This window comes from Vidua macroura, chromosome 2, assembly GCF_024509145.1.
Source record: "Vidua macroura isolate BioBank_ID:100142 chromosome 2, ASM2450914v1, whole genome shotgun sequence".
Taxonomy (NCBI): domain Eukaryota; kingdom Metazoa; phylum Chordata; class Aves; order Passeriformes; family Viduidae; genus Vidua; species Vidua macroura.
The window spans coordinates 83,741,523-84,318,238 of record NC_071572.1 but is presented as its reverse complement, the minus strand read 5'-3'; the positions used below and the strand labels follow the sequence as shown (position 1 = coordinate 84,318,238).

General features: G+C 41.3%; 5 protein-coding genes and 1 long non-coding RNA gene across 14 annotated transcripts; 4 read left to right on the top strand and 2 right to left on the bottom strand.

Moving 5' to 3' along the window:
* Positions 1–97,986: 97,986 nt before the first annotated feature.
* LOC128803969 (uncharacterized) lies at positions 97,987–98,454 on the bottom strand. Its single transcript, XR_008435886.1, has 2 exons — positions 98,313–98,454; positions 97,987–98,179 (listed from the first exon to the last, which is right to left on the bottom strand). It is a non-coding gene; the product is annotated as an uncharacterized LOC128803969 (long non-coding RNA).
* A 98,819-nt stretch (positions 98,455–197,273) lies between these two features.
* CCDC82 (coiled-coil domain containing 82) lies at positions 197,274–211,532 on the top strand. 3 transcript variants are annotated; one of them, XM_053971394.1, is made up of 8 exons: positions 197,274–197,393; positions 197,576–198,151; positions 198,603–198,837; positions 199,945–200,037; positions 201,990–202,114; positions 202,640–202,810; positions 208,086–208,271; positions 208,830–211,532. In XM_053971394.1, the coding sequence occupies exons 2-8, from the start codon at positions 197,597–197,599 to the stop codon at positions 208,893–208,895; spliced, it is 1,431 nt and encodes a 476-aa protein (XP_053827369.1). In that variant the 5' UTR covers positions 197,274–197,393; positions 197,576–197,596; the 3' UTR covers positions 208,896–211,532. The 3 variants fall into 3 exon arrangements, with proteins under 3 accessions (XP_053827369.1, XP_053827368.1, XP_053827367.1); XM_053971393.1 differs by having other exon boundaries at positions 197,274–197,416; XM_053971392.1 differs by having other exon boundaries at positions 197,274–197,451.
* Positions 211,533–217,403: 5,871 nt separating this feature from the next.
* Positions 217,404–427,927, top strand: MAML2 (mastermind like transcriptional coactivator 2). Its single transcript, XM_053971227.1, has 5 exons — positions 217,404–217,841; positions 362,444–363,892; positions 414,620–414,823; positions 417,265–417,376; positions 423,167–427,927. Exons 1-5 carry the CDS (start codon positions 217,446–217,448, stop codon positions 424,147–424,149), a joined length of 3,144 nt encoding a protein of 1,047 aa, XP_053827202.1. The 5' UTR covers positions 217,404–217,445; the 3' UTR covers positions 424,150–427,927.
* A 15,276-nt stretch (positions 427,928–443,203) lies between these two features.
* MTMR2 (myotubularin related protein 2) lies at positions 443,204–506,077 on the top strand. Of its 4 annotated transcripts, none has more exons than XM_053970362.1 (15): positions 443,204–443,324; positions 464,845–464,950; positions 480,531–480,606; positions 483,861–483,955; positions 484,133–484,243; positions 486,241–486,342; positions 487,031–487,114; positions 493,918–494,067; positions 494,851–495,039; positions 497,088–497,273; positions 498,118–498,324; positions 499,908–500,000; positions 501,357–501,470; positions 502,920–503,096; positions 504,077–506,077. In XM_053970362.1, exons 1-15 carry the CDS (start codon positions 443,242–443,244, stop codon positions 504,236–504,238), a joined length of 1,935 nt encoding a protein of 644 aa, XP_053826337.1. In that variant the 5' UTR covers positions 443,204–443,241; the 3' UTR covers positions 504,239–506,077. The 4 variants fall into 4 exon arrangements, with proteins under 4 accessions (XP_053826337.1, XP_053826340.1, XP_053826339.1 ...); XM_053970364.1 differs by lacking the exon at positions 443,204–443,324 and adding an exon at positions 451,843–451,876; XM_053970363.1 differs by lacking the exon at positions 443,204–443,324 and adding an exon at positions 461,088–461,185.
* A 1,534-nt stretch (positions 506,078–507,611) lies between these two features.
* CEP57 (centrosomal protein 57) lies at positions 507,612–529,628 on the bottom strand. Its single transcript, XM_053971199.1, has 11 exons — positions 529,309–529,628; positions 524,327–524,483; positions 521,142–521,321; positions 520,698–520,819; positions 519,674–519,790; positions 515,044–515,121; positions 513,805–513,909; positions 513,569–513,646; positions 512,980–513,221; positions 509,414–509,558; positions 507,612–507,998 (listed from the first exon to the last, which is right to left on the bottom strand). Exons 1-11 carry the CDS (start codon positions 529,348–529,350, stop codon positions 507,762–507,764), a joined length of 1,503 nt encoding a protein of 500 aa, XP_053827174.1. The 5' UTR covers positions 529,351–529,628; the 3' UTR covers positions 507,612–507,761.
* A 399-nt stretch (positions 529,629–530,027) lies between these two features.
* FAM76B (family with sequence similarity 76 member B) lies at positions 530,028–542,736 on the top strand. 4 transcript variants are annotated; one of them, XM_054003265.1, is made up of 10 exons: positions 530,028–530,204; positions 530,316–530,380; positions 530,867–530,921; positions 532,444–532,599; positions 533,447–533,643; positions 535,584–535,631; positions 535,831–535,911; positions 536,585–536,717; positions 539,401–539,502; positions 540,166–542,736. In XM_054003265.1, exons 1-10 carry the CDS (start codon positions 530,100–530,102, stop codon positions 540,253–540,255), a joined length of 1,032 nt encoding a protein of 343 aa, XP_053859240.1. In that variant the 5' UTR covers positions 530,028–530,099; the 3' UTR covers positions 540,256–542,736. The 4 variants fall into 4 exon arrangements, with proteins under 4 accessions (XP_053859240.1, XP_053859230.1, XP_053859246.1 ...); XM_054003255.1 differs by having other exon boundaries at positions 536,582–536,717; XM_054003271.1 differs by lacking the exon at positions 535,584–535,631 and having other exon boundaries at positions 536,582–536,717.
* The last annotated feature ends 33,980 nt before the right edge of the window (positions 542,737–576,716 follow it).

The following is a 576,716-nucleotide window of genomic DNA, read 5'->3' as shown; positions in this document are numbered from 1 at the left end:
CTGACTGGCCGGATCATCCCAGCAGGCAAAGCTCAGCAGCATTTACTGTGCTGAGGAAGTGTCTGCAGGTTCAGTGCTTCAATGAAGAGGCATGGTGGCTGCCACCCAGACAGAGAAGTTCTCAGGAAGGCAGGAGCTGCCCAGTTTTCTCCAACAGTGGGTCAGAAAAAAAAGACAGGGCAGAGTTTGGATAGGGAACAGGTAGAGCACAGATTTTCTTTTCAGTGCCCTGTAAAGTCGCTGAGAGCAGCAAAGCCGTGAAAAAGACTTTCTGGGCATGAACTTTTCTATCATACCTGTGCAAAGCCACTCCATTCCCTGGAGAGCCCTCTAACATAAGTGCTTTGGCTGACACTCTGCAAGAATTCGTCCTCCTTTTTCATCAGTATTTCCTTTAATAAAGTTTCAGTTACCGGTGTATAAATCAAACACATGGGGAATATTAGTCCTATCCTTATAAAGAACAATTTACTGTAATCTGTTTTTCCAAAAGTTTGGTTCATGATGGTTTGTTGCCTGTTCCTGTGCAAATAATACAGTAAATCACCCAACTGAGCAGCAATTTCTCAGCACTGTCTTTATATTTTACCTGTGCTGGAGCCTTTTTACTCACAATATTGTTTTCATCCCTGAGAAGTGAGTCTGCAGAATGAATACTTGAGCCTGTATCCACAGTGAGTTCATCTAGACCCCTCTCTGCACTTCTTCTTCCTTCTGGAAAAGACAAGTGACTCTCCTTTGTGAGGACACAAGCACCCTCCACGTGGACAGAGACTTTGTAAACACTTATCAATTGTGGTATGAAATTCTTCACAGGCTTATCCAGTGGCCATCTGCCTCTCCCTTTGCAACACAAAGCCATGGCTCTTTTCACTCACATTGCCAGGATTCTGCTGCATGCAACTCTGGCAACCTTTGAAAGTAAGAAAAACAGGACCCCTGCAGGACCCCTGAAGGACCCCTGCAACATGCTTAGTGCCCTCAACTCGGTGTTCCTCCAGGGGCTTCCCAAAATAAATGAGATCTATGGGGTCCTGAGTCCAGGAGACATTTGTTTGCTTTAGGCTTGTACAGCTAATGCAGCGATGAGGATGAAGGACTACAGAGGAATAATTTGGTTTTGATGAGAAAGAGGGAGATCCATTACTCTTTTATTCATTAATAAACAGGTAAATAACTTTCAAATATAGCTTACCAATATTTTAGGTCTTTAGCAAGGGTGGTTGCCTTTTTTTCCTGTAACACTGGTAACATAAACAGCGCTATGAGAAAGATATCCTTCTAGTAATATATATTTGACTAATCTATTGGCTTAAAACAACACATAATTTACAGTTTACCAAATTACCCAGAATCCTCAAACAAAACTATACTACTGCGGAGGAAAACATAATGTTTCCATCCTTTCTTTTTATTTTAAAACTCTGTTCCTTCTGGAAAGTGCATACTGTATTTCACTGTAACCTCCACTCTATTCACCCCTACACCAAATGCTTGTTTTCCATTTTATCATATAACTCACTCCATAGTGTGTTTTAGCTTTCTTGTATAAAGTTATTTCAAGGCCCTATGAAAGGCCTATGCATGCAAAAATTACATGATTGTGGTTTTGCATTGTGGATGTTATAAACTTTTTAAGTGCCTTCTCAAGTCTAATGACAAAAAATAATGGTAGAGGGAAGATAAAATATGTTATCTGGAATTATACTATGTGTCCATCTCACAGTTTCTGTTTGATTCATAACACACCACCCCACTAAAAATCACTGGGAAAAATCTTTTCAATATAGTTACTTCCTAGATACCAACCTTTGGTTTAAACTACACTAACAAATACCTTCATATCTACATCCTCCCTCTCCCTTATTTCTAGTACTATACCACATTGATCAGTGTGAATGAGAAAAATAGCAGGAGAAAAATAGCAGAAGAAAAATATTTGGAAGAATAAATAAGGACAAGACACCCAGATAAAGAAGCAGGTGAGTTCACTTGGCTTGTTTAGCCAGTAAAAGAGAAGACTACAACCACAGTCTACAGCTTCCTCATGAGGGGAAGAGGAGGGACAGACACTGACCTTTTCTCTGTGGTGACCTGTGGCAGGATCCAAGGAAATGGCCTGAAGTTTTGTCAAGGGAGGTTTAAGCTGGATCTTAGAAAAAGGTTCTTCACCCAGAGGGTGTTTGGGCATTGAATATGCTCCCCAGGGAAGTGGTCACAGCACCAGTCTGACAGAGTTCAGGAAGCATTTAGACAACGCTCTCAGGCACAGGTCTGATTTTTGGGGTGTCCTGGGAAAAGTCAGGAGTTGGATTCAATGATCCTTGTGTGACCATTCCAACTCAGTATATCCTCTGATTCAGGGATTCTATGGCTCTAAAAGAGCAAACTCCATTCTGAATGTGTCACTTAAATGCAAAATTCAACACTGGCTTATTTTCAGGAAACCTTAATCAAACTAGGTGTAGATGTTAAATTAACTACTTTCCACTGAGTCTTCAACACTGAGCCCCTTCTGAGCATATGTGCAATTTTTCTTGATAACCACAGATCCAGGGTTGTTTGCTGTGCACTGGGCTTAATTTGCAATTATTTTTTGTCACAAAATCCTTTTCAGGATCACTGGATCCAGATTCATTCACAGAGAGACATATCAAGTTGCAATTGAGAAAAAGACTGCCTTTCGTCATACTGAACTAGGAACACAACACCTTGCCAGAAGAAGGCAATGCCATCAGTGACAAGAAACAAGCTGCTGATCACCAATCCTACCACCTGCCCTGCTGGTTTTGACTTTTTACACTGCCACAAACTGCTCCTGGATTGATCCATGACAGCATGCTGTCAACCTTCAAGGCTGTAGCATGTTAACCCATGCTACAGCTCTGATGCACAAATGCATCAACTGTTGGTTGGCAAGTCTTGCTGAGAAACCATCAAGGTTTTTAGATAACAAACATCAAATTGAATCCAGTGAGACTTGGAGGCCTGAATAATTGCATGGAATTAGACTTCAGTGCTTTGTCTTGTTTATGTGTCTTATTAGGCATTCTTTCTGCTCTTGACCTGCCCATCTACTCTTCATTTTAGCTCCCTCTTAACACTATTTGCTTTCAGTCCTTCGGATTTATACCTGTCCAACTTGAGCCTGGCAAAATTTCCCCTTGCTAGATGATACATCTGGCAAACAACGTGTTAGAAATGTCTTCAGTTCTCTAATAATTTTTGGTTTTCATTTGAAAACAAGCCCAAATTCATCAGGATCTATCTGGCAGTTATGTGTTCCAGACTGAACACAATGTGCTGGCTGAGGTTATGCTACAGTGATAGAAAGAAGAAATATAACTACACTGCTCTGAAACATGCCACCTCTGAACATGAAACTCAGAATAGCTCTGGCCTTTTTTTCCTGGCTTATTATATTGTGAAATTACCTGCAAACACCTTCCAGCATGATAATTCTCTTCTGCTTCATCTTGCCAGTGAGCCAAGCAGTTTCAAACTATTCTTCCTGCAGTATAGTCTTGCAAGTTTTCAAATTGTGATTAATAATCTGACTTTTTGATCCTGCAGATGTGTAAAGACTCTCAGTATAGATATACTCTCATAAACCTATTGGCTTAAGTGGTACTATGACAGTTCAAGTTGGCTGAGAATTCTATTCTAAAATATAGCAGTGCGTGCTCCTGATGTCAATCAAGATAAAGATTTCCATGGGGATAAATAATTTTTCATGTGCTTTTCTGAAAAGAAAACTTTATTCCAGCAGCAGAAGTTCCAAGAAACAAAGAATTTGTAGTGAGATTTCTCCTTAGTCATCATTTCTTTCTCTGAGATAAAAAGGAAGTGCATCTGTTTACATATTTATGTATATGTTTCTGTTTATATATATTTTATAATAGTCATGCCATTCTGCAAAAAAATTAATTCCACAGATCTGGAAGTCATGTCTGAATTCCACCCTGTACTTTACAAGCACACATTGCTTATCAGTACGTGTCCATAAAGAAGCCATATGTGTGAGTGATTATGTCTAATCTTTGATATTAATATAATCATATTCCCAGAAAAACAAAAAGCATAGAACTAATTGTGTTACACTTTAACATATACCCAGCTTATGTGCTCTCCCATGTGCCTTCATTTCTCCTACTGTGTACTATTTTTATAAGCTGGCTTTCCTGGATATAAGAACAACTATTCCACAAATCTGGAACCACAGAGACCTCTTCTATTTTTCCTGTTGAGAACAGGGTTTATGAAACAGACTCAGATGTGATTGCATTTATCTTTCCTACATTCAGCCTTGGGCAGCTCCAGTTTTTCCCGTTCCTGAGGCTTTGCCAATGAATAAGGCATCCCTTCTTTCAAGGCACTTGCAAAAAAAATGCATGTAATCAGAACAACACGTGCATTTGGGGAAACTGAAAGAAAGACATGCTCAAGATGATAAAAACTACTACTAGAACAGTAGCAAAAAAATTCCCTTTTTCTTGAAAGATGCTTGGTTTCTCAAGTACTCCATACTGGTAGGAAAACATCCTTAAGTTCTTAGATCTAGGTGTGATTACACTACAACAGAGAGAGCTCAACTTTTGCTGAAAAACCAGTATGACTTATGAAACACCACCCTAGACTCCTTTGTAGCCATTTGGCATTTTCTTCAGCATCTGCCTGGAGCTATAGTAAAAAATCACTTTTCTGCATCCCAGTCTTCCTTCTATATAAACTAGGGCAATGGTCCACAAACTATCCACAAGAAGCCCAGTTTTGGCACTGTAGTTCCCAATGCCTGCTTCACATTCTACTGTGGGATTCTAAGATACTGCAAATATAGACTTAAAGCCCTGTCAAACTACCTTAATGAGTAACAGACCAACTGAGAGTCTTTTCCTACAGGGCATTAACTGTTCCCAGGGGTAGGGCAGGAAAGAAGAGGAGTTGGATAGTCATTGAAGTCTAATTGCTATAAAAGTACTCTTTCTTTAAAGTTGTCGTGTTAAAACCAGCCCTCTTCTTCCTTTCGTTATTTAATATCAGTAGTAAGACTGCATACTTTCACCCTAATGTATTTATGTATACGTATATGTTTCAGCCCAAGCAAAAGTAAAAATCAATTAATGACAACTAATTAGCATTCTGTACAGTCCATAGCACAGAACCCATGCCTCTTGCAATATATTTTACAGCAGCTTAAGAAGAAATATAGGACATAAGATCAGCATCTGGGAAATGTCAGTTAATAATTTTAAGAAACTCTGAAATTTATTCAGTGATAACTCATGTAAGGACATATCTAGCTATCTTTTATTGTTATGATTCACTTTACTGACTATTAGAAGTACCTTAATCCTGTAGACAGATCAGCTGAGTTTGATGCTACACTCTCATGTCACTGGGGTACAATTTAGTGTATATTATTTTGTTTTTTTCAGAAGCCTTATCCATTATGAAATCAATTCCATTTACACAGTGTCTGGCACATTGCATTTGGAAAAAAATAATATATAAATACTGTTTAAAGAATCTCAGTTCAAGAAGCTAAATTCTGAACAATTTTTAACTTAAAAGAACAATCCATAATCTCAAATTTCCAAAGCAGTCAGAGTAAAGATAAATGAAACATTAAAAATACTCAAAGCATCTTGCATTTTGAAGCTATGACCATTTGATTCTAAGACCCTGACAATCAATACAACCTTCTTGAATATATTAAACAACTATTCCAGTCCAATTTAATAAGCTCCCAAAACATTTTATTCCATAAATTGAAGTCATTTCACCAATAACGTCACAAGTATTAATCATATTTATTAGATATTAATTCAAAGTTTAGAGAGTATGTTTTAAATATGTGGACAATTCATGCTTTAAAAGCACAAACTACTGGAAATATAGCATAACTTTCATTCCTCATTGCTCAGTGGCTGAATAGGGCTCTAAGCAAGCTGATCTAATTGTAGGTGAACCCACTCATGACAGAGGGGTTGGACTAGATGATCTAAAGACCTTAAAAGGTCCCTTCCAACCCAAAATTTTCTATGATTCTATGACTTTAAAGCCAGTTTATATGCCATGCTGCATACAGCCTCTACTTATTAAGAGTATCTTACCTTTCTTCTGCAACATGAGGCTGTTGCAGAAGATCCCTGCAGGACTGTCCCACACCCTGGACTGCAGGAAGGAGGTAGTTGCTGAAATCAACCTGACCATACTTCTCTACCACAGAGCTACATTTATCCTTCAAGGCAGAGGCAGAAGGTTATCATCATCATTGTCATTGTCATCATCATCATCATCTCCCCACTCTGCTCTGCTCCTCACAGTCATCTCCCTTTGGTTCTGTCATGTGGTTGTGACCTTTTAGCTTTCACACCTGGCAACTTGTCTGTCTCATGGCCCAAGAAAGTCCTATTTTCTCTTCTAGGTGAATGAATGAGATGGCATATTGCAGTTCATACAGATGCATTTCTGGATTTGTCTGTAAATTGTCTCAGAGCATATAAGCAAAATTTGAAACTATTGGGGCAGGGAGAACTGACCTCTCCCATAGTCATGCTGACTGATATTGGCCGCTGTCTGTCATGTCCTGCAGTTGATTTCTGCCCTAAAACCTAATTTAACATAATCAATAAGAATTCTCTATTATTCCATTTCCTGCAGAGACTCTATGTTCCATCTACCCTCAGTCTGGCACTGCATCCCAGTAAGATTAAGAATCTGGAAAAGCTCGCAGATATCTGTGGATCTTTATAAACTTGAGAGAAAAGTTGACACAGGCAAGACATTTTGTCTCTGAGATCTTGCCATGCTCACTGCTATCATAAACTGTTCAATGTATCCTGACAATCAACTTAATATACTTAATATGGTTTATCTGATGCTTCTTCCATGTTTAGTAATAATATAAAGAATGTGACTGCTGTAGCAGAAAGTTAATGCTATAGCTCTCTACCTATTTTTCTTCCTGTATCTTATTTGGCTTTAAGGGTGAGAATATCACAGTGAACTAATGATAGATCTGTTTATCCCATAAGAGATTCACATCTGATTGCAGTCCAAAGTATCAGACCATTCCAGACCAAATTTTCTGACCTCAAAATATCAAATAAAAACTCTAATTTTAGATGAAAATGTAGTTCTAATAAACCTGAAAACTTCTGTCACTGCACAGATCAGTGATGGCACTTCGTTTAAAGCATGGTAATATTTTTTAGAAGAAATAATTGTTTAGCAGTCTTTAACAGAACACAAACACTAATTACCTTAGAATTTTTTTTTAATCTTAGCCTGATGCTTTTAAAATAAATGTATCTTTTATAGATTATATGACTTTTATATATAGGGTTGCAAATTGCCTGTCAAGCAATTCTATTGTGTACAGATTTATGTAACTCATTTTTATGATATATATATTAAACATTTGCTTGACTTTTGTATGGTGTTATTTTGCTTTATAGTAAGAAAACCACAGATCTTGAATTACTTTTACTGAATTTCTGTCATAAAGAAATATAGGAGCTCAAGGTTTGTGTTGATCAAGCTCTTCCTTCTACATGTATTTCTCTGCTGGATTTTTAAAATATTATTTTCAGGGCCAGACTTTTTTACTAAAATCGGGTGCTACTCCAGTCATTTAGCCACAGAGCTAAAGCTTTCCTTCCTTTGTGAAAACAAACTTGGGGACATGTGTCCAGATGATCTGACCTTTTAACTTTGGTAACAGTATTTTTTCTGACGTCACTCACATTTGGCATGCTATAGAGATACATGATGAAAGTACCAAATGTTCCTGGCAGTGAGATTCCTAATAAGGAGAGCAGAGACATTTGTGACCCTACAGTGGAGGGGCATGACATGTTATCTGTACCACCAAACCAATCCACCAGCAAGGGAAGGACTGAGAGCCACAGATCCAGTTCTCATGTTTCCTGTCCCATTTTATTTTCCTTTGACTTGGAGATTCTGTGATTCTGCTGAGGAACCACCTCAGAATGCAAGTTTTTAATCCAGGTTTGTGCTTACCCAAGAGCTGAGAAGGAACTCCAGACTTTTTCTCTTTCCCACAGTGCAAGTCATTGAGAGGTTAACCCTAAAGGGATGTCTTCTCCAGCAGAGCACTGCAGAACTAACACAGAACAGCTTTAAATAAGCTATTTTAGTTACCTGCAGCAGACTATTTTTACACAAAGTGGAAATCATTCCCAATGTGAATTAACCTATGCTTTTGACTGCTGTCAGCCCCAAAATCTCTAATTTAAAGAAAATCTGAATGTTTTTCTACTTCACAGTAATTTCTTTTATAGCTGTGAGATGAAAATCCTTTAAGCAAGAGGTATATCAAGGATCAAAAACTTTCACACCTTAAGTGACATTGGACACACTAAGTTATCTCTCACTGAAGAGAATTTATATGTCTGTACAACAGAGGCCATCATTCTTATCCATGTCAGTGTGCAGATAAAAACTAGCAAAGATTCAGAAAACAATATTTTTACTGTCTTATTTTGATACATTCAAAACCCAATGTTTTAAATTGCTGTTGGATAGCAAAAGCTTCATATACATATCCATCATTATCACCAACTTATTGAGAACCACGACTGCAACCTCCACTTCACATAGTGAAAACAACTCTTATCAGTACTGAAGTTTCCTTTTTCTCACACTCCTATTCTGAATAGGAGCTCTCTGCACCATCATTTTGCAGAGATGTACAGTTGTACAGAAGTTCTTCAGGCAGTAATTCTGGAGGGAGGTGGGGGAGCAAGGGGATGAAAATGTGGCACACAGAATGAAATAGACAGTCAGATTCATTTTTTGCACTCACAGGCAGCCATGGTGTGCAAATGCCTCACATGACAGCATTCTACAGCAATGTTCAGCCAATGTATCTTGGTAAGGGGAAGGCCAAAGTCTTTAGATGACCTTTGACAGTCAAGGTGCAGCACCCTGTGTTTTTTACATATACAGGGTGAGTACAGAGAATGAAGAAGTGTGTAGAAAAAAAATTCTTTTGCTTGCTTGAATTAGACACAACTGATGACAATGTTTGACACAAAGCCACAAACATGAATTTGAATCAAAGAAAGTCAGACCATTTCGACAAAAAACTGTAAATAATTTTCAGAAGATAATTATGTACCCTATGGTGACACTATGTATTCTGGGAGTGGTGCTGGTCCAAAAGGTCTCATACGTCAGGTTCGGAACCGGGTTTGGGACATTAAGTGCCTCTTCAAAGTTTATGTGCGGATCATGGCAAGGTTCCTCAGCATCACTGCTGTCCTTCCAGCTCCATATATTTCTGTCACACAGCTGGAACACTAAGAGTTTAATACCAAGAAGTCTAGGATTAACTCTGCTATTTACATTTCAGTTTTATTATTCTTACCTAGAATAACTCCTGATGAGCTGCAATTCCTCCTGGCACAATTCTGCAAAAATAAGTAGGTGTAAATTCCAGTTTTTGGTCTTGCATGATCCTGAGAGCACTCTGATTCCTCCAAGCTTGACATCATTTATGCTTCTCTCATCCAGAGTCCTGGATGAACTTCATGGTGTTTATGCACCTTATTTGCTCATGTGACAGATGAGTAATCTCTCCAGCTCCAGGAAAGATCTTGGGCCATCCTTTCTGCCTGATGTCAGAGTTATATCATGGAGTAGGTGAAAAACTAAGTGAAAACAACCACTGACCATCTCCATGACACCTATAGCCTTCCACTTTTTTCCCAGAAGAACAGATTACAGACTTGTCCTTGATCAGCTTCAAAGGCTGTCTGGTAGACAGCCTGCATTAAAATGGCCAGTCTGGATGCTGTTCCTATCCAACAGACCAGATGTCACTGAGAACATTCTTGCTCAGGAGAGGTTGGTGAATTATCATAAGCTCAGGGAACCACACAATGCACTTCACTCTACCTCCAGCAAGCTCCTCCAACAAACACTGACCAGTGGAGTGAATTCCCTAACTATTTCACAGTTCAATGACTGGGAGCAGCCATCTGCTGCAGGGAGTTCCTGAAGTGGCTAGGAGTTCTAAGAATGGGCAACAGTAAAACATTGGATGCTTGCCCAAACCCTCATAATGCTTTGGGCAATCCCTGCTTAGTTGATAAATGCTCAGCTTACTTGCCTGAGCCTTTTCCATTAATTGCTTTCACAGTTTGGAGAATCTCTGCTATATCAGCACAAAAATTTCTCAGTCACTAAAAACATGCCAGTTCCTCAGGCAAATGCCTTTGAGACCAAATCTGTCTGCTCCCTATTGCACCCCCATGGGCACTTAGGTCTTTTCTTAGGTGTGATGTTCAGTGTTGTTTATAGTGCTCTAGCGTAGTCAAACTACTTTATCTACAATAATCCTATCTTTTCTGATTTATATTGTACTCCTGGCAATTCTGGTTGCCTTCTCCAATACGCAAGCACAGTGGGTTGAAGGCCATGGGGAGTTTCTCCATAATAACTCCCCAGATTTATTACAAACTCCTAGTAACATGCTGCAGCGACATTCTGTTTGTTACCTCATTGGATTCTTTGCTATTTTACATCGTCTCTTAGAAAAAGGCATTTAAATGATTTAAGTCCTCTGTGCTGAGCTTCATTGTTCTTCGTTATTTGCTGTATTTCCTGCATTAGTATCATATCCACACCTGAAAATTCAATTCTCAATAGTATTAGGTAAACCATTAAAAATAACAGAAAGCTGAGGAGGATACATTGATTCTAGTGATCCTTTATGCTTTCCATTTGCAGTAAATCTGTCCCATACTTTCCTACCGAGGACTTTTATTTTGTTGAGCAAATATTCTTTCTTCTTCCAAGGCTTAGGCATTACAAGAATTTCTTCTGTTCTTGCCTGTAGCAATATTTTTTTCTCCATGGCAGAAATTTTTATTCTACAGCAACACAGAGGCAGTGTTTAAAGCAGTGTTCATCAAAATATGTATTTGGAACATGCAATAGCCACTCAGTGATACTGGAACAGTGGGGTTTTTAATCTATCTATTTTAAAAAAATATTTAAGAGACTTGCTATAGTGGCAGAATATTTTGCATAACACTATGATTTATTTTAAATAATATATCCCCATAAGTTGCTTCAGAATATTAGACAGAGCTACAAAAGATTTCAAAAATTAAACCTCAAACTTAAAAGCAAAATGTAATAAAAATTTTGCAAGCAACTTAGTGAATCAGGGGTGTGTTTGGAGACAGAGTGATTCTCATGCAGCATGGTTTTCTCAACTAATGCCACTACTTGCCATGACCAATACACTAGAAAACTTAGGAGAGCTAAGCTGAAAGGAAGATACAAGATGTCACAATGAAAGACCAAATTTTTGAAAACTGTAATACTTTTTAAATGTGTCTTAACAGAAATATGAGCCAATAAACTGTCCATCAAGATATTAACTTATTTAAATGTTACTGAAACTCTGAATCTGATCTCCCCTAGTACAACAGCAAAAAATACAGGTGTTAACATATACTTTGCTGTAGTCTGTTCCTTCCTGCCTTTGTGTATTTGTGGGAGTCAGACTGTAATTCAGTATATTAGGGACCAAATGAACAGGATTCCATTTGTGGATGTGGCTGTCCACCCTCCCTATGTGCAGTACGCCAGTAACAAGCCAGGTTCCTCTCCAGGACATGCTACCAGTGTCAAAGACATTTGCCTTGATGTTCAAAACAACTGAAAATCAAGCTGAGTTACATTAAAGATGAAATTATTATCTTAGAATCACTACAATATTTGCACTGTGCAGGAAATTATTCAGATCTGTGTACCCAACATGAATTATGCAAGTGCTAGCCAGATCAGACTCATGATAAGCTTTCAGGGAGAAAGAAATAAACCTGGTGTACCTTGCTTTAGTCATGGTCACAGAGCATGAACCTTCAGGAGAGCTGTTTTCACAAACATATCTTCTAGTGGAAAAAGGCCAATGCTCTCTTCCCATTCCACAATCAAAAGGAAATTGATTAAATCTAAACCAAAATTTTATTCCAAGTAGTTTTTTTTAATTGAGAAAATAGGTAATAGGCTTTCACACAATATTAATGCTGCACTATCCTTTAAAATATCTGAGACAAGTAGAGACTGAATTACCAGACCACATGTTCAGCTTGGCAGGGATTGAATCTTGACTTCTTGAGGACAATACCAAAACCCTAACCACAAGCCAAATTTTCTTCTGTACTTCAAGTTATTTCAATTTATTCCCTCTAAATATGTAACTGGATCATACTTTTGCTCAAGTAAACACATAAAACTGTTACTTTGCCCAAGACCCTTCTATTACAATGTCATTCCCATGAATGCAACATAGAATGAACAGAAAGATTTGCCACTTTATCTTCAAATTTCACAAAAAAACCATATTCCTGTTTCATACATTAAATATTCACAACTGCACACAAAAATGCTCTTAATCCTGAATCAAATTCTATTGACACTCATGTAATTAAATACTTCACAATTTATTATTTAGGTACAAAGTATTTTATTTGAATGTGCAACAAAGCCTCGATTCTGAGTCAGGTTCAAACAGTAGCATTTTAATTTCTATCGGAGCATGGAAAAAATTAAACAAAATTTTAAGTGTAAGTCAAACACTGAGAAAAATGAGAGATTGAAAATGATAAGCCATGGCATATCAGCCCAAAACAAGCAGCATGTAATTGGCTTGGAAAATGTACAACTGTATTTCTTCTCAAAAAAAAAAAAAAAAAAAAAAAAAAAAAATACCCTACACCTAAACAGGAGTCTGAAGTTTTATTATCTAGTGTATTCAAAGACAAAAAGTGAAAAATTTATCAAAAGATAGCACCTATCTTTTATTTTAAGGGTTGCCACATTCAATTAACCTCAATGTGTCTAACACAGACTCCCCCCCACTGTGAGAGCAGCTGTTTTGGAGTGGTCACCTTGGACATTGCTAGATCTCTGCAAGTGTCTTTAGAAGCAGAGGTCCCTGTGACTTTGAACAAAGGCATGAACTGACTTTTGTGTATTTCTCCTACAAACCTGTAGGATTGCAAAATATTATGGGGAAAATATCTGGGACTTTTCCTTTCCTTGCTTTTAAACAGTCAGTCTTTACAGACAGTTGCGTTCTTTGCTCAGAATTCACTTCTGAACAGAGATCAAGTCTGAGACCAAGCTTTCAATTTCAATAGTTAAAGATTCAAAATTAATCAGGAATCTAAGTCAGGATTTTCTCTAAGAAGGTCAAGGTACTGTTCTCTGTTTTGTTTTAAATGTTGCAATGTACCACTGTGATATCCAGGGCTCGGTTTTATTCAGTATCAGCTCTATAGCCTCCCATCTGTCTCCAGATCTGCTCAACAACCACAACAGTAAGGAAATACAGAGTAAAGCCTCTCAGATGATGTTTAAGCTTAGTAAACCAGGATCAGTTTATTCTGGGGGCCATGATAGAATGATCACCCTACTCTCACTGCTATTATAGTCTTTGCTGGTTGGGAAATGATCCTGGAAAAAAGACTAACCTGCTGTTTCATGTCTGTTATTCCTTTTTCCCTTTTGTGGAACTTGCTCATTCAGTCTATTCTGGAAAATGTATGCTATTAAGAATGAAAGGGAGACAGGTAGTACTATTAATGACCAGGCAAATACTATGTACAATGTCTGGAGAAAAACCAACACAGAGAGTTGTGATTTATAAACACTAGGGAAATGATTCAGCAGAGGAATACAATTGGTGAAAAAGTACATCCTGCCAAACTGACGGGAAAGGTAAGTTACAGCATGATATTAATTTGCAGAAGTGCAGAATTGAAAATGCTGTTTTGTTTCTTTTAAAATCATTTTTCTTTTCACATTTATTCACACTCCTGCAGAGATGCCTATGTTCTTTGGGTCTGATTTTGAAAGATTTTGATAACACCTATTTAGCCCACAAGAGTTTTCCTTCTCAGTACCGATTTGACCCAGAGTCAAGATTTTAAGCCAAAAGTGATAGAATTTGCTAGGAGGTCACTGTTAGGATTAATACAAAACTGCATCTCACAACCTGACTGGAGCATGGAAAGCAGCCAGCAAACTGCCTTCACTTTCCTGAGGGATAGGTCTGCCACCTCTGATGACCAACACACATAGAAAACGAGAGACTCTAAGGCAGCAGAGGACAAGGGAGGCTGAGAAATCACATCCTGCATCTCTGAGGAGAGCTGGACAGATAGCTCAATTTCAGTTTTACAATAACAAATCAAAACAAAATTGATTGGCTTTTTTTCTTTCTTTTCCTTGTCCAATCTTTTCAGAAGATAGGAACACCAATATTTCCTTTCAGTTTCACTATTTCTAACCATTGATTCTGCTTGCGGGGCCCAATGTGAACAGACTCACTCAACAGACACTGACAACTCAGAAGCCTTGGCCAAAGCTGCCATCTAAGTAATAAATGGCCTGTCCATGCTTGGAACTAGCTGCTGCAACTTTTCAGGGCACCTTGAAATCTAAATTTGGCTTTGCCACCATTTCAAACACTTCAGCCTGTATGATGCACATATGGACATCCTAAGTGACACATAGAGACAATGAGAGGAAGTCAGTACTCATGAAGATCTGCAGAAGAAAATCCAATCCATCCAAGTATCTAACTCCCTTCACTGACTTTGAGGCAAAAAGAGTTTTCAAGGTGGCAAACGTCTTTTCAGTATTCAGGTGTTTCACCCTTTTTAAAAATTAACTATTAGCAGTACAGGACCACCTATTTGTAAATAGGATGGTAGCCTAAACTCTTTGGCTTTGCCAAATAAAAAAGCAACCTAATAATCAGAGTACATAAAAAGAAAACAATCAGGGTCTAGTGTAGGAGATTCTGAACACCTCTCTTCAGTAAGTGCTTCAAAGCATGTGCAGTGAGGAACTCCTGCCTCAATTGATGAACTAAACTATCATGTAGCCAAGATAGGTGTTGGTATCAGGAAAAAAAAAAAACACCAAAAAAAAAACCAAACAAGAAGATAAATAAATATGATAAACTTCTCACATGACAGCTGGGAGAAAGGAATAAAACTGGGCTCTTGGCCCTGAGATGCAGCTGCAGTTCACATGAGAACTGGATTTCGTTGTCTGTTAGCAGCATCCTGGGCTGCATTAGACAAAGCATCTCAAACAGGTTGAGGCAGGTGATCCTTTGCATCTGTTTAATCATGGGGAGACATTTCTGGAGTGTTGTGTTTATGCTGGGCTACCCCCAACATGAAAGACATGAACATACTGGAGTGAGTCCAGCAAAGGGCCCCAAAGGTAATTAGGGGCTGGAACATCCATCATACAAGGAGAGGCTGAGAGAACTAGGACTGCTCAGCCTGGAGAAGAGAAGGTCTATGGGGATTTAACCAATGTGTATAAATACCTGATCAGGTGAGCAAAGAGGACAGGGCAGATCCACAAGTGATGATTATTTCCTCCTGTTTGAGCTCTCTCTTTCTCTCTTTTCCACCCCTTTTCTTTCACCTCTTGCTAAATAGATTGTAACAACATCCCTGAAGGTATTTAAAAGACATTTAGATGTGGTGCTTAAGGTCTGGTTCAGTGGCAAACTTGGTAGACTAGATCAACAGTTGGACTCAATGCTCATAAAGGTCCTTTTCAGCTTGAACAATTTTATGTTTCTTCTCACTCACACCCAGTGACAAGAATAACAAATGTGCATAAAATGCAATACAATAAATTTCCATTTAAATATACGAAAAAACATTCTCATGGTGAGGGTGGTGAGCCACTGAAATAAATTCTCCAGGGGCTGGACTGTCTCCATTCTTGGAGATATTCAAAACCTGACTCGATAGGGCCGTGAGCAACATGCTTTAGGTGACCCTGCTTTGAGCACTTCCTAGATGATTCCAGGAAGTGCCTTTCCAACACACTCTGTGATTCTGTGAAAATTAAAAGCAGCTATGGAATCAGGAACCATAACCTGGTCTTTGGTGGGGGATCATTAGACAACTTCCAATGCAAGGAATTCAGCAGCTTGATGGTTAGGCAGTTCTGGGAACTAAGTGAGTTGGATCCCTGTACAAGAATAAAGTTAGATTCTACCATGATGTGCTGAGTAGTAGTTGTAGAGCTGAGAAAATGCTTCAGAAACATTTCCCCACTGACTGTATAAGCAGCCACAGCCCCACAATGCTCCTGAAACCTTCAGCAGGCTGTGAGCACCCCTCCACACACCCTGCATAAGATCCAGACAAAATATGGCTTTGATATGTTTCCATAACACATACTTAACACCTGCCACTGTTATTTTGCCTAAATTATGTGAAGATTTCAGCCCCAGATTTTATGCTGCAGGGCAAGAATAGCCATCCATGTCTTTCTGACTGATACAGCAGCTATGATAGCAGGTGCAATCTTTGGCACAAAAGCAGCAGGGGTAGAATGAAGAGAGATTATCATTATTATTATGACACATAGAATTAATGAGACCTTTTCTGGAAACCTTTGCTAAGCCTTATACTTTGTAAAGAGAGGCAGAAAAATTTGAAAGATTAAGAAAAAAAAAGATGGAAGATGGAACTGAGCTACACAAAATTTTAAAAAGCCACATTAAACTATAAAAAAGTAAAAGTACTTAATTTTTTTAATTTCTCAAAATACAGACTACACCATCACTTGATCACAGTCTTCACATAATACACAGGCAAATACTTCAAAGAGTAGATTATTATATACCTTTATCTTCTGTTAGTAGATAAAGGTATGTAATAATCTATTTTCTGAAATTTTAAACAAGACAAATTGGGGGTAAGAAATAAAGTGTCAATCTTCAAATGACAGTAGTACCCAGTGAAACAATTTAATGACTGAAACAATGGATTTTCCATCACCTGAATTTAGCACATCAGCATTTGATGACAATATCATTACCAAATATATCCAACAAAGGGGATTGCTGAAAGAAGGATGTGAGTTGGCAGACCTCATAGTTACCTGTTTTAGCACCTGATTGATATATCTGATTCTGAATCAGAGAAGCTGATTTTTTGAGTGGTGGTAATTACCAATTAATGGGCTATTAGAATGACTCCAATGATTGGTTTATACACAAGATGTTTCACGAAAGCAGTAGTTGTTCTGCAAACAATAAATCTCTTTCTATGTTAATGTGCATAACAATGAAGATTCTTTTATTTTCCCAATCAATTTTTGTTGGTTTCCCCCCTTCTCTTGATATCATACTGTGACTAAGGAAAAGAGACAAAGTTAACACTTAAGTCTAAAATGTCCCAAAATGCCAATCATTAAGCCTGAATACTAAGACAAACACTAGATGACCTTGTACCCTATAAATAATACATTCAAGCTAATAAAGAGTGAGAGAGTAATTCATGGGTGCCAGCTGGTTGTGAGCTGTCCAATACAGTTGGAATATGTGGGATGAAGGCTACGCAAAGAGCAAGGCGTAAGTGTTCTGTACTTCTGGTATACTGTTCAAGACACTATAACAAATTATGACAAATCTTGTTTCTGTCCCTGCTTCCAGAAGACAATACCTGCTTGGTAATCTACCATCTTTGAAAGATTAGGGAGGTGAGGGGCTGTGCCTGAAAATTGAGTAAAGGAAAATATTGCATCCACTTTCAATAAAAGGCCAAGATAGATACCTAGGGAATTAAGTATTAGACAGTGTCACTTCAGTCCCTGGGAAAATCATGGAGTAAGAACTCTTGGAGAATGTTTCTGCACACATGAAGTAGAATCATATGTTTGGGAATACTCAGCATGTGTTTACAAAGGCTAAATCAATGCTAACCAATTTATCTGCTTTCTAAAATCAAATGACTAGATTTCTAAATGGATTAATTACCATTAATCTCATTTTCAGAAAGATTTTCAATGTGTTTCCTGAAATATCGAGGTTCTTGTATCTTGCTTCCAGGTTGAGATGTCATGGTTTGGATGGGTGGATCAGAGGTATAACACTGCAGTTACATGATCAAGCACACGGGTCAGTCCTGCAACATGATTAGCCATCTCCATCAATGACCCAAAGCAGGTGACAAAGTGTACTCTTGTCAAATTTGAAGATGACGTTCAACTGGGTGACAGCAGACTTAAGTAGGAACAGAAGAATTTGAGGGTGGACATAAGGAGAAACATTTTCATCATGGGAACAGTCAGGTGGTGTCATGGATTATCCAGAGGGGATGTGCAGCCTTCATTCTTGGAGATTTTCAAAACTTAGCTATAAAAACACTGCAGAAAGCTAGTCAAAACCTCCTGGTTCTAAGGGTAAGTTCACATGTGATAGCTTAGAAATACAGTTCATTTCCCACAGAATCACAGAGGAAGTTTACAGCAGAAGATCATGAAAGGTGAGCTTAGGCAGTTGGGGAATAAAATTATATTGGGAATAATGTAGACATATTAGAAGGTATTGCTCATGATCAATCAGATAGAAGTTGCTTATAACAAACATCAGGGAATTAAAGAGAGTTGTGGTATGAGCAAAGCCTTGGGAAATTAAGCATCCTTTATGGTTGGCATGGTTAAAAAGTTAATTTTAGTCTAAATCAGAGGAAATTAATAAAGCCGTGTAAGATGTGCTCACACACATATAAAACATATAAAATGTGTATATTAAACACGTTTGGCAGCTGATCCTTTGTGAGTAAACAGAATCGCTGCAAAAGCACCAAGATATCTATAAACATTTCCATTCCCTCTCTCCAACAACACCATTTCTACAGTGCCACCATTCCTTCATGTCGAGTTTTCAAGCTCAGCAAGAAATAGGTTCCGAGCATTTCTACACAGGTACTGTCAAGTGGAATTAACTTTATTAAATGCTAGATGCCTGTAAAGGTAATGCCTGCCTTTGAACTGCTCCTACCAGCCACTTTCAGGTCTGATTTTCAACATCTCACTTGTGATAAGTTTAACTGCACCCTAAATGTGCCTGCATCACTCCAGGTGAATTGCTCAGCAGTTAATCCCTGCCTTGTACATGATTTCATACATGCACATGAGTCTTGTTTTAGGTGGTTTTCCTACCAGCTGGAAAGTTTTTTGAAGGTTGTATGGTCAGATGGAGGTGGGAGAAGGTGAAATAGTATGACCATACCAAACACAGGTGGGGTTATATGCAGCCAAAGGAAAGACCACTGAGTCTTGACAGTGGGGTGCAGATACCCACACACATGCAAGCACTAAGTGATAGAGCTTATGTTGGAAGGCTGAGTACTCCAGCTTGGCTCAGCACCAATCAAATGCATTCACACAGCTTCTTGATCCAAATGGGTATCTCCAGATACCACAGAGCTGTGCTGTGATAACTCAGGGTTTTGGGCAATACTGCATTACACAGCAGAAGATTTCTGTTTCCACCCTCTACTCTCTGCTAAAACAAATGTCTATGAGGAGGGTCTGCCCCAACACCTTGTGTGAAAGCATTTACCAGAAAACAGTGGATTTTCAGAGTTACAGCATATTTTTCAAGTTTAGTCACCTCTACACCAAAAGCACAACTGATTGCTTGCCAGAGAATAATTTCAACAAAAGTAGATGTGTCATCATGACCCCCTGAACCCGGCCGTGGCAGTGAGATGCAAATTCCCAATTCACACTAAACTATAGATACTTCCTACTCTACTTGCATGCTGGTCAGCCCCCAGAGTCCAGACCATATGCAGACCTCTGGAATTAGCACAACCAAGCTCTTCCCTATCCAGATTGGGATATGGCAGAAATATGTTCCAACTCCTTTCTCCCACAGACCCTATTTTCCTTCTCAATGAAAAAAGCACTGCAAGGAGCTGTGACTTTTGCTCAAGTCCAATCTTGGCACAGGGACTGAATATGGTGAATGGGGAATATGTGATTCTGTAGCTGCACCTGGGAGCTGGAGAGTCTCCCAGTGTCTCGTAGTGCAGCACATGCAGGGCAGCTTCATACAGGCAGCTTGGCATAGAGCTCACATGTAATTAAAAGGTAAATGCCAATTTTTGCTTGTTCTAGCAAGGAAAAAGACAAATACAGAACTGTGATATTTTTGAAGCAAGAATATAAAAAAAAAATATTAAGTGCATTAACACACTACTGGAAATCCTTGACTTGCTGGTTCTTGGAGTTTCTTTTCAAGTTCTCTGTCATACAAATGCAGAAATAACTCCCACATGGAAGTAGATACAAAGTCACCGACAGGGTTACCTGGCTTGGCTCCAATGTTTATTGGTTCTGCTGCTAAATCAAAATCTTATATTTTTTCAAACATGAAAGTATTTAAATAATTCACAGGTTCAGCCTTTACCATAGAACACAAAATTGAGGAAGTATGTATTTTAAAATATACCTCGCATCCATATATTTTTATGTTCTTGATGTACGACAAAGTGCAACCGTGCTACCCAACAAACAGAAAACAGATTATCTACTCCCATGGTTCATTCCTTTCTGTCATTTGCCATACCATGGTTTTACAGGGAAAATATTTATCAGATTTTAGCAGAAAATCAGAACTTAAGAATCAAGATAGATTATTACCGAGAAGGTTCTATTTTTACAATATTTTGTACAACAAAACCAACGTCTTTTATGGAACCATGAGATGTATCACATTAGCATGATTTCTATAGTCATTTCTTACACTTTCCTACAATATAGATACAATCTGAGAATTTATTAATACATTGAAATCAAACAAGAAAATAAACAGAAATGGTAGAAGTAATTGCTACTTTGAGGTTTTATAAAAGATGGTTTAGAAAATATTTAGAAACCACAGAAAATCCTATAATTAAGGAACAAACTGAGTGTCACTGAATTCAATCTTGCTCACATCAAAACAGATAAAAGGGCATAATGCATTTCTGTGTTTAGAGGTGTAAAATGTGGCTTTTTATAAAGTAAAAAGAAGGTTGTTTTAAAAAAATCATATGTTGATGTTGGAAAAAAAAGAAGTGTGAAATAACAAGCAGAATCCAGTTAAATGAATAATTAAGAAAGCAAATAGACATAGTGAAGTATGAATTTCCAAATATTCTTTGACCTATAATAAAGGTTGTTCTAAAAGATGTTTTCTAGAGTTACTCACAGCAAATAGTGGGGGCCAATTAAGGAAATTACACACTTGTCATAAAGAGCTGCCCGAGTTTTGCACTATGCTTTTAAGAGTGGGAGAGGCAATACCAAAATCATGGGCAGTGAAAGCAGTAAAAGGAGATCAGGAGTAGAGATGGCAGGCCCGTTTCTGTGGATGATGCCGCAAAAACTGGATGCTGAATGCTGTTCTCATGCAAAGTCCTGAAGCACTTTCGTTGGAGAGTTTATTGACCTTTCACTAATCCCACAGGCAAGGTAAAATATTGGCCAGCTCTGTCTCTGCTGAAATGAAACAAACACATTTCAGGTGTGGACTATTTATGGTCTTTCATCATCAGTTGACAGCAAAAAGAGACTTTATAATCACACAGCTAAATTAAATAAGAACAGAACAACAATTTATGGCCAACAATTTTTCTGTTTGCACTGGGGTGGCAATCATATTTTGCTTCTCTCAGTTCACTCCCATAACACTTCAGCTTGACAACTCCCGCAGCTCCCAGAGAGTCGATGGAGTTACACCACAGTAAAACTGGAGAGGCTCAAAGAAGACTCCAGTCCACTGAGTGCTGTAGAAACTTAAAATAACTATTATCAAAAAATCCTTCTCTCCCTGTTGCAAGTATGAACTGCTGTCAGGATGAAAGCATAAGAGAATCTGGTTTTAAATTGAGATTTTTTTTTTTCTGTGAAGCCTGCAAGTGATTCAACAAGTCAGACATTCAAATTACACTAGTCATGTTCCTACCCAAATCCCCATCCTGTGCACTTCACATCTCTATGCTAAAATCTTCACTATCCCCAGTAAAATTAATGTCAAAGTTTCCATTCATGGAGAAGACCTAAGCCACTTGTCAAAGAAGTCCTTCTCTTTCTCTATCCTAATTTCTATATCATTTTTCTGACAAAATTCTGGGTTTTTGAGAACTGTTATAAGCCCTGTAGTGCCTGTTACAAAAAGACCTTCATGAAATAAAACCATCCAGTTTATCAGGTTCCTTCTGCCATCCCAAAACGTACCTCTTGCCTCCTTCCCTGGGTGTGCTTATGGCAGAAATATAATGCTCGAACACTGCCCAAAAGTGAGCACCTATGGGCATAAATAATTCCAAAGTTCTGTGGCCTTGAGCCACTGTAATGGAGCAGTCTGAGATATCTTCAGAGAGTGTTTGAAAGGTTTGTTGGGGTTTCTGGCTTCATCAACTGTCTGGCAAGAGAGTAATTTATTTACCTAAGAACTGATCAGCAAACAGCATGAGAAATCCAGTCAAATCAAAACTCTAGGTTGATCCAAAAACTGGATACGAAATTATCAACTCAGTAAAATAATTGTACCATATATCCAAACACAGATGGTGAGGATTTCTATAGATAAGCCACAGTTTGTCACATTCAGGATGCTAATTTAGTCCCAATCCTGCTATTCTTAGCTGTTTAAGGAAGCTAATAATCTGAGAAAGAAATGTTTACACTGCTACCAGATTCCTCCTGTGTATTAGGGTAGAAGGATGTAAGTCTGTACTGTCTGATGCTGGAGTCATTGTGCATTAAATAAGACATGTGAAATTTTTAATCAACAAAGCAGAAATTACTTGTTGCAAAAAAAAAATCTATTTTTGCTAATAATAGGATTAGTGACTAGGATCTGAAAGATCATGGAATGGTTTAGGTTGGAAGGGATCTTCAAGATCCTCTGCTTTCAATCTCTCTATTCTTGGCAGGGATACCTTCCGCTAGACAAGGTTACTCAAAGCCCTATGCAGCCAGGTCTTGAACGCTTCCAGGGATGGGGAAAAGATGCATTTATCATCTGCAGGGGACCTGCAGGATATAGACCTTGGCCTCACATTAGCTCTATAAAGCTTTACAGCTGATTTTCATACAGAGGTGTGTATGTCACATGCTGTTCTGGGGCTCATAAATGAGTGGCTCTATTATCTGTGTGTGCACATTAATTTGTGTTTACCCTTTTAGACCAAATACAAAACTTCAGACATTTTGTCATATTTATTGGTTTATTTTGATAATATTTTTTCTCTGTAATAAAGATTTCAGAATTATTTTTTTTTAATAAAGAAGCAAGTGCTCACTGTATATAAGAAAGACATATGCTCTGTAATGCTATATGTTGTTCTCAATTTTTATTAGTACAGAGAAATATTATAACTTGCTGGCAATTCTGTAAGTTTGAATTACCTGTCAGTGTTAGTTCCACCAGCTGTAGAAAATATTTGCCTTAGCTGAGCTCAGTGAAGGTTTGGGACTAGATTTTATCTCTGATACAGAAGGAAGAACAGGCTTTGGGGTTGGGATTTTTTGGGCAATTTTTTGTTCATTTTTTGGTAGAAAGGGGCACGTGGGGTCTTTCTGTGTTGGTACTAAACAGGTTCTTGCAATATTTGATCTTTCAACTAAAAAAATACATCTATAAGCCAGTTTACAGTGTTCCTGTAAATAAGCAGCAGTCTTCTCAAATGACCAACTCTCTATTATTTATTGTGTCTCTGAAAAATTAACCTACAGTGCTGCTTTTGATGCATGGTATAAATTCAAGTGCAAAAGATAGTGATTAATAGAGTAAGAATGGAGTTTGTTTTATCCCATTTCAGTGATCTCAAAGTGCAAAGTCATTAGCTAGAGCCATCCTAGGAGTCTCCATGGTCACTATAATCAAAAGCAAAATATACCTGAAGGGCAAATCTCACCATCTTCAAGAGCTGCCTTATGAAAGGCCACATCACCCTGCAGAGCTGCAACCCCTCTGTAACACTCAAAGCAAGGAATGGGTTCAGCCATGTCAAAATGACTCTTATAATTAATGAATGGACCATTTAATGTCTCTGATGCAGAAAACTATTGAAAACTACATAGTTTTCAAAGACAGATGTTTTTATTGATATTTTTGCTTTTCAGTCCAATATACTCTTTTTCTTCCCTTTTGGAAAACCAATAGGAACTAAAAGGCAGAAAAAAATTGAAGAAAAAAATAGCAAAATGTGAGATGCCTTCTGGTGGCTGTACTGCCTGCGCCAGAACTACCTGGGCCACTGGAAAGTCCTCCAATGCTGCTAAGATCTCCATTGCGTATATATCTGTGAAATAAACTAGTAGATATGAAAAACAGCAATAGTAAAAGCAGAGTGAAATTCATCAGATATGCCCAGGTTCTCCTGCAGATCCGAATATCTTGCCTGTCAGCCCAGAACTGGAGGCAGTCCTATGGCAGGACTCTGAACAAAGTGACAAACAGAAGCCCTGCCAAACCCATGCTGCCATTCCAAGGCTGTTCACTGAGCCTTTTGTATCCATTGTTTCCTCCTGGGTCAGTGAATGTCACGCTCCCTGAGAGGAGCTGGGATAAGACCCTGTCATTCTTTTGCCTTGTCCTCTTCCTAAGAATCTCATTATGAACCTGAAGAGCTTGGCTAATGGAGTTTACAGTGACAGAGTCTTTTATAGTGCTATAAAGGCTTTTAAGATGCACTTCAGGGGCTTCTAATTCTCTCAGCAACACAGTAAATATAATGAACGTAAAAATTATCCTTGCAGATGTTGTGGTGCCAGTAACAATAACAAAATCTCAGCACGGCACAGGACCAAAATAGCATCTGGGATTTTGATTCACTCAATTTAATCACTCAGTGTTTGAGCATTTATGGTTTTACAGTTTTTGTTTATTGATTTACAGTATTTTAATGAGATTACTGTGAAAACATATATGCTGAACTGCTGCTTATATGGGACATGTACCAATGCCCATCACTTCCCTTATTGCTTTCTACAGAGTGCTAATTTGCAGCCCTCTGGAGCTCACAGGAGGATTTAACATTAAGCAGTCTGCTGCCTAGTATGAGAGGAAGGAGACAACTAATAACTGTTTCCTAAGCCCATCAAAAGACCATGAAACCTTCTAAGACATTAAAATAAAGGAAAATTAAAAATACAGAATGAAGCCATTTATATTTCTCCTGATTTAAAACCGAGCAGGGAAGTAGTAGCAAATCAACACATTGATCTATCGGTCACTGCTCAGGTGACTTCCAAAGGATTCTGTGTATAAAAGTAATTTGTTGCATTGTGGCCTACACAAAAGTGCCAATAATTTCAAATTTGTGAGCAAGATGCCACAGAGAAGCAAACCTACCCATATCCATGCACTGGAGCACAGACACATATGCAGTGAGGGATTTGCCTTGTGAAAATTTTTCCATCTAAAAAGTGAGGTATCTCAGCTTGGGAGCTGGACAGTTACGCATCAATGATTTCCACATCAGGTGATGATTCACAAGACCTACCAAAATGCCATCCAAACCTCACACCAAGATACTCTTGTCTCCCTCTTGTTCTCTCCCTCCCCTTTTAGCATCTCCATGGGCTCTAGCAGGGGCTCAGCCATTGCCTGAGGCTATTCTTCACTTTTGGATAGCTAAAGTTAGGGGAAATTAATCTCTGCTTTAGGCAGTAAAGAGGCAACAAAATGAGCCAATATGAAGGATAAAATACTCTATAGACTTTCCCCAAAATGTACACCCTTCACTCAGTGACCACGTACCTGGGCTAAGCAACACAGGTACCTATTTTACCCAAGTGAACAGATCTGGCCTTAGGAGATGTTATGCGACACGTCTCCTGAAAGCCACCTTTAGCAACCCAGGATTTCCCCCAAGATTCTATGAAATAAGTTCTCAGGTGGCCTGTGGCCCTGCCTAGTGCAGGGCACCACTTCCAGGACTGTGGTCACCACCAGCACCACTGCTGTTCCTAATGCCTGTCAAAAAACTCTTGTGAATGATTGCATCAAAGACAGGAAGAAAAAAGGCTGCTGGGATGATTATTTAATTTGTGAGTTCATCAATTTCACCCTAGTGAATATTTTTTTGCCTGAAGTCTCAGACACCTCTCATTGCAGAAAGGACACTGTGAAAGCCAAAGTTTTGCAGAAGACTTGACATTCTTTGCCCCACAGTACTCTAGAGCACAGCAAACCCTGTCCTCTCAGCAGTTCCCATCACACAAGTCATGAATCCCTCCTCACACCACGGGCAAGGCTGACCCCCAGGCGCTGTCAGTCAGTGCAACCCCCTGGCAGAGGGGGGTTCTACAGAGATTGCTGCCAGCTGGACAAGTGGTCAGACCCACACTGTGCTTGGGAAAGGCAGGGAGCACACAGGAGCAAAGACTTGGGCATTAGTTTTTGAGCAATTTTTGTTCCTTACATTGCACATTTTGAGCAATTTTTGTTCCTTTGCTGGAAATATTTGCTTTCTCTCTTCCAGTATGCTTGGCCCAGACAGCAGCTCTGAGTCAGACTTTTCCTTATACACCATTGTCCTTTACATCTTTCAGGTGACCCAGCATGTATTACCATGGCAGGCTGAAATTTCCATGCCACTGCTTGATCTGGCACTCCTTCAGCTGTTCAGGGGCTCGAGGCATAACCTCTCTCCCTCTTTTCATGTTAACGCACACTTTGTGCTCTGGCCTCTGAGTTTGCTCTGTGTAGCTGGCGATACTAGACTAAATCAAGCTTCCTCCCTCTTCATTGAATATGTATTTGGAGCAGTATTTTTTTTTTCTTGTGCTGGTTCAGAATAGTCAACAGCAGAGCAAAGCACTTTTTATTCCTTCCCAGATTAAATCTATAGGCTTTCTTTAGTTCCACTTTCTAAGGGAGGTTTGCTAGCACTATCAGCTGGTCCAGTTTGGCATGGCTTGATGATTCAAGAACATCACTATTAATATCCCAGCTGCCAGAGAAGCAGAATATAATTTTGTATGCACTCCTCTGGGGTTTTAATCCATTCAGAAAGCAACTCTTTAGCTGATAATTCAGTAGTGTCAGACTTTTCACTTTAAAGGCAATGATTCAGTCTAACATTTTATTTTTTTCTGTCATATAACAACACTTCATTTGTATGCTGCTCTGTGTAGATAACATAACTAAACAACCACTTTGGTGAGAAGAGAAAGCAGGCATGTCAAGGAATACAAGGAATTTGTGATTACTTAGATTTTTCATCATTCATTTTCTTTTATGTTTAAGAATGTCGATTCCTTTACTGTAAAAGGGAAACAAAAGGAAATGTCAGCTATTACTATGAACAAAGGATAATTTACTTCAACCACGAGTTTCAGTATTATTTTTTTAGTCAGAACATCTCATGAACAACAAATTTCAGTATCTACTGACATTAGCAATAAAGGCCACCCCAGGAGGAGCATTTATTTCAGTCAAGTATTATGTATTCTTAAGCTGCCAAAGTGTTAGAAATCTGTTAGAAAAAGAAGCTGGGACATTAATGACAGCTACATATTGATATACCACAATAAGCATCTCAAGAAAAAGTTACATGTATTTCAAAATAATTGAAACTGTTATTATGCTGAGTGGGCCTTGCATTTTCTGAGAATATTTCTTATGTTGAAAGTTCTTACAGTTCAGCAAAGGAAATGGGTTAGTGGATGCAAACAGCTGGATTCTTTTTATTAAAATACTCCTGAGGAGTTTAATTTTTGAAAGAAAATAGTAAGAAAACACTATTTTTTTTCCTTTTTTCCCCCTTTTTTAGCTTTACATATACAAATATTTAGCATCTGATATACCATTTCTAAATACATACTTGCTTTGATGTCTCAGTGCTGGGACCTAAATTCTTTGTTGATTCATAGCCTGTCAAATCAATGCAGCAATTGCATGTAAACTATTACATTTCAAAGGCTTGTCTATCCCAGTCTTTCAAGCTCAGCTCTATGTTAATGTAAGAAAATGTTATTGTACCCTGGTTAGTCTCTTACATATTCTAAACTATCTCACCCATGCTCCCCAGGACTGGGGGACATATTCCCAGTTCACCACTGTGCTCTTGGGGGCAGAGAAAGTACTAGATAGGACTCTTTAAACCGTCTTGGTGAAATTTCGCAATTGTTACTCACAGATTGATATGGTGGGAGAATCCCTCCATATTTTGTTTTCATTGGGCCAAAATTGTCATCACTTTTTGATATTTCCTTGAAAATTCATTGTCAACTCTCAGGACAGAAGGAAGAGGTTTTATACAATATCTATAGTTCATCAAATCACATCAGAAGATGCAAAGACAGTTCTGATCCTTCAAAAGTAGCATTTCACTCAGTAATACCTGAAGCTTTGCTTAAATTTCACTGGGAGAGGTTTCTTAGCTCTGGGAGAATATTCTTTCCCTGTGTTAGAGCTGTTCCAGACTCTATATATAATTAAATATTCATTCTCTGAGAGAGTCAGAAATACAGTGACTCATGGATAGGGAAAGAGGCTGCCCTCAAAGCCCAATGGCTAAAGCAGTCATCTCAGATGATGAAAAACTTAATTCCACAGGCCAGCTCCAGTTCTGTCAAAGACAGCTTGCTGCAGACATCCCATGTAAGGGAAAATTGTGTATTGTACACAGTAAAGTGCACTTTAGAAGATTTTATTTCTTCCTTTAACATGTCACTCAAACCTTCTACTTTGACCGAAATCCAGCACTAAGTTACCCATCTCTCTTAATGGTGTGTGGTATTCTGGGAGCAGTTAGCTTAAAAATCAATAATTTTTTTTTTTAGGAGTTCTGTAGAGAAAATATAGCATCTACAGATATTTTTAGCCAAATGTTGGTAATTGGTTCACCTATTTAATCATGATGGATGGATGAATTTCACAATCTTAAAAATATTTATGTAGAAAACAGAGGTGGCCACTGTGAAATATATTTCATTTACTGTCTGAAAACCACTCACATGTTCCTAGGTACACCATGTTACTGACAAATTTATAGATAGCTGTCATTTTAACATGCCAGGTTAAAGAAATGCTAAAGCTATTTGACACACATTTATAATGTTTCTAGGGAGCATAATTGATCCATCAGGATAATTACGGACCTCGTTTTCCCTTCTCCCTAGCTGCCTGCAATATCTGGTGGGTTGGTTTGATGTCTTCTTGGTTTATTGCAGAAAACAATAAAACAGTTAAATACCATTGCTGGACTCCAGTGTGAAGCAGCCATCAGTGGCCAAAGGCTGAGGTCAGGGGGAAGAACCGGCCTCCTTCCAGCAGCACAAGAAAAGGCATCAGTCATTCTGCTCCTCATGAAAATTCAGGTCTATCCAGTAATATTCCGGTGCACACATGATGGAAGGAAAGTGGGCAGAAGTTGTGAAAGCAGCTGAAGAAGCCACCACTGAGTCTAATAAAGTCTCTGGGCTGAGCCCAGGTCACTGGTACCCATGTCCAGCTCTGTCAGTGGTCAGAGAGATATTAAACTCCTTTCTCCTTGTTATCCAAGCATCATCTCAAATGTGTCGCTTAAATGGTTACTATTCCTTAGACTTTGCTTAAAAAATTGTTTCTCTCTAATTAGCTGCATTTTTTGTTAACATGAAAGATGATTTCTCATACATATACACCCATCCCCACTGATATATGTGTATATACAAAAGTATATATAAGCATATATATATATATATATATATATCTGCAATTAAAACAAATTCACATATATATCTAGCCTTTTGCTATCAGCTGAAAGAGGGAAGAACATGAAAACCAAAACCCACTGGCCCTGTATTTTCTCTCTGGATTGTCTGGCAGCAAGTCTTTCCACAGAAAGACATGTGCCCTCTGAAGTACCAGACCATGAGAAAATACAAGCCCTCTACGAAGTATATAACAATCTAACAATCAATAACAATAACAATCTAATTTCTAAATGTGTGATTAAATTTCCACACTTGGTAAAACAGTCTTTAACTTTTGCTATCCTTAGTAGTTCCCAATATGATTATAAATGGAAAATCCTTTTTTTTAAATGAAAAACATGAAACCAGAAAAATATTTACATATGCAATACCATGATTTATTGTGCTTCACTATCTTGAAAAAAAAAAAAAAAAAAAAAAAAAAAGGAAAGACTGAAGCAGGAGAATAATAGCACTGTATATAGACTCATTATAAAAGTATAAGTTGGGTCTTTGAATCTCTCCATATAGTTTACACAAAACATCCTGTAAACTGTGTATCTTAGAGGAATTTGATTGTATTCCATTTCCATGCAACAAAATAGGGAGTTGCAGACAAGATCATTATTCAATAAAATAGAGACATTTTCTTTGTTGTAGTTAAATGACCCAGTGACAAGCAATATGATTTCACTCTTCTGAACATGGTATTAAACAGACCAAAATACATGATGTGATAGACAAAAAAAAAAAAATTAAAATCCAACAACAACATTGTTCTGGAGTACATAGAGTTCATATAAATGTGGCCAACATGAGCAATGAAGCAGAAAGTTAAATCACTTAACAATACCTTATTTATGCTCTTTCACCCACAGGTCGTCACCTAACCATGACTACAAGTATTTCTTTCAACAGACCACAAACTACTCCACATAAATCTATGCACAATTCTGGGCTGTCTGCAGCCAAGGAAAGGTGCAAACGGTACAATTTTAGGAGAACCTAAATTAATTAACAGAAAGAGCCTCCTTTGTCATGTGCATTTATGTATACCATTCATATATTTGCAAAACGATAAATGGACTTACAAAAAGAAAATCCAAGTCACCTTTTCTATACTCTTTTGCTTATTAATGTCTTTGAAAAAGCACCTGATATCCATTAAAAATAATTTAAATGCATATTGCAGATTATTGCATCCTGAGTATACTCGGGATATCCCAGTCTGTCAATTTTTGTGTAATGGCTACACATTTTTAAGAGAAATTAATCACTAAAGAAAGGTGAACAGATAAAATAGTATTAGGGGGAGATCCAAATTTCAAACCACTTTCCTAGTAGAAAATCATAAATAGAAATGAAAATTGCATGAAAAATTCAAAGGCCCTGGAAGCTAGACCTATCTGGAATTTCATACAGTCAAGCTAAAAAGAATCAGAAATCCTGTTCTATTTTAAATACTTTTTCACTCTCCAGTAGGAAGAGATTATCTGCACATGATGATAAAAAATGTATCCTTTTCCAAATGAGAAGCAAACCTTTATCTAGTATCTGTTATCTATGATCGACTGTCTATTCTCCATGATCTATTACCTTTTTCCGTTATGATGTACTTACAACTGTGTTGTGGAGGATACTAAAAATGCTGCATATATTATTACATATTAGTACAGGAGAGGAAGTAAGGAAGAACCCTTTGTGAGTTGCTTAAGAATTTTGTTTTCTTTTATCTCCCAGTCTAAGTTCTTTGGATTTATTCTGGACTAAAATACTTCCAGCTTGTTTGCTCCAATAAAACCAGCTCAGGTCTTGGTAGTACTGGAGAGCAGTGGGAGATTTTAGGTTAAGAGACTAGCAGATAACATAGAGGGACTAGAAATTCTACTGAGATTTGTGGAATTGCATTTAAAAAAGAGAGGGTTTTATTTTTCCTCTAGACAGACTTTAATAGATTTGGTATCAGTGGGAAGCATGTGCTATCTCTCTAACTGTGTAAGTCATTATACAGAGCTATTAAGATGCTAAATATTTCAGCATTTGGAGAAAAGAAGTTGAGCTGTTTATTTTCATTGTAAAAAGTCATTGGAACAAAAGGGACATGAGGTATCACTTACCATCTTGGCTGAGATGGCTAACAGATGGCCCAGTATAGGAGATGTGAAAAACACACTGAATTACTTGCTCAAACTGAAGAAGGAAGCTTTCATAAAAGCAAGACACTGATCCTGGACTTTGCTTTGTGATGACCTTATCCTCCATCCTCACTCCTTCATAAAATCTTTGCAACTCCTGTGGTGATCAAAATCAATGTGTTTGCTCCTAAAATTTTGTATTTCTTATATAGCTTTCTTACTGCACCAGAGATCCAGGTATGATGGTTTAACCTTGAGGGAAATGTTGAGTGTTCTATTACTGCATAACGAATTGCCACAAAATAATCTCCATGCTGGATCTCACCTTGTTGCCTCAATGAAGGCACAGAAAAGAAAACAAATGTTGGGACTCTGGTGCTGGACTACTGTCCAAAAGATACATATTGAAATGCCAGATATTTCTGGCATTTTGGTTCTGGCAAGCCAGATAATTCCTCTGTATCTTAGTCATTCATGTACAAGGTAGAAATCTGTTTAAGTGTGCTTCTATGAGGATGGAAACCATCTCTTTTCCACATTCAGATGCCCTAAATTTCATCCACATCCATTCACCCATCTGTTCTGTGTTCCCTGTTGGCAAGTGGTGCCAAGCCCATGGGATTCAGCAGACTCGGGTGGAGGTAAGGCTGCCTGTAGCAAGCAGAATGCCTCACACAGTGGATTTGTAAGTACATCTTGAGCTGCTACTCATCTACTTCACTACAAGCACGACATAGAATTCCAGTTTTACACAGCTGTGTTGCGCGTATATATATATATATATATATATATATATAAAAATATATATATAAATATATATATATATATATATTTGGGCACAGATGAAATGTGAAATCTGCTCAGAAAGAAGTAATTTTCTCCTCACAGAAATGCTCTATGCAGAAAAAAAAAAAAAAAAATATATTTATTTGCATCAAACATGGTTCTTTCCCAAAAACTTAAGATCCCAGTTGTGTTTTCTTGAGTTGCCCTCTGTTTCCTCAGTTTCCTTTCTGTAACAGTGATTCAAGTTTTTCTGTCAGGGTGATTAAACTTACCTAGTTAGTGGTCAGCATTTTCTTTTCAGTCCTTCTGCAAGCTTCAAATGAGCAGTTTGTCAAAATTAGGAGAATTTCATATTCAGGCGGCAGAGAAAGCCAAGTCCTAACTTTTCATGTGCGTTTAAATGGGTAGTCAAGCAGTGACATGGAAATCAGTAAAGCAGCTATTAATGATCTGGTTCCATTAACAAATGTTCATTTGGATGGTAAGTGACCTGGGACAAAGAGGAAATGCAATTTTGGCTGCCAATACAATAAAAAATAACTGCTATTAGTGCTATATAGGAGTCATGATCAATTATACCTTTTATTCAGCTACACTGTAACCAATTAAATCTTTGTTTTGAATAAATAAAGGAGTGTTGTGGGTTTTACAAAACTGCCTTATGTACACTTCCTTTAACTTATGCTATTAACATCACCTTGGTTACTGGAGTAATGGAGCTTATTCCTGATATGTTTTTAGCTTTTGCCTTATTAGTCTAGTTTTCCAAAAGACCTTTACCAGGAGAGGAAGTATCTATTTTCTGGACATTAAATTAAACTCAGTTCACATCACACAACACAATCACTTTAGCCAGTGACTAGAACATAACCTGATTCTGCTATCTTACTTTATGTTGAGTAGTAGCTTATTCCATAAATAGTAATCTACCACCATATATATATGGTTACAATTATCTTTTATGACATTAGTTATGATTTTTTTTTTAGTAAGAGCTATTAACCAAAATGTTTAAGCCCATTATTCCATACAGTACAGAAATTTGTAGAAAATTATCCATTTCCTCAAATGGAAATGACCACAGAGAAGGTTTTTATCTCTATCACAACATTACCATTTCATCCTTTTTTGGACACCAGTGTTAGAGCAGACAGATCTTGCCCACTGGACAAACCCCTTGATATCAGCTGAAAAGAGTGTAAAGAAGACAAAGTATATTTGGTTCCAAGTTTAAACAAGAAAAAGGTTAAAAATAACATTTAATTCACAGCCCAAATCTGTTCTTCAGAGCTCACTGACAGAACTAAAAGCAGAGTCTGATTTTAAGCAAAAACTGAATTCTTTATTTCTAGATGGTTTTGGAATTGTGCAAGTCCGGATCCCTGCGCTTTTCAATCACATACAAAGAGATGGATATTTTACTGTGTCTTTCAGTAGCAAATCCTTTTATACCTACAGCCCAAAGGGATAAAGAGAGATGTTGACTGTAGTTAGAAAATAATTCATAAAGACTAAAGGATGGGCAGCTGAGGAGCAGGTAGTGGAGTGGAGTGTGTTGAGGGAATTGAGAAGGATGGCTGAAAATAGAGGGATTCAGAAGCAGGAAAGTGGGACTGGAGATAGGAGGACAATAAGCATGGGAAAACCAGTAAAGAGGTTTAATCACAGGCTTTGAAGCAAGATATAGAGTTGAGGCTGAGTGGATCTGCAAGCAAATCAGAGAACCCTTCCCTCCCGTGGTCTTCTCTACTTGGACTTTTGAAGGAATGAGCAGTTTGAAGCATGGGTGAGTATAGAGAAAGCATGAAAAGGCCACAAGACTAAGACCAGGTCCCCTTGAAGGCCTGTCCTTGTAGGTCCATCCACCTTGATGAGAGTGCTAAAGCTGATGCAGCTCTCTGCTTTTCCCTGACAGGAAGTCATGACATGATCTACCACCTGACATTGAATGCACAAAGGCTTCAAATAGTAACACTTTTAATTACTGCCCCAACACAGGATGAGGAGCACCAATAAATAACAGTTCTGTGCCACTTACCTACCCAGCAGGCTCAGCAGGCTTTGGACCAAAACTTTGAGAAGAGCCACTCTTTACCCTTACTTTTTTGTCACCAACTAGCCAAGAGTCAGTGTCTTTTCACCTCTCCTTTTTTTACCAGTAAAGGCACTTCCTTTTGAATATTTTATTCAAGACCTATTCCTGGAAGTACCCCAGACTCCAGCACTTGAGGAGATTGACAGCTGAATGTCCCACTAGAGTCCCAGTTTGAAGAATGCTTAGCCATAGCCGAAAGTCTGTACATTCATAGGTACTCTCACTGGAATATATTTCCCTCTACAGTAATATCCCCACACATTTTTGTCATGGTTTCTATGGATTTGGATTCAGCAACTCAAAAATAAAATTATCTATTAAAAATATTTTCATACCCTGTAACTCCTTCTGGCTAAGTAAGCACAAGCTAAAAGAATCAAAGCTACATTTTCTTCCTGAGCTCAATTTGGTTTTCAGTACTCACCACTAATGAAATATCTAGAAGTGATTTATTTGAACATATCAGCTATATTTAAGCAGCAGCCAAAACAATTACATTTAATTAAAATTAAGGTCAGGGAAACACAACAAACTAATGTGACACTTTAGACATCAGCAGGGAATAGGTGCTTTGTTGGTTAGTTATCAATTAGGTACAGTAAACACAGTAAACATGTTCAGCAGGAAATTCTCAGTGAAATAATTTCAAGCAAGCAAATAAATGCTGTGGAAGATTTTTTTTTTCATTTTCTCTGGATTTAAAACCATCCTGCACACTGAGCTCTTCTTTCTATCCTTAATCTACTTCAGTGATTTATTCTTTTTCCTTGAGGAAAAAGTATTCTGCCAGAAGCTCTCACTGGAGAGATAGCGAAATGTGAAATTGTGGGGGAAGGGTTTTGTTTTTATTGTGTTGTTTCATCTCTTCACCTTGAAATCACAAAAAGTCTTCTCATCACAAGCCTTAGGCTAATTGGACTGTGATGGGTATTTGAGAATCTTCTACATGGCTGCACACCAGCAAGCTTGAGAAAAGGTTTTACTATGAAAGGTTTAGTTGTTTAGTCCTTTGAGTAGCAAAGATTGCACAACTGTGATTTTCTTTGCGTTTGTTCTCAGCATAAGCCATTGCTTACAAAGGTATCTTTAGAACTGGGCACATTCACTCTGTATATTTATTTAACTAGACAAATACCTTAAGGCTTGATGTCAGTTTTCTCCTAAACTCCTTGATGATCAGAAGGAAAGGGTACTGTATGAATAAATACTGCTCTGAGTGTCCCCTGACAATGGGGATTCAGTCATGTCCAAAATTTCTTCAAGTTCCTCACATCTGAAGCCAAGACGGTGATCTGGCAGTGCTGCAAATGGCTGAGGGATCTGACCTTCAATCTTCCTGGATGCTTTGTTTCTCATGACTCAAAACAAAGCGACAAACAGAAGCCCTGCCAAATATGTCTTTTATTTTTCTTTTTTTTTTTTTTTCTCCACTTGTAAAAAATTGTGTGGAAATAATACAGAAATAGGTTCCCCTGCAGCCTCTGCCTATCAGGCAGGGCCAGCAAGCACGTCCACGTCACCCAGCAGAGCACAGTGCAGAGAGCCTCAAGCTCACAGTGCGTGGTCTGGGTGCACCCACACGGAACAGCACACACGCTGCGTAGGAATAGTAGCTGATATGACAAGACCATTGCTTCTACTGGGTTAAAACCTGCCCCCCAGCTCACCAATTTCCACTGCAACTTCCAGTGCAGATATAAGAGTGCTCATCCAGAACACATGAGAGTGATGCTGTTCTGGGGAGCTCCATGCAGCCATCAGTCACATACACAGCCCCAGCATAGTGCTGGGGCCTCCTGGTGATGCCACAGTCTAAACAGCAATGCAGAAATTTCTCTCTGAAGCCTTAGGCTTTTAGGAGCTCTGCATGAGGTTGTAAAGACAAACACAAATAGAAAACCAAAGTTTAGTGGAAGAGGAGAGGGAAAAGGATGACTTAGCCATTTAGTACATTCACAGGGAAAACACATTCTTTGGAGCCATGCCAGATCCGATCTGAATACAAATCAGAAAGCATTAGCATAGAAGCTGGGGCTACAGAAAGCCTAGCTAAAGTGCAACAGGGTCATTGCTAAGTATGTAGAGACTGTGGGGAGGGAAGACACCAGTAAAGCAGGGAAAGGACAGAGAGAAATTCATCCTAATTGGGCAGTTTCTGTATTGGTGACTTTTTAGCTCTTCCTGTAAAAGAAAATATACTGAAGACCTAAACAGGCTTCAGAAAAACTGCAGCCCTTACTTACCAGTGGTAAAATGATCAGAACTTGAACACCCTCCTGATACAGTCCTTGCTTATCCTGATCAAGGAAAAATATCATGATGAAATAAATCCCAACCCAATGATAAAATTACTCCAAGCTTCAACTAGGACAGGCTCATGATCTTCTGCTTTCTTCTGAAGATGGAAACAAGACGATCATATCTGCAGGCAGATCCAGACTGGACTTTAGTCCTTCAGACTACTTTGGGTACTTCCATGTAGATATCAAAATGTCGAAAGAAGGCAATGACTAAGAGATTCAAGTGCACCTTATGCTGAACCTGGTGGTGTTTAGATTAGGTATCTGTCTTTTCAGCAGACCCACTTTATTCACTCCTCCAAGCCATCATTCACAATGTTTCAGAAACTCTTTGTAATTCTCAAACATCTAAGAAAAAAAGAAGACAGATCAGAGAGCCTGGAAGGGATCTCTAGGGACCATTTGAGCCACCCCTTCTCAAAACACATCCCATTTCAGTGTTACTCTGGGTTTTTCAGGCATGTGACCACCTGGTCTTAACCACCTCTGAGGATGGAGGCTTCGCAGCCTTTTTGGGCACCATCCAATTTCCTGACTTCCCTCACTATTAAATGCTTCCCTGCTGTATATTCATGTTTCCTGTGTTGTAGTTGTATTTGTTTCCTCTCATCATCCAACACCTCTAAATAAACATTTGCTGAAAGTTATTAGGTTCCCCCAAAGCCAACCCTGCTCCAGGCTGACCAAACTCAGATCCCCCAGATTCTCCTTACAGGGCAAGCACTTCAGTCCCACAATCTTGGGGACTTCCCCTGAACTCTCTCCAGCTTATCAATATCTTTCCTTCATTAGAGACCAAAACTGGGCACAGCTGTGATCTCAGAAGTTCCAAAAAGAGGGGAGGAATCATGTGCCTCAACTTGCTTATGGCTAGGGCTTGTCAGCTTGAGTAGGAGGACCGTGGCTGAATTTTACAAACTCTCTAAGACTGTGGGTAAGCTGAATGATGAACAGCTGTTTATTAAATCCTGAAATGCAAAAAGTATTTGCTGAAACTAGTTTCAAAAAAAAATCAGTGTAAAACAGTCAAAGGAAAGTACTTCTACACACAGCAGGTAGTGAATTTGTAAACTTTGCTGCCACAGGAATCTGAGGAGACAGCATCAGCAGGATCGCAAAGTGATCAGATAAATTCATGAACAGAAGATGCTGAAAGTGCTGGGCAGGGATGTACACACTGCTGCTATTCCAGCTGCAATACTTGTAGCTGCTGGGAAAGACAAAGAGACATGGGAAAGCAGTGGGGCTTTCATTCTGTCCCTGAATGGCCTCTCCTCTGGTCACCATCGGAGGCAGATGGACCTCTGGCCACTTCTTGTTCTCTTGCTCATCTGAGCCCTGTGGGAGGTTACTGAGTTGACACTAATTAAATAAGAGACACGGGGACAGTAACTGATGTTCTCTTACATGAGAGATCAATCTTGCCATGCTGAGAATCATCAGAAGTTACAAAAAACCGTATCCAAAATTGATCACCCATAGAAGTTAGACCAGAAAACCATAAGGTCCAGCTCAGGAGAGGATTTACTGCGGGTGATTTCCATGGGCTGCAGGAGGCTGACAGCCCTGCAGGATGTGGGCCTAGAGGTAGGGATGGTAAATCAAGCATAAACAATTGTCCATCATCTCCAAAAAACAAATAGAAATCAGTAGCACAAGAACTGAAAACTAACTGAAACAAATCAGAATATTAAGCCATTTAAGCACATTCAAATGTGCAGACGTGAAGGGGTTTAACATAGAAAGTTTCGAAACATATGTGATAACATATCTTACTTAGGTATACTTTCATTTTCTGTTGTCAAACAGTTCAAAACTCTTTTTTATAAAATCAATTTTTTTAAACATTATAATATGGGGCATGGTATTTACAAATTGCAATCCTCTGTGGGTTTAAAAAAGTAAAATTAAAATTCCCCATTAAAAAAAACTCAACAAATTTGTTAACTGTAAAACAAAAAAAAAAAAATATAATTTATTTTCTGCTGTTGAAGTAATTACTTATTCTTTGAATAGGTAGTCATGGGTGTTTAACATTCATTTGCAAACTTCAGACACTTTACGATGTAGGCTGTATATATATAAATGCAGAGAGAATTGAAATAGTAAAATGTCCATGCAGGATACTATGCACTAGCTATTCCTACAAAAATAAACACAAAGGATTTCTTTCTTAAGCAGGTCTAAACAAATGTGTTCAGTAAGTAAAATCTAAGAATGCTCTAGAAGAGCAAATAATTTTCTAATAGCAATACACAGCTCCAATTCCAGGATGTATAGCTCAGCTGAGGAGCTTTTTATAAGGGATAATGTCAAAATATGCAAAGAACACAGCAGGAAGGTGAAAGAAAATAAGTTGGAGTTTCCCTCTGAGAAAGACACTGGATAAGGAATTATAAAAATATAATTTTTCTGAGTGTACTTTGGCATTAAGATAATGAATACAATTCAGTGGGATGATAAAATGACTTAATGGAAGCAAAACTAGGTCTGGTGTAGCTAGAAATTTGCCAGCCATAAAACTGAAGAATTTCCTGGTCTAGGAACTACTAGTGAAATTGTGCTTTCTGGTATAGTTTAAATCACTTCCTAAACATGAAGACCATGCTTTTTTACTAGTTCAAATATACTTCAGAAAATTAAAAAAGAAGTAAGCTCAAAAATCATAGGCAAATAAAAAATACCTTTCCTTCTCAAAAAAAAAAAAAAAAAAAAAAAAAAAAAAAAAAAAAAAAGGCAACAACTCAAAAATTCCAGATACTAAACAAGGTTGCTATGCTTAGAAGAATAGTAAATACAACTGTATTTAGATTTCATTTATCTCTTTGCAGGTACTACCATGAAAGAAAAGTAAACCACAGCAATTATGCTAAAAAGTACTAAGAAATTACTGATTTATGCTGTAGGAAGTGGACACTGTTTGGCATTTCTGCTCACCCTGAAAGCAAAAATGTTCACCTACACTGCCTATTTAGATTCTAATTTCTGCTGATCACTGCAGAAGTGGTTTAAAGTCCCTCACTCAGCCAAAGCCAGCTGAGTTACCATGAATCAGCCTTGGAAATACTAAATGAGTAGCTTGCAATAACATAAACATAAATAAAGAATTAGAATTAAAAAGAAGCTGGAATTACAACCTATAAGAAAAAAATAAGAAAGCACCATAAAGTCACAGTTCTCCAGGGAAGATGGGGCAGCCTGTCAAAGCTTCAATTCTGACCATGCTTTGCAACCATCAATTACATGCTGCTGTGCCAAGCTTTTAGTACTGTCTTATCTGTTGACTAAACACCCTTCTTAAAATAAAATGAGCCATCAGTTTGAGAAATTTCCCTAGTTATAGCTGTGTCAGCCTGCTTAAGTTGACCTTTAGGGAATTCTCATGAGAATAAAGGACATCTTATTATTCAAAGAGCATTGTGAACCAGGAGCTGCCGGTCTTAGACAAAAGCACAAGATTTTCTCCTAAGAGAACCTCTGAGGATCTGCTATGAATCATTCTCTTGACTAGTTTATAATCTGACATGTGAAAATAGCTGGGGGAAAATTAATCCCTGGCATAATTTCATCTTTGTATAATCCAGCAAAATTTGGCCCATTTGAATGTTTCTACTGGACAGTTCAGGGCAGAAATGCAGGGTTGAGGGGAATGCATGCAGTGGTGGAGAAACTAATCTGGCAAAAGGAAGTGGGTTTTGAGGCGGGTGAATCTGTTATGTATACATAGGCCAAATAGTCTTAAAATATGGGGGTTAATGGCAATGTTTGTAATATCAAAACGACATTATTACTCCTTTTATTTTGTAATTTCAAATTAGTTTTCCAAGTTTAATATTCTGAGTCATGATAATTGGTTGCGTGGGTAAAATTAACACCATCTATTCCCACTTCGCACAAAGCTCATGAACATGCTCTGGGTTTCGGGAGGAGAATTTGGGGTTCCAGGTTTCCACTACAGCACTTGACTACAACATGGTAGGAGGTAAATGGTAAAAAAATTGTGATCACATTGAGTAAGGATTTTTGCACACCTTGTCTGTCACCAGAAAACTTATAAAAAAATTATATTTTTATGCAAAGTGCCCTTCTGAAAAAATAGCTGTCTCACTGAAAGTAGAAGGACATGTGATTTTCTTCCTCTAGCTGAAAAAAAAATCTCGTTGGACTGATTATGACTAATGCAAGTGAACCACATGAACCCTGGAATGATGACAAGGGTGTAATGGGAAGTGATTGAAGAACATTCAACCATTGCATCTTGAATAAGCACCAACTTGGTTTAGAGAGCATAGTAAAGGGAAGGCAAATGAGAAGGAGGAGAAGGAATTTGGGAAGATAAACTTTCTTGTGGACAATGCTTCCAACCCAAATTTTCTCTGACATTTGTTAAACTAAAATAAGCAAATTTTTAAAGTTACTTGTTATTTTTGGACCGTTAGTATGAAAAGGGGTTAACTGACACTTGACACTGTTAATTTTCTAATTTTCTCTAAACTAGGCAAGAAGAAAAAAAAAAAAAAAAGAAAAAGGAATGGGGAAGGGGGAGGAGGGAATTCTGTAGAACAGGAAGAGCAAAACAAGGTAATTATATCATGATTCCATTATTTCAGTATCTATACTGAAGCATGTACAGTACAACAGCATTCTTTTAATGGGCAGAGAAATTCCCTGTACGTTGTTATTATAATGAGTACTAATGGAGAGTGATAAGACTACGGGAGTCTTCTCTCTGCACAGTGCCATTACAGGCATGAGTGCATAAATAGATTTTGATTGAGATAGTCGCTAGTAAAACATGACTTAATCTTTTTGTATGCCATTTGAAATAGCTTCAGAGTCTGTTTTTATCTCCAACCTATTATTTTGCTGTTTCTTATCTTTCATACTTCCACAGGGTCACTGCCTTCTTTGAGCATCCCTGCTCTGGTATTGGATCCTCCAGAGGCTGCAGGTGGATCTCTGCTGCACCTTGGGGTGCAGGGGCACAGCTGCCTCACCATGGTCTGCCCAGGGGCTGCAGGGGAATCTCAGCTCTGTTGGCCGGGGCAGTTCCACTCTGTCCTTCTTCACTGACCTTGGGGTCAGCAGGGCTGTTCCTCTTACATATTCTCACTCCTCTCTTTGACTGCATTTTCACTGGTGTTTTTGCTTTTCTCATTTTAAATCTGTTATCCCTGAGGCACTACCACTGCTGCTGATGGGCTCAGCCTGAGCCAGCAGCGGATCCATCTCCCAGAGCATTGGCTCTACTGGACACGGTAGAAATTTCTGGCAGCTTCTCACAAAAGTCACCCCTGTAGTTCTGTTGCCACCACAATATTGCCACTCAAACCTAATACAGTGTCAGAAACTGTTTCAAGGACTGTCAAATGTACCAGTACAAGATAGAAAGGAATGAGCAGAATTTGGTCTGCCTTCACATTTCAGTCTCACCAGTGACCTATTTACTAACAGGAAAATATATGCCATTACTAAAGAAGACAATCTTCTGGAAAACTTTATGTCATTAAAAACCCAGCACAGAAAAATAGTTTGTTCTCAGTTGCAGGTTTGAGGTGATTTACGTTTCCTGAAATCAGTGCTTTGGGAAGAGGTATATCTGGATAGGTACTAAGTCACAGGACAAAAGTCAAGGTGAACAGGAGAGGCTGGCTGCAGACCCAGGGTGATAGATGCAGAGAAAAGAAGAAAACCCCATTTGCTTCCTGGATGTGTAATTTTCAAGATAGATGCTTTGTCACATGGTATGTTGTCCACCTTGTCCAGAGGTATGCTTGTGTGTAGGCATCCATGAAGCATAGAAAGCAGATCCATACTTTCCAGATAGTGGGAGGTTCCTTCTTCACTAATGTCTGCTATCCTAAAGAAGCACATAAAGGTTCCTCAGCAGAGAAAAAAGTGGGATAAACTGGGCCCCACAAAGCACAAGTCCTGAGGTGAAACTGACTCCTGTGCCTGAATCAAAGGTGTCCATACATGCTGCATACAGCACAGATGCTCTTCAGTGACAGTTCTTGACCTCCTTGCTACTAGAGTAAGGCAGTGATGGTCTCTTCACATGAATCAGGAATAACACAAGCACAGCCCAGAAAACCAGAGATCCTCTAGGCTTGGCAGACCTTCAGTAAAGTCAACTTAGGAAAAATCGAATGAGGATTTGAGAGCAAGGAAAAGTGCAAAAAAACCTCAAAGCTCAGAAAATCTGCCAGTGCAGCGATGCTGTTCAAGCACAGTTCAGCCCGTCTTCCAGCTTTAGGTCTGCTTTGAATGAGGAAGTTTGAGGCTGTGGTAGTTTCTACTTCTAATGATACATTCACTTAAATACAAAGGTTTCATCAGCAGAATCACATCTCTGAATGTCATGAGTCAGCTGAAAATTGCAATCCAACCTCTTCTGCTATTTCAGATGTAATTCAAACACAGTCTGATGATTCTAAAAAGAAGAAAGAGACATTGATGAGCTGATTAATAGATTTTGTGAGATATCTGTGCACTCAAAAGTAGACTTTCTGAAAAATTTAGGGCACAATCCATCTAACCAAATGTACAAGTCAGTAATGCATTTAGATCTAGCCCAGTTATTTAGATTTCCTTTATAGTCAGAAAAGAGAAATAAGCTCCTTTAAGTCACTATCACCTCACTGAAACAGATATTAAAAGCAGGTGGCCAAAAAACAGCAATTTCTTCTGGAATGACTCCATCATTAGTGACTAAAATTAATCAGCATCAATCTTGCTCTTTCTCATCAAATACCTAAAACACATGAATAGCAATTGATCTTCTGAGGTTTTCTGGTCACCGAGCTGGGGATCACCAGGTGCCGTGCTCTGAAACACTGCTCCTTACCTAAAATGTGCCTGTCCACAGCGGGTCTCCCATGGACAGCCCCCAGGTTCAGAGGGACCATTTCTGTGTCAGGACAGCAAAGTTTTTGTCGCACAAAATGCAGCATCTTGAGTACCACCTATGGGTACACTATTTACTGGTTAAATTAATTAATTGTTTGAACCCCATCCCAGATAACCAACCTAATGATGTACTGGGCACTGTGTTTTTGTGCCAAGAGGGATCTAGTTTCCCTAGAAAGCTTTTCTGAAAACCCATCATAATGTCTTGCTTCCTGGGGCAACCCTGAGATGAAAGTGAGAGAAAGGTTGCAGTTTTCATGTATGAAGAGAAACATAGAAGTATTAAAACAAGTCAAGAGTTTGTCCAATTCCATCCCAAGTTAACAAAAAATAGTAATGTTAGTGAGGATTGTAATACCATATACAAACACTGTTGTTACTCATTATACAAACATAGTTGTTACTCATTCAGATCAGACCTGGCAAACCTTGCTTGCCAGGCATAGAATAGTCTGACAAGCACAAATAGGACTTATTCTTTGATCTACCTTTATCAAAATGTAAGAAAGCCTCTCCTTTTTTCTTCTCATTTTCCTATCCTCTCTTGAACTTCCTATCACCTTAAGCACATCACCCTAAAGCTATTAAGTTTTATCTAAGCCAGCATAGTATCTAGATGGAATTAGGGTCACTGAATGCATGGAACTGACCTGGTAAGCAATATATTTTTCAAAATGTCATTTCCTTTTTTGTTTTCCAGGGGTGAGGAGAAGGGAAGCTGTCTTTCTTATGTCTTTTCTTGTACTCTCTAGATAAGCTTATCTATTCTTTTTATAACATCTGCTTACATGATTTCTACATGTTTTTCGCATATAATTAAATAATTCTAATAGAGGTCCTTCACTTACTTTATTAAAATGAATGAGGATGGGCATGTTCCTTGAAAATTTGTGGAATAATTGAGAAAGGGTTGTTTGGAATAGTGCTTAACATCTGAAATTCCCTCGTATTGCCATGCAAAAGTCGACTGATTATTTCTGAGTGATGTATGCTATGCTGTTAGTCTAATTGCCAGCAGTGGCACTGCTCAGCCATAAAGAAGTTCACTGCATCAACAAAATTTAATTGGGGCACCTCAATATACTGGCATTTTCTTGCAGAGCTAGTTAAAATGAATACAGAAACTGCTCTGCACAAGGATTGAAACGCATATTCTTCACTTGAACCTGGGAAATTCACAGAAAAACTAATTTTGCAACAGCATGCTGTGATTCTGCTTCTTGTTCTTCACTCCAGCAATCATCAGCTGAATGCACACACACAATAAAAAGTCTCATTTATTCTATCACATGACACTTTGGGATTACTTAAGTGACCAGGCTTTACTCTCATGCAAAAATTTTAGATAAGAAAAGTAAAAGTAACAAAAAATAAAAGGGGTGGGGGGGATTGTATAGTCATTTTATCCAAATTTTGTTTCATTTTGTACCAAAATTAGTCAGTCTAGTACTGATAATGACATCTGTATTAACATACTGTTGTTTCCTCATGTGCAGAAATGCTTGTAACAAAAAAACAAAACCAAAAAAACAATTTTATAGTAAATCTTAAAACCCCAGCCATAGCAGGAGCTAAACTTGTTATATTTTTATTACTCACATCCTCCTTGGTTGGCAGATTCATTAAGGTCAGGAAGAAGTCTAAAATATCCACTGACATTAAAGTTACCTATAGGCTTAAAAGTAAAGAGGAACATTGAAGAAGGAGAAAATTTAATTCTTTCTCTGTGAGTCTTTGGGAGAAAACGAGTTTGCCACCTTAAATGAGTAATAGGGCAGGTTTCAGAAGTGGCATATGAAAGCATTTGTTGTAACGCTGAACTTTACTTTCTCTCATTAAGTTGATTCATTGTGTAGGTAACAAGGCAAAAGCTGGCAAGTGCTGACTGCTGTGCAAGCCTCCATGCTGAACACATCCATCATTCAAAACTTTGAATTCCAAACCTGGTGGCCATGCTTCTTTTAATGCAGCACAGGTTGGTTTTCTCGATCTCTAAGTGCACATTGCTGGCTCATGTCCAGTTTGTCATCCATCAATAACCCCAAACCGTTCTTCCCAGAGATGTTCTCAGGGTGTTCATCACCCAGGCTTACTGGTACCGATGAGTGCACCAGATGCAACATCTCATGTCTGGGTCAACATAATCACTCCTATCAGTGCTGACTGAGTGACAAATGGGTTGAGAGAAGATCCTTGAAGGGACAGCCCCAGACATCTCACTGTATACAATGAAAATATTATCTTGGGCTTCAAGACTCTCAAGTACTTAAAAAGAGCATCCTCATCTAAAAACTGTCCCAAACAGAGTGCAAATCAGGCCCCAAATCTGCTTGGTATAACTATTTCTCAGAGGCATTTGTTTCAGAAATGGATCCTTGACACTGATTAATCAAAAGTAGAGGTGACGTCTTTTGTTGAGTGGGATGCATTGAGGGTCGGGGACTATTGATTGTTCTGATTAATACACTGCACTCCCACGTCTGGGAAATGGCAACTCAAATTGGAAGGCCCCTTTTCTGCCCTGCTTTCATGGGTACAATTCCCCTCTGAAATCAGTGTCTCAGAGAAAAAAGAGAATCAATGGTTCCAGGCATTAGTGAAGGTCAGAGTGCAAGGCATAGAGGGCAAGTCATTGGCCGTTGTAAATCATGGTCTCTCTCTTAACTCACTGGATCTATTGCATTTTAGTCAGGGATTTGACCCTGAGAGCAATCTGTATTTTTCCCTCATATCTATTGTTTCCTTATATGATTTCAATGGCTATTTGGTTTTATAATCTGAGCTATTCAAAATAGATTACAGTCAGTGTTCTATTAATTTCTAAGATTCACAAATATTTTGAGAAAAAAAGGTTGATAATTTCTATGCCTTTAATCTTTTTATAGTTTATTGGTATGTATTCCCTACCTTTCACTGCTCAAAGAATACCTCTGGTCTAGAAAGATGCTGGGAACTCAAAGGAAGGTGTGAGCATATAAATCTGACTATATATATAATGTTATATTGGAGTGTGGAGGATACTCAGTATCCTGAAGATATGCACTTCTTTTGTTAATTCCTATTGGGTATTTATTTTACTTTTTTCTGCCTTTACTTCCCTTTCTCAAAAAAACCAAAACAAAAAGAGCATACAGTATATGTCCTGAGAAATTTAATATTCACCTGAATTTTACTATTACAAAATTCTGCAATTTCTTACAAAAAAAAAATCCTACTTTTTTCTCTTAGTGTCATGGTTTAACCCCAGACAGCAACTAAGCACCACAGCTGCTTTCTCACTTCACTGCCACAGTGGGATGAGGGAAAGAACCAGAGAAAGGTAAAGCCCATGTCCTTGAGATAAGAACAGTTTAATAATTTAATAATAGGACTAATAATAACAACTACAGGAAAAAGAGAAGGAGGAATAAAACCCAAAAAACACAAAGAAAGTACAATGCAATTATTCACCATTCTCTGACCTATGCCCAGCCCATCCCCTAAGCAGTGCTCAGCTCTGCCCAGGCAACTCCCCCCAGTTTATAGATGGAACGTGATGCTGTGTGATATGGAATATCCCTCTGACCAGTTCAAGTCAGCTGTCCCAACCATTCTCCCTCTCTCCACTTCTTGTGCACCTGCTCAGTGGTACTGAAAAGTTCTTGACTTAGGGTAAGCACTGCTCAGCAACAACTAGCACATCAGTTTGTTGCCAACCTTATTCTCATACCAAGCCCAAAATACAGTGCTGTGCCTGCCACTAGGGAAGAAAATTAACTCTATTCTGGCCAAAACCAGGACACTTCTACATCTCAGATGAAAAGCAATCTTTAATATTTCTCCAAGGAAAAAAACTCTCCAAGGAACAAAATATCACTTCTAAAGAAATATACCTAAGTAAGATGGAGGGTTTGGGTTTTGGGGTTTTTTTTTGTTTTTTATCTCTTGTTTCTTTGATTATTTGTGGATTTCATAAGCATGATCTTATATATCCTAAGCCTGAACTTACAGTGTAAGCATAAAGACAAAAAAAAAAAAAAAAAAAATTATATGTTCATCCCAAATTTGCAGCATCAGAAAAATGAGATTGTTCAGAAAAAAATTAATCACCAATTGAGCTGACTTTTGATAATTAGAGATTGGCTTCTGGAGTATGACAACTTTTAAATAAATGCCAGTGCTATCCTTTAACATGAATATTAGAGGAAGCTTCTAGTAGATACTTCTCAGAAACAAATAAAAACTCTGCCATGCAATTTTCAAAGGGTTCTGAAAACCCAGTTACTCATCTCCCAGAAAAAGTCACAAGCAATGCTTTCAGCTGCCTCTGGAAATCCCAACAAAAACTCCCTTATCTTCATTATCCATTACCCCTGTATAAGGAATAGGATAGAGAATAAAATACAAATAGATGTGGATGGATGAGAGTCTAATTTAATAACTACTCAATATAACTGCCCACTGTCTGATGCATTGCTGCATAAGGTGCTATTGATTCAAGGAAAAAGATTATATGAGAGCTGGGAGAAAATGTCTGGCGCTGTTCTCCCAAGATTTATTGTTTCTGATAATGAGTAAATAGATTTTATGCAAGAAAATCTAGCAAGGCTTTTTCCAACTGTTTTAATATTGTCAGCTTCATGGACAAAATCCCTTATAACTTCAGGAATACTGCACATGCAGATAAAATATCTGTGTGTACTCAGTCACCTAGTGAAGGCTCCCATGAAGTGCAAGTAATAGCAGATAGGAGAGGCTGCCAAGGATCCCTTCATGTATTAATTTTCTCATGGTACATATTGTCTTAGTTTCTATAAGTAGCATAGAGGTTTTTGATATTTTCTTTGTGTCAGGATTAAATCTCACGCTAAACAAGGCATTAATTATCTGGTATGACCAGGTAGCAGTAACTTCTGGGGTAGGTGTCCCTCAGAAAAAATGGTGCTCTGTTTCAGGACTTGTTCTGCCTTCTACAGCTTGTTCGGATCAAAAATTTCACCTATGGCAGTGAGAGGTAGCTCACATGTAGAGAGATATTAGGTCTGCCAAAACCCTTCATATACATCTTCATTGATTTGAGGTTCTTCTGTATCTACTCTTCCTCTCAATCTTTTATTTTGAGGTAATATCTTTATCTGAAAATCATCCTGGGTAACTTCCTGACTCATAACATAGCCAAATATTACGTCCAGCATTTTGAGCAATTCTGCAATAAGCTGGCTTGCAAAAGTGCTTCTAATTTAACTATTTTCCCTAAGAAAAATTCCTTTTTTCATCTGAAAGAGGACTACCACTCTTCATTAGTTTACCCTTAAATCACTGCCACCTCTTAGCTGAGCTTCTTTTTATCTGAGTAATACAGTTTTAGCATCTTGGATTTAAAATTTACTGAGCTAATGATTTTTCCTGCCACAGCATTAGAACTGAAACATTTAGAAGCATATGTCACGGAATTAGCAGATTTCTTTTACTGATTCCTACATGCATTAAATGGATTAGAATACGTGGGAAGTAGAAAAAGAGCTGAGATTTAACCTCCATCCCCACAACATTCCAGGCACCCATCTGGAGCAATACCTCTGTATACTGAAAGGTACAACTCTTAGCAGTTGTGTTAAAATTACACCTACAATAATTAGGGAAGTGTGCCCACTGCTGGGAAAATACAGATGCCTCAACTCTTGTGCAATGCTCTTCTTTGGAACATATCTTCATCTTTTATATACTTATATATCTATGTAAACAGAGCTCTAACTATAGATATATATATATAGACATAGACGTATATGATGATAGATCTATCTATGTGCATATTTAAGAATGAGAACAGGCTGAGCCCTAAACTTTATAAAGCTCAATATCTTTATAAAATATTTTCACTTGTAACTCAGTGAAACTGGAAAGCCTATTGAAATTAATAAGAAAGTACTTGAACACTGAGTAAAGTAACATGAGAGCCAAAACCAATTATTACGAAAAGCTAATGGAGAACAAATGAAATGCTAAAGTAAACAAAAAGGGGGGGAAATGGCTCTTTAAAAATGGAGAGGAGAGGAAAGAGGAGAGGGAGAGAGGGAGAGGAAAGAGGAGAGGGAGAGGGAGAGGGAGAGGGAGAGGGAGAGGGAGAGGGAGAGGGAGAGGGAGAGGGAGAGAGGGAGAGAGGGAGAGGGGGAGAGGGAGAGAGGGGGGGAGGGAGGGGGAAAGGGAGGGGGAGGGGAAGGGGGAGGGGAAGGGGGAAGGGAAGGGAAGGGAAGGGAAGGGAAGGGAAGGGAAGGGAAGGGAAGGGAAGGGAAGGGAAGGGAAGGGAAGGGAAGGGAAGGGAAGGGAAGGGAAGGGAAGGGAAGGGAAGGGAAGGGAAGGGAAGGGAAGGGAAGGGAAGGGAAGGGAAGGGAAGGGAAGGGAAGGGAAGGGAAGGGAAGGGAATTATTCAATTTTTTTTATTGTTTAACATCCCATCATTTTAGATCTTTCCTCAAGTCAATAGCATCTTCATTAAACTCTCCAGGAATTATTCAAAGTAATTTCCACTAGGCACAAAGTTAAGGGGTTTAAGAATCATTATTAACCTGTGTGTAGCAATCATTTCATAAGTAGGATGTTTTCCAGATGATGCATGCTTTGACAGTTCTAACAGGATAATAGTTTTAGCAAACTGAGGGAGATTTCTAATTTTGTATGAATGAAAATCAATATATATTTCTTTGGATTTACTATATATAACTGTTATAATTCTCCCAGCATTTCATCAGCTATGCTCTGGGTCAATCTGTACAAATTCCTAATATAAGACAAGCACTGTACTACTCCCTGGGGAAATTGAGGTAGAATTTTCCTTATCAGCATGATTAGGCCAGTGAAAGTTGTGTTTGCTTATTTTCTTTGTGTATGACATGTATGACAGTCCAGAATCATCAGCAGCAGCAATTAAGATCAGGCCAGTGATATCCTTCTATCCTGCACTGCGTCAAGAGGCTCTGATGCTGAAAGAGTGGCAGTTTTGGGAGATGGGGATGGATGTGGTTCTCAGCAGCATCAGACCTGTTGAGCCCAGTTGCCAGTGGTTCTGTAGTCCAAGTGTACATGTGCAGGCACATTGTCCACACCTCCATCTCTGGACCATAGTGAAGATGTTCATATGATAACAACAGCAGACCTAGGTAGTCTTTTACTGTCAGTTTAGATGGCAGCAACATCTGTGACTAAATCATCTCAGTGACTCATTTAATCATTCCTTTTATAAAACCTGAGGTGTTATGCTACAGTGTACCTGCTGCTGCTCCAGACACAATTACTAGTCAATCATTATAATCAGACCTGCCATATAGTTTTAAGTGATTTACTACTGAAAACAGGATCAGCCCAAAATGCTGTGGGACTCTTCTCATTTGCTGAATGTCTTCCACAAGGAAATGCAGCAAAACTGAGCTTCAAGAGATTTTAATTTCTTGATATTTCATTTGCATCTTTGTGTGGCCTCTGTCTTCACTGGTTTGAACCCCTCTGGAGTTGTCTCACATTTTCCATAATGCTTCTGCTTGCCTCCATCTTACTGAAGCTATGGCTTTGGTGCAGAAGAGTTTTAATAGACTAGATTGCAGGGACACCTTAAATAGTCAAAAAAAAAAAAAAAAAAAAAAAAAAAAAAAAAAAAAGACTAGACGAGCTCTGAGTCTCAGAATCCCATTATCATCTTGAAGCTATTGCCTACATTTCTTTGTATCTGATACAAAGTTATCTTAAGTATTCTGCCTCACCTAAGTGCAGTCTGGGTTGCTGGCACAAGACTTCTTTTTCATCAGCCATGTACCTCATTTAAAACACATCATTTTCCTTCCTGGTTCAGCTCAGTACTCAAGATATTTTATACTTCCATTTTATCACCTCTTGGGGTTTTTCACTCCAACTGCTCTGAGACTGATAGAGACGTGCTAGGCACATTTACAAAGGTGCAGAATTACAGACAAACAACTACCTATGCATGCATCCCCAAAAATTTTAGCTATTTTACTACATCCTTTTTTGGGGATTTTTTTTAAGAAAAATATCTGCATTTGCTTGTTTACATAGCAGAGAAGTGGTTATCATTCTCATGTGATAAAAAAAAGCACTGCATTATGCCAAACCACTTGAAATAACAAACGAAACACTGATGATAAAGCCTCACTCCTTGAAATCACCTTTCTGTGATTGTTTTGCAAATAACTTACCAAATCTGATGATGGAGCTGTAAAGACTAGATCAGGTTAACTGCTCCACTGTCCTCATTGTCCAAAGATTAATTCTTTAGTTCCCTGTATTGGGAAATAGATTTCAAAAGCCCTGGAGACAGACCTAGAATGATTTTCCTGATATATCTTTCACCTTAGTGTAGAAAGGAAGGAGAAACTGAAGAAGAGTAGATTCACTATTTCCTTAATAGAAGAGAGCATATTGGAGTGTGGTTATTTTTCAGAGGGGAAACCTTATGAGAATTATTTCAGGGTCATACTATTTTATGGACCTAGAGGGAATGCTGAGAAGTGAAATCCTTGTCATTCTTAACAGATAACAGACTATGAAAATCACATTATATACCCAGTTGTTATCTTTAATTGAGAATCTGTTTTACCAAAAGTAGAGAAAAGCAGGAGCAAAACTCAACAATATAACAACAAGCTAATCCCTCAGGTGATACAATTAAATGTTTTGGAAAACAAAAATGCCATCAGTAAACAGGAAACTCAATGATATTAAAGAATGATTTGTGTTGTATGTTGAGTTTTGATAACTTTGTCTGCAAAATGTTTTCCTCCTGACCCAGAATGCCTTGACTATTGGAATATTCTTCTTTCTGCTAATTTGGACATGAGCTAAGAAGTGTAGCCATGCCTATTCTGGTTCTTTGTTCTGTGAGAAGTCTTCCCTTGCTTACTTGCATTTTTCATTTTTTATGCATGAGGAAAAAACAGAACATAAACATTGCACTGACAGTTGTACATTATGTCAAATTTTTTATAAATTTTTCTATGATACCATGCATATGCATTTGTTTATGTAAATGCACATAGTATCTCTCAAAAGCTTTAGGAGATATACAACAACTACAAGTCAGAATATAAATACATATGAAAAAGAACCCTAGAAAATAACTACTCTTGTAGGTCATACATTCATAGTAATCACTCTGGGAAAATCATAAAAATAACTCTTTTCAATACTTTCAGGCTAAAAGCAACCTCCTACATTCAAATTGGAAACAAGACACTTTGAGTATTTCCTCCAGAGTATGTCTTATAAGTACCAATGTCATCAAATGCCACAGTTTTGACCTGAGCAATCTTCTGGAAGTGCTCAGAGGATTTTCAGGGTCATACCAGACTCACACAGATTTTTTTGATCTCTCAGCAGTGGATCCCTAGTAAGGAATGATGCCAGCAGGTTAGGATTTCCACAGCTTTAAAAAGAGCAAGAAACAACCCAGGAGAAGACACTGAAGAGCAACTGCATATGGGTACATTTCTTCTCTCCACATCATTGCCCAAGTAGATGTCTCGTTTTTTTCTTCTTCTTGGCTTCTCTCCATAGAATTACAAAATTGCCCTTTGGCATGTGATCAGACACGCCAGAGTGATCTCATTTTCGTGTTCTGACACAGCCACAGTTTTTAGAAATTTGTTCAGTGGTTGTGTCATCAATGGAAACTGTTTTTTGTACCAAGGTTGCAACACACTCTGCAGGTAAGACAATAAAATTATCTTCAGTTGCTAAAATATCCGCTCTTTTAAAAAATGAAAATCTTAGTGTTCCCTATATTCTAATCCATGACAATTAACCTATACACAGGGTGTATTTCCAGTTGTAAGGTAATGTAGCATTCCTTCAAAGAGGTGTCAAAAACAATCATAGGCTAATGAGATTTTACAAGAACCACCTGCTGGTTGCTTTCAATTAGATAAAATGCCCTGGTTGGAAGTGAGGAAACACATTTTCATTACTTTCAAAAGGGTTGCACAACAGAAAGTAATAAGAGTAAAATAAATGAGGGACTAATAGAATAGTCTGAACTTTCCAGCTCCACTTCCCTCCTCCTCATTTCTATTTGGGGGAAAAAAAAATAAACAAATCCAACAAACAAATAAAAACAATGGCAATACTGAGTGTCCAAAGACATGAGGAAAAACACAGAGAAAGCTTCATGAATACCTGATATTGTCAGTTCACTGACTCCCCAAGACAAATCCTAAAACCAATTTCTTTGAGTCAGATGAAGCATTTTGTTCAATTCGAGATGAAATGTTTTCCTTTGCATTTATGTTGTCCTTTTTAAGATGAAAAATAAAAATATATTTTTAAAAGCAAAAGGCTATTTTAAATAATGTAGTTATTGCATTTCAAATTTTTTACTGAATTCAGATTTCAGAATATCTCTTGGGAAGAAGGATGTGATCAGAAAGAACAGTTTGACAAAACCTGACATGATAGTCAGATATACTTTTTAAACATTTGTTTACTCAAGAAACCATGGGCCAAAATTTACTCTGCCATGCTTTTGACACCTGGGCTTTCTATTATAACATCAGAAATTACCTTGGACACTTGTTAGAAAATAACCTTGGACACTGTTTAGAAAACTGATATAAACCAGAAGGCAAAGCACCCAATACAGCCCCCTATGAATGGAGGAAGAGCATGGGGCAGAACATGACGGATTTTTTCTCTTTTATGTTTATTTTATAGGACTTTCATACTTGCAAGTTCCAGAGAAAAAATTGAAAGAGCAGAGAACTGAAGAGCTGACACTCTTTACATTTCCTCCCGCCTCATATCAGGCTGTAAAGGACATTGAATCTGTGAGACAGAGAGGTTATTTCTAGGGATGTAAGGCCTGCAGATTGGTAAAACCCCTTCAAGTTAGAGTCTCTCTTCTCATGTAATGTTTCATTTGCAGTTTTACACCACTGAATTTTTGAAGTATTGTAGAGGATTTAAAGACTAGTGACTAGCATCATGGAAGATGCCTCCTGAAAACTACTGTGGAATCCTTTACTGTGGAGGTGGTTTTCCATGGAGTCTAAGTATTTATATAGTTCTATTACCTCTGTTAGCAACAGCATTTTTAGGTAATGTGTCTCTTAAAAAGGCTTTCTACACATTCCACCTGACATCTAAATGCTGATTTTATTTTGTTCACCATTTTGCACAGCTGAAAAAATATATAAAATATTTCCCATGATTCTTATTCTACATGACAAGTTATCTTTTAATAAATTAAAAAGATAGTCAGTGGATGCTACTCAGTTCTACAGAAGAGGAAGATTCCTTTCAGAAAAAGACAGAAAACACTAATTAAACAACTTCTCCACTGACTTGCATTTGGGATGGGGAAAAAGAAAAAAAAGGTATAAGGAAAAGAGCAAATCCCTTAACAATGAGAGACCTGACTTTCAATAAATAAATAACTAAATAATTTAAAGTGGTTTTTTTTTTTTTTTTAAGACACGAAAAACAAATTTTGCCTCCACAGGTGTTTGTGGTGAATTACCTTAGCTGAAGGAAGGTTTTTAAGGGCCTCTGGTTTCAGCCAAAAGCCAAAGAACCTTGCAGAAGGAAGAAGTCTTATCCCTGTGAGAAGTGCAAAAGTGCTATAAAAGGATTCTTCCTTCAGTCAACTGAAAAAAGGTCAGATCCATTGATGATTGATAGAAGCTGAATGCACTGTCACACTTCTTGAAGTCTCAACAACTGTATACCCTGAAGATATTGTTCAAAAAGATGCCTTTCAAACTGAGTCACAGGCAGAGTACAATTTAAAAATCTTCTGTGGCACTAAAAAATAAAAACTCATGCTTTAGAGGCTACATTGTACAGAACCATGGCTTCAATACAGACAGCTGGGGCAACCAGTCCTTGCCTGCTGAGGAGAGAGAGAGAGAGAGAATGTGTCATCTAGAGGCTGACACAATGCATGGATTTCCAAGTTAATTCAAATTAGCCAAGCAGATCACCAAAACAAAAAGTGTTTATGCAAAAGCAGGCTGAAAACCAAAAGGTGAATAATCTTGATTTTTCATAAAGTGTAATGTAGAAATTAATTTTAAAATTAGGGAAATGAAGTGTGGGTGAGCTTTGGTTTTCAAAATTTAAAGCAAAAAGGGATTAGTTTTAAATATAAGACAGTAAGAAGTCTTATTTATCATCATTTGTGGTTCATCAGTCAGAAAAGGTCAGATGATATTCCACAGGGACAAAGTTACTCGTAGTCACACTAGTCTCAGATCAATCCATGGAGAGGACTGGGTGCATTAAAACTCACTTCCCCCTGCTTTGTAGGATCATCATTTTCTTCTGACTCAGTTCAGCCACACATAATTCATCTTTCACTCCATCGCCCTTAGCTTCCCAGCCAGGCAAGAGGGATTGGTCAGCAGTGCTCTTTGGGCTATGTTTCCCCTTATTGGTGAGTCTCCCCCACAGCGGCAACTTTTGAAATATATTATATATATTGGAATAAATAAATAAATAAATAAATAAATAAATATATATATATATATATAAGATGCCTCCATCTGTTCAAGTGTTTGCTTCAGGCACAGATAGTTCTTGCAAAACAACCTGTATGTTCACATTAAGCATTGGTTATTTTTGAAACAGAGTTCTTTCTGGGGAGGGAGAAAACTGCAATTTCTCCCCCTTGCTCATTCTGCCTCTTCATGCCCACAATATTTAGAAAGTAAAATCAAATTTTATTTCCATTTACACTATTGCAGAATGCCTAATCCAAGCTGCAATCTAGCTAGCCCTAAAGAAATAAGAACAGTATTTTATTTGTGACAAGGCTGGCCAATGTGTCTAGCTTTTAAATATCATATTTAAGCTATTCCTACATGAAGTTTTCCTAATGAGTGTTATTATTGTTGTGTTACCTTCCAGCACTGCCTATCAAGACAGGAGTAGGTAGCGTATCCAGATCTGCTACACAGACTGATTGAGAATCACTAGCGAGACAAAAGGGCAGATGAGAGGCATTAATATGAGGGAAGGAAAAATTACCTCATGCCATGCCCAGGAAGAGTATAATTGAGTTGTTTCTAAATGGGAAAGGAAACCACTTGCAGAAGGGAAGCCTGCTGATACCATTCATTTACTGCCAAGAGAACTGGAACATCATCGTGCATCGCAGCTCCAACCGCCAAGGCAGCCTTGTTACTTTGCCTGTGGAAGACCATGACTTGGTCATGACTGATCCCCAGGGCCACAATACCTGCAGAAAGTCAGTCCTTGCCCTCTAATGTTCATTCTTGGCTACATGGATTATCAGTGGACAGAGAACAGCTTGGTGGGGGTCACCTTGCTGCACAGGCTCTTAGCAGATCTGTGCCCTCTACGACTTTCAAAACGCTTGTAAAGTTGTCTTTCAAGAACCTTGTAAACTTACTTTCATACCTGTGTATAAACTTACAGCGCCCCTGGGATGTGAATGGAGGTCCTCGCAACTCTCTTGGGTCACCCTATGAGAGGGGCAACAGCTACCACAAGGAGAAACAGCTTTGGAGAGTGAGTGTGAGAGAAGAGGTTCCTCTGTCCTATCAAAGTTGCAAATAGCTTGGAAAATAGTCCCAGTCTACTGACATCCCTGAGGTCTTTTCAAAACTGTTTTGTTCATCTACGAACACATCTGAAAAAGAAAGGGGCAACATTTTGTTACAACTCTATGCAGCGACCTCATCCCAAAAATGCTGTGTGGTCCTCACAGCTGCAAAAATGCTATGATAGAGCACATCCATAGCGCAGTCTCTGCTCCCAGATGTTCCCAGACGAGGAGACACCAGGACTGTGAGACATGTTCTTGCTTTGCAGCCATGGCAGGGCGAGCAACCTCACTGCTGTCATGAAAAGATGGGGAGAAAGGAAATTCTTTCATCCTGCCAGCAACAGCACCTACAACCCTGTGCTACCTTATTGAGGATAAGCCTATTTTTTATTCTATTGATTGAAGAAGAATTTAGCCTACTACTCTTCAAAACTTATTCTTTGTAAGATATGGTGCTTGGCCTTTTTCATTACTGCTGTTGATCAGGATTCACATGGCTTTTTATTTCTTTGAATGAGAGCTTATGAAAAGGTGTGTGTCACTAGGTACAGTCTTGGTATATTTTTTCCTACATATTTCTAATACATCAGCTATTTATTTCACCCTGGTAGATCTTGATTCTTTCATTCCTTGTATCATCTTTGTTTTGCTTTCTTCTGTTGTATTGTATACTCAGAGTTGTCAGAAGATGCATGTCAATCCTCAAATATGCCAAATATGCCAAACATACATACTCAAATTAATTTTCTTCTTCTTCTTTTTCTTTTTCTTTTTTTTTTTCTTTTTTTTTTTTTTTCCTGGACAGAATCATTCATATAAAAAGGTTGCAAAAATGTTGTCCTTGGGTCTCCTTCCTGTTTTATACTACAGACAACTTATGTGTTATGTTACAATTAGTGTTATATAAACAATGTTATCTAAAGTACATATGTAATGTTACCATTATTTAATCTGAAAATATATTGTACTACATAATACAGACAGTGTAAAGTAGAAAACGTGGTCTTCTCTATTCAAACAGAAGGCTACCATAGTTGCCAAGCAAGGGTCTCTCATTCATCTTGAAAACATTTTCTGAGCAGTCAATTAAGAAAAGTGGCAAAAGGTTCAGTGGTAAGTGAAGGAGTGAGCAAGCTCACAATGTTGGTTCAGAGAATATAAACTATTTGTCTTTCAGCTGCAGCGATGAGAAGCAGTTATCCTGAAATATAATTTTCCACTTAGGTCCAAGGATGTCAACTGTTTTACACAAGCTACATAACAGTATTAGTTCATAATATAAACTAACTCTGCATACTCAAATCAAATACCTGAATGGGCAAAAGCTAGGAAAAAATATCCCTCTTCTACACGTTAATGGAGACCATTTAATCTGTATTCGGCACAGTATAACTTGGAGCAAACTCACCAAACTCTTACACTCCTGCTCTTATTACAAGAGTGTGCATATCAGACCTGTATTGTCAGGATTATTTCACGTGTCACTGAAATGCAGGCACTGCTGAAGAAAAGCAAACCCTTAACAAAGCAATATATTAGTTGTAAGCAGACAAGTATGAGACTCCAGGGAGAAAAAAGCAAAAGGGGTGACCATGACCCTGAAACTCTGCTTAAATGAATTCACACTAAATTGCCTCATTTCTCCTTTTTCCATAGCCTGGATGCAGCAAGTTACAATGTTTTCCACATTTCAGTTCCCCCATTTGAATATACAGAGAGACAGCACACACACAGAGGCCAGAGTCAGCACACACACCCAGATCAATCTGATCTGTCCATGCTACAGGGAAAAACACATGGATTGAATGCTTGGGCAGAAATTTGGCATAAGAAGACACTCAGTGCAAGCCAGATAATGCTCTAAAAAAGGACCCTCCCTGTAGTTTCCTGTAAGATTGCACCTCAGCTGAACCTTTTGTGAATACTGAATGCTCTAGAAGCAAGAAGCCACCATTTGCCCCACAGGTGCTGAATGGTGGTTCGGAGTTATCAACCAAATGGATCCCATTATGTCAGAGGATGGTTGTCCCATTGTCCTCTCCACTAAGGCTACAAATAACACTGATCCATAGTGCCATCCCGTGACCATGCAGAAGTACTGGTGTTATTTGCAGTACACCTAAATTAGGATTCTTTTTCTTAATGCAGTGTCTCTCTCCTAACCTCTTTTATACCTGTGGTAGATGAGAATTCAGAAACTTGTATATGTGACAACACACCAGGGAAAAGACAACTAACATGAAAAGCCATGTTTAGATTTATTTTTTCAAAAACTTTCTGAAGTCTGCAATTTCAGCAACAAGGAGAGAATCTGACAGTCAAAGATAATCACTTCTCCAATCAGCTGTCTTATTTACCAGGCTACTAGATGTGCAATAATTACATCTGCTCAAAGATTTCTTTAACTTTTAATTTATATATAAGACCATAAAAAATGCAAGATGACAGCACTGGAAATGGAAAGCCTCTATCCACAAAAAAGCCTTTATCCACAAAAAAGACAAACTGCTTTTACTGGAGGCAAGAGTGATGGAACACCCCTGCTTCACACTTCTGATGTGCCTCAGCTTGAGAAACAGGTGCCACTGATAAGTGGAATAAAATACAAAATACTAAAAATTAAATACAAGAGGACATGAAAATTTAAGTTTTACAGGTGCCTTTGTGTATTTTTAATTAGATCACTTTCGAAGCCAACTGTTACTAAGATAGCCAAATTACTCTGAGAAAGCCTGGTTAATTTACCAGTAAAATAGGGCAGGAGCAGGAAAAAATAGGACTACTTTTGTCAAGAGTTTTTTGACTGAAAAGGATTTGGAGTCCTAATCTTTACCTATGTCTGAACAGAATAATATTCTGTGAACAAACAGCTCACATGAACAGTGTGAACATAGATGGACAAAATGGAGCAGACATTGGAAGCAAGGCAGACCAACTTTGCACGTCAGATGTGAGAATGGACCTGATGGGAATTTCCACTTTAAACAAGCAAATTTTTAAGAAATAGAAAAGCCAAAATAACTGGACTCTGAACTTCTTAGTGCAGCTTTCAAATCCCACCACAATTCACTGAGTGTTTTCCTTCTGACTGGACAGACCAAGTAAAGTCACCTGTCTGCCATGAGAAATGCCTGATCCAATGTAGCAGTCAGTGACATATGTAACCTGTCTGTCTCAATTCCCTGTAGCATCTCCTGAAGCTCCTATTCTTTGGCATAGAGAAGGAAATAAATATGACTTGCTTCTAAGTCATATTAATGTCTTTTCAGACTAGAGAGTATTCTATTCCTGTATTCATTCTTTCCCCAACTCCTTAATCTTTCCTGCATATTGTTAATTGATTTAGGGTAACACTTCTGATTTAAAACAGGACTAGAGAAATATTTTTTACTGAACCTTGACCTTTTCCAACATACAAAATTCTCCAGCAGAATGGTAGAAAGGACTTCAATGAGCACCAAAAATATCTTTTCTGTGCAGCACGGCAAATAGTAACAATAAATGTATCTTTGGGAAGTCACATAATTTATTTATTTTATTTATTAATTGCAATTTCAAAGCAAAAGAAGAAAGAAAATAAACAAAAGTCTCATAACAAAAAAACACCAGGTACTAACTGTGAGAGATGATGGCAAATAGATAAAAACTAATAGTGAGCAGTATGTGGAGGAAAGCAAACACAGTTTACACCTGCCATCTCAAATTTATCTCCAAAGGCTTTTTTAAACAGAAACTGCAGAGACATAACTGCTTTCTCCTTCCTTTCCTCTATAAGGCAAAGGTGAACTTAATGTCTTGGTAAATTTGTGATATTAAGACAATTCCTTAGACCCTCAGCTGAGTGGGTAGGGGACAGAGTGTATAGCAATCCAGCATCTTTAGAAAGCTTTAGACAAAAATAGTGGGTGCAAATTTTGACAGACACAATGAACACAGCAGTTCACTTGCACAGTAATGTTGATTTGTTGCCAAGAAGGAGAGGTCTATGCTGTTATTTGCTGCTATCATCCAATAAGATATTGTAATGCAGGTTGATGATTCTTCTAAATGCTACTGACCAAGCTCCGTGCTAGTGTGCTAGCTCCATATCAAAGCCTCACCAGAGACTTTCACAGACAGAATCAGGAAAACAGATTCTGAACTTTGCAGTTAGGAAAGGTGTGCAAAAACTTGATTTCCAAAATGCTGAGAACACAATCGACTCCAGAAATGTTTGCAAACATAAAGTTAGCAGAGTCATTCTTTCCTATCAGGTGTTAAGGACCTTTTGATTTATTTATGTTTTTCCCCATCATGTCGCCATCTGTTCCTTTTGTTGCCTCTAACCTATAGTGATCCTGACAAAGCTGCATTTGACCATAAGATGTTCTAAGACCCCTCATGCACTTAGCACAGCAGTTATGAGGCCAGACCAAAAATCCACCAGTATAACCCATGAACTCTTAAAACTATTAATATAATTCACTGTCCAATGAGAATCAGATAAAAATCATTTAAAAGACAAGACACAAAGGATTTCTGTAATCTTAGATTGTGTAAGGTCTGGGAGGAAGTCAGTGTCAATGGCAGAATGAAAATCTCTTTCCAGGCAATGAAGAACGGAATCCTCTTGGATTCCTCATACACCTCCCATTCCTAACATGAGATGACATAATAAATCCTACCCAAGCAAACAGAAAAACAAAAAAACAAAAAAACCAGGGAGCTTCTTTCTTTATAGTGGGATAAATCAGTATGAGGAGGCGCTACCCAGGTTTGTGTCCAGAAGGCAAACACAGTTTTTGTAGTTGGATCCTTTTTCTTGGGGCAATGTCTCATCCAGCTGGACTCGCCATTCTGCAGCAATCACAGAGGAATACTCTGCTTTCATTCAGTATAACATTTCCTCTATGTATGACTTATTAGCATGAAGTGTCAGCCTAAAGCTAAAAATAGAAGCTTAGCCTCTACTATACACACCATCTTCCAGCTAAGCAGGAGTATTTTAGAGCCTTTTAGCTATAAGTAGATCTGATTTTTACTAAAGAACGAGAGTACAAGAGCATCAAATCTAATTGCAGTAGTCTGGGTGACATTACTTGAATCCTTTTCTCCTAGTACATATCAGTAATGTACTAAGCATTTGCAGAATCCTATCAAAATTAAAACAAATCAGCAGCGGAAGGATAGTTGGCTTCTAGAAAAAAATTTAGTCTGATTTTTAAACTGAGATTTCAATTCAGTCCAAAGCTTCTTTCTAGATGTTTCACAGACATTGGTATGGCTAAAATAAATGTCATAAAAAATAATCAAGTAACTTCAGAAAAAAAAACCCACCAAATTGTTCATCTTTCAGAATGTAAAGGACAAAATAATGAATTCAAAAATATTAGTTCCTGGAAACTGTAAAATCAACCACATGAAAAGAAATCAATCAAAAAAACAGCTAATAAAATTGCTGTGATATATTAACTTATAAGGAAGGACATTTCTTTAACGTTTTCTGAGAGGCTATTAATAAATTGCACAGAAATACAGTGGAAGAACTGTTGTGATTGCAAAAGCTGCAGTAAAAAGGAATAGAGTGTCAGAGACACCAACATTTTACTTACTTGTAAATGTTAAAAAATTAGAACTAGCTTCATTGCTGCTTGTGCCCTCCGAATGAGTTAAATGAGGTGGAGATGTGAAGGGAGCTGATCTCTCAGGGCTGGCCATTCCAGGGGCCACGTGCTATAACCAGATGGTGTTTCTCGCCGTATAAAATAAAAACCCATGGACCTGCTGGGTACAGGTGCCGTGCTGCCAGGATGTAGTAGTGTCATCCCAGGACACATGGGATTCATTGCCCAGACACAGAACTTCTCTGCCAAGACAGGATGGCAAAGGCGGCTGTCAGCTTCAGCCAACTCCATCAGATCCCGCCAGTTTCTTACTGAAAGCTGCTCATATTATTCCATGCTATTTTTCTATCAGTTCACCAAGTCACCAATTTCAAACAGATCTTTGCTGTGCCTTTCCATGCCACATCTTGACAAGAGGGATTCCAGCATGTGGGTGACTCTTGCTTGGCCTGCAGTGATCCCTTATGTAAAAATGCAACCCTGCCACACTCCTTCAGACAGTTTGAAGGATGCTCTCATCCTAAACAGAGTCTACATATTCTTTTGGGTCTCTATATGAGATCTTCTGAAATCTTTATATCCAGGTACTTCCCACATGACTTTCCCTTTTGTTCATAATATCATTCCGTGGGAAGTAATTCCAGCTCTTTTTGTTTATTTTCAGATTTGCAAAAGGTTCTTTCTAAAACCACTTTTGTGATCTTTCAATCAATGGTGAAGTTTTTCAACTCACAATGTATTTCCTCAGAACAGGGTACAGTTCAAATTTCACCATGTTACATATTGCCATCTGTATTTTTACGTTGATGTTGCCAAATACCCAGATTTTACTGAACCTGATAAATATTGCTCTGCTCTTGACTCTTTGAGTTGTTAATCCTCACAAGAGCTTCTCATCTCTATCACAGAAATTATGGCTTCTAAATTGTAATTTTTTCACTTCTTTCAAGTCCATATTTGCATTTTCTCATTTGCCTTCAATAAATATTAGGAGAGATATAACCCCCCAGCCTTCTCTAACTTCTTCTTTAGGTACCTCTCTTTTCAGCATACACAAACCTAACCAGCAAAATCTGAGTGATGAAGCCTATGTCATATATCCTCCCTTTTTTTCTTATTTCCATTTCACTATGTGTAAACAGGTAATGCAGTATCCAGTTTCATGTCTAATTGGAAAAACAAAAATGAGAGGATAATTTCCTCTTTTTGCCTTCCTCTAGTAATCAAGCCAGAGTATTTGTTGCTGATGTAAATATGATACCCTAGCTATTAATTTACATTTTAGCAAACACATAACTTCATTGTAAATTCTCAGACACAGGCTCCTTGCCCTTCAAAATCAATACTTCACAGTACTGATGAAATAGGCTTCTATTTGCCTTTGATATTCCAAACATTTTGCTGTAATTTCCTTTAGGATGAATTAAATGAAAACACACCCATCCACATGACCTATCTCCCCTGCTTCTTTGATCCCTATTGATATTGCTATTGAAACTGCCTCATCTGATATTCAAAAGAAAGGAATAGCCCTAAAGTCTTCACTTTCTCTAGTATCACTATTCAGTGGAAATGATTCATCTACCATTGAAGGTTTTGAGGCAGAATTTTCCGAAGAATAATACAAGGAGGTCGAACATTGCAGTGTGCGCTTTCCACTTCAGCACTTCTGGAGGACATGATGAAATCTGGGGGAGATGTCAGTCCTTATTTTCACTATGACACTCTCTTTATTTTCAGTTACATGAAATTATGTTAAGAACCTAAGGTTACATTCCTAGGAATTTTATTATTATCATCAGTTTTGGTGCAGCTACCAGAAGTGGATATTGCAGTGATTCACCTTTTTCGCTAAGATGTTTTAACTTTAATTTCAGTGCAATTTTCCACAAAACATATTTCCTCTAGAACTTCATGCACTTTATATGCAGCTATTTCTTCTATTGAATTCCTTAAATTCTGAGAGAAGAGCTCCCTTCCCTTGTAGCAGTACACAACCGAGACAAAAGACATTGCAGATAAGTAGAATGGCTGAAGAGAAAGAGTACAAAGTTTTTTGTTTTGTTTTGTTTTGTTTTGTTTTTTTTAAGAATGGTTTGTCTTCAATAGTTTTCCTTAAGCCCAGAATGGCTCTTTCTTCAATTTTAGTGGCACCACAGCATTCATCTTTTTGAACTTAAGCTTGTAGTTTCCAGAAGCTTGGACAATCACATGAAGTTTGACAGGTTTTAGGACATTCTAGTTACAGTAGACAGGAGAATTGAAACAGTTTCATCTCAGGTGAAAAATGAGGAAGTTTAAATCATAGGCTTTGAAAGTACCACATGGGGAAATCCCCAGATATACTTGATTTGACATCTCAATAAGAGAGAACAAGGCACTGCAATGTAAAATGAAGCCCATGAAAGAAGGTCAGCACTTCTACCTTTCAATTAAACTTGTGCTTCTGAAAGGTTGAGGTGAAGGACCTCAAGGCCACTCATATCAACTTTTGATGCTGAACTGAGTGTCCATATTGAAGTTTGATCTTAGAAAAGAAATAACTGGACATTGTCTTGTAACACATGACTGATACCACAGATTAAAAAATAATAAAGGGTCTGATTCACTATTGATTTTTCGCCTTTTTGGCTATATTCTGAGCTGGTGCAAATCAGCTTAACCTTTTGATGTCAGTGAAGTTACGCCTTCTTTGACCTCGTGCAAGGTCCGCACTGATCAAAGGCTTACATTTATGAAAAAGAAAAATTAATAGGACTTAAACCAAATGAAAGTGAAGGACCTCTTATTCCACCAAAACCAGAAGCAAACATTCCTTTGTCTAGCGAGAGAAAAGGCTCCCTGCCTTCACTGATGTGTGGAGCAAGGATTGCCATTTATGCCACAGACTAAATTAGCAATGAATCATTTAAAGAGATTTTCCACAGCTATTTTGATTTGTAAGATTTGCCATGGGAGGATATAAGAGCTGTAATAGCCTTTTTTAGCAGTGCTCAGTGCAGCAAATACCCTGTAGCAGAAGGTGCTGAACCTCAAGTGGTTCCCCTCGTTTTCCATTAATATCCCTGACTACAGCACAAGCCAATGGGCTCAAAACTTGACTTCCTGTTTCATCACACACCAGAAATCAGTGCATAAAATTCAAGTTTTTAATGAATTGCTCGGAAAAATAAAGAGGAGGAAATGCATTTATAAATATTACATATTGATACAAATGTATATTTTCAAAATTCGCTTACACTTACTTGATATCTGACTTTCAGAGTATGTCAATTGGCTTTTCATTCACACGTGAACACATGTTCATGCACACATGCACACCCCATGTGCACAAACACAAATCCCTCAGACTCATTTAAGGTGATTTATAAATACTTCACTGTAATTACTTCAGCTAACAGACTTAAAATTGGAAGAGGAAATGTCTGCTATGTGAGAACTAACTAAAAAAATTGGTGAACTGTAGGTAAGAAGTAAAAACTCTTTTTTACATCTTATGAGAATATGTAAGACAAATAGTAAATTTCAGATGAATGGTATGCCTCTGCTTGAGGGGAACACTTGACTACAGAAAGTAAAATTATGGAGTCCTATTAAAATGAAATCACATTTTTAGTAAAAGGAGATTATTTTATGTATAGGTGCTGTTGATTATATTTTTTCTAAGGAAGAATATTATAATGAAAAATAGTGTATTCAAAAACTTGTTTTGTATAATATTGCATAATATTATGAATTTATATAATATATAAGGTCTTGATACACAATAATATAATTAAGTGTTTCTTCAGATAATATTGCTTCTTTTATTGGAGATTGAAAACACCAGTTTAAGAATTCAATTTCAGACAAAAACATAGAGTATTTTTGAGTTATAGCAGTTTTAAAAGCAAAAAGTTGGTTCTGACATTTCAACAACAAAGGTCTTCCTTTTCTGCTGACAAGTAGTCCCTCTTTTCAGCACAGTTTTCCTTGGGGAAAGTCAGATCTAGGAAAAGATATATCTGAGACTGGCATTTCATGTCCTAGTTCACCACAGGTAATCATGAGTATTTGTTGCAATCAGAGGTATCACCATCATGACATGACACATCACGACCTACAACGCAATACCTTATAACAGATTGTAGAGGAAGCTTGATTTGATAGACATTTTTCATCTGCTAATGACAAATTAAGGACCCTTCTGAATTATTCATCTACAATTCCTGCATATGCTTAACTCAAATCGACTTTGATGCCATGGAAGTTTCAAACTTACTATAAGTGAGCTTTTTGCTTTTATATGTAACCAACATGAGAAAAAATAAGTAGTAAAAATCTACTGAAATCAAGAAAAGTTTGAATTTCATGACTGTTTGCAATGTTTTCTAAGCACACCAGATTCAGGACAGACAATGACTTACCAGATTTCCTTAAAGAAAGTTTAAAAAAATTGCAAAATCAGAACAGCATTTCACAGTTGTTTGTTTACTCTGCTAACTTGCACGTAATTAAATTATGTATAGATACTCCAATGAAAATATATTACTTCCAATGAAATTGTACAGGTTGCTATTTACTGTATTCATTCAACCTGATAGATGCAGAAAATATAATGGATTTAAGGGAAGACAAATGCCTGTTTAATAAAACAAACTGATTACCACAGGAGTCAATATATTTTTATATTGATGTGTTCATTAGCACGGGAACATTCTATTTAAAAACCAATCAACGTACCTTCATACAGGATTAAAAATCAGCATTGTTAGAGCAGCTCAGTGATAGCAATCAATATAGCCTCTGGTTCTGTAAATCTTCAACGACAGAGAAACCTTCCCTCCTCTCAAGATTGCCTGAATGGGGCAGTCATCCGCATCAGTTCAGCTAAAGGGGTTTCTGAGTGCTCTGAGCCATTACCTTCTGTAAGGGTGGGATTCATCACCACCTAGCCAAAAAAATCATCTATATCCAAGTTAATGAAACCTTGGCTCTGTTAACAATGGAGAATGACAGAACTCTCCAGAGAGTGCCTTGTTCCTGCTACAGTTGACACAGCTTAGAAGAATCTAAACTGCCATCTTAGAGCTTCCACCTTTCTCCTATGTTATGGACCTTTCCTAACTGTCCAGTGTGGGCTTTTTGGGGGGCACTGGGCACAGTCTTTCCTTTTTGATGTGCTGGTTACAGTTCTGTGGAGATGAGTTTTGGGAACATAAGTTGAAAAGAATTCAGAAGGAAGGACTTTTTGCCTACATGTATAGTGAAAAAGTGGAAGAGGCTGACAAAAGCTTTTACGTAGTCTCCAGTCCTAGGTGTTTTCAAGGCCTGACTCTATAATTCCCAGAGTAACCTAACCTGACCTAATAGCTGACCCTGCTGTGGAAGGCGGTCGATCTAGGGGCTCCCTGAGGCCCCTTCCAACAGGAATTATCCCTTGGTTCTATAGTATTAATCCATTGTTGTCTTTGTACTGAGCTGACTCCCCTAATGGCACTTGTGGGACTTCAGAGTGAACATGAAGTTCAGTCAACTCAGTTGGAGTTTCGCCTTTAATTGCAGTTCAGAAGTCTCAAAAAATTTCATACCAGTGCCTGCTGAGCACCTGCTGAGATCTACAATCTGTTATAACGTATTGCGTTGTAGGTCATGATGTGTCATGTCATGATGGTGATACCTCTGATTGCAACAAATACTCATGCTGAGGAGGGTGTGGTGACCTTTGGGGGACTTCAGGCTTGTTAACAAAACAGAGGTAAACCACAGCAACTGTATTTAACTCACTTTCTTGCTCAGTCCATCTTTAAGAAGTATCCTCAACATCGGAAGCTTATAGATGTTCCGTGATGAGCCCAGCACTGGAAAATACAGAACTGTGAAATCAAATTACATTTTCCACTTGTCAATTTTTAAGAATTCTTTACTTTGGTTATTTTATCCTAAATTCCAGGTTCTGTTTGACTGCCAGGAGAGTGGAGAAAACCCGTTAATTACCTCTTCTCTTTCACTCCAGTGGTCAGAAGTAACAGCAGTTTCTATGTTGCCTTAATGCCTGTTAGGTCTTGGACACCTGGAAGGGAGAGGGCAGAATGTGGATCAAGGATGCACTGAAATGGTAACGCAGTAGGTGTCTAGGTATGGGATAATGCTCTCTAGGAGTTTCAGTGTCAGCACCGGTAGCAGATATGGCTCTGGGGAGAGTGACAGCTCGTGATGTAGCACAGCAGCTCTCTGGGAAGTGAGCTGCCCAAGGCAGTGGCTGCTGCAGGCCCTGGGAGCACAACAGCAAATCTGCATGCTTGAAAAGGCAGAACAGCTTAAAAGAAGGCATAAGGATCTAAGAGGCAAAATCAGTTTAGCAAGATTAAAAAACTATAAGGCATTTATATTAATAAGAACACGCCTTATAATTATTCTAACTAGGCTAAAAATTATAGGGCCAACAGTCTTTATTTCAAACATGAGATGATCACCAGCTGGGGACAGACAGAAATTGCATCTCATGGTAAAATATTGCACAATCAGGTGCATTGTGTGGGTATTTTACTTTCCTGTGAAACATCTGGCGTGAGCCACTGTGAGAGACAGGATGTCAGACTAGCTGGACCATTTATCTGTTCTGGTGCATAATTCTTATGCTTCTTTAGCTTACAGGCTTTTCTGACTGCTTGAGAACATTTATGAAATTGTAGGGCAGGAAAGAGAGATGTTATTTCTAATTGAAGAACTTGCTATGTCTCACCACCTGTTGTTTGTACATAAGATGATAGGGTTCCAATCACAAGATTAATGCACAATTTAGACTGGAAAAATATCAGCAAATCTGTCTGATTCTCCTATTTTAAACCCTTTCATGATCTTCAGAAATATTTCACAGTGCCAAGAACAATTTCAAAAATAAACCATAGGACTTTATAAAAAGCCTTCCAAAAAGCTGCATCTGTCATTTGCATATGCAAAACTTTTGCTGCAGATTCATGAATAAGATTGGTTATGTACTTCCTGTAAAATTTATGGGGGTTACGATTAAATGGATTTTTTATTTTTACTTTTAATGATAGAATTAGTCAACACTGAGGTGCTGAACAAAATATAGAGGTTAAAATCTGATTCCCACAAAAACTTTCTCTAACATAATTTTTGCTACATGTTAATTGCTTCAAACCTTTTTTTTTTCTTTGATGATTTCCACTCAGAAATTTTTTACTTTCTTTTTGAAAACAAAAACCTAAACATTTACTAAAGTTGAAGAAATTCCACAGCTATTACCTTCATATTAAAATTCATTAGCTGCCAGGATTTTTTGCAGTAGCCATGACTGATTAGTCCTGCTAGGATATCCCTTTGTGTGCCTGAAACTTTCTTCCCAAGACTTTGCAACAGCGCCAAAAGCTGAAGATGTGTTTTTTTCCCTGTCTCTTTCATAAATGCAATACTGCAATTGTAAGTTATTTTAATATTTTTATTGGCATATAACAGTATGTTGAATACTTAATGGCCATCCTGTTGTAGGAAAATGACAGCAGAATATTTTATTAGACTTTATATTTTGTATAAATTTTGACAAGGTACCAATTTTCCAGGTATAAATGATTCCATTTTTGCTAAGATTTTATATAATTGATTAAAAATTATGTCTTACCACTACTTTTTCTACTTTAAGGATGGTTTCAGCCTTAGGAAAGCATTTCTTGTTCTCCAAATCAAATAAATAAAATGGAGAGAAGTTCATCACAAGCTTACTATTTTCTATAACCATCACATAACCAAAATACAACTTGAGAAAAAAGGAATTTTGATCTTTGACTCTGAAGATGAATACAGACTCATCTTTACAAATATTTACTAGTTTAACAGACAATTCTTGAGGGACAACCAAAAATATTTTGAAGACTGAACCAAGAAAATGGCGAGACACAGGTAGGTTTCTAAGTTTCTTTCAAAAATAATTCATACAATATAGTTTAAGTAAATAAAGAAGTAACTGTGTAATGTCTTGTTGCCATGTTAGTAACACTTTCAGGCAGACACTTTTGGGAAGAAAGTACTCTTTTCCTAGTTTACAAACACCCAAATGTTGTTTCTTTGAAGTTAAATGAAAATCTGCTTCTAGTTCATCAAATAATAATTCAAAATATATTTTCTACGTTTAGGGCATGAATTCTTTCATTACTATATTTTCCTTTCTTCAGTCAGTTTTCTGAGCAGATCAAAAGCTCTACTAGTGGATTCTTCAAAAAGAGGTCTCTAAATCAACCTTTGAGGGCACATGAATAAAACACTGATTAGAAGATCCACCATTTTGGAGAAGGATAAGAAATACTTTATATCTCATAGCTGAAAAATAATTTTTGGTTGTGCTTGATAAAGAATTAAATAACGCAATTTTTTTTCATTAAAAATAATCTTCTTTCATTTGCTTTTTCAGCTAGTCAAAGAAAGGCTCTTGGCTTTTGTCTACTGTTGGAAGAATGCATAGCATAACAGTAAAAACCTCGTGTTTAACATTCAGAAGAAGGTAAAAATCTATTACCAACCTGTTAAAGTTTGTAAAAATGCTTAAAGAAACATACCCTGAAGCTGCATAAAATATTGAAGCCAGCAGGATGGCTGATTTCACACAATTGAGCTCATAAACTAAGAAAAATGTCTTACCCCAAAGCCAGCAAAATCCTGCTAAATAGTTACTGTTTGGAGTCTTAGCAATCCAAAAGCTCCCTCTATACAATCAGGCATACTTCCTTTAACAGACCTATGAAAATGCACAGATTCAGATATATTCAAAATGTTACCTTTATTCATGTCCATTTATGTATAAATGTAAGCATTCAAAAATTAAAAAAATAGGAATTTTGCATACATCCCTGCATTATTTATATGTTGGAAACATTTTTCCTAGAATTTGTCTCCTGACTTTTATTTATGATGTTTGTAGAGATTACTCTTCACCACAAGTCAGTTGTAATACTGTTGAAGACCATTGATAATGTAAAAAAAAAAAAAATACAATGTTTTTTAAAAACATATGTATTCAAATTCCTGTTTACCATTTAGCCAGAGTCCATCAAAAAAACATTTATAACCCTTGCTATGAGAAAGATGACTATCTTCTGATTCCTGCAAGTGCATTATACATTATAGAGTTGAAAGTTCTGTACATTTAGCATCAGCACATTTATCCAAGTGCTTAAGTGAGGATTTCAGATTTTGCCTGTTACATAATGAATAGAAGGTGCCCAGCTTTCTGCAAGATCCTGGAACTGCAGTCCGTGTAAATGAGGCAGCCCTGATTGTTGTTGCATTTGGGGCATTGGAATATAGCCTGAACATTTTATTTGTTATCCTTTTCATTCACAGAATAGTTGAGGTTGGATGAGACCTCTGGAAGTCATCTGGTCCATGCTGCTTCCCTGTCCTGCTGGCAGCCCAACACCTGCCTACACCAAAGTCCAGCTACTCTCGGCTTGGAGCAAAAGTTCATGAGTCAAGAGTCACAGTAAAACTACCATACCACCCCCACAGACTGCTGGATGGCCTGGGGTTGTTTTCTGTCTGATGGCATGCCAGACTACGAGGTTTAGCACCCAGGGATTGCCACACCTGATGCTGCAGAACTAATTAGGTCAAGTTGACCTCAGTATTGCTCCAATAACTTTGCTGCCTTCACAACACACAACTCCCAACACACTTCCATTCCCCAAGGAGGCTCTTCTATTTGGGGCTCTTCTGCCCCAAATAGGGCAGAAAACAGCTGAAACTGTCATCTCATTTAAAAGCAAATTATGAAGATCCATCAAAGAGCAGTGATTTTCTGACATTGCCAACTTTGATTTGAGCAAAGGAGCTAATGTTGGGAGGGTCTAGTTCTCATTGACAGACCTTTAAGCTTAAGCCATCTCTCTTTTAAGGTTCTTTGGAATAACTGGGATCTCCAGCTGAGCAGCAACTCTGCTGAAGGCCCCAGACATTCTGGTGCAGAATCAGGGTGGGAATGAGAGCAAGCAGGCACACACTTTCACCATTTGCCAGTCTGAACAGCCATCAACCAGACAACACGAATACATAGATAACTGGGAGCTTGTAGAGCTTGTATTCTTCTCATTATTTATCTTGCAGTTAAACAACCCTTGCAATGCTGTGTGCCTTTAGAGACAGCTGATGTGCCAGGAGATTTCATGTCAGCTCAGGCAATAGCATAATCATAGGGGCAAAAGAGTTCACTGCCAGGGGTAGCTGCTCAAACATATGTGTTCTGTGCTGTGTTTGACTTACAGGAATATTGACTAATAAATGTGCTTCATTTTCATCCCTGGAAAGCCAAAGATTAGCTGCAGCATAGGTGAGTGTTATCTGCATTAAAAAAAGCTTCCCAATCTTTCAGTCTTCTGAAGAAGCAATTTGATGCTTTCATTGCTTTTCCCATCAGGGACTGCTGATAGCAAACACCGTGCTCTCTTTTGCAACACAACAATGTGGAACCTGTCACACAGTTTAAACAATATTGAAAAACTCAAAGAGGAAAAAAAATTAGGTGTTTCTGCCTCAAAAAGCAGGCAGGCAAATATGGCAATTTCTTACTGAACAATTCTACTTACTGAGTGTAGTTGGCATGATCTGCTTATTACAGTAAGTAAAATTTTTTATTGTTTTTTTTCCTGTTATCCTGCTGCTCCAATGCAGTTAAGAGAAATTACTCTGAATCCTGCTCCATTTTGTGCAACATAAACAGAATTTATGCTGCAATTATAAAGTCAGATTCTGCCTCCAGTTATTCCTTGCAACTCCCATGAAGGAAGAAAGTTGAGTACAGCTGAACCCAGAGTGTGGCCTCTGGAATCTTTACTGACAACTGCAAAACAAGACCCAAGGAGAATCCAGCTTGACTTCCAGGCACAGGGTTGAGTTTATCTTGGTAGCACTGCCAGAGCTTAGTGGTGAATGCTTTATTATAAAGAGCAAGGGCAGGTGTATCAGTGGGGATGGCATTGCACACAGCTTTGTAGGGTAGAACTGCAGCAGAGTTCAAACTCTCTAAAGAGAGTTTTCCAAGAAGCATACACATGTTTTCCCACTGATAAATGGGAGTTTACAGATACTTATATTCTTCATTTTGAAAATAGAATGTATATTTCCAACTACTTTCTTTTACCTCTGTCAAAAAGGTATAACATAAGGCTTCTCAACACAAGGAAGTAGTCCAGAATGTCTACTGCAGAAGAAACTATCCTACAACATCTTTGTGAACCTAAAGAAGTTATTTGTTCTCCAACCACCTCTGGATCAAGGCCCAGTTTATTTTCCTCTCCAGTAAGTCACTTTCAAAATGTTCACAACAGTCCTAAAGGAGAGGAAACTTTCATTTATACCTTATATCTGGTATCTGAGACTTAGTAATGGTTAGCTTCTCAGACACTTAATATGGAGAGAGAGAAAGCATAAACCCAATACAAAACTCTCTGGAGACGACTATTTTTCTATTATTTGTACTTCTAGCTTAAGTGCTTCAGTAAGGCCTTAAGATAGATGTGATGAAAATCAATTAGAGCATTCCTGTGAGCAACTGTCCTGGAAGAGTTTGCTCCAAAACATCTGGCATCCCTCAGAGAAAAAGCCATTGTCCACAGGTGTGGGTCAAACTTGACCATACTTTCATGCTTCTCAAAGGACACACCATGCTCCCTCTTATTCTTGAGATTCAATATTGGTGACCATGAGATCTTTCAACTGATGGCTCAGGAACTGATAGTCTGTGTGAAGAGTAACCCACAGAGAGGAAAAATAATAGAAAAGAAAAAAAAAGAAGAAGATAAAAAACCCAGCTAATTTTCTTTTGGGTCAGATACCTATACAGAGTAAACCTGTCAAATGAGAGCTAGGGCTGGCACAAAGAAGTAGGTAGGGAGGATCACACTGTCATATCTGGAGGACAAGACTGTCTTCTGGGTTGGGTGCCAGACAGACTTGGATCTTCTTAAGGCAATAGTGAAACTGCCTTCAGAAACTCTGGAAGAGAGCCAGGCCAAAAAGCCCAGCTTTTGAGAATGGTCAATGTGTCATTTTAAATTCTTCCTAGCTCCTTCTTTACATATAGACTCTTTCACTCCAATAAGCTTTTTCTTTCCTTCTAATGAAAAAAACTGTGGAACAAGGCATTAGGAAGAGAGGAGGACAAGAATTTTAAAATCCTGAGATGACTTCTACCCAGAAAACTCCTGCCTGGTGGACCATCCAAGGAGTAAAAAGCAACAGATGAAAGAAGTTCAAAAATATAAGAACTCATGGGCAAACTGCTTTGTGTCTCCAATACGTGTGGGTTTTTTACTGCCGTGGCTCCAGCACTGCAGGGCTGTGCAACCCACACTGCTACCTCCTCCCACTGTGCTAACACTGCATTGCAGGGATTCAGAAAACAACTCAATGAAAAATAAAAGTATTAACAGTCTGAACTTTCTCATCAAAGTCTACAGCTCCAAAAGAGCCACCATGTGCAACAATGTGCTGTTTGGGCAGTCATGTGTATGTGCAAATCACTGTGGAAGACAAAAGAGGAATGGGATCAAAATTCCTGCTATTGGGGTCCATGCACATCCAACAAAATTAGCTGATTTAGGAGCAAGCACTGCTATGAATCACCAGAAGTGTGAATGAGCCCACAGTTCATCCCAGTCTGCATCAGTGACACAAGCTGACACTGAAAAAGTCAGAGTTCCTCCACGTGGCTCTTTCAAGGACAACTCTTGGGCTGGATCCATGGGGGAGGTTTGTCCATCTTTCTGAAGCATTTCTAGAACTTTTTAAATCATAATGAAAAATAAACCAATAAGTAAATGCATACTTGCATTTATTTACTATTATTAGAGGGCTTTAAACGAATTAGGCAGAGAAAAACATTTCATGACTGATATGGTGATGCCTTGATATTTCACAGCACAGGGTGATGGTTTACAGAGGCTCTCCTAACTTGGAAAGTATCAGGTGGTTTTTTTTCAGAAACCTAGAAATCTTTATGAAAGAGTTTTTCATAATGGATCTGTCTGTGATACCTCCCAGAACCTAACAGTTTGGATCATTATAGCCTCTCTCCAATGGAACTTCAGAAAAGTCCTAGATTTCAGTCTTCTGTTGCAGTCAACTTTCAAAATGCTCTATCACTTCTAGAACTAACTTCTTCTCTTGCTCTCTTTCCTCCCATTTTTCACCTACATCTTTAATTTTCTTTTTTTTTTCCCTAGTCTTTCTCAGTTTTCCAGTTTCAATGACATTTTTTTTTTTTATTTAGACTGCTGGCACGTTCCCATTTCCCCTTGATTCCACTTCACAAACTGAGGATCTGTTTATCAATAAAGCGCACAACATAAATTGCCCCCAATCCTTTCTTCTCAACACTTTCCAGCCTAAACATCCTCTAGCCAAGGCATTTGGCTCATTCCCCTCTGTCTTCCACTTTCCTAAAGCTCCTCCAATTTTCTCCTTTCCTCTATTTCTCACTTGTTTCTACAGCATTACAATTGCTATGGAATTTGTGCTGCTGCCAAGGTCCATCACAAAAGCAAGAGATACCTCGAGGAGCTCAGACATCCAAAGAGGTCAAACATCCACAGTTCAACATTATTCTTCATTTCCTGACTCCCTCCACGATGGCATCTGTTAGTCCTCTGCGTTTTCAATATCTCTGTCCCATCCTCTGGTTTTATCCCATGAGCTCACTGGACATGTCATGAGGTGCCACTCAGAAAAACCTACAAGTGTGATGTTTGCTCTTTGGGGGAAGCTCTCTCTCTGAGTAGCAGACCTGGTGTCAGTGCTGCAGGCCAAGCTGTGCTGACAGTTTTCCTACCTGTGAATTAACACACAGGTCTGCCATGGAAAAGCAGCCGTGTAATTGGTGAGGTCCTGCAGTTTGGCCGTTCAGCAGTGTCAAGGCACTTGGGGCACATCTTGTATTTATCACTGCTCCCCGCAGGTAGCACAGAAACATCACTTTAAATTGATAGAACATGACAGTGAACACAAAATCAATGCCAGAAATGCCCAGACATTAGTGCATTCCTTATGGTACTTTATAAGAGTGGGGAATAAAATATATTCTTTTTCTTTTCCTGTAGTTTTGTCCTTTTAAAATGACATACCCTCATCAGTAACTCAAGGTGAAGTGATTAGGTTAGTTTCTGTTCACGAAAAAGAAGGACACTTCAATTTTCACAGATCCCAATCTGAGATCAATTGTATGACCTTTCCACTTCTGGATTACATGTATGGACTCATTGTCATTGTGTTAAAATAATCAACATAAAACCCTGACAATATTCTTAAGGTGGCAAGAAATAGCTATTTTCTCTGTCTAGAAACAAAACATGGAAGTTATCTACAATGACAAAAGAGATCCAGTAGCAAAAGCTAATTTTTAGGTGCCAAACTGGATATTCCCTCAAGGGGGTCTGCTTTTCAGAAAAGTTCTCAGTCTGTAGAGAAACTGATTCTGTAAGGAGTCGTCACCTAGTCAACAAGTGAGACAACTAAGAATCTCCAGGGTCTAGTGAAAATCACTGTAGTGTTCCTATATTCCTCTAAATAAAACAGAGATGTTTTTCCAGGAAATAACATTCATATCCATTATTATTTTTCTGGAGGGCAAGCAATTTGGCCTTGAATTTCTAAATACATTTTACACTGCCTTCCAAACACTTTGTATCATACTGAACACAGGAAAATTATTTTTGAAATAGCTTTTTTGCACAGGTACTCTGATTATATTTTGCTTTCTTTGATTGTTTTGTTGCTATGCTATTGATTTTTTCATTAAAACAGAGACAGTTCCCAACATACATGTTTAAAAGTATAGAAATCTTTCCCCTTCTTAATTAGTTCTACCTTTGCTGGCTCCATTTAATGAAATCTCAAGGGCCAATTGCTACACTTCATATTCAGCCAAAAACTCCCATTAATCCATATATGTTACCATAATAACTTGTTATGAAAATAGCAGTGATATCACATTATAATTTTCTAACATTATTACATGGAAGAGGAAAGAGAAGGAAATAGGTTGTACAGAAAATAAGCTTTTATCATAAACCAAAATCATCCATAATAATTAGTGATATCTAGGAAACTTCCATGATTACCAAAAGTGAATTGGTTAATTTTAATTAATATCTCTGCTTTACAGTGGCATCATTCAGACTGCAGAATGGATTTTTTTTCCCTACTGATTTTCTTCCAGGGGACTCCCTCTGTGTCCCTCACTCCCATCCCAAAAAATTCCAATTTTTATTTGTAAGCTTGCCCAAGGTATGGCCTTCGGTGATTTCACATCCTAAGCTCATTCATCAGAGCATCTAATAAAAGTGTTGAACTCTTTTATTGATAGGCAGTGGCACAAAATATGGGGCTGGGGAAAGATCAGCACCTCTGACTTTCCTTCCTCAGCTGTCTTAAGAAGTAACAGAGTACTGTTACCCAGTGACAGAGAGGCCTTGGTTTGTGCCCTCAATAAAATGAATCCTGCTGGCAAATAAACCCAAAGATGGCTATTCTTCTTCTGAAAAGTATTGTCCATCACAGTCTTCCAGAAATCCTCAGTGGCTAGTTCAGCTTTCAGCCACGGTTTGCTGATTGTTTTATATGTCAGAATGAAAACTATCAAATACACAATCTGTGGGATGTCACTGGCTATGACAATTTATAGCACTGCAAATACAACTCAGGCTGGGTCTACATCTTCTACTTCAGAAAGAAGAGCTGTCTTGATTCTGGGGAAGAAAAGGCAGCCTCAGCAAATCCAGCAGCACAGATATATAGCTTAGCAGGGAGAGGGATAGCAAGTGCCTGGGTTAGAAGTGGCCAACAGATTGCAGATAACCCTATTATTGATCAGAAAATTCTGGTTTTGATTTAAAAAATGTAGGGTGGTTTTTTGTTTGTTTTGTTTTTGTTTTTGTTTTTGTTTTTTTTCCCAAGAGTAAACTTTCTGTGGCACATAATATACTCATTTATTCTTTTCTTTTTTTTTTTTTTTTTTTTTTTTTTTTTAATCATGGCAAGCATGTTCTATTACTCATATGATAGTGAACTGGAACTTGAATAGTGAGACTATGGTACATGACAAAAGATGAAGTCAATGACTTAAACTTACCACAGAGACTGGGAGCACAAGGTCACACAGGAGTATTTTATCTAAAAAAACATTTTGGTAGAATTTTTTTTTTTTTTTCAGTTTTCAGGTATTTACCAAGGAAATGAGCCTTTGCATAAGAAAACAAAAATCTCCAAACCTCAAATTCCTGTTAAATTGCAAGTGAGGTGTATTCTTTCCACAGACTGGACTGCTGAGCATCAGCTCTTCATGTGGGTGTCTCATACAATATTAACACTCACAAGTTCAGTAACAACATTTCAGCCTATTTAGTGCTGCAACTGTATTACTTAAAAATCCCTTAAAAACACCTGTGAATGTTGGTCAAGTTGCACAACTGGAACACTGCAAGCACTGAATCACACCATTGGGGGCTGCAAGCTTTTCAGAAGGGATAGGCTGGAAAGGAGGGGTGGGGTTTTGTGCTCTGTGTTAAGGAATGGAGACTGTGAAAATCTGCCTCTGAAAAACAGACACGATATCAAAGCCTGTGGGTAAAAAGGAAGGACAAGACCAACAAAGGACACCTGTAGTGTGGTTCTACTACAGTATGACTGACCAGGGAGGCTTTCTGATGAGGCTTTCTTGCTTCAGCTGCAGGCAGCATCACACACATAAGCTCTCACCCTGTTAGGAGATTCCAACCACCCAGACATCTGTTGGGAAAGTAGCAGAGCTGGCTGTAAGGAATCCAGAAGACTCCCAAAGTGTATAGAGGATTCATCCTTAACAGGAGGGCCAAAAAGACAATCAGAGGGCTGGAGGCTTTCTCAGACAGTCCAAGAGAGGTGAGACTGCTCAGCTTGAAGAAGAGATGGCACCAAGGAGACCTCATGGTGGGCTTCCTTCCAGTATTTAAAGGAGACTTAGAAAAATGAGGGAAATCAGCATTTACATGGACAGATAACTGGACAAGGAGGAATGGTTTTAAACAAAAAAAAAGAGAGATTTAGAGTTGATTTTAGAGAGAAATTCTTTACAGTGAGGATGCTGAGACACTGGAACAAGTTGCCCTGAGAAGTTGTGGGTGCCCCATCCCCAGAAGCTTTCAAGGCCAGGTTGGATGGGGCTCTGAGCAACCTGGTCTAGTGGAAGGTGTCCCTGCCCACAGCAGTGGTTTGGAACTGGATCATCTTTAAGGTCCCTTCCAACCCAAACCATCCTATGATTCTATGACTCTGTGATCCAATTAAGAAGCAAATTGTAGCTGAAGTACTGCTTTCTAGCCAGGAAATGGTTCTAAAGCTTGGATGGGTTTTAAAGTGGAATCATTTTCATTTGTCTGTAAAGGACAGTGAAAAGGCAGAATCATTATACTAAAGGGATGAGAGAAATACAGGAAAAAAAGTGTTACAGCTGCATAAGCCATATCAGGGGATTTCTAATGACTTGGAATTCTAACACAAATCACAACACTAATAGAGACAAGGACATCACAAGCAGTAGTATACAACCTCTTGTCTTCAGTCTACACCAAAAATGATTAAGCATGAGCAGACATTTAGCTAAACTGATTTAAATAAGGTGACAATAGTACAAGCCAGTGCAAGAACAGGTTAATGAACACTAATATAAATTAGGTGTATCTGAGTCATCAGGAATTTATGAAATTCACAGTAGACTATTTAAGAATATAGCCAGGGTATTCTCTTTGCCATTAATAATTATATCTGAAAATGAATGAAAAGTGAAGGTAGTCCCAGAGGACTGTAAATTAGCTATCAGTATAAACAAGAAAGGAGGGAAAAGATCTAGGGAATTATGAACAAGTTAACCTAACAAAGATTCTCAGAAAAATATTGCATTAACATTATTAGGATTAACTATCAATTTATAAACACTTAGCACATACAAGCAGATAACGTGTGCTGTGAAGAAAAAATCAGGAACAAACAAGTTAAGTTCATTTGGTGGACCAGAGGAAGGGGGGGAATAGGAGCTGTGAAAAATCTGGAATTAAGTAAACTTTGAACATTGTATAATAAAATAATCTTAAGAGCAAATTAAAGAAACAAGCTCTGAGTAAGATAGGTACACATGCAATGGAAAAATATTCATTGAGACACTAGTTCTCAACTCAGTTGGAGAGCGAGGACTCTTGGTGAGTCCTCAGGCAAACAGGTCCGGATATATTAGTATTGGTGCTTTTGGTATGTTCACTGGCAACCTGGATGAATCTGTTTGCTAGTCCTGTAGAGCTATAGAGAGCTGGGACCTGTTGGAAATAATAGTCCTGAAAAGTATCTTTTCAAATAAAAGCTGCCCAGAAAACATCAAGACTGAAATACATAAACACAAATGCAAAATCATTCAAAGAGAAATATGAAAATGCAAAAATTAATAAGAGAATATATATGTCTATCCAGGAGAACCTGCAGAAAATTATCAACATAGTGGATTCAAATCAAATGAGACAATACAAGGCTTCTGAAAAAGAGGATAAACTTAATTCTCAGCTTTACTAGCAAGAATTTCCAAAGTAAAAAGATAGGAGACAATTACTGGTTGTGAGTGAAGCACAAGATAAAACTGCTCTATTCAGTTGGGGACTTACTCTCAAAGAAATGAAAGAAAAAAAATGAAAAGAATGAAAAGAGATCAGCAAGAATGAAGTGGGTTAAAAACCAATATCAGTGATGAAAGGTTGAAGGACCTGAGTTGCAACACATAAGTAAGAAAATTGACATCAGCTTTCAAAGACATAAGAGCCCATTACAAGGATAATCACAGTCAATAATCAAACCTACTGTAGGACTAGGCATAATCAGATTCGTTTCTAGGCAGTAGATTGAGGTTACATTTGAGGAGACAGCTAACTAGATATGTAGGAAAATAAACAGAATTAAGACATTGGAAAGACTTGGAAAAAAAGGAAGATAGATCATGTCCTAAAGAGGATGCTTTTTCTGGCTCCATTGTGAAGAGGGGAAATTCAAGCAAACCACTTTAAACCTTGTCTAACAAGGTTTTCAAACATTTTCTATTCTTTCACAGGTCTACTATTTAAATACTGAAGTAGCAGGTAAGGCACTCATCCTCATACTCTTCTTCCCCTTCCACAGTGCTGTACAGAGAGCACTCCTGGAAAATGCTTTGCTGTAGAGTGTTTTACGTGTGGCAAAGCAAAGGGTAGCAATTGCAATTCTGCCTCCTGCCATTCCCTCACAGCTCTGAGCCTTTCACCCAAACTGCTGTGTCACAGTTTTTCCCAGGGCACAGGTTTTGCCTTGCTCTTATGCTGTTGCTCTCAGGTTACTATTTTCACAGTCTTGCATCTGCTAAACCAAATATTCTTGTTGCATCAGGTTTCCCAGGGAGGCAATGCATGAAACTCACATCTTTCTCTCCCTTTCCTTCCTCTCTTCCTTTGTAGGTTTTAGTTTATATTACAGGACTAGTCCAAAAGCAAGTGTGAGTCAAAGTGCTAGGGAGAAAGTACAGGGAAAATTCACCATGTCATCTTTATCATCATCGCCTGCTGCCCTGTAACTTTCACTGTTGTAATTGATGTCTGCCATCAGCCATGGACACCCTAGAAAAGTTTTGTGCATGTAAGCTTGTCTCAGCATCCTTTGTCCAAAATTTTAGATTACAGAAAAAAAGAAATTGCTTAGTGTAAGCAGAAAGTGACACCTGAGATGCTGAAAGTGTTATTAGTAGAACCCAGGCTTTTTTTCCATTAGACAAAACAAGAAAAAAAAACTATAATAACAAATGGATAATGAAAAAGCCAAATTTTCTCTTAGTAATGATCATTACCCATAACTGCTAGAGAAAAAAACAGCTACAGCAAAATTTTTGTCAGTCCTACCAAAAACCAGCAAAATGTGTGAGCTTTGGCCATTTCAGACAACACTTGCAGCTCCTTCTCATTTTATAGCAGTACTACAGAACCTGCCACATTCATGGCTGGGCCAAATCCTGTTTTAAAATAGATAAAGAGATAAAGAGTAAGACAGAGAAAAGCTGTTTTGAGAAGACTCAGCCAAAGGAACCAGTGCTCTCAATTCCATTGTGGTGGAGGAGATTGTGATGGGTGCTCTTCCTCTCCTTCACTGTGATCAGGATGGTGAACATTTGGTACGAGCATTGTGGCCCGATGTCTCTGAAGACAAGTAGATTACCAGTCACAAAGGTAAATATTGCTTCCTCCAGCCCAGATCTCATGATATTAGTGTTTTACCAGAATCCCCACAAGGGCTTGGTAGGGAAAATGGCCCCATTCTTTCACTGGATTTGTTAAAGACTTAGATCTGATTTCTGGCGCAACTATATTCAATCATGATCTTCAATCCTATCCTCCTATTGTGCAGACATGAATTATACATAGTCTTTTCATCAAAGAAATAGATCTTTATGTCTTGACTAATTCAACATTCAGGAGATTTGGCAAACGTACCTACTGGGAGAGAAATAATGTCAAAAACTTAGGAAGTTTATAAGGAGAAGATGAAGAAATCAGCCTTAGTTTTGCCAGCAAGCCAAAGGTGCAGCAGAAGCAATGTAACAGACATCTTGCTGTGTGTAAAAAGCTGTGATGAAGAAGGCAGTGAAGATTTGTTCTCTATGTTTATTGTAGATTTGACAGAGAAATAAACCTCTGAATTTCCACATGGTGTTTCAGTTTAGATAATAAACAAGGCTTTCTGTACACTCCACATTGACCCAAACTTTAAGGAACACACTTCAGAGTCACTTATCAGGCTTGGGGAAGAGGTACTGAGTTCTGTCTGAACAGGGATGAATTAGGAAACCTCTTGAGATCTCCTCCTACACCTATAAAACTGCCATGATGTGAGTTGGAGTAGTACCATAGACTAATAAAGAGACTCTTTCCCTTTCACTTCTGCTCTCAGTCTTGTTCTCCTTCTTGATCTAGCTCTATGCCTTTCTCCTGTATAGCATTTTAAATTAAAAAAAAAAAATTATAAATTTATAACAAAACGTTAAAACCATTCAGCAAAGCCATGGGGAGACTTAATAGCCTCTTTCATATCTCCAGTTTAAGTGCATAATGTACAGTCTTAAAAGGATGATTGATAGTCTGAAGTTTAACACATTCAGGAAATATCTGTGATTTACAAAAAAAATAATAACTACATTCTTCTTTTATATTAAAGAAGTCTGCATATGCTGTGAGCTGCTCAGATGTTGAAGCAGGGTGACCAGCTTGCAGCTAAAGGGAATCCAAATCTTCTGTGAAGCCAACAGCAAGGTTTTTGACAGTAATATGACAAGTTGCTTCATTTAATGTTATTTTTGTGTTCTGCTAAAAGATTTGGACATGTACTGGTAGGATTTTTTAGCTATTAGGTCAGGAAGTGATGCAGCTTTATGTCTTTGGCAAAGGCTTATTGCCAGAGATTTTCAAGTATTTCTGTACTACAACTACTTCATACCTTGTAGTTGCTTCTAGAGTATGCAAAAGTACTTTAAGTCGGGAACTAAAGAAGAATTTAGTGCCCTATTTATCTCCTTCAAAGTACTATTAGCTTTGTATTAGGGCTCTTACAGCAGACAAGCAATACTCTGCTGTCAGGGAATCAATGCTTGTGTTGACAGCCTGAGGGCATGCTCACCACTCTCCTTGGTAATGCTGGCTCATTCCCAAATTATATTTATATAGACTCCTGTCACTTGCATGGTGTTTTCCAGATGCCATTTATAGCTAACAGTACTTCATGTGGCACCTGAGGTAATTGTTACTCACTAACCTAATCAGAAAGACACTCACTGTGTACAGTTTCACTGTCACATCAATTCTTTATTACAAAAGTGAAATACATCCATGGCAGCTCCAATCTACTTGTTTCAATCCCCTGTCTTTTGCCTGGATTTTTCAGAGGACTATTTGAACTGCACATTTAAGGTCATTCACTTAAATTAATTTATGAGTGGTAGAGCATAGAATAGACCAAGGAAAAAAGACTAAAATGTATTTGTAAGAGGAACTCCATGTTTGAATATTTCTGTAAGGCTGAACTGGTAGTATACACACAGAGCTGGACATACTGATCAGTAATTGCAATGGATAGGGTTACAGTTTACAATGTCTGACGGCTTTTTGGCAAGCAGCAATATGTGGAAAGAAGTTAAAGAACTTCTGTCTCTAATTTCCTTAGGTAGCCAGCTTTTGTAGATGTGGTCAGTGCAACGCTTTGAAGCTAAATTCTACTCTATACAAATAGGTCACTGAAATCTGAATTAAGTGACTGAAAGGAAGAGTCGTGCCAATGACTTCTGCTGGGCACCAAGTGGGGATATATTGCTTAGAGGTTGAATAAAAGAGGAACTCTTTGATTGGTTTTATTCCAAAATAAAGAACATCTTAGCATTCATCGTCTTCTCAAGACTTTTTACCTGTGGGGGAAATAGTTACAAAACTGTAATTCATAGATTTTCTTTTAATACTGAATTCTTTAGAAGCTCTGAAAAAATGTCATCAAGTACAGCAGCCTTTCATTGATTCAGTTCTTTGCTCATCTTTTATATTAGAAGAGTCCTGAAAATAAGGAAGACATCTGACAGCCTGGCTTGTTTTGATGAGCAATTTGTAGACTCTTCTTCAACAGGATCTATTTACCAGCATGTTTGTGTTCTTGGCAGGCTGTATGGCTATCACATTTTCATCTACTTGCACCACACTGCTGGCATCTTGGTTCACAGAACCCCCAAGCAAACAAGCAATACAAGCTTGATTTTTTTTAAAGTTAACATTTTCCATGATGTATTGCTGTTTTTTCCTGGCCATGCTTGCAGATTTTAGGAATAATATTTCTGGGTACTGGTTCCACCTCTATTCTAGTGTCTTTAGAATGCTTCAGTTTTGGTTATCCAGGAGGAAGTCCTGTACTTTTTTTAAACAATATTTTAAAGCCCTAAGAATTATCAGTTACTGCTGATGTCTTGAAAACCTTGAAAAGCCCACTTCAGTTAATCAGATCCTAAGAAATTTTGTGATGTTATCATAAGTGTCACACTCTACTAAATACAGATTCTAGCAAGGCTTAAGCACCGATTGCTTATCTTGATATTATGTGTAAGGATATATTGATATGACTTCCTGGTGTGTGTGTTTGTTCAGCTGTTTTATCATGCAATATGAAGACCAGACATTCAGCACACTCATTAGAAATTTCTTTCTCTTTATTTTGTTCTTGTATTATAGATTAGTCATTGGTTATCCAAAGTTATGTTTAAGAACAGTTTCCTCATGTTGCTAATATCAGCCTCATAAATGCTGTGACCACATTTGAGGTAGCAGTGGAGGAGGGGAATGAGTGGAAGAGATACCCAGAAATCTGTTAGTAAGGTTCAATTAAAAGTAAGGCTTTCAGATAGTTTTCTAAGGCAAAATAACTAAAAACACAGTAGTAGAAGGAGAATAGGACACAAAAAAAACAGAGTTTTATCAAAGTTACACTCTCCTGTTCTCTTACATTTGATAAAACAACTACCAAGACAAAGAAGCTATCTAAATCCCATCTAACTGAAGCTGAGTAAAGCGATTCCTCTGATGATGCACAGAAATTGAACTAGGAGTTAGCACAAAACCCTGCAAATAACATTAGAGAAAAAACAGAAAAAGAAATAATCACTTGTTGGGTTGAAGTGAGTCACTAGTACAGTTCCTAGAGGATAAGTCTTGGAAAATTATTATTGAATTACTTTACTTATTTATAACAAAGAACAGTCACGAAAATCCACTTATATAAAGAATTAAATAAAGTTTTCAATAATGAATTTTATAGAGATGTGCTCATGAAACTTGATGATAGAAAAGTTGGGAGGCACTGCCAATATAGAATTATGCTACCCATGAAGTAGTACTCTGTGACCTTTCAAACTGGAATAATAGTAATAATAAAAAATCTAATAAGACCAATAGCAAGGTCATTCCTGTATGGACTATTATCTTGAACTTTAGCTTTATAATGAGTTCTTATCAGCTGTAAATGGCACAGCAAGACTTTAGTATATCTGTTCATCACAAGATGTCCACATACCAAGGATGTGGTGATCCTGGAAAATACAAATGTGTTAGCTGCATAAGTCAGGTGAAGCATTTCTTACAGGCAGTAGTGTTTTGTGCAGCTTCTTAGAGTACTATAAGGATAGAATTTCCTCTCTATAGCAGTGATATATCCCTGGAGTAGGTTAGTGATGAGTTAATGAGGAAGTCTCATCTGGAAGAGTACGCAAAATGTTCAGTAAAGATAAATTCAAATAGGGCCAGGCTAAGGCAGGACTCACCAGTGGGCAGAGAGACCATCTCTTTAGTGAATAATTGACATGCTTGACATGTTTAGGCTAATGGGACAAGGCCTGAACAAGAAAATGAGAACTCTTCATAAATATATCAGGGACATAAATACTAGAAAAGAGTTATGTAAGTGAAGGCATAATGTTAGCATCAAAAAGAGGTATTAATGGGCTCTGGAAGACTCAAACCAGGGAAAAAAATGACACTCTAGAACATCCCTCAAGGAGGAATAGTGGGTGGAAACAGCCTACCTCAATCAGTTTATAAAAGACTGATAAAATGTTTATTTGAAATAGCAGGGGACTGTGCCTAGCTGGTCCTTTTCCATTCTCTGCTGTGATGTAGTCCACTTTTGTAGTGAAAGAGAATAAATCATTCCTTAATAAATAAGGATCAAAAAACCTAATACAGAGATCAAGCTTTCTTTTCAGAACTGAAAGATAAAACTGTGCTATTACCCAGCAACAGTACATTTTCTCTAATAGAATTAATTATTCCATTATCATTGGTTATCATTAACATTAATTATTGATACCAAAGTATCTTCAAGACATCCCAGCCAAAATCAAGGCTCCACTATTCTCAGAGACTGAGAGAATAAAAATAGCAGAAGACAGTCTGGGTTTGTCAGGGTTTTTTTTTAAGAAGAACTGCATCCTAACTTCCTGGCTATTTCCTCAGGCTGACCATGGCATGTGTGTGTGATATCCACCCCAGTAAGGAGCACATTAATTTAATAGTGTTGCTCTCATTATACCAAGTCAAGTGAGGATTAAGCTCCAGCAGTCAGAAAGGATAGGAAAAACTGGGAGGGAAAAAACTGTTTCAGGATTCCTGTCTCTGAAATTTTATTCCTAAAAAATAATATAGAGACACAAGGACAGGCACAGTAAAACAGACCAGAGTGAATTTGACTGCAGTTAGAAGAAACAAAAGAAATTAAGGAGGAATGAAACATGAGTTGCTTTCCTGCTCTTGTTTCCCAGGTTCTATTAATCTGTAGTGAGAGAATATATTAAGTCTTAAGACAACCAGCAAATCTGAGCCTAATAGGCTTTATTGAACCATAGATTTGTCCAGTCGCTTATGGAACTCCTGTGAGGTTTGGCCTTAATAATATTTTGTGGCAATTGTTTCTGTAGCTTAACTACATTTTTCCCTTTCCTTATTTTCAAATCTCCTGCCTTTTATTTTAATTTGTGATTTTCATATTACAAGAAACCCTCAATGGCCATTGCATCTTCATTATCTTCACATGCCTGAGGTTTTACAGATAAAATGAGGTACAGGGAGGCAATTGCCTAAAGTCACCAAAAAAGTCTTGAGCAAAGTGAAGAACAGGACACGGATATGTTGGGCTCCCAAAGAAAACATCACTGCCATTAAAGTCTCCTTCCACACATTACATCCAGATGGCCACAGACATTGTCCAGAGCCAATCACACTTCCTCAAGGATACTGTTAACTGACAACCTGAAATGGGCAATCTCATAGTTCTATTAGATCAAGTATTTAATAATGTTCCTTTTTAGAAATATCAGTCCAGCTAAAAATCCAAGTCATATCTTGTAAGTTACTTACAACAGCACAAAAATGATGCATGAAATTCATGGTCTGAAGTGGAGAGAACCAAATGTGTTCAAAGGCAATAGGTAAAGCCACCTTGTTAGGTTATACACCACACTAATTTACATCCACATTCAGTTAGACCTGGGTCCAACCCCTCTTTGAATTACACCTACCAGCTCATTTTGCTGCAACCCATGCTTAAATGCATATGAAGTTGTAAGAATGTCCTTAATGTGCTGTGCTGAATAGGGACCAATATTGAAATCAAAGCCAAAAGTAGCACATCTTGGAGGTGACCAAAAGCTGAGCTTTTTTATCTGCAGGCTTATCAAACAGATTTGCTTTTTAAGCTTTTTTGCCACGTAGGGATATTGAACCTAGTGAAACTTTAGTACTGATACAGATACATGGGACTACCTTCCTGTGTTGATAGGATGTGGAATTTGAAAGGAAATAAAGCTTAATGAATGTCTACAAAAGGTCTCAAATAAGTACTGCTGCACTGTCAAATCAGTGTTGTTCCCTTTGGACTGCAGCTGGGAATTTCAGCTTTGTTTGCTCTACAACAAAGGGTGTCACTGTCAGCCTTTCACACCCAGATACACACACATACCTGGGCTCACATATACTGCGCATTCCATCTTCAGGAGAACTAAAAAATGTCTCTGACTGCCTGACAGTTGTACTCATGTGTTATGGGGAGTAGATATCACTCTCTCAAGTTCATTAAAATGATGAGATGGTTCACTAGGAGAGAGGAAAAACTGGGCAAAATAAATGGGAAATAGCCAAGAAGCAGCACAGAACACTGAAAAAACACCTTTTCTACTGACAACTTCCCAGTAAGCATTTTTCCAGCAGTTTTAGATTTGGTTTGCCACATCTGATCAAAACAGTAGCTATTTTTTCTTGCAATGTGGTTTCCTTTTTTTATACTTGGTGAACATTAGTGTCCAGAAAGATAGAAAGAACAGCCATGGCACACTTCAAATATTTTACAGGAATGTCTGACAACAGGTTTCTCCTAGCCTGAATAAATTTCAGATGTGCATGCCTTGCAGAAACAAGGAGACAATCATGCAGAAATTGTTCTCTCTGCTTTTATTGCTTTAACAAACACAATAATGTAGAAGCAGCACTCGGAAGACTTATACAAATCAGGCTGTCTGCAAATGTTGATTAATGTCCTTCTATAAAAATAAAACCCCAACACTGATTAGCTACATTGCAGTGTGTTTCACACATGTATTAAGACAAGGTCAGGAGACCCTGTTATGGATGGGATAAACTTTTCGCAGTTGCTGCTGATTGCAGTCACATTCAGTTTAACAATGCTGCTCCTCATAAATATCTTAATGAGTCTCAGGATAGGCTTCTTGCCCTGTGAGATTAGTAATATCCAGAAGGAACAAGTTCCATGCTCAGCAGGGAAATAGGTTCAAGCCTCCATCCAGTTTAATGGGCTGCTTAAAAAGCAGCTCCTAGGATGCTCCCTTGCTCCTGTTGCCACCCCAAAACTGAGTTGGCTCATGAGATAAATAGGAGATTGTAGGGAAGGACGCTGTGTGTGGCAGAGAAGACTGGATTTTGTTAAAAATTAATGCTGAAAATAAAATTGCATTTTAGACTTGCTATACTGTTCCATAAAGATAGCACAAGCAAATATGCTTTATAAAAACAAAGCCACAGAAGTTTAAGAAAACGTCATATTTGGTAGAAGGAAATTCACATTAAGACCTTGCTGCATCTGTTAATTTTGTGTCAAGAGATCCAACATATTCAGGGGCAGATAATTTTGAACACTAGTGGAATACTCTATCTCTGCCCTGAAAGTCTGGACAGTACAGAAACACAAGCACTCTGAGAAACCTCTCCATCTTCCTCACTCCATTTTATAGATAAGCTAAAATAACTTCTCAGAAATCAGAAAAAGCCCAAGAGACAAGATTTTACCCACATTTTCTTAACCCTACTCCTCACCTCAACAATACCAATCTTTCTCACAGGATTTTCTGGTGTTTTCTTATAACATATTTTTAAATACAAACAGAACAGTTGGGGTTGGCAGGGACCTCTGGAGCTCATCTAGTCCACTTCTAAAGCCGGTTCACCTACAGCAGGCTGCACAGGATTCTGTTCAGAAAGTTTGGAACATCTCCAGAGGAAAAAACTTCACAACCACTCTGAACAGCCTGTTCCAGTGGTCTGTCATCATCACAGTGAAGCTGTTTTTTCCTCATATCCAGATGGAACTTCATGTGTTTCAGTTTCTATCTATTGCCCCTTGTTCTGTGGCTGGATACCACTGAAAAGAGTCTTGTCAGTTAATTTAATGCCAGCATCATGAACAGTGCTCCATGTTTTTGAAACTCCTGACCGTAAATCTGGGATAACTTTAACACTATGAACCATTCAAAAACAAAGAGAACACATTGTTGACTATGGCTGCAAGAAGACTGCTGCAACTAAAGATTATGCCTTTTAAAAAGCAGACTGCTGCTAGAATCATATGTTATAAAAGGAGAGCAGAATAACTTCACGGACTGCTCTATTTGACCAACCAAAGTATGGGAAGTGGAAAATTACTTTCTCAACTGAGAAAAATAAACAGAGGTCTCCTTAGACAAGAGCTTCTGCTGGGCAGCATGGGAATCTTATTAGCAGGCAGATAGGTTTATTTAATCACAGTTAATAAATTAGCAGTAGGTATCAGATACAATGATAAAATTATGATCTTAAAATATATCCAGATTTGTAATGCCTACAAAGTGAAGTAGCAAATAGCATTTTAAAGTTTAAATATCATTGTTAATCCTCAATAGATGGTGCTATTATCTAAGTTAATATCTCATCTGATTATGCAAATGAGCACAAGGCAAGTGTCTTCAGCTGTGAGGAGTGTCTTTGTGTTGTCCTTGTTTATGGTACATGCTTGCAAGAGGACTTCCATTTGCTTTCCATTCCAGGGTAATCACCATAAACATAAGCAGGTATTCCAGTTACCCAACTCCCCCTAACAACTGACAGATTTCAGATATTTTTGTTGAAAGTTGAGCTATTTGAAACGGAATTGCTGTCTGCTAACAATGGCATACCTCTCATCTTTTCTTCTCCATAATGGTTGATATCTGGAGCTCATTATGAGCATAAAATTCCTTTTCCCATCATAGCAGAACATTGCAGGCTGCTCCTACATGGCTCATTGCCATGGAGGCAGGACGTAGCAGCCTTCTCAATGAACTTGATGTAGTAGAAAGCAGCTGTGTGTTTCCTCTATCCACAGACTGGACACAGCAACCATCCCTCCCAAGGCAAATTTTCTAGTATTTCCATGAGTGCTGCTTTTGGTTACAGCGTCCCATCATTTCAGTAATGCTCTTCCAAACACTTCCAGGAAAATCATCTAGTTCTACCATCTAGGTTGCAGGACTTGGAAAACTTAAAAAAGATAAAGAAGTAACAGGATCATTCAGGAAGTAAAGCATCAATGAGTAAGCCACCATCAATTTCCCCACTAAAACAGAGTAAATATTTGCTCATTCACTAATGGTTGAAATGTTCTTTCCTTTAATGACAACTCTGGAGTATAAATTAAATTAAACCACTAGCTAATTCCCCATTTTATATCCTATTTCCATCACATTTACTACTATTTGATTGCCTACTCTATGTTATCTGAAATGCTATATACATATTGATTTGTGAACTTTAATATAAGATGAAGGGCACATTGAAAATCTAGCTAAATTAAACCACAAAGGAATAATTAGACTATTAGGATTTCCCAATTGTCCTTCAGCTCCTTTGAGTATTTAAGGGAAAACAAATTTTAAATATATTATCACTAAGTCCCTGAATTTTAGGAAATAGTTGCAAGCAAGGGACTGTAATTGCTAATCAATACAATAAAAAATTGCAAACATGGCAACAATTGCTGGTAACAATAACAAGGTAAGGTCTGTTCTTACATGAGGTTTGGACTCTGGTCTCCTGGCTCACCCTGAAGGACCCATTCTGGGAACAACCCCACAGCATCCTGTGCTGAGCCTGAACCAGGCTGGAACAGCGATGCTGAGCATGACGGAGCCCGTGTCCTGCCCATGACTCCTCACAGAATGTCTGCCTGAGAACATCTGAGCCCTCCAGGCCAGTGAGGCTCTTTGAGTCGGGCCCCTCACACAGGCTGGGCTTGGACTCATAAAGTCCTCTTACATTTCAGACAGAATGATGGCTCAGGTATAATTCAGAAAAATGACTGGACAGGCCCTGGTCAGAAGAAGTTGTTTTATTTTTTGAAGAGGTGCTTGGTACTAAGACACTTCCAGCTGTTCCTCACACAACTTGGCAAGGTGCTGTGGGCTTGAATCCACAACACCAAAGGGAATTCAGCTGGAGTACTCCAAATGATTTCCAGCATCCAGCCCACCATAATTTGCATTTTCCAGGGATAACAGCCAACATTATTGAATTTTCTGCTGAAGTTACTTCTGTTTGGGCTGCTCAGAGTTTCTCTCTTGGAATTGACCCTTTTAGATTATTTTGCCAACATTATGAGTAGCTTGCAGGTCTTGAATGAACTAAGATGAAAGACAGGCACTGACAGTGGGAATTCTGTTCTGTTTGATGAGTTTAGCTCATAAAAATGAACTTAATGAATTTAAAATGAATTTAAATAATTTTAAAATTTCCACATATCTCCCTAGAGAGTTAAATCAAAGTTTTGCAGACGATTTTTCATACCAAAGCCATGACTTCTGTCTGGCTTAAAGCATGTTAGGCAAGCAGCAAGAAAATTAAAGCCTGGATAAAACCCTGGCAGGTGTATTTTACTGAAAGATTTGGAGTCATCTGCAGCAATCCCATTATGACTGAGCATCCATTATAACAAATACTCACTTAAAGAAGTTATGTGCCCATTTGTATTATCAATTACAAACATTTTAAAGTATTGTTTCTGTTAGACTCCATGTGTAAAAGTCCTGTGCAATCAAGAATTTTCTAAAAATAATCTACTTCCAAAGGACAAAAAATCAACAGAAGAACTCCTTAGACAATTAATTTGACACTGTTTAGCACTGGAAATATTTTTTTTTTCCCAAAGACTAAGAAAACATGAATGAAGCTCTAAAAAATTGAAACCAATGGAACAAATATCAACTACTTTGAATGTTCTACTAACTGACAAATAGCTAAAGTAATGGAGAGATATGAGCAGTTTGTGAAAATTTCTGCTGTGATAAAAGAGCTATAAACTATATGGACAATGGCTGTCAGGGTTTTGGATTTGGAAATTAAGCACTTTTCTGAACCCCTAGACATTCCTTTTTTTAACAATCTGAACTGCATTCAAGAAGTAAGCAAATGTATTATTCTTGAGCAATATGAGATGATTTTATGAAGCCAAATGTAAGCAATAGATTAAGAAGCATGAAATTTTCTGCTGTTGTGGTGGGTTCTGTTGTTCTGCTGCTGGGCTGAGGTGCTTCATAAGAAGTGAAAGAAGGTGAGGCAACAGGAAGACTTCTCATGCAGCCTGCAGAAATTTAAATTACTGCATCATGGGTACAAGTAGTAAATTAGAAATAAACATTCTTAATAGAAGGGGAGTTGGGTTCTCCCTTTTTTTTTTAAGATATTGTTCTTTCCCAATCAGCTCAGGGAAAAAAAAAAAAAAACAGCTCAAGAGGAGCGAAACTGCAATAAAAGTCTGAATGCCTGACTCCCATCTCCTCCCTCGCCCAGTTATCTTCTCTTTAGTACTGATACTAAACTAAAGTTTTATGGAAGTTAAATTGATTTTTTAATATTTTATGAAATATCCTTTCCATAGGACTTTAAAATGTTATTAGGTTGAACTCTCTTTCGCTTCTGACCTTTCACAGACATTGCGCCTTGCATTGATTTTTCAGCTCTTTGATACTGGCTGAGCTACAATAGCTCCAGCAAATAGGGGAAGAGGGGGAATCAAATGCCATTGCATTAAAGAACTTAAAAAAAAAAATCTAAGTTAGATTACCAACAATTCAACTTTCCTATCTTCTCCCCTCAGCACTCAAGACCTCCAGAGATAAGTCACCAAGTAAATGCTTTCTCTTATTCTCACCCCAGATTCAGCAGCTTTAACATGCTTCCAGCCCCCTTTATCAGCCACTCTTGGCATTAAAAACATGTATTAAAATACATATCTGAGCTGAGCCATTAGGCAATACTAACCACTCTCTTTCTCAACTAAATGATTTTCTGTCAGCTGGCTTGTCAGGCTCCTGAGAGAGCAGCAGGGGATCATTTGTAAATAATTATGTTGCACTAGTGATAAATTAAATCCACTTGAATCAATAGCATTTAGATTTTTAAAAGGATGTAGCCAAGACACTATCAATTAGAACAAACCCTGAATCAGTAGGCTTAGTTTTCACATCAGGTTCTTATTTAAGCCAGTCTCTTCTAGAAGATGGTGTGGGATATTTTTATCTCCAACTATGACAGCTGATTGACAGATACAAATACTTGACATATTAATTCCTTGCTCTTTTTATGATAGACATGGGGTACAGCATTTGTTTTCACTTTCCACAAATAAGATGTCAGTGCCACCTGAGATTTCAAAAAATACCTGGGACACACGCAAAGCGATGGGAATCTCCCAAATGACTGCTAGATTGGTGCCCTGGCAGAAGACCCTTGCACATCTCAAGGGGCACTAAGTGTTCCTATGCTGGCCACTGATTCAAGCTGTTCATGCAGTCCTAAAATTAAATCTCAAATAGATCTAATGAAAGGAGCTTACGGTGAGTTACTTAGACTCCATCATCTAAATATTTTGTACCTAAAATCAGCAGTCTTTGTGGTACTTGGATTACAGAATTTACAGAAGTTACTCAGAAAACTTCTAGTATTATCTATGTGACATGATGTAGAACGCTACCCAAGAGGATTTACAGCTCTGCATCTGGTGATCCAAGCTGGTATTCAGGGTTTTTTTCCCATGTCTCAGGAGACAAATATTAATTATGTTAATTAAGGCACCAAGGGAGAATTTGCAGATATTGCAATTTGTTTCTTGGTTAATATTCAGGGACTGGGTTTATTTATGTTTGGGGAGACACATTTTAATACAGACTCTCAATTCCAGCATCCATGTCTTAGAAACAGCTTCCAATCATAAGCTCAGGCAGAAGTGGTGTCCTGCTGCTTTTATTATCTGATTTCAACTGTTGCCTTATGACTAAGAATTCTGAAAGGGTGAGAAGGTAGATTAGAGCTGCACTACCTTCAGTTTAGCCTCCAGAAGACCTGAAGGGTGACCAAGTCACAAGTCACTTAATCTTCCACCAGTATATTTTGGGAACCCAGGCGGTTGCACACCAGCAGGATTGCCATAAACTGCACGCTGTGTTAGCAGTAATCCTTTTATTTATGTTTCCCATTCTACCCAGTCATGTTAACAGAGGTGAAGAACACAGTTTTTAATCTCCTAGCTTGTGTGCCATTCTAGTATGAGTAAGCAAGCAGCAAAAACCTTCAAGGTTGAATTAATCATATATTTTGAAACCCTTCACAGACTCAGTTCAGGCTGTGTCCAGAAGCATGAGATTATTTTGACAATATAATCTCTTAAGGGATAAAGGTCAGCAGCACTTGCTTCTTTCAAGAGGAATTTTGCCCTAGGGAGACGTTCAGGCTCAGGTCCATTATAATTGCCATGAATACAGAACTTGAATAACATGGTGTCAACAGGATTTTCCTTGTAACGCTATTCACCATCCCCAACCTGGGAAATACTTTGCAGAACAAACCTGATCCGTCAAGCTTACCAGCTGCTCATAGCTTCTTAGCTTACAAACTTTAAAAATGCTTCCATTTGAGACACGACATTGTAAAGACATCAGCTGAGAGGAACAGTTCAAACTGTGTTTTAAAACTTCATTTTGAATTTCTTGATTCTTATAAATCTTATTATAACCATTGAAAAATTTAGCTTGGAAGGGACCTTGCAAGGTAATTTGGTCCTATCCCCTGCTCAGAGCTGAAACAGCATCAAAAAATAGATTTGACTTATCAAGGTAAATCCTCCAGAATATCTGGGTTCAGTTTTTCAGACAGAACATGTACTTTGGTATATATCAAGAACAGACCAGAAATTAATTCATGTCTACACCAGGTCACTTGTGAAATATCTTTGTCCTGTTTCAGTTTGTATATTTGACCAATACATTTAAACATAAATTGGTCTGTGCTCACAAGTGTCTCTTCTTTGGGAAGGGAGCCTAGCCTAGGTGTAGCCATCTCCACCTACTCAGATGGATACAACCCCAAGAATCAATGGCAATCATTTGGTTATAACAGCAGCAGTTACATCACCTGTGTACAAAGGGGAAATCTAGATGGCAAAATGACACCATCAGCATTTTTTCTACAGCAAATTCCCAGCAACAGTTTACCCAAGGAATTGTTTAAACTTGCCAAGTAGCTGCTAATCCTTTAAAATTCAGCTTTGACTATGTATTTCTTACACTCCTAAATACACTATTGCTCTCTTAAGTACAATGGCCTGAACAATTTGTGGTTTATTTCACATTTATTAAAAAGTAGAAGGGCAATAACATACTCCTGAAGCTTCTTATATTTCTCATTGAGACCTGAGGTGGATTCAAGGTAGCCAACCATTTATTTAATAAAAAACAAAACCAAAACCAGACAAATAAACTCAAAACACAAAACCAACCAAACAAAAAAATCCCAGCAAACCATGCAGAATGTCCATATGTATGGTTTGTTTCTCAGAGTAAATATCACTTCCAGAACATCCACTAGCATTACACACTGCGATGGCATTAATCTAAAATCTAGTGTGCTGAATTCACTGAGCATCATAGAGGACCAGACTATTTGTAAATTATTTTGCCAAACAGACTACAATTAAATCACAGGCATGTTACTCCAGCCCTCAGGATGAAGGAGTCATTAAATGAACTGTGGTTTTTAAATTTATTTTATTAAATAAATGTTTTTTGCATTTCATGTCACATGCTGCTGAAAAGAAGAATCCAGATTCCCCTCAAGAAATGTGTTCTGGTTTGAAAGCAAAACCAGTGAGAGACTCTAAGTCAGAAATACAATTTATTGGGAAAAGGGAAAACAAAAGACAAAAATACACACAATGATACAAAAGGAAGACCACTGGCAAAGTCAGAATACAACCTGACACCCGCTTTGGCCAGTGTGCTGGTAGCAGTCCAAATTGGAGTGGCTGCAGTCCTCTTGGAGTGGCAGATGTGGTTGCTGTGTCTTCTTGGAAACCTGTGGAAAGGCTGCCTTTCTGTCTAGAAATTCCTGGATTTATCCAGGTGGGAATGCCTAGCTTCTCCCCCTGGGCGGAGCATCTCACAATGGGCTGATGTTATTTTGAGTCACAAGGTGTGTTCTTAATTACCTGTTAAACAGAACTGGCTCTTGGAGAGTGTTATCTCTGAGTCATGAGGCGAGACATTGATGGGCCTATTAACAGGAGATAAGGAAAACTGTCCAGATGCAACTGCTACTGGGATGGTAATAGGAAACATCTTGGTGCTCAGTCTTGGACATGTGGTTTGATGTGTTTAGGGAAATGTTGCATCCCGGGTTGCGTTCAGATTAGGGGCTTTATAATATTAGTTAGCCGGTTCTGTGCACACCCCTGTTCCCCTTGCAATGGTTCGCTCCAGGCTGCCTGCCATTGGAGTTTCTCCACGTTAGTCCTGTAACCACCCCCTGTTCATTCCTGAAACTTCTGTGCCAGTCACCCCATCCCCGCAATCCTGTTCGTCCCGGAACCCTGTACACACCCCTGTCGTGTTCCCATTGGCTGCCATAGTCCACGTCACTCGCGCGTTGCCTGTCCCCATTGGGCAGGAGGGCTTCTGCCCGTGTTTGCCCACCCCCTATAAAATCCCACACGCCCTCGGTCCCGTCGCCATCTTGTCCATGCAGCGCTAGGGAGCGGTCGCTGCTCTCCATCACAGTACCACGTGACAATAAACCCTCTCCAGCCAACCGCGAGGACAAGGTGTGCCTCCTTCGCCTCTTTGCCTCATCCCAGCACCAGTTACAGAGCGTGGCCAGCCCATGCCGGTGCGCTGAACAGCAGAGCGCCCGGACCATGCGGCACCCCGGTCCAGCCGAGAAGCAGCGCCTTTAGCCGGGCTCTCCAGAGCTGCCCAGGCCGGGAAAAAGGAACGCAATGCCACAGGAAAAGACAAAGGCACTTCAGAAAAGCTGGTACAATGAAGTCCATGAGGCACACTGGTATAAAACACACCCACTCGGCAAAGAGGCACCAAGAAAATTGCAGTCCCGCTGAATCTCTTTGTATTTCTCAGTCTGGAAAGTCTCTAAGAACTGCAATTCTGATCAAATTCAGTGCAGAGCAGAACTGATTTGCAATCAAGCAGACCTACCATCCATATGCTTAAGCTCCGATTGCCTGAAAGAGAAAGGTGAAAGGATGCCTGTTGCCAGCTGGCGTTAAACCACGACAGTGCTTCATTCTCATGCTATCAGAACAGAGTGAAACCAGTTGGGCATATTGCCTTTACTTCCATATAAAACCCCTCACACAATCAGCAAAATCCCTTACAGGTCTGAATCTCTACACAAATACCATTCAAAATGAGCAATTGTAACACATTACAAGCCAGCAAAATGGAAAGATGACCTTGACTCATGACTCTTTAATTCTTAAAAGTTTTCCAAGGCAATTATAACATGCATTATGACAAATTACAAAGTCCTGAGAGCAGATGTGAAAAGTAAACCTTCCCTGCTTTCATGTGTTTGTTTCAGATTTTTACAGTGAAAGATATCAAAATGCAATCAACTTCCTCTAGTGTCACTATGATTTAAACATTGAGCACACTTGTCTGAATAGAACAATTGGCAGTGACTTCAAGCAATCTGATTCATTGGATTATATAATCAGGACTTCTTAAATAGCTTTGAATTTAAAGCTAGAAGATATGTTTTCTTATGCAGAATTTTGGTTCTTCGTTAATCAGTAATATTATATTTTTATGCTACTATTATTAATTATAAAAGAAAAAAAAAAAAAAAAGAACCTGCAATCCACAGTCATCAGTACCACAATATTTCATTGTGGGTTATGCTGTATTAGGAGTTCTGCATATGGCCCCACAGGACTTGGAACCCCCTGTCCTTGTACTTCCCTATGATACAGTGGAAAGCATTATATGCTTACATGTTCTTATCACTGATTTGAAGAAGAGATAGAGACCTGAAGAAAAAGCTATTAGGCACAGGCAGACATGGAGAGTTACACAGCACATAAACCTTACAAAGCCCTCTTTTCTAGGGCCTGTAAGAGGGGCAGTATTCCTGCTCCCTTATTCTTGTGCAGCCAGAATTGCCCCAGGGCTGCATGTTCCCTGCACTGGCACAGGATATAAATCTTATCCGTGCAAGACCTGGGATGCTTCTGTGAGATGATCAGGGTGTTCAGTGTCCAGCCAAAGTCCTATATCTGCAAGACTGACTATTTCCTAATCCTTGCTGAGTTAAAAAACATAATTGCTGGAAAGTACTTGGCCTAGGAGGTTTTTCAATAGGTGCTGGCACCCCTTAAGCTAGGGTTTGGTAACATGTTTTGCACACTATCATTTTACCCACTCCTCCTAGGATATTTCACAAAAAAAAAAAAATCTGATCTTTTTTATATCATAGAAATAACCAATCTTTGAGCTTTTTGTTTGAGTAGAAGCAAAGAACATCAAGGGAAAAGGTAGAAGTGAGTGCTCTTTTCCTTTTTTTTTTTTTTTTTGTAAAATATGGAGGCAGTTGCTTTCCTCAGTTCCCACCGAATTAATTCCATTACTATCTCAAACTGAAGTCTTCTAGTATTTAAACTTATATCAGTTGAAGCTGCCAATATGTGGCATCATTGAGAAAAGACTCCTGAGGGTACTGTTGAATAACTGAGCTTCATGCCATAAAAACCATTTCATTTAGTGAGTACCTGTATCTCCTATAAACTACTGGAACTATCATTGGCTTTACAAGTACCAATTATGGAAATTACTGTAATCAGGAACCATTAACACAAAATCACTAAATGAATGAATGCAAACATGCTTAGTTGGTGTCACTCAGGACAATTTGTTTGATTAGTCCCAAGTATTTAACAAAAATAATTTGTTTCTGTCCACATATTGCAGTATGTCCATACCAATTGCAGGCTCTGTCATAGACTGGTGAACAAAATCAAATCTAATGATGAAGGACAGGGTATTCTTTATTCTTCAAAATAGCTAATCCTCTACAGTGCTAGATTGCACTCACAGCTCATCTTCAAGGACCTTTTGAATGAAAGTTGATGCAATATAATTTCCAAAACATCTGAGTTCCATGAGCTGCAAGTAGTATGAATATAAAATATTCATTTCCCTGCAATATGTTTAGAAAAAATTCAAAGAATACTTCTTTTGCCACAGAAAATAAAGCACTAGGTCATTTTTATTGTTTCCTGCTTCAAAAATAGCAGGTGACTGATAGAAAGCTAGACTGAGCCCCATTTCTGCTCATCCATCTACAGCTCACAATCCATTGTATGGCTTTTATTTATTGGCATTGTATGTCAATGTCAAATATGTTTGGAGGCTATTTAAGTTTTTATTATGCTATGCTTCTATAGGATTAAAAAACAATCTTTGTTTTAACAATGTCTGTATGATTAGTAGATGTGCCAACGGTAACACTGAGCAGCACCAATGTATGTCCCCAGGCTGAAACAGATGTTTCTGTCGTCTGCTTTCCTTCAGTTTATCTAGAAAAAAATGAATATTACAAACATTGAAATGTCACTGTTCATATCTGCATTGTAACAATAAGGGTCTCTCAGTATTTCAACTTCAGGCCTTCACTTGGTCTTAAAAAGACATGGTAAATTTAACTTGGTTTTGTTTAGTCTTTCACTTAGGTACTTAAAAAGCAAAGTTAGATTGCAAGGATTGAAATATTAATTTCATTTACTGTTAAACTAGGATAGAGCAACAAAGTCAGAAGGAATCCACAATTATCCAGTCCCACTACCTGACCAATTAAATTAGAGTCATGTTGTTAAGGGCTTTGTTCAAATGCCTCTTAAACACTGGCATGTTTGAGGCATCAACCACCTCTCAGGGAAGCCTGTTCAAGTCTGTGTCCACCCTCTTAGTAAATGAATGTTTCCTGATGCCCACATCTATACTGTTTCCATTGTATACAAACACAATTAGTACTGTAAGGACTTGTAACTCTATGCAGTATATAGTCAGAGGTAAAAGCTTTTTGAGAGAGAAAGGTTCAACTTTGCCTCTCCATTTCATTTTTAAAAGAAAGTCAGGGAAGATCCTGTTTCCATCCAAATCAATAAAAAAAAGAAAGTTCTTAATGAATATGAAAACTTTGTTTAGTATTTTTGGGGGTACACAAGAAAAAAAGGCTAAAGATCCATCCCACATAGATTCTTTCCCTTGTGTCTCTCTGATTAGATTCATTTCATTTTGTCTGGGTCAGTTGTATTTAATAATTAACAGCCTAAGTCCTTCAAGTCAAATGCCCAGACGCCAACACGCCTGTGAATAAATGGCACACATAAGGGCATGATTATCTGCCTGAGGTTTAAAGACACAAATACGTATTTCAGCATCCAAAATAATTCTGCAAAACAGCAGCAGTTATTATTCAAGGTATTGATTTTAATGAGATACGAAAGTCTTAAAGTCTCTGAAAATCAAGACACTTATTCAGGTGTTATGGTTATTAGACAACATCTTCAAAATTGGCTGCCTAAATTTAGGAACAGGAATCAATATTTAAGCATTGGCTTCAGCAGTTCATTTTTTTTCAGAGGTATTAACCACCTCCAATTGCTAGCAATTTTATTTCTCTGCATCTATAGGCCACTGTGGTTCTTTTGTTTTGGCTTTTTTTTTTTTTCAGAAATTACTGAAGTCTTACTGTGATTTGATTTTTGGATGTCCAGCTTCTGTGATATCAGATTTCCCAAGAACCATCATTTCTACTCAGGCATGTCTAAATTGTACTGGACTGGTTATCTAAAATCTGTAATCTTTCCTTAAAATCTTGGGCTTTTGAAGTAAAAGTTAGGGTTTTTTAAATTCTTTGGCATTACAATTGTAGTGTTTTTCTGAGCTCTACATGAATGGTGATTTTGCCAGTGTGGGAGGGACAGCTACCTGACCCCAGGATTTGCTGCACTGGCCAGGGCTTCCCTTAAGCACAGCCACCAAACCCTGGGTATGGAGGGGAACTTGTAGGACCTGTCAATGCCCTCCAGAGTCTGTGAGTAGCTTCATTTCCCTCCAGATATTGTATAGTCATCAGATGGAAAAAAAAAAAAAAACTTTCATGGGGCCATAGTGCTGTATTTTAGATGGCTATCTTCCAACCAGACAAGTCTACCCAGATAAATGAGGAATCCTGTGTAAATCTAACTTTTAGGTAGATGCCTAAATAATGAGGCATTAATCTCTTCTCCTATTTAGTTTTACTGGAAGCAGGGATTTATCAGACCCATAATATTTTGTCTTCAAATTTTCTTACTGTCACCCTTATATGTCAGCAGCTACACCTTCTCTTAAATATTAAAAATAAAAAAGCTATTTCTACATCAAAACTGACTTAAATTATCCTATAAACCATTAGAATGGGGTGTGCCTAGCCTTCAAATTTGGGTTATTAATCCATGAGGTTTTTCTTTTAGCAAATCCTATGAAAATACAGTAAAAATTTGGTGATACGTAGGCAGCAATGACAGGCTATAATTCAGATCAAATATAGTTACATAAACCAGCATGAGGGGGGAAAAGGTTATAATTCCACATATGCTTTTAACTCAACTGGTTTTCAAAATGTCAGAATTTGAAAAGAGAAGGAAATAAATGCCTATTTCATTTTGGTTGTGTAAAATTTCTCAGATACAAACTTGAGATATGCATGCTTACTATCTCAGCACCAGAGAGAGACCAAGCAAATAAATGAAATGTCTAAAATAATAGGATACCTGGTAAAAAAGCTACCTGTTTCAGCTGCTTTTATTATGTCAGAACAGCTGTAGTGTTGGGAGAAAGTGAACACATACCTCAAGAAAGAAGAGGCAACTTACTGTAACACTTGTCTAAACCATGATCTAAACAATCAGATTTCCCTTTGAGTAGCAATGTGCAGGGCTGATTAACTGCTATGCAAGGTGTTAAACTTGTCCCTGGGAAACTTTAGGGTTACACTAAAGGTCAATTTGACCTATGGGACTTTTCCTGCAGCTGAGATTACAGTGATCAGCATTTCTATTATTAGTTGATTGTGTCAGCACTGGAAGCACTATGGGTACAGTAGCCACAAGGCTGAAACAGACAATAAGGAAAGAAACTTCACAATTAATGAAGAACTAATTTAATGAAGGTGCTCAAAAATAAAAGTGTTGCATGTGTAAAGGGCAGGGAGAAGAAGAGACTGCAATGGGTCATTGCAGACCTCTGCTTTTCATTTATCTCTCTGATGACTTATTTAATATATTAATTAATACAGATTATCTACTGAACTGCCTAGATTCACATTTAATACTAAAATTTAATGTAAACTTATTCTACATTTCTTGTCTTGTATCATTACACTAAATCTACCTATACATATGAAATGCAGCTGGTATTTGGAGCCCTACACAGGCCTGGTAGTCCAGCAGAGCAGCACTATCAGGAGATCACAGAATACCCCGAGTCGGAAGGGACCCACAAGGATAATCGAGTCCATCTCCTGGCCTTGCACAGGACATCCCAAAGAATCACACCATGTGCATCAGAGTATTGCCCAAACACTTCTTGAACTCTGTCAGGATTGCTGCTGTGACCACTGCTCTGGGAAGCCTGTTCCACCATGACTGGAAGAAAAAAATCTTTCTGACAAGATCTTAGCAATAATTCTGAATTAAAGATGTTCACAACAGCCTGATTTTAAAGATGTTGAGCATCCATGAACATAAGGTAAATACAAGAAGGCTTAATACTGCTGGAGACCAGAGAGCTTTTGTTTTCTAGAATATATGAGAGATTCGAATGTAAGTGATGAGTTCTGTTTGAGTACCCCTTAGCAAGTGTCACTCTTATAGCAGCAGAACAGATGAGTAAGCACAGAAAACAGTGAGCAGGAAGCTCTAGAGAGCACTTTTTCTTGGGAGAGTTACAAAGAGAAAGAGCAGTTGGGGACTAGAGATCAGGGAGCAAAAAGACCTGAGGGAGCTTTGGGTTGTATGATTAGGGGATGCTCTTTATGCTGCTCCAGGATTTTGGACATGTTTGACCCCTGTCTGGCCAAGATGAGGCTGCTTTAATGATTTGCTGTGTGTCTGCTATCCAAAGGCAGAGTGCAAGTGGAACTGGAGTGGCACATTTTTTATCCTGATGAGGAGGCAACCCTTGCCCAGACCCAGGCGAGGTTTACAGGTAGTGGCTGAGTAACCAAGGGAATGCTGTGTACAGCTGGCTTTGCTCTTAGGACCTGTGCTGCAGTGAACACAAGGTGCAGCATATCACCTTGCTGCTTGTTTGGTGGGGCTTTAGTTGCTTTCTTTCATATTCTCAAGTATTTCTAACAAACTGCTAACTACCTTTACTAAAATGAAAGGAAACATAATATTAATTACTTCTTCAAAGGAGAAGGTAAACTTCTACAAGCTTCCAAAAAAAAAAAACCCTGTTTGCTCTTCCTAGCACAGGTGAACATGGATTACCTGCCCAAGTGGCAAGTCTGTTCTCTTGAGGTGAGTAGAGTTGAAGTAGAGCAACAAACAGAACAAAGGGTCCTGTTTGAAGCCTGTGGAGCTGTCAGATCCCACCTCAGCAGTGTCACTCTTTGTGCTGAGTGTCTGCAGGAGGGCAACTTTAGCAGATCCCATGAGATTCCCATCCTTACTTGGGGTGCACAAAATGAAATGCCATTGTCATTATCCATGTTGTTCAGATTAATGTAAGAAGGGGCAAGGGAGGTGCCCCTTCATCTGGGGTGACAGGACTTCACTGAAAGCATTCTCTAAAATACTGCCAGCTTCAGGCATGAAACCAAAGGCACAGGCAAAAATCCACCATCTCTGTGAGTGAAAGAGATGATAGGCATTTAGGAACCGGGAAAACTTGAAGAAGAAGTATTTTAATCATAATACAGCCAGGCTGCTGGCACTAAAACTCACTACATCAGGAAGGAGTGCTTACAGTAGGAGCAGAAGAAAAGCTGACAGCATAAGAGCTCTTCTTTCAGACTTATGTGACCTTTGAGCTGGTTGTGGCTAATGCTCAGTGCACCTCTGAGGAACATGGTAGAATAATTTCAGTATAAGCACAGTAAATAAAGTGAATTAGGTCACTTTCAGTGCCATTCCACTTGTTCATGCCAATTCCAGGTGACAGGGTGAGGGCAGAACTTGCAAATGTTTCTACAGCAGTACTAAAAGCCTAAACCCAAAAAGATAGAAAAACTAAAATGCTCAGACCAAATGAAAATTTAGTGAGTGCTATGGAGCAGAGGGGCTGGAATTAAATGATCTTTAGGGTCAATTCAAATCCTAATCATTCTATGATTCCATAACAGGCATCTCTGACACATGATGGAGAAGAAAAACCAGACAAATACCATGTTATCAAGTAACCAAACTTACAGGAAAAAATATAGTAGCAGGTAAAGGCAGAGGAGCTGCTTGTGTGGGATGAGTAATATTAAACAAAAAAGCATAAAAATACTATGACAAAATTGTCAGGGTACCTAAGATAAGTCCACAGGACATTTTTTTTTCATAATATCCTCCAGCACATAGATATTCAGCTTGAATAGACAGAGTTCTATAAAAATGATTTAAGCCAGAAAAGGGATGGAGGGCATGAGAGGGTCAGAGAACAGTCAAAAAAAAAAAAAAAAAAAAAGCAGAAAGACCATGAGAAGCCTGAATATCAAAAATAGTGCATCAGAAATAAAGATAAAATGTATCATGATTGAAAAACAAACAGAAATTCAAGAAAACAACTTGCATAGCTCAACAGGAAAGACACTAACAAATTGGTTGGTGTTTAAGAAATAGGACATTGGTTCAAATAAGGAGAACAGAAAAGCCATAAAATAGGGTTGGCCAAATGTAAAGCAGAAATACTGATAATTTAAAAATAACCTGGAAAATGCTTTGCTCTCCTTACTGTCCTCTTTCAGATACATTAAAATTCTGGATCAGACCAGTTACAGCAGAATGATGGTAAAGGTGTAAAGGGAGCACCTTTTGTGGGGAAAATAAGAGGAAGCTTATTTAATTTCCTTGCAGTGTTGAAGACAATGGGGAGCTTTTGAGACCGGACACCTTTGCAGCAGACTGGTCAGAAGAGTGAGAGGAATTTCGAAGTAAACACACAGCAGTCTCAGACCAAGCAGACAGATTCGGTTTCCACAAGTCGTTGGGACCAGATGGCGTTAACCCACAAGTCTTGGCGGAGCGGAAACGCGAAATTACAGAAGTGTGGGCAGAAGCGAGCCGTGTGCCCTTGCCAGCAGCCCCGCGCCGCAGCTGCCGCTGCGCCTGCCGGCTCGGAGCGGCTCCGCAGGGGCCGGGACACCGGGCACGGGCTCCTCGCCCCAGCGGGACAGAGCCTGCAATGAGGAAAACCATCACTGACCACCTGAACGAACGGGAGCTACTGTGGGGGAAGGAGTATGGGCTTTGCATAAGGAAAGCCCGGGGCAGAAATCGCTAGTCAAGATAGCATCTCCTAACATTACTGCTGGAGACAGAGCACAAGGGCACTTTCTAGTCCCGCTTTGGCAGCGCCTGAAGAATTCACAGCTCCAGCTGCTCTGTCTGCAGTGTCCTATATTTTACATGCTTCTCATTCCATGATAACCCTGCTTTGCCTTTGCTTTTACATCGCAATCCATTGTGAGGCTTATCCATACAAAGCATCTCTCATAAGGCTTATCCCCGGCTCAGACAAAACTTTAGTTCTGACTGCATTTGCATTAATACGTCCTCTCTAGATGTGTCCTTTAATTTGCTTTGGCTTATAAATGGCTTCTGCAGAGTATCCACAGTGATAATTCAGAGTTATGTGGCCTATAGCTGTATATAGCCATACAGGTTGTCACTCGTCCCCGTGTCAGACTCAACCTAGTTCTGTGCAAGGTCCTTCGAGACCTCATCCCCTCCATAGGAGTTTGAAGGAATTAGGAGAAAATCTGCCTCTGAAGGTATACAGTAAATTCTCCCTTGCCCAAGTCACTTACATGCAAGATGCAACTTCCTGAGTGCCAGTCCTTCTGTGTTTTACCTTGAACTTCGCAGGAACTCATTAAACTCTGAAAAAATCCATTATACTTTCTTGTCTCTTGGCTCCAAATGGGAAATGTACATTGACAGGCAATGTCCTATCACATCATTTCTTAGTAGTTGTTATGATTGTTATGCACAGCTATGAATGTGCAAAAATACACTTAATATCACTATATTAAGGAAGTAGTAATAATATATTATATAAAGTAATTGCATAACTCATATATAATGCTGACAAATTTATTTAAGTAAATTAAGAATACTGCAGAGGAGCCATTTTCCAGCTAACTTGGATTAAAATGCTCACTGTTGGAAGCCTAATTTAAATTTTTATGATTAGATTATGATAACCATTGCAAACTCAGTACTAAAAGTATATAACCCTAAAAGTCCATACAAGCACCAATTAATCTACCCTGAAATTCTCTGAGCAAGAAAATGTGTTTACCATGGAATATTTTATTAACTCTTCATTTAAAAAAGGTACTTCCCCATGGGGGAGAGGTTTCTCCAACTGGACACTGAAGTATGCTGATGATGCCACAGACTCCTCACTAATTGGACTCACAAGCTAGAAAATCTTGGTTATTGTCTGTCACTTGGCTATGGAGACCCACAAGCCTCAGCCTGAAAAAGCTGTGGTCGTGGATTTCCCACACCTGATTCCATCTCAATGACTAATTACCAGTCACTTCCCATTCAGAAGGAAAAAAAAAACACTGTTCTACTTTTATTTGCTAGCAATGCACCATATATTTAAGTAAATATTGATTTTCTAATCTCTAAGATAAAGTACCACAGAATGGCAATTTTGAAATGGTGGTAGTGCACACAGTGACACATGCTCCATTAACCTGTCCCTCCTCCCTGTGCCAAGGCTTGTTGTCAGTTTGGGTAGACTAGTTCCCAAATACCTGACTTTATCTGATTGCACTCCAAACCCCACATAATTCTTCACATCATGTCTACCTTCCTTTTGCCATTCTCTGACATTGAGACAGACCTTCCCCCCTCTTCATATCACCTTTTATGAAATTAAGTAGTAAATTTGTTGTGAAGGAGCAACATCTTGTTCTCCTTCATGTCCTGCCTGTGGTCAGTGCAAACACATCCATGGGCTTTATTATGTGGCTCACTTTATTTACAGATAGATGTAGAACCTATCGGGCAAGTTGTGCTGACAGCAAATAAAACCTGTTTCAAATATTGATAAATTCCTTCAAAGGGTAGCAAAAATATTATAGCTTCAATATTAACACAGAAACAGAATGTCAAACATTTCCCCAAACAGAGATTTTGCAGCAATAACTTCCTATGTCTGGGTATAAATATGAAATAAAAATGCTTTCATGAAGAGGAAATGGAACACAAAATTAAATTTGAAGTCAATAATTAAACAAGAGAAACTCCCTTTAATCCAGTCACCTCCCCTCTCTCTGGCCCTATAAAGTACTTTCTAAGTGTATTTTCTCATCCTATTTAATAGGTTAAATTTCACAGCTCCATTCCTCACAACTGAATGAATTCTTCCCAGAGCAAGTAAAACATTTTCAGTGCATGGTCAACACCTAAATGAAAGAGGGTTGTAGATTTGGCCTCAGCTGTCTGTTTCTCTACAGATAATGTAAAGAAGACCTATCCACCAAAGTCTTCAGACCACAGGGCTGAAGACACCTGACTATATTTGTAAAATCACACACACATTTTTTTAATCACAGTTGTAGATGGAACACATTTCATTGTTCTCCACTGTAGCAACATTTTCTTCTATCTTTCACTAACAAATCATTTCACATTTTACCAGCAGCACCATTGAGATGCTCCCCTGAGCAGTTTGAAGTGGGTTGGTCACTGAATAGGCTCATAATAATCCAAGTTCCTGCCAAAGCCAAAAAGGGCCTACACTGTGACCATGGCAGGTTTATTTAGTGGGTAAATGTGCACACGTCTCTGTGCTCAGCTATGAAAAAGTTGTTTGAGCCAGGATTCTATTCAGGAGCTATGGGCTAAGATTCTATCTCTGCTTTTCTGCAGGGAGGCAGAAGGGGAAACATCTGAACCTGCACTTGTAGAGCTGATTTTTAACAACTCCTAGCCCAGACACAGGTCTTGCTGGAAGTAGAAAGACAAAAGTAAAGTCAACATTGGCAGATCAAAACCTGTTCTGTTTTATGAACAAACACAAGTAAGGCATTAGCAGAAAGAAATTAGAACATAAGAATAACATTAGCCATTGAAAAAAAAAAATCCTTTTTCTATCTTGATAGATAGGGATTCTAACTAAGCACTGACAGTACTGGTACTACATGTTGGCAAAGTCTTTACAGTTGTTTAATTCTCTCAGAGCTTAAGGGCCCCAGATTTTAGGGAAGCCTGAACTCACACACCATTTGAAATTCACCCTATTTGCTTTCAGCTGACCCAACTTCCTAAAAACACCATAACTTTAAAAATACTAAGACTAAGCAATGAGCTAAAACTTGTTTGTGACATGTCCTTCCCTTCCAGAACTTTTTATCATTTTCTTTTTTTTTTTTTTTGTCCATTTTAGAACTTGTAAATCAATAGGATAGAAAACATCTGTGACTGGATAACATGGAAAGGCAGATACATGAGATTACTATTACCTCCTTTGTGACAGAACAAGCAATGAGGCTATCATGAGATGCAATTCCATCCACTAGGTAAATGACAAAAAATGGGCATCCAAAACCTGAAGTCAATCTGAAAAAGTATGCAATTTCTACTTTCTAAAATCTCTAGTCATAATGCAATAAAAAGGCCAATTGAATAAGCACATTCACTAAATCCTTCTGCTCTGATGATGAGCTGCTTGCTGTGTACAAAGGCTATTTAGACAACAGTGCTGTTACTTGATGTAGCTGTTACACTGCAGAATTTCAAATCCAGTAAGGCAGAGGAGGTAGTTCAAGTTCATATATTCACAGGTTCACAGATAATGCTGACAACCCATTCTGATTTCTGTGCGAGAGCAACTCACTTCACTAGAGAAATTAAAAAGAACTGTTGAGAATCACATTATCATTCTACGAGCACTAACAAGGACATGTAAGTATGATATCACTATGTCTTAATGTAGCTATGTATCAGCTGGGTGTCAGCTGCACTAAAGCACACAGGAGTTTTATTTTTTAATGATGCCATTGATTTTTTGTAGTAATATCAGTAGCAGTAGTTGTAAAAGGACAGAAGGTCTTATATTTGACCAGGGTCAGACTATGCCAGACAAAAAAAAAAAACCACAAAGTCAAACCCTTGCCTGAAAGAGTTTTTAGATTAATAAAAGGAGAGAAAGAGGAATGCAGTATGAATGCAAGCAAGTTATCAGCAGAATCAGTGCAAATTCATTTTGCAGCAAGGCAGAAGTGGGAGGTGACAAGGACCAGTCAAATCTGGCAGGTGTGATGGGTGCTCCACAGCTGGTGAACACTACCAGATGTCTGCCACTGCCCACATGTGAATTCCACAGTTCCACTGTGATAGGTACAAACACGCTTCCTGCTTTCAGCAAGAGTTAGGGAAGCAGCATGAACTCTACAAGGTCTTGAGTAAACCTTTATCTGGGCAAAACAGAGCACCCCCAGCTTCTGCACTCAGCAGTGTCAAACAACTAGAATAAATTACTATTGCACTGTTTTGCACAGAAAAGGAAAGGATCATAACTTTCATGACTCTAAGGATTTTTAGATTAAAAATTAAATTATACAATAAGCAGAAAATATTAAAAGTACCCGAGGGGGCCATTAGCTTGGAGAGCAGGTGGATGTCTGACCTCTGTAAGGTTTCAGTGATCAAGCTGATGTACCGCAGTTTCCATTGATCTCACTGACACTGTGTTATTAAAGAGCTGTAATGCAGTAATCGTGTCACAGCAGCTAGGAAGCAAAGTGGCATCTCATGTGTATAAGGAGTTTTGGAATATACTTGATCATATGCTTGGCTCATAATCTGTTATATTCTCTGTGCCTCAGTCTTGGTCTTATTAAATTGAGCAGGAAAAATATTGATATGCTTGAACAGGTGTGAGTGAGCAAAGACTGATCTGGTGACCTCCACCATGCACCTGGAAAGATATATATAAACAAATGTGAAAAAAAAAAAAAGTCACAATGTCTACTGGAGGATTCTAACTTAGGCAGATATGTGAAATGCCATGTCATTTTGATGCCAAAAGTTTTAGTTTTATATTTTTCAGCTTCTGTACTGCATTAGTGTATAACTTTGAACTCTGTATAGAATGCTAGTTAGCTTTCTTCACATTTTGGTCAGACTAAACAATCCTTCTAGGTCTGAGAACCAAGGTCATTATGACAGCCTCAGGCCTGAAAAGTATAAACAAAAGTGCATTGGGGTGAGAAGCAAACTGGGGGGTTGTGACTTCATTGCCTGAAGCTATAATTGCACAATTAACCTCTGATATGCAAATAGACCAAACTTATATCCATCTGAGAAAACTCCTGACAGCATCCATCTTGGGTGTAGCCTCTGATAGGCATCAATTTCTCTTTTGGCTTGACGGCATGAGGTCCAGGGATTCATTTTTGTTCTCTGCAAGAGGTCTCACATTTATTCTGTCTTTCATGCCAAGGCCTCCTAGCTGCAAAATGTTGACAACTGGCCAGTTACAAAAGATCTCAATCAGCGTCCTCTGAGAAGCAGTTTTTGGATATTAGAACACATCCAGGATGCATGTGCTTCGTGTCATCCCAGATCATCAAGCTCACAGGAGTTAAACCTTTGCTAGTGCTTCATAGTGAGTTACCTGTTCTTGCTAGAGGTTGCTCCATACAGCTTGCTGTCTGCTGACTTCAGTGAGTCCTGCTCCCTTCGGCTCCTTGCCCCCATCCTGGGAGTCACCTCACCTCTGCAGAATGCTCCCCCTCACCACCAGCTCCTTCTGCCCACATCAGCACCACCCGTATTCCACCTTGAATCTCCTTCTCCATCACACAGAGACTCCCTGCAGCCACGTAGCAAGCGAGGAAAGGTATTAGAAGGGTAGCATAGCACTTCATGGTTTGTCACCCTGCTGTATAATGAAATGACAGTCCATTCATCCAGAGCCTAAGAGAAGGGCTTCTCATTATTAGCACAGTTACTTCTACACCGTGAACCAGCAGAAGACATGAAGATATACTTTAGTCTTATCCTTTAAGTGCTCCCGTTATCACCACCATCTTTGTAAGCCAGAAAACCTGTAATAATCACTGTTGAAATTAATGTCTGTTCTTACATCCAACTCCCTTACACAGATCAGCCTGAAAGGTGCTAGCCTCCAATCTGGGTTTTCTGATTAGAGATTTTTACTGCTGTAGACTAAGTGATAAATTATGTTTAAAGTGTCGTTAAGTACTTCTTCTAACAATGATAGATGACAATACTTAATAGTTACAGGGAGAAAAAGAAAGCTAAGTAAAACCCTGGTTTGATCCCAAGTAATTCAAGTATAGGAGCTTGCCTTTCCATCACAGCACATTTTTGGGAGGATTCAGAATTGGGTTGTGGACATATGTGCTGCAGTGCTTCTATAGCCAGCTTTGCCTCAAAGTTGCACACCATTCTAAATAAATCAAAATTATTTTTTCCATTCACTTTCAACTTACCATATATATAACCACACTCAGAGTGACAGAAGAAACATTTTCACAAATGTTTTTTGATGTCCCTGGTGTTTCATGCATTAAAGATGCTACCAAAATATCCTGCTTCTATTAAATTCTTCTTAAATTTGCACATTCATTCATTTCTCATCTGTTCATCTCTACTATGCCATGCATTTCTACTTCTGAGGCTGAATTGTTCTTGCCATCTATACTAAAGTAATTTGCTTCTCCCTGGCAGAGGTGAGGGAATAAGTTGGAGTATGCAAATAGAAGACAGAGACTACTGATTAAAACTATTAATATATTTTCACTGTTTTGTATAATGCACAGTACTTATATAGCATATAACAAACAATATAAAAGGATGTTTCAGAAAGTGTGGGGAGAAGGTAACAATGTCAGACCCTAAAATTCATACAAAAGATGTCTCAGGGAGGGTTTGTCCAATTTTCCAAGCCCCTTTATATATGGTGCTTTACCCCAAAACTCTGCTCATCTCTCATGATATAAATACAATCATACTGAAGTAAAAAAAAAAAAAAAACCACAAAAAATGGTATATTAGACTAATATTCCATGTGTCACTAGAATGGAGTTGCTAGAGAAATATTTCATTTTCATTAGACCAGGCTTTTTAAGATTAGAGAACTAATCTATACAGTTTTACCTGGCATTGAGATACTGAACTTTATTTCCCTCACAGAGTTAAGTGTCAATAACTGAAGAGAAGTTCTTAGCTCTATTCATTCCCTTCTAGGGGCTGTCAGCTGAATTTAGCGTTTGTATGCTTGGAGTGCAGAAACCTACAATAAATGTGTCCTGGAAGAATGCAGAATAAGTACAAGAAAAACACAAACCACAGGAAGAAGGTTGAACATCTACACTTCAACAGAATTCTGATATCCACCAAGCAAAGTTCTTGCATGACCAGATAGGAGCTCTGGGGGAAAACTAAAATTATTTGCCATGTCTCAGTTAAGGAATAGTTAACTGAGAACAAGGGGTTTGCTGTTCTGCTAAAAAGTGATGCCAATAGACAGCTTCTATCAAATTAATTTTAAAAAACACCTAAAACACGTTGTTCAGTAGTTAACTTGACCCTTTAGAACAAACTAAACCCTAATACATAAAAGATCACTTCCTGAGAATTTTGCCATTAACTTCAAACAGGAAGAGAGCTTGTTCTTCTCCAGTATTTTGCATAAACCAACTTTCCTACTGCCCTAGCTGCACCTTGTTTCAGCCAAGCTCACTGCTGACCACTTTTGCTACCACTGTGGTCACAAGTCCCCCTGACCTGGTGCTCTACAGTTTCTTTGTGACTCTTTTCCTCTGCTGCCTGCCTGATTCCCATGAAGCTGTGGCCATCACCATGCTTTACCAGTCCTTTGTGCACTCTGAGCTGCCAACACGATGCTTCACTGAGGAAAGTAGAAAATTCACATGACAGTGTAGAATGACTCAGCCAGTGTGTTTCCTTCAACTACCTGCAGCAGCTGGATGCTGAAAGGGACCCAAAGAAGCGTGCTGAAAAGGCAGACCTGCAAGCCACATTAGATGCGGGATATAATGGAGCACGGTGGCTTAGGGGCTCATAAATAACTGCTATACCTCCTTCACCACTACATTTTGGTTCCACAACCCAGAAGTCTATTAAAGATAAGTAATTATCACCACACCTCCCCAGGAAGCATTCTCCACAAAATGGCCCTCAGGCAGATTAATGCTTCCTTTTTCTGCAATAAAGTCTTGATTTTAAGGTTTTTTTCATACAATTAAGGAGCACTGTAAAACACTTTTATTATCTTTTTGCTCAGACTGAGAGACAATTATGGTGTTGTTTGTATATGCAGCAACCTATTCAAGTATTAGTCATTTTCCTTGTTATTAGCTTCTGCTTTAAATTGCTTGATAAAAAATTATGGCCACATTTGTGAACCCACAGTGTTTGGGTTTTTTTTATGGCATGACAACACAAATGAAAAGAGACAGCTAATGGCCTGGGGAGGAAGACATGTGGTCTCAACAGGAAGGCTGCAATGACAGGTATGAACAGTCATTAAAGAGGTAGGGTGAGAGCATATTGATTTTCCAAAGGAAAATACTTTTTTATCCTTCCAAAGATATCTTCCTGTAATTATCTGGTGCTGTGTTCATTCGATATGTGTTAATTTGAACAAGTTTTTATTTGCACAGGTGGCAGCTCAGGCTATCCTCTCACACTGTAACAGCACCAAGTAACACAAAACAGAGAATATGCAGCACAGCTTCTGCCCTCCACAGGACCACAACTTTATGTACCAACAGCCAGAGGTGGCCAAGTGGCTAACAAGAATGTCACCAGGGTCCCAAATTGCTAAGGACATATTTGTGAACATAACCAGGATTATCTCTATTCTAGTAAGTGAAAGGGGCCAGGGACCATTCCCCAGCCTGGAGGCCAGCTGGTATAGCACAGCTTTATCCTTTTGGCTAAACTCTCATCTTCAGAAACAGAGTGGATGCATTCAGGCTGTTCACTGGGAACTGTCCCTGGTTTGTGCTGTCTCCCCAGATCTACCTAAGCATATTCTTGGAAAGCAGTACTTGCAGCAGGTCAAGGCTGTGCTAGGACTGGGCTAACAGCTTAACTGTGAACACTGCCCTTACACATGCCCACAGTCTGACACTGTTTAGTTTACAGGTTATAGGCATAACCATGGAAACGTCTCTGAATAATTGTGCAGAAGAGGCTCATGGATTAAAAATAAACTCGGCACCACAGATTTGCAAAGTGAAGCGCACTTACAGAGGTTTGTAAGAATTTGATGGATTGTAGCTGTAAAGTGCTGCTTACACTGTGAAAATGAATTATATCTGTGCTATCCTATCATCAAAACAGTTTTTAGAAATTATAAGTCCTCTCTTATCTCTGGATAAGATAACTTAATTGCTTAATGGTGACTTTTAAGAAATTAAGATGTCTCTCGAGAAGCAGTAAACAGCAGTGGCCTTGCTTTTACACCCTCCTTCAGTGATAAGAAGTGAACAGCTTCACAGGTAGGAAGCCAACACGCTGTAGTGTCCAGATTTTTGCTCAGACAGTACAAGTTTTTCCTAAACACTGTGCCTGTAACCTCTGCACACATGCATCAGCTATGCCCTCTCATCCTCCCACTGACCCCGCCAGCATGGCCAGGGGGTTTATAATGACAGACTAACCTGAATTTGTGTATGCCAGGAGTCACAGCACTGCCCTGCTTCAAAGCCTGCATTCAGAGCTCAGCTGGACCAAATCTTTGCATATACAGGTGCCTTTGCTGCAGATTTCTAGTGATGGAGAGTAGCTATGCACTCAGGTGCCAGCCTTGATATACTGCATCTGATAACTAATCACAGATTGCTCAGATCCTTTCTGCAGCCACCCATTAGATCAACATGCTGTACCCAAGCATGCAATCTTTCTTAGCAATGCTTGGACAATTGCAAATCTAGCCAGACCAATTAGACAACAGGTTTATTTACTGATTTCTGTTTATATTTCTCTCAAACCAGTATTATCTCTGAGGGCATCCTCAGTACTTAACTTTACACACAGTAGTTATGCAATTAGATGCACAATTTTCCCTTTTGATTTTAAGCATACATATAAATTGATATTCTCATTCACAAATAGTTATATAGGCACAAATAATCTCCTTTTATTGTGAAAACCCTACTATACCAAGTTTGCTCATGCTTACATCTGTAAGCTAACTGATGAATCATTAGTCACGCTTCATACTAAGGGGTGTCTTTCTGGGAGTTCCTTTAAACCCCACTTTTGGATCTTTGAACCTCCTTGCAGTTAGACAATTTTTTGTTTTAATAGCAACACCAGAACTACATTAATTCCATAAGCAAGATTGGCAGCCAACATCACAATGTTTCAGAATAATTCAGAGAGGGGTCTAGACTAATCTAAAAGTGGGGTCTACACTGAATTCAGATCAGGCTGCTCAGGGATTTATCCTGCTGGGTCTTGAAAGGCTCCAAGGCTGTCCTACAGTCTTTAAACTATTGCCATGGTGAAAAAAAAGTTTTCCTTCTATCAGTACGTCCCCATTCTCTGTCACACTCCCACCTGCACCACTACAAAAGTAGGGTGGGATAGGACCAACCAATAACCATCATCTAGTTCAGCTATCTGACCAATTCAGGGTTGACCAAAAGTTAAAGCATGCTGTTAAGGGCATTATCTAATGCCTCCTAAACACTGACAGTCATGGGCAAACTTTTCTAGGAAGACTGTTCCAGAGTTTGGTCACTCTGTTGGCAAAGAAATGCTGCCTTCCTAATGTTCAGTGTAAGCCTCCCCTGGCACAGCTTTGAACCATTCCCACATGTCCTGTCTCTGGATACCAGGGAGAAGATCAGCAGCAAAAAAAGCCAAGAGCCATCTCCTCAGCACAGGGAGCTGCTGTTAGGTCTCTCTAAAGCTGTCACTGCTCCATGCTGAATAAGACCAGCTCTCCAGCCTCTCTTCACAGGTCTGGTACTCCATTCACCACCACATTGGTGGCCCCCCTTAACTCACTTCAGTTTACTGATGTTTTTCTTTATTAGAGGGGACAAAACAGGACTCACTGTTCTAGATGTGGTCTAACAAATGCCAATTAGAAAATAAATAAACCCTTCCTTGTGTGCCCTGGCTCTGACCCTGTTCCTACAGCCCAGTGTGCTGGTGCCCTCTCTACCTACCAGCCTCCCTTTGGTTCTATGCTCAGCTTTATCACCAGCAGGAACCACAGGGACTGTCCTGCAAAGCTGTTCCCAGGCAGGCCCTCTGGTAGTGCAGGGGTTCATCCTTCCTAGCTGCAGCAGTTGACAGTTCTTCTTGTAGAGGTTGAGGAGGTTCATGTCAGCCCATATTTCCAGGCTTCTGAGTAGCAAACCTGTCTGAAAACCTGTTTACCTCAATTTGTTATCACCCATAAAGCTGGTCAGATATCATCTGCCTTCTCTCCCAGATCACTAACAAGCATGTGTTGGGTCTGTGTGGCAAGGGCTTGGCAGTGATGGGGCTACAGGATTGGCTCCTGTGAGGAGCTGCTAGAAACTTCTCCCATGTCCAGCTGAGCTGATGCCAGCTGGCTCCAGGATGAGCCCACTCCTGGGCATGGCAGAAAAAAACTGCTGCACAACAGCAGCTGGAATAGAGGAGTGAGAAAATGTGAGAGGAACAGCCCTGCAGACACAAAGGTCAGTGCAGAGGAGGGGCAGGAGGTGCTCCAGGCACCAGAGCTGAGATTCCCCTGCAGCCCATGGTGCAGACCATGGCCCCTGCAGCCCATGGAGGTCCACACTGAACACAACTCGTTAATTACTGAGCCTGGTGACCCAGACAGTGACTCAATCTTACAGCTGACCCCACCAGCCTGTAATATCTCAACTTGGACAGATGGAAGGAAAGTGTCACAAGCAATGACAAAAGCCTTGCTAAACTCAAGGTAGGTATCATCATACCTCTCTCTCATGAGCAATTCTGGGCTCTTATTCTTTAAAGAATCAAAATATTCCCTTCAGCCACAGCAAGTTTAGCATCCCATATTCTTTTCAAAGTTCTTGCTCTGAGATTAGCTTTCCCCTCAGCCTGTAGCCATATCATTATTTGATCCTCAGTATAACCTTAATAACTTTATCATTGGCCATGTTTAAAATATGCATTACTGACTGGAACACAATTCATTGAAATATCAAGCCCACTGTGTTGCCATGATCTGCTCTTTTATTCTTCCTAGCATGTTATGTAGCATTTATTATGGAGCTGCTAATCAGACAAAGAAATGGATGTGCTCACCTTTTTGTCACTGATATCACCCACTCTGGATAATGCAGCTTTTACAAGAATCACCAGAAGTGAGGTTTTACTTCAGTTTATCCAGAAGCACACCAGATGTAACACAGTAGGATCACTGAACCTGAATACAGCACAGACTGGAGACTTTCTACTAAATATGTAGTTAATTCTCTCTGCTAACAGCCTGTCTGTTAGCAGTAGTACCTATTCATATTTTAATACCTTGTGCTCTACCTAAAAGTTGTGATCTGTGTGAGCTGACTTCTCTCCTACTCCCACAGTTTTGTCCAGTTTGCTTTGTTCACTGTGAAACCAGAAGAGGAGACATTTTCCTTGACTGTAAAAAAAGCAGAGATAGTCTATCTTAAATAAATGTTTATAGGCAGTATGCTAAAGACAAGTCCTATCTTTTCTTTCTCATTTCCAATTTAACTGTATGATTTTATATAGATATATTGTTGACATTGACTAATGATAGCAGTAGCTTTTTCATCCCAAACAAAATTTCCATGGAAATATGTGATCTGCTAAAACAGAATTCAACACCCTCCAAACTTGGATCTTAGGTCAAGAAGTGTCACTTAATCTTTTACATCAAATCAAATAAGAAAGTGAAGAAAAATGTAATTTCAGGAGCAGAACCTATACTTGTTCAACTGAATCACATTTATAATGCACAAGGAAAAAGTTTCCCATTTCATTTCCCATTAATGTCTTTATCTTCAGTGTTATGAGATTTCTGATGGTTCTGGCTTAGCCTGGGTGGTGTGGGCTGACCCTGGCAAGGCCTAAGGTGCCCACCAATGTTCACATTGACAGTGTTTGTCTTCTTAAGTCACCACTGCTGTGATGGAGTCCTGCTCCCCTGGGGATGGCTGAACACCTGCCTGCCCATGAAAAGGGGTGAAAGAAGTCCTTGTTTTGCTCTGCTTGCATGTGAGGCTTTTGCTTCGCATATTAAATGGTCTTTATCCCAGTCCACAAGTTTTCATACTTCTACCCTTCCAAGTCTCTCCCCCATCCTACCAGTGGGGAATGAACAAGTGGCTGGATAGGGGTTAGCTGCCTGGTGAGGTTAAACTGTGACACTTTTCAGTGATTTCAATTCTATATTCCATTCTAATGTTTTCCCTAAATCACACCAAGAACTTTTGTGTCTGGAACAAAATAATGAATTTTTACTTTCCCACTATGACCGCTGGGGCAGAGGAACTGCTCCTTTCCCTCTCAACAAAATAAAATGAAACCAGAGCACAGAACAGTTTCCAATTCAAAGACATGTCTGAACTTTCTCCATTTTCACATAAGATGCTTGATGCAAGTGTATGGCTTCACTAATTTAATTCCCATTTGCTTTGCTGTAATATACCCTTTGTAAATGTTAGAAGTCCATCTGCTTGTTTTTCCATCAGAGCCTTGGCATAGTTCCAGCTGCAGATGTGGCAGCACCAGTGCAAAATGAGCAACATTTCAAACAATCTCATTTTCAGACCAAATGTGAAAGCTTTTTCCCTTAAAGGAAAAAATATATATCCCAAATCAGTATTTTGTTAACAAGTCCATAAATAAGAACACTAAACAGGGCAGGCCCATCAGAAATGGACCAAAACCATGAATCTGGGAGCCTTCTTAGAGGGATATCCTGCTCTCAATAACTTACAGAATGACATTTCTTCACCTCCAAATCCAAAGATATTTTGATGAGGAGAAAACTAAGACTAAACTTCAGATGTGAAGGATGACCCCAACAGTGTGTGTCTGTAAGGGATAGGTTTAGTCATATTTTGCCACATGAAAAAGCAAATTTCATAAACCCCACCCCCATTCTGTGAATGAGTAAAATGCCATCTTACTGAAATCAAATAATGAATGGATTGTTTCAGAGAAGGATGATGTCATTTACAGGACTGTAATATGTGTACATACTCAAACTCTTAACAAAATCAAGCAACTTGAATTTTTTTGTGGTTGTGCTTTGGAAACCTTCAATGCTGAGGGAAGGTAGGATCCATGCTATGCAAGGTGCTGGGCAAAGGTCTGATCTTTTCAAAGCTTTTTTTTTCATTTAGATTAAACTCCACCAACATAAAGCCTCTGCCCTCAGACACCTGGGATACCATGAAGAGCCATGAATCAGGAAATAACTCTTGCAACTAGCAAAGCTTCACCAACACAAAACTTGAGTCACAAGGACCCAGAATACACAGGCAAGACTTTTCAGCCATAATTACATTCATAAAAGCCCCTGGCCCCACTACACTTGCTCTTTCTGACAGAAGCAGGTTTGTACCTTCCATCTCACTCCCATCTCTGCCAAGCAAGCCACACAAGTGTTGGGACCCACCCCCATATGGGCCACCAGTTGCTGGTATCAGTGCTTGGCACCAATTGACAGTGGATGGGGACTGTCACTGTTAGATTACCATTTTACTGTAAAACTTTCATACCTTCTCTCTGTGAGTGCCCACCTGCAGCTTCTCACAACACCGACTCATTTTCTTTCTTCCATACGACCACCTGACCCTTTCTGCCCCTTGTAACACATATTAACCCTTACTGTCCCAAGCACATCCACCTGACCCTTGCTCCTCACAGCAGCACAGCCAACTGACTCCAACTCTCCTCTCAACCAGCTAACCACTCTTTTATAACACCCATCCTTATTGGACCATCCTTATTGGATGCAGCTGTGCCCTATTAAGGGCAGGGCTATTCCTACTCTTTTGCAATTAGCCCAGCTGCAGCTCCTCAGGGGTAAGACTGCCTTTAGCACTATATTCTCCTACAATCCATCCTCCCACATACAAGTGCCTTTTAGGGTGAATGCAGGGTCCTGTGTAGAGCTTTCTCTGCAAAAACCATGGTACAGCAGAACAGGAACAAAATAAATTGCATGGGGAGAAGACAGCAGTGTCATGGGGAGAGCATGGTACCTCTGTGATGTTCTGGCACAAGCAACACTTCTGGACAGGAACAGAACAGCACTGACCTGCCCTAGGGACAGAATCTTCACTACTCCAGTACTGCTCACTTGGCTGAGTAAAAGCTGGAAAAAGTGCCATGCACTCCAAAATGGTGTACTAATCCAGAGCTCTGTGTGAAGTAGTCTTGGAAACATTAAGGACAGCAATTTCATCTCAACCTAGATCCTTGCCTCCACTCAGTATTTATGGTCCTCACTTTCTCTGTGTTGTGTGTTGGTTTCATGTCTCCAGCTGTTACTCCAGGCTTTGTGAAAGCCTGCTTTCCTCCAAAGCTCTGCTCACAGCACTTTTTCAGAATAGCAACTAAAGCTTCTACTTGGTGTGCACTTTAGAAGAGATATTTTCCAAGATTGTTTTTAAGATCATTCTACCTCTACCCTCTCCATCTCTCGTTCATCTGGGAAGCCCCAGCCCCACTGCTAACTGTCTAGAGGCTCAGCCATGTTCATAAGGCCAGTCCCAAAGAACCATCTCTGATACAATACTTTCTCAGAAAGCCCCACCTGTCCTTCTCTTTTTGACCTAGGCTAGTTAAAAGTAAAATCTCTGTACTTTTCCTCCAAAATAGTACCCCCTTCTATATGGAAAACGTCCAGATCCTCCACAGCAAAGACCGACTCAAAAGAGACTATCAGACTGCCCTTTCCAGAGACTATCAAATGTTTCAGCTCCATCAGACGGCTTTATTGGCCACTGAGGGTTTTATAGACCTCCAACATGGTGTATTTTTTACACTTTTATTACCTCTTATAAATAATACAATGGTTATTTTCTATTGTTTTAGAATGGCTTCCTGTCTGGTAAAGATCAGGGAACAAACTGGGTTCAAAACTTGCAGCTTCTAGAGAATCATTGGAACAACAGGGCAGGAATACCTGAGGCAGAGATTGCTCGAGCTCTGCCTCAAATAAAAAATGGTCTTTAATTCTGACAGTATACACAAGCATCACCTTTCAAATACAAAATGCCTCCCACTAGATACTGAAAATTGGACAAAGGCCAGCAGTGTCAAACAGAAGACAGCACTTGTTCTTCCCTCAAAGCAGGTCTGATTTGGAAGAAGTGGAGTAGAGCCCTGATAAATCTCCCTTAGTTCTGGAGATGCAATATGTCAGCAGTGTGAGAGGGAGCGGGCAGGAGAAACAGCACCTAAAAAAGCCACTAGATATTGTGGCCAGGATCATGCAGCTGAAGATCAGACAGTCAATCTGGAAATAGCAATAAAAAAGAGAAGCAAGGGAGCACAGTGAGAGGTGGTGGGCTATTAGAGTTAATAGAAAGAAGTCTTTTGACAGAGCAGGGAGATTTCCACTAACTGCAGATTAAAGCCCACCTTGCAGCTCTGAAGAGATGCAGCTGGTTAACTTGATGTACATTCCAGCTGTAATGTGCACAAGCGCAGCAGACAGACTACATGCCAGGCAGAGAGTTTGACTAGGCAGCAGTATAATTTCTTTTGCTTTCCTTACTGAAATGTTGCTGGAAATGGATATTATAAATATATCCATGCATTAAAAAAATATTATATTTTCATATCTGCTGTATTAGTGATATTTTTTCCTTGAAGAAAATCCTTACCTAAAAAGAAATAGTTAACAACAGCAAGGGGAAAAAGGTGTACTTCTAGTTTTGTATTTTTGTATTTGACATGTGCTAAAATTGCAAGACAACAGAGAACTGAGTTGAAAGTCAAATGTGTTCTGAGAACATTCTGGAGTCTAAAGTGAAGAGGAATAGAGGCTAGCATAGAAAATGAATGGGGTTTTTCAGAGGTAAAAGTGAAAGGCAGGAAGTAACCTGGTGAAGTTTGAGATTAGCTTTGTTGCCAAAGCTTTCCCATGAAAGAGACCAGACATACAGAGGTCTGGATTAACAAGCAGGATGTCGAAGGAAACAAGCACCCTTTGAAGAAAAAAAGAAGACATGTGCCATCTGCCTCAACAATATGAATAATCTTCAGGCACAAACTCCTCTCATGTGAGACTTGCTTGAGGATTATGTTTCAGTTGGGTCCCTTTCAATATTCCCCCTCTGAATATTCTGTGATTTCCCCCCCAAAATGCAGTTCCACCCAAGCAGATGATGAAAGAAGTAGATAGAAGCAGGAGGACCCAATGGGTCCTGCATTTCCAGGCATGCACATCTGGGAGTGAGCCCCAGGTCAGACTGCATCTTCTTCCTTTTGATTGTCATTTCACTATTTCATTATCACTTTTCCCTCCATCTTCGCTAACTCACAGCCTAAAAGTACCATTTTTGTGGGTTTCCCCACCATGTTTTCTTACACATTGATACAATCCTATTGTTCACTTTTTTTCTTCTTCATCCCATCAGAGGTTTCCAGAACATTTCTGCTAGATACTGTTGGGCTGCCTTGTGAAATGATCTTCATTTCCAGACTGACAAAAGGAAACAGTGGTTCTGTGACTGCAGAATACACTGTAAAACAGAAAAGTTCATTAAACCCCATTTAGAAAAGTCAGAAAAGTAGAGCACAAACCTCTCTTTAGGTCTACAACAGCCCCTGGGATTTTATGATCCACTGAAAATGAAAACAAACCCTTTTGTTTGGAATATGGGATTTATGGTTTTTCTCAGCTTACCTCAGGGGAAGTTTGTGTCAGAACACAAAACTGAACCCATCCTTCCCTGAGACCCATCTCTCCCTGGACCAATCTCCTTTAATGACTTATCCAAGAAAGAATTTTTCATGTACATGGCTGTTGATTCCCCTGCCTTACCTGGGTTCTGCCATGTAAAAAATGAAACATTTAACAGCAGATAGGGCAATAATTTAGACATGGCTGGGATTTATTTTAAAACAGAACTACCTCTTTGTTAAACATTACTTTGAAATCCTCAGTCCTTTTTTCTTTTTTTTTTCTATAATATCCTATAATTTTTTCCTATAATATTCCTATTCCTATCATATGCATTTTTAACAACTAGAAAATGCAGTGGTTTTTAGCATATATAATTTAGATTATATATATATATATATAGATATAGATATATATATATATATATGTTTAAACCAAGCATCCACTCAGACTGTTACATTAAACACCAGGTTTCAGATAAATCCAATTTAAAGTAGGCAACTTAAAAAAAAAAAAATCCTGACAAAAATTGTCCTATTTTTAACAGTAATTTCCCCCAGTATTATTCAGAATATAATTTAATAAAATCTGTACAAAACCAAAATGTGATAACTAGGATGTGATGCAACAATTTTGTAACAACTAAGCATATACTAACTACACTTAAACACAAATAATTTTCTGCTGGAAAACTACATTTTTTAGGGCAGCTATAATTCTCTAGGCTTTCATTCAGAATAAATGTTAGGGACCATATTACAGTAAATGCCTGAATAAATAAGCACAACTAGCACTAAAATATGAATATTATTCAGTCTAAATTTCCTTTGATTTTGACATAACAAATTTTGAAAGTCAAAAAGTAGATCACACTTGTGTGTCACCTGATTGCATCTAATATAAATCTAGATGTAAGGTTGTATCATTTTAAATATATCAACTTATTTAGAATGCTTTTTGGCTGCTGACACATCAGCTAGATTGCAATGATCAATAAAAGCAAAGAAAATGCTGAGATACTAGAATTTTTATAATTCCCTAGTCAATTTTTCACAAAGTACTAAGTACCCAAGTTTTATGTCTAAACTTGCCCAACTAAAAATGTAATTCATATGATAATGAAATGTCAAATAACTCTTGAGCTAGAGATCTAGATATTTAAAGTATCTGATTTCATTAGGAAGCCATTTCTTAAAGATATAAGGAATGATCAGATGCTCTACTCATCCTCTGTCAACATTCAAATAGAAGTGTATTTGTTTAACTAGAATGTAGCTTCCTCCTCATAAATCACTCTCCAAGAGCACTAACATCTCATTACCGATTTACACTTACACATTCTATTATCCTGTAATGAAGATGAAGCCTATTAGAACAGACAGTTCACCTCAAGTTCAGATGCTGAAGAAAAATAGTGATGGATTACGTGGAAGGAGAGAAAAAAAACTGGTTTGCAGATGTTAGGCTTGTTGATTTGGCATCCTGCAAGACCTGGGCAAATTTGTATCAGACAAATTCTCTAATACACCTCTGGTTTTAGCCTGGAACCTGCCTGGAATGCAAACTGTGTTAGAACTGTCACATGTTGCCAGAGAGAAAATTGGCCTTTTTGTACATCAGAGTGGTAAATCAAATCAAAAAGACACATCTTTATGCTACTAGATACATGAAACACCTCAACAAATTTTATTTAATTAGGATTATTTTAGACACTGGAGCAAAAAATAAAAGTATGAGGTAGTTTTGTTCAAAGTAAGAAAGGTGCTGGTACAGCATGTAGCCCCACAATGCTCTGGTTTCCAGCACAGAATACATAAAGCATTTCACAACACCTATGCAGCAACAATGAGAATTTAGCATTGTGACAAACACTGCAACAAAAATGTAAGTTCAGTGATAATATCAACAATGTAGAGAACAATTGACACATGCAGGAAATTGTAACCAGAAACTTGGAGCTTACAGGAGTGCCTTCAGCTATTAACAGTGAGAATGATAATATGACTGAGAGACTGTTTCAATCCAAAGAAGATGAAACTATAGGAAATGGAAAGTCTCATAAGTAAGTATGATGATGTGAGAACTTGTTTAGACTATCACCTTACAGCTGGAAATTATAGAAATTACTGAGGTGAGCTTGCTTTGCTTTGCATTGTCACCTGAGGCTGCAGCCAGGTTGGCACTGTCGTGTCCTAAATGCAAACATGTTCAGAATATTTCTCACAATTAAATGGACATCTCACAGCCTCACATCTATTATTTTATCTGGGTGTTCTCCAATACACCTTTCTTTGAATTCCTGCAAGCTGACATCATGGTTATAATCACTGAGTCCTTTTAATGCCAAAGCCCCAAAACATTTCAGAGAAATAGCTGATGAGGGATTATGATGTCTGAGCATGGGGGCTTTGCTGCAGTTCTGTGTGCTGGTTTCATAACCTGTGATACTGTACTTTTTTTCCTTTTTTTTTTTTTTTTTTTTAATAATCATATCTAAGCAATCACAGGAGGACATTTGGTTCATTACCTACATTCTTCCAAGAAGAATATTCAAAATAGAGTCCCTAATTTTAGCAATCACCTTCTGATATGTTAATCAGTCTCTGGTGCCTTTGTGGGATGGTGCATTTATAAGTCCTACATGATACATGAGAAAACACATATCCTCTTAAAAAACTGACTGAAAACCACACAAACCCTCCTGTGTCCAAAAACAAGGGAATTATGCATAGCATAATGTCTTAGGTTGAAATATTTTCACTGCAAATGCATAGATTATTATAGCAATGCTGACCACATAAAATTTCATCTAATTTTAGCATCAAGAAATCAATGTGCATGTTATAGAATGGTCACTCTTCATCCACTGTTTTTTGCTAACAGTCATGACAGAGCGGGAAGGTTTTGCTTTGCCTATCAAAATAGAGTTTGCATTTAGTGAGAAAAGTAATTCTTTCATCTAGAAGGTAATTTGATAACCACTAACTGACAAGAAATAGAAAGATCTGAATAGCTTAAAATTTCTAAAGTAATTAGGATTCCTTCATTTCGAGAACTTATTCTTTGCCCCCAGCAAACAGAATTAAACTTTCATTCACTTTTCAGCCAATTAGAAATCATCACTGAGCTTCTTAACAATATGATGCTCTTTCTTTTGGATTCTTTGTATATCCATCTTAATTAGTGGCACAGAAAAGCACGGAAACAATTGACACTCCCACTAAGGAATTTTCAGCCCAGCTTGGTGGAAGACAGGCATTTCTCTAGCATATACTTTTCCAGGGAGGACAGATGTGGACATCCATTCTGGATGTAGGTCTCCTATGATTTCCAGACTTCCTTGCTGAAAACTGTTTGGCACTACAGAAATTGACTGTCCATGTTTTCTCATCTGTTCCCAACAGCGTTAATACCACAGATGTAGGGACAAAAAAAAAGGTAAAAAAAAAAAAAAAATGGAAAGAAAAAAAGAAAACAAATAAGCAAGTCTTGATGATTGTACCTTGCTCCAGTTGTGTATGGATCAAAGGGGATAAACATGCAGGCTGTAACACCATTTGTTCACAGGCAGTGCAAACACTACTGATCTGCAGCATTCCATCTGCCAGCTGCAAGAACGAAAAAGGGAGAGCAATTAAGAATATTAATCAGGACTTGAAGTGCTGCATGATTCATTATTCACATGAAGAAAGACCAAGATATATCAAAAGATAATGTGTTTACTTAAAATAAAATAGAAGCATGATTTCTTTAGTCCTGCATGTTTAATGCAGTACATTTTTTTCCCCTGACTGCACTGAACTTTTCCCCAGATCTCTTGTACTCACTTTGAATAGTCAAGCACTTAGCTTGATCTATCTCAGTCTAATTCAAGCTGCTGATTACTGATTATTTAGAAGCACTGAGTTAACATTAGAGTACAGCAGCTAGATTATTTCCCTGGTGATCCTCATTCTGGTATTCAATAATGTAATTTCATCCATTCCAATTAGACTTTTCTATTAACCAAAGGAAAAAAAAAAAAAAGAGGGAAAAAATTTCTATTAGATACCTGGGTAAATGTACAAAGTATAACTGAGAATTTAATCCTTGTTGTGAAATTGCTTGGGAATATTAGCAAAATCAATCTACAAGTTTCATAGAAAAAATATCTTTTCTGTACTGCAGAGGTATTTCTAGAAAGAATTTTAGATTCTGATGAGAAGCTATCTCCCCATGGATAAGTGAAGAACAACACTGTAAAGATATTTAAAGTACTTAAAGATGCAGATTGGTGGTAATAGGGATTTCCTAAATCCTTAATAGACCTATGTGCAAGTAGAAACCACAGTTCAAAGTCTAAGGAAATAAAACATCTATTCACAAATCCACCCAAGAAAACCAGCCTTCTTTTTGTATGAAAGCCCAGAAACAAAATCTTTTTTATTGCTGCTTGCCAGGCTATATGTCCTTCTTGCTTAGACTGGCACTTGGGACACAACAGGCACCACCAAAGCAGGGCTCTTCTGCACACACATCCCTAAGCTGGACAAAAGAAAAGTTCAGTGCTTTCTGTCCTGGCCAGCAGTCTGCCCCAGATCAGCACCTCCCTTGTACCTATCAGGGAATTGGAGGAAGTGTTCATCATGGATAACAAACCCAGGACACACACGAAGGATATTTGCTGCTCCTCAGAAAGCCAACCTCCAGAGAAAAGCTGCAATTTCCACAGGTAGGGAACCAAAAAGTAGCTCAAACTGACTAAAGTACTTATAGAAGCTATTCCACTTCAAAATTAAGATCAGGTTCCTGAGCTGAAGGTCTACATTATTTTGATTCAGTCTCTTTCCAGAAATAATCAGATTTTAAAACATCAGGAATTAAAGGATGTCTCAGTTTGGAGCATAAAAATAACAAAAATTATTTTATGCATTTTTTAAGGTAGGGATGTTTTAGAGTTTTTTCCCTTGGATTTTAGGTCAAACAAGAGTTTGCACCTGTAAGGACAAATTAAGACAATGATGTAGGTAATTTTCACATAAAGCTTTGAAGTAGGCAAAAAAAGAGCCTTTAGGAAACTAAGGAACCTCAGATGGAGGCCTTTAAAAAGATTAACCTATGAAAAGTGCTCGCAAGCTCTGCAGCAGAAGCTTGACAACCCTAGGCTGCCTTTGAAAACCATCCAAACAGAGGCTTTAGATGATTTGGAATCATTTAAAGAAGGTCTGCATGCCATCTTTAGCAATAAAGTAAGAACCATGGCACTTGATATCTTCTGTCATTAAAAGCTGGAGTATAACATTAAGCAGGTTGAAAGCAGATGGCACACTAAAATTGAATGTGTAGGTGAAAAAAAAATAAAGTAGGGCTAGCTGGAGAAAAGCACATAGAATTGTAACCTTTTGTGAGCAGACAACATAGCAGTGGGAAAAAATACAGAGAGTGCAGTATGCATTTATAGGTGCCAGTCTCAAAAACGATCAGAGCTTTGGCAAGAATGCCTGAAGTTTAACTCTACAAAATGCAAGGGACAGGCTGGGTAGGATGACTGCCTTATTCAAGTTTTCCTTTTAGGAGAGGTTGAGCACCTGGATGGCCTGTTCTTTGCTCAAAGAAAGAAAACCTACATCAAAGCAACATTTCTCTTTTTTACTGAAATGCACATATAAGAGTCAACTCTTTGGAAATGTTCAATAAAGACTGAACAAGGAATAAACTTGATACAAAAAGTCTTCAGTGCTTCAGACTCTGAAAACAAAACGTCATTTTAACTTCTCTGGTCACATTTTGTTTGCGGCACTTCCCATCACTGCCCTTCTCATAGCCTCTGATATAGGTCTGCATTAACCCCTTCTTCAAGCACAGTCAAAGATCTCAGAAGTTAATCATTGCATGTTCTCAAAAAGAAGCTGTGTCCAAATGGTTGACATTCATCTTCTTCACTTCATCAGTCATCAGTCATCAGTCAGGAACTTCTGTCTCTAACACGAGCAGTGTCCAGAGTTTAAATAGCTTAAAACCATAGGGCTGAGCATACCAGAGTAAAAATCCTGAGTGTATATTGAGAAAAAGCTTCTGCTCTGAAATACTTAGGGGGCACCTCAGGGAAATGTCAATACCTGTCCCACAGAGTGGTCCCCTGGGGTTGAAGGGACAGGGCTGAGGCTGAGGGGATAGTTTTTGCTCATGCCACATGGTCTAGAGCAAGTAATCCAGAACAGCTTGTACTATCCAAAATCAGGATGAGGCTGTCTGTCATGTAAATTTAGACATCACGTTCCTCAGTTTGGAAAGTGCCATGTGATACACAGAACCTCCCACAGTGAAATCTCCATTTCTATATCCATATATGTGCACATGGAGTATCTAGGGCATAATGCTGCAACAGAAAGCAAAACACAGATTAATTGTTGAGCACAGAATGATAGCAACAAACTCCTTTTTAAGAATTTAATCTTAGTAGGTCCTTATATTTTGAATGCCTTTATTTTCTTATTTCCCCACAGCTGTTTTGGGTTTTCCTCGTAAAGAGGTTGCAGACATACAAGAGAATACAGATCTAACAAGCTTCGATTAGAGGAGAATATCCTGACTCTCCAGATGCAGACAAGCACCTTAATGGTAGTCTGAGATAGAAGGAATTTCTTATGCCACTATCAAGATCTTTTCTGTCAGTAGCTTTCATAGTGCTGTCAGATTAGAGTCCCCCTCATTAACTGTCAGCCACTATCTGTTTTTCAGTGGAAAAGAGAAGGAAGGAATAATAATCCTTCTATATACTGGATGGCCTGTAGGAGAAAAATGTCACTTAATGACATTTGTACAGCAGAAAATACCAGGCAAAATAAAGGGCAGGAATGTTTTCTTTTTTTTCTTTTTTTCCTTTTTTTCTTTTTTTTTTTCTCCAGAAGTCCTAGAAGAAATGTTTGTTACTGTTCTCTCTGAAACTGGCTTTACAGGTGACTTGAAGGTTTTATTTCAGAAATTACTCATAGATCACTGAAGGGATAAAAGAGTCCCTTTTGCAGTCCCAAGCACACTAGAATATCTTCCTTTGCACTTTGTGACTGACAGCAGTTTTCTTTCATCCTCAGGCAATGGACAAATTAAAAGACAATCCTGGCCCTTGTGTCTTCCCTCCAATCACTGTGCACAGGCTTGCTCTCAGCTGTGTCAGACCTTGCTATTACTGCACCTCAGTTGCTTTTCTCTAGATGAAGTGGAGAGGAAAAGAATTGTCTAAAGGGTTTTATCTTTCAGAGGATGTTTTTCTTCAAGAAAATTCTGGGTTTGCCAGCTGGCAAACTTTGCACTAAGTGCATTCTTAGCACCCTGGCAGAAGCACAATATAGCCCTGGGCCTTCAGAAACAGGTGTTTTCTCCTTCCAGGTTTTATTTCCACTTTGGAATTCTTGCGTTTCTCTGCCTCAGAAAATAACTAGAAATACAGAATTAAGATTTAAAGAAAATTAGAGAAAAGTGGAAGCAAACTGACTAGCCACAACATCTTCAAAACTGTACACAGACAGCATTTATCACTGAATATTTCAGTGATCTTATCTTTTAGGGTAGCTGAGAAGGCTTAGAGATTTCCACCTCCCCTCTCCACTCAGCATATGGATAGCTCTAATACTCATGAAAAAGACATGCAAAGGCCACAGCCAATATCATGGCTTTCTAAAATCACCTTCACTGATTCTACCTAGCCTGGCAGTAGAGATAAGAAGACAGCTGGGAAGGATAAGAGCAGCAGCCAAAGTCTCAAGAGAAGTCACTATGCTCCTAAATCAAAGGATTCCAATAAAAGATTCAAGGTATAAAGTTAGACAAACTATCATCTTCAGTGGCAAATTCTATGCTGCGTCTTTCTTCATCATTCTTGCCAGAAGAGTAACTGGTAATGTGCCTGATATGGTCTGAAAAAGCCTTGCTATTTTGTACATGGTGTCCAGTTGTCATACAGGTAGCAGGTTTTTGCTTTGTCTATATTCAAAGGCTTTGCAAAAACAGATGTCGCTATATATCTTTACAAGATAGGCCTTAAATGTAAGCTGTTTTAGACAACAGTCTCAAGATAATATGAAATAGATTTTTCTCCTTTTCTTTTCTTAGCTTGGGCAGCATTTATTCTTCTTTTCCCTCAGCAGTGCTGTCTGAAGCATCTTGTTCACTTTGTTTTGATCTCCATGTGAAACCTGCCCAAGACATACAGGCTCCCAAATCACAGCAGAAATCACCTATGTTCATGCAAGAGCAGGGAGAACATGAGCCACATCACTGGCCTTTCTTATCATCAACTTCACTCGCTTCCTTGCCTTTCATAGATGCACACAACCCTAGGCTATATCAAAGAAAGCCTAAGAGTGGCTACCTAATGAACTAGGGGGTAAAAACCTGTCATGATAATTTTCAGGTTGTAGAAAATTTCACTAAATTTCTAAGAGCTTCACTAAGTTGAAGCTCTTATAGTAAGGGGGGAGGGGTTGTGGTGGTGGAACCCTACAAACCACAATATCTTCAGTCTTAGATTACATGGGATTAATGGACCTCAAACTAAGAGGAAAAAAAAAAAAAAAGAAAAAAAGTCACAAGAGATGTCCACCTTGTAATTCACTACCTTGCACACTGCCCACATGTTATATGGCAGTGTGCTAAAAAAAAGAGAAACAACAAGAAGTCCAACAGACAGTCAAGAACTGTGGCTATGATAGACAAAATAACCATGGTACATGTTTAGGATTATTTCTAAAATTGTTGGTTCCATCACACTCCTGGTGCTGGACCAGCCTAAATACCACGGAGCTGTGAATGCAGGGATTAAAGACAGACATGGAGTGGTTCATCCACAAAGGACCAAGCAAGCCCACCATGGTGCTTGTTTCTGGACAATAAAGGCAATAGCTGACCTGAGGATTTTGCCATGAAACTGACATCTGGCAGTTTGTCACCTGAAGCAGACCTGACCTTGGAGTTAATCTAATACAGAAATATGAATATTTTCATAGTTTTCAAATAGTTCTGTATATCTGCTTCTAAACATAGTAATCCCTTTTGTAATACTGCGCTAATATATTAATGCCATGCTTGTACATCCATATTTCTCTACTGTTGAAAGCAATTGCCCATTAACTGGCAAACAACAAAGCATTACATTCCTTCTCCTACCAGGAGCCTGTGCCTTTCTCTGAAACTTTATTCATAAGTTTCATGGGTACCACAAAGAAAGGGAGCATCTTTCTGACAGAGCAGCATGGGCTTGGGTAGGTAACACCATATGCCAGTTAAGAAGACAAAATTTCCATTGACGAGTATTGGCCAGTGATGGGCAAAAGGCAAACTGGAGGCAAGACCAGACCCCAGTAATGCACACAGGCAGGAAGAGGCACTCACTTGGGCAGCATTCCTATACTTCAGCATGGGAAAAGATGCTCTACACCATAAATAGACTCTTAATTGCCATAAATGTACAGCCAGAAGGATTGTGAGGGAAAATTCCTTGAACTCCTTCCAACCAAGATACTACAGTGAGTTCATTATAGAAAAAACAACTTCAGTCTTCATGCTTTGAGAAAATAGAAGCTTAGTACCTTTGACTACTGATAATCTTCAGGAAAAAATTCTGGAGACCTTAAAAAATCTAAAATACATCAAACTCAGGAGCAATTCTGAGAGCACCAATCAGATTTATTTGTCAGAGTAAGTTCTGGAACCTTTAAAATTTAAACAGCATTTTTTTTTCCCATAGAGGCCGTAAGATGAACAAATCAGGGGCTCAAGATAAAACTGTATCTTGGAAAACAAGCTCTGTTCTTATTAAGAGGCAGAAATTGTGACTATCAAGTTACCCAAATTTAAAAATAAGAGAGCAAAAATGCATTACTTTAGCCTTTGAGAAGTAAAAAAAAAAAAAAAAAGGGGGACTATTGTTGAAATGTTAACAGATAACAGCATCCACAAAAACGGGAGTGCTGTAAATCAAATGACACATCATAAATCTAAGAAGACAACTTATAAAAGCCTTGCTAAAAATCAGTGTGTCATTCCTTTCATTTCAATGTCACCATTACCCTGCAAATATAGAACACTTAGAGATAATATTTTCAGCAAGAAAAAAATTGTGGCCTCAGAATGTTACTAAGAAAAGATGACAGTTTGGATAGAATTAGGTTAAGGGGAAAAATAAACTCTGGAGGGCAAAACCTAGGCAAGCTTGTAATAAAAACATGCAAATCTCACGAATTGCACTAGGGCTGAACCCTCACTTCAGTGCTGCTGAATATCGGTGGTGCTACAACTGAATGTCATGTTTTTGCCTTGGCCCAAAGAGACTTCTCTCATTTTACACTTGAGTTTGGTTCCAGTAAGAGAAAATAGCACAGCCCTTGATTGAACCCACTTTGGGAGGTGTGGATTTCAGAGAAACCTCGACTCTGTGCCACATGACTGATGGATTCCTCACTGTGTGCACCCCACCACACTGGTCTCTCCACACTCAGAGTCCTCTTTAGAACTAAACTTCCATACAGATTTACTTCTGATGAAAGAATTGCACTGCTCTGGTTCAATCCTTCTGAACAAACACATAATGAGCAATGTTTTTCACAAACTTGCTACAACTCCTGTGACCATCTGAAAACTGATTTACAATATCACAGATTGGGCAACATAATCATGGTAGCTAAAGATAATAATTATTGTTGCCATCTGGATGCTTTGAGAAGTTTGCACTTCAGTTTCTACTGGAGTAGAGCTGGTACAAAAGCAAAGAAAACAACAAGAAGTTAAATTTACATTAGCAGAAGAATAGTTGCTAATTTGTAATCTACAAGGGGGAAGCACTAACATTAGTTTAAATGCAATTTACACAGAAATATTCATGAAATTTTGTAGCTATTTTTCAGCTTGTCAAGCATATTGATGCAGCAGAATAGTTTCCTGATTATCAGTACTTTTACTTCCAGCAGTATACATCACATCCACTGAGAGCCAAAGGTTTGCTTTGATACCTTTTCCCTACCTCTACCGATTTGGTTATCCTTAAAGTCGACAGTGGCAGTGTGTATTTAGTGCATTGCCCTGCATTGCTGCATTCACTGTGGTTTGCAGGATAGGTTGATAATATCGTAGGAAATGTTTAGATCACCTTTAGCACAGTGCTGCTCCCAGGCATGGCAGGGGAGGGCTCAGCTCTGCCCTGATGCGCAGCGCTGAGCAGCAGCCCACTGCTATTAGTCACACGCTGCAGCACGGCTGAGCAGAGACAAGTGCTAGGGGATGACAGCTTTGGAAGCAGGGAAAGGTGGCCTTTTCTTTTGCTGTTCTGTGGCTACCCCTGCAGGCAAGGAAGTCACAATCTTCCCAAGACAGAGGCGCTTAGGGAGTACATGGCACTCAGATATGTGAGCAAAGATTCACCCAGGGCTCCTCAGAGCCGCAGCAGGTGTCTCTGGGGCATTGAGCAAGAGGAGTGAATTAGATTATGGGGGAAGCTGGAGGTCAAGAGATGAGCCACAGCTATGGGAAGGGACTATGTTACAGTCCCATTTTGAGGGAAATATTATGTGGGAATATGATTTTTTTATCCCTGCCAACAGATTTTAATAAGGTCACAGGAGAGAAAAAAAATGTGTATGGCACACAGAGGATATGCTCTTGTTCCACAAAAACAGGAACCCAGTTTCTGTCACCTCACTGAAACATAAACTTTAAGGGATTTAGAGATTTTAGAGGAGCTAAGATTTTAGTTAGAGATAAGCCTTACTAGAGTTAATTAAAATAAATGAGTAGGCCTTGATGAAGTTAAGAGTTAGTAGTTAACGAATAATTGATTGCTTGTCAACACAATATTTAGTTAGCTGGGTTTATAATGAAGAATATAGAAACTGACAAATAGCTTTTAGGAACATAAGACAATTGTGGACCTCCTCTATTCTGAAACCAATTGAAGACAAGGAATGGGAGTTCTACCAAGAGTTCATTCGTCATATTTGCATTGAAAAGGTAGAAAGGTCAGAATGAGGAAGACTTCATTTACTTCCTCATTTTGGGACCCCTCCCCATGAAAGGGACCACCGACCCATTTCAAGGAACAAACTACGCATGCTTAATAGCTTTTGAAATGATTAGCATACGAAGCGAGGAATGGGATGTACTAAATTATGAATATGTATTTGTATTTTCGGTATTCAATACTTGTGTGGATAAAAGGACTCTGTAATCATCTGAAAGGCGCGGTGTGTATTTGGGAGCTATCCCACACGCTGCCCGGCGTCGCAATAAACATACACTTTCTAACTGCAAACTGTTAGAGTTTTTGTCTGTCACAGTTGGATATCAGTACTAGATCAATATCCATTTTTTTTAATAAATCATCACATTGATTTTATGACCATCAGTGCAGTGTCAATTTACTTAGGAGAACTGATCAAAGACCATAACTTCAGAAAATGTTTTTGTGAAACAGCCTAATTCCCTGTTATCGCTGTTTATGCCATGGAGGTTCACCAAAACAGTGAGTCATCATTAACCCTCTAATTTATTTCAATTACTTGATCAAATGCAGCATAAATAATCCAATTAGTATATTCTGATTCAAGCAGGCCCGCAAAATGTCCTTAAAAAGAAAAGCAAATAGGAAGAATAGAGAGATTTCTGCCTGAAAGTAGCCCATGTTCAGTGAAGGTCTGTTTGGCTGATTTTGCTAGGATGACAATTGTATTGTTATGAACTTTCACAAGTAGGACATTGCAAAGTTTAACTTCCCTTAAACCAAAGTATTGTCCTGATATACTCTCAAGTGAGAACATGCTTTCTCCCAGGTTGTCTGCCAGAGTGGACTTTGGACACTCCCAGGTTCTTGGGGCTCTCCTGTGGAGGGCCAGGAGTTGGACTTTGATGATCTTTGTGGATCCCTTCCAACTCTGGATATTCTATGATTCTATAATGTAGGTCCTCTCACGGATTCATTTGTCCTGTTCACCATGTTAATTTTGCAGACAATACCAGCAACAGAAAGCTCTGCCACAGGAGCAAGAAGTGAGCAAGCGCTGTAGTGGCTTGACCATGTCAGGCATAACCCATTTCATTTGTAAGAAGAAACAGGTTCACACTCTATATCTTATTTCATTTCCACATCCCTATGGCCTCTGGATCATCTGTGAAGAAAGAGAGAAGAAACTTTTACCAGGGCAAGCAGTGGAGATACTGAGCCAGGCAAAGGCCAGCTGCACCCCATTGTGGAGACAATCCATGAGTCTTCCCCTGCAGCTCCCAAGCCAGGGGTCTGAAGCATGTCCCAGGAGCTGCCACATTGGATGTCATAGGGTGTTCACTATGCACAGGTTGTACAAAGGAGATTGTCTTTAAAGAATAATTATAGTGTTGGCCATGACAGAAAAGAAAAGAGATGGGCTAGTACAGAAGCAACATTGGGACCCAACCTAAAAAAGCTAACAAACCTTGTTCAGCTGGAAGGGAGAGTTGCCCCCTAGCCACCCCTCAGTGGAGACTGAGAAGGTTTTTTTTTATTCACTCTTGATTTTTTAATGTGCAAATCAGACCTTTGGCATCCCTAAGGGCTGCTCAGGCCATCCCTAGCTTCCCATACCCATGCTAGCAAGTCTGGCAAGGTTGTCCCAAGGGTGCAAAGTGACAGCCATAGTTTAGCTGTCCCTGGCACTGGGCACCTGTGTGCTCTGGGAACTGGTTTCTATAGCTGCAAGACACAGCAATGGTAAAATGAGCTCCCTACCTTTGCCAGCAAAGCTGCTCTGCCTCTGGTGGCTACTGACAAAAGCCATTAACACCTGACATGTTAATGTCCAATACTCACATTTTAGATACCTGTTTAACTTGCAGCATTTCAGACAAGTTTGTCTACTTCACTTGGAATCAGGATTTCATCTTATTTGAGTCAATGACAGTATTTCTACTCATAGCATGGGGCTAGCATTTCAGTCCAGCATTAGGTCTGTCTCTAAGGAGTATCTCTTAAATAATTTATGATTAAAAACTTGCACCACGTTTACTGGAAGAGAGCTGGAAGCCTACAGAGCTATTGGACAGGGTTGCCTCTTAATGTCCTTGATGCTGAGTGTAGGTCTACCAGCACAGTGCAATGCAACGTGGAGCTGCCTGAAATAAGTGAGCATCAGAACAAATATACTCGCCACCACAGAGATCTCTGCTTCGCCTAATTAACACTGCTGAGAAACAGGGCTGATTAACCTGGGCAGAGCGCCACAAAACCATGGCTATCCTGCTTCCAGCACTTCAGCAAACTCATTAGCGCTGTCCTGGGCATCATTGAACAGAAATGAATTTGTGAATGAAGACCTGAAGAAGGGAAGCCATCTGATAAATGCCGCAGCTCTCGGTGGCCCTGATTAGAGGGAGGTGGGGGAGCACATCTGAACCACACCCTGCATGGAAGTTTTGCAAGATGGAAGACTTGTTCCCCCTGCCTCTCCTGGCATGAAAAGCCATCAGGAATGGCTTCTGGGAATTATTTGCTGCAACATGTAGATCCAGGTGCATGCTCCATGTTCTTTCACATTAAGACAAAAAAGAGTATCCCTCATGACAGGGGCTTGGAACTACATGATCTTTAATGTCCCTTCCAATCCCCAACCTAATATTTCCTGTATCACCAAAGGAAAAGCCTCCCTCTAATAGAGCACTTTTCCTTCCTAATGATGAACGTGATCTAATAGTGATAACTGACCTAAAAACAGAAACAAATAAATATTGTGTGCGCTCCCATTATAGCCACTGAAGTAGTTACAGTCCCATTTCTTGGAAGGAATATGTAGGTGATAATAACCTTACAAACATGAAATGAAATGGTGCTGTCACTAATTCCATTTAATGCTCTAACAACATCCAAATTAGATGTGCTTATTAGTTCATAACATTGCTTGTTATAATTCTTAATCTCAGATAAATCTCTCCACAATGAGGAACTAATCTAATGAGCTAGTAAGAAAACAAAACAGTCTGAAAATAAATATTCTTAATGACAATCATGTGTGTGCCATGGCTGCAAACTGCCCAACACTCTTGCCCTTTTGCCACTTTTTCCTAGTTTTCTGTGGTATGCTCTCAGATTTCCCTATAAATGCCATGCCATACCACTATTACTCTATTTGAAAGGAATTTTGGGGGAAATTAGCTTCTTTTGACATATTGCACTATCTCTTATAGATTCTTAAGATGTTCTGAAATTTCAACATGCTGTTATTCCAGAGTAGTTCACCTGGACATAATTCAGTGATGAATAGTAGATTTTAAAAAACAGTCATATATGAAGATTAATCTCTGCAGTTAAGCAATGCTGTCAACAAAATTAACAGCTTTCTGTCTCATTTTCCCTTGTATTAGTTCAGTTTGACTGGGGAAGGAAGAGGGAAGGAATCAAGCCATGATTCCACCTAAAAGAAGCTTTGATTTTCCCCACGTTTTTGTCACACAGAAAAGGGTGCATTTAGAAAGAGAATCATGCTCAAGGAATGGTCCATTATATATAAAACAATAAATTAGTAGGAAGGTTACTGCTTCTGACAAATGAGACTCTTTAAAAGTTTGTTGGAAAGGATTCATTCATAGCTCAGAAAGACAAAGCAAGAGGCTGCTGTTGTAATGTCCTCTGGCTAGTCTCCATCAGTATTGCCAAATGATTTATTCAGATCACTGACACCATTGAATCTCTAATGATCCATGTAAGTGAGTTAAGATTAGTAGACCTAATAGATTTAAAAGAACAGAGAAAGCTTTCCATTGCACATGCTCTTCTCAAATCAATTGTTTCACGCTTCTTGACCTATGTTTATCTTTATAATCTTATATTTTGGACTAAAAAAGGACTTGTGTAAATTCTTCAGACTTTATCTGTTGGTGTCTCCACAGATCATGATTTATTTAATTCTATAGTCTAAGAAACTTTCTCTTTTCCCCTAACCATGTTTCTGAGCATAATGATCACTTGGTCCATCATGTCCAAACTGGATTACTGTATTTGAACCTGATCACAGTTCACTATCCCAGCTCTGCAGGAAACATCTGCCATCTTTCTTCATAGATGATGTCATGGCAATGACTTCAATGAATTTAGATTCTCATTGTTTCAGCGATCCTTCTATCAGATTAGTAAGGGCAACTGCAGACCTGTGAATCACCAGATTTATGTACAGCTCCAGGAAAGTAAGATTACAAAGTTCAAAACAAAGGCACAAAATGGCTGTGAATGGAGTCTTTCTGGGAAATAAAACACAAGACCTCCTGGATCCTACTGTCATGGAAGGCTTCCAAAAGGAAGTAGACAAGATAGTAGAAAATAAATTGACCAACGATAATAGAAAATAAATGGACCAACGACTATTAAAGATACTTATCGCAGAGTCACAGAATGGATTGGGTTGGAGGGAACCTTAAAGATCATCCAGTTCAACCTTCTTGCCATGGGCAGGGACACTTTCCAGTAGATCAGGCTGCTTAAAGCACCATCCAAGGTGTTCTTGAACACTTCCAGGGATGGGGCATTCACAAGTTCTCCAGGCAACCCGTGCCAGTCTCTTACCACATTCACAGTAAAGATTTTTTTCCTGAAGTCTGATCTAAACCTACTCTCTTTCACTTTAAAGCCATTCCCCCTTGTGCTGTCACTGTGCCCCTGTGAAAGGTCCCTTTCCAGATTTCTTGTAGGCTTCTTTTGGTACTGAAAGGGTGCTCTAAGGTCTCCCCAGAGCCTTCTCTTCTGCAGGCTGAAAAGCCCCAGCTCTCTGTCTTCCTAGGCTATACTTTTGTCATTTAGGTTTTTGAACCCCAGGTGGCTGTATGGCTGTAGGAATCTTACCCTCTTCTATCACTGCTATTGACCACTGTCAAATACAGGATAAGCAGCCAGATTCACCTCTGATCTGACAGCGTTGACACCCCTGTGTGTTAACCTGGAAGAGAAAAAGGCACAAATTAGGAATACGACTCCTTGAGGGAAAGCTGCAAAACCACTTCCTTCCTTGCAGCCTTCCAGGAAGAGTGCCATGAACAGCTCCACCTGCTTCAGCCCTCCTCTCCATCCCAGCTCTCCTCTCCATCTCATGCTGCATTCTTTCACTCCAAAGGCTTTCAAATAACCTGCATGAACTGCAAAGCAAATCAACTACAAACTAGTTTTTAATGATGGCTGTAATTTAAAACAAGAACAAATCAAAACCCCTGTCAGTAATATTACCTGAAAAGGGAGAAAACCAGAAAAAGTCTCAGTGAAATCGTCCAGCATCTCCAGCTCAACTCAGGCTCTGTATTGATGTGCAGCAGGATAATATCCTTGAGTAGGCTTTGAATTGCTCATGACAGAGGCACATTTCTGTCAGCTGGTGCTGTTATTCTTGTCACTTACCCTGTCTTCCTGTTCTCTCTATGCAGCAAATTATGCCAGTCAATTGTCTGCTTCTTTCACAACAGTTCCTGTATCTTCTTTCAGACCATGCAAAGACATTCTTAAACAACTTTCTGAATTTTTTTTGCATAATTTTCTGCACTTTGGGGACAAGATTTAGGAACCAAGGCACTTTTTTCTCCCTGTGTATCAGTTTATCAGGGCACAGATATACTTCTGTCAAGCTTTATAGTAAGGCTCAGAGAGTGGTCAGGAATAAAAAATGGAAAGAATAGAGATATCATTTGCATTAAGAATATGGTTTTGTTTGTATTTCAACCTTTTCTCTGTCTCCATAGGTCATAAACAACCCAGTGAAAACAGAACTGTCCTTATCGACCTGAATAGCAACTAGCAAAGTGAGCCATCGCCTCTGACTGGGGTTTTCTTGTCTTCACAGCACCTTTTCACACTGAAGATCAGATTATATAAAAAAATTACAATTATGTCAACATCTATATGAATCTTAAACTGAAAATATTCCTACTTTTTACTATCCACCTAATTTACTGAAAAAAAAAGAGGCCTCTATATTTTAGTCCATTTTTTTTCTGTGGAATTGAAGCTATGTGTGTTTGATCGGTGTGTTTGCATAACATTCTCAATATCACTGGAACTTACAGATTGACTTTTAATACAATTTAACAACAGTTTGAAAGATGATTAAGTTTCTGCAAATTTCATGCAAATAAATGAATGGCCAGAAGCAGAAGAAAGATCCCATTCATGCCCCAGCCAAAGGAAAGTACACCAGCTTATAGACATGAGGGTATATACCTCAAATAGAACCCAAAGAGAAAAGATTCAGATGAAGATCATCTTTTCTCTCCCTTCCCTTCATCTTCCAAAAGATACAAATCTAAAGGACACCAGGCCTCATATTTCCATTGCTTATAAAATTACTCTTCTGCCTTCTCCTTCAGTTACCATTGCAAAGCCCAGCACTTAGCACCCAGAAGCAGGAGAAAGGATGGAAGATATTTTGGCTCATGCTTCCCTATACATGTACAACATTAAAGCCTAAAGATGATCTACGAATGAGATTTAACATAGATAGTCCAGGGCAGTTACTCACATTATTTACTTGCCTGCTGTTTATGGAAGTGGATCTCGGTTGCCCCCAACCTTCTAACTGCCCTGTAATGTGAGCACTAAATTGATGGTGATTACAGTTATGCATGTTGTTTATAGACTAAGCTGCTGGTATTAAAAAACACCTTTCTTCTTGTAAGGACATGAATGCATTATGAGTTGCAGACACAGCCTTTTAGCAAGCTCAGTTGAAGATTCCCAGTTTTATTTATTTAGGTATTAAAGCTTCAATTTTCCATATATGAAAACTAAAAAGGAAAATCCTGCAAGCCATTACCCATATGAACATCACTTCTTTTTCTGTTTTCATTATTTGAATGACTTACAGGCAATTAGTAATCTGCACCAGAGCAAGGATTCTATATGGCCAGATTGTGCATTATTAATTTATGCAGAGTACCATTTACTCACGTAACTAGTCATGCTGATTTCAGGAGGACTACTCACAGGAGTAAAAGTTATTTTGCTTATGGAGTTCTAAATTTCTATCCCAGGAGTATCATGTTTCTGGAAGAAATTGTTAATCTTCATTTTTTTTACCTTGCTTTAGGCAGAAAACTGAACTGAGAGTGTAAGCTATCTTAATTAAATCTGATCTGAAGCTTTGCTTTTCTAGTTAGCTCATGCATTCTGATGTGTAAGCTATACCCTAATCACTCCTTAACATAGTCTTCTGGGTGATGATATCTAAATATAACAATTAGTGCAGAAAGAAAAAAAATTAGTTCAGACTAGACAATATAAGAGAAAGATAAACTCCAGGTGGCACAGTTATTTTTTGAAAGACAAAAACTGCATTCCTCATTGGGAGTCAGTGCTCATAAATTAGAATTCTATTTAAAATGTGTCAGTGACATTTTCATATCTATTTATTTTAATGTCTATCAGCATTTAAAAATTAGTTGAGGTTGTATTGCTATTACAAAGGTTAAATGAAGAGATTATGAGTTGCACAGATGTTTATGGTTTGGGTTGATAGCTCTGGGACATCCCATTCTGGAGGCATTGTGTTCCAGTTCATTTTAACAGTAATTAGAAATACCCCCGTAACGAGGTGCTTGCTGCTGAAAACAACTTCATTAGTTTGGGTGATTCTATTGGTTTCCTTTAGGGTGAGGAATGAGTGTTAATAGTTGTAATTTAATAGGAAAATTGCCGAAGCAAGGAAGATTCCACTGAATCTTAAATGAGGCATTAGACAGGCTTTTTTTTCCAAATAATGAAATATAAAGGAAGAGCAGCAACCTTAAGAATTATTGTATGAATGGATTTACCCTAGACCAGATGAGCAATTTTGTTTAAATATTTTAGATATCACTTGAAGTTGTTAGGAGCTTATGCAGAAAATATCTATTAGCTTAACAAATTCTGAGGACATTTGGCTGCCTGCTTGAGCATTTGTACACATTTTGACTCTGAACCAAAAACCTGCCTGTCAGAAAAGCTGTGTTCTCTTTCAGAGTGAGAAGGATTTTCTTCCCCGGCAACGTGATATTACTCAGCTCGGAGAATCTTCTTTAAGGTATCACCAGCTCCCACCAGGCAAAGCTGCCCCAGTTATGCTGGATCCCATCCTCTTGGGGGGATGATGGATTGGTGGTAAACTTGCTAGGCTGCCTGAGCTGAGCTGTGTAAAGTCACATCCTTGCTAGAGATTTCCTTTCTCTGGAATAGGAGGTGTTGCCTACTCTCAATCTAGGGAACATTTTCTTTCCTGGGTGGACATGTATTACTGAATTGGGTCTGGCTGAGGTGGAGTTCATTTTCCCCACAGTAGCCCCCACAGGGCTGTGCTTTGCATTGGTACCTGAAAGGAGCTGATAACACCCCACTGATTTGGCTCCTGCTGAGCAGTGATGGCAAGGTATTGGGGCTGTCTCTCCAACATTCCCTCTCCAGTAGGCTGTGGATTGGGGGGGAGGGGGGGGGGGCAGGTAAAATCTTAGGAGGGGACACATCCAGGACAGCTGACCCCAACTGACCAAAGGGACATTCCATACCATATGACATCTCAGCAATTAATTAAGAGAAAGTGGGGAGGTTGTGGCATTCATTACTCTGATGTTTGTATCCTGGAGCAATTGCTACATGTACTGAAGGCCTATTGCCTGGGAAGTGGCACAGCATCATCTGCTGGTGGAAAGTAGAGAATAAATCCTCTGTTAACCTTTGCTTCGACATACAGTCTTTGCTTTTGCTTTGTTAAACAGCTTTTATCTTGACCCATAAGGTTTTTTTAACACCTTATTTTCTCCTTGCCACTGCCCTGATGAGGAGGGGAGTGACAGAGTGGTTTGGTGGGTACTCATAGCCCAGCCAGGTCAACCCACCACAGTCCTAAATCACACCTAACCCAATCTCTGTCCTCCAGCTCCTACTGAAAATCAGTATGATTTCCAACAGCTTTTCTGGAGGCCTTCTCTGACTCACCTTTCTGCCTTCCCTCTCTAGTCACCCCCCTTCTTCACCTCCTCAGAGATCTAAGGCCTCCCTGATAGAATGCTGGTCTCATTAAGAAGAGCTGGACAGAATGAGGGTGCTCTGTGAAGATGCTGTCTGTGACCTGCTGAGTAGTTAATTCAGGGTTCTAGCCAGAGAAAAACATCTTCCTTGATAAGGTAATCCAAAGCCACAAAAGCAAACTGGAGAGGAGAGGAGAGGAGAGGAGAGGAGAGGAGAGGAGAGGAGAGGAGAGGAGAGGAGAGGAGAGGAGAGGAGAGGAGAGGAGAGGAGAGGAGAGGAGAGGAGAGGAGAGGAGAGGAGAGGAGAGGAGAGGAGAGGAGAGGAGAGGAGAGGAGAGGAGAGGAGAGGAGAGGAGAGGAGAGGAGAGGAGAGGAGAGGAGAGGAGAGGAGAGGAGAGGAGAGGAGAGGAGAGGAGAGGAGAGGAGAGGAGAGGAGAGGAGAGGAGAGGAGAGGAGAGGAGAGGAGAGGAGAGGAGAGGAGAGGAGAGGAGAGTTTCTGACAATAGATGCCTCTATTGCAGCACTTGATGTTTTCATTATGTGAAGCCCTTGATGTTTTCAAGAGCTTTCCAATGACAGCAGACATGACTGAAATTGTGTTAAAGTGCAGTGCACTCTGTAAAGGATGACATATACAAAAAATATTTTTAAAAGAGAAGGTATAAAAAAAGGTGTAAATAGAAAAGGAAATCAGGTGGAAAACAGCCCCTGAGTAGAGACTATGAACACAAATTCAGATAAAACATTTATAGACATCAGTAAGAACCACCATGTGGTGCAGTAAGAATTTGAGAAGGGACACATGAGGGGTCAAGAGTATCCTGAGACTGCAGACATCAAAAGTAATTCAAAATAAACTCAAAAAGACACTTGAGTTAGAAAGTCATAGAGCTCAATTCAGAGCTTTCCCTGCTATAAAACAGCCAAAGGCCAGCCCTGGAAAAGGGGGACGTAGCATACTGGTTACAACACTTTTCAAGAGTTAATGGGGGTAAGAAGATGTCCACAGAATGAACAAAAAGGATGATAACCAGTAAAAATGTATTAATAATGCATTTCTGGGTTTTTTCTGATAAGAGTTAAATTGGTTAAAAGCATGAAAGAAAAGACAAAGCCAAAAACTATCACATCTTTGTCACAAACTAAATAACTGGAGAGAAAGCAGTTACCTTGATGGATATGATTCAAAGAGTTATTGAGAAGATGGCTAAAACATATTGGCAAAATTTTCTCATACAGCCTTTTCTAATATCTCTTCTCTGTAACAGATAAAAAGCAAGTAGCATAAAACTAGAAAAAAATTAATAATAAAATATTTCTGTTGCTAATATTTAGCATTCTTCAAAGATCATAACAAAGCCATGTTCAACTCTACTCATTGTTTATTCTGTTCACTGCAAAGAAAAGCTATCTAATAAATACTTTTCTGACTTGAGAGTGATCCAGCCACATGTAATCATGTTTGAAATTAAGATCTCTTGTTGTGATGATTGTAGTCTAATGGTGCTGCTTATTCTGACAATATTATTAAGTACTGGTAAAGTTCATACCTCTGGACTTCTATTCATTAAACAGACTTTCAGAGCTCTTCTTCTGTGACAGCAGGAAGAAAAATATCAACTCAGTTTTCAACACCAAGAAAATAATTAAAGAAAGAAATCCAAGAAGTGGTCTCAAGTTAAGCTTAATTAAAGTTTCCATAAAGAAGCTTTTTGCCACTTCTGAATAACACATCTAGGGAGGATGAAGTATATGGATATTATCTTTGATCTTTATTGAAATCAAGCAAGTAAAATCAGATGTGTGCATTACTCTCCTTAGAAAATCCTTCTAGCTTAGACAAGATAAATTCAATAATTCATGTCCAGCATCAAGAAAGAGAAAAAAGCAATTAGTCTTCTAATATTGAAATGCACACCAGCCTGATAAGCAGAGAACAAGAATTTACTGGACAGATGCTTATTCTCCCAGCACAAGTGACCTCTGGAAATCCCAAAGGGCCTAAAGAGACTAGAAAAGCAGACAGCATTCAGCTGAAGGTAAAGCTCTAAGAACAAAACATCTGGTGAGGCTTCCAGGTTGTGTGAAAATAAGAGCTTTTCTTTTCCTAGGTGGAAAAGAAAAAGATCTGTCACTTTCTTATCTTTCCTCCTTTCCCAACTGAAGTATCTGGGCTTGGCAGCAGAACCCTTGGAGTTACACAGAAATAACTCAAACAGGGCCCAGAAAAAGGACAGGATTCTTCATATGGTATCCTCAACATTGAACAGTCTCAATTTCCCTCGAGCCCACCATATTCCATGAATGCTTTGTACCCAAATTTTTGATCTCTGTTTTGAGGATTTACTGAAGGCAAAAGATAGGGTCCCATCAAATCTCCAGCACAGATCAGAACAAACTTGTTGACTGCATGACTTGATCATTTCCTACAACCAGCCACTTCAGTGTCCTCCTGTATATTTCCACACCAAAAACTACAGAAATAAGCTCCTGATTTCTGAAACAATGTGTCTGGGGATTTTCCCATCTTCAGCAGTTTACAGAGATTTTCAAAAGCTACCTAAAAAAATTGCCTTCTGCAAATTCTTTGAGTGTACAATATAAAGTGAAGAGATTTCAGATAGAAGACTTTTAAATTACTAAGTACAGAGTTTACTAGCACTAGCAAGTTTACTTGACTTCTTATTTAGAATCTCCTAGTTGGGAAAAAAAGAATGGTTCCCCAGAAACACTTTTAAGTCTCCATCCTTGGAGTCTGTGAAGACACAACCAAAAAAAGAGAAATGTGGTCTAATTTCAGAGCTGACCCAGCTTGGAACAGGAGGTCATACTAGAGACCTCTGCAGTTTCTTAAAAAAAATTAACCTGTGTTCCTATTCTGGATTGTTACATAGGTCCAAAAAGTGACAATACCTAGAAAGAAAAAATATATATATAAATATAAAAGGATTTTGAATTAAATATTTTATTCCCAAGATTCCAAAATTATGAAGGTTAGCATTTGTAGCAGTACGGATAAATTCTTGGCCCGTTTCAGCAGTTTTCCCTAGTCATTTGTCATTTGCCATGGTTAGAAACAAGACACTGGACAGACGGACCTTTGGTCTGACATAGTAGGGCTTTTGAGATGGCTGACATAAGGGAAAACGAGGCATTGTTTATCTGTCAGACCAAGCAGTAATATGGTGTCAGAGGTTTCCATGGAATCAGCACAGCATAGTTCAGTGTCAAGTGTGCTGCATAAATAATGCTTTTAGAATACTCAAGCTGCAGATTATTAGAAAGACAGAAGAAAGTTCACATCACAAATCATACTATACGGCAGGGAGGTAATCAAAAGACAAACTGCTGCCACAATGCCAGCAAACTCACAAGGATTTCAAAATGTTAAATGTAAGCTTACAGCTGCAACTAAATTCATCTCTTCAGTGCAAGAGTACAAGAACAGAAAATACTCTCAAAAATGTTTAAGAGCATTCCAATTTAACAGTTTCAAAGGTCACACCTATTCAGTGTTTTAGTCTGGATGAAAAATTATGTTTGAAGCAGTCACCTTCACCTCCAGGCTCCAGCAGGCACAGCAGAGCAGCTGGATTCCTTGCCAATGAAGCCAAGGAGGAGCTGCACACTGCACACTGACCATAGGTGACCGCTGGGCTCCTGAGGTGGTCCAGTGTAAAACTTCTGAGATGCACCTGGCGTGGACATCAGTACCTCTGCAACAACTCCACAGGCTGACCCCTACTGCTCCGTGCCACTGCTCCGCACCGTGGCTGATACAAACACAGCCAGAGGTGAGGAACAGTTAAAATCGAAGCTCAGAAGGAAACAGGGTTCCCTGAATGAGATTCGGGGATTAGTCTTTTTTGGATCCTCAAAAACCTGAGGAACTTGGAGAATTCCCCTTTAGGCTGCTTGCTGATTACAAATAGTCTGGGATCTACTCCACTGATGCCCATGATCCTCACCCTGCTGCAAATCTCTGTGTGGTGACCAGTGACAACAAACCACACAAGCAGGAGCCTTCTCTGCCAGTAGCTTGCAGCCAACTCCTCTTTATGAGGAGAGTGCTCATGATTCAGGGCACATCCCAGAATCCACCCTATAATTGTCCTTTGCTGGCTTCCTCATACATATATATAAATGCACTGCTTGAGGGAATGATGTGAAGAAAGAGAAGAGTTGTGATTAATATTAATACAATGAGTTTCACTCAAATCAGTAAATTGAAGATGCTGAATGTTTGGGAAATTCCTCACCTTTCAATCTCCAATCACTTCTTCAGCTGACTGTATTTATCAAACTCCACAAAACAAAGTACAACAGGTCCGGTAAACTCTGACAGCACTGGGGATCTGACAGAGGAAAGCAGAAAGGGAGGAGGACAGTCAGAGAAGTAAGACCCATTTGCAAATTCCCCCCACTCAGATGTGGGGACTCCCTAGAGTAATCAGAAGAAGCCCAAAGCAAAGCCTGGGCCAGCTGACCCAGAAGACCCACATAAAGTCCTTTCTACCTCTACCCAAACTGCCAACAAAAATGGAGCAAGACTAATCAACATGAACTGTTTAAGTCAACTGGATTTATCATTTACCATCAACTCAAAGGTCCTCTTTCAATGTTCATTAACTCAGCAGTGGCTGGGGGTGTTTACCATGTCTGACATTACAGCAACCTTCATCATAAGTGAAGGTTTAATGTGTGAAATGGTAATCTACAAATGTTTCAAGCAAATACTTAGAGGTCAGCCATTTCATTCCATCTTGATTTTACCCTTCACATATTCTCACTTTTAATAACACCACACAAAAAGTTACTCTGAGTAGTGTGGAGCAAAATTGTAGCCAAAACATACAATTCAGCACATAAAATTTTTAATTTTTGGAGGGAGAAAAGGTGAATGAAAAAAAAATCAATTTCAGGACATTGAAATAATTTTCTTTTTCTAGGGCTATGAGCATAAGCTTCATATACAGCCAAATAGTAAAATATCCCTTAAAAATACTAGGTAAAGCTGTATCTGGGCTGTTTTAGACTTACAGAAGCAATAAAAAGTTCTATACTATTTTACTGCAAGTACTAGTATGAATGGTGACATTTGCTGTCACAGACCTCAGTACCTCTGAACAAAAGATAGTTGAAAAACAAAACATCTTGTTAGAATGATAATTATTGACAAAAATATAATGGATATGATTTCAGATCAATAACACATGATCACATCAGAAACATAAATCCCTGAACCAAATCACAGCAGGGACTTGAGCCTGAATCTGTTAGTCCATTCTTGAATTCTCAAATGATCAGGCTAGCAACTACCCTCAGCTGATCTTCTCTAAGGTGCTTGAGTTTTCAGGAATACTTGCAGAGCATCCTTATTTCATTGTGCAATGGAGGGACTGTTCTTATTACTTCTAAAGAACTGGAAATGCTGTCTAACAGTCAGTTTCTTTCTTTGTTCAAACAAATATCAGTGAGAGCTTGCTTTTAAGAGAGCTCTGCAGTGTTAAGGATTCAGTTGGAGAAGTTTAAAAGAAATATCATTGGTGGTGCAGAACTTTTTTTATGCTGTCATAAAGCCAGGAGAAGTCAATTAGGTCTAGTACTTCATTAACGATGTTCACAAATCACATTTATGGCAAGTCTCATATCTATTGCTCAGTTAGAATATGCCATTTGGAAAGACTGGTTTTGACACCCTTATATGATGGCACTGCAGCTACTGCTGGGGCAATTAATTTTTACTTGTGCTCTGGAGAAACCAAGCAAAACTTTCTAAGGCATTTGGCCAATTACACACTCTTTAAGGCAATGAAGCCTTTGCAGGAATCTTGGCTTTATATTACCACTACGATCAAACCCTTAATGAAATTGCTTCATGACAGAAGCCACTGAACTATTGAGAAAAAACTACAAAAATAAATTAATGCACAATTGTGAATCTGCAAAAAAGACATATCTTTCAGGTTCCTGACTTTTTATTAATGTGTTCCACCAAGCAGCCTCCCTCGTGTACAGTTCTAGCAGATATTACAAGAACACCTTTTCTTTTTGAAAAATGATAAAGGCCATCCATGGGATCTTCATAATGGGAGTGTTGTATTCCCTTTGTTTTATTACAGTATTTCCAGAGGAAAGGTGTTACTCTGTTCCCATGGGGAAAACTTGGAAGATCTGGGGTTCCTTTATGGATGCACTGGCATAAAAATCTACAGAGGAACCTGGGGAATTGCAGGCTGCTCTGCAGCTCTGATACAGCACATCCCCAGTAATATATGTGTCAGAGCATTGTAAAAAAAAAATAGCAGTGAAGTTTAAACAGAGCAATAAAAACTGTAGTTTAGGAAGAGGCAAAACTTTGAAGATTCTTCCTGACTATGGCTCTGCTGTACACACAGCCCTGCACTAACGTGATCCCCTCATACACGTGTACAGCACACAAAGTAGGGTGCTGAGTTTGCACAATTTCTTGGCTGCAGCCTCATCTATGAAGTGTTTCTGAGTCACAGAGGATGTTAATGAGTTTCTTTGAAGTGCAGGTAGAGGGAGTAAGGCACCTGCAGCAGACAGACACACTGCAGCATCCTCCCCTGGAGGCCAGTGAGCCTCAGGCCACCCCAGCACAATTCTCTCACAGTAACTTGCACACCCTGATCAAGCTGAGACACGAGCCCAGCCAGTGAGATACCTTGAGCTACTCACCACAGGTCAAGTCCCGCCCTAGGCAGGGGAATGTAGTGAGCTTGGAAAGAGGGAGAACAGGGGGATAGACAAAATGTGGGGAAATTCTCTTAACAGAAAGCACATTTCTGCTGTTGTTTTTAACCCTGCTTTTTCTGAATTCACTTTTTTTTTTTTTTTTTAAGACCCTCAAAGACAAAATACAAGGGTAAAATATTTGTGAAAATATTTCGTCAACAGTACAGAGAAGAACCAGGCTCCAGTGCAAAGCCTTCACCTGGATTAAGTCTCCTGTACTACGTGCTGAGCAGCACAGTTATCTGTGAAGGCACTCAGGTGTGGTATAACTCAGAAAACACACCAAGGTCCACACAAGGAGCCCAGAGGCACCTTACCCCTTGTCTGACTTTCCTGAGGTCCTGATGGGAACTCTGGATAGGCAAGTTGCTGATCTGGATCTTGATACAAACCTGCACTTTAGTGATAGCAAAAACCACCTTGCCTGACTGTCAGCATAGATAACAAGTGGAGGAATTAATCATCTTAGAGACTGTAACCCCATGATAATTACATACAAATACAAAAATAAATCACAGCTTGTGTAAATCAACACAGACAGGCGATTGAGGGCAACCAGAAAACCACAGCTGAAATGCAAAGAGTAAATTCATCCCACTACCTCACTGGCTAAAGGATGCCAAAACATTGGGCTGCAGAGACATGCAACACAAGGACACAGGTACCGTCAGGTTTCCACACTGTTTTCCTCAGGGTCTTGGCATTCCTAGCTGCAAGGTCACCTGAGCAATCTACCATCTAACCCTTTCCTCCCAACACAGCTCATGGTCAGTACTCTCTAGCACAGATAAGAAACTTTACTTTTTTTTCTTTTTTTTTTTTTTTTATATTACAGACAGGATCCAAAATATCCATATTCTCTTTCAGAGGTATGTTTTTCTTGCATTTCATTGGTTTGCCTTTACCAAGCAGACTGCAGAAAGGTGTATGTTAAGATTTTGAAATATTCCTTCTTTTGAAATATTGTTTTATGGTAGTTTATTTAAAGAACTACTTACATGTAAGTGCATATTTATTTGCTCCTGTTATGCTTTTCATTTTCAGGACAGGAGAGGAGTGCAAGGAAGAAAGGGCCAGGTGGGATGGTGCAGAAATGGCTGCGAGTGGCAACTCCTGGGGACCTAGCATCTCATCAGGATACCAAGGATTGTTACAGAGCAGAAATAAGGAATCAGAAGTTCAGCCCTCATGAAGGATTGTGTTAAAAGATAAAAAAGGCTGATTCCTGTACAGCTGAGAGACACAGCAGCCCAGGGATCAGGGAAGAGCTTTTGAAGTCTAGACAGGAGCTCTTATCCCTGCTCTGCCACTCTTGGGTGACCCCAGTGAAGTGTTGATTTACTAATCTTCAGCTGGGCAAGCTTGCTGCAGTATTTGCTGTTAAATATCTGCAGACAAGAAGAGCACAACAGCTGAAGAGCACAACATAGCAATAAGTGCCAAATTAAACCCTGCAGGGTTCACAGGGGTTCATCCCTCAGCTTTGCACTGATTTGCAGAGATGAGACTGTCCCATGCTAGAGGAGAGGTAGAACATGGAGCAAGACTCAGCAACACGTACAGCACAGCCTGACAGTTGCTCATCCTATTAACCATGAGCTTTAGCCAAATGAGCCCCACTTTCATGACATGCATTTGCTGGAAAAGCACAAGCCACTGCAGTAGCCAAGCAAGGTCACACATGTTTCAGGGAATCTACTGCAGTGTCTGGGCTTCCTGGAAGACTCATAAAAACCATCATCCAGATACAGAAAATAGTATTGTTTAATGGAGCAAAAGGTTATCAGTGGTCCTCAGTGTGGAGCTGATAGGGAGCATGGCTTATTGCAGGCCAGAGAGATGCCCCTGAGAGTGAACCACTGAGGCTTGGAGCAGGAGGGCTGCTGAAGTGACCACAGAGGTCACCAGCTCCATGGTACCAGCCGCCACTGAGAGAGTAAGAAATCCCTCCCCTTTCTGGAGCTGGATCCTCTCCTAATGGTAATGAGACACTCAGAAAGAAAGCATTTACTTAGACAAACATCATCATCTGTCTAAGCCATGGCAGTAATAAAGCTTCTGTTGCCAGAATTCACTTATATTGAGTGATGACTCTTGGAGCATTTTTCCCATGAATTCCCCTGGTACGTTAACTTTACAGAGAGCAAATAACAGTCCCATCTCTTAGGAAATCCATATTAATCTTACAAATGTGCAGAACAGAAAAGAGGCAACTACTGCTGCCTCAGACACACAGCATAGCCCCACTTCTGCAGACCTTTGCAACTCCTGTAGACACTGCCACAAAACGCCCCCAGGGCAGGCAGCCACCTGCTTTGTGTTGGTGTCCTTCTCATCTAGACAAAGCCCCCGAGGCTGGCAGGCAGGCAAGCCAAGGCACTGACTTCAGGATGTGTGAAGCAGGCTGTCGATTCAACGTGCTGTTGCCACAAGCTTACTGATGGCATTTTAAATGACAGGCTCTTCAATTATTTTCAATGAGGAATGTAAAATAAAAAAAATAAAAGTAAAATCCAGCCAGTTCATTTAATGTTCTTTTCATGAGACCGAGGCTGATGCATGGCATGGGCAAACCAGCCACAGCATACCTTCTAGCTGGTCAGGCTGTCTGGGATGGCTGAGATGACCAAGTGGTCAAAGGACGAGCTACATCTGGTCCATGGGATCACAGACTGTGACTGCAGTCACAGGCTGCAGGTCTACAAAGAAGAAAGCTGGTCATCAGCTCCCCTTCAGTGTGGCTGAACTAATGGGCAGTGTACTCCTAACCCCACTCAGGCCAAGTCTGTGAGGAACCATCAAGAGGGAAGGAAGCCCTGGTGACAAAAGTTTAAAAAAGATCCTCTAGAAGGTGAAGTGCTTTACCTTTACTTGGAAATTCATATTTTACCACATTTCTAAGACATTTCCTGAGGATGAGAAACATTATTTTTTGCAGCCAGCTCTACAGAATTAAAGAAAACCTTCAACTTCCCAGGACTCTGGGGTCCCCTAGGAGCAATCGTCCCAATTAACATGTTCTTGATTGCTTGTCATTAGGCTTTTAGAGTGTGAAAAAGTGTTGCAGAGAAATCACAGTTCAGCCACCTAGCTAATCCAGTGGAACATTTTTATTGTTGCATCTGAGTGAAGAAGCCATAAAACTGAGAGAGAGAAACTGTGCTGAATCTTTCCAGCTCTTTGAGCAAGTACCCCCCAAAGATTTTGCACGATTTCTCCTCTCCCAGCTGTAATTTAAATAGCCCAAAACCTATGGCTTGTGTAGGAGTTTGTTATATGCTTTATTCTCTCATAACTTACACTTGAGGCCTCATGGTGCAGAAAGTGTTGGCAAATTAAAGGGTCAAGGCACACCAGGGAGGCTCTTCCAATAATCCCAGGGTGAATCACAAGCTGAACACAATTATTAATGGAGATAATAACTGTGAAGATGAGGCACAGTCTCTCTCTGCCTTTATCCCCTCTGCCTGCAGAGCCTGCACACACAGACCTTTGTCTCTGCCCAAGGGCTGCCTTAAGCATTCCTTAGCATGGATGTGATCATCAAACAGGCTCACAGGAAAGTGCAGCACAACCTGCCCATTAAAAATCACAAGGTGTTTTGGACCTTCTGTTATGTGGGCACTGGCCCAGCCTCAGCTGTGACTAGCTCTCTCAGTTGAGGTAGAGCAGGTGTACAGGCCAAAATAGGAGTCACCTGAGGAATAAATGGGTACATTCCAGGTTACTGGGGAGCCCAAAACCAGACACAGTGCTCCAAGTGCCACTTGTAAATCCCAAATAGAGGAAAAGAATAATAGTCTTCAACCTGCTGCCTGTGTTTTCATTAAGGCAGTCCACGATATGGTTCTGAATTGTTCTTCACCACAAGGGCACGTTGCTGGCTCTGCTTTAACTTGTCCGTCAGGACTCTGACTGTTCTACAGAGCTGTACACACCACCCAGTCCACACTGTCTGCTTTGTTTTGTAGATGTATGCTGGCAGGTTCAGGACTTAATCTGGCCTGTTACTGTGTTAGACCCTCCAAATGAAGCACTTTTTGATATTGTGTCCACCTCTGAGGTCACTAACATAAGAAGGATGTGGACCTCTTAAGTGGGTCCAGAGGAGAGTCATTAATATGATCAAAGGACTGGTATACCTCTCCTATGAAGAGAGGCTGAGAGAGTTGGGGTAGTTCAGTACAGAGAAGGAAAGGGACACCTTTTAACACCTTAGAGTACTTCAAGGGGCTACAAGAGAGCTGGTGACTTTTTATAAGGCATGTAGTAGTAACAGGACAAGGGGGAATGGCTTTAAACTGAATAGTGGGCATGTTTTGATTAGATGTTACTGTGAGGACCTGACTGGCACAGGTTGCTCAGAGAAGTGGTGGATGCATCATTCCTGGGAGTGTTCAAGGCCAGGGTGGATGGGGTTTTGAGCAACCTGGTCTACTGGAATGTGTCCTTCTTGATGAGAAGAATCCTTCTAGATGTCACTGGGGCATTGTGAGTGGACCGTATGGAAACATCTGTTTACTGCAGGCAGAGCAATCCTGAAACGCTGTGAGAGGCCACATCAGGTTCCCATTGCTTGTCTCTTATAAGAACATTCTATTGACTGGATGAAAGCCAGAAAAGGAGCCAGAGGATTAATTATTTCTGTTCCTCTCTCAGTAATTGCTGAACATCCATATTGCATAATGTCAGTCCCTAATTTTTCTAAAAATAAACAACTTGCAGTAAGGCTTATAAGGCAAAATTAAAAACCTGACATAAAGTATCTTGGCTCTTTAATGTGGATGCCTCAGCAGGGGAATAGACTCCAGTCAAGAATGTCTGTATTTCCTTTCCAGTCACTTGGGTTAACATGGATGAAAAATAAGCAACCAACAATGCCAGACACACTCCATGTTACACCTACCACACTGAATACAGCCCTCCTCTGGAGCCACTTAAGAAGTCCACATCCTTCTTATGCTGATGACCACAGAGGCTGACACAATATCAAAAAGTGCTGCATTTGGAGAGTTATCTAACACAGGCAGGCACAGATTTCCATGTCTGGCACCTGCCCACAGTGAACAAAATGTCTAAACTGTGGTAGCTTCCAGTGACCCACCAACCCCATGCAGAAAGATGACTTCTCTGTGCAGCATAGAGCCAGGAAAAGCACCCTCTTGTTTCACCTTTCTTCAGCTCTTCAGCCCCAGCAGGTGAAGGGCAACGAAGGCAGTAACTTCTGATCCTTACCTATATTCAATGAAGTTTATCTAGACTGGGCAAAAACCATGGTTAAAATGTTCCTAAACTCTCCCAAACAGAACTAAGCATTTATGAGTTGTTTCTTTGAGTTTTGCATTTTTACACGGTGTTTACTAAGCATGACACCCTGCAACTCCTAGTGATTCATATTTACTGATTTGGACACTATTCACACACCTTTTCCTACAATTAAACCTCAGAATGTATGTAGACATTCATTTGTACCTTTAGATATATTCCTAATATCATACACCTATAAATGCTGAATTACAAAATGACCATTAACATTCAGCTAGAGTATGACAAGGTTTTGATGCTTAGACCTCTGGCAAGTTTAAATTTATTTTTACTAGTGTAAACATAGCCTCAGAGCTCCTTGACATGGCATTTCAAATCTGCCTTTAAAATTGCACCTGGGACACAACAATCTTATATAACAATCAGGCATAGTGAGGACTGGCTGGAAAGTAGTTTTGCAGAAAAGTACTTGAGCATCCCAGTGGAAAAGAGTATGAATCAGCAATAAGTCATTGTAGCAACAAAGGTAAAAAAATCTCCTGGTCAGACTGAAAAGTGTGATCCTTCTCTATCAGCACTCATGAGATCACATCTAGAGTATTATGACCAGATTTGTACAAGAAATAATAAGCTGGAGGATGCCCAATGAAGGGATGCAGCTCTTGCCTTGTGAGAGAATTAGGTTCATTCAGGCTGGAGAAGAGAAGGCTCACAGGGGATCTTTTTACATAATAAGAGGATGTGAGGAAGCCAGAGGCAGGCACTTCTCAACAGTCATGAGAGACAACACAGGGAATTGTAATTAGACATCAGGGAAACATTTTGAACACGAAAGTGGTCAATCATCAGCACAGGCTGTATAGAGAGGATGTGGAATCTTTGTGTTTGCAGATATTCACAACTTGACAAGATCCTGACCTGCTGTTAGGAGGGACTTGGACTAGAGCAGGTACCTCCCGGCCTGTATCCTTCTACTACTCTATGAATCTGTGACAAACCTTCCTAAAACTACCATAAAGGAAACTGATTTAAATCTAAGTACAACTAAATCATATTTCATTAAGCATTAAGTGACTTACAGGTACAACCAGATTTTTTTTCATCCTTTTAGATTCCTTACACCATTTCATCTAAGATGTTTTTGCATTTTCTTAAAATATAACATCTAAAACATTCCTCGAACACAGATTTTGTAAATGTGAGGTAAACTAAATTAGCTAACATCATATTTCACCTAGGATGTGGCTGCCAATGCATTCAGGAGAGACATAAGTACCTTCTAAGCCAACTTTACATTGTTGACCTTTCTCCAGTTTATGATCTGGTACCACCACCAAATTGTTTTGTACAGCATTGTGGAGTTACTACTTTCCCCTAAACTGTACTGGAGCTTTATTCCTGAAAACATATTCTTCAGATTGGTCTTCGTAAAATTCTCTTTTTGTTATTTTAAACTATATTTATTGTCTGAAGTGGATTCATTCCAGTTTTAAGCCCTTCTTCTAAAATGCTTGAGGTCCCTGTCAGATTGTTATTCTAATAGCTTTATAGATTTATTTCTTATATTCCTTGCTATCTGCACTGTATTTCACACTGTTCTTTTATTTTGACCATAACAATGGCAGTATTTATAATCAGAAATATTTGTTGCAAATTTAAGTGAGGTTCTTTGACTCTTGGATCTTTAACAAGTTCTAATACATATCTGCTTTTCTCCTCAGACGCAAAATTGATTGGTGAGATGATGCTTTATCTTCTTTCCTTTAGGATTAGGAATGACAAGGTTTTGGGATAGCTTTCCCCAGATAGCTTCTGATTTTGGTTCATGTTACATTACTAATTCTGCCCATTTCAATCAAAACAGATGCAAGAAAATTTGTTCCAGCAGATTTCCAAACCTACAGCTGGGTAGTGTGGGTCCAGCTAGGTTGCTTTATCCAGAGGACTTTTATTTCCTGGCTGTCACCATTACCAGTCTTGGAGTGCTCCTAGGTAGTTAACACAGTTCTCAACTTGATCCAGTAATTTCCAGTAAACCTCTTCATGTGTTTATGTTTCCATTATTATTCCCTTCATCCAGATGTTTTCAAAACTCCTGTCATCACTTCCTGGATATTCAAGTAAGCATGGACAGGCCTTCTTTTCTGTTTTACAGACTGCATCTTATGTTTGTATTTATGTAAGTAAGCACATATATACAGAAAAGTGTGTGATTCGACCTCACTCAGTGGAAGGAGCTATGAATATCACCAGCAGATGATGAACCAGTTCTTAAAATCATTTTCAGCAAACTACAGCCCTCTTCCTTTGCTAGCCTCCTTCTCCTCCTTCCCCTTCTCCTTCTCCTTCTCCTTCTCCTTCTCCTTCTCCTTCTCCACCTAGCCAAGATCCTCACTGAAAGAATAATTATTATTCTGGCTAAAAAACTACAGCCCAGCAATATTCAATTAACAGTCTATATGTGGTTTGCATTTTAAAGTGGAACACACTTTTCACAGCAGCCTTCATACACAGATATGGACTATAATTTCAATAACCTGTGGGGTTTTTTTGTATTTTAAATATATAGTCATACACTTACAAACAAAATTATTGTGATTTTTCTTCACTGCAATGGTGCTGAATATGTATTAATCAGTGGTAACACAGAAGAAGGGAGGGCTGGCTCATGTTTAGTGCATGTCACTGCTGCTGAATTAAGTTAAATGAGCTCTACTGGGCTTTCTTGTGAAGTTACTGCTGCATGTGAATAAAGGTACTGCCGCCTTTCCTGAACTGCAAGAGTATTCAGCTTGTACAGAGCTTTTATCTAAGGAATATCAAATTGGTTACCCAATGTTAATTAACTCTTAGGGTGTTCCTGTGTGATACATTGCTGTTATTCAAAAACAAAATAAACTTTGCTAGTTTACAACAAGCTCACTGAAGTAATTAACATCACCCGTATGTAAAATACATGAATACACCCATTCAGACTCTCAGCTTTCAAAAAAAAATTCAAGATAGTCGCACATTTATAGATTTTTTAGTTAAGAGACAATATTAATTAAAAATGTTTGCTGATGAGCCTGCCCCTCCAACCCAAGACCACAGCCGGAGCTGTGACTTCTCATGTTAGAAGAGTATTCTTCCCATCCTGCACAGCAGATGCACATGATCCTTGTAGAGAAAGAAGGCTGTGCCCTCCAGCTCTGCTGGGGCTGCAGCCAGCACATACGAGCTCACACCGCTGTAGGCATTAGCACGTTTTTCCCATGCTCCCACCCTGCTGAGACACTGGGAATAACCAAGGTCAGCAGACCAGGGGACTTATGGGGTGTCCTGCCTCCCCACGATTCACAGACCCCAGTTACTCCAGCAGGGTAATGGCAAAATGTGTAGCCACTTGAAGCTCAACCAGTCCAGCAGTGCCCACATAGACATGCTGAAGCAGAAGACCTAAATAATGTTATTTTTGTTTGAAGCATAAATTATGAGCCCCCAAGGAAGCTTGTCTCTACAACCAAAGATATGTAATAACTGCTGACAGTCTCACATGATGTATAGCTTTATTTTGACATCTAAAGGACTATTTTCAATTATTTCTTCCTGGACAATTATGCTTATTCTAGCCCCATAATGCATTGTGTCAGTCATCTCTGGACATAAAACACTTTAATAGTGTACAGTAAGCTTTTTCCTTCCACACAAAATATCTTTGAACTTGTAATTACATTTCATAAAACTTCAGTACCATTATTTAGCAGTCCCTTCCCTAATGTTAGGTCTGCATTTGTACAAAATTAAAAAAAAAAGGCTGTATATATGCTTTATCTCTAAAGTTTTTATTTATTTCTTGTCTATACAAGGTGTCAAAAAACTGGTCAAAGTGGTGTGTTACGAGGCAAGAATTAAGCTAATATAATAACTTGACAAGGCCGTTCCACAGCTGGCAGCAGTGCAGGATTAGCTTGGGTTTGAAATTAGTTAACTTCATCATGTAACTTTCCTCATAGTAGGTCAATAATCTTGTCCTGTATTATCCCCCATTATCCAGTGCCAAACTATTTCACAGCATTTTAGAAGAGGAAAACCTGATGATTATGTCTTTGCCAGAAGTGTCTGTTCTGATGCAGATTCTTTTTATAAACGCCAGGTGTCTCCAGGAGTGGGATAACAACATGAGGTTTGTAAAGAAAGCTATAGCAAGGACTGGAGCAGGTTCAGATACCTCAGAAGGGTTCCTATACAGAAGTCAAAGAAGCAAAACTCAAGGCAAGGCCACACAGATAGGGAAATAGACTTTTATTTTTGAAGAAAAAGATTTGCCTCACCCACATGCATTCTCTCAAAATTCTCTCATTCCTCTATGGTTATAAGAACTGAGATGTTTGTGTATTCAAGTACCTTGTCCTGGATGCCTTATGGTGACATAGAGGGTGAGAGACACCAGCTGGAAAGTTCTTATCCAGTCTTCTGGATTCATCCTGAGTAGTGATGAACATTGGAGCCTTTGCAGCCTCTCTTGATGAAAAAAGCTCATATCCAGTATGAGCTGTTTTGCACCAGCTTTGTATCTGTGATGAGGTCTGAGGTCATGGAACAATTATCACTACTTCCAACACTTAGAATTTTATTTACATCATTCCTCTAATTTATCTTCCTTTGCTCAGTCTTTTTGACCTACCATGTATACACCATTACTTTAAATACTACTTTGCCACTAATTCCAATGCCTTACACACACATGTTCTCATTCACACTCTGTAAATATGATTTTAAAATGTATATGCCTCAGAATGCCCTAGTGGCAGTAAGGGTCTTACCTTAACATGTAAGGCAAGAGCCCAGTCTCACCCAATGCCATCTTTCATAGTTTTCAGGTACAGGAACTGGAGACCCAGGATATGGAAACCATTCATTGTAAGAACAAGCAAAGTCATACAGTACAGAGGAATGAGTTTGAGATATATTGCTCTATCCATCACCTCAAAGGAAAAAATTTCATCCAGCCATGGCTCACACTGCTGAATAGGGGTTAAATCAGAGATAAGAGCCTAAATTTTCTACCAACAGACAGAATTTCATAGGAAGACAAGTCACACTGGAATTATTGGTTACACAGGTACACTGGATGTTGAAAAGGAACTTTCAGGATCTATGGTTAGGGACTTAAAATAAGCATGGCTTGGTTGATCTTGGTTCTGTTCATTTATTGACCCCAGATTACACTTTTGGGTACTTGGAAAACAATCATTCTTCTGGTACTCAGGAAATCAAGGGAATAATTATGATATGAAGTTTGTACAATCACTTTAGAACATTTTAAAGGCAAGCCATTTATAAGAAAAATGCTTCTTACTGTTTTAAGGAGTGTTACCAAACAGTTCAGTCCCCCTTGCTCCAGAATTCTCAATTATTTCCATGCACACTAGTAATAAGATTTGAGGTCATTAACCTGTAAATTATTGGTTCAAATCTTGAAGAGTTCATTAGTGACTAGAAAGCATTAGTATTTAGTGACTGGTCTCATTCCAGTGGACAAATAGTTGCTGCCACAGCTGGCATTAGTCAATTATTGCATTACAGACCTAGGAAAGGTACCAGGTCCAGATTTCACTTCTGCCAATCTGACACCCCTGCCAGTTCAAATTATTAAGCTTTGAAAGTAATTTTTTCCTGTGTTTTCAAGAGAAGCTCTTAGAACATTTGTTGGGAAATTACAGAACAATATTAAAAAACCCAAAACATAAAGCATTTTTAAATGTTTGAATCTACTTTTCTAGAGATTTCTTTCTTATAACGCAATCACTGTGAAAAAATCACTGTCTGAAAAAATGCAAAAGAACAAGAAATGCGTTTTCCACAGCTAGGACATTTATAATGTCTCTCTCTGCTGAGTATATTTCCCTGCTTCATCAAGATTTGGAAATCACAGTGGTTCTGCTAATATGCAGAACCGCTCTACAGAGTATTTACAGCAAGCCTCATCCATCCTGCAGCAAGCCTGTGATGATGGGACCCAAGGGCTACAAGGACTCTTTTATGCCACAGAGGTCAGACCCTTGTAATCCACACCAGTCCAACACAAGTATTTCCAAACACATAACACTTCCAACAGCATCCAGCAAACTTGAATTGGAAGTCAGGACAGATTTCTGAGAAAAAATGCACCACTATTGCTCAGTTTCTTCTAATTTAAGCATTTACTACAGGGAACACAGCACTGTTTCAGAAGAACTTTTGCTCATTTTCTTTAGCAAGACCAGAAGGACAAAGAGCAAAAATAACAAAAGGTGCAATATATGAGCAAAGCAGAAGAAATTAAATATATCATGAATGACCAAAGCAGTACTAAGAGGGGGGTTTTCTAGATGAAAACAGGCAGCGGACCCCAGGTGCCAGACCTTCATAGGCTGCCATCTGACTACACATGTACAGCCACTCTCATGTATTTACAATAAATTATTATATAAGTCATAAGCCACATCCTGACCTTTGCAGTCCATTAATTTTATTCTTTCCTCCTGTTCAATTAATGCAAGACCTTGAGTCATTGTGGGTAACCCCAGAAGAATTGCAACTAAAAATGAATATAAAGCCAATACATGGTGTGCAAAGCTCTGAACTACTTTTGGCACCACGTGTTTATGATAATGAAACTGTAATGAAGATTTTATCGCTAAGTAAAATACTTTTGAATGTACAGTCACTGACCAGCAAAGTGCTCATATGGCGAACGTATTAGGACATTTGCCTAAAGATCTCTCTCACAGCTGAGAAATAAGCCAGGCCAGTTTTGAATAGGATTTAACAGACTAATCACCACCTACAAGTTTTCCAAATTGCCAATCCTCACACCTCCTGCTGCAAACAAGGCTTAGATATTCAGCATGTAAAATCCAATTAATAAATAATTTTAGGATGCATGTGTTTTAAGCTACTACATGGCAAAAGCATTAAATCAGGTCCTCATTTCTTCTGCACTTGTAATATTGGTCTGGGTTAACAGGCATTGAAAATACCACTCCAGCAAGGACTAGTTGTAGAAGTAACCAAATTAACTGAAGCAGTATTTGCATTTACCCGTCTTACCTGTCAGCCTATCAACCACAATAACCCTGTGCTGGTAAGAACCATATCATGCAGCAATACAACCAGAAAGAGGAAATATTTTAGTGCGAGCTCCATCCTGAAAATCCTCAACACACTCAGTTATGAAGATGCATAATCAAGTCTCGCTTATCTTCTGTGCAAATGTTAAAAATATCCAATAGAATAAAAAGGAAATAATTTAGTTATTTATTATTTACCATATGGCTGATCTGGCTCACCTGACAAAACAACAGCAGGAGAGAAGAGAGCCAGGGTAGAGTTGAAGATGTGTCCTCCTCCTCCTCACCAGGTATCACCCCCAAGTGTGAATTTTGCTCTGCTTGTGGGAGTTGTCAGCTGTCCTTTCAACTCTCCTGCCTGTGTGGTGGGCAAGAACAGGTTTGTGAAGGCCATGTGCCCACTGCACAATGTGCCCTGAACGTACAGACCAGCCAAAGCTCATTCTGGACCTGCTCCTACCTAGCTTTGCTCCCTGACATCCTGGGCTCCGCCTGTACCAGGCTAAGGCTTTGTGGGCAATATTGCTCTGAACCTGACGGAATTAGGTCCTGAAGGACATAAAAGGCATAAACAGTTGCTGTCCATATTTTACCTCACCTGCATAAAAATAGATCACTCCACTTTCCAAAGCAAGCAGTTAATCTTCATAAGCATAACCTATATTTTCTGAAGGAGGAAGAAAGAACGCGCTCTGCAAGTTTGTTATCTTTGGCATATTTTTCTTAAGCTGACTGATTGCATTAATAAGGCATAAGAAGACACATATATTAAAAATTCTGCATTTAAATCTTACTTTGTTTGATCTACCACAAACTGACAAATCCAAAAATTTCAAAGTTAGAGATGACACTTTAATTCAGGAAAGGAATAGGAATCTAAGACAGAGACTGAGGGTAGCAGAACTGTCTCTAGCTGAAATTCTTAACTTAAGTTGCATTAAATCAGGCAATTAACATTACAATCCAGAGGCATGAAGGCTGATTGTTTTCTCTGAATTTGTTTCCTTGGGGCTTGACAGTGACACTCAGACACAGTACTCAATAGAGAGTAACATTTAGCTATGCCACATTAGGAAGGAGCCTTGGGAGGCAATCACAGGTTCCTATTTTTTCTTGCTCAGAGGGGAATGCATTTCACTGCATGATTGAAAAACACTTGCTTATTCCTTTCTTCTCCACTTCCACTTCCCCACTCCAGTTGTGTCCAATGTCAGACAGTTCAGAGGAATGTTCATTCCCCCATCACAACAAGGATGAACTTCTGGCAGGGACCTTGAGACACCCTTTATAGATAGAAAATTATTTCCAGACTTTCCATTTCTGCTATGAAAATAGAACCAATAAATGCCCATTCTAGAGCAGGTACCACAGCCTGTACCCAAGCCACTAAAATAAACCAGGGAAACAGTAGGTCTAGCAAATAAAAACATCAAACTGCTTTTAAAAAGCTATATAGAATCTTCTTGTGGGTAAAGGCATGCCTGATCACACAGAAAATAAAAATGGTACATGATGCCAGTAGTTGCTTATCTGCAAAAGATGTTATCAAAGCAGATTAGACAGAACAGCCAGCTCTTGCCCCTCTGACTTGACTTCAGATTCTCTGTGCAAGCTTATGAATCCTGTATAATGGGACCAGATTAGCTCCAATTCCCACGCTTTCTCTGGCCATAAACCTTAGAAGACACTACAAGGGAGGGAGAATTAGGGCATAATACAAATCAAACTCAAACAAGGCATTTTCCCATGCAGCCACACAATTTTGTGATCTTTTAATATCATATATTAACTTACATTTCATTCTTTGGTTAAAGCAAGATTTAACCTTTATAGTGGTATTTATAAAGGGGAACAAAGGAAAGCTCCCCTCCCCCAAATTTTTATTCAAGCATACATAGTCATATTGATGAAACTGCTTCCCCCGAAGTTAGCAAGAGCACATACAGGTAACAATTTGCAGAGTGATGTCAGATAAGATGCTAAGTGACACCAAAAATGAGTGTACACACATCAAAAATGCTGATCTTGAAAGGATGGTCCATAAAGACGAAGGGAACAGAATTCTTTTGCATGTCTTCTATCCAGGATCCCAATATGAACAACACAAATCATGCATGCCAATAAAAACTGATCATTCAAGATCCTGTTTTTCAAAGAGGGTAAATGGCCCTTGAACTTGAACTCCTAGCAAACTTTGCTGGAGGAAGAGAGGAATGGAGATTTTTAAGCTATGAAATCATAAAATTTATGACCTGGAGGCCACAGTTCTTGAGTCAAGAGTCCAAACAAATCTGTTGCTTTAACATTACATGTCCCAATCATATGGAAAATGCTCACAGCCACTAAGAATATAAGGGGTCTCCATGTCAGCTCTTAGTAGGTAATGAAGCCTTTCTAGTGAAGTGTTCATAGCCAATAAAAGTAATAGCTGAATTTCACTTATTTCCCCTGTGCATCAGCAGATTTCTACACTTTTATATCTCCAGAATGTATGCATTATTAGATCCTTCTATGTACGTGTCACTGTGGTGTTCAAGTGCGGTTCATTTTGAATCAAAGCACACTATCCAAAACTCCCAAAATCCAGCTCTAATTTTGCAGTTTCAGTCCATTATTAATTGTGCCATATGCTTCAAAATTAGCCAGTGAAACTTTCTTGGCTTTGCTCCCACTCCTCCCCATACTTGGACAAGTTGTTTAATTATTTTAAATATAATTCAAATATTTTCCTCAAGGTGGTGGGAAACCTTCTGTGCTTAAGACAGTAAAATTCATAGTAAAAGGTCTTTCTCATCTCCTTTAGTTATCAGACTATGAATAACTTTCCAACCACTTAAAATGCATTTACACATCTCCCAACAATAACACACAGCCAGCAACACTGCATGGACCTTTCTTAATACAGGTGTGCTACCTGCACTGTGAATTGGGTACATTTTAAGATCTGATTGATTATTCCAAACTCATCCTTAAAGCCAATAGGAACTGCACAAGATGTGTGGAAGAGATATGCCACAGGGATGGAACATTCACAGACCAGAAGCAGGTACAGAATTATGCTTAAAGTTTATAAGACTCAGTTTATCAGAATCATCCACTCAGCTGACAACTGCTGCCCCTATATTCTCCAGCTTGTGCTTCTTCCTCTCCTCCTGACACAGCTCTTTACTTCACAGATTGTCTCAAACATTCATCCCTGCAGAGAGAGGCAGCAGCTTTTCAGATATGCCCAGGAGTCTGGCTTTGACCAGTTTCCCCCAAGGGGTCATTTCAGAATACAGCCCTGCTTCTGTTCGGTGATTCTTTCTCCTTTGTGCAAGCTCTCATCTGCTTTACCCTGAGTATCCTTCTTTTCCACAATAGGTGCCTTTGGCAAGGCACCACAGCAGTGAAGGTCCTTATCCATGGAAAAGATGACCCAGGGCAACAGCAGGGAAAGCTTCTTCCTAGTGCCTGAATTTTAATCCTGCCCTGGAGAGTTTTCTGATGTTGTTGCACTCTTGTTAAAAACAGCGGTCAGCAGCTGATCACTTTCTAGCACAGATGGGCCCCATGAATCTCTAGTCAAAAGTTATTGCTGAAACCATTCATTGGTATGTCTTCAATTTGCAGTTCATGCTTAGACTCTTGCATTCCAGCAGTTTTTGCTCCATATCACTTATATCAGCTAGTACCAACATCTGGCACGAAGTTCAAAGCTCAGGTCCAGATGAATCAGTGCAGACTATGGCAATTTCTCTCCTACACATTGGAGCCTTGAACAGTGGACTGAAATGAAACAGCTCATCAATCTGCTTCCAGCATGTAACAATGTGTATTTGGACGTTATACCAAATTTCCTGTGTACCTGCAGCAGTGCTACAGCCTGACAGTGCACAATCAGGGATAGACTGGGAAAGTCAGCTGAATGCATGGAGAGAAGGTGGGCTTGTAGGCCCCTGGGGGTGACAAGCAGCACAAGCTTTTTCCAAAACAGTGTTGGTGAACATGCTTTACTGATGGTAGCACAGGAAAGAAACAGCCATCTATCCACTGCTTTCTCACTGAAGATATTATTGTAAATCATTAGGGAGTGGTTTCTGCTCTGACAAAACAAGTCAGACATCCAACATCACTTCTTCCTCCACATTAGCTGTACCCATAAGTGAGATCCAAGGAAGATGGTTCCTTGTTGGACTCGAGGTAGCCATTAGTGCTCCAGTGACTGACCAGAGTAAAAGATCCTTGTACGTATTTCACTTTGTTTATACAAGAAAAAAGGAAGGAAAGTCTGTTATGTTTCTTAAAGAACAGGCTTATCTGGATTTGTTTTACTTACACTGCTGTGCATTAGAAACAGTGCCATTTAGCTCTGTGGTGCTATCCCAAGGTGAAACTGACACATATCTAGAATAAAGGTATCCAAGATCCCTCTCTGCACAGGAAATACTTCTGAAAGTGAGGTTTAGCATAATGCTATACGTGGAATTCTATGCAAATTTCAACAGAAGTGTTAGGAGTATTTTCTTTTTTTTCTTCTTGCATATTATGCATGCCCTTCATCTGTAAGACCCCAAAATAATCTAAAAGTCTAAATACAGGACTAGAAATCTCAATACAAAGCAGTAATTAAAACCCAACAAAATTAATGCTTAGACTAAAATATGAATCCCAGAAATTAGGATGTTCAGTTTAAGTTCCCTTGACAACCCCTTCATGCCTTCATTCATAATATGTGCATGGAAAAGGTGGATATGGAGTTAAAGTCATCATGACAACTCTGCTTCTAAATTATCTGTCTTTTGTAAATTGGCTACTTTGGGCTACATGCTGTACAGCACAGCTCTTGACAGAGGAAAAGTTTTTAGAAGCAGCTTGACAGATCAATAACTTGCTTTTAATTTTAACAAAAATGCATTTACAAATATATATAGCCAGAGAGAATAAAGACTAAACATATGATGAATCCAAGCATCAACTAAACCAGAATATTTTGTGTCTTCAATCAATACAGCAATGCTAGTAAGATTTTTTATTTTACATTTAGCATCGCTGAACCTTCATATAGAAAAAACATTCAGTTAATGTCTGTACTGTCAAAAATGACATCTTCACCATTTCCTACCTACACTCACCAACATAATCATTTGTTTTGTTAGGAGAAAAACTGCCTTTGTTTTGTTACAGAAACTGCCTCCTCCTGGAGGAAACAGGTTCTCAAACACTACATGGAGACTTTGCTGCAGTGGGAACTGCATGTTATTAAATCTCCTTGCATAGTGTTAAATATTATTTCCTCAACTGTCTTTAGCCTCTGGACTTCAAAACAGAACAAGAGTCTTTCACAGAACACTCTGCTTGCCTCTTATTCTTACTGAGAGCACAGCTTTCACTACCTCCACGATCTCTCTAAAGTTACAGAAAGCAAAACACAACACAAAAAAGCCTTCACTTTTTTCCTGTGTTCTCAAAAGTTCCCACTGAAAAAGAAAAAATGCTCATTTGATCTTGTAAAAGATTTCTCTTGTAAATTATGATTTCAAGTAGTAAAGTGATCTTTAAAAAGGTATTTCCTGAAAACTACTTTCAAGATCATAACTCTGAGTCAAACAAGAGCTTAAATCCCGTATCTGTGCAGAGTGGAAATCTCAAATTGCTTTCTAATTTGACTTTTCCTATCGGCTCCTGAAAATGTCACCAAGACCTGATGATAAAAGAAACTCAGAGAAGAGCTGCAAACCTACTATTTTTTTTTCCCTCTTGTACACTTCAAAAACATAATCTTCATCCAGGAGAGCCTTTCCCAAAATAGGAGTTCAGCTTTAAGACCAGTGTGTGTACCAAGTACAGGTCATAGTCCAGTCTGTTATGTCTGGGCACTGCAGTAATGCACTTAATAGGGAAATAACAACCACAACAGCACAATATTCACAAATATCAGTAAATTCTGCAGCCATTCCAGATTTTCTCCTTTAATGGAGAGAGTTTATGCTTTTCAAGCAGATCCACAGCCCAAGGTCTCCACCTGCCCTGTGCTAGACCTACCGAAGTTCCCTTTTTCACAGCTCCTTTTTGCTACTAAGCATATGCAGAGCTCCATGGAATCAGAGTAAAGGAGATTTCCCAAGTGCTGCTAAAAGGCTGAATCGCTTCCCCCAGGGGGTCCCTTTCACTTGATTAATACGTGTAGCTGTTAGAAGCTGTTCAAATGACAGTGCTAAAAAACTGAACAAGCACCACAGAAAAAAGGCTGGCTAAAATAACCAAACCATGAAAATAAAATGAATAAAAGAATGGCAAAAAGAATACCAAATAAAAGCAGAGGAAATATAAAGGGCAAGGATATAGGCAGAACTGACAGTCATACGAAATCAGCTTTCTCTTCCCTCTTTACTTTTTCTTCCTCTTCCCCCTCCCCACTTCCTAACTCCTCCACTCCACTTACACAATTCTTTGGCCTCTACTGACAGTTTAGCATTACAAATCCTCATGCTGAATCTCATGAAGTCAAGCAGGCTCAGTGAAGATCACTGGGCTCAGCTTACTCCTGGTATAATCTCATCCAAATCCATAGAGTTACATGAGGGATGAGCTGGAACCAGTGACGTTTTCTGAGTTTTCTGACATCCAGCTTTGGAGCTCTGTAATTCCAGACTGATGATAAACAGTGAAGGGTTCTCTGAACACAGCAGAGGAGAAAGAAAAAATATGAGTTCCTTGAATGGTTTTCATCATAGTAGTTGCACTACATCTGTCATATATCAGAACCGTTCCCATGTTTCCTGCACAAGATTCATATCAGCTCTAAAACCCGACCATACTTCACCAAGTTGGACAACAAATTTCCCCACAGATGGAGAAATATATTTTTGAGGTAAAACAGCAAGGAACATAGTGTCCTTTAAAGCAACTTAACAAAAGAAATTATACTATTCCTGGAAAGCCCTTTGCAATCTCTGCTTTTTTTTATCTGAAAAGTCTATACAGTTGTTTATTCACAAAGTGATAATTCTCTCTTTGTCTCAGTGAAAACTTTTTCCTGGGAGATAAAAAATATCTGTTGTATTGCTTTTGAGCAGTAATAACCAACTCACACCAAGGCTGTATTTTTTTATTATTTGTACTGTAATAATGCTGGGAGCCTCTTGCTGGCACTAGATGTCACTGTGTTGAAATTGAGCGTATACAGGATAAGACACACCCATTGATATGACCAATCAGATGCACTGCACTTTAAATGGCAAAACTCAGGGAAAAAATAATCAGCAAATAAGACTGCCAAAGACCTCAAGAGGTCATCTGATCCATTTGGAGATGCGTGGCAGACTGACTTATGGCTGATCAGCCACTGCTCTCAGTGGTTTCATCTGTTTTACAAATGGAAAATAAAAGATTGTGTCACGCCCATAAAGCCAATTGCCTGGTCGCAGTATTTAAGTCAAAGTTTAGCCTAAAGCTCCCAAGTCCTGGTCAACAGAGACCATGAAAATATTTTAACTTACCTGAATTTGGGAGTATCTAAGGAAAACAACCATAAACCTGCTATCTGTATCTGCTACTATGAAACAGTGAGTTCAAATAAATCTAGCTACCAGTAACAATTTTTTATTTGCTCTTCTGCACTCAGGAATACCTAAATAAAAGCAGAAATCTCACAAATAGCTGTATATCCACATATCCACATCATTTAGCACACTGCATTAGATATTTACTTTGCCTGCACTATCAGTAAAACACACCATTCCATGCCATATATATGAAAAGCCCACTACACAAAAATTCACACAAGATAAAAAAACAAGATCAAAAGCACTCTATATCTGACAAAGACTTTTTGCATACTGCAATGCATCTCTCCCCATGTATTCTATGAAGCAGCATACACACACAACATCAGATAAGACCATCCTTTCCATCAGTTACTGCAGATACTGAGTTTTCTGTTTCAATGCAGAAGAAAAAAATAGTTCCAAGTTACAGACAGCTCCTTTTCTATCGCCATGTTATCATCACTTCTCTAGGCTGAAGTGTAATCACCATTTTTTGCAGGTTACTGTTTCTACCTTCTATTTCAAATAAGTTTCATACATTGGTGCAACTGAGGCAAGATTAATATGACTTTCCTTTTTAATATAAATCTTTTGATTTGTTGCTGAATGGACTGTTCTCAATATTGCTATCTAAGTGCAAGGGACAATGTTGTTTATCATTTCCCCTCGAAAGCAGCCATCCAGATCTAGATATTACAGTACTCTCAATTTAGAAACCATGAAATATAAATGTGTTCCTACCATAGGAATTAAATGAATGTTTATTTTACATCTGAAGTACCTTTTACATTTACTTCCCATCTATGACACCTAGGTAAAAATTCCCACTAAAACAGCTAATGCTGAAAATATCCTCTGAATAAGATACATAGGAGTTCAAAATTAGTGAAATGCAGATCATAAGAAATAAAAATGTAAGTAATTACATTTAGTTACAAAACTAATGAAGCATTTCACCCCTTTGGAAATGCCAGGGCTTTTTAAGCCAGAATGTCTTGGGACAACTTCCTAACAAAGTCTAAACCTTGCTTGGAAGAAAAAAATGGAAAATCCTTTATAATATGTTGAAGTATTGTTTGCAAATATTGCTTAAAAACATTTTTACATCACAGAAAATATAGCCTAAACTGTAAATCTGAAACAAACATGCCCATGTGATAGCTTTACTCACATTACATTTCAGTTGTCAACCATGGTTTTTTTTCCAGTTTGGAAATGAAAGGACATCCCATATATTTGAAATTCCTATCAGGTAAGGAAAACTGGTTCCACTTTTCACAGAATACTTACTTTTTTCAGTTAAATGGTTCCTTCTGATAGCCATACTCTCCTCTAGGCACACACTCCAACAGCAAAGCTGAGTATTAAAACACTCAACATACTTAAACACAATGCAAGTTAATGAAGGAATGTCCTTTGTTGCTGAAACCACACTGGGAGCATGAAGAACATCAAATCTTTCCCATGCCACAGAACTGAATTATCCCATACTTCTTGCACAGACTGGTATCATCCTAATGACTGAAGAGGCCTATTGGTATCAGCTGAGATGCTGATGCTGTGCACATACCCACTTTAGCTTGAACCAAGCCACACTTCAATTATGCTCTAAGATGGACTTTCCTCTGCCTTTTCCTTAAAGAGAGGAGATCCACAGGACATTTAAATATTCAAACTAGATTACATTAGAGCATGCCTCAGAATCCTGAAATTACTAAAGTGGAAGAGGACATCCAGATTAATTGGGCAACAGAATAAAAGAGTCATGAGGCCTCCTCACTGCTTCAGCAGATGTTCTTAAGGTCTACCAGAGGCTCTCAAATGTCAGTCAAAAAGTGTCACCTTTGCAAAAGGCCAGGACAAATAAAAATCTCTGCCTACAATCTAGAATCATCCTCACTATAGATCAATGCCAACTATGTTCAGGGCTGCGTCCCCAGCAGCCTGGCGAGCAGGTCAAGGGTGGGGGGGTGATTTTCCCCTTCCACTCAGCTCTGCTGAGACCCCACTTGTAGATCAGATGTTAGAAAAGGTTCAGCAAAGGACAGGAAGTGGAGGTTTAGCAAAGGGATAGGGAAGGAGGGTCAGGAAGGGACAAAAGTTTTGGTTTGGTTGTCCTGGAGAAGACAGCCTGGGTCACACAAAGGCGAGGGAGGATGCAGCTGAGGCCTGTGCAGGTCAAAGGGAGGGAAGGAGATGCTGGGCCAAGGGAGAAAAGGGCAGGTTGGGGTACACAGCACCTCAGCTCAGCCCTTGGTCCATCACACTGACCAGCTGCTGCCCAGTGGTGGTCCCAGAGCCTGGGGCCCAGAGTACTCCCCCTCCAGGATGGCTACAAGACAGTGCTGAGACTGCTCCTTATCTCAGCACCCAGGGCTACTTCCCAGACAGGAGTCTTTCAGCCACATGAACCCATTCCTACCATTAAACGAAATTATCCTCCATGCCAGACCCTCCCTCAGCCTCTGATTACCGTGGAATTCCAATTGAGATTACCCCTTCAGGGGTCTCATATTCCCCGAAGCCCAACTATGAAACCAGCAGTGCCCCGAACTGCTGCCACTACTCCAGAGTGCCTGGCACCTGTCCCTGCTGGCCCGGGGGAGCGGAGCCCCACTTCCTCTTTCGGATGTGCTTGGACAGGAGCCCTGCTTGACCGCAGCCACGGAAGGGAAAGCGATTCTTCACCACCGCACAGCTCACCTCCATCGTCCTGGGCAGCCTGGCGCCGGGGCAGTGGGCATCACTGGCCGCAGCCGGGCTCATCCCCTTGGCAGCTGTTTCCCTGCCTGCAGGTGTTTCCCCCGCCCACAGCGCCCCTGGCGCCAGCACACCCGCTGGGATGCCAGAGGCTACCCCGGGTCTGGGGTACCAGTGGGGCCCGGTGCCAGCCCGTCCGCACTGTCGGGGGCACAGAGGCGAGGGGCTCAGGAGGGGCTGCAACATCACCACGGAAACCGGGGCTGCCAGCTGATGGAGCCCGCGGGACGGGCTCTTCCCCGGATGGTCTCGGCGGGACGGGCAGACTCTGAGGATGCTACGGGAGGGAACAGGAGGAGGACGATGATCTTCACACCCCGCTGGGCACTGCCCAGCCCGCGGCAGCGCCGCCTTGTATCAGAACCAGAGGAGCCGGCAGGACTATCGGCGGCGCGCCCGCCCCCACCCCCATCCCGTCTGCGTGGCGGCGTCCTCTCAGCCACCCCAGGCTGTGCGAACGCCGGGATGGCGTGCAGGAGCCTGGAAACCAAGCAGAGCCCGCTGCTCCGGCGCCGGGAGCAGCGCCCGCCGCTCCCCGCCCAAGGCGCCAGAGGCGGCCCCGGCCCGGGCCCCGCGCGCGCTTCTTCGCCTTCCCGAGGGCGCCACCCCGCGGCCGCGGCGCGTGCGGCACCTCCGCCGGCGGCGGGGCGGGGCCCGCGGGCCTCTGCTCGGTTTCTGTCTCATTACTGAGCCGGATTTGGCTCCAAGGCAATCGGTACGACCCGACTGGCTTCAGAATCCTGAAGGTTTCAGCGGGGTACGAGCCCGTCCCTCGACGGCTCTCAACCTCCAGGAGTTCCCTTGCGCGGTGTCTCCACCCAAGGGAAGTGCCCTCGATCCGGTGGGGCTGCACTTACTCCCTGCTCACACCCGATCCGCAGTCAGACATGGTCACATTAGTCCTCACTTACTGGGGATTTTCCCTTCTGCCCCACCACAGCAGAAGTGCCATGATCTCTATGGAACTTATATCAATTTTTGCTCAAGGTGCAAGTACCTTGACTAGTTACTGATTTTATTTTTTTCCCCAAGGTTTAGAATCACTATTTGGAAGGCTCACGGCTCTTGGAAAACTGGTATATAGGTGGACAGTACAGAGTCAAAAGTGACACTTTAACTGTGGTAAAGATCTATTTTTAAAGGGGCCATTCAGCAGCACTTCCAAAAAAAACACTGGTCTTGGTAGCTGTCTAATTTTGCCAAGAAATTTGACCACCACCACCACCCCCTTCATCCCAACCAAATCAGTTTAGTAATTTTTATCATACTTAAAACATGAAGTGTTCTGAGTAGATGCACTAGTCACATGGAAAGCTGATTCTCTCAGACAAAGATTGCACTGTTGTGCAAGCATAGGATTATGAATAAGAACTACACTTTTCAAAAGTTGTTTGCTATTTGATTTAAATATTGTTTTATCTTGCACCAGTTACTAGCTGTGCATTTTTTGTTACAGTACTGAAAGAAAGGTGTGACCAAAATCAAAAACAACTTGCTAAGAATTTCTACTCTATTGACTAGAGTTTGTGCTGTCCTCACCAAAGCTTTGACATCTCTCCTTCTAGCAAAACAAATTATGTCTGCCAGCAAAAACATTGGGTATGCTGGCCCAATTTTATATTCTTTATTTTAAGTGTGATGTCTTATTTTGTCTGAACACAAATCTTCCATTTGATTTAAAAATGTGTATAACTCTGGGAAATCTGTTTCAGCATTGATGAGAAATAGCACCATCCATTTATAGGATGCTCAGTGTAGACATGGATACCTTTCTGAGTGCAAAGGAAAATGAAAAAGAGAAGCAGAATATCTTCTGATAGTTTGTCTTCTCTGCATCAATTATCCAAAGTTATTAGACGCAAGTATTTATCTTTTTGTTAGTGTATCAATTGAGAAATTCATGTTGCAAAACCACCAGCAACTGACAGAGGCCTGGTTTGATTAGCAAGGGAATTACGGTTTTGATCCCAGATGCTGTAGCTTATGCACATTGCTGGCTCAAGTGTCAGCAGCTTCTGACCTCAAAGCCGTATCCAGCAAGCCATCTGGATCAGGCTCACAGCCCATTTAACATGAGCTAGGAACATTTATCAGGTCAATAAAGCTTTCAAAGTAGCAGCCATCTCAGAGTACGAAGCATATTATAGAGCCAGTCTCAGCACTGGAAGATGCCAGAACATGTTAGCCCCATTCCTCGTGTATCATGTGAAAAGAGCTCTCCTTGGGCTGAAAGACATGTCAGACAGCACAAATAAGACTTAAGCAGGTGACTGGGATCAATGAACAGAAATATGTCTGCGCCTGATAAGGTTTATTCACTGTTCAAAATGGGGTCTGCCAGCACAGATCAGCACAGGAGACAAGCCAGATGGCAGATGTCATTGCTGAGGCGTAAAAGCCCTTACAGAACAACCTTGGTTCCACCTTCATTGATATTATGCATTACCAAACATTAGAAATTTGATCTGGGTCAGACAAGAGCACGTGACTGTACTTATGTCATGTCAGAAAAAAATGATAAGGTATTTACACCAACTCCTTGCCACTTGGAAAAGATAGTCAATGCCCAGTCCACTGTAAAAGGAGAGTTACATGAGACAGTTTCTGCCCTGGAACAGAGTCCACTGGCACAAAGTCATCCCTTCAAAAGGGAAAAGCATTCCATTTGAATTGGCAGGATGAGCTCGCATCAGTTATGTTCCTGTCCCATGTGTCTGTGTTGTTTTCATCTGATTTAGCTTCTTACAATGAAGCTGCATGCTACAAGTTCTGTGTCATGTGTGACCAGAATTTTATAAATGTCCTTATTCATCACTGGAAACTCTAGCTAGGAGGTAGTGCCTTTAGGATGCATATGGAATTTATCTCATCTAACTATAGATGCCAATAACATAGGCATCTACATCAAAGCTAGCCATCAGAGCCTAACATGGTTAGCAAAAAGAAAAAGAAAACGCAACACATAGAACAAGACTCCCCGGGTTTAGTTTAGAAGCCCTTTTTCACAACATGATTACTCCAGCCCTGGAACCCACCATTCTTCACATTCATTTAAAAGAGAACCAGCTGAAATGTAGTCATCTCTACGATATTTATATAGTCAAGTGAATCCCACAAAATTAGAAAACCACCAGTCCCTTTAGCGCGTCTCTGGCTGTTTACTGTCAGGTGGCTGCTACTTTTCCATGGTTGTTGAACTTGGCCGTATTTTATCCCTTAAATAAAAGTCAACCCTTCTTCCCAGAAGCTTATAATTCACCTTAAAGGATTACCAGAAATATTTTATCACCTGCTCTGATGTTTAAACACTTCTTAAAACAATCTGCTAGACAGGAAGAAATGAGAGCGGGAGATCATTCAGGGAACTCTATCAGGAGACTAAGTGGACTGTGAAATGCTCAAATATATGGTAATTGTCAACTTATTAGGGTATGTATTCTGTTCTGATTGGTAGTGTGGAGTACTTTAAACAATTAGAAAGATTCTGGTTTGTGAGTACAGTAATCCCATACTTACATTTAAAAATGTCATGCCAGGACATTGGAAATTATAATTACTGAAGAAGATGCCTAATTTTTTGAATGGATTCTTGATTTTTTTAGGGGACTAATGATCTGTGTTTCATCAGTCAGCCAATGCCTGCTGAAACCACTTTCAAGGTGGTCAATGATCAGGACATCAGATGTTCCAAACGTGTTCCAAAAAGGTGTTCCAAATACCCAGGCATTAAGAATTACTCAGATGACTTTCCTAATCCTAAACACTAAGCCATCACTGTAAGAAACAGTTCCAGGATCTCCTTCCTTGCATTTTTACAGGAGGCAGACAGACTGTGGACCTGCCTCTGAAGACGGCTGGAGACAGATGGAAGCTCTCTCTGTCCGTGTGCTGAGCTGGGCACACACAAGCTAAACACCGCTCAGTTGTGTAGCTGTATTAGCACAGCAGTGTCAACACAGCTACACGACTTCTGGACCACAACAGATGAGGCACAGCACTGTGCAAACACAGCCAAACAGCTCCTGGATGGTGTTTGGTGTAGCCCAGTAAATATTACTTTTTTTGCCATTCTTACTAAAAGGCCACATGTTTTTTATTGACCTGACAGAAAAGGGTGTTGGGGTTTGTTTGGGCTTGTCCTGGCCTGAGCTGATAATGAGCTTGTTTTATTTAACTGGGGGAGGAAATGTCCAGCAGTTGAGTTTGCTTAGAGTTAGCTCTAGTTTATAGTGATAACAAGTAGATTTTCTGTGTAGATTAAACTACCTGCAATCCTAGAATAAAATACAGCTTGCAAGAATGCAAATACAGTGTGTACTGGAGGTCCCAGACTGTAAACACAAATCCCAGTGGTCAGTCAGTGGTTCCTATGGGCAGGCAACTATTTAAACCACTTTAGGTATAACAAAGAGACTGCAAAATTGAATAATTGAGGACTAAAGGAAATAAAGTCCATGTAGTGCAGGCTGTATTAAGAAAATAGTGAAACATAAACCCAAAGTGACCCTAAAATAGATGAAGAAGGGATCTCCAGACATCAAACCCTGCTGGATAAGAACTGAGGACATTCCTGGTGGCTCCTGACAGTCCCACCAGCCCCACTGCTGTCAGCCACAGGACTGAGAGGGACATGGGAAGGATGGAGCAACACCAGAAAAAAGAGGAAAATACTCTAATTTTGAAGTTAATAGGATTCAGGGCTTAACATGGGACTTCTTTGCAACTGCCCCACAACCTGAGAAGAAAGACAATGGCTTTTTTCCTCAAAACATATTAACCCTAAGATTCATTTAACTTCCCTTTAGATATTTACCATGTAGACATCTACATTTGATCTAGCCATTCTGGGCTCTTTTTCTAGTCACTTGAGTAAACCAGGTTTACTTTTAGGGCATGAATTATCTAGTCTGTTTTGAGCTGACAGGAATTGCACCCTAGAATAATTCATCTTCCTACATTGACTATAAAACGGTTCAAGGCAACTAATTCAGAGAGGGAGAGTTACCAGGACTTCTACCTGTAAGAATATGATTCCTACCTTCTGTATTCATGCCAGTCTGTTCATCCCTGCCTTCTTCATTTACAGATTATTTCACTGAGCAATTACTCATTGGACTGAAATCCCTTAGAAAGCATGGCCCCGGGTTTTAATTATAAAATAACACTGTTGGAAGTACAGATCATTCATTTGGAAGAATCTTGCATTGTACCAATAATAACAACAACAGAACTAATAAACAAAGGCCATAATTTCAAGGGTATTGCTGGAAGAAGTAGATGGGAACTGTAGAAAAATCAATGCCTTTCCAGAAGGCAATTCAACATCTTCCTGAATTAGGGTCTTATTAGGAAAATAATATTTAAATTGGGGGATGAGGAAGCTCAGCTACGAGCAAAGGTTAAGGCACAGCTACATAAGTAGAGGGAGATCTTTTGCAGCAAGTCCCATAGGAAACGAGGAGGACTTCATGTACCTCATCCCTATTTTATACTGACCAACACATTATTAGTGCATTATAAAGGACAGGCCTACCCTGAGCTTGGGGCTTCCCAGCAGAGAGTTCTTCAGTGATCCCCCAGCAGCATGGCTGCCTGAGAGGAACCAACCATGTTAGGCACACGTTACCATGCCGGTCTCTGGAGGGGACAGTTCAGCTCTGTGCACTTTTATAGCCCCATAAATGACAATACTAACAATTTACTAACTTCTGATAAAGACCAGCTTCTTGGGAATTGCTGATGCCTCTATTTCTATGGGAAACAAATCTCCCTGGAAGCTTTGCTCTGCTGCTTTCTGAGCACATGAAAGTGCTGCTGAAATTCCTAATTGCAAATTAGACTTTTGACAGGGGAAAGCAGAGCAGACGGGTTGAAATAGCCTTAAAGTGCTTTTCTCTTCCGGATGGCAGAAGAGTTCATAATCTAGACAAATTAACTGATTGGAACAAACAGCATTAAGGCAACACTGTGCGATGTTGTGGCTGGCAGCTGGTGGCCAGACACTAGAACATACTTAACCAATTAGAGCTGTCCCCTGCACCAACCAAAATGCACATTTAGAACAACTGAGATGTGATCTGGGACATTTTGTGGTCCACATACAGCAGCTTTACCAGGTGGGCCAGAAAAGTGAGATTCTCAGTGGGTGAGTTAGCTGGGGCTGTAATAAACCTAAATCTGCTGGAAGTCAGTCTTTGAATATCTTATTGGCTGAACCACTCCAGGTTTAGCTGGAGATGTCTTTTTTGGCTTTATAGCACTTCAAGGAGATTTAGGAGGCATTTTGTGATTACTGGTGCCTTTTCCATACTTAAAAAAAATAGGCTGAGGATCTTTCAGAATATTCTTTCTCTGACACTGTAATAGTTACACTTACAGAATAATTATTCCTGGTACTCATACAGTGCCTTCCATCGGCTTTCATAACAAGTCCAAAGAATTAACAAGCTAGAGGTTAATTTTTAAACTCAGCTTCAGTGACTCAGCAGTCCTAAAAAACCAATCATTTGTCTGTGTTCCCTGCCTACAGCTTTAGGTACTTAAGTCACTTATATCTGAAAAAGTGAGAGATATCTGTAGAGACTTGAGGGAGAGCTGGGAAGGGATCCCTTAGTCAGAATACTTAGTCATGTATCTTTGCCAAAAGACTGTGTTTCATTTTAAGCCTCAATGATATGAGTGAAAGTTTTTTTTCCCCCTAATATAGCATGGGAATGCTGGCTTGCTAACACCCTGGCAGCAAAGTGTGCACAATGGAGAGTCCAGGGATCTGAGAGCAGCATTTTCTCTCCTTAATGGCTCGTGGCTTAGGAAAATGATTTGCCTTGGGTTTCTACCTGTCCTCAAGGAAAAAATACAGAGTGGCAATGACATTGTTAAAATTAATCTGTCTGTTCATTGAGTACATTAGTTTAATTTCAATTCTGAGATTAATGAACCTCACTTTTGATGCACAGACTCATGATTCATTCTGAATGTTTATGCTGCCTAGATATCCCTATAGTTACCTACCCAGTGTGACCCTACTATCCAAACACTTCAGAATTATTAATGAATTATGCTTTCAACATAGAGCCATAAGGAAGCGGTACTCAAATGCATTCCCTTTGCAGAAAGAAATCAAACTATAATGCTGAAATCCTAATTTCACTGATTCTTAATGCCTTGAACCTGGAACATTTCACATTTCCGTTTAAGTCAAAAGCACTCTACCTGATTTAATTGCATACATTACAGTAAGGTGACTCATGCCTTAGAAATGCCTTTCTCTTATTTGCATCGACCAGGAAAGCCTGGAGAGCTCAGCAGAGAAAAAAAATTATCTGCAGGATAGGTGCTTGAAGTTAGGTTAAAAAAAATACCAGTCAAGGAGAGAGGCTGTGACACTGTGCTGCACATGCACTTGCAGACAGGAGAGAATCAAAAGTGTGAGACATCACAGGTTTCAGGAGAACTCCCAAAAGAAACTCTCTAGAGTATTCTGGCCAATTTACATATTGTACTACCTAAAATTAAGGGGGGGAAAAAAGGCTCTGGAACTTCAAACATCATTGAAATGAACTCCCTTAGGAGTTTGGCTTGGCTTTTCAGCAGTGTGAAATCTGTTTTCACTTTCTAAACAAAATATTACAACAAAAATAGAAGTAGAGGCAGAAAAAGGTGACGTTTGTGAGTTCAGAGCTATCCATTTGACTCAGAAGACTGTACTCAATGGGTTTGCTAAAAATATATTCATTAAATCTATTTAGCGTTTTTGTTATTTTTGAAGTGTTTATCTACAAAGCAAAATATTTCAAGACTGTTTCTAATTTACCTTTTGAGTTAACTTTAAAGGAGTAGAAAACAATACTCAATAAATTGTTTTCCAATAATAAAACTGGTGTTTACTGAGTTTATTGATGTTTACCAGATGCCTCTCTCTGACTAAATTCAAGAGAATCCAATAAAATCATAGAGTCTTCTACTTTTGCTCCAGCATCCCTTATCAACACTCCTAGGGTTGTGTTACCCTTCTTGATATTCCTCAGACTGCTCCTGACTGTGCCACATGAATCAGCAGCAGTGGGCAATAGTCAGTGTCCTGTACAAGGCTTGGTAGTCTCCCAGTGGCATCCCTGATATGAGCCACCCGTAAGCAGCACACCTCTTTAAGTAGAGTGCCTCACGTCTCCAGATGGGTGATTCCGCACCTCTTCTCTTTCTAGCATAAGGGGCCCAGCACACAGGATTCCAGGTGCAGCCGCACCAGTGCTGAGTACAGGGGGATGGCCACTGCCCTGCTCCTGCTGGCCACACCAGTGCTGATCCAGGCCAGGATGCCACTGGCCCTCTTGGCCACCTGGGCACACCCTGGCTCATGTTCAGCTGCTGTCACCAGCACCCCCAGGTCCTTTTCAGCCTGACAGCTTTCAGGCCCTGCCCCCAGCTTGGAGCACTGCCTGGGGCTGCTGTGACACAGCTGCACTTGGCCTTGTTGAACCTCATGAAAATGGCCTCAGACCATCAATCCAGCCTGTCCAGATCTTTCTGCAGAGCCTTCCTGTCCTCCAGCAAATCAACACTCCTGTCCATCTTGGTCATCTGCAAACTGACTGGGGGTGCAATTGATCCCCTTGTCCAGATCCTTGGTACACATATTAAATAAGACTGGCTCCAGCACTGAGCCAAATAATTCTATTTCATTTAACTTCCATTTGACAGACTAGCCATTTGACTGGATTGAGTTAGACTGAGATAGGCATTATCTTATGTTGTGATGCACTAAATAGTAATTAAGTTGTTGTTTTGCACTGGGTGATTGGGAATTTGCACTGAGTAGTTTTTCTATTGCACTATGTCACATTGGTCTATTCCACACACCTTTCCTCTCCCCCCCCACCCCCCCCCCCAAGCCTCAGGTGTGATGGGCTCTCCCTGACCTGCTCTCCCCTCCCCTTCTCCTCACCTGTGTCCCATTGGATGTGGCCCCTCGGCTCTTTGGCCTCTGGGCCTCTGTTACCCCCTGAGGTGTTGCCTGGATCTAAGTGGCTCCTGACAATAAACAGGATTTAGTCCCGAGGAGAAGAGCGCCTTTCATCTTTTACCTGTGTCCATGAAGGAGTCCCACCCCATGATCAGAGGGGACAAAAGGGAATTCCTACAATCTTACATACATTATGAACATATTTTCAGTTATTACTGAAACTGCTAAGGTCCAAATAATAATTTTAAGTGACTGAGAAAGAACTTTAGCCTACCATGACTCACTGCTCCAGCTGTCTAGCTGAGGACCTTCACATCCTGTCCACATCTAAATCAGGGGGAAGCAGACACTGCTTGCTCTTTCCCAGCTGTCTGCCTCTGCACTGCATTACTGTGATGTTTAAAATCATATGTAAAATTTAGTGTTATCCCCTGCATATTGTGTAGCCTTATCAATGATTCCTTTCCTTTCCCCTTCCACCTTCCCCCAAGTTTTGCTATTCCTGACATCTCATCAGGATTCGAGCATATGAGCAGCATACTTCAGGCCACTGCTTTGCCAAGCTGATGATGCAGCCTTCATATAGGCAGTAGTTGTTTATCCCAAGTGGGCTCAGTGCATGGCTGGGTTTAGTTTAGGCAAGACAAAGCTTTTAAGTGCCTCAGGAGCTAGTTTCACAGTGTATTCCCTGCTGGTTTTTTTTAGTTCTTTCATATGCAGAGGTCAATACTTTTGTAGAGATTATCCTTTTAAATCAATGTCAGCTGACTTAAACTCAGATCAGCTTACTCAAAGTCTGGTGGTATTTGAAGCTGCAGGAAGAATGTGTGTAAGCAGGGAATTTCATGCTGAAAGTTGGCCATTAGCGTAGATCCAGGCTCTGTTAAAGCATTTTGCAGCTTCTTTAGTGTCTACATATGACCTGACAGTGGATTTACAACATGCTGTGACAGCCCCTCCAGCAGGACAGTGCCATTAATCTTCAGGCAGACCTACTGAGATCAGCACTGATTTTGTGTTCAGATCCCCAAATCCAGGATCCTGTGCCCAGCAGGACTGTGACAGAATAAGCTTGTTCCAGAGCCACAGTCCTTGATCTCAGCCTGGACTCCTCTACCTCATATTTAATCATATTACTTTTCACAACTCCTCTGCAGGCTGTGATGTGGTGACTGAAGACATAGTCAAGCATTTAAGCACATGATTAACCTAAAGTGCTTGAAGGAAATTGCTGACTTCAGGAGTGCTGCTTGTATACTTGGAGTTAAAATGCACTCAGGTGCTTTGCAGTTCAGTTAATTATCATTAAATACCTGCAACACAGCAACGTGGAGATGACACAACCACAGGTGTACTGCAGAATACATCTCCTGGAGCAGTAACAGCAAATCTTGGCTTCAGGTGCACCTTTATCCGAGAGGATATTTGACTATTATAGAAGACCACGATGGACTCAACATGCAAAACAGGAATACACTTCACCTGCTTCCAAGATGTGCCTGCTTCCCACAGAATAACTGTAAAATAAATAAACTAATGAAATTAAACAGATACTGGTAGTTAATTACATAGTATTGAAACCTTTGTTAGGGAAGGGGCCAGTAGTGAAAAATTAAAATAAAATAAAATAAAATAAAATAAAATAAAATAAAATAAAATAAAATAAAATAAAATAAAATAAAATAAAATAAAATAAAATATGCTGGGTTTGATTTGTTGGGGTTTTTTTCCTGCGAAGTATGGGCAGGAACCCATGCTGGGGTCCTGCCCGCTGAGGACACTCTCGCAGGCCCCCCTGCCGTTCGCGGGGAGGGGGATGCGGGGGGGGCGGAGGATGCGGAGGATGTGGGGGGCTCAGGCCAGCGGCTCCCGCGGGGCAGCAGCGGCCCCTGCTGGCCCCGCCTCGCGCTCTCGTCCTGGGGTCACAAACATTTTTTTGTCAGTAGAAGCCCCCAGATAGGCCGGGACTGTGCGAGGGTCCGGCTCTGCCGCGGGTGGTGGTGCAGCGGTGCTTTTCTGTGCATTTGCCTCACTTATTCTCCTTGAAAAATACCAAGCAAGAGCAAGTTTGTCGATGGTTCCCTCACTGTTCACCAGTGCACTGACAACCGGGATTTCAAGGATGGGTTAAATTATGCAGGGAGAGGCAGGAAGGGAGGCTGAGAGATGTGAAATGCAAGACACTTTCCGTGATTTGCATTTTTAGTTTCTTGTATTGATTACTGCGAGAGCCAGGGGGTGAAAAAAAAAAAAAAAAGAAAAAAGCAGTTGGCAGGTCTCCGATTCCAAATATTTCCAAAATGATTATACGTTTTATTAATCGAGGTTAAAGTAACCTCCTTTGGCCAGTCTTAATGAAAACATAGGGGGTGTGTTAACTAAAAATCACTTCAGCATAGCAAATTAAGATACATTGGAATTTAGGGCAAGCAGTTGTCAGTGTGCAGGTTCCAGGTGCCATCTACTGGGCATATCCCATGCCGGAAAGGGACAGAGTTGCCCATTGCAGTGTGTTAAAGGTTTCATGTGAAAATATACACACAATCTTACGAAGTTCTCTGCAGACACTTAAGAGAGACAGGTGTTTTGGCATGTAAGTACAGCATAATAGAGTACAAGCATGATTCATGTCAGGAACACCACGCCCAAGCACCTAAAAATCATAGGTCACCTTGGAAAAGGATATACTGTGCAGAAAAGTGAAATAATTACCTGGGACAATAAAAAAAGATACAAACAGAAAACGTCAACACCACCCTACCTCTCCTGCCCCCCCGCAACCCCAGAAGTACAAACCAAAAGAAGCCTAAAGGAAACAGGAATGCATCACAACTTTGGCTCACAGCATGAGCCATGCAAGGCAAGTGCACTGCAGTCAGCAGGGCTTTCTGTCCACTTCAGGTTTTGGGCTGGAGTCAGTCTGGCAGTCCTACCTGGCTTTTCTGAGTAAGCATCCTTCACAACTGATGACTTGGAGTCTCTTTTTCAATGACTGTTTCAGCACTGCACCAGAACCAGAAGGATCAAGCCCTTAAATAAAGTGAGAGTCCCTACCTGGGGAGCTCACAGCACACAGCCTGAATTTGAGGAAGCAGGTACCTTTAGGACAGTGTTAGCAGAACAGGATTTTTTGGGGTCCTGGACTAATAAAATCTCAGATTATTCTGCAAATTAAGCAGTCTTTTACGAGATACAGTTCTGGCTTTCAGGCCCCTTCTAAGTTTCTTTGATAAGCTGCAAAGCAAAGCTACCATGCAGCTTAAATTAATTTATCTTCCATTGCATCAGATTAATAGTACACATATCATAATTTCCTCTATCCTTCCCCTTCTCCATCTCTCTCTCCCACACACACATCTCCTAAGGCTGTAGATATATAGACAAACAATCAGGCTTTTTTTTGTTGGTTTCTTTTCAGTGTTGTTTCATTTTAATAGGACCAGTGGGAATTGGCCTACTTAATGAGAGAAGCTTTGAAACTTTTTGTTTAAATTAATCTTATTCTAAACTGTGAGGAATAGGTAGAACTGGGGAAAAAATTACAAACTCCCTTAAATCTGAACAAAAAGGTTAACCAAAGTGGCACACTGATACAAGGTACTAACCATTTTATTTGGGTAAATTTAAGTGTGTGATTTCTAATATAGACATATGTATAATTTACAAAAAATTGTCATTAATTTATAGTTTAAAACAAAATTATTTTGAAATATGAGGCAGATATTTCTCAATTTTGAAAATATTAATATATTCGCAATTTTGAAAATTGCTGTGAGCAATCTTTAACTTCAGAGGGTCATTTCAACTAGCCCATTTCTGTGACATGTTTTGTACCAAAAAAATTTAACTTTTTTAATAAACCAGTTTCTCAGATAGTTACCAAATGACTACAGCTTTTTAGCAACTAGTGATTTTTCATCAGATCAGAATAAAAGCAAAGCCATCAAGAAAGCAATTTCCTGAGACCATACTGGATAAATCCAGAAACCCATCTCTGTCCCAAAATATACTCAGTGTTACATAATCCACAATCACCAGAAAAAGATAAATCAGCACCTGTCAACTAATGAGGAAGGATTATCATTACATTATGACATAGTAACAGCTCTTTCTCCTTTCCTCAAAAATCACTTCTAAAAACCTGCTTTAAATGCCTATTTGAAAAGACTGCTGTTATAAAATATAAATCCTCATGCTAAAAAATCTCTTAAGATTCTTTCTCTAGAACCACTTTCTAACAAGAAAGCAGTAAAACTGCATACTTTATGAAAGATAAAAATACCGTACTTTGGCAGTTAAGAAAAGGGCTTGTTCTGGGTCAGTTATTCTGTTTCTGTTGACACAGCAGAGGCAGCGTAAGCAAAGATCTGCCAGATGCTTCTGAACCACTGCCACAGAAGAGAACACATTCCCGAATTTTGAAGTTCACGAGAGGTTTGGCCCCAGTCCATGGGTCAGGTGTTTACTGCAAATGCACCTATTTATTTTGCAACTTTGCTTTCAAGTCAAGCAGCATCATCCTCTACCCCTGACCACACACCCTTAATTTTAGATAAATGTACAAGGGAACCATTGCATATTCTTCCTTACCATTCTCCATTAGTTCGTCCCTGTTTCCTCCTCCACTGCTTCCTTTTGCACCCTGGTTTAGGTGCGAGCAAGTGAGCCCTGTGAGCCTTGCACCCAGAGCAGGCTAGAAGACCTGGAGCCCACAGCAATCTTATTATGCTGTATTTCTATAAAATATCCATCGTTCCTGCTCCCACCACCACCGTTGATCACCACAATCCTTCTGAAGGGCGCTCCACAGAATTTTGCTGTTTGCTTAAATATATCTTTGGACTACAACTGTGCTGTCAATTTTGACTAAGCAAAATACCCTAGGGGGTCTAAAGGAGGGCAGAAACTACAGCCACTTTAGAGTGCAAATCTCTCCAGCTGCAAAACACTTCTCAGCACTAATCATTTAATCATGCTAAGGTGGAGAAAGTGGTCACCCTGAGTTTGCCTGAATGCATATGTGAACAAAGCTTGTTTTGCCTGAATTTTTTTTTTTTAAATAAGCACAGCAGTGGTCTCCTGTCTGTATTAAGTTTTTAGGTGTTTCTCTCGACTTCTTTTACTTTCTTCAGCTTCCCAGCTGAAATGCTGAGATAACTGCCCATGGTCCTACTTTCCTGGCACCATCAGAGGAAGAAGGGAATGATTTAATAACTTAAGGCTACAGCAGTGTTTTCAGCCAAAACAACAATCAAATTCCAAAGTTCTGAGATTTGATTCATGTTGTTTACAAAACTGTGGTTCTGTGACCTCCACTTGTCTTTGCAATCATAAATAACTGGCTGTCTCCCTCTGTTGTTTTTTTTTTTGTTTCCCATTATCCACCCTCTGTCTCTTACTTCATCCTTAAATCATATGTTCTAAGGAACAGAGACCATCTTTTCACAATAATCAACAGTGCAGGACTATGTGTGAGCTGATAGGTTCTTCTCTAACGCAAGTAATGACTACTCAGAACAGCAACAGTGAGTGGAAACTCTAACACCCCTCCTGTGCCTCTGTTGCAAGCAGCTAACCTCAGGTCACTGTGGTTTGAGCTGCAGAAGGTATGTGGGCAAAACAGAGACCCAGCAATCGTACAATTGCATTCTAGTGTTCTGCTCTGCACTCTTCTGTTTTCAAACAATATTAAGCAGTTTGCACTTTGATGCTTGGAATTTAACATGCCATTTTAACTACCATTTTACCAACTTCAAGTGTGGGGTACTTAAGTTTAATGGAAATTTTAAAAATGAATACTGTAAGAAAGTGCATAATCTCAAAATAAAAGCATCATCTCAAAATACATTATGCTCTATTACTGAAGGAGGTACATTATGTGAAGGCAAAAATCCCTGTCATTGCATATTATTATATCCCAACATAAGAAATTCCAAAGTGTTTGGTATAACCAATCATAGAAAGCTCAAGTAAACTTTTCATTGTGACCAGTTTTGCTCAAAATTGGTTACATAACCAATATATTCACAGGATAGAGAGATTTCAGACAGAAAGAAGTTGTTTAAACCTTTTATTGGAACATATAAAGAATAATAATCATATTTTGTTTTAATAAGCCAAAGTCAAGAGGAGGAGGGGGATGCAAAAGCCTTTTAACAAATGAAAATTACAGTCAGCACTAGTTTTAAAGTTAAGCTACTGGCAAACATCCATATCTAATAAAAGAAACTTTACCAACACTCTCCACCAATATCCCCATATGCTTAAAAAGTAGCCATGACAATTCCTAAGCATGTTGTAAAGCTAAAATATAAGACACCAGTTAATGAACTATGTACCCCTAGATCTGAATGGGAAAGTATGTCATATATACTTAGATAACATCAGAAATAGAAAAGTCATGGGAAAGGAACTGAGAAACTACATCAGCCTAAGAAATCTAAGATAAAAATCTAGCCCAGACCTCTAAGGGCACAGGTCTTTGAGGTCTTTCACATGGCCAAATTATTTCATCATTCACAGTGTTTAGGGACAATTCAGTCTGGGACTGCTTACTTAGTAAACGGCTCTCTTTCTTTCAGGCCCATTTCACCTTGCTGGAAATACTGCTATTCTGCACTAAGTACTGCTTGGACATGTGAGGAAAGGTGGTAGAGGTTTGAATATTTTTGATCTATATAATCTCAAAGGAAGAGGATGACCTCAGCAGCTGAGATCCTGTGCTCTGCTTGTCTGTGGTTTTGATAATTTCTAGGCAGAATTTCAAGACAGGAGGTTTGTGTAACACTCTTTCATTCGTCTTTTCCTTTTGGCTTACCAGAGACCACATCCCAACCTCAGTACCATGTAAGCTGGGCTTGTGTGAACTCAAAGGCTATTTCTGGAGGGACAGAACAAACACAGAGTAGAGGGGATGGTAAACTTTAAATAGAGAGTTAGGGTGAGGGAAAACCCCACTGCACCATCTGGTGTCTGCAAAGACCATACCTGTGCTAAGGACATTGGATGAACACAGCTTGTTAAGAAAACAAGAAGTTACCGTACTTAAAAAGGACTTGTGCTTAGGAACACATTTGATTACTTACCAGATACCAGCATTTGTGTCTGTCTTGTCTACCATTTACTTCTGGGTACTTTTGATACATAATACACGTTGTTAATATTGTTATTTTGTATATATATCCCCAATTATGCTGAAGGAGTCAGGGATTTTAACAATGAAAAATAAGCCCTTCAGTATTGCTGTGCAACAGGTTAGTAGTAAGCAGATACAAAAGAATATCAGGGAAGGCTTGGAGAATACTGAACCAGAGCAGATGTGCAAATTTTACAATAATAAAAAAGGTAAAAGAATTTCAGAGATGAATATATAAAGTGAAAATCCATCTTCTATTTTAATTATTTTAACAATGAAAGAACTCTCCATGTGATTATATTTTTCATATGGTTGAAACATGTAAATCTAGAATTAAAATTACATTTTAAAACATATATCTATTTCAAAGAACATCCAGGCAAACCTGCTTTCTCTTTTTCTGTTGTGTACCTTTTCAAACTTCTTTTTCCTCTGTTGATCTTTTAGGATCTGAATCTGTGTGGCTGAAGTCAGCTGAACTTTTGTTGTTGGCTCCACCGGAGCAGGTTAGGACTCTAAACTCTATTTGTCTGCAGTTGTCCTGATACCTGTACCTCTTCTTTTTGCCAAGGATCTGAATAGAAGCAATACCTTCACATGAAAGATGCTTTACTCAAACAGTAAATCTTGGAGAATCACCATCAACCCTGGGATGACACAGTCCTTTATTCTGACTTTGCTATTATGGAAATAATTTAACAGGTTTCTAATCCTTACAGATAGAACATGAAAACTGCACCTCCTTACAAGCATGGTTATGTCACCTTCATTCCCTTAATTAAGTAAGAAATGTACGTAACAAGAAATGTAGGGATGTCAGTTTGTTTGTGTATACTTTGGTATCCTCTTTGCAGTACATGCAGGTTGGGTTAACCAGGCAGGCGTTCTCTTCATTATAGTTTAAATACTTACTTTTTATCTCTATAATGCAATGAAAACACAAAAAGGAAGGCTTTTAATAGCCATTCATCAAGCCAGGCCAAAAATGAAGGCTAAGTTAAAGCTGAAAGGCTTTTGCAGGTCCAGAGATCTGGTATATAACATGCTAAGATGTTAGTGCACATGCACTAACAAGCAGATGAATGCTTTTGCCACTCCACTTCATTTTAAGAGTCTCTTGTTTCTGTTGCCACAGATGGAATATATTCAAGTACCTAAGCACAGTTTTGTGGGTGGAACTCCATCAACTCTTGGCAATTTTAACACCACAACTATTCTGGTCACACATCATGACTCATCACATTCCTCCTGGCAAAAGACTGTACTCCAGCTAGAGAAATGCTGCCAAGAGTTTACATTTGACTTGTGACCAAGAGAAATTAAACCACACAAAAGTTAAAGTTCAATTCTCCAGGAAATATTAAAATGAAGGTGAAAAACTCTGAAAGTAGGATGAAATAGCCCTCCCCTCAATGCACAAAACTGCTGAGCTTCATTGCATAGTTCTTGGGGATGCTAGTAAGTTATGCCTTGGTTTGCTCTTGCTCAAAATTCAGCACATCAACATGGTTGAGTTATAGCCAGCATTATCTAAACATTGACATCATTCAAACAATCTTTCCAGGATTTTTCAGGAATGCCTCACCTTTATACCAGCACCAGATAAACATCAAATCCTAATTATTCCCCAGTCTCTTACTTCAACACAGACAGATGTAATTCATACTCTATGTAACTTTGAAAGACCAAGGTATTTCTGAAATCTTAAGGCAGTGAAGATAGAATAAACTGAGTTTTACTAGAGTGAAACTGGATCAAAAGAGAGGTGATCTTCAAATAGTTCATTATTAACTACATGCAGCCTTGTATCCTGCTACTATTAGACTGTATATACTTCAGGCACTGAAGATAAAATATTTTAACTTACATATACAAAGGGCAAGGTAAATGACACATTTTATCAACTATTAGGTCTTTTAAACAGCAGGGACGAGAGCTCCCAAAGGCACTGCTGACAACATCATGCAAGTCATCTAGTAATCGTGATCCAGCTTGCAAGACACACAAAGAAAACTTTTATATATGAAACATCATTTCAAAATCTCACAAGACCAGAAAGCTCTCAGCATTTCAAAAAGAGATTAAATGTTAAATCTGTTGGTCTCTTTTGTCTGAAATTCACTCTTTCTATGAAATTCAACACCACACAAAGAGCTAGAATCAGGATTAAGGATCACATAAACCTCATTTAATTCCTTAAAAAGGCTTCTGTGCAGAAATGAATTCCAGTCTCTGAAAAAAGTTGTACTATTCACAAAAGCGGGAGGGGGGGGGGGCTTTAGAATTACTATGAAAACTGTGCTCCAGGAAACTTTTTTAACTTTTTTTGGAAATATACTTCTTCTAAATGGAGATGCATGTTCTTTAAAAAAGGCATTGAAAATGGAATCTTAAAATGTTTTCATGTAAAAAATTGTAATTATTAAAGTCAATTTCTCTGTTGCTACTGACTACAAGGTGATAACAAAAAACTACAAGAATCAGGTCAAAGTCAGCCAAGATCTAAAAGGGCTTTTGGGGCGGCTTACCATTTGCAGGGATTCTCCCTAAAATTAGGGAAATGGTCTTCCAAGAAATAGGAGGCAGAGAAATGCCAGCTAGTGAGTCCCCTGTAACATGCTCTTCATGTACCCTGCAGGAGGTTGAGTTCAAGGAAGACAGAGAGAAAGAATAAAAGAATAAAAAAAATGAAAAGAAGACAACCTTACCTTCAATTTCTACACTTCAGGTATAGTCTAACTTGGGGACTTCCCTGTGAGTGCTAGCAGCTCTTTCTTGTGATGAAGCTGTTATTGTGTGGTTAATTTATGTCTCTATTTAATGTATGATATAAATGGACTGAACAGTGCATTTAATGAAGGGACAGGGAGTCCCTGGTGATGTAAGCTGGTGACCAGTAAAAAGTCCTTTCTAAGGAATTGCAATGCTGAAAGTTTATTTCAAAATCAGTAAAGCTCATTGTCATGTGTGCCACTGCCTAAACCATTTGTCAAACTCAGAGGTGGCTTGCCACTTCTGCTCTAACACACTGTTGAGCTATTGCAATCTGTCTGAGAACAAGAGCAACTTTGGTGCCTGTGCCAGTCCCAGCCAGGCTGAAGCGCTTCATCAGTTTAAAAGTCAAAAAGAGTTTTTAAAGTTGTTTTGTTTTGGTATTTTTCTTTTTTTCAGTTGGGGTAAGTTCCAACACTACTATTTGGGCATGAGCCAGCCTAATGCTCAGTATGCCTGGGAGTCATGGGGTGTTTGTAAATGCTGCACTGCTGCAGGAAGCAGTCCCTGGGAACTGCAGGCTCTGAGCTTCCCATTGCTTACCTTAGGGAAAGGAGAATACCCCAAGCAGGAAGGGTCTGTTTTGTGGAAGGAATGTTCATATAACCTTGTACATCACTGAACCCCAGAAGAGCTAAAGCTCCAGAGAAACTGCTATGTGAACACAGCAACAGCCAGACAACTAACAGACCAGCTGGAAAGCAGCAGAGCAAATACTCAGTGGCTAAAGCAGCCAGCAACAGAAGGGGTTCCTGGGGGCTGCCACTTAAAATAAAGGTTTCATACAATAATTTCTCTATTATTTAAAATCATATGGGACTGGAATACCCCAGAAAAATATAAACCTCTGTACTGGGGAGATGCTGCTGCCATCACATGGCATAGTAACTGCACAAAGTCAGGAAAAATGCTATGGTACACAAGAAAACCAACTGTGTTTATTTTCTATGAGACAAATGAGTTTGCTTAATGTGTACAGAACATATTAAGATAGAGAGAAGTTTTGATGAAAATCTGTCACTTTGGAAAACTTCTGTCTTTTGACTGAATTCTGCTAAAATCTAAAGTCTCACATGACCCCATGCTATAGATTCCCCTGGGACTGGGGCTCACCTGAAAAATCATCAGGATATAAGTACTGTGAATAGTAAAAACTTCTTGCTGTCCTTCAGACGCCAGTATTCATAACTGAAACTCTTCATGTTATAAGTAGGAAAAAAAATATATTTACTAGATATTTTCTTTAGTTACATACAATATTTTCAATGCAATTACATTATTTCCGTCCGCTGTACTACAGGAGTAACACCACCAGGGTTCCTTTATGCTTTTTGTCACAAGGTGGCGATGTTGGAAGCAAGAAATATGATGGAGACCAGAGACAGAGCAGCACCTTAAAATGCTGACTTTCACCACACTTTGGAGATAATAATAAATCATGGGTAAACTCTGATCCGTATATTTATGTGAAAATCCACGTACTGACTTTAAATGTAAAGCAAATGTCAGCCCAGGACTATAAATCCCCTAATGCAATATAATCCTTGAATTATAACCATTATAATCCTTTCAATATAAACATTTTGGTGGGAATTCAACACACCTGTACACACCTTTCAACATATCAAATTCATTATGTAAATAAGATAATTGTCTTTCCTTTCTAGGATTTCCTCTCCTTATTTTGTTAGCAGCTATTTTTAAAGAAATATATGGAAGAAATTACAAGATCTTGTTAAAAGAGTACCAAAGTATGTCAGCAGAATAAGTTCCAAGGTAACAGCAGTTTTCTGCCACAGACCAAGCAAAGCGGAGAAAAATGAAGACATGAATCCTGTTATTAAAATGCATCTCCAAGTTTATTAGCTCTGAACAGAATCCAGCATCCTATTCAAAGATGCTTTATGCAGAAAAGCAGCAGAAGCTCATTATTCACAGCACCATAGAATCATTAAGGCTGGAAAAGACCTTTAGGATCATCAAGCCCGATCATTGGCCCAGCAGCACCATCCCGTTCACCATTAAAACCTGTCCTCAAGTGCTACATCCACACGCCTTTTGAACATTTCCAGGGATGGTGACTCCACCACTTCCCCGAGCAGCCTGTTCCAATGCTTGACCATCCTTTCAGGGAAGAATTTTTTTCCGAATGTACGACCTAAACCTCCCCTGGCACAACTTGAGGCCATTTCCTCTTGTCCCATCCTTGCCACGCCCTCCTTTCAGGCAGCTGTAGAGAACGGTAAGGCCCCCGAGCCCACTTTTCTCCCGGTCAGACACCCCCAGCCCCCCCAGGCACTCCTCACAAACCCACCGGGTTTGCTCCCACGACTGCTGAGGAAGGTGCTCTGGCGGGGAGCGCCTCAGACCAGCGGCGGCCCCTGCCAGCCCCGCTGTGGAGGTGCCATAGCCCACAAGGCCACGCACACTTTTCTCGGCGATGCACCGAGGACGGGCACAAACAATTAAAGCACCGCACGGCAGCGCTGCCTGACACCTCCGGGTGAGGCGCCGGGAGGGCGCCGAGGCGGGACTCGAACCTGCAACCTCCGTTCCGCCAGCCACTGCGCGCCAACGCAAACATAACCCTCCTCCCGACCCTCACCGCGGCGTGACCGCACTTCCGTAAACAGCGCTTGAGGATGAGTGACAGGCGCAGCGGCCAATCGCGGTGCGCGGAGCTGTGGAGGAGGCGGGAGCCCACGCTGGGCGGCTCAGGCGGCGCGCGGCGGGAAACGGCGGCGCGCGAGCCGCGGAATCCCGGGCCGGAACGGCCCCGAACGGCCCCGAACGGCACCGGGTCGGGAGGCGGCCCTGGGAGCGGCAGCGGCGCCCCAGACCCGATTCCTTCAGTGCAGCCACGCCGGGCGCGGGCACTTCTGCTCGTCCTGAGTGAGGTGCAGCCTCTCGAGAAGTTGCTGTGCGTGCTGAGTTCTGTTTGGTGCTGGTTTCCGCGTGAGTCTCTTAGTGCTGCTGCTAAGTCATAAGCATGCGGAGCAAGGTGTACTCTTTTTTTTTTTTTTTTTCCCTTTGAATAGCACAATGTAATAAGTGCTTTGTTCTACCGGTTTATATTTAGGTGTGTTGCTACAGCTTTCCGATGGGGCTAAAACCAGCTGTCAAAAGATATGAAACGAGAAATAAGACGGCAGGGACAGAAGTGGCATCATCCAAATCCCGAGTCGATTGGAGACGCACTAGAAGAGCGCTCATACTGCTTGACAGCAATGACGAATCCTCAGCCACCTCTGAGGAGGAGGAGGAGGAGTCTGCCGCATCCGAAAGTGAAATAGATGAGAAAGATCAAACGGCTGTGGAGAGCAGTCCTTCAGATCAGGAGGAGAAAGACCGCCGTGGGGAAGTTGCAGAAGATGGTGATGATGAGTGCGTTGTGCCTGGGAAGCGTAAGAGGTTGAGCACCTCTGTCATGTACGACAGCGATGAAAGTGAGGGCAGTGACATACTTGTTAGAAAGGTTTCTGCCAAACGCCGCTGTATCCTGGATGACGACGAGAATTCTGAAGAACAGCAGCCTGATAAAACATGCCCTACAGAGAATGTTTCTACTAGTAGGAAACAGAAAGTGCTTGCAAAATTGAAAGAACTTGTGAGACAAAGCACAGCTCGCGGATCCTGCAGCAGTGCAAATTGTGAGGTCGGGGTTTTGTCTTTGAAATTTAATTGGAAGAAATATTTAATCTCAGGAAAGGTTAAGAGGTACAGATCAGTTGCATTTTTTGGGTTTGAATGCATGACAAATTAGTAGTTCTGTAATATTTTAACAGTCACGTTAACTGGATAACTATTGACTGCTTAAAATCTATCAAGTTATTTTTATCAGGAAGCAGAATACCTGATGAAGTGTCTTAGAGATCTCATGTTAGCTTAATTCCTAGAAGTAGACTGAAGGGAGCTACATGGAAATGGCTAATTTAAAGCTGAAAGTAATTGTTGTCTAGTACGGAATAATGTATTTTTTGGAAATGTGCGCTCTCTTGTTAATTGAACAACTGGTGTTATTCGATGGTCAAAAATCTTAACTGGTGTATGTAGTGTGCAAATACTGAAAATTCTTGTGTTTGAAGTACTTTTTAAATTCTAATCAGGATTCTAATAGTGAAGCAGCAGTAGAAAAGGAGCCATTCTGTCAGTTGCCTCTCACATCATCAGAAGGCAGTGAAACTGACGGTGACAGCATGAAAGATTTTATAGTAGAGGAAGAGGAAAATGATGATGGTGATGACATTGACAACACAGAGCATGTGAAGAATGAAAATCAGCCACATCAAAAGCAACCAAATCCATCAAACAGTGAGCTGGTGGCACACTACATCCCACAGTGTAAGATCAAAATTAGTGATAATTCTTCATGTATAACTAGCTCGTAGTACTGTAATAAAAATTAATGGGCTGAATGCAAATGCTAAGGAATAGGATATGACATTTAAAAGCAGATACCTAAAAGATTTCAATTTATTATGAAAGCATTCTGATTTCCACAGTAAACTTCTGCAGTCTTTAAATATCTAATTAAAGAGAGGGTATAAGTTCATTCCTTTGGAGGCCTGAAGGCATCATCCTTCATCCTACGATCTTGTGGTTTATGCTAAGAGCAGCTATGTTAACCTGTCCAAATTCTGTTCTCACTATGAGTCTGGGGCTTGGGATTTTATTTTTTGAATTTTTTGTTTGTTCAGTTTTTTTTTGTTTTGTTTTGGTCTTTTTTATGTATTTTTATTCTGTGGTGGGAAGACTTGGGACCAGAGGTCTAGAGGGGTTTCTGACTTCACTGGCCAATCTTGGCCAAATTACACAGAGCAAGAAAACTCTTCAAGTCATTCTTTTATGAAAACCAGTTTCTGGATGGAGCAGAGAGATTTGAAGCAGAACCTTATGCAAGTTAATTTCTTCTATATTTTGTTGTTCAGAAGTAGGTATGTAGTAACTGGACAGTCACTGCTAGTGTAGGTAGTCACAAGTATTTGTGGTATTTCTTCCCCAGTGAAGACCTCGGTAGAATTGTATTTGAAAGACAGAAAAACATGAACATAACAAACAAAACACAAGCAAAAAACCCATGACCACAACATAAGCTTGGTCTTCTCTGATTTATATTTTTTTCTGCTATTTGTAGAACAAATTCTTCACTTCTCTTCGTGTTTGTAGGTCTTACTGTGGACTCTTCTTGCTGGAAGCACATGTGATTTTAGAATGTTAAAATTCTGTAGGATCGTTGGGATAAAAAGCACAATTTAAAGTCAAAATCCTATGGGTGTGGATGTTGTGCATTGAAGTTATTTCTAAACCTACATTTTAATAACTTTAAAATGATAAACTTACAATACTGGAGAAGAAGAATTCTTACAGGACTTCTAACATTACTTACTTTTTTTTTTTTTTTTTTTTTCTTTCTTTTGGTAAATTTTGGTTGTATTGCTTTCTTCCCAGTATCTCGCTGTGATCATTATGTACACTTCAAAAGAATAGTAAAGGCTTTCCTCATAAATGCAATTGATGACTCTTTTCTGAGCTCATTATATGGTAAGTAAATTTCATTAAATAATATATTAATGCATTCAAAGTTATATAAAGCCATTTGTTCTAGGGAAGGGTGTTTCTTTTGATTATAGAACTGAGGGTCCTGAAATCTGCTATATAACTTTGGTGGGGGAGAGCAGAGGGGACTCTATCTGAAAATGATACCGTAATCTTGGAAAAATGTGTAGACTCAATTCTTGAGCACAGAAGGCTTGAAATTCCTTCTTGAGATCTAGGAATGTGTTTCTGTCTTACTAATCAGTAGTAACCTTTCCAGCATGAAAACCAAATTAGTTTCAAAGCAGATATCTCAATGAAAACATTGCAAGGTCAGCTGGTTTGTCAAAATCTCTTGTGCTTCACAGCTTTTTCTCTTAGGAAATTGATAGATAATAAATGCTTTTAGTTATGGAGATGACTCTATATCATATTTTTTTCCTTTTTTTTTTTTAACACATCAGATAAATAAGCTTCAGCTGCAGTCAGTACTTGTCTTATTCTTTCTGAGGAAGTGCTTTTTGACATTTGTCCTAGTGGGGCTGAATAACAGCCTCACACATAGTTTCATAAGCACTGTAAAGATGGGATTAAGGAGAGGCCTCTCAGTGTCAGATTATGGAAGGAGTTAGTGAAATGCCAAGAGTGGAGGTTTTGATGTCATCAGAAACTAAGAGGGAATGGAGAAACTGATGTACACCACAGACCTCAGAATACTCTTGGAGCTAAAAATGTCTTTCAAGTACCACTGCTGGTTCTTTCAGGTGTTTGGTTTGTTTTGTTTCAATGAGTAAAAACAAGCCTTTGAAAAGCAATAACTAAATACTGCCAGATTAATGTTGTAATAGCTTTCTTCTATTTCAAATGATAACTGCTCAATAAAATGTAAGAATTTACTGCCAAGTCACTGGAAGTAAATGAGCTTTGCAGGTGAGCTAAAGGTTGTACATGAACATTGTGTGAACATAGCCTAGCATTACAAAAATGTATTTTTGTAACATAGAATGGATTGTTCTGAGTTAATGAAAGTGAATCTCTTCATTACTTTTGACTCAAGAGCAGCTACTATCGTATTGGAGTTCACACGTGTTTTTTATTGGGAGGGATTTTGTTTTGTGGTCTAGCACAGCCTCTTCAAGCTCATACTGCAAAAGTGTGTGTAAAGTGAATGTGGAAAACAGTTAATTGCAATTATAGTGGCTATAATGACAATTAACTACTTTTATATAGAAAGCTGGATAGCCAGTGGTCCTTCTCATGTCTGTCTTTTTTTGGATAACAGCTTTACTAGAAGGCATGGGAAGATAGCTGAATTAAGTTTTATGTCTGTGCACACTGAAGTTCCAGGGCAGTGTGCATTGGCTTCCATCTAGGGAAGTCCTGTTTAATTCCTGGAGTCCAGCATGTATTTGGGAAACAGTAATAGTGGTAGTTTTACTCATCCTCATGCTTTTTTATTTATTTTGCTTGAGTAACTATTTGGAAGTACTTGGAAGTACTCAAGGCATCTGACTATGCTACTGAAGTAAAAGTCAGTTTCTCTGAGACCTTTATAGGTGACAAAGAGGGTTGTCAGGATTTCTGCTCTGAAGTAGCTCAGAGCAGTTTGTTTTCATGGATTGAAAAGCACGACATTCCCCCACATGCTTCCTCCTTTTCCATTCTTTTAAATAGGATTGAGTGATTCAATCTCCATTTGGAATGAGAGCTTTTGACTTGATTGTGGAGTTTATTCTTGTACCCCTTTTAAATAATGAAATATATCCCTTTATCAAGATACATGGATTGCATAGATCACTTTTATGGGTAACAGTAGCAAATAACAGTATTCAATAACAGTTTAGTAAAACCATTCATAGTTCTTAGTATGCAGAAGCATAAAATCCTTGAAAATTATATCTAAGGAACTTGTACAACATAGTGTGGTCAGCAAATTAGTGATGATTCTCACTGAACAGATGGAACGAGACAAAAGAAGTATGCACAAGAAATGCTGCTCTCGCTTCATTATTTGGACAACCGCTTCATTCAGCCTCGTCTTGAGAACTTAATCTGTAGAAGTCGCTGGAAGGATCGATACAAGGTATGTAGATTCTACTTTAAATGCTGAAACTCTCTGTAGAGGTGCAACAATCACTATAATTATATATCCTTTTTAATAGCAACTGTTGTTCTTTGACTTAAATAATGTGTTTTGGTGCTTATATAAATATCAGAAATATTTTACGTGTTGATAACCAGACAAACATTCAGGTAGCAGAACAGAATCTGTTCTCAGCTACCTGAACATGTCTCCTGCTAACTTCAGCAGTTGACATTTGAGGATTTTTTTCCTCCTCCCACAAAAAGGTAAACAGTATGTTCATCATGAAACTTCTACTACTACAAAAATAAGTCCGTATAGAGCAATTAGTTATTGTATGTATATTACTAGAAGAGAATTAGTGTCATGGGTGTGATGATTTAATGATCACTGTAATCATGAAATTTGGATCTCTTTCATTTCTCTAGGACTAATTTTGTGTGAGTGCAGAGTACTCAGCAGCCTTTTTGAGGCATCATTCAGTTTACAGAGGTTCTTTAATGTTATTTGGAATCTGTTTTTCAGGACCGTGTGGATTGTTACCCAGATGTTCGCATAAGCTTGCAAAATGCAGAAAATATGTCTTGTCAGGCCTGTGAGCTGAAGCGGTGGTGTAAGTTCAACGTGTTGCTCTCTGGAAGGCTTTATAATAGTGAAACTTTGGAAGTGGATGACTTCATGTCAGAAGATAAACAGGTAATTTCAAACCAGCACTATATTTTTATTTTTAAGTTTTTCTTTTATCAAGAAAATAAATCAGATGTTTTTCTATGACCTTTGGTTTTGCCTGCATCACAATGACCCTTGTGCTGTTTACTCCTCACATCTACCCCTTAATGAAAAAGCCCTTCCTTTACCTTAGTGTGTGCCTATAATGCCCTTAAGACTTTCCAGGCAGGAATCTTGCATTGATTGGTGGTCAGAAATGTTGTAAAAGTAACTTTCTGTATGAGGGACAATCTTTACCACTGAATGATTGTGTTTTCTATTTTGTTGCATGTAAGGTTTTTTCAATATTGGGTCACTAGGTTTGCTAATTCTGTGCCTGCTCTGCCTCTAGCACTTGGAAGGTCAACCTGTACTCCCAACAGTTCTTGTTTGCTCTAGGTTCAAACACTGAGTGAAACAGTGCAATGGTCATTCTAGCAGTCCAAGTGTGACCTTGTCAAAATTTATTGCTTCATTCTTCAGATTTTTTTTCCCACATCTGCTATTTCCCACATAGCTATTCACTCAGGACAAATTATCTTGGCATCTCAGATGCATTTACACTTGAGGTTGCTGATCTCCTTTCAAGAAAACTTGTTCCTACCTACATCAATACATTTTATTAGAGCCCTTCCTCCATTACTGCATTATCAGAATTACTTGTCCGAACTAGAGATCACTTCCATTTAGGTAGTCTTGCATCTGTTTCTCCCTCAGTTGTCACTTCTAGTGTCACCCTGTTCTTTTGAGAGTTTTAAAGTTCTTCTAAAAGTTTTCTATGCCTTCTGATGTTTACATATTTCTACTGAATTTTCTCACACTGTTCATATAAACGATGATTGTTTTGCATTCTTCTTTGTGGGTGGAGAGAATTGTTGGGTGGATTGTTGCTTTGACCAGTGTGGTTGGAGAGGTGGTAATTTCACCCTCCAATCCACTGTCACTTTTGCTATTCTATATATAGTGGAGTCAGAAAATAAAGTTTGCTTTTTTGGTTCTTTTTCTTCCCTTTTACATCTAGCCTGCTTGTGTGAGTTATTTCCTGTCGTAGTGTGACATTGTAGAACATTTTGGGTTAGATTTTTTTTTTTAACTAAAAGGCATCTTTCATGTTGTTACATAATATTCCATTAGGCAGTCATTTTAGGTGATTTAAGAAGTCACCTAAAATAATTTAATAATAGCCTAATACAGATTTATTTCACAGCTGAGCCTTTTGAAAACCTTGACTTTCAAGAACCTGAATGTTTCTAATATTTAGAGATCTTCCCTTCAAAATTACAGCTACACGTAATTGTTATGATTAGGTATGCATATGAACTTCAGTAATGTAATTCATGACCTCTTACGATAAATTCAAAGCACTTCATTTGTCAAGAATAAAATATTGCTACAGTTGTTTTACCAAGCTGATATCCAAGTTCTGCCTTTCTTCCCTTTCAGGAGACACAGATGGTATTTTATTTGTGAGTGTAAAATTTCTGAACACAGCTTGTGAGAAAAACCCCTTGTTATGGAACTTTTTTATTTTCAACAAGTTCTTCACAGTATTTGTTGAAAATAAAAAAGTTCCATAACAAGGGGTTTTTTTCAGTATATTTGGTAATGAGGTATAATAGGATTTCTTAAGTAAAAATGAAGTGAAGCCCATGTCAAACAGGACGCGTACCTTACTGAAGCTCAAACCTGTATTGTCTGGGTTTTTGCGAATCCTTTAACTTTCAGATTTGAGAGCTGTCACCAGGATTATCATTTTGTCATCATGCAGGCTCTGCATGTAATGCAGGAGCTTGAAAATTGTAACAGAGTTTTTCTTATATTACAGACCATTCTGAGCAGCAGTTGCTGATATTCTGTTTTGAAAAGTATGTATGTGCATGACAGTCAAGAAAGCTAGGCTTTTCCCCTTTTTAATCCTGTTTATTGTAGGAAAACAGTAAATCCTCTGCAATCATGCCAAGACTGATATTGCAGTCTGTCATAGGCATTCTTCCTTACATACAGATCACTAATTTAAAAATACTTCGTTTTCCATGGCTTACCTAACCAGAAATAATTAGTGAACTAGCACAAGAATTTAATCTTTACCTAACTTTCAGCTTAACTTTGGAAATAACAGTAGCAGTTCCCTCACTGCTGACCAAATGTTGTCCTGCATAAAGTGTTGGCTATGTTTCACTTTGGAAAAAACTTGAAATATCCTACGGAATACTGAACTAGCTTGCTAGTTCATTTTTGTCTTCTTTGGCTTAGCAGGACAAAATGAGAGCTTTTTTTACCCTGTGTACACCAGCATCTGGGGACATCTGCTATGTGCCTGCTCAGTATATAGTTCAGTGGCTGCTAAGGAGGCTCAGGAGAGAGAGTAATTGAGCACTTTCCAGTCATGTTTGATAGTGTCTTGTAATGCAACATTTGTGTTCTTACGGTGACCTGCAGTTTAGACTGCTAGAAGTACTGTTCTCAAGTTGTCTTTAAAGCTCTGCTGGCAATGCATTGAACAACTTGTTCTGCCAATTTAGAAACAAAGATAAAAGAAAAAAAGTTTCACAGAGCTACATAAAACTGCCATTTCACAAGCCTAATTGACTGATAGAGAATGCAGTTCAGGACTGACAGATCAAATTGAATGGAAACACGTAGTTGGACTATTTTCTATAGATTTGTTTGAAAATACCCAAGAAAAGTGGATGTGAAGAGAACAAAACCAGACCTTCAACCTCCTTCTTCTGCATAAAACTTTGCTTTTCTCTCATCTCTGAAGTATTCTGCTTTGCCAGTAGAAAGAGAAGAGAAACAGCTGTTCCAATTTTGCTTAGGCTTGCAGTGATGGTTCACTGTTTAGGTGCCAATTCTCATTTCCCTCTGATCATGGGCAATCACAAGGTTTAGCGATATTAAGTGTCCCCCACACTTCCTTATGTCACCTGGGTTATAAACTGTTTCCTAGTCCTCAGTCTTGGTGTTCTGTTTATAAACATGCTTAGAGGACATGGATTCAGTCACTACATGTTGTGCTATTGTTCAACCATGCTCCTACGTTCCATACAAAGTGATTTAACACAACTTTGGCTGATAGGGCCAGCTTGAGTAGATAAGTTAAGCATTAATACAGAGGGACTAAGAACTGTGAGGGGAAAAAAATAGAGTACAGTGCTGAGATTCTTTCCAAAGCTGCATGCTGAAATAGCATTGTATTTTTAGACTATCTTCTTGCTTAAAAACACAATACATAGTTACATTTATACGATATCTAGCTATTTGCCTTTGGCATTTCTCCATGTCATACATAAATAAGCTATGAAACCCACTGCCACAGGATATTTTGGAAGAGAAAAATAGTATTGGGTCCCAAAATGAATTAGACAGGTTCTTGGGGAAGGTTCTTTCACACTATGGAACATGGTATTTGGGATGATGCAGACAATCTTAACTCTTAACTGCCAGAAAATGTGTGGTAATCTTATGATCATTCTAATGTTTGTGCTAGGTCTTATACTAACTTTCTACATATCTCCTGCTAGCTGTCACAGGGGAGAGCGCTGGGCCATCAGTTTGATGTAAGATGGTATCTCCTATTTCATATCACATCGTGTTCAAATGCCACACCTCATTGTTTGGGATACTTGCAAAGCTGTGCAATGCTCTACAAAACAGTGCAGCTCAGTTCTTCATTGCTGCAGTATTTGAAATAGTGCTTCTGGAAATTTGAATTAATCAAGGCTCAGCAGCAGTTGGTAGGTCTTGCACTTCAGAAGCACCTGCAGCACCAAACACAAGCCTTAGTTTTTCAGTTTGGGGGATACTAAAAAATTGAGCTGTATATAGGTATAACATTTATATGATCAGTAGAAAATTAAAATATAGTAATAGGCATTTTTAATCTCAAAATGTTTAAAATTTCAATTAAAAACAATTTACTGTAGGTCAGATCGAAAGTTCTTTTAATTTAGTGTGTCTCTTTTGACTTAATGGATACTATGCCTGGTGATACCCACTGAGCTGCTGGTTAATACATTTAAGAAATTAAGATATATGAATATAGTTAAAAAATATATAACTAATACACATAAATTCTGTTTACATAATATTTAAAAATACACTTTTCTGTTACTTTCATTGTTGGCAGATAGAGCTAGTGCTAGGTTGCACAGGTAGGTTAGGTGTTCTGGGGAACTGCTCACAGATGCAAACATTTGGTCATGCATTCAGAAGAGCTCCCTGAAATGTGTGTTGTAAGCATTAATTAAAACATAACCTTGTAATTTGAGAATGTTCAGATTATTAGCAATAAAAGATATCACTTTTGTGGCTCAGAAAAAACTGTTTTGCAACTTAAAATTTAGTTGATTCATATATATATATATATATATATATATGCATTAAGATAAAACAACAATGCAATTGCAGGTAGCTTTCATTACTAATGCAGAAACTTTAACCATTTACATACTTGTTATGGAAAGGTGTGACAAGACATTAGTGTGACATCATCAGGCCAAATTTTGCCATTTTTTTACCTCTAAATACTGCAGTGAAAAAACTGTGAAATAAGTCAGGTCCATCTTTTCTGCATGGAAATCAAAGAGGTAAAACTGGTAATAACTGGGAGATGCAGAGGCTTTATTTTCTGCACCATCATAGCTTGGCTATTCCTTTCAGACAGTTGCAGATTAATGTTTGTATTGTATAAAACTTCAAGTTCAGATTTTATTTTTTTGAAATTCAACCTCTCCATTTATTAAGTAAGTGCTGTGAGGTATATGCCTATATGTGTTTATATGTATTTCTTGAAGAAATATTGAATATAATTCAGTCTACAAAATGTTAAAACTGGTATTTCAACTCCCTAGGAAGTACTTACATATTAAGCAAAAGTAAGCAAATAATTCCTCTTCCTCTGCTTTCACAGTATGATGATTGTCTAAAGTGTTAGTGATTTTGTAACAAAGTTCCACCAGGAGATAGGAAAGATATAACCAATTACAAATATGATTGTGTTTGCAAGAAGACAGCACTGATAAGCTGCCATTGCTTGGACTTGCTGGCTGCCTGCTTGCTCAAAAATCTTTCTGCTGTGGCTGTGAAAACTACATTGTTTTGTGCTAATTTTATTCATGTAGTGTCATTCTGTTTATTTCATTATTCCAAACAGTTTCCTGGACTCACTGATTAAATCTTATTAGATTAGTCCACCAATTCTGTATATTGTAAAGATAATCATTGTTCTATCCAAGGGAATGATTTGTTTGCTCTGGCCTAGGTTTTGAAGGTTGGCACAGTGTGTGCAAATCGTACAAGAGTTTATCACAACTTGAAACACTTCAAGTACAAGTTATACATGAATTGCTGCTCCATTGTTGAATCAGATGGTGTTGAGGATGAACCAGTCAAAGACACTGTAGAGCGGCTTTTCAGCCACTTGGAAGAGACTGGGTGGATTCAGAAGGTATGACTGGGTTATTCCCTGTATTCTTTTCTAAGCAGATGAAAGTAAGTTCAGATAAAATGTCTCATTTAATGGATCAGTTCTGAATTACTGTTCATCAATAATACAACTCAGCTCAACTATTCCCCCATTTCTGCTGACCCAGTGTTTCAAACAGTGGTCTGCTGCTGTGCTCACGCAGAGTTTGTATCAGCTTTTGACATGAAGCTTTTTGACAGCTGTGTGATCTCTGGGCTGTGGTGGGCAGGCCCCTGTTTAATTTGAAAGCAGCAACACAACAAACTTGAGCTGTAACTTGGAAAGACGGGAAAGATGTACATGAGCCACAGCAAGAATATTTTAGAATTCTGTTTACACTGAAGAACTTTTAATTGCTCAGAACCACTTCATGAACTATTTTAAGACAATTTGTAGTACAATTGCATTTAGTATGCTTTTAGATACAGCTTCTAAATTGTTATTGGCATGCTTGGTCATGTGTTGAATGAGAAAAAGCAGTCTTTACATAATACAGTTATTAAATATGGATAAATTGTACAAATGTTATTTCATTCACAGAGATACAATGAACTTGAAGATTACATGGAAGATGCAGACAATTTTCAAGAAGAAAAAATTGATTAAGAGGTCATATAGCTCTTTGAAAGACATCTTTAAAAATGTGAATGGCCTACTTCATCTGCATGCACTTTATCTCTGCCCGGACTTCAAGATTTCTATGTAGGCTGTTACACCTAAATTCATATGCCTTTAAATTAGTTTGATAATGTGCTGTATCTTTTTTTTCTTATCTGTATCAATACAAATCCAAAGTTTTACCAAATCAGTCCTTCCAGTCTTACTGCATTAATTACTTTAAGTTTACTACTGTTAGTAATATCAGTTCAATATCTATTTACTTGTGAAATAAAATTTCCACCTATTCAGATTGAGCAGCTTTGTAGAGAACAGAGGAGATGCTGAGATCTTTTGAAGTGGGCATATTGGAAAGGTAAGGCTTTCTTATACTAGAACTTAGGACTTGTATCTTACCTTCCTTATTGTTCATTATGTGCAAGTAAGTCCAGTCAGTTAGAATGATAGTTACAACAAACAGGACCCAAATGCAATTTGGTCCTCTGGGGAATCAGTATTTCTCCTCTCCTCTGAGGGAATCACTATAGACAGTTGCAAGGCAACAGAGGAAATACTCTGCAGTCCTGACTGCATTTGCACCACAGTAGTCATTCCTCTCTTGAGAAAGTAGGTGATGAGTCACAGCATGGGCGTCATACAGACTGAGCCTGGCTTAGCCATCTAAATGAACACATGGGCCCACATTGCTGTCTCTGATAAGTGGCTGGGGCAATTTACTGAGATTTTAAACATCAGGTTACATTGTACAAACGTAATGGCAGCAACTTGGAGTAACTGCAGTCCTAGGAGAATGGATTAATATGCCCATGCAAGATAAGCAAGAATTCTTCCAGTGTAACTTAACAGAAAGAAGGAGTTAGTCAGAAACAAGATGCATGGCATGCCAGAATTGCATGAAACCCAAATCAGAGTAGATTTTGAAGGATTTTGGAAGGGCTAAGTATGGTACTGCCCATTCTGAAAAATTGGACAAGAACTGTAAATATGTGCTCACAGCCCAGAAAGCCAACTGTGTCCTGGGCTGCATCCAAAACAGCATGGCCAGCAGGCTGAGGGAGGTGATTCTGCCCCTCTGCTCTTATGAAACCCTACCTGGAGAGCTGCATCCAGCTGTAGGGTCCCACCACAGGAAAGACAGGACATGCTGGAGCAAGTCCAGAGGAGGGTCACTAAATTGATCACAGGGCTGGCTGTACATAGGCTGAAAGAGTTGGGGTTGTTCAGTCTGGAGAAGGGAAGGCTCTGGGGGACCTTATTGCAACCTTTAACTATTTAAAGGGGGCCTACAAGGAAGATGGAGAGGGACTTTTTACCAAGGCCTGTAGTGACAGGACAACAAGTTTTAAACTCAAAGAAGGTAGGTATAGATGGCCATAGGGGGAGAAGTTTTTTACTGTGAGGTTTATGAGGCACTGGCACAGATTACCCAGAGAAGATGTGCGTGCCCGCCCCTGGAAGGGTGTTAAGGTTAGGTCAGGATGGGGCTTTGAGAAACCTGGTATACTGGAAGATATTCCTGGCCCTTATGATCCTTAAAGGTCCCTTCCAACCCAAATTACTCAGTGTTTCTGTCCCTGTATTTTGGGCTGCATATAAAAAGAATCAGATATAGCCTAAGATAAAATGCAGGGCACAGTGTTTTGAATCCTACATCTTACTGTATGCGCTTACTCTATTAGTCTTTTGTGGCTGAACAACTTAGTGAAAGATACTGTTAACACACTGAATCCTTTTAACATGTTACTCTCAGCAGTAAAACTAATGGAACCTGATTTCTCATAGATTTGTCCATAAGAAGTCACCACATTTGTTTTGCCACTTTACTGGGAACAGATATGCCAGTTGGGTAGGCAACTGCTACCAGATGTATTGCTTAACAATGAATATCTGCTGCCTTTTTTACATACTGTTCCTTAGATTTATCATTCACTACTGTTTTTTTCTAGCATTTGTTGTGAGAAATTAACTGCTTTTACTTTTTTAAGGATTTGAAATTCAGCAATGCTTTAAATGCTATTAGGCTGAGTTAGTAGCATCAGTACTCGTTTTTACCACATGTAGATACAAGATATACAAAACCAAGATGAAAATTCCCAGTAAACAGATTGAGACTTGCTCTCAAGTAAACTTACATTGAAGATATTTTTCCATACCTACTGAGGTTTGGTATGTCTTATATCTATCTCTCTGATTACCAAAGCTGAAGGTTTCCCTCCCTATTCTCTGTTCTGGGAATATTGGTGGGAACACACCCATCAACTTAAAAGTACTCAGGAATCTATCTTGAATATATCCCTTTTAGTTATTGATACCTCACTTCTTTCTGTTAACAAAATCTCTGTATAGTTTGGTTTGCTTCTCTAGAACATAACATACATTTGGTGTACCTTAATTCTTACAAAGGAGAAAACCATTATGAAAAGAGTTCTGTACCATGTAATAGAATATGTCCTCTTAGAGCCTTCCTGGCTGGTCCTGACTTTTGCTACCATATGAATATTCTGAAAACTCTCAAGACTATGACTTTGCTTTAAAATTTTGTTGTCAAAATGAATGGCTGATCTCTCATTTTGCTACATTAAAACAATTCACTACCAAAATAAAGAATAAGTTTGTGAAACTCTGGCTTCCTGATTACGGGTAATATTTCAAGGATACATACAGTTTGATTGGAAATTGAAATGGTCCATGCTATTCATTTTTTGATATCCCAGACTTGTTTCTCACCTCCTCTTTATTCACCTAAAAAGTGTGTACTATCTACAGCATTTTTTTTCCAGATCATTGTTTTTTCTGTTGCTAGCAGGTAAACAAAAGTATTCTGATGGAACTTCTAGGTAGAAAGTACTTCCATAGGTTTACTAGTCTCGGCTGTGGTATCATTAGTGGGACTAAGAAAATGCTGTAAATTGAAAGCACTCATTTCTGCTTCGGTAAGAAACAGATAGTTGATTTGGCAGGAGCTGATGTTTTTGTGTGTATTGTGTCTCTTAAACTCTGATATTTGCCTCACTGAGATGGGAGGAAGTGATAATACTTTTGTGGCTGTTGTTGTATCTGAAGTGTTTCTAAAAGACAGCAAATATGAAGTGTCATTACATCACTTTTACATTTGTCTTCACCACAGGAAGTTAAAAAATTGTTTAGAAGAGTAAATATGTAAAAATTTAGATCAAATTTTCCAGGTTTGTCTGCAAATGCTAGTACAGCATGAAGCACAAAGAAGACTCTTAGCCCTAAGACTTTCTTTATAAAGAAACAATCAGTAAGAATATTTCTAGCAGAAAAAAAGAAATGTGCAAATACCTAATGATGGGAGAAGATAGAAATCTGACCAGTCTTTCATGCTTTTTTTTCCACATCAGAGAAGCTGAATGGAGTTAGGAGGTGAGAGAATAAAATGTTTGTTCCAGTAGGATATTTTAAATTGTTTTTAGTGTTAATTTTTGAAGCAGTAGCTCTAATTAAGATAAAGTACCTGTCTTAATGGAACAATGAAGAGAGCTCAGTATGCGATTAGACTTTTCACGGGTGATTAATGATCATACTTGGAAATTACTTTAGTTCCTGTAATGTTTTGATAATCTGCTCTAGTTTAACTGTAACTAGAGACGGTGATAATGATGAAGTTCACACAAGGTATTTATGCACAGGATCAGGCTCACTAACACAATGTACTTCTGGGACAGGAGGTTCTTTTTGGTCTATATTCTGTCCAGTTCTTGCAGTGAAGTATGAAAAGAAGCTATTTTTCTCCCTGTGTCCTTCTGTTTTTGGAAAGAAAGTTGTTTGCTAATAGTAGATAGCTGTTACTGCCACTTTTTTGACAGTGAAGGCTTCTGTTTCCAAAAAGCAGCTATTTTTAGCACTTCAGCAGGCAATTACAGGCAATTCCCATGCTTAACTCCTCTAGTTTACATTTATTTGGATAAACAAAGACTTCTAGTTTTATCCTTTTTTAAGTCTGTCTGGATAAACAGAGTGGGCTAGTGTGCATGTGTGCTACACAAACACTTGCAAATACAATACCATTCCAAGAGAAATACCCAGCACACATAGAGTTTAAAAAGTTGCCTTTCTGATTCTGCTTTGAGAAGAAATACCAATTTCTAATCTGAATTTAGAGACTAGACAGAAGAATGTAGAAAAGTATGATCTACCAGCCAAGGAATAATATGAGAAATATGTGAAATTATATTAAAAGAACCTGATACTAACCCCGTCAGTGGCTCCACCTCCCTAAATAATTGATGTGAATGTTGGTAATTGTCTAGGTAGTAAGTGGTGGCATGGGATTGTTTGGGGTTTCTTCCCCTATTGTTTATTAAGTAAGATATAAACACAGTTTCCTTGGATTAATTATTATTAGTTTAAAAAACCAAAACAAACGAACAAACAAAACCAACCAGAAATGCTCTATTAACAATTGCTTCCTTTACAGTTTAAACTGAGCAGCAATTGCAAGCACCTTGTGCCCAAAATTTAAAGACTAGAAAACTGGCTCGGGTGCAGTCAGACTGTGCTTCAAAGTTAAACGATTTGCCAGGTGAGCAGCATCATACATAAGCCTAGCTGGGAATACCCCAGGAAATCAAAATGGCAAAGGGCAAAGAACCCTCACTGAAAAGTAAATAATAGAAATGGCTGAAAATTCAAAGCTTCGAGTTCAGAAAATCCTCTGTAAGGTTGGTATTAAGTATACTTAATATGCCGTTCCAGTGGAGTTAATGTAACTTTGAAGCAATTTAATATGTGGTTTCTAAACACAGATGAATGAGGCATGTGCTGATACTGAAGCATGCACTCAAGATTTTAGGTGACACAGGTTCAGCACAGTCTTTTTGTTCAATATTTGGAAAGTTATTATCATGATGGGATGTCTATGGTGAGAATTCCTGGCTATGAACCCAGCACAACTAAGTGCTTTTCTCATCTGGAGGGGGCTGCTGCTCTTTGCTGAAACTCAGAGCTTCAACAGCAGTAGGGAATTCAAACAGAAAAAATGCTCAATCATGACAGTTCATATGAGATTACAATGTCAGGTAAAAAGGTCACAAATTAGTGTCAACAGAAGGAATAAAGTAATTAATTGCTCAAGGACCTGTTATGTTGTTTTATCCTGAGTGTGCTTATGAGAATGCCACTAATCACAAGGGATGTTACAACGTGTTAAGAACCGTTTGCTTTTAAGAAAATTGACAACCAACCAGTCCAAAACTGACGGCAGTATCCAGGGGTTGGTGACACTCGCCAGGGTCTTCTGAACAAAACTTGGAAAGCCGAGGGATGGCTGTGGGGTATTTCCTGCTCGGAAACACCAGGGGCAGCATTTGCTGCGGATTGAGCGAGCAGAGCTCGCAGCACAGCCCCGCAGCCGGCTGCCTCTCGCCTCGGAAAGGAGAGATCAAACTACAAACCGAACTCTCGAGATGCTGCTTGGCAAAAAGCGCATCTTAAACGTCTCAAGTTAAAACGAAAAAAAAAAAAAAAATCTTTGTTTCGAAAGATCACTCTCTGAGTTCTACGAAGTCTTGTAAGAGAGAGAGAAAGAATTCCTCCAGCTGTCTTGGTAGCTTCTGGAGCAGCACCATGGATTTCATATTCCCACAATCACTTTGAAAAACACAGCTAAGCCATCATTTAAAACACTCTCGCTTATTCTCCATGAGATTCGTGTTTTACTGTTGCACATGTGTTCTGTGACTGACTCCCTTAAACACAGCAATGACATCTCAGCTGTACAGAACAAATAAAAGACCAAGCAAGGCCTGAAGCAAAGGTAACATTGTCTACTATTTTACAAACATTATAGTTTCATTTTATTTTCCAGCTGTGCCAACCCACTGTTCTAAACAGATTCAAGCTACTGTTTCATATCAAATAATAACCCACTCTTCCTCAGTTGTTCAAGGTTAAACAACAACAAAAAACTTTTTCCTGTTAGCAATAATGCCTTCCTCTGAAGGCAGCACAGCCCCAAACCTTCTCCCACAGACCTTATCCCTCAGCAAAGTCTCAAAGCATTTGCTGAGACAAACATGGGTCTGAACGTGCTGGAGGCTCTGGCTGGTGCTCACCAAGCCAGAACCTGGAAACCCACATCTTGCAATAAACCTTCATGTTTGTTGCCACATGAAGGAGGTCATAGAAGTGGGGGGTTTTATATTTTCTGTATGTCTAATGCTGCATATCTTTTATATTCTGGGGGATATTCCAGGAATGTGTCACTTCACTGGCATTCAAAGTATTTATTTGCATGACTTTGGAAAGGGATAAAAACACCTGAGAGGGTTCCTCATCCTCAGCTTAATGGTCTCAGTGTGCTGAGATGAAATTAGTGTATTTTTCTGACTAGACCCGTTGCAGAACTGAAAGAGAGATAATGCACCCACCTACTAAGGGCTGTACAGTCCCAAAAGACCTTGGAGGTTCTCCATCAGGGATGTGTTTCTGCATTCTTGGGGGCCATTTTTATTCCCAGAGGTATTTGGGAATTTGGCTAATGCAGCCACAGTAGTACAACAGCATATTGCTTTAATAAAGTCAGCCAGCTCCCAGCTATTTCTGCATCCTCCTTTACAGCTCACCTACAACAACACGCATAACCTGACAGCTGCCAGTTGCAGCAAGGCTAGTTCCAGAGGCCAGATCTCACAGTCTAAAATTGCCCTGCTCTAAATAGAGGACCCGGGTGAGAGAAGGACCAAGCCTGCGGCTTTCCCGGGGAGGAACCACAGTGCAGGCGCTACGTGACTTGCCCTGGACACCCAAGAAGCTCCTGTCAGCACGCGGAGCTCCCACATCCCGAGCCTGACCTCGTGTCGTGCACTCGTCCCGTGCATGCGAGCGCCCTAGAACGCGCTGCTTGTTTTTATACCGTCTGTTCCAGAGAAATCCAGCTGGTAGAGGAGCACAGCGCCGTGATTTATTTGAGAACTCCCTCGTACCCGCCTGAAGGTCTCGCCGCCGGGGGAGGAGGGAGAGCGCGGGAGGCTGCGCTCCTCGGCAGCTGCTCCGCGCCCGGCCCGGCACCCAGGTAGAGGGCGAAGAGGGGAGCGGGGATTTCCTTGGCTTCCTCCCATGCACATACCTCCCGGGGAGCGGCAGCGGCAGCCCGACTCCCCTCGGCGGCCGCTGGGAGGCTCCGCGCCTCGCCCCGGCCTCCCGGGCGCCGCGTCCCCGGCCGCGCTCTCTGTCGGTGACACCCGCCTCCCGCCCCCGCTCCGCTCCGCTCCGCGCCGCGCCGCGCCGCGCCGCACGGAGGGGCCGCGGGCAGCTCCGGCACCGGCAGCGCCGACAGCCCACCGGCAAACACCCGCCCGCCAGCGCGGGCATGGAATATACAAAAACACAAAGGAAAAGTGGCTGCTGGACTGTTCTGGGGGCAAAATGCTGGAAGTTTGTAAGTGCAACTCTCCGTTTGTAATTACTGTCTGAAGAGGGGCTGGGTTGCTCGTTTGGGGTTTTTTTCCCCTCTTCCCCTTCTCCCCCCTACTCCGTGCTTTTCTTGAAACTGTACTTGAAACTGTTCAATATCTGGGAGTAAAAGGGAAAGTACGCGAGAGGAGTTCTTTGCCTGTGTCCGTAGCTTGCTGCTTAATACTAAGGGGGGAGATGAGCACTGAAAGCAATACGGATTTATCCAGTGGCTGAATTAAGTGAAGGCGAAGCGTGATTTGGAAGTCCACTGACTGACATTGTTCCGGACCGGGGAATCTGTCTCTCTGATTTTTAGAGGAACTACAGTTTAGTGGCAGCCAGCCGGACACAGTCACCACGCCGCAGAGTGGCCAGCAACGAGCGGGCGAGAGAAACGAGAAAGCACAAAGACTGAACTAACCCGACCCTCCTCCTCTTTCTCCTCCTTCCCCGGCTCTTTATTTGCACATTTACTAAAGACTTAAAAGAAAAAAAAAAAAAAAAAAAAAAAAAAAGAGAGAGAGAGAGAGAGAGAGAAACCCCAACAAACCCACTCCAGCTAACCTACGAGATTTTCGGTCCACCGGGGGTTTCTCCGCGCCGCCGACCACGGCAATGCCTTAAATTTTCACTTCAAGGAATAACACCCCCCGCTCCCCCGAAATAAAATAAACCAAATAAACCTGCCAAGTCTCACTCATTCCCGACGGAGAGCTCCTTCGTCCAGGGATTAATTTTGAAGGCAGCGGCTCGCTTTATTTGGCTTTTTTTTTTTTCCCCTTCTCCTCCCCCGGCGGAGCCCCGCCGTCCCCCCTCACCGGGCGCCCCTCGACCGGGGCTGCCCGGTCCCGACCCCCGCCCCTCCCGCCGGCCGATGCTGGCGCAGCCCTAGCGACCCCCTCCCGCCCCCCGATCTGTCAACCCCCCGCGGGGCCGTCACCGCCCGGGGGCCGGGCGGGGGTGGGCTGGGGGCGCGGGGCTGACCGCCCTCCGCCCCGCCGCCAGCCCCCGGGCTCGGGCTCCCGCCGCTGCCCCCGCCTCCCCCCCCATCCCCCCCCGCCCTCCTCCATGCGGCAGTGAGGACCGACCCATCCGGAGGGCCAGGACCGGCAGCCAGCGATGGGCGACACGGCTCCCCCCCAGGCCGCGGGGCTGGGGGCCGGGCTGCTGGGGGGGGGCCCGGCGGCGCCCCGGGTGCACAGCGCCATCGTGGAGCGGCTGCGGGCCCGCATCGCCGTCTGCCGCCAGCACCACCTCAGCTGCGAGGGGCGCTACGAGCGGGGCCGCGCCGAGAGCTCCGACCGCGAGCGGGAGAGCACCTTGCAGCTCCTCCACCTCGTGCAGCAGGGGCAGGGCGCCCGCAAGGCCGGCAAGCAGCCCAAGGCGGCCGCCGCCCCCGCCGCCGCCGCTGCCGCCGGCGCGGCGCCCCCGGACTACCACCAGCACCTCCTCGGCAACGGCGGCATCAACGGGGAGCAGCCGGCGGGGGAGCAGCGCGCCTCGGCGCTCCTGGCGGTGAGTCACAGCGCCCGCTGCCGGCGGGGAGGCGCCGCGCCGAGCCCCCGCTCGCTCCGCGGGGCTCCCGCCCTGCCCGCGCCGTCCCGCGGGCCCGGCGGTGTCCGTGGGCTCGGCCCGCTGCGCCGCGGGGTGGGCCCCGCCAGGCGCCGGACCCGCGGTGGCATCCAGTGTGTGAGGAGCGGTGGGCAGGCGCCGAGCTCGGGGGGCTGAGGGCGTGTGTGTGTGCGCTCTTCGAAGGGATTTTGGGACGGCTTGGGGTGTTGCTTTGGGGTCTTTTTTACATCACGCTGTGCACCTAAAAACGCGTCGCGCGCCTCTGCCGTCGCGCCTTGACAAGGCGGTGACAGCGGCATCCTCGAGGAGGGCATTGGGCAGCCGACGCTGTCAGCGCGTCCCCGAGCAAGGGTGAAAAGTAGCGCTCGAGTATCACCTGCGTTCAGAATTGTTCCCCTTGCCCCACTCCCCCGTTCATCAGGGCTTCAGGCACCTATTTCAGGTCATTTCGCAGCCGTGCCCCTGGAACTCGGGCAGTGCCTACACCCGGGGCAGCGGGCACTGCCCGGAGCGGAGCGCCCGCTCCTGCGGGCAGCTCCGAGCGCCGGCCTCGCCAGCGATGCTCAGGTTGTTATTGTCACCCAGAGTGTTTCGCGGAGCACACTTACGAGAGTTTTCCAGGCACTGCCGCTCTGTAAATGATACGCTGACCTTTTTCAACTGGAAATTGCTCTGAACGTGTCAAGGAGGCGAAGCCTTGTCTCCTGTTACTTTATTACGAGCAGTCAGTGCACCACGCTTTTGAAGGCGTATGCTCCGCTGTGCTGCCTCCCAACTCTTAATTCTCGGCACACATGCGAAACATTGAGAGGAGTGATTGCATCCTGATAGGCCCCCGGCTGCTATTCGAACGGCTGAAAATAGATCGCTCCCTCTGCTCCAGACATCAAACTTATCTTTCTTAGTGCCTGACGTATGCTAAAACGGGACCTTTGTGGTCGTTTCTCCCTTCTTACCCGTGCGGTGCGTGGATCGACGTTTGGGGCTGCGTTACTCAGCATCATTCGTGAGGGTGATGATGTAAGCGTTAAATGCGATAACATTGTGTCCGAGGGGAGTTTAGGCGCTTCCACCTGACTCAGTGCTCAGATTAAATCTCCCCACATTCCTCGTCACAATCAAGAAAGCCATTATCTTATTTTTCCAGTGTGTATTAATGTAATGCTTTACACTTGCCTTATTGGAAAAGAAAAAAAATGGCTTTTGCCTAATAGTGTACATCCCAGAAAAAGTCACTTTCTGAAATCAGGCAACAGGCCTATGTTTGGTTTGTTTTGTTTTGTTTGTTTGTTTTGATTTTTTTTTTTTTTTTTTTTTTTTTTTTTTTGCTAGTTGTTACTATTATTATGAAATAGCTGGAGACAGATGTTTGGAAATGTGAAATGAAAGAACTCCCAAGAAAATACTGAAAGATTTTCATCTAAGTGCGGAGAGGTTTTCCTTGTTTCTGAAATATCACTAATGGCTATTAGCCTGCTGCTTGCTGGAGATGCTATGCACGGCCCTCACTCTATGTTGCATGTTGCGTTACCTCCCAGGAAACTCCACAGACACGTGTCCTTGAGAAGCAAAAGGTCTGACAAAGTCCCCATCATTTTTGCACGCCAGCCTTCAGTAATCGTGCTGACAAGGTGTGTGACTTAAGTGAGCATGATGTTTGGGGCCCTGAACCATGTTTTGACACCGAGTAAATGCTGGCTCATGAAACAGCATCGTTGTAATGGTGTCACTGCACATCCTCCCACTCTATCTGTGCTTGACACTGACATTCCTCATTCGCTGCTCTGATCAAGAAACAGAGAAAGTAATTTGTTCAAAGTCACACCTCTGTGTCATGGAGGTAACCCTGCTCCTTACTAAGAGCTCCTTACAACAATGTTGCAAATATTAACAAGGAATAGCAAAACACACGGTGTCTGAGCCGGTGAATTCAAGTGGCTGAGGAACATGCAGCTTTAAGGTAGTACCGCTTTGTGTTCCTTTTCTTGAAAATTTAGAGGGCAGAGATGGACCAGGAAAGAACAGAGTCTTGCTTTTCCTCCAGGCATAGCTGGAAAAGGAATTACCTCTGCCAGTTATTCCAAGGGTGAAGGACTTGAAGAGGAAGGACGAGGTAGACTAAGCCTGTTGTCCTGTGCATTATAAATGGATGGGAAGAGAACAATCTCTAAGCAGAATTCATCCTCTCTGGGGTGATTCTCAAGAGGAAATCCAGTGGAATCCTTATATGTGCTATTCCTCTAATTCCAGATTTATTCCTTACAGCAGACATGAGGTGCACAGGGTCCTGGAACAGGGGGCAGCTCTGAGTTTCAGTTGTGGCAGGTACAGCTGTAGCACAGGGAAGTACAAGACAGGACCATGGGTGCAAGTCTCACACTGAGCATGTGAGACTGGACACACAGCCGACTCCAAGGGGAATGTAAAGCTCCATGTGCCTTGCTGTAGGTCCACCACTTTAAAAAACACCCCACAACTCCACACAGATAAGTGCAAAAGCAGTCATAACTCTTGCTGGGGTTCTCTGGCTACCAGGATGCTCTTTCGTCTGCAAAACCCAGCTGGGTTGTTTCCTCTGCTTTGCAGGTCCCACTGCTCTTGTTACACATGTGCCTGCCGTGTTTAGTGGCACTGGATGGGTCATTTACACAGTTGGACTCAAAAGTAAATATTTGACACTTGGTAACATTTGAAACAATGTTTCCTTGAAAATATCAAAGAGCTTGAAGTGATTATCTGACATTGTTGATACTATTATTTGATAATTATCTTTTCCCAGTGGGCAGTTTAAAACTGGCAGAAGAGAGAGTTTTTAGAGGAGTTTGGTTTGGCCTTAAATTAACATTATTACTTTGATTCTTGAGAAAGTATCTTTAGCAACAGCATTTTCTAATTGGAGACAGGGGTTCAGATTTTTTTAGCTGGACCAATGGATGTGGGTGTGTGTGAATGAGAAATTTATTCTTCGGGACACAGCTAGGGAAGCTTTTGTACTTTCTGCCTTCGTGCATTTCCCAAGAGCTGACATTTGTTTATTTATATGGTGTTGTTACTTTTCATGGTGCAGAGTGGAACGGATAAAATATTCTGCCTTTCTTTTATACATACATCTATATGTATGTATATGCCCTCCAGCACTTAGCTGTTTATACTATTTATGTTATATGTAAACGGTTAGTTCTGGAGGGCATTCCTCAGTGCCTTAAGCACTGAACTGGTAATACCAAACTTCTTGCATTGCAGTTTCAAGTCTCTGGCAGCCAATTCATTCCATCATCCTTCTGACACAGGCTGAGCACTGCTCATTTTGCTCTGTGAGAGCTGGGAATTCTGTCTCATGGGCATTAGTGTATTATTCTGGTCAGGTTCTTTCATTGCAGCCATCGCCCCGGTGGCTCTGAGTGTGTTAAGCGATGTTTGTCATCAGTCACAGGTGACTTGTTCTACTTGCACCCATCTCACGGTTGTGCTGAATGTATCATTACAAGAATTCATTTAAAATAGCAATTAAATACATTAATATTTTCTGTACTTGGAAAAGTGACTGTGAAAGTGGTCTGCTCCCCAGATGCAGTCTGCAAGCAGGTGAAAAAAGAAAAGGGAAAACCATCCCAAAAAGTGATGTATCCAAGGAAGATGAGAATGCATTGATTCCTCCTGTTCCCCTAAATTCTCATCCACAGCTGTACAAATCTAGAAGAGTCAATGGGTTTGTCCCAGTTCCCAGAAGATCTCAGTGAAAAACAGGGCTGCCTGACTGGTACTGAGAGCCAAGACTGACTTATAAAACCTCAATTTAGGTAGTTATTTAATGTGGAGATCCTAAATTAATTTAATTAGGACTTTTTTTTTTTTTTTTTTAATGATCCACACTGTGTTTGCTGAGGTTTGGCCCCCTCTGTGCTAATGTTAAAGATCCTTGAGTGTTTTAAAAGGAATGATTGTGCTCTGGTATCTTTGCCCAAGCTGACACTTACCCCCATCTCCCAAGTTCTTTGTTTTGTTTGTTGCTTGGCTGCCAGGGTACCCTGCAGAAATATGTTCATTTTTTGTGGATGTACATAATATTGGGAAGTGCTCTGAAGCAAGCAAGATAAGGTGACCAGCTGTGGGGTGAAGTGACATTATGGTGTGGTAAGGACAGGTGGATTAAAGCACAAACCATTCTGCAAAGCTAGAATGCAATCTTTTCACTGACACAAAGTTTGGTGCCAAAGCAATGGAAATGTTCTGTTTGTGAGATAAAGGACTGCTCTCTTCTCCTTGGGCTTCTGCAGGAGCAAAGCTGTGTTCTGATGATCACAGTTTATGTAGCTGAGTCAGGTAAAAGGAGTAAGTCACATTGCCTATGTGGGTGGAAAACACTGATCTGCTTTTATGGGCCCTTTGGCCTGCTGAGAGCCATTTGCTTTCGATGGACATGGGTGCCATTTTAAAATCTTTGTTCCCCTTAACTGTAAGAATATTTTCCAGATCATAATCAAGAAGACTCCCTGGAAGCTGCATAGAAGCTGTTTTTAATGAGGATTTCAACAAGTGAATTTGTTAAATTTATGCTAGTATGTAGGAGTCTTTTCAGGCCTAGGTCTCCCATCAAATCACTTGCACCCTTTAAAGCTTTTTCAGCTTTGAATACATTTAATGAAAGTCTCCTCCATTCTGAAACTGTTTAACAGACTGTTTCCACCACCAAAGTTTCTGTAGGCAGTGAGCAGAGGAGCAATGTCTCTGCCTGGACTTGATGTGCTCTCCAAGGCCATCCTGTGGGCTTTTTAACATCCGTGGCTGCTGTGGCATGTCCTCTGACAGAGTTCTTGCATCCCCTGCAGTACTAAAATTGAGTCCCTTTTCTGTAGCACCACAACAAAGGAAAGTGATATTCAACTTCTGTTTGCTCTACTTTGAAAGTGTGACTCCAGCAAAAATGTGAGCTGTTCTGTGGGGAAATCTGAAGCTTAGAAAGGTATGTCTGAGTCAGAGAAGCTGTTTTGCTGAAACTTTGACTCGCATCACTATTGCTACTTCTCCCCTTGCAAAGAGCACTCCCTGCAGAAGGAGTATGTGGGGTTCAGTTAGGCTGCAGTGACCATAAAAAGCCCCAGCAGTTGGGCTAGTCAGCAGGTTAAGAAAGACCACAGTGCCTCTCTTCCTCTTCCTAACTGCTGTCAACCGTCCCTTCTACCAAGATATTGTCTTCAGAGGCCAGTTGTAGTTTGCTTTTCTTATTAAGTCTGCTGCTTTATAAAACTGAAACTACTATCTCATTATTGGAAAAGAATTGCTCAATCCAGGTCCTTTTGACAACTTTGGGAAGGGTGATATCTCCACTGCTTCATTTATATTGCATTCCCTATGTGGTGTAGGAAGAGCTGGAAGCTGGCAAGCTGCTCCAGCTAACAAAGCACTGGCATAGAGGTGCCAGCTCTGCCAGGAAGTGTCTCTGTGGTCTTGCAAGTGTCTCCTGCTGTACCACTATTTCCCTTCTATGCTTTAGTTTTTCTGGTGGTACAGTCTCACTAGCACATGGGACCTTGGGTTCTGCTGAATGCTTAACCCTACATGACAATGACCTGACAGAATCACGTCCTGGAATTCAAGCAGGTGATTAAAGCAACCACTATGTAACTTCTTAGAGGGCACACAATCAGCTGCATGGTGCCTAGAAGAGCTTTGGCCACCTGGCTGCTCTGAAGAGAAGAAGAACAAGGTCTTTGCTCTTTGACCTCTCTCTGGTGTCCGCATGTCAGTATTCCCCTATATGAATTCCCAGTGGTGGTACTCCCAGCAGGAGTAAGATGAGGCTGATGGGATTCTTGACAGGCCTGTATTTTCCACAAATCTTAATCATCATCTGTAAACCTGAAAAGGGCCTTACCTATATCATGCTGCTTCGGTTTGGAGCAGCTTTGAGCAGTGAAAGAGGCAGTAGTCTGGGCTGCAGAAAAGAAGGAGCTGGTGCTGAGTGAGATTTGGATCAAATTTTCAACTTAGCAGTACTAAGATACAGATTTTTTTTCTGTGCTTTCTTTTCTTTTAAATAAAAGCATAAACTATTCATGCCCTAGATTCCCATTGGAAAGCTTCCTATAGCCACTTGAGAGCCAACTTGTAAATTTGTTTTACCTTGTCCAGTTCTTCCAAAGTATTTTTAGATGCAGATAATCAGTCCATATTTGTACTGTAGTGCCAACACTAATACCTAAACCAAAATACCTGCAACTCTCAAGCAACAGCTTTTAGGTTAGCATGCTGTAAACTGAAATCTAAGTGTTTCCACTCTGACTCTAGGATCTATTCAACAGATTACTCCTATTATTTCACTTCCATAAACCTCAGTTTCTTCTATGAAAGATACTATTTATCACTTCTGTAAAGTGAATTGAGATGTGATGGTGAGTTTTATTGCTGAGAAGCTAAATTCATTATTGATGGAGCCTGAATGTTTGCTTTGACAAAGCCTTTGAGGAGCTTCAAATCACCTTTTCAGCCTTTGACCCATAGATCTGAGTATTGGAAATATAAACCAGAATGAGTGTTTTCAATAATCACATGACTCCAAACCTAGGTTTTCATGGCCTCATGTTGCCATTATTCACAATAAAAGTGCAAGATGTGGCAGTGACCCTTCTTTTTAGCAGAGAAAAGCATTTTTTTACTTTCTATTCATAATCATGAATGTGTATGCTTTATATTTTCTTGATTTACTTGCTCCTGATTCTGCATCAATATGTGCTCAAATTAATCTCCCACTTAAGTCTTCTGTGTCCAAGTTTCATGTACTTGATGTTCAGCTAACTGGGAGCAGAGTGGGACTGGAACTGAGAGCATATACACAACCCATCAGCTCTTTCTGAGGCTGCAGCTGCTCCCCAGTGAAAGCAGGTGGGGGCTACCTTGCCCTGCATGTGTTGCCTCCCATCTAGTAGTAATGGAAGATGGTTCACATTTATGGCTCAGGGTGAGAAAAACACTGAGAAATACTGCTTAATTGAATAATGTATGCAAAATTCCAACACACTTACCTAAAAATTATAATTTATTTTAGTTTTAATTTGAAAACACCCTCATGCCTGTGGTTTCACCTACAGGTGTTGGCATTTCCCTGAAGAAATTCCTTGTATTCAGAAATGGCTCCTGTAGTTATTTTTATCTGTGTCACTCAGTTATAATTCTGATGTGCTTGCAAACCCAGCTGAATCAAGGTGGAGAGAAATTAGTATCAATTAGGAATCAATGTGAAAGTGCTTCTGACAAGTGAGGATGTCGATCTTGCAAATCCATTTACCTCCTGCCTGAGCCTGAAGCTGGCTAAAAGACTTGGTAAGATCCTGATCTAGCAGATGAAACTCCAAGAGGGTTCATCACGGCCATTCTGTTTTGAAATAAAACATGCTATTGTGCAAGAGTCATCCTGGTGGTACCCTGGCTTTATTGTAGATCTCTGCAGCCACCTCCCTAGAGTAGGTGTTATGCAAACACCCAGTGAGATCTGTGCCCTTCCCTGCGTAGCTCAATGCCTCAAGAGACAAGATAGACAAAGAATGGAAGGAGGAACAGAAGCACAGAAAGGTCAAGTGTCTTGCCCAAGGCCAAACAGCAGGTCAGTGGCAGAGCTGGGAACAGAGCCCAGATTTCCTGACTCCTAGTCCAGCACTCTATTAATCATCTCTTTGCTTTGTGTTCCTGGCCTGTTACTGATCATAGGAAATGTGAGGATGACTTTCCGACAGCTTCAGAATCGCTTCTTAGTTTTGGAAACTATTGATCATCACCACATTATTGAGATAAAGAGGTCATGTACTGGACTCTTGTACATGTATATGCACTAGAGGATTCAGAACTAAGTGTTCTGGGTATCGATTTCAATCCAGGTCACTGAAAAGCCATATTTCATAATCCCAAGTGTTTATTCTAAGTCAAAATTTTAAAGTCTTTTTTCCCCCCTTATGTTATGTACAAAGTGGTTTGTTTTTATAGCATTACCCATAACAGTTGAACTCCTATATTGGTGCTTAAATTAGTTATAACAGTTATTTAGTTAGCAGGGCTTTTCTTCTCAATGGAATTTACCCATGAAACAGTCTGAAAACCAGTAAGTCAATAGTCGCGAGACACTGGTGATCCTTACTTATTTTCATTCCCCACTGGAGGATGTGTTCAGTTTCCAAAGCCTTTCAATGGATTATCTTGATCACAAAGTTAATTATACCTGTGAGGTTTTTTTTTTTCCTTCTGAAAAATTTTGACTTGAGGCAAAACTCTGGCTACTGTGGTAATGACTTACTGAGAGTCTCTTGTAAACAATAGTATAATCGCTTTCTTATAGTCATGGCAACAGTGTTTAAGCAATGAGCTTACTGAACATAATGTGCACTGTCTCCACTGAATAGTATTATTGCAGCACTGAAGTGTATGCTGCTCATTTTCAGAAGACTCAGAGACATAAATTATTCAGCAAAATAACATTGCTTCAGAAAGCATCTTTGAAATTGTTGCATTCTGTACTAGCCAAAGAAGGACGTTCATTGGTGCTGACAAGGCTGTGTTTAGTTACTGCATAACAGTGGAGTCTTTGGTCCAGGCTTGCTCCCACGGAGTTAAAGGGTGTCTGTCTCAAACCACTTGAGGACTGTGTTACCTGTTGGCAGGGTCATGCTTCTCCTGGTAATGTTTGCTGCTGTGGAGTGCAGAATGGATCAGGAGGATGCATCCTGCACATATCCATGGTGTGAGGAGGCAGCAGCTAGGTGCAGAAGGAAGAATTTGGTTTAATAAACAGGAGGGTTACTCAATCCCTTCCTTGGCCCAGAGTATCACCTGGATGCCTACTCAGTAGGTTGGGGAGGCACCTTAGAGATGGGCAACTTCATGGGTAGCTTCAGAGTTGAATCCCAAGACAAGAAGCTGTCCCTGATTTTTCTGTTTATTTTGTTTTTGTATCTCTCTTATTCAAATATCTAGACCTGAAGGAAAGACCTTGTTGGCAGCAGTTGTTGTTCTGGGATGAGTCATTCCACCAGATTTTAGAAATACCACCTCAGTGACAGTTGGCAAAAATGCTGCATGGGCTGTTCAGTTTATGTTTTTTCACTTTGGAAAATCAGACCATTTATTTAGGGTTCTGTTGCTTTAGAAACCATCTCCAGTTTCCTTTCCTTTCCTTTCCTTTCCTTGCCTTTCCTTTCCTTTCCTTTCCTTTCCTTCCTTCTCCTTTCCTTTCCTTTCCTTTCCTTTCCTTTCCTTTCCTTTCCTTTCCTTTCCTTTTCCTTTCCTTTCCTTTCCTTTCCTTTCCTTTCCTTTCCTTTCCTTTCCTTTCCTTTCCTTTCCTTTCCTTTCCTTTCTTTCCTTTCCTTCCTTCCTTCCCTTCCCTTCCCTTCCCTTCCCTTTCCCTCCCTTCCCTTCCCTTCCCTTCCCTTCCCTTCCCTTCCCTTCCCTTCCCTTCCCTTCCCTTCCCTTCCTTCCCTCCCCTTCCCTTCCCTTCCCTTCCCTTCCCTTCCCTTCCTCCCTTCCCTTCCCTTCCCTTCCCTTCCCTTCCCTTCCCTTCCCTTCCCTTCCCTTCCCTTCCCTTCCCTTCCTTCCCTTCCCTTCCCTTCCCTTCCCTTCCCTTCCCTTCCCTTCCCTTCCCTTCCCTTTTTTTCCCCTTTTGCTCATTTTTTATGGCATCTCAACATCTGCAATTTTAGTCTTGATTATGATCTGATTTGCCCCTCCTGAAACCGCCTATGGAAATACTGTGGACGTGGCATTGTGGCACTAATGTAGGATCAGGCCTTTTATTTCTGATCATTATGCTTGTTTATAGTCAATTATTTTGTTTTCCAAAGAAATGCATTCTCTCTGCTTCTCTGAAAGCTTTTTGTTCAGCATCCTTCCAAGCTAGATGGACTTGGTGTTCAACATGCGGCCACTTACCTCCATGGCCCAGTTCCCGGAAACACTTATGTGTGTGCTTAATTGTGCACACATGGGTAATCGCACTGAAATCAAGATGTGTTGAATTAAGCAAGTCAAGAAATATTTGCAGGGTTTGGTCTTTGTTCAATAAACAGGCCTCAGCCTGGCTGAAGTCCACGACATGCTACAAAAAGAATCCAAATTCACAAGTAAGTAGTGTATTAATTATCAATTGACTTATTTCCTTAAACCAGTTAATTCTGTACTTTAAAAACTACTTGCCATTTTTCCTGCAAATCCAATTGCCCTTCCTTTCACACTCCTTCTTCCTCCTCACTGCTCAACTCCCAACAGACATGAGCTGCCAGCCACATGATCCCCTTCTATAACGATTTGAGTTCTGACATTTTTTTTTCCTACAAACTTTTTGTATTACTATAATGGTTCAGAGGACATATTTTGGCCAGCTTTTAGGGGGAGAGAGAGTGTCACAGTGTTTCAGGCCTTCATTTCTAAGTGCAGTATTAAATATATTCCTGATAATTATAGCACTGCCACTTGGACCACTGTAGTTCAGGCTATGTCAATTATGTCATCAAAAGCTCTCTTTTTCAGGAGCTGGAACTCAGTCATGTTGATTGAATTGAAATTTGATGGCCAGCAGCTGCAAACACACTCTGACTCCATTCCCCCCCTCCCCCCCAACCCCCAGCTTCCTGCTTTTTTTCCCCATTTACTACAAAATCTTCTTGCTTTCCGTCAAGAGTCATAGTTTAGAAAACAGAGCTAATGGCTAATTCCAGGCTCAGTTAATTCTGAGTCATCCCTTTGGGTAAGTCAAGACTGTCCTTCGAGGGGTGCCCTGAGGCAACCTGAAGGCACAATCTACTGTCTGTGTGTGGATGGTGAAGATGAGAGCACAGCCCCAGGTACAGTGTGAAGGCCATCCTCAAACTAGGCGTGACCGTCCTTCATGTAGGAGCTCCTATAATGCCATCAGTGTCACTCTCAGCAGCTAAGGAAGCTGTAGATGTGTCTGGGCTGATGTCTGTGAGGCTCCTGTGTAAGCAGGCCTGGGAGCACCACAGTCCTCTCCCCTCTTGTCCCCTTGGACAATCCCATACAGACCTTGCTATTCATCTAAGCAGGGGCATTGGGATGAGGGCAATTGCCAGCAGCAGTTTATACTGCAAGTTTAACACACAACTTTTATCAGCCCTTGGGACTGGTGGGAAAAAACCAGCTTTGAACTGGGGGAAAAAATAACTGTATCCAGTAGTTGTATAGCATGATCCTGTCATTTTTGGTACTTAGAAACCAAAACAAACCCCCCAGCATTCATAACACAAGATATCCAGGTTTTAAAAGGTGCCACTTGGAAATACACAGTAACTGCTTTTCATAAGGCCCTTTAGTCCATGTGTTTACAGGTGGACAAGAATAGCTCTCCAGAAGTTAATCCAGTCCCTTGAGTAAACAGTATGTACTTCTAAAACTTTCTGTATAAACCAACCATATGTGTAAGGCCTTTGGCATGCATTTGTACCACACACAATACATCTGAGGGACCCTGCTAGAGCCAGGATGGCTAGTGAGGTTGATAACCCCCTTGCCAGTGTACTGAATGTGTGTTCATTCTGCCATGCCTCTGAAGGATAACAGCCTTTGGATGAAGGCTGTACCAAAAGGGCTATTTACTGCAACACTTTATTATGTGGTTCTTGCAGCCCTCTCCCAGGACGTACTGTCTGTGCTTGGGTCTCCCAGGCTGTCATCTGACATGGGTCAGCCTTGCATTGCCACTTTTGGTCACTGAAGTCACACTCACCCCTTTCCCCTGGTAAAGTTCTTCTCTGCTGTCCCCCCTCCTCCACTTCCTAAAGCTATAAGCCACATCTCCTCCTCCACATTTGCCCCCTCTCACCTGGGTTATTGCCCTCCCCATCTCTTCTTTCATGCTTCTGACACTGCTTGCTTCGTAATGTTGTTTTTCTAGCTTGGAAAGGCCAGAGGGCCAGGTTAAGAGAGACATGCTGAACACATGTTTTCCACATGTTCTCCTCATCCCTCATACTGCTTCTCTAGCTGTCTTTAGCTTTTTGATTAAACAGGACATCTAATGACCATGAGCATATTCTCTTCTCTTACTAGTTTTATAAAGGATGAGCTCACAGTTCCTCTGCTCACTGTCATAAGAAATTTGGAGCAAAAACTTCTGTGAGTTGACAAGGCACTGGTAGGTTCTTTGGCCCTTCACCACAGGCCATGAGCACCTCACAGACTAGGCATACAGTTGTGAATGCTTAGGCTTCAGTTCAGAAAAATACTAAAAGAATATGTATGACATAAAACATATTATTAAATACTTTTCTCTTTGAGTGCTGCTTCATTGAAGTGGACCCCATTTGAGGAGGCATCGTTATTGGTCTGATTCAGAAAATGCTTAAGAGTATACCAAAGTTTTAAGAATAGTAGTTCATCCACGATCTTGTATTTTTAGTGACTCTTAAATAGGTCTGGATGGTGCAGGGAAGGCAGAAAATGTGGAAGCTCTCCTGGTCACCTCTACATTTTCACTCACTCTGGAATCTGTGTGTCTCTGAACTGCAAACACATTTTGGTAGTGATACCACCTATTTGCTGCTTGAATGTTCAATAACATAACTGTATTGCATACCCAGGTGCAGTTTATTTAAAGCAACTGCCATTAAATGAAGAGCAGTTCTACCTTAGAAAGGTAACTCTTCATACAGAATTGGCATTATTTCTATGACTGTGTTTGATAGGGAGCTGGACCCTTGGACTCTCCCGATGACAGTCTGGGAACAGTTAGGAATCCAAATCTTTTTGACTTAAAACATGTAGACATCAAATCTTCTCTGTACTGAACTGAAACCAAGGAGAACTGAACATCTAATTGTATTTTTGAATCTCAGCCTAAAATCTCTGGAGACTTTTGGAGTCGAGAATACAGACTGGAGCCATGGCTGAAAAAAAAATGCCGACATGTGACATCACTGCATCAGTCAATGAGTCATCCATCGGTGCCAGAGGACAAAGTATTCTTTGTATTTACCTAAGAAGTAGTTACCTATTTACTTTCTGAAATTGTAGTACTAACTTGACATTTTGGTTTGCTGTACAGTGAAAACACTATTTTAAATGCGTTGTATAAAGACAGGCTTTCTTGTTTCTTGAACAGTTAGAAATACTAGAGAACAAATGTAAAAGGCCAATTTCCTTCCTTGCTTGTAAGTGTGGTCTAGGAAAAATCCTGAATGGTGCTAGTAGGAGACAGTTCAGTCTCTTTTCTTGCCAGTGATATAAGTGTTGGGCCTTTAGAGAAGGCTGAGTTATTATCATTGCCTTCTGATCTGTCACTCTTTCTGTTTTCCCTCTGTTTTGGCTTTTCATTCTATAGATATATTACTGAAAATGTATTTTAAAAAATTAAAGGCAATTTTTTATTGAAAAGGTCTTTACCTGTAAAGGACTCTAGGCATACCACACACAGGCAGGTCCCAGCTGGGAAATGCAGTATTAAGGCTGAAACTCTGTCTCTCAGACTCACTGTTTCTCACAGTCCTTGCAGGGTGGTGGGATGACTAGACTTCCCAGCACACATGGTAACCATTGATCTCAGTGTGGTCTTGAGAGGCCAGTGCTAGGAGCTTAAGGAAGAAGAAGAGCTGAAGGGCAAAGGAAGAGAGTGAAATTTTGCTGTCAGTTCTCGAGTGTTTAGCTCTCTGCAATCCTATGACACATAAGCAAAGGAAGCTTGAAAAAGTTACCCTGGGACTAGGAAAGCAAATTGATGCAGAGCAGGATAGCCATTCTTTGAAGGAGTAAAATTATTTTTTGTCATTTTCCAAGGGAAAAACTGATCGAATTTGACTGACTCCACTCTAATAGTGCAACAGGAGCCAGTGGCCAGACCTCCTGTTTTATCAGGCCTATTACAAGACAATTGCACATCTAAAACTTGTGCTCTTCTGACTCTTGATATGCTTTGTCTCCTCAGAACAGGTTTTCTCCCTCAGCACTTAATCCCTCTCTAGCCATCACCTTTTCCTGCCTTACAGACCACTCTGTGTGTGCACTTTGAAGGTTGTGTAGGCACCAAATTAATGTGAGTGCTTTGTCGGGGAGGCCGAAGCCATTGCCTCTCTCAGGGGCAATGAACTACATGTTAGGACCTGGCTGCTTCTGAAATGGTCTTTAAAGGTGCAATATTACAGGAGCAATGGATTTGAAAACAAAACAAAGCTGCTTACAGCCAGAGACATTTAAGTCCTGTATGAACAACTCTGCCAGTCTTTTGTAACCATCTCTTATCTAATCTAATCTAATCTAACCTAACACATTAGTATCTTTACTGCATTTATTATCTTTTTATCAAGGAATGGCAGGAAGGAGATTGGGGCCTTGGTAAGAGCATGAGGCAGAGAGGCATGAGACATAATATTGAGCAAAGGTTAAAAAAGCTGTACAAGCTCTTCTATTACACAATGAGCATAGCAAACAGCAGACCTTCTTGTCCTTCTCCCATCCCACTGACTTTGAGGTGGTGAGGACCTGGTGGCAGAGACTTGGTGTGGATGACTGAGACGTTATAGCACAGAAATGGATCGTTCAAAGGTTTCCTGTGACTTAGAGAGTTTCTTCAGCAAAATTCAAATGCAAGGCCATGGATAACTCTGATCACCACTCAGAAACATTATTAATGAGACCATTTTTCTGAAGACATCCTGTAGTTTCTACATCATCAGACTTCATTTGGTTTCCTTGACGGGAATGAGCTACAGCTACTGTCAGTGTTTATTTTCAGTTAGTTTTATTGGTGGCACTGCTCAGTAACACATGGTTAGGATGGTCCGGTTAATCAATCCTCCTCCTTGCTGCCTCCCTCTTTGTTTTGCCTGCTCTTGCATCACAGAAACATTTCCAGCAATTCCCTTTACATAACAGTTACTGAGGAAAGGGCTGTCTAGTTATGCAGAAACTCAGAATCCCAAAATGGATAAGGTTGAAAGGGACCACAGTGGGTCATCTGATCCAACCCCCCTGCTCAAATAGGACTGTCCTAGATGCAGGAGTGTGTGTCCTATGGCACAGGATTGCATCCAGATGGTTCTTGAATAACTTGAGTGAGAGAGACTCCACAACCTCTCCAGGCTACCTGTTCCAGTGAGAAACTCAACTGATAAGAAACACACATCCTTCTCACAAGTAGTTCCCAAACCAAGCACAACAGGGAGGCACCCAGAGGTGCTTATGAGGGCCCATTAAGGCCCTTAGTTTTAGCCAGGATGGGCTACTTATCAGGAAACACAGTGAGTGCTTTTTCCACTCACAACAGGCAGAAGAATGTCTGCTTATTCATGAGAACAGTCCTGAAAAAGAGAAAGCAAAGTTAAGCTGGAGTGTTTAGTTCCTATTGGAACACTTGCAGCTTGTGCTGGTGATGATGCCCACTGGTGTCTAAAGGCTGTCAGCCAGCAGAAGATAGCACACCACCTGTGGGGGTGCAGGCATGCAAACCAGAGTGACTCGTACCTGGGCTGCTGTGGCTAATGGCAAGGGACATTTCTGACTGGGCAGGGATGCACCATAATGTAGGATGGTGACATGAAGAGCTTCACATTTGCTTTCCCAGTGTGGGCTAAGTGATTCCTTGGCTTGCAAGGAACACTAGGCAGATGGTTGAGAACTTCCACCCCATCTCCCTATGAAGGGAAGGAGTACCTGGTGTTGCACATTGAAAAGGTCTGAGCTACTGACAGACAATGGTTTTGCATGCAGAAAGGCACTTGAGCAGCTGGATAGAAAGCAGAAGATGAGCATGTAGACCCTTGGCTAGGGCAGGGCCCTTGAGTTTTATACCCAATCTCATAAATTTCTTCTGATTGACACCACTGAGAGGAAGAAGACAATCTGTACCAGTAGCAACAGGCTGTAATTTCACCTTTGGTTAATAAGCCATTTGATCTTTGCTTTACTGGTCTTGCTGGAAACCAGTCTGACCTCCTCCAGCTGAGGCTGCCCCAGGGGACTGACATCCTAACACACATCTGCAGCCATGACCAGTGGCACATGAGGGAGTGACAGAGGGAATGTCACGTTCATCCTAAGGCTCTCCAGCCTATTGAAAGGAATCTTATCACAGCTGAGACAGACTAGTACAAAGCTCTAGGTTGCTTTTCTGGGTCTGTACGTTCTGAGACTGCTGTGGCAGTGCATCACAGAGTCCCAGGAGGAAGTTTTATTGTTGTATCTCCATAGGAGCCACTGAGGTTGTACTAGTGAGCCTATTTATACAGAAGACAAGTGTTCATGTTGCCACTGAAGAAAAAAGGACTGGCCTCAACCTTAAAGTGTAATGCTATGTTCTTAAGATAAGGAAAAATCAAATTAAAAATAATTTTCACAGAAGAACTCAGTTTGGGTTGACTGGCTTTGTTCAGGTCATCATTACATAATCATAGAGTAACTTCTTTTTTTGTGTTCTAGTTCATGTTAACACACAGAAACTTGCATGCTAACCACTGTTTTCACCACCACCAAATTCTAGAGGTCAGGGACCTCTAGAATTAAACATACGAGCTATCATAGTGTGGGTGGACAAACCAGCTCTTTCAGGGTAGTAGCTGAGAGACTCATTTCCTCTGTGGATGAGCCACAGAAATGGATGCATAACACACACTGACCAGCGGGTTACATTTTGGCCTGTACTGTGCAGATGTAACCCAGCAGCCAGGGTGAAGCAATCTTAAAATGACATGGAACATATTAGGACCTCATCACACTGTGGGTATCAAATAAAGTGCTTCTCTTGCCAATGAGAGTTCAGCTCAGTGTTAGGATGTCAAGATTTGTGTTAGTTGCAACAAATCCTGCCCGAGCTATGTGTATGTCTATTGTGTAGAAAACTCACCCTCTTTCTTAAGTTATCTACACCAGAATGTCTCTAATGTAAGTTTGAACAAATTATTCTGGCTGGGGATATGGTTCAGAGTGGTTCTGCACTAACTTGGACTGAAACACATGTAACTGAAGGCTGTTAGTCACCCACAATCCTTGTTTGTACCATTCTCCCCAAAAGAAGGATGAATTCTCCCACAGGTTCTACTGGACCAAGACAAACTGCAGAGCTCCGTACAAGGGCCTGTGGCCCTGCAGTGCCTCAGTCACATGCATGTCAGTGAAGAAAGGACGGTGGCAGGATTTTGCAGTCGGGAGTGACACCCTAAAGTCACTTGTCCTGCAGCAGAGGTTCACACCTTCCCACAGGCTTACTCCAGGGACAGGCACATTGAAAGCACAGGGCTACCTCAGCCTACATTTAAGCTTGAATACTGGGAGTATTATTGCCATTTTGAACTTTTTCCAAATAAATAATTTTTTCAAATGTTACAAAAATAGTTAAATAATTTTGTAAAGCCTAAAGAACATTCTTTTGCATCAGGATTTGAATTGGAAATGGCTGTTTGGGGGCCAATTTACTTTAAAAACTACTTTGTCCACAAGGAGCTAGTCGCCCTATGGTATTTCCAGCCTACAAAGCTTTTTTTTTACTTTAACGAGGGCCTAAAAGCTCAACAAAAAATTCTTAGTCCAAAGAAATTCCAGTATTGCTTATGCCAGGAAAACTATATCCATTCTTGAGTTTACACTGCTGAGGTTTAGTGGCAGAGAACTGCCCATATGCTTATCCATGCTGTCACACATACCCTCAAATTATCCAAAAACAAGGTAGCTTTTCTTGAACAGAGCAGGTTCTTACCATGTCTACAGGGGAGTATAAAGTCTGTGGACATAGCTGTCAATCTTTTATAAACTACAGATCCTCTAAAAGTTTTCCAATACATATGAAGGTTCATTTACAACTAATTTAAGCCTCGTGGCAATTGAATTGCTTTTCTTACTTAGCTTTCACAGACCCTTCAGAAGTAGTCCTCAGACCCTCATGGGTCTGCAGACCACAGCTTGAAAACCACTAGCTGTTAGTTTAAACAAGATACTTGGGGGCCTTTTGGGCCTAATTTTCTATAGCCTTGCAGCTTGTGAGGTCTTATATACCTATGCAAAGTGTGAGTAAAATGCTACCAGATGAGAATGGCTCTGGCGTTGGCTTTTATTTGGACAGGTATGAAGGATGCCAGTGCAAAGCAGTGACAGATCAGAGCCCCAGCACTGTATCTGCTGGAACACCAGTAACTGCTCCCTCCTTCATGAAGATCTTGAGCAGCACTACTCACAGCGGAGCTGGGGAACAATTCTATTTGTAGAACCATCATTCTGCTGTTATTCCCTGAAAGCCAGGCACTGAACCAGCACATCAATAACCATGGCAAGGATCAGGCCATTACACACCTTGGAGTGACAGGTGGTTCTCTCGGGCCAAGGGACTCTACTCAGGGTTAGACTCTTGCTTTGTAGTGCTGTTTGCACCCCTGTTCAGTCTCAATGTGCTTACTCTTATTGGTGTTTCATGTCTTGAGCATGGAGCAACAATCTTTTCGTTTAAGCAAATACCGTGAGAAGTGTTAAGTGTTTCAGTGCCTTTTCTTTCCTTTGATCTCACATAAAGCTCCATGCAGAGGGTTACATGATATCCATCACTATCTCCTTTCATGCCCAATAATTAGCACTGGTCCATGGGCTGGGTGCAATGCTATCTCTTCATTGTGCTACAAGAGGAGAAATAGAAGGGGTTGGAGAGATTATTTGCTGTGTTGATGACTGTGGTGTTGCCATGGAAAAGCTGGAGACTTCAGGGGAGTTTGTGTTTTGTTGGGCAGGGAGCCAGCCTGCTCTGACTTATTACAACTGTGTGAGTGAGTGAGCCATGCAGAACTTTATCCTCTATAGCAATTCCAATGCAGGGAGAAAAAGAAAATGACAGGACTGCTTTAATAAGGAGGAGTGCAGTGCACTTTGCTAAGGCTGATTGCATGAAAGACAGAGATTCAAAAAAAATCCTTTGCTATTTTCCACCTTTTTTTTTTTTTTTTTTTTTTTTTGACAGAATGTGTCCACTCTCTTCTAAGGACTGAATTTAGAGCAGTGCAAATAATAAAATCTCAAGTAATCCTCCTGAAAGTGAACAGAGCCATTTAATTGGCTGTAACTGTACTGAAAGGAGCATTTGGAGTTCTGCTGAGTCTGAGTCCATTAAAGTCTTTGATCTATTCCAGAAACAAAAGTGGAAGCAGACTATACTGTTTTCATTATCTACTCTGAAGTGCAAAAAGTAAATACACAGTGTAAACAGGGAAAAAAATTAATCAAGGCCTAGGTCCAGCAAAAAGCTATCTTCATACTGAGCTTCCCGTACTCTGAGTAGTACCATTATTCCCTGGAGGTAGAATTAAAAGCAATGCATGCTCTCTACAAATCACTTTCTATGGGCAGATCTCAAAGCAATTTACCAAACCAGCCAGTTCCATTACTCCCACATTGGAGAATGAATAACTGGGGCCACAGGACTCATCCAGGAGAGCAGGTCCTGCCTGAATCCCTGGCTAGCCGCTGCCTTCTCACTACGCTCCCTCTGTGTGTACAGAAACTAAGTGTGAGAAGTCAGGGTTATTCTGAAGCATTAAAACACCACTGCATAGTATAATTTGTTGTACCTGACTATTTTCTACAACCCTGGCTGCCATGTCATGTTCTTGTGTTGTATTTAATTGAGATAGAGACAACTGCCTCTTCCTGAAATGTATTTGAGAATGTGGGAAATAACAGGATTTTGTTATGGACTCTTCTTGCTTTCAGGACTTCTGGATGTTTCAAAAAATCCATTTTTATAGGAAAGAACTGTTGCAGGGGTAATTTTCTGGTTTTCTTTTTTGAATTAGAATTTCCTACCTGACTGTTCAGTGGTATAATAGATGGACCTAGGTGTCCTATTTTAACATACACTTCTCAGGGAAAGGTGTTATAAATGTTCATCATAAATTGTCATCTAGCAAAGCTCTGCTTTCTAAAAGAACAGAAAAAGCAAAATTACTTCCTATAGGGTTTGGCCAGGGAACACACAGGGAAATCTTGACTCTGCATGAGTCAGTAACAAACTTCTGGAGCTTGCAGTCCCCCTCTGATCATACTCAGGAGGTGAATACTGCAAAACCTCTGACCATGTGAGACTCCCACGAACTGCAGCCAACAGCATCACCACCTGTTTCCTTCCAAAGGTAAAAAGCTGCCTGGGTACCATCACAGTCTCTGATGTTACGCTGACTTGCAGTGTTCTGTGATTGAGTTGGGAGCTCCAGCTGAGAAGCTGGGGACAGATCTTGCCAATATAAGGTGTCAGAAACTTATTTTGGTTTCACTGTGATCTAGGTAAGGTCTAAAGGTTAGGTATTACCACAGGATCCACCCACGTTTTGTCAGTGAAGCTATTGTCCCTTTTCTGTATCTCATTGCATTTAACAGTATTGGTCTTTGGAGATGATTGTCTAGCTACTTGGTGGTTGTGATATCTCAAGAAGTTACAACACAAAGTAGATTAACTTTGTGTTCCAAATACAGCAGGACAAATCAACTAGTGTAAATAATATGGCTTGATGATGATGTGACAGCTTACACCAGCAGAGGACTTAGCCAGGGAGATGAAAGGTTGCTGCTTTAAAGCTAAATGCCTGCTCAAAAGAGTTGCTTTTATGCTGCAATTTTTTCTTACTTATTTCTGTGACATTACTGATTCAGTACAGAAATTTCTGTCCTACCCACAGAGCTGTAGTAACTACATGTTCAGGGACACTCCAGATTAATGAGATCTGCAGCATCTTTAATCTTTCCTTGCAGCATGCTGTGCTTGGGATGCAGTGTGTGAGAAAGACCAAAAGTGAGGGATGCGAGAAATGTAGTCACACAGGAAACTGAAACTGCACTGTCATTCATTCCTGTAGTACAAAAAACCCTTTCTGTAACCTCAGTTTCCTGATTCTCGTGTGGCTGGGGCCAGATTTGCTACTGGTGCAAACTGGCGCAGCACTACTGACATCAGCTGACAACACACCGGTTTACTCCAGGAGATAACTTGTTCCAAGTCTTTTCAGCAACAAAACCAAGAGAACAACAGATGTGGATGAATCCAAGGCCAGTGAGGTCTTATGAAATGAAGGGATTGTTTATAATAGTTGGTGTGTATGAAGGCTGGGCTTCTTAATGACATTTGAACCCAGTTCTACCACTGTTTTTCCAAAGGAAAAGCTACTGCTGAGTGCACAGCAAAAGTGTCCACAAAGTTGTTTATCATTCAGGGAGTCATCCTTAAACTGAACCATGTCTTGATAATGGATATTTTTTGAATGCTGCGCCATCTGAGAGGCTACTGAAGATTCCTTCCTTAAGGATCCTAATGTTTCTCAACTTTTTCTCCACTAGCCGGAGAGGAACTGGCTGGTATAAAATGCAGCAGTGATTTTCTGGGATTATGCATGCTGTGGTGTCAGAGAAATCTGGGAAGTTAGCTTCCAGAGTTCCTGTTCTATTTTCCTCCCCTGAGGCAAAAATGGTCTTAAGAGTATTGAGCGAGACCCGGCTAAGGATACGTCCTACAGCAAGTCTTGCTATGTTACTGTATAACATTTTCAGTCCCCCAGATATGGGTGTCTATGGTGCTTATGTTCTTCTACAAGTATCATGGAAGTTAAACTGGCAGAACTGGGGTGAGGTGGGAAGAAAAGGGAAGGAAACCTCTGCACACTCCTTCCTCTGGCCCCAGGGGATTTGTTCTGTTTGCATTGGGCTTGTCTGAGCTTCAGGGCAGTGGGCAGAGAGGAAGTTGGAGTGAAGCTGAAAACTCACCTCAAACTTAACTGCATCCTCGTCCTGATGCCTCCTTATTAGGCAGTGGTATACAAAGCTTCCCTGTACACAGTGAAGTACCCTCCACTTGGCTTAGTGGTGTCTTCTCGCTAAAGTCATAACTTTTACCAGCTATCAGTGTTTCAGGCTAGCCAAATGAGAAGGAAAGGCCATGGTTAGGCAGAGACTAATTAGAGGGACTAATCAAGGGTGCTGGCAATTATGTGGACAGACTGGTGAAAAGAGGGATGAGGAGATACCCATGGTTCCCCAGCCTCCTGTTAACAGAGCCTTGCTTCTTCATGTGGCTACTACAAACTTATGCAAGGGCTGTGAATTCCTGTGGTATTTCCTTACCTCTGTCTCAGCCAGGTGGAAGCTCTGTAGAGGCAGACTAGCTCACACTAAACATCAACACACCTGCAAGAGGGCACCTTCCTTCTCCTACACGTCTCATCAAGCTGACCAAGGCAGATTTTCAGCCTACTTGATAATACCTAAATCTCTCTAATGGGGAGGACATAGCAAAGATAAGCTTGTGAAGTGGATATTATGGAGTCTGCGGATGCCTGGGAGCTTCACTGTGCTATATGGAAGAGCTGCTTCTTAGAGGTTGACCCATATGTAAACTGAAGCTCTTTGGATCCTGCCAAATTCTTCACTCAGGGTATTGCAGAGACTGCTGAATTCAGGGATGGCAATAGCAGTCCTGCATTTCTTTGTGCCATTTTAAAATAGCAGATCAACCCAAAAGCATAATCTTAAATTTAATCTAGAAAGGATTCTGAACTGCCACACTCACTAACCCCAAATGGGTTACTTTTTGTTAAGTGCTGGCTGCAGCAGCTGGCTGAGGGGGAAGGGGCAAGAGATGCTGCGTAGGACTGCAGCCACATGCCACATAATGCAAGTGTGTATGGCACACACAGCTATATGTGAGTAGGAGGGGAGAGGGGAAGGAGAAAAGATCAGACCACTACAGTACCCTGGGCTTTCCTGGCAAAACTGTAGAGGACTTAAAAGGAGTGACTAAGTGGAAGCAGCATTAAAAATAATTGCATTCTGCTGCTTTGGTTATAACGCGTCCCTTGTTCATAACTCCATCCGTGACTCAAGTGCCCTGCAGAAGTCTGGACATGTGACAGCCAATAAATTCATTTATTGCGAGGGCTGTTTTTTTCAAATTCAGAACTGAAAGTTCATCTGCAGGTGCAGCAGAGCTGTGCAGGGAAGCAAACACAGATTTACAGCTGTTGTGGCTTACTCCACTCTGCTACAACAAATCATTTTGTTCAGGAAAGAGGCTCTGCTGTTGGCCAATCAAGACCTGGTCAGAAATTTGAAACGCTGCTTTGTTAGTTTAAATGAAAACATTGCTGGACATGTTAGGGTGGGCATTTTTTTTAACATTTAGTGAAATCTGTCATAAATCAAATATTGATTGAAACTGAACAGAATATGCCTTGCTTTCCACTGTCACTTGCTATCTTCTTCCCTTGCCATTGGAAGTGTGAATCAAGATCAGGATTTTAAAGTGTTCAGCTCTGAAGGCCAGTTATTACTTCCCCCTGTGATCCTGTTTGATTTTCTGAAAATGAGTCAGTCATTTTTCTGCTAGAATTTGGTGCAGGCTGAGCCTTTTCTCTGAGCTCCACTCTGCAAGACAAAAAAACATATTGCTTCACAGTCAAAGCAAGTCTGCACAATAGAAGACTTCCTTACAAGTGGGCTCTGCCAAGTCTGCTCTTAGCCCTGCAAGGAGTCATGTTACTCCTCAGCAAGGTCATACAGGCCTAAAATAATCACTGATGTTTATCTTTCCCAGAGGATATTAAGCACCCCCAAACACCACAACAAGAACATCTATTAAAAAAAAAAAAGGATTAAAAATAGTTTGCACCTCGGCTATCAGTAGAAAAGCATTATGACTTTGCTTTTTCCATTAATATTTTATGATCTCACATCTGAAGTGCTGAATTACACCAATAGTGGAGGAGGATCAACTTTGCTGTTTTTCACTGATGTTAGATCTCCCTATTTACTTATAAGCAGGCTGTGTACTTTTCGCATCATTTTATTGCTGTACCTTGTCCGTGTGCTTTTTTTACACTACTTTTGCCATAGGGAGAACTGGAGGATGGCTTAGTTAGGGCAGTGCTGAGGCCATGTTACACCCTGGATACTTGCCTGAAGGTGCACTATCTGAATGCTTCATGGATCTAGATCTTTGCAACAGCCTTGAAAAGGAGAAGAAAAGTCATGACAACCTGTTTCCACAGAGAGAGAAGGAGGAGGCTTGGGAGGAGTGTGAACTGGCAGCTGAACTCTGCTCTCTGCCCAGCACCGGTGGCTGTCACACCATAGCTCCCTCACCCCACCACTGCCTTGTGTGCTCCCTGGAGATCTGGAGTAGCTCCACGTGAGCAGAAAGGCTGCAGGACATGCGGGTCATGAAGAAGGGAAAGGTGATCAGGCCATGCCTTGAGTCAGGCTTCAAGAGAAGAAGCAAGGACTGCTAGATACACAGGATCTAAGCCTGTATCACTGAGGCTCCTAAATCACAGGGATTTTATCCCAGTCAAGGGTGTCCAGCACTGCTGTTGATTCACAGGGCAGGAAAGCAAATATATAAATCCTCTGCAAGCCATATTCCCCTGCCTTTCATGTTTATACCTCTGAACACCCATTTACTTCAGTCTTCCCTTCCACACTGTGTGTTTGGCACATCCTCTCATGCCTACATCCCCAAATTCATAAGCCTCCTCTGGCTGACTGGGGAGCGAGAGACATTTCCTCGCCACAGTGGTGTTCGTGGGAAGATGTGTGCTCAGGGGGATGCAAAAAGCTTCAGGCAAGTTCTTTGTGTTTTGACAGACTCTGCTGAAGGATTTTGCTCTGACTCGAGCCAGACGTGGTACTGGCAGATGCCGTGCAAGCTTCCCACGCAGCACTGGCAGTGCCTCTCGGATGTGACCTGCGACCACCGCCCCTTCCTGACCCCCCTTCCCTCTCCCCTCTCAGCCCAGGCCAGCGTTTATCTTGAGTGGAGAGAGTTCTCCCTGCCAGATTGCGTGGTGGTTCTCTGATGTGAACAGATGGGACTAGGGGGGCAGGCTACATCTGTTCCCTGAATTCTTCCACCTTCGCAATTGTTTGCAAATGGGTGAGAGCTTTAGGAGGCTGGGAAACTATGGGTTTCAGCTCAAAATGTTCTTTTCCTGTAACATGCTCAAAAGTGAACCTGTGCTGTGTAATTAAGTTTGACACTGACGAGGAAAACACCTGCTGGTGCAAGCAGCTTTCGTCTTTACCCACAGAAGCACAGATTCTTTGCAGGACTAGTGCTAAAGCTTTCTTCAGTCCAGTTTAGAAAGGCCCAGGTGAAGAAGCATGCCTCAGGATACCATTCCACAGTTTCACAGCATCAGGGTGTCTTTTTCTGAGATTCAGCATGGATTTAATTCCTGATTCAATTTCTCATTATATTTATGTAATTGATTTTCAGAAGGCCTCAGCTCTCATTTCTTTGCAAGTACTAGCCACGGACAGATGCAAATTGCAAAATTCTGAATCCTTTGTGGAAAACAGGCCATAAACTCTTAGCTTTCAGATTTTTGCATCCTTTAAGCATTTTGAGGTTGTTGTCATCTATGCTTGCTTCTCCTGATTATTTATTGCCAGATTCTCCATACAGTGCACGAGTTTTCCGAATAAATCATGCTATCTTGCCTCCTGGACACATTGCTTCTTTCCATCCTGTTCTTGCCAGGGAACAAACCACCCCCATCTCTCTCACCCTGTCTTCTATCCAAGACAGCACCACCTTACAGGCCACCCAAAGCCTTAAGGGCTGGAGCCACAGATGCTGAGCCCTAGCAAACCCAGTGACACCAGCTCTGGGCAGGGCAGCCCTGTTAGCTCACTGTCAGCTGAGAATGCCCTCCCAGACACCTGATATCAGGGGCACTTGGCTGCTTGACCACTACTGTGTGTCCATGCTCAGTCCTCTTGGTGTCTGTCTCCTCCTAGCCCAGCAATGCCAGGAGGTGGAAGCCTGTGTTCCATGGGTTGGGCTTACACACCTGCGAAGTCCCACCCTCTGGTTGGTGATGCTGTGCTGTAGGACTGATTTCTCAGGAGGACAGGGATACCTACTTCCTGTAAAAAGTGTGAAATGAGAATGTGGATACCGCTGAGGCTCTGGTTGTACATGTTTATGGGACTCATCTGCTCTTCCTCTGTACTCTCATCTGGACTTGGACTCCACCTTGCTGAATGTATGTGAGCCAAGTATTTCCCACAGGCAACAAGTTGCCATTTTTGTGCCTGAATTAAACGTCAGCTTCTTACACTTTTTAACTGCAGGTTTCTTTCCATTTGCAATATTCTGCTGTTTTCATTGTTTCTTGATGTTTCTCCAGTTCTGTTAGCAGTTGGTTATTTAATTCCTGAACTGTTTATTTCTTCTTTCAGATTATTTGTAAGTACTAAAAAAAATTACACTTTAATACACTGATTCATGCATTGCCTCACAGGGCAGAACTCATTACATTTACATGCGAATTAGCCTTTGGTTATGAACCTTCAGTCAGTTTTCAAACCACATCACAGTGGATCTATTCTGGCATACTGAATTATTTCTCTTTTAAGATTTTATCCATTGGTAATAGTGTGTGTTTTAAAATAAAAGGAAACACTAATTTTAAATCTATGCTGCTTATTATTTGGGTTTCCTTTTCCCTCTGGATGTTTAGCAAATTATTACATCTTGATATAGTTTTCATTATTTTACTGTGAAAAGTGGCTAGATGTAAAAGATTACAATTACTACAATCACTCCAGGATCAAAAAGCACTACTATGCTTGCTTTTCTTTGGTCTTTCACTTCCTTCCCACCGAGCAGGGCAGTCGGCTCTGCAGTTGAGCCCAGTGTTAGGGGATTCAGAACAACTGCCTTTCATTCAAAGGCTTGGTGTTCCTGGCTTAACATTCTCCATGAGAATTGTGTTAGCTCCCTCTCTCAGGAAAACGGGAGTATCCGTATTTTGATCTTCCTGGTGATACAGATTCCAGTTTTGGCCCCATGAGAATAATTACTTACTCTTCATGTCAGAGTTAATTGTTATGTTTGTTCCTAGGTCTGAAGGGAACTGAGGTGCAGAGGAAGGCAAGGTTATATTCTGCAGTGAAATGTGTTCACTAAGTTTCAAGTGCATCTTCAAAACCACTATTCCTAGTGAGTATCAACAACCTTTAACTGAGCTCACTGCCATTACATGGGACCAAATTGGACAGGAGTTACTTTTGGGAAGTGTAGTGAGAAATGGCCTCCCAGTATGACATACATTGTTTATTTCTGTAGAGAACTCCTATAGACCTTTACAATGTCTCTACAAGAAGCAGAGGCTATGATCAAGCATGTTTTTGTCTTTTCTTTAGGAAACAAACTATGAACCCATAATTCACACAGCTGTGGCCAAATTCTCACTGGCTTTAGTCAAATCTGGCTAAAAACTGGCTGGTGACAGTGGTTTTGGTGTTGTCCAAAGAGTCCAATAAGAAACATATGATGCCATTGACATTTTAGGTATAGCATTGGTTTTTTGAGCGCAGAAACAGTCTATATCTGAGCTGGATGCAAAACATGGTTTGTTAGTGGTTACAGGCTTGGTTTTCCCTGTGGTTGGGGGGGACCATAGGGTTTGAACGGTGATCTGGGAAATGGTCATCCCTTCTTGTTTCTTAATAAGGCAGATGCCTGTCCTATCATAAAACCTTGCAGGAGCTTTGGCTTTAATAAGGAAATCCTGTTTTACATGCACCTATTGAGTTCTCCAGTGCCCTTCTCCAAAACAAATCTTAGACATCTATAGCAAAACTGATCTTCCTGGATCCTGTTGTGTCTGTGGAGTAAAATAAGAATACTTTGGGTAGTATTTGATCTATGAACATTGAAAATACGTCAGAAAAATTATACCTTAAAAAGTGCATATTCTTTTCCATTGAATAAAACAAAAAATGTTTAGAATTAATGACTCTTTCTTAGAGCTCTACAAAATAGGCGAAACATGGCCTGCCTGTTAGTGTTTGCCACAGGAGGAGAAAGATAAACATGACCATTTAAGATAGAGGTGAAAGCTTTCAGAGTACTTCTATAATATAAGTCAAACAGGCCCTGGAGGCAGCCCCTGAGGGCTCACATGTAAGGCCAACTTTCAAATCTTCTGGGCTGTCCCCTGCCTGTGCTTGCCCTGTGGCTCAGCAAACCACTACGTGTAGCCAGACCAAGCTGCATGCCAGCCAAAGGGTCAGGAGGTGGTCGTGGGGCACAGCACAGAGCTCTTGGCACTGCAAACTTGGGATTTATCCCAGTGCCTTGGTTTCGGGACTTGAATGCCCTCACATCCCAGTGACACCTCTATAGGGACACTGAAGATGTCACAAATAGAGGTCTCCAGTGCAGCTCTTGCTGTAAATGACTATGCTAGTCAGCAGTGATGGTTTGATAAAAAGAATTTGATCCCTATCAAATTAAATGCACAGAGCAGAAATTGAAGTAAAGGTACTTTTTGATATGCAAAAGCAGAGTTTGTTTAGAGCCTTTTGAACATTCCAGTATTTTTTCCTTCCTTGCCAGGCTTTTAATGGTAGGAGAAAAGTATGACACTAGTATCACGCTGCCAGCTTTATGATTTTGTCATGAGACAGTGTTTTCTATTTTGCTTAAAATCCCAGCTCCTAGAAACAATGGATTATGTGAGAATCTCTCAGCTCTGTTTGAAAAGAAAATTTCTAGTGCTTTTTTTTGTCAGAAAGATGATTGAAACATGACCCCAATTATATACTAAGAAATTAAAAAACATGTTTGGAATTGATTACACTTTTTATGTGCATGGTTTGAAGTCAATTGTATTTTTCTTTTGGAGTTAGACATCTGACTCATGATTTCTGAATGCTTGGGGAGTGGTGCTATTACACTGGGAATACCACTGGTGTTTCCAAATCTGTTGAATGATTTCTTACACAGAATGCTTTAGCTCCTTAAAGCAAAGAAATGTTGTTATTTGGTAAGATGTATAGGAAAGATCCTGCTTTAAAAATATATAGAACATGCTTTTGTGTTTGTTTTTTTTTTTTTTTCCTGAGCAGCAGAAACATTGAGCAGATCCCATGGAAATCCCTAAAGATGAATCATAATGCCTTTTGGTATGCACAGAGAGTATCCGAGTTCACCACAACATGGACTTGATCAAAAGGTCCTGTCCTGTGTATATTCAGTTCCTTTAGGGATACTGAGCTTGTGGGACTTTTGTACTTCCTAAAAAGCCCCCTCTACCCCTTTCAGAGTTAGAGCACCTCATGAAAACTGTGTAAATGCTCCTTTTGGGCAGCATAATTCACTGCTGTCTCGGTTAGGCAGCAGTGCTGCCTGGGGAGGCAGCTGTGGTGTATATTGCCATGATAGGATGCACCAGCTCACGTGTCTGTAGCTTAGCTCTAACCGAGGCTGTGAGCCAAGCCTTTCCCCTTGAACCCCTGCCTCTAAATGTCCGTGGCCAGCCCAGAGGAGGCTCCTTGAGCACACAGTTTGTTGGGACCTGGGTAGGGCTGAGCACCTTGTGGTGGGTCAGGTGTTAGAAAGTAAAGGCTGGTGCTTTTGAGGGCAGTAGTAATTATTCTTTGTTAGGGCATCATTTTTCAGTTTCTGGGTTTAAACAAAGGCAGATGATAGCAACAGGAGACATGGCTAATGAACCTACTCCCTCTGGGAGCCCTGTAACACAGTGTCAGCACCTGGTAGATGATGCCATTCACTGGCATGCCAGTGTTTGTCCTGAACACATGGTAGGTCTGGCATTGCTGCCATGCATGCAAGCACTACTAAAATATCTTCAATCGTTTATTCATTGTTAGCATATTTTTACTTGAGCAAACTCCCTTCAGAATTACCTGTAAAATGGGATTAAGGAGCATTTTTCTTGCTGAGGCTTCCACAGTCCTTTCAGATTTTTTTGATGAACCATGCATTTGCAAAAACACATCCTGCATGCTTGCCAGTAGTAAGGTGAAAAATCACACACAGGCTTTAGCTGTTCCAAAGGCCTAATGTTCTTTCCCCCAATGTAATTGAAAGACACTGGCTGAGTCCATGAGCCAAACTTTGTCCCCGATTACTTATTCGATGGGGTTGTGTATAGGGTCCCATAATTAAATGAAACTGCCAAGACTGGTGCTTGGTATAAAATTCATTGCTCTGTTGTAATGATTATATCTAGGGGGAATTTGAACTACGTTTTCCAGTCTCACTCTCTTCTTCGTGTCCGTTTTTATTACTCCTTTTTAGCTTCGTTGGTTTGGATCAAAAATATAAGAAGTTAATAAGAGCCACAAATTAGGAGCAAGATTGCATAATCCAAGATTGTGAGATTTGGGATGTTTAAATTTTGCTGTGTTGCTAACAGTAGAGGTGCTGGTTGCTTAGCACACAGCAAAAGCAGATCTGCTGAGATCTGCAGGAAATGAGTGCCTGAAGACAGTACGAGATGGATGAGGGTCCCAGCATGGTGCAAGGTACCTTTTCCCCCTTCACAGAAAAATCAGAAGAGAGGTATGAGGGGGGCCGAGGCAAGAAACCCCTGCCCTCAATTGATGTAGGCTCACAGGTGTCACTGTAAGGGCAGATTAGGGCCAGATTAACACTGTAACAATAGATGCAGGGGAAGCATCCCCTTGAAACCCATCTAGTTGTTTTATGGAATGGGAATAAGTGAGTCCTGGCTGCCTTGAGTGGATTTACTGATGTCTACTAAAGAGTAAATAATCTCGCACCTTTGCCTCAGTGAGATCATGAATATACTTCTGTTTTCTCTGTCTGTTGTCAATAGTCATGCAGTTACCTAAAATGTTTTCAAATTCTTTTCTATGTTCTTTAATATCTCAGTGTTTGGTAAAATTGGCCAGCAAATATAAGAATTAGTGGTTAAGGCCAGGCAAATGCAAGTATTTTTGACTAACTTGATCTCCTTTTAAGATAAGGAGACCCACTTAGTTGGTGAGGGAAATGCTGTGGATGTTATCTACCTGGACTTAGCAAAGCCTTTGACACCCTTTCCCACAATATTCTCTTGGACAAACTGGCTGCCCATACTTGGATGCGTGCACTGTCCACTGGGTGAAAAACTGGGTGGATGGCTGGGCACTGATAGTGGTGCTGAATGGAGTGGTGAGCAGGAGTGAACTCCAGCTGGTGGCTGGTCATACATGATGTTCCCCAGGGCTTAGTGTTGGGACCAGTTTTATTTAATATCTTTATCCATAATCTGGGAGAGGGGATCGAGTGCAGCCTCAGTCACTTTGCAGAAAATACCAATTTGGGCAGGAGTGACAATCTACTGGAGAGTAGAAAGGCTCTGCAGAGGCATTGGACAGGCTGGATCAGTGAGCCAAAGCCATTTGTATGAGGTGCATTGATGCCAGGTGCTGGCTAGGTCCTGCACTTGAGTCACAACAACCCCAGGCAGTGCTACAGGCTGGGGGAAAGGGCTAGAAAACTGCCTGGTGGAAAAAGGCCCTGGGAGTGCTGGTCTATAGCAGCTGAACATGAGCAAGAGTATACCTAGGTGGCCAAGAAGGCCAATGGCATCCTGGTCTGCATCAGCGATAGTGTGGCCAGCAGGACCAGGGCAGTGATTGTCCCCCTGTACTCAGCACTGGTGAGGTCACACCTCGAGTGCTGTGTCCAGTTCTGGGCCCCTCACTACAAGAAGGACGTTGAGGGGCTGGAGCAAGTCCAGAGAAGGGCAATGGAGCTGGGCAAGGGTCTGGAGCACAAGTCTAATGAGGAGCATCTTAGAGAGCTGGAGTTGTTTAGCCACAGAAAAAAAAAGGCTCTGAGGGGACCTTATCAGTCTCTACAACTTCCTGAAAGGAGGGCGTAGCCAGGTGGGTTTCGGTCTCTTCACCCAAAGAACAAGGGTGAAGGACAAGAAGAAATTGCCTCAAATTGCACCAGGAGACCATACATTAAGAAACATTTCTTCCCTGAAAGGATCATCAGGCATTGGAACAGGCTGCCCAGGGAAGTGGTGGAGTCATTGTCCCTGGAGGTATTTAAAAGACATGTAGATGTGGCACTTAATGACATGGTTCAAGTGGTGAACTTGGCAGTGTAGGTTAATGGTAGGCCTGATAATCTTGGAGCTTTTTCCAACCTAAACAATTCTACAATTCTGTGATTCACATATGAGGACACATAGGACCACATGTACTTTTCCTTAGGAAACAAAGCAAGAAAAAACACACCCTAGTAAGAGAGGAAGCCAAGGAAAACTACAATTCCCTGTGTTAAGGAGAGCTTTGTGGTGGGACTTTCTGGTTCCAGGGTGCATGAGGACCTCATCCTGACTTCCTCCACACAACATAATCCCACAGAGGATCAGCAGTGACTCAGCTCCTTTACCACTTGCTGTGGGTACTGCCTTTGATGAATCCTCCCCACGCAGGTCTTTTTAAATTACATTTTTCTTCTTTAGTATTTGGTATAATGGAGTGCAGTAGGCACTTTGGTATAGTGTCCATTTTGAAACATGCCCAAGATCTCTTGAACTCCACATTCCCTCACTATGACAGTTTTCATTCATTTAATAACCTTAAGTCACATTTTTTTCTGATACAGCTTGAATAGTTCTTTAGCAAGCTTGCTGCTTCCACATTATTGCTGATGGCTGATATTGGTAGTATAACTTCTCTCTTTTCAGTACCCAAGAAGGAAATTGTACATGTGTTTGGGAATGCAGTTAACCTTTTTGTAGATATCAATGCAAAGCCTCTTCTTCAATTGCTGAATCTGAGCCAATATTTAAGAAGACAAGCTACTGTAAAGGACTTACTGCAGCAAAAACTATGGTCTTCAGTTTGCAAGGGAGTGCCAGCACTAATGAAAAGACCACGTTATTTGTCTTCACAGATTTTTGTCTTGAGAAAGACAGAAAATACTGAATAGAGGTCCTGCAATAGGATCAAGGGTAGGTAGAGTAGATTGGCATCCCATCTAAAGCAGAACATCTCTTCTAGTTAACAAAGTTTTTAGTATATATTTAAGTCAGTTTTAAAGATTTTGCTGCTTAAGAATGGTTTTAGCTGAATCAGAGACTGAATCCTTTAAGAGCTCTGTCCTTTGTGTGAGGAATATATTCCAAACTGTAAATGAGAAAACTCTTCCCCTTGCTACTGGTTTTTGTCCTATTCTGACAATTTTTGCTAATTAACTGACAATTAGCAGCCCTAGAGTTTATTGTTTATCTTTTTGCTTTATTTTCCCCTTTGTTAAACAAATGATCCAAAGTTAAGCTTTATGGATCACACCTCTTTGTTTGCCATTGTTGACGGATCATTTTCCACTCAGAATGGAAATGATTAAACCATATAAGAAAGGATCATGCTTGCCGCTTATTCTCTGGCATCATATATGGAAAAATATTGCAGCTGGTTGAATTGTCTAGTTGAAATTAGCCTTTAAAGGAAAACAAAACAGAAGGGAATTGTGCAAGTGGGTTCATTAGGGCTTTATCATAACAAGGAGTGAGTGGTGAAGAGGGAGAAAAGATGACGGAGTTCATGTTCCTGCAGATTAATTTATCAGTCTTTATGGGCACATGAAAAGAAAATTATGGCTACCTATAAAGGTCTAATTAGAGCATCTAGTGTAAATTCTCTGCAGCTAATCTGGTACAGTTCATAAAAAGCTAACAATAAAAACATAATGATGTGTTGCATTAAATGGGCAATCTTCAGCAAATGGGGCTAAATTAAAAAAGGTCTATTGGAAAAGTAGGCTCTTTATAGGCCTTAAATTGAGGATAACTCATTAAATACACAGCGTGTTTTGCTGTTTAGTCCAACAGTGACTAATGTACCCTGGATGTGTACTCCTGGGAATGTTCCTGGTCTTGGGAGCAAGTCAGAACTTTGGGTAAAATCCTTGTCACCTTGAAAACTTGGGGATTACTTGCTTCTTCACAGTTCTGACCTTCATTATATAGCCCAGTCCTGCTGGTGAGCATTTCTTGGTGTAAGAAATCAAAACTGGAACAACTTTTCTGAGACTTCATAGCCTTCATATCCATGCCTGAAATGTAGACATATGAGAACTTGGCAAAGGCATGAGTTAAAAATCTCGTGTAAAATCTCAGTTCTGTCTGAAAGGAGTAATTCATGATTACTGTAATTTGAGAGTGCTGAGAGTGCACTCTGAAAACTCATCTCTAGAAAGCCTCCAAATGTTAAGGCAGTGAGAATAGAAAGGCAAATGAATTTATTCAAAATTGTGTCAAAAGGAGAATTTTCCTCAAGGGTTGCTTTGACTACACCATTGTCTTTCTGCCTCATGACTGATTTCTACTTCTTACCCACTCCAGACACAAGCTACTTGTCTTTGCTTTGTGGACTCTGTAGTCAGTCCCTGTGTGCTCTGGTTCTGCTGCCACTACTAGATTTTGTAGAGGCCTCTTGGCCACTAATAGAATTTTTGAGAAATTTGGTCTGCACATTTGAGGAGGAATTTTTCAAATTAACCAAACATCAAGCATATTTTCTCTTTTTATCTTCAAGTTCTCTATAAAACTGTCATGGACAGATCCTTAAATGCAGTTCAACAACCATGAAGGAGCCAAGACAGCTTTCCATTTTTCTGGCCATGGTGGTCCCCTTGTCTGGTGGTTTCCTTTGCTGTCCATTGTAGACAGTCCACCTTCAACAGACAGGAAAAATTTTTGGGAGGCTGCTGCTTTGCCATCATCTTTCTCATATGGTAGCATAACATAAAAAAAAAATACAAAAAATACATAAAGAAAGGCAAGAGTTATGAGGGTTGGCGATGTTTGCAGGATCAGTAAGAACTGTGAATTCTGGGGTCTTATCAAAATACTCTCCAGAAAGTGGAGCTCCAGTGACCACTTCTTTGAAGTGCCTTTGAGACAAGCAGCTCTGTTCCCATGTCCCTGAGCTACAGAGAAAGTACAAAACTGCAGAGGCTGAGCAGACCATATAGATCATAGTTTCCTTCCCAAACCTTTCAGTGCATACACAAATACAGTAATCAGATGGCTCTGTGCTATAAAAATCTATGTGAGCATACTTAAGGGGGAAAAAAAGAGAAAGCAGCAGAATTTTGTGCGTAAATTATCCTTTTCTATGTAAAAGAAACAGACTTAGCTATTATGTTTACCTCCACATCTTTGGAGGCCATTTTAGCAGAGGTCTCTACTTCCCTGGTGTGACTCCCCACTTTGAGAATTTTTATATTGTGGTCTAATTGGTTGTAAAATAAACTGTTTCAAAGAACTGGCACTCCTCACATCTGCCACTCCTGGCCTAATGTGTCTGTGATGTATTTGCTGGTAGAGAAAAATCTTGCTGGATGTGTCTGCACGGGAAAGCTGCAAATTGTTTTGCCTTTTTTTTGTTTCTGTTTATCTTGGTTTGCAAATATGAAGCAGACACAGTTCTCAATATGGACAAATGTGCTGCAAAATGCCACTCAACTGAGGAGATCATAGCTGGTTTTCAATTATTAAAAGCACATACAGAAGAATAAACTCACAGCTAGTTTCAGAATAAAGGTTTGCAGCAAATGCATAACCCTAGTAAGGAAAGGTTCAGGCAACAGAAATGCTGATGTGTTTTAATTTCTGTAGCAAAATCCCCAGAGACAAGGAGGATTGTACATTGGCACAATTACCACATACAGGTTATACCTGCATGTCTGAGAGAGTGCCTGTTAAATGCCACATAGCTGAATTCTTCCAGTTACACTGGTGACAAGCATTGGAGTTTCTTATGTATTTAGGTTGGTCTGAAGAGAGAATATGTCTCTACAGGTCACAGATGAGCAAAAGCTCTGGATTCTTTCTCTCTGCATACTCCTGAAAACGCTGGGGGGTTTTCTTAGTTTTTTTTATGGTTTGGTTTTTTTTTGTTGTTGTTGTTTTTTTTTGTTTGTTTGTTTGTTTTTGTTGTTGTTGTTGTTGTTTTGTTTTGTTTGTTTGGGCTTTTTTCTTTGTTGTGGGGTGGGTTTGGTTTAGTTTGGTTTGATTTTTTGGTTTTGTTTTGGTTTTTTTTAAAGCCACAGGAAATGCAAGCAATTCTGAGAACAAGGTACATCCACTGAAACAAAGTTCTGGAAGAGGGGCAGAGATAGGGGAGTAAGGAAGAACGAGGAAAGACGTGGCTGCATTATCACCTTCCATGCCTACAATTTCTATTTAATAGCCCTCCTGTGAGAAGGGAATGGGATAAACTTTGCTAAACCAGCTGACTCAAACCCTGCATATCCAGGAGCCCTTACCAAGGGGATATAGCTTAAGACAGAATTTTAGCCATCAGTTGGAATGATGTTCAGAGCAGCTTACCCTGCTCCCTCTGCTCCGTGTGAAAATCCTGGCCTCAAGCCCAGGAGAATCTCACAGGTTCCATTGTGCAATGAGAACCCATGCAACACTTACCCATCCTACTCCCAAGTCCTGAATGGTAGAAGATGACCAGGCTGTTCTTTCCACTGCAAGGAGCAGCTGGACCACACACTCAGATGGAAAACCTGCCCCATCTGTGTACATGCAGGCACTCCATGGTTTGCTCATCAGCAGGCACTGGGAGTCTGAGGGCAGGGAGTTTGGATTGTTTTGTTGTTTTGGGAATCAAAATATGCAAGTGACCTCCTTCAGCTGCGTGTCACAGAGGACATGTTTGGGTTGGCTTTATGGTGCAGCAACATCTATAAATTTTCTTTCTTTCGTCAATTTGTGTCACAGCCTTCATGTTGTTTGAGTATTCAGGAGGGACCACTGGTGTCTACCAGAGCCATTTGGAAGCATTTTTTTTTCCCTCTGTCCTGTCAAAAGTAAAACAGTTTAAGTATGGCCAAATATCCAAAACCTCTGACACCATGCAATGGATAAAATAAATCTTTCTGTACTTTATGAAATCAAGGGAATCTCAGACCCTTTGTAGCTGACTACATAGTGATATTCCCTTTGTGTGCTTTCTGCTTGTTTGTAAATGTGTCATCTTCAGGAAATATTTCTAATACAGATCTTAAGGCTTACTGTAGGGGCAAAATCCTTAATTTTGGTTGTATGACTTTGTGCTCTCCTCTTATACAGTGGAGGGGAGGATGAATAGTCCTCTGCAAGCTGCCCTTGCAGGACAGCATCCCTTCTTTGAGTCCTGCTTGCTCAGGACTGAGCACATTTGCTCCAGACAGACCTGGGCCAGACTTGCCTTCTACTTGTTCTTCAGCCTTTCCAAAAAGGCTTACAAAGCCTTTGGTTGGTTCAGGGTTACACCACCCTCAGGGGAGCTACATAACCATCATCTCATGGCCTAGAAAAAAAGATTATTTAGATGTATTGTTCTAGAAACATTTTGAGTCCCAGCCAGACATTTTAGGGCCAAATGCTGCTCAGAAGTTTCTACAGGCATAACTGCAAGTATTCAAGTCAGTATTTCTCTCAGCAAGCACAAATCTTTTCCCTCTTCATTCATCTTTGAATACCAGCTGTACCAGAGATCTGTGGAGGCTTGAAGATCAATTTTGACATGAAAATTACCAGAATCAATAATAAAATGGTCATCTTAAGTCTTTCTGCAACAGGCATCTTCTACATGTGTGGAGGATAAGACATGTGGACTGGTGTTTTTGTTTTTTGTTCAGCAGTGAGAACTGATAGCAAACATCATGCCTTTTTCTGGATTGTGACAAGGTAGGGTTGACTTCTTCCAGCTCCTTGTACAGTCTGCAGAAAGAGTAGGATAGCAGAAGGCCATTTGTGGTTTGTGCCTTATTTAAATGTTCCAATGACTTGTGGGCAGCTTTAAGCTTTCTCCACTCATATTCTTGGGCAATCCAAACACTACCAGGCCAAATCACTACCACTCTGCAGAGAGGTTTCTTAGCTCAGACATGATGCCTGTAAGTACCAGAGGAACAGATTATGTGTTGATTTTGCCAAGAGCTAGGCAATGCAAGTAGTAAACAATATGAGCCCCTTTTCTGATCTTAGGTACCAAAGTGGTAGAGTGATACGTTAGATACTTAGAGGCAGTGGACTGACTATAGTCCAAAATTTTTATGAAAAATTAGTAGCCTTTTTAGTGGGAATGCCATGTAAAAACACCCGAAGCTGCTTGCCTTTCCCAGAGGAACCACTGGAAGCTCCTGACTGTGCTATTCCACTTCCAGAAGTGAACAGTATTTGGTCAGCACAGTCCAGCAGAACACCAGCAGACTACTGGTGTTCCCAAAGCCACTCTGCCCTCACACAGTTCTGCCTCACAGCTGCATTTGTATGGGATGCTCCTTTGCTCTCCCTTATCGTTCTGAATCCCCTTCACCAAAGACCTTTCTTTCACAGACCAAAGTTATTCCAGTAAAGCTGGGTTTTATTGTCTCATTTGCACATTTTGTGGACAATTATTCACAGGGAAAATATTTATCTTGTTTTTCCCAATCTCATTTCTACACCTGCCAAATCGCCTCACCCTTTCCAACTCCTTCTAATGCCCATGAAGATCCCATTGTATCATTTTGGTCCATTTCGTAAGCTAAAGAATGTGTTGGATTGGGCAGGTCTCATTTACTGCCAACTATGACAGCTAATTCGAATGTTTGCTAGTATCTCTGGGATAATATAAAGTTCTCATCTTAACCAAAATGGCATCAGACTTCTGGCATGGCTCCGTCATACTTAGTGTCACTATTAGAAAAAATATTTACTCCATAATGACCAACTTCATTTGTTTTTTGCAGTGAATTCATACATTTATGATGGCAGGTTCTAAAAATACCATTTCTCTGTTAAACCAGCAGTCCTGAAAGAAAGTGAGAAAGTAGAAATCTCAAGTTTGTTCAAAAATATTTGACCCCATAATGTCTGTGGGGAAAAATATTGTGAACATTTAGTCAATCTTTAATATAGCTTCAAAAACATGGTAGTGAATGAATGTTGGATTCTTTTCATTATTTTCTTTCTTAAATCGCCTGGATTGTTTGGGTTTTTTAATCCAGTCTTATGATTTTAGGGTCCAAAATTTGCATTTTAACTCTGGATATTTACAGTAATATATGTAATGATTTTTATGGCCTATTTTAAAACAAATTTTATAAACTATGGATCTTAGGCTGGCTGCCAGATATTAGGAATATATGAGTCTTCTTGATAAAAACTTGCTGTCACTAAAAAAGATTTATGGTTGCAGTAAGATATGAACTGATAGGGGTTTAAGTCCAGCCTCTGCAATAAAAGAATTTATGTGCAGTTTCCTGCTCTTTAATCAGTGATTAGAGTAGGAATGTGATGCATTTGAGCCAGTTGGTGCAAACTGTACTTGTGGGAGTTACTTATTTGACATGACTAGGACTAGTTATGACCTTCAACTAAAGATTTCAGCTCATTCCCCTGGGAATTGAATGAGGCCCTGTGGTCTAATCTGTCCTCTTGGTTGGGGTGCTACTGTTTCCCACATGCCTGGCTGTGATGCCTAGGGATGCTGAACCTCTTGTTACCCACTGACTTTGACATGAGTTTCCAGCTCTGAGAAGTCAGGCCCCACAGGGATTTGGTACATGAAAGCACCCTAAACTAGAGCATACTTTGATTATCCTAAGGGCACAAAGCAGTTTGGGCCATTGCCTGTGGTGCTCTGAAGTAACTGCTGTTCCCAGAACAGCTGGTAGGCTGGGAAGGAAAGGAGCTGAGCCAACCAGAGTAGAAAAGCCAAGAGAGCTCTACAGGGAAGGGTCCACTTTCCAAGCCCTTGCACTGGGATAGTGGTATGAAAAGTCTGGGGCTGCTGGCCAGGGAAGCAGGTCTGAAGGAAAGACTGAATGGCATAAATTAAACATGATCCAGCATTATAATACGTGGGGTGAATTCACAGGAGAAGCTCACAAAACAAAAACTGTGAATGGGTAGAAGTGAAGCCTTGACTTATTTACAGAAAGCAGAGTTGATGAGTATGTTGAAAACACATGAAGGTGTGAGAAAAATCAACCAAAAAAGTGGGAGAAGTGCTGGCCCAGTTGCCTGTCCCTGAGTCTATTTGTGCCCTGTGACTTGAACAAAGCAAGGCAGCCAGGGCGAGAGGAAAAGAAAGTTGCAAGAAGGACATCTCTGGAGGGACGTACGTGAGCAAAAGGAGGTAGTGACCTTTCTTCTCAGCTGACTCCCAGACTGTGCTGGTGAGAAGGCAGGGATAGCCATTATTACTCCATATTATAGATTACAGTTTGGTGTACAGCTATACACCAACTGTGCAAACTAGAGACTTTCCAGGTAGTGTTCTGAGGACCAAATTATCCTTTTACTATCTTTAGTTTCTTCCCTTCTCTTACACTTGCCTCTTATTCCTCTGTATCCTGTTACTGATTCTGCAAGAAAGAAAGATTCTGCATTATTCCCAGCTGGGCAAATCTGGTGTCTCTCTGCTCCTATTGTCCCATCCAGATGAGCAAGAAGGATTCTGATGACAAGGAGAACAAGTGGAAGGGAGAAATAGAACAGAAAACTGCATCTGGAAGGTGGGAAAGGTCCAGGAAAGCACAGTCATGTAAAGAGAATATTTTGTCTTTAGCACAGTGTGCATTTGCTCAGAGTATAATGGAAAGGAAATCTCTGAGCAACATTATAAACATATCTTCCAGCTCTGGTTATGCACACACACATAAATGGCTCAAGTTTCACTCCTGTGGATTATTATTGTATCGGCACAACCTTGAACTATATTTATAGTCTTGTAAGCTGCCAAGTTGCAACCTGCTTCTTGTTTTTTCCTGGTGGCAGCCAGCATGGCCTAAAGGGGTGATTGCAGCTGAGAGTGTCAGTGGAAGATTGGAGTCTGGCCATTCACTCTCTGTGTGGCCACGAGCTGCTTCTCTGTACCTCAGTTTCCCCACTGATAATAGCAGGAAGGGTTATTATTCCCAAGGCAATTGTAAGCTTTTTATTAGAGCTTCTTGTACCTTTGTTGTTGAACACCTGGTTGAAACCTGGTGGTTACAGTAGCTAACTATGTGTGATAGCAACAGCTTCTTGTAAGACCCCCTTTTCAGCCCCTGCTGACTGTGAGACAGAGCTGCAGAGGACTCTGGTGTAGGTGCCTGTGTCTCCATGAAACCACCATGGCCCTGTGTTCACTGGGATTTTTGCAGGGCAGACACATAGGCTTAAAAGGCTCCACCATTTACAGAATGACAGATAGGATGCCATATCTGCATACTTGAGGAAAACTAATTTTCTTTCAGACAGTCACTAGGGAAGACTAATTACATTCACCTTTTCTTTTCTAACACAGTTTGTACATAGTTAGGAAAGACAAGAAAATGAGAGCAAAGGTCTCTCAGTGCTTGCCAGAGCTGTGGGTACCAACAAACAAGTCTGAGGAGGCGGTGGCAGATGCCAGAGCTTGCCCTGGGGTGGGAAGCTGTGCTGATGAGACCAGCTGCAGAGCTCGCTGATTCTTATTTGTCCAATACAGAATTTTCTCACATCTCATGTGACATGACCCTGTTGCCATTGTGCCTGGCCCTCTGGACAGAGTCTTGTTTTGCCAGGGTTCACTTGAAGTCTAAGGCCTGAAAGGTCACAACGTCACATAGTTATAACACTTCCAGCTCCCAGACTGTCCTTTCTGTTGCTAGCTCCTCTCTCTCATTTCTATGTTTCCTCTCTCCAAATGTGAAGCCTACAAAAACGCACTCTTCCTATTTCCTGTAACAATTTTTATCAGGTTTGTGATGTGCAGTAGTGTCCACTTTGCAAATTCTATCTGATGGCCACAGAGAAGTGTTCACAAGAATAGTTGATTATATATGGTTATATTCATTTTTTCTTTTATTGTTTTTTAAACAAATAGCTAGCTGTTTTTTTTTTTTTATTTTCATTCCCCTTAAAGCTTCAGTCACATCTCTAAACTTAGGGGCTACTCAGATGTAGAGAGGGCTTTCCTTCTTCAGCACATTCCACTGTGTAAGTCCACAAGCCAAAGGATGATGTGATCCTGGCAGCCCAGTTTTTGTGTTGAAAGTGTGCTTTGTGCTAAGGCTCTTCCCCCTGGAGTCTTTTTTGTGCACTTCTCAAAACGATGAAATCAGGGAACATACCTCAGCAGCTAATTAGAATGATGATAGCACCTTATCCTTGGCAACTTGCCAGCTCGCCTGACTGCAGCAGTGGTCTTGCCTTAGAGTTTGATCTCATTTCAATCTCCAGGCCCTTGAGTGCTGTGATTGCTCCAAAGGTGTAGGTGTCCCACCATGGTCCATTCTAACCCCACACCTGGGGTGCTGTGGCCTCCCTCCCTCTCTGAGATCCCAATATCAAGTCCAGCTCATCACTGCTCTGTGGCACTCTCAGGGATCACAGGCAAGAAGAGAAACTGTGAAGTTGTATTGCTGTAAGAGAGAGTGCTTTAGGAGACACACAGACTGCACAGCCCTTCCCCATCACTGGAGGTATTGTGGCTCCTCCTAGGTCACATCCTATACCTTATGTCTAGATCTGCGTCAAAAGGAAGAAAAAAATCAGGAGCAGAGAAGAGCTGGAAAAGACAAACAATCACTTTAAACCTAGGAGTCCAATAAAATGCTTCCCTTCTCCATTACCACTCATAAAAAAAAAAAAAAAAAAAAAAAAAAAAGGTACTCTTTCACTATTTGAGCCAGTTCTTGATTGTAGTTTTTTGGGGTGGGACAAGAAAGAGGAAAGGCTGAGTCACAATTTCTGAGCACTCAGCTCTTCCATAATGCTTAATCACCAAGGATTTTAAAGTGGTTTTGACATATGAATGAGTTAAATTTCACCACTTCCTAGTCAGGCCAGGAAAACCTTTGCTGAGTTCATCCACAGATGAAATGGAGCAAGTCTTTAGGTCAGAGTTTTCCAACCTGGATACTTCATGTTAGATACCAAAGCTAGAAATAACTTCAAAATGTAGTGGGTTTAAAGTGCATTTCTCCATGCTTCTACTGCCACAGTACCAAAGAAGTATCTGGAATTATTTTTGATTTAATCAGACTGTGGGATTCAGTAGCCTACTTCTGATCTGGTAATGCCAGATACCTCCTCTGCCTCCACCAGGATTATCTATAAAAGGCTGAAGAGGAGGCAGATTTGCTATTTTCTGCTGAAGGGAGGGTTTCTCACTCTACAAAGTAGTAGCATCCTCCCTTCTTCCCTCTCATCTTCCCTCCCTCTGGTTTTCTGGGTCCAGAACCATGGTAAAAGCATTAGAGATATTGGAGCCTTCAGCACCTTCAGCTCCAGAGATTCCTACCATCAGGTTCTCGCTCCTTCTACTTCTCAGAGCTCTTGCACTGAAGAAGCCAGCCCTGTCGAGCCACCATCTGCACACAGAGGATAAGAAAATTGCCATGAATTTGCACAACAAAACAATGGCTTGGACACAGTTAAGTCAGGGGAAATCTATGGGAAACCAGCCAAAGTTAAGTGAGTTACCTTGGAACCGTTCTGGGCTATGAGCCTTGAATGAGACTTCAAGGACCTGGAGCACTCCTTGAGCTGCCTGTGTGGCAAGGCTGGGGTCTGCTAACCAACTGATCTTCACTGAACTGTCTCAGTGAGGCTGCTCACCAGGGCTGGAGTCCTCCAGAGAGCTGCCTCCTTTTATCCACCTCCAGCTTCCTTGCCTGGACCTGCCCCAGCTTGTCCTGGCACAAGCTAAGGTACCTCCATCGAAATCTGTGCTCAGTAGCTTCTGAGTAGTCACTCTAGGGTATACAGGACCAGGCACAAACCTTTGGCAGAGCACAAGACCTGCTGAGATGTCTGGGTTCTCATCTTCAAAAGTGTGTGTCTTGCAGGCAGTGCTGCTTTAAGGGGACTTTTGTGACAGTAGCATATTGCAAGGCACTATGAGTATCCTCAAGGCTCTGAGCTAAAGTTTATTTTGCCTCTGTATCCCAACTGTCTGAGCAGAAAGGCTGGCTTAGCTTGTAAATGTGACTTCACAGAAACATGGCAAAAGACAGAGATACCTTAAGCCAGTAAATGCTTCCAGATGGGGGCATTTCTGGTGAACTTTTTACTTCTGCCTCTAATGAGGCACTGTTAGCTTTATACAAAGATTGAAAAGATTTGAGCCTTAGGTAGAGTTAAGTGTGGTGGGAGTTTTCTTTTCGTTTTCCTTTTCCTTTTCCTTTTTCCTTTCCCCTTTCCTTTCCTTTCCTTTCCTTTCCTTTCCTTTCCTTTCCTTTCCTTTCCTTTTCCTTTCCTTTTCCTTTCCTTTTCCTTTCCTTTTCCTTTCCTTTTCCTTTCCTTTTCCTTTCCTTTTTTTCCTTTCCTTTTCCTTTCTTTCTTTCTTTCTTTCTCTTTCTCTGTGTTTCTCTCTTTCTCTCTTTCTCTGTGTTTCTCTCTCTCTCTCTTTCTCTCTTTCTCTGTGTTTCTCTCTCTCTCTATTTTTCTTTTCTTTTTTGCCTTCTGAGTATTTTAAGTTTTCCTCCTTTTTTTGTGCAAAACAAAGCAGGTAAGAAGAGGGAAGCACTGCTGTTTTAAAAAAATGCAGCTAAATATATTCCTAGAAGCATGTAAATAGAGAAAAAACAGGCAAGAGAGGGAGAGCAAGCAAGTTTTGACAGTAACAGCAGTGAGCCAGTGGAACATCTTGAAAGGAACTAGCCTTATCTTAGGAAATTAAAAAGACATGTGTGTAGCTGTTAAAAAGCCTGAGAAAAGTGTCTATGATTCTCAAGCAAGGCAGTCCTGCAGGAGGAAGTTTACAAGGTCTAGGAGTAGTAGTATCCGTGACTTTAATCTGGTCTTGGAAATTACTAGTTCTAAGCATGCTGGAAGGAATTAAGACCAAACAAGGGGTTTCAGTTTAGAATCTGAGTCTTTGATGCTTCAGGAAAGTAATTTGATTGCATCAATGGATCCCAGGAATAGGAACCTTAGTCCATAAATATCACTGATCCACATCATTAAAAAAACTTCAATGTACACTTTTTTTCCCCTTCTTCTTTTTGCAGTGGTGATATTCTTTGGACATAAGAGGCCCACAGCTGAATCAGCAGGGAGATTGATTTCTCTCTCTCCCTTTAAAAGAGGGAAAGGAGGTCCCTTTGGGTCAGGGTTAAGGGCTTGGAAGGGGCCTAATGGGAAAGTTCATCTCACAGCTGCCAGCAGTATATAGTACCAGGCCCATGGATAACAACAGGATGTGGGTTTTGAGCACTGTCAGCTCCTTCATGATATATTTCTTTTTAATTTTCTCCTTTTAAAATAATACACCAGCTAAGAACATTCTTTATTATCATAACAAAATCTCTGCTCCAGTGACTCTGAGACGTTCCTAATTGTTTTCAATCTGTCAGGAGCGCTTTCTGTTTGCATTTCTGCAACCACTCAAGAGATTGCTGTAAAGAAAACAAACAAAAAAAAATTGCCTGGGCTAACTGAGGGGTTGGGTAATGGGTTACAGCACTTTCACCTTGCTCAGCGCCGCTGAGCAGGAACCAAAAACTGAATTGGTTGGTAATAACTCGAGTATCAGCTTTGTAACAGCCAATTTCGAGCAGTTGTTAGCACTTCAAGTCACCAAATAGGCACAGTGACAGCCAGTGAGTTAAAAAAAACCTCTGGTTATGGTGGAAGGTACAGAGAAAACACCCCATTCACCCAAGTGGAGATGGAAAGTGAAGGGGAAGAGTGCACATAGTTCTTTGCACTGTCATCCTGTGAATGAAAAATAGCAGTGCATTTCCCACAGTGAAAAACACATCCGATCTAACTTTTCATGCTGTTTTCTAAAGAGTGGTCTCATTAAGGTGAGAGCAGAGTGATTTCTGGGAACAGCCGTATTCTGAGTGGCCGCTGCTGGTCGTACGAGAGCCAGTGATGCGGGGCAGCCTTGTACCAGCACATGTGCATCCTCACCAGCACGCCGTCCTGGTCTTGCTGTCTGCTGGAGGGAGGGGTGGGAGCACAGGGGCTGCAGTGCACAGGCAGCCCCGGGCCCCCCGCAGATGTCTGCCGGCAGAGCCGGGACACATGGGCCATGGGAGGAGCACCGAGGAATTTTCCCAGCGTCGCTCCCTGCGTGTGTGGGTGTTGCCTCCCACCACGGAGGCAGCGTCCTGTTATGAGTCTCGGCATTACAGCAGGAATGGTGGGCCCCCAGCTGAGAGGGAGTCCCTGCTGTACCACAGGCTGTAGGAGAGAGGTGCTACCTTAAAGAGCTGCAGAACTAAGATGGAAGAAAGCTGCCCCACTGAGCAAGCAAGCTGAGAACGGAAGGCAGCATTCATGTTGCCTTCTAGAAATGCTCGTGAGATGTCAATCCTGTCCATCTTCATTAGTGGTACAGGCACCAGTGGTCTCTGCAGACAGCTTGGATCTCTTCTTGGGCTTGGTGAAAGGATATAATGGTCATGGTGACAGGGGCCCATAGTCAGAGAGAAAGATGAATTCAAACCTGGTAGACTTTGAAGGCAACAGCAGAAAAGAGAGGAGCTGTGGATCAAGTCCACTGAGGTTTATTCAGATAACTCAGAAAGATGCAGACAGAGTTGGTCACTGAGCTCCTCAATCACAGCTCAGTGTTGTGACCACACATTGCACCAGAACTGTCCTGCCATTGCTCTCCCTGGCCATCAGGGTTCCATATGTCCCTCAGTGCAGAAGTAGCTGAAGAAGAGTCAGGGCTGGTTTTGCACACATTAACAAAAAAGCAGAACCACAGGAACTGTCAGTTGGCATGTTTGGAAGGAACTCATCACCCTGGCATCTGGTATGCCCTGGGCGGCTCTCAAATACCAGCACTGAAAAGTTCACACCAAAACCCAGGAGCTCTGACCACCCCTGGAGAAAGGTCTGGGTGAAGAGTGGGTCAGTGCAGAGGCCCCAGAGCTATGGGCCTGAGTCGGCTTTTGCTATGAAGGGTGGGAAGAAGGGCCTATGTCAGAAAGGACTTATCCTGTCGGTTTGGAAGTCTTGACTCCTTTTGCTCTGCCACAGACTTCCCACATGTGCTTTAAGCACATCCTTCAGCTCTTTTCAGCTGCCTGTGTAAGATGGAAGGTATTCCCTTACTCTGTCTCACCAGAGAGTTGTAAGGGGCTCTCACAGTCACTTATCCAAGTAACTTTAAAAAGTCAGCTTAAAGCAAACCATCTTTTGGACCCCTACTTGGTCTCAGTACTTGGAAGGAGCCCACATAAGAAAAAGACACAAGGTTCCTGCTCCCCACTGCTGCACAGATATGTGTGGGATATGGTTTCCCACCTGTTTTGCACCAGCATAAAAATTCTGCTAAATGCAAGGCAGCAGTTGGGTTCATGCTTTTCCACAGGAAATGCTGGACACAGAGATAAGCTCATCCAAGTTAACACTGGGATAACAGCAAATCTTTAACAAGTAGGAATGTGAAGCATGGCAGCCACCATAGCCATGGGGTATGTGAGGGCTCTGTCACATTTTTTATGGAGAAGCAAAATTGCTTTTCCTCTCACCTTCCTGGGAAAGAGGAGACAGATGGTTGGCTTGACTTGTCAGGAGTGTTGTTGCTACTACTTCTTGTCCTCCCTGTGCCCTTTGGCTGCCTTTGCTCTCTGCAGCAGTGTACAGACATACACGGAGTGGCTGTGGGCAGAGGAGAAGGAAACAAGCTCTAGAACAAAACAGAAAGTATGTTGTCATGCAAACCTCATTAATAATGGGGAGCTAGTGAAATGGTACAAAAAACAAGATATTTCTCGTTGGAAAGAGAGGGAACATGCTGCAAAGAGGGAATGTGAAAGGTGAAGGCTTTCAGAGTTTACATCATTCTCCATAAAACAAACTTCAGGCTATTTCACAGTTACTGCAACATTTAGCCAGGCAGTGGGATGACAAACATCCTAAAAATAAACAAAGAAATCATTTTATGTCAAGATTTTTACTATCTCAGATTCTTTTGGTTTTTGTGTTTTTTTCTATTTTAGTTCAACATCTCAAATTTTCTTTCTTACTGCTGGCTCTCCAGAGAATTCAAATTCATGCTGAAATGACAAGCCCTTTTCTCTGGTAAAGCAAATAAGGCCCATATAGCACTGCTCAGGAAATGCATGTCTCTTGGAGACATCCTGCCAGCAGGGACTGTGGCTTAGCAAGTCATTCATTATCCAGGGCCATCACACTACTTTCTGGCCCAGTGGTCCAGATAGATGCTTTAGAGATACAGTACCTGCCCAAAAATCTCTGCCATAGTATGACATAAAGTCTTCCTATAACTGTGGTCCATGAATTCTTTCTCTTTTATGCTGGTCGTTATTCTCAGAAATGCATACGAAATTGATTTCCTTTTCATGACATTGTTTTCAAATGACTCTTCTGGTTTTTTATGCTTGGTTTTTGGCAATCTCAGTGGCTTGGGAGCTACACAAAATATAATTCAGAGTGTCTCCAAATGTTTCACAGACTAAGTTGTCAATGCTTGCTCCCCCCCTTGTTTTATTTGGTTTGGATGTAGCAAGGAAACTGCAAAGAATGGGGGCATCAGGGTGGTAAAATTCAAATGCAAGAATATAGTAATCAGAAGAAATTAGATCCTTTTGAGCTTACAGAAGTAGAACCAAGAGCAGAACTTGGATGCTAAACCTGGCAGTCATTTGGGATGTTGGGATTTTTAACTACAAAGTTCAGAAAGAGAACACAGAAGAGTCAGTTGCTTTACTATGAACTGCACTTCTAAACAGCAAAGTTCCCAAATAGTAAAACTCTCCCAACAGCTCTCCCTTTGCCTGCAAACAGCGAGCTTACATGCAGGGAGGGGGAAAAATGCAGTCACATTCCTTTCGCACTCCCACTCGCCTCTGAGGTTCTTCCACTTCCTTCCTTTGGCTTTTTTTAGAACTGTAGTGTTTTTCTCACGTCCGGCAACAAAGGATGTTTTGTGCTGCTCCTGAGGTTGTTGGTTTCTTTTTTCTTTTTTTTTTTTTTTTTTTTTTTTTTTTACTTTAGATACATGTTTGAAAATATCACTCTTGTTTGTGTGTAAACAAAATTTGTTTCCCTCTGGTACTTTACAGATTTGGTCAGTTGCTGAGGACTTGTTTAGTAAGTAAAATTCTCCCACCAGAGTCAACATTTGTATTTTCCTGCAACCTTCTCATTTACTTGTGAAAACCACCATGCTGCAACCCTAAAGGCAGAATGATATTGGGGCAGTGATTTCTCTGCCCTGCTAATAAATAAGAAATGAAATCACTGCAGAATTAACTATGGTGCTGACGAGAGAAGAGCATGGTGCATAAATTGGTTCAGAAAATGCATAGCTTACAAAATCCACAAAGATTTTGTGTTGTTCCCAGTAAAAAATCCTGTGAGGAGACAAGGAGGTGCAGGTCAATAATGGAATCACAGTCTCCAGCCTGTAGAGTCAGCTCTCCCATTTTACAATAGTGTAACATGAAATAAGGGTGGAGATATACATCCAGGATTAAATCTTTGGGGTTTGTTACATTCTTGTCCCCAATCACTATAGCTGGGTCTTTGTCACAGTGATAAATTGACCGTGGTCACACACGTTGACATTATTCACTTTGAGAAGTAAAACTCCAAACATCAGTCATCGGTGTGTCAGGGACCCTGGATATTGGATATTCAGGCATTCAGTGCTTCCAATTTACTATAATTTGTAGGCAACCAGACAAGGTGGGTAGAAAGCCCATAGACAGCCTGGAATTATATCATAAATCTCCACAAGCCCTAACATAATCTTTAAGACTACCTTCACTTCCTCAGACAGGGAGCATGAGTGATACAGTGAACCTGGTTTTGACCTTTTTGCTCAGCAGTGCTGCACAGGTATTATTACACTGTTGGCTTTGGCTTCTGTGGGACTTGGTGCATAAGTGTCTTGGAAAGGAAGTATTCAGTGGAAAAACATAAGGACTGCTATCTCAGTGCCTGCTTTGTCTTGATAGTCAGGGTGAAGCAAAGAGAAAATGAGAGGCTGTGAGTCTCCACTGCCTGGCGTGGGAATTGCTCCTGGGTTATGCAGATGGGGCTAGAAAGAGGTACCACATGCTGCACAAAAATTAAGAAATACCCATTACCCGTGTTATTTGCTGGATGTTTTCTCCAGACTCCTGAGAAATACCAACAGCTCTCCATAACAGACAGCAAAATGCAGGAACCTGCTAGACCTCTTACAAAGTCAGCCCTGATTAAGAAAACTATTTGATTGCTGCTTTTGTGGCATGTCTGGCTTCTTATGCCTGCTGCCAAGTTTTCCAGAGTGGAAGGAAGAATTTTCCCCTATTATATTGCCAAAGCCTTGCACTAGTCTTGGAGGCTGCTTTGGTTGGTGTGAGCCATTGGGCGCGTGCTGGGGAGTCATTATGCCAGGTGCACAAAGCGAGGGAACCTGTGCAGACCATGGATGTCCCTGTGACTTCCTGATAGCTCAGCTATGGCTCTATTCCTTGCCTTCTCCCCTAACACTAGGCTGAATGGAGAGAGAACTGTCAGATCTGAGTGGCTTGAGTTGCCCCTCAAGTACCACCCTCAATCTGAAAGTCTAGCTCTAGGAATTTGTGCTGTGGTGTCATCAGTCCTCAGTTGTCTACTAGATTATTTCTCCCCAGCCTTCCAGAAAGCAACACATACCTGAGCCACAGGCATCCCAGCAGCCCAAGGCCGAGACAGACACATGGAAGCTGCTTCATGCCAGGCAGTGAACTGAGAAGCCTGAGGCATGTTTACTTGTTTTATCCACCAGTTTGGACAAGGGCAGTGATTCTGACAGAGTCAAACACCCAGGGTGGTAAATATCTCAAACAAACCCATCTGTTTACCAAAAGTGAGTCTGTCTTCCATTGGGTTTGGCTAACATGAGCTAGCAAACCTGATTTGACCGCAGCCTTTTATCTGGGGTAGGCACAGCAACTTGCAGCTGCTTCTGGAGAGGCATTTTCTGTAAATGGCTGAGTGAGGCTATCACTGGTGAAAGGTGGTGTCCTATGGCTGTCCATGGCAAGACCTGGCAGGCACTATGACACCTTGCCAGGAGAAGCTGGTTTTGTCACTGCAGTGGGATGGGCCATAACAGCCCTATGAAAAGTCCTGTCTGGCTTTTCTGTGACCCAAACAGATCCCCAAGGCATCAGCTGATGGTTTCTAATCCAGCAAGCACCATGGCTTATGCCAGCCCCACACTTCAGTGGGAGCAGGTGGTATCCCGTGGCCATAGCCAGTGTGCTGAGGTGCAGCAAGGTCAGTGCTCCTCCAGACAGAGAAACAGCATTGTCAATGTAGCCTGTGTAAACAGCCTGCTAGTCTATGGTTAACTCACTTTGCAAGTCAAGATCAATAAAAAAAAATTAGTAAACTTCACTATTTTTTTTTTAATTTATACAACAGGAATACCCTTAACTACTTGCCCAAGTAACTTTCAATAAACAGCAGCAGGGGGAAGGTGTTGTGAAGGCTTTATCTTGCTCCAACACTGTCCTACTCATCCCTGTTACAGCCTTCAGTCAACCCAGGTCACATTGGTCTTGTTTTTCCTATTACTTTAAATTTTCTGGCTTACATTTGTTTGGATCCCATTAGAAAAAAAAAAAAAATAAAGCTACAGTTTAAACCACCGTCCCTAGAGGCAACTGTGATCCTGCTTCAGTAAAGACAAGCAGGTGTTGCTGTGACACCAGCTGACACCTGTGCTGCTTCTCCACCACTGGGACATTTCCCAGATCAGGATGGTGATGCTTTCATGGCCCTCAAGTGTAGTCTGGCACAAAGAGATTAAATACATATACATTTCCCTTTCCAGAAAATGTGAATTATGATCAGGAAGGATTCACCTTTCAAGGTGGGCAAGCGCTCCAGGACAGAGCTCCAGCAAGCTCAGCTAAAACAGCACCTGAGGCTGTGGTGCTCCATCCCAGCCCTAATGCTGCAGGGAAAGGGAGGGTGAAACTGTGTGAGACTTGGCATATCTTCATGAAGCCACAAAGGAACTGTACTCAGGAGAGAAATGCAGCCCCTACATCTACTCTACAAATCGCAAACAACCTCTGGATAAATTTCAGCTGAAAACTGGCTCTTTCATGCCTGCGATAACTACACTTGACAGCCAAACAGAGACCCTTTCATATTTAAAAATAGAAAAAGCAATTAATTATTGGAGTGAATATAAGCCAGGAGCTGGCAGAGCAGCAGAGCAGTGTCTGCAGTGATCTGACTGTAGCAGAGGCCATAGTGGCTTTAGAGCTCATGCGCCCATCAGCCCAGGGGGACATGCCAGCATTCGGAATGCAAAGCTGCTCAAACACAGGCACAAAACAGAGTCATGCCCTAAAGCAGCAGGGTTGGTAGGCAGCAAAAACAGAAGGCAGCCTCTGAACGCCCTAAAGAGCTTAATGGAGTCAGTACTACTTTGTCAAATCCAGCCTGGCTCAGATTTGGGCAACTCTAGCTGAAATGCTTGCTTGTCTGGTTTACTGTTCTCCAGTGGCTGTGTGCAGCGAGTGCCAGTGTGTCAGAGGCAAGCCTTGGAGGTTAGTGGGCAAGCCCTAGAGCCACTGATTTCTCTTTCTCATAGCTGGATAGTCTGGTTCAGTGAGGAATGAAGCATAGTGCACCAAAGCCAGGCTCAATTTTTTCTGTCTCAGTGTCTACCTGGAATAGACCATGATGTGAGGTGCTGATGGGACTTAGGGACTCCTGGCTTTGTTGCCAGAGACTTGATAGCATTGACCTTCTGTTGACTCTGAGTCCTTTGGACATTGGAGAATTCCCCAGAAGGGAGCTTTCCTTATCCTCCAGGAAAATCCTATTAGTTGTTGTTGTTTTTCTTTTTTTTTTTTTTTTTTTTTTTTATTATAAAGCCCAGTTCTTGACACTTGCTAGCTACAGGCTGTCCTCATGGATTAGTAACCCAGTGAGGTAATGAAAGTCAGCTGCCTTAGACACTTCATTTTCTGCTGCAAGATACTTGCACATGACTGACGTCACTGGTGTTTGGTGAGCCCAAACCATGAGGAGATTTTCAAGGAGAAGCAGGTCCTGAGCTGGAGGAGACCGAGGTGGTGCTGCTGTGAGGAGGGACCTTTGAAGTGCAGTCTTTGGGCAGTTGCCTGGGCCAAAAGCAAACACTGCACAGGAGTTCCACTTTGCTAACAATAATGAAAGCGGTTCCTGGAATGATTTGCTTGTCCTGACAGCAGCACAGTTTGGTTGAAATATGTACAAATTTAAAAAAAAACCCAAAAAAGAATAAAAGAGGAATTTGTAAGAGAGGCCCTTCCTCAGACTGCTTGTTCTCACAGCCTCCTTTCCCTGCTCAAATTGGTAATTCCCAGCAAAGCCACAATTCAAGTGCACGGTGACTGCTCTTTCAACATGATCAAAGGAATAATTATATGCAGTGGAATTCTCCAAACACAACAATCGCGTGTGATCCACCCGGCATGAGGAACCGGCTGCGTGTCTGCAGAAAGCTCCCATTTGCTCTGCAGAGAGGCAGTCCCAGGTTACAGCCAGGGACTGTCCCTGCCTGCCACCACAGAGCTCTTCCTCAGCTGCCTTCCACTGTGTAAGCTCACTCCCTGCTTTTGGGCTGCCCAAGTGGCAGGGGGATGTGGAGGTCCTTTGTTTCTCTGTGTATTCAGAGGATGAAGGGGATATTTTCCTAAAAATCAACTACTGCTTGCTTAGTTTATCCTGGAATGGAAACTTTATTTATAGAAGCAACAGCAGCAACAGGCACCCTGGGCCCTAGCAACAGCAAAGTGAGCTCTACAGGTCCTGATGGGAAATACTGCAAGGTGCTGTGCTTCAGCAGCGGATTTTGCTCGTGGTCTCTCACTTTGTACCTGTCCCATCTCTTCTAGGAGCTGCAAATCAGAAATCAGCCTTTTCTTCATCCACTGAACTGTTTTTTCTACCCCTCAGAAGTCAGCATAGTGTAGTGTGTCCAGGAAAGGGAGGACTTGTGGGGCCACAGGGAAGCGGAACCTCTCCTGGAGTGGAAAAGGTTTCTCTGGTGGCCTGAAGTGGGTCAGCACCAGGCCACCAGGGCGTTTGAGCCATATGGGCTGAGCTGAAAGTCATTGAGCCCCTTGACTCCAACACTCTTCTGCTACATCCTTGGCTGTTGTTCAAGCCCAAAGCTTCCAGCTTGCAGGATTATTGCTGGGGCATCCAGCCACTCCATTGCAGTCTACCTGCATCTGCTTTACCCAGACGACACAAGCTCTGTAGGAAATCCCTGGAGATGCTCACTGATAAAGCTCACCTGAAATCCCTGCTGAAGTGCATGCCTGGGAGGCAGCAATGCAGATGCTGGTCCAGTCTGCATTTCATTGTGCATGTCTCTCATCCAAACTATTCCTGGCATGGTCTTGTCTCTTTCCAGTTAGGCACTTAGGATGAGCATCTCAAGCCAAGATTGCCCATGTAACTGATGCCTGGGCATGGAGTTTTGGAGTGGTCTGAAGCTCAAACAAATCACCCTCTATACCTTGCAAAATGGAGTCTTACTTTGTCTATGTACATACTTGACCTCATCTATTCATTTTATCTCTTCTTCATTCAGTTATTCCTTAAACTAGCACCAGGTCAGATGGGTACTGTTAAGATGCTGATGACTGCTTGGTGGTCTACACTGTATCAGTTTTTCATATCTTTTTCCACATGAGACTGTAGATTATCTAGATTGTTTTTATTAATAGGAGACAGATGGGAATTGGGTGTCAAGTTGCAATTCTGAAGCGTAGGAGCTTTATAGCCTTTTAAAAAATTCATGGTATTAAAGATAATTTAAAACAAAATTAGTTTATGGCATTTAACAATTAGTGAGACAAAATAGATGCTTAATAGAGAGGGAGAGTAATTCTTTAGTCTGAATAGTCACCTCTGAACTCCAGGCTGACATACATACATCTAGTACAAAAAGCCAGACACTTGCATGCTCTGAATCTGCCATGTTTGCCCTGGCACTGCACAGCTCTCATTCCAGTGGATTGCACTGCCTTTTTCAATCAGATGATACACAACACAAGAACAATATGGGAGGAGAAACACAGACATCACTGATATATCTAGGACCTTGTGCATTAGATGAATCAGATTTTGGAGGGCTTACTTTGCCTGGTCTGTAGTCGAACCTTCAAAATTAAAAGCAATAGGTATTTTTTGGAGCACACACAATTGTAAAATGAGCAGCATACATAACTGTAAAATGAGGACTTCTGCACATGGCTGAAGAATAGCTATACTAGGTCTGAAATGAGTATGTCAACTCCAGGATCCTGTCCTAGTTCTGGCCAGGAGTGGATGCTGGAGAAAAAACATATGAAAACAGGCAAACATGGCACAGTCATTTCCTGATGCAGTTGTTGGACTGGGAGTTCCTCAGTCACAGACAATATCTTTCTGTTTAATAATTCCAATGGACTTTCTTTCCCTCCACAAGTTTGTTTTAACTTCTGGCCTCAGCAACAGCTGATGGCAATGAATCCCACAGTTTAATTTTGCATTGGATAGAAACCTGCTTACTTTGGTTTGCTCGAAACCTGATGCCTGCAAATTGCATTTAATGTCCTCCTTGGACAAAAAGGAGGGATGGGAAGCTCCAAACTCACCAGGTGACAGGTGCCCCATCTGGCTCATGCTTCACTTCACGCAGTCGCTGCATGGCTCAGCCTCCTGCCCTGGCACTGTCTGGTAAACTGTGATCTCACCAGCAGCTTCCAGCAGGCAAAGCCCCTGTGCAGGCCTGCTTGTTGCAGCTCAGCAGGTGAATGGACAGTGACCCAGGCTCCCCTCTTGCTCCATTATGTCTTTTATAATTTCTAGCTCAAAGTCAAGTTGATATTGCCTGGGATTCCTTCATATGCAAGCTTTGCACTCAGTCACTACAGTCAGCTATCCCACACCCCTTGGATGCCAAATAATGCAGAGGGCAGGAAAATGAAATGCTCAAGTGCTCCAGCTTGGATCAACTGGAACAAAAAAATTATGAAGATCTGAAGTAGCCAGTTTTCAAATGCCATCCAAGTACCATCACAAAAAAACTTAGTGTGGCCATGTGGGGATGTGCACCAGAAGCTCTGACACCAACTGTCTGCTTATTTACTTCCAGAGAATAATTAATGCTCCAAAGCTCTCTGTCAGCTCCATTTTTTTCTTTCTTAATTTATATCCCTGGAGAAGCTCTTTTCTCATTGACTAGTAGAAACTGCCATCCTGATTTAAACCCCAAGCCAAGGTTAAGTATCTCAAGTCATGTAGTACTGTGATATCATCCTGTTTAAACTGTCCCCCTCCTTTGGGAGGGATGCACTTCATCCACAAGTTTCATATACTGTGTTTGAAAGATACTTGTAAACCATATGAAAGGATTTTTTTCTTTTTATTGGCAGAATGATATAATAAAAATATCATCATATAAATACTAAATAAATAATACACAAATACTTAATCTGGCAAAGTACTCATAGTGTGGACACGTCTGGCAAAGCTGTACTGGTAGTGGAAAACCTCTTTTCACAAACAAAACAAGTTCTACTAGAACAAGTGCGGGTTTGTCACTGTAACTGAGATGAGGGGAGAAATGGCTCCAGGCAGGATGGAAGATCTCATCTCCCATGATCGGGGTGGGGGGGGGCAGGGGGGGAAAGAGGGTGGATAGTGAGGTGGTAATGTTTGCTATTGATAGTAAGTTATTATGGGTAATAAAAATGAAAGCTGACTGCAAAGACTTGCAGAAGGCACTCACTGTAGTGAGGCAATAAAAAAGCAGGTAATTTAGATAAAATTAAGGTAAAACCTCTAGATAAATTTGGGCTGTTGTGCATGGGAAAAACTCCTAACTGTAGATGCCAGTTGTGATAGACTGAGTTAGCTGTGTCTGTTCTGGAATGAGATCCCTGAGTTGTAATAACTCTGTAAAAACAGCTTTTTTTTTCCTTGACAGCAGTGCAAAACAAATCAAACATCAGGAGTTATCAGGAAAAAGAGAAAAAACAGAGCTATACAAATTTGCTAATTCTGCCTTTCCATCTCAAAAAGGGTGTATTAGAAATAAAAAGGCACAAAATTTGCGAGCATAACCCAAAGTACAGGACAAGGGAGTGAAAGAAAAGTGTAGAGGTGTTGACAACCATGAATGCCCTCCAGCGAGTCTGCTGGAAATTATTTGGGCTGTTTCTTTTCACACAAGACCTATGGGACATCCAGTATGGTGATGGGCTTTGGACAAACAGAAGGAATAGTTGCAGTTAAACTGCAGAACTCTCTCCCACATGATTCTGTGCTGCTAACAATTTGCAAGGTAAAAAGCAATTAAATGTATCTCAGGAAGAACAAAAAAAAAAATGACAGCCATGAAGTGTAAACACCCCAGCTCTGTCTCAGGAGATCCCTAAACTAGAAACATCTGGCAATGGATGGAAAATACAAGGATTTATTCCTGTGTGTTTACCTCATTCCCATCCTCTTCCCCATGTACCTTCTGTCAGTCTGAGATGGAGATAAGACATTGAGACAAATTGACCTTTGGGCTGACTCATGACTAAAATTCTTAAGTTTGTCATAACACTTATTTATACCAATTTTATTCAGATCATGAGATGAGTCATAAAGAATCAGACTGAAAGTGAGATTCTCCTGCAAGAAAAGTAATCCATGCTTCAGATTACATTAAAAGGATTCCATTAAAATAATTTTTTTGGAAGAAGAATCCAGTGAGAAATTGGAAATTTAAAAAGTAGTCATTTGAGCATTGGAAAAGCATCATGCAAGTCTCCCTAATAATTTTCTGCTTCTGTCTGTCATCAGCTTATTTCACATATGATCTTAGCTTTCAGTCATGTCTCACATTTTGAAGGTTCACGTGATGCAAAAAACAATGAAAATATGTTGATTGCACTGGCTTGGATTTTCCAGCTCCTGAGAATAGGGAAGAACACTTTAATTCCACTTCCCATAGACAGCCATCTGTCCCTACTCTCACCACTGCAGTCACTCAGGTCTTCCTTCCTGGGATAGCTTTAGGAAGAGGCACAGGGTTGGCACACAGGGTAAGCCATCTTGCAGGCTGACCCTTGTAGATTCTGTTTTTTTCTAATGGAGCTGCTTCTTCTCCAACCCTAAACTTTCCAGCCTGATGCCTGCACTGACAGGTTTTCTGGCTGCTATTAAGATTTGTTAGACAATTCTTAGGCGTCACCACACATTTAGCTTCATTGTGGTGCTGGGCAATGGATCATCGAGTTTAGAAGTGAACACACAGAGTGCTTTCAGAAGAGCTGCAGGAAGTAGGTAATTAATTATTAAGAAATAATTAGCACAGAAAGAGGTTTGCATCAAAGTAGGGATTTAAAACTTATCTGGTAGGCTAGTGTTCCTACTTGTAGATGCTTGTAAAGAAGTGTGGAGCTGCTGATAGTGCCAAACATGCACAGAAACCCCAGTGTGTAGATTGTGGATTTTTGAGACAGCTGGAGGGGGCTGCACAACTGATACTATCACTAAAGAGCCATGGTCCAAGCAGTCACTGCAATGACTGGAAATGGAAAGTTAAGGAAGCAGTTGCTCTGTGTTTCTCTTCTAGCCTGACCCTCTGGCCAGGAGGAGCTGTGGTGCTCAGGTGCTGATGAGAAGGGACTGGTGACACTTTCCACGATTGTATGCTCCTCCCAGCTGCAGCTTCACATGCATGGGACAGCAAGCACCTTGGAGAAACACCTCTCCCTGGGACTAGATGGCTGCTTGTCTTTCTCAGGGAGGAAGTAGCTTCCATTTAAGGAGCTGGAGAGGTTCTTGGCATGGATTGCAGCAAAGCATCTCAAACTTTGGATCCCGTTGGCAGAAAGGCCAGGGGCAGCTTGAGCTCACGCTTTGGAAGTGCCATCTTTTGTCAGCTTGAGATTTTCCAGAATTTCCAAGCAGAAAGAAAGATAGGGCTGTGAGGAAGCTATTAAAGATATATAAAATAAACTTGGAGTGGGGAGGAAAGTGTGTTTCATTGAGAAGCCATGCACTTTATTCAAGAGAAGGATTGGTAAATGCTTATTATTTTAACAAAGACTTTTTCTGTCGTGAACAAGAGAAGCAGATGTTTAAAAGACGGACAGGAAGCGGCTGTGACAAATGAAAGGATTTTTGATTGAATTCATGAGCTGTATTTCCTGCCAGTAATTCATTCAGCTGTAGGCTAGATCAAAACATAATATTATGGTTTAATCAGCACGCTTTTTAACACGAAGCCAGGATATACAAGTTCTTGGTGCTATAGGTAAAAAGCCATTAGTACATTTGGCTCAGAAGCTTCTTTTTAAAGCATTGTTCATTCTTTTGCTTTTAAGCAAATACTTTGTCTATCAGCAAACACCTGAGAGCTCCTAGAGAGCCATGCTTTGGAATATGCATGAGCAGGTATAGAAAGGGTAAAGCACTTTCAGGGCATGGCAGATGAAATAGGCTGCCTGAAAATACAATCCCACTTGCACTGCAGTCAGAGAAAACTCAGTTTCCTACCAATTGCGGGAGCGTTAGATCAAGCTGGTGAGTGTGTGTGCATGTGTATGCACGCTGCAAGTGTTAATTTTGATGTTTCCTGCTTCTCTCCCATCCTCCTAATGAATTCTATTTGTTTACAGCCTCAAGGAAAGCTTGTCACTAGAAATTTCCTTTTAAGTTTTCAGCTCAAGATTTCACAACCACAGAACCATTGCAACACAGTGATAAACAAGCTGAGGGAGGCAACTCTGGAGAATTGAGGTCTCTCTTTTTCACCATTTAGTTAAGTAAATAGTTACCAAATGTGCTGAGAGATAGAGAACTTTATCCCTAGCTGTAATGAGTATTAGCAAAAGTGAATTTTTTTCCTATCCAAAAACTTAGAGTAGGCACAGGAACTGCTTATCCTTACACTACTCCTTGTCAGGAAGGGTCAGATGCTGGGATGTACTTCTGGGACACAGCAGTGGGCTGTAGGAGAGCAGGGAAAATGGAAAAGAGGGGTTGCAAAAGCTGCCTAAGACTTAGGGACACAAAATGGATTTACATTTCTCAGGGCAAACACAGGACCTGGCTGAAGCTGAGAAATAATAACCAAGATGGGCCCCATGCACAGACACCAGCTGCCCTCCATCCCCCTTGGCCAGGCTCTCAGAGGAGGGATGAGGACACAAAAGCAGCCTCTGCCAGGTTTCCTCCCCAGCAGGGCTGCATTCAGCATGGCTTGGCTGCTGGCTGGGTCAGGGCCTCATCCTGCACCAAGTGTGCCCTGTGCTGGCCTTAGTCCTTGGCTGATAAGCACAATATCCATAGATCTGCTGTGATTACCAGGCAGGCTTTCTCTGCCCCATTTAATCCTCTGTGAAGTTCTACAGGTGACTGTCTCATTATATCAATGTATTGGGGGAAGCCCTGCAGTCATGACTTCCAGGGTGCTCTAGGACAATGTGGATAAAGGCTGATTTCTGGAGGTTGGGAAGAAATTACACAGCACAGATTTTCTTTGCTGAAAAAAAAAGTGCTTTGGATCAACCAAAACCTCTTAACAATACTTGTGAAATTTAGCAAGTGGTTTTAGTGACGGCAAAACAGGCATTTCTTGACATTTTTGAAATAACAAGTTTTTTTTGGTTTCTTTTGGGTTTTGTTTTTTTTTTTTTTTGCTAGGAAACAAAGTTTTGTTTTGCAGTTTGTCTCAGCTTTGTAATAATAGAGTATGGTAAGAGAGAAAAATAATTCCAGAGAAACTAAATTCAACTTCACAATTTTAGTTTAAGTTGAATGTATATTTTTTCTGTTCAACCCATGCTGAATAGATCTTTTCACTTCTTTAAGTATTAACAAAAGTGGATTTTTCCACTGCCCAAGGAGTGGAAAGTAATAATAATTCTTATTTTAAAATAATAATAATAATAAATATTTCCCAATTTCTGTATAATTCAATGTGCAGTATCATTACTGATAGGAGAAAGCAGATCAGATGGGGAGGACCAGGTCCCTTACTCATGCAGAGAGGACACAACATACATTTCTGGATTTACACACTTAACCAGTCGAGCTAAAGAATAGAGGAACGAAATTACCTTTCCTCTCTTCCAGTAGCAGAAAACAGAGGAGCTGCCTCATCTTTCAGTGTACAACCTGATCCCACATCAGAAGAGCTAAAGAAGGTGTGGTGGGATCTGCTGCCAGCCAGCTGTTTGAAGCCACTCAAATCATAGAAGCATAGAATTATTTTGGTTGGAAGGGACCTTTGAAGGTCATATAATTCCAAACCAATGGCAATAAGCAGGGACATCTTTCACTTGACCAGGTTGCTCAGAGCCCTGTTCAGCCTGGCCTTGAAGGTTTCCAGGGATGGGACATCCAGAACTTCTCTGGGGAACCTGTGCCAGTGTTTCACTACTCTCATCATAAAAAATTTCTTCTTTATAGCTAGAGATTTGAGAATGTTTGAGCTTTCCAGTCTCCCAGCAGAGGCACAGCATGCACTAATCCTCTCTGTGTTATAGCTAAGGAGGAGGGTCCTCAGGTCCTTCTGTCCCAGAAAACATCTTCACTGCCAGAATTACACCCAGTAAGTGGTGACTCCTTGGCAAACAGTATAATCGTTAAATGTCAGCTACTGCTTACAGTTTAATTGCTTTTGAATTTTAGCAAGCAGCTCCTCATTCATAGCAAATTGGCATTTTGTACATTCAGGATTGTGCTATTAGCTGCACAATAGAGAGGCTGGTTTTCTGTAAATATTGAGATTTGGTAATTATAACCCGACAGTTGTTAACACTCCATGGCAGATAAATGCTTCAGCTGCTGAATCTGCTGTGAGCAAACCTCCTTCCGGAAGGAGCATCTTATCAGTGAGTGGAGGAAGGCTCTCGCTGCCATACTCCATTAACACCATGTTAATGAGCCAAGAGCCCACGCACCACAATGAAAACATACCCTGAAGTGTAGCAGATGGGCTCAGAAGCCAAAGCCACACAATGCGGAAACCTAGAAAATCATAGCTAAATTCAATAGAAAACAAAAGCTGGGCAGCTTGGCCCTCCTTGTAGTAAATACCCTGGAGTAACAGACATTCCTGGATCTTACTGGGTGAAATTGTAGCTGTGTGGGACCTTCCAATGATTTCAGGAGGACTTGGGTCTCAGCTGGTTACGGGCAGTATGTCAAAACCCATCTAGAAACCACTGCTGATTGCCTGAGCTCTGCACCCGTGTCACCAGTGAAATCCTTCAGCAATGCTCACAGAGGACTTGTGATTCAGTCCTTCAGATAACTGTGCTGCTTTGCACATCTTGTTGCTAGAGCTGCTTAAAATAAAATAAACAAAAGCAAGTTGGCAAATGTGACTGAATCAGTGTGGGGGGAAGCACTAACACATTAATCGTGTAAATGATTAACAACTGTCCATTAGTCATATGTGATTGACACTTCCCCACATACTAGTAAAAGTGCTACAGCATCATTTGTAATCTTAATGAAGTCATAGCAGAAAAAGCCCTCACTCTTTGCTGGGAGGCAACGGCTGTTGTTTATGGTTCTAAAGAATTTGTTCTTTTACAGACTAATGTAAGTCTGTTTGCCTCTCCACCAGTGCTACATCACTGTATCTCACTGTGATTAGGGATGGTGTTATGTACATGAAGCATAAAAGTAGAATTAAGTAGCTTTCAGTTGTATATCCCAGACAGAGCAAATGCATCCTTGAAGCCCTTTGATGAAGCTGTGTGCAACTACTGTTTTTCTATGCTGTGGTTTGTAGGCAGCAGTGCTAGTATCAATAAGAGTGTTCTGCACACCTTCCCCTATTGCTGCTTGCAAATGCAGAACGATCTCAAGTGGAGAAAGCCACTGCCTGTTTTCCGGGAGCTTTGGTATGTTCTGGAATTTTTGGACAAGATTGCTTACCTAGAATGTTGTGATATGGTGGAAAAGACTTTTTGGTCAAAAATGCCACTTCCACTCATCCAGAGGAATGCTGTTTGCATCTTACATCCCTGCCCTGGTGTCTGGTGTCAGGTTGCCCAGGGAAGAGGCAACTGAGGCCCTGCAGCTTATATTGGTCAGTGATCTTTGCAATGTGGAGATCCTTGACTCCATGTGTGCCTGCTCAGAAAAACAGCAAGAACCAGAGAGCAGTCATACAAAAAGGACCATTTAAAACAGGGTAGAGAAGGGCTAAGGAATCCAACGTACACATGACCCTCCAAAGGGGCCACTTATTCGGGGTTGGTCTGGAAAGTGAGGCACTTGGTAGAGCAGAACTTGGCCAGAGTTCATGGTGCCAGGTCTGGCGAGGTGGGAGCACAACCTCAAACACATGCTTCCAGTTTCCAGTGGCCGAAAAGAGATTTTGGTTAAGAATGCAGATGGCTGTGTTAAAGTGATAGTTAGCTCTGTGATCTTCCGCATCAGATCTGAAGAAAGCAAAGACTTTAGAGCAGTTTCACCATGCTCTTCTGATACAGGATTCTTACCAGGGCCATTTTTTCATTAGCAAAAACTTTCTTTCCCTCGCTCTGCTACAAACAGGGCTTGTCACCTGTTTCCCATCTATTTTCATTACAGAGGAGCAGTAATTGGTACATCTGGGCGTTATTGGAAAAATGGCTTGGCTGAAACCATAATATGGTAATTACAGACTGAACTGAGCCATGCCAATGCAGTGTAAATGCATTTGCCTCTGAGTGTGTGATACTGTCACATGTCCTTTCAGATAGATGGCGTTTTGAGGGAAGAGGGAGGAGAGAGGGGCAATGTGGAAAGCTGACCACATCTGATCTATCTTGTGCAAGTGCGGTAAGCCTCAAAGATACAAAACCACTGCCGTCACAGCAGAAAAACAACACTGTGACCACTGTAAAATGGACCAGTGGCTTGTGATCCAAGTGGCTTGTTTTCCTGGGGAATCAATTATCCTGTGCATGACACTTGCTTCTGGCCTTTTGTAACTGCAAGGAGCCACCAAACCAAAATGCTCATTTTCACTCTTTTGGGGATGCTTTCTGCTAAATAGCAGCACGTGACTGCTGGTCCACCATGGAAGCCAGTAATTTAATGCAAAGCGGGACAGCAGCCTCTGGCAGCAGCCTGCACTGCCTGAAGGACAGGGAACCAGAAACCTCCAATGGTCTTTTCTGTGTCTGTGCTTTCAGAGGGGATCCTAGACACATCTCCACAAACTCCCAGCACTCCCTCCCACGTGTGACCCTTTCAGTGCAGGAGAAAGTGGAGGAAGTCTCAGTGGTGTTTTACACCATTGGTTCATGGCACACCACAGAGCCTCACAATCAGAGAGTAGCTGAGGTCATCAGGGATCTCTGGAGGTCACCTGGTCCAACCCTCCTGCTCAAGCAGAGCCATCTGGAGCCAGCTGCCCAGGAGAATGTCCAGGGGAATGGACCATGTCCCATTGCACCAAGCTGGTATCATCTGCTTTAGGCCTTGGGGTTTGGGTACAGTTCTGCATAGCCCAGCTAGATGTTAAATTTCAGAGGGTTTTGCCTTGAGGGAGATAACCAGTGTGAGATGCTGCTGCAGTAACTGAGCTAGCACCATGCAAAACTGGATGGGTGATGAGGTTTGGATCTTTGGCAGTCACTTGGCATGTCATTGGTATGCTATGGGTTTAGAGAGGTATAGGATTTCAGAATAGCGAAAGATAAGCCTTATGAAGTCAGGCATGTTTCTGCATCACTCTGGCCTCCCACAGGTGTCATTTCCATAGTTCAGTGTACAGCTTTCACAGAGGGATACTACCATGAAGGGAGGTTTTCCATAGGGAGGCTCATTCTCTGCACCCCATGGGGTGCTAACACACTGCAATTTCTCCAAATATAAAAAACTTAACGTGTATATTTTGGGGTAGTGACAGCTTGGGTTTATAATCTTTCCTGTTTTCATTTCTCACATTAAATTGTCATACCTCTGATCTGTATTGAGCAAAATAATATAAAAAATGCCAAAATGGATGTGTTTAATCTTACCCTGTACATATGGAAAAAATCCAGAATTTCCAGAAAAATCCAGCTCCAGGGTAGAGCCAGCTGTGACCAAGGTGAAAGTGGCATTTGCAGATGGCAGAAGAGAGAGAAGAGCAGGGTGGCTTTGCTGCTGGCCCACTGCAAGCTCCACACCAGTTGGCTATCCAGACAGAGACTGGATAGAACATTTTTATTTCTTTCTCTTACCTTTTTCTCCAATCAGGGAAAAATCATGTCCTTTTGGGCTAGGCGAAAATGGAGCAATCTGTTCATTTAGCTGCTGAGAAGGGAAATTAACTTCATTCTTATCCGTCTAGCTTATTAGCACAAATATTGCAGCTGCATTATCCTATCCCACATAAAACCCTGTACAGTAGAGCCTTTTAATTGTCTGGCTAATTGTTTGGCCTCAGAGCTGTCTATTTCCGATTGTCTAATTCTCATTAGAATGCCAGCTGACACTGAGTCCTCCAAAGCTGCCTTTAGCTGCTTTTAACCACTTCTGGACTAATTTGGTGGTGTTGAAAGCACTTACAGAAAAGCAACCAACAATAAGAAACACAGTGCAAACGTTTCTCTTCTCTAATGCATTCAACATTTTAAATCCTGCTCATAAAGGAGTTTTGATGCTGGTTTAAATGCGTGTATCCCGACAGAGTCACAGCATTGTTGTTAGCATTCAGAAGTGTGTAAAATACGTGGACTGAAAATCCAGGCACAAATGCTTCAGTCTTTGATCTGAAACATCTTCTGAAACCAATGGGTGTTTTTCACCCTATGAATAAGAAATAAATCAGGATGGCAGGGGTGCAGGCCCCCAGTAAGAGAAAGAATTGGTCTGTATTTCAGTACTTTTTGTTAACCCTGTGCTATGCATTTCTGAGGACAGTCTACAAAACCTGAATGAGACAAAATCTTGGGTTCACACTCTGAATTTACTGTCATATTTTATTGTTGTGTAGCCCTTTTTTCACATTGCGGTATTTCATCACCCATTTCAGAATCTTAGTCCGTTGCCATAGTTAGAAAATTTTCATGTTGTCTGTTCCTTCAGTTGCCTTCTTTGAGCAGCTCTCAGCAATCTGGTTAGAGTGACATGAGACTGGCCAAAGCTTCTTCCATGTTGCCACAAAACTAAACAAACGCAGGCAGATAGGAAAACTCTGTGAGGCAGGACTCCCTACCATGTCATGTTCCCTACCACCTCACTGCCCTGAGAGAAGGTGAGGAGAAAATATGTTCTTGACAGGTTTCATGTGGAATTTGCTAATCTAAAACCTAGAGAGGAATTAAAATATGTCCAGCTACTGTCCAGAAACTGGAGACTAGAGGTGTTCTGTGGGCTTATTGACAGGTTTAGCATTAGATTTCTTGATCAGAAATTTGGGAGAAGAGTAGCAAAGGTGTCAGTGCTTCACTGGTGATGGATTTGCTGGCTTCCTGCAGGTGGGGCGCCTCTTGCCTGACTATAGAGCCTTGGCGACTAGGAGCCCCAAGGCTGCCTTTTGCTGCATCCTTCCAGTTTATTGGGCAGAATGAAAGATTTCAGGGAGCCTTAAAGCTTGGGAAGGTGTCCACAAGCTTTCCCAGCTTCTCTTTCCAATGCAGTGAGCAGGTGGGCAGAAATGAGGGAAGCCCCAACAGCCTCCCTGTAACAGCAGGCATGACACCTCTCAGCCAGGGCACCTGGGACACCCATCCCCAGCAGCCACACCGTGTGCTTTGGAGGCATTGCATTTGACAGCTGTCAAAAGGAAATGCTGCAAGATTTGTAAAAATGTGTTCTTTGGTGAATTTCCTTCACAATTCTTGTAGAAAGAGTTTGGAAGGGTCACGTATGAAGTTGATTAAACCCCTGCATGTTATTCCAGTCCATCCCAGGACTTACCTTGTGCTGTTCCCCTGACCCTCTCAGCACTGCCATCCTCTCAGCTGGGTTAACCTGCCTACTGTATCACTATCTGCAGCCAAAGGGGTTAATGATATTTCCTGCCAGCAAGGGCAGCCGAGCCCTTATGTCTGGCATATACAACTTCTGTTTGTCTCGTGTTACAAAGATGTAGTAGCAAAATTTTACAATCAATTTCTTCTTATGTGAAAGATAAAAGGGGAAGGAGAGTGAAATTTCTCCCATCTTGCAACTTGCTGGTCCTGGAGACTATATCCAGAGTTCTCATGGTTTAAAGAGCAATACAAGGCCATGGATTCAGCCTTGCAGCTCTTCTGCCCTTCCTGAGATGGGCATTTCCTATATTTTTCAATGAAGTTCCACTACCCTGACAGGCTTCATTTCCCAAGCATTGTTTTTTAAAAATACTTGAACTACTTCTGCCGTGTATTTCTCTTCCTCATTTCATTGCTTTCTAGAAAATCACAGTGTTCTTCTTTGACATCTTCTCCTGTCTCATGGAAGAGGAGACGGAGTTACTGGTGTCTCCTTCAGCTGTGAACACAGATGGAATTTATGGTTTTTGGGGTTGTATTTATAACTGTTTTAAAGGCATAGCAAATGCCATCTAAGACTCCTGCTAGGCTGTTTCTTCCCCAGGCACCACGCACTTCGCGACTGCCGTGGCACCCAAGGCAGGGATCCTCGAGCTGGTGTGAATTTCTGCTTTTGTAGCTATTTCTGCATGTTGCTTAGAGATTTACCTGCATGTGATGCTTTCTTGAATTGTACATTTCATGTAAGCCATGTGGTTTCCATCTAGAGGAACCACAAACACCACCACTCTCAGCTATCTTGCACAGGAACAGGTTAAATGGAATAGAATGCCACACATTGTCTATTCTATGCCTTTTCTTCAGGTTTGTGCCTGCATTTAGACTTCTAATTGCCATCAGGTCTCATAGCCTTATAAACCTTTTTGGCTCTGTCTTTTGTAGGTTTTTTTTTTCCTTTTTCATTGTCTATAACTCATTTCTCCAGCCTGAATTTTTCAGGTATCCACAAGTATCTGATTAATTTTTCCTTTTAGTCTACATTACTAAGGAAACAAATCTCATCCAGTTGTGTTTCCTGTCTGTAATAAGTTCTGGACAATTTTTCAACCAAATTTGATAGAAGGTTAAAGGTCTGCAACACATAAGTTCCTGCAGTTTCCATGAAAATTAATTTGGTTAGAAGAAAGAGGGAGAAATTAAGCTGGCACTGGAGGAAAGGCAGCTGTCACTCAGTTTTCCGTGGCAGCAGCCAACTGCACAGCCAGCCATCAGGATCTGGCCACGGGAGTTTGTCCCACTAAACAGTCTGGCAGTATTAGAGGGAATTGTGCAGACTGCTTTTTGGTGGTGGGATTTTGAGGACACTGGGCACCATTCCTCAAGAAACTGGAGTTTACCAGAACCATTGCTCATGGAATGGCTTTATTAAATAGGAAGGCTAAACAAACATTTTCCTTCCTCCTGATTGTGTGTCATTTCTTTTCAAGCCAACGCTTTTGAAAACAAGAGTCTAATGTTAGCACAGCTTCCCTAGAAGAGTTTTCCAAGACTCTCTGCTCCCAGCAGCTCTTACTGAAATTAATGGGAGCTGCTGGGGCTCAGTGCTTCCAAAAATAAAAACACTTTGCCAGTGGTACAGATGCAGATGTCTAAATTTAAGCTGTAGTTTTTGAGCACCTGGGGCCTAAATCCATGTCTGAGCACTTCAAAACAAGTGGCCTGATTCTTTTATAGGTACTGAACAGCCTTACTGAAATCAAAACTTATGGGCTATATAGTTCAGCCTATATTTGGAAGTCAAGAGGTAGATATAGGTGGCTGAAATTTAGGCACACAAATTGGAGCACATGGACCCTGCACCTGAGAGCGAGGGTTTTCAAAGCATTCAGCCTTGGCATGAGTGATCTTATTGAAATTGCTGGGGGCCAGAGGGAAAGAGTTAAATCAACACAGAGCACTTTTGAAAGCTCCTGGCTCAGCATGTACATCTGTGTTTAAGAAAGATGGTGGAGTGAAAAATACTTTGCAGGTGCAACACAGCCAAATTAGCGTGGTAGAAGAAACCGTAGGTTTTTAAAATCCTTGGACTGGAGCAGCAGTTCTTGCAGCTTAATGTACACACGTACTGGGGGCTTTTTGTATTTATTTTCCCTGTGTGCCTTGTTGTTTCAAGAAAAAGGAACAAACAGGGAGCAGTTGGCTGGCAGAGCCTGCGAACTCGGCGGGAGCTGCCAATGGTGCTTGCTGGGTCTTTGCAGTGAAAAGAAGGGGCTTGTGGAGTTACAACTGCTCCACACACCCCTCCTGCCCCATCCTGCCCTGGCTCAATGGGGCTTTGTGTAGAGCAGGGGCTGCCCGGCAGAGCAGCCTCCTTTTTCTCTCCCTGAAATGTAGACAGGCTGCTTTTAACCCTTTCCTAGCTCTAGGGCAGGATTTTGGTCAAAGAATGCCTTTTAGGATTCTTTTCCTTCTTCCAAGCAGATGAAAAAAAACAAAAAAAAAAGAACAAAAACCCAACCAAGAACCTCAAAACCACTCAAAAACCCTCACAAAACACCTTCCAAAAAAACACAGAGAAACCAAACAAAGCAAATCTCACTTTTTTTTCAGGCACTGATTCACCACTGATAAAACAAACAGTGTTTAGATGTTGCTGATGAGAGAGAGGATTTTTAAGTTGAAAAGTTCAGTCCATGGCTATCAGGACCCAATCCAACACTCCATCCTCAGTAATACGGGAGAAGTTTAATGGGTGAATGAAAAGAGTCAGGATTTATTTGATCAGAGATAGATGATTTATTACCTTCTGTTTGACAGTTGCAGGATTAAATGTACTATTGAGTCAGAGGTGGCTTCCTGTAAGGAGATTTACCTGTGAATGTGCCCCCTGAGTGAAACAGTCTGGATTTACTAAAGATGCCAGATTTACCATAAGCAAATGAGAGGTTATAGAGGCCCACATGATTAAGTGACAAAATGGAGGTGGAAACAGAGGACACGAGGTGAAATACAAGGGAATGACAGTTCGAAAATATGGACTGAAAGGCAGAAGAGGATAAAGCATTTGGGCAGGAGGCTTGAAAGGCTCTTAGGTGCAAAGAGGCAGAAGAAACACTGTTCAGATACCCTTATATAGCACTGGCCTTGAGTCTTTGCCTGTCCTCCACTGGAAAAATGTGGCAAAACATTGCCAAAGGTTCCTAGTGCTATTTATGGAAATGAGATAAAATTGAAGCCAGGTTTGGGGTAGGCAAAACCTCCTTGTTCCAGAGCTGTAAAACATAAACCCTGGTTTGGATTAAGGACCTGCTGGATCTGCATCTTCTGAACTGGTGAGAGGGGAGCTAGTGGGTGAGGAATCCCATGAGTGTGTTGCTCCGCCTCAGAGAGCTGCTAGAAGCTGGCTGTCACGGTACTGCAATACTGCAGAGTTCTGGTGCTCTATGTGTTTGTTTAGACTTGACAAAAACTCAGGACCATAATCTGCAATAGTTTATTTGCACAGGCTGGGAAGACAAGGTCATTGTTGTAGTTTGAAAGCCCTGTAATTTAAAAGTTTGTACTAACGATTTGTGGATGTATGCCCAGTGAAGTATGTAAGGGTCTGTGTGTGGAGTATCCAATGTTGGAAGTAAAAACTGTGTCCAAAAAGGGAAGACATGGTGCCAAAGTCAGAGTTCTGGAGACAGACCCTGAGGAGCCACGTGGAAGGGCTATAAATGAGCACACCAAACACAAAGCCCATGGGATATGCCCATCCCTGTGACCTGCATGTACATGTCCATTTACCCAGCCTGTTTGCAGGTTTGGAGTGATCTGTCCCTTTATTTGAGTTCACGTGCATGCGTACTGAAGGGACACATCTTCGGTGCTGCCTTCTAAAATCTGGCTCTAATTTCAGACCAATTTACTATTCCGATGAAATGAACCTGCAAAACATATGGCCCAAATAGCGTTCGCCGAAGTGGCCTGCACAGTTCAGGTTTGATTTGTGACTTCTCTTTACATTCCCATTCATGTGGGAGTCCATGATAGTTCTTTACACAGAATAAACCAAAATCTGTCCACAGCTGCCTCTCATCAGGGCAAGGGCTGCAGACAGGTTCTAGGGTCCAGCCTTCGTCTGGGGCAATTACTGCTACTGCTGTGGAGGATGATGCACACAAACTATGAGCCACAGAAGAGGCAGGCACTTGTTCAGCTTGTGCCTGTTTGTCCTTCAGTCAGACATTGCAGCCACGTACAGAAATCCAGTCTGGGGGCAGGGGGAAAGAAGGAAGAGAGTGCAGAAAGAAAGAAATCATTAAAAAAAAAAACCTCACCATGATGGAGATTTGGTAGTGGGTTTTAAATCACATTTAGACATAAATCCTTTGAGTTCACAATTTCCATAGATTAGTGGCATCTGTGGACCCCAGATAGACTGTAATCACTAAGATTGTTCTAATCTTCCTATGGGAGGTTTTTCAAAGGAAGTATTGAATTACACCAATTCTTAGTAGAGCTGGGTTTTAACTTGCAAGAAAGTGCTTTAAATCCAAATGCATACATTAGTGCCAGACCTATAAAGTCAGGGTATAATGCTTGTGACTTTCATGCATCCTGATGTGTAATTTGTTATCCGGACAATAAAACTTCACAAGAGACACACATGTTCAGCTGCACCCACTGGTAAGTATATTACAAACCATCAGGCCCACGTTGTCACCTTTGGACTTTCTCTGTGACGGTCTTTTGAAGCATGGCTCTGCCCTTTGAAGAGAGCAGTGCTTGACTCAGGCACCATGGTTGCCCTAATTGAATCTTGCTGCAGCGTAGTGTTTCATGTCATTGTCTTGTATGCCTACTCCCAACCCTGCTCCCATCACACTCTGAAAGTAAGCAGAGTTGAAAATTATGTGGTTGAAAAGAGATCTATTTGGTATGGAAAACTGTGCACAGAGACAGCAAAGCTGTGTTCCTTGCTTGTGACCAGAGTATGCAGGGGAACATCAGAGAACACCAGCAGAGTAAACCTAATTCCTCTCACACACATATAAATGCAAGATGGAATCGCTTCTACTGAACACAGTAGAGGGATGTGGGAAGCTGGTGTGAGATGGAAATACTGATTGCTGAGTCAGATTCATCACTGGTACATGAAAATGAAATGGAATTACACCAGAGATTATATTGTCCCCATATGGGTTTTTATGCCTGGTAAATTCTCAGTTTCAATGGGTATCAAATTTGCGCCTGCTGTACTGGGTTGCACAGCTGAATGCTTTTGCCCCATTGCCCAGTGCTATGGGATTAAATAGACAATTGAGGTTTCTCAGAAAGGATGTAGAAAATGTAAATCAAAAAGTGTGTCCCTGGAACTGGTTACAGTGCTGACAGCCCTTACAATGCATGCTGCCTCCAACTGCTCGCAGTGACCGGCTTCAGGAGCACCCGTGCTCATGCAGAGCGGCATCGGGGCCATACTCGAGGTGAATGGAATATGGCCCTGAGAGTCCCCACAAGTCCCCAGCAGCCTGCTCCAAGGGGTGCCATCTGCAAGCTGGAAAGCTGAATCTGATCCTCCCGTGTGGCCAGGAGAGCTGGAGTGTAGCTGGTGTGGGGAGCTGCCAGGGGATATCTCTGCTCTGGAGATGGAACTGTGTTCTACAGGACTGTGCCCCTCTGCTCCGTGGCTGCTTTGTTTACCATGCCAGACATCAATGTGGGGAGGTATTTGCCTTTGCATTACATTCAGCTAACTGAAATATTAGGGGCCCATCAGGAAAGTCTGGAGGAGTCTAAGGCAATGCTGTGCCTGCCCTGAGCAGAAATATGCTGGAGGGAAGGCTCTGACCTTGAGAACAAGTTCATGCTGTGCTGTATTTCTCTATGATCAAAACAATTTGCTTTACCAGAGGGTAAACATTTTTGTTACCTTCTTGGGAACCAGTCAGCACTTCTTTTATGACAATGCAGGTTTCCAGTTTGGGGTTTATTTAGGGGGAAAAAAACATCTTTTTGGTTTCATTTGGTTTGAGGTTTTTGTTTGTTTTGGAAGAGCACTGCTTCCTTACAAGGGACCACAGAAATTCATTCTCCACAGCTGTGTGAAAGCCAAGCTGTGCAGAGAAAACCTGTTCCAAGCACTTGTTGATGTTCATGCAGTCTCCACTTTGTGTGATGGGACAAGCAGTGACCATGCAGAAGGCTGTAATAACAACTCCTTGCATCAGTGTGTTGATGTCATCACCATGAGGTAGAGCTGGTTGCCTTAGTAGATGAAACACAGATAAGGAGTTGAGAAAGACAATGCCAAGCTTCACCACACTGTGCTTAGTGTTAGTAACCATTTGCTGTCTACCATGCCATGGTGGTGTGAAATTAATGCCTGAATAGAGCTGTGGAGTGCAGAGAGTGGATTTAATCAACGCAACCTGCAGTGATGTCAAGGGTGTTAAGGGAAAGATGGTGAAACCATGGTGTGGTTTCATGAGCCAAATCTGCAATTATACAGTTTTGGCAGCCACACTTAGTTATTTTAGTTTCCTGTCTGAAATTAACAAGGTTACAACCCAACTGTGCCCCTATGTTGGATTTCCCAAAGTACTGTAGAGTTTGGTGTGGGCTTTTGGTGTGTCCACACCTGAGGATCTGAGTATTGGTGTGTGTTTGAACAGGAAAAGGTAGCTGTTGATTGCATTGTGGACTCTGTGTTTGTCAGTGTGCTGTCCCCTCTGTCTCCCAAGGGAAGCTTGTCCTGATTTTGTGTGCAGAGCTTATCCTGGTTTCGGTGACAGTGAGACATTTCCCAGGGTCCATTAAACTGCTTTGGCTCTGAGTGAGCTTTCTCCAGTGTTCAACTTGTTCATCATCGATGTCAGCTCACACAGACATCCTAGCTTAAGCGACTTGCCATGGCATAGCCCTTGCTGTAACGCACATTGGGAATGGTTATCCATGTTCCCTCCTAGCTGAAGCAGTGCGGCTTCTGTCCATGGGTCAGCCCTCTTGGGAGCTGCACAAGTGATCTCTTGGGAGTGATGGTGAGCACAGGGTTTCTTAAATACCAATCAAACATTTGAGGAGACATTGCACATCCTGGTTGCCTTCAGGTGGTACCAGCCTGGCAGGCTGGTGGTGAGCTCCATGCCTCAGATAGCTGGATCTCCACGGCTGTTCTGTGGAAAAGCAGTGTGCTGCTTTTTCTGCACAAACACTTGACGTGTGGCTACTTCACCCCCATCTGTTATCAGCCAATCTGACAGCACTGGACAAACCTGAATGTGTAGGAACAGACAAGCTCTGTCCAGGTATTTTATGTGTTTGAGGAGAGACTCAGTTGTCCATGCATGTGTAACCAGTCTCAGAGGTTGAAGTCCTTCTCCAAGACCTCCTTGCTCTGTGGGTCTTCTCTTTGTCATCTCTTGTTTATTTCCTCCTTGCTGTCAGCAGATCAGCAGGACACATTAACTGAAGCGTAATTCTGGACTAGAGCTGGCTCCCACCCACTGGGTTGGGCTGGCCTCACTTCACACAGCCATATACATATGTCCAAAAATATTCTTCAACTTCAGCAAAGACATATGTAAGAAGAACAAAAATATATTCATGCAGTAAGCAATAAGACTGACGGAGTTGTCCGAATTGTCGCAGGCTTTGTACAGACCTTTGTCTCTCAGGAGGAACTACATTTACCACTTACATGGATGCTTTACCTTGATTTACTGGAGGTTCATTTACAAAAACAATATGATTATGAAATACAGGTATCCTCAAGTGGATTATTTTTCACAGAGGGGTTATTTTCTCTGTCTCTTACCTTTCTGAGTCTAATACTAATGAATTAGTAGCTGAGAACTATCAGGGAAAACAGTGCTCCTGATTTTTCTCTGACATATGCTGTGGTGAACTAGAAATAATTCTGTGGAAGGCAATGAAGTGGTAATAAGTATGATAAATCTTGGTGAGTTAAGAAACATGTGATTGCAATGCCCATTTTATATTTCACAGCAATTAGGCAAAAACTTTACCCCTTGCAGTTTCTACTTGGATCTAGTTCAAAAGATGCTATGGTCAGATTTAGGCCCAAATTAGCATTTTTGAAGCCACAACACTTTAGCTGAGCTGTAGAGTTTTCCATGTGCATACAGGCTCTTAAGCTGGGGCCAGAGTAAAAGACTAATCTCAACCCCAGCTAATTACAGGCTAAAATATGACCAATTACCTTGCTTCAGTCTTCCAGTAAGTGCAAGGTGAATTACCATGGCTCAGCTGACCCATGCTGTAGGATCAAGCTCCAGATTATCAACACATCTAGTATCTAAACGTCTTCTTTACTCAATGGAGACCTAAGTAATGCAATTAGTTGTCAGGAGCATTTCACCTGATGTAACATTGCCTTTTTCTAAATATGAATAGACCTGTGTTCATCCATGTTAGCACATTGTGCATCTTAGAGCCTGTCCAATCTCTGAGGTGTCAGTTCATGTCACTTAACTGCCATTGGGACCATTTTTGGAAGAAGGCTCTATAGATCCTGGGTTAAGGTATGAAATACACTGAAATAGTGACATGTGAAGTACTCTTGCAAGGTACATTCATCTTGGATCTGTTTCCAAAGGGCTGCATTATCAGTGCTTTGCATCATTGGGGTCAAAACTGCAAGCAGCCTTTGTTGACTCACTGGACAAAATAAATTAGAGGCATATTGGAAGAATACAGTTTTTCATAAGATTATACTCACATTGATCTTTTATGCTGTGATGACTTCTGTTACAGTGAGATGATGAATTATTGCATCTTAACTCCATGTCATAGGGACAGAACTGATGTGATCATTCATTGATAGATGGAGTGCAGAGAGCCATAGACCAAGCACTACAAAAAGTGAGGCAAGCTAGTGGGACGTGACTGCCTGTACAAATGGGATCACCTGTTTAAATGGCCTGTGACTGATTTCTGTCTCAAACCAACTCAAATGTTTCACTCACCATCAGCTCACCATCCCCAACAGACAATTTGAATGCATATTGAAACCCTACTTTGGAAGTCAGAAGAGTGTAAGGATTTGAATGCAGTTTTTGGTGTGTTGGTGGCAGTGAACAATGGAGAATGACCCCAGCAGTATTCAATTTCCTAGCAGAAACACTGGTATATTGGTTCTCCATAAAGTTTCACATGAATTAGCACAGAGCAAGAAAACAAACTCAGATCTTGTGCCTTCTAAACCCTTGATTTAACAGCAGTTTAACATACCTGGCAACCAGATGAGAAGAAAGCAAAGCATGGCTTGTAAAGAAATGGAAAAAGCTACAGCACTTTCTCCTCTTGGAGAAGATTGCAATGGTGGTGCCCAGGCTGGTGGTGATCTCTGCACAGCACAGCATGGAACAATGCTGGGGGCTATCTGGGAGCCATGAGAGTGTCAGGGAAAGCTAGTATGGAAAATATGGTGGTTGAATCTTTCCATACATTATTTTCTAATTGAATTTTTTTTTTCCTGTCATACAGCCTTCATGGCCACAGACTTTTTCCCTAGGACTCCCAGGGGGGTCATTCTCTGAGCTTCTAATTTGTTTACCCACAGACAATATATAACATTTCCCCATTTAATCTGGAGAAATTCAGCTAGTATGTAATATGTACATCGCCAAAGAACTGTGTTGCTCCCTCATGTTTGATGACTATGAATAGAGTTCCTTAAACCTTATCCCTTAGTATCAGTTGGCTGTTTGACAACTCCACTCTCTCATGGGATGAGTAAATATCAGTCTGTTCCCAGGAAGATTAACCAGTAGAATGATTGAGGGGAAGGAGAAAAACCAACACAACAAACAACTTTTCAGCATGTTGCACTTTTGACTGCCCTCCAGACTTCCTTTAGACTTAGTAGCCTTTATTTTTAAGGTGCTTTAATTTGCCTAAATTCTTGAAGTGTCTTTAAAAAATGGGGTATTTTTCTCACCAAAACAGCTAATTTGTGGAAGGGTTTAGCACTTTGAATAAAAATACTTGGTCTTCTAAGGAAAGAAATGGGTAAAAACACAGTCAATCTTTGCCTGCAACAGCATAGAATATATCTTGCTTGATTGAAGTCATGGATTCCTCCATGATCTGCTTTGCAAAAAGAGCTTGGGCAGTGCTGTTCCTCAGGAAGGGAGAGACTGTGACAGGTCTCAGGGACCTCTTGGACACAGAAACTTTTCAGTGACTTGGTCAACTTGATGTTGTCTCACCAGCCAGCTTTCTGCTCATATGATCCATCCAAAATCTCCTGTGTTTAGAAATGTTGGTCTTGGGCAGCTGCTTTACTTGGCCTTAGAACCCAGCTCACTGTTGCTGATACTAAGGAACTATGAAGCACTAGCAAAGTGGAGGGCTTCATTATACAGGCACTTGGTTTTCCTTTTGCACTTGCAGCAAAGACTCAGGATCCAGCCTTTTAAATTGCGTTTCCTAATTGTGTATCATTGTACATGAATTAAAACACACATCTCAAATATAGTGAAGCGATCAATGGCATCTGACTCTACAGGCTTCTGAGAGCCAGTTTATGTAAAAATAGCTCTACATACACCTGCTAATCCCTGCCATTGACACCAGCTGAGGACCCTTTACTTCATTACCTAAACATGATAATGGCATGCTCCCACTTCCCCAGTCATTTTATCCAAGGAACACGAAGATCTCTCCTTATGTTAATAAGTTTATCAGAATGACAGCCTCAGAGCAAGTTTGTCAAAATGTAAAATGAGGCACGGAGAAGCTAAATCTACCCACATTCACCCTGTGCAAACTGGGATTGAACTGGAAATGCCCCCTACCTTGTCCCTGGTTGTTAGGAACTGCATCACCTAAAATAACACAGCTACACACAAAAGTATAGCTCTTTGGGGTTTTTTTTTGTTTCTTTGCATTTGTTTGGTTGTTTGGTTTTTGGGGATGTAGTTCATTTTGTTTGTTTGTTTTTCTGGCAGTGCTACTAATGTTTAGAAGAATCACTTTTCAGGTCCTGTCTTTTGCAGTTGTAGCTAGGAAGGAGTTGGCACACTGGAGCACCAAGCTGAGTAATTTCTTCCTAGGTTTCTTCTGAGGATGACACAAGTAGTTTTGCTCCTGAAATGCATAAACCAACCTGGGACTCAAGGGAGTGCTGGGTTTTGAAATTAAAAGAGAGGAGAGAGAGGACTTGGGCTTTCCCTTGGGATGTAAGCTTTGTGTCAGGTAGGAAACAATTTGTATGACTTCAGGAAATTCCCCAGTTTGAGAAAGAGACGTTCAGGAGTTAAATCTATACTTTTTGTTAATTAAATGGAGTGTGCACATCTGGCTTTGTGTGAGGATGAGGAAAATGGATATTACCTCTCTAATGCAGCTGATGGTTAAAACTGTACAGTCTAAACAAAACCACTCATTAGTGCAGGTGATTTCCTTCTGGTCACAGCAAGGGTTTCTGACTCAGACTGGGAGAAAGCCCATGCAGTAGATGTAAACCCCTCTGCTCATTGCCTCTCCTGCAAGGGAAAGCCCTGTCTTATCTCAAGGCAAGATCGTCAACTTCTGAATCAGATACTTGTATAGCCTGCTCCTGCAAACCTCCAACAAGATTCCTAATCTTCTGAAGGCAACCTGTCCTATGGTACTTAACTGTGTTGCAGTTTCCTTTGATTGCTTGGGACCAGATTAAAAGAAGTTATAGGATATTACATTACAGAGAGTAGGCTTATGTGTGGTTTTACTCATTCACCTACTTCACACAGAAACAAGGTTCTAAGTACTGGCGATTCCAAACCACTAAGGTGTAAGGGTGTTTTTTGGGGGGTACATGCATTTACTTTTATCAGAACATTAGAAAAAAATTGTATTGATATCCAAAGTGATTACGATAAATATAAGTGTAAACTTTGTAATGAGGTCTCTCCATGTCTGGTAATTTTCCACCAGTAGCTTCCTCGTCTGTACTGTGAACTTAAGTAAATTTGAGGTAATTCTAAAAATGGCTGTGTTTAGTACAAGGATATCTAATGACTTTTAATAAATCTTTCATGCAATATATATATTAATTTTGAAATGAAACAGTTATGTGGAGAAGATAGCAAAAGCCATTTAAGGAGAAAGGGGTGTTACTTACTTCAAGTTTCATGTTATTCTGCTGCACTACACAGTTACTGTTAGACACCCAAAAAATAGCAAGTATTTGCAAGAAAACATCTTCACACTGATTAGACGGGGAGTTAATTATTGATTGGAAATAACAGGAGGAAGACTGTGACCCCTCCAGGCAGATCTGCATCTGCAGATCTGTGTTTGTCATCAGGGATCCTCTCTGGCATATGATGGTGGAGAACCAAAGCCAAGTCTCTGCCCTGTCTCCTCCCTTCAGTAGGACAGTGAGGCCAGAGGAGCACAGATGACCTGTGGCTGTGCCACCTAAAAATGCACAAAATCTCATCTGTGAAAATGAGGTAGCAGGCCCTTGGAGCCATCACAGTTGATGTGACCAGTGCCTTTTTGATGGGATTTAACCCTTTCTGAAATGGTTTAGGGTTACATCCCTCTCTCAGGCTGAGCAAGGACACCAAGTAATTGGTTTCACTTCAGCTTCAAGTCACTCTCTAACCTGGGTGGCCTGCATTTGGCTTTGATCGTGGACTCAAAAGAGGCAAATTTAACCCTTGCACGTTCAAGGATGCGGCGTTCATTGAAATGAAGAGCTATGCTCTCTTTCCTTAACATTTTGGAGCAAACTTTCTGTTGTGAGGTGATGGATGCCAGTGCAGAAGGACCTGGAAAGGACACTGACCAGGGTGCTGTCCCACACAGGTGTTTGAACAGGAACAAACACACCTAGTCTTGGTGGTGAGGACCACCCCAGTCCTGCTCCTCCTGACCAGAGGAGCAGGTCTGGCATGTGAGGTGTAGCAAGCACAGCTGGTTAGGTTTATTGACTTCATTTAGGCTGTGGTGAGGCACAGGAATGCACCACAGGGACCTCCAGACAGCATTGCTCACACACCTTGCATGTCTTATGAAGCCTTTTCCCATTTCTTGACCCTCTTCTTTATCACTGTTTCTCATCCCTGTTCTTCTCCCAAGTAAATCACCCAGCCCTAGTCATTTTTCCCCTTCCTGGTTTCATCCCACAGGGGCAGATGGGCTTTGCAGACAGCATAAATCTGGAAACGGTATCAAGCTGCCAGCTAAGGAATCAAGCATCACCATTTTTTGATGCATGAAGCCAGACTTTGCTCACTTTAGTATTTGTCAAAGCATCTAGAAAATGACTCATTTTTTTCCAGCTCTCTACAGAAGCCACTGTTGGACTACATCCCTGTATCAAGTATTGGCCAGATCTTTCACAATATTGTTTACAGCTCATTTTTAGGCTTGTTTCATGCAGTGAATCCTTGTGTTATTTCGGACAGCAGCAGGTGAAGTACGGAAAAGAGGAAAAGATTAAAACTTCCAGAGAAGCACTCTGCTGCATTGTTGCTCAGCCGTGCATGTGGTACAGCTAAAAATAACAGCTAATGGAATGGGAAGCCAAGACAATCTGTTGATTTATAATGGGTTTTTTCCTGGTTTAGTGCTTGAGTGCCTTGCCCACTGAAATTTGACATTGCTGCCCAACTGCCATTAGAAAATCAAATACTCTTCTGTTCCTTACTATACAGGCTTCTGAATTTTTTTTGCATGAGACATTATTTTCTAAGATCATTCAGGCAAATTAGACAGATGACTTCTAAATGAATCAAAGCATTTAATTCTCTTCCAGTGATAGTTAGAAGATGATGTATATGGGCTAAGGACCAGTGTAAGGGATACACATTCTAATCTGACCTGTACCTAAGAAATTTGCTTTGTCTGGATTTATAGTTCTTTTTGATTTGAGTTTGTATCAAGGTCTGCATCAAGAAACTTGGATGCAATAAATGTAGGTGATCAGGCTTTCATTCTTTCTTTCTTTCTTTCTTTCTTTCTTTCTTAATCCTTAAGTCCACTTTAGAAAAGGATTTGGTACTAGTAAAAGAAAAAAAAAAAGCAAGACTATTGATCTCTTTGCATAGTTTTACTTTTAAAAGCACAGTAGATGGTACACTGAGAAAGTAATATTTTACATGGTTTGTAGAAAATAAATCTGTTTTATCACTGCAATAAAAAAGAAGCCAGATGTTTAGAGGAACATGTTCCATATGGAAGAGGCTTAAAATTGTGGAACTTGCTAAAACCATGCAAAGCTGCAATTACAGAGAAAACAGGAAGGCAGCTTCCTCCCTGAATGTGCACCATTTCCCAAGGAGGAAGCAAGCCTTTTTTCTCTGCTCTTTGTTGATTTTGAAGCAGAGAGACAACTACTAAGCCATGACCATAAAAGGCTTAAGCTGGCTGTGACATCAGTGGTAAAAATCACCCTTCTTCTCTCCCCACAATGACTCTAACTCTACTTTTGAGAGACTTCTGCTTCCCCTATAAAAGGATGGAGGATGCATGGATTTCTTTGTTTTGTGGCCAGGATACAATCTAATGTAGGGGTATTAGCAGTGTCACTTTTATGATCATATTTCCAGCTTTGCAGAAAGATGAGGTGCCTCCTAAACTTCCATGAAATGAAACAAAGAACCTCCTTAATTAGCTAATTTGATTTCTCTTTATGACCTTAGCCTGTTGCTCTGAGGTGTGGCCTCTACATCTCTAAGCATGTCTTGCTGCCTGCTCATCTAGGTGGAAGTGTGCTGGCTGGCTTTAACTCAGTGAACACCACAGGTTTATTGCTTAAAATGTTGTTTAAAAGGAGGAGGAACAGCATGGCATTATACTGTGGAGAGCCTATGACAGCATTTACTTTTTAATGGGGGCTGAAAGCAGCCTAAGCTAGAGGAGAGCAGGGGTGGTCCTTTGCTTTCAGAGGATCTGCATGCTTCTCTGCTGAACACTCCTGAGTGAGGCTGGATGTTGATATTGTCAGCAGTTAGCATTTAATCCAAAAGCCCACAGCATTTTGCTCCAGTCCCCAGGCTGATTCCATGAGAAACTGAGGCTTTGAATTCCCAAAGTGCACTGAACTCGATATCATGCTGTGCTGGGTGCTGTAACATGGGCAATGCTGCATTTTCACCTTACCTGTAAAATCAGGCTCTTCTTAGCATAGTCTGCTGTTATCTAATTTGGTAGGTGTGAGGAGAGAAAGAAACCCTCTAAATCCTGACTCTGTAAACCAGAGTCAAATCTTGCATTTAAAAGCATGCCATGAAGCATTTGATTTCTGTCTGTCATTGTAGTTTTATGTTTTGAGGAGAAAAAGGAGGCCAAATATGATGGAAAGTTGATCTTTGTGCAAATATATCCCAGGGGGGCAGTAAAAAAAAAAATCACAAATTGGTTGTACTGCAGCTATCTTTGGTCTTTGGTTTTTTCTATATCTTTCTGACTCTGGGGACTTTATCCTTTGCCTTGTGAATATGTTCATTGCCCCTACATTTCCTCTATGACATTCTTGCTGAGCAGTTCTGAATACTGTGTTTGCAAGAGGGAATATTTTCCCACTTTTAACCTGTGCAGTGGATATCTTCTCTTGTGATGGATTCTCTCATCTTACTTCTAGGCACTGCTTGTTCTTTATTACATGCTTTATTTCTAACCATGAGTTTTACCTGTTTGCTTGGTGGGTCTGTTCCTGAGGGACCACCTTGCAAACTGGTGACCATAAAGTGTATGTGACATTATAGCAGAGATGGGGAGATGGATGAAAGTAAGACTTGATGCTCACGCTTGAGGAAGTGTAAGTGGCTTTTTGAATCATGCAGTCATGAGGTAAGGTGTCATTTCATGAGTCACCACCAGCAGCATTCTTCTGTCCTTCTGGGGCACCCGCTGGTCTTTCCTGAGGACACCAGTGAACTGAAATCCTTGGGGTCAGTGTAGGAGGATTTGGGCAACAATAAACCAGAAGATCCAATTAGGTGATTCAAGAGTCATCTTTATAATCACCAATGCTTGCGGGAAGGAGCAGTATGGTTGTGGAAAGGGGACAGTGCGAAGCATCATCAATCTCAGCTCGATTTAACTAAGAGCATTTCTGTTTCTAGCTTGTTTTATCACACCAAACCAGCTACATTCATGGGATTTGGAGAATGTGCTGCTGCACTGCACTGGAAGTTTTGACAGTTCTTTTAGTGCCCATTAACAGGCTTAAGAGATAGGCCAGCAAGGAACCAGGATGACATCCTCTGGAGCACAGGGCTTCAAAGCAAATAGTTTCCCCCTCCCTCCTTCCCCTCACCCCTCAAAGGGCAGCACCTCAATGATTTTGGAGTTACAGATTTTGCAGCTGCAGTGAAAAAAAAAAAAAAGTGCTGCATATTGTAAGGAAGCAAGAAGCATTTGTGAGATCAGAGCAGAGTGATTTACGAAACAGTGAAAGGAAACGATGTAGCAGCTTGAAATTCTCATGCACACATTTCTAGATGATGAAGCTTTTTGGTGGGGGAAATAGTTTTTAAAATCCCTACCTTTTCTTCTTCCTCTGTGAGCTGGCTCTCTATACCACGCAACAGAAGCAAAGGTCATGGAAACCCTTTTTTCCCCTTACCTCATCATCTCTGCCTTTCCCAAATGCATGTGGAAACATTATTTTCCCCTCTTCACCATTTTCATTTTTAAATCTTTAATATAGAATTAACTATAACATTTTTATTCTTCATATATGCTCCAGTATTAACATAAATTCATTCCTTCAAGAATTTCCTTCATAGCCAGTGGTAGATAGAAAGACACAACAATTTTGAGCTCATGTTATCTGTTTTTTTTTATAAATTCTGTCTTATGTACCTACTGGCTGCACTAGAAATTTTGCCTCTTCTAGAAGCTAAAGGTTTGCCAATATTATTGTAAGTATGTAAGGCAGAATGAGTGAAAGTACTGGTCACAATTGTTATTTAAATCAGCAAGTAAAAACTTTTAATCAAAATATATATTTTTTAAATCTTGGTTTGCTTTGTCTAATTTAGATATTTTCCGAATGAAAAATTGAAGTCTTTGCTTCACAACAGCTAAAATACTGATGAGGTTTTAACAATTTGGAGGATGTATAATGCATACAGATTGAAGCCATAGAATACTTTATCACATATATATGCAGATTTCAATACTTCTACTTAACACTATGAAATAGAGCCATTTTTATTATTGATATTTTTCTGGTAATTTGTACCAAATGGCACATGCACAGAATCGGAATACAAAAATACATTTGGAAAACCATAATAAGTTACCTGTTATTAAGGGAATATGATAGGTAATTAAAAAATAAGTATGTCAAAACTAATCTATTTTTTAAACTGTTTAATGTATTAAATGATAGAAAACATTTCTTTAGGGATGGGATTGGACAGATTATTTCAGGCTGCCCTATCCTTCAGTTTGGAACTCATGAGTGAAAATATCTTGTATATAGTTTTTATTCCTAGACTAGAAAGGGAAAATAGGTTTGCTGGGTTTTTTTGTATTTCTCAAGTGGTGTCTTTAGCATTGAATGAAGTAATTACTCAACTGAACTAAGCTGAAGGAACTGAGAGGAAGAAGTGCTTTCTGCACCTGCAGAACAAGTTGCAGCTGTCAAGTGCTGGTTTATCACTTCAGCAAATTCTTGTTCCAGGTGCTAAGCAAGTGACTTCCCCGAAGCTTGTTGTTGTACTTTCTTAAAACTTCAGTAACAGCATGCACTGCCTGAAAGCTATTTGTGTTTAATTTAAATTATAGAAATAGATTGGTTCAGTCTCACATAAAAGACTGAAAAAAAGCTTTTAAATGTAACATATACGCGTTTATTCTTAAAGAAAAGCACACTGTATTTAAATTGGATTAACAAAGCAACGCTATCTGAATAAAGTGAGTGATAAAGGTACAAAAATTCCCAATAACTCATACATTCCTTTTAAAGAAGAGAATGAAATAACATTTTTCTTGAAAATGTTCTTTAAAATGTAGTTTAAGTCAATGGAAGGAATGTATGAGTTACTGAATAATTTTGTATCTCCTTGACTTAGTTTATTAATACATTATTAAAATTTTAAGTCCGTTTTTGAAGTACCCAGAGGCCTCTTGGCTATGATTTATAGAAAAAAAAAGAAAAAAAAAAATTCAAAATACTCTTATTTTGGGGAAATATATTGAGGGAATTCAGATGATAATTTGTAAAGCATTCCCCTCACTACCTGTGCTGAAAGTGAGCCCTAATTTCAGATTTTTCTTTGAGTCATTTTTCCTTGTAAGAAGTTGTGAACTCATCTGACTACAACATCCTGCTTGCTACCACAGGAGGTAGCAGGCAAAGTGTATCAAACCTAGTCCCTGTGTCAAGTAATGACCAGGAGTGAATATTTAGACCAGAGTGCAGGAAATCAGATGATCATTCCCTTGGTGAACATTGCCAGTTTGCAGTAGTCACCAAGGAATCGACACCACCTGTGGACACCACCAGGTCTGTTCCTGTGTGAACCTGTCTGAGCTCACTTCTTCTTTTGGTGGTAAGTTCTCATTCAGCTTCTGAGCCAGATGGTTAAATGGTGTAAAAGAAATACTATAAATTTCTGCTTGTCCCAATGTCACTGAGAGATTTTTGGATGCCACTGAAAAACTTGAATTACTTTTGATGGAAACCATAATACACAATCTAAGAAGGGCATTTGACTGGGAAGACAAGTTTGTGACTACTTCTAGTAAGCTTTGGTCACTTTGAGATTGTTGCATAGGTGATGCCCTTCTCTGAGTCTGGCTGGCAATTTTCCAGCATTATAGCAGCCTTCAGAAGTACTAATTGGCATGTGGAGCACAGAGTGTGCTTTCAGAAGGACTGAAGGGTGAATTTCCCACTTTGTCATCTGTGAAAGAATTATGGTGAACGAACTCTTATTTCCCAGTGCTGTGAAACACACAGACTACAGAGCAGCTCAAAGCACAAAGTTTTGGACTGCAATATGTAATTTCCTAAAATCTGAACCTTAAACAGAGCTTTTGGTTTAGTTTTACACTCGAAGTGTGGGTCTCTTGCTCCAAGTACTGTCAACACCCAACCCAGTAAGCAAAGGCAGCAAGGAATTAGGAATCACCCAGCGTTTGTAGCACTGTTAATTACTTGTATAACATGTAACGACTTCCTGAGATCTAGTGGGAAGGCCAATAGCAGTGACGACGGCGAGGCTCCCTGTAAATCCGGCTGAGTGGAGGAATGCATTCTCCTCCCTAGGATTACTGGAGCAAGCAGAATTTTATCTGAACTGACGAATGAGATAAAACCAAAGCAACTGGAGATGCAAAAGTTATATTTGATCACATTTTCTAAAGCACCTGAGGAGGCAACCTGCAGTCCTGGCTCTCCAGCCATCTAATGGGGCACCTCTCTGCGGACAGCCCAATGGGCCCTCACAATGAAATCAGGGGATCGGCATTAGAATGGGAAATGGTGTGTGCCTCGGCTTTATCTTTGTGCATGGTCAGGAGGGGCCATGATGGTCATTCACAGAGGCTTGGAAGCCCTCCTAGAGCTTCAGCTGTGACCTCTGAGACTCCAGCCTCCCACTAAAGAAATTATCCAAGTGTTCTAAAACTCCTGGAAGAGATGAGAAGGCAATTTTTCAGGCAGGTGAGCACACAATCATATAAATATCATTGCACTGGAAGACCAGGCTCAAAAAGTGGGTTTTGGATGTCCTTGATTTAGATGCACCAACTACATATGCATGAGGATTAGCAGGAGTAAAATTAAACAAACAAACAAAAATTACCAGCTAATATAAGAATGAAAGGTGATGCTAATTATCCTTGTACCAAAAAGTCCCAGGTACTCACAGGAAAAGACAGAGCACAAAGGAAGATCAGCCTCAGAAAAAGGGAGTACATTTTGTTAAAAGAATCACTGTTCTTTTTGATGAAAGATAGAATGTATTTTTCCAAAGGGTCCAAAAATTTGCTTTTGCTGTTATATAGCAGTGAACATTGGGAATAGCTATGGAATGAGAGTTGGTGTTGGCCAGCTGAAGTCTGAAGGCCACTTTTTTTTAGCAGCTAAGGAAAATAAGTTTTATAGTCCAGGAACAGCTCAACAGTTCCTTCTCTGAAGCATAAAACATTCACAGGAATCAGTGGGGGTCCTGGCTGAGAAGGGAGTGGAATTCATGGTTGAGCTTGTAGCCCCATGCAACACTGGCGTGTAACATGCTGCAGATCTGTGTTTGGGCAGGCAAGGTCATGGATGGACTTCATGGTTCACATACAGTTCCTGAACCATGGGATGTGGTGGGCTGTACAGAATAATGCTGATGCACTTGGTCTGGACATGTGTTCCCACACTGCTGCCCCATAGATCTGTCCACTGAAGAACACTGGCTAATAGATGAGCTGAGAGGTGGCCTACAGACTCAAAAATTATTTACCATCCATGCCTGCCCATGGAGGGACACACAGATTTCAGGGACAGCCACAGGCGCTTGCACACTGACCCAAAAGAGCCTGAAGAGCAAATCCACCCACTGCCTGCTCAAGGAGGGAATGGAGTCCAACCCATGTGCTGCTCTTGGCATCAAGCCTGCTTATGGGGAGCAATGAGAACTCCCTCCCCCTTTAGCATCAGACAACCAATAAAAGGCAGTAAACATTGATTTGGAAAGGAGGAAGGAAACTAAAGAAAAGACAGACTGACAGTGAACACTGAGGAGTCTCACTGGGCTTATGGAGAGGAATTGCCCCAGCTTCTAGAGAGTTGGAGGGAATTTCACGGTACCAAAAGGCACCATGGGAACTCCTGCACGGTGCACGCTGTAGGATGCAAAGATGTGGCTGGATTCCAAAAGGAGTTTGCTTTGCGGCTGTCATTGCAGTCTCTTGATTCACAACTTGGTTTTCTTTCTCTCTTGACTTGTTGTTTGAAACACATGTGCAAACTGGCCAGAGTTTTGCTTTTCATACTGTTCAAGGATGATAGAAACACATAGAAACACAAAGTGCTGTCTCATGAGTTTTGTCGACCCGATTCCCTTCCAGAAATTTGCTCACATCTGATTTTGTTTCCTCTGCCCACTCTCTGTAGACACTGAGTTTCCAGTGTCATTTGCCTCCTACACATGCTCATTAACCCATTTCCCTCCACCTCTGATCCTACAATGCCCATTTTATCCAATTAATGGTAGGAAATAAGTGGGGGTTTTATGACAAGGGTGTGAAGTTCCGTCTGACACTTTGCATCTTTCCGAAGAACAATGCTTTCTCAATAATTATGTTCAGATGACCATTAAGTTGGTGCTGCCACAGTTCTCCCTTCAGTTTTAATGAATATAATAAACAGGAATGAACTTCTGCTATCTGCAGCTGCTGCCATTGTCTGTGAACTGCACGTTGCTTCAGAGAAGTTTATTTTAGCTTTAAACCTTTTTCAAACAATGTGCAAGAGTGAAAAAAAAGAAAAAAAAACGTTGGTGCATTTTTGTCAGCTCTTGCCTTTCACAGATGTTTTTGGCATGAGAAATGCTGTAGGACAATTAAAAAGAAGCTTCATTTTCAGAAGTACTTGGGAAGCAAGACTCCAGTTAAGTCCCAGGGTTCTGAGAACGTTCAGAAATTTGTCAGTTCTGGAGTGTAAAGTCTCTCCCTGGTTGTATGACCATGCAAATCCCAGACTAGGAGAGTACTGAGGTAATGGAGCACAGGTTTTTCAGTTTTATTCAGATAAGGAGAAAATCTTGGCCTGATGATCAACTTGTTTGGGAAAAATCTCTTAAGCTTTTTAAAAACATCAGTCTACCTCAGTAATGCTTTGCACCTAGGACCCTTCAAGGACGTGTTTAAGATAATTTTTAATAATTTCCAGCACTAAGAACAGACTCATGTGAGACAAAGACCCCAAAGTCATGGTACACAGTCTTTGCTGTGAGCACTAACATTTAACTGACAGCATTGCAAATGGACAAATATTTATTCTCATCTCATCAGAAATGAATCCTTAGTCTGTATATTTTGACCTTTAGTTTTTTGTTTGTTTGTTTTAATTTAAACAGATGTATTTTTTTTTATTCAAACAGATATACAGAACCACTGCTACATATACTACCTTAGTCACCACAGCCAAGTTAAATTGCTCTTCCCTAAATTTTTATTTCAGATATTGGTGTCTGTGGGAGTTCTGAAAAGTTCTGAACACTAGAAACATTTAGTTTAAAATTATTATTGTTGTTGTTGTTGTTGTTGTTATGCACATATGGCTTTTACAGCATTGTGATTAAGGTTGTGTCAGCAAGTAACATTTAAAAGCCAAGTTAAGGGACTTATAACTCACTGCAGAATTTCACTTGGGGCTAAAAGTTGGCTTTGCAAGCAGTTCTGTGGGAGTTAGCCAATATCTTTGAATTTTTTGGCTTCTCTTGGCTTTGAGTCACAATGTGACTGAGACAGGAGTTTCTTATTTTCTCTGTTTAAAAACGGATCTGTTGTCTTCCCTAATATAAGGTAGCCCAAATTGTTAATGCTTGACATAAAAGTAGTTATATGTTTCTTATTCAGGGGCAGAAAATTGGTGAATTGCAGCCAGATTAACTGGATAACCAAATCCACATTGTGCACTGTTACTTACTATTGTTTTTCACGAAGGTGGCTGACACATCCCTTTGCTTGACAGTTTCCAATACCGTTTCTGCAGGACTGACTATAAACACTGTAAGGTGTTTTGAGATTTAATGATTCCCCAAAGGGGCAACATGCATGCATAGTGTTATTTGTCTTGCACATGCATGACAGATAAAAATCCAAATGGTTTCACCTTCAAATGAAAATCTTAGGTGATGACTTGACTATTATTTGGTTGATTTGTGCAGTTGGTGGGTTTGGGTTTTTTCCCACCACTTTTATGCCAAATGGCTTAAAAACACTGAAGCCTCTTTCCTCTGAGGCTTTTCAAGGGTTATATTAAGGCTTGCAACTGTCTGGAAGGCAGATTCTCAAATCATAGATTTTTATGAAGCGCATGTCAATATTATACCGTGGGCACATAGCTGTTCGCTGTCATGCTACATACATTATTGTAGAGCTGTACATACAGTCAAGTTATGGTGGTATTGTCATTTGGAAACCTTTTTTGTTTCTGAAAAGGAAACACCTTTTTTGTATAGCACTATCATGAAAGCAGGTACTGATTAAGAATATATAGTTACTTAATTTCCCTTCATGGAGGTATTTGAAATATCTTTATATTTTGATGGGAAGGTGGTCAGAGGAGTATTCAGTCCTCTTGCGGTTTCAGATTTACCCAAAAACCCTGCAGCATCCTCTGCCAACTTCTACATACAGTTCTTTATCTTAAAGTTCTCAGACTCACCCCCAGCTCTGCTATGGCAGTAAGCTTGGGATTGAATAGTCTCCTTTTCAGGAAACCACCAGTTATGTGCTCAGGAAACTGAGGACACATCCTCAGTTGTGGCTGTTCTTCAGTAGGTTCCCATGAAAATTGGTTTTGGTTTATGTGAGTTCTGTGATAGTTATCTTAAGGCCTCCTTCTCCTACTTATCATGGGGAAGATTTTAATGATCCAAAGTGGAAGTCTGGCATTGGGAAGAAGTCTCTTGAGGGGATAGCTTGTCTTTAGGGAACAACTTGTCATTTGTTTGTGAGAACCAGTAGTGATGGCTAGAGGAGGGGATTAGGAAGGTTGCACTTGCCAAAGAGGAAGATGTCAGGGAAGCTGCTGCAGAAGGAGGTGCTTACCTGGGTGTTCACAAACAGCTCCAGAAGTTTTAGCCTGTAGTGAGATTGGATGAGGCTTCAGCAGTTGTCAAGCCTCAGAAAGAATGCTTTCTGCTGCTTTTAAATTTTACTTAAATGAATATACATCTTAAAGATTTACAGTGTTTATGCTCTAGCACAATCTATGATATCAAACCCCAGCATTCTAGACATGATGACCTGTCCTGCCTTCCCCAACTCCATTTGCTGGCATTGTTGGTAGACAGATCCCCCCAGTCCTCTCTTACCAAGCTGAAGAACACCAGTCTCCTTCCTTTCTATCCACTTCATTGCTCTTTGTGTATATCCACATCTATCCATGCCCATATCTGTGCAGGGGGTTGAGATGGTCCCTCTGATGGTCCCTCAGCTGAAGTAGCTTATGAAAATCTAAATTCATCCTGCGCTGTTTTGTGAAATATTTACCCATGGCTGTTTCCTGGGCTGTAAGAGAAGGCAGGCAGCAATATTTGGTACCCACTAATTAAATGCAGTTTGAACTGTGTTGTTTGTGGTCATGTAGTGAAAATATGGCCCCTGCTGTGACATCTGCAGCTAGACAAGTGACACCACCCAGCCGCTGGTCAAAGCAATGTTTTCAATTCAGCAAATAACAGCTAAAACACTGTAAAGACCTCAGAAAGACAGAGACAAATGAAAGACCAATTCCTATTATTTCTGTAAAATGTTAAACAGGGCTGAAAAATGTATTTTTTTCTTTTTTTCCAGAAAGATGTTTTATGGACATTAAATATTCTTTGAGATTTCTTTATGGTTTTTTGATAGAAAGGATTTTGTTATTCTGTTGAGTAGTTCCAATGTTTAGAAAGGGAGAAGAAGCTTATGTTTTGTGGTATATGAGGTTGTCTTCCTAGTGTAATTTAAAAAGCCAACATAAGCCTTGCACATAACTCACTAAGATGCTAGAAAATATAATTGAGGCTCACAAGTTAATTTGTAGTTTTTACAAGGGGCAGTGTTGCCACCGCCAAAAGCACAGCTGAGAGGATCCCAGATTCCTACACTCCCAAAAAGTAGGGCAATGCTGAAAAGAATAGAGAATTCATGAATGTTGCAAAAATATCAGAGGAAGTGGAATGACCTTCCCCACTGTTCAAGCTTAGATGAGTTTCTCCATGAGGGTTTAGAACTGTAAAACAGTTATATGTCTGGCTGAGAATGGTAATACAACCAAATGGAAGCCATGCCATATAGTGAAATCATACATTTGGTAAATGGGAGATCTATAAATAGTTTTTTAAGGCCTAAGAATTATTAAAGGAGAAGTTATACCTGGATATGTGCTCCTTCAAGAGCTCCAGCTGCTCAATAGCTTGTTTTGGACTACAGCAGAGAACCAGAGGCAGTGCATTTTACAGATGTGCTTTTACCCTTTTATAACACTACTAGAGGTCATTGAAGAATGTTGCCAGCACACTGCCAAGATGCTGTGTGTTGTAGGTTTCCATATGAGGCTGCTGCCAGGACAAGACACTCAGTCTGTTGGCTTGCAGCATAGCTACCTCCCAGGTTCATCCACGGAGGTCTGCGCTCCTCAGTGTGCTGGCAAGGTGGCAGCTGCCACAGAAACGCCTGTCACCCAGTCAGGTAGCAGCTGACCACTCTTCCTAACATTAATGTTCTTGTGCCTCTCTCCCACCCAGAGTATGATGTGGGGCAGAGCAGTGGTGCTGTCTCGCAGCCACTACCATGGAGCGCGTTCCAGCATTGTTCGGTGCTGAAAGCTGCCTCCAATTAGCCCAGCTGCACCTCCTTATTAGGAGCAATGAGCCAGCTGCCAGTCAACGTGATGCTAACCACAGCATCCCACCTGCCACCAGCCAGGGAATTTGGTGTGTCCTGGCCACATCAGCTCCACAGCCAATTGGAACCTCCTTCCACAAGATTTAACCTCCTCCAGTCTACATCTGCTATGAACTTTAATTTCCTAAAGGTGTAGAGAGCTGCTAGGATTTAAGAGGTCTTTAGTCAAATGTTGTTGACACCAAGGGGTTCTAAGTGCCAGCTGGCACAGAGCTTTTGTAAAGACCCATTCTGAAGGAGCCAGTACACTTCAGACTAGAAGTGTAAAGCACCTCTTAGGCTGCAGTTGCCTATTTACATTGCAGATTCCCAGAACTTTTGGAAGGCTAACCCTATGTACCTGAGGGATATAATTTGTGACACCTGTCTGACCTATCAGAAATGGTTGGAGAGCAGCAATGCTGGGCACAGTCACCTGTTGAGCCATTCAGGTTAAACCCAACCTGGACTGTGCACCAGCACCACCAGCTCCCTGCCCTTATATTAAGTGCCAAATAAAGTCCAGGACAGCTGAACACCCTGCACTGAGCAGGGTGCAGGGCAGGCACACCAGTGCTGCTTCAGAGCCACAGCCCTTGACTCTGGGGCTCTGCACACAGATGAATCTATTACCCCTGCACAAATTATCAGAGTTATCAGTCAAAGCTGAAAGGTCCTCTTGAAAACGGAATCTCAGCTCCTACAGCACTCAGTAGCTTTTGTAATGTCAAACTCAGGCTGCTTGGCTGGGTCTCACAAAAGGGGCCTTACTCCCCTTGCACATGAGCTGGCTTCCTCCTGGAGCACAGTGAGCAGGGATGCTCCCATCACAGCAAGTACTGACAGCTCCCTCCCTGGAAAACTCATCTGAAAGCAAGAGCAAAATGCTGCTGGCAGGCACTGCTGGAGAAACAGCTCAGTTGTGCACCTCTACCTGGTATTAGCTGGACCCTTTCAAGGAGATAAATGTTAGCAGCAGCATTCAGCTTATGGGTTCCTTGCCTAGAAAGGTTCTGCCACAAGACTGTCCCATAGCCTGGCTTTATCTTCTACAAGAGCCATGCTAAGTCTCTGAAGAAGTACTTGGGAGTTCAGCACTCAGGCAGGGCTCAGCATCCAAATCTACAGTAAGCTGGAAAGCACATGAAACCAAATTACTCAGATTTTCCCATCTGTGCACATGTGCTTAGCTGGTTTTAAATTATCAGTGTAAAGGCCTAGTAGCTTCGTAATGTACACACAGAAAGATTCCCACAGATTTTTCCTTTCTTTTTCTTTTTTTTTTTTTTTATTGAAGCCAGCTGAGTAAATTCATAGGAAGTTGTAACAGGACAAGTGAAATGTATACCCACATTCCCTGGGAATCCAAATGCCTTTAACACATACTGTATTTCATGTGAAATTTATTTTAGAAGACACCAGAACAGTGTAACTTTTTCATCATGGTGTTTTAAAGCTATCACTTTTGAATGAAATAAGGTGACAAGAAAAAAAAGAAAATGTGAAAATCCCAGAACTTGATACCTCTCTCCCACATTCTAAGAGAAGAGATTAATTTGTCCATTTTCCAGGTCACTTTCAAATTTATAACTAATTACAGAATAGCTTTAAAATGCAGCCCTAATTTAAACAACCATGAGTGAGAAGCAGCTGGAATGACACTTAACTGTGGAGTTGAGTGTTGTCTTGTGCTAATTCTCTATTTTGTCTCCAAAGTTTTTGCAATCCCCTATCAGTTAAATGGAAACTATTTCTGCTGTGGCAGGAAAGTGATATCTGAGCACCACATGAGCAGGGACCATGCAGGCAGCTGGGGAAGCCCTCTGATAACCTGTGGAGTGATGAAGCCACTGAAAAACAGTGTCCATGCCGATTCCTTGGGCTGAGCAGACCTGCTGCTGGTCCCAGCAGACATGTCCATCTGTATGGTCACACGGGTGAGCAGCCTGGTGCTCAGCAGCAGCTTGCCAATCCCAGCACTGGAGAGGCAATGGTACCAGGGCATCCTTCACCCAATTCCTACCCTGGCTCCACTGCCTTTTTAATTAGCCGTATAAAAATCTGGGAGCCAAACCTCCAGCTCACTTGAGTGAGGGGCTGATTTATGCTATCTGTGGGTTCTGAATATCTCTACAGCCATTTCTTTGTTTGTAAAGTAAACTGAACTGAGCTTAATGAGATTTTGTGCGATGACTTTGGTGAGCTCTGCATTGGATGCAGTAACATTTGGACTGCAGCAGTGAGGGCTGATGCAACTGGGCAGGCAATCCCTACATGTAGTGATGGGGCAGTGGTCCCTGATGGGAGAAAAAAACCAGAAAAAAACAGCATGTCCTTGGAGCTGCTCATGGGGGGATGAGGGATGGGGGATAAATGGTCAAAAGGCCATGATCCTTCTCCTCTTGAAGTCAATGTGATATCTTGCACCTAGATATAAGTCTGGGTTCTCCAGGAGCAAAGAGTCCTTGCATCCATTCTGAAATTAAATTATTTGTTACTCAGCTACATGATAGCTGTGTAAATGTAGATGCCACTTAATATTGCATGAGCTGCTTCTGCAATGTTTTGCCCATGAATTTGCTGGCTGTTGAGCTGTGAGAAATTCTGTTCCTGAGTAAAGTCTGTAGGGCAGGGCTTCAGGTGTTTTTTGGGTGGGATGGCACGTTCCCAAAAGTGCATGTACAACAGAGGGACTTGTCCCACTTTGTGCAGGCAGCTAGACCTGCTTTTGCTGAGCTCCCAACCCCTTCCTCCACTAACTGGAGCAGGAATTAACTTTAGCAGAGCTGAGTTCAGGCTTTGAGCCCTGGATCTCTTCCTCAAACATAGCTTTAGTTGGCATGTTCAGCAAACACAGATCTGACCCCTTCTCCCACACCTTGTCCTTCATCAATGCTATTGCTTATTGCGAAGCCTGATTTTGAAATGAGCCCTGACTTCCAAATGAGCTCAGTCCCAGCATGCTGACCATCACACACAGATCCAGCAAGGATTCCCTGCTGCCTTCTGAAAATAAATACACTTAAATGAAGGGGATAAAAGACAATGACGCAAAGGCTTTAACGTACAAAACTATTTCTATACAGTGATTGAGGATCATTTCAGAAGGCTACGATACCTTGTTTGTATTGGAGTTAAGAGCCCAAGCTGTGGGGATCTGCCCACAGATATGTGCTCTGGTGTTGTATGGCTGTGAGTTTCCTCAGAGGCTGGGGGTATTGGTCCTTCCACTTCCACAGAGGTTCCCATGCTTGTTCAGCAGAACATGGTGTCTCCCTGCATGGCCACACTCATGGTTGTGCATGGAATAACACTTTGCTGTTTATTTAATTATGAGCTTTGCTCACTTGGGAAACTTGTGGTGGTCGTTGGCATCAGTTGTGTTCCATGTGTAGGGAAAGGATGAAGACATGAACCAGGAGTGAGGCTTGCAGTAATCTGATTTTCCAGCAGTACCACTCATCTGTTCTCTTTAGCTTTACCCCCGTGACAACTCTTTGCACAATGCCCACACTCTCTTCTTTTCACACTCATTACTGGTTGGGTTTGCAATACTACATTCCTGGCTCCAAGATCCATGTGGGACTTTCATCTTGGATAAGGGACCTCAGCACCAGGCCGGGTCATAAGAAAACACAGGAAATGGTGCTTTTCTGTTGGAATTTGCTGACTCAGCAAAGCTGAGCAGCCTAAAGGAGACGCTTTGATTTCGACATGGTTCTGCTGGAATGTGGTGGACTCACTACCTCCTCCCATTTCATTCCCCTACTTCACCAGCAGGACAGACAGAACCAGCTCTCCTGGGCTATCTGAGGGCATGAATCCCAGCTGGACCCACAGCCCAGCTTCACCTCCTAGAGCATTTTGAAAAGTGTAGACTTTGCTTCTAAATACCTTATGGAAGTCCAAAGAGCAAAATCCTGCCTGAGGCTGCCCAGCTCCTCTCCACGCTATGCAGGATGGGGCCTTTCCCCTCTGACGTGGGGGCTTGGTCCAGCTTTCTGGGGCTTTGTGCCCCGGAGGGGCTGAGGTTTGGCAGGACTCACACGCTGCTCAGTGCCTTCGGCTCTCACACAGCCAATGTGACAGCCCTAATCACACTGAGAATCTGACAGGGGCCTAGATCTCCCCAAAGGGGTCAGCTGTAGGTACAATCAGGGGATGTTGGCTCCTTCCTTCCCCCACCTCTTCTCTTACTGATCCCTCAGCCACCTTTGCGACACTGCAACAAAGGTCTTTGTCCTCTCCTCATTGAAATTATGGTGGCTGCAGTCTCTTCCTGTTGGAAATAAAAAAGGTTTGGGGGCTGGAAGCATGTGCCACTCCTGTCCTCTGCAAGGGAGCTCTGAATCTTGGAAGAAGTTCCTCTCCCCACTGTCTCCCTAAGCAAGAGGAGACTTTCATTATCTTTCAGGAGTAGTAAAGTAGTCTAAATGACCTCAGTTTGGTGGCTATTGCCCTCCTTTTTTTTTTTTTTTTTTCCTTTTTTTTCTTTTAAGGAGATCACCCATCACCCCAGTATCTGAGTGTGCATCCTAGAGAGAATAGATAGAAACCATCTGAGGTGCCTGCTATCCCACCAAATAGAAGTGCCTGATCATGTGCATCCCGTGAAGAGAGTACTGGATTTTGCTTTTAGAGATTTGCTTTTCATGCAGTACTTTCATCCCCTTGTCAAATGCTCACAACTGAGAAGGTCACAGGGCTTATTATATTGGCTATATGCAGGCAGCATGCAGGCTTCCCAGCAGAGCTCTGTCAGTGCAGTTCAGGCCTGACCATTACTCCCCTGAGCTAAATCTGTCATTTATGTTTAGTTTTCTATCCATGAAAAATATTTACTGGGGCTTGAGTTAAAGTTGCCAGATGAAGCCTTTGTCTGGTAGTTAAGGGAGCTTTCTAGGATGCAAACAGAGGTATTCATCCTAATACACTCATGGCATTCAATAAAATAAAATCTCTCCTAATACTGCAGAGGAGCTGAAATCCTCAGGTGCTCCCTGTCTAGCTTAATAACATCATCACTGAGTTTTCTTGGCTTGTCTTCTTCTTGAAGTGAAACATGCCAAAATGCTAATGACAAGGGATTTTTAAAGAGTCAGTGATTTGTTATGCTGGAAAATGCATGAGTGTGGAAAACAACGGTTTTGGAAAGCTCATACAGATTGCCAACCTCCCTCAAAGTTTTAGCTGAGACCTTGTAAAAATGGACTGTCAAGGTTATCAGCTCACCGACAATAAACAGTTGAGGAATGCAAGGTTTTGTGGGGAAGATACAGCTCTAAAATATTTGCTGGAAAGACACTGGAGGAGGTTAGCTTTGGAACCTTCCAAAGATAAGAAGCCATAGCAATATTTATTGTTTACATGTAACTACCATCCATCTTTTACAAGGGAGGAATCATTTTGCAAGAATTTAAAATAAAAAGCTCATACATAGATGGTTCTGATTAGGGACTCACAAAAAATGCTGCACATTTAAGGTTACAGCCAAAATCTAGTCCAAGCCACGACAGTCCAGTGTGTTTATTTCTCTAAGGGTACTAATCTTCAGCAAACCTTGCTGGGCTGGTAAGTTGTTGTTGCCTCAGCCATCTACCCCACTGCCCTGGGGAGATTGTCCTGCCTGCGAGATGAGTTTGCAGAAGGGAGGGTCTTCTCCCACTCCTGCCCTCAATAGCTTGATGAAGGTGAGCTCAGTCCACAGTAGCAAACAGTGAGGTAGCTGGCCAAGGCACTGACCCACACTCCCCTCCAACAGCTGCTAGAGGGAAGGGATGGGGTGTCAGCAAGATGCTTCTCTTGCACCACCCCAGCAAGATTCTCCAGAGCCCGTCTGCCAAAGCCCTTGGTGCCTGAGGTTTACTGTATAAAAAGGATCAGACAGATTTCTACCTTAAAACAATTTTATTTCAACCCTTGTAAACCTACACTTTGTATATTAAAATCCCATTAAGAACATGCAGAGATTTGGGGGTGTTTTTTCTCTTTTCTGTCTTTTGCTTTGTGACATGTTTGTTCTGAGATCACCTTCTAGGCATCTTCTATTAAAATATATGTGACAAGCACCAGATCCACTTTCACGCAGCTGTGCAGTATGTTATTTTTCATGCTAATGCACTGTTACAATTCTACCGAGTGCAGTTATCTACAGATCAGATTTGCCACATGTGCTCTGTGTTTTTTGGCTACCAGGTCAAGAGCAACAGGGAGAAGGAAACGATGCTTGTGTGTTAACTGTTCGTGTTACCTTCATGAAACACAGGCTTAATATTCAGGCAGTCAGAAGAACTTTCGCTTTGCCCCACCTGCCCTCTTGGTTTTTTGTTTTTTCTGTCAGCACAGCTGACTGCTTCATTGAGATTTAAGACCGAACAGACTGTTATTACATGAGACAGAGTCACTGTCTGCCACCAGGAGATGATTTAATGTTATGTGATACACAACCTTACTCTATGCCCCCCTACTGTTTTCCACACAAAAATCATTCTCCAACTTGCTTTGCTGTCAGGTTTCACCTAGGAGAAAATTTGAGTCACTGACTACAGCAATGACAGCAACCAGAAGTAATGATTAAAGACCTCCTTGTCATCATTGTGCCAGATAGCTGTGGGTGAAAGGGGCTTATGAAGACACATTCAAACCTTATTTACCCCAAGCCCAGCAGATGAATTCTGCATTAGATAAGATGCATGCAGTACACAGCAGGACTACACACAAAAGTTGCTAACATAGCCTGAATCTCAAGCTATGCTATTAAAACGAGGAGGAAATGCTAGCTTTGGTGAAATGCTAGATATCAACATGCTTGGAGTTATGTTTCCAAACTCCTAGAAATGCAGAGGGAGCTTTTAGAGTTCCAAAAAGGACTTAAAGTAACAACATATAAACAATGCAGCCTATCTCATATCAAATCTCTCTAATGTCCACTGCTTTTTTTGCAGCTGTCTGAGGTAAGACCTACCACCGTGTCTGATGTCCTTGCTCCATTGCAGACTACCTATTTTGCTCACCTAATTATGAACCAAAGTTGCACTTCCTTAGGATGTGAGGTTTGAAGTGTTATTCACCAGTTTTAGCCTTTAAAGTGGAATAATTTCTTCCCAGAGCCTGTTACATTGCCTTCTTCAAGGAAAAGGGCACCTGCAAACTATCTCCATCTTCTGGAGAGAGATTTACCTTTTGCAGCTACCATTGCTCTGTTATTTCTTCAGGTACCAGGAGAGACCTTGCCTCTTTCGGTTTCCTCATTTTCTCATGGTCTTGGATTGACACACCAAAGCAGTGGAAACTATTTACCAGAGTTTTCTATGACTGTGGCTTGCTAAGTGTACAAGAAGATCTTGTTCAGTTTACACTTGTTAAAAAATCATGTCTCGTCCATAAGTTAATTGTTTGAGAATGTCACAATAATAAACCTTTTCCAGAAATGATGCCAAGACTAAATCCTGAGGCTGCTTTCTAGCTACTGATTAGTAGCTAGAAATCTGACCTTTTCTGTCTGTGCAGAAAACAGAGGCAGCGATGCAGCTCTCCATGCTGCTAAAGTCAGCTTGATTACAGCTCCATCTTTCTTTCCAAGTACCATTAGCCCTTGGGTGTTTTGGTCTGTCTCCCTTTTTCTTTTGAAGAAAGACATGGACCTGAGCTAGACTTGGAAAAACTTCAGAACATCACTACTGCTCACAAATTAGTTAAGTTTCATCATTGCCTCTGCTCATTTCTTACCAGTTGCCTGCTCACTGCTGTTACATCTGACCACCTTTGAGTAGTGTGTTGTGCAACAGGGACTGTCCCTTGGACACATGCTGTTTGTTCTGCCAGCCTCTTCCAGGAGAGAAACCTCAGTTCTTGAGAGCTTAGAAGGGAGTTTAATTACCTGTTTGTTAAATGAACATGCCGACACATACCTTAAACATCCTTTCAAGATAAGGTTGAAGAGTGACATTCTGCCTGTAGAACAAACAGTGGTGAGGCCTTTCATATTCAGTGATTGTTGGGGAGGTTTGTAGCACCCTATGGACTAGAGTAGATGCTGTCTCCTGCTTAAATATCTAAGGAGTCACGTCTTGCAGACAAATAAAATTGTCAGAAGGACTCAGTTTCACTCCAAGACACACACTCCATGTAAAACTGCTCTGCAGTACAGAGCTGGCAGCAGCAACTGCACTGAAGAGCTTTGTTTATCACATTGTTGTGCTCTAATGATTAATCAGCCTCAAAATTATGTGTTCTTCGGGAGTGATGGGGTTTGGGACTGTCAGTCAAAATTTATAATGAGTGATGTTGTTTTTATCCCACTTCAGATAATGCTAGGGAGGATGTTCCAAAAATTGTTGTTTGTCATCTATGTTTTACAGTTTAAAGGTGATTTCTTTAAGCTATTATCCCCCTGCTACTGTTGCAGAAATAGTGTCTTCTTTTTAAGGTGTTCAGAGTCATTTGCTTAGCACTGAGCTGATGGCAGCCTTGTATTAGTTGCTGGAGGTTGCCTGGAAATTAACCCCTCCCTTTTTAGCTTGTCAAAGCCTCTTCTGGGAGGTGGCCAGGTGATGCAGTGGTGCTTGGTGGGCCTCTACTGGGGAGGATGAAACATCAGGGCTGTCTTGCCCAACATCAGCTATTTATGTAGGCTGATGTTTGCAAAAATCAAGGTGCTGACAGAAAAAGTCCTGTCAAAATTCACTGCAAAAATGAAAGCATCTCCCTCTTGCAGCTCTCTGCTGACTCTTGTCTCAGGATTACCAACCAGCCTTGGCTCAGCACTGGCAGGAGCCAGCTCTGGAGCCTCTGGCTCAACCTCTGCCATGCACTGTTCAGCAGCTGCGTAAGACCAGCTTTGGTCTGTCCTTTAGGCTGAACACTTCTCCTGTGGTCCTGTCTGCAGTTTTGGGCCAGAGACAGTGGTTTGTTGCTGAGAAATAAGAAAAACTGGTGGCACTGTCTTGAAACTCCTGCTGCCATGTGCTGAGTGGCTGTGACTCAAAGCCTCTTGGCTCTGGAATTGCTCTTAACTGCACCTTGGGAAGCAGCATGATCTCTCAGAGTGCTGAGCAGCAACCCCTGACATCGGTGGAAACTTGTGGGGTTAGCATTTATCTGCACTAAAGCAAAAGGGAACAGAGGCAGGTCTCCAAGTGCCACAAATGTGAAATTACTCACCAGCTTTCAGAATGTAATTACTTCTCAGTTAATCAAGGCCCTTGAAAAAGGCTCTGGACACTTTTTACAGGCATAGCTAGTGAAGTGATTTTTGTGTTAACAACATTTATTTTGGTCCTTAACATGTTTAGATTATGAGTGAACCCTTAGATTCTATGCAAAATGACAGCAATTTATGGAAAACCTTTGGAATTAAGACCCAAACCAGTTTTGCACTAAAGGCATGATGGATTAATCACCATTTGGTTCTGCATATAAGCAAAAAGTCTTTTAAGTCAGTTTTGTGCTGCAGAGGAAGTCGGTGGAGCTTTGCCTGTAACGTGAGTAATGAATCTTGGCTAGGATGAGCATTTTGGAGCCACAGTTCTGCAAAAATTCAAATCCCCAAAGGAAGTACGGTAGCATGAAGACCTGCAAATAATGGATTACAGTAATCCCACCAGGAAGTGATAATGGCATGTATAAATATTTGCCTTAGTTGATTGCAAATTATATCCTCCTAAAAGATGTTTGTCACTGTCGTTAGTCATTAGCATTTTCTAAATGCTTTACCAGCTGTTGGGTTGTGCATAACGAGGACTCCATCTCTACCAAGCATGACCAAAGTGTCTGGATGGGATGGGATTCGTTTTTGTATGTGTTTTTATTCTACTGATTATCTTATAATCATATAATAGTTTGGGTTGGAAGGGTCCTTAAAGATCATCTAGCTCCAACCCCACTGCCCCATCCAACAAGCCAAAATATGTCAGTCTGGAGTATTTTGCACAGAGTGTGCAAACCATGTGACCATGGAGTGGTATTGTGGCGATATAGAAGTCTGCATCTAACCAGAAGATGAAATGAGATTGGACTGATATGCAAAAGAGGGGGATTCTGTTGCCCCATGCACTTCCACCCCATTTTTAGTGGCCTTGGTTCTGCAGAGTCCTAGCTGAAGGTGGGGATGGCTCTGATGAATGGGAACAACCTGTAACAGCAAAAAGCACTGGCAATTTCCCAGTCAAAGTCCTATCAAGCCTGGCTAACTCATAGCCTTTTGCATCTTGCAGATTCCAAGAGGGATTAAGTCTTCATGGTCAGACTAGTGAAGTAAGTTGAAACTCAGCTGAAGTTTTAAATTAAAAAAGAAAGATCCTAGAGTCTTCAACAGATGCAGCAGACTAGGAGAGAATGGGATTTAGAACAGAAGTACAGCCAGAAATCGATGAAGCTTTTATGCCATCCCTTCTCATTTGTCTATAAATCCCGTTCTTTCAGCTATTTAGACCTTATCTCCACACAGTAGCTGAATTAGGTTTATTTTGTAAACCATCTTAGGAAAGCTAGTGTTAACCCCTGTAGAGATACTCATATTTTGGTTTAGGAGTGGCTGCAGAGGGTAAGCTGGCATAAAACCTCCGTTAAAGTGGTACTGCTTGGGTTTATCTGCATGGAAGATAGTGTGAAATAACTAAAATGTGAATTTAAAGTGCTTGAGGTAAACCTATTAGACCTATGGGTACATGCTTTTGTTCATACATAAAGGAGCTTTTAATTTGCTTGATTCAGTGTTAAAACAAGTTTTAGTTACTTATTTCAGAATTAATCCTGCCATATTATTATTTAACGTCCTTCAAATGATCTACTTGAAATCTACGCCTGTAATTTGGCTTTGTTTCCAGTGCATGCAAACCCTTTGTGTGTAGTCCAGTTCAGGTTTGCTGGAAAAAGAAGGCAGAAAAATAACCTCACTAAGCTATGTGAAAATTACTTATGAATTTTTCAGTAAACAGAAGTATAAGTCCCAGGTAGCCTCTAAGTATCCGTCAGCTGGGTTCTCTCAACCCTATCAGTTTATACCACTTGCAGATCAATCCCTTCGCCTGTGGTTTATATTGCTGGTTTTGCATTATTCCCTGCTGGGGATGGGTTCCAAACATCAAAAAAGCATTTCTACTAAGTATACAGCATTTCTTGTCTTCTCCCACATTCAAAGGGAGTTGAAGGCAGATTTGCTGTCAAGGTAGCAACTTGTAACCTGCCTCATGCTCCTGAGAGGACTGTATTTTTTCCTGCTGCCTCTCAGGCAGGAGCAGGGTCAGATTCCTGCTCAGAGCTGTTAATGGGTGCACAGGGGCTCTTCTGCTCAGCAAACTTTCGCTTTCACCAGGTTCTCAATGACAGGATGTGGTTTACTGTGTAAATGTAAAGGGGAGAGGAGGATCTGGCCCTGTAGGCTTTCAACTCACTTCTAAAATACTCCGGGGTCTTTGGCCGTGCAGCTCATCTGGCTTTTTTTGCTACTGTCATTTGTTAGGGTAGTGATGACTGAATGCTCATCAGAATATTTCCTACTGCCTAGAAATTAACTTGCTAATTCAGGGGAACATAGATTTACTGAAACATCCTCTCCATGACAGTGCCTATTGGAGGTATTACAGGAAAAGGTGCAAACAAACAAACTGAATAACCTTCAGGGCAGACAGTTATAAGTGAGCCTGCCAAACATCCTTGTGTTGAATGCTTAAACACATACCCACATTTATTCACACCGTAGTGCCACAGAAGAATTAAACCACTGAATCAGTAGCTATAGAAGATGCCACATTCAGACATACAAGACTCTGATTCTCTTCTTTAGAATTCAGAGGAGCAAGAATTAAAAGATAAGAAATAAAAGCTGGTGGAGAGGGGATTCAGGTCAGCATTTGGTGTTCTTGTTCTTGTGACAGGCATCAGACTTGAATTGAAGACCACAAATGAAAACTGATTGAAGACCACAAATGAAAACTGATGCTGATATTCCTGATTTCTTTTCCCTCCTGTGGGCTGCAATTGTATGCCTGCATTTGTCTCAAGATTATCAGCACAAAAATTGATATAATTTTAAAATCTCCAAAGTAGATAAAAATAGCCAAGTTTTGGCATTCCTTACCTCTCTCCTTCACTGTTTCCTTTCTCCATCTCAGGTTTTCATGCTCTACTGTCTTCGTGGTACTCTGAGCACTTTAAGCCATGGCATTAGCCCATGGCAGAGGTGACTGTTTTCCTTTTTGAGCAATTAGTTATTCCAGCTGTTCTGCATTTTTGGAGGTATGGTTTTGCAGATTGTGTTGCACCCTTATTGTGTGAAAGAGTAATGTGACAAAGCCTTGGACTTCAGAGTCATTCCAGAGAGCCCACTCCATAGACATGTTCTGTCTCACATCATGTCCAGCGTCTGGCTTAGTCAGGCCTTACCTTTGCCATGTGCCCCTGCTGAGACTGTGGTGTTGACTTGCTAGTCACTAAAAGCTTGAAACATTCTTTCTTTCTTTCTTTCTTTCTTTCTTTCTTTCTTTCTTTCTTTCTTTCTTTCTTTCTTTCTTTCTTTCTTTCTTTCTTTCTTTCTTTCTTTCTTTCTTTCTTTCTTTCTTTCTTTCTTTCTTTCTTTCTTTCTTTCTTTCTTTCTTTCTTTCTTTCTTTCTTTCTTTCTTTCTTTCTTTCTTTCTTTCTTTCTTTCTTTCTTTCTTTCTTTCTTTCTTTCTTTCTTTCTTTCTTTCTTTCTTTCTTTCTTTCTTTCTTTCTTTCTTTCTTTCTTTCTTTCTTTCTTTCTTTCTTTCTTTCTTTCTTTCTTTCTTTCTTTCTTTCTTTCTTTCTTTCTTTCTTTCTTTCTTTCTTCCTTCCTTCCTTCCTTCCTTCCTTCCTTCCGCCCTTCCTTCCTTCCGCCCTTCCTTCCTTCCGCCCTTCCTTCCTTCCGCCCTTCCTTCCTTCCTTCCGCCCTTCCTTCCGCCCTTCCTTCCGCCCTTCCTTCCGCCCTTCCTTCCTTCCTTCCTTCTGCCCTTCCTTCTGCCCTTCCTTCCTTCCTTCCGCCCTTCCTTCCTTCCTTCCTTCCTTCCGCCCTTCCTTCCTTCCTTCCTTCCTTCCGCCCTTCCTTCCGCCCTTCCTTCCTTCCTTCCGCCCTTCCTTCCTTCCTCCCTTCCTTCCTTCCTTCCGCCCTTCCTTCCTTCCTTCCTTCCTTCCTTCCTTCCTTCCTTCCTTCCGCCCTTCCTTCCGCCCTTCCTTCCTCCCTTCCGCCCTTCCTTCCGCCCTTCCTTCCGCCCTTCCTTCCGCCCTTCCTTCCTTCCGCCCTTCCTTCCGCCCTTCCTTCCTTCCTTCCGCCCTTCCTTCCTTTTCTCTCTTTCTCTCTTTCTTTCTCTCTTTCTCTCCCCTCCCTCCCTCCCTCCCTCCCTCCCTCCCTCTCTTCCTTCCTTCTGCAACTTCCACAACTTCCTCTTTCTTTCTATTTGTTTCTCATTCCTGGCTCCCCCTGCGTGTGTCCACATGACGTCTCTGACAACTTGTTACTGTAGCAAATGTAGTCAGTCCTCTAAATTTTTTCAGACACTGTAAAGGTCTGAAATCTGACTGAATCTGACTGCCAGTGCAGTGTAGGTGCTGCAGAAAGTGTGAGCCTGATCCCTGTAGTGATCTGCACAAGTCTGACCTGGGAAATGGATCTGGGCTCTTTCAAAGACTATGGTAAAGTTGTCATATAACATTGCAAGATACTTTCCTGGAAAATGCTCCTGCTTGTATATGAACACATCAGGAGAATCCATCAGATCAAAGTTTATGCCCAAACCTTTGACATGTGGGTATTGTCTCAGGGAAGAGCAGTGATGAAAGGTGTATCTGCTCTTCCACAGTGGGAATATGCCAATTTGTCACCATCTGTCCTGGTCTGTACTGCACAGGTAATCCAGACATCTCCTTCCCAATGCCTGTCCATGGTGCATCTCCCTTCAGGCATTTGGACAGATGGAAACCTCTGGAAAAATGGGTGGAACTCTTGTTCTCCATGCTCCAGTTCACTCACGTGGAGAGGATGAGGTACAGGATCTGCAAAGTGGATTTCATTTTCAGAGAGAACTTTCCCAGTTTCCCTAGTCCACCTGGACCCAGGGAGGGGGGAACTCCCATTGAGATCTGGGGAGGGATCAAAGAGCAGGGGTTTTGCCTGAGGGGAGCCGCGGGGCAGCACTGCCGGGTGATCCAACACCTGCGCATTCCCAGAGCTGGCAATCAAAGGCTGCATGGCCTCGAGCTGAGAATGTCTACTTTTTGTTGTCAAACTTACAAGTCCAATTAGAATTGAGGGTTTTGGTTTTTCTCAGATTTTTTTATTGATAACTTTTCTGTTCATCTCAGTCACAAGACTGACTCAATCAGATCATGACTTTCTCATCCGCTAATTAAATTCAAGTGATACAAAGTTTATTGCAGGTGGTCTGCATCAGGATAAACCCATAGAGACAAGGAACAGATCAGCCCCATCACATTTCTAAAAAGTCAGATGCTTTCTTATCAGGAACTAAAACCTAAAATAAACCTTATTTCCCATTCCCCTAGCTTTAAAACCAGTGCTTACACTGGAATCACTTATAACTAAATCATGACACTGTCATGAAATTAGTAACATGGATGTAAAACAGTTTTCTTCCCATTGTTTTAAGTTTAATGATATCTTGGGCATTGTGGTTTGAGCCAAATAAAGCACTCTTCTCATACATTCTTTAGTCAATGCAGTTTTCAACATCCTAGTTTTATATTGCAATATTTTAATTATTGTTTACTTTATTTAATTGCTCTTTTCCTAAATATACATCTTTTCTCTCCACTTCAAAGCTTTTGGAATTTTTCCAATCAATCCAGTATCAAAGAACGCCTACAGACTTGTATTTAAACTTCTCATGCTTGTAAACTAAAACCTGTGCAAGCCCCAAGGCCAAGGCTTTGGCTGTATATTGTTCAAAACTGATTTTTTTTAAATGTATATGTTAATTTTTTAGGGAAAAGGTCTCTTGCAAAAATAAGAATCTTATAAGAAAGTTATGTTTACACTTTCAGATTGGGATGGAAAGATAAAAAGCAAAAAATCTGAAGCTGATAAATGAAATTTCTTCATCTTTTATTTTTCCCCCTTTTCCCTCCCTCTTCTTTTTTTTTCCCTCATGTCATCTCAATGAAAGGGATGTGAGAAAAAATACTGTGAAGACCAAAAGCCTTTCTATTTCATGTTGAACAAAAAAAGAGCTTTGTTATTTTACTGAATATAAGAACATTTGGGAGATCACAGTTTCCTTTTCGAATTATATATATATATATATATATTTATATAAAGAAAAATCATGAGACAACGCCCAAGCACTGAGGCACTTTGGTACTGATTGAAGCCTTTCTGTAATATTTTGCAGGATGTCTTTTGTTTGAAGAACTCAAGGCACTTTCCAGGAAGGTGATCTTTAATACTCTATCTGGTGGGGATGCACCACACTCAGTGAAGTCCATGAAGTAAGACAGAGAGGGGTGCCATCACCAAGATGCTTGCACAAGTAGAAATGCAAGTGATCACATTCTTAGCAAGGATTAGCAAGCAATGTGGTGGGACAGAGGGTTCTGTGGGTGCCAAGGACCCCAGCCTTCACCTGTACATGTTATGTGTGGTTTTGCTTTGGACCAAGTCCTTGCTATTCTTGCAACTGCTCAATCCTGTGCCATGCACTCTGGGATGACCCTGCTTGAGCAGGGAGGTTGGACCAGGCGACCCACTGGGATCCCCTCCGACCTGACCTGTCCTGTGATCCAGTGAAATCTTATGCAATTGCATGGGCTAAACCATGGCCTTCCATGCTGGGAAGGCAGTGCAGGACTGAGGGGTCTTCCGACCTACCTGTTCCCTGCACTGAGCTCCCCACTGCCTTCCAGGGAAGAGCTCCCGCATCTCATGCCCACTGACACTGCCCATCAGCCTCAATTCTTGCAGTTACACCTAATTGCAATATACCTACCTATATTTTTGGTAGTTACACCTAAAATTGCAGTGGTCACTGACAGACAGCTTTCAGGAGAGGCAAAGCTTAGAGTCAGTTTTGGCAACAGTGTAGCATTGAGCAGAACATTCAAAGATGGGGTTGGAAGTCTCTTGATAATAAACTTTCACATGAGATTTTTAGCAACCTTTGTGTCTTGTCCCAGCTGAAAATGCTATGAAAACATTTTTTCTTGGGTATTTTGTCACTCTCAGTTTCAGACAGCAAGTGGGAAAATATTTATTCTAACATCAGAGAGGTTGAAAAAATGGTCTAGTAAACTGAATCCTGGAACAAAAGGGATGTTGAGGGGCTTTGGTTCTATTTAGACTCTTTCCCTCAGTACTCCACACAAAGAAATTTGACAGTTGCAGAAATAAGAGGTGAAGAAAGCTGACCAGACTTTTGGGACATCTAAGTATTCTCTGTGCTGGTTATGTTATTCCTTGTAGTACACTGTCTTTTATTTTGTCAGTCTACTTTTAGGCAACCCAAATAATAAGCCTTCCCCTTCTTCCTGAAGACACAACAATAAAGTCAGTAGATCTCAGAGTTAAGATTTTTTTCCTGATATCCAGACTATTTATTTTTCTTTTTTCGTTAGCACTTGGCCTCATTAACAAGTTATCCCAGCTGAGCTCAGCTCTGGTGGTAGCTTTGTTCTCCCTTGTAGCACTGAAAAATTTCAGCCTGCTCTAACCTATTTCAGGGTATTTAAGTGAAAATGAGCTTTTGGGCTAAAAGTGCACAGGTAAAGAGTTACCATGGCTCTGCTTACACACAGTAACTTGTCAAGTTGATGTATGCCTTACATGTGTCCAAGTTTTTAAATCCATTCCTGATGTTCCCCAGTTTAACTGGTTGGCCCAGGTCTCTTCAACATCTTCATTAACGACTTGAATGTAAGACTCAAAGGAACACTTAGGTTTGCTGGCAACAATAAATTGGGAGGAACTGTTGACTCCCTTAAGGGCAAAGAGACCCTGCAGAGAGGACCTCAAAAAATCAGAGGCCTGGGCAAGCACTAACCATATTCAGTTTAACAAGGGCAAGTGCTGGAGTCTGCACCTGGGACAGGGCAATCCTAGTTGTGTGGACAGACCGGGGAATGAGATCCTGGAAACCAGTGCCACAGAAAGGGACTTGCGGGTCCTGGTCAATGACAAGTTGAACATGAGCCAGCAGTGCCCTGGCAGCCAGGAGGGCCAACCCTGTCCGGAGGGGGCATCAGGCACAGCATGGCCAGGCAAGGGAGGGGATTGTCCTGCTCTGCTCTGCACTGGGGCGGCCTCACCTCCAGTGCTGGGGGCAGTTCTGGGTGCCACAATAGAAAAAAGACATTAAGCTCTTAGAGATCATCCAAAGGAGGGAAACAAGGATGGTGAAGGGCCTTGAGGAGAAGCCCTATGAGAAGTGGCTGAGGGCACTCAGTCTGTTCAGCCTGGAGGAGACTGAGGGGAGAGCTCATTGCAGTCACAGCTTCCTTATGAGGGGAAAAGGAGGGACAGGCACTGATCTCTGCTCTGTGGTGATCGAGCTTGAGGAAACAGCATGAAGCTGAGTCAGGGAAGGTTTAGGTTGGATAGCAGAAAAAGTCTTTTCACTCAGAGGGTGGTCAGGCACTGGAAAAGGCTCCCCAGGGAAGTGGCCACAGCACCAGCCTGACAGAGTTCAAGAAGCATTTGGACAACGCTCTCAGGCACATGGTGTGATTTTTGAGGATGGTCTCCTGCAGGCCTCCTGCAAGACTTGATGATCCTGTTTGGTCCCTTGTAACTCATCATATTCTGTGATACTATGATTAAAATACCCCTGTAAATAATAACTCTGTTCCCAAGGCATTTATATTAGCTGGGCACTTTAATTCAGCGCTCAGGCAGGCTATGTACAGTTAAGTCTTAATCCTTTCTCATGCTTTGGTCCTTCTGTCTTCCTCATCTCATTTGCTGCTGTCTTCCGAATTCCCTGCGGTTTCCCTGCTCCTCTGGCTCTGGACAGTACAGCACACTATTTCACATGCTCACATCACAGCCCTTTCTGAGTGCATCGTGAACAGCAGTTTAGTTTTAGGTATGAGCACAACTTTGAGTGACCTGAACGGTGCACTTTCCGTGCACCACGTACCAGTTCTGCTATGGGCAGCTGTTAATTTCTATACCAGTATATTGTGTATTGTTCTCCTAAGGTTTCCTCTTTTCCTTTTAACAACTGTCCTTTTCAGAAAGATACACATCTAGAGCTCTGTTGTTGTGTCTCAGTTATCTACAGATCACATATGATCAATGAAAAGTTCTTCTCTTTGCCCTGCCAGCTCTGCAAGCCTAACCTGGGATCTCACAATGAAACTAGGATCTTTCTTTGGTTATACATGATTCCCAGGAATCCTGTTTCAGCCTGAGCCTGAGCTCTATTATCAATACAATTAAGGTGAATTTGAGCTGCCGTGTAAAGTTTTCAAAAGGGCTTACATGACCTTAGAGGCTGGGGCTTATTTTCAAAAGTGACTTGGTGCACTCAGAAGCCTAAGTGAATTAGTTATCTATTAAATTGGGCCTCTCTTATAATTTAAATGCTTTTGAAAAGGGAATTTAGAGTTAATTTGGCATTTCAGGCATTTCTGACAAGATTCCTAATGTTATTTAGGTGCAAGTGTATCAGACCTCAGCTAGCACAGAAAAACTGGGAAGTACCAAGTTTAATTTTCAAACTGAAATTTGACTTTAGGGCTGGCTGTAATGGCCAGAAAACCTACTCTGGAAACTAAGACAATTCAATCCTGAAAGCAGTGAAAATAAATATAAAACCCTTCAGTCCTGGCTTAAATGTAGTCACAGACTAAGCAACTAGACACACTGTGATGGCTGCTGTAAATCCCCATTCAGGGACACTCAGTGCAGCTGAAGGAAGTGACAGGACACAGCAACAAATAAGACACTCCATTATATTAGAGAACATTTTATTTGAGTCTCTGGCATTTTTACTCTGTACTTGCCTTTGCTGTAATGATGTTTTATAAATATTTCTGGTAAATACGAAACATTTAAAATAGGCACATATTTTAAAATATTAAAAATATGCAACAAAATGCACCATATACACAAAACAGCAATATTGCTTATGGTACTACCAATTTACTCCTCTTTGTCTGAGTTTTGCCTGGGAATATTATTAAGTGCCATGAAATTGAGGTCAAGAGAATTTTCTGCTCAAAAGTTTTTTACTATGTCAACTAAATGATCTATGTTCCTCAATCAAAATGCAATTTTAAAATAATTTTCTGTTTCTCTGTCTTGCTCACTGTGGTTCTTCATACTGCTCACGAAGAGCTACTGAAATGCTGATGGATGTACATTAGAAACAACCTTTAGCCCATGTGGTCAAATCAATCTCCCACAGGCCAGTACTAATTCCACTGGAATTAGAAGAGAGTTCATCAGTGCTACTGGTGCCTACATATAGTTGTCATGGAATGAGATTCACATCTGAACTCAAAGTGCACACTATTCTACCTACACTCTTAGAGAAAAGAAACAAGTCTGTTAGTGATCCAGTCTTACGCTGGAGAAAGATATAAATAGCTACTTCACTTTAAACAGATTTATCTTTTCATTTAGTTTGAAGATTTTTATTGCACCCTCAACTCTGCATCAATTCAGACCAATGGAGAGAAAGTAGCAGAGATACTGAAGAAAAAGCACTGCCATCCTTTTGTAGGCAAACAATCAGTTCACTGAATTTGTGGTTCAAGATGAGAGATTTATTTTCAGATTTCTCTCTCTATATGCTAAAACTTGCTTCTGATCTTACAGGATGCTCATCTTAGCATGGTTCGATGGCTCCTAAGGGCCAGTGTGACTGCAGGAGCAGAAGCAGGCTGTCTTAAGTCAGTGGATCACTGCACTCTGAGGAAGGACTTGATGGAGTCTGTTGAGTGCAATGGGATGGCCTAAGGAATAAACCAAGGATCTTGTCTCTCGGTCTTTTGTGTTTATAGATTTTTATTCCATGAGATTAGATGGCATTGGGATGCCAGCCCCTCAGTTGTGATGCAGAGATCATTTGATTTTTCAGCTATGTACATACTTCACAGTGGTTCTCGGTGTGTTTTTGTAATTAGGCATATTTAACTGTGCCTTGTTTTACTGCTGGAGGAAGAATCTCATTTGTCAGCAGTTTTAAGCTTTGCCAAATAAAGGCTTATTGGCAAACTGCGTTGAGCACTCTGATAATAACCCAACTTTAGAAAACACACACCCTGCTGTGTTGTATTCAAGCCATGGTGCTGTTGAAATTAAAAGGGGAGACAATGCCTGCTTTCAAAAACTGGAGGTTCTTTGTATTCTAATAAAAGCCTAAATTAATGTTTTAAAAGGTTATTGCTATTTTTTACCAGCTAGCTGGCACTAAGTAGAAATCTTATTTAGGCAAGGTCCTACATTATTTCACTGTTTTTAACACGTCAGCCAGTATCATACTGCCATGGATAATCAGTTCCTGAAATTCATTAGTCCAACCAGTTAAATCCCTTTTGTTTAGCTTTAATAGCAGGGTATTTCTGTGTATTCGGAATCTAATATATGATGTACATTCTGACAACACCAGCAGGGACCACAAATATGTCTTACATAATCTAAAGGACATATGTTTGGCTTATGGCAAAAATAACCTCATCATTCCTGTGTTTTAGGTTGAGGTGTCCATGTGAGGTCCTTTTATAAGAGCAAAGTAATAGGAACTATGTATAATTTAATCTTGTTGGCTTTTAATACATTTCCTTCAGCTTTTAAAGAGTGCTCTAGGAAATGGAAAAACACACAGTCAGCTATGAAATTCTATGACACTGATGCAGTCAGGCTATAAAATATTCTTTGCATCTTAATTGCATTTTATATAGCAGTATAACCTTGTGTAATTCTTAACTCTATAAATCCTAGCTCTGCATCCCGCTCTGACAGCTCGGCAAGAGCGGCAGAGGAATGTTTCCCACAGTTCATTGTTCACTTCGGTTGTGTGGGCAGCGCACAAACGTCAGGACTAAGCAGGAAACTTGCACTGAACTTTGAAAGCTGCTTTTTGCAGACAAAGGATTCTCCTCATCCCTGTGGATGAACCTGATCATGCATGATGAGATCCGTATCTGAGCTCTTTCCAAAACCAGCCGTGATTTGACAGCCAGGTGAACGACAGAGCCTGTTTTCTGTAGCTGGTTTACTTAAAGGTTTGGAGGACAGTTTAGAGGAGAAGAGAAGGTACTTTCATTGTTGTATAACTGTGAGAACAAAGCAGGGCAGGACAGAAGCTAAATACCTATCAGGTGAGAGATCAAGCCAAAGGCAGAATAGTCTTTCAGGCAACGCCAACCATGTGAAACACTGACATAATGCAAGTGTGCCCGCAGTGATGCTGGACACAGCAACACAGCAGATGCACTTGCCAGTATTTTCTGCCCTCTGATCGTCCTCTTCCAGTACGAGCTGCATCCACAACCTGTGCCACGCTCACAGCCTTGCACTTGCTTCCCCACTGTAAAATAGAGGCTGAAAAAAGAACATCCCTATGCAGAGACAGGACTGTGGTTTAAAAGTGAGGAAAACGGTGGGAGGATCACAAAGCAATGATGGATGTGATCTGTTCAACTCTGTAGCATATTTCTAATAATAGAAGGTTTTTAGGATGGATAGACAGAGGCATAACAGGATCCAGCGGCTGAAAATTGAAGCTGGATAAATTTAGATGAGAAGTAATGCTCTGTCTACACTGCAGATTACAGTGCAGTGTTAAGATACATGAACATTAAGTTCAGAGCTAATTCAGAGAGCAAAAGCCATCCAACAGCAGTGGCAGGGAGATCCCAGATTGACATTGCTCAAGGGAATAAAAGAGCCTGCTCAGAGGTCCATGCTACTGCAGCCCAGCCATTCCCAGCTACGCAGCGAGCGTTTAGCCTCACCAAGCATCCCAGATCTTGGCCTGTGATCTGTACTGGAGGCGTAGCCCATGTCACAGAACCACAGAAGGGTTTGGGTTGGAAAGGACCTTAAAGATCATCTCGTTCCCATCCCCCTCTCATAGGCTGAGACACCTTCCCCTAGTCCAGGTTGATCAGAGCCCTTTCCAACCTGGCCTTGTCAAGAGCACGTCCAGCGAATATTGCAACATCTCATCAAGGAATGCCGAAATTAGTGAGTGGCGTGCTGTGTCTTGCTTTGCACATAAGATGTAGACAGGTTTTACATGAAGAGCCCTTTCTGGTTTTGGGAATTCTGCATGGTTACATAAAATGGACACTGTTGAGCACCTGTGGAGAAGGTACTCAGCAGTTGGAGGTCAAGCAATTTGCATAGTTGAAAATTTCTGCTACACCAGCTGAAAATTGGAATTTCCATGTCATGGTAAATTTTTATATTTTGTCATTTGGTTTTATTTTACTTTGGAAGATTTTTTTGGTTTCCTGTAGTGCTGAAATTCTGTAATTATTTTTTCTTTGGAAATACTTCCCGCAAAATATATGGCTTTTAACAAACCATCATTTCTGCAATGGAAAACTCTTTCTGACTGAAAAATTTCAAACTCACCACCACACTTGAGTTGAAACTCATGGGTTAATCTCCATGAAGTTCCACAGGACCACCGTCTGCAGGAGGGACTTTTACAGCCTCTTTTAGAGAACAAAAATAAAGAGGAACTGACTTTAGCCCAAAGGGATTAATTGGTACCCTTATTTCATTAGGTTATTTAAAGCAAAGATCTCATTAAACTTTCATTGGAATAACATTAGAAGAAGTCTGTAAGCTGCAGCTGTTGGGAAGAATTGAGAGGTCAGCAAATTACCAGTTGATAACAAAAAATAGTATTACAGTCTGAGAGGGGGAGAATAAAGGTGCAGAGTGGAGACTTGGGACCTTTTAATTCTCTGGTTTTATATTTGTTGGATATGTAGACGCTGATGTGCCGCTTGCTCCATGTAAAGTCTGTTGAGCTAAGAAAGCTCAGCAGAAGCTGAGGAGACCCACAAGCCTGGAGTGTCAAAATAAAACAAAGTTGTTCATGTGGTCCTTCACTGAAGTTGTTTGGCTCTCTCTGGCCTAATTAGCTGCTGTGTTAGGGATGATTTATGTTCTCTTAGTTCGCCCTGTTGAAACCACTCCACATGCACCATGCAGCGCTAATGGAATAGTCTTGGCACCCCCAAAGTGACTGTGTACACGTTGGGGTGAGACCAGGACAGCATGGTAGATTAGAGAAGAGAGCAGCACTAAACTCATCTCCAGATGCCTTACATCACTTACAGCCTCTGTGTTTCTGAAGCTGGAGTTTTGTATTCATTTTGTATTAGACATATGGGAATTCAATTAGACAGCCTTTCCGCTGGGTTAGCTTGAGAAAGGGGTGAGTGATGGTTACTGCCTGGTTGGGTTTGGTTAATTTTGGCCCACTTTCTGTGCTGTTTGGACCTGTTTAAAGCAGTGTTTGAACCGAGGGGGCCAGGCCCCATACAAACAGCTTTCTGAGGTCACTGTGGCCATGAGATGACAGGTCCACAGCACAGCTCCTCTGCATTCAAGGGAATGCATAGTGTGCACTGAAGCCATTGGACAGCTTGGCCAGGCCCTGTTGCCTGCAGTCAGGATGCCTGAGTTCCCATCTCAGCCCTGTGACCTCATGCCTCCCCTTCCCCGTGTCTTCCCTCCCCTCATTGTCCTTCTCTTGTGGCAGTTTGGGCTATGCTGATTATCTCAGAGGGTCAACAAAGCCTGGCCCACCTGCCCAGGACCAAGGCACCCACATGGATCCATATGTGCAAACATGGCTGGTCTCTTCCCTATAACACTGTTCCCAGAGGGCTTGCACAAATGCAACCAGGAACAGGATTTCGGGAAAAGAAAGGTTCAAAGTGCTGTCCTGTTGCAGCATCATCTGCCAGCTCTACTTGCAGTAAGCAATGGGAAGTAGCTCACAATCAAGCAAACTATTTGCTAGAAAAATCAGATTTGAAGCCATAAGAAGTGGAGTTGAATTGATTGGTATTCGTTTATGGGACAGGAATGCTAATGGTGTCATACTTAGATGCCACTCAGTGCTCAACTGCTGCAGCCAAGGAGGGCTCTGCTTCTCTCCCTTCCCCTGTCCGTCCCCCAACCACTCCCCTTCTGCTGGCACTGAGTGTTCTGCCCCCACCAGCAAGTGTGTTCAGAAAGCTAGATAAGCAGAAAATTGGCCCTACAGAAAGGAGCCGAGAGGTGTCAGCTGGCTCAGATCTCCAACCTGGCTCATCTGAGACCAGAAAAATGCCAGTGCATGAGGAAAAGTGGGAGGAGAGGAGCAGGCACCATTTTCAGTGGTGACTATTGTTTAAATCAGAATAGTTTCCCTGCAGAGCCACAACCTAAGATTTGAAAATGCCAGAATGGATATCCTGCCTCTATTAAGTCTCCCAGGCTGTCTGTCTCTTCCTGCTCTAGGAGTTCAGACATCCTACATGCTCTTCTGCAAGCCCCTTGCCTGCAAGCCTCTGCAGCTGCCAGCACATCAGCAGATCCAGCCTGGAAGAATTCTTGGCTGGGGGAATATTCCTATTTCTACTTGCTTTTTTTATATACTTACATTGCGTTTCAAATGCTGATTGTGTTTTACTCTGGGGATTATAAATCCTAACAAAGTACACTGAAATCATTGAGCTATTTCAGTTAGCAGTTCCTGGCCAAAAGAATTTTGGGTTTTTTTTTTTCTGTAAGTGAGGTTACAATCAGTGCTTGAAATTTGGCAACTGCTGAAGACCTGTGTATTATCACTGAAAAAGGAATAAAGTAGTTGTCAAGACAGGGAAATTTGACTTATATCATCAAACACTTCTTCCATGGCCTGTTACCTATTGTGAATTTAGGCTCTCAAGTTGTACAACTCCAGTAATTGTGCTCTTCTGGTTGCCATTGGTAATAGTCCATGTGCACACACTCCCAGTTCCTGACAGATACATGGAATTGTGACTTAGCATAACCCACTGCCACTGAAGTATAACTTAGTTTACGATGACTTGAGTTATACCCCATTTGTGAGGGACTGTGACCACATGCACACACGCAAACACACGCATACGGAGTGGCCGTGACTGAGCCAGCACATGCCAATGTGTCAAGCTGCAGCGCTGTTATGTGAACTCATATGGATATGTTCTACTGGAGGAGAATCAGTATATATCCATGCTGGGTCTAAGAAAACTGAAGTAACTGCTCCTGAATTGAATTTTGGTTCTCATTCTGTTTCTATTATGAAAGAGGAGGTTGAGCACTGGCTCTGTTAGTCCTGTGTGCTGCTGCATGAGGTACCACAGATGGGTAGAAAGCCCTGCAGCCACACAGGCAGCATTAGAATGATCTGTAATGGATGGAAACTGTATTGAGACAGATCCATCTCCAGGCTGAATGTGATATATATGTACATAAATATTGATCTTTATGAATCTACCACTGAACTTGTATTGACAGAGGGTCAAATTCTTAGTTAATTTATAATGAAGTGCGATTCCATTAATTTTCAGCTACTCCCTGGCATATCTGCATTTCTCTCACAGTTGGTAATATCTTGGTCCTTCAGGAACAGACTTGCTTACTCTATTGGTATTGAAAAACAATCCTTGTCCTTGATGTTAGCTCTGTTTCACCTAGAGTGAAGCAGTGGGATTTGCTGGCTAGTATACAGTGTGTTCCCAAAAATGCGTGTGCACAGTGAATATGTGTGTTTAAGGCTCACACAGCTCTCTCAGAAAACTTCTACCAGTGAATCTCACATGATTAATACTTGCCTCTCTTCTAGGTTTTCACATTATGCGGAGTGGTAGTAAGAGATATTTTTAGCATGTTTGAACAAATAGAGCTTGTTTCTGTTTTCACGATTTGGATTTTATCTTAGAAGACTTGTGCATGAGACTTGATATTGTCCAGCAGATAAGTGAGAATTCCTTTCTCCAGAGTTCCTCCATGTTTGCTCCTCCAGTGGCTGCACTGCCAGAGTTATCATCTGGTCAAGGCACGTGTACAGACTTCAGTTTTCACCTAGGCAGTGAATTAGCAGTTCTTTAAGGCCACATGTGTGCTGCGGCACTGGTGACCTCCCAGGGCTGCTCACTCCTTCTCCCCTGTGCACCACACAGCAGGGTGGCAGGGGGCTCTGCCCACTGTGAGGAAGAGAGCCAAAGGGCAGCTCTGACATTTCCCTCTGCTTCTTTTTTCCTTGATGGAGAAAGCAGAGCATTCATGAGTCAGTTCCTTAGTGCTGCCAACCTCCTTCACTCATAAGTCGTTAATTGGGCATGCAAAATCATGCCATTTGGGGCTTTTAGGGCTGTTGTGTTTTTTAGCTCTGTATCTTTTGCCTCCTAGGTTGCAGGAGCTTAGCGTGTCTCCTTTTAAAACCTTCTTTTGAAGTTCCCAGTTTAAGCAGGTAGCAGTTCCATGTTTAGCAGCAGTCTCAGCCAGATTGCATCTTCAAATATAAGGCAATAAATTGGGGTAAATGTGTAGGCTGGGCTATGGGGTTTCCTCAGCCACTGTTTGATCTCTTGACTATATTTTGGCTCCCAAGTCTGGCCTTTGAAATGTTTGGGTTTATAAGAAACCAATAAACATTTTAGAAAGACATCCTGAGCAGAGCTTATGTGATCTCTTGTATATTACAGTAAGCCAGAATTTCAAATACAGCAGAAAACCCTATTCACTGTGGTCTTAAATAGCATTAGAATTGCCATTTTGCCATTCTGCTACTATGAATCATTAGGCTCCAGCAATGTAATGCCCATTAGATCATCCAGTTCAGCTCCCAATCCCTGTCAGATTGTTCACTACAAATATTTTCCTCATAGGTCTTGCATTCAGTGTAGACTTTCCACTGCTTCCCTTGGAAAAGAGTGGATCAAGAATACTAGGAAACATCAAATCACATTGAATATGTCATTCCAGATTGTAAACAAACAAAGCTAAAAATAATTTCAGGACCATGTACAGTGGAAACCTTCCACTTCCAAAAAAACTACCAAAAAGCTACTCTGAGGAAGCCCTTTCAAATCTTTGTATAGTTGTAGGTTTTCCTTTGTCAGATATTTTTGTTTAAAATATAAGATAAGAAAGAATATGCTGGAAGCTCAGAACAGTGGTTTCTCTTGGAGAGATAGAAAATGAAGCAGACTTGTGGTTCTGGTGCTTGTTTATGTGTCACCTCCCTTAATGGTAAATAATTTTAAGTAGAATCAAATGATAGATATCTGCTGTGCTGAATTCCAATGTTCTGATTTAGTTACACTAGGCATGGAGGTTTTGAGTCTGATTTTTAGAACTCTCAGGCGCCAAATGGCATGCTTCACATTAGCCTGCAGTTCTGTATCTAATTTGCATTCAGTTATGCAAATTAAACATTTGACTTGAGTAATCACACACAAATTAGCATGTCTGATCATTTGCACACAAGCTTATTCACTTCATTTGCTCAAATAAAATATATACTCAAACTAAGTAGACAGCTTAGTCTGTAACCATTTTAGTAACTAGCTTCAGAATTTCTGAGGCTGATAACGTTGTTTCTTAACAGGGCAGCTGCAAGCAGTTAATAGTATAGGCATCTTCTAATAAAACTTCCCTTGTGCAATTTTGCATGCCTTTAGAATCTGTTAGTGATGCACATAGGGTTGCCTGAATACATGGAAAGTCAAATGCATGGAAGTCTGTTAAAGCTGACCTTCAGCTGTATTTTTGTCTGTTGGTATGCTAAAAGCAAGTAGAAGAAAATAGCCCCGAGGACTAGTTAGGACATAACCTGGTTTGGGCAGCTTGAGCAATAAGTGTATATCTACACATATGCTAGTTAGAATTGTGCAAATTTAGCCTTTTCCTGCAGTGAAAGAAGCAAAAAATTACTTCGGTACCCAAATATTCATTCTGTCAGTAGCATTCCACTTTTCCAGGAAGTTGCAATAATATGGATTGCTATCTGATGAAAGAATATCAGCTTTTGGAAAAAAAAAAAGTGAAATTATTTAGCAAATGAAGCAGAAAGTGGGGGTTAAAAATATTTCAAATACATTCAGTTCTTGAGGGAGAAGTGACTGTTGGCACAGGCACAGAAAACTGTCTTGATACTAATGCTCAACAAATCTATGAAAAATGCATTTGATAAGCAAATTTTGAAATTAAGACGGTTTTATTATTTCTTTGTATACAAAATTGGAATACAACCAGCTCTTGTAAATTAGATAAATAAGCAGTTTAGGAATTAATAATAAAAAAGATTCAAGGAAAATATTTATATTTAATGAATAAATACGATTAAATATTATAATTATTCCTCTGAGATTGCTGTAGGACTCCCTGCAGGGTGGTGCAATACCGAAGCTGCCTGCCTGCATAGTGAACTCTGAAGGCTGTTTGTCATGTCTTGTATTGTATTCAGAACTGATCAGGTATGTGAGGAAGGCCAGGACACATGAACTGAAGGGAACTCTGTAGTGAATTACAGAAAGCTGAACTCTCTCTGAAATCATAATGATGCTGAGATCTCTGCTTTTGTATATGCACTAGGATTCTTTGGGGCATATTCACTGAGCCTTTGGTACCCAAGAAAATGCATTCTCAGAAGCTTCAGCTCTTAGGCATCATCACAAGTCAGATGTCACTTTAGTCAACCCATCTGCATCCCTCTTTGTCAGGTACATTAAGTCTATAGTGGTCAAGGTGGTTTGATTCCTGCCAAAGTAACTCATGGTCAGGAGAGGAGCTGCTGATGTCTATGTAAGGAATCCTTAAAAATGGACTCTTGCCTAAAAGGTCCAAGGTGGTCATGGCAGGGACAGACAGTCCAGAAGCAGTGCTATCTCCCCACCATCCACCCATGCCCTGCCACACACCTGCACAGACAGCTGCAGGGAGTATCTGGAAGGCCTCAAGTGATTAAAAAAAAAAAAAAATTGTAGTGTTAAAGTAAAGCTGCAAGGCAGTTTTGGTTGGCAGAGTCATGCAGGGCCTGAGCATGGTTTGACTTTGGGGGAGGCTGGAAAGCTGCCTGGCCAGAGGCAGGTCCTGTGACCTCAGACTAAACAGCCCCTTTACAAACAATGGGGGGGGGAGAGATAAGTTTTGCTTTGTTTTGGTCTCCATATTAATTGTGATTAAAAATAGAGCCCTCAGCAGTGGCAGAGAGCAAAACAAGTGTGGCATTGTTAGCTTTATCAGGAGAAACAGGGAGCATGAAGGATGAAAACATGAGGCAAGAAGAGAGACCAAGGACTGTGTCAGTCCCTCCCCACTAGGAGGAGAGAGCTGGGGACCACCCTCTCCCCCCAGCTCAATCTACCTGCTCATTTTTAGTGCAGAACAATAATACATTTTTCTCTATCCTTTGTGCTTAAAGTAAGTTTTAACCTGTCAGTAGTTAGTTAGTTAGCCTGGAGATGACAATCCTGTTCTTAGTTCATCCATTCCCTGCCTCCAGTTCAGGATTGCACAACTACAGCTAAGTAATTTGGTGTTCTCAAAACTTTAGCACTGGGAGTAAAATCTCAGCCCCACTGGGATTTCCAATAACAACATATCCGTCAGTTTCAGCAGATTTCACCCAAGGGAAATAACATTCCAGCTTATTCTGGAAGTCTTGGCTGAGTTGCTCTCTAGAAGGTGAAGACTGCAACACTGTAGACTCAGCCTCAGAACTATGTAGGGGGATGCTTCTGACAGATCAGTGCTTATGTTTTCTAGTGGTTTGTTTGCTGTGTGGATGAATTTGGGCTTAGTAATGAGAGAGGAGTTTGGAAGCTTCATTTGAAACAGTATGGGACAGAAATACCCAGAAACAGATCCCATAAGCATTCATTAGTGTTTGTTTTATTACACCAGCAGCCAATGATACCTACCACATGAAAGCTCAATTTTCATGGCTGTTATATGAACATAACTATAACAAATGACATTTGCAGACCAGAAGACATGAGATCTTAAAAAACTTTTTGTATTCCTTCCCAATGTATTTCTTAAGTACTCATCCTCAAACAAAGAGCAGCTTGAGATGAACAGAGGGAGTGGAAAAAAAGCACAATTTTTCATTTCATTACATAAACAACACAGATTTCAAGTCTGGACTGGCTGAGATCAAAAGTTTGTCTGATTCTGTATGTGATCACTCCTAGTGGTCATTATTATGAGCAGATAAGCAAACACTGCCTTCTCCACAATGCTGTCCTAGCCTCCAACCGTCTGTGGCTAAGCATCAATAAATGGAGTATTTGCATTCAATAACTGGAATGAATTTTTTGTCAATTAATTTATCCAGTTGCTTTCTGAATACATTTAAACTTACAGCATGAATGACATCCTGCTAAAAATAGTTCTGTAGTTGTGTTTCACATTAGGACCTGCTTGTCTGCTTTTGCCTTGCCATGTGCTCATTTCACATGATGTTCTCTAACTCCTGAACTGGAAGATTCATCGATTTCTGTTCATATTTCTCTCTCAAATGTTCCTTTTCTGGCCTGAAAAAATCTTAGTCTATTTAACTTATTCCTCTATGGATGGTGGTTTTTGGTTTTTTTTTTCCTTTGAGAGTCCTTTTTGCCCTTCTTTGTATATTTTTCTTTCTACTATTTTTTTTTTCTGTGATGGGGGTGGTTTTAGACACTGCCAGCATGATGTGTCTTTGCTTTGCTATCTGTTCTTTTGCTGGCATTCAGCTTGCTGTCTGAGCACTTGCATTTCTGAGCACTGAGATGGTGTTATAGCACAGTCTATTCTGACCTTGGGATCTCATTCCCAAGGACTGAGTTTAGGTCTAGTACTGTAGGCAGAGTAAGGACTGTTTTGTATGTGCTGGATTTTATATTTGTCTATATTGAGCTTCATCTGCTCTTCTATCACCTTCATGCTGGTAATCTTCTTTGCCTGTGAGTTTTCACTCATAATTTGCTCTTACCCTTCTGTTCTGCCTTTTAAGCAATGTGAAGAGCTTCCCTCTTACCCACAACAGCCTAATTTCTTTAAGCCTCTCTAGCAAGTGATCTTGTTGAGTGCCTTTGGGCATAAGCTTTCCAGTTAAGCTATGTCAAATGAATACCTCTTGTTCACATGCTTGTTATCTACTTCAAAATCCTTACTAGAGTTGTGAAGTACAATTTTCCTTTGCAAAAGCTGAGCTAGACCTCTCCAGTATATCCTATTTATCCCAGTGTCACCTAAAGCTATTCTTTAAAAAAAAATTTTATATATACATTTTGCCTGGTATAAGCGTTTTCCCTTGAACCTTTTTAAAAATGGTGCCATATTTGCCACTTTCCAGTGTTCTGATGCCAAGATCATTTTCAGCCAACAGCTGCACATTATAGGTAGCAGTTCAGCTAAACAAAGATGGAAGCAGAAAAAATAGTGATTTTTAAAAAATTTATTTTTAGTTTCCTGGAAAAGAGTTTAGTTCTGCAAGTTTCTGAATGACCTGGCATTTTCGTTTGCAGCTAATGTCAACCCCTAACATTTAGTGATTATCTGCTAGTTTATCTTTTCACTATTTGACAAATATTGTGATAAAGGACACTCGGACAGTCAGAGAGTAGAGAAGCTGACCTGTGCTGCAAGCACTGGGAAACCAAAAATGAAATGACAAAGACAAAAAGCTAACAGTAATCTGGAAACAAAGCAAAATAAAACTCACATACAATAGAAAACTTGAAAAGAGGCAAAATAAAGCAGTCAATTTTATTTTGAGTTGTTATCAATATTTTTCCATTTCAAAGAGGTTGCTGTTCTCAGCGAAAACCCAACTTTGCTGTAAATGTTTCTACCACTGTTAGAACTGAGCTTGGAGGAAAGCAGCTTGTTCAGCAGTATCTGTTACTCATCAGGGATGTTGTATATTTAAACTGACGTAGGACTGTGCTACAGAGGCTGGAAACATTAAATAACGTGCAAGTTTGTGTTTCCTTGTGAACATAATTGCCTGACCTCTACAGCAGATGCAATTTGCCAAGATTTTCTTAACAAAGGCAGTGACCTTAGTTTACTACATACTATGAATGTGTTCAGGCTTTGGCACTGGTGTATAGCACATTCCCTTTCTTTCCTTTGCAGTTTTCCCTATTGTTCAACTCACTCTATTTACTTGAGGCCCAAAAGAACAGGCACAAACTACCTGCTCCACCACACATATTGATTAGGCTGATATTGAATTACAGTTCCTTATTTTAAGAAGTTTTGTCAATGTGCAGTCCTGCAGAGCGTTGTTTATGAAATAAGGCTGTTACAAGGTCAGAGGACTAGCAACCCCGTGGGATGGTAAATGGCATTGCAAACTATATACTGTTAATTATTTAACATGTCTTCAGATGAGTGATTTGAACTGAACTGTCTCATCTTTCACAGCTAAATACTGAAGATGACTCAAAAGCTTTTATGGCCTAAATCATCCAGGGTAATTTACCTCTGAAAGTTGAGATGGTAAAGAAATAGGAAAAAAAAACCAACCAAACAAACAAACAAAAAACAAAAAATACCCTGGGTTTCTTACAGATTAGAATTATTGTCCCTTTGCATTCCTTCTTTTTACCAACCACAACACACCCAGTTCTTTCTTCTGTGTTCTATAACATCACCACCAGGCAAAAGATATTAGATGCCAGCTGGGTCACTTTTGTACCTGTGCCAGCCTCTGGTGAACAAATATATGTGGGTTCAACCAGCACCTCCCTTATCTACTGGATGTTCTCTTCCCAGCCACTAATTTTCATGAAAACTGTAAGAGTTTTGCTTTGCTGAGACTCCTGCCAGTCTGTCAAATCTGGCTGGCATGCACTCAGTGTTGGCAGGAAGAGGAGGAAAATGCAAAGACCCTCAGTAACCCAAATTCCAATGGCATGGGGCTCTTTTATGTTTATTGTCTCTGGAAATCAAATGTCCCCTGTGTCAATCACCCAGCCAAGAACATGCTATTTGAATATAACCTTCTATTTAAAAGTAGATTGTAATATGGGTGCATCCTGCTAAAGTTCACTAATGACAAGCTACTTCACATATAAGCTGCCCCTTAAAGCTCCACAATAGAGAGAAAAAAACATCCTTACTCCTTTGCTACAATTTCTTTTTATTCTTTAGTTCACCAGTATCTTGCTGATGAAGGAAAGATTGAGTTCTGTCCTCCACTATTCTTCAGACTAAATCATACACTGTTGATCTTCCCTCCTCATTTTCTGAGATGGGTCATCCTTTCTTTTTTTATGTCCTTAATATTGTTCCTTTTCCTTCCATGTCCAACTTTGTCATCATCTCCTCTTTTCTCTCTGCTCTTCTACCCCTGTCATGTTTCCTTCTCATCTTTATCTCCCTGCCTCATAATTTACTCTTTTATTCTCTGTCCTCTGATCCTCCTTGCTATCTTCTACTTGAATTGCACTATGCCTGCATGAACTCATGCCTTCTAAAATGCATTTCATCTGTTTTGGTCAGAAAGGGGAGTTGAGGCCAACAGGATTGCTTGAGTGGGCACCATATTAACTCAGGCTCGAGTTTTCCAGTGGAGTTTAAACAGCTGCTCAGCTTTGACACTTAATCCCCATTAATTTTGAGTAGGATTAAGGGGTCTAAATCCCTCTGAGCCTCTGGTCCCAGGTCAGCAACATCATCCATCCCACATTGCAGCACCTTAGCAAGACCCTCACAAAACTTATGCTATAAATGACAGAAGTGGCCAATTTATGTAGCCCCTTTTTGCTGGGCTTACACCATCTTGCCTGCTTCCTAATTAGATTGCAGTTGTGCTGATTGGTGGGGATGTACTTGTGCCTGAAACCATGATAAAAAGCTGCTGGGGGAAGAAGCTGAGAGGGGAAAAGGTCAGAGAAATATGGAAACCTGGGCACTGTGGGGAGGAAAGACTACCAGTTTGTGGATTGCATGATTTCAGCAGGTTCTCAGAAGAATTATGTCTCTATGCACATTCTTCTCCCTTTTGCTCTCTCCAACACTACAACAAGGAGAACTGAAGGAAACTGTGAGTAGGAAGGCAGATTTTCCAGTTCCCTTTGTAGGAATGACCCACTTAGCAGATGATACAATCAGGGTATTTGCTCTTTTTTGCTGCTTCCAGTAAGGGATGTTCAAAAGCAAAATGCCCATTCATTGGGATGCCCAGTGTCCAAATTGGCTTGCACGAAGAGCTAATCTTGTCCTCAGCAATCCTATTTGTTCAGGTGCAAAACAAGTGTCTGCAGTAGCCATCAGTCTAAATACAGATACTGGGGTCTAAAAAAAGAAAGGAAATAAAAGAAAAAAATTAAAAAGAAAGAGAAAGACAAGCCATAGTGAACCCAAGCAAATTTCGAGTAAATTAATTGTGGAACAACACAATGTATGATTTTGGCATCCTAAAATGGAACATATTCCCTATAAAATGGGCACACTGTGCAGCTCTCTGACATTTCCAAATGAAACAATAGGACCACTAGAATGGAAAGTCTGCAGGAACAGCAGACAAGGAAAGGAAGTTTAGGTTGAACAAAGGTTTTGTTCATTTTTACAGCCCCTAGAGGAGAGTAGTGCTGTACAGAAGCTGTTAATGATGGTCTGGATTGGATGGCTGAAACCAGTGCCAAGATCTAAATGTGTTTTTACTCCAAACTCCTCCCCAGCTGTCCAGATACCCTGCAGAATTTCCAGCTGGTGTGAACCCCATGGGCTTCTGGATCAGCACAAAAAGGAAGAGGGGAGGGGGGGCAATCCTATCCGTGGTTTGCATGTCACCTTCTTGCTTGATAAATGCAATTCACTTGCATGAAATAGCAAACCATTAAGCTTTGTCTGACAAACTTGCAAGTTGACCTAAAGTCTTGGGTTGTAGGAAGGAACTGTGCTGTGCTGAGGGCTTGCTCAGGTAACTATGGCAACTCTGCTTCTCTGTTAGGCTTTGAAAGAATTGTCCTTAAGTGAAAACAGCTCCAACCTACCATCACTGTTTAATAAATAATCTGCCAGTGGAGGAGGATTCAGGTTCAGAGAAGCTGTGCTTCCTTTCAACTAGGCTGGAAAATAGAAAAGTAAAATTCAGCAAAGCCTTTTTCAGAATTTCCATGACATGACTTTGTTCCCCGGGCATGTAAACAAATCCCTCACACGCTCCCGAGGCTCATCGGAGAGATACAGGCTTTGGGACCTGCTCCTCACAGCAGGTAAATGCGGAATTAGAGCTCATGAACTGCTTTTGCTTGTAATCCCCATGCTGCACTTGAAGTAATTTCTAAGCTATATGTCATCATTTTAGATCTACATGAGCAAAATGAGATTTTTTTTTTTTTTTTTAATTAGGTTGTGAGGTAATGAAAAGGAGAGAAGCCTTTTAAAATTTTTCATTCAAGACCATCAGGGGGAGATTCAACCTGTTAGTTCTGCGATATATCAAAGTGCATTGGGGTCAGAAAATAACCCTGCACAGTTCCTGAGTGGGAATGATGTTTACAGACTTTTCTTTTACAAGTTTGGATTCTGCCAGGGACATTACATAGGAACTTACAATTTGTTCTTTATAACTAAGAGCCATTTTGAATAGTAGCCAGGCAGTCCAGGCCAGGTTCTTTTAGGCTCTGATGCAGCAAGGATGGGCCTTAGGGCCTCTTACAAGTTTTCTGTTGGCTTCAGCCAGGGTTGGGTCACTTGGGCATCTCAGAGGCATAAAGGCGGGACACCTTGGTCAGCAGCAGACTCGTTTCTCCTGTCTCTCCCTGCAGTGGAGTGAAGGAGGAATGGCCAAAGCAGCACAGCTTTGCCCTGCTGCTCAGGCATGTCCATGTATTTTGAAGGCTGAGCTGTCTCTGTTCCAGCACACATTTTGTACTTGGCTGTATGACCTCTTCTTCATGAGATGGGGTAGGCAGCACAATGTATTCAGAAGTGTTGTCAGATAAATAGAAGAAAGCTTCTGGGGCCAGCTGAGCAACTTCCACAGAGAGGGTCTTACAGGTCTTACAGATACCTGACAGGATCTAAGGTACCTTTCAGATCTAAGCACTTTAAAACCTGTCCTGACCAGCTAGGAGAGCTCTCACCCCACCTGGTGACCTCCTTTCCCTCTGTCCATGGGCATGCTCTCTGCAAAGAAGGCAAAGGCACTGAGGGCCACAGTGTGCCCTTTCCTCCCTCCCTGCCCTCTCACTGTGTGAATCCCATCCAAGTTTGCCTGCCAATATCTACTGGTCTCTGCCAGCATAAACAGTGGCAGAGGGCCACAGGGGCTGCAATTCCACTTATGAGGAGAGGAACAATAAGAGATCAGTTTGGTCCAGAAAACATATGGAAGTGGATAAAATGGAGGCATGACAAAAGCAAAGAGAGGATCTACAAAAATGGTACCTGTATGATATCTCCAAAATACTGCAGAACTCTGGTAGGGTCACCTCTGTCTTCCCCAGCTCCATAGCCTGGTGGGAGGACAGCAGCTCAGACCCTCTGAATGTGGTCCCACAAGGATGCAGGGTCCAGTGTCATTAAGGAGAGGCACGTGCCTCAGCTTTGTCCACTGGTTATCAGGATAACGAAGCCATTAGCAGCACCAGGCAGGAACAGAACCTGGTCACCACCCCAGGAGAAGGCAGGGGAAATGCCATGGACAATGCCAGGATGAGTGGGATGACTGAGGAAATGAAAGGAAATGTGTTCCCTGCTGAAACCTCCAAATTTGGAAGATGCCTTCCGCCCTGTCATATTGCTGTTTTCCTGGGATTTGTTGGTTCCTGAGCTGAAGATTAAGACTTGCAGGCTCATAGACACTCTCTGGTTACTGTCTATGAGACCAAGACATGAAGTCAATAAAAATAACTCCTCTTGCCACTACCCAAATAACTCAGTAGGGTTGAGTGACTGTAACCCAGTTTGACCTTTTGTCATTCCAAGTACTGCTATTGTGAGGCTGCAGTTTCATGATTTGTGGGGAGCAAATTCCCCTCCAAACAAAGACAAAACCAGAGCCAGGGTGTTGTGCACATGTCTGGGAGAGCAAAGTAGAGTGGCCATGCCCAAGTTCTCTCTGAGCTGAGGCAACCCCAAAATCACCACATTTCGGGGGAGGGCCTGTCACAGGGTATGGCTGAGAACCTTCCATACTCCTCTGGAGTGAAGGTTTATTGCTGCATTCTATCAAGATTTGCACAAAGTGTGCCTTTGTAGGTGAGATAAAGTTTCCACTCCTGACTGAAAAAAGGAGGGGGAGGAAAGGGAGAGAGGCCCAGAGCCTAAGAATCCTAACACTTAGATGTCTTAATTAAAGGCAAACTTTTCCTTTAGGGCGGCTGTGGTTAGAGCAGCAGGCAGAGAGACCTGACAGCACAGGCTAAATAGAGAGAAATAAAGACTCTTTATTTTTTTCTTTTTTTTTTTTTTTTTTTTCCCAAACATTCACTTTGGCCTCAGTCTGAAATGGCTTTGAAAATGCAGACACCTTCATGTAAATGTTCTTAATAAAGGAAAAAAAAAATCCGCTGCAGGACATTTGTAATTCTTCTGATTTAGATGTTTTAATAATGTGTGAGTTTATCTTGGAGGATGGTGGCTGACCTGGAATTAATGTCTCTGCCAATGTAAGGCTAAAAACTCAGACAGAAGACTTAAATATAATAATATAATATGTGTCTGTATGTGTGTATGTGTATATAGACATATATATGCATGTGCTATATAAACACATCTTTAAGTAATCATAAACACCCCTTAAAAATTATTTCAGCACAAATTAAGGTACAGACAGCATCTGATTGGCTCAGTCACTACAGAGTGGTGCCCCATGATATATTCATTTCCTATTCTGGTGTGGTTAATTAGGTATTTCAGTTTAATTACTGCAGTCAATAGCACTTTCAGTTGAGTGTCTTAAGTGTTCATTTAATTTACTGTAGATTTAATAAGGCAGTGGTTGTATGTAAAGCTGTTAACCATCTGGATGGGCTGCAAAGCCCATCTTTTCTCTTGGGTAGCTGGAACCTGATCCAAGACACACTGATGCCTACAGCAGTCTTTCTGTTAAATTCAGAAGCTCAAAACCTAGGCTCCTTGGGGAGCAAGGAGGTGGGCAAATACCTCTGGCTGTGGGCTTCCTGGCTGGCCTGTGAGGGAGTGCCATTTCTCTTCTGTAGGCGTTTCATATAGCAGTAAAGGTAGGAAGAGCATCCCATGACTCAGGGTTTGATAACTGTGAGCTATGAGACTGAGCCTTAGAGTTTTAAGCAAAATTTCAAGTGGTTTCTCACAGCCTGGGTAAGGAGGTGATGAGCTGGGTCACACCTAGGAAAATTTAAAATAAACACACCAATTTGACAAACATCATGCAACTGAATGATCTATTTTACCCCTGTCACAAGGTCTGGCAGAGCTCTTCATCCTCTCTCCACCTCCTATGAGTGAGTCACTAGCTCATGCTGTGGGTCAGAAAATATGCAGGTCTGCAGATTTTCAGATCACTAACCTTCTGGGAGAAAAAAAGAGGCAACCACTAGATACAAGCATTGCCTCTCATGATTTCAGGGCCTCTCTTGAATGGGAACATGATTTGTTTAGGCAAAAGATGATATAGCATAGGGCTATGATTATAGGGTCTGGACTTTATGGCCTGGACACCTGGCCATCCTATCTTCCTGCACAGCTCTACTTAAAGATCAGGCCCTGGTAAAATTGTAAAATACCACAGTAGTAGAGATATACTGGTGCCTAATGATGCTGGTGGGTACCTGAGGGAATTTCTAGGAACACCTGGGTCAGGAGCAGCCAGACATTACATGTATTCCCTATACACAGAACTCATAACTTAGATAGATGAGAAGAGGAAAGAAGAGGGGGTTCTAGGCAAAGGATAAGAAGCCAGATTACACATCTCTGCCATGGGACACGCAGAGGGAGGGTGTTTTGGTGTATCCTAGAGGAGGCCATGGTGACGCTATTGGTTGCCTCTCCCTCCAGCCAGTGAGAGAGGCAAATGACTGGGTTTAGCCAGCAACCCCCACTCACATAGTGCCAGTTTTATGATGTTGCCCTGGCCCAGAGCCATAGCTGGCTGGCTGGCAAGCTGCACGTGACACAGGAGCCCCAGGTTCTTCAGGGCTGCGGGCTCCCATGCTCCCCAGGCTTGTAGCCAGCTGGGGTTTAAAAACAAGCAGCAAGAACGTCGGCAGGAACAGGACTCCAGCACATGAAATCCAGTGAAGAGAAATTCTTTTGCAGCAGAAAGTAGGCAAAAGGCAACTGGAGATGAATAGGCTGCCTGACAGCTGGCAGACACACAGCCTGTCTGCCATAGATGGTAGTATAGGCACTGCAACTATTGCAGCATCTAAAGGCAAAAAAAAACAATAAAAAGCTTTAACCTCTGCTAACCAGGAAAACTAGCAGTGGTTTCAGATGCTGTTGGTGGAGAGGAGCCTTTGTGATGCTTGTGACAGGCAAATGGTCTAGAAAGCTCTACTGAGCTGTGTTTGGGATTAAGGGCCAGGAACGCCTGGGTTCATGCTCTATTTGTACTAGTTACATAGCCAGTTTTAAAAATTGTGTTACTGCTGTTATTATAATGATATTGCTATCACTACTGTTATTTTCTTTACACATCAATGGAGCCTGGACAGCCAGTCTTAATTTCTTACGTGAATGCAAACAGCATTTAGATTTTTGTGGAGATCAGACACCAGACACATTCCTACATTCTTGTCCAATGTTCAATATTTTTCCATGAGTCAAAGAGAACAAGAATGGGCATATTGTGTAAATGCAAAACTCTGCCTTTTTAAACTGACACGATGAATTTCAGCCCTGCCTCTTTGTCTCTCTCCTCCGAGCAGGGGCTTTTCAGCCTGCCAGATTTTGTTACTTACTATCCTTGAAAACAGGGGGAGGGAAAAGTCAGTCCTTGTTAATTCATTGTCCCAGTTACCTAGCAGTGCTGTATCCTTAAGGACTGCTGGACTTTTTTTTTTTTTTCTTCTTCTTTTTTTTTCCCCCTGCTTTTCGGAGATGCTGAAGAGCTATGGCTTTCCTGCCAGCTCCATTGTATTCCCTCAGTAAAAGACTGCAACACTAGAGGCACTTTAAAAAGGAGTGAGGAATCTGTTGCAATAGACATCCAACAAAAGTTCCTGCTGCAATCCGCGCTTCCAGTAAATGCTGGTTTGTAATCCAGATTTCAGGCTTCAGGGTTGGTTCTTAATAGAACACTGATACAGGTCAGTGTAGCTGCATCTGTTTACAGCAACAGAAGATTTGGCTCACTGTTGTATTGGGCTTCAGTACAGATTCACAAACAAGGTCATATATGCAGACAAACATCAGTATTTTGGGGGTCCCTGGAATTTGAATTTTGCTTGGGGAATGTACCTCTGTATTTTACAGTGTGTGAGAAACGTGCCTGATGGATGACTTAAAGACTGAACTCATCTGTGCCTGCCAGAGCAAGAGCTGCCCTGGAGGCTGCTCTGATTTGGTCCATATCCCAAGAAAGACTACATGTCCTTCCCAAAGGCTTCTCCCAAGTACAGACCACCATAGACAGAATGAGAACAATGACTTTATTTCTAGACAGAAATACCTTTGATTCTTTTTTCAGATATTTTAATAGACTGTAAAATGCTTATTTCCACACCATAAATGAGAATAAATATGTATCTACCAAAACCAGCCTAGTCTAAGTAATATGCAAGGAAAGTTTCACTGAAGTGCTTTGACAACCCTGAGTTTTTGGTTGCTCTTTCTGACAGTGGGAAGTTGGTGAGTGCCCTCTGAGCACATTTGACCCAGAGCTTCCTAGCTAAGGACTATGAAGGAAAGAAAAGCATACAAAGGGCAAAAGGAACTAATTAGATCCAACATTGATATGGCCATTTGTCCACTAGGAACCAGTCTGCTACCTCCAGAGTTTCAAATATAGTAGCTTGCTGTACAGCCTTTCATCTGTAATGATTTCTAGTCACCATTAAATGGTACTGTAAAGGTGAAAGGTTTCACATTAGTTATAAAATAGAAAATTATATTTATCCTGGCTAGTATTTTCAAAAGTATGCTGGGATCCATATTTTGACACCTAAATAGATGTCTGCTTTTCAGAGGTGCTGAATGTGCATCGGTGTCTTTTGAAATTTAGCTGGAAAATAGGGCTCGTTATTAATGTGTTTGACAGTGTCTAAATGCATGAAGAGTATTTTTCAAAAAAATATATAGAGATAAAGTCCTTGTAATGGAATCTTATAATCAAGAACAGAGAAACAAAGTCCAGCGAAGTCCATTTAAAGACCTGTATATCTTAATGAACTTTAGATCAGGCTTAGGCAAAAGCATTATTTAGCAACTCAGATTCATCTGATGGAGCATCACTTTGCTCAGTCAACCCTTTGATTGTTTATGTCATTTAAAAACTACTGATCTGATACCTTCCCTGAAGGAATCTCTGTAGAAACAGAGACTGACATTTCTCGTGTACATTGTCATTTATTGCTTTCATCTCCTCCTCCTCCCTCATCATATATGTCATTAACTTGGAGACAAGTCAAGTTTATACATTCCCTCAATTTGCTGTATGTTCAAAATTTTCCAGTTACATACCAGATCTATCCTAGAAGTGAACAACAAAAGGGTGAGAAGGAAGGAATACAAAGGTAAAGTAAAACAAGGGAGCTGGAAGGGGGCCCAGGAAGGTTGTGGAGTCTTCATCCTTCGAAGCAGTCAACACTTGCCTGGACAATGTCCTGAGCAACCTGATGTAACTTTGTTGGTAGCTCTGCTGAAAGCAGAGCATGCAGTGACAAGACAAGGGGGAATGGCTTCAAGTTGAAAAAGAGTGGATTTACATTAGAAATTAGGAAAAAATTCCTTATTGTGAGGGTGGTGAGGCACTGGAACAGGTTGCTGAGAGAAGTTGTGGGTGCCCCATCCCTGAACGTTTTTAAGGCCAGGTTGGGTGGAACTCTGAATAACATGATCTAGTGAAAGGTGTCCCTGCCCATGGCAGGGGAGTTGAAATAAGATGATCTCTAAGGTCCCTTCCAACCCAAGCCATTCTATGATTCTCTGATTCTATGTCCAGAGGTCCCTTCACAACTCCATCATTTTGTGATCCCAAAGGTCTTCTAGGAAACTCTCCACTAAGGCCTCTGCCACAATACTTCTATTTGCATTCTGTGAGTAACATGGTAAATGAACATGTAAGTAGCTAGTGAACTCTTTACTGTGTTAGTGGCCTGCAGAAATCAAGTTTAGGGACACAGCACTGGAGCTGTACAACTGCAGAGGGTTTCTGCTGTGTGAATCCAGGTGGGGGACTTACTCCAGGGGCCTGGACTCCCTTATCCAAGCCAGCAGAGCTTGGATAGCAGAGTTGAAGAGTTCAGCTTGTGTTCACTTGATGCATCATTGGTGTGTTTTCTACAAAAGTGATGCAGCTGTGATGCAACGGATCTTGGTTGCAGTTTAGAGAGCCTTAGAGTCTTTGGCTGAGATGTTTTCACTGACTAGCCAGAGGAATGCTGTTTCTTGGGATGATTCTGGTACCTGTGTCCATTCTTGTAGGCATGTGTCCCCTTGTCACAGTGTGTTGTGTCAGGAAGGACATGCTATTCTACTCAGTCATTTCCAAACAAGGATTTTTTTCTCATTTTGAATTTTCAAAGTCAACAATCACAATTGACTAGAAACAGATTCAAGGCTGCTGTGGAGGAAAATGTGACATTGAGATAGTCTGTTATATTTGAAAGGCCTAGAACTACTGACTTTTTCAGTGCTGTTTCTATTTGCATGAGTTCACTCAACAAGTGATCGGTGCACATAGGGAAATAAGCCATATAGGAAGCATCAGTGGTAATTAATCCACTCACACCTCTTTCACAAAAAAAAAAAAAAAAAAAAAAATTATCATAGCAGCCAAAAATACCTGAAAGTTTTGTGGTGACTCTTTGTCATTTATTGCCACAGCTGGTGGAGATGGGCTGCTGACTGTGGCTACCCAGAGCACCAACAGTCACTGGCATTGCTGCTCCAAGCACAAACCATAGTGGGTGCTCAGCAGCTGGGCTTTGCCTCAGAGGGGCAGGACAAAGGACCTGAGGGCTGAAGTGTACAAACAGCATCACCCCATCCCTGAGAAGGTTTGAAAGTCCTGCCTAGATGCAATCTCCTTGAACCTCTTTAGCCAAATCAAATCTTTTTGTAAAAACCAGGTTTTTGCTAGCTGATCTGTTCTATAAAATATTCTCATTGTTAACCAGAGAGAAAACTAGAAAACTTATTTTCACTTTCTTCAGAGATGTCTCCATGCATTTGACTTGTCTACTTATGCAACCATCCTCTCAGCCTCCTGTGCAAATTCATCCTCTCCACTCTGCTTGTCATTTCTCACATTCCTTTTAAGCATGATCTTGTAAGCTTTTCAGTACCTGGATTGCTGAGGTTTCCTTTTAGCTTATAGGTGCCTTTTTCTTACCCTACACTGCTCTGGTCCCCTCTATTCACACTGACCTTTTCCAGCTCCTGAAGCTTTCCTTCCTGCATGATTCCTTGGTTCCAAATCTTTCCATTCAGTCTCTCTGGCCATTTTCATGGGTTTGGACTCTTCCAACCTTCTCATCAAGATGGTACTTAACGAAAGACCAAATAACAAAAATTCACCTGAACATGTGCCAGTCCAAGATAACAAAGCATTTGGGCTTCTTGTAACCTGCTAATGACCTTCCATAATGATCACAATTCCATATTGATCTTCATATTCCAGAATGACCTAGTTGCTGGTCAAATTAATCCCATTTTTACAGTTTTCCTCCCGACTCCTAAAGTGTTAGAAATAGAGGAGCTGTGAACTTATATCCTTACTAAACCTGGAGGTATCTCATCAATATCAATGACAAATATATTGGGGGAAGATACACAGTCACCTTGATATGCCTACAAAGATCACCACTCTACCCCATTACCTCTTTTTTTCCCCTGCACCACCAGTCCCCAATAACCACAGACTAGTTTGAGCCTTGATGTTTCGTATTTTTCATCCCCTTCTAAATAAGTCATCATTACCTTTTATAAGTCAGCATCTTCCCATTTCCTAAAAAATGACCAGTCCCTCTTTAGACCTTGATGAGCTCTGAATTTCTCATGCAGTTCCTCAGACTCTATCCACTTTGGATAAGAAAGTGTATAATTTCATTGGGATTGAATTTTATTGCTGCTCAAGTTTGCTAAATAATCTCTTGATCTGCAGTTAATCAGTTAGTCTTAATATATAAACTTTCATAATTTTCTTGTATTTGTCCTTTCCATTGTCCATTCTCTTCATAGGAGTATCTTAAAAGCTCTCCAATTGTTGTTTCAAAACCCTCCAAAGCCCTCGAAATTTTTGCCTGTTTTGCTCAAATATGTCCAAATCTTGGCCTGTCCTGACACTGCATGTTTAAGCTGAAGATTTTGAGAAAGGCTCTTAAGTACTACTCTTACTTCATGTCCTTAGAGGGGTGACCGTGCATGACGGGTGAGAGCCAGGGGGAATATGCTAATACAGGTCAAACCCAACCATCAAGTAAGTGCAGCAATTTTGTAGGAGACCTCTTACCACAGGCCTGGATTTGATCCTAAATATCACTTCCTCACTAAAGTTTTGGCAGAAGGTCAGGACTCCTTCTTTCTAACAAGAAGCCATTTTGCCAGTTGCTCATTAAGTGTATTAGTTGATGCATGATGGAAGGCAGCTCTCATTGACGTGGGCCCTCCTTGTCCTGGCTGATGGAGTCTGATGCTGGAAGCATGACTGGGTAATAAGCTGAAGGGATGTTTCTTTTCCAATTGACAAGTGGTGACTGTATCTCCTGTGAACTGTAATGTACCCTGAAGAAGAAGACCTCAAGGCCAAATAGTTGACTTGAGTGTCCTGTGTGACGCATTGATTTGCGGGAAGAGAGAAACAGTCTAAATATTTCCTTATTTTCCAAGTCTGGATGGAGGGCTCTGTCTTCCTCCTAGGACTGGACTTCTGATAACAGAGTGTTGCAGAGGGGATGGTTGCTTAGACAGGTAATAAAAGCCCACATGTGGGCATGGATATGTGCTCTAATGAACCTACAGAGCGATAGTTTGGAAGCAGCGCTGAGCAGAATACCAGGACCAAACTGCTCTCAGCAGTCTTTCCTTAGGTGAAATCTGCTGTGCTATTGATCTCTAAAAGGCAAATCAAATAACAGCAGCCACATTTTTAAGGATTAGGAGCTTCCTGTGCAAGACAGTATGTGTTTTTAATACCTTAAGCTGACTTATGAAACTGGTAAACAATGTGGAGGGTAGTATTGGATGACCTCTTTTACATGCCTGATCATCCTGTCAGCATTTATAATGCATTTGATATTTCCTTCTCATCAGGATAGGATCAGTTAAGCAGTCCTATTTCTCAAAGCTCAGGTTGCATTATGCTTTGTTCCACATTTCATGGTAATAAACGTTGACATAAATTTCTGTAGATTTCACACAAAGTGATTGTTAATTTATTCATGGTTGAAAAGGAAAAGAAAAAGAAAGAAAGAAAGAAAGAAAGAGCAAGCAGAAAAGACTCCTCCAGAAGACAGATACACAGCTTGCAAGATAAAAAATACAGATCTTTTATGCCTATTTGTTTTGCACACAGTAATGACTGCTACACTCTGATTAGCAATCTTGACCTAGTTAAAATGCTATTGTTTTTCTGTGTTCCTATTTTTCTAAAAGACTGTGACTAGACATGATATTTTATAATCCATCAGATGTAAAATCTGCATAAAAAATATAATTATTGTGCTTCAGCAACTTGGACCAAAGCCCTGACATTATGTTTCTAGGCAATACACTGTGAATAATATGGATGCATTTTTAGGTTGGTATGTTCAGTTGGCAAGATACATAATTTTTCAATAAGCAAAGGTAAATTGTGGGATTTCTAACATACTGATTGCTATTCCAGCCGTGTCCCAGATAATGAAAATTAAGTGGATACTTGTCAGCCAAGGAACATCCTTATTTTTTACTATAAATTCAGTTTTAGTGGCACTAAACATTACAGTAAACAGGGAGGAAAATTGTGTTGCCTCTCAGTCAGCTTTATTATCGCCAGTGGTGCCTACATCTAAGGATGAACCAGAGTCAGGACACCACTGCAAGAGGTCTGTATGGACACCTGGATCAGAAGGACAGGCAAGGACAGTGGGGAGGTTTGGGATGTGTAGAGCAAAATTCTCATGGCAGTAAACCCTGGTCATCCAAGTGGTCCCTGGAGCTGGTTAGCTAAATAGGAGGGGAGTGAGGCAGAGTGGAGGTGTGCTGTCTCAAGCTGCCGTGCTCACCAACAGTGTGGGGCTGAAGGCACCTGTGCCTCCTCCTCCTCAGGCTCAGAGAGAACAGTTGGTCCCCTTCTTATGAACACGGGGTAGGTGGCAGAGGACACCTGGAGCTGAGCCTCTGCAACCTGACCAGAGCAAGAAACAGCTTCTGCTACCCCTGCACAGCTCTTTGCACCCCTGGAGGAGCCACCTTGTCCTAGCCATGGTGCTGTGAGGACATGCCAGCTCTCAGGGCTGCTCTCCATTGTGCAGTGCCCAGGCCTCCACTCTGTCACTCAGTCCTGCATGAAAAATTAATGGTCCTTATCAAATCAGCATCATCCAGCAGATTGGGCTTTGTCAACTCAGAGTGCTAAAATCTCTATGAAGAGATTTGACATGGCATCCTCAGCCATGTCAGGTAGATACTGCAGCTGAAAACAAAAGATTAAAAATAAATGTACTTGAGTAGTACAGAGAAAGTGAAGAGCAGAAGGGCTGGGGAGAGGTTCTCAGAAGAGGATCACACTACTGATTCTCTTGGGTGTGGGAAGGAGGGGGAACAATCAGAGCCAATGGATTTCAGATGTGTAGAAATAGTGGTGATGGGAACCCTCAAAACTGAGTCTGTAGTCAGAAATGGGCCTTGAGGGTGCCTGTGTGATTGTGGCATTAGGAGCTGTGGTGGCCCCAGAGATGGCCCCTCATCATCTCTGTGTCAGCCCCAGGGTGCCTCTGTGGCTTCGAAGCTGGCCATGGTGTGAGTCACCATGACCATCCTGTCTGGCTAAAGGGGTAAGAAAAAAAGGACAGAGGCATCTGGTCCTCCTGTATGCTGGGAGATGCCTGCAACAGGGAGGCTCTGCACTGGTGTGCCCTGGTCCCTGCCTGGAAAGGTGCTCCCCAGCTTGGCACAGCTCTGAACACCACAGGAAGTGATACTGCTGGCAGCAAACACTGCCAACCACTATTTTAAAAACTGAGAGTTGCTGCCATTCAGAATCAGGCTCTAAGCCTCAAGAGCGGCTTGCTAGGTCCAGCACAAATAAGTATCATTCAGCATCTTTTGCTCCTTTGAAAGGGATTTTTTCCCCAATTTTCATTGTTTGAATATTTTTCATATTTTTCCTGTAATTTCTTTATCCTTTTGCTTCCCCAGCTATGTGGAGTATTTTGTTTCCAGTGCAGTCAACACATACTGTGAGAAAGTCTAGATAATCCAAAATGGACCTTTTAAGGAGGATTTGTTTGCTGCTTCTACATCTAAAGCACAAAATCCAGAGCTGTTTTTTCTATCATCAGAGGTATCACTCCACAGGAACTGCTAGCACTACCACACTGCCTGCTTCACAGTGTGGGGTCTCAGTCAGTAGCACCTTGGGAGTTTCATCCCTGTTGTTCCACCACACAATGTAAGAACACTGCAAACCTTTGTAGGAAACTGTGAGAGCTGGGAGAACAAAAGTGGGAGGATTCTTCCTTTTATGTCTTCCACTAAAAGGCTTAGTGGGGACTTAAGACTATCAAACTGTGGTATTTTCTCTGTACTTTCCTTGGGGTATTCTGGTGTTTTGGCCCAGTCTTAAGTGTCCAGCTATAAACACTTCAAAATGACAGTCTGATACAGAACTAACATCTCTGTACAAGGCCTTGATCTGCAGGCACTATGGAGTTACCTGGGCAAGTCAGAGGAACAGCTTGTGTTTTACTTGTCCTGAGAGCTGTGAAACTCAAGGTGCTGGATGGTTAGTCTGGGAATTCTGTTGAGCACTGTGCTCCTTCCTACACAGTGTTAAATGACATAAAGAGCAATTTCTAAAGGAAGTCCAACTGCAGAAGTTGTATGAAATGCACAAAAAATAAGATTTTCATTGAAAGAGAAACCTGATAGACAGTATTGTTTCCTGCTGACACAGACAATTCTTTTCTTGCCCATATTGGATAGACCCTGTGGAAAGATATATAAGGTGAATACACATGAGTAATGTCAGAAATGTATCAATGATGTGATAAAAATATTGTTAGAGATGGATATTTTTGAGAAAACAGTCTGTAAAATTTCTCATTGACAAGCTGTGCTTTTGTACCAAAACTTCCTTTGTTTCCATTTTCTGGAAAAAGAAAATAAGCCAGGAAAAAAAAAAATCAGCAAAATCTCTAGTTTTATATTCAGTAAAAAAAATCAACTGAAAGAAAGGTGAAGGAAAAGCTTTTCTGTTTTCCCAAAAGAGAAATTATTTGATACCAGGATTTGATGAGCCCTAATTATTAGTTCAGTGGATTTCCTGCTGATTTGGCCTGGTGTCAGAAAGCATTAGAGAAAAAACTGCCTCTCTTAAATTCCTTTAAGACTCTGAATGAGTTTTAAATACAAAACTTATAAATATTATATATGTCCCTCTGCAAAGGACATGGTATCACACTGGGTCATTTAGATCAACTCATCTCTAGAGTTTACCCTGTGCTGTCCCCAAGCATTTTGTCCAGGAACATCACTGGGATGTCTCATAGAAATGATCTCCAGAGGCTCAGTTTTACCTTCAGAAGATCAATCATCCAGCACTGCCTTGCTGTAAGTACATGACCTCACAGTGACTCACCAGAGCCTGCTCAGCAAAAGGTCTCACAGTAACACATGCTGCCAGGAAATGCCTGGGCTCTGTGATGGTTCACCCAGTGCTGCCCACCTACCTGTGGGATGGAGCTGGGCATGGAGGGCTTCCTCCTCTCCCACTTACTGTCATGTCATTTGTTTCCCATCACAGGGTCTTCCAGTATGAGACAGTTCAAGCAGTTTGAGATGTGTAATCACAAGCCTCTTTGATCTGAGGAATGTGCCTGTGTATGTTATAGGAACTTTTGCTTTATGTTTACTGACCCAAATCAATCCTAGCTTGCAAATTGAAAGAGATGGAGCCTGAAATCTGGCAAGTTGTTTTTTTTTTTTTCCTTCTGAAGAGTCTGCTTTGCTTGGGTAAAAAGGGCTTGTTTACTGACTTTTAGTCAGAAATTGAAAAATGTGATTACTAGAAAAATGCAAAGATTTCAGTGATGGTACCCTGGTCCTTTCCCTTCTAAAAACAAAAGAGGCATAATGCTGGGGCAGCAGTGCTCCACAAAAGGCAGTGTTCAGAGAGGCTTGTGATGAATGCTGCTCATCTTCCTGAACAAACACAGACCAGTCCCCTGGAGTCCCTCCCTGACATATAATTGGTAACAGCTCAGTGCAAGGAGGTAGAGGGGGCTTCATCCCTGTGGGCTGCTCACATCCTTCCCATGTCCTCTCCCTCCTGAACTCATGGGGGATGTTGAAATCAGGATCTTTGTAGCAGCCTCAGTGAAGTCCCCTCAGTTCCCTGCACTTTTGCAACCTCACTTGCTCTCATTTCTGCTTTAAGGTGTGGACATCTATTGACTGATGGTGTTGTCAGCATTCCAAGGGTTATGTGTGCAAGGTTTTGGGGAGATGTAATAAGTTAGCACTTGTTATTCTTTAGAAATGTACAGTCCCCTTTCTGGTGGGCAGATGTCATGAAACCAGGAGTGCTCCAGGCCATGTTAAGGAAGGGAGCACTTGGTTAAGGGATGTGTCTGGAGATCATGGTGCTCTGCCTGGCTCTGCTGTTGACTGGTGTGTGGCAAACCACTTCCCAGCTCACCCACCTCATGCTGCTATCTGCTAGAAGCTACTTCAAATGCACGAGAGAAGCAGATACTACACACAGCACAATGTAACACTTGCATTTTTACATGTGTCAGAAAGCTTAGTGCAGGTGCCCTGAAAATGTGGAGTTTTTTAAACAGCTCCCTCTGCTTCAAAATGTCAAACAAACCCAAATGAACTCAGAAAGTCATATTAACCACATAAAACATATACATATACAAGGGATGTACTCTTCATTGTCTGTTCAGGCTTTCTGTCAGCAACACATCTGAAAGCAAAATGTGCTGCCAAGTCATGTATTCTAATGACCTGCGGACTTCCCCATTTCCCAGGAAGATGAATTTGAGTGTACAAGCATGGTTTCTAATAAACACATTGACAGCAAAGATGATGGTAAAAGGAAGTGCAACTTACCTTTTTTTTGTTCCAGAGGAAAGTACAGTGACTCATGCGTCAGAAGGAACATGCTAATCCAAGACAGTCTGTGCTCTTTGCAGTGACCACCAAAACCTCTCCCCAGTGAGGGACACCTAGTGACAATTAATTACTCTTGCATGCACACAGTCTGTAGACTTATACAAATAGGCATCAACATGTTTGTCCTTATGAAAACACGAATCTGTGATTTAAAAGCTATACTGGAAAGTTAACTTGAAATATGAAATTGGATTTTTAGTATCAGAGACAGAAATTACAAACTTTATTTTTAAGGGCTAAACTCAGTGGCCTGATGATGCAATGGAAGAATATGTGGGTTTGGAGGAAATATGTATTTCTCAGTTAAACTCTTTTCAAGCAATTAATTGATATTCACACCAGAATAAAATTTTTCACATCTGAAGTTATCTGGAAAGAGCTTTTACCTATAGGTAAGCCCAAAACTAAGGGGCAAAGAGGCCACAATAGAGTATCCATGGCACTTCTGTACATACATGTCCATGGACTTCTGTACCTGAAGCAGCATGATGAAAATAATGTGGCTGGAAGATCTCATAAATCATTCTTCCTCTGGAAAATTAGAGTTCTCAGTTCTCTCTGCCCTTCGCAGCCTCCCAAGGTATCGCAGCTTGTACAGGCATTATTTTCTCACTGGCACACACAGGTATTTCTCAGATGGCATTGTCCTGATGCCTCCGGGCATCGTACTTCTGCCCAAGTACAGAAAGGCAGAAGATGAGCTGTGCTTATTTTCTTGGCACTGCTCATGGCTGAAAGGGACAATGTGTGCTGGCTCTGTAAGGGCTGCATGTGCATGTGTCTGCTTCTCACTACGTGCCCCTTTGGTCATGGAATCATAGAATTTTTAAGGTTGGAAAAGACCTCTAAGATCAAATGTACAGGGCTAAATATAGAACAGCTGCCCTTGTTTTAAAGTGATCTGTTCTTTTATGAACTGTGTTCAAAGCAACTCTTCTTGAGGGCATCTGAATCTTACTTGAGGACATATGTACCAAGTCCAGGCTTTTCAGCTCATAGGACTGACATCTCTGTTTTCTGTGCACGGGGTGGGAATTTGTGTGTACAACCACAGCAGATGAGTAGATCAGGCAGACAGAGCCATGAACCTCTTTTCTTTCAGTAGGCCCACAGGGCTGGTGAGCAAATGGAAGTAAATATTCAAGGAAAAGAAAATAGAGTTGCAACTCTCAGAGCAGTGTTGAGTGGACTGTACATTTTATAAGAGATGTTTCAGGACATAAACAACAAGGGCTTAATGTATTAATATACATCTTTGGGAAATAATCTGTCAGTACATAATGGGTCAGACCCTTGGTTGACATAACCTGACATGGCTCCAGTGAACTCATTCTCAGTTTTCAACAAGTTAATATCTAACATTTTTAATTATACACATCTCTGGCCAGTATAAACCTACTTGAGCTAAGGATGCCTTGATCTTGTATGTGCCATCATAATGTGGACTCTTGTACTCTACAGGTGTCAAAAATGTTTTTTTGGATCATATACCAAAATTGTGAGAATGAAAACCTGCACCACCGGATAGGCACAAGGGCAGATTTCATGACTGCATTTGTCTCTGATGTCTAAAATACTTTACTGTCTGGCACAGCTAGATTGGAGTAGATCTGGAGCAAAGGGGCTTTACCAACTACAGCTCTGGCTACCTCCCTCCCTCATCACACCTGTGAGGGGAAGGGAGTCTGTGATGAACAGGAGGCAGCAGTGCTCAAAAAATGCTGATGGCAAGGGTGGTGATGGCAGGGAGATTCACCTCTTAAAGCCTATTTGCCTACAGTTCTGCACAGCTTCATTGACCAAAAAAAGCCCAGAGGAGCTTTCTGAACTAAGCAATGCTTACCTGCTTGTTGCCTTTCAAGCAATTAAATTATATCTTTGGTATCATCTAATGATTTTTTTTGTCTCTGCTTCTTTCAGCTTCAAGGCTCCTTGAAGAGAAAGTTGGTGGTAAATCTGTCGCCTGTCAACAAGAGGCCCAATGGTGTTTCAGAGAGCTCTTTCCTTGACATTAAGAGGATAAGAGTGGGTGAGAATATCCCAGTGGGACAAGGTGGACAACATGTTAACAATTGCCAAAGCCAGTCAATGTCAGGAGCTATGACTGTGGGGCAAGGATCACAAAGAAAGGCCAGCAGCCTAGCAAACAATACCCATGCTAGTGGGAATGACATGTTTAATATGACTTTGAAAGAGGTAAAGAAAGAACCAGGAGAAACAATGTCCTGCAGCAAACACTTAGATGGCCAGACATCCCATGAGAACATGTTCCCTAACAGATATGGGGAAGATTCATGGGACCAAATGATGGATCTTGAGCTTCAGGAACTGTTTAATGAACTGACTAACATATCGGTGCCACCAATGAGTGATGTCGAGCTAGAGAATATGATAAATGCCACGATAAAACAAGATGAGCCATTCAACATTGACCTTGGGCAGCAGAGCCAGAGGGGCCCCGTGAGATCTCTGCAGATGGATAAGATGGTGATAAAAAGTGAGTATGCAGCAGGCATGAATCAGGCTCCTGTGGGCTCCCCACAGATGAGGCCTTCTTCTACAGGTCCAGCTTTCACTATGGCTACAACTGCCATGTCTGCCTCTTCACCCATCCCCTCGGTGCCTCAAACACAGGTGTCACAGGTTTCTTCTGCATCCAGTCGGCCATTGCCTAACTGGCAGGAGGTGTCTCATGCACAGCAGCTCAAACAGATCGCAGCCAATCGGCAGCAGCATGCCTTGATTCAGCAGCAACAGCAGCAGCAGAACCAGACAGCCAACTGGTCCACTCTGTCTCCATCAGGACCTTCCCCTGGACCCTTTGTGCAAGAGAAAATCCCCAGTCCCTCTTTTCGCCAGCAGCAGTTCAGCCCACAAAGCTCAGCAATGCTTGGGGTGCCAGTGAATGGAAACCAGACAAAAGGGATGAACAACTATGTTTATAAACCAACCACTCCCCAGAGCAATCCCATGGACATAATCATGCAACAGAAGCCTCAGGACCTCAACAGAAACTTTATCAACAGTGCTCAGCCACCTCTAGAGCAGCATCATGGCAACACAAAGCCTTTGTTTCACTTTAACTCAGAGCAAACAAACCAGCAGATGCCTTCAGTTTTGGGTTCCCAAAACAAGCCTGCCCTTCTGCACTACACCCAGCAGGCACAGGGTTCAGCTCCCGTGCAGCAGCCACAGCAACAGCAGCAACAACAGCCACAGCCGCAAGCTGCTCCGCCACTCCCAAACCAGTCTCTCCAGAGGCCACCTAATGTAACCCTAGCAATGCAGCAAAAAATGATGCTTCAGAAAATGCAGCAAAGCCAGCAAATCTCAGGTTTGCAGTATCCAGTCTCTCAGCAGCACAGACAGGTAAGACAAATTCCTTCTTCTTGGCTACAGAATTGTTCTGGTCCAAGTAATAAAAAGGCTTTTCCAGCCTGGCTTCATTCCTGCAGGAAATGTGTCCTGGTGGCACTTAGTGACCCTCTCAGCATGCACTTATGCAGAGCTGGTGATGGCACGTTTAGCACTTAATCAGGTGTATTATGGATGCACATTTAGAAGAATTTCAAGAAACACATGCTCATAACCCTTTTCTTTTTATGCAATGGAATGAATATGTCACTGCTATATATTATGTAGATACTTGTCAGAAAGGTGAGATAGTAGGGCAGATGCAAGTGTATTTTGGACTCCCATCTAAGCTTTTCTAGCTTCAAAAATTTAGGGTCTATTAAAAGTAAAAATTTTAATGAATTCCTATGTTATCTTAGACAATGTGTTTTACAATGTTAATTTTCATGCCATCATTTTTTCTCAGGGAGGCAGGGTTAGGAAATTCTGTTTTTAGATATCTTTTGACTGATATGACAAAAAATACTGTTTGCACATTTGCTATCGCTTTGGCAGAGAGAAACTAAGATTTATCTGTGAGCTTTCTAAACACCCATCACACTTCTGGGAATATTCTGTGGATAAAATACATGCTTAGAGATGAAGGAGAAGTTTGCCACAGATATGTCTACAATTATATTCCATGTAGCCATCTCCCACTGTGTTATCATGAGACAGTACACTGACAAGATCTGCTGTTTTAGCTTAGTTGTGCTATGCCAAGTCTCTGTGCACCCAGGTCTCAGATCCCAAGTTTCAGACCTGCCAATCAAAGTGAGAATGTGCAAATTTGCTGTACCCCAGAGTCTGAAAACCAGGTGCAAAACAAGTAAAACATATTTGACCATGGAATGTTTAGGCAACTTTGTGTAGTTTAGGTGGGATTTCGTCTCAGCATATTTGAAGATATGTAATTGCATTATAGGTGTGGAGATCATCTGTAGATGTGAAAAAAGCTATAAGAAGCTACCTAAAATTGAAAGCCTAAGCTTTCCATAGACTCCCAGAAAGTAGCACTGTGAACTAATTATTCCGAGCTGGAGTTTCTTCTCCAAACTGGGTGAACTGGCGGATGCTTTAAAAAGAGTAAATACAGTTGTATACCTGCACACCTTTCTCCTTTTAACTCTTTTAAATTCCTGAGCAACTTACCATCACTTACTCCCAACAAGTCCCTTAGCAAGAGGTACCAGGTGAAACCTATGGGCAGGTGTGAGAAATTGCTTTGTAGAATGAGCTTTTGCAGGATGCAAGCACAGTTTTGCTCTTTTATGGGAGGTGTCTGCAAGCTGTTCCTCTTCTTCTTGAGCCACTGTGTGCTCTCTTTTTAGGTGCATTTCCCCATTCTCTTAATAGACTGGCAGACAGATGAATTTTATCAATTTCTTCATTCAGCCATCGTGAACCTTCCAGCAATCTGTCACCACAGGGGAGACAGGCAAGACTTCTGCAAACACTACTGTTTTTCTGAAAAAAATTGCAAGGTCACAGTCTAGAAAGGCAAAAAGAAAAAAAAAAACATGAGAGCAACTACGCTAGAGGTAGTATTGACTATTTGCTCTGTGTCCTCTTGGGCTGCTGCTCAGGGGGGCCAGCCAACAAGATGAGACTTGGCACCTCAGCCCTAGTAGTACTTGCATGAATTACCATGAGTGTAGCAAGATTTCTCACCTGTGCTATCACAAGATCTTTGGTTTACGAAACTTGTCCTAAGTGAACTTTGCTGAGTGCCAAACTTTAGATATCACACCAAGGAAGGGGTTTTGCCTATCGCCACAGATGTCTTTCTACCAACTAATTTTCCAGTGTTTCTTGTCATCTGACCACTTCTCACAGCTGTTTCTGCAAGATGTGGCTACCTGACCCACAGCACAGTTGAGAAGCTTGGAAGCTTTTTAGACAGAGATTACGGGGCTTTTGCAGTAAGGATGCTGGTTTTTCTATGCTCTAGAGAGATAACTGGTTTTTTTAGAGCTCCTTAGCAGTTGTTCCAAAGTGCTGATGAAGTTCAGAACATCAATTATGTCTCTCTCAATTAGAGTATTTTGTAGTTGCTGGAACAATACTTAGAAGTATAATTGGTCCATGAATTACAGGGTTTTTAAAAGGTTTAAATGTAACTGTTTACCTGGCAGTATTTATGAGTCCTGTGGACCCTTTAGCACCTGCCTGCACTGCTGCAAGAGCCCACTAACCCGTTGGACAGCGCCTGCTTGCCACATTAATCTAGATATTAAATCAGAGGGGGAGGAGACACTGCTAGTATTATCTTCCAGTAAAGACAACAAAGGTCAAAGCGACCTTGTGGGTCGACTGCTGCTGATTTTAGCAATGGGGACATTATCTCATTTAGGCTGCACAGCCTGCTTTCCTGAAGGATCATCTCCCACCTATGAGTATTTCTATTAGTATATCATTAAAAGTAATGCTTGATTAATTACCAGCATTTACTAATTAACTTCATGATTAATATTTGTTTTATTCATGCTCTATTTCTGCATGAGGAATCAAGATTTGATTCTGCTTGGTATCATTCAACTCCTCCTCAGATCATTATAGGACCATCTCACAACTCACTGCAATGCTTTGTAGCTGGTAATGTGAGGGCACATTCACGAAGGACTGCTGTGACACTGCCATCAGAAATCACTAACTGAAACACTGTAAGTTCACATTTTTAGCAGAACTAGCTCACTCTCTGGATTTTTTGCTCCCCAAGCTTTAAGATCCCCAAAAGCCATCTGAGCTTGGTTTTGTCAGTCCAAACTGGCTAACTAGAAATGCAAGGCTTATAATTTCTCTGCTTGTCATATTCCCTGTATGTCAAATCAAAACAGATTTACAGAGGGATTTGCTAATTAGATGTCTTTTGCCTCTAGGGAAAAGTCATAAAAATGATGGAAATCATCTTGGTTTCCTGGAAGGTTGATCTGAATGAAGGGTTTGTTTGCATCTCTCCTTTATTCTCCATTGTTCTGGGAAAGATTCCTTTCTATTGTCTATCTGAATGAAACATACACAGTCATGAAAAAACTCATAGAAATTCAACACTCTCTTTGTTTAGGAAATACTTAGAAGCTCCACATTCTATACAGGTTTAATCAAGTTGGTGATACTTCTACAGAGCCTCAGCTGAAAATCTGTAACTGGGCCTGGGTAGAAATCTACCTTTACCCTTTTGAAGGAATGTAGTGCAGTCAGTGAGAGATGCTTCTGAAGTAAGACTTAAGATTTTTGAACTGAAGACTTGATGTTTTTAACTAGTCCAAGAAATTCCACACACATTTTCAAAGTTTTTGATCAGCCATTATACATGTTCAATAAGATCTATTATTTTTCTGTGAAGAATTAAAAATAAAACAAACAAACAAACAAAAATCAACAAAACCCCCCACAACAACAACAACAAAAAAGCCTGTATCTACTAAATAAAATATTATTCATCCCCTTCTGATTTTGACCTAAAGCCAAATTAAACTCAAGGATTTCAAATTGAATTTTTCTCCAATTGTTTTTATTCAACTTCTTTTGCTCAAGGGAAGGAAGAATAGAAGGCTGAGCTCATGAGAACAGGAACACTAACAGAGCAAGGCCACTCCATCTGCTACATGTGGGCATGTGTCCTATTTAGTGTTGGCTTTGGAGGCAAGGATAACACAAGGAATCGTGAGAGCTTCCCTCCCACTTTACATGAACAACCAGTAGTCCATTTTTTTTTAAGGCTCTGGATACACCTGTGTAGATACAACTCACAACAGTGTTTGCTTATGGAAAACTCAGGGGCTTGTTAATCCTTGTTCTTTAAGAGATGCTTTGAGGATGGGATCACCCTCTCCATTTTCACATCTCTACACTCTTTTTCAATAACCCAAGAATTGTGGTTAGTCACAGTTTAAGGGGTGGCAGTGGTATTTGCCCTTACTTGTCCTAATTGGAGCACACCTTAGATAATTTTCTTTACCAGATCTTAACAGGCTCCTTTTAAGTCCAGTCTTCCTTCCTACTGAATACTGAGCAGTCCCTTCTCCAGTACCGGCCCGCAGCGTGTTTTCCCTGTAGGATTACTGATCAGCACTGCACCAAGGGATGTGCCACCACAGAGGAGCTCTGGGTGCTCATGTGACCCCCCCCTCCTTGCAAACCATTCCATTACACCAGCCCTTCCAATGCCCACAGCTTAATATGCATTCATCATCTGAAATATCTCCAAGTGACAGAGGTGGTATTTCAACTAAACTGGCAGCTCTGCAGAGACCCTGAAACAGATTCTCCTCTCATTTTCTCTGGTGTAAACCCAGGGAAATTTCATTTATTTTCAGAAGAGTGTAACTGAACTCACAGCAGCACAGTAAGAAGCAGAATATGACCTTCTACCTTTTTTTTTTAAAGCATGGACACCATGTGGATTCAATAAAAAGTATATGTTAAACTCTCATATTGTTAGGATGCTATGTGAGGAAGAAGCACCAGGACCAAAAGAACTAATGTCCTTTTTGAAAGTGCAGATATAAAAAAACTCTTATTACCATTCACTGCTGAGTAGTAACTTACATTTCTAATTTAGCCCCTGAAATTTCTCAAAGAAAACGTGTGTTCTTTATCAAAAGAGTATTTTCCTATACCTCTGTTTTTATCACTATGGAAGAAAAGAAGAACACATTTTGGTGAGGCAGCCTCTCTCTTTTCAAGTGTGAAGGAGGTATTTTACAAATATTTGTGAAATTAAGAGAGAAACCCTAGAGTAGCTTTTGGCAATTGGTACAAACCAGGTCTTGAATTTGACTTATATCATAAATGACAATGATTCCAGGCTTTTGGAATCTGTAATAATAGAAACTGTTCCATATTGTAAGAAAATAACAATGTGACCTTTCTCTCAAAGCTCTCTATAAAAATAATATTTAGATGACAGCTTTTCTTGATAGCTCCATTTTGGTCACATTCCCTCGTACGAGGACTTCTGAATTAAATACTCTGGATAAAAATTTGAGCATGTCCCAATAACCACCATCAATTGCAGGGTCATAGCTGATTTATGAGTGTGAAACCAGAGAGAAAATGCTGTAAGTTCCTGTATTGTCATTATGGACAGTTTTCTTTGTGGTGCCTTATATCATTCATGCTCAGTTTGCTGAACAAAAAACATACACAGTCTCACTGTGGACAGTCAGTCCCTGAGGATATTGTAATTCAAAGTCTCAGAGACACTCCAAGTTCCATAAGGTTCCATGAAGCATTTACACTGGAAGAATAGTAGCTTATTATCCATGGTCAAAGTCTTCTGGATTGGGGGATTTGGGAGGTAGATGAGACAGTTCCTGACATCTCTTTTGAACTGCTTTTTGAAGGTACCTCCATGAAGGTATCAATGAAAAACATCATTGAGCTTTCCTGGATGAGTTCTTTGCTAATGTCAGTGCACCTGAAGTCTCATTCATTGTCTATTAACATTGTGAAAGTGCCTGGGAGGTCCAGCGAGAGGGCAAAATGTAATTCTGTGAAGAACTGTATAAATTCGGATTAAAAATGGCACCTGTTTCAATGGGATAGTGTTGATCTGACTTCTGTAAGATCAAAGATAAGATGGGTATTATGGAAAGAATTTGATAGATATGAACTTCTCCCTACCTGCATGTCTCAGGATGCTGGTTTGAGAACTGCAATGATCCAAGAGACCCTTCATAACTTAGTTGTCTCGGGTGTGGGGGGAAAATACTGCTGTTGGAGACAGAGGGTACAGTAAGGTTGTTAGCTGCTTCAGCCCTCTGATTATACTCCACCACCACCCGGAAGGCATGGGCTAGGGAAGGAAAGCAGAGGGACAGCCAGGGTACTGAGTGTGTACATAGAAGATGAGGATGGCTGCAAGGAAGAAATGGCAGCTAAGAAGATCCACAGTACTGGTGGCTGAGATTACAGTTTACAGGCCCAGCGTGCTAGGGTAAAGTGAGGAATCATCATCAAAAACAGGGCATGAGTTTGTGCTTATTAGATTAACTGGAAAGGAAGTGTAACAGGACAAGTCTGAGATAAGGAACTGTGAAGATGACATGCTGACCAGAAGAAAAGGGGCTAAGGATGCTTCAGGTCTGGTTCTCTGCTAAGGAGCAAGTTGTCTATCTTGACCTGTGAACTTGTCCACAAAGTTATGATGTCCACCAGGGCTTCTTACCTGGTTGAAGCGAGGATTCCTGCTATTGCTGTGCATGCATCTGAGGCCAGAGTCAAGCCCTGAGTCAACTTCCTGCAGGGATTTTGGAAAGGCAGGTTGGAAAAACAATATAATTCCACAACCATTTGGAGCTGGCATGGTGAAAACCCCTTTCCTGTAAGTTTTTACTTGTTTGTAGGCAATTTATGAATACCTCAAGAAGTCACGGAACAACAAAAAAAATTAACAAGCCCCAGTTCTCCCTAGAGTCTTCCTATTATTTTAATTCCCCAAAGTGCTCAAGAGTGCTTAGTCCCAGTAATTTGTCTCTCTAGGGGTTCAGAATGAAGGAATATTTTAATGGCAAATATTTATTCATCCACTCAGCCACTTTTACTGCTGGTGTTTTTATGGTGGAGACCTGCCCCAGGCCACAGATGACTGTTGTTAAGACAGCAACAGACCTAGTAATGTTCCTTTAATGTGAGTTTTCACGGGTGAGTTTACCATTTGAATGTGATGCTGCTCCAGAAAATCAGCCAGATGCTCCAACAGAACTATTCCAGAACCATCTGCCTGCTTCATTTGCTGCATGCCTGTTTCTGGTACTGTACATACACAGTGTAAGAGACAGGTTTTGCCCTGAAGAATTTATAATCTAAATAAGAAAGCCAGCCAAACCTTGAGATGAAGGAAATCTTACTGTATATTTTATATATTCTTATGCATTTGGGGAAAGAAGGAAAGAAGGAAGATGTCATTCAAAGCCGTTACAATCAATCCACTGGAGTTGTTGGATGCACTTACCATTGCAGAAAAATCCTCTGACAGAGTCTGGAGTTGAACCAGACCCAGTGAATCAGTAGAAAACACAGGAATTGAGTAAAAGGAAGGATATTTATTCCACTCTTTCATACCAGTTATGTGTATTTCATGTGAACCCCCTAAGCCTTCTACGTAGCCAGTGAGGAAGGCTCTCTCTGAGTACCCAAGTGAGGCACATGGTGGGGAATAACCTCTCTGCAGAAGACTCTCAGCACCTGTCAGCCCAGCTCTGCTACTCAGCCTGAAAGACGTGTGCAGACTAAAACTTGCTTTCTCACATTGAGTTATGTGGCAATACGTCAAAAGAAGGGTAGGACAGAGGCTTTCGACTCTCTTACGTGAGGTTTCAGAGGGTGGAAGAGCTGATCTAAAGACTAGAAGCTTCAGAAAGTGGCAAGAAGTCCTTCCCCACCCTAGCCTTGTGTCCACTTCTTCCTCTGGCACCAGCTCTGGCACTTGTCTGAGCTCTCAAAAGGCCAGCAGAGAACTATCCTTTTTCTCTCTATGTAGGTTTTCTTCAGCTTGTGGGGTCAGGCAAAGCCAACACCAGCACAAGGGAAGAGGCAGGAGCACATAGGTGGAGGCCAGAAGCAGAGATGGGATTGCTTCAGGAGAGTCAGGGAGCAGAAAGCTTAGTGCAAGGGAAAGAAACTGCCAGATGAGACTGGATCCAGAGTAGAGCAATTGGATGGGATGGACAGAGCTGTAAGAGCAGGTGGTGAAGGAGTGAAGCACAGGAAGAGTGAGGGTCTGAGGGTAGGAAGAACCATGGAAGGTGGTAATACAGAGTGCAAATTGGGCTTGGGTGAGAGGGAATGAGAGAGAAGGATTGGGAGCTTGGGAGGAGAAAGCTGAGAGTGAGTCTGGGTGCAAGTGGAGGAAGACAGGGCATCCAAGAGAAATAGCGTGGGAGAAAATGGAGCAGAATAGGAGCTACTGATACACAGGGAACAAGAACCTACAGTCTTTGGAATAGGGAAGTGGAAGATTGGTAACACTTAAGAACTGTTTCTGTATCCTATGCTAGGAATAAGTGAAGGAGCATAAGGGCTTTGTGTCCAGTAATTCCCAAAGTGTCTGCAGGAAGTCTTCAGAACAGGGCAGAAAATGCAGCCCTGAGCCTTTCAAATTGCCAGCTGAAAGGACACATGACACATTTCAGGCCGTGCTGTTCATCCTGTCAGTCTCCATCAGTCAGGGAGACAGAATAAGCAGCATATATGCCCCACTGGGAAGCAACTAATACAACCCTTTCTCTGGTTTTCTTCCTTCAGGGGACCCTACAGCTCCTCCACCATCCACAGCTGCAAGTGTAGCCATTGCCATTGCATAACTAACTTATGGAACAGAACAGAATAGAATATATAGAACAGTTTAGTTGGAAGGGAGCTACAATGATCATGTAGTCCATATCTGCCTCACCAAATCAGAGCTGACCAACGTTTATATAAGGTTCAAATTCCTCTTAAACACTGACAGGCTTGGGGTATCAACCACCTCTCTGAGAAGGCTGTTTCAGGGTTTGAAGTTTCTTCCTACCTTGCTAAAGATATACACAAGGAAGAATGATGGAGATTGGCCTTCTCAGGCCTTCATAAGAAGCTGTGTAATTCACCTTGGTTGAAAAGTTCCCTGTGATTGACTGATGCCAAAATATTTGCAATAACCAAGGTGTGAAAATGAGGAAAGATGGTATTTTTGTGGATCCAATTTGTTATGTAACTTGTATGAAGGAGAGGGACTGTGAGGGCTTTCTGTAATTCTGTGAAGATGGTTTAGATGTACTCTCACAGACTTTTCTTTTTCCAGTCTTTTCTATAATTCGCAGTGGTTGCAAGCCGGGCCACAGCCCAGCTCCAACTGAGTGATGAATTACTAAAGGATTTAGTGCTTTGGTTCTAGTTAGAAAAGCATCCAATTTTATCCATTGCAGAACTAGATTTCTCCAAAGGACTGTTAACTGCAATCCCAGCTAAAGCAGGTTTTGCTGGGGTGACTCCAGTCTTGTCTGGTTTCATCTAGAATGGGAATTTTTTTTTTTTTTCTTTCCTACTGGAACTGGTAAAAGACATGGGAAGACAGAGGGACTAGCAGAAGTATTGGGAGCTTCACAGCCTAAGTGCAAAACAGAGTGGGAGGAGGGAGGGTGGGAGCAAATTCTGGCTATCCATCCTTAATCCAAAGCCGCCTGCTCCTTCCCAGGCTGTACTTCACTGTCATACACTTGCAAATTCACTCCAGGAATGAAAACAGACTAACTTTAAGCTTGTTCCCAAAGCTGCAAATTTGTCCCTGCTGGGTGTTAATTTAACTGCTTCCAGGGCACCAGGATGTCTAATGGTGCTCACTGGGCTTGCTTTCTTCTTTTTTTTTTTCACACATCTGGTGTTGTGAAAACTTCCAAGGCACCACACAGGAGAGTGAGGAACTGACCACTCTTAACCCTTTCTGCAGCATGCTAAGTATGCTACCTGTCTCTCTTCACTGTTTTCTCCCTACAACAGACTCCATGGGTCTTGTTATGCATGGGATCTATGAACACTAAAGTGGGTCTTATGAGTATTTCACAGGCTAAGAATTGAGACTTTCTTCAGCTCCATCACTCTCTGTTTTTCCTGTGAACAAAGCTGGCTTAACAATAATAACTGGACTTAAAAAATTTCCATCAGGAAGAAATGTATTTGGGGCAGGGAGGGTTTTTTTCCAAAATACTTCTTTTTTCCATTTGCTTTTATCTAGTGTTGCCACCTCCCAGCGCAATCATTTCGCTCACATTATGGCAAGAGGTAGCCTTTTCCTGTTGGTTTTTGATCACTGCCATTTGTTCACTAATGGCATTAACTGTTTATCTGCTCCATCAACTGAACCAGAGCAAATCCAGAGCAATCTGAGTGTCTCATTTCCAGGCTTAGCTGTTGAACTCTGCCTGGCTTTTGCCACTTGGTTTGCTTTCTGTCAAACAAGTTGTTTGCATGACCAGCTCACTTGTTTCACTAACATATTCCTAGCAAAGGCATACAAACTGGCTTTTTTTATCTTTGGCAAGGGATTACTAAAAAAACAACCAAAGATACTCTTCCATTTTGGCCTGTTGTGCCATGCCAGCCTCATGGTACAAGGAGCGTGCAAAGTCCTCTTTTGCTGTCTTCCTCTCAGCCCTATCATTACTGTGAATCCTGCAGCACTCATCCTGTGTTTCCAGCCCACTGACTGTCCCTTTTCAGCCCTTCTTCCTCTTCAGCACCCACCTCTGGGGAGCTGAAGAGCTGAAACAGAGTTGAGAAATATCTCACAGCCACATGGGCTGATGAACACAGTGAGAAAACAGCAGAACCTACCACGTCTATGCAGGAAACCCAAGTGTGCCATAGTCCTTGATTTTGGCATTTTCTCTTCTTCATGTAGGGCTTTCACTGCTGAGTTTATTTTTAAGAGAAGTAAATAACTCTTGGTCCACAAATTACAGTCTTCTGTGGTCCATATGAAAGCTTGTTCGTGGGCTAAGTACAGCTGTGTTGTCAAAATCTTGCTTCAAGGCCACCCATCCTTTTCAGAAGCACTTCTTGGTGGGCCAAACTCCAGGGCCTCAGGCTTTTAATCCTCCAGAAATGCTACCTGGAGTGTTGGACTCACCATCTGAAAATACTAAGGAAATTGAATTTTTGGAGGTACAAACCTTCATCTCTCTATATTTTTAAAGCTGCAGAGCAGGACTTATGTGTCCATAGCCAAATTATTTATGCAGATCTAGAGAATGTTCATCCAAAAACCATATAGCTTTAACATATCCATATCTGTTTTTCTTCTGACAAGTTTTCCAACCAGTGCACCTAGTAACCACTTTTGATATTAGCAATAAGTAAACTCAGGCTCAAAATTAACAGCACATTCCCAATTGTTTGGCTTTCCTGAGGAGAGTGCTGGTGGCCAAAAATCTTACTGCTTTTAAGGTAAAATTTAGAATAAATGTTAGATATGTCAGTGCCAGGCACTCAGTTTAATAATGGAATTCTTTTCTACTCCTCTGCTTTCACAGCAAAATACAAATTAGTCCTCTGACTGGAAATACAAACTAGTCCTCTGACTGGCACCTCATATGTCCCTTTCTTTGTTGGAACGAAGTGGGGATCTGTGGAGAACTCCCCTAAGTGAAGAGGAGTAGATGTCCTATGGGACACCAGATAGACTTATAGGCATTTATTTATTTATTCATTTAAATATACGGTCTGTTGTAAGGATATCTTCCCTCTCCTCCTCCAAAAGAATCCAAATCAAATCGAAAGCTAGTCAGTTGGTACAGTAATTGTATATAAATCTGCACATGAAACATTAATTAAAGTCAAGCTGAGGAAAAATTTTAAAAGCTAAAAGAACTTTGGACATTTGTGTGAAGATCACTGTGCTTGATACCCAGGAATATAGAAATGTTTGGACTGTTTGCTCAAATGGGCACAATGTTAATGAATAATTTTAATCACCTTCATTATGTTCTTTCAAACAGAGGAGACTACTGTAGAAAACCAACCCTGAGAAAAACAACATATAAAACCCAGAGGCAGTTGTGAGGCTGCTAATTAGATAACTTTGTCTTGATATTTGCATTTGAGCCTATGGATCTGGACAACATAGTGTATTACTCTCAGGGCAGGAAGCAAACAAATGGTCACTGCCCCATGTCCTCTCGAATGACGTTTCCAAGGTGCCTTTTGCTGTCTCTGTCCCCCAGGGTAAATATTTGGAATACTCATTATTGTGCTTTTCCCAAATTTTTCTTACATCTCTGGTTTTTTTGTGGCAACAAAACAATGCAGAAGCTGGAATTATGCTATAAATGTTACTTAACAATTAAAAAAAAAAAAAAGACAGAATGCCCAGATTTTATGTTATTTTAGCCATGCAAATGCTACAAGCAAAAACTAAACCAAGTTGAGTTCATGCACAAATATCAGTAGGAACAGAGATAGTAGTGATAGCAGAAGTAATGAAATAATGTAATATTTGCTAATTATTTTCTACACACTAATGCATCCGTAAATCTTCTGTGAAGTGAACAACTATTAACTGTTCTTTAAAGGTTAAAAATTGGGATGGTGAGATCAACATTTTTTCTAACACAGCTGATGAAGTGAAAGCATTTGCTATACATGTGGTGCTTCTAAAAAGGTGTCTTCATACAAGGTGGCTGAGTTGAGGAGAGATGAAGTAGATCAGTATTTGTGAAAACAGGCCATCAATTTAAATACATAAGTATTTAAAGACTTTAATTATGGTGTTCAAAATAGGGTTGGATTCAAAATTAACATAAACTTTGCAGGTTTTATAGAAATTCTTCAAATTAAAATGTTTTGACTAAGCACTCCCCTGTTAAAACTACAGACAGGCAAAGATTTCTACAAATGTCAAAGTATTTTGAGGAAACTTTCTTTTTAAGATTTAGAGGTTTCAGCAGCCAAAGTGGTCAGAATTTAATTTCATTAATATTTAAATATGTATGGCTTAAACCATTTTAAAATTTCATAGGTTTACATTCTATGCTGAGGGAGGCTGTATCTGTTGATATTTGTCTATGATGGAAATGAGCTAATGCACACTACAGTAGAACCTTAGCACTTCACAAAATGAAGAATAGATGCAAGGTAAGAGCTATACTTCAAATGTAGAGCACAGGAGAAATTGATTTCACACCAAGGCTTCTGAATGTGCATCTCAACTACTTCATGTATGTCTATTTACACAAAAGTGAATATATTTTCATGTGTGATGATGAAGAGGGCAACTCTGTCTTTATTGAAATGTTAATCAAAATATTGTTCATAATTGCTATATTCCATAAGCAACTGTTTAAAACAAAAGGTATATTTAAATATTTTAATTTCCTAGCCAATGCTCTCAAACATTGGGAAGAAATCAGATTTTTGTTCCTGTTCAGACTCAGGTCTGCCTTTTTTTTTGCCATTGGTTCAGAGTGTTACTGAGTTCCTGTGAGAAACGTCCTGTAGTGAATGAGAAGGAAACAAAGCCTGTACTCACCTCAAATTCCCTCCCCAGTTTTGTTCAAAACAGTGATATAAAGGGCAGGAGTCAGTGTGTAGAAGTGGGAAGTGTACACACAAACACACATGTATGTACATAGATATTCTGCACCTCTAAGTGTTTGCATCCCAAACAACCTATGGGTCCCTCTCAGGCAACACATGGCAGGGAAGAAATGTCTTCCTGCAATTAATCTGAGACTTTTCAGACAATGAGTATGAGAGAGGACATGTGGACAAAGATCATGAGTGACATGGGGAAGACAAACTGTGAAGAAATTATCACTGTCTTCCAGCAGGAAAATTGTAGACACCTACTGATATCATAAGGCAGCAAAACAAGCAGGAGGAAGGCATCTTATCCCTAATATCTGGGAGTGCTTCCTGTAGGCATCTTTGCTACACAACATTGTGGATACAAAAAGTCAGCATGGATTGAAACCTGGAGCTGGGCAAATTCAGAAGAAATATTTATGGAGGGCAGTCAGACAGTATGATGTAGAGGCAAAGCTGCACTCAAAATGCCTACATGGCAGAATCTGGAAGATGAATTGGACACAGTCCCAGCATATAGTGGCTCTGTTCCTATCGTCCATCTTTGAACATCTCTTGATCACTTTGAGAGTGACCACTATAACACACAGTTCTGTTTGGAGCCACAGAAATAAGGCTGCTTGATCACAGCAGAAAAGATTACTGATACAATGTCTGCTGGTTTGGAGGAAATTCATCTTAGCCATGTCTCCCCCAAAGAAGTTTACAATCACCTGAGCTACCAGACCCTCACTGTGGCAGTATATTTTTTTCACTTGATTGGTCTCAAGTTGACCTGGTCCATTTTGGCCCAGCAGCCCCAGACTTTGTGAAAGTAGATGTACTGTTGGCTTTTCAGCTCTGGAGCAGGCACAGCGATGTGTTCAGGAGCTGCACCTCTTGGAAAGTTTTTTCAGAGACGGCAGCTCTAGGAGAGCTCAGCAGCCCCAGAAGTATGTGCACACTGCCTTATGTGCTCTTTCTGCTGCTGTCTTCAGGGCAAATTTAATGACTGTTTTCACAGGGTGACACAAATATCCTAAGGAGCACAAACAACAGAAGGGAAATGATGATTTTCAGCCATTTTTACCTTATCCAAACTGGAATGGCATGTCATGGAGAAGCCAAAAGCAATAGTGTCAAGGCCTTGCTCGCTTCCAAATATTTCTTGCAAGAAATGAAGGAAATTAGATTTATAAAGTAAATATTGCAGGATCTTCTTCAAGGAGAGTATGTAAAGCCACCATAATACTAATGTCTGCTTTTTTGCATTATGTTCAAAAGATTTCTGTTGATCACTAGGGTGATCTGGGGAAATAGTGACAACAAAACCATTTATTCCTCCCTGCCATCGCAAGTTTTTAAGCAAAAATTTTGACTCTGATTCTGAATCACGTGGAGATCCCCTCTATATCATTATGACCATAGGAAAGAATTTTTAGTAGAAGAAAACTTTAATTACATCTTCAGACCACTTTGGTGTAACAAGGACTTAGTGTTAATAAGAATCAGGCTTTAGGTGTTCCAAATGCTCTTTAAAAATAACATAACAATGTGCAAAGTAAACTCCAAGTTATTAATTCAAGAGTAGTCTGAGCAGCAGCAGCAGTAAAGAAACCCAATATATCCATCAATCAACACTGTGGAAGCCTGTTTGTTTGTTCTAGTTAGAGAGTGATGAATAGGTCCTCTGTGTAAAACATTCAGCTACAGTGTGAGAGGGCAATAAATTATGTTTGTTAATTTTATATGCCATACATATAAAAATCAGTAAAAATTGTCACTACACTCTGATGGTGACTGAAAGGTTTGATGCTGTAGAACCTTTACGCAGTGCTTTTTCATCTCAACAAATGAAGGTCTCTGGTATTTCCTGCATTTCAGAGAATATGATATAAAAGGCCTGGAGGAAGAATTTTACCTACTTATCACTCAGGTTCCCAGCTGCCTCACTGAACTATACTTACCTAAATATAATGCTTCTCACTTATGCTTATAATCCCCATTGCCTCAGCAGCCATAGGAGAGACAAGAACCTCTAGGGAATGAGTGACTCTGTCCCCCAGGATGTGCCAAGAGGCTTACCCTACTCTAGAGAGCTGAGGCAGGTGAGGTGGATGGCCCATCAGGGTGGTGAACAGAGAGGCATGACCTCAGCTGTGGGGTCAGCCTGTGAGCACAGTCCTGGCCTCTGAGCAACCAGAAAGGAACATTGAGAGTTTGGTCCCTGGCTAAGGTGGAGAAGAAATTTAGACCTGGGCAGCCAGCATAGGCTATGCAACCACATCTGGCTGGTATTTCACAGCCTGCTTTTCAAACTGCTTTCAAACCCAGCGTCAGTGGGCACAGTCTTTTAAGCCCAAGTTAGACTCCTGCAGTTTGGTTTGTCTTTATCCGTGTGAACTCTTTCCACTTTTGGCTGTGCACTTTGGCCAGGACAAAACTTTGCACACATACGCTTCTGCTTCCCAGGAATTTTTTCCCTCTAGCTAAGCTGGTTGATATTGTGTAGTGTATATTGAAGAAAGGTGCAAAGTCTGCACTAAATATTGCAGGCAAAAGTATGTTTGGGTATTTTTAAACCATTGTCACAGAAGAGATAGCAAGTTTGACAAACCACTCCACTTTTTGGAAGCTTGCTTTGCAGCAGTGTGTATTTCCCAAGTGATGGCAGCAAGAAAATGAGTCTAATGCATGAGATTGTTGCCCTGTTATTAAATGGCAGTGTAAAAACTGTGCTTACTTTCATGGGAATGAGGTTCTTTGCCAAAAACGAGATGCCTCAGCTCCCCTGTGGGACTTCATCCTAGTATGGAAGGAATGGAGAGAGCTGCTGTGAGCAGTCAGAGCAGATAGCAGGAATGATCGTGTGCGTTTGTGGCAGCCTGTTTGTAAGGATGGAGGAGCAGCTCCACCCTTGGCAGCAGATGCAGCAAGCCTGGCACAAGGTGAGGCTGACAGCCTGGTGTCCCTGCCCTCACATGCCAGCAAATATTGCCCAAACCACTGCTTGCTCTTTCCAGTGCCTGGGTTTGCTCCCACTTACACCTGGGTGCAGATCCAAAGTAATCACACTGAAACTCACTCTCACTTGCACTTTGCAGGCTGCTGTGACAGAGCAGAGTTCAACCTGCACACACAAGGCAGCACAGCATGGCATGGCACACTGGACAGTCCCTACAGGGGAAAATCAGGAAGGTTTCACTGATGCCAGCACTGAGCTTCATCTCCCAAGCTACACAGTAGAAATGAGTGTAAAAACAAAACTAGTTTTGTTTGATTTGTTAAACACAATTCATTTCAACCCCCCTGTCAGCAAAAAGTAATTTTTTCCCTAGCTATTTTTATTTTATCAGAAATGGGGAGAACTCATTAACACTAGTGTTTTGAACTGTAGTTTAATAGAAAGCAGACTAACACAGTTCATTAAAATATGCATGTTTGATGTTTGAGGCAATGTTTGCAGAAATCCTCAGGGAAAGGATACCGTGGAGCTAAAATGATGTTTTTCATAGCCAAATGGCATAATCTCATTACCAAAGTTTTGTGATGAAGATGAAAGGTGCACTTAGTAATTGCAAGGGACAAACAGTTTTCTTACCATAACTGCCCTTATTATTCACAGATAACAGATCCAGTGTGGACTGTTACATTCCCTTCCCTTCCCTTCCCTTCCCTTCCCTTCCCTTCCCTTCCCTTCCCTTCCCTTCCCTTCCCTTCCCTTCCCTTCCCTTCCCTTCCCTTCCCTTCCCTTCCCTTCCCTTCCCTTCCCTTCCCTTCCCTTCCCTTCCCTTCCCTTCCCTTCCCTTCCCTTCCCTTCCCTTCCCTTCCCTTCCCTTCCCTTCCCTTCCCTTCCCTTCCCTTCCCTTCCCTTCCCTTCCCTCTCCTCCCATCCCCTCCCCTCCTTTGTTTTCCTCAGTTACCTTTTGACCCTCAAAAGTAATCTGTAGGCTCCCGGGCATCTGATTTTATGCTGAAAACAGGATTTAGGAGATCTGAAGAAGAAAGGGTACATCTGCCAGAAAAATACAGCTCTTCTAAAAATTTCTCTGACCACATTGTCTTTGGAGAGGGAAAAAGGGGTCCTTACCATGCTTACAGGATATGGGGAAAATCCTTTTTTGCCTTTAGTTTAGTGCTGCTGTAGCAGCAGTTGGAGTGGAATTTGGGCTGTGTTCTTACACAGAACAGAAATGAAACTGCACAGTCAAAGCACTGGACCCAAGTGTGATCTGGCAGACATGAATTTTACATGTTCTGGTGGACATTTTGTTGGGTACCTACTGGCAGCTATGGTTCAGAAAGAAAGATAGATTGCACTGTGGGTTTTTTTTCCTGCTACTTTACAGCTAGCTTGTCATATTTGTAACTGAGGCCCTTAAATCAGGAATTGACACCATTCCCATGTCCTAAATTATTATATGATCCTGTAGGATTGAGTGATGTGTTAATCTTTTCTAATTATACTAGAGTGTATCTCTTGTGTTCAAACACGTTCACAAACAGGGCTGTTTCTGCTCCCATGGATGTAGATGGCAGAAAGCCAGCTGGAGCTGCACCAGGTCCCATTTGCAGCCTAGTGACCATGTGTTTGGGGGGAATAATCAAAGAGCTTAGGTTCATGGAAGATGCCAGAAAAAAGATGCTAGAGCAGGATGAGATCTAAAATGATGTTTTGAACGTTGTCTCTTTTGGAATATGATTCCGCATTCATCATGCAAATTTATAATTTTTATGCAATTAAAAAATAATTTCTGTTATGAAAGTGTGTTTGATTAGCTTGTACAGTTGACAGCTAATAAAGCTGTGTGGAATACTCATACACACAAAACCTCTCCTCCTAGTGGGAAATTTCACTTTTTACTGAAGAAAAGGCATATTTCCCTTAACATCACCAGAGAGGAAGGATGAGAATTTGTTCTTGTTCATCTTGCTAGTGGCTGTAACCCAAGAACTTTACATAGGTGATCCAAACGTGTTGTGTCATGACATAAAGCCATGACTCAGAAATGTGCCCAGCAGTATCCACACTGAGGCTGCCATGGTGACCATGTACAAGGGCCTAAAATTGTAGTAGAAATCACAGTCACTCCTCCTTTTACAGCTCTTGATGCTCCCAGAATGATATGAGAGTGCCATAGGGGAAATAAAGAACCCAGACCCATGAAATCCACATACACAGTGGCCTGCCCCACAGTTCCACAGCACAGCAGTCCCAGCTGCAGGAGTGGGTGGTTGCTGCCATTCCCTCTCCTTCTTGCTGGTCACAGAGCTGGCTAAAGCCCTGGGGTGGACACACGTCTGCTGTCAGGCAAGCACTCTTATCAGCTTCGTTTCTGTCATTCAGCAGCAGTAATGCTGCTATCAGAATTACTCCTGTCAGAATACAGTGAGTCTCCACTGGACACAATGCTGGGGTGTCTGCTGCAAGAGAAACATCCTGCTGTGGGCAAGCCTGGGAGGCCTTCTGCCATCCTGAAGGAGCTCTGGGGCATTCCCTGGTTATATCACCCTCTCCTATACACAATAGAGGGATTTGAAGGTATCTCAACATGTGTCCAAGTCAGCAAAAGTGCAGGTAGACTTCCCAAGCCCTCAGCTTGCATGGTGGTAGCCAGATCTCCAGAAGTGATTCTGATTCCAGAAGCAGCTTCTCGGGCTGTGCAATGGAATTGACAAATGCCTGTCTAGGACCTAATCCTGCTCAGATCCACTGGACTCCTCACTAGAACAATGCAGGGCACTGGGTCACAGCACCTACTGCATCTCATCAGTGTCATAGAGATGCCCAAATTTAGCCCTCACTAGTCTTATGAGCTTCTATGTTATGCTTTCTTAGAGGCAGACCTCCATTTCAGGGACCGTGGTGGCCTCTGCCATATCTCAGAAGAGCCCATGCCTGACAGAGTGGCTTGGATGGATTTGTGATCCCTCAAGGCCTGTCTGCACAGTGGGCCAGAGGGTCTGAGACAGAAAACAAGCCCCAGGGAAGCTGTGCTGCTGGGGATGCTCCACACTGTGAGCTTGCCTCCTCCAGCAGCCTGGTCAGAGGCCACGCCATGGCCTGAGTTGGCACTGTGAGCCATCTCTGTGACCTGGGTCACTGCTTCGAGCCTCCTCCCTCCATGTGACTCAGGCACATGACCAACACACCAGATGAGTCCTGCGTGATTCAGCTCGGCAGAACTGCTAATGATGGAAGGGGCACAACATGAGAGCTGTTCTGTGTTAAAAGTTGCAGAAACAAGAACTCAGACAGTACATTTTTTTTCATGAAATTGCTTAGGCAAGCTGGAGGTCAGGTATTCTAAAGCTCTTCACTTGACAGCTGTCTGTCAGATGCATGTAAGTTGATTTTAGCAGTCAGCATGCACCTGCCACCTCCACCTTTTCCAAAGACTTTGGTGCCAAATGTCAGAAATGGGGGATTTTGAGAACCTGATTTTGAGAGTTGCTGGTGGCTGTCATCCCAGGTTTGATGTTGAGTAGCTACAGTTTGAAAGGGTGGATGGATGATTGGTTCGTGTAACTGAGAACTGCTACAGAGGCGTTAGCTACAGACTACTTGCTGCTGCCTAAGCACCCAGTTTGGACTGCACTGAAGTCCCTTCAGAGAGGGGTTTGGATTATTGACTGATTCCTTCAGCCAGAAAAGTTCTGTGATCCAAGCTGACAGGAATCTTGAAGTCAAAACATAAATCAATTCCAGCCTTTGGCAGCAGGTCTCTATCAAAACATGATATGCTCACCTCTATCCCTTTTAGTTAGACTGAGATCTGTCAGAAGCATAGGAGGAGAAGAGTAGGTAAAATAATGGAGCAGAAGAATAAAAAGAATATCTGTTTTGTCTACATTTCCATTTGCTTTCCAATTTCTAAAGTTTTTGGGGAAAAACATCAAAGATAAGCCTTTGGCTCTATGTAGCATTATTGTGATACTCATTTTGAGGCCAAATGTCATTGGTTCTGGAGAGAAAAGAAGGGAATGAAAAAGATACCTTCTTACTCAACTGATCAGTCCCTGGTGTGCATTGAGTCATAGCTGCTCATTTCACTGTAAGAAACAAGTTTTTACTCTTTGTTTCCCCTTCCTATTAGCAACACATAGCACTGACAGCTAAGGGAGGACTGGATGGCTCACACTCTGGCTCTCAGGTCACTAGCAGCAGAGTTAACTACGTTTTTATTGCTGCAATGATGCACAGCCTAGAAGAACACAGCCTGACTTTCAAGCCACAGGTAGTGTTCACATTCCTGGCAGCTGGAAGAAACAAATGAGGGGTCTTGCAATGGAAAGAAAATGTGAGCCCAGCCCTCTGAGTGTCCATGTTCACAGCAAATACTATACAAAAGCACGGCTCTGAAAAACCCCATGGTCATATCAACAGACTATTCAGAAAAAAAGAAAACTGTGGAACAAGTCTGACCCTTAGTAAACCCTAAGCCAGCCCAAGGCCTTTTTGAGAACAGAGATGTGGTCTTGGGGGACAGAAATAAAGCTGAAAGGGAAGGCAGTGGGGCACAGCAAGAGGCCATATAGAAAACATGGAATTTTACTGCCCCAAGGCCAGGTGTTTGTTCACCACACCAGGCATCACTAGCTGGGACATGCTCTGGGAGGGTACCCTATGCTCCCTTCACAATAAAATCACCCTGGCTGGATTTGGGCTGTGTAAATGATTTTGTTAATGATAAAATAACTGGTTGGCTGATTTATCAGTTGAGGAAGTTCATGCCAAGGAAATCCTGTTCAGTCTCCTACATGTGCCATGACTCTGCATTAAAAGCCTAAGGGCCAAATACTCCAGTCTGTTTCCAGTGTCAGAAAACAAAATTTAATCCAACAGGCTTGCTAAACTGGGATTATGGCAATGCATTTCACAGTGTTGTATCTGTCTCTAGTATTTGTTGCTAACCAAAACAGATTTCATTTAACCAGGGAATTATGCTGGACTAGTAGGTGCCAATTTTGCATGAACCTTTTATACTCCTATACTTATTTTCCTACTTCTATCATTTGAGCTTTCTGTAAGTTTATTACGTGTGGATGGATACTGGTGCCAGCAGTCTTTTTTCCCTCCAGTTTCTACAGAGCTTTTCACGTGCATGCTATGTACACTTACTTACACACACAAGGAAGCACTCCCAGTGGAGTTGCTCTGAGTGTGCTGCCAGCACATAGCAGAGGAGAAACCACCAGGCTGCAATAAAAAGTTTTGCCCTTGAGGCAAAAACAGGGATGGAGACAAAAAGCATTTATCATTTCCTGTCACTGTTATTGTCTCGTGGTTCCTCCTCAGCTAATGCCAGACCTCTGGCAGTGGAGCAGGGAGGGATGGGAGAGCTCATGCTGTGCATCCATTGAATTAACAGTTTGAAGGAAGAGGCTTCCAGTAGCTCCTTAAAGAATCAGTTAGAAGTGAAGCTCAGGCAAATCTACTCTTTAGGTAGCTCCCTTTGCAGGATAGGATTTGACTTGTGAGTTATTTAATTCAGTTTAACAAAAAGGTTTTAATTCATTCAATTAAATGCACTTAAATCTGCATTATAATCCTACAGACCCATTGGAGTCAATGGGAACCCATACAGTGACTTCAATGATTTTGTTTCTATAAAACACCTTTTCTAATTATATTTATTTAATTTATTTAGTTGTAGTAAAGATTTCTGGCACAGGAAAAAAAATCTCATGCTTTCTGAATTTAAATTTAATGCTCGTCTACTCCTAAAAGTCATATGTCAATGAAAGACTTCATTCTATCATCAAACCAAATGAAGCATCCATGATGTCTGAGCTCTTCTAATGCTTATCAAATCTAGATACAGTTTGAATAAGCAATAAAAATAAAATAAAAAATCCTTTCTATCAGGACTAGAATTTGAAGTTTCACTCTGCATTTTTTCTGCACTTTAATAAGCATTTAATTTAGTCCTGCCAAAATGACTAAAGAAAAACCCCCAACAACAAAAAAAAACAATTAAAATATCAGTGTCTCCACAAAACACTGATAATTTGAAAACAATATGCTTGACCCTTTCAAAATGTGCAACCTCACTCCTACGCTTTTATTTTTGTAGCAGCCCAAAATCTGGCAAGACACTTATCTCTCCCATTGACATCACTGAATCATGGATCAGTGCACATAGGCTGGAAGCTTGTGATTAATATCTTCATGCTAGTATTTTTACACTTAGCTAACTTTCCCCCAAGAATAATCCAACTACTATCAGAATTCTTTGGTTCACAGTATAACTTGTAGTAAGTAATTATTGCAAGTTATTTCACACTTATGTTGTAAAAGCAGATAAAGGCAAGCCAGATCACAGATGTGTTGTCTTCAGTGCACTCAATGACAAAGTAAAAGGCAGTCTGTGCCTAAAAATGGTACATGTTCTTTTCTCATTTGTAAACTGGGACATGCTATTGTGATATTTCATATGTATGTAACAACTAGAACTATTCATGCATATATTTCTTTAGTGGAAAGTGCCTCAAAACCACTTGTTTAGAGCAAAAAAATTGATGTTACTTTTTACCTACAGAAAACTACAAGACAAGTCAGAACAGTTCCAAAGATTGCTCTTCATCAACTTTAACTTAGTTGTTCTTCAACCAGATTTCAAGGCTGATATCTTTTCCATTGTGAAATAGCTCTTTTACATCTTCAGCCTGATCTCTTGGCTTGTATTTAGTAACCACAGGAGTCCAAGATCTCAGCTGGCAGTGGCAAATAGAATCACCTCATTAAAACTAACACTGAGGTGGTATCCAGTTGAGGGGACAATAATTTCTTAAATAGCAGCAAGTTGATCTCTTGCTACCTGTTGTCTGCCCATGGCCTGACCAGATGCTCTTGTAGGGCACTGCTGTTCTATTGCCATGCCCCCTCTGGCATCTGTGTGTTTCCCAAGCTATGGGAAATAGCTTAAATTACTTGATTTTTCTTACCCTCATTTTGCACTCCTGCTTTTAGTAGCTTTTAGAAGTGGTCCCAGGCACTCTGTGGCTCTCAGTGTTTTGCATTTCTTTACTTCTGTTCTTTCATATTCTTGCTGTGATGAGGGAGCAGGGTCTACCTGCCAGCCATGTATGCCTAAGCAAAACTATTTTAGGCTTTGAAGGTTGAGCCAAAGACAAAGCATTCCCAGTAAGATCTGTTTCATATATATCATGTCTTAAGTATCCTTTAAATGCTTCATTAATTCTGAGGCATTAGTACAGCAAGGAATAACTTTTCACTTAATCATTCATGACCAAGAGGTTTCTTGTAAACTGGATTCACCCTCTCATCTCCAGACTTTTTATTCTATCTCACTCCTCATTTGAAGTAGCAATCTGCTACTTATCCTAAAAGCAGTTCTTTCCAGGACAAAGGAAATGGTATGAAGCTGCTTTTTCCTTCTCCCCAGCCTGCAGCCAGGACAAGCAAGTCCAGAAACTCACTGCTGAGTGTCAGACACAGAGTCCCAACAGGGACAAATGTGTTCAAGCCCATGACAAGAACTGAGGAGATGAAGTCTTTCCCAGGCTGCAAATGTCTTGTTGCTTAAGAAGAAGAACGGATCTCCCCTTTTACTGTCAAAACAGAAGAGAAATCTGGTGAATTATTTTCCATAAAGTTTGTTTTATTACTTAGTTTGCTGGCTGGGTGAAAATTCTTATGAAGCTCACAACTTTTATTTTTTTAGTTGCTTTTTGGGGTGATGGGACCCCAATGAGTCAGTAGATCTCCTTCATCACCCTTGAGCTAGAAATGCAAGGAAGAAAAGAAAGAATTAAAATTCTGTACAAAGGTCAGAGAAAGCTTAAAGCCTGCAACTTGAAACCACTGGCACGAAGCTGCGGCACTTCATATTTCTGCTGGGAAGGAATCCTGCTTGTGGAATCAGAATAAAAGAAGTTCTTGTGAATCTCACCAGTGAATGTATTGATATATACAGGCAAAAGTGTATGTGTATCTTTATGTGTTATTCATGCATATTTGTTACATATATGTACATGTATATAAAGAGAGGAATCTTTAGGTGCAGTTTTCATTTGAAATCCTTGCTTACTCCTGGATGATTAGAAAGGATAATAATAACAATAAAAAAAACCCTCAAATGGGGATTAAATCCGCAAGAGAAGTGTTCCATTTATTGGAGCCTTGCTTATCTCACACAGAGTAAGGGGATTATGCGATTGCTTTTGTGTTCTGAACGATTGTGGCTAGACAGTTTCTGACATAATAGACTTGCCTACTGAAATAGAAACATTACTGTGAGATGGATTTGCAGCTGGCTGCAGAAATGCATTTGTCTGAACAGAAATGTCCCTTGTAACTTACTGAAACACTTGCTCTGAGCGTGGAAGTCGATCCTTTTGGGGAGGACATACACTGACATATTTGTGTTAGGATCACAAGACACCAGAGCCTCTGGAGACACGGGGGTGATGCGCTTAGAGAAGGGACCTGTGTTCATGAGCCCTTTTGAATTGACAATGCAACCCCACTCTCGCAGACTGGAGGCAGGGTGTATGAGGAAAGCTGGCTTTTGGGATGTTGCTAACTGAGGTAATGGGCACTGAGCAAGGAGCTGGATTTGCAGGAGCACTGTGGAGTTATGTGGGCAGCTGTCCCCAAGAGCAGGCTTTGGAAATATTTCTATGCCAGGGCTCCATCTCTTCAGACACACAGAATACAGACTCCTTTCTGATACCATCATTAGCTTCAAATATTGCTTGGAACGCTTAGGGCTACAGGGCTCCCTGAAGACCCTGCAGCTTTGCTCTGCTTATTCAAACCGACTGGTGTGCTGTCCTCCAGGACTGCTGTCAGCGTTTTTGGGATGGTAGCAAGTTCCTTGGAGGTTTCAGTCCTGCTTTGCTCTCGTGTTATGATCACAAAGGGCCTTTGAGTGTTAGACACAACTTTTAGCACAGGAGAAGAGAGCCTTTGAATTCTTTTTCAACCAAGGACACAACTTCCCTATGTGATACTGGAGAAAGCAGAGCAGGGGCCAGTTCCTCTTCCTCTATGCCCCTGCTTTTCCTTGGGCCACCTCTTTCCCCACTTTGGTAGCTCAGCAAATCCCATGTGACAGAGGAGGTGCTCCCATCCAGCATGGCTGGGCAACAAGGGAACTGAAAGCCCAAGCTGGGGCTTTTGAAGCTCTCAGTGTGGGGTGGGGGCAGTTGGCTCCAGAGGAGCAGTGCAAAGCCAGTACAGAGCACATGGGAAAAATCCTCCCCCTCTAAATCTGAAACACTGCAGCCAGGCACAGTGCCAAGTCAGATCTTTGGGCTGTGCTTTGCTATCCCTCCCACCAAATCTCGGTATGTCCTTTCTAAACATTTCATCAAAATAAAGCATGATCCCAGGGCCTCCCGTGTGTTCATGGCTGGCAGTCCCCAAGAAAGGGACAGCCTTGGAGGGATGTGCTCCAGGATGTAGCTCCTGGGGTGGGGGGGGGGGAGGGGGTATTGAGCCTGTCCTTTTCATAGATGGAGTGCACTCATGGATTTTGTTAGGCAAGGCAGCCCAAGCCACAGGAGTGTCAGAAAGGGACAACAAAGGGTTAAGGAGTTCAGGCCATCGCAGCCACATCAGAGTTACTCTCCTTTCCTGTTTTCATTCATCTCTGGCCACTTCCACCAACCCACCCACTCCCACCCCTTCCCATAACCTGGTCACTTTGTTTGGGGAAGACATTAGCTTTCTGCAGTGTAGCTCTTAGTGTGGTGTGGGGTTTTTTTCCCCTTTAAGATTATGTCACTTTAAAATAATTTCACTTCTAAAAATGACAATAAACTTTACACTTTCCCGCTGTAAAACAGGCCAGTGCTGTCACTAGTTTGCCCGTTCAGGGGGATTTATGGCCCCAAGTCTGATGTGTTGCAATCCTCTCAAATGAAAAATCATCACAACTGAGCCTGTAGCACAAAGAGACGATTTAAGAGGAACGGGAATAATTAAGGCTGCCCCTTACAAGCCCAGCACAAAGGCATTTCTCAGAGCAGCCTGTAGTCTTAGTGAATAGGCAGAAGGAGATCTTAGTTGTCCAAGACTGAAATCCCCCATGGTCTCCACCACATCTGTGAATGAAGGCGAACCTGTGTCTTTGGATTTTAGCCAATGCCTGGGGGTAAAAGAGGCTGAGATTCTGGTGGTTTTCTTCCTTCCTGAGCGCTCCAGACCTTGCCAACCCTGTCTTGGTGAGGGGTGGATGCTGAACCTGTGCAGGTAGCAGCACACACACACCCACACATGCACAGCCTACATAGTTCCATATTACCCTGCTTTTGGTTGTTTCCTCAGTAAGGAACTGAGAGCCCCACGTATTTGCATAAATAACAGGTAGGACTTCAGTTGGGCCAGGGCTGTCATCCCTAGCTCAGCAACTGCTGTCTCACGTGAGCCCCTGGCTTGAGCTTGGCTTCCCTTGGATTTAGAGTCTCCTGCTGCCACGTCTCCTGCATGAACCGCTCAGCTTTGTGCCAGTCTAGGGTAGGAGTCTTCTCGATGTCACAGAAAAGCCCAAACCAAGGGCTGTTGAAAACCTGTGGCTGTTTCCCAGAGTCCTGGGGACTGTAGCCTTCTCTGTTAAACCTCCCAGACATGTTTCTTCTCGAAGGTCCCTGCTGCAGCCTGCCTTTCTCTCAGAGACCCAGGCACCAAGTCACCACCTCCTGCTGTTCTGCTGGGGGATGTAAAAGGGTCCTGTGGTGCTCTAATCCTCCCCTCTGTCTTTTGCCTAAGGCACAAAACTGCCTATGGTGGGGAAAATTGCCCAGCAAATGAATGTCCTCCTGACCATTTACTATTGGCATGAAATCTGAAATTTGAGATTAATTAAAATTCAAACAGGACATTTAAGAAAGAGAAAAAGGCACATTTTAACGAAAATAATAATTTATGTTTTGAAATTCCTCACTGTGAGAGTTTCCCCAGAAATTCAGGGGATTTTAGACTACTACTACTTCAAATGAGGGTGCTTTGAAACTGGCACATGTTGCATTAGCAGCCCTTGCTGCTGGGCTGATCTCTCTTTGAGAATGAAATTCATGTCCAAAATGTTAAAGGAAATTGCCACTCCAGCTAAATGACAAGGTGGTAGTTTCAAAAATACCGAATTTCAGTTTATCTGCCCCTCTTCAACTTAAAAAATGATCAGTGATTGCAACAGGAACAGGTTCTGGCTGTTTCAAGCTTTTATTAAATCTCACTTGTTACCTAGAAATGTGACTGAACGGAAAACCAACAAGCTATAGAGCTTTATATGCTATATATATAGATTTTATTTTTGCAAGATTTTGAACTAAATTATGCATATAGTTTTCATCTTCAATTTCTGTCTTGGCTCTGTCTGCCTTTCTAAGAAGGAGACTTCTGATTATAAAAGCTTTAGGTCAACTTGCAGCTGAAAGCACTCTAAGATCACCATCTCTGCAGCATTGTGAACACAAGTGGTGTAGTTTATTAACAATAATAAATATAAAAAACACAATGAATGTGCCAGTGCTAATCACATTTCATATGAGCAGGCTTCTTAAGCCTTAATGCAGGAAAAAAAATTGTCTTTGATTCAGCTCCTCATTTACTATAATTTCTGTATTTGTTGTTTTATTTACTTCTTAAATCCACTTCTGAATGGATGAAACACCAGTGACTCACTGGTATTCTCAGCACACTGCATTCAGGGGGACCATCTTGTCAAAAGTTAGATCTGAGAAAGTGGCTCATTTGCTCTACATGCTTATCTCATTTTCTGTTTGCAGGGCATTGATGCAAATCCCAATATCAGATAATTGCCTTGCTTTATTTTACCTGGAGGCATGTTTTGAACTTTGGACTATTCATGTAGAATTCTCAGCATTTCACAGCTAAGTTGGGATAGCTAATTCATTTGTGGTCACATGAGCCCAGTAGCATAATTTCTGTTTGTCCATTTGGTAGCCATTTCAGGTTTTCACTGGTCAGTGAGGCAATGCCAAGAAGAGATAGAATAGAGCTAGACATAGCCAGCATGGTGTCCCAAGAAGAGGTATTATCCTAAATTTTTCTTGCAGTGCATTCCGTCAGTACATCCTTCACATTTTTCCTGAAAGCATCTCCCACCATCCTCCTCCAAACCTCTTCTCCTCAGCTCTCTGTCACCTATCCCTCCGTGTTTACTTCACAACCTACAAAGGAACTGGGCTCTGAGGAGCATTTGGAGCTGGACCTGCATATGTGCAGAGGTGACAGTGCTGCTATGGCTGTGCCAGTCAAAGCTTTATCCAAAACCTGCCTATCTAAACTTACCAAGCCATTAGGACAAAGGTCTTGGTGTCATTCAGTCACACTCACATTGTCCTCAGAGGTGAAATGGAAAGACACTATGCTGCTATATGGGGAAGGACAAGGAAGTGTTCTTCTACTGTATGTGTTCATGCAGTGTCTGGCTAATGGTTGAGGGTTGCAACTATTCCAGTTTTCCAGCAGCTGCTTAAAAGGGAAGGTCTTGTATATCAGCCTCATTGGCCTTGTTATTGTAGCTTCCATTTGGCTTTGCCAAGTAAAAGATGGTACTCCATTTTAGAGTTCCTGTTGTAATAGATGCAAATTATTTGCACTCTTTGGTTGCTTTTTAGAGGTGGTCTACAAATAAACATTGGGTGTTCTCCAGTGGTGAAAAATCTGTAATTGTCTGAACATTGAGAGAAACACAAGTAGCTTGAGCTGCAAAATAAATGTGTAATGGTGTAGATTCATTCCTGCTTGCACTTCCCTTGGGCATGTTTCCTGCACAGGTAGAATGTAAAACTGGTTGTTTCAAAAGAAAGCGGGTGCAGGCTCTGTCTTTGGGCACATGATGAGCTCAGGTAGAAGTTGGGAAGAGATGCCATCTGCTGGGAAGTGCAGATATTGTCAGAAGGAAAAGCCGCGTTGGAAGCAGCTGTGATCAAATGATACGGAAGATTAAATTAATGCTCTATGTCTAGCCACTAGCTAGGGATGAATGCCACCTCCCACTTTCTCTGCAGCTTGGAGCACTGAAGTGACTGCTTTCCTCCCAGTGGGATGGTTGTCCAGCCCTTGTTGGCCAGGCAGCTGCTGAATCACAGCCACCACTGCTGTTTGTGGCCATATGAGGCTGGGAAGGAGCATGTGAGGGGGAAGAGAGAAAAAGGTCAAACAGGAAGATTTAAGGCAATCAGTAGGAGTTGGTATAAAGGAAAATAGGTTAAAAATCTAGAAATGTAAGTAAGTGGAAAGATAAATGACCCTAAAGAAGCTTTGGAAGGGAAAGCTCTTAATAGCAGGAACCACAATAACAATAATTGTCATCATTGGGGACTGAAAAATGCATGTCTCTAATCCAGCAAAATGTTGAACTTCCTTGAGTAATGCTACTAACACCTTAGTTAAGCAGTTATGCAAATGCTTGAATGATAAAGATAAATTTAAACCAAAAGCAGGAAACAGCATGTCAGGAATAAAACTGTTAATTGTTTTTTGATTTAATCCTCTGATTCTCATTACTGCTTCACTCTACAACCCGCTGCGTTTTCACTGTAACTTTCAAACTTTCAAGGTGGTTGTAGAGAAGAAGGTAGAGTTTAGTGCTTTTTTCATTTCTCCCCAGTGCATGATTGCACTAAATGTGTTTTTAATATTGCTTTTTACCACTTTGATTTTTTATTTTGCTGTTGTTGTTGTTCACATCAGAAAACCACAAGACAGACATTAGATATGATTTATCAGGAAGTATCTGGGGCTATGCCAGATGATTAAAAAAGAAAAAGAAAACAAGCAGAACACACATGGGGGCCCATTTAAATAAGAGTCATTGAGCTGCAGTCATTAAAGAGAAGTTCTCTATAAACTGGAGTTGGATGAGCTGACAGTAACAAAGATATCTGTATCATTTTGTCATAGGAAAGGAGAATGCACATATTGATGGGGATTCCTTCCAGTATTTGAAGGGGACCTACAAGGAAGCCAGTCAGGGACTTAGTAATGACTTGCAAGACCATGAATCATTAGAGACTTGTACCGTTCAAGTTCTTCAAAGATCATTTCTCAAAGACCTAGGGGAGATAAGGTGATGAAAAATAATAAGCAGTCACAGAGGTGGCTGGGTAGATGGATGCATAAGTGGCTAACCAGGCAGCCAGTTGGCCAGGGGGTTTAAGAACATGGATGACCTATGTTTCCTTTGCTTGAAAGTTCAAATCTATTCTCCCTTACCTGGGTCCTGAAACTGGCCACTGAAGGATTTGCATCTTGCTGGGACTTTTATGCTGGTCTCCATGAGGGCTCACTCCATGAAGCATCTCACCCTTGGGCAAGGGCACACCTACTCCTCTGCTTGAGGTGAGGGGATGGACCTGCTCCTGCAGAGGGAATCTGTGCTATCAGAAGAATCATTGCCAGCTCCTCTCAAAAAAACGAAACATTGTTTGGGTGATTTCTTCCAAAAATATGAAGATGGAAAAGTAAGATCATTTTCACCATTCTTGCCACCATAAATTGCAAGTGAGCTCCAGATAGCAGAACCCTGGGAAACTAAGGGAATGTTCCAGTTCAGAGAAAGGAAGTGGACTTCTGGGAAGAAGAGGGAGGACAAATTTGTGTCTCTTGAGATTTAACTACTACTGAAATTCAAAGCTCTCCAAACTTCATGCATTTAGTTTTCATACCTGTAAAGTTTTCTTTGTACTTGTCCCAATACTTTAACACCATTGAAGACAAAAACACCCAAGGACTTATTTGTCAGAATGCAATAATACACCTAATGTAATTAAGTTAAACAATTACAATACTAATTACAGCTCAAATAATAATAGTAGCTAGAATAAGAAGTAAGGCTGTAAATGCTACTGTTTGAAGAATTCTGCATGTACTCAGAGCCACTGATCAATATTGCTGTTTTCAGTGCTGCAACGCTTCACCACCCTCCTAGTGAAAAATAAGGTACCCTCTACTAAATGTGCTAAGTGACATGTGAGTCAGTCCAAGAGCTCTGAAATCCTGTCTGGAATGCCAGGGGAGTAGTTAAGCAGCTGCCTTCTTATTGTCATAAAACTTGATAGCTTTTTGCAAATACGTACAAATAATATTTTGTTTACTTTCACTGTGAACACACATACTGCCAAAAAGCTCCAACAAAGTTTGGTGATAATTCTTTCCCGTCTTCATTTCATTGCTTGTCAATTTGGCAGGAGAAGGAATAGACAGCATTTAGGACAAAACAAAGTAGTCACAATCACATTGTCAAACTTGATAATTTTTAAAAATAATGAAAAGTCAACATCTGAAAGTAAAAAAATGGGATTTTGTGGGACTGGAATAAAAAAGGGGGAAGGGTACTGAAATACCTTCATTCACTATTTAAAACAATTGCTCCAAGCAGGAAACTTGGCATTAGAAGCTTTTATTAAATCAGTTCAGAGGGATCTGTTTTCAACAAATGAGATAAATGTCAAGTCGAAGTCTTTAGGCACTCAAAGTGCATCACATTTTCCTTCCCCAAGAAAGCAGAACAAAAATGTGCACAAATGAAATTACTTACATATGTAAAAATCACATTCAGTTTAAATAATCTTTTCTTCCTGCCTGAATGTATCAACAGTGTATCAGAGCTTAATGTAATCTTTTAAGAGTGTGATTATTTGAGAATGTTTTGATCCCCTCTTCTCCTTATTGTTAACCTACATCACAACAAACATGTAAGCATGTATTTATCTGTATAGCATTTTTATTTCGGTCACTGTAGTTCTGGGTGCTTCCCATGTGTATATGGACAGGGACATTAGGGAAATCAGTAGTAATTCTTTACATTTTTTTTGTTTTGGTCCATTTAGCAACCGCTCTCTTTTTGCTCAGTCTCTCATCTCCATTATGTGCTTTTCCACCTCCTGGATATCTGTTTTTCTGCTGCCTATTCTCTGTTAGTGCAGCCTAATGCTGCCATGTGCATTCATTGTGGTGGGCAGGAGGGAGGACCTGGCAAGGAGACAACGTCATGCTGCTCTCATCTGCAGCTTTCAGACTTCCATTGCTGGTTAGTCCAGGGTTTTATGGCAATTCAGTCCTTTGCATTTTATTAGAAATATGGCAACAATTTTAGGAGCATATAGTCTCTTTTCTTGGAGAAAACAGACTGAGGAGTTGCAGTTTTAGAAAATGCTGAAATACTTCTGAGTTTTGTGAGGTCAGAAACTGTGGGATAACATCTATCTCTTCATGCTAACTTAGTTCCCTGAGGATCCCGAAGTGATGCCTAAGCAGCCACAGGAAATTAGAAAGTTTTTATTTCCACTGTTTTTATTGGTGTACTACCTGATTATGGCTTTGCAAGACAAGGGAGGGAGGGTACAAACAACTTAAAAAGGCATAAGGGTGCTGAGGGAATCTTTCAATCCCAAAGCACTGAGATTTGTAATCCTTATTCAAGTTAGGGAAGGCTATTGTCAATAGTCCCTTGATATTTAAGCTCTCCAAGCCACTGAGTCACTGGGCCTACTCATCTGAGTCATTACAGAAAGGGGGGAGTGCTGCTGTTTCACAGAGGACTTTAGCAAAGGCCAGTTTTCAGGGAATATCCCACTGAACAAATCCTCTCCCATCTAAATGTGAAGAATGTTCAAAACTCAACAGGGTAGAACAAGACAGAATTGGGGAGGGGATAGCAGGTGGTTGATGGAAAGCAAGGGTGAGCACAGTGGATCAGATGACTTCTGTCTTCTCCAGGAGATGCACAGCCAGTTTTCCATTCTTGCTTCATATGAGTCACACTTTGCTCTCCCAGCATTACTGATGCAAATCTCAAAGTATCAGAGAAATGATGAAAAGAAAGCTTGTTCCTTGCCAGGTCAAAACATTAGCTACGGACAGCACAACTCCAGGAAAAGCCACAGAAAAGTATAGTTCTGGTGCCTCGCATTCCTGATTACAGGATTTGATAGGGTCATTTAGCAAATCTTCCTAAATGAAATGTCTGGCAACCAGTAAAAAGGTCCTGCACACTTCCATGCTGGGAATGTCTGGCACAGGTGTTTGTTAGGTTGACCTTGCCCTCTGGTACAACAATGCTGGGTCTTGTGATGGCCTTGAAATATGGGACTCTGTCTTTTGAAGAAAAGCTCATTGAGGTCTTAGAAAGCAAATCAAGAAGTTTTCCTTTCTATTACTATCACTGTAAGCTTTCTTTGAAAGATTATTTCTCCAAGAGGCAGAAGCTTGCCTTCCAAATCTTTCCATTTCTCCTATAAATCTGTAATCTCTTTTTTCACCTCTTCCTCTGAATGCAATGATGCTCCAGTCTGATATATCTACGGAGGCAAAAAAAGCCTATGTCAGTCTTTACCTTTTCAGAGCTTATGAAAGTGACCCTGCTTCAGTCTCCAGTCCATGTCTTCCCTGCACAGACACCAGTTGTATGCTTGTTTTGGTCCCCAGAAGATTGCAGGAAAGGTCATGATGACAGGAATTTCTCTATGATCCTTTTATTTTCCTCTCTTCCTAAAATATGCTTGTGATAATAAGGAACCTTAAGGTATTAACCTAAGCCTTAAGGTAATAATTCAAGTGTGATAGCTTTGTTTCTCCCCAAGATACGAACATTAGGATTGTGTCCATTGTGTCAGTGCCTCACTTGGCTTCCAAGTGGAAGATGAGGAGAGAGAGTATTAAATGTCTTGCTCCAATCCTATGGAAGCTATGGGCATTTGTCCTCAAAGGGCAACTGAGAATTTTCAAGCACAGGCATCCCCAAGTAGGCCAAATCCAGCATAACCAGGTTTATACTTTCCACTGTTGTGGACGCACAGGGCCGGTTCATGGACAGGGTCACTCCAGGAGGGTCTTGGACAGAGCCAGTAGGTTCCTGCAGGAGAATTCCAGCTGTGTAGGATTGTTTTGGCATTTCTAAGTACCAGAACATATGGATATTGGGATCCTTGGGTCTTTTCCCTGTGTTTTGGATGTGGTCTGCTGGTTGGTTAGAGAATGTAGAGCCAGGAATGTTAGTTGGAAGAGTCAGTGTGGGTGGGTTTTGGGTCTGTTTTAGCATATACCTGTTTTCTGCTCCCTGTCTCGCTTAAAAAGAACTTCCATTTCCTTTTGGTTGCTATATAAATATGGAAATGTGGAGACTCTTATCTAACAAAGTGCAGACTATCAATGGGCTAAGAGACAGCCAAATCAAGTTAGGAAAAAAATTGTGTGAATAAATGGTCAGGTTCTTAATAAAGGAGTTTTATCATTGAGACTAAAGCCAAGATCTTTGATGTGTAACAGACAAATACATCTATTAAAGGGCATAACAGAGTGAAAAATTTGCTCATAGGAGAAATTACTCAGTGTAAAACTAAAAGCCAGCTGTAAAAAAAAAAAAAAAAAAGGAAAAAAAAAAGTGTTCCTGTCAAATAGATGACTATAAAATGCCTAATGTCTAGAAATACAAAGTAATAGATACGGTTAAAAGAAACAATCCTGTGTCTATGTGCACAATCATGAGCTCTGACTTAACTGCCACTGCACAGAGATATATTGGGTTGTTATGAGTAGTTCTCTGAAAATATCAGGTCAACAGTTAGTGGAAAGGCAAATAGCAGGTACAAAATATTGGCAAGGGACTAGAAAGCAGACTACAAAACATTATTACCCCAGTGTTTCAACACATGATTCACAATTCACTCCCATTTTGACTGCTGCAGTGCAGTTCCGTTCTCTCTAGAAGAGGATCAGAGAAAGGCAGCAAAGGTGATCAAGAGAAATCTGGGAGGGCCTGATGAAGGCATGCAGGTATTATTGACATGAAGAAGTTATATGAGGGGAAGAAACATTCTATTTGCCCTCTGTTTCCAGGTATTTATTACCAGTTGCTGTTGGAAACAGGATACTCAGGTAACTGGAGCTGTTTGCTAGCCCTTATGCTCATTTATATAGAATAGAATAGAATAGAATAGAATAGAATAGAATAGAATAGAATAGAGTAGAATCTGGGATAGGAGAAAGCTGTTGTAAACCACTATTACTCATATGGGGAAACTTGTACTAGATCTTGCTGTGTTGTGGATGTATCACTGATTTTTGCAAAGAATTAAGGGCAGCAGAGTAGGTCAGACCAGAGTTTCTGCTGAGGCACCAGTTACAATGAAGAGAAACAAGATGAAGTTTAGCTTCTGAGGAGAAATTTCCCAGAATACATTGGCAACTGGGCAGAATCAGTGCTTTGGCTTGGCTCTCAAGCACACTGGCTCTCCATTCCAGCAGAGGAACAAACCTAGACAGTGTTTCGTAAGATTTCCAGGTCAAATTCCTCAAAACTGACCTGGTTCAAAAGTATCTGCTAGTCCATGAACAGTGCTACATCTAAGGATTGTAGCACCTCTCCTAGACAGGAGTACAGGGAATCACATTCTGATGCTTAGTGAAGACAATTCAGTTTTGTAAAATTGCCAGCCACCTATTAGTAATTCAGAGAAATGCAGATTTTGCAGCACTGTTGTTGTAATTATTGGTATGCATTATTTGTCACTGTCAGTGATAACACTCAAGCAGGGTTAAGCAGCATCATGAATAACTGCTTTGTCACACTGATATTACTAATAAAAACTAACAAATTTTGGATGATTACAAGCACTGTCGAACCATGTCCTCAGCTGAGTATTTCAGGTGTATTATTTGCAGTTGCTGTGATCACCAATGATATGTGATCATGAGGGACATCAGTGGAGATGAGAATCCCATTTTTTTTATCCCAGTATCATGACACTGAGAGGCCTCGCTGTACTGGGGCATCATGGTTGCCATGTAAGGGCAAGTGGTAGGGTGAGACATGATCAGCCTTCCACAGCCTTGCACAGCAAGGCTTTCATTGGTGTTGGTCTTGGATTTGGGGTAGATCTGCTCACTCACAGCACAGTAACACTGCAGGAGTCGCTCTGAGGCTGGTGGGGGTGGTTTGCTAAGCAGGGAGGTTCACCTCCACGCACCTTAGGGTTAACTTGTCGCACCACTTGAGGCTGGCAATAGAGAAATTCAGGCAAAAGCTGAGAAGCTAATCTTGCTGGAAATGGTGTTCTGGGAACATTATCTCTACCCAAACTAATTTTCCTTGTTTCTGAGCTTGCTCAGAGGTACCACAGCATCTCTCCAAGGCATAACATTGTGTAGGTCTCTGATAGTACCTCCAGAAATCACATGGATGTTCTCTGTAAAAAAATGGGAAGGAACTAAGGGTCCTTGCCAACACACTTTAGAACTGACTATGTCTTAATTTATCCATGACAGAGTGTCTTACTCAGTAGGTGAGAATTTAGTTATGAGTATATTGAGTGGCAGCCAGCTTGGAGCATGAGTCTAATTTACTGTAACTCTTGCTACATTCTGTCTGATCATTATCATGCTGAACAAAATGTTTTTAAAGTGCTTTTATAGGGTTGAGTGACTTGTTCAATAATTTATACCATTTTGGAGAGATTAGAGGATGAATTTAAGTCATCAAATAATGCCATTATGGCTCAATGACTACATTCTTTATCAGGGAAAAAAAAATCAGTTGTAATTATGCTCAAAAAGACAGAGACCCTTTATTCAGCAGTTCCCCCAAGAACAATGATATCAAAGATGCTGATAGGTCCCTCAGCTGTAAAGAGGGCTGTCCTTCTTTGTTAGGAAGGAATAGATCAGCTGCTGTCTGCTTATCTATGTCTCCATTGTGCCATTTATGCCACAGATTTTCAGTATGCGTGCCTTTAAACGTCTGCTCCTTGCAGAAGCCAGATATCCTTCTGCATGCAGAGCTGTGCAAACTCTTGGGGAGCCCATGGCCCCACTTAAGCTGCTGGGAGTTTTGCTCCTAATTTCAGCAGAGAATTTCTGTCTGAGTTCATGGAGCAAAGAAAAGGCAAAGTCCTTTTGGTGGCTATCTGGGGACCATTACTTAAACTAGATTGCACGGTATCTGCCTGACCCTTATGATTAATTTAATGTTTCTTTTTCATTTTGTTTGTTATTATTTATTTAAACTGATAGCTGCCCTGGCTAGGGAACCACTGATATTTCAAGAAGTTGTGCTTTCCACCAGTGGAGTGAGCATTGCAAGATTTCTTTGGACCTAGATTATGTCTAATGCTGTCAGACTATCAGTGTAACACAAAGTTTTCATTTTCTCCTTAAAGATATCCAGTGAAATGATGAAATCCTTCTCACTTGACCTCTGAGCTGGCTTTTCAGACAAGCTTTTAGCAGCTTAGGAAGACTTATCTCAGAGAGGAAAATCAGGTCATGCAGTGTGTGTGGACAAAGACTAGATAACTGATTTGGGCAAGGAAGAAGACTACATTAAATCATCCCTTATCCTTGCAAAATGACTGTGTGTACAAGGTGAGCACTGGTTGGAGTAATTTCCCCAGAGGATTTGAGAGGTGCAGGCCAGAAGTAAATATGTCTAACCATGAGGGTGTTTGGATTTGTACTTCTCTGTGTGTTGCTCTCCATGTCCCACACTCATTAACTTGTCTGTATGACAGAGCCTGGTCCAAAGCCCAGTGGGATCTTTCCAATGCATTTGCATTTGGCTCCTGACTCTGTTACTACAGACTTGGTGTCCATGTACTTTCTTAGTCAGATTTCTTACCATCAGATGAGAATTGTCTCATTTCAGTGTATGCCCAAAATTAGCCAGTCAGCAGGAGAAGAGAGGCACCTCCAGACTCATCCCATTCATTTCAGAGGCTGGACTTGGCCAGTAGTCCTCTGGAGACAATGATTTGCCTTCACTCCATGAACAGCCGGGAGAGCCCTGGTGACTGGATTTGGTACCAAACTTTCTGATGGCACGAAACAAGCCTTTTTCTGGCTCCTAGGTGGGATAATACAGTAAGTCCTGTCCACTGCATGTCTGGGAAAGCAAGGACTGGTGGCCCACTGTAAAGATGGCTGTCGGAATCACTCAGCACTCTCCTGAATTCAGATGCCGTAGTAGTTGCGACACCTAATTATCCATGTATAGTAGGTGGTCCAAATAAGAGCGCACAGCAGAGCAGCAGATGGGGGTTGCTGCTGTCAGATTAGATTGAGATTAGATAAAGCTTAATTAACACTTTGTTTTTGTAAGATTCAACTCTGATTAGTCACATAAAAAATATTACAGAGAATGGGGGCAGAAATCAAGAGGCATAACTAACATTATTAAAACTCAAGGAAGCATTTTTACAGAGCAAGACCTTGCTAGTAAGTGGTTATTCCCTGAATTTGACACCTCTTTTGTCTGGAGAACAAGATGTATGTGGAAAGAGTTCTTTAACCCACCAACCAACTACTGTGTAACCCTGCCCTTTCTAGCTCAAGCAATCTAATTTACATAATCATACATATTTCAACACCCATTTGAGACACTTTATGTCATTGGTTAAAATTCTCATTATTTTCCATCACTGCTAGATTTGTAATAACAAGAGGGACACAGTATTTTAGAGATGTCTTATCAAGACCTCTAGGTTACCTGTACTGTAACCTCAGTACTATTTATCAAGAGTTTTGATGTCAAGCCCCACAAATGTCATATCACAACTCCTTGCTATCCAGTATCAAACTTCTGCCATGATATTTTGAATATTTGAATCCACAGCTTGACCCATCAAAATATTTTTGCCCTTCTCCTAATTAACAAAGGTAGGTAAAGCTTTCTGTGTCAATCTCCTTCTATTGTTTGAATTCACATAGTGTCCTGGTAGGCTTCTCCTGCCTATGAGTTCTAAAAATTTACCAGAAACTTTTGTGTGACCCACAGGGAAGGTCACTTGCAGGAATAGCCTGCAAACAGCAGTCATTGGATAAAATGTTTCTCTGTGCCAGATACTACAAACCAGTGAGCCAAGTAAGTTCCATTTAAACCTTATTTTTAAGTTAAAGGAGACATGTGCTGTCTATGGCCCAAGAATGAATCCAACTTTTGCTTTTTAGGATAGGAAAAGGATGTCACAGATTAAGATAGTTTTGCTGTAGAGCAAATATGCAGGTTTAGAATACCTAAAATCCAAAATAATCCAAGCTTGCAATAAATGAGCACTTCTCCCTTGCTTCTATTGTTGTCCAACTGCCAGGACTGCAAAGGGATGACCTCTACAGGGAATTAAAATCAAACCAAGCCAATTACTTTTTTTTTTTTTTTTTAACTCAGTGGTATCTAACCAACTGTTTGCAGAATGTGGTACAACTCATGTAGTTCATTTAGTTCAGCTGGTTTCCCCTTTTGCTTTCTCTCCTTGTAAGTGAAGTGGTCAGCTGGGTGTTTCTATTTCACTGTTTTGTTTGAGCTGTCTGGTCCAACACAGCTCAATGGGCATTGCAGGTGCCAGTGAAAGCTCCTTACTGTACTTTTTATCACCTCAGGTCTGCTACCAGACAGTGAGAAGGATACACTCTGGCCCCTAAAAAGTCTGATACCAATAAACAAGGTCTTTTCTTAGTTTGTGTGTTTATTTAACTGTGTAGCTGAGACCAACCATGTGAAGATGAGGTCAGAACTTACGTCTCCCCAATGTCTCCTCAAAGTATTGCTGGAAGACAGCAGAGTGTCCCCACTCAGCAAAGCCCAGGGCTTCCTTGTCAGGGCAGACAGTGTGAGTATAAAAGGCTATCCAGAGCCCCCTAGTCCTTGCTCTCTGGGGTATTTGCCTTTGCCATATCCCAAATTTGGGAAATACCACAGTAAAATATGAGAGTGATTTAGCAAAGGCAATTGCATTTGTGCTTTCCCTTGCTCAGAGAAAGAAAACAGGACAGTGATACCCTGTCCACCTGTTCTTTTTTAAAAACAGGGATGCAAAACAGGTTTTTACTGCTCTTGCACAAGAATAATACAAAATGAGCAGAAGTCGTCCAAGAAAGTTTTTGTTGGCACCAACCTTCCCATTCTCCAGAATCGCGCGTTATCTGATAGCTGGCATACGGCAGGCTCTGGATAGTCTGTTATTCTTTCCCACGCTGCAAGATTTGGGCAGTAAATAGCTTAAATAAATGCTAGAAGTATAATTCACTTTTTACTTCATCTGATTTAAGGGAAACTTTCCTCAGATAATTCCTCCCAGGCATACTGTCCAAGGCAGAACTGGTCCCTGGTGGATCAAGCTATTTTGACCTCTCTAGCTGCTTCCATTTCAGCTTTGTAAAGGTTGGAGATAACAGAAGAAACAACTCACTATATCCAAGCACAGTTGCATTTTTCTGTGAGCTTAGTGAGATGCCAGGTGCTCCTTGAAGGGCCTGTGTCATTATACAGTATTAGTGGCCCTATGTCACCTTTAAAATAACCTTTTACTCCTGCAGCAGGTAACCACCATGCCTGGTAATGCTACCAGAGGGGTAAAGAGGCAACAGATCAACTCCCATGATGGGGATCCTGGGCCAGGCAAAGACCTAAACTCTGCAGGACTGAAAGCAGAAGCTCTGTCTAACTCTGTTACCCCTCCAAGAAAAAGAATCTTGGTACCATAAAATTGAGTTGGAAGGTACCTTTAAAGATCATCTAGTCCAACTCTCCTGCAATAGGCAGGGACACCTTCCACTAGATCTTGTTGCTCAGAGTCTCATCCAACCTGATGGTTAACATTTCCAGGGCTGGGGCATTCACAGCTTCCCTGGGGAACCTGTTCCAGTGATTCACCAATCTCATAAAAAAAATTCTTCATTATATCTAGACTGAATCTGCACTCTTTTAGTTTAAAACTAGAAGTGCGAATAGAGATTGCCAGTGAAGACTGGGGCAAAAGGTTGCTGAGTATCTCATAATCCATTCTTACCAGTTTGCCAGTCATGTTCATTGAGGGGGTAAAGATTTCCTTATCTTTCCTTTTCTAGCTGACATAGCTGTAAAAGCCTTTCTTGTTACTCTTTGCATCCCTTGTCAAGTTCAGCTCCAGCCACATTTGCCTTCCTGACCCCATCCCTACACAGCTGAGAACCATTCCTGTACTTTTCCTGGGATCCTTGTTCTTGCTTCTACTACCTGTGCAGTTCTTTCTTGCCCTTTAATTTGACCAGCAGATCCTGACTTATCCATGTTGGTCTCTCACGTCCCTTTCCTGACTCCTTATATCTGGAGACTGAGAGCTCTTGAAAGCCTTCTTAAAGATCTGCCAACTCTGTTGTGCTCCCTTGTCCCTGAGGGTAGTTTATCATGGGGTCCTATTGACTAACCCTTTAAATGGATGGAATTTTGCTTTCCTAAAATTCAGGGTCCTGACTTTACTCTTTGCCTGACCCAGAGAAGTATTTGGAACTGCTGGGTTACCTGAGAAAACCACACTACTTCCTACATCTTGAGATCATAATGAAAAATCAGTCAAATTCCAGGAGTGCTTTTTAGGAAACCTAGTATTTTCACATTTTAATGAAACTGCTGTTGGCACAGAAAGATGAGGGATAGGTAGATTTGTCAAACCCTCAGGGTGCTGCAGCCACTGGCACCATTTTATCACACTCATCAAGACTGTGAGAGGATGACAGGAGCTTAGGTTTATGTCAATTCCTGCAAATTAACTCCCATCAAATTAAGTTGTTTTGTAACAAAAACAGTTGTTGTTATAAAAGAAGGAGAGGGAAGACCGTAGTTGGGGTTGTGTGATAAGGACTCATTTAAAATTGTGTAAATGGGCAGTCAAAGCTGCCCTGTTAAACCATGTGTTGTGCACTTGCACCAGTGCCATGGACTGTCCCAGCTGGAAACCATTTGGTTTCGTCCCACTCCCTGCTTCTGTGCCCAGTGACACTTGGCTACCAGCCCTAGATGCTGATTTTGGTTAGCAGCCGTCATTGTCCTGGGACAGGTAACTGGGAACAAAGAGATCCAGTTCTACCTGAGGCATGTCACTCCTGCAGCTTCAATCATTGCAGGGAGACGCAGGTCAAAGCCATTTTTCACACATTGCTTTTCAGTGTTGGCCATTGTCTGCCATCAGAGTTTGGAACTGTTGGTGTTAGAAAGCTGATCCCAGGAGGCTCCAGTTTAAGGATGCTCATGTTCTTGCTGTGTATTCCCAGCAGGAGAGCTTTGATCTTAGTATGTGTCTGACAGTCATGTCACCCATGTTGTGCTCATTTGAATTGAAGTGTTTGGCCCCAATGATGTGGTTTTTCTGTTGTTGTTATTGTTCTGTGTGTTTAATTATTTTTTCCTTCTTCATTAAATATTTTGTTCAGGTTGCCTGCTCACTTCTCCTGCAGAAAAATTGGCATTTATGGTATTTGCTTTGCTTTTTTTATTTCTTGAGGAAAATTTCCATATTATACCATCATTTTTTTCTCTCTTTCTTTTTTTGGTGCTTGTTAATTAGAAGTGACACAAATTTGTTTAAACTACAGACAATTAATAGGGAGGGTGAATCATATATGACATACCTCATTCACTTGGCTCCATGGAATCCCAGCAGCCCGGGTCTCCACAGCAGCCTCTGGAGCACGCCTCCCTGTACAGTGCCCATATACCCTTTGGTTTACTGTGACTGTCAGAGTCACTTCCAGGGGGAAACATGAGGATAAGGCAAGATGCCAAAAAAGATACACTATATATAAGCCTGCTACTAGTGTCTTTCTTAGTGATGTTTTGTAAACTGAACGTTGAAATAGAAATGTATGTATGAGAGAGTCACCTATTACTGAATTTACCCAGTGCTTCCCCTTGCAATACTCTTGTTTCAATTGATTATGGCTTTCTAAGTGGGCTGAAATTTTCTGTATTGACCTCAGGCTAGCTAATTTTTGTGAAAGATAATAAACATATGGCAGTGAGACAAGAACCCTTATTAGATGAATAAGGTATACATATATACACAGATAATATATACTCATAGTAAAGATACAGATGGATAATCACAAGTGTCTAATTCAACCAGTTTCGGAAGTTTTCACTGCCTCAGCTGGAAATTACTACTCCTTAGTGGAAGCACAGAGCCTGCAAGTATGCATGTACCTTGTTCTGTAGTACTAGGCAAAACAGGTCCCCTCACACCAACCCTTGTTCCAGCTGGAGGAGGGGCAGTTTCTTAAACCTCCCTCATTTGGTTTCCTGCAATTGTGTGATGATAAACTAAAGGGCTTGGCTTGTTGTAGTATAGATTAGTGTAGTGTAGAAATTGCATATTGCAGCCATTGCAAATTGTAATGCTGAAGTAGAACAAATCATTATGTGTTTGGTTTTGTCCAAAACCAGATAGGAGTCTTCATCATTCATGCTTATTGGCAAACCTATTTCAGAATAAGAGCTCATGAGGCATTCAAAAACAGAGCTCCATACAGAGCGCAGGATAGCCTCTGCACAAGTACATCAGTGGAGGATCTCTACTGGTCTCTCTGAACCAGGTATTTTGTCCAAAAATGTAAGATGAGGTCACTGCAAGCCAAGAGTGCCACTGTGCCTCTGTGGCTGGATGGAGATCTGGGAGGAAATTCTAGCCCCGTTGAAGTCAGCTGGAGTTTTGCCATTGACTTTGATGGAGCCAACATTCCTTTTCTGATGCAGACATTTCACAATAACCTCTTCTGTTGAACTTTCAACACGTGCATGTTATTTTCATTACAAATAAACAAAATATTTCTAAAATGCACACCTTCATATATACAGTATGCCAGAAGATGACATTAAAAGTTCATCATGGTGCACATGGTAAAATACTAATAATCCATCCTTGATGTATCTGGGAAAAATTCTGACATGAATAAATCTCCTTTAGGTCATTTTGCCTGAATATACAGCAATCAAATTTACAGCTGAAGGTTTATTATTTTTGCAGAATGCACATGCATTCCGAATTTACCGTGCTCAGAAATTGAGACAAGACATTCATCTGTGTGCTTGGCTTTGGGAAAAGACATCCCTGTGTGTCCGGACATGGGCCCTGGTATAGAGCAGACAGGAAATCTGCCAGACTGCCTCGGCAGGAGTCTGCCTTCAACACGTGCAGCAAGGAACAAGAAATGTCTTAATGATTAATCACTGTCAACCTTTGTTCTCATTAAAGACTTGATTGTCAGACAAGGCTGGTAATGAGGCGCTGTTCCTGGGTCTGTTGCTATGTGATTGTGCAAGGGCTGAATCTGAGCCTTACACCCTGCAAGATGCAGCTCCCACTTGGCCCAAGTTAAGGAGTTGGGGTTGGGAACATTGTTCTAAGAGTGCCTGCTAGTGGCTATGAGGCTGTGCAGCTCTCTGGCAGAGGATTATGGCAGGGGTACAAATAAATCTGAAAATACTTTCACAAGGATCTTGGCTATAAGCAGCTTCCCTATTGGTGTTGAACAGGCAAAGTGCTGTAATAGCTTTCTATTAAGAATTGCACAAATAATTAACTATCTGTCAAAGTAAGGATTGGTTCCTTTCAGGGATTTACTCACTCATTTTTATGTTTGAGATTGTGCACAGTGTTACCTATTTCTGAAAATAGTTCTGGGGTGCACTTAAATTTCAATGTGCAAAAAAATGTATTTTTAAAAAGCCTGAACTCCCTGGATCTTCCAGTGAGAGCTGCAGCAGTTGGGTTTGCTGCAATACTTATCCCTATGCATGCTGAGTACCTGCTGCATCACTTGATGTCCAAACATATTACTCCAATGTGTGACTTACGCCATGAGGATGCAGAAATCAGGTGTGTGCTCCCTACCGTCAGGAGTGGTTCCAGTTTCAGTGTCTGAAGGGATTAGTCCGCATTTCCTGTTCGGGCTCCACCATTCAGTTTGCTGAATGGTGCATTTGCTTCTTTTCCCTGGTTGGATGAAGGCAGAAGTCTTTCTGGCAGACAGCCTGGGCTTGTGAAATTGCAATGCTAGTGTCCATGTTTCCTTGTGTATGTGTCTTGGAAACATGGTTGGGCCTGAAATTTTTGTCCTGAGAGCTCAGATGTTCTCAGGAGAAAAACACAAGGAGATAGTCCCATGTGGCTGAGCCAACTTCTTATAAACACCACAAAATTACTGAAAGGAACTATTTTGCAGCCTTCACCCAGTTGTATCTCTGGATATTAGACACAGCAAAACCAGCTCTTGGGATCTTACAATATTCAGGTTTTTCAAATGCTGTTCGTACATATAAAAGTGATCTTCCTGGGATGCATAAAAACATTCTCTGACAGATATTAGGGGAAATTCAGCCTATGATAGTATCTTCCACCTGGTTAATTTGAGAGGCTTTTAGGCCACTCTATACAACACCTTTAGAAAGTCATCCACTTTTGCTTGACAAATCATAGGGTGTTCATACTCACTCTTCCAGCCATCTTACTCCAGTGTGACTAGAAGCATCCAAGATGAGGAGTGTAAGGGAATGTTCCTATCATCTAATCTGGGTTCCTAACTCAGTTGTCTAAATTGAACATCTGAAGCCTAATTATACAGCCCCATCTCCCTGTATAGTGAAGGGAGAGCTGCAGCAGACAGTTTAGAGAGAATCCGCTCTAAGTTTTTTGTTAGAGGCCTAAACTGAGGAGACTCACTTTTATGCTGTGTATTCCAGATATGAAAAAAGGTTGAATGAATTTGCATTGCTCAGGAAGATACTGTTTTTCACTTCCATCAAGCTGGACTAGCAGTAAGGCAAGGGAGAATCTGCTTGGCTGTGTCTCTCCCCAGTCTGTCTTGTTTCCTTATAGACAGATCATATCCTCAGCTGTTGCAGATGAGTTTAACCTCAGGAACTTCTTGGTGCTCTCACAGTGTCATAGAAAGCAGCACTCTGCACTCCAGTCAAGAGTGGGAGTTATTCCTAAAAATATGAAAACTCTAGCTTTTTCACTAGAGCTGAAAGAGTTCTTACTTGACAGACACTCTGCTGTGGTCCTGCTGGAGTTTCATTTTCTTTTCTGAGGCAATGACACAAGCAGGCAGTGCTTGGAGTTCAGACAACCATGAAAAGCCCAGTATTTAGCAAAAAGGGGTGTATCTGCTTCCATTAGATGCAGCAAAAGGAGGTGGCTCAGAAGAGGGCTGGTAGGTACTAAGACTGGCTGTTCAGCAAAGCACCCTGTGCTCAGCTTCCTAAAGATGCATGAGTCAGACCAGCTCTTCTCAATAAGCCCAAGTGCTTGGCCCAGCAGCTGCAGGAGAGCCTCAGTCTGTGCCTGTGGAAAGGAGCATGCCAGCTGGGGCTGTGGAGGCTCGCATCAGGGGCTCACAGTGATCTGGGCTTTGCTATCAGCCTTGCACTACTCTGAAACAGTGCAGGACATGGTTGAACCATTCCCCTTCTCCTCCTCCTCATCCTTCTCCTCTCCCTCTTCCTCCTTCTCCTTTTCAAAGTGCTCAGTTGTCCAGGGTGGTTTGCAGTCAAACCAGAAAGCCTCTGAGAAGCTCACAGTGTGGGGACAGTCACTGGTCCCTTGGAGAAGCCCACAGAGGAGCCTTTTCCTTCACCATCCTCACTCTAAGCCTGCAGTAAAGAGCTGTACAAGCCCATGATGCCAATTAACACAAACTGCTTATGGGTGAGGACATCCTTTGCACATCCTTTCCCCTGGAAGCAGCTTTTTGTAAGGCAGGCATCTGTCACTGAGTAGACTTCCATAAATGGATCTGAAGAATTTTGCTTTCTTCTTTTAATTCTTTGTTTCTTTAAGCCAGAACTGATGCAAAAGAAGAGCAAAAGTCAGAGCTGTCACTCCCGATCTGATGCAGGGCACAGAATGAGTTGCCCCACAGAGGAACAGAAAGGTGGAAAGATTCCCCATCTCCTTTTGAGGGAAAAAATCTGCAAGAAGCAGAAGCTCATCTTGTGGCACAGATGTCAGGGCTCCTGGCTGGGAAGCAAACAGCCTCTGCGGGCATTGTGGTTTCATACAAAATTGACCATTGTTTCTCTTCTGTCCCATCAAAATTATTCATCAATTCAAAGCATTTCCAGGAGAAAGAGGGGAAAGGTTTGCACATCATTTTCCAGCCAGCTGTCCTTAAACCACTTCTGAACTAAGAATGCAGAGACATAAGCTTGCAAAAGGCTTTCAGAGCTCATGACAAGCTTTGTAGGGAAAGAGGAGAGGAGAGGAGAGGAGAGGAGAGGAGAGGAGAGGAGAGGAGAGGAGAGGAGAGGAGAGGAGAGGAGAGGAGAGGAGAGGAGAGGAGAGGAGAGGAGAGGAGAGGAGAGGAGAGGAGAGGAGAGGAGAGGAGAGGAGAGGAGAGGAGAGGAGAGGAGAGGAGAGGAGAGGAGAGGAGAGGAGAGGAGAGGAGAGGAGAGGAGAGGAGAGGAGAGGAGAGGAGAGGAGAGGAGAGGAGAGGAGAGGAGAGGAGAGGAGAGGAGAGGAGAGGAGAGGAGAGGAGAGGAGAGGAGAGGAGAGGAGAGGACAAATCAGCTGCAGCAGGGGTAGTGAAAGGCAAACTCGGTCTTAAATGCTTTGTTTTACTGCTCATTTAAGCATTTGAATGTAATGTTCTTTGTGATGCTTATGAATAAAACTGCAGTTGTGCTACCAGCTCTGAGGAGCTCTCACTGTCTGCTTTTCTGCATCTCATAGGTTTTATATGTCACTGTAACATCAGATAATGTGGTGCAACACATCTGCTTTGTATGTCGAGCATCACCATGCTGAAGCTTCAGCTCTGGCAGTGCAGATGGAGTTTTGTGGTGGTTGGTGAACACTAACCCAGCCCTAGCTGACACCAGGATGGGCCTAAAAGGGCTGTAGGTCATTTGCAGGGCTGGAAGAACATGGAACATGCATGAGTGATGCCAACAAGTGGGGCAGAAACTGGGGGTAAACCCAGGTGGACATTTGTACCTGTTGGAGGTGTGATGCTTCCAGACTGTCCCTGACACCTGGCTGGCTGCAGGGATGTGCTCCCCATCATGTTCCCTCCTTGGAGACAAAGGGGACAGGTTACCTTCCTCATGCAGGGAAACAGTGTGGTGACACCGTGCAGGCAAGCACTCGGGGTTCCCCAGCTGCAAGGATGCTGGGCTGCCTCTGCAGCCTGCTGGGCAGAGGTGCCCCTGAGCAAGGGGACAGGCATGTCCCACTCCAGATTTTCTTTGGTCAGGGCTTTTTAAAGTTAAACCACATGAACTGCAGCATGGGAACCCAGGAATGACATTAAAAACCAGCAGCTCTAGATGTGTGGAGTTGTAGTAAAGCTGCTGCAGTAAAGCTGGGCTTAGAGCAGGATGAAATAGTTTAACAAAGCAGGGTAACTCCACACCCAAACCTGCCCTTCCTCTCAGGGATGTCAGAAGGTGCACTTTGTCCTGCCCAGGGGCAGAGCCCCACATCCCTGACAGCAATGTAGCCTTTCTGCTGTCTGATTTGCAGCAATGGGAGCACAGGGTGAGAGCAAGGCTCGATAGCACTGGTTCATGAAGGGTCAAACTGCTGTGCCGCTAGTCTCCTGATTTATTAGGAAACTGTTCTTCCTTCTCCTATTGCACAGGGAAGATCAGCAGGCAGGAGAAGTAACACATCGTAGATTCATAGGATCACACTGACATTTCATGAACAGCAGAGAAAGGACCAAATGCAAAAAACCCCAACCTGGCTCCAAGCTGATGATTTACACTGTTTTCTCAGGGTCTGTTTGCCAAGCAGCTGGTGTTTTGTGCCAATGGCTATTACAGAAGAGCTTTCTTTGATAGATACTGTGAATGAACACTACACAGTTTATCTTAAAACAAAATCCTCCCCACTGCTTATATGGGCTGGTAGGGAATGAGAGAAAGAAAAACTTAGGCTTTGTTGGTTTTTTTACGTAGGACTGAAAGCACATTCTGGGGAGCCTGCACTATCTGTGCAAAAACACAACAGATGAATTCTATTAATGGATGGAACATGTGGCTGGGTTCAAGCTAGAGTTGTCATTTGAATATAGAAGTCAAAGCCAATTTATTGTAACATATTTTTCTTTTCAAAATATTTTAGGAAAGACAAAAAAGTTTGCGCAACAACTTGGCAAGCAGGTCTGTTGAGAGGAGGTATTTTCTATCTTGCAGCTAACATAAGGGCTGAAAAATGTGGCAGTGCCGAGCAATCCTAGATTCCTTCTGGAACTGAAAGAAAGTGTGCAGGATATAATTGTGTAAGAGCCCAATAAATTTGAAGGGTGGGTTTGTAACACTGCCTTGGGGGCTGCAGGTGGCTCCAGAAGAAAGTCAAGGTTTTTATTTCAGTAACAGTCTTTGAATACTTTATCTAACTAGCTACGCACTCATGTGGCCCCATCTAGAAGCCACTGAGTTATTTTAAAAAAGAAATACCCATAACAATCATTGTGCTTCTTCCATGCCAGATGGTAAAAAGATAAGTGGGATTAGTCTGTACTGAGTCTGTGTGTTACTGGGAAGGGGAGGGATGCAAAAGCTAAGGCACGGGAATGAGCTTTCCTGGAGTTTCCAAAGTGCTAAACATCAGTGCTCCATGGTCTTCAGGACATGGGTAGGCTAGCAATCCTTGTTTCAGTGTTGGTCAGCCTGTATTTGCCTAAATGCCCCGGGGGACAATGGCCATGGAGCAGAGCTTTACTAGGATAGTAGCCCAGATCCTGGCTCTACACCTCAGTATTGAGAGAATCATTGCGCAACAGGGAGCATCAGACTCCTGCTGTGGGGTCTTGTGTTGCAAGGCAAAAATGCTGCTGCCTCTTAGGTTATACAGAGTTATGTGGTTGGTTCTTATGGTGAATTGCAGCCAAATGGGGTCAGAGAATGGATGTGTCTCTTGACTGTTGTGACCTCTTCAGTGTATCCCATTTTCTTTGTAGCTGTGTGGCTAAGAAATACGTGGGTATCAAGTGACCCAACATAGGCTGAATATTTTAGTGTGTGTCCTGAGAAAGCTACATTTGGTTAAGTCCCAAGTACTAAGCACTGCTAGAGCAAGTAGCCAAAAAACACATTGCTGCCAAGGGGAATAATGGCCAAGAGAGAAGAAGCAGCATACTGTCATTCCATGTACGTTCTCGTCTTGTTTGAGCATGGTTTGAGTTCTCATGTACCTTCCCCACTGCCCTCTAAGATGACTTTTTGCCATCCCTTCATTATGGAGCTGCACACTGGGAAGAGGAAGCAGATCAAGATTCCTCACAAAGACCAGAGAGACCCTAAAACACTCTTCAAGGTCCTTCCTAGTTACACATTTATTTTATTGAGGAAGTTTATACACTCTAAGCCTATTTAAGCGTGTTACTAATGGGATTCAATTAGCAGTCTCTCAGAGATTGCTCTTGTCAGGGAGATGACGGGACAAATGAAAGCAGCACCATTCACCCCACTGTGAAGTATTAACTTCCCACCTCTGTATTTTCTAAGAATAGATGCCACTTCTACCAATAAGTCTGCAGCTTTTCGCTGCTGTTCACCAGATGGTAGGGACCAGCAGACGCCGAGTTTGTTCCCTTGTGGTCAAACAAACTGATGTACAGCCCGATGCAGCCTGAAAGATCCCCAGGACAGCCCTGTTATTTCTGTTAATGTTTCCCAAGCTCCTGGTACAATATTGAGGTTTTCCACTGGAACCACCTGGCACATTTTCAGAGTCTTTCCTGAGGGATGAAGTTACTTAATCATCTTCTTACTTTGTCATAGCCTTTGTATCGGTCACTTGTCCTGAGAGTCTGTGGGCTGTGTCCTGAGCTTCAGCTAATTACATGAAAAGGATTATTTCCTTTTCTTGATGCTTGTTATTATTTTCATCCTTCATGAGCCTTTTCTTCTGTTTCAGGAACAGCACTCTGTGGTAGGCCAGGGAGCTGGCTCCACTCCAAGCTCCAGTTCTTGCTCAAATCCAAACACTGGAAGTGGTTACATGAACTCATCCCAGCAATCATTGTTGAATCAGCAGCTGATGGAAAAGAAACAGGCTCTGCAACGGCAAATGATGGAGCAAAAACAACTCCTTCTACAGCAGCAGATGTTGGCAGAAGCTGTAAGTTTACTAATTTCTTATTTTACATGGAAAATATTGTCATAAAAACAAGAGAAAAGAAAGCTAAGACAGGGAGAAGAAAGCCCCCTAAAACTTCAAGGTGGTTTTGGCAATGCCTAGAACCTCAAGAGTGTGCCTTGTATTTTTCAGCACTTTTCTAAGCCTTTTTGAAACCTTCTTCAATCTGTATGAAACAAGTTTCCAAGCTACTGCAGTTTCATTACAAGAACGGTCCAAGCATATGCTTGGCTTTGAGACATATGAATATTGTCCATAGTTTTCTTTGCAAGATAAACCAAGGTGCACTGCTACGCTACTTTCACCTCAGAGGAAAGTTTACTTCCAGGATCTGTCACCAAGTCAGCACAGTGTAAAATGCCTGTGTGTAAACAAGGATCAGGTGCCTTGATTTTGGGGTTCAACACAAGTTTGTTCATGTGCTTCACAAGTTTGTTTGTGCTTCACTAGGATCGCATATGAGTCCTATTTTCTGTGGTTTTATTCTTGCATTTCTAGGTATCTGTAGCCAGTTCTCTGTCCTTTGGTATCTGAGAAACTAGTTGGGAGTTTCTGGTCATTTTAGGAGACATGGGGGATTCTATAGAGGAAATATTTCTTGACTTTTCGATTCATGCAGAAGAAAAAAGAAGTTCAAAGTCAGCTCTCTGTGCTGCAGTTTTCTGTCAGAAGTTTTAGCAGAGCAAAAACTTAATTGCTCAAATATCTTCTCTTAAACAAAAATGGAAATTTAATCAGCTTGGCTTTGCTTTTGTATTTTGTGCACAGAAATACACATAAAGTTTGCCTACAATTTTTACATCAATTGTGGGGATTTCATGGGAGTCTGTCTTCCTCACAAGGATTCAAGTTGAGTAGGATATAAAAACAAACCTTACAAATCTTAATCAGAGCCCTCCCTCCCAACATGAATTGTGGAAATGCCCTAAATAACACAAGAAGGGGTCTCCTCCCAGTGTTTTTAAGTGCTCCTGGGAGAAGAAAATTGTCATTGCAGGCCCCCAGCCAGGTAATAATTGGCATTGACTCCATGATTCTCAGAAGGCTGATCAATCACTTTATTATACTATACTTATGAAGAAACCCATCGCACTCACAGACAGTCACAATACAGGTGGACCCAATTGGTCCTTCAATCTAAACACCATCACCACTGACCAATTAAGAAATCACCCTTTGGTAAACAAATCTCCATAACACATTCCACACATTCACAACAACAGGTGCAGCAAGTGAAGATAAGAATTGTTTACCATTCTTTTCTCTGATCTTCTCACAGCCTTTTCCAGGACAATGCCTGGGAAAGTTGTGCCTGCTCTCTGTGGCCAGAGAGCTGCTGCCACAGAAAATACAGATTTTTCACTAGAAAGTCCATATGCATGCTGTTTTCAGGCAGATTATCCCCAAATTACTCCAATGGACTTGCATCATCAGCCAGGGCCTGACTTTTTCACACTGACAAGCTGATTTTTCATTCTGGCAGTTGAGCCCAAAACCTGTGCACATTGCAGAAGAAGTGTGATGCTGTCCCAGCAGCTGTCCAATAAAGGCACATGTGCACCAAAGTCACAATTTTCTGCCATGGGGGCATTTATTCCAAGGAACCATGTCTCATGGGTGAGCAGTAGCACTCTGGAGGCATTAATCCACAGTGATGGTGATGAGAGATTTGGCATTGACTCTGGTGCCTGCTCTTTCCAGATCTTTATGAGCACAGGGCAGTTAGTCAGATTTCCATTCAAGGATTTGGATTTTTATCTTCCTCTCACCAGAGACATGTCCCTGCAAGCTCAAAACAACAACAACAACAAAAAAAAAAAAACTCCCCAGCTAATATATTTTTCTTGCAATGTTTCCTTGCTGTCCTTGTCCCAGTTCTTGTACTCCCAATGTAAGAGGAAAGTCAGCACCTCGAGCTGTACATGTACAGGGAAGCACAGGGCATTGTTGAGTGGCATGGAAACAGCCAACCCAGCACCATCCTTGCTAAACCATGTATCCTGCTGGCATCCCTACTGAGGAGACCTGGGGGGAGAAAAAGCAAGGATTTTTCTGGGTTTTGTGGTCACCCCTCCAGTGCAGGAAGGCAGAGTGAGGGAGGGAAGGGCATGGCTGTGGATGGAGATGACAAGCTGAAATTGGAATACACTTTGTACTGCAGTGCAGACATGGATATTGTTCTCAGAGGCTGAGAGGAAAGTTGAACCAGGCTCAAACACAATGCAACCAGCAAAAAGATTTCCATATAGACTTCAATAGGTGATGGCACAGTTTCACAAGTGACTGTCCTGTGGACCAGACAGAGTGAAAGGAAGAAATACTTCAGTTTTTTACCTACTGAGAAAAGAAAGATATTGGCAAAACACAGAACCAGGAAAGCATAAAGAAAAGCAAATTAATGTACTTCTACTCTAATCCTCTAGGAGAAAATAACTCCACAAGACCAGCTGAACAGACACTTGACAAGACCACCACCAGATTATAAAGACCAAAGAAGGAATGTGGTCAACATGCAACAAGCAAACCAATATCCTGGTAAGTACCCATGGGTTCAATGCAACTCCTTCCCTTCCCTTCCCTTCCCTTCCCTTCCCTTCCCTTCCCTTCCCTTCCCTTCCCTTCCCTTCCCTTCCCTTCCCTTCCCTTCCCTTCCCTTCCCTTCCCTTCCCTTCCCTTCCCTTCCCTTCCCTTCCCTTCCCTTCCCTTCCCTTCCCTTCCCTTCCCTTCCCTTCCCTTCCCTTCCCTTCCCTTCCCTTCCCTTCCCTTCCCTTCCCTTCCCGAAAGCCACCTGTAAGAGCTGTGTATGCATGGGATGACTGGGGCATGATTTTCTGGATATCTGCTTCCATCACTGCAGAGGCAGTCAGGGGTGGCTGCTGCCCTCGTGTGCTATTTACCTCACTGTCCTGCACCACTGAGAAGTGCTGGTGTATGATCAGGTGCTTTATCCAGGCTGATACTGCCTCCCTCAGACTTAGGGAAGGAGGAGTTGGCACCCCTCCCATTAGCACTATCTGAGGCAGATGTGCACCCAAATACCTGATGCAGAGATGTCCTCTTGACTATGCAATCTCACTGTGTTCAGATGCTTCTTTCACGTATATGCTACATCTTGGCTCAGAGACTGACATGAGAACCATCCCTCCCTTCAAATGGCAGTTCATGTACAGTGTGAGGACCCTCATAGGATTTTTAAGTACCCCACATGGCACCATCATGGGTGGTACTTTTGGTCTGTTTAATAGGCTGTGGTTGTGGCCTTAGTGCTGCTCTACAAGCAGCATTTCAACAGATCAGTCAAAGAGTAGATAAAAAGCCCTTGCTTTCTGCCAGAACTGCCCAGGCCAGGAAATGCCCAACACTTCAGGATTAGTCCTTCGCTTCAGCTCTTATGCCCTGGCCTCCTGGGAGAATCTAGTTTTTGAAGCACAGGATTATTTGTTTAGCTTTTCACACTGTTCACCTTGCTGATTGGCTGAAGGCCACTCAGAGAGCAAAGGCAGAGTAAGGAAAAAATGCTGAGGAGAGAGGAGGTGGGGGAAATGCAGCAGATGGGACCAAAGGATGTTTTCTATAGTGCAAAAGTGTCTGTGCATGTAAGTATAAAAAGAATTCTTTGCCTTCTAGTATATTTTTGTATGCAACATGCTAAAGAAAAAGAAGAGGGTGGGTTTGGTTTTTTTTCCCATAATTGTTGGCTCTGCAGATTCAGCTAGTGATTTGAGTCTTTCCTTCCTAGCTGTCCTTTGTAGCACAACTTTTTCAGCTTCTATTATGATTTTAATGAGCTCTGAAGTGCAGCTTACTCACATGCCACCCCTCTGCCCAATCTGCTGGCTATGTGGGATGCCCAGCCTGGCTCTGTAGGGATGGGCCAGGTTGGGCTGCTCAAGCAGCATTCATGCACTCCTTTGCTCTGCTTACAATTTCTAGCAGTGACAAGCTTGCTGCAACCTGGAAACTGCTGCTGGAAACTGCTGCTTTCTAATGGACCTGGGTGTTAATCTTCTCCAGTAAACTGGCTCAAGCATCCCAGTGTAATAGCCCACAGTGAGGGTTCTGCTTGCTAGCTTGGTACCTCCTGTACTTCCAAAATAAATGCTTTGGCAACCCCAGCATTTTGCTGAGGAATCTTGTGATTTGCTGTATTGTTTAATGGTTTGTTCCTGGAACCAGATGATTAACTGAGACTCTTGGCTTTTACTTAAAAACAATCCATTTCTAGCCTGAGAGAGAAAATGGAAGCGAGTGCAGCCACATGTGTGAAAGGCGCCAAAGTGAGTAGATCACCATTGTTATGTGGCGGCTCCTGTTGTTAATCTGATGGACTCTTTGCCAATCTTGTGGTACTTGGAGTCCCATCTCCTCAGTTTGAAACATGTGGGAATGGCAGCACTTGTCCATTCAAATCTCAAGTCCCTGCTGAGTGAGCCCCAGGAGAACAGCAGCCTTTCAGGCAAGCCTGGGAGAAAGGGGCTGTGCTGGGAGCTTCCAGCAAAGCTACCAGAGGGAGCGATTAGGAAACTCTTGCATAAGGGAGTAACAGTAGGGAAACTGTTCCATTTTTCTGGGAATAGCTTTGCTCAGATCAGGGAAGAAGAAACAAAAAGCTAAATAAAATTGCACAGGCTGGAGAAGCTTGGTTGAGTATTTTATTTCTCTATACTTTTCCCCACAGTGCCATGACATGGCAAGAAACCCCAAGAAAGGAGCAGGTGAATGGGGTAGGGAAGCTGTTTCTCCAAACTGCCGTAGCCTGGGGTGCCCAGCTGCTTTACACAGTGCTTCTGAGGAAGGCATTTCTTCCCATCTGTAAAAAATAAGAATGGAAAATACTTGCGTTAAAAATAAAAGTGTAAAAATAGCAAAACAAAGAAAGATGAAGCTTTGTCTTTTGGCAACAAGTACAACCCCTTCCCAAACACTTGTGTTCTTTAAAAAGTGTAGTATTTGCAGGGGCAGTGTGATGGTAGCCCTGGGGTTTCCTCAACAGCTGGCAGGGACACCGCAGGAGGGGCTTCATCCCAGTGGCAATGAAGTGACTCTACAAACTTGTAGTTCAGGTGGAGGGAGAGAACCGTCTCTTGAAATGCCACTGAATTCTGTACCATTCCTCCTCTTTAATATGGCCTTATGGGAGCAAAAAATCAGGGACCCATCCCTATCATCCCTGAAAAAAAATGACAGGATCACAGAAAGGTTTGGGTTGGAAGGGACCTTAAAGATCATCTAGTTCCAAACCTTCTGCCATGGGCAGGGACACCTGTCACTAAACCAGGTTATTCAGAGTGCCACCACCTAACCTGGCCTTGAATACTTTCAGGGATGGGACATTCACAACTCTTTCACTTTCAGTCCAGTGTTTCACCACCCTTGAGTAAACTTCTTCCCTATGTCTAATCTAAACCTATTCTCTGTCAATTTAAAGTCATTCCCCCTTGTCCTGTCACTGCATATCCTAGTAAAAAGTCCCTTTTTCTCTCTCTCTCTTGTAGCCACCTTCAGGTACTGGAAAGTACTAGATCACCTCAGAGCCTTCTCTTCTCCCACCTTAACAACCCCAACTCTCTCAGCCTCTCTTCATAGGAGATGTTACAGTCATTCCAAAAACACACAGCCCAGCAGCAAAGCCAAAGATGGGGCTAATCATGTGGTTGCCAACTGAGCACTGATTGTGGGGATGTGATTGTCCCTGTTGGGCTGAAACCAGGTGGACTCCCCATAACATATCCTGTCCCAGGGGCTGCCCAGCTCAGGGACTGAATTTAGGTGCTTAAGTTAGAACAATACAATTCTGAGGATAATTGGAGCTTGTTTGTGGAACAGGCTGCCTGGATAGGGGGAGCTTCTTAATTTAGGTATCTATGTTTATATTGATTCGAAACAAGCACTCTAGTTGTGGAGTCACACTCAGTGTTAATAATGATTTGGGAAGAGTTATTTTTTTAAGTCCTTAAGGGGAAAAAAATACATCTTTTGCATCCATTACTAAATGGAAATAGCATATGTATAAAAATAATGCAGAAAAAGCAGAAATATACATTTTTTTTCTTTGGTTCCAGTCTGTGGGAGCTGAACATCATTATGGTGAAATTTTAACAGAAACAGTATAATAAACAGATGTTCCTAAACATAAACTTTTTAAATATGTATGCCCATCATTTGTCTAAAAGAATTTTAAAAGAATTGGCTGAGAGGTTCTCCAAATTCTTAGTGTCACCTTTTATTTAGTCTTGAAACACCAAGGGAGACTGCTAATGCCATGATAAAAATTAAAAGTCTAAGTAGGTAATAGCAGCCCTAGTAGCCTAATGCAGAGTTCAGCAAAACTACTGGGGAGCAGATACAGCCCAAATAATAAAGAATTTCGGAAGGGAAAGATGTAATTAATTTCAAGCAACATGAGCTAATTTTAGAAGAATCTTTCCAGACTTACATGGTATCTCTTTCAATGAAACCACAACTTAGAGGCAATAGTTGTTCAGGTTATGTCCCTTAAAGCATCTGATTTCTTACTGCCTATTTTGGTTAAGAAACCTGAGTGACACAAAATTAACATATCTCAAAGGAAATGGCTGACAGGTCTCCAGATATCACTCACTGTAAGCAGGCTGTGTGATTGAAACTGGATAGGCAAACATTGTTTGAGATGATGCTAAACTGGAAAAATAGAGCTTACTTTACATCCACATTGGAGATGTGCAAAAGTTATTACTGTGACAAGCTATGATATACAGCTCTGAAATCAAACATCAAAAACTGTCAAGTTCTGAAAGGAGCTGTAAAGGACCAAAGGACTGGAAAACATGCCACACTCTGAGACTGAAGTATTTGGAGAATGCTGCAAGCATGACAGTCTTGAAACACTGTGTAGTAGGAAAGAATTTATGATGGACCAACTAATAAAATTAGTCACACAGACCAATATATAAGATTTGGTGATGAAGCCAAAGTTAGTCAAATTCCATCTGGTTTTGCCATATGTACGAAGGATCAAACCAAGGCAGTGTCTCATGCCCAACAATTGCTATTAGTTGCACCCTATGAAATAGCAGATCTCCTTGTTCCTCCTCTGGGAAAGGCTCAGAGAATTCCTGAAATGCAGTGGTACCTTGGTAGCAAGCTCATTTGACAGCCTTTCTCACACTTTGGGGGCCACCCAAAGAGGTGTGAGAATTTAGCTTCTACTGTGCCACGTGGCACAGATTTCCTCAGCTGACCCACACATTGTGTGAAGAAACATCTCCTTTCATTTGCCTTGAACCTGACTTTTTCAAGCTGTACTTCTTGTAGGGTTTGTACTGGAAGCAACAGTAGCAAAGGGAATTACACTATGGAGCAGCTGATTGTGTGCAGAGAGGGTTCTCCACAGTGCCATCTACACTGGCTGTGTTTAAAAAGTTGTTGGCCTTTTTTAACCAGTCTCTCAGGGATTAATTCAGTCTTGCACTGCATAAGCACTCAGACTTCATGGTATAAATGACCTACTGTGGCCTCAAACTAGAGGCTGTGTAGCCAAAGAAGTGAGTTTGTGTTGAGGTTTGGCAGCTGAAGGCAAGAAAATCCTTTCTTCTTGTCATCCATTGGCAGATGTTAAGTACAGGAAAATCCTCCATAAGACAGAATCAGCCAGGAGTGATAAATTCGTGCCAACTCATAACTTGTTATTTTCTGATGCACAAAAGGGGATGTTCAGGTGCAGCAAGTGCTGGCACATCATGTGTGGTTCCCTCACTGGGAAGTCTGTTTCTGCAGGGGCAAATAGCTGGGAAAAGAGTTCAGAAAGAGCATGTGTGGGGGTCACCAGGCACAGCACCGAGTCATGTCCTCATGCCTGCTTGGCCACCATGTGGGAGGACAGGCACGTCACAGACTGGACTGAGCTCCTGTCCCAGCAAATGGCTGCAAATGTGTGAGATGCAGTAGAGTTCTTGATCTCTGATCACATAGAGAGGCTTTGTCCTGTCTGATGTGTCTAGTGCTTCTGTAAAGGAAGGCAGGAAAGTCTTCTCTCCTGCCCAGTGGTTCTGTCTGTCCTTCCCTGTTCCAATATTTCTCTTACAGTGAACACCAGTCTTGACTCATGTGCTCTCCTCTGAAGGGATGGAAAGCCCACAGGTAGATTAGTATAGACCAAAGCACCCTTTGGATGAGAGGCATTTTCAAGGCCTTGAGCAAGTTCATATAAGTCCTCTTAAGAGCAAAGTGTCTTCTTCAAGAAACTCTGCTCATAGAAAACTGGATTTTTGAGCTGTTGGTATTTGAATGACACCACATATTCATGCACCCACGCTTGTTGTAACACTTCTGTTTTCTTCCTTCCAGGTGGTTCACCAGCTGTGAGCATGAGCTCCAACAACATGTCCTTATCCAACCCAATTTCAACTCATAGCATTATGCCCCAGAGCTCCAGCCTCATGTCCACCCCTGCTGGAACCCGAATGCCTTCCATCCCTGCTGCTCGGAGTATGGGCTGCTATGGGAACCTTCCTTGCAACCAACCAAGCACATACAATGTGACTTCAGGAATGAACCAAATGCAGCCACACAGAAACCAAAATCAAGTTCTGCCCAGCCAGAATAACCCCATGGTGTCTCGACAGCAAACCATGACACAGGGGAACAACGGGTCAGCTTTTGGGACGGGGTCAGTGGTCAACTCTCAGCAAATAAGGCCAAGCTTGACCCATGGAGCGACAGGTATCCCTGCTCAACGGCCGGCCAATGTGATGATCACGGCTACTGCCAATGCCCAGAATTGGGCCCCACAGGAGGCTGCAGTGAAGCAGCAGGATGCACTGAAACCTGCAGGGGTCCGTTTCCCTACTGGCACTCCATATCCTAACCAGTCTTTGCAGCGCAACGTAGGCAACCAGCATTTTCCTCAGCGTGCATTGGCACCTCCTAACCAGTTAACGGCGGCAGTCCAAATGAGGCCCCCTCTAAACCAAATGCACCAGACTCTAAATGGACAATCTGCTGGCTCACTACGAGGGCTCAGCATAAGACCCAATCAGCTGAGAGGACAGACTGTGCCTACCTTGAATCAGCCAGGAACAAGTATGACACCGCCGTCATCTCTGCCGTCAACAGGTTTCACAAGTACCAACCAAACCTCCCGGGCTTACCAAGGAAGTGACCATGGTAATGACCTAGCGTTTGACTTTCTGAACCAGCAAGGTGACAGTATAGGACCTGCGCTCAACAGTGACTCGGATTTTATAGATTCTTTACTGAAAACAGAACCTGGTAATGATGACTGGATGAAAGACATCAACCTTGATGAAATTTTAGGGAACCACTCCTAAGTGACAGATGAAGGGAGCCAGATGAAGAGGCAGCAAGGACATTAGCTTTCTCTTTAGATGCCAACAACCTGCTTCATTAATTTACACTCCAGTAAATGGGCTATCCTTTAAAATACAACATAGAGCAACTGCCCTGTTTGAAGAGTAGCTCTAGGAACAAAACTGAAGTGACAGTGTAAGTGATATTCCTGCCTGCCACAAAGGAGTGAAAGCATGTGAAGGGTCTGTTCCCCACACCTATGCCCAGCCGATTGTAAACTCATTGGTTCTTCTCAGAGGGGCTCCGGGAAAAAAACGTGTTCATCTTCCCACACATGGAAGCACCAGACAGTGGTATGGGCTGTGGAATATAATTTCTCTGAGTGCAAGTAAGACCCCAAGTGGTCCACAGCTCTTCAGTCATCATGTTCACAGCCCTTAACTTCCTTGGGACTGCTCAGCCCTGACAGCATCAAGCCCTGTGTAAATCTCATGGCATTACAAAAACTGTTTACTTCTGCACAGTACAAACTTACACTTGCTTTCCCAATGATTTTGTTATAAACCCTGTACCTTTTGTAGCACACAGCAGGGTAAGTAGTCTCATCCAAGGGAAGAAGGAAACAGATCATCCACCGTGTTACTCACTGTGCTCTAGCATTTGTGTTCTCCCTTTTGTCAGTGTTTGCAGTGAGTATTAGAGGATGCTGCTGTTCTGCCAGCAGCACAGTCATTCTGGGCATTGAGGGAAACATGAGATGAACTACTACCAAAGCTCAGGATCCTCACTTTGCCACCTTGCCCTTCCCCAGGAACTCCAGTGGCTTAATAGAAACTTGAGTGAGAAGGGTGCTCATGATTTGTCCCTGACTACTGTCTCAGTCCAGCTTAGAGGAGGGCAAATACCTAAAGTGGCTCAGCTAAGCCACTGTCCTTGTTTTCATCTCAAATCATGGCAAGTATCAATCAGGTAGTTCAGCCTGATCTTCTCTCAAACAGGTTTAGCCCAGACAAAATGCCATCATCTACCTGCCTGGGGGGAAGCTGCCATTTTGATTGCACAGCATTTTGCTTCCATCTTGTTTTCTTCTTCGCCATATGGAGGGAGTTGAAAGAGTTCTGGTGATGGCCCAGGTCCCCACAGCCTCTCTCTGGAGTACAAGAGGCTCTGCCCCTGAAACTAGCATGCACATCAATTATAACTCACAGCGGGAGGCTCCATCAGCCACATCTGTGCTTGTACATGAAAAAGTTCTGGGGATTATTTCTGGGCACTGGACTCAATCATCTGTTCTGGGTTTGGGGATGGACAAGCTAATATTGCCCTGAGCAATTTCTGTGTATCACTAGGAAGATATACTGGGGCAAGGACCATTCCCATGAGCAGTTTGCAGCCACCTTGCCTTGAAGGCTCTCAGAGCAGAGCAGTCTGTCCCACAGAGCATCCAGGCTGTCCCACACCTGCCAGGAAATAGTCTTGACTATATTAAAATTTTTGCTATAGACTTGGTCAGTAATGGCATCAGAAGGATATGCTATGTCACTATAAAGCAGCTGCACAGTGATTCAGACAGCATTCATGGATGAGACCAGACCTGGCAATTCAAATGAAAATGCTGTTCTTTCAAATGATGCAGTGCAATGTGTTTCACAGCCTCCTCTGAATTAGCTAAAACTAGATGTGGCAAAGGAATACAATGCCTACGTTCCCATGCTTTGGTGCTAAGAGGCATTGCTCAGCCCGTGCAAGTGCTTTATTCATCCTTGTTAGTGGCAGTGGGATGAGTAGACTATTTGACAATAGCCTCGGCACTTATCTGACCTACTTCTTGTGAGAGGATTTAATAAGGCTTTTCCAGTTATTTCACCCTGTCATTTCAAATGGGCACAATTTTTCAGGATGTTTCAAGAAGCATTGTCGCACAAACGAGCACCAGCACCTCCACAAAAGGTGTAACATGGGCATTTAGTTAGATATGCCAGTTGAGACGGTTCATTCCCAGAGAAATAAGAGGAACAAGAAAGCCTGCTGAAGAGTCCCTTCTGCCAACCCAGCTAGTGATCATTGCACACCTCTGCATTGTGTAATGGTGACTCAGCTGCCCAGAAAGCTCCCTCTTCTCCCCAGTTTTGGTTGGGGTGCATGCAGTCTCTTGGATATGTCAGTACAAGTTTTGCCAAGTCTTTAAAGAGCTTTTCAGCTCAGTCCACGGGGGTCCCACCTAAGCTTGGAGAGATACAGATGTGATATAACAAATGTGTCCCATGTAAATCATGCAAAACTAGACTGAAGTAGTAGCTGCACGAGTTTGAAGTGAAAGGAAGATTGGCTTCTCTGCCTCACACACTCCCTGTCTATGAGCAGGTCAGCAGTGAGTGTCAGTGCACTGGTAGGAACAGACAACTGCGATGGATGGCACTGAGGCCACGGCTGAGTTAGTATCACCATGAGCAATGAGCATTGTAGTCTGGTAACTTCAACTACCCTCACATGCCAATGAAAAAGCCACCACTGGTTTCTGTATTAGGGCCAGACTGATTTCCATTTTTTCCATCATTTCCTCAAATGATGTAAAAAAATTGTTCAGCTGAGGAGTTGGTCCCAAGGAGTCAGGAGTTGGACCCAATGATTTTTGTGGCTCCCTTCCAACTCAGGATATTCTACGATTCTATGATTCTATGATATCATGCAGTGGTGGACTCAATGCTGAATGTTGTCCTGTTGGCCTCAGCCTGGAGTGTGAAAGACCCTGGGCTGTGAGTGCCATCCCTGGAAGCAAAATTACATCCTGTCTTGAGTAAATTCAAAAAAGGTAGAGGCCATTTCCAGTCCTGTATATATTTGCCTGATGCATTTGAAATGCGAGCTTTTGAAAGACTCTTGTAACCAAAACTTGAATTCAATATCTTTTCTTCAGAACACTTGCATCTGAATGGAGCTAGTGTATTTTTTTTCCTTTGTTTGCAATGGTTAAGTGCACTACCCCTAAAGTCTATTTTTCATCACTGACTGGGCACTCTTCACAGTATTGGGTTGTAAATATAAAGAATTATTTGTTTTGTAAACTTTTGTAAAAACAGCAACGAAAAGTAATAATATTTTGCTAGGAATAATAAAAATCATATTATTTGGGTTATATTTATACATATGTGAAATAAATATACTATCAAAAAGTTGTATTTTATACAAAAAGTCAACTGTTACCTTTTGTATTCTATATACAAAGTTTTGTATGATATGATTGTTTATTTTTATCTGCAGATTTCAACTTTGGTTTTGGGGGAGGGCAGAACGGGATCATGGTTAAATAGCTGGGTCTGACCCCAAGCTCACTGAAACCAATGGAGTTTTTCCATTGCCTTCACAGGGCTTTGAATCAAGCCTTTAAATCACCTTCAGATATGTTTCACATCTGAAGCTCTCTGGAAACCTCAATATGAAAACATTCCAGGTTTCAAATTTTTTCCCCAAAAAAGGCTTTTATTATTATAATTATTGTTATTATTGTTATTTCAGCTGTTGGGAGGCAGGTGGGATCTATGTAACTGTCATGTCCTTGTTGCATGTATGTCTGCTTTATATTTTCCCCATATTATAAACCAGTGTTTCTCTATACAGACTGAAAAGAAAAGTTGCTGTACAGAAATGTTTGTGTTTATGCATTTTTACATGTGGCTGTATATACCTCCTAGTACTATGCAGTGACACTTATTTGACTCCATTTATTTTTCACCTAAACATGAATAGTATGTTTTTCAGTAGCTATCAAAACTCTGCCAAGTAAATCAATCAAAATTATCCCAAGTGTCTCTTTTCTTACTATGAATTTTATATTGAATGTCTCTTTAGTCAACTGCTCATTCATCTGAGTAAATTAAAATTTTGATATTTTAGGAGAGGGGGGGGTGATAAAAAAGAACATCTGGCAGCTTCCAGGAGCTCAGCCTGCCTCTTTGCCAGAGAGCTGTGACATTTTCTTACTGACTGAAGACATACCAGAAAGGGTAAAAAATAATGGTCAACAAAAAATGCTATTTTAGCTCCTGGTGAATGGGTTGATAGAATCTTCTAGCAGAGCAATTAGCTCTGGGATTCTGTAAAAATTGAAGCTGAGAACTGTGTACCCCCAAGAGTCAGTTACCCCAAGAGGGCTGGCTAGGTCCCCAAGCCCGTGCCCTGCCCCGGATCATACCCTGGAGATATTTGCCCCACTCCACTCACTATCAGAGACTCCTAATAAGAAGCCAGAAATCAGACAACTGGCTTCTCCTTTCCTCCTTGCCTCCTTCACATTACACCTCGTTCTAGCCTAAGGAGATTCCAGCCTATAGAGATTCCAGCATGTACAACATCACGTTGGGTTGTGGGCTGTTTCACACAAGCATTCATCCCTACCAGGCTATTTTTAGAAGGTCAGCCCTGAGGAAGTGTTCTGTTCCTCGAGAGGCTTTCCGGGCTCTATCTCCAAGTGGGTGGCTCTTCCTGCCCCATGAACTGAGCAGAAGGGGTGGTGGAGGGGATGTTTCCAAGGGACAAATGTCAGCACATCACTGCCTGTGCTCAAAGGCTGCCTTGTGCTATTTTGAGATGTAGGAAAAAAATAGGGCTCCCCACATCTTAACTGCTTCACTGCTGGCGGTGATGATGAGTGACTGCCGTGCAGCACACCCAGAGCCGTCTGCTCACCTTCCCCTACAGGGTAAGTGGGAAGGCACCTCCCTTGGCTGCCCCTCACAACACCAACTCTACTGGCTGCTGGCCTATCAGGTAATTTGGTTATGTTGCTTGATGCCTCCATTGTATCTGACTCCTACCCACAAATGGCTCCTTTGTCCTGCCCTGGAATCTGGTGCTCTCACAGGAGGGATGGGGGAGGATGCTGGCAGATGTCTGGTGTCCCACTGCAGAGGCTGTGTCCATCCTCCCGATCCTGGGTGGACATGCTGAAGTGAGGAGGTGCCCAGGAGATGTGTGGCTCTCTCCTCACTTCAGCATTTCCAGCAAGGGTGATGGAAAGTGCTTCCCTTGCACTCAAGGGGGAAGATAAGGCACAGTCCTGCTCACCCATAGGTAAATCTGAAACAAATCAAGAAACTCATGTCCTACAAGTGTGTCTTTTCTATCTCAGCTGTAAAGGCAAAAGGCAAGGCAGGCAGGACGTGGGAGCCTCAGGCAGGGCTGCTGCCCACCAACAGAAGGTACATCTTTGTCAGTGAGCTGAAAAACAGCCTGGGACCCCTGCCTGTCCCTGGAGTGTGGTTGTCTGTGCCACCAGGCTCTGAGTCCCTGGCAGTGCTTGGGGGCTGTGACCACCTTCCTACAGGTCTCACAATCAAAAGCCATTCCCACTGTGGGTGCGGAACAAGAGGGAAAACACAGTATAAAATACAAGTCACCCTTAGCACATGGCTTCCATGCCAGAAAATGTCCCCAGACCTGTCTCCTGTGCCCAGGGAGATCCAGCCAGCGAGGCCATGTGGAGGGGGTGTGAGACATGAATGGCAGTGAATATTTTCCCTGCCGGCCAGATGCAGCACAGCAGGAATTGCACCAGGTCCAGGCAAGGGCTGACCTTTCCCACTGCATCCAAATCATTTGGTGGGAACCACTACCAGCTTGGGCAGCACAGCCAAGAGCGCTGCTCCCTCCCACGGCAGCATGGACATCTGGCAGCTGCAGGGACAGGGATGACACAGACAGGATTCCTCCTGCCACAATAAAAGTTTCAACCATGGTAAAAGCTTGCTTTATTCTAATTTTTAAATTAGTCATTCTGGGTCCAGAAAAGGTCGGGCAAGCTGAAAAAAGCAGTCTGATTAGGACTTAGAAATTTCGTCTTTAAAAAACCAGAAACAAAGCCAAACAAAATGGAGCAAAAAACAAACAAACAACCCCACAAAAACCTACAAAAACAAAACAAACAAAGCAAAACAAAACAAAACCAAGTCAAAACCAAAACAAACAAAAGAAGCTCAACATGAAGTCTCATTTGGCAAACTGGCATTTTCATTACAAGAAGCTCCTTTAAAAGAGCTGAAACTTAGATGATTGTTTTTCCTGTAATGACCCAGCCTCCTGTGTGCTGAAGAATGAGCACCCAGCAAGCGACAGCCCTTGTGGGTGGACACGTGTGGATCTCTGTGTTGCTGGTGTGCTGTGTGCCTGGGTACAAAGGCTGGATGAGCTGCTCCAGCACCCTCAGGACAAGCAGTGGCAGGGGCAGCCTGAGCCTCCCAGAGCAGCAGGGATAAAGCCCCGCTTGGCTGCACTGCCACATGCCTGGCAAGTAGCTCGCCCTCCCCAGACTTGTCCTGCATTCCTGTATGTGGCTTCAGACAACAAAGATGCTCAATCTTATTTTGGAGGGCTGCCCAACATGTTTTCACTCTGGTTGACTGGTCTGCCTTATTTGACAGGACACAGGTGCTTTGTTTTATCCTTCTTGTCCAGGAACATGGGGAAAACCCTGTGGTGCTGTTCAGTGTTTGGGTGAAATGCTGAGTATAGGTGCATCCATGCACTCCTGTTGAAGTTAACAGATCTGATGGCAAAACCTATCCCTCAAAATCAATTTGAGATGAAAGGTAAAGTTCCTGGTTGTTGTGAAGGTCAAATGTCAGGGCTTGTCCTTGGTACCACTATATTGGAGTGTCATGGTGAAAATAAAACCAGAGAATGTATTCAAATCACCTTTTGTGCTTACCTGGCCTGTAAGTACAACAGGGACATTCCAATCTAGAGGCCTACAATTTTTTTTTTTTAATTTAATTCGTTTCTGAGGAGATCTAGAGTACTAGCTGCTGAGAAATATTTATTAGAAATTATTGTGGTATTGTTTAAGGATCTGATATGGGAAGCTCCTTCTTGTAGATGTGGCCTATAGGGTTAGTTCCATAAGCTGATTTCATGAACAAGTGGGCACACATAACAGTAAGGTTAATATATAATTTGTATACCAATGAAATTTCCATCAGTGAAAGACATCTAACTTTTTCAAAGAAAAGTGTATGGGGAATTCTGTAATTTGGCTGCATCTCTTCAAATTTATTTGAGAAGGAAGCTGATGAGTTTTCCCAAAGTTCAGTTTTTAAAAAGAGAAATGTGTCAGAACACACCTGACATATTACTTGACTCCTCAAATTTAGCAATGTCTTTAAGGTAAATACTGAAGAATGTCTAAAAATACGTGTGTTGGGCAATATAACCCTTTGTGAATCTACACAACAGCTTTGTTAATGAAAGTTTATTCCTTTATTGAGTTTCTTTTCCTCTTAATGATTGTGCTTTTTTTCCATGTTACTTGTCCTTCAGCAAGACTTCTAGCTAGCATAATGTTATTCATAGTACCTCTATGAATAACCTAACTCTACAGCAATTTAAAATTGGTGTAAAGAAACCCGTTGTACTCCCACTGATTTCCTTAGTGTGAACATGTTAGCCTTGGCCTGTTGGATAATCAGGCTCACAGGATGTGTACAGCAGAGGCAGGCACCCCATGTGTGTTTTCAAAAGGCTGATGAGAGCTGCAGGGTTATGTGGTGTCCCCATTTACACATGAGCCACAAGTTAACTGCATTAGTACAGCTAAAATCAGGATTTTGTGCATAACACGCCCTGAAAGCCAACTTTTCCCTTCGTTTCAGTAACAAATCCACTAACCAAAGAGTTTGTCCATAGTTACATGGCATCTTTAGGTTTTTATAGCCACACTGGTCTTGATTAATTGTGTGGATCTTACTAGAGTAAAGCCATCACATGATAATCTTATTCATTAACTTTCCCTCCAATGCCAAAGACTTAATCTAGTGTGTTTTACCATATAAACTGCTAGCTTCTGACATACAAATACCAACAGACCATCTGTTTATACTGGGGAGTTTAAAATCTTCTCACAGAAAATATACGGAGTGCTTTAGAAGGTTACAAAGAGAAGCTTTCAACAGATAACAAGATAGTGCTGTTTAAAGAAGTAAACCATTAAAAAATGTAATTAAAAAACCCTTCATGAAGAACATTTCATTAGTTTCTCAACATTGAATATAGTCTTTTCATAAGTGACTCAAGTGCACAAAACAGCACAAAACCTCAGAAATATTCTTTTGTTACATCTGTCTTTTTAACCCTCAGTAGTGGCCTATTTTGGCTTCCCCTTTTGGTTTTCTTTTACAAAAAATTTAGAATTGAGTCTTTTTTATACACTTTACTGTGCCTCCAAAGCCTCCTGCTATTAGATCGGTTTTAGCTTTCAGCAAGTAAGAGTGTGCAATAATGAAAAATTTCCCAATGGCCACCAACTCTGCAGCACAGTGTAGCTGTGCACTTGGATGATAGATTAGCTCCAGAAGTGCTACTTTTTATTAAATTATCTAAGCTTTCATCCGAGAATGCTTTCACCAGGCTATTACAGCCTTTGATAAAAGGCAAGATTTTCGATAAGAAGCCCAAAACCCAGCTCCCATGCCTACACTGATCGAAATTATGATGTCTGGGCCTCAGCTTTTAGCTTGTAGAATAGTGCCACCCTGGGAATATGATGTCCAGGCAGAAATAAGCAACACAAATGAACAGAAATCCAAAAGGTTCTTTAGCCTGAAGAAGAGGAGATTTGAGTGGAAAGAGGAAAGAGAGTCTTTGAATGCATTGCTCCAGGATAAAAAAAAAATGTGTATTTTCCATAATGATCTCTAACAGGCCAAGAAATCATGGCTTCAGTTTAGATGCCAGGCAGAATTTTGTAACAGGAAGGATGAGGATGGACTGTCTGAGGGGGGTATGGGGTCTGAAGGTCCTCAGGACCTGCTTTAGGCAACTGTCAGAAATTATACTGGTGTGGTTCTCTCTCTTCAGCCAGCGGAACACATTAAATGTCTTTGTGGGTCCTCACAGAAAGACAACAAAAATATTGAAAACAAGTGAAAAGTTTTCATGTTGAGGAAGGAAAGGGGGGAGGGGGGAAATGGTTTGTGGGGCTTAAGTCAATGAATACTTACCAATTCATATGAACAGCAATGCATCCCAGCCAACTTCCCATCCTGTAAGGCAACTATTCAAATCCCACTCTGCTTTCACCCCATAAAAAAACAGCAGGAGGCTTGAGAGAGATAGGTTTGTCCAAGCTGTCATGTCTGCTCCTTCAGATGTTTTCCTGAGGAGCAAAGTTAAAGAAATTTTCTATTTCAGCTCCCTTTCCTCAAGAAAAAAATTTTGATCCTGTGCTTGCACTTTTGTGTTAAAGTTACCAGATCAGGCTGGCTAATCACAGGAATGATCAGAAGCTCTCAGAGATACCCGAATCCAGCCTGGAGCATGTCTAAGTTGATGTCTTTGTTCACTTCACAAAACTAAACAGGAGTACCTTGTGAGAGGATTAGGTATCTGCAATTCAATCCAGATTTTTGCTTTATTATGGAAAACCATCCCTCTCCATACCACCCAGAAAGACAGCCACCACAGAATGATGGGGTACCACAGGCTCCTGTTCCACCCCAGTTGAAGCTGCAGGCTTTAGAGGCAGAGTTAAAAGAAGATGTACGCTGCTGCAGGAGAGGGGCTTAGCGTGTGAACGCCATGTGCTTGTAGAGGTATTTAAAGGATTAGGGGAGAATTAAATGTTTGTCTGTCTTTGTTGCTCAGCACAGCTCCAAAGCTGGAAGATGATAGATATTAAAGAAGATATTTCCCGTCTTTAAGTACCGGAAGGAGACTCCTAAAACAATAGCAGGGAAATGCAGGCATGACCTAACAGATTTATACACAAAGATGCTGGATGATTCTTATTGGATAGGTGAAGAGCATGCTATTCTGCAGTATAAAATAGTGATATGAAGTTCACAATTTCAAACACTGGTGAACAATCCCTAACATGGACAAAAGAGCTGGCACAGGATTCCTGGGAAACAGAAGGCAAGCACCCTGGCTGGTGGTTTCAATTCACCCCTCTGCACTGGGCTGTGGGTTAACTGGCCAAGGGCAGAGAGGTGTTTGCCATGGCCTCTCCTCAAAGCAGTTTCTCTTGGGCAGCCAGGGGTGGTCACCAGTTCATCTGCTGCTGTTAAATCTGCCTTGTACCAATAATCAAAGCTCTCAAGCTTCTGGGAACTTTCTCTATAACCTTTTAGGAAAAGGCAAGTCTGAAAGAGAAATACCTTTGCAGGGATTCTCAGCCAGCAGGTGCTTTCTGGGGGAAAGCTTAATTAAGGATTCAAGTAAATTCAGTGCCTTAGCTGGCAAGGGGAGAAATGGAGAGTCTTTCTCAGAGAGGTTATGACATTAAATCAGATTTTTTACTGAACTGAGAAATTTGCAGCTCCACAAATAGGGCTAAAGGGGTTTTAAGATACCTTGGCATGCCCCTGATACCAAACTATTCTGCACAGCTTAGCCAGCTTTGGGGACACCAGCTAAGCTGTGCCTCACAGCCTGCAGTACCTGCCCTCAGGCACCAGAGCTCTGCCCAGGGCAGCCACTCTGCTCTGCACTGAGGCTGTGGCTGCACTCTGACTCCAGGCCCTTCTGTCTCCAGCATCATCCTCTCAAAATTCCAGGTCCAGTGCTTCTGGAAATATCTTTAGAAGGCAGACCGATGGCTGTTTTCTGCATGAGGGAACATCTCTTAACTGCATTTGGGAGTTTTATGGATTATTCTTCTTCACTACTCATTCTTATTTGATTCATTATAGAAAAGGCAGAGCAAAGGCAAAAACCTCACTCATTATATATTTCTCCTCTCCTGTTCCAGCCTATTTCTCTGAAAGATGTCATCACTGAAACAGTTAATTGGGACTAGTAGCAATTTATATCATCCTTAGAGAATAAAGGAAAATGCTTTGTAACACCAAATCTCATTCTGAGCAAACACAGCTCTGACTTCCTAGGCTGACCATCACCTAAAACAGCTGCATTATTTGTGACTTCAGAGGCCTCACAGTGAAGAAGGTAACTTTATTCATCTTCACTGTCATCATAGTATAAATTTGAAATGTATTCATTCAGGTTTGTGTTATGTTTAATGAGAGTGGGAATGTGCTCCCTAGAACATTGTACAAGTACTTTTACAATGTGCACTCAGATAACAGATATTCAGGTTATTGAGCAACATGTTCATACAGCCAAAGGCCTTATACTGTGTCCATAAAGAATGCTGGAACAGAACAAGGACATTTCTCTCCATCTTTTCCTTTTTAAAATTGAATTAACATCTCTTACTGGGGACACTGGTCCATCCTACTTTAGGGTTACTTAACCCTTGCCTTTGCAATGGACCCTTGTGATCCTTTTCTGTGAAGGGATCAGACCTCCATTTTTTTGGAAGCACATATTCATACGCTGCACAGGGAATGCCTTTGGGGTAAAAAAGTATCTTTGACTTGGAAATTTCTCTCTGCTTTGGTTGAGACATTGAATGTTAAACCTCTGTTATTTCACTTCTCAGTTTCTTTAAGTTGGAAAGCATGTTGGCAACACTCCAGAATGACTGAAGCATTGAGGGAGCTATGAGGCATCTGCTGATGGTTCAAGTCAGGGCTCATTCTGAATTCCTGCTGACTTCAGGCACTGCCAACACCACAAAACACCTCTGCTCTCTGCAGTTGCTTTTGTAGCAGAGCTGGCCAAAGCAAACATGTCCCAGCCAAAGCATCAGCCTCCAAACTGTCTCTGCTCCCGAACCACCTGAGCTTGTCTGTCAGCATGCTGAGGATGGGCTGAACTTGTTGGCAGAGCAGCAGCAGATATTGCGCAGAGACACAGCCGAGCTGCCAGAGCAGTTACAGCTGGGAGATGGTGGAGGACTGTGCATCATGTCACCATCCTGTCACACCACCCTGGGGCCCCCAGGACATCCTTGAGCAGGGCAAAAAAAAAAGAATTGCCTTAGGCTTCTTTGTTCTTCCTCCACAGCAGTGCCAACATATCCAGCACTAAAACTCACTTCTCACCCTTCTCCTTCCTTGTCAGGGTCAAAAATTCCCCAGCTAAGAAATGAGGGCTAGCAATTTCCTTCATACACTCACCACCAGCAGTGTATGTCCCTCTTAATTTCCAAACTGGAGGGACCTGAGGCCCCTGTCCTTCAAGGGCAGGAAAGAGGATACTGGATTGTGCTCTTTCTCCTTATCTTTTGAGCCAAACACATGAGATAGCAATCCTTTTCAAACATCCCAGACCCCGATCATACATATGTGCACAAGCAGAATGAGGGTATTAAGATCATCAAAGTCTCTGAGTTACCGTACTGAAGGTTCAGAGGTGACTCACTGCAGATAACAGCAAGGTAACTTATTACATTCATGTAAGATAATTAATGCTTAATTTTGGCCTTCAAAAACTGCAGGAGCTTATAATTCAGTACAAGGTAAAAGCAGTTGATAACCAAATGCGGAACTATGACCAGAAGTGGCATATTTGCTTTCCCTGCATCCAGCACTGAGATGGGATGTGTGAGTGGGATCCCTTTAGGTTATATAGGGAAATTTGAGAACCAGGCATTTCCTAACTTTTGGTACACGTGGCATTGCATCCTGAATATTTCTTTCATGCATTACTTTGATGAATACAACACAGATTGATGTATTCATCAATCAAACAAGTGGCAGAATGGATAAAAGCTGTCTGCTCCTTTCATGGTCTAAAGCCAGCTTCAAGAGGAGGGCAGTGCTTTTCATGCCTAGGAGAACAGGAACAGCAACTAGTGCTTTCAGCTCATGTCACAATTAGAGACTGAGACCACTTGTAGGACACTGCAGGCTCCTGCAGTTGTGCACTTCCCTGACTAGCCACCCACTACCACCTTCTTGGAAGAAGCGCACACTCTCCTTTCCAGCTGTCTGGTGCCCTGAGAAACATTGCCCACTATCCTCATAGTGGGTGTGTAATGGTTCTGGAGTCAATGAGAAACAATTCCATGGGTAGATCCACATTGCTGAAATAAAAAGTAGTCAGGGGGACACCGGCCATGGAGCCAGGTGGAGCAAATTGTCTTCTGCTCACACCAGAACCAGTTCCTTCCGGAGCAGTCTTGCCTAATCCCTGCAATACCCAGCTTGGTTCTCCTCCAGCCCCATTAAAGCCCTGTGATCTGCCTTTTCCAGATTTTAGTTCCATTGGAAATGGCAATAAGCTTCTTCCCTCATTGCATCCGTAGGCTAAATGTGTCTTCAGTAGCTTCCTGAACATTTTCTACAGCTCACACACTGGAGTCAGGTAACTTACACAGAGCAGACAATCAAACACTCTCAGATACTTCATTTTTATTGCAGTCACTGTTAAGCTTGCAACTCCCCAGCCCTTTCATCACTAGAGTATAACACCGGCTTTTAAAAGAAAGTATGAGCCTTCCACATGGAAATTTGAGCCATCAAGGTAAATAAAAGGAAAACCAAAATGAATTAATTTCTACTGTGTTTTATATTCTAGAAGTGTCCTTCTCATTTTAATGTCATCTCTAGATCTTACCATCAACATTATTGTGTTTCATTAAAATACTACCACAAATGTGCATCTTCCTTAACAGAAAAGGAAGTATAAATGCAATAAAATCAAGTGTTCTTAACCATTTCCCTAATTGTAGCTATTAAACATAGCAGCTGCAGATTAAAATCTCACTTTAAGGAGTCTGTGTGCACATAGGCAATATAGACAGTAGTATTTCAGACAATGTAGACATAAAATTGCTAAATTCTAAATGAATGTTTTCTTGAAAATTGGTGTATAAATCAGGACTCTAAAACACAAATTTGAGATCTAAGAGGTACAGAGATTTTTCTCCTCCATATGAACACCTTTTCCCATCTCAGAGACTGCAAGTGCTGAGACTTCAGACACCTTCCTAATGTCTGACAGTACCAAACCAATTCTTACCCCCACATAATTCCTTCCTGCCTGATCACCCTACAACTTCTGGAAATGCATTTATTTCCAGCAGTAGTGGTTTAACAAGCATCAGAATTTTCAAGTTTAACTCCTGTGAGTAATTCTTTCTTACTTCATGTTTGCCAGATTGAAGACCATTACACAGATGCCAAGGAGCTGCTGGAGTGCAACAGCCCAAACAGCCAGACAGCTGCTGTGATGTATTTAGTCCTTCAGGAGAAAAGATGCTTTATTTGAATTAGCACAAAAAATTGATCTGTGTGTTCTGCAGCATGCAGTGGAAGTCCTGCCCCTAGAGCCCAAGGCCTGCAGCTCTCCAGGTGCCCACAGCCCTCAGGCTCCCTGTCTGCTCAGCACTACAGTCCGTGCCTTGGACTGTGCTGGTACTATCACGTAGCTGTAAGCAAACACAGGCTACAGAGCACTTCAATAATGCACAGGCCATTGAGAATTAAAAGCATCAGGCAATTAAAAGCCAGGTGAATTGCGTGGTGACTCCAGCGGACTGTGCACGCTGAGCACACATGGATGGAACCTGATTAGCCTGTGGCATATTTAATGCCTGGCTGTTCTGTGGGCAGCCATGAGCTGGTGTTGGGAGTGAGGACAAGAAAGCAGTATACAGACAGAGTAGCAGGAAGAACAAAACAGTATGCCCATCAAAAGGGCTTCATAAACAGGTAACAAGCTATAGTGTACAGGATTAGGTCCAGGTTGAGTCCAGAGCCCCACGTCTGTAGCACTTTGTATCAATACCTGCATGACTGCATTTAAAAAAAAAGCGACCAAAAAAAAGTGTTAAAGGGTCATGATCATTACCTTCTGTTTCTGTCAAACACAGAGGGGATGCAAAGCAAAAGCACTGTCAGGGTGCCATCATAGCCAGTACAGAACCAGACTGTGGGTGAGCTGAGGTAACCACTGTGATCATGTTAACCAGAAGTATAGTAACTTTGGAGGCACAGTGACAATTTCAGTGTAGCTGTAAGTCCTAAGTCCCTCTCTTTGTTTTGACTAGTTTCCAACTTCAACAGCACAGGCATTATGCATCAGCAGGACCAAATCTGTGCATGTACCCTATGACCATCTTGTAACAGATGTTCTTGCAACCACAAGCAGCTCTAGCTCCGAATCACAGCCACAGTGAGTTGTTCTTCATCAACCTCTCTGTCTGTGCCAAAGCTCTTGCTGTTTCTGACCTCATACTTTATCAGCTGATGGGGCTTGACAAAAGGAACACATGCCACCTCCAGTGTGATTTGATGATCATACATCACAGTGGGATCTCACCAGTGACAATCCACCCTTCCCAAGGCACTGAGAATCTTTTATCGCCTGCCCACTGCCCTGAAGCTGTAGATCAAGAAGACAAGAAAATGTAATAAATCTCAGAACCATTTTAGTGAATCAAAGGAGAGACAAGGGTGTCTCTGGCTGTGTGGTTTTCAGAACAATTATGGGACTGAGTCATGCTGCAATTTTTTTGGACTCATTGATGGGGACTAGACTAGAGAAGACACAGTGTGTGAAGCTGCCTTTGCCATGAACCATTTAACGTGCTGTCTAAGAGGGCACAGGAATATATGAGTATAGTGGCAAAAATATGGGAGATCTATAGAGCTGCAGCAAAGAGAGCTAGTTTTAGGATGGATAAGATTTTAATGTTGGGATTGGAGCAAAAGGTGATCATTTTCAAAAGGGATTAGGGCTCTAACTCCCTTATTGTTCATAGGCCTTTCAACCATGGGATGAGCTCTGTGATGGGAAGAGGGGGAGGGAGGGGGAATGTCTGATGAGCTGCACCATGTAAGAATAGGTTATGACAAAGACTGCAGCATGGGAGCAAGCTTTCTCAGAGTGGACCATTTGAGTACATGATCCTGCTTCATGGTCTACCATTTGACCACTGTAGAAACATGATTCCTCCTCTGCTCTGGGGACATTTAGTCAAGCAGTCACAGACCATGGCCAAACATCCTCACGAAACCCTTGCAAAAGCTGGTGCCAGGATGACCAGGGTGTGTGACTGTCCCTAACTTTGGTGAGCCCCATACTCAAAGCGTGAGACACAAGAGACTTGTGTTTGGCTATGCAGGAGCAAAGCTGAGGAGCTAATCCAGGAATGAAAACATCTGGATTCATAACATCTGGCACATTGATATAGCAGATGTATGGACCACACATACATACAGAGCTAGAAAGCCCTTAATTCAACAGACACATAGTTTAAATACAACGGATACAAAATAGAATCTCACTTTCACCCAGAAGGACTGAAGCAAAAGTCTTACTTCCCCTCACTTAATCATGTTTTACATGTACATAATATTATCCTCTTTGTGCAGTGTTCACCACTGCTTTGACAGCCTCTAAACACCTTAGAAAGCCTGAGGCTATGTATTTTTCACTTTGTATATGCTACAACCACATACAATTTCAGGAAGTATTGGAGGATGTCTGCTTGTCTTTTATTTGGAATTAATCTTTTACACCTTTGATTCAAGGAAGTTCCTTGTCATTCTCTCTTTCAGATATCACTCAGCTATGTCAGCCACATGGCATTAAAGATGAACACAGATAATTCTATTACTTATCCATTATGTTAATTTTATTTTACTGTTTCCTGTATTGAAATCACAAAATGACAGAACATTCCCTGATTAAAAAAAAAAAAAAAAGGAAAAAAAAAAAAAAAAAGAAAAAAACCCAAACCAATCCAAATGATGATACTTGTAAGATAATGGTAGGGGATGTGGCAAGCAAAAGTAGGTTAACAGACTGAAAGACACTTATTTTGCATCAGTTATACAACAGTCTTGTGAATTGTCCTTAATTGGTTTTGGTTATGTCAGGCCTTTATTTAATTCTCCATCACATTTAAGAGCCCTGAGGAAACACATTTCACAGAGAGAAAATTCTGACTGACTTTGAAAATGTGGTATTGTTGAGCAGAAAGACTCACTGAGCAGACTGCTAGTTTCTTTCAGCAGCAGGAGAGATGCAGGAGGTGATTAGCTTTGTTCTCATTTACAAAGCACCAGTGGGAATTTCTAAAGGGTTTCACAGGCCCTGGGGATAAGGCCAAGAACAAAACAGGGCAGTGAAAAGCAAATAGAGCACTTCATCAATAAACTACTTAGAGATGCCACATCAATACCAAATTACGAAGAAAGGAAGGCATTCTAATACTTTCACATAGCAATGGAGGTTTATATATTGTTTTTATTCCTACTTGACTTTTTTTAAACAACTGCACCTCTATCAAACTAAGCTTAGCAGAGGTAGTACCAACTCACCACCAGGCTATTTGATAAGATTTGAAAGGGAGACATGCACTGCTTTGGGCTCGTTCTACAGCGCTGACCTCTCCCAAGGGTTACTACCGCCAGGAACTCCATCCCCGGAAGGGCTGGGAAGAGAGCACACCAGTGGGAAAAGGCACCAGGAACTGCCTGACTGCTTAGCAAAGATGCTGAAGGACTGCTGCCACAGCACCCCCTGCCCGCATGTGCCACAGAGGACACCATCTGCTCGCGCGACACAGGTGTGGATGGAAAGCTAAACAGAGGAGGCAGAGAGACAGTATGTCATTCATACCTCGGTTATTATTAATAAATGGCGCTTCTAAAACGTTCATTGCCCCTAACCAGAGGGGAGGAAAAAAGGTGAACATTTCAAATAATTTTGTAGCTGGTACAAAATCAGCACAGGATTTTTCATTGTAATGATGTCAAGGCATTTTTCATGTAATGATGGTGAGGCATTTTGTTTGGATTTTAACGCTTCAATAAACCACTACCAATTAGCTTATTTTTTGAACAAGGATCTCACTTTTAACCATAAAACAGAGTTTTCATTTTAGAAAAGCCTCCATAAGCTCAATTTTCTAGGCTGAAACCTTCCCTCCCCCAAAACTCATTTGCCAATTTGGTAAGTTTTTGCTCAGAAGATCAAATGAAAAATACAAAAATAAACCCCGCCTCAAATAAATTGCATTTTCAAGTTTAAGCCAGCTTCAAAACATCCCACATCAACCTTGCTCAACAGCAGCTGATAGAGACTAAAGTAAAGAGCAACAGAGGCAGTTTTACAGCTGGATCAGGCAGTCTCAGGTGGGGATGCTATGAACCTGCTTCAGCATCCTGCATGACTTCTGACAACAGGAACAAAATGGGAAACAACAGAAAGAAACACACTAACTAATTTGCTCTTTGGAGCATGAAGAGGGATGATGTTTCAGGATGATGTTTCTACAGTCATACAGTATACAAATGTTTTGAAGACACAGAGTTTATCCTATTTTGAGGTAGCATTTAGACAGGAAGGTCCATCTGGATGGATGTTCCTAACATAATATGCTCTTTACCAACAAGCAGGCCTTTCTGGAAACCCACCAACCTCCTAACACATCCCCAGTGGTTCATTCTTTTTGCCTCATGAGATTCTTGCCAAAACAGCTAAACATTTGAAAGACATCTGCACCCTTGATATGGGAGGCTTAACATGCAGTTCCTCAGTCTTTGTAAGCAATGCCAAGAGCTTTTCTCTCGCTCTTCGACTGCTTCAAGGAACTGGGTGCAGCATGGCTTTTCCTGCACAACACTTGACACCGAACTGTGCCTGCAGTCTTCCGGACACACATCGCCATGGATGCATTCGAGCTTTCCGTCGGGTAACTTCACAGAGGCTCCGTGCCAGCGCCCTGCAGCCGTGACTCGTGTGATTGTGACCCACCACCTTCCACAGTCCTGCTCCACCCACTCGAGGTGTAGACTCAGTGAGGATTCTCGAGCAGATAGGGGCAATTATAAATGTGAGGAGCACAACTGTTCTAACTGGGGGGACACAACCCAGATGAGCTAACCCACTAAGGCAGATGAGCTGACTTCAAGAGGGATGCTTGAGACAGGCCACTTCTTTGCCCTTAGGAACCCGGGGGTGCCCGGGGATGGAACCCGTGAGCTGCCACCTTCCCTCGGCTCTCAAGAGGACACAAAGGGGGGGACGCGGCCCACTCCGCACCCTCGGATGCAACCCCCGCGCCCACCTGAGGGCCGGCCCGGCGGGCGGCAGCGGCGCTGCCCCGCTCCCCGCAGCCCGCGGCGGCTCGGCCCCCTCAGCGCCCCGCCTCGGCCCGCCCCCCGCGCGGCACGCCGGGCCAGCATGGCCGCTTCCCGCCCCGCCGGGCGCCGGCCGCGGGGCTGAGGGACGCGGGGACACCGCCCGCCGCGGGGCCGCCCGGCATGGAGGGGAGCTCCAGCTGCGAGAGCCTGGGCGCCGGGCGGGCGGCGGCGGCGCGGCCGCCCAGCGGTGACTCCCTGTCCAGGTACCGCCCGCCGCAGAGCCATCGCCCCCGCCCGCGGGGCTCGGCGGCCGGAGACCACTGCGGGGCGTGGGGGCAGAGGGAGGGAGCGGGGAGGGGCCGCCAGGGGAAAGGGAACCGAAGGGATGGAGCTGATGCTGTTTGCTTCCTCCGTGGGCAGGAGGCTCCTACGTTTCCCCGGGATCGGGTCTCTCCTGCTGGGGTGTACCTGCGCTGGGGGTGGCCGTGGGGTGGGAAGGCAGGCGTGGGCTCTGCTTGGCTGCGGCATAGCCGCTCTCTCTTTCAGGCCTTTAAGCAGAGCAGGAGATGCAACCTCCACCAGGCTCTCGGTAAATCCCTGCATAGGCAGAGCAGTGCCCCTGCCCTTGGTACCTGCGGTGGAGGGATTTGGGAGAAGGGCAGCACAGGTGAACGGTGCTGGAAGGGCAGGTGCGGCACCTGCCTGGAGCTGCCTTTCAGCACACTGCCGTGCCCACGTCAGGCTTTGCCCTCTTCAGGAGCAAATTTCCTGTGGCATGTTGAGCCTCTGTGGTTTTGCCATCATGTTTTTTTCTGAGAACCTGACTTTGCGGTCTGAATGGCTTGTAATGCCATGTGGGTAATATTTAAGGTCCTTAAGCCACAGAAGCCAAAAGGAGACTTTTGTGTTCTTCCCACTGTCTGTGAGCTACCAGTGAAATTTGAATTTAGTGATGAAAGCACATCCTGCTTGGGCCTTGTGTTTGATGGAGAAGGTTGCAGTAGGGTAGCAAGGGCAGGCACTGAGAGACTTATAGCCCTGATGCTGTGGTAGAGCCCAGGAGCAGGATATCCTGATGGCTGCTGAAGGTTGTTCAGTCCTGTTCTGGCTGCCCTTGCCATGCCCAGTTTGTAGGATTGCTGGATAGCTCAGGCTGAAGAGATCTCAGCATCCCTGAGTCCAGCTTCGGCTCATACCAGAGACAGCTTTAAGATCAGATCGGGCTACTTCTGGTTTTTACCCAGTTTGGTCTTGAAAACCTACAAAGATGAAGTGCACACAGACTCTCTGGACAGCCCATCAGCATCTCCTGTGTATCTTCCACTGGCACTGGGGCTGCCTTTTTGTTCCCCCTAAAGCAGTCTCTCCACACAGGCAGGGTGCTCCAGACCCACTATCCCAGTGTTGCTTCCCTGTACTCCCTCTAGCTCCTTAATGACTTTCCTGCACTGTGGGGCTGATACCTGGATGTCGTATTCCAGAAATGCTCTGCTGAAAGCTGAGTAGAGGGGAATCCTTCCCTGGATCTCCTGGCTCTGCCTCTATTCTTAGAGCCCAAGATGTTGATGGCCATTTTGTTGCCAGCATCTCAAAAGTCCCATGCTTGGCTATTACCCAGCTGCTCCTCAGACAGGCATCACCCAGTTTGCACTGAGGTTTCTTCATTCTTTAGTCCTTCATGACTCCTGACCCTCATTTCACCCTTCTTCATCAAATTCTTCTCCCTGCTCTCTGTACTGGTTTCCTAGTGCAGTTCTACTAGTGCCCTGCCAGAACCTGTAGACTTCTTTCCCCCTTATCTAACTGACCCAATATATTCTTGTTTTTATCTCTGCATCAGTTCAGGCAACTTGGACCCATGTGCAGGTCATTCACTGTAAGAGGCCTATGGACACTAAAGAGAGCTTAGCTCAGAAGAGCCAGTGGCTACAAGGAAGCTCCTGTTGAGCCTCTCGGCAGCGTGCCCTGCACAAATGGAACCGTGGGGAAATTGAGATGATAAATCTGTTGCTGTTGAGCATGCACAACATGTGTCCTCCAAGCCCTGGAAAGGCCCAGACTCTAACAGATTCCTTGGGATGTAGAAAAAGCTTACTCAAAAGCTTTCAGAATCTCAAGTCTCTGCTTGAACATCTAGAGCCCATAGAAGAAAGCTAGCCAGTTGGGAAGGTTTAATGTACTCCAAACAAAATACAGATATTTGAAATAGATTAATGTTTTTAATCTGTAATTATTAATAAAAATACCCTCATCTTGAGTTGGGGTAGGCTGTGAAACTTTTTAGTTGAAATGGTTCAAGGTTAGCGCAAAATTGCAAGAAAGTAAAGCCAGAGTCTTGTAATGAGAGATGCCTGGTGACCTTCAGAATGGTTATTATCAGTGTCCCTTGCCAATCTAGTGATGCGTATGCACAAATAAATAATTGTCTATGAATTGGACGGTAGATTGATTATCATCAGGTTTTTTTTAATTGAAGATGTATTGCAATTTGATTTTATACATCAAAATAATTCTCTGAAGCTAATTGGATTATTTGTATGCATTGAAATATACTTATTTTAATCTTTGTGATTGTGATCTAACAGCACGACCAGCTTCAAATTGTAACTTGTGACACATTTTCACCAAATGATTTTATTTAAAAAGAAGAAGTTAGCTTTGGGGATGATGTGAGGAACACAATGAATCATGAGGATGCTGTCATCAGTTTTGATAATTCATTTTATTTAAAAGGAACAAAAAACAAAAAATGACTCAAAGTTCATTCATCCCAGAATCACCATTACCTAGCCATGTGAAGCCTTACTGAGTTGTAGTTACTGAATTGTTTTATGCAAGATTTAGAAGACTTGGAAAGGTGCTGATATGAGATACATACAGCAGTGCATTTTTTAGATTCTCTTAGCTCCTGATAGGAAGTATTACTATTTCTAGAGGTACTTAAGATCTAGCTCCTCAAGGAGACATGCTTGATAGAGTTTACTTATACATAAGGCTGTCTACATTTGAATAAGTGTCTTGAAGAATATTATAGGTTTGTCTTTTAATAAAGCACGTGAGATATGGCAATAAGGGCATTTGACAGTGAAAGTTGCTTTGATATTTTAGTAGACCCTAGTAATGTGCAATACTTGTGGTCCTTGAGGAAGATGTAGGAATAATTAAACAAATGTTACCTACTTTCTGTCCCAACTAGAAAAACATTTGAAAAACTCCTAATGAGACTTACAGTGTAGTTGTTTGTACAGGGTGAAAAATTGCCAGCTCTCTGTGAAAATACCGAGTTAGTTTCAGATGAGCAGGTCACAGCTAATTAACTCAGCTGCCCTCATAGTTGTGCTGAAACAGCTGTTCTGCTTTTCAAGTCTCAGCTGTCTCACCCAGTGCTGGCTTTGTGTGGCACAGCACCGGGTTCTGCAGCTCTCTGTGGTTTCCAAAGGTCAGTACTTAGGATGGACATTCCCCTTCCATCCTGTTCTTATGGAAGACACATGACCATGAGCCAATTACTCATAAAAAGCTGTGGTGGTATTTGACTAGCAGCTTTCAAGAAGTGCTTGTGTGTCTGCAATGTCTGTCCAGGAACAACCCGTGAGACAGAAGAAGGAGTGAGGTAAAACACTGATTCAAACATTTGATGAGCTGCAGTATGGTTATGTCCAGAAGAGTGAGCTTTTCTCAGTGTAATGAACTGCTTTTATATGTCTAGAATGGTCTAAGGATCCTAAGCGAGTGAATGATAAACACAGTTCAGCTGTGCTGGTTATTCAGACTTCTTCCAAGACCACTCTTAAAATGAATTTGTGGGTGGGTTTGTTGTATTGTTTTTGCCTATTTGAGGTTGCATATGGACCCTCTGACTTCCGGAATTCAAAGGAACAGCCAACAAAATTCTACCATGATCTTTTCCATTTGTGAAAGGGAAGCCAGATAGAGTTGTGTATGACTTGAGCAGAACACATGACTTTAGGGAAAAAGATGGTGGCAAATTTCATATATTTACTTTCCATGAGAAGTGATTAGGCATTTTGTTCGTGCAGTCTATGTGGTTATGTTCTGTAGTTTCTGAGTGAGCATACATCTCTCTGTATTCCTCAGAAAAAGCATATCGCAATTCAGTCTGAGCAATGGTCCAGTAAGATATCTAAGAGGCTTTCTGTTAGGTCTGCTGAAGATAAATTTGTATTGGCTGTACAAAAGTGTGGAGATGATTGTACTGTAAAAAAGCTGCTATAGGAGATGTCAGTGATATTTCAACATCAGTATAAAATTAGAGAAAGATAAGGCAGTGGGTAGATGTTTCCCACCAGCATGACTGTAGCAATGCTTGATATGGCTTTCTTGGTTGCTTGTTATCACCTTTGTTCTGGTGTTTATCATCCACAGAGGTTTGCAGACATGGTGGATCCTATACACTGCACTTTTACTGAAGCATATGAGAGCAATCATGCTCCTTGTCTTTATGTTTGCACGGATAAGTCTGAAAACATAAACTCGGTGTAAATCAGTGCAGTGAGGTCTGTTGAACCAGTAACTCCATGAGGTATGAACTCCCCCCTTGTCTCAAATAGGGCTCTGTCAATACCTGGTCTGATTTAAGGCTGTGTTGAAGGAATTCTTTCCCCATGGGTGAGAGTGATGTTGGAAGGAGTTGGGTCTGTGAGCTGTTGGCTGAGGAGGGCTTTAGCTATAGCACCACATTGCTACCAGATGTATGAGCTTTGCTGATTGAGTTGTTTTGTGATGAGTCATTGAAGTTAGAGTTTGAAAGGGAAGATTTTTGCCAGTTCTGGTGTTCGGTGCAATGCGAGTAGCTATCATTTTCCTCATGGGCTTTGAGAACATTTCTTGCATTTGATTTCTTGTGAGTGCAAAGCAAGATTTCTCAAGAGTTGTTACTGTTAAAAGACAAGTACGTTGCTGGCTGAGTGTTGATAATGAACTGGGTTTGCATCTCAGGAACTTGACACTATGCCTACAACCAGTTAGTGACTCCAGATGGGCTCATTATCATTGATTTTAATAAATGAGTGATAATTTCAAACACTGACTTGCAACTGAAGTCCATTCTGAGGGAGGGGTGTTTTTTTCTGGTGTACTGTGTATTGTGAAGATGAATAGCAGTTCTGCCTGCATATAGATTTGCAAAATGAGGAGAATCTTTTTAATAGTGTCAGGATTTGGAGCAGAAAATAATTAAAATAACATTTAGTTAAAATGACTTTAGAGCTTTTAATTTATAGCAGTGAAGAGAAATCATTACCTCTAAAGAATTCACAAATTATTTTTACTAGCCATCTTTGCCATGCACATTTCTGCTTCTGCATTTAGCAGAAACCATTTCTACTGGTCTCAGAGTGTGAGAGCTTCAGCTTAAAAGTTTTCCTTTGTCAGGCACCTGCACTCTTGGTCCTAGTTCTGACCACCGAATAAAATGCTTTTTATTTATGACAAAAATATTTGGGTTTAAGCATATTTTCCATTTGAGAATATAAAATACGATTGACACTCACCTGTTAGTTGTGTTGTAATTAAGGTTACAGTGGTGTTTAAAAGCCTCACAGGAATTTGCAGTATTGTAATTCTAGCTGCTGTTCAGATGGTGATGCTTTCTGTGTTGAGGAAATGGGGACAAGCTATTTAATTGTGCCTAAGCCAGGACTACTCTATTTTTGATAATGCCTGGTGGGTAATTTTACTAAGCTCTTGGAAGTACAGTTGAGTATTGAAGATCCTTACTAAGAGATTGGGCACAGCGTGAGAAAGTCTAAGGGTGAGATGAGAAACTGCAGGGGAGACATGAGGCAAGATCTGACCACTGGCGAGGAGTGAAGCTGGGCTTAGAGCACAACTCTCTTGGGTCCCATCAAACACTGCCTTCTCTGAAGAGAGATGGTAATGCTATGTTGACTAGCAGTCTGTTTGCTAGACAACGCTAAGTTGTACCCATAACTATAGGCTATTTACAGCATGGCTGCAATCACAGACTCTGAATTTTAAGATTGTGGATGACCTGACAGTGTCAAATTACACAATTCCTATCTGCTGCATGATTGTGCTCCTGATAGGTTAACACCTGTCTCAAACATATTTTATTACCTATTTCTGATGTTTTACCATCTCCCTTCCTTTGCTAATTCTTTTACACCTCATGTGTACAGGCAAGAGCTGCATTTGGAAAGGTCATAATACCTCTTTAATGGCTCAGCAGATCGATTGTCCACATCTTCTTTTTCATTAATCTTTTCCTGATGACCTGCTTTACTGTTACTGGTTCTTCAGTTCTGAGAGCATCAGCAGTGTGAAAAGAGACCTGATCCATACACCAAAGGGCTTTTGTTGACTCAGGAGCTGGACTTGAGCCTTGTGGGTCCCTTCTAGTTCAGGATATTCTGTGTTACCAGAAAGCTTAGTCAAGGAAAACAAACAACAGGGCTTCATAAGAAATGAAGCAAACAGTCCAGAGGTCACCTTGATATATGGGTGTTATGTGCAAGTGTAGTTGTAATACATGAAAAAGTCTTTTTATGGAATGGGAAGCCCATTCCACCATGAGGGAAGAGTGTGACAGTAAGGGTTGGTTTGGTTTATAGAAATGTCTGGGATAACCCAGGGAAGTGAGAATACAGGAGAGACACTGTCACAGTAATTACCCCATCTTCATTTTTAACTGAGATAACATCTTGCTTTTTTATTGCCCCAGTAACTGGGAGATAATTGAAGAAAAAAAAGTGAAAGACAACAACAAAAATTCAGTGGAACTTTTCAAGTATTTTCTTTTCCCTTTCCTACCATCTGTAGTTACTTTTGCCAGAGAATGTTCTCACTCAGTAATTTTCCAGTGACTTCAAGGTAGCTCTTTTTTTTGTTTCTTTCTTGCTTCTCTGCTACGTGAATCCTTTGCCATTGCTTTCTAAACCCTGATATATTTGATGAAGAGAATGTGTTAACAGTTTTTGAGTCCATAAGCCCTTCAAGGTGATTTTCTAGTAGTTTTGTTAGCTCCTTACAAATGCTCCCACTTTACAGATCTGGCTTCTGTAGTTTTCTGGCCATGGCTCCAGAATCATTAATGCTGGGTCACCCAATGATTCAAATTTGGTCTGGGTCAGGTATGGATGCGTGATCATATTTCTGCTGAACTATTTGGAAAAACAGGAGTTTATGGGTTTTTTTTTTTTCCTTTGTTCTGGGAAGACCGGCAACACCTGTTTAGAATAAAGCAACATTTTTTTCTGGATTTATTTACTGTGATATGAAGCCTGCATGTCCAGACAAAGTGTTCCACTCAAAATCTTGTTCACAGCCAAAAAGGCAGCGTGTTTTATGTAGCAAAGAATTTATTCTTAGCATAACTGAATTTTTGGAAGTCTAATCATGATTAATCCAGATGCAATTATTACAGAAAAATAAAGAATAACAATGCAGTAAGAACTGTTGTACCTTTAGTTCTTAGTTTCTCAGTTTCTCAGTTTCTATCCCTCTTCCTGGTGTTACATTCACTCCTCTTCTAATCCTCTGGGTTCCAAGGTTGCTGATTTTATCCTGGTAGTTGTGGGTGTTAAAGCAAATTGTCAGCATCTGGAGTCCTTTCCTGGGAGAGGTATGAGGTTCATCATGTTGCTTTCTTTTCTGTCTTTCTCTCTCTTTCTCTCTGTCTTTACTGTCGGATCCACCTGGGGTCATTTTAGTATGTTTGGTAAAACAACTTTATACCTGTCTCGTTTCTTCATTGGTCTGCAGTTCCACATTGCATCTGAATTTTGCTATATATAGTTGCTTTTATGGGTATTAGATACCATTTCTTTGTTCTCTTTGTTATCTCTGAAGCCAGTTTTGTCCAGCTCCAGGTCTGCATTTCTTTGGTTGACCATTGGTAATTTGTTTATGGCCATGGTCTCAGGTGCCAAGCCTGTTGCCCTGTTTCTCATCCTGTGCCTCTACTTTTCCATGCCACATCCTGTGTCTCCACTCCTCCAGTCCTTTGCTGTGGTACCAGGCTGTTGTATTTCTCTCTAAAAAGTTACTGTGTTAGTGGTAAATATTCGATATAGAGTAGCTGCTTTTTACTGCTGTCTGTGCAAAACTGTGGTTGTACCACACAGAAGCAAAAAATAAATAGAGGGGATATACATACCTGACCAGTTACAGAAATTGTAGTCACACCTAAACCAGTTAATCCAAAGCAGGCCAAGAAAAGGAAAAGCAAAAGTGACATGTTCCAAGGCCTTGAAAATGCACTACAAAGCTTATGGCCTATGAAGGACAATGGCAGTACTGAATGACAGGGCTAAAGGTTAATGCAACTACTTTTTTTCTGTACAAAATATAACTGCTGGAGTCAATATACCTGTGATCATTGCTTGGTGTTTTGTGATCAAAGTGTTTGTTGCATTTTTACCCCGGTATGAAGTACTGAGCTGAACCACAGCCTCATTCATACCTTCTGCCTTTAGTGAAAATAAAGCATCTGTGCTGTTTTTATTGCTGTTTTAATAAATCCTATTGTTGACTTCAGTTGATATCACTGCTCAGTGGTCTACTCAAAGAGAAAGATTACACACATTGGTAGTAGGATTGCCTTAAATCTGCCTGGGAAAGGGCTGGAGGCTGGGAATGAGTTTGGTGCAGTTGTGAGATTGAAGCACCTGTCTGCCTGCTGTGGAGAGCAGATGCTGAAGGTAAGGGCAGGTCACTGGGACCTGTAGTTCCAGAGATGAACTGCTGAAGGATGACTGTTAAAATCAGTTTAACAGATTCTCTTAACCAGAAGATGGATGCCTTTAACAAATTAAAATTGATCAGCATCTCACTTGTAAGTAGAACCTCTCTGAAAAGAAGTGAAAAATGTGGGATCTTCTGCTCATATTTTACCCAAGTTGACTTTTGGAGTAAAATGTTCTTGAAAATTCAGGCTGTGTCTTCCAGTCTTAGAATTGATATCTCACTCCCACACTGCAAATGAACCCCCACACTGTATGAGGGAGAATTTCCCAAGTCTTTCCTCAAAGGTGAGTATGCTAACAGAGTAGTCATTAAACACTGGAGTGTGAGAAGGAGGACCTGGGGGGACTATTGTGGATGTGTTCAGGGTTTGTACAGCAGAGCAGTCTTGAGCCTTCAGTATTCCCACCTGTTTGGGTGCAGCTTCTGCTGATCACTGCTGTTTCCAGCACCACAGAAAGACAGAGTTCACGTTTTTTTGTTAAAATATACTCTGATTCTAGATTACACATTCTGATTCCACCTTCTGCTTCCACCTTTGATACAGAGAAATACAGGCCTCCTGCATGAGATTTTTCTCATCTGATTGGATCAATAGAGAGTTCTGGTAGTCTCTGGTTTGGTGGTTTTTCTTTTTTTTTTTTTTTTTTTTTTTTTTAGACAATGAGAAATAATCAATTCTGTAGACAATGAGTCATCTCAGTTTCTCCACAGTGACTCTAAGAAGAGCCTACAGTAGGTAATTCAGATGTGACCACCTACACAGAACTCCCTCCCCATCATTGTGGTAAGGGCAGAGAGAGCATTGAATTTGGGTTGTTCTCAACTCCAAAAAAGGAAGGAGCTATTTCTTAACTCACAGCATACCTCTTTTTTACATGTTGACTAAATATATTCGTAACTGAGAAGAGAGCAGAGATTTGTAGTCTGGTTTCCTAAGCCCCATTTCTCCATGTATGTGTATATATTTGTTTAGTTTGTCCACTGATAATTTTTCTAACATTTGGATAGTTTTAGCCATGTGTTACAGAGGAGTGAAAATAGTAACTTGTGACAAGTTTTGCATTTAAGCAAAAATGGATATAGGAAGGGAGGGCACAGCAGTTCTTCCTTTACAGAAAAAAATTTGTTTGATTTTCAACACAAGGGAATACCTAGATGAGAAGGATATCATGAATATGTGCAGATTGTTTTGGACAAGGCATCTCTCAGGTTGGAGAAATACATTACATTCTGTTATTTTTGCATTTCCGTCTTCCCCTTTGCTTTCTCTGGTGTCTGCAAAAGGCTGTGTTCAGTTAAACACACAGCAAATAGAAACTACTCTGCTACAAGACACTGATCTTCGGGAAACCAGGGTAGGATCCGGTTCAGATTGCTCTATCTGCATAGGAAGTAGATATACTTCCCTCAGCAGAATCAATACACTCCATAAGTAATTTAGTAGAGCAAAGATAAGGATCCACTCCACTCTGGGAAGGCTGAATAGTTGTCTAAACTCCACTGCCTGGGTTTCCCTTGGCTAAGTAGAAGCAAACATGCCCGTGTTATCCACCAGCCAGAGGCAAACCATTCTAGCCTCATTGATCCTACTTGCTTTTGAGTTACTTGGTTTTTCACATATACTGGTTTCTGCTTGAGGAAGCAGAAGTGGCAGGAGGAAGTGGCTGTGGGTGATCTTAGTTTAGCCCTCATTTCAGATGAATGAGAACTGATGAACAGAAAATCCTCAGATGAGCTTACATAGTTTGTATTCCTCATTTCACTGCAAGGCAGAAGAATTCGAAAGACTTTTGTTTTCAACATGTACTCTAGAACTTCTTCCTCATGTTGAGATGGAACTTCTTGTGTTTTAGTTTATGGCCATTGCTCCTCATGCTGTCACTCAGCGCTACCAGAATGAGTCTGATGCCATCTCCTCGGCACCCACCTTGGAGATACTGCTGAGATCCCTTCCCAGTCTTCACTTCTCACACAAGTGCTCTTTGTTTCTGGAAACATCTTGTGTTGGCCTAGGTGGAATTTCAGGAAATGAAGCCCCTAAATTACTGAATACTTTTCTAACTTCAGCCTTGAGATTTTGCTAAGGACTAATTTCATGCAGGGGCTGAACTGTCAACAGAATAAAGGTGTTCCCAGTCTTTTTTTCTGAGCCGAATGTGGCAGAGCACATGGCTGCGTAGTGTCTGTGAAAGCCTAGCAAGGTGTTACAGTTTTGCTAGGTGATACAACGTTCTCCACAGTGGCTATATTTATACATCCTTTCCTCCTTCCTTTGATTTTTCCCAGGATGGAACAAGTAATGTCATTGATTAGTAAATCACTGGTATTTTTAATTCCTCTGGGTGTTAGGTTTATTGGGGTGAGGGGGTTGTGTGGTATGTGTTTTAAAGAAAATCAGAAAAGTTTAACAATATGTGTTATGTTCTAACTAAGGTGTTTCTTTAATAGGGACATAGGAAGGCAGCTAAAGAAAAACTGAGACAGCACATGAACTGTGAGAAATACACGTATATTTGGTTAATCTAAACACAACTGGTTCTTAATACATAGCTAGAAATTGAGGCACTGCCAGAATACAAATTGTAAAAGAGAAGTTACATCTGTCTTTTTATTGAGTTCTTGTTTCTGTCCTAAGGTAAGTACTCATTAATATAATTCTTGTTTCTTTTTCTTTCCTTTATCAACTTAATAGATTTTTCCTAAAAAATAAAAATTAACAAGAAAATTAAAGATTTGTTGTTCTGTGTTTCCATTTTTTTTTCTTCTTGCTGTCGGGTTCTGGACTAATTTTTGCAACTTGGCATGGGAATGTGTAAATTTGCATCAAAATCCTGACAGTTTTTTTCTTGTATGTCTTTCTCTGGCTTGATAAGTTTTTAAAGGAAGGGTGTCAATGTTTATAAGGTAGATATAAATATTGATTAACTGCAAGGGTGATTTTGAATTGTATGTAGGATTTCCATCATCGCTTTTGTCTTTATTCTAAGTACTTGTGGAGACAGTTAGATGTTGCCAGCACTCTTTCTCCTGTGGGGTGCAGTGGGAAATTCAAGTTTGCTCCGATGTAGGAGATAGCAGCACCACCCAGGTGTCTTAGTTCTCTGCTGCAAGACATCCTGAGCCCTGGAATCAGCATTTCCACAGGCAGGGCTAGGAGACAATGGGTGTTCTTGTAGCACCGGGAGACACCTGAAGGTGGATTTGTGAGTTCCCGTTTTGCCAGAGCAGTCATGCAGCATGGAGATTCCCTGGGCTGAGGCAGCTGCCTGGGCTGTCTGAGGGAGAAAGCTGCAGGTCAGGACATGTGCTGGTTCATCACAGCCCAAGAGATCTCTTGCCAGATGTCTTGTCAATCAGCAGTCTCCCTGATTGGGAGGCAGGCATTCTGTCTGTCCCTGTGCAGAACTGCTTCAGCCATCTGAAGCCCGAGGTGCTGCAATGTCTCCACCTCAGCCATATTTTTTTGGAAATAAAAAACTATTTTTTGAAATAGTTTTCTCAGCACAGGCAAGATCTTCTTCATTTCTAGTTTAGTCCTGCCTTCTGTAGCATCTGATACTTGAAAACAAAGGTTCTAGCTTCTTCTGAGCAATACCAGAGATGCCAAAAAGCATAGCAATAATCCAGTGTGTAGAAAGGCACAGACAAGAGCAGATGAGAGCACTGTTCTCATATACAGCATTATTTATGTTGGCAGTAAACAGGGTTGTGTTTTGAACCTCTCTTCATCTTATAGTCTTGATTTATCTTCAATGCTAAGGGCCTGTGCTGGTGGTTGCAAACCCCTAAGCTTTGGAGCACAGAACCAGATGTATGCATCATCTCTAGGAGGTCTGTCAGATGGACAGGGCTGCCTTTCCGTTGTGTGTCACTTGGGAAACATAGGATGCCTGCCTTGCCTGCCACTCCCTGCCCCAGCTCCTAATGCTGTAAGCAAAAGTGCTTCTTTTGGGCTGGATTTTGCAATCCAAACATTTCCATTAGGAGCTGGAGTCAGACCAAAATACTGGATTATCAGCCTGTTTTCAAAAGGTAGACACTAACTTCGCACTCCCTGGATATGGGCTGAAGTTAAATTGGTAGAGCAGAGTCAAAATGTCAGTTCCCTGCAGAAGTCTAACAACTTCTTGAATGTTTTTTTTCTTCTTTTCTCTTGTAGTTGAGGATCATCCCATACCAGCTGGGAGCTTGTTAGAAACTGAACTTCCCTTTTGTTCCTCTCATGAATACAGATAATTTTGTAGTTATCTTTCTTGTGCTGATCAGAGAATATCGATTCAGGGGTCTCATAGCTCTTGTCCTTCCTGGTTTTTTACCTTCTGGATTGTTGACTCATGGGAGCATGATACTGTGGGCTCCTTGCTGTTATTAATTACATGATGCATATTGGTTTGTCTTTGGGCGTTGGTCTTTATTCTTGGAATCTTGCAAATATTTTAAACAATCAGCCTATTGTTTAGCATGTGCTCTACACACACTGTAGGCCTTTTGTGAATTTCAGTAAAAAAAAAAAAAATAATGACTAATGGAGCACGAACGGTGCTTGTGACACTGTAGTCCATTGTGTAACTATTGAGAGCAAAATTTGCATTCCTAGAAAAGCTTGTTCACAGTTAAAATATAGGACATTTTCTTTATGGCTCATGGGAAAAGATGTACTGTATATTCAGCTCGGGATGCTACTTGGAAGGATCAACTTTTAAAAAAAGTCATTTTCCTCCCTTGGAACATTGAAGTCAGACTGAGACCCGGCTTTGCTTGGCAACAGAAGTGACTTTTTCATTCAGGCAAGTGGCATGGGGGGGGGGGGGGGGGGGGCTATTTTAGGTGTGTCACATACATGCACCATGATTTGTTTGCTAAAATGGCTTCTTTTTTAGATGATGGTACACTTTGACATTGATGGCCCTTTTAAATAGTGAGAGTACATTATTATATAATACAAATGTATGCCTTCTCTGAATGCCAGAGGCAGCCTGGCAGTCTGTGCTTTTCTTTCCTTCAAAAGCATATTTGTTTATGGCTTTTAGTTCTTCCCCTCTGAGGTTGTCACAGGTCAAGCAGAGGTTGAACTGGGATCTTTAAATGGTTAGAAAAATTGTGAGTTCCAGTCAACTCACCTGAAACCAATAGCTCTCTGTATAATAGCATGTGCCTAAAAAGATGGTACTGGGTGCTCAGAGGGGTAACGCTGCATCTTACCTATGCTATAGGTAGTTTCCTGTGGCATTTGATGTCTAGGTAGAATTAGTCTGTTAAAACTTTTTATTACACTGTGAAGAATTAAGATCCTGTCACTACTCGCTGGAGGTACTACTGCTTTGTCTGTCAGTGAAAGCTCTTTGGGAAAGGCATTGCCTTTTATAATGGACAGACCTGGTGCCAATCACTGTGGGATTCCTGTTCTGGGAGGGATGGCATTAAAGTGGTAAAATTTAATTTACAACAGCAGAGCCTGTTCATAGCAGAGTGGAAGCCAGCACAGGGTACCCAGCTCCTGCTGCAAGGCCCTGGTTCCGGCAAGATGCCAACTGAGCTTTCGAGTGCTTGCCTAGAGAGGGATGTGTGACGGACTTCTGAGGACCCTTAGGAATATGTGTGTATACACAGATAAGGACTGTGGGGACCACTTAGCCTTAGCACAGATCCACAGAGAGCTGCTGCAAATGGGAGAGTCTGATGTGGGCAACAGCTGGGTATCCCTGGCCAGTTCAGCCAGTGCTGTCTAGGACAGAGTCATATTCATGGAGAACAAGCACTGGTTTGTCTCCCTCTGCTCTGATGTGACCCAGGAGGTTTTTCAGCATTACCTTTTTATTCTCTTGAAGAAACAGGAGTGTTGGAAGTATTGAGGAGGGAGAGTTGTCAGTCTGAGTTAGGGAAGTGAGTGGGGAGCACTCAATACCTCTGCAGCATTATACTTGTAAGAGCCCAAGTGCTACAAGTGCTTCTATTCATTGCCCTGCTGTAAATTCAAATCAATCAGACTTAACTCTCTTGGCATCTGAAGCTTCGAATTAAATTGTGTTTGCCACTCGTCATCATTAATTTGCAGTTTTCACCTTGATTAATTTTTAGAAATGTACATAATGAGAAACTTTTAAAAAACAGGAAGAGAGGAAATGGAAATTTGCCCTCTACAGTGTTTTTCTCATTTATAACCTCTGTGTCTGAAACTGTATTGCTCAGTGGCGCATATTGTCACCTGTTTTCTGTGTCAGTTCAGTGACTATTGAAACAAAACATTCTGTTTGATACAGAAGAAATTGTGTGAGCAGCTCATGCCAATTAGTGTCTGAGTAATTGGCACATCATTGAGAGCAATGAAGCAGCTGCTTGTTGTACTGACAGAGAAAGAATATTCATAAAGAAGGTGCTGGAAAGGTGGCTTTATCATCACTGACTATTGATTTTGGTTGTGTTATTTATAGGAGTGAGCCAGGTTAGTTTTTAAGACATTGGTACAAAAAATAGGTGTCCTCAAGCTCTGTGCATGTACTGCAACTCAAAGTGGGCATATTTTCCAGAGATGTGTTTCCCTTTTGTTCCATGAATTTTTTTGTAGAGTTCTGGGTATTAAATTCATATGCATATTCCTGCTCCTGGATTTAGGAGGGGAATTTTAGGGATCAGAACTTAATCTTATCTTCTTTCTTTTTATGGTCTCTGGGGGTTTTTGTTGGTTTATTTTGGTTTGGGTTTTTGTTGTGTTTTTGTTTGGTGGTGTTGTTTTTTTTTTTTTTATTTGACAGTATCTTTGAAGCAAGACAAAATGCTCTTTTTAACTTTTCAGTGTGAACAAATGTCATAGAACCATACAATGGTTTGGGTTGAAAGGGACCTTAAAGATCATCTAGTTACAACCCCCTTGCCATGGGCAGAGACATCTTCCACTAGACCGGGTTGCTCAAAGCCCCATCCAGCCTGGCCTTCCACACTTGCAGGAATGCGACATCCACAACTTCTCTGGGCAACCTATGCCAGTGTCTCACCACCCTCATTATATCCAGTCCCTTTCTGCGCAGGATTTACTTGTCTTTGGGAAGATGTGTATAATTTATGTTCTTGCTGATCAGAAGTATAGTAGAATATATATATGTATGTATATATGTATGCTTTATGTTTTTGCTGAACAGAATAAGGCACACTTCTAAGAGCTTGCTCAGAAATGACCATTCTCAGTAATTACAGGCTGAAATGGTTTAGCCAGATCGCACCTTGTATTCATTTTGTGACTCTGTCTAAGATTTTGCCAGAAGTTGTTTGGTTTTAAGTGATACATGAAATTGGTTGTTGTGGCTTTTTTTCTTGAGTCACATGATCTAAGGGAAGAGGTTGTATGGAGTGGTATGATCCTTAGGCCTGATGTTCACAGAAAGCTTTTCACAGAGATCTAGTAGGAGTTTTTCTTTCCTGTGGAGTGTGAAGACAGCAAAGTAAAATGTCCTGGCTTTGGAGTAGGAAGAATTGTATTGTATTGAATTGTATTAAGTTCCCAACAACAGGGGTAGGGATACAGGTAGAAGAGCTCAGTCCTGCAGAAATGGTGCATTTGTCTGCATCAAGTTGAAACTTCAGGGCTTCGTGGTTTGATTCTTCTTTGCATCTTTGTGCTTATTTTCTACCTGACTTGGGTTCACTGTCATGCTCAGATCCTCACAAGGTCAAAACACCCTCTTCAGAAGCTTGTACTTCTGCTTTCTACTTCCAGGGAAAATTATTGCTTCTCTATGCTAGGAAAGAAAGAACTTCATATTCAAACTTCTAGTGTAACAGTTGCCAAACCAAATAGCAATTATGAGTTTTGTTTCTCTTCCTGGGCTTTCTTATACATCACGTTTGTTATGTTGCAGGGAGATTACCTTATCTCATTAACGGCAAATGCCGTTTAGTGATACTTTTTGAAGTGGCTTAAGACTTTATGATGGATTCCACCTGAAATATTTCCCCTGCATGTTCGTAGTTTAACAGGTCAAGTTTGTGCATCACAGATACTTCTGTTTGCAGCTTCTTTCCATCTTTGTTGACACTTTAAGCTCAGCATGCTGGCATACCTTCAATTCTGCTACGGGTGCAGTAATACCTTTCAATTGCCTGAACAGGAACCACCGGAGGGCATCTGTCTAGGTCTGAATTATGTTTGAAAATCATCTGGTATATTGTGGGATAGTCCTACTAATAACAATGAACACTTTATCAGGAGTTGAGTCAGTGTGCTCAGTTTCCAGTGTAATTCTCTTATTAGTTGCATGTATATATTCTATATAGCCAAAGGGTTACTATTGCATGCAGACATTGTATAAGACCATTGTGCTGACAGCTCACATTTGGACCATTTATCATTCAAAATCTGGCTATCCAGAATCCCTGAAGGTGCTTTTGACCTGTTGAAGGGATCTCTTTTCATACTTTTTTTCATACTACTTTTCATACTTCATAACACAGACATCCATCAACAAGGACAAGGAAGAGCTGTCTGGGCCTGAAGCCTGGGGAAGAGAAAAGCTCCAGGAGGTCCTTGGTCATCCCTGGTTCCTCACAGGAGCTCACTTATTTTTCTGTAGGCAGACTCAAAGTATTTTGTGAATCTGAATATATGTTGTTTTCCAGAACCTTAATGAGGTTCAGAGCCAATACCGTAATTTTGCATGTTTAAGTAGTATTGCAGCTAGCAGTGACTGGCACAGCTCTAGTGATTTTCAACCCTGGCTGAGATCTGTCCAAACCTACCTGTGTTTTCAGATGTTTGTCAGGTGCCCCCCAACCCAGCACTTACATGTGCCCGTCGTGCCCTGGCCATCCTTCAGGTCTGCTCTGTGTTGCCTTACTGGTGAAATGCAGCTGTTGGGGTTTTTTTGCTGTGAGAACAGAATGTCCTCAATGGGGTCTTCAGCACATTAAACTGATGCCAGACATACCCATCAGGCTGCCAAAAGTACTGCACGAGACAACTTTAACTTCACATTGGCAAAAGCTGGGATAATGTGCAGAAGCCTTGACAGAAGCACAAGTAAATGATTTGCTTGAGGTGATGCAGAGGGGCTGGTGGCGAAGCATGGAGGGAGCTCTGATGTCCACACTCTGAGTTTGTATGTCTGTCCCAGGATGCTCTCCTGTTCTCCCACACCCAAAGGCATATGAAACTCTGTGGTTTTGAGGATCTTTACTGTTGTATTGGCAGCAAAGGGGAGCTAAGATTGACTAAACAACTGAAACTAATAAACTTCTCGTGTGCATGCAGGGACATCAGATTAATTAGTTTGCTAAGCAGTGGAGCTGGAGCTGTGCAGCTGCCTGACAACGATAAGAGGAGGGAGCCACAAACCAGCGGCCTTTCTGCTGTCTGCTCCTTCCTTCCATCTCAGCTCCCTGGAAATGGCAGATGAGGAGAACAGAGGTAGCGAGCCAAACATATGCAACCTATGCATACTGTGCTGAGCTTCGTAATCCAGGGGTATTGTTCGCTGTGTCTGCAGGCGTCGCTTCTCAAAAACTCCCACTGCTGTCACTGGAGAGAGGCTTCACTGGTGGTTTTTGCAGGAGCACAGAGACGTTGGTGCAGGGAGATTTTGAAAAGCCACTTCTAAAATGCAAATGCTTTCCTTCTTTAACAGCCACTTGAAGCCAAGCGTGATCAATAAACACAAAACTCTTTCATAGCTCAGACATGCTGTGGATTATGGTTCTCCCCCTTTTTCCTTTTCTTTTTCCCCTGCATAATGCTGTTTGCCCCTTAGTTTGAAAGAGAAATTATTTAACAATTTCATAAAAATCTTATAATGATTAGATAATTGCTGCTTGTGTATTAAGCAGTCACTGGGAATGTATCTGGGCAGACAAATTGTGTCAGCAGAAAAACTGGTGAAATTTTGATCCTTTTGCTAGCACTCTCCCTCCCTGGGAGCTGTTCAGAGCAAGTTAGACAGACAGCTCTTGGGAACTGTTCAGGTCTAGCTTGTCCTCGCATTGGGGCAGAGACTAGCACGCTCCACTAAACCTGTCTGGTCTTTCCAGCTCTCTTTTCTGTCTCTAAAGGATGTTAAATTTTTGATGCAAATGCTTCTACAAATAGGTTACTGTGATTTTGCTGTGGTTGCTTGGTGGACTGAGCTGTCCTGCATGGGGTACAGCTGCTGGTGTGCCCTGGCTTAGGTACTTACACCTGTGCTAAAGGATTTGTAAACTCAGCAGAGCTGCTGACCTTTAAAATGCTTTTAAATATACAAAAGTGTGGGCCCTGAAAGGAGAGGGAGCTAGAAGGCATGGCTTCTGGAGGCTTATCCTGAGCCTCTGGCTCCCCCGGCTGGAGCCGATGTGGGAGAAGACACAGTGGGGACCCAGGGACAGGAGGAGTCAGGCTTGTCACCCAATGATAACGGCATCTACACTATCTGCTTGCTCTTCATTGATGACTTTAAGTACCTTTGAGTACCTTAAAGTACACTCTGAGTACTATCTCCTTATAGGTTGCTGTACAGTAAACGGGTGCTGCTCTGTGGAATGATTAAATTAAGTGTTTCTTTTTTTTTTTTTTTTAACATGCTGTTAAAAATCAAGTTAATTAAATGGGTGCAAAGACGAGGGTGAAAACTGACCATGCAGAAACCAGGCTGAAAGAAGTTTCAAGGGAACACATAAGGGGTCTGAGCTCATTTAAGAAGAGTAAAGTAAAAATGTGGTTTAGTGCTAAGCCTAATTTAGCATGCCTGCAGGCTGCTGTGCGCAAAGTGTTCTCAGCCTTCCTCATCATCTCCAGATACAGATTCCTTCCCTCTCTGTGTGCTGCATCTGATGATTTATATAGCAGTGTAATGAATCCAATCAGCCTTGTTACCCAACAGAAGACTCTCTTCATGTTTATTAATAGTTTACAGCCCATGATCAGCAGATTGAACCGTGCATCCCATGATGCCCATCCAGCACAGTGGAGATGGCAGGAATGTGCAGTCTGGGTCGAGAGGAGAGAAGTATGTGAGCAGCCCATCAGCAGCAGCAGCAGACACTTTGTATCAGTTTTGTTGTAGTATGAAACTATACACAGATACAGTGCTTATAGGAGGCCTTTTCATTCACAAGAATGGGAGGTTTTGCAGATTCAGTTCTTGCTGTTTTAGTGTAAGATAATTTTCTGCCTGAACAGAGACTGTAGGGTGGCTGTGGCATGAGTTGTATGCACAAGTCCCTCTGGCCATCTGGAATTATGTGAGTTTACCTGGCAACCACAGGAGCTGAGCACATTGGAAAGCTGAGTGATTGGCTGTCGAATCTTGTCGTACTTGTTGTACGACAAGTGCATTCAGTGGAATTGTGCTAATCGATTGGCACACCAGTGTAATTTATTTAAAATAACTTTTTACTGTTCCTAAAGGTTCCATTTTGAAGTTTTTACTTCATAGGATGAAAGAGGTGCCAGTGCTCTTTAATTCTTGAACAGACAGGACTAACTCCCAGCAAGAGCCCAATTTTTCTGTGGTCCTTTTTGTTTTTAACATTCCCTGTGCAATACTTTGCCAAACTCCAAAGAATAGAAATAAAAATGGAACATTTTGGCCTTTTGGTGGCTGTTTATCAGCAGCAAAATAATTTTCAGACAATTACCAAATCTCCAGGCCCTTTGGAAGCTCAGATACAGCTATTTCTAGGTTGTCACATGTCTAATTAATATAAGTGGTAACAGTAATACTCCTGCTGGTATTCTGCTTCAGCCAAGGCTAGGCTTCCAAGTCAGATAGCTGATCCTTAGGAGTATCTTTACATCCAGCTAAAACCTTTGTGGGGTCAGTAAGAGTGTGGGAATTAATTGGCACAGGTAGTATTTATTGCTGTACGGTGACTTCAGGGAGTAACATTGTACTGCATAGGATCTTTCTTTACAGTCATCTGGGGTTTTAAAAGCCTTAGTATCAAATGCTAATTTTAAGCAATAGGGTTCTAGGAGAGGTTGCAGCATAAAAATGCTGTAAAATATAAACTTATTTTAATTGTTTACAACTATATTTGGAAAACTGTATAGAAAAGGAAAATTTTTGTTTTGCTTTGTTATTCAGAGAACCGTGTTTTATATCATCAGAGACGTCTGCTGGGAGAGTCTTTTTATTCTCCTCAGCTTTGTATATATCCTTGAAGAAGAAAAGTTGTGTGCGATGAAGAGAGTTTTAATTCTGAATTTCTTCCACCACTGTACAGCTGCGGTCGGGACTGTGCTGGCGTACATTCAGGAGTCTGTCTGTTTTCATCCCCTTGCAGCGCACTAATATCTCCCATCTGAAGGGCTGAAATGGAGGCCCTTAGTTTCTGTAATTTAGGATTTGATCTGGTGCTGAGGAAACTTCCCCATCCAACCATCCAGGAGCCTCTCACCACCTGAGCTGGGACCAAAGCCCCTTTGCAGCTACGCACCACACACTCACAGACAGACCAAGTTTCATTACCATCTCGACCCCACATTTCCCATAGCAGGGTCTCAGATGACTCGATCCTTAAAACAACTTAATCTTGGTGCAGTAACTAAATAACAAAATAGCAGCTCAAGCTGGTGCCTCTGAGGAGGGACCCCAAACAAAGGAAACCCTGGGCTTTTATACCCTGTCAGTCTAAATGCAGGAAGGTCTGGGGTCATTGGCTCCTGCTGTGTCTCTGAGTGTCCAGTCCCCTGGCCGGGCCACAGGTCCCCAGGCCCTTTGCTGTGCAACGGGTTGGCAGTTCTGGCCTCTTGGCTCGGGCTCTCACCACACACAGCTCAACCTGCAGCTCCACTACAGCTGTTCACCCAGCTTCGGGCACTGAGTGTGTTCCTCGGCACAAGCTGGTGGTTGTGTTAATGTTGGCTCTGTCTGAGCCGAGTTTTAGTAATGAGTTGTGTGTGCTTTGGTAATCCCTGGTAATGGCAAGTAGAACAGGTTCTCTTAAAGCACTGCTGAGGGCTGAATAACTGAGAGTGGAAAGGGTAGGAATAGTGAAAAATGCATGATATGACTGTAAGTGAGTGGCTGGACTTGTCAGCTTTTGAACTTTCTTGAGCACAGTTTTGATACACTCTGGTGTTTCTCTTTATAGCGCTTCCACGTCGCAGTCGGACCATTCCACTCACACCAAATCTGCTTCTGCTTTGTCATCTGACTCCATCTCCACCTCAGCAGACAACTTCTCTCCAGATTTAAGGGTATGTTTTGTCTTAAAAAATAAAAAAATACAAAAATTTAACCTCCTTCACAGAACATTTTGCTTCTGTGAGTTTGCTATGGTAAAATAATGTCAGCTTTCAGTAATGCCAAAATATATTTAGCCAAATTACTGAAAAGACTTGAAGTCAAACAGGTGAAGTTGAAGTTTAATGTCTACTATATGATGTCCTTCTTTATAAAGTTGTTTAATCTTGAAAAAGCTGACTCTGCAATCCTCGCTTGGAGATGAATTTTCAAAGCCACTCCATTTACTTTTAGGTGCATTAAGTGAAATCCTCAACCTGTTCGTTGTATATACTTTTTCTTCCTTATGTATGTATGTTATGTGTATGGGTATATACACGAGGTGTTCAGTCTTGAGAGCTTCTGCTTGTTTGTAAGCACTGAGTCCTTGGAAGTATCTTCTTTCAGAGAAAGATTGTAATCTCCAAGCTGATAAAAATAATCTTCTGTCACAGTGAATTGCTCTGACATAAAAAAGGTCCAAACAGGGCTCTTTTAAGTCTGCTATTAGATTAATTAATTATAAATTCAGAGTTCCAGGAAGTTCAGTGTCACAGGAGTTTTGAAAGCTATCTGTATGTTCCTCTTATGAATCCAAGGGGTTTGTTGATATATCTTAGCTCTAAAAAAAAAAGTCCCTGGGTATGAAACTATTGGTACTGGTACATTGTATGAACAACTTCAGCATTTCTCAGCTGTGGTTGAGAGTCTTTGTAAAATGTAAACACAGTAAAATTGCATAAAAATCTCTTGAGTACAAAGCTAATTCCTTTGACAACTGTGATGATTTTTCATCCCGTGAGTGCTGTCTCAGTCATCCATAATTAATAACAGAGAGTCCACCTGTTCATAAGTGACAAGTATATGAATGTTTCTGTCTAAAGGCAGTTTATTTGCCAATTTTAAGCTAAGATTTGGAAATTAATCAGTAGTTTATGTGCATTCTATGATAGTTTGCACCTTTTGCCTATGGATAGAAATAGTTATCTTCTGAACATGCCCTGGGTATGGAAATTTGTAATGTGTCTGCAGTTTTCCCCCTGTGAAGTCAGGGTATTCAGTCACTCTAACATACAGAAAATACAGAAATTGTAACATACAGAAATTTTTAGGCTGAGGCTAAGTAGCTTATTGATATGAATAAGATTGCAAATTCTGCTACAGCTCTAACTGTATAATATTATGTTATATATATAATATTACAAAAAATTAAACTTTCTTACTTATTTTTTACTGAAGTTTGCATATGTGGAATTCTTTTTTTCAGTTTTGATATGCAACTCGTCTTCTCACAGTTTTTGTGACACTTGAGGACTACCTTTAGAAGTAGAGGACAAGCCAGTATTTCCTTTTTAGAATTTAAGTTGTCTTTCCCTTCTGGTGGTTAAGATGACTCAGCATGTTTTCTTTGCTATCCTGATTGTGTCTTGTGACTCTTTCCTCCCTTTTGTCACCTTATCTGTGTGAACTGTGAACTGTCTGGGCAGGGATTCTAACTCTCCTCAGCTTGTCTGGTTTCCCAGAGCCTCTGCACTGACTAGCAATCAAAACCAATGTCCACAGAGGAATGCTCACTTAGCTGCATGAGAGATTTTTTTCAAGCAGAAGATGCCTGTGTGTTCCTGGAGGCCATTAGGAGCCCATAATTTCATGCTGTGCCACAGTTCCTATAATATGCAGGAGTGATTTCTTCACAGCCTATCCACTTTTTTTATTTCTAAGCAATCTAAAGTTCTGCCTTGGTTGGAACAAATGCTGCTCCTCTTTCATTTAAGAGTAGTGTTTCAGGAGAGATGGTAAAGCAGAAGATTATTTATTTACAATAGTGTCACTGCAGGCTAAGTGTGAGCACCTGCTTTTGCTGGCAAAAGGCTTCTTGCTCTTCACCTGCATCAACTCTGCGTGAACACAATTTGGCACGTGCTTTACCTAAAGCTTACTCTTGCAGAAGTGGTGTGAGTGGCTGCAGTGCAGCTGTGTGTAGGTGTAAAGCTGGGTCATTCCTTTACACTCCAGTGGCTGCTTGTCAGTGGTAGGCAGACCTGGAGAAAATGCATTCCCATGCTCCTACTTGTATGAGAATACAGGGAGAAAGGGACAGTTTCCACTGCTGCAGATTGACTTAATTCTCCTAGAGGAACTCATGCATTCATCATTCCTGAGAGTGTCTTATGCTGGAGAGCAGTTCTTGGGGTCAGATGATCTGTTATCTACCTGTGTACAGCCTGTCGTGTTGGTATTGCCAGTGCAACTGCAGACCCAGCATCTGTCCTCTAATCATGACTGTCGGTGCTGGTGTGTTACTGTTTTTACCCTGGGCTTCCTCTTGCAGCCTGGTGCCAGCTCCCAACGAGAATAGATGTTATGAGTAGTGGTCTTTCAGGTCTTAAGTCGAGGACAAGGGACGTTCTTTCCCAGGGCTTGTCATTCTTTGACTGGTTTTCTTCGAATTGACATCTCTGTCATGTGACTGTTCCACAAGTTTTGAAAGTCACTTCTGCGAGAGATTTTTTTTTTAAGGTCCTGATTGTTTTTCCTAGTTTCTTTGAACCTTCTGAGATGTGGCCTTGCCTGGGATATTGCAGATGAGGAGGTACTATTAACTGATACAGTGACACGAGCATGTTCTCTACTCCAGCTCTTTCCTTACACACCTGAGCATCTTGTACAGCTTTCATTGGCACAAGACAGCATGAACTCCCAAGTGTTACTTGGATTTGAGTACTCAGGTACTGAGATTTGAGCTAAGCATTTCACTACTGTAGGACAAAAAAAGGTCCCACGTTGTTCCTGAAAGAATGTAAGAGAACAAGCCCTGAAGAGGGAACTGATGCATTTTGTGCTAACTCTGTGGTATGGGTGGCAAGTGCCTGGGCTATGCAATGTTCTCACGGGAAGGTGTTGCATCAGTTAGCTTTAAGAGGCTGAAAATAAGCTTTTCAAGATTTTCATGTGGATATGCCAGTTATGGGATTATTCTCTTGTTGTGTGTTTAAATTTTTCCTGCTAGAGTGAATTGCTACGTGGATTGATCATCACTCCTACCTCTATTTGGTCTCTGCCTCTGCATGTGCATTGGCTCAAATTTAGGAATTAAATTTCTGTGACGATGGAAAAACACTTTGTGATAGCTACAATTAGCACTGTCTTTTTCTGTGGGGAATTTTTAGAAGAATAGTAGGCGTCTATTGGGAGGAGGGAACCAGAGGAAGGGCCCACCTAATTTCTTGCAGTCTGTGCCTGCAGTTTTCTTTTGGAGTGCAATTAACACTCTGTGTGTGCACACGCTTGTGTGTAATGAGGTAAACGAGACAACCACTAGGGATTCCTGCTTGAATGCATGTGCAGTATTTTTCCTAAATCTTTCTCCAAAGTATTTAATAATAACCTTTATGAAGGTTTTGGTTTTTTTTTTAATGTACATTGAGCATGTCAGTATCTGGAACTGAGATTAAATTGCCTTTCCAGTAGAAAGTTTACAGAATTTTCACTTCATAAACTAACTCTAAATAACTTTTGGCTGCTTTAGTTAGTTTCATAGGGGAAAAAAAAAGAAAAAACCAACAAACCAAAACCCCAGCAGAAAAACAACAAAGCACTCTTAGGTTCTCCTTCCACCCCCTTCCTGATCTTAAATCTAAAGCTGTTTAGAATTGATTTAGGGTATATATATCTTGGAGGGATTTTTTAGCAAACACACTGCCATATGTTTTAACATAAGTTATAGGTCAGGCAAGAACAGAATTTAAGTAGTTGGAAGTGAAAATGGAGTTGGAAATCCATAGATACTTTGTAATTTGGGTTGAGATGTTAAAAACACCATAAAGCCAACTTTGCCAATGGGATTGGAGTGTATAAATAGCTGTTACAGATCTGGGAAGTTGGTGGTTTATAAAATACAGCGAGTTTCTTGCTCCTAAGTCCTGTAGGCAGGACTATTTTCTCCTGTGCGTATGAGGAGATGTGTCTGTGCATTTCATAGTACTTAAGTCTTCTTGCTGATGCTCTGTCTTTTATCAGTAGGGATTTTCATTTTTAGGTAGCTGTTGCTTTATAGGATAATGCCTGAAGTTTACCATGTTCAAAGCTTTGGAGTAGTCCTTATAGAAGGCTTGGATCCTGTTCATTTGCAGTTGAGAAGCAGTGGATATGGCCCTAGAGCCTGCTGCCACTTCCTTTGAGAACAGTACCTTTGCCTGATAATTTTTTAAGGTGTATTGTGTTTGCTTTTGGATTGTATGCAGCAAAGGCTTAAACCAAAGGATAGAAACTCAGACGTTGTTTTCTTTATATTGCTTCTTGCACCTAGAAAGAAGGAAACTACAGCAGATCTGCGTCACCTGCTTAGTTGTGCAGCCTTCAGAAAAAGTGGTTTAAATCTTTGTTGTTAGCATTGCTGTTATGACCACTAAACCATTCTCCCCTTTGAGGACAACAATGAGATCCACAATTCCTGATACTCCTCTGAAGTCCAGACAAAATACTGTACAAGCATATCATATTCATGACTGTTCCCTACGTAAAGATTTTCTTCTTTAATACATGAGGAATTGGTGGATTCACAGTAAATAGGTTTATGCATGAGGTGCAAGAATATTATTGTAGCGTTCCCAGGACATGAAGGTTAGAAATGAGAAGAAACAGAGTGGCTTGTAATTTTAATTTGTTATCTATTATGTGTATGGTTAGAGACTGTAGACAAGCCCATGTGGTTTATTTTGTAAGATACATAACTGGTGCATGACAAAAGGTATATGAAGGAGTATTTCCTTCCAAGACAGTAAATGGATACTGTTGCTGTCTCCTTAGGTTTCCTGGATTAAATCTGTTTGGGCAAGTCTGCACTGAAGCTAGCCAACCACAATTCCTTTACGCTCAATAGAAGGACATAGATCATTTGTGATCTGATCTATCTCAGCTTTAAGGACCTGCCCATGTTAGGTGAGAATGTCATGGAGTTGAGCTAGAGAAGTCCTTGGTGCAGATGTTGGGAACATACTTTGAGGGTCAGCAAGTGATTTCTGTGTATCCCAGCTTTTACTGGGCTCAAATAAAGGTGCAGTTTTATCTGTTTTTAGGACCTAATGTGTTTCTCTTCTGAGTGTGGAGAGGGTACAGAGTAATATCTCCAGATATAGCCTTCTAAAATTGAGGTAAATCCTGTCCCTCAATGATATTGGGCAGGATTAATTGAAATGCCAGTCAATGACTTTGCCACCTTTGCTTTACTCTAGCTTTAATGCAAAGTAGCTTAGACTAGCTTTATGTAGAACACATATATTGTTAGTAGAAAAACATATTGAAGAAAGATGTGATTTCCCCCCCACCCCCCATCCTTTGCTGTAAATCACTAAAACTAGCCTCAGTGAGCTTTTCCATTACTATCTCCCTGCCAATGCAGGAAGTGTGTCAGGCTTTGGTTATGTGTAACACATGTTCAACAAGAGCTGGGTTTAGAGAGTGACATAACATTTTAAACTCTAAGCACTTATTTAAGCAGTGTTTTTCAGTTTTGATTTTAAGGGACTTTTCAGTCAGTGAGTGATGCTGGCTTGGAAGCACTAAATCATGACAAAATCTCTGCCTAAGCTCCTCCATGGTATTTGAAGACCTTCGGCCCTGCCAGTCAGCTCCGTGATAATATATGGAGATAAATATTCCTGTTTCAGACTAGCCCTTGACTCTTTGCATGGGAGTGCCTGTAAGCAGCCTTGTTCATAGCAAATGCAAAGATGTCTTCTGTGTTGGGAGCCTTCCTTCCCGGTGCACTGGGCTGTGACTGCTATTAAGTTACAGACTGTATTGCGCAAGCCACCAGATGGTGAAGGTAATTGACCTGTGGTCACAAAACACTTGGCTACATGTGAGCTGGTGATGCAGCAGTGAAATTGAATAAACTGTTCATCTTCTACTGTCACTGTGTGAAGACTTGACCGTGTATTTCTCTGCATCATTGCATGGCTCCGTTCTCACATGGAGGTGCACTTCACGTTTTCGTGTCTCCGTACAGGAGTAGAAGCTATGCAGGCAGAAGTGGCCTTTACCTGACTTGCCAGTAGTATTTCCATAGGTCCCTTTGTACACAGGGATGAAGTCCAGGGGCCAAATCCAAGAACAGGCAGTGCTTTATGTTATCAAAGGTGTCAAACAGAGGGACTTAAAGAACAGCGGAAGAGAAGTAAGGAAGTCTTACAGAGAAACATATTTTAACTATCTCAAAATTCTGATTTTGACCGTGCAAGTTGCATGTGTGTGCCTGGGGAAAATGGGCTTCCTTTCTTTGGAGCTTTAAGCTGTTGATGAACAAAGGCACAAAGGACTGGTTCTGGAGAATGAATGATGCTCTTGTCCATAAGCATGGTCATACGAGGACAGCCCTGTCAGTGAGTGGAATTTAGCCCCTGCCATTGCCACATTTTTTGAGGACTCCAGTTTATAGTAAGTGCTGCATATTTCATAAGAATTATAGTAATTTTCATTTTAAAATATCCCAAGAGATGGAAAATCTTGGTGCCCTCCTTGTGCCTCTCTCCAGTAAGTCCTTTTCTGCACCTCCCCCTTTCAAGGAAACAAACCCACAGAGTAGCCAACCTCTGGGTTGAAAAATATTGATTTCATGCAAATTAGATAGGGGAAAAAGCCAGATGCAGGCAGTTTTCTGTCTCCTTTACATGGAAATAATACTCCCTAAGTGCTCATCTAGTTAGAAAAGAGCAAAGACAGCAAACACTGCTAATTTTTCTTATATAGAGGTACCTAAATGTTGAATATGGAGTAACACACAGTGAAAGAAATCTCTGGAAGCATTTATGATTGCCATCTATTAGGAATGGAAAGCTAAGGAGAATGAGCAAATGGCCTTCATATGTTCTCAAAAATATTTTCATCTCTTCCTAATCAATTGCTATATTTCTCCTAGCTACAAAGTGCAAGAATTTTCTTTCTGTTGAGTAAAACCAGGTAAGAGGTGGCTTCCCCCGCTGCCCCCTGTTAGTTACAGTTTTGTAAACTGAAGGACAGATCAGGCAGGAATGAACAAGCATGGTATTTAAAGGGAGTACATGGATTTGTGATTGCATGCAGTGCCTGCCAAGATTTGATTTTCCATAGATGTGTTTGCACGGAATGAAACATCTTTGTTCCTGTCTGTATGATTGTTTGCTCATTATAAATATATGATTATCTGTCTCAAACTCAAAAGTGAAATTCTTAGTAACAGAGGCAGTATTCTGTGACTTATTTTAGTTGGTAGAATTTATAACTGTTTTTGGTCAGAGTGTTTTTCTAACACTTAAGACTGTTGATATGAAATTCACTGAACTACTTTAATGGTTTCCTTGAAACTTTTAATCTTCTTTTTGCATGTTTGCTAAACAAAAATCAGTAAAAATAAAGGATAGAGTCAAGCTAATGTGCTGTCCAAAGTTTTTGAGCAGCCCGTGGAGAACAGAGGGGTTGTGGTTTGAGATGTATGTGGAATCCTTGGCAATGAAGAAGGTTCTGTATTAAAAAATGTTGGACTTGTCTGAATAGATAATATCTGCAACCTTCTGTGCCAGGGAGCGTTGCTGAGTTGAGTCAATGACGACTTTCTGTCAGCCTAATGAGAGAATTGTCTTGAGGCACCAAGCCATACAAACTTGAAGAGACAAGCCAGCCGTGGTTGAACGAGTGGCCCTCAACAATGTGTTCCTTTGAGCTTCTAAGCTTTGCCTTGTAGCTGTGCAGCGAGGGCCCGAGAGACTCACCAGCCCAGGGAACCCAGAGAGGCTGTTCTTCATCACTGGACATTCAGGTCTGAGTGGAGAAGAACATCGTAGAAAAAACAAAGCATAAAACCCCAGGGAAACACTGCATGGTGGCTGCTTCCTCCTGCAGAAGATTCTCTTTATATTACTTTAGGGGCTGTATTTCTTTTTTTTAAATACAATAACCTTCAGCTTCTTTTTAAAGATTTTCAAGACAGTGGTAAGTAAGCAAGTGATTTCTCAAGCACTTTTATGCTTTCTCAAAATATATATGGTAGGTAGAGATCACAGTTTGTGATTGTTTTTTTTTTAGTTGTGTCGGGAAGGAGTAATTAAGAGGCAGTTGCAGTGTACTTTGTATGTTATTACTGTCTTTAGAGTAGTGTAATATGTGATCTGTTGTCAGAACATTTTTTGATAACCTAAGTTCTTCTTGTGTTTTGGTTTTTTTTTAACCAAGCTAGGAGGCTGCCTTTGGCCAAGTGCTCTCTTAGGAGCTGGATGGGCTTGATGTGGTCTTTGGACAGTATATTTGATTCTTTGTGTGCTCGTCTGAAGTGATCCATGTGTCCATGGTGTTTTGTCTTCTCCCCTTTGAACTTTTAATATCCCAAAGGAGTAAGACATAAAGCATTTCTCTGCAATTAATATCTTGCAGCTCTGAATGTCTCTAACATAGTTTTTCAAGCCATCTGGTCATAATCCTCAGAAAAGTCCCTGTGCCTCAGTCAAGCAGAGATATTTCTGTTCTTTGCCATAGTCTTTCTGCTGTGGTATTCTTAATGATTCAAAAATAATCAACAAAGTCCATTTACTTGTTTGATTTATGTTTTATTGCATTTCCAGTAGGAATCTTAGCACACAAATCTTCTCCAAGTACACTTGAAATAGCCATAAACGGCAGCTGAAATTCTCCTCAAAGTAGTGCAGTGTTTGCAGTCAAGTAAGCATGGCTTCTGTTCCACAGTCCTGATGGTTGAGCACTGAGAGGAAAAAAGCACCTTAGCAGTAAAATGCTAGGAAATATGTGCCCTTTTTCCTGTTGTAAGAAATGTTTCATTTAGAGAAGAAACCTATCCACCTGTGAAAAACTGTTCTTAAGAAGCATACTCATCTTCTTTCTGCACAAGTCTGTGTCAATTCTGTAGCTTCTGTCAATGTCAGCTGGACAGAATTTGACCGCTATGGAGATTTTTTCCTGGCATGAATGGAAAGAGCTTCTCTATCTGTTTGTTTCAGACATTTTTACACCATCATTGGAATAATGATAAATCTGAATGCACCTGCCATAGTGGCACTGTCCTTCGTTGATTGACTGATGGAAATAGCCATGAAAGAGGAAAAGGGATGGAGTGGTAGAGCAATTGAGGGGAAGGAATAGATGAATATGGTTTGAAACCCCCCCAAAAGGCATTTAAAGCAGAGAAGCATTAGTTATGTAAGTGTATATGTTTTGCTGTTAATTTACAAACAAAGTTAATAAATTAATCAAATATGTAAAAGTAATCCTGTGGCTGAGTCTTTGCAGGAAGGCTGATTTCCCTTACACAGTTCTTTGTGACAGCAGACAAGAGCCAGCTCTGACACAAAAGCTGTCTTTTTTACCTCAGCTAAGACAACTTGTCTTACAAGCTTTGGAGTAATGCCTTTTTAAATTAAATCCATGCAATATTTGTATCTGACTTGTCTCATTCCCTGCTGCCTCTCTGCACACAGCACATTTGTACTTCTCTGAAATGCATAGGATATGACTGGTCAGTTGTTTGCGGATGTCCAGGAGATTGGGTTTTGCTATGCTGACCACAAGGAAGGACCAGAATTGGGATTTGCCCTTCCAGATCTGCGCTGACATTCCTTTACCCTAGTTCTTAGCCTTCAGTGGGAAGAAGGGTACTTATCCTAAAGGTGCATCTCCTAGGTATCCTGCTTTCCACTGACAGCTACAGAGTGCCTAGGGGGACCAGCACAGATGTAGATCTCCAGGTTCAGGAGAAATCAGTATTCCTGCGGCTCACTGACTACGCTGCCTGCAAAGTTGCAAAAATGGTGATTAAAGAGGGCATTTAGTAATTTTCCATTTCTTGAGACAAAGACATAAAAAAAAAAAGGGAGCGAAGGAAAGTTTAGATATGTTAAGTACAACCAGAATATTCCCAGGTAGTCCTTTAAGTGTGAAGTATCAGAGAGATATTTTTCTATAGGAGATTAAACCTCTCACTTTGCTTTTGAGTTTCAATTCCATATTTCACACATGATTTAAAAAGATACATTTTTTTTAAACTCTACTCATTCTCTCTGTATGTTTTTGTACATGTACAACATGTGCAATATTGTCCCTGCAGCATGTCTTTCACCTGTTGCTGCTGACCAGTGCATGCTCACGAGGTAGACAGAGATATGCCAAATCTGAGTTCAGGGGCTGCAGAAGCAAGGGGACTTTTGTGTACGTAATATTTGTCTGTACAGGCAGGTTATGTATGTTTATGTCAAGGGACCAGTTAAGTGACTGCCTTCCTGCTGTAGGAAACGAAACAGGACTGTATAGCTGGAACAAAAGCAGTTCCCAGCTTGGAGAGCTTGTCCTCTCAGTAGGTGGAGCAGACATGATTTTGAGGAAAGGAGTAATACAGAAGCAAGGTGTTCATGCTGTCAGATTGAACGTGTCAAACCAGTGCTGTGGCTTTATGCACAACAACTGTGTTCAAAATGTGTAAAGTGACTTGGAGTGTGTAGGAGGTTACCAAGGAGAGATTAACTCAGAGGAAAGGAAAAAAATTACAAAAAAGGGTACATTTTAATATTGTCTAAGCCAGAAAATATTCCTTTTGCTCATTTTTATTGTGATTCAGGATAGAAGAATCTCTGAGGACTTGGGAAAACTGTTACACAACAATTTGGTAATACAAACCTCTCTCCCCTTAAGTTGCGTGAAGCCAAACAATCTGACCTCTGTGGGTTTCAGGACTCAAACATTCAGGAGAAGGTTTCAAAAGAATAACTGGTAAATGGCTAGGAGAGGCCTCAGGTGCTCTCCTCATGCGTCTTCATTATCAGGAGGCTTGTGCAGTGTCCAGGGATAAAATCTCTCCCTGGTTGGTCCAAGCTGTTCCCTCTCTTGCCCAGGTTTTGCTTGCCTTCACTCCTGCAGTCATTCTCTAAGCTAGTCCTGGCAAAATGATCCAGTTATGGAAAAACTTCCATTATAAAAGTCATAAGGTGGACCCTGGGCATCTCGACTGAACTAGACACTGAAGCAATGACAGCACTGGCAGGGAGGGTAGGAGGAGGCAGTCCTGGCTTGGCCTCAGCCATCACAGGATGGGGGTTGTCAGCCAGACTGTGCAGCATCGCTGGTAGGCAATCGCCTCACCAGGCAGTACAACAGGAAAGCACATCAGCTGTTTTGTTCACAGTCAAAAAGCAAACCCTGAATTTAGAGTGTCATGTACCCTCTCAGGTCTTTCTAGAACAGCATTCAGTGGTGCACAGACCTCTAAGACCCCGTGCATAGAGTGTGCTTGCAATTCAGCTCTGTACCGCCCCAGATGGCTGCAGCAGCTCATCGCTGCTTGCACAAATTGTGCAGGAACATCATCCAGGAGAGTGATTTTTGTAGCAGCATACTGGCTGCTATGTTAGGAGGCAGTGTGAACATGTGGTTGGAGAGACTTGCCAGAACTGCAGTACCCTGAATCGCAGCAGTCTTACCTTTTTAGCAGGACCTAAATCTCTTTCCCTGACCCCATACTCGCAAGCAAAGGAGATGATTTTGTTGCTCAGATCTGGAGGTTGCCTCAACAAAACAGCAGTTTTCTTGTCTTGGGGGCAGTAGTTGGGAGGGCATGAGAGAGTTCTGCACCTTCAGCTGGGGGTGACTTCTGGAGCTTACACAAGGTGGGATCCTGGAGTAGAGAAGTGGTTGTTGAATGTAGCAGTGTGGGTTTGTTCTGCCAAGTCGCTGCTTGAGCAGAGGACAAAGGTAGGTGGTGGCATGAAGTCCTCGCACCCTCTGAGCTGAGCCAGGACGTGTGTTTAGATTCTAAGGTACTCCCATTCTCAGACTCTTAGAGAGCTGTTTCATCTAGAGGGAGAGCTGCTGACAGGTGGAATGGGTACATGATGTTACTTGGTGAAAGAAGACAGAAATAAAGGCTGTTCTGGTGTATAACAGGACTTCTTTACTCCAGAGATTCACTTACCAAGCATAACATCTTTGTGAGGAAAAGATAATGAAGACCTTGTTTGACTTAGAGGCAAGGCAGAATATTCCACTAGTTTTTGGTCATTGTATCTGTTTTTTACAGAAACCATCTTAGTAATGATTATGACAGAAAGAGCTGTGTCTGGTCCTATTCCTAAGTCATTGTGGTCATTGTGGTCCTATTCCTAAGTAATAATGATTTGCTCAGCTCTGGATGTGTTCTTCATTGCAGATCTCTAAGAATTCTTTGGTTTTACTCCCACTGAACAATTTCAAAGGCTGAGGCTCACGGAGGTGGCACATTTCAGCTGCAGGTATATGTGGTACCTGCCTCAGTAGCATTTATGTGTCAGCAGCTACTGTCCCCCTCCTGCAGCCAGGCTGCTGCAGTCATGTCCCTGGCTCCCTTCCCTGCTTCCTCGCCTTACTGGTGCTCTTAATTTAATTTTGTAAGGTTTGCAGAGGGCTAAATTTGGGCCCAAGAGTGTTATTTTTAGAGTCTTGAAAATAGGCTAATGTACAAAAAAAGATTTTTCTCACAGTTTAATGAACCATTTTTGGATTTTGAGGGGGAGAGGAGGATTGGCAGTAAGATGGAAGGGCTTTTCATGTCATCTCCTGAGTCATATAAGGCGCAAAGGGCCCAGTTATGACACTGACGTCATCTCAGAGCTTCATGTGCATTGTCCCATACCATTCTTTCTCCTTGATCTGTTTCCAAAATTCCTCTTCTCTTATCCACCCACTTCCCTTACCTGCTGGTGGCCCCTGTCTTTGGCTGGTACTGCAGATGTCTTCTCCTGCCTGCTGCCTGCATCTTCAGCCCCACACAGATTGTGTTTCTCTGAATCAATTTTAAGGAGCCGTTGATGGAGGTGGGTTTCAGGAAAATGTCTACCATTCATTTCTTGGTTTCTGCCAGGTTGGGTTTCAAGTGCCAGTGGTCCAACTAGAGGCTCATTCAAAATCTGCTGCTGAGCAGACAGTGCATAGATTGACACAACAGAGAAGTGTTTGTCCTGGGCTTTCTGACCATGTTTGTCTTGGCCTCGTGGAAAGGATGGTGGTTGTCCAGGGGTTATGTGCTTGCACCTTTGAAATCACCATGGAGTCAGTGCTTTGTTACCTGAGATAGGTACTGTGCTGAAGTCACTTGAGGGGTGGTGAAAATGAGTTTAGTCCTCAAGACTGTAGCAAAAAAACCCCAAAATAATAAGAGAGGAGGCAAGGAGGCTGGCCTTGAAGTGCTGTGCTTGCAGGAAGCCAGCCTTCTGCCGCCCTGCGTTGAAGTGAGCACCGGTTTGGATTGCTAAACCTTTCCTCTGATCCTGGGGACATTTCAGAGAAGTGTGAGTGAGCAGATGGATTTTATTAGACTTAGACGAGACACTTCTTAAATTGGAAAGGCTTTCAAACTTGTCTTTAGAGAATGATGTTGACATGGAGGTCCTTGTCTTTCATACTGCTAGCCTGTTCCTCCTTCTCTCCCCCACTTGCAGAGCAGGATTTAAAACCCACCTGAGCACTACCCACCTCTGCCACCTCAGCAGATGTTTGTCATACCGAGTGCTTTCTATGTGTCTTACCTCATATTTGTTTTGGCTTGAGATACAACCCAGTCCCCCAAATGTTTACTGCTGGACGTGCTCCCGCTGACATCTGCAGGAGAGCAGTGAGTCCAGCTGTTGACCGGAGTGACCCTGGCAGCAGCAGCTGCCTGCGTCGGGTACAGACCTTCTCAAAGAAGCTGTGATCATGTTCTGAATGCAGAGTGTATTTTCATTAATGTCCCTCCAAGATAAAAGGCCAAAAAGATGACCACCACTTATGGGCTAATTAGCCAGAAGCTTCCATCTCATTTATCATAATCCAGATGTTATTCTGCTAATTTCAGGGCTGTTACTCAAGCGCAAAATTGGACACACAGGAGTTGAGAGTGGGTCTACATCACAGGCTTTTGTCAGGGAGGCCCTCAGTCAGGGCTTTGATGGGGTGTGTGATCTTTGGCCAACACAGCTGTGCTGACAAGAAGTCCTCAACATTGATTTCTGCTCATTATACCAGCAAAGCCTTATTTTTACTGATGTTGCTGATGTGGGGAAAGAGAAACTTCCCGGCAAGTTGCTGCCAGTGTGAGTTCTGTCAGTGGTGACCTCTCCTTACTCATCCTGTGAACCCCAGCCCAGCTGCTCTGGCAGCCTCCCTGATAAGACCTGATCTAAGTGGGTGCAGTTGGGAGAGTTCTGTTAGGAAGCCAGGACTGTACTTGCTTTTATTATTAATTTTCTTTTTCTAAGAGTCTTTTGAATGCATTTTTAAAATTGTACATCTTGTTCTCAAGGAGTCTTTGATCTTGTTAATCTTTTCATCTATGCATCAATCTGTTGTGTGAAAATGCTGGAATGTGCTCTTATTGTGGCAAGGGCTTTCTTTAGGTTTGTTTCCAATTTTTTTTTGCATAGTTTAGGGAATTTTTCTTCCCTGAGGCTCTCCCTCTGGCTTAATCCTACATGAAAGTTGACCACAGACGTGTCAGGTTCTAGAATGCCACTTTAGGCTATGTCTTTGAATTTTCTTTGCAGGGATTTCCTGATACTAAATTGAAGCAATTCTTTTTCTCTTTCCTTGCACTATGATAAAAAAAAAAACATTTTGGGCGAGCCTGCACATTCAGCAATGCAAGCAGCAATGAGCTCCCTCTACCTGCCTTCACCAGGTGGGACACATGCCAACCTTGAACTCAAAGTTTTGTGGTTGCTATAGCATGAAGCGGAGTCTGGATTGACTTACCTGCTCTCTGTCTGTGTTAAGAGGTTGAGCAAACTGTACTGCTGAGGTTGTGGTCATTTGTCCAGTTTGAGGCATGGACAGCATGATTAAATCCATTGGCCACACAGACTTAGCCTTAATCTTGATCACTTATATTTTCATTTCTCTCCTAGTTCTTATAGATTTAGACCTCAGGTTATGCTTTCCTAGTTACAGTCATGCTCTCCTAAAATGTCCATCTGCCCATGATAGCAGGTGTTCTTGTGAAAATCTTTGTGTAAATGCAATCATAGGTCTGAGAAGTCATGCTCTGTGGTATAACATGAACCCACATGAAAGTGAAGAAGGGCTTGTTTGGCAGCCAAAAAAAAAAATAAATCAAAACTGTACCTCCTGTATATTACCAAATAGTACCTTTGTAACTGAGTCAAGTCAGGACTTTTGCAGTTGTGGGACTCTCACTGAGCACAGTGGAGTGACCAAGGTGTCCTTTTCAGTTTTCCTCAGTGTAAACTCTGCTGAATAGTTGATGTCATTATGGTGATCGCTGAGCACTTCAGCTGGGAAGGGAACTGATTCCTTTGGCTCTGTCCATAACTGTGGGGGGAATTTGACTTGTGAAAGTGGCCTGGGCAAGAGAAAGCTGGTGCAAGAATGGACAGCTGGGAAGTGTGCTGCCAAAGTACAGAGCCTGGGGTTGACCTCTGAAGAGACCCTAGGCAGTATTTCAAGATCTTTGAATATTTGTTGTACTTGATACTGTTGACCTGTGACTGTAAACTTCTTGGTTTATGAAAACATAATGAATTTCTGTTTGTACTTGTATCTTTTGCCTAGGTCCTGAGGGAGGCTAATAAATTGGCTGAAATGGAAGAGCCACCTTTGCTGCCTGGGGAAACCATTAAAGACATGGGTACGTGAAGCGGAAATTCCTTATTGTTTGCTGACAAACAGTAGAATATCCATAGAGCAAAATATCTTGGCAGTCTCTGACCAATAACAGCACATTGTAGATGTTTTGGGAAGCATGATCAGGTTGTTTCATTAATTTTCATTAATTGAACTATTGCACATCACGTGTCTTCTTTTAGCGCATAGCAAGTACAAAGCAATTCAACTCTCTTACCATGAGTGCTGGGGTGTGAGTTGTACAGCTCTGTATTTGCTGCCCCGTGAAAGGACATGGATCAACTGCTTCAGTTTGTCCTTGCCACAGGGTGACTTCCTAGGCTGACACAGCACAATTATGTTTCAAATCTCTGTCATGGGCTTTAGGAAAGGATACAAGTGCTTTTGCAGGGAATTTGCTGTGGTGGGGGATGGGTTTTCTATTTTTTCATCCAGACGTTCTGACATACATCAGATTTGCTGATGCTCTCCATTCTGAAGGCTTGAGTAAGCCTCTTGATTAATTTTCTGTGAAAGATATTGCATTTGCTTTTTTAACATGTTGCCTTCCTCTTAAAATGGTAAGGAAGAGTGCAACTTCAGTCCTAAACATAAAAAATCAAAAAATAAAAACTGAAAATACTTCACAAAAAAATGCACCCATCAACAGCAATATAAAAACAGGCAAGAAAACCTCCAAACAACCCACCTCCATAATTAATGTTTTTCTCAACCTCTTTCCTCAGAGCCCTAAGGACTTTGAACTCATACTCCAGCCATACACTGCAGACTGATATCTAACTCACTCCACAGATGCTATTAGCTCTGACAGTGAGGCAGTATTTTGAAGGGTTCCTAGGCAATGGTTTAAGAGGTCAGTTACCAGTGTTTCATCTGCTAGCAAATGGTGTGATGAGCCACGTAAATCTCTTAAGACTGGGTTGCTTTTGGAGTAGCCCAGACAGCAGCTGCCTGTTCCAGCAAGAAGCTAAAGGCAGCAAAAATGAAATCTTTGTTATTCATCAGCAATAATTGTTTCCTGTTAAAAGTGTGAAGAAAGGCAAATGTAATTCTCCTTGTATTTTACAGGGAAGGGAAGAAGAAATATTTTCAGCCAACCCAATAATCTAGAGTAAGATTGGCCTGTAAAAGACAGGAATTCCACAAGCAGGGGAATTAGTAAATCTGGTTTCCAGTTTCTTTCTCCCATATGTATTCTCTTATACATACCAAAGGCTGAGCTCATTAGGCCTTCCCATGGTGATAGCACCACTACAACCTCTCTATTATACCTGGCATTCGTTCTCGCAAACAGTGAAGCACTTTAATGCCTTGGAGATCCCTGTTTATCAAGTAGAGACTGCTGAAATCATACAGCTGTGGCAGGGTTAAGGTCAGACAAGCCATGTGTGTAGGTACGTTTGTACATGCGCAGTGTAATTAAGTAAAATTGTTTCCTTAGGAAACCAGGCTAATAAAATGCAAATGTGAAAGGTGGTGTGGCTTACAAGCTGGCAAGGCCAGTGTTTGAGATCGTGCCTGGGGTTCCTTACCTGGAAAACATTTTTCTAGCACCTTTCCTCTTTACCCAGAAATTTTGTTCCTTTTCAGATGTAAATGCACACTTTTCTTATTAGTGGATTTTGCTGGGTTTTTTTTAAGCATTTCAAAATTACATTTTGAATAATGGGAACTCCAGTGGAAAAACTAGGCAGGCTGCCCTCACCCTTGTTATGCTTCCTAAGTCTGTTTTCCAACCTCTGTCAAACTAGTCTTTGAAAAGAAGTGATTAATAATAGGACACTAATGAAACACTTGGTTTAATTAGAAATGGCTATAAGCATTTTGTTTTTAACTGTCCTTCAAACAAATACACGTAAATTTATATAAATAAATAAATAATGGGATTACTAGCATGTTTTTTTACAGATATGTATATTTTATTTATTTTTAACCAGATATTGTGTGCTACATATTTTGCTCCAAAATAGTCACTTCTGATATTTTAAGGATCTTCCTCCACATCCAGATCTCGAGAATCAATGAAGACAATGCAGAAGCAGAGCTGACTTGAGGATGATTTAGTTATATGAGTTGCCAGTGCCCTGGAATAAGGCAGACTTCTTCTCTCTCCCCCTCCAGGCTAAATCTCATGGGATCAAGGTGGAAGAAATTTAGGTTCCCATTCTGACACCGCAGTAGCCTCACACCTCATGTTCGTGGTGGCTGTCTCTTGGGTGGGAGGCGAGCTGTCCTCCTCACACAGCCCTTGCAAAATGGGTTCCCTAGGGCTTGGAGGCTTGAGGTTATTAAGATGATCCAGGGAGTTTTTTCATGGGTCTGGCAGCTCAGTGGGTCTCCTCTATGTTTTTGAGGGGTGTCATTACTTGTTGGTGATAGAGTAAACCATTGCCATGACACAGCCAGACAGCTGCTTTAGTGGCAGAAGACGTGATAGGCAGCAGACATGGGGAAGTAACAACTTAAATCTTGGCATTTTTAATTGATATAAAACAGAAGGGCAGTTAGAGGTGTTTGCTGTGGAAAGCCAGCAGCACCTCTTGCCTTTTGCTGGAGCAAGCGAGAAATGTTTGAGGCCTTTTAAGAAGGGGACTGTTTTGAGTCACCGTCACTCGGGCTCAAAAATAATTGAATTGTGTAGAGTAACTTGATCGCTGACTTCAGACCTAAGATCACCGGCAGCTGGCTGTTACACAGCTTCATGGCTCCTGCAAATCGCTGTAGCTCTGCTGGCTTTTAGCATGAGGGCCTTCATCCCAGGGCTGACTCCATGTGCAAAGGCATACAGAATGACCAAGCATCCTAAAAACCACATGTATGAGAACTGCCTTCTCCTGCCCCTGGTGGCACAAACCATCTTGGGCACAATCCTTAGCTTTTATGCAGATTGTTGTCAGCTTCAAATGTGTATATCCAGGCACAAGTGGTCTCCTCTTTTCATGCATGATGTTTTCAGTTACTGGCAATAAGAGCAAACAGTTTGCACCAAACACTGACCTGTTGACAGGGGTAGCAGTTTTGTGCGAATGTAGGATTCTGGGTGATGGTACTGTCTCTACCCAAACTCTTACCTTCTCCACAGAACTGTTGGCTCTAGGCTAGAACCACAGATTAAGCTTGTTTTAATTTCATGATCTGCAAGGTAGAGCCCACAAATACTGTTGCTGGCATAATTTTTCTCCCAAAAATTAACTGTGAAATTAACAACTTCTCATTTTCTTTTTTTTCTTTTTTTTCTTTTTTTTTTCTTTTCTTAAGCTAAGGATGTTACTTACATCTGCCCCTTCACTGGAGCAATCAGAGGAACCCTTACTGTTACCAATTATAGACTGTATTTTAAAAGCATGGAACGGGTAAGCTTTTGAAATAATCTGCTTTTGCTACCTTTTCACTCTTTAGACCTAGGTGTTGTTTGTGAGTATTTCTGTGTGAAATGTGGCTATATGTTTGGGAATATAGACATAAGGGAGCAGGAGCTGGGAATTTTTCCCCCTCCCCTTTTTAAACTCACAAATTTCAACTGTCTACAGGACCCTCCTTTTGTCCTAGATGCATCTTTAGGTGTAATCAACAGAGTGGAGAAAATTGGAGGTGCTTCCAGTCGCGGTGAAAATTCATACGGGCTGGAGATTATGTGCAAGGTAAACTTTTATCTGTGTTTTACAATAGGGGAAGGGGAACATATATTTTTAAAGGTCGTTTCTGTGGTATTGTAGGAAGTTCTGCAAAATGTTTCAGTCAGTATGACTTCACAGGTGTCAAACCCCACGATTTTAAAAGTAGTTTTCAGTATTCTCCAGCTCCACTCATTTGAAAAGAGGTCCAAACCTTTTTTCAGGCTTTGTGCTGGGCAGTGGCTTTTCTTCATCATGGAAGTGTAGACCTGCATCCTCATTTCTCAGGGTTGCCCACCAGAGTTATTGTAGGTAGACTCCAGTTACTGTGGAATTCAGTAGGCCTTTCACTCATTTGCATTTCAAGAGCAAGAAAGGGGCACATTTCCCCCCTAAATCATTAGCTCATGTCCACCTGCTGCTGTGCTTTGTCATGAGGGACTGGTGAGTAGCCTTCAGTCCTCATCAGGGCTGTTCTTTCATTTCTTTCAAGGCAGTATATATTTCACATGTGCCTCTCAAGAGCCCTTGGAATAACTGGAAATACAAACTGCAATAAAAATTAACAATTTGCCTCCTCATGTCTGCTTACTATAGACCCACAAAGTAAATAAAGCCACCATCTCCCCTCCTAAATCCATATCTCTGGGTGGCATGACCCTTCTGCTTCCCTCAGTGACCACACGGGAAGAGCTGGGTTCAGAAGCTTGTAGGTCTTAGGCTGCTTAGAGCTTGTCAGAGCCCCTCAATGCTAAAGGATGCCGGATAAGGGCAGATGGAGGAATGAAAAGGAATCCCAAAGTGCTCTGGTCACTGCTGTGATTTTGAGGCACCAGGAAGCTAAGCAGGCTGTCAAGCTGTGGGTGTGCTGAGTTGACCAGTTACTGCAATCTGTACTAAATAATCCAGCTGCTCCCTTGTCCTATGAGAGTCACAATCCGCCCCAGCTAACATAGAGTGAGGTGCTTGTGCTGGCAAGCTAATTTGTTCCCTGTTTTGATCTGGATTCCTAGTTCTCAGCCAGTTTGTCTATAAAGCACACTTGGTCAGGTTTGGAGTGAGCTGTATCATTTCCCTGTATGGGAAACTCAGGCACAAACTATAGGATGGATGTTTTGGCCCTTTATAGCATATTTAAAAATGTCAGCCTGCTTCACTGGATATGCACAGCAGCTTAGTGCAATAACAGTGTGGTACAGATACATCTTACGTATCCTGAAAAGTTCTCTGTCTGAGACCAGTCCTGTAATCCCTGTGAGGAAGCGAAGTCTTCAGCTGTTTATCTCATTCTCTGACTTGCTCTACCATCTTCATGTACGTGAACTTGATAGCTCATTTTCTGTTGATGAGTTTTTGACTCTTTACTGCAAGCATTTTAGTTGCAGGCTTGGCTGGAAAAACTTAAGATGTTTTATTTACTTTCCAAATTTGTTTTTTTAGATGACTATGGAAAGGAGGTCTTGAATGACCACTTTTTTTCTAAACTGTGCTGCTGTGCAAAGTGAGGAGTTCTTGGTTTCAAGATGCCCTCTTGAGTGCTAAAGGGAGATGGCACTGGATGCTTTGCACCCAGCTGGCTGTTCTTGGGCCCCCTACGTGTAGTAGCTCTGTGGAGGTATTTTGTTAGGCCATCCCCTCCAGTGGACTTACAGCACTGCTTGGTGTGAGAGCTCAGTGAGAACCAAGGATGTCTGTCTCACAAAGTCCTGCTGGTCAAATATAGCTTTTTCCTGAGCAGGGCTCTCCCAAAGACTTTCAGCAGTGGAGAGCTTCATGTGAAGGCAAGATGTTATGGTCAGGCACAGCTGTGCCCTCCCTTGGCTGCTCTGCTGTTGTTGGAGGCTGTATTCAACCCCTCAGCCAAGCCCAACATTGCAACACAACATTGTTCAAAGTGTAGTATTAAATCAGTGTTAGAAGGAGCATTGTCATGTGACCCCGTTTTGAATTCTGGCTTTTGGATTTTCCTTGGATTTTGAAGTGGTTCAGAAATTTGCAACTTGATTTCCCTCTTTTTCCCCTAGGATATTCGAAACTTGCGGTTTGCTCATAAGCCTGAAGGGAGAACTAGGCGATCCATATTTGAGAACCTAATGAAATATGCTTTTCCAGTTTCAAATAATCTGGTAAGTGTTTTCTCTTCAGCTTTTGCCAAAAGACACAGGGTAGCAGTAAACTGTTTTGTTCTGTCCCATCTACATAATACAGCATTCACATGGGGTGCATTTTCCTGAGGGATGAGAAGTTCTGGTTTTCAAATCTGTTTTAAACTTAACTCTGTAGGAGTTTAGATCATATAGGAAACAGGAAAAATCTATTACAGTGCCTTCTTTCATGCATGGGAAAAGACTTACTGATAAAGCCTTGTAACAGAGGGAAAGTACTCAAATGACAGTGACATCTATCAGAAGTTCACAGCTAATGGTGACTGCACTGCCCCAAATCTGGAATGCATCCCCTGTGTTTTTTAATGTTATGACGCTGCAATTGTTTTAAATGCTGGTTGAAAGGCTCTGGTTGTTAATCTGTAAGAGCATTCTTGCCTAAGTAGTTTTACCTTCTCTCTTTAATAACAAAGTTCTTTTGTCCATGCAGTACTAGGTAATAGCCAAGCAAGATCAGGGACATATTGGAAGGTATATTGTTGTACTAATTACCTGCTACAGTGAGAGTGTTAATCTTTTTTATAAAACCCTGAAAGAAAAGTGATGGTGGGGAAAAAGAAGGGTATGTCATGAATTACTATTTGAGATATCAAACATCGTATAAATGGGCTCTGAGTGGGCTCTTAAAGGTAAATTTTCTTTCTTTCAGCCACTTTTTGCCTTTGAGTACAAAGAGGTTTTCCCAGAAAATGGATGGAAAGTGTATGACCCAACTTGGGAGTACAGAAGACAGGTGGGTATTGTGCCACATCCTTCCTCATCCTCTACTCTTCAGAAATGAGGGTCTGTGCAGTGATAAAATTACAGGTTACATGGAGCAGAGAATGATTCTGCTGAAAAATGCTGTGCAGGCTTGGTTAGGATGTTGTTTTTCACACTGCAGTGCTTGTTGAGAGCAGTACAGCTTTAGAGCTAGAGGCATCCACTGATGGACATCAGCTCAGGTGGCAGAGAGCTGACTTTAGGCTCTGCTAGAAAAAACTAATGCTCTGGCTTGGTGATCAGGTACTGCTGGCAGTGGGGAATGGAGGGTGCATAATTCCAGGTACAGGCATCCCATTATTGAGTTTCACACCTCAGTGCTTGCTTGTATTGGTTTTAATTCTTTCCAGGTTTTCCTGTGTTAAACAGCAACTTGGGGGGAAAAAAATTAAGTGTAGAATGCCTTCACTATCTTATGCATGGTTTCTCAGCATAGGGATAAACCTAGAGAGTACTGTGATTTACCATAGTTTAGAAAACACAGTTGTGGTGTGTCCAGAGTAGACTGATCAAAGGTGTTAATGATTATGTAGTGACAGGCTGTCGATTAGGAATACTGTGGTCAAAGCTTGAGTAGTCTCCATCTTTTACAGATGGGACAATTTTGATTTTTATAATGAAATCACTCCTGTCATAAAATTCTCAAGTAGAAAAAGGAGCATGATCTGGTGACGTGTTTGCCCTAGACACAATAAGCTTCTCTCTCCTCCAGGTCCATCAGAATATAACCAATTTTCTATTGTAAAATTAAGAAATTTTGAACCATGCAATTTTAAGATTTATTTGGGTCTTCCTCATCAAATCATACAAAAGCAGACCTCTGTCCCAGCCTAGTTGTTCATCTTATTCCTGGAATCCAAAACCTAAGGATTCATTTTTCTAGCTCTAGCTTGCTAAAAGCTGGGCATGCCTTCTAAATTGGTTATCTAGGCCTGTCATTAACAGATGGGAGAGAGCGTTTCACTGTTGGGGGTGATTTGTTCTCTCCTAAAATAGCTGCCTAAGATAGATTGCTGGCTTCTAGACTGCTAATGGGAAGTGAGATGTATCTTACTGTATCTTACTGTATGCTGCCTTCATTGCAAAGAAGTGTATGTTTTGCAATGAGATGCCACAATCTAAAATCCCAGTCGAGACAAACTCCAATTGCTTGTAATCACTTTTTTAGTGATTTAGTGTTTTAGTCTAAGGTCAGCTTGAGCTTAAGATCAGATAATGCAGCGATTATTGCTTTGTTTAAACTTTACCTCCTTCTCGGTAGTTATTTTATGGGAAGATCTGCTTGTAGAGAAGGATTTGCAGCCCAAGCTATTTGAGCAAGACACTTCTTTGTAGGGCTGAAAATTTTGGAGTAACAACTAAAAGAATACCTGTGCTATCAAAATAATCTCCACTGGAAAGCACAGCATTCAGTCAGCCAAGCATCAGTCAAAACAGGTGAAGTACGAAAAACATTTTTACAACACCTGGAAAGAAGAAAAGGTGACCTTAGATAATTTCACTTTCTAAATCCTCACATGCCAGTTTTTATGATAGATGCTTTTCTGTCCATATTAGTTTTTATACTGTGATTTGGTGCACCTTAAATTTGTCAGGAATTTGGTGACATGGTGAAAGGATACATGTGTTTGCATGCCTGTGATTTGCAGCTCTTCATGGCCTTTCTGTAAAGAAAATGGGTGTAAGACATGACACAGCTCAGGCATTGCTGCAGTGTGTACTTGTGCTGTGGCCTGCTTCTTTGTTGTTTGTGAGTGGGAAGGACAAACTTGCCTGACTGCTTCTGTGTCAAGAAACCAAACTAATGTCCACGTGCCAAAGCCTGTGGTCATTTCCTTACGCTGTTAACGGCAAAAGCGAATCCAAACCAGGATTTTTTGCAGCCACAGCCTTTCTGAACTTTACCCATGGTGGGCCACGGTCACTACCATTCCAGATCACACAATCCATCTCTTCCAGTTCCTTATCCAAAAGTGACCAACACCAGCTGCTGAAGAAGAGGTAAACCATACTGCAGTAGATGTTTATGTTGTGATCTGGCCAGGAGGAGAATTTCATCCCTTTTGTTAGATTGATTTAGGTCCTGCAGCATGATGCCTTATGTCCCCTCCAAAACTTTTAGGTATTTCGGTCTGTTTATTTAATTCCAGCATTTGTAACTATGGATGTTCAATTTATCTGTGTGAACGTCGTAGCCTTTTTTCTTAATCCAACCAGGTTCTGCTAAAGCAATAACAAATACTACAGTAAATCAGGATTATGTCTTGAAATGGCAGCAGGGATTCGTTAACAGTGAAACAAAACTGGCATCATCAAATCAGATAATGGGATTACCTGTCTCGGACTCTATGAATTGTGATCAGAAATAGAAAAGCAGGACATATGCACTGTCAGCAGGACCTTCTGGAATTGGTTTAGAAACTGTTAGAGAAGAGCTGGCCTAGGGCATTAGCAGCCCAGCAGGATGGCCAGGCATTAACTTGCTATATCTTAGGCCAGGTTAGTCTTTTCCCTATGGGAACAGGGACACATGGAGAGGGGAGTGGTGCAAAAGTAAACTCTGACTACCAGGCATCCAGAAAAGACTTTTAGGCCAGGATCCATGGTAATTTCTATGTCCACACTGGTAGACATGGCAAGTTTGAGTGTGCTATTATTTATTTATTACAATTTTTATTAAAATTAATAGAAATATGTTGAGATAATAGCAATTGTAGCAATTAGGAAAGATAGTCAGTAAACCCCTAACTTCCCCATTAGCATTCTTGGGAAGGATGGAAATATGTAACTTATTAAAAATCTGTGATTGTGTAAAACTATGGGGAGTAATAAACAACCTGTAGAGAACAAAAGGAACTCAGAGAGGTTTGAGATTTAGTTGGTAAATGGAATCACATGTGGCAAATGAAATTTAAAACTGAAATTGCTCCCTGATTTTTATTACACATGGGCTGGCAGAATATAAAACAGAATTGCAAAGTGAATAAGACTCACTTGAAACCAAAAGTCCTTAAGATGCCTTTGGAGTAACCTAAAGCTTTATTTTCCTTAATAAGGTGGGGAGCATTTGGAAAATATTACAAGAGGTTGTGAAGTTGTGTGATGTTTCCCTACAAAAGTCATTCTTGTCTAATATCCTTTGCTCTGGTCATATCTACTGGGGAGCCACAGTGTAGGGCTGTGGTTGCGACTTTCTGAGAAAACACATAGAAACTAATAATTCAGAAGAACTGACCTGTTTTGAGGATAAAATAAGTGCCCAGCATTAGTATACAAGCAGAGTGGGAAAAGTAGAGCTTGATAACATCATCCTCCAGAGGATTGTTGGGTGAAACTTAAGGGAGCAAAGTGAGGATTGAACTGTTAAACGTCCCGTGGTTTAACTGAGGACCTGCTTATGCTATGTGTGTCTCTACTGCAGAACAGATCACAGCTCTCTGCTGCTGAGCGGACACAGCCTGGGCTCAGTAAATGGCAGAGGGACCAGCTTGGCTCTGCAGCTGTATCCCATGTTGCCTGCTGCAGATCAAGGTGCACTTACATATGTAAGCTCAGAGTGGATCTGCTTGATCCCATAGAGAGGTGTGACTGTGTATAACTACAGCAAGGAAATTATTTTTTCCTGTTAGTGAAGGATCCTCATGTGCTTAACCTTAACCATGTGCTTTGCAAGGTGGTAGTGTCGGTGCTGTGCTGGTGTGGCTTCAACAGTTTTTCCCTGCAAACAAAGAAACTCCATCTTCTGCAACATCAAGTGTAAATCAAGTGATAACCAAACCCAGTCATTACAGTAAGGCATGAATGTCTTATCTACAGGGAAACCAAGTCTAGTTTGTGTGTGGAGAGGACACAAAGGCTGTGTCTCTATGGTTAGATGAAACAGTTGTAAGGAGTGTTCCCAAGCACAGGGGCAAGTTTCAGGCATAGCTACAGACCAGGCTGTTACCATCCATCTTTTGAGTAAGTGTGTTTGAGCATCTTTAGCCACGCATAAAGGTACTGTGATGCAAGTTAAGGATCACCAGTGGCATTTTGGACAAAATATCCTGTTTGGAGGATAAATTAGTTTATTAGTACGGATGTGAGGTGTGTTGGTTCAGTGGGCTCAGTGAGAATTGTCATGGGTATATTTAATTAATGAATTAATTAAACTATACGTGTGGCTTTGCTGCCTTCCTTAGTTTGCCCTCTGGCATCCACCAGAGATATGAATTCCCCTAGAATCAGGGGCTGCTAGCAGCATTAATTTAGCTGAAGAAGATAGACCTGTGCAGAAGTCTGTGGTCATTAATGTGGATGTGTCATGTGCGCCAGCAGCTTCAGGATGATCACAACCTGCTTTCAGAGAAGCATGCCTGAGTTCCTCCTGCAGGCGCACAGTCAGGCAGCACCCAGAGCCACTCCTTACCCTGCAGGGGCCTATTGAGTTACATCTGTAACAGTTTTGTTTCATAGTAGGCTTTTGGGTGCTTACAACTTACCGGGAAGCAGTGAAATGCATCTTAGATGAGGAAATACCAGTGTGCTTTATATCACGTTTAGCTTTTTCTATTGATTCCAGCTGGAGAAAGGGCAAATCTGAAGGAGCACGAATAAATGCAGAAGCTACACTGCATTGTGGCAAACGTCCAGGGAAGATGCAAATTCAGCTTCTCTTCTAGCCCATTTGGCTTATTTCTGTTTGCTTCCAGTCTTCAGAGAAAGTCACGATCCGAATCTAAAGCGTTCTGGGTGGTGCTGTGATTCAGGGCTCCTGGGTCAGGGAAAAGCAGACATTCCCCATGAGTCAAAAGAAATTTGAATGCTGACACACAGCATCTTTTCTTTCTTTGGGGGCTCATAATGGATTTTTCTGGTCTGGGCTAATGGAGAGGAAAGATTTCCTTCAAATTTGTCAGCGTGGCAGCTGGAATACTTGGAGCTTCAGAGAGCTTTAGAGCTCTGTTCTAGCCCAAGCAGTGTGTTCTGAAGCCACATTGCCCAGCACTGTGAAGAGGGCGCTTTCCAGTGCCTGCTCCTTGGTCTTCTCTGTGAGCATTGGTAGAGTTGCTGGGTAAAATGAAAAGGAGCCTTTCTTCCATGTAGCTGCTTGTTAGCTCCCATTTTTCTTGCCAAGACTGTGCTGACAGCGTAATTTACATTCAGATTTGGGGGAGGTGAAATTTTCAGGAATTGCTTATGGTTTCATTGCATGTGCTTATTAGGACAGGACTAAGAACTAATTAGCCATTAGTCCACTTCCAGGTAGTAAACAGATTGGTCACTGGCAAGAGTCTAGCTATTCCCTGGCTGGCAGCAGAGCTGGTGGGCCCAGCAGATTCCATCCTTGCTGTGTACAGCAGGTAGACCTCTGAGCATGTTTTACTCATCAGTAAGCTTGAACTGTCTATACACACTGCTTGATGTCTGGTTCTGCCAATTCTTCGGCTTCAGGCAGTGCCAAAAATAGTTTTCCTTCAGGCTTTTGGGGTGATCCTTGTAGTAACGTTTCCTTCCCAGGGAGGGCCAAAAGACAGCAGTGGTTCACAAAGCAGAGTGTGTGACTGATACTAGACAGAAGGTCTGGCCTCCCCTCAGATTTCTAACCATGACCTCTTTTGACAGCGTGACTCACCGCTGGGATGGGAGACCGGCCGCAGTATGTGTGGGTCAACCGTAATTGTCACAGCTCGTCTGACCCGTGTTAGATGTGCCGTTTATTTCCTGTGGGAGCCGTGACAGTGGTAATCAGTGTCCCACCACCCTGCTTTAAAATGAAATAGTGTTTATTAGAACAGAGGCGTGTATTGTGTAAAGAGTTGATGTTCCCCTAAAACACACTCAGTGCTTCACAGCCTGGCCATGTTTGCTGCAGCAGATGTGTCTTCCGCACAGAGATGCTTTGTGTCAGTGCTCACCCCTGCTGCAGTCGGGGTCTGTTTAAATCTCTCCTTGCAGGCAGCTGCACCAGCCACTCCCTGTTGGCCTGTTCTCTCCCAGCTTCAGCCAAACCATGTCTGCAGGTTGTCAGGGTCGTCCCTATTGTGCTTCAGGTGTTACTTGGAGACAGTTGTCTGGGAGGCTGTTGAGTGGCTTTCCCAGCATGCTGAGCTCTATGATGTGTGTGTGGGGATTCCCTGCTCTCCCAGCCCAAGTCCTTAGTTCAGCCAGAGAGCTTAGTGTGATGGAAACACGGGAGTTGCACATCACATACAGTCATGCAAACACAGACATACAATTGTTAAGTTTTTGGTGTTTTTAGAGGCTTGCACAGTTGTGCCACAAGCACTGAACTAAGCCCAAATCAGGCTGATTTTTTTGGGTGTTTTACTGCCTGTTCTCCCTTCTCCCCTTTCCCTCCATCCTGTCTGGTAACTCCACTTTGTATCCCCAATTTTCACCCAACACATTTGAACTAAGTGCCATGAGGGGACTAAGTTGGTCACCCATTCTGTCCTGCTCCTGGCTCTCCCGTAAGCCGATAATGAGACCACGAGGTATCTTAAAGTTGGGCTCAGGGGGATCACCTGTGTTGCTACATCTGTAGCTTCCACAGTTCCTTTACCATAGGTGACCCTGCCTGAAGCCCAGTTTCCCTGCTCTTCAGTGACTTGAGCAAAATATCCACCTCCCTGGGGGGAGACATGAAATGCAAGTTACCAAGATAATGCATTTCCAGGTTCCAGCCCTAAATGACCTTCATTAACAAAAATTGTCTTGAATTTCAGGTCTGGGGATTTGTCTGTACTGAGGTCTCAGAGCAACTCATTTGCTAACCTGCAGTTTTCTCTTTAGGGAATTCCCAATGAAAGCTGGAGGCTAACCAAGATTAATGAGCGCTATGAGCTGTGTGATACATACCCTGCCATTCTAGCTGTGCCTGTAAACATTCCCGACGAGGAGTTAAAGAGAGTGGCATCCTTCAGATCCAGAGGACGCATACCAGTGAGTGGGACAGAAGAAGCCACTTTGATGTGGTTTTGTTACACATACCTTTGGGCAATAAGTAATACCAAGATCAGGCTGAGTAGATTCCAGGGAGCAAATAAATGGTCAGCGGCTAATAAAAGTGATAACAACATGTTTGAGGACATAGAAAACAACAGTATCTGCTGAAACTACTGTTGTGAAAGACATGTAGACTAAACCAAAACTAGAAGATAAGATAATTTAGCACAACTCAGACCAAATCTCAGTTCAGTTCCTGAGAAACACAAGGCAGCTCTGTTTGGCTGTTTACAATTGTCTGGCCTACTCTGACTTTCAGGACAGAGAAATACGTAGTGATAGTCTTGATGAGAGTGTTTATTTAATGAAATTAAGACAAAGCACACTGTTGTGATTTCAGAGGTAACTGAAAAGGTACTGGTTTACTCCTCAAGTCTATAGAAAATTCAGTCTGTTCCTAAAGTGCTTAACTTTTACATGGTGTAACATAAAGTAAGACATAGCCCGCATACTGACTCACACAACAGTCAGAAAAATAGTCTGCATCATAATTAAAAGTGAGACTCAAACAATTTGATCACCTTTTATTTGTTCAAACTTTGGGAATGCCACCAGAATGAATAAAGACAGAAGAGCTCTTTCTTTCATTCAGTTGTGATTTAATAGACTCCAGCCTTCTGGAACCCCCTGATGGAAAATCACAGAGCAAGCCATTACAGGTAATTCACTTCACTGGTTTAAGACATTTTTCCTTTATTTATTTCTCATTTGTTTCCAAAGGTATTGTCATGGATTCACCCAGAAAGTCAAGCAACGATCACTCGCTGTAGCCAGCCCATGGTGGGAGTGAGTGGCAAGCGGAGCAAGGAAGATGAAAAGTACCTTCAAGCCATCATGGATTCTAATGCCCAGTCCCATAAAATTTTCATATTTGATGCAAGGCCTAGTGTGAATGCTGTAGCCAATAAGGTTGGGTACTTTTTCCTCTGTCTAAAACTGGGAATGTAATAATTTAGAGCACATTTTCCACCACCATTTCATATTATTCTTAAGGATCACAAAAGGGTTTTCCACTGCAGAAGAAGTCTGAATGCAATGATCTGATTCTCTAGACAGACTTTTATACCTGATATCTGTAAGATATCAGTGTGACTGCTGATGATCCATTTATATTAATTTACAGTGGGAAATGACATTGGAAGGAAAAAAAATTGAAGTAGTACTGAGGTCAGACTCTAGCACCCTAGACCTTTTGTATCACCATTTTTCAATTCACGTGGTTGAAAGACTGCTTCCTCTAACAGGGTTCAGAGCCCTGTCCAGTCTGACCTTGAATGTTTCCAAGAATGAGGCATCTACCACTGTTCTGGAAAACCTGCTCCAGTGTTTTACCACCCTCATTGTGAAAAATGTCTTCTTTATGTCTAGTCTGAATCTACCCTCTATTACTTTAAAGCCATTGCCCCTTGTCCTATCGCAACAGGCCCAACTAAAACATCTGTCCCCATCTTTCTTATAAGCCTCCTTTAAGTACTGGAAGGCTGCTATAAGGTCTCTTCAGGGCCTTCCCTTCTCAGCCTTTCCTCACAGAAGAGGTGCTTCAGACCTCTGATCATCTTTGTGGATTTGATCCAACAGGACCCTGTCTTTCCTATGCTGGGACCCCAGAGCTGGACACAGTACTGCAGAGCAGAGCAGAAGGGCAGAATCCCCTCCCTGGCCCTGCTGCCCACGCTGCTTTGGATGCAACCCAGGACAGGATTGGCTGCCTGTGCTGTGAGTGCACATGGCTGGGTCATGTCCAGCCTCTCATCCACCAGCACTCCCAAGTCCTGGGCAGGGCTGCCCTGATATGTTCATCCCCCAGCCTGAGCTGATGCAAGGGGATGCCCCAGCCCAGGTGCAGCAGCTTGCACTTGGTCTTGTTAAACTTCATGGGGTTCCCATGGACCCACTTCCCAAGCTTGTCCAGGTCCCTCTGGATGGCATCCCATCCTTCAGGAGTATCAGCTGTACCACTCAGTTTGGTGTCATCTGCACACCTGATGAGGGTGCACTTGATCCTTCTGTTTGTGTCACTTATGAAGATACTAAATAGCACTGGTCCCACGGACTCTTCAGGGATGCCACTTGTCACTGCCTGGGCATTGAGCAATTGGCCACTACCCTCTGGCTGTGACTATCCAACTTTTCATCCATCAAACTGTCTGCCCATCATCTCCAGTCTAGAGAGAAGGAAGCTGTGGGGAACTGTGTCAAAGGCTCTACAGAAGTCCAGGTGAATGACGCCCATAGCCCTTCCCTTGCTGCTGTAGTCTCTCCATCACAGAGGCCACTGGGCTGGTCAGGCAGGATTTGCCCTTGGTGAAGCCATGCTGGCTATCCTGAATCACCTCCCTGCCCTCCACATGCCCTAGCATATCTTCTAGAAGGATCTGTTCCATGATCCTGCCAGGCACAGAGGTGAGGCTGACAGTTCAGTAGTTCCCAGGGTCCGTCATTCTACCCTTCTAAAAATTGTGTTCCATGCCATTACTTTAAGCTTTGTTTTAATGGTGGAGCTGCTTTGTTACAGTAAAGACTATTTTTTTTTTCTTTTTCTTTTTCTTTTTTTTTTTTTTAATCTGCCTTTCCCACTACTTAGGGAAGGCAATTAGTGTGTGGGTTATCCTCCTCTGTAATAGTATGGTAAATTTTTAAATGATAGATTAGCAAATGTAATGAGTTAACAGCTTGAATGGAGATAAATTATAATTACAGAGGAAAAGAAGGCTTGTAATGTGATATTCTTTGGTAAAAATTACAGCATTCATTAGGTATTGCAGAAGAGAGACACAAAGTGTGTGCCTGTACATGTTTGCTCCTAGCTGTGAGATAAAGCCAATGGTTTTTGCCTGCTTTAGATAGCCCAGCCACTGTGGTATTTTGTCAGCTGCTATTTGCTCAGGACAGATGTCTGGGATAAAGTACAAAATATGGTTTTGCTTAATGATTTGTATGTGAATTTTGTTCTTCAGGCTAAAGGAGGGGGCTATGAGAGCGAGGATGCCTATCAGAATGCAGAATTAGTGTTCCTGGATATTCACAATATTCATGTTATGAGAGAGTCGCTGAGAAAACTGAAAGAAATTGTGTATCCCAATATCGAGGAGACTCATTGGCTGTCTAATTTAGAGTCAACTCACTGGCTAGAGCATATCAAGGTATGCATGTCTGCATCCACTGCATGTGGCTGAGCAACCAAAGTCCTTACCAGTCAGGGAAAGATATCCAGAGCTAACTCCAGGATTTTCAGTTCCTTGTAAATTTAAAGACTTAGAATTTGTTTTCCATTTATAAGCAATTAAAACTGTAGTTTCTTGGAGTGAGGAATCTTAAGGAGATGAGAAGAGGGACAAGAGAGGGGGCTGAAATACTGAAAGATGGTGTTTTGGAAGTGAAGGATGATGTAATTGTGAAAGCTCTGCTTAGAACTCAGGAGTTACAGAGTTTCGAAGTCCTTGGCTCAGCTCCTTGACATCCTGGCATTATTACCTGGCCCAGACAAGCAAATGCTGGGAGTTTGGGCCCTCTCAGCCTTTCAGGAATCCAAGCAGAGTCAGAATAAGGAGGGAAAATGTTTTGACTTCTCCAGATGCTGGTTTTCAAATAATGTTCTTTCTGTTCTAAAAATGTCCAGCTTACATTATTGCTCTGCTAATGCAGACAGGGGCAGATGTGCTCCTGGGGCAGCTGCAAGGTGATGGCCATTCCTATCAGACACAAAACACTCCTGCATTTAAATCTTGACTTGTCTAAGAACTGAGTTTTATGCAAAGGCTCTTCTAGAGTTGTGCCTACACTACAGTTCAGATGTGTCGTCATCTTGCTGGAGCAGAAAATGTGTTCACCAGTTTGCCGTCCTAGTTATAAAGTAGTTGGAACTGATTTACCATTCTCCTTGAGGCAAGCAGAGCCCTTGGTTTGTCCTGTGCTGTCACTAGCCATTTTTCATTTATAGTTTCTGTTCCAAAGAGATTCTGTAATTTGTTTCTTCCCTTGTCCTAGCTCATTCTTGCTGGAGCCCTTCGGATTGCTGACAAAGTGGAATCAGGGAAGACATCTGTGGTTGTACACTGCAGTGATGGCTGGGACCGCACAGCCCAGCTCACCTCTCTCGCCCTGCTCATGTTGGATGGCTACTACCGCACCATCAGGGGCTTTGAAGTGCTCGTGGAGAAGGAGTGGCTGAGCTTCGGCCACAGATTTCAGCTGGTGAGTCACTAGCCCATGGAAGGCACTGAACAGAAAGTTATTGTCCCTCTTGGAGGATTTCAGAGGAGTTTAACATTTCCTGTGAGAAGTTTCCGGCTGAACTCACAGAAGAGAGGTGAATGATTCATGCTATTGTTTTCTACCTATAATTCCATTCACCTCTTAACCTCCTTGGGACTGTATTGGTTAGATACAGGGAACAGGTGGTATTTAAATGTGTCAGGTGACTGACTGATAATGTCACGTTCCCATGCTTAGGTTAGGTAAACTAGCAGTGTGCTTTGCGTTCAGTGCTGGCATTTCTGCTGAGAGCTGGCAGAGACCACTGGGGTATTTTTTGTCTTTCTTTCCAATTCAGTCCATTTTCTCAGACTGCTTGGGCACCATCATCTAAGAAATACTTTGGCATTGAAGAGGTTTGGGAATTTGTTTATAGCCTTGACCTCACATTTTCTTCAGGCACACTTTATTTTTGGAGAGGCTTCTAATTATTTAGGTGAAAGAGCAGCAGTTTGAGCCTGAACCAAGAGTAGTTTGTGGCTGTGCCCTAGCAGTTGGCAGAGAGGCAGCTTTGTGGGCTTGTGACACAGCAGTTTGTTATGGTTTGCATGGATGGGAATAGAGAGAGCCTTTCAGTAGTAGCCTTTCAATCTTTGTTCCTATTGCGTTTTGCTCATAGCTGTTCTCTAGTGGTTGTTAATTTTGCAAGGGCTAGAACAAGGTCTGTGTGCAGTACTTGCAGTGGTGGGTTGCACTGTCAAATGCTCTGAGGAAGGTGGGGAAACTGAGGCACTAAAGCAACTGAGGTTCTGCTGCAGCAAAATTTGTTGTCTGGTATTTGAGCAATGAGTGTTTTAGCTTCTCCACTGTCTAGGCAAAGAAGACATCAACAGTGATTTCCTTTGGTGAGGGGAGAACAGTATTAGGGGTCTCTGTTACTTGCATGTTCTTGTTCTATCTTTGTACAGTACTTGGGGCTCCCAGGTAGTACATAACCATTAATGTACTCTGCTAGTTCTGAGGAGTCGTGCCTCACACGTGTTGGCCACACAGCACAGTCAGGGTTGGAGGCTGCTTCTGGGAATACTGTCATTGCTGCCTCTCTGGAGGTGGCAGGAGATGGGCTGGGCTGTGTTTGTACAGCTTTTGGAAGCCACGAGGTGTTGCGTGACGGTTATCGCCGCATGCCGTGCCTGTAGGTAGTGTTTGCATCTAGCACCCTCTACTACTGAACTAGCCAGGACAACAGCTGCAACTGAAGCAAAAAGCATTCTCATTTTTCTTCCTTCTGAACTTTAGCTATTAACTGAAATCAGTGCCAGCATAGCATCTGGAGCCTCTACTCAAACAACTCTTGTTTTAACTTAGCATGAAAATATCCCCATAAAGCATTTTCACTTCAAAGACAAAGAGAGTAACTGTCCTTTACTCCTTTACCCACTGATAGGGACAAAGCAATATAAGGACTCATTTGAAGTTTTTTAAAGCTGTTGGTAAAGGTTTTGGTGACTGAGAGCAAACCCCGTGAAGCAGTTTCCCCACGAAGCCCTGTGTGATTCGTGTTCTTTGTCCTGCTGTTTCAGAGAGTTGGCCATGGGGACAAGAACCACGCGGATGCGGATCGCTCTCCCGTCTTCCTGCAGTTCATCGACTGTGTCTGGCAAATGACAAGACAGGTAAACTGCTGGGTGGCACCCATGGTCCACAGAGCCATGCACAGTGCACCGAGATGTTGCATGGTGTCTGGACACAGGAATGATTTCCAAGCTGACCTGTGCAGGTTCTCCTTCCTGGGCTTGTACTCTTGCTTTGATTCTGGCAGCAGGCTTTTTGGGAGTCTGTTTAGCAAAGAGCCTGAAAGCACTTGCTGATGTTAAATCCCTAGCACAGTGGATACAGCAGATCTCTGTTGCCTCTGCTCAAGCTGATACTGTAACATGTTCCATTTGAACTTCTGCTGAAGGCAAATGTACTGCTCCCAATTCATAATGTGAGGTACAGAGCTGAATGCCTCACTTCAGACCAGGCATGGCAGAGGTACAGTCCAGGAGAGATCCCCTGTGTCTGGGAAGTTTTTCCCCAGGCACATGGAACCTGGAAGGTTTTTTTGTATCTTCTGTGACACAAAAGTCAGCTATGGTCAGGCAGTTCACTGAAAAAAAGCTAGGCTCACCCTGGGTTAAATCAGGAGAAATAGAAGAATGGCACTATATATGGAAGAAAAGCATGCCACTACATATGACACATCCATGCAGAGAGAAGAGGAGGCTTTACCATCATCCAAAGTCACTTTCATTATGGTCTCCTTGGATTGCTCCTACAGCTGGGCATCCTGACCTTCATGTGATGAGGTTAGGATGTCACAACTGGGGCAGCCTGGGAAGAGGAGGGTGGTTGTGAGGGAGGAAAGCCTCCTGCTCTCCTCTCCATCACCCCTGCATGTCTTTGCAGTTCACTGCATTTATTCTTATTGACTCTTTGTGGAGCTTCAGTTGTCCTCGTCTCAGGTCAGACTGTTTCTGCACAGAACTCAGCAACAAACATGGCCTGTGCCCATAGACTTTTCACTCCTGCTGACCTCTGTCACAAGGTGCCTCCCTGCTGTTCCCTCTGGGAAGTGCTGTGTTAGGTATCCAGGTTATTTCCATTTGGCCCTGGGAAATTTCCACTTTTTGAATGTATTTATTTCACGTGTGCCTTTTGTTCACAGTCTGGCTGCATGGCTTGTCATGAGGGACAGGCAAGCTTCAATTTGAAGCAGCACTGAGTGTACATAAACACAGTGCTCTAACCCCTTAAACCTCTGGCTTCTGCTCAAAATTCCTCTCTGAACATGCAAAGCAGCTTTCCAAGAGGGAAACTCTTGCTCCTGGAAGGAGCAAATATGACCCTGACTATCCAGCCATGCAGGGAACAGGGACAGATCCTGTTCTAGAAATCAAGAGGCCAACTCCTTACCAAGACCACAGCATGGGAGAAAGCTTATTTTCCTGTTTTAAAATCCCAACCTAATTTTCTATTTCTACCTAAAGTTTCCTACAGCATTTGAGTTCAATGAGTACTTCCTGATCACCATCCTGGATCATCTGTACAGCTGTTTGTTTGGGACCTTCCTGTGCAGCAGTGAGCAGCAGAGAGTGAAGGAGGTAAGACAGCTTCTTTCCAAGGTAAAAGCCCGTTCCTTATTGCTTTAGCTGAACAGATATTGCTACAGAAGCTGGTTCCTCACTCAGAGATAGTTGTAGATGCGAGTCTGAGAAATGCCAAGCCCCCTTCTACGCAGCTGGGACTTGGGGGATTTTCCTCTTTGCATAAACTGCTGTCTGTTGGAGGCTTCATGTTTCAGACCAACACCATCTCCTTTCTGGACACTCTGTCTACTTCCAGTTAGTCACAGGTTGAATAGCTCCTGGTGTCTCCCAGGTACTGGAAATGCAGTTTTGCTTTGAACTTCAGTTTACTGTAACCTTTTTAGTGGGAACTGGTACTTTTTTGTTGTGCCTTTTTTTCGAAATGATCCCTTTAGGGTGCTTTTAACTACCTAGTGTGTGTTGTCATTCTGCACACACAGGTTACAGCAAGTAACTGGTCTTTGTGTGTTCTTGCTGTGCTTGCATCTTCCCAGGAGAGGACAACTCTCCTACTATTATTAAGGACATGCCTCTCTGTCCTGCCACAAGCCAGCTCTGCCCTGCAGTCTGGCCAAGGTTTGTTTGCCCAGGGGGGAGCGTAGAGATGTGTATATCCAGACCCAGTCTGGAATTAGAAGGAAAACAGTGGCACTCACTCTGTCTCACTTACCTAAAGATGAAGCATTCTGTCACCAAAGGCTGCAACCTAACAGCACAGAGGTACACGAGGGCAGTGCTATGTGGACCTGATGTAATTACATGTGATAGAACTTCAGTTAAAAATAATCATAAAAACTAGCTGGAAAATAAAAGTGATAGTGTTTTACTATAGTGAAATCAGTGTCCCTGTTTCTCTGGAGTCCATAGTGATTGAATAATTGTCATTTCCAGGGAATTGTCATTTCCAGGGAAGAAAATCTGCATGCTGGTTGCAGATGGGTTTGGTTGGTTTTTTTGTTTTTTTTTTTTAAAGGCCTCAGCCTAGTGAAGTACTTAATCTAGAAAGTACTTCAGCACTGGTTTCTGGTTTCAGTGGGAGTATTCACAGGCATAATTATTCCACTAGATCAGGGCCTAAGTCAAATGTTTTCTTTTCTTCCTTTGCAATTAAATACTCCATCAAGTCCTCCAGGAGCACTTCAGAGAAGTGAAGTTTAACTAAAGCACTGGGAGTTCACGTGCCAGGGTCCCCTCACTGTAGCAGTGGTGATTCCTGATCTGTGTTGACAGCTGTGTGGGTCAGAGGGGTTGTCCTGTGCCAGGGTGTGTGTGCCTCCCTGCATCCATGTGCTTTGAGTACAATAACCACATCAAAAGAACAGTTTTGTTGGTTTTTTTTTTTTTTAAGCTACAAAAAACAACCAGTTCCGTATTAATGACAGGCATATGTCTATGCTGCTACAGTTTGTAGATAGCTGGGATTCGTATGGCAAATAAAGCCTCCTCCACCCCCTTCCCTTACAGAGCCTTCCAAAAAAGACTGTATCACTTTGGTCTTACATCAACAGCCAACTGGAAGACTTTACTAACCCCTTGTATGTGAGCTACTCCAACCACGTCCTGTATCCCGTGGCCAGCATGCGCCACCTCGAGCTATGGGTCGGCTACTACATCCGCTGGAACCCCAGGATGAAGCCTCAGGTACGCCTCTTCCTACTCCTGCTTCCCCCTCTGCTAGTACCAAAGCTCTTACTTTGGAGGTCAAGACCTTTAGGTAGTGTACAGACTTATGCTGCCACTGCTTAAATCTGAAAACAAACGCCTAAATTCAAATGCCAGCAAGAGCAAGCACCATCTTGAGCTGCCTAATGCATGTGCCCAGCTGGACATCACCACATTGTGAAATCTGCCGGAGCTGAAGATTCCCAGCGGCCTGGGAATTTTCTCATTTAGAATGTGGGAAAAATTATCTGAATTCTCTTTACAAAAGATCTTAAAACCCCTAAGACTTCACTGAATGTGGGGTTCTATATAGGAATTTTGGGGCTGTATTTAAATTACTGGTGATGGGAACCTGCTGCTTGTTCTGGCTGCCTGAGGCACAGGGGTCTGACCCCAGCCAGCAGGGAAGCTGGCTTGTCCAGGGCAGGCATCTCAGACTAGCAGTCTGAGCATGACCCTGAAGGCTGACATCACTTTTTAGTAGAAAGGGACAAAAATTCCCAGTTGCCTCAGTGCCCATCTGCAGGTAGCAGTTTTGCAGATCTGCAGCATTAGAGACAGGAACCCAGCAAACACTTTGCAGTGCTGACTGTTCAACAGTCAGAACTATGTGAAAATATTTAGAAGAATCTGGCTGGGTTTTTTCCTCCCAAGCCCCTGAAATTATATCCAGGCTGAGATGCCATGGCCAGTGTCCCCCAGAAATGTCAGAGATCAGAGTTTGGCAACCGTCATCTTTCAAAATACATACAGACTGTTTTGTTTAGCCATTGCGCATGTTGGATCCAAATGAGCAGCCAAGAGCCAGAGCAACCACTCAGGTACTTGTGGGCTGGAGACTGATGACACTCACGTACCTCCCTCCCTCGTAGCTGTCTGTAAGGTCAGCAGCAGTTTTGTGCTTCAGGCTCTCTCTTCCACACTGGCCTCCCAGTGCTGAGCTACACATTTCCTTGCAGGAACCTGTTCACAATCGCTACAAAGAGCTTCTGGCCAAGCGGGCTGAGCTGCAGAAGAAAGTGGAGGAACTGCAGAGAGAAATCACCAACCGTTCCACCTCATCCTCGGAGCGAGCCGGCTCTCCCGCACAGTGCGTCGCTCCTGTACAGACAGTTGTATAATACAGACTTTTTTTTGCTGACTACCTTCCCAGGACCATGGGGGCAGCTTTTCTGAAACCTCCTGGATTTCCAGCATGGGGCCTGGGAGATGCCAACTTATTTATTTCTGTCCAGGGTAATTTATTAGTACTGTAGTACTAGAGAAAGCTTAAAGCAAAAATCAACACAGACAAGACCCCCTATGCAATTACCCTTCTCAGTGGCTAGCTTCTAATACAAGCCAGTTGCACTTGCCACCTGTAAGAAGCCTGGAGCTTGCTCTTTGTTCACTGATGTGCTGGAAATCATGTGGCTTGAAAGAGTCTGTGCATGAGCATGAAGTACTGTGGAGGAAAAGCATATTCTCAGAAGTTTGAAAGGCCAAACCTGACATTGTATTGCAACCTCAGATGCAGCTGTGCCATCCCACACCTTCCTGCACAGCAGAGTCAATGAGGGTGTTTGCCAGCACACCTGGAAACAGGCAACAGCAGTGTCTGAAACAAGTCATTCCCTTCACCTCAACCTAGAGCATAGGAAGCCATGTAAATGATGCCTTATTTAAAGAAAGGGCAGCTTCTCCCAATAAAACTCTGCGGTAGAGGAGCAACAATACAGGACTTGATTTTGTAGGACATTTCCTTCCATCTCTGCAACTTTAGAATATCACTTATGGTTTACAGTGGGTGTGCCAGGATGCAACTTAAGCACCTTTATTTCAGAAGGGGGAGCAGAGTGTGGCTCCCCTGGGCTTTCCACAGCTCCTCTGGCCTCCAGTGCCTCATAGTCATCAGGGGAAAAGGTAGTGGAATACCAAGGGGCACATGGGAACTGCTGGGATCAGCCATTACATTTTGCTTGGGTAAGCATAATTAGCAATTTTAATGCTTCTGTGCAGGGTTATAGTGGTGTACTTATGGTATTTCAGCTTTCTGCTAACTAATGGAAGCAACTGTGCATCAACCAAAGACGCCTTTCTGCCTGCGTTGCAACTGCTGCTTTAGGTTTTTCTGGCAGGCTGAACAGCTTAGCCATTTTCTAAACCCTTTTTCCTCATAGTCTGCTTCAAGGACTTGTGTCACTCAACTAAATTCAAGCTGGAATTGAATTTTAATACAAAAATTTACTGTAGGAGATACAACACATACTTGGTGAAACCATGACTGCCCCCTTGCTCTTCCAAACAGGTAAGCACAGGGTTGCAGACGAGGGCTCTTAGAGCAAAGGCAGTTAAGTATGTGCAAGGCTGCTTCTGCACCTCTCTGCTGAGGACAAGGGGTACTGCTTGGTGTGGGTTCCTGTGTTGCTGTTTTAGGATCAGATCTAGACTGTGGTCACCTGTTTAATATACCTGTCAGCTGATATTTCACTAGAGAAGGATTTTTGAAGGGAGTGTAAGAGCAGACCTATTGCCACCTAAACAATGGCCTTTCAAAAGCCACATTCTTTCCAAGGCAGTCAGCAGTCATTTCCTCCTGCAGTCTCCACTTCTGCCTGCTCTACTGCTGCAATCACCACACCACGCTTACAGAGAAATCCACAGCCACCATCCGACAGGATGGGTAACAGGCTGTCCAGCATCACTGCAGTTGTTGTGGGGTGGCCTGTCACATTATGGTTCAATAGTGCAAAGAATCCACACAAAATACTTTCTAAGGACTTGGATTTGCTTTGAGGTTAAAGGGCAGGTCTGCTCTTATCTACAATCACTATATAAGATGGTTTAAAGCATTATTCTGTATTAGCAAATTGACTATGTGTGTATATTTTGTTTCTTGATGAGGGCTGTTTGGTTTCCTTAATGCTAATAAAAACAGATAAATGGATAAAGTTCCTGTGCTCTAATTTTCAACTATGTGGTTTTCCAAAGGACTTGCAGGACATGCACACATTAAATAAATAGCACTGCAAGTTCAGTGTGTGAAATCCAAACCTCTCTCATTCTCTGTAGAGGGTATTTCAAGTTGCTAATGTTGAAACTCTGAAGTCTAGACTGACAGAAAACCAAGATTCATCTCTGGACAAGTTTCATTTATCCCATACAGACCAGTATTAATACAGATACAGTGCTTAGCTGCTCACTAGACCAGGTTGCTCAAAACCCCTTCAAACCTGGCCTTGAACACTTCCAGGGACAGGGCTATCTCCAGAGGTCCTTTCCAAGCAAAATGACCCAGTGTAAGTTTCAGCTACTCATTTTTCAGGAACCCTGGCAAGAACTGCTCTTTAAGTGGTTACTCCCACTATACCTGGTTAGCAGCATCTAACAGCAGCTAACACCTTGTGCGCAAGGAGCCAAGCTGGGTGGATCACCTACAGGCAACAAACAACCCCTTTCTGCCTGTGCTGACCCTGCAGTTTCCTGCCTGTTCAGCTACAGGCAAGGGTGGATTACTCTGACTCTAACCTTACCTGCAGCTCTCATTCATCACCCTGACCAGGGAGAAGTCACCTCGCCATGAAAAGCCCACTGGCTGTGGTAGAGTGCTGCAGCAAACACCCAGCTAATACAGAGGAAGTGCAGCTTTACCACAATTCATTCAACAGGCAAGCTGGCTTTATTATTTTTCAATTGTATATACAGGTAATCTGGGTCTTCTATACATTCCATTAACAGGAAATTCTTTACATTATTAACATAATAAATAACATTTAATCAGCTGTGCAAGTCAGAGCACAAACTTAATTGCACTACTACCAAAGTTGATAGCTCATCAAAGCACATACTTAAGTTAAAAGCAAGATGCCAGAACCAAATGGCACGATGGAGGCACTTGCAGTTTAAAACACTTGTGTGGTTTCTCTCACTCCTTTACCACCCAAAGCTGTTGGCTAGAGACAGGGTATTACCCCCTATCCTACAGCATTTTCCTGTAGCAGGATTTCTGTAGAAAAATTTCACTTGATCATTAAGCAATGCAATTCATAAGTTACTTTGCTCCTTTTCTAAATACCCAAACATCCAATCCGACCGATGCTGACTAATGCAGTGTAGCAGATCAAGAACCAGGGATGCCTGTTGAAGAGAGCCCCACAGAACACCTTTGAAGGGGTTTACCTGTTCTCCCTCAGACACTCCCAGAGATGGAGTCATTGCAGCTGCACACACAACAGAACTGACAAAAGCCCTAAATACCCAGGACTGCAGCACTGTTTTCACACAAGATGCATCCTGAGAGGCCTCCTGGATCAAAAGCATGAAATGGCATTGGCACATCACACACACACACCCCAACCCATGTAAATGTGCAGTGCTTGGTGTTCTGGAACAAAAGAGGGACTGGTGGAACCATAACACAGGGAACTGGGGGAACCCTACTGTTAAGATTCACTGGCCATGTACCTTGAAAATGGAACATGATTTAAGCTAGACCATAACATATACAATCAAATGCAGGGATGGAGAGTCAAGAGCCTGTAAGCCTGTATTTCAAAAGTGTGCTTAGTGTACAGTAGTCTCTTCCACACAGCAAGAAAGGCAGTTGCTTTAGATCCAGAATGTAAGTTCGGCCAGGATGCTTCAATAACATCTCCTGCAGAAGAGTCAGTAGTCCCAGCTGATATCATCTTTCTGTAGTGAAGTCTGTATGGTCTGCATGTCCCTCAGCAACTGGAGATTTTTCCGACTCTTTTCTCCAGGCTTCACTTTGATAGGACCTGCATTCTTTCCTTTTGTGGTTATTGTGGTTGTTACTTTAACCTCACTGACTGGGAACCTGCTGTCTTTTATTTGTTTAGCAGAAGTCTTTCTGGACTTGCATTCTCTCTTAAGTCTCTCTAGCTGAAAGAGAAACCCAAAGCAAAACGTTAAGAAGTGATCCTGTTTTTGTTTTATGTTCAGCAATTCTTCCAATCAGCTGAAATATCCCACCGCTTATCTCACCCAGGTAAGCAAATGGTTGTTTCCAAGTCACACTGAACAATAAATACTTTATTTTCCTTACAAAGCATTGTTATATTTGCATCTTTAGAGCTCTGTTTAGCTTACAGCAATCTATCTCCTCTCTAAAAACTGAGACATTCATTATGGGGGAACACTGCCATCAGGAACGTAACATAAAAAGATGCAGATGAAAAAAGTTGATTTATCACTGTTACCATCCAGTGATTAAAAAAGAAAACAAAACAAGGGTTTTTAACATACATACTAGTAATTTTAATAGCTAGTCACTGTCAGAGATGTAGCTTTGAAAGAATACCAGAGCTCTGCTGGGGTGAAAAGGTGGTATCCACACACAGCTCTGTAAAATCACAGCATGTGAGTCTCAGGAGTCCCCAGCAAAGACTGAATGGGAAACTGGACAGTCTGAGGTTCAGACACATTCATACACCCAAACCACAACATGGGTGGCTTCTGTAGCTCCCCTCTCTGCAGGTGGTGGTGCTCTCTCCTTCTATTTGACAGCATGCAGCAATTTTCCTAAACCCCAGCTCCTAAAACTTTTGCCAATAGCACATGCAGCATCATTACTGCTGAGAACTACAGCACATCTGCTTCTCTGCAGCAGTTCCTCTGAAGATCATAGGATATCAAAAGGGAGTAATGCTTCTAACAGCAAGCATTTCACAGGTCCATTCTGGATGTCAGGTCTCAGCATGTGTTTTGTGTGTAAGTTACATTAGGTGAGGGTCAATTGTGGTTTGTATGAACTGAAGCAGATTAAACACATGGGGTTAAGCTCATTGAAAGAAATTCACTAAAATTAATGAAGACAAAAGAAAACAGGGAATCAGTATGTTTTATAGCTTTGAATGAAAAGGCTACACTATCCAAAACATTCTGAAAGTTATAAAATAAAATAATAAAAACAAAAAAAAAAACAGGTATTGTGAGTCTTAAAAAAAGCAAATCAAAACTTAAATAGGTCATTTACTCCAAGTAAAGGAAAACTGTTCCAACAATGTTCAAGGGACAAGAGGAGTGTAAAATGCAATGTGAGAACAGATGCGAAAGCCCTGTCCAGGACAGGGTGAAGAGTGGGCACAAGGGTGACAGAAAGGATGTTTCTGCAAAAATACTGGGATGGATGGAGGCATGCAGACTAACTTTGAGATATCAAAGGTAGATAGAATTAGACAGTGCTACTCTAGTTATTTCTGCTTTATGCATTTGCTGCTAGATTAGGATATAACATAAAAAACCCTGCTTAAGTCAGCAACTCTACATAAGTATGATCACAGGCAAAAGAAACTCACCTGCAAACGATGCTTCTGAACTTTGCTGATTTGGTCTGCCTTTGCTTCCATCCTTCCCACCAGTGCCTCAAGTTCCCTCTCCAGTTCTTCCCTTACTGTAGCACTTGGGGCTTCCAGGATGAGCTTTGACAGCTGCTGGTGATCACTAGCACACAATTCAGACAGAACAAGGCTTGCATCAGGTTCCCTTGGCTTCTACATCTTGTACCCAGTTCAGAAATAACACTTCTAGAAAACCATAGCATCAGCAGCCAGACACGTTCAATACACCATAACAAACCATTAAGAACAGTGTTGCTGGTTTGCAGCATTATTACAGTAGCACATCTTGGTGGCAGGCTGCTGCAACACTGAGTCTCAATAATTTAAGTAGCTTTCAACTACAAAATGCATATTCAAAATGACGAAACAACCCTTTGAGAGCTTGATCTCAGCACTCAATATTATGTGTATCTGTACCTACTGCAGCTCTGCAATACAGTAACAATTCAAGTTCTGTTAATCAGGACAAGCAAAACACCCAGCAAAGCTGTCCTTTAATGGACTACTTGCCCAGATCCTGCTTTTGGCTAGGATAGTGTTTTCATTTTTAGTAGCTGTTACAGTGCTGTATTTTGGATTCAGTACGAAAATAATGTTGATAATACTGATGTTTTCATTGTTGCTCAGCAGTACTTACTCTAAGCCAAGGCTTTTCAGTGTTTCCTGCTATGCCATGAGCAGGGGCAGAAGAAGCTGAGACAGGGAGATATCTGGGATAGCTGATTCAAACTGGCCAAAGGGATATTCCACACCATAGAACATCATGCCCAGTATTATAAACTAGGGAGAGGTAGCCATAAGGGGACAATTGCTGCTGGGGACAAGCATTGGTCAGCAGGTGGTGAACAACTGTACTGCAGATTACATGACTTTTTACCTTGGATTTAATCTCTCTCCCTTTTTCATTACATTTTACTTTATTTCAGTTACTAATCTGTCCTTGCTCCAGCCCATGGGTTTTTCCCTTTCTCAATTTCCCTCCCCATCCCACCAGAGCAGAGGGGCAGGGAAGCAGCTGCATGGTGCTTAAGCCACCAGCTGGGGTTAAACCAAGACAGTATTTTCTGGCACCCAACACGGGCCATGAGGGGTTAATGACAGGTCTGACCGGAGTGTGTGAAGACAAGTCTTTTCTAGGCATCGTTGTACTGGTTTAGTAGTGGCTGGTCGAAGTGCTGGTTTATGGTGCCACTGGCCGTGACATTCCTGGGGGAATGGGTGTCCTCCGCGCACTGCGGGAGCCATCTACTGGGAAAGAGGTGTAACTACACCTTGCTCCTTCCCTGCTCGGCCAGCCAAGCCTACAGAGGAGACGCGGTCTCACACCTTCCCCTTCTGCTCCAGGCTGATTACAACAGCCTTTGAGAACTCGCAATATGCCGTGGGAGTTAAAACCAGCGTGGTCGCAGTGCTAGGATCCATCATGGTGCTGAAGGGGGTTCAGATCAGGGGAGGATTTGTGTCCGGGGACAGTGAGTGAGCAGCTGCACGGGACTGAGGTGCTGGTCAAACCTTCTACACTAAAGACAGGATATAGAGGGTACACACCACAGGGAATCCCGAGTTCCACCTCTGGGACCACAGGGAGAACATCAAGTGGGATGGAAAACCTATGCCTCAACCCTAGAGGCTCAAGAATGTGAATTGCAGGGGGATAAAAAGCACAAATAGGAATTCTTCAAGGAAGTTGCTGCTTAAATCTTCAGTGGGCAGCTCCCAGACAGAATGGCAGGGCTGATGTTATCCTAATCCTGTGAAAAGGAATTCTAATTCTTTTCTACAGGAAATGGAGAATGCTAAGACCAGTATTAGAGGAGCCCTGTCTCCAGCCAGGTGCAGGAGAGGGACAACCAGGTTTACTGGACTATGTGGATCAGATGGCCTAGGCACATCAGTCCCATGGGAGTACAAGGCTTTAGCAGACCCTGGTGCAGAGTGCACCCTAATGCCATCAAGCTGTACAGGGGCAGAACCCACCTGTATTTCCAGAGTGACAGGCATCCCAACAGCTGATGGTCTTGGAGGCTGAAACCACCCTGACAAAATGACTGGCAAAAACACCCCACTGTGACTGGCCCAGAGGCTCTGTGCACCCTTGGCAGAGACTGTCTTGGGCTGGGGCATTTTAAGGACTCAAAAGGGTACTGTTGGGCTCTCCACATAGCTGCCTTGGAGACAAAGGAAATGAAGCATCTGTCTATCCTGCCTTGTCTCTCAGAGGAGCCTTCTGATGTGAGGCTGCTGAAGGTCAAAGAACAAGAGGTGATAGAATGATTTGGGTTGGAAGGAACCTTAAAAATCATTGAATTCCAAACTCCCTACCATAGGCAGGGCCATTTTCAACTAGAACAGGCTGCCCAGAGCCCCATCCAACCTGACCTTGAATGTCTCCAAGAATGGGCATCTACACCTTCCCTGGACAATCTGTTCCAGTGCCTCACCATCCTCACAGTAAAGAATTTCTTCCTAATATCTAATCTAGGTCTACCCTCCTTCAATTTAAAGCCATTACCCCTCATGCAAACACTATACAGCCTTGTAAAAAAGTCCCTCTCTTGTAGCATCCTTTGAGCACTGAAAGGCCCCAGTGAGGTCTCTGCAGCCTTCTCTTCCCCAGGCTGAGCAATCCCAGCTCTCAGCCTGTCTTCAAAGGAGAGGTGCTCTCTGATTGTCAGCCCTCTGATTGTCTTTGTTGGCCTCCTCTGGACTCACTCAAGCAGGCCCACATCCTTCTTATGTAGGGGGTTCCACAGCTGGACACAGCCCTGCAGGTGGGGTCTGAGCAGAGCAGAGGGGCAGAATCCCCTCCCTGGCCCTGCTGCCCACGCTGCTTTGGATGCAGCCCAGGACACGTGTGGCTTTCTGGGCTGTGAGTGCCCATGGCTGGGTCATGTCCAGCCTCTCACTCACAAGCACCCCCAAGTCACTTCAGCCATTCAGCTATCCACCCACCACCTTTTCCTGCCCTGAAAGACTTCTGACACCTGAGTCCAAAGTCATGGACTAAGTTAACTCAATGGACTAGTAAAGGGATAGTCCATAGACTACAGAATGATACCTGTGTGCACCTACATCAAAAGACTGGAAAGGTGATGGTGGTTAACTGGGACATATTGGAAAGTGTGGGGCTTGTGCAGGATATAAATAGAACAGTATAAGGGGTGAATACTGCCCATCCCAACACGGGGGAGGGATGGGTATGGGGGTGTGCGAGTGGCAGCAGGGTCCTGTGCTGGCTGGGTCCACACAACAGCCCACTGCATTTGGGGCTGGGACCACAATTCTCCCTTGCCTCTTCTGAGATTAATACTGCTGCACATAAACACAAGTCTGGTGTTCAGACTGTTTAGCAGAGCCTCTAACTGCAAGGAGCATTGACAGCCTCTGCAGCCAGCAAGATTACATTCTAGAGATTTCCTAAACTAAGAACCTTCTCAGGCAAAACCTTCCACGTTCAAAGCAACAAGGTAAAAATATGAAACATCTGCATTCATAATCTGCAGAAGAAAATATGCCACACTCACAAACTCATCTGTCCAAATTCATCTTGTAAAGTCAGCAACACTTCTGAGAGCTCTTCCTGAGACGAGGACGAGTCCATTGGCAGGGATGGCCTTCTGCTTTTGCTGGCAGGATGACCAGTACTGGTGGGTTTTGCTGGAGTATCGTTCACCACACGTCTGTTACACAAAGCTTTCGTGTGATTTTTCATCAGGTGTAGCACATGTTGCACGTTGGCAGTAACTGAATGACTGGGACTGGTAGACTGAAAGGAAAAGACATTTCTTTTAAATGGGATTATCAACAACTCGATAATACTGGAGAGCATTTAAAAACAGTGCCACTTTTGTATTGCTGACAAGAACGTAATTTTTGTTTGAATTAATATGCACTAACAAGAACATCTTGTCAAGCAGCATAGTGCAAGTCTATTTTTGGAAATACCAGCTCAGCTAGTTGTCAATATCCAACAAGTATTTCAAAGACAATCTGTATGAAAAGTGTGAAAGAAAATTAAATTATCTGACCACTGGGTGTCAGAAGTGCACCAACCCAAAGTGCCTTCAGGAGCTGCAGCTACTGAACTCTAAGCTTTGGAATTAATCAGCTCACCTTCCCAGCCACAAAGGGTACATCACCCAGACACAACCTGTAATGGGGCTGCACAGTGGAATGTCTGACAGAGCATTTCTGGGAAGAAAGAAGAGACAAATATTTAGCAAAAATTATACTACAGTAAACACCCTTGCCCTTTACTTTGTAGTAAAAGAGGCAACCTGCTCCCTGATCACACGCACACAACCTTATTTAACTCCTCAGTATTTGCCCTTCTTTTTCCCACATCTTACCTTTTCTGACTGCTTATCTTTTTTCCTGGGTTGTCTTGCTTTTGGAGAAAGCAGTGGTGATGCTGCTTGAATCAGTAGTCTGTTGGTTTCCAGGCCTGTCTGAAGCTACAATTGAGGGAATAAGGGGAGTTACTGAAATTATATTAATAAATAATCAGAGACAGTGCAAGCAGAGAACTGCAAGAATTTTTAAAACACAGGCTCTCCAGAAGCAAGGGCTGCAAATTTTTAGGATATTTTTGCAGTCAAAGACCAACTTAAACATTAAATACTTCCTCTGTTAGCAATACTCATCAGTAATCCTAGCAAATTAGAGAATTAGCCTTAGTCCATTAGCCCCATGCAGGCAAGTGCCAAAAGATCAGCTGTGGTTTACACTTGGCAAGGTATTGGGGACCTCAGGCCACTCAACCATGATCAATTGATCCCATGACATACAGTTACGAGGCAACTACTCCTTCTGTTCTATTAAATTTGACTGTAAAAAAAACCTCCAAACAAACAACCAACCAACCACAATAACAAACTAACCACCAAACCATCTACTGAATGGGTTAAGGTCAGAACTTCCTGTTGACAGTGAGGATCTTAACACGCTTTGCTGTTCAGGAGGCAGATATGGCATGGCTTTAGAAATCATGTCCTGAAGAAGCATTCACAGCACAATTTTTCATTATTAATTTGAGGTACCCCTTTCCCCATCACATCAAACATATGACAAAGGTTAATGTTAGAGCCTAACACATTAAGTCCATAAGTCTCCAGCATACAATGAATGCTTAATGAACACCACACTTTCAGGTTAGAAGACCAGCCAGCATCCTTAAGGGCTCATAATCAAGAGTATGTTGCCTCTTTTTTGCTTCCATCTACAATATTTTAATTACAATTATGAACAAGGGGGCCCATTTGTTGACTTTGATATATTGAAAGGTTCCCATGCATACTCAGTTATGGATTAGTCTGAATTTCTACTCCTCTTTACCAACTTTTAGTAAAGAAAGCAAAGCTTCAGTGCACGTGTTGACAGAAGGTTTCCAAAAAGATCAGAACTTCAGAACATTTGGTACCTCAGGCAGGAGGGAAAAGAAAAAAGAAAAAAAAAAAAACTAAAACCAGGATTTCACTATTCTGTGAGGCATATGGGGGGCACTTTCAGTAAGCTTAGCTGAAAAGTTGATAAAAAGGAAGAGCCAATTACAATGCATACCAGTACAAAAGAAATTTCCTGTTGGTTACCTCAGCGGCTTTTTCCTGAACAAGCTTCCTTGCGTGTTCTTCCTCATGAAGCTTCTGTTCCAGCTCTTTCATTTTTTTCTAGTCAAAGTTGAATCAAAATAATAGTGTTACTAATGAAATAATGTTTTTTTCTTTCTGAAGTCTACAATATTAAGAGATTGCACAAAACTATGAGCTCATCTTATGACTTAAGGATAAATGAAGACTTGAGCATTAGAATGATTGCTGATGCTTTGCCTGTATAGGCATAAATATAGCAGTCAAAAGCTTATGCTTAATATTTAAATTGATTTTTCTATTCTTACTTTCACAATTGGTATCTGAAGTTAGGTCACAGCCAAATACACAAGACTCTCTCTTCAATTGTAAAAACACCCTAGACAATAGGATGCTTTGTTACAGGATCCTCCAAGATTCTGTACTACTAAAGAGCTAACAAAGACATGGCATTATAAGGCAAGAGAAGACTTGCTTTATTTAGACCACTAATGGTATTTTTGCTAAAATCTGTAACTTACACTCTTATAAGAAAAGAATTTTTTAATATCTAGCCACCTTCCTAATAAAGAACGGGGAGGAAAGGTTGTATGATGGCCCTGAGATACCTTTAAATAAAACTGCAGTAATTTCATCTTTTTATCACAAAAGCTTGTAAGACCTCTTTTGAAACTCTTTTTCAAAGGAAAAGGTTAACGGGGAAAGCACACATTTCTTTGTAAACCTCCAACAAGATGAAACATTGTTTAAACAAGATACACTGAAATTCCCAATGTGAAAGTTATCAAATAACTTTCTGGCTTTATACAGCACTGAAAAAACAACCCGGAGCTCCAGTCCCCAAAACAATTTCCCTTTTCTTCCCCCAAAGACTGATAATTCACAGAGCCACTAATCAAACTTAAGGCAGAAAAGCATGTTATACAGAGTGACAGCTGTATTTGTACACTTGTTTGTTTATAAATCCACTACATTGAGGTACTAAATATTTCAGTTCTGCTTTACTTAAGTATTAACTGCAAGAATAATGTAACAAGCTGTTATACAAAGGTGTTAAAAGGCAAAAGCCTGGATAAACATTGAGGACAAAGGCACTATATAAAGGAACCAATTTTTTCTTTTGAATGAAAGAATCATTCTGATGATTTTTTTTAAATTCAAAACAAAGGTATTCCAGGTAACTTAAAATCATCTTCTGCCCTTTACAATTATTGGCACAACTCTTTATATCTATGTGGTCAGTCTCACAGACCTTTTATTAACATCTTAAGTCTGACAGAATTTTTAGTATGAAAATTCTGAGGAAAATATTCTGTTTTGAATTGACATGAAAGATTGACATGAAGCTGAGCCAAGGCTTTTATTCTGAAATGAATGCATATTCTCTCAGCTACCTGTTCAGCTGCAGGGTGCAGTTCAAACTACACAGCAAGAATGTATCTTACTCTATCATCTGTGACAGACCCCCTTAGAAATTATATACCCAACTTAGATTCCCTAAAAAACGTTTTTTCTTACTTATAGAAGAAGGTATTATGCAGATTACTGGAGTGTCACTAAGACAGAGGCCACAGAGCCAAGAAAACAGACCCTGCCCTGCAGTGCTGCCCATCATGTAAGGCAGCACTGCAAGCAGCAGGCTGCAGGTCAGCACTGGGCTGGCTAAACATCCATTCAATCATCAGGAGCCACTGCAAAAAACTTTATTGACAAAATAGAAATATTTCAGTGTCTATTTCTGACGTGTTTTGTAACAGAAAATGAATTTTATGCAACCACCTACTCATAGAATCCCAGAATCACAGGATGGTTTAGGTTGAAAGGGACCTTAAAGGTCACTTAAGTCCAAGGGACACTTTCCATTAAACCATGTGATTGCTCAGAGCCTTCTCCAAACTCATCTTGAATGTTTCCAGGAATGGTAACATCTATGGTGGCATCTACCACCTCTGCAGACAATCTGTTCTGTTGTTTTGCCCAATCCACAGAATTGGGGGAGTGTGGTTTTAAGTCTCACTGTTAGCATTAAGATCAATTACTACGTTGTTGAAAATGTCATCCACACACACATTCAAATTCTGGCCATCTGGCTACAAACAAGACCACAGCCCAAAGTGCACTTTTAGGGAACAGCCACATTTCTTACTCCATCTTCAGACACAGACATGTTCAGATCTTCTCAGTCAACTGTCCAGAGAGTGCACTGCAGGACTACAGTTGAAAAAAAGATGCCTCAAAAGCATTTCCAGGGTAAGTACCCCACATAAATAGGAATCCCAGCATTTCCTTTTCACAGCCACTACTGATACTAGTAAATTACTTGAACACAATACTTATAGGGCCAGGTAGTGTCTCTGGGGAGATTAAATGCTCTCAGTAAGACCCCCACACAACCTCTGCTCTGGCAGTGTCGGAACTCAGAGGCAGATAAATCACTGCTCACTCATGCGCCATTACCTCACCACTTTTCATCCATTTCAGCACATCATATATGAAACAGTGTCTTATTTCTTGCTTCAAATTCTACTTGCTTCAAATTGAAAATGTTCCTACGATCTTGCCACAACTACAGCAGAGATCAAAGAGGGAACAGATGCAACACTTCTGAGTAGAGAGTGCAGTCACTCTTCGAAGATACTCAGGTAATAACTATCACATAGATGCTCACATACAAACATAGCCTATAACCACAGAGGCAGGCAGACCTGACAACCAGAAAATGGCTCATAACTACATAATGATGACAAGAAAAATGACTCCACATCACAGCTAAATCCAGATTTATTTCAGGTCCTAGAATTGCCTCAAAATTGTGTGAATTTAATACCCAAGTCCTCTAAAACATAACTGTGACAGCTACTAATTTCTAAAGATAAAGAATCAAAGGCCTCTAGTTTGATCCAGAAAAGAACACCAAAAGAACCATAAGGCTGAAATTATTTTCACTAGCCAAGCACAAAAAGACAACCCAGTCTCACCAAACTTCAGCTACTACTAGTCAAAAACTTACTAAAAGCCTTTCAGAGGGAATGCCAGTTGCTGAACAGGTTATTTCAACTCTAACCCTGGAGGAAATCACTGCTACTTTTAGAGTACAAGACCCAGGAGACTTATTTCTCTTTGCCAGTGCTTGGCCTAAGTAAACAAAGCAACCACTTGTACTCTACAAGTGCAGCTCACCACAACAGGGTGCCAAGATCTTAAAAAGCTTGTTGCAGCTGCTTTGGCTCAGGGACTTCCAAGAAGAGTTGTAGTATCTAAATGTCCTGCAAGCCAAACATCTAAAGATTTACCACCAAACATCTCCTTATGTACTTCTGGAGAAACACCATCTACTTCACCACCTGAGGTAAGGGCTGGTGTGCAGAGTGGCAAGCCTATGATTTTGATAGCATCCAGAACTGCTATCCATAATACTACAATCTAATCATGTGCTATCCTTTTAGGGGAAGAGGGAAGAAATTTGCAGAAGGAAGCCGCTCCCTGGTTAAGCTCCCTGTAGTTTCCAGGCTTGGGAGATTTGTGGTCTCTCCTATAGAGCAGAGAGAGGTATGTAGATGGAGCATCAGAGGCTAACACCACAGAGGGTGCACAGAGATGTATGGGGTTTGTGTGGTAAGGCACTGGTAGCCATGGGGCTACAGGGGTGGCTTCTCTGAGGAGCTGCCAGAAACTTCCTCAAGTCAACTGAAGCAATGCAAACAGAACCAATGCCAACAGAGCCAATGGCAGCTGGCTCCAAGACAGACCCACTGCTGCCCAAGGCTGAGCCTAACAGCAATGGTGGCAGCACCTCTGGGATCACAGACTTAAGGAGGGGGAAAAATCCTGCTGGGGAACTGCAGCCAGAAGTAAGGAGTGAGAATATTTAAAAGCAGAACCCTTGCAGACCCTAAGGTCAACAAGGGAGGGGGAGAAGGTACTCCAGGTGCCAGAGCAGAGATTCCCCTGCAGCCCATGGTGAGATTGAGTTTTATTTTTCACCATAAAATTACGAAAATCATAAAAATTCAAGGGTGAACCCACCACAACAGATATGACCAAACACAGTCATGTTGAGTTTGTAGAAGCTACTGATTCAAATAGAGTCCTGAAAAGGCAGACTGTCTCAAACCCACAGGGAATCATGCAGTGCTAGAGAGAGGCCTTGCAACATGAGGCCACAGAAGTCTGTACACAAAATAATTATAATAATAGTGCTTCTTAAGAAGGAGGGCTAAGAGGATAAAAAAACCCATCAAATTCATACAAGTCAGGGTAAATCTTGATAATAACAGAAAATAACTGCTAGTATTCAGTAGCATGGAAAGCAAGTCAAGATCTTAGGAATGGCTGCAATCTTACAATGCCTAGGCATCAACTAAGCACAAAAGAGGAACACGAACAGACTGTTAAGGCGTAATAAAACTCCAACTCTTGCAACGCAGTGCAGTGCCCCAAAGCCTACACTACACATGTACACTTGCAGCAATAACTTCAAGTTTTCACAACACCTCAGTTTAAAATAAAGTTTAGTTGCTGTCTTGCTCTAAAGCACTAAGTTTTGCTCAGCTCTGCTATTGCCATAAGCTATGAAGTACAGATTACAATAAACAAGATAAATCTGATACAGTATCTAAGACAAATGACAGACCTCTGCTGTGGACTGCATTGTAGTTAGTCTGCTGTACTGTTTTTCCAGTATATCCAGCTTTTCCAATTTAGACTGAACATGCGATTGGTCAAGAAGCCGATCTCTCTCCAAGGAGCTCTTGAAGGGAGAAGTGAAAAGAAAAAAAATTATAAGCACAAGACCACCTATAGTAAGCATCTTTGTAACATCTTTGTGTCTGGAGCACAAAGGAGGTCCATAAACAGTCCAAAGGAACTACTACTTCCTCTATGCAATTTTAGATATTGCCACAATCAGGGAACAAACTGCACCACTGGTCCAGCAGTGTTGGGGAAACAGACATTTAACCACATCTGAGAGAGGATTCTGCAGTCTCTCCTTCCTCCCAACTCAAAACATTAAAAAAGAAATGCAGAAATTAGAAATAGCTTTCATGATTCTTTTTTCTTCTATTTAACAAACTGAAATAGAATAGCCATAGAGACCAATGAACAGATAGCTGTAGGCAACCCTAGAGCCTACATGTTTTATACGCCTATAAAACAAAATTAAAAGTTCATTTTAGATATAGGCAAAATCCCAATCACTGATGATTTGGAATGATTGGGTGATGATGGGAAACAGAAATTTTACTATTCCTACAGAATCAGTATTTCAGCCCCAATTCAGCAAGCGTAGTGCTAATAAAGAAACTCTCCAAAGGTCTGAAGACTGTAAACACAAAAGGGAGGGTGTTTCCCAGGGGCACACAGGTATAACACTGGAGGATAAGGATGAGCTACTGCAGTAAGCCAATCATGCAGAAGCAAACAATTCGTATTAATACCAGAGCCTGCTATTTCCTTAGAAATAGGTGCACAAAGAAAATACCAGGGTCATGAGAAGACTGAGAAATTTAAGTAGGGAAGTTATTCATAACTAAGAATATGAAGACCAGCTGAAGTAGACACCCACACTTAAAGGTATAAAAATTACAATAACTATGAAAAATCATGACATAATTAATGACTTATGATTTAACCCTGAGATAGTTTTGGGAACACACCTGCTTCTCCAAGAGATCCGACTTCTCATTTTCTGCATGCTGGATCATTTTTCTCATGTAGTCCAGCTGTTTCTCTAGAAGTCTGCATCGAGACTCAGCAGCTGCCAGCTGCAAAGTCAGTTCTGAAGATAACAGAAGGCAGAAAGTAGAAATCATGCATTGCTTGTTTCTGGGATTTTTTTGTTGTTGTTGTTTTCAGGACAGTTTCAAAACAAACAAGAAAAGGACCAGCTAAGAAACTTACATATTATACCTAATGAACTTTTGTATAAAAACCCCTAAAATAAAGAATGCCTTAAAACTCTTTCTTTGTAACTCCTCATGTTACAACTCCAAATTAAAAGATTCTGAACAAAGTAAATTAAAATTGGTTCATGCATTTATAGGAATCAAGTTTCATCCACATCGATGTTCTATAGTATCTATATACAGTTTGCAAACAACCTTGATTTTTCTTTGACACTTCAGTCTTGTCCCGTTCTTTGTCTTGCATTTGTTCACCCAGTATTTTTTTAAAGTTTGCTGTTTCCCTGCTGAGGTGTTTTACATTCTCCTCTGCCTCAAACCGTTCCAACTCCAGTTGATGAATTTTTTCCTGAAGATTCTTCAGAGCAGAAAATATTGCTGCAATTGAACAAGTACCTTTTGTTAGATACCATTAAATCATCACTTCAAGACAACATTAAACTTGAAATGTTATTACAAAAGCATGTTATGTAAGAAAGTCAGAGTGTTCCTTACCAGCATCCAAGAGTTCTTCCAGAAACTGGAAAGGGAAACTGGAAAGGGAAATGGGAACCTGGAAAGGGAAGGGCACCTGTTTCCCTTTAAATCATAACTGATTCTAAAACTATTATCAAACAAATAGATACCCTTAGTGCACACCCTTCACCTGACACATTTGGGAAAGATAAAACTATTTCCCAGAACAAGGCATATAAATATTGTGTCAACTGAGAACAAACAGTGTATCCTCTGACCCTTTATCGAAAGGAAATGAAAGCCACAACTAGATAGTTAAAACAGCAGCAATTCTCCATGCTAATATTATTCCTACCACAACAAACACATGAACAGTGTTCCCATGAATGGCCACACAGCATAGTTAAGGTTAACAATGAGAAGGGCTATAAAAGTGCTTATAAATAAGTGGACCTATTTAATCCTTCTGCTTTTGTGTTCCCCTCTTCCATCTAAAAACATACGTCTCCTTAGTGCTGAACCATTTTGCCTTTCTGCTGCACTCCCAGCTTTAGCAGTTACTAAACAAAGCCTTTCTATATTCTTCACCACAAAAGGAAAAGCAGTTGTAATAGAACACACCTCACCTTGCAATTAGATCATCTGCTGGTAATCTGATGTATTACCTGTCTCGTAGCTGGGCTGTCTAATTCTGTGCAGGGAACCACAACCATAAACCCATTCTCATATACAGTGCTGCTGAAGTTAAACACAAGAACATCTGTACACACAGCTCAAATAGCAGCCTAATCTGCAAGGTCACATTAGCCCACTCCTCTGTGCTTAAATCCACTCCAGAGAAAGCATGTACCTGTAATAAAGCATGCTTGAGCACTAGAAGAGTTGGGACTGCATAGTGGTTTGTCCATCAGATAACACAAAAAAATTTAAAAAACATTATCAAATCTTGAAGCAAATAACAGCACATGAGAGTATCACATCAATGCAAACCTGTTAAGTACATAAGAAGTAGCAACAGCAGTCATAGTTAAGGGGGAAGTTATTGATAATTCGGCCCTATTTGCAATATCAGAATCACCAATTGCACCCTCTTTTCTATTTACTGTTCCTAGGATTCACTTGAAATGGGCATAGCTGAAACAATGAACAGGTTTGTTACTATTACTGTTAAAAGCTACATTGAAATCTCTGAATATACACAATAATGACTAACAAAACACAGCAATGAAGCAACTCCAGCAGTGAATAGATAAACGTGAAACCCAACAGGCCAAGTATTATTCAGTCATTCCTGTTAAGAGTATTAAAGCCAACTGTGCATGCTGACACACACATATAACACAAAGACATTAAACCCACAATAAACAGATTTTACTATACTCAATTTCAGGATTTTTCAATAAGATTTATTTAATATGGGAAATGGGAGGAGCAATGAGGACCCTCAAGAACAATCAAATAAATGTTGCCATTTGAAATTAATTCCCACATCCTTAAATTTACTAAACTATACACTCCAGAATGTTTCCACATTTTTAAAAGCTATGCAAAAAGAGAAACATACTGGATCATCCATGAGTTGGATTAAATTTTCAGTACATACTCACACTCACTTGTACTTCATTTAAACATTTTTTGAAAATAAAAAATTTGCTACTTTCTAAAACAGGATATAATTTATCTGATTGTCTTCCACCACCCATCCTTATTTCAGAGTTGGCAGAGTTACTGTTAGAAAAAAAATTGCCAAGTAAAAACTTGGAAGTCAAAACTTGATTGCTAATGCAACATGCAGCACACTCTACAAAAATACACCTGCATCAGTAATTCATAAGGAAGGTCTTTCCTGCACATACAATTTTTCAATCTGTAAAGATTGTTTTAGTCTTGTGTCAACAGCATTCTCAAAACTGATTGCTTTGAGAGTATATACTGCATTTTAAATAGTGCTGCAAGAACTGAGATTTCATCTTTAAGGTCATTAACATACAAGTCCCTAGTAACTCAGACATTAATTGTGTTATTGGAACAGGGACTTGAAGCTATCATCCTGATTTTTTACTTAGTTTGGGTAATAGGATTTATCCTAAACATTTCTCACTTTTCTCCATAAGGAAAAAACATCAAGCAGTTCATACATTTAAGCCTCCATAACACTCCAGTCTTAAAGGGAGCATTTCTGCAATGACCCTGAGCCAAACAGCTCTTCAAAGGATTAGTCCTGCTCTGGTCTCCCAACTCCTCATAATGCACCCTGTATGTACCCCAAGGCAGCTCTGGTGTAAGATTCACTACATGACAAGCTAATTCACTAAAACAACCAAAAACTAACCAAGAACATTTTTTTTGTTCATGTCCAGCATGTGAAGGGAGGGAGAAGGAATAGCCTAGAAACAAGAAGAATAAATGGGAGTAAAATTGCCTCCATTTTTGATGTTGTGAGCACGAGTTCAGCACTTTGCTGAAGCCTTCTCTGTATCCTTTAAGTCTTCAGTGATATGATAAATACTCACAACACATCCTTCATCCATGACAAGCCTTCCAATTTTAACAGGATCAAACCTCTTTGCTGCAAACCATTCTGGGGACTAAAATCTCCTTATTTCTAACTCAGCAGAGGAAAAGTTGAAGGAGAGGAAGACTGAAGAAGGGACAAAAGACCTGAGTAGTTCATGAATTTGTACCGAGAGACAATTTTACAATGCTCTACTACTGAAGAGGAGAGTGTGTCTCCATCTGTAAGATGACCTTTATCATCAGGTGTTCTTTGGAAAGAGAAGTGCCAAGGACCTACAAAACAGGTGACCTGGGCATCACTGGGAATTGATAAAAGGATAAAAAGACTGCAACTTTCATAGGTGTGGAAGACACAGTATTTTAACTATGATTTGGAAACATGTAAGAAAACAGCTTTGCTGAACTATTACCTCTGCCGTGGCTTTCAGGATATGGAATTACTGGTTTCCGTGGGGAACGCTGCAAATCTGAATTAATAAATGGCTTGTGCTTTGGATATTCTATAAATGAAGCTGAAGAGAGTCCATCTGTGGCTGATGTAGAGTTCTGAGTGTTGAGCAGATAATTCTGAAAACAAAATAAAGCTGTTATTCAGCACATTTGTTTCTTTGTCACAACAACAAAAATAAAGTAAGAGTCTATCACATGATGTGCAGAAATACTGCCACAGGAGACTCATATCTCAAAAGCCAAACTTCTTTCTTTATAGCCTTAGGATGTGTCATTTTACATCCAACTCCACCTCCACTAAAAACAGTATCAAACAGAAGAATGTCTTTCCCATGCTACTTTCTGATTTACACTTTTTTTTTTCCATTTACTTGTACTGTGTAGTACTTATTGGGAGAAGGCAACCCACAATCAGTTGGAAAACAACGACCTTCTTAATGACTGGTTACATTTACTGACGAGATACTGCACTAAGGTGGCCAAACCTGATAAGGCACACCCAGGACCGTGGTCCTGCACCCCCTGATGGAACACAAGAGCTCACTGACTGCACATGGGGCACAGGACACTGCAGCTGGGAAGGTGAGGTGAGAGTCCCAATCCCTCCAACTCCACTTGCTTCCATTCATTTTCCTTATCTTTCCATTAATAGATGGAACTTCACAAGACACATCCAGATGACTTTATGCTACACCTGATTAGTGGTATCAGCACTGGGAAACCAGCAGAAAAAGTCAGGAAAGTACTCCTGCCTCCAAGCAATAATGTACTCTTAAATCAGCTTCAGACTGTTCTGAAAACTGTGGCTGTAGAAATCATGGATTTCCCAGCAGTCTGCACCAATTCTGCAAACACCTGCTATGCTTTGGATGTTGCAATGACCTGAAAGGACCACCTAGCTGGAAAGATGCTCTTCTAAATAGAGGAGACATGGCAGAATTGTGTGTTTATAGTTTTGACTCAAGAACTGTCTACCTGGCCTAAGCTTTAAAATATGTATATACAAATTAAATAAAATGCTTATTTTTAACTTCTCTCAAACTGCACCTATCACTAAACATTTCCGTGATAAGCACCCTAAGACAGGTGGGCTGCAGGCAGATGTAAAGCTCCTACAGCTTCCCTGTTCCTCAGTAAGTAAAATGAGCAATTGCTGATCTTGGGAGGGTGTTTTTACACTTTTGCATACCAATCATTGGGAGCATATAATGACCTAAATTAAAATACAGAAATTATGAAGTATCTCATAGCAAATTACACAACAGCTCAAAATGCATTATGAGGAGCCAAATACGGGAAAAAAAAATAAGAAATTTTTTAAGTTATTTAAAGCTCATACACAGCTGTTTTCCTCTTATAAACACAGTGATTTATTGTGAGCAAGAAAATTAGGATCCTAACTACTCTGAGTGTATCAATTGGTGTTTCTAAGCAGTTTTATTAACAGCTTTGCAGTTTGCTTTTATGTTTTCCTACACAACATAACAGCTTTTCTCAAAATAACCGCATTTGCACACACATTTTCTACCACAGAAAGTGAATTAAAACACTAATCCCTAATTAAGAATAAATAAATATATTAAATAAATAAAAAAAAATATTTTGAAAAGGTGTTTTATGCATAAACACACTATTTCACACTCAGCAGCCTCACAAGTCTAACCAGAACACATGAATCTATCTGATCAAAAGCCTGTTAGGTGCTAACATCAAAAATGCCATCAGCATTACAGGATATGGCATTGATGAGCACAGAATACTAAGACCAAATGATGGAGTAAAAATGACCCAAGCAAAACACAGCACTTCTGCAGCAGGCAGTACAGGAACAGCAGCAGCATAAGCCTCAGCAACCCAAACAGTAACTACAGATTCAAATATCAGTATCTTGTCTGCCACTGACTCAAACCAAAGGTACCCCATCAAACAGTCAAAAGAAAAAGGGGAATTAGTTTGAAGCCAAAGTAGGGCTGACAGCATCACAATCCTTCTAGATGTCACTCTCATCTTTTAGGTCTTCACAGGTAAAGTCTTGTCTAAAAATTAAATGTAACTGCATAAAACCACCAAAGTAAAGGAATTCTTCTGTTTGTTTTTACTGCCATTAGTAACATTTTTCTAGCCAACAGCAGACTAACTGAAAGAAAAAGGTGGTGTACTTAAAACCCTGGAGCACCAAAGTAACATAAAGCAAAGCAAATTGAGTCTTTTGGCTAGTTACATGTCTTCTAAATTCCACCTGGATGCAGGCAATTGGCACTAATTTGAACAGTCAGAAATAGTAATTTGAATAGTGTAATAGTCAGTACAGATATCTGCTTCAAATAGCTACTGAAAAAATTTGTGCTGGAATATACTTTATTACATAGAAAATCACTCTTTTTTTCAATCTAAATAATAATTTGCTACCACATATATTTTTCTTACCTACTTTTAAGCAAAAGAGTGGCTTATATTCAGTTTCATAAATAGCAACTTTAAATCATTTGACTGAATACTTTGGGAAAGTTTACCAAACAGCATAAAGGAATTTCCCATCACAAAGCTCAAACATAACAATGATTCTCTGCTCTTCTCCCCTATCTCTCAAGTCATTAAAAACCATTTACATTTTTTTCCTGCTCTTGGAAAGTCTCACAGGGAGTATCATGCTCTGATGCTCAGGAAAACTGTGAAAAATAAAAAAATCAGCAAACTATATATTTGTTCTGAATCTCAGCTAGATCATGTTTGCTAACTACATCTCCTCTCTTTCAGGGTACTCCTCATAGTCTTTAAGCCACATTAAAGCCTCAGAGTAGTAAATGAAGAAGCTTAACAGTTCCACAAGGAGCCAAGTGCACCCTATTACATAACAGTGAGCTGAGTACTTCTTATCTCCACAGGTCTGAGAACACTGCCTTCCAAAATTCATGGTTTTCACCACTGCATATCAGCTGCCTCTTCAAGCAGAAAGAAGGGAATATTAAAAACACAGACCAGAGATAACTTAACACATCACCAGCACAGGGACCTCCCAAAGCTCTCAAAGGCTAAACACAGTGGGAGGAAAAAAAAGACACAAACTCATACAGAAAGTTTTTAAACAAAGATTAAATTAGAATGGGTGCTATTGCAAGTTCTCATCTGGGTGCTCACAACCAAAAAAGAAAAAGATTGATACCTGGCAATGCTTTAAGTGACACACAGCAGCCTTTGCACATGGTTAAAAAAAAAATCCAGGAAAATTATGTAGGGAAGGAGGAAAAAAACCCAAAATAATGAGATACTAAATGTAGTGATTATAAAACATCCAAGTACCCAGTTATTCAAACTGGGAAAGCGGGGAAGGAAGGACAGCTCCTATCAGCCACAGGCCAAGTTAAGTGTTGGCTGTGCCTCCCTGATAGAGACCGAGTCAGGAGCAGTCTACATTTCAATAACATCTCTAGTTAAAAGCAGACATAACGAAGTTAACTTAGTTAAGCAATTAAATCAAACGGAAAGGAAAAAATGTTGGCACAATACAGTAATTTTTGTCAACTATCTGCCATAGAGTGCCAGATGTATTAAAAGCAACTACTTTCAAAGTTCAGAAAAATATAAAGTTAGGGTTTGTTTCTTTTTTTGAACACATACAGAAAGTTTAGGCAACTTTTTTCTGCAAAAGTTTTGTTTGGCTAACCAAATTTATTAAATAGCCTACATTTACCTACTGAAAACTAAAATGAGTCTTCTGACATCGTTCTCCAGGCATGCTAGAAACAATTTTGGTCAGGAAAGAGTCCTCAAATTCCTCTTGCTGGCCCAGGTGTAAGTATGGGAGCACACTGCAGGTCAGGAGACGCACAAGAGAGAACCCCACGATGGGTGCTCCCCACCCAGCAGCGAGAACCCAAACCCCCACAAGAGTGACCTCGCACTGCCGCCTTTTCACCTTGTCTGCTCCTCCAAAGCACGTGCACGACACAGTTTCTCCCGCGAAAAAAAGCCAAAACAAGGAAAAGCAGCTAAAATCGCAACTTATTCCAGAAAGCCGCAAGCATCACACCAAAACTTCAAACAAGAACCCCAACTGGGAATCTGTTTGAGGTGTCAACCTGGTTGGTGGAGGCAGCCAGCTTCCGTCCAGAGCTCGCGTCACCTGTCACCAGCTGAGCCACGTGTCCCGCTGCTCCCGTACTCCCAGCGCCTTGGGAGCAATGCGGACACGGAAATTCTGGTCCGCGGCGTGTAGGCGGTTACCTGTCCCAATCCGCCAGGTGCTCCCACACACGCCTAAGGGCACAGGCATCTGCTACAGCTAAGCCTCAGCTTAAGGCGACGCTTCCATCCAACAAAGAGGAACAACCAGACGCGCAGTCCGCCGGCAGCAGTGCGCTGGGAGCTCCGGGCTCGCCCGGCACTGCACACACAGGGTCGGGCTGAGCCCCGCGCCCGCCAAGAGCTGTGTCCTAAGCCACCACCCCAGGGCACGTCTGGGAACAAACCAAAGCCACATTTTACTCCCATTCGCTTGCAAACAGGATCTCCAGGCACTGGTATGGGGACAGTAAGATACTCTCCCATTGAGTATCTTTTGCCTGTCGCTTTAGAAAACATGTGTGAATGCATCATAGGTTTATACATACATATATACAGATATACACACAAACATATACACGTGTGTATATACACATATAAACACGTATACACACATATATATATATATATACACATACGTACATACGCACACATAAATACCTATATACACGTGTAGATACACACAAACACACACACACATATATATATACATACATATACACACACACACATCATTTAACAGACAAGGCAGCTTCCACAGCCTGTACGGCTCCCGGCACGCAAGCCGCCAGCCCCGCACTGCCTGGCCGCTACCCCCCCGGATTTCACAAGCCGCCCGCGCGTCCTGCTCCTCACCGCGGGGACGCCCTCCGAGCCTCACCGTGTGCGGATGGCCGCCCCTAGCTGCCGCCATGTCGGCCATAAGAGAGCCCGCTCCAGCCCATGTCACTTTAAGGCTCGGCACCCGCGCGGCGGCTCGCTCGCTCGCTTGACTGCTATCCCAGCCTGCCAATGAGAAGGGAGGGCCGGGTGTAAGTCCCGCCCCGTCTTCATCTCAGAATTGATTGACACGGAAACTGTCCAATAAAAGAAGAGCGAGGGCGCCGCTCAGCCAATCGAGAGGGACGGGCGGCGGGCGGGCCCCTGAAGCCAGCGGCGCGGGCGGGGGGGCGGCGCGTGGGCACGCGCGGAGGGAGGGGGGCGGAAGAGGCCGGCCTTTGTCAGAGGGAGCCCCCGCGCCTCGGCCAATCGCAGAGCAGGGGCGCCGCCGCCGCCCGGCGCAGGGCAGGGCGCCCGCGGCGGGATTGGCGGCGGCGGGGCCGGCGGGGGCGGCGATTGGGCGGCGGCGTTCGAAGGCAGGTTTGGCGCGGGGCGGCGATTGGCTGCGCGGGCGCAGCGCGAGCCCGGGCCCGGGGCGGAGGGAGGGAGAGAAGGAAGGGCGGGGGGCGCGCGCGGGGTGACGCCGCTGCCGCCGACACAAGGGGGACGCGGGCGGGCGGCGCGCGGGGCCCAGGGCGGCACCGGCGGGAGCGGCACCGGCACCGGCACCGGGACGGGGGCGGCGGCGGCGGCGGCGGCTCCTCCTCGGCGGCCCCGGCGGCCGCTCCGTCCCTCGCCCCGGCGGCACCTCCCCATTCCCCTCCCTCGGCCCGCCCGTGTCCGCCCCGCCGGATGGCGGCGGCGGGCGCGGCGGCCGCCCCGGCGCTTTATGCCTGCACCAAGTGCAATCAGCGGTACCCGTTCGAGGAGCTCTCCCAGGGCCAGCAGCTGTGCAAGGTGCGGCGGCGGCGGCGGGGCGGCCCCGGCCGGGGCTGCTGGCGGGGCGGCGGGCGGGGGCGGAGCGCGGGCCGGGGCTCGGCCGGGCAGTAACGCGGCGCTTCCCCGCAGGAGTGCCGCATCGCCCACCCCATCGTGAAGTGCACCTACTGCCGCTCCGAGTTCCAGCAGGAGAGGTACGGCGTGTGTCTGCTCGGCGGCGAGCGCGGTTGCAGGACCTGGGCCTGGCTGGTCCGGAGAAGAGCAGGCTGAGAGGGGATCTCATCAATGCACATAAATATCTCCGAGGCGGGTGCCAAGCAGATGGTGACAGGCTCTTTTCGGTGGTGCCCAGCGGCAGGACGAGGAGCCGTGGCCATAAACTAAAACACGAGAAGTTTCACCTCCACATGGGGAACTTACTTACACTGAGGGTGGCAGAGCACTGGAACAGGCTGCCCAGGGAGGTGATGGGGTCTCCCTCTCTGGAGACACTCAGGATCTGCCTGGATGCTTTCCTGTGTCACCTGCTCTGGGTGATTCTGCCTTGGCAGGGGTGTTCGACTGGAGGTCCCTTCCAACCCAACTCTTCTCTGATTCTGTTTGCAAGTAATTGCACGGGGAACAATGTCAAAGTGCGTGTTTGTCACCTAATTCAGTATTGTGCCATTTTATCTCTTTAGCAAAACCAACACAATATGCAAGAAATGTGCCCAAAACGTGAAGCAGTTCGGAACGGTGAGTAGTTACTTGGTTCTTTTTGCTGAAGTTGAGCTTGTTTGTGCTTCAAACCAAAAAAAAAATCTGTTGCAACTAATTTTCTTATTGTCTTTTGAGGAAAAAAAAACAAATCCACACTATAGATTGCCATCCAGAAAGGTGATGGAAAAGCCTGACATCTCTTGATTTCCTCTGTGGGCTACTGTTTCTTTTCCCAAATTGAAATCCATTTGGGTTATATATAATTTAACAGTTAAGAATAATTTCAATATAGCTATTTGTAACAAAGCAATGTTATTTCATGCCACACACATTCAGTTATTCCCTGCATATTCTCATAAGCACATGCTTCATGGCAGGAAGACCATTAGCTCTCATTGTTCTTAACAAGTGGTAAATGTGAAAATCTAGTAATACCACATGCTTTATATAATGTAAGTCTTAAAAAATGCATGTTAATAATGTTAAACTAATAAGTACAAAAGATTTTGAGTATTATCTGCATTCATGTTACTTTATATTTTCTCATATTGTATTTTAGCTTCAGTTCTGTTGCAAAATGAATTTTTCTATCATGTGAATGCATACATTGTATCTGAGCTACCCTGCAGATACAAGTTTTTAGGGGGTATCAAGATAATATTGTTGTGAAACAAAAAGGCATGACTTCCGTACACTTGTCATAAACCTTATTAGTTGAAATTCAACTTATTTGAGAAACGTAATAGCTGTTGGTATGTAGTCAGGCACTTTGTGAATGTGTATGTAAACTGAACAAAGAAATGCTTTCAAAAGCTTAAATTGCAGCAAAATGAATTGCAGGACAGAGCCATCATCAATTTTATCAGTAGTTCATCAAAAAAAAGAATTGCACTGAAGATAATCAGCCACTTCTAAATTATGAAAACTGACATCAATTTTGTTTTTCAGCACTCTATTAGCCTAGTTGAGTGTATGATATAAAAGTTGATAACCTGACCTGATAGTTCAGATCTATCTGATTGGTTTTTGTTTGGTGGTGGGTTTTTTTGTTTTGTTTTGTTTTTTAAGTTTCCTGCTGAATTTCAGGGATTAGGATACTAATCTTGGAACTGTAGGGTTATTGAATCCCTGAGCTGTGCAAAGGAGAGGGATGCCATCAGCAACTTCCAGTCTAAAAAAAAAAATCACTTGATTACTCTTCTTTTAAAGTTCTGTAAGTGATTTCTTAAGTAGTGTAGTAAACTAAGAGAAAATGTCAACATATTTAAAAAAATAAAATGCAGTAGGTGTAGAGATTAGTAACCAGATAGATGTGTGTGTTGCTTTTTTTGTGTCTGGGTTTTCATGGAAAGTCCAGGCTGATTTTAACCCTTGAAGAAACATCACTTTAGAGGAAAGGTTTATTACTGAAGATAAAAATGGTAGGAAAAAGGTTCTTTAAGGTAGGTTATTTGAAACCCTTCCAGTTTCGAAGCATCATTGTATGAATTGAAATACCAGAATTTTCATTACTGCAAATACAAATGTATTGACTTCAGTTCAACTTTTTTTTTTTCAGCCCAAGCCTTGTCAGTATTGTAACATTATTGCAGCATTTATTGGCACAAAATGCCAGCGTTGCACCAACTCAGAGAAGAAGTATGGCCCACCCCAGACTTGTGAGCAGTGCAAACAGCAATGTGCTTTTGATCGAAAAGAGGAGGGAAGAAGGAAGGTAGGCTTTGTTCCACATCTCTCATGGCTTAGGCTGACAATAGTGTTCCTCTTTCAGAAGAGAAAGATTAACAGGAATGTATCTTAAGTTCTCTAATACTAGATTAAAGTTGCTGATCTGCGCTTTACAATATTTTAATTAAATTTTGTAACTTACAATTGTTATTTTAGCTACTGAACTAGCTTTTAATTAAATCACTCTTTGTAGGCATAAGTGTTAGCAGACAGTTGTAGCTGGGGAACAGAAGTTAAGCAGCTCAACAGCTCCTCGTGTTTTGAAATTTATTTTACTTTTTTTTCCTATCCGTTGGATCTCACGTATGTTCATAACTTGAATCTGTCACTTTACCTCTTCTTATTTGCTTGCCTTGCCTTTAAGTAGAGCACCAGAGAGGTAGATTGCTCTAAGCAGCCCTTTGTGTTCTGTTTTGTTAAATAGCTTTGGTGAGTGCCACTTTCTCATTCCAGAAGGTGCTGAGAAAATGACCTCAAAAGCCTCTTGACTGAGCCCAAGAATAATGCTGTTTTTACAGAAGAATTTACTTGGTACAAGTAACACGCTGTAAAAAAGACTCATCCTTTTAAAAAGTTATTGTTATTTTTGCAATGTAGAGCAGGTCCAAAATTGCTAGGACTCTTTGTAGCATAACTTTAAATGACAAGTCGAATAAGATTCACGTTACTAAAAGAAACTTGCATATAGTGGAGATACAACAGTGACGTTTCAGAGCAGAGTCTGGTTTTCCCAAAGATAATGGATGAAGTGAAACAAAATCTCCCTGCAAGTATTGAGTACATCTCTCTAGTGCAATATACTTGGAAATAAAACCTGAATTATTTTTCAAAAGGTTGATGGAAAGCTGTTGTGTTGGCTCTGCACGCTGTCCTACAAGAGAGTGCTACAGAAGACAAAAGAACAGAGGAAGAGCCTGGGATCTTCACATTCTAACTCCTCATCCTCATCTCTTACTGAGAAGGACCAGCATCATTCAAAACACCACCACCATCACCACCATCACCATCGTCACAGCAGCAGTCATCATAAGTAAGTATTTCAAAAATTGAAATAGTTGTTGGTAGCTCTTTATCTTCTATGTTCTGTTTATACTGAGAGAGTAAGAAAAACTATTAAAAGCATGGTGTCAAAAGCAGTAGCAGAGCATTGTTCTTCATGGTCTTTGAAAATCCTGGGATTCTCAGAGTTTGAGTGAAAGTGGTTCATTAAAAAAAAAAGAATTCTTGGTGATTGTCAAACTAGTTGATGTTAAAATTGGTAAGAAGGCTAGGAAAAAGGCTCATGGAATGGCTATAGAAACAATTTACTTGAGGGCAAACTTGTATTTGGGTTTCTACACAGCAGCTCTGTGTGGTACCTGCATTTGCCAAAGGTGTGTTTTAGCAGTGAGAATCTTCATCCTGACTTACTTCACCCTGACTTATTTGTGTACAAATATTCACAATTAAGAGGAGAAACAGAAACAACAGTGTGGGATTGCCTTCAGTCTAGGACCAGTTTGTACCTCTTTGCTTGCTTTTATAATCAAGTCTTGCTGGAGTAGGCACTTTGGGAGTGGCTGTGATACGGACATAGGGACATAAGACTCTCGGTTCAGTTACTGTCACTCTAATAACATTTCACATAGTTTTGTCCCATTTTCTGCAGCTTTTCTCAACACATCATCTCTGGCCCTGGCATAAACAGCATACCAACCTTAATGTACATACCAAATTTAATTAGTCATGAACTCCAGAATTCATTTTGGATTTTGTGCTGCTATAATAGTAGTCATGATTCTTATTTTCAGTGATAGATTTGTGGCAGCATAACTTCAGAACTAGCTTACTTTTTGTGTTTCATAGTAAATACTATGTCTGCAGTGGTAATGACCCTGATCCCAGACACACAGACACTTTCCTTCTAAACTTCACATTTCTAATGCTTATAATTTTTCATCTTGTCTGAAACTTGCCTAAGTGTAACTTAAAGATAGAAGCAAAATAAGATGAAATTATATTGGTTATGAGTAAAAGAGAAAGGCCCATACTTTCACTTTAAAAAAGAGAGAAGTAAGAGTTGGCATTTTAGGAATTCAAAGAAAAAAAATATTCTTGTCTATGCATAGAGTTATTATACTGTTCCTGTTCTTTAAAATCTCTGCTGAAAATTTAATTACAGAAAGTTAAATCTAATTTAATGCTTTTGGCACAGGTACAGTAGGGATTAAATAAAAAAAAAAAAAAGTCTTTTCGACTGGACAGAGCTTCTGATATACTCAAGACTTATAACAGTATGCATATCACTACAGATCACAATGTTCCTGGTTTCCCACCTTTTTTTTCTGTAGACTGCCACAGGTCCATTGCTTCTGGTCCAATTAATAAGACTCTTTTTCCCTGATCATTTTAGTTTTTGTTAAGATCAGACAATAGAGACAATGAGGTAGAAATACAGATTCTTTGAACTATTTCACTCAGTGCATTCTTCTTCATTCTACCCTTCCTGTATCAGTGTTCTTTATTAGTTCCTTTTGAAACGATTGAAAACAAATGGTTACCCCTGAGAAGCAGTTGTTTTCAGGGATCCAAAACTTAACTTTACTCTTATGGCAGCAAATGAGCACCATTTCAGGCAGTGTTCATATGGCAGTATGGGAATCCCAGGAGAGCTGCTTTAGACCAGCTGGCTGAATACAAGATTAGCAAGACAAAGTTCACAAAAATTTTGAGGTATCAGCAAAAAGGTTTAGCCATCAGTCTTGAGGTCTACCCCTTGTGACTTGTAATAGCCAAGAAATAATTTTATAGCATCCTGACATACTAAACCATGATCAGGAACTCCAGTGTCCAACTGAAAATTCATAAATGTTCACTATATTAGGATAAAAAAGGGGGGGAAGGATTTTTCTCTAGTACAGATACCATTCACATAAACTTACAAATAATGGCATGTTTGATCAGTTACCAAGTACATTTCACATATTTCAGAATCAGCAATCTGAGTCCAGAACAAGATCAGGGACTATGGAAACAGAGGTAAATATTATATTATTTATTAATTTTCTTTTAGTTTATCTTGCAGTTTTCATTTAAATAATTTCCTGGTTCTTGCATTTCTGGATAGTCTCTAGCATTCCACCTAGGAGCATGAGTTAGTTTTTTTACATGTACCAAATGGTGATATTAGAGAGTTGCATAGTACGAGGCTTTAGGTTTACATTTTGTTTGATTTCAGCCATAAATCCTCTGCAGCTATTCAGAATGAAACTCCAAAGAAAAAACCCAAACTGGAATCCAAGCCATCAAATGGAGATAGGTAAAGTTACATTTTTGTAAAGCTGAGCCATTTCAACCAAAGAGAGCACTGATTTGTGGCCAGTTGCCTTTCTTTGTTTGTCTGAAGAATGAGGGATGTGAAACTTGTGTCCTGCCAGATGGATTATTGGGTGGCATCTGAGTGCTGTCAGTCAATTAAGTTACTTTATTTGCAGAAAACTAGTAGTTATTTTCCTGCTTTTAAGTTGTTTGGGGCAAAATTAAACAAAGCTTATGTACAAGGTAACAGTTATCAACCCAATGGTGTTCCCTCACATCGGGACATTATTTGATCAGATGCAGGATAGAACCTGCTGCTTTAAGCTAGCCCAGTATCTAGAGAATTCTTTTGAACCTTAATGTGGGAGACTGAATCTTTATTCTGTCTCTGGCCAAATGGTCAGAATGAAAGTTAAAAGTGGCTGCTTCAGTCAAAAGGTATTTGTCCCCCTCAAAAGCTAATACTGAATTATATTTCTGCAGGTGTATGTAATGTGTGCCATTAGTAAGGTAATTTGCCAGTTGCATCCATTTCTGTCAGGTACATACTTTTTTTGCATTAGTCCTTAAGGATGTTTATGGAATTATTAATTATAGAATTTGATTTTTTTTAAAAAGTGGTTTTCTTTTTTCTTTTGATGCTGTAAGTAACTATTGGTTTTCATTTTTAGTAGCTCTATAAATCAGTCTGCAGACAGTGGCGGAACTGACAACTTTGTCCTCATAAGTCAGCTGAAAGAAGAAGTAATGTCACTTAAACGTCTTCTGCAGCAAAGAGATCAGACTATTTTAGAGAAAGATAAAAAGGTAAAAATTGTACCTGCTTAATAAAAACTTTATAGTTTTGTTTTCTGCTTTGTAGTCTCCTAAAAATGTCAAAACAATAAGATAAAACAAAAATCACATACTATTGTTTTATATAGCAGCTAATCAGATCTTAACTTCTAAAAGAAAACTTTTGGACTTCTGTATCATGAATATATTTTGTCTCTTAAGTCAAAGAGTAATTCATCTTACCTCATTTCAGCCATGAAGAAGTTAGCCTGTTACTCAGGCTGCATGCCACAGGTCATGGATAAAGTGCTGGACAGTAGTTTGCATGTTTTACATGCTCTTAACTGAGTCATGGCAAAGAGTAGTAACCATTCTGAGTTTAGCATAGTTTTTATTTAATTTTAAACTAAAGCAACTCTAGCTATAATAAGTCAATGTCCAAATTTATATTTGTAGTTAATGAAAATTAAGTGGTTTGTTTTTATAGGATTGGTAAGTATGTGTACTGTGGGTTGTCAAGTCTTTGTGGGTAGTCAGAGACTAGAAGAAAAGCTTGGATTAAGTGGCTGTCAGTCAGCAAAAGTTAAGTGAAATTGTAGGCCAAGTGGCTGCAGCAGAACTCTTACAGAAGATTCACCCTTCAAACAAACTAATGGCTAACAAGAAAAGAGAAATAACAAGAAATACACGCTTTGATTTACATTTATTTTATTTTTCTGCCATCTGAATAACTACATGCATTATAGAGCCACTGTAAGAGTGGCTCTAGAATATCTGTCCAGGATTGAGTAGGTTATAGAATTGTATTCCAAACAAATTTATTGGTGTTTTAACTAAAATTTTGGTTGTGAACGCATAATTGCCTACCAGACATTGATGGTTAAGAAAGACACATTCATACTGAAAGGAAAATGCTTCCACTTTTAAACCATAGTTCAGTATCTTCATTTCATAGTTGTGTTTTGTAAAGGATGTTGAATCTACTTTCATTTATGTCACTGTTAATATATACCTAGTGTTGGAAGTACTTGCTATTTAAGCCTTTAAGTATTTAATGTGAAAGAGCTGAACAGTCTGTCATGAATTCTCTTTAGGTATTTTCTTCAGAGGACAGACATTAGGCCCTGATCTCTCTCTTATAAAGCCAGGAGAAGATCATGAGTCAGTAGGAAATTCACTTTTCTGTTTTTATTTTCAATCTACTGGGCAAAGCTAACAAAAGTGGTAGGTAAGGAAACGTCACGTACTTCTGCATAACCACTGCAGTGACTTGTTTTGTGCTGCTTCCATAGGGAGAACATCTATTGAGTTTAATATCCTCGCTGCTAAAACTATTTGACTTCAGAGTTCTTCAAACTTAGTCTCTTTCAGGCACAAAGTCCTCACTTTCAGAATGTCACTTACTTTTTCAACTGCTGCAGTGAGGACAAAAGCTAAACACATTATACAGTGTTTGCATTGCTGAAAAAATTACAACAAATGAACATATTGCAGATTTTTTTTTCACTGTGACATAGTAAGTTTGAAGACATGTCCTGGGTGAAAAGCCTGAGCCATACCTGTGGGAGATTGCTGTTAAGGTCATGTCTCAAGATTTGTGAGGGACAGCATTTGAACAGTTTTGAATGCTCCAAAAGTAAAACCTCTGAATTGTATAGCATGGCAACAAAACCAGCTCAGTACACCAGCTTTACAGATAATACTTATTCATCACTTTCTGTTATGACTCAAGGTATCAGCCATGTCATTATCAGTGCTTATTGTTTGCACTACTAGCCTTGTTTGTCTTTCTGCACAAAATGGTAACGAGAAACCACAACATTACTGTGGGGCCCTGAGACTTCATTATTAGGACAGGACCAAAGTTTGCTGAGTGTTCACAGGTAGTGTGTTTGCTTGGCTAGTTGCACACTTTACTGTCATGCAACACTACCACTAGTGTTTTTTTTTTTTTATTTAGTGTGAACTATGTGCGTTTGCACCAGATGCCCTGTAGTCTACAACAGCCATAAGTGCATGCCTTGAGCAGCAGTGTGTGTTCAGTGAGTTATGTACCATTATAGCAACATAGCTGCACTTGACCTGATTGACTGTTCTTTTGAACAATGTCTGTTTCACTACATGTGACTTAACACATACTAATGTTGGCAATAGCAGTCTTGGTAGTCATTTTAGGAGGGTATGCTCTGGTTTGTTATGGCAGGCATCTTTGCTAGCAAAGAGGCTTCACTTCCTAATAAATTTGGAATGTATACATTGTATATATTTTTCCCTCTGCTTAGGACAAAATGTAATGTAGAAGGACACGAAAACATCCTTTTTATTGTCTTTGTATGGAAGATTTTTTTGGGTGTTACCAAACCATATAACTGACAGATGTAACTGAAGATTGTGGTAAGCATCTCACAGCTGAAAGAACAGCAAACATTATAAATCACCAGTCTTGTATTTGAATTTTTTTTGTTGAGGTTTAGCCTGTTCTGTACAAAATCCTGAGCCAACAGTACAGTTACATGACTACAGTTGCTTTCTGCATATAAAATAGGTATACAGATTTTTCAAACTGCTTCTCAAGTGCTGAGTTGTCAGTATTGCAATAGTAAATAAATACAGCGTTTCCTGAGATTCTTGAGCCTTCGCTAAAGATTTCACATATTGACTAGAAGATGTATCCTGTTGCAGTTCAAGGAATCTTCATAAGATCTGTGGTTTTCAGTTGACAGAATTGAAGGCAGACTTCCAGTACCAAGAGTCTAACTTGAGGACAAAGATGAACAGTATGGAGAAAGCTCACAAGGAAACTGTGGAACAGTTGCAGGTGCGTAATTGCTTATCAATGCTTGGGAAATACTTCAGATGGAATCATATATTCAGGCTGTTCACTCAGCATGTTCACTCAGGATTGTTCACTCCAATACAGTAGTACCAAGTTCATGAGTGGTCATTGCCGTGCTTAACTTCGGATGCATTGTACAGCAGTTCTGCAGTTAACAGACAGTCTCCATATGAGTTAAACTCCCTCTTTGAACCTTAAAAAGTAAAGCCTTACCTCACATGCTTTCTCAAAGTTTATTTTTTGTGTCTGTTCTCTGACAATTTATCAGTTGTCACTGGGCTATGGATCTGATTTAAGCACTCAACATTAACACAATGGCAGCTAGATGTTTCTTGTTAAAGTATGCTTTATCAGGAGGAAAGCCTGAATTAGTTGCCTTACAAAACAGTCTGAACAAAACAGTCACAGACTGAGCAGACACTCAGTGCAATAGTGGATATACTAAATTTTGCAATATGGGGAGTGTGGTTACTTTCTCTGTTGAAGACAGACTATGCATATCAAAAAACATATACAGATCTTTGAAAAGTGATCATTGCCTTCTCTGAATGTTCTTAGCATGTACATTTTGAGAATTTGTTCATAAATGCAAAGTGCTTGACACTACTATTTCAGTAACTCATACTTTTTTAATCTGTATTGCAGGCCAAAAACAGAGAACTGCTTAAACAAGTCGCAGCATTGTCAAAGGGTAAAAAGTTTGATAAAAGTGGGAATATCCTCACATCTCCTTGAGGAACTGGTTCTTTGTGGGGTTTGCAACTCAATGTACATTTGAGTAATTCTGCGAAGCCCTTAAAATCCTGTGTAGTGGAAAAAATATTTTTGCACACCAGATTAGTTGGCATGTTTCCTACATGTTTTTATAATTAATATGCAGCATTTTTTAGTTACTGTTCAGATTAAATACTTCAACTGGCTTGAAGAATGTTTTTATTTTTTTGATATTGGAAACCTTTTGCCAGCAATAGTATTAAACAATTGCATAGAGAACATAGCAGTGCTCTCTCCGAAAGGACAACATGCAATAACAAACTAGGTGTACTTTTTACAAAGTAGCAACTGAGTCTTTTAAACTACAATGATGTCAGCCAAAAGTTCATGAATCTGCCATGACACTGAATACTGGTTTCTGGCAACTGTTCTTTTACTTTGTATGAAAATATAAATTTGGAATGGAAATCATGGTGCTCTCAAGTGGAACTAAAAAGAGGCATATATGTATGTGTAAATACGACTGTAACGGTTATATTCTTAGTTATAACAAGTAATTAGTGTTTTACATTCTTGTGATAGGGACTGACTGAAAGATTATCTATTGTACAGTAACAGAGGCAGTGTGGTTTTTGTAAGATTTACTGTAGACTTTTCTTGCAAGTGCCTTTCTCCAACTGTTTATTTATAGGAATGTTGGTATTTTGTACATAAGGTTTTTATGTTTTAAAAATCATGTTTAATAAATGTTTTATGTAAATATAAATGTGTGTACAGAGGAATCTGAAACAAAGATCAAAGTGGCTAGTGCAGTGCTCGAGGCAGCATTAAGGCCTGGCTAGCTGATTGATGGACAGTGAGTATTGGCTTTAGATAACCTTTGTAGCTTGTGTCTGTGAGGTGTAGAATTTTATTAGTGCTGCTTATGCCAAATACTTCCTGAACAAAAAACAAATTTTTTTTTGCCACGCTGGAGTTCTGTAGTTTGTTTATATATTTTTCCCATTTGGCACAGCACTAATTTTAATTCCATAGCAGACATTGTAGTCCAATGTTACATCCTTAGCTAGTGATACACACTCAAAGTTTTAAATGCGTTTATTCCCCATTGTCTGAATTAACGTACTTGGTTGTAACTCATGGTGATTCTTCTTAATGAATTGCAAGATTCACATCCCCCACTGAAATGCACACTGAGAAAAGAGTAGCCAAAACTAATGGTCTTAAAATTAATTAAGGGAATGGATGTGGTGTCACAGGGTGGGTTTTAATGTTTTGGGTGGATTTTTATTCTAAATTGCATCAGTTTAAGGTTAGCTCTCCTCCTAATGGACATGAGTCATATTCAGAAATTTCTATTAAACAATAATTTAGTATACCCCAAGGTATCTGTTCAGGAAGGTAAGTTATGAATCAGCATAAAAGGAAGTAGACATACATGGGTGAAGGTTTAAGTCAGCTTTGGATACTGACTGGTAACAGGGTAGCCATTGATATTTCAGCAAGCTTAATTGTGTAGAAACAGCTACACATTTTTAATTGAAGAACAAATGTCTATAGACCCTTGGCTGTTCACCCAGGTACTGAACTATGAACACTTTCTCAATAGTTCAAATGCATTCCAGCAGCGACAGACTACTGAAAAATATGAAAAACTTGAGCTATCTTGTTTCATATAGTATGTGTGTATTTTTATACTGTAAAATCAAGTTTGTAAGTTTACGAAAGCTTCTCTTTAAACATATTAAACTATGGTAGAGAATGCTGCTATCTTTGGGGTTGTTACTAATTTATTTAGTATACAAAGTTAAGACTTTTATTAATTCAGAATTAATATTTGGGCCATTTTTTTTCCATTTTGATGGTGACCTATACTCAGTGAATGACTTTTGAAATACAGAAATGCATAGCAAAATTAAACATTTTAATTAAGATTATTTAAGGATATCAGTTCAAGCTGCAGTCAGGGACATTTTAAAGAAACAAGCAAACGTTCTGTATTAGAAGTAATTGACTTCATAAATCCCAGTCAGAAGAATTTGTAGGGGTTTCAGAGTGTTTAGTTCTAATTAAATACCTGTGGGTTTTCTTACATAATCTCATTTTTAACATTAATTTTTTAAAGTTCTTAACTAGCCAACTGAATCCCAGTCCTGAGAATCATGTTCTGGAGCTGTAGATTATTGACATAAAAAACTGATGTTCTTTAAACGTGGATCTGCGAGGAGATTGTTGTACTGTATTGTGCTTCTTAGCCTGTTTCCAGATGTTGATTAGAATTGACCAGTAATGGCCATTTTGGCTCAAGATATTTATGTATTTTAAGCCTGTGAATATTGCGGCCCCCTTTTAGATAGTTTGTCCAAATCCATGTTCTGCAGTGAAGCTGTTCAGCTGTCCACATGTATAGATAATTGAAATCCTGTACTGGCACACATCTGACCATTGACATTTTGTACCTTTTCTAAATCCAATGTTTCACAATAAAATATTGTCAAAACATTCATCTGTCCTTTAAAAGTTATTCAAAAATCCATATCTTGTGTTAATCTTTCATGCTATATCACTCACTAAAAGTCTGTGGCCAAAAGATGGGCAGAATTTAATATTTCGATTTCTGTTAAGATTAGACACCTTGGGCTGTCTACAGATTGTAACAAACTAGAGCTGCATATTACTTTGTCTCAGGACAATATTTGTTTTCTCCAACAGAATTATAATAGATAGAAATATTTTCCTATTGAGAAGAAAAACACATGAAGTGACATTGAAAATTTTTTTGTTCCCTTTCTTGTGTCAGGAGAATTTAGGTGCCTACACCAGCATCCTGCTGGCTGTCAGTCACAGTGGCTCCTAATGTTTAGAGCACTGGTGCTGCAAATTGTAAATCTCATTTTATATTTTTCTCAGCAATCAATCTTCGTCGTTCCCCTATCCAGAAGAATACTTCTCATTCAAGAATTAAAGTTCAAAACAAAACAAAAAAAAAAAAAACCAAAACCAAACCAAACCAAAAACCCAAAAAAGAAACCCCCAAAACAACCAAAAAACCAAGTCCAACAAGAGAGTAAGATTCTCTATCTGGTCAAGGCAGTTACTGAGAAGGGGAGAATCTTTTGAGTTTCAGAGCATCTCAAAACTGTTGATGCTTTGTGTTAGGTATATTAATGAACAATATGCTATTCTAATACTGGATTGTTCTCAGACTCAATGCAAACTTGAAGCAGCAGTTTTGAAGCCATTTCTTTTTAAAGCTAAGAGCGAGTCAAAATTAGGTGTAGTGTACTTACTTTAGGTGTGGCCTCCATGTGACACATGCAAAATACGTGTAACTGGCCATGTAACCAACTGACTCCTGAAAAGAGATTTGCATCATTTGAAGCAAATTTCCTTAAAGAAGATTTAAATCGATATAACCTGTGTGTAGGCATTCAGGCAGTTCTTTATGGTCTTTAGTACCTTCAAAAATTCTAAATCCCCACTGATTTTTATGAAAACACTGATGTTTATGATTATAAACTATAGTTTTTGAAATGGAGTAAAAGCTTTTCATGTCATTTTTATTCATTCAAATTATTACTAAAATATTGTTACTGCAATAGAAGTTACATTTTCTGATATATTCTATGCAATTGTTTTAGCTTTCCTCATGGAAGAGGTACTGATATATGAAATTACTTCTGTTGAATCCCACAGAAGGAGTAGGGGGGTATCAGACATGGGAATTATTGAGGTGAAAGGAGATGTTTGTGGTGCTCCTGGAGAAAGGAGGAGGGTAATGGAGGTGTCACAGTTAATGGAAAAGAGAGACTTCTGAGATACCATGTTACTTGTTTATGCAATGTAGTTAATCACACAGCTGGGGTTTTTTAAGAAATACATATTTTCTTTATCTGTAAAATGCAGCGTTGCTTACAGGAGATTTTTGGTTTTGTTGGAGTTTGTTTGTTTTTAGCAATACTAGAGTCTAGGTTTTAGAAATGAACAGAAGAAACCACTTGATTAAATTGAAATACAAAGATGTAACATCCACCTTTTAAGCAGTTAGTCATAACTGTGAAAGTCAAAAAAATCAGGTAAAACTGCAACAGACCACTGCATACCATAACCCCAGCTGGGTAATGGTACAAGTTCCACTGTATGACTCCAAGTGACTATCTCTCTATTCTTACACATTAGACAGAAATTGTCCTTGAAGGTATGTCAGTCAGCAGCACATGAATCATTGACATTTTCCCTTGCTTTAACCTAAACAGAAAACAAGTCTGGATTTGTCTGTTTGCCTTTGAAAATGTTCATTGTAGTACACTGGCACTGTTCTAACTGACCTTGTTGCTCCTGGCCATTTCTCTTCAGTATATCTCCTGGTGGGTAAAGGTAATTCTGCATTTTGACTGAAGGAGGTTTAAGTGCCATCGATGCTGATGTGCTAGGCAAGCCGGAGGAAAGTAGAGATTTGTTTGTGAAGTGTCCGTTTTCCTTCTGCTAAGCGTTTCTGACTTTGGAGTACTTGGAAGTACATTCATTTTTAATTGTCAATTGGAAAACAGGCGTTCCAGCTCCTGGAGAATACTGAAGTCTAAAGTTAAACCTGCATCACCTTTGCATACAAAAGGTCAGTATTGGAGGTGTAAGCAGAAGACTACTTTTATAGGGTCTTCTTTTGACTGCAGAAGGCTTGTGGATAAACAAAAATAGATTGGACTAACAAACAGGTGAGAGTTTAGTCCCAGGTGATCTTACTGTGGGTTGGGTCAGAGGAATGTGATGTATTCCTCCTGTGGCTTCTGTGGGTATTAGAATTTGCAAATTGATTTTTCCAAAATTGATTTTTACCTCCTGCTCTAACACCTCTCCCAATTTTTCAGTACCTTAAAGCAATTTTATTTTGAACCGAGTGCTGAAAACCCTAAGATGTTTTCCCTTATTTGTATCAACAGATAAATGTGTTTTGCTTTATTTGAATAAAAGGTGTAGAGCATTCACAATTTGTCCTTCATCAGGTTCATCAACTCATGTCTTCAATTTTATTTATAGAGGTTCCTTGGGAAACTTTTTACAACCTTCCAAAATGGGGAAGAGTTGTAAAGCTGTATTTGCTGGAATAATTTAAACCACTGCTGAAAGGCAAACACATTAATTCAAGCTGACTTCACTGAAGCAGTCTAGTAGTGCTCATGCAACCTGTTGCAGTGCTGTAGTTGCAGTGCATGTTACAAAACACAACCAGGAACAGTAATTTCAATCATTCCTTCAAGATCTACAAGGATTTGCTTGCTGGTCACATACCTGACAGGATGCAGCATTCAATTAAGTTACTATAGGCAAAGAGCCTTTATCATATAATCATGGAGTTTAAGTTACAGAAGATCATGGAGATCCAGTCATTAACCCAGACAAGTCCACCCCCGATCCATGTCCCTAAGTACAAAATCTACACATTTTCTGAACACTTTCAGGGATGGTGATTCCACCATTTGCCTGGGTAGCCTGTTCCAATGCTTGACAACGATTTCCATGAAGAAATGTTTCTTAATATAAACCTCCCCAGTGCAATTGAAGGCTATTTTCTTTTGTCCTATCACTTGTTATCTGGGAGAAGAGATTGACTCTCACCTCACTATAACCTCCTTTAAGGCAGTTCTAGAGAGCAGTATTTCCCTGCCAGTCCTCCTTTTCTCCAGGCTGAACACCCCCAGCTCCCGCAGCCACTCCTCATCAGACTTGTGCTCCAGACCCTTCCCCAGCTCCGTTGCCCTTCTCTGGACACACTCCAGCCGCTCAATGTCCTTCTTGCAGTGAGGGGCCCAGAACTGAACACAGGATTGGAGCTGTGGCCTCACCAGTGCTGAGTGCAGGGGGACAGTCACTGCCCTGGTCCTGCTGGCCAACTATTGCTGATCTAGGCCAGGGTGTCATTTGCCTTCTTGGCCACCTGGGCACTCTGCTGGCTCATGTTCAGCTGTTGCAGTCCAGCACTCCCAGGCCTTTTCAGCTGTGACCCAAGTGCAGGACCCAGCACCCGGCCTTGTTGAACCCTTTATAATTGGCCTCAACCCATCAATCCAGTCTGTTCAGCTCCCTCTGCGAACTATTCCTGCCCTCCAGCAGATCAACAATCACACTCGGTGTCACCTGCAAGTTGGCTGAGGGCAGTCAATCCCTTTCCCCAGATCATTGATAAAGACATTCAACAGGAGTGGCCCCAATACTGATCCCTGGGGAACCCCACTTGTGACCAGCTGCCAGTTAGATGTAATTGTGTTCGTCACCACTTTGAACTTGGCCATCCAACCGGTTTTTTATCCAGTGAGTAGCACCGGTCCAAGCCATGAGCAACCAGCTTGTCCAGGAGAATGCCGTGGGAAATGGTGTCAAAAGCTTTACTAAAGTCCAGACAGACAATATCTCCAGCCTTTCCCTTATCTGCTAAGTGGGTCAGCATGTAAGGAGATCAGGTTGGTCAAGCAGGACCTGCCTTTCCTAAATCCATGCTTGTTGGGCCTGATCCCCTGGTTTCCCTGCATGTGCCACGTGATGCACACACGATGATCTGCTCCATGACCTTCCCCATCCCTGAGGAATGTTTCATGATCACTGTGCACAAGACAGCCTCCAACTTTCTTATAACATCTGCAAATGTGGAGTGAGCACTGGTACCTCCTCTTACTGGAATGGCATGATGCTATTTTGCATAAAAAATTGCCTTGCAAGATGCATTTGAAAATTATTTCTTCATTCTTTCATTGAAGATACTTCAGTCTTTCTCCAGTGATAAATATGCTCCAGTTTTAAAGGTGTGATTAGTACAGGTGTTTTTTTTTTCTTTTAGTTGGCTCTAAAGGTAGTGATATGTAAAGATTTTTCTAAAGCAAGCACACTTTTGGATAATGTTTATCAAAACTGATGGAATGCATCCCTTCCCTTACTTCCTTATGCTAAATATATTAAGGGAAAACAGAGCTAAATAGGATGGCTGCCTACCTAAGATTAGCCACTAGATGCTGCTTAAACCCCACAGTGTACGGTACTGCTTTCTGTGCAGCAGCCAGCACCCACAGTGGATAGCTGTTCCTGTTCAAATACAACACTGAGGCTAAAATAAGAATATCCTGAATGCTGAAATATAGTACTTTGGAATGCTTTTTCTATGTGAGGATGACTGTGCAGTGGAACAAGTTCCCCAGCTGGTGGTAAAGTCTCCATCCATGGGGATATTCAAAAGCTCCCCAGTCAGAGTCCTGGGCAACTGGCTCCAGGTGGCCCTGCTTGAGCAACAGGGTTGGACCAGATGACCTCCAGAGGATACTCCTAACATCAACTGTTCTGTAACTCTGAAACCTAAACAGGGCAATACTTTTTTTCCTTTATCTAACAAAATATGGTATTTTTTAATTAAAAAGGTAAGCAATGTTTTGATGTGTTCCATTTTTCCCTCACAGCGTTCAGTTCATTTGAATAGAACAGCAAAAAAAACCCAACATTTTTTGTAATAGCCATTCACCTGCTAGGCAGAGTGCTGCACTAGGGAAACATATCAAATTGTATGTATGATTGTTACATAACCATCAAGATAGTTTGCTGAGCTTGTAGAATAAATAGCTTTGCATGAAAAAGCATTTCTAAAAGTTATTTTTGGTAGCAAATTTCAAGTAAACAGAGCAAGGAGAAGTAACTTAACATCTATTTCTTTCCTGTTAATCTGTTGCCAACATGATATAATTCTTATACTATGCAAAGTCAGGAACAAGTCCATTTGAAAGCAGTAAAGTTCCCAAGAGTACTTATCTTGCTGTCCAGATCTCTAAAGCCCTTTTGCTTTGTTTTGTTTTATGTTTAGAGACAGCATTCTAAGTAAGTTCGGTGTGAAGCATGTAGGACCTCGAGAATATGTGTAGTGCTCCTTTCCCGTTATGCATCGATACCTCTTACCTTTTGTCAAGTGCCTATGGTTGAAGTACAGTTGTAGATCACATTCAGTCTGTATCCCCTCTCCCAAGCACTGTACTTCTAAAACAACTTCTGTTTTCTTAAATCTGGATTTGAATGCGTATCAAAATCCTAAGTCAAGAGTCAGAAAAGCAGGATTTTGGAACTGTTGGGGCTTATATTTTATTTTTGTACAATATTTATATTATTATATGTTTTTAGTTTATTAATTCAGTTGAAAAAGCAAACACACAGTACATAGTAGCTCTTCACATGTTTTCTCGTGTCAGGAGAATAGTCCTCTACTTGAATAAGGAATGTAGCTTTCTTTTTGACTTGCTATCATGAGGACATTTGCATTTATTTTCCTGAAAAGTATCCTTGCAACAACTCACTGAATATTGTTCCTGAGGCATACAGAAACCATAGCAAAAATCAGATACCATCTTAATCCATTCATAGTTCTGTCATAGTTAACATTTTAAGTTGAGTAAACCAGGTGATAGTGTGGGAAAAAAAACATAAGCTATTGAGATAATTTTAAAAAGCAGTAAATATTAATTTTATAGTGATTCAGAATGCACTCATAAGCTTGATTCTACTGTCAAGATTGCTATTAGGCTGATAAACATGCTTGATCTTATAAAAGACAAAAAAATGAGTATGCTTTAGAAAACAGAACAAAAACATGTTTTTCATTCTTTGACTACAGTTAGGAACACAGATATTGATATATTATTTACTAAAATAGAATTGAGTTTATAAAAACAGTCATTTTTATAGTCTAAAAATATCTCTGCTTCTTCAGTAGAACATGAAAGAATTGTTTTGGTAGTTGACAGAAAATCATTTCTTGAGAGATAAGTTTTCTCTTTAAATCCATTGGACATTTCCTCTAGCCTCACTTCTGTTTCTTAAATCTTACTAGCATTGTAACCGTAGTTGCATTTTCTGGCCAAAATGTCCATAAATCAATCAATTTTATCCCAATTTCTGTGATGGTTTTTCTTCATTAATACATTTATTGGCTTAGCATTTAAAGACTGTGACTCTGCCCTCAAGGATCAGTGTGTTCAAAGATTCTCCTAGCACTTTTATTCAATTATACCACTTCGTTGCTAATTAGCACCATTGACTTTTCCTTTTTGCAGTAAGATTTGTTCTTCCAGGAGTCAATAAGTTACTCATCATATGTCTGGGGGTTAAAAAAAAAAAAGGGCCATCAGCTCCTTAATGTAAAGTACATTTCCAGCTGTTTTTCTAGTGCTGTTTTTTACCAACAGTAACAATGCCCAATATTTGGGGTGCTGGCACTAGTGAAAGAGCTGTTCTGGCCCACCCTGCAGTGACTCTATTCTCCAATTCATCCCACACACTGGAATGGCTGAGGTCCAGCCCATGTCCACCTACAGCCATTCTCCAAGAGGCTGGCAGAGGTTGTACACATCAAGCCACCACATGTTACCTCCTAGCGGAGCACAGGTCCTCATGACTGACAGCACTGCACATCCCAGGAAGACTCAGCACACCTTCCTTCAGCAAGGGCTCTCTTTTCTTAAACAAGAGAGAGGCAGTCAACTGCTGGGATCTCTCTCTCGGTCCCTTTGAAGGGGTGTTCAAAGGTGTGCTGCCAGCCTCACTACAACCATTCAGCCATTACTGTTGGCCACTCCCAAGGTGGAAGCCTTGAGAGGGAAAATCTACAAGGCAATGCAGATCCTGGGCCCCTGAGGGGTAGACCACAACTAGCTCAGAGTACACCTTTGTTAAGGTTTAAGATCAAGCTGAGATGTTTTCAATGACCAGTTCCACCAGAATAAACATCTCTGGCACTCAGGGGAACAGTCAGTCTGTGCTTCCCATCAAGCCACCAGAGAGCAATTTAGAGTAAAAAAAAAAAAAGAGTTTTCATTTTTGCCCTCTGGATGAGCCTATTTTACATCATTGTATGTGGGTCTTAACTCCCTAACAGAGGAAGTGTGAATGCTCTTAGAGTGACTTTTCCTAAAGAGGCCTCTGTTTGATTTATTTCTTAGGGTTTTGCCGCACATGCAAATTCTGATCAGAGTATGCTAATGTATATTACCTCCTATCTCCAAGTGGGAAATGCTTGCTTCTTTTCATTTTCCTAGACTTTCAAGATGCAATTGCACTCATTGATGCCATTTTGAAGCTTAAAGGCAGAAATCTATGCCCTGCTGACCCTACAATAGTGTTGCTAAACAGATCTCAGAGGGGAAAATAAAGAAAGAAGAAGTAAATAGCTCTAATTTATATAAATTATATATACAATTTATATAAAATATAATTATGTATAATATACTATAACATTATACAATGTATTGTATAATACATAATGCATTGTATAATATTTTTTATTTAGAATATAAATATATTTTCATATCTACATAAAATGCCTTGTTATTTGTCTTTTCTCTTGCCTAGTGCAAAGCTGATGGCATCAGTAGCATAAGTCCTAGTCATGCCTTCTTTCCTTTTATAAACTTATTTTCTCTTAAAAGCAGGGCGTCTCTTTCCATTCAGCCCACCTTGAATCAGTTGGTAGACATCAGTAGGGTTGTTCTTTGGTTTGAAACATAAATAGGTGAAATAGGGAGTGGTTTGTGGTTTGGTTTTGAAGTTGTTGTTTTGGGTTTATTTTGTAAATACCTCTTTTCCAAATACAAACCTGTCATCCAATGCCAGGTCTCTGTTCCTTCACATGGGTGGGAAGGGACTGCAACTTGTTTATTTCCCTGACCTCTCCAACAAACCTCACATTCATGACAGCTCCCACTCAGCACTTCCAAAGCAATCCCTTGATAAGCTTCTCCAGGACACCTCCATCTCCAGTTAGGGTGAAAATTGGCAAATACTGTGAGGGTTGATATCTCAATGCACCAATGACTGCTTAGGTGAAGTGACAAATACACATGTATAGTTTATCTAAGAGAATGAACACCCCTCAAATTAACATTTTACAGTCAACAGCAGCCCAAAGCAATCTCAGAACTGTAGTATGGTAAAAAATCAATAAGGAAACCCCACAATGGAGGAGAGAATGCAGGCTAACCACTCTGGCACATGTAGTAAAGAGATTTCATTTCCTAAGTGCTCTAAGCATGGCTGTGCCACAGTTAATTCATACCTTTGTTTTTAATGGGGCTTTTACTGGATGTATCATGCTGTTTCCCACTTGGTCTATTCTCCTTACCTCTCCATACTTTCCATGATTGCATTAACTTTTTTTCAATCTAAGAAACAGAAGTGAGCAACTTTTTGTTGCTGGTCTGCAGCTGCTGAGTGTGATGCTGTGTCCCTAAATAACACAAATTCAGAATCACAGTATTAGCTAGTAGCCAAGCTTGGTACTTTAGAGCATTTCTGCTTTCTGCTCTGCGATACAAAACATCATATGTGTTCTGCAGTAGTAGCATATTTCCAGCCATCTGTAATTGCCTCCTACTTGCATATGCTTAGTCACTGCATACAAACACACACCTTCTGCCGAACTTTACAAAACTCATTATGTTTTTAGCCATCTGGTATTCTACAAAGGCTCTTTTTGGCAATACTAGAACTCAGTGATCCTAAATTACCTCCAAGGAGCCCAGAGGAGATAATTTAAGCAAATCATTATTGTAAGTTTTTACTTTTTCATGTGATCCAGTGACATTTTGACAGAACTTTTGTTGTCATCACTTTCGCCAAGTAAATGGAAACATATTAGTATAAAAAACAAATAACAAATTTATTACTGTTAGACATCACAGGAATACTCTAAACCAACACAATTTAATAACATTTTTATTCCCCAGTGTTTTTAATATGTCTTAAATGACCCTTCATGCTATTGGTAAGTTAATACTTATCAAAATTGAGGAGTACTCAAAGGTGTAATTAACCCTTCCCTCATATCACCAGCTGGAACCCAAATTGGTTGTCTGTTGTTATCTTGTCTCTGAGTCTGAGATGGAGCTAAATGACAGGTTGGTGTGCTTTGGGAAACCTATGTCTCCTGAACAGATGGCTTCCTAGGATTCCAATCAACACTTAGAAGCGGGCAGTCTTATCCTGAAGCAGTCATGAAATGGGGATGATGCTAGTCTTCCAACAAAAACTAGTTGTATTTGGGGAGGGAGAACATGTCTTGGAAGGTTGTCTTACTTCCTGCCAAGACAGGACCCCAGAAGAGGAACCAGATCCTGATAGCCAAGGTATTTTTTCCTTAATCACAAATATCTGGAAATTCAAGAGCAGTGAAAAATGTCAGGCTGCAGACCATCTTAAGGATTTCAGGATCTTTTCTCTCTCACATTTTGATAGCATGAAGTTTTTTAAAAGAACATCCTTTCACCCTAAATTACTTTTTTATCATTTCTACATTTTTTCCAACCTATGCCATTTTATAATAGCTGAACTATTCCTGACATTTCAATCTCTGTTGCTGATAAACTCTTCCAATCCCATTCCTATAGCGTTGAGATTGCAGAAGGCTGTAGTGCCAACTACACAATCACAACTGCTGTCCTGGGGTATCCTGAGAGGACGTCATGAGATCACTGCTGTGTAATCATGCTCTTCTTTCCTCCCTCTGGCAATAGAATAAATAGCCAAGTCCACAACTGGTTCTGTCAAAGAGTGCAAAGAGGCTTAGTAACCTGATTAAGAATTTATAGTACCTGTTCATGACAAAGAGGAGATCTATTGCCGCTTGCTGTTCCTGTTTGATCTGCATCCTGGCTTTGTGAGAAAGATCCAGCTTGTTGCCAATATCCAAAATGAACTGGCAGACTTCTCCAGGAGAGCATCACACATCCTTCTAGAGGAAGAACATTATCGCATGCCACATCTTGCAGGCTGAACTCAATTCTATAGAAAAAAAAAAACGAATCCCTGTCAAATTACAACCCCTTCATAAGACAGAATTTTAGAAGCTGAAAGGTTATCTAGTTCCAGATCCCTGTCATGGGCAGGAAGGGACACCTTTGAGTAGACCAGACTGCTTGAAACACCATCCATGCTTTATGCAACAAAAGGGTTTAACAGGCAGAAGTATGTGGCCCTGATGCCCGGTGAAAAGCAGCTGTAGTTCAGTGACTGGTGAGCCTGGCTGGCTGCACTGGGTTGGAGCTGGTGCTGGCACAAAAAACCTGGGAGCATCCTGGGCTGGGTGCGTGGGGAGACAAGCTCAACCCCCATCAGTAGTGCAAATCTGGATCCGTTTGTTCTTTTGATGAACTCTCCAATTTTGCTTCAGTTCTCTATCCAGGAAAATAGCTCTGCCCTATGAAAATACCCTAAGCAACATTAGATGGTCAAACACAAAAGTATTGGAAAACACTGAAGCACTTAACTGGATAAATGGAGAATGTTCTAGTTAAGATCTAAATTTTATGTTGGTATTTATATAAAACACTGCAATTATGCTGTGAATTGATTAAAATACAAGCCCTTCAGGAAGAACAAGAGCAAAGCATCTTGTCTCTACACTGAGGCTGTAAAAATAATTCTTAAGATGAAAAATAATAAATGCCTTTTATAAAGCAACAATATAATCAGTTGGATAAAATAATGAGCTGTTTTGAGATATTATCAATGAACAATCCTAAGGGAAAAGAGGCATTAATTAACAGAGAAATGAATGCCATGCATGACGGCAGAGGGAGTTTTTGCTTATCCCTCTCTAGGTTTGTATTCATGAATTGCACCTCATTTTGGCTGTGGATATTAATTTTGTTTTTGCTTTCACATAGTGAGACTAGAAAAACACAAGGATAAGACAAAGAGAACAGACAATATTGGAAAAAAGCCCCAGTAACTCTGGATATTTTAGAAAATACAGGTCCTTATACTTGATAGCTACATGGACTGAAAAGCATAGGAAGGAAAATAAATAGATCTCAGTAAATATCTGACATTAGAAGCAGGAAATCTGATAAAAGAAGGAAATTAGAGAGGCTTTAAAAACATGTCTGAACAACCTGCTGAATGCTGGTTATTAGACACATACTTAATTTCTTTGTATTAAATCTTCAATATTGCAAATAAGATTTGAACTTGATACTGCATCACTTTTAGAAGAGATAGATTGCCTTTCTGGTTCCTCCACCAGTCTTCTCAGGACTTCACCTCTGCTTTTGGTTTCTCATTTACAGATGGAATTCAGATTACTTTTTCCCATGCTCTTTTTGTCTTCCTTGACCATTTAGACTAGAGATGTTCACACTTATTCATTTGCTCCTTTTCCTTTTGGTTTTCTCCTGTTCATTGTGGAGAGTAAGAGTAGGATGCTTATCCCCTCCTCTCCCAGGGTGGTTTGTGGAGGAGATGTTTCCTAGCAGCCTCTACGAGCAGGATAATAGGTGCAGGCTGAAGGGTCCTATGGAGGCAAGATTATGGCTGTGGGAAGGATCAATGGTTACAAAGGAGCTGGGGTAGAAAGAAGAGAAGCAGCAGAAGGAATCTTGTGCTTTCCAGCATGTGTCAGTGTCTGGTCTCACTTCTGCCCTTCCCAGTGCCTCCCACCCTGATTTGGTTGACCTGAATGGCTGAGAGACTGGGTTTGATTTTCTTAAAAGGCATATTTGGCCCACCTCTACCTGCTTGTCTAATTATAGCCCTGAATGATTAGAGTTTACTGCAGGGATGACTAACATCATGCCCTGGAGTCTATGACAGAGGTAAGATTTGTGTGTATAGAGTTCTTTCCTGTTATTATCTGTGTATGTGTAAATGTTGGTCTTATATGAAATAGTGGTGGTGTAGTAAGAGTAGTTCTGGAATCTGCTTTATGTTCCACTGGGTAAGGGCATGCTAACTTCATTCCAAATGAAATGCACTTTCTTTGTGCTAGTCTTCTGTGGTCTTCTTAAATTAGCTGGTGTCTATCCTTCCCTTGCCTGTGAGCATTGCACAATAGATCTGCTATCATCCTTGATTTGCTGATTCTAAAGCACTGGCATCATTTAAGTTAACACACATATATTACAAGGATTAAGCTGTGCACATAAGCTGTGCGCATAAGATGTGTACATCTCTAGAAGTAGGTCAACAAGATCAGAAGAAAATGGAAGCATCAACACAACTTTTCTTTCCTTTAAAGTGTTTATCATCTGCTTTTCTTTATTTCATCATATTTTGCCATTCTTTGCAAAGCAGTTATTTGGCATTTCTTTGTACTTACAAGTGTGCAGAGTTAATTCTGCTTGGGTATTAATGTTTTGAGTCTGTGCTGCCAGTTTACATTACGTGTATCTATGCTAATACCACTAATGGCTCATATTTTCCAGCATTTCAGTGACTACTCTCAGGACACTCTTTTTCCCAGATAGGCCAAGAATTTGCATGTTTCTATGCCTCCTGGGCACTTGAAGCTGTTATGTACAGTCTGGGAAATTGAAGATTATTTTCCTTTCAGAGACTGAGATAAAAGCAAAAATATTTCAAACTTATCAAAATGTTCATGAAACCTAAAATCATAGAATACCCTGAGTTGGAAGGGGTCCACAAGGATCATCAAGTCAAACACCAACTTCTGGCCCAGAAGTTTATTTGAAAAACGGCTCTAAATTAACTCAGCGTGCTTTTTCTTGCCCCAAATAGTCTATTTCTGCTTCTAGTCATTAGGGTAGGCACAGGAGGCTAAATTTAGTCCATTGAGAGAAGCCAGTATAAGGCTTTCCCATTATTTATGTCCGACTCAAGTCTTCAAAACAAACTGACCTTTTCTTCAGAGGCTGATTTTACCCAGCAAGTCGCTGTCTTGTCCCACTGTGCAACCATGGGTTGCTCACACAGCCAGGTCCCATAACAATATTTATAAGCTCTTTCACCTCTAACATAAGTTTGCTCTCCATGTTTTCCTGGGTGGTTGTCCCCCTACTCCTTTATCTGCACACTGCTGAGTAAGTTGCCTTAGACACTTCAGGGCCTGAGACACTTTGCATACCTGGCAGTTCTGATGGATGGCTTTGGAAGATGGTGGCCCCCCCAAGCCTTGTCCAGATGTTGCTGTTTTGCCTGGTATTACTGCTTTGGCCTCCTAGGCACGTGCTGCTCAGTTTTGGCAAAGCAAGGTATATGCTTCTTTGTCCTTTACATTTTCAATTGTTCTCTGAAATTTTTTAATTCCATTTGATACAGAGTTCGACTTTCCCGCATATCATGTAATTGTTTGTAATCATGTTCATGTGCATAGAAGTTACAGCTGTTTCTATTGCAGAACTTTGAGTCATGCATGTGTTTTCCAGTATTCAGTTTATTGTTCTTTTTTGTTTCCTGCTTTTCTTAAACTTGAAATCTGATCTTAAATCTTCCAAAAATCTTTTAATCTCCAAGATAATAGATTTTGCAGTTAGTCATTAAATTACCAACATAATACACTTACTGGAACTGTATGGAAATGATGTTTTGGTATTTTAATATTTTCCTTGCAGGTATCTGAAAGGTATGCTGATCTCATTTATACTTGCTTAAATTGCTTAAATACAGAAAGACTATACTGAAGGCAGAGCAGACACTCTCCTCTTAAATTCATGTGTTTAGGATAGGAATCTGAGCCCACCTTGTTTTAATTTTAGTCTTGTTTTTTTTGTTGGGTTTTTTTTTTTTTTTTTTTTTTTTTTTTTTTTTTTTTTGTGTGTGTGTGTAGAAGAAGTCACCTCCCTGTACAGTGATGATTAATAATGCATTCATCCCAAAACAGAAAATACATTTGAACAAAAACCGTCCTCGCTCTTGCTATTATGTTTTTTAGAGGTGATAATTTGTTTCAAATTCATTTCTTTCTCATAATGCATGTCTGCCATGGGAGCCATAAAAGAAAGAACTTTGTTACTGCAAAATAGCATGATTACATGATTAGATGCTGATATTTACTGAGTGCTTTGTTTGCATATTAAAAAAATGTTGACTTCCACTACAAACCTGCACACCCTGAACTTTGTGTGGAAAATGATGTTTGTTTTCTTGGAAAAGTACATTGTCATTAAAGCCATTTTACAGCTAATTTCTGTCTTCCTGACAGTCCTATCAGAAAGTGCAGAAGAATCTTCCAATCAGTGCCTTATCTCTCTGTTATCTTGAGACATCAGGTTTCATGAACTACAGTCATTTAAGTGTTTTTAAAAGTCTGTGCCTGTCTTTTATTTGGAAAAAACACTTCAAACACTCTTGTGATAATAGCATCACAGGCCAGGCTTATAGGCTAAAGAATCACTTTTGAACAATAGATAGAAGCACAGAATTTAAGTATCCCTGCATATGGAAATGGAGCAAAATGCCTATTCATATATGTTCACAAATGGTGTGGAGACGATTATGTTGATTAGGTGAGCTGTGGAAGAGGATGAAGGCAGAGTGCTCCCAACCACTGCTAGTATGACAGCACATTTATGTCAAGCCATGCTTATAGCAAGTCAAATCAGAAGGGTTGCATGTAATTAATTGTTCACAAGTCTTTACTCTTCCACTCTGTGTTGCCTAAAGCTCCTCCTTCTACCAGAATTGTACTTCTGCTTCATCCATGCCTCTCCTCTTCTTACAGCAACCATCCTTTATAGCTTGCCAGTGGCATCAGCCTTGACATGTCATTTGTCCTCATCTCCTAGAAATCACCTTTGCCTGTTCCTACACTCTTTCTATCCATGTGGCCTCTGCCTGTTTTTCCATGGATGTCCTTCCATGGTTATGGGCTGAGTACAAGGCTGTGGATAGGTCTTGACTAGTAAAATATTTTTTTAAATTTAAATTCATGCTTCATTACATCACTAAGACTGTACATTATCTGAAGCAGAGGTAGTTATCATATAATTTCAAGTTTGCTTTTCCTTTTGTCAGTCCTACACTTCCTTGTCTGTGGGCCAGACCTCTGGAAGCAGTCACCATGTAATGTAGAGCTCCCAGTTCAGCAAAGTACTTGGCCATATGATTAACTTGAAGCATCTACTTAAGACATATGCTTATGTGCTTTGATGATTGCTTTGCCAATTTCTGTGTCTTGCTGGGAAAAATTACAACAATAATATGCCAAGAATTTGACTATTAGACAGTCGTTAATGAACATATCAACCTGGAACATTTGCTTTTCCAAATAAACTTTTGCTGTATCTTCTCTTTTTTGCATGGAATTTCATAACAAGGAAATTTAAGTGATTATTAACTGCTGAATTTAGTTATGCCACCTAATAATCATGTGACAGATCTCTATATAATTGCAAAGGAATGAACTGCAGAGAAAGACAATCAAGGATGGAGAAAAAATAAAGTGAGATGACTTTTCCACTTTGAATGACATCACTCCAGCATAGCCAGTGCCAAACCTGTGTAACTGAGGAGAATCCAAATACCATTATTTAGAATTTTGGAGTCCAAGATGAAAAAACGTGCAGATTTTGTTCCAAAGACATTTAGAATGCAAGTATTTCCATCAGAAAATACTGCAGGAAAAGAGAGAAATTAATTTTATCCACTTGCTTACAGAGAGGAAGAAAGTGAGATGAAATTTCCATTTTTTTTCCTTTGCATGGGTTACCTGTGGGGCTAAGTTGGTGGGAGTGTTGTGCTCTTGATAAAAGGCTGGATCCTCACTCAAGCCCTGCTCCTGGTAAATTCACATCCACTTGAGAATACTGATGATGCTTCCTCCCTTTTTCCCATGAACCAACCCACAGAACAAAGCAATGACAAAGAACAGGTACCTAACATTTTTCAGTCCAGACTGGCTGCTACTTGTCACTGTTGTGGGACAAGGGAGGAGTCACCTGGGCTCTGTGAAGAGCCTTGTGCCATGGCTGTTTCTGGGACCATTCCTCTAGCTCAGATTGCATGTTCCAGTGCCCTGCAGAGGAACATGGATATTTTTGTCTTTCATTGATCTTTGCTCCAACAAACAATGCTCTAAATGAACAGCACAAGTAAAATGCTCATCTTAAGATTATGTTCTCCCCCATGCATGGGAAAGAAATCAACAAAAGGAAAGTAGTGCAGTGTCACTGAGAATATTATCTGCCCCAGAATATCAGATGGAAAACGGAATCCCCTGGACATATAAACTAAGGCGAGCAAGTGCAAACTTCAAATTCAGGAGAAAAAAAAAGGGATTATGTCATAATGACAGACCTGAATCCTAGCAAATACTCTTCCATGGTGGTGATTGCCTAGAGCAATACATGGTGCTGTGACAGGAGTGTGGAAGTACTGGTAGCACATTTATGGAAGGCAATACAATGAGTCTCGTGGTGTTATGAGTGCCTGCAGACCCTAAAAAGAATCTGTGGACAAGAAATAAACCACTGGATGTCTAGATTTTATTACCTAGGAAGCATCAGTTTTCCCTAAGGGTCTTTAAATTTTATTTTTGGAGAAAATGTGAGGAAATTAGGTACAAAAGGTATTGCAACAGAGGTGACTAAGCAGCTTTGAGTCACAGATACGGTGAAAAAGTGTGCAAGAGTAGATTAAATTGTAAAATTCAGCAAAGGTACAGAATTTGGCATTAAATCTAGTAAAATGTTTTTTTTTTTTAATTCTCTGGTACATGAGTGCTAATTCTGAGAGGTCCTCTGAGGTGACATTCAACCTCCTCCATACTGTGTACAGATTTAGGAGTGCTGGGGAGGTCTGTATCAGAAATTGGCGTGGTGATTCACTCGAGTTGGAAAACTGTGCTCTTTTCTTTAGGATGCACAGAGCACCCCACTGCTACAATCTCTCTCCAGATCATTGACCCAATACAGACCTTCCCAAAGACACGATGTAGTTCAGTTTCCCAGGGTGGATCAGAAAAAAAATCTGAAAGATCTGAAAAACTGAGTATGATAATGAGTCGGGCCCAAGGTAAGATAACCAATCTGCATCCCCTGATTGACCTGGTTTGACTGTGGGCATCTGAAGGTTCCCTTCCAGGTGCTGCCAGTTATGAAGAAGACTTGCCCTTATGTATAGCAAGCCCTCCAGAGAACATCTTTTCTCTTCTTAGTTTTCAATATGGCTCTGAGCTCTTTCTGGAAGGCCTGGTCAGGGCACCTGCTAATGTAAAGGGCAAGACCCAGGAAATACTACAAGATGTTCCTCATTGAAGAGTGGAAAGCTTGAAAGCCCTCAGGCTTCAGGGTGTTTGAGACCTTGACGTTTCTGCCTTGCAAGCATCTGGCATGTAGCAGCGTTTTGGGATATCATGTTTCTTGCAGACGGCCTGCAAGGCTTGAATCCAAGATGTGAACCCTGAAATCTAACCTAGGTTTCTCAGATGTTGGCTCAATAAATGAGAGAGAAATCAGAACAGCAGGATGAATGTTGGCAGAAACATGGCTGGGCTGCCTGAAAAGCAGACTGGCCAGCAGGTCAAGGGAGGGGATTCTCCTCCTCTGCTCTGGTGAGACCCCACCTGGAATGCTGTGTCCAGCTCTGGGGCCCCACCACAAGAAGGATGTGGACCTGTTACAGTGAATCCAGAGGAGGTCACAGAGTTGATCAGAGGGTTGGAGCACCTCTCCTGTGAGGACAGGATGGGAGTGTATGGTTTGCTCAATCTGGAGAATAGAAGGCTCTGGAGAGGAACAAATTGGGCCCTTTCAGTACTTGAGGGTGGCCTATAAGAAAGATGGAGGTCAAGGAGAATATTTTTACCCTTTAACTACAAGATTAGTCTGCAGGAAGATTAGGGAGCAGTGTTTTCCTTCCCTGCAGACTGATGATGCTTTGGTGCCGTGTTACAGTGCAGGTATTTTTCTGTATCTCAGAACCCTGGTTTTGCTCATTTACCTAATTTTCCTATATTATGATTTGGGATGAGAAATTTACTTTCACCTCAGATTGTCAATGATTCGGGGGAGAAGAGCTGCCTTCCTCTATCATATGAGGTATTGTTTGCTTTGAAAAGTTGGCCTGATTTTTACGTAACATACCCCTGCCTTCAGAGGGACGCAGCATATTCATACTGCCATTAATTTGTCCTGCTACCTCACTCTGGCCAACAAGACCTGGCCTTTCACTAGGACTAAAATTTGGTGGCAATGGCTTGTTCCATGGCTTGCAATGTGGCTTGCAAGATGGGAGCACACAGCATCTGTGATTGATGGGTCAATGTGGTCTGGATGTGGCTACACCCATGCAAGAGCCATCACAGGGAGCTGAGCCCCATAACAGGCTGCAGGACTGATCTATTCACAGGCTACACAAGAAATTTGTGCCACTGCCACTTCTCCCTTCACATCTCCATAGCTTCTTCTTGCCCAGGAAGACAGCAGTCTGTCTCTCTGTAATACAAAGCTCACATTGGAAACCTGGGTGAACAAAGAAAATATTTCCTAGGGGAGAGATTTCTCTGGAAGTTTTCTGACAGAGAAATATGAAGGTAAAACCCCGGAGTCATGCGTTTACTGAAAAATAATCTTAACTGGTGATAGTAGCTGTATAAACCTACTTAAATTAGAGAACAGTGAAGCATCTTTATTTTTCTCTCTTTCATAACAGAACATTTAGCCCCCCCATCATTTCCAAGTGAGTCACTGGAACAGAGCAGCTTTCAAAGGAACCACCATGAAGTTTGCAGCATGTGAAAGCAGCCAAAAAATGAGATAAGGGTGAGGCATTTCATGCTCATAACACAATCAAGCACCTCAGTCCAGTCAGCTCGTGTTCATGTTGTGTTCATGTGGGAGGCTGTAAAACATAGTGTGGTTTTATGGATTGAATGAAATAGGAGGTTTAGAACTATATATGGGCTCTAAGCCTCTTAGCTCATAACTTTATTTCCTTCAAAAATATTTCTTCTTAAAAGTACACAGCTATTAGCTGGCTTTGTCAAAACATACATTACCAGTCTGCAGAAATTTAAGAAGAAAACTTTGATAATTTTTTACAGTTTGAGTAAATAACTGAACATGAATAAGTGTGGTGAATACTTCATCCTTGTACTTTTTGTATCAAAATTGTACATCTCCTTAAAACAAATTATCTAATAACTCCAATGAAGATTTATACCACAATGTATAATAAAAAAAAAAAAAAAAAAAAAAGAGCTGTTTGCCATGTTTTAGCCTGCAGCTTAGATTTTATAGTTTTACCTTGCTTTTTAAATTCTATAATCTTTACAGCAGGACAAGATTCCTCAGCATGCTTTGAATGCCAACCTGTGTGAGACCAGATCCAAATCTCGCTTAAATTAGCGTGAGCAATTTCAATAACTTTGGTGTTCTAAGGAAGAGACCCTCACACTAAGACTATGATGGTCAAGCTATTTCACCTTGCATGTCTTCATAGAGAAAAGGGCATGATCAGTAACAAGGAATCTTATTTTGGCTAGTGTTGGCAACAGCTCTGTGAGTGCCCTGAGAATGCCACAGTCTCAGTGCCTACCAGCCAGAAAGAGCAGAGACTGCAGGAAGTGCTTCAAAGGCTCTGATGAAAGGTGCTAACAGCATCATCCCCCTCTTGATTGCTATGAAAAGCTTAAGTGGATCCTTACCTTAGTTAGGCTGAATGCTGTTTTTTGAAGAATGTCATGTGAGCAGAGTTAAAGAAGCCCTTTGAAGTTAAAGAGCCTCACCACCATGAAATGAGACAACTACAACAATTATACATCTCATGGTCACCAAAAAGGGTGTCCTGTCTCTTTTTTTTTTTATTTTCTCCCTTTCTTCTGTACCTATGGCATTGGGTGTCACCCTGCAAACAGCCAAATCAGATTGTTGTCACACCCCAAAAAATCCACTGCTTTTTGTTGGATTAGTTCTTTACCAGTCTCCTGAGCTGGTTTAGCTCACAGAGAATTTGTATGAATGCTCACAAAAAAAGAGATGGGACTGTGGGGTTGAGACATGAACCTGTGGAGCATATCAGTTTGCCTCCAGAGATACAAGGAAAGACTCATGCTTGAAGACTTCTCTTTTTCCAGCTATATTGATTAGTCTTGATACAAGATGATACCTCTCCCTACAAACTTGTGTGCTTCATCCTTAGACCATCACAACCGCAATATGACTGCTCAATAATGCACACAGTGATCCCTTTAGTCATTAAAGGAAATCCCCAGGAGCTATCCTGGACTGAATAACCTCTGTGAAGCCTTCTGGAAAGGCTAGTTATTACGTGGAGTGGACAATAAAGGGAAATGAGGTTTATGTTTGCTTATCCAAAAGGCCAGGGAAAGTTCATAGATTATTCCTTGCACAGATAAGCTAGATGTAATGTAAACATTCCTCACTGGAAAGTATCTGCTGTTTGTTTTCCTAACTTTAACCATGTGGCTAGCAAAAGCAGAATAAATGAAATAAAAGACAGGCATTTTCATAATAAAAAGCCAGCGTCTTTGAAAACTCATGTTACTGTTCCCTGAAAAAAAATTAAAAATTAGAGTCATCTTTTCTACTCAGTGCATGTAACATGCACTGATGTGACTGGAAACGTTTCTTGTAAGTGAAAAGTGGTGAGATTTCAAGCCTATCCCAATAGATATTCTTCATGACACTAGAACAGAGCAATCTGCTCATATTAGTTAAAACACAGCTCAATGTCCTTTATCTGGACAATACTGAAGTTATAATGGGCTTTCAATTAAAGTAATAGATTTTGTCCATAGGGGAGCTGGAGAATTGGAGGGAAATGTTCTAATGCTTTCCAGTTCTGCTACAGAAAATGCAAAAATCCCTGATGAATATAAATTAGCATAGCATGTCTCTTAAAAATCTCACCCACTACCCATCTGTATCTCTAGGTTCATAAATATTTGAGGGAAAAAACCTCTCTGTCCTCTCTGCCAATACAGTTTATTTCAAATCAACTTGCGATTAGTTTTCTCATCACTGTCTTTCAAATGTCAGTAAACTTAACAATTTATATCACCAAAGTCTCAACTCTCCATAGTCTGTTGTCCAACTCTGCCTGAGTATTTGAGAGCTAACAAGTGTGGGTTTTTACAATTAATCCTCCTTGATAAAACTCTCCACTCCCATGAATAAAACTTAAATTTCTCTTTTTTCATCAAAAATTGCAGCACTTTGTAGAAGAGTTGGAAAGACAGAGCTGGATGAGGGATAAGAGGACTGGCCCCAGAAGGAAGACCTGGCTGTTGGAGCTGCTCTGATGCCACGATGTAGTGATATTTGTGATAGCTGCCGTTTCTATGGCAACGTGACAGCATGATTTACCGCAGCAACAGGGAGAGCAAAGGCAAAGCTTTTGTTTAACTTCAATGCCATGAGCTATTTGTTGATATTGGGGAGGAGGGAGGGAGAAGTCCTATGGCTTCCAGTTAAGCACATTACTAACATGTCTTAAATATAAAGGGAAGTCAGTAAAGGGGACCTTGGTGTTCAGATCTCCCTTGTGTGCCCCTGGAGCTTGCACGTCTGTGCTGACATGGCACTCAGTTCCCTACAATCAGAGCATAGCAGACTTCTCTGAGCAGACCACAACACCCATCCATCAGCCAGCTCAGGAGAGAGGCTCAGCCCAGGTCACCAAGCAGAGTCAGGGGCAGCTGCTGGCTCAGGCTTCACACTGGACTGGCTCTCTGGACTGCAGATTGAAGGTCAGACAAGTCACCAGCTCAGGGTGGCTTCTGGAGTATGTCAGCAGAGGAGCATCAAGGAGTGCCAGTGAGCAGGAGGAACAACAAAATTCTCAGGAAGTCCAATAGCAAACTTTTACTTACAAACTTTATAACATTAAGGTAGAACAAGTTTCTTGGCAAATTTTAAAATGGAGCCATTTTGGTTAGAAATGCAACAATAAAAAAGCACCAAAAAAAAAAAAAAAAAGCATTAAGAAAACATATCAGGGAAAATAAAGAAAAGATAAGACTGGAAACTACCCAGACTGCATTGGTTGAAATGATGGCCTTGATCCATCAGGGATCCATGGCCTTTCCCTAGGCAGAAAGACAAAACAAATTCCAGAGCTCCAAGCCCTGGGGGGTACAAGGCCCCTGTGCTATCTTGCTTCTTCCAGACTACCAAGGATGAGAAGGACTCTGAGATACAGTTTCATGGAAAAAGTACAATTAGTGCCAAGTCTTGATCCACTGGGGATGGGGGAAACCCATATAACATGAAGTCTGGTGGCTTTTTATTATGTTCAGGCTCAATGGGAATACCCAGTTACCTCCTCTAGGGAGTTTTACACTGGGTGATGTAATGCTGTGGATCATGGGACACTTCAGGAGTCTTTGACACCTTCTAAGACACCACAGCTGCCTGTTACATGTAGTTGAGTCAATTTTGACCCACCAGAAGGGATGAATGCCCTCAGGCTGAACATCCTGGTACTTCTCTGGTGGGGAGTTTTCACAGCTGAGCCACTGGTGTAAGGACTTCGGCATGATAAAAACCACTACCTCACTTCGTAAGATTTGCCTCTTCTCAGCCTCTTCCCTTATCTTTTTCAACACCCAGCTGCAGCCTCTGGTGGTGGGTGTGCACCCCTTTGCACCTGCGTGGATTCTTTGTGCATTGTTAGCAAAGCACCCTGCTGATTGTTTGAGCCATTAACCATTAACAATCTAGTATATCACCGATGCCTTAATTTTTTTTTTTTTCTGTGTAAATAAAATGTATATCATCGATAAATAGTTTTTCTGAAATGACAGAAAGCTGGGGATAATTATAGGAAAGAACTTTCCTCTTTACCTTCTTTTTACCTTGCAATTATGGAAGAGTGTTTATCTATTCTTCTTTTAATCTGCACCAGTTCTTTTCCCACAAGAATAAGTGGCGTATGCTGCTGGAGTGCATTTGTAAAACAAAATTAGCAAAGAGGACACTGATGTTGCTTTCCATTCTCTTTTTAGCCATACAAATTATAAACAATGTCTCTTTATATTAAGATACACTTTTCTGTCTCATATTGGTTTTAGAGCTGATTCTTTTGTATGTTTTCTGCTTGGAGAAACCTGTTCTTGTTTAAATATCCCCACAACTGTATTCCATCTGAAAACAATGTTGCTTTCACATTCAGTGTACGTATCTCAAATCCATATGTATATTACTGAACCACTGTGAGGACAGAAGAATTAATAACATTGTACAGAGTCACAAAAAATGAACAGCACATTTCTCATTAAAGTCTACACTGAGTCATCAAGTGTACTTTGGCTTGTGTATAACGAGGTAACAGGTAGCAGCCCCTAGAGCAAAAGTGCCTTCACTGCTGTGACTTTACTTTGCTCATGTTAATGGAGAGTCCAAGAGCTGATGAAGTTGAGTTGTTTTTCACTAACACTTTATTGCAAAGAATTCTCTTCTGCTGGAATACATGGTATTCAAAAGCCTTAATGTAGCATATAGCTACATAGCACAGAGAATTTAAATATTTTTCTGCCCAAGATCAAAAGAAATTATCCATATTTCTGGTATCATCTTTTATAACATGGATATAGCATTATGACTTCTATCAAATTTTGTTTTGGTTGACTGTGGCTGATCTGCAGGTAAGAAGATGTATTTAAGGTGAGTGCTTTTTTTTCCTCAAAAAAAAAATCTATAACTATTTCACATTGGCTTTAATTTAATTTACGTGCTCCCACCAAACATATGTTTTAAGACAAATATAGTATTTTAAGGCAAATGGTGTTAAAATCATTCCTCTCAGCTTCTGAGTAGACATCAACAGATAACAGCACAACAACAGTGTGTGCACATGGGGGAGGGGGTGCTAGAATTGCCCCAAACTGGAAGAAGTTTATCATGAAACTGTGAACAGCTGCTGTTAAGGCTCATTCTGAGCAGAAGAATGCACCTCCTGATGTTTCTGTTCATTCAGAACATTTCTGTGCTACATGGGGTCCATCACACTGACTGCTTTGCCTATGGCCTGTGTGGCTAATAAGACAGAGCAAGATTTACGTTGAACAGTGAGATGTCTTGAGTCAGCATGTCATATGCAATAAAAATTATGGACTTGAGTAGCAAAAATTAATTTAGGATACTACAGATTGCCAATAAAAATTTCCTTCAGCAGTGACCATCGCACAAAAAATGATTGTCCTGCTTGATCATTTGCTTGTTGGTTGTTGTTGTTTTAATCTGGGGTGCAGGATATTATCTGGGACTTTGACATGTTATATAGTAGGACTTGAACTGGATTTTTTAGACTTTTGGGAGAATCATATTGCAGTTTGGGTTTCTAGTGAGGGCATCAGCCTGTAACAGATCTTAGAGCTGGGAGTCCAGGCTCATGTTTAGGAAACTGAAGAGATTGACTGAGAGTAGGCCAGAGGCAAACGATAATCTTCTTGATGGACTGTGATGGATTTTTCTGTGTTATCAATGTTGAAGTTACAGCAACAGAAAAACCAGCAATCATGAATAATTTTGGAGAAAAGTTTAATTTTACCTTTCCACTTGTAAGCAGCATACTTCAGTTGTAAAATTGCAGAAAACACTTTAAAGGAGATCATAACCCAAGAGTACTTTCAACTTCATTTTTTGAAGTACAAGACTTTTTTCTCTGCACACCCTATGATTTCTCTCCGAGTTTGGCAAGACAAAGACCCAAAGCAGACATTTTATAACCAACAGCTGCCTCTTCCTAGTCCAGCTGGCAAGCACCTTCACCTCTGCCTTTCTACTTTTTCTTTTTTTTTTTTTTTATTGCTGATAGGTTTTGTCTCATTATGTCTCCTGAAAACAATTACAGTATTGTCAAATGGCAGCCCTTCCAGTTTGTGTTGGGGCTGGACTTTGTTGAAAGGTCAAACCGTTCCCAATCATCCCCTCTCACATACAGCCTTCCTTTAAAACAGACCTCAGAAAATAATCCATTGCAGTCAAGACATTTGCAGCTGGATTATATGAAGGAGCATTCATTACGTGTGTGTGTGTGTGTGAGTTTATGTAGGTCTCTTCATGAGGAGAGAACAGGAGCTGGAAGAGGTCCAGCTGGTGCCTTGTGCATCTTGTCATGGCTTAGTCAGTTCCTTCCCCTGGGTCTTCCTCCTGTCCCTCTTTTACTTCATTTCAGTCTCTAAGCCTTATGCTTTTCCAGCTCACTATCATGTGATCTCCTCACTTTCACTGCCAACCTTTGGCTGGTATATGCTGTGCCTCAGAATCACCTATCCTTCTACATCAACTCTCTAGGAAGCTGAAATGACTGACTCCCTCACAAACATCTGTCTTGCAGCCATCTGGAGACAGGAGAGAGATGGCACCAGCCACAGCTCTCTGAAAGCAATGGATTGGTAGACAAGGGTACTGAAAGCAATGGAAAGGCACAGGGCCTGCAAACATTCCATCACAGCACAGCATGAGTTCTGCTCTCCTTTGTAAAGGCCAGGCATTTCTCACTTGCTTAGAACAGTTTATCAAAGAACCAGCAATTGAGCTTTTTTCATTGCATAGCTCAGCCCAATGTCATGGCCAGTCTTTTATTGCCACTTATATTTTTTAGCATTAGAAGTTAGTAACTAAAAGTTAGGGTTTTAATACACAGATATTGGACCCAAGAAACATGTTCAATGTGCAGATTTCTTTCAAGCTTTTTAAGGAGATGTGTCCAGGTCCTTAACATTTTTTCATGGCTTGTTTCAGCAGCTGGGACAAAACCTGCAGTCCTACTGAGGCTTCAGCATTGACTTTAGCACAGAGAGGATTTCATTTTCTCTGTGTCTAAACCACAGCTGAACATCTGGAAAATAGGGGACTTTTCATTCCTATTTTGTTTTTAGATCATCAACTATTCAAGGCATTTTCTTACTAACTAATACAACAAAAGCTTGCCCCAGCTCAGTCCACAAGGGAAGAGATTGTTATTAATGCTACTTCTGACAGCCTGGCAAAGAGAACACTTAACACTTTAGGTAATGAAGAGGTGACAACAGGTGGGTATTTCAACTTGCTTGACGCTGAAATTTTCGAAAAGTGTAGAAGAATAATTCCCTAAATACTCCTTTTGTTTAGCAAGTGTGTTGGAAGGATAAGAGCAACATCTGACCTGTATGTGTGGGCATACAGGCATGCACACACATGGACATGTGTGCCTTGGAATCTGTTTGCAGTACCATAATGAAGCAACCTCCTGGAGCTGAGCTCTCCTGTGATCCCCAGGGGAAATACTGACTCTGCCCTTTCCAATCTGCTGAGAAGAAACATTTCATTTTTTGAGTCTGGCTCAGTGAAAGGGCTGATAGCAGCTGTACTGAAGATCCTGCCTTTTGAATAAACACTGACTTGCTTATCCAAAAGGCAGTAAAACCACCTTTAGTTTGGTGGATTCAGCTGCAACACTGAGTAATGAGTTGAAATATAACATTGCACAGACCTGTCAAGGCACCTCTGCATGATCACTCTCAGCATTACACAAGTTGACAGCAGTCTGTGGTGGGAAGTTACCCACTGACAAACTTTTTCAGACCAAGTCAGCTCCTGGCTCATATAATACAAGTTACAATTGTCTCCCTTAATCCTCTCTAAAAGTAGTTTATCTGTAAACCATTGGAAGCGCTTCTTGAGTTTTTTCAGCTTTGATCTTCACATTATGACAGCTGTGACCTGGTCTATGTGGAAACTGTGGCTTACAGGGGTGCGGACATGCTCAGCACAGCCCATCTGTCCTGGCTGGGAGATGCTGGTTGAGGTTCAGGGACAATGCTGAGCTTGCTGCTGCAGTAGCACCCAGTGTGGGCTGAGGCACTCTAACCACACCATGTGCACAATGGTGGTGCTTCAAACAACACTTGACACTTATTTTTGACTTGCCCTTCTCTCCAGGGCAGTAAATGTGGTAAATGGCTGCCTCTCTCTACAGCCAAAACCAGCAAGCCCAGAAGCAGGACAGCATTTGCACGTCTCTCATACACCTACATGAAACGCTGCTATGGGTGTGCTGCAGTTCACATGTGTAGGTGAGCTACTTGCTGCTGCTGTGCTGCAGAATAACATGAACACAAGGCCTTTCTGGGCTCTGGGCAGTGCTGGGTCCTGCTGGCATGTGCTGAGACAGCTGAGCTGGGCCAGTCCAGCTCAGCGAGGGACCAATGCTCTCAGGGCTGCCAGAGCATCAGGAGGTTGTGGTTGTGTTTCCACCAGCTGCACGCAGCCAGGGACAGACATTGCTGGGCTGTGCCCCGCTGGTCACCATCCCCATCCTTGCTCTGCTCTTCTGGCTGGGTGCTACAGGACAGTGCCATGTTGGAGAGAGCACTGCCCTGTCCCTCACCATTGCCCTTGGACCCCGGCTGGCCTGTCCTCTGCTGTCAAGGTGCAGTTTTGGTGGAAACACTCTTTTCCTTTTTTGAAACACAGGACAGTTCCTTATGAGCCTGCCAAGCAGGTGTGGGTGAAAAGCAATGCTGTGCTGTAGACATGACTGCAGCATGCACCCAGGCTCCTGGCAACATGCCCTGGCATGTGTCCTGACCAGAGGAGCAAAGCAAACAGGGACTTAGAAGAAGGCTTGTGTGCCTGCCTGTGAACTAATCCCCTTTTCCAACTGCAGAAAAATATGTAAAGACCAGAAAGTTGACTCAATAAAAAAGTATTGCCACTGTCTATAAAACATGCCTTGTCTAGGTCCTTAAACTAACAAGGCTACAACAATATTATCAATAAATGCACCTGTATTTCACTGCATAGACATTTAATAAAAAACCCTTTTCATTTTGTGAGAGTTTCCTCCCTGCAGTGCAAGAAAAGTAATTCAAAACAGACTCAGGAATAATGGGATACAGTCTGTGCAGAAAAGCCAAGGTGACCCTTTATATAATCTTTAAAACCTCAGAAAATCAGACATTTCTTTTCTTATGAGGACTGAAGCCCCGATGTCATGATCCCTAATACAGATAACACACATAAAAAGTGTGAACATGACTTAAATTGATGATGGCACTCCACATTAGGCTGTGCTGAAACATGCTAGGGCCCTGTGCAGTTGTAGTTTATAGAAGCTTATGTGACGATTATTGTCTGTTATAAACATGCACGGACATGTTAAATGTGTTACAGATGTTACAGAAAGTATCATAGATAGACACAAGCCATTGCTGTGCTGTAGCAGTCAGAGGCGCTGTGAGGCCTCCCTGGCGGTCACTCGCCTAAGATAAGAAATGTCTCGTCATGATGACTGGACCAAAGAAGCCCCTCTTCTGCATTTGGACCCTCGTTATCTCTCTGTAAGACCATAGGTCATATTCACCCATTGGACAATTTCCAACACCCCTGTACCTTATATAAACCCCCATCTCTGCCCAGTTCAGCAGAAGAGCTGTCATTGTACCCCTTCACAGGAGCTGCCAATAAAAGACACCACTGTGGAACCTCATACAGCCTTCTCCTCTCTCTCCCTGCGTCTGCCGGGCACTTGCGAGCAAAGAGCTGAAATCACTTGAGAGCTGAATTCACCAAAGAGCTGATCTCAATTCAGAGCTGCTCACTAAGATTGCCCATGGCTGGGAGCTAGCCTGAGGGACCAGGACAGGTTGTGCCTATCAGCCCAGCGCTATCCAGGACACCTACGGCTGCCCGGGGTCGGACCCCAGGACCCCAGGCTGCATTACTGCAGGTAACCTATTGATCCCTTAGTCTTTGTAAAAAATCACCAGTAGCAGCTCATTAGAAGTGAACATACCTTGAAGGGTGACCCAGCTTGCCCTAGGATGAGGATGTTCTCACTGCATTTATTTCAGATTAATTCTCTATATCTGTCAGCATATTTCAATGCTTGCTCACCAGTTGTCCTGTTAGCAGCCACATAAATCTTTTGTGCTTACCTACTTGCTTTTGAGGGGGAGGATAATTTTCATTTGGCTTTACTGCAAGGTCCCAAAAATACCCCCACTATCTATGTGCAGTAACACAGAGCTAGTCTGCAGGGCTGTGTGTACAGAACAGAAGGCAGCATGGAGCAGAAACCTCCAGGCACTTCTGGACAAGGTGGAGCAGGTGCCAGGAGGAGCTGCTCACTTGCTCACTTCCCAGAAGCAGAGCTCTCTGCAGGCAGTGTGACAGCAGGCAGAGGAGCTTGGCCAGCCCTGTGACTGCCCTTCATCCAGCTCCCAGGCATTGCTTATGCACAGGCTCTCTTACACTGACTGAGAAGCAGTTCCTGGACTCTCCTTTCCTGAGAAATCCCACCTCTCTCCAGTCCATTGCTGGTCTGCATTCTTGGGTTCCATCCTATTTAATCCTGGTCAGGTCCCAGCATCCTGGGTCACCTCTCCCCAGCAGAGTGTGCCATATGAAGTGGGAGCTGTGGGTTCAAAACCACCAGGCATTCTAGAGTTTACATCTCCTGCTTCCTGGGGGTGTTTTGTAACACATGCTGTGAAAAACGCCTGTCTCCATACTCTCAGATGGACTACAGGAAATTAAGATACTCAGCCTCATCAACAAATCTGAAGAAAGGTGAGATTTCACAGACACCCCACTACTTAGCATCGCTGCTTCCCTGAATCTTTGTTCAGTGTGTCAACTCTCATTTGGAGTTGCTGAACTTTACTATCTCCCTCTCATGTACTGCTAAGAGGCATGATTATACATCCGAATTCTGGGGTGCCTATATCAGCTCTAGAAATCACTCCAGTGCTTAAAGCTTTAATGATGCCCTAAGCATTTACCTTGAATGACTTTTACATGAAGGGCAAACAGAGATCTATCCCCAGTCCCAGCTCCCTCCCCATCAGCCTGTCTCCTCACTGAATAGAGAACTCAGGACAATATTTTGTGTTCCCTTGGGATCCTCTTAAACACTGGTGACCTCTTCCTTGGGGCTCAGCTAAAGCATCTCAGTGCTTGACACACAAGCACAGCACAGTCCTGGTTCTGAAGCTAGCCCTGCCTCAGGTGAGGCCAGAATATCTCCCATGGTCCCTACCAAGCTGCATTTTTCCCTCTGATCAATGAAGAAATGCCTATAGGCTGATTTAGTTGCAGAAGTGATGCTGGGGACACACTGTCACCTGCACTGTAATGTCAAAGCAAAGCCCAGATGAAAGTTCATCTGTGCTTCTGAGATTAAGGTCCAAGTTCTTTTTCTATTGTTACAAAACCCAAGAGCACTGTCAGAAAAATCCTGCTATGTAGGATATTGATATTATCACTGACAATAATGTTACAAAGGCATGACTGATAAGGAAATGCCCAACTTCCAGTCAAGTATTGATTACCATTTATTTATTCTGGATATGCCAGTATATTTGGAATAGCTTGGTTTTTCTGGTTACCTGATGGACAATAAAACCCCCAACCACTTTATTTTCTTTGCTTTTAAAGTATTTTTAATTAAAACCCGCAGAAAGCAAAATAGGTCTCACAGCTGTTAGGAAATCTGTGCACGTGCAAAAAAATGTTTTAAAAAAAAATTTTTGCAAAGTGCCCTATACATCCCAGATGTAGGCTGTGAGAAGGGGTAGGATCTGCACCAAATTTAGCTTGTCCTGCCTCCTCCCTGGGAAATATCTGTCAGGGACCCACACATGTGTGTAGTAACGTAGTGCTCACTCACATACCCCTGTTTGTCAAAGCTGCAGCAAGGTGGCAGGGGAGATGTCATCTCTCCAGCCATTCCAAGGTTCAGAGATTAACAACCACAGCTTGAAATACCATCTTCTCATGAGCTAGGCAGGTAGTCAGGATCCTGGAGCATGCTTTCATGTGTGGTCAGCAGGCAACTCTGATTTATGAGCGAGGGCTGCATTTTGATCACAGATGCCTGCCTGGTTTTGACAGCACGTTCTCATTGCTGTTTAAATGAAAGATGACTGTTATGTTATACTGCTGGTAACCAGGAAAACTATGGTAGAATGTGAAGTGATCAAGAGACAGAAGTTATTCTCCATTGCAAAATCCTGTTTGGCAGGCTTGTGGGATGCTACTGTCTACCAGAGATGTAATTCCAACACCATACTGGGGCAGGAGCCAGTACTGAGGTCCCTCTGGGAAGCAGAGGGCAAAGCAAACAGGCAGCCTGGCAGCCTTTCCTGAATGAGCACAAGGAGGCAGGTTGTAGAGATGTTTTTTTAACAAAGAAAGAGTGAGAGATCTGAGACAGGAAAGCCAAGTTTTGCAAACCAGTACAGAGTGTCCTAAAAAGCAGTAAACATCATTAAGATGATTTAATGATTTTGTATGTGTATATGCTACCTTCCTTCTGGCCAGGCTGTAACCGTGTGGCTCCCATGTTCCTACAAGAAACTGGGCACTACTTAGTCTTTTGCATCTGTTCTTCTCATGGTTTTTTTTTTTTCCTTCAGTTTCCAGCCAGTGTGCACTTTCTTCCCCCTCCCTCAAAAGAAGTCTCCATAACAGCTTTCTGGCTCTACAGCAACAAGCATAGAAGTAAGAGATAGTCTCAGAGTAGAGATAAGAGGTCCCACAGAATGCTCCAGCTCTAGCAAAGTTATAAATAGCTATCCTGCTAAAGATGTTCCCAAAGACTTGCTCAGCATGATAACACAAGGCTGAAAGCCAAGGGTGAGATAATACAGTAATTACTTTACCAACACAATAGCTGAGCCAAATGAAGAATGCAAAGCAAAACTCCTAAAACTAAAACTGTTCATGGAACTTCAGAGGGTTCTGATCAGGATGGGAAGACATGTTTGCCCATTGCCTCACTATACTTCCATCATAATGACCCTCTTCTCATCAGGGAGACAGGTTTACTAAAGGCCCAGGAGAGTCACCTCAGCATCAGGGAGGGGAAGGAAAAGCTCCTTCAACTCTCACCTCCATGTAAGTCTTTGGGTACTAAGCATTGATACCCTTGGGACGGCAGGAAAATGGTACCTGGATTGTGTCTTAGGGCAGATGGTGTTGTGCCTTTTCAGGGCTTGTTTTGGTTTTTTCTCTTCCTCATATTTCTACAGGTGTGTTGGAGAGAGTCACCACTTTGTAGTGGGTTTGGGTGGGCCCTGCAATGAGCAGAAGGATCATTCCATGCTCTTGTGTTCAGAGTTCACGTCCTCATGAGGTGAAGATTGTCATCCTCTGGTCATACAACCTAAAGTAAATAGAATTGTGTCAATTGATAGCAACTGCAGGGCTGACCCAAGGCTTACACCTAACCTTAGTGTTTGGAAAAGTAGAGGCTAGATGGACTCTTCTGGATTTCTAATTCTTCTCCAGCAGATAATGGCCAATCTGCTAGTAGTAGCAGATAATCTGTAGTCTGTGTAGTCTGTATTCTTAAGTGTTCTAGTATGAAAGATCAGATAGGAAGATAAAACATAAATTAGCTTATGGACTTGCACAGGGTTTTTTTTTTCAAATGTGGGATTCACCTCAGGTGGGCATCAAGGAATTTGTAATTTCATTTAGACGATCAAATTATATATTCCCTAGTCTGAGTCCTCTGCAAAACATGAACCTCTAGGTGCACTTCAGCCATACACACACTTTGTCCTTGGTCCTTGCAGCTTCTTTCCTGAGCCATTCTCCCAGAAGAGTCAAGTTGAAGGGGCTGGATCCAACCTCTGCTGTTGGCCTGGGGTGTGACCCCAGCCCTGTGCTTCTGGACTGGGATTTGAGACATTGATCCTGAAGGTGGGAAGCACAGGTCTGAGGCTACAGGTTTCCGCCCATACCCTAGCGTGCCCAAGCTGCCCACTGATAGAGGGGGAAGCTAAGGGATGAACACAGATTCCAGTCTCCTTCGGAATCTGTGCACTGGGAAGTTTTGGGACTGACCAAACAGGTGAGGGGACATCAGTAATGGTGCTTTAGTGTCTCAACTGAGGCACAGGACAGTACTTTGTCCCAACATCAGGCCTGTGCCCATCTCCACAGGGTGTTTCTTCATTCTCCATTTTCTCCTCTTCCATAAGCCATTTCTGTGCAATATTTAGTGCAAGTTCCTTAGCAAAGAAGAGTGAAATGAGAGCAGCCTCAGAAGGCACCAGATGGTTGGAAGATGGACGTTCACACTATTTTGGACGTACACACAGTGTGTATCCCCTGTGTTTCCGTATTTTTCTCTGTGTCTTTTACTAGAGGACGGTTGCATTCTCCTGCTGCTCCCTCTGCTCCGGTGCTGAGCTGCTCCTCATCAAGGCTCTGCAGAACTGGACTGGCTTTGCTTAGGGCATCATCATTCAAAAATCCCCAGTGGCTGATAAGACATTTCCAGGTATAATGTTACTTGCTGTTCAAATTCCCAGCAATGTGGGAAGGATTAAAAAAAACCCAACAATTGAACATGTTTCTCTGTTTGCTTTAAAGATGTTTTCAAAAATGGGGTGTAGGAGTTATTTTGTTCACACTGAGTGGGTGCTGGAAAATGGTGCCAACAGCTGAATTTTGAAAGACATCTGAGAAAGACCAAAGGGGTCATTGGCCAAGTTAGCCAGGAAGAGGCAGCAGTCAGGAAAGAGTGAGTGGGAGAGAGTCTGGCCACATTTTGGCTGTGCGGGCTGAAGGCAGTGCGGATGTTTCATTGTGCTATGCAGGAAAGCAGGATCTGGATGTGACACGACTGCTGGGAGGGAAAGAAAATGAAGACTCAACCAAGCCAAGACTCAAGTCTGAATGCAGGTTTTAGAATAACAAGAGGAAAGGAGGGACAGGATGAGACTAAAGAGGGAAGGTGCTGCTTGCCTTTTCTCAGTGGGTAACAGCAGT

Excerpts from the sequence above, each read along its gene's own strand:
- CCDC82 (XM_053971394.1), top strand. The coding sequence starts at position 197,597 with ATGGGGCTAAAACCAGCTGTCAAAAGATATGAAACGAGAAATAAGACG. Across the intron at positions 198,152-198,602 it reads GCAGCAGTGCAAATTGTGAG|GATTCTAATAGTGAAGCAGC; the intron begins GTCGGGGTTTTG and ends AATTCTAATCAG. Across the intron at positions 208,272-208,829 it reads AGACTGGGTGGATTCAGAAG|AGATACAATGAACTTGAAGA; the intron begins GTATGACTGGGT and ends TTTCATTCACAG.
- MAML2 (XM_053971227.1), top strand. The coding sequence starts at position 217,446 with ATGGGCGACACGGCTCCCCCCCAGGCCGCGGGGCTGGGGGCCGGGCTG. Across the intron at positions 217,842-362,443 it reads GCGCCTCGGCGCTCCTGGCG|CTTCAAGGCTCCTTGAAGAG; the intron begins GTGAGTCACAGC and ends TGCTTCTTTCAG. Across the intron at positions 417,377-423,166 it reads ACAAGCAAACCAATATCCTG|GTGGTTCACCAGCTGTGAGC; the intron begins GTAAGTACCCAT and ends TCTTCCTTCCAG.
- MTMR2 (XM_053970362.1), top strand. The coding sequence starts at position 443,242 with ATGGAGGGGAGCTCCAGCTGCGAGAGCCTGGGCGCCGGGCGGGCGGCG. Across the intron at positions 487,115-493,917 it reads CTTGGGAGTACAGAAGACAG|GGAATTCCCAATGAAAGCTG; the intron begins GTGGGTATTGTG and ends TTTTCTCTTTAG. Across the intron at positions 501,471-502,919 it reads AGCAGCAGAGAGTGAAGGAG|AGCCTTCCAAAAAAGACTGT; the intron begins GTAAGACAGCTT and ends CTTCCCTTACAG.
- CEP57 (XM_053971199.1), bottom strand. The coding sequence starts at position 529,350 with ATGGCCGACATGGCGGCAGCTAGGGGCGGCCATCCGCACACG. Across the intron at positions 521,322-524,326 it reads TCCTGAAAGCCACGGCAGAG|CAATATTTTCTGCTCTGAAG; the intron begins GTAATAGTTCAG and ends GTTCAATTGCAG. Across the intron at positions 520,820-521,141 it reads AGTGTCAAAGAAAAATCAAG|AACTGACTTTGCAGCTGGCA; the intron begins GTTGTTTGCAAA and ends TGTTATCTTCAG.
- FAM76B (XM_054003255.1), top strand. The coding sequence starts at position 530,100 with ATGGCGGCGGCGGGCGCGGCGGCCGCCCCGGCGCTTTATGCCTGCACC. Across the intron at positions 532,600-533,446 it reads AAGAGGAGGGAAGAAGGAAG|GTTGATGGAAAGCTGTTGTG; the intron begins GTAGGCTTTGTT and ends ATTTTTCAAAAG. Across the intron at positions 539,503-540,165 it reads AAACTGTGGAACAGTTGCAG|GCCAAAAACAGAGAACTGCT; the intron begins GTGCGTAATTGC and ends TCTGTATTGCAG.